Consider the following 576,716-nt stretch of genomic DNA (forward strand, 5'->3'; position numbering starts at 1 on the left):
TTCTTTCTTGTAGTTTGGATCCATTGCTCCGTGTCCGCTTCTCTGGAGCAGCAGAAAACAACCTTTCTCCCTCCTCTATGTGACATCCTTTTATATATTTGAACATGGCTATCATATCACCCCTTAACCTCCTCTTCTCCAGGCTAAACATGCCCAGCTCCCTTAGCCGTTCCTCATAAGGCATCATTTCCAGGCCTTTGACCATTTTGGTTGCCCTCCTCTGGACACGTTCCAGTTTGTCAGTGTCCTTCTTGAACTGTGGTGCCCAGAACTGGACACAGTACTCCAGGTGAGGTCTGACCAGAGCAGAATACAGTGGCACTATTACTTCCCTTGATCTAGATGCTATACTCCTATTGATGCAGCCCAGAATTGCATTGGCTTTTTTAGCTGCCGCGTCACACTGTTGGCTCATGTCAAGCCCAGTACCACAGTGAGCAGGAGCAGACAGAGGGAGAAGGGCAAGGGGTGCCTCCAGTGCAACCCAGCCCAGTGCTCCTTTCTGCAGGAGTTGGGGGATTCCCCAACCAAGGGGTGTGTCAAACAGCTGGACTTGTCAGCAGCTTGCCCGCCCCGGACACCAGCAACCCACATTACGCTGCTCTCCTCTGCCTCTGGTTACTATTCATAAATGCTCACACTTGTCAGGCCCTGAAGAGTTAGAACCAGGAATGCCACATCTCAGACTGGGTGGCGACCCAGTTCCTATAGTTGATATGTTATAGAGAGCCTCTGGATTGGTCAGTCTTGGTATAAATATGCCAAGCTTTTGACTGTTCCTGATTAAGCGAGTGTTCATTCCATTTGATGCAACTCAGGGTCCTCTCCTATAGTTCAGGACACTGAACTAATAGTGTCAGTGGTTGGAGGTGGGTGACGTTACCCACGGTTTTGGTTAGACTCCAAAGAGTTATCTAATATAGCCCTTGCTGGGCTCTCCTCCCCTGGCCTTGGAAGCTGTACAACCCACGCAACTGAGCTAAAGAAGGAAGCCAAACAGGGCTTTAACATTTGCATATCCAATCAATATCCACTGATGCTAATGGTAAGGTTTATGCCGGGACAACTATGCTGACAAGAACAGATTTTATTTTGCGCTCTGCCTTCCTGCAAGCGACGCACATGACCTTTCTCTGCAAGCGATGCGACAGCGACCAATTTTGACACAATCCATTTTAAATAGACTGCAGGGTTAGGGAGTTTGCAAAAATTGTTCCATAAAGGACATCCTTTATTGTCTGCAGCTGAAGAGGCTGCATTCTAAAGGATGCGATGGGAAAGCAAACACAAACCGTTATCAACCCAAAATATTTCAACAGACAGAGATAAATGCTCTTGCCCCATCATTTATTTAGGACTCTTGGCACATCTATATTTATGTGCATCAGTGGTCGGGGGCAGGGGGAGGCGAGAGTCCCATAAAAATAAATATTGAAAAAGTAATCACCTGAGGTTTGACACATTGAAACCGGTGGTTAAAATTAGTATTCTGTAGCTGCCACACCATAATGTGTGTGATTGAATAGCTGTTGTTATTGGAACAAACCGATTTATCACCTTCTGCAAGGTGTAAAAGTAAAATCAAAGGCGGCGTAATAAAATCTTATATGGCCAAAATATAATTTTATTGGGTTCTTTGTATACTGTAACATTTCTCAACCAGAAATTGAATGTGAAAATTAGTTTGGTGAATTAGATTTTCCACCAGTTCATGGTGGGTCAATCAAAAAATAAAAATCTGGATGACAGACAGGTGAGGCAATGCCATTTTTGAAGTGTGTGTGTGTGCGAGAGAGAGAGAGAGAAATTGAATGCATCATGCTTATGATAACATTATAGATTCAAATTAGCATGCATATCTGAGACTACTTTCCCAACTCCACTATTTCCCATCTTGACTATGGAAAGCCTCAGAGACATAATTCCACATGTTGGAATGCTCATCCATGTTATATTTTGAAATGTCTACATTTTGGTAAGTCAGAGCATTCATGTTCTTGGGCTCACAATCTAAAGTGCTAGACCTTACACCAGTGGTGTTTACAGCATGCAGGGCAGGGATGTGTGACGAATTCAGTTCTGTCTGCATTCTAATGAGAAGAGCCATCTCTTATATTCTAGCTCAATCACTGAGATCCGTGGCGTAGCAAGGTCAGGTGGTACCTGGTGTGGAAAATTTCTTGTCACCACCCCCCCCTTGATTTTTTTTTTTGGGGGGGGCTGCAAACATGGTTTGACTTCATTTCATATTTTTGTCACCCCCCTCCGAGGTGACACCTGGGGCAGCCTGCACCCACTGCCCCCACCTTGCTCTGCCCCTAACTGAGATCATCTGCAGGACGATGGCTATGGTCTACCTCCACAGATGAAGGCAGCAATGCTTCTGAATACTAGTTCCTGGAAACCACAGGAAGGGAGAGTACCCTTGTGTTCATGTGTTGCCCATGGGCTTCCCACCAGTATCTGCTTGGCCACTGTGGGAACAGAATGCTGGACTAGATGGGGCACTGGCCTCATGCTGCAGGCTATTCTTATGTCCTCCTCTCCTTTCTCTCCTACCTTCTTAATTTCACCCGTATTCTCCCCCCCCCTCACCCACTGTCTCTACTTTCCCCTAGCTGATCATCTTGTCTTTGCTACTGTCCTTCCCTCCTGCCCCTGGACTGTGAAAGCCACTATGTCCCTTTTCATCCCATTATAGCTGTGATTTTGCTGCTCTCCCCATTCAGCAGAAGTTGAGCAATCTGGGAAGCATTTAGTGGTCTCCGATGAAGACTGAATGACCTTTCTGCCCAGGAAAATGGGCAAATGGTTCATCCCTAGATAATATGCTTCTTTATCTGAACCATCAGCGCACTTTTATCTGCGTGAACAATCGCGAGCATCACATTAGCCTTTTAATGAACAATGTCTCCCGTTAAAGGCTCTGCTCTGACTAATTCCATGTCATTTATGATTTGATTTATTGGTGAATGCCAGGGAGCAGTTACCCAAGAGAATATGCACATCTCTCTCTTTTTTTTTCTTTCCATGAGTCACTATGTCATGGTTTAATAGGTCACAGAGCTAAATTACAGACTGTCACAGTCAGAGATGGAGAAAGGAATAAGTGGCAGGAAAAGATTCACAGAACCCAAGAGTTCAAAGGGATCTAATCCACGCACCTGAAAAAGGTATGAAGCACCAGACCAATATATGTCTCATAGCAAATCAAGAGGGCAGGTACTACCTATAGTTCTTTACCATTTATTTCCACCACTCTATTTTTATTCAAACAATTCTGAGCAGCTTAGCTATGGTGGTCATGTCCATCCAGGCAGCTTACAGGACAGCACTGAGTATTGTCAATTTGGTCCTTTCCTGCTGCATACAGCAGTGGATATGGGCTCCTGAAAAGCCTTCTTCAGTCATCAGCTGTGGAGTTCTGCTATTCCAGGGTGTATGGTACCTGTAGCTCTCCAGATGTTGTTGAACTGCAGCTCCCAGCATCCCTGATCAACAACACTTGAAGTGTCACAGCTTGGCCATCCCTGCTCCATTTCTATTTTCAGAGAGGGAATCGTGTTATTCTGTTGAGAAGAAGACAACACAGAGTCTTTCCCAGTATAAATAGTGACTGCCATTTTTACAGTGGTTGCCCCCCCTGTCCCCCACAATGCTAGAGGACTGTAGTAGATGGCATGGTGGGACTCTGCTGCTCACCTGAGCTCGCTCCAGATGAGTGTTGCATAGCAGAATGGAGAGGAGTAGAGGCAAGTAAAAAGCAAGGTTAGTGTGGTGCAAATGGAGCCAGCCTGTTGCCCCTGCTGCTGTGTTTGCACTGCACTCACTGCCCCATTACCTCCCTCTTCTCTCTTCCATCCTGGTATGCAGCAGCATCTTAGCAAGGCGGGGGGGTCAGATGATAGGCACAGCACAACTACATGGTCAGCTATTGGTTATGGGTGATTCAAAATGTTAGCCAAGTTGTCAACAACTAAAAAGCTCTTAATCACAAATACAGAAGTTCTGCTACTGACAATGCTAATAGTTAGCCCCCACTCCTGGGAAACTGTTGAACTTATCCTTTCCTGGAAGAAATCCTTTCCTGGAAGAAATGTTCCTTCCTGTATCTCTGCCTGCAGATAGGGTGGAGAATTATACTGAGTCCAACCATTTGGCACAGTATTGTCTATACTAGGGATGTCCAACAGGCCAATCATGATCTACTGGTACATCCCTGGGAGGTTTCGGTAGATTGCGGTCGATCGCTGGGTCTATTTCCTTGGTGTTCGGCCCTACCCCCTCACCCTGCCCTCCATTGTTGCACAATCTGCAGAGAACAGAAGACAGAGTTTACTCAGCGAGGCTGTTTGTTTTCCCAGCGATCTGTTGGTGAGTGGCTGTTCCCCTTTCTCCCTTGATCTTAGGCTTGAATCCTCAAAAACCAGGAATTTCCTTTGATCTGAACCTCCCAAAAGGGGGTAGATGACTGCCAGTTTTTAATTCTGTGAGTAGATTGCAGTCTCTTGGGAGTTGACCACCCATCTATACTGACTGGCAGAAGCTCCCTGAGATTTCATACAGAATTCTCTCCCAGCCCTATGTGGAGATGCTGGGTATTGAACTCGGGACTTTCTGGATGAAAAGTAGATTCTCTGCCACTGAGCCACTTGCAGAGGGACAGGGGTACGGGGGGAGTGAACCACCCCCTGCGGCACAATCCCTGTGGGGTGCCAGTACATTTCCAAGCACAATTCAAAGCCCTAAATGGCCTTGGTCCTGTATACCTGAAGGAGTGTCTCCACCCCCATCATTCTGCCCGGACACTGACGTCCAGCACTGAGGGCCTTCTGGCAGTTCCCTCGCTGTGAGAAGTGAAGTTACAGGGAACCAGGCAGAGGGCATTCTTGGTAGTGGCACCTGCCCTGTGGAATGCCCTCCCACCAGATGTCAAAGAGAAAAACAACTACCAGACTTTTAGAAGACATCTGAAGGCAGCTCTGTTTAGGGAAGCTTTTAATGTTTAATAGACTATTGTATTTTAATATTCTGTTGGAAGCCACCCAAAGTGGCTAGGGAAACCCAGCAAAATGGGCGGGGTATACATAATAAGTTGTTGTTGTTGTTATTATTGCTGTTGTTGTTGTTGTTATTATTATTATTATGGTTGCCCTTCCTGCTCTGGGCACCACACCCCTGCAGGCGGTGCGCCATGCCCCGGGACGTGTGCCACTCCCCCAGGATGCACGTCATGCCCCTGCGGGCAGCATGCCACACCCCCGCCTGCTCTTCACCCCCCTCCACCGGTGCTTGAAGCTCTGCCACTGCACTGAGCTATGGGCACTTCCTCAAACTGAGAGGTCATTTCTTCACATCTCTTTTGACCTCTGTGTGCAGATCTGGGATAGAAGAGTTGCTAGTAGCTTTGGTATGGAGGAAAAAAGTTTCTTTAACAATTGAAACCAATTCATAGGATGTCAGAAATATTTATTTGTGTTTGTCTCTTTTCTATCAGGGAATAATATTTCTATATTGCAGCTCCCCCCTGTTCCCCTTTTTTGTACACATATGAAAACATAGAGGAAGAGGGGAGAGAGTGACTTAGTCAAATATACTTCACCTGCCTCTGCAATGATGCTTTCCAGGATTCCACGCTATCAAGCATTCAATCACAGAAAACAGGTCATTTGCAAGCTGCTATCTGCCATTTTTATTAGTGCACCGTACCGTACATTGTTAGTTTATGATGCCTTACGAATTGAAATATTAAAGGCTGCACTTCAGGAAGAGGGGTGGGTGGGAAGTACTGGCGAGGAGAGTCACTTTTAATTATATTCTCAAATGAGGCAGCTTGGAGGAGACTGACTGCAGCTTGACAGGCACAGAGTGAAACAGGGTACCGTGGTAAGAGCACAAGAACACAGGAAGAGGCTGATGGATCAGGCCAATGACCCATTTAATCCAGCGTCCTATACTCACAGTGGCCAACCAGCTGCCCCAATAGGAAGTCCATAAACATGGGTTTAAAGTGCATAAAATAGCCTGTCCGTTTACACTGTGCATATAATAGACTAAAAAGAGATTAAATACTCGCACCAACTTCATAAGCATCTGGTTAGACCTGTCTAAAACGGTTTTAGCAGATGCTAAAAAGAGTACAATGAAGGCGATTACCTGATATTAATAGGCAGGGAGTTCCAAAGTTCACACTGTGAACACCATGGCTATCAATGCATGTCCCTTAAAATTAAACATATATGTTAATCTAAACCCTCCAGGGGTCCAAATTGGTATCCATGTGAAACTGAGTATGAAATATGTTTGAATGTAGCCAGGACAATGAGTTTAATAGGTCCTATCGCATAAGGCTGAAAAAGGTTCCCAATGTATGCAATATATCACTGAGGGCCATTGAAGTAAATCAGGAGATAAGAGCTGGAGTGGTGTAAAATGCTGTTGTTGTTGTTTAGTCGTTTAGTTGTGTCCAACTCTTCGTGACCCCATGGACCAGAGCACGCCGGGCACTCCTGTCTTCCACTGCCTCCCGCAGTTTGGTCAGACTCATGTTCGTAGCTTCGAGAACACTGTCCAACCATCTCGTCCTCTGTCGTCCCCTTCTCCTTGTGCCTTCCATCTTTCCCAACATCAGGGTCTTTTCCAGGGAGTCTTCTCTTCTCATGAGGTGGCCAAAGTATTGGAGCCTCAGCTTCAGGATCTGTCCTTCCAGTGAGCACTCAGGGCTGATTTCCTTCAGAATGGATAGGTTTGATCTTCTTGCAGTCCATGGGACTCTCAAGAGTCTCCTCCAGCACCATAATTCAAAAGCATCAAATCTTCGGTGATCTGCCTTCTTTATGGTCCAGCTCTCACTTCCATACATCACTAAAATGCTACTCTTCTTCTATCCTTCTCTCTCACCTGTTGTAGCAAGTAGGAATCTGATTTCGTCAAACAGTGCCACAACATTGTTGAAAAATTGCTCAATACTGTAAAAAATCTTCCTTGAAATGGTGATAAGTTTTGGCTCAGCTCTGGCTGATATTATTTTTTCTCTTCTAAATGCAAATCTGCTCCTAAAAATGTTGTGTGCATGCGTGTGTGTTGTCACAGTCTCAGAAAAGTTTAAGCTTAGATTACAAACGTCTTCTCTAAACTGTTCTTTTTTGGGGGGGCTGCTGGATGAAAGGCTTTTGATTAGTACAAAGAACTGCACCTTTTGAAAGACGTATGAAAATTGGTATTCAGTGAATTTTGACAGTAGGCACAGATGAATTGCTAACAAAGGCCCCCACAGTTAAATATTGCAACACACTTATGTAATGAACCAAAATGGCACATGATATGTCAAGGGGATGTGCAATTAATTCATGCGTATCTCCAAAAAAGAACGAGAATCTGAATTAGCATTTTGAAGTGTTCACATGCCGATGTAGAACCGCATCGACAGAAGCAAGAATTAACTTTAATGGCTGTTCTATCTCTGGGTGTCAGAGAAAGTAATTTACATCTTCTCCAACTTTGTTCCAAAGGAAATGAAGATTGCTTGGGTCAAAAGATTCTCTTTGCTGCTAATCCTTTTTCTTATGTGGATTCTTTTATCTTTGGCTGGCAAAACAAAGCGAGCGTACTTGGAGTCAAATTCAGGCCTGAGTGGTAGAAAGACCAGAAAATTTATTGCTGCTTTTTAATCAGCATCTTCAAGATATTGGATCTTCAAGGTGGTTTCAGATGGGTTTCGTAGCAGGAAAACGAAATCTAAGACAGTTGTTGCTCACTTCACATCACAGCACATACTGCTCACATCAGACAACCTTGGGTTTTGGGGTGATAGCTATGACCCTAAGTTTAAGTACCAATTGCTCAGTTTGTGAGTGGAGTGCTTGTGAGCTGTCCCTTTTCTTTCTTTCTTTGTTAAATTTGCTAATATGAATGAAAATAGAAGTTTAGCAGAGTGGGCACCATGAGAGTTCACCAGTGGCGTAGCGTGGGAGGTGCAGGGGGGCCGGCCGCACCGCAACATCTGGGGTTAGGGTTAGGGGGCGCAAATCCACGGGTTAGGGGGTGCAAATTACTTGCCTTGCCCCGGGTGCTGACAACCCACGCTACACAACTGGAGTTCACCCCTCCCCAGACTGAACTTTGCCCAGGATTCCCCTCAAACCTGGCACCAGCCCTGAAGAGGATGCCAAGGGGAGAGAAAGAAATCTGTCCTGTGTTTCTTTGCAGTGAAAGTTAGGAAGAGAAGACTCTTGAATGTGTGTGTGCATTCTTTTCCTTTAATAAAGATGAGCCCCTCTCAGAGATTAAGGTGTCAAAGGCGGGAGAGCTGGAATGAACTGATAAAGAGAAGAGCAGGAAGCCACTTGGACCATATGGTTATATGAGGTACCCAGAGGTTCTGGAGGGATGGAAGCAACCTCGTGCTATGCCAAATAATCTTTCATTAATATCGACTGCTGCTCTAGAATTACGGGGCAGCAGCAAACGTAGCCAAGGTGCCGGGATTAATTCCTGGATTTAAAATAGGTTCACAGAAAGGTTACAAATACAATTAAGAGATATAGAGATGAATACGATATCAAAGGGACAAGCCACTGTAGTTCCTCAAAAGGCATCGCAGCCTATCTCTTGCTCGCTCCAATTCAGCAGGATAATCACCTAAAGGGAGCCAGCTTGCTTGGTTCCTCCTGGCTGTCTCTCCCTTGGCGCCTGATGTAATTTCCTCAGAATGAATCCTGACCATCTCAACTTCTAGGGCCAACATATGCAATTACTTTTGAAGGGTATAAAGTATCAGGATTTAAATAGCAAAATATAGGAGCAGCTAGATTCATAGGAAGCTGCCTTTTTCTGAGTTATGCCGTTGGTCCATGCAGCTCATTACTGACTGCACCAAAAGGCAGAAGTTCTCCAGAGTTTCAGGCAGGGTTCTCACCCAGCCATACCTGGAGATATCAGGGATTCAACCTGGTACCTTTTGCATGCAAAGCAGAAGCTCTAACCCTGAGCTACAGTCTTTCATATTGTTGGCACCTGTCTGTCTTGAGAGACAATGGAGTGCACCTCTGGGGGTGAGGTCAAGCCATTGCATTAGCAGCACTGAAGTGACCTCTCTAGAGCACAAGCCTGGACAGTGTGTATGGAGGTCCTGGGCTGCTCAGGTGACAAGACTGTTGTGGTCCAAAAGAAAGAAGAACAATATGTTTGGCACCAGCTTGGCTGGAGGAGTTGCTGGAAGGAGACATACAAGGCACCATCCAACTGTCTTAGGAACTTCGCTTTGGATTTGTGTAGGGTCTATTCCCTAGCTTTTTCTTCTCCTGAAGATATCCCACAAGGTTTAGCAGAGGTTTAAAAGTTTGTCTTCTCCTAGATGGGCTACCTTCTGGGCACTGTGGTTTACACCTTCCCCACCCAACAGAGTTACAATTCCCAGTAACTCTTAACAAACTACAATGCCCAGAATTCCTTGAGTGGGAAAATGTCCTTTCAATGTACTTTAAAAGTACAGTGTACACACAGCCTAAGATTCACAGTACTGGAATCAACTGCCCACATGGCGACGAACTGAAGTGCCTTTAGAATAATCTTATCCAAATGGAATATTTTTCGCACCACAATAAGGGACACTTTCGCCTGTTAACTTTGTCACTTTATCAACAATCAGTGGGGATAATAATAACAGAACAGCTAATGCTCACAGCGTCTGGAACTTGGAAAGGTTCAGAGTGGAGCATAATGTATAACCCCCCGGGGAGACTGTGGCATTCCCCAGTAAACAGCAGGCATATGACAATAACTGAGTGATTAGGCAGCAATGGAACATCCTTGGCAGAAGCAGAATAATAATAATAAAAAAACCAAGGCTCTAGACACATTAACTTGAAATGAAAACTTCCTAATAAGGTGGAAGTCATTCTGGACTCACAGCTATCCATGGAGGCAGAGGTCAATTCTGTGTCCAGGGCAGCTGTCTACCAGCTCCATCTGGTACGCAGGCTGAGACTCTACTTGCCCACAGACTGTCTTGCCAGAGTGGTGCATGCTCTACTTGTCTCCCGCTTGGACTACTGCAATGCACTCTATGTGGGGCTACCTTTGAAGGTGACTTGGAAACTGCAATTAATCCAGAATGCAGCAGCTAGACTGGTGACTGGGAGTGGCCGCTGAGACCATATAACACTGGTCCTGAAAGAACTACATTGGCTCCCAGTACGTTTCCGAGCACAATTCAAAGTGTTGGTGCTGACCTTTTAAGTCCTAAATGGCCTCAGTCCTGTATACCTGAAGGAGTGTCTCCACATCCATCATTCAGCCCAGACACTGAGGTCCAGCTCCGAGGGCCTTCTGGGGGTTTCCTCACTGCAGGAAGTGAGATTACAGGGAACCAGGCAGAGGGCCTTCTCGGTAGTGGTGCCTACCCTGTGAAACACCCTCCCATCAGATGTCAAGGAAATAAGCAACGATCTTACTTTTAGAAGACATCTGAAGGCAGCCCTGTTTAGGGAAGTTTTTTTAGGGAAGTTTTTTTTATGTTTAATACTGTACTGTGTTTTTAATATTTGGTTGGGAGCTGCCCAGAGTAGCTGGGAAAACCCAGCCAGATGGGCGGGGTATTAAATAATAAATTATTATTCCTACTACTTATAGATTTACTGCAGGAATCTGTGGTTCTCCAGATGTTGCTAGACTCCAGCTCTGATCGTTCTCAGCCAGCACGGCCAATGGCCAGGGATAATGGGAATAATAATCCAACAATATTTGTAGGGTCACAAGTATCCCAACCTTGATTTACTGGACACATATAGGTTCCAGGCACAGGGATAGCCATCACACAACACTATATTCAACACTGATGTACCAATATTTGCACTCTCTCTCTTTTTCACCATTCACTGATGGTAAGGATGAACAGAATTCTCCCCCAAATTTTGAGAAAAGGGGTTACCATTACCATTAGGAGGTGGTCATGTTGCATTCTGTGTTTCCTTAACAATGCCATTAATTCTGTTCTGCATTTATATCCTGTCTTTCCTGCAGGGACTTCAATGTGGTGTCTATGGCAGGGCTGAGTATTTGACTAAGTCCGAAACCAAAGTGGGCATATTTCGAGGGACTTGGGTATCGGACAAGTCAGGTACGGTCAACCATGAACTCCTACAGGTTAGGTTGGATGGGCCAGAGTGATCCATGGCTGCCAGGGGGTGGGGCATCAAGCAGGAAGGAGGGACAGGTTTGGGGTGGAAAACTGCATGAAAGGGCCGAGACCTACCCTAGCTACCAGCTGCTTCTTCCTAGGTTTCTGCATGGTGTAGAGTGCTGCTTTGCAAGCTGCTTCCATTCAGAGAAGCCACTTGCAAGGGTGCAAGATGAGCACATCTTCTCAACAGTTGTTCAGTGAAGCTGTTGATCCTGCCTGGTGCAGGGTGCTTCTATGCAAAGAGGGGTGCTGTGCACCATGCAAGATCTATGCCAGTGCTGAACACCTGTTAAGCAGAGTCTCCAATCCTGCCTGGTGGGGTTTGAGGTGGGTGGGCTTTTTGTCGTAAAGTGCCTACCAGCACCCATCTCCAAATGGCCGGAGCTCATGAAGTAAGTGCAAATGATCTTGACACCCTTCCATGACAACACTGGGTACAACACTGATCCTCCTGGCCACCCATAATGCAGTTGGAAGGGGAAGGGCTAGGAAATGTGCAGCAGTAGTGCCTGCAATATCCTGGGAACTGCTGCACACACTCTCTCAAACTTTGCCTAACATGAGTTTCTGTGTGGTGTGCTTTGGTTTTTTTTGCTTTTTTTAAGCAAGAAAGACAATATGAAATAAATGTTGGCAAAAATATGATGTAAGCTCATAACCCTGAGGAAAATGAATAATATAAGATGATGAAGAACTGCAAAAGAAAGTAATAGCATCACAGAATGAGAGATGTAAAGGAAAACATGAAGAATATTCACCAAACTTATCAGAAGAAAAAATCCTTTAAAGAGAGAGAGAGAGAGAGAATTTTTTCCTCTCTCTTTTTAAAAACGGTAGATATACAAGAATGTTTGAAAGGAAAAATAATGGTTGACACCTTCTATCACCGGATCCATTTGTTTCCTTGATGATCGTTGTCAGAATAAGTAATGTTTAACATGATAAATGTCTCTTCACTTCAATCTTCCTTCTAAAAACTTTCAAGTCATTTCCTATTAATTCCCAAATGATCAAAAAAATTTTTTTTTAAAAAAAGAACCCTCTGGAATGAACTGACATGCTGTGAATTAAAGAAAGGGTGGCTTTTGTGAATCTATGAATGTGTTGCTTCAGATGTGTTTTGCAGATCAGTCTGTCACCAAGGCTGAGCTGTAGGCACCTGCATGTTAACCTAGGACAGGTGTGGCTGTTGTGTGACGCTGTGAGATGCCAACTCCCATTGTCTCCAGACAGCATGGCCACTGTGAAAGTAAGCACTGGTCTTTGGCAAGGGGGGAACAGTGTGTTGAGGGAGTCCCAGAGGTGCAGTGTCATGAAGTCGTGGGGTGTCAAAGACCTGTTACCACTTCTGCAGCAGGGTCTCTAGCAACACAAAGCTGATGAATCAGCATGGACGTCTTCTGACTCTTTGTCTTGATTGGAATCAAATAGAGTGAAAGGGGTTAATCAGCCACTGAAGATTGGCTCTTAGGGCCATTCTGGAGAAGCCATATAGGAAGAACACCTCATAGGAGTTGTCCTGTATGCTTCAAAGCTAAGAATCTAGGAAGACTGAAAACACAAGATGCTTCAGTTTCAAGAGAATGATTTGCAAGTTCTGTTGTACAGTGGTACCTTGGGTTACATACGCTTCAGGTTACGTACACTTCAGTTTACAGACTCCACTAACCCAGAAATAGTACCTCAGGTTAAGAACTTTACTTGAGGATGAGAACAGAAATCGTGCTCCGGCTGCACGGCAGCAGCAGGAGGCCCCATTAGATAAAGTGGTGTTTCAGGTTAAGAACAGTTTCAGTTAAGAACAGACCTCCGGAACGAATTAAGTACTTAACCCAAGGTACCACTGTATGTAATGAATTTTCAAAGAAAACACAGCTTAAGTCACTCCAAAAGAAGATACTGGAGCACTCCAAATCATCCCTGACCACTGGTCCTGCTAGCTAGGGATGATGGGAGTTGTAGTCCAAAAACGGTTGAAGACTCAAGTTTGGGGAAACCTGATCTAGCTGAAAGGCAATACATGAAGATCTGCATTGATCGTTGCAATACCTCCTTAAATGTTATGGTATAATTACAGGATTATTGTATAATCTTAGAACATCATATACTCTTAGAAGGGGACATGGTTGTGAGCAGGCATGGCTGTGACCATCATGAAAAGAACCTTGAACTTCTGGATTTGCAACTACACTACTGCAGGGCTCAGAAGGAAGTGTTGTTACTGACGGAGCACCTGAACATACTGAAGTTAAAAATAAATAAAGGAAGGAAGAGTGAAACATGGAACTACAACTAGGCCAAGACCTTCCCAGCTTGTAAAAATTATTCATCCTACAAGTTGGAAGCAGGAGGGTGCCTTGAGATTCCTTCTTGTGCCACCATGGTATCAGCTACATTTTTTTTGTTGCCAGCTCTTGCTTAATGTTGGCAATGTGCCAGTCCTAAAAGGTTAGCTTTAAAGCATCCAGATAAATTGGGGGTGGGGAGGGGGGCTCATTGGAAAAAAAATTAGGGGGTGAAAATGAGAAGTATATGCCATGTCATCAGTGTATACAAGCCAACTCTTTTACAGAACACTGTATAATTCTATGGCTTTTTCTTTGTTTGTGTTGACTATTTTTCCCTTTTAAGAAAAGGAAAAATCCTGAGCATACACCATGCCATGTTTTGTTGTCCCAGAACAAAGTGAAATTACTCAAGTGGTTAAATAGTGTTTTGTACATGGCTGTGATGCAGGAAAGCAGGCCAGCCGCTTTCTCTCTGAAGTTCTTTGAATTGCAAAAATAATAGATTGGGAAGGGAGGAGAATTTGGAGGAGGCTAGTCCCACTGAGGAATGTTCTGCATGCAAAAAAGCTTTACCTTTTCAACCTATTGAAGAATCCTGCTGAGATGTGTGTAATTTATGGGTGCTTTAAAAGAAAGAAAGAAAGAAAGAAAGAAAGAAAGAAAGAAAGAAAGAAAGAAAGAAAGAAAGAAAGTTCCAAAAAACCACAACCAACAATGCTGCTTTTAAAATTAAAATTTTGGATTGATTTTTATTTTATTTTTTCACAAACTCTTTTATTTGGCTTTACTGTATTGAAACTGAACGGGCTGTTTATTATATCTCCATTCCCTCCCTCCTCCCTGGTGATATTGGTGATTGTTCCTCAAGATCAGATTTATTTATTTTGTTGCTTACTCAAGAAAAGTATATATCATTTCATACAGAGAAATGTTGATATGCCAAGCATAAATTAAAACTATGTACTAAACCAGTAAAGGCAAAGGGAAGGAAGTTTTTTGACAGCTAGACTTCTTCTCCACCCAGTGCAAGATGGTTCTACTGTACAGCTGAAGGAGGGAGTGGTCACCTTAGTTGGAACACTGAGAACAAGATGGCAAGTACCTCTCCGGGCTCTTCTCTCTCCTCCAAACCAAGATGGTTCATGACTGGTCCGGTGGTGGTGGTTCTGGGAGGGAGAGACCCACTCAGCTGGCACAACAGCACCAAGATGGTAGGCAGATATCCACTCTGCACTCTCTCCCTCCTGTCCATTTTCTCCCCTTGGTGGAATATGGTCTTTAGGAAACCCTGTGTTGGTAGTTGAGGGAAAGAATGTGAATCCAGTGGTAGACACACACACCCTGTTTTCATTCCATTGGACTTCTCTTCAGCTACAATTGTTCCTCTCCTTTGTTATTGTTGTTTACAATAACAAGCAAACAAGGAAGGTAAAAAAAGTTTGCTGGATCAGGCCAATGCCCCACCTTGTCCAGCATCCAGTTTTCTTAGTGGCCAACTAAACAACACCTGCTTCTCCATAACTCAACCACCTTGATGCAATTAGGTATGGATAGGCCTCTAGTGAGTGGCTCAGAGGTCCAGTGTTCTCACCCTCCCCCAAAGGTTTCTAGGCTGGCTACCAACATATTCCAGCAGAACATAACCATTTTCCATTAGGAGCTTTCAAGATGGAGTGTGGACAACAAAGTGGAAATGTCAACGAGCCTCATCTGATTGGGAGTGGCTATTAAAATGCTTAAAAGTGGCAGAATGACCTGAACGGATTTTTAAGAGAAGGTCAGCTTTGCTGAGAGATGGAGGTGTTTTGCCAGTTCTTGGAATGTGATGCATGCAAGGAGCTTATTTCTGTAATAACATTTTTCCCCTTAAAAAAGAAGTATAACTGGGTAATTGGTGTATACAAGCAGGCTCTATCCTGGAACCGTGGTGAATTGTGCTGGGTTTTGTGTGTGGCTCTTAGTTACATTCCTCTGAAATCCAAGCCTGCTAAACACAATTTCTTGTTGTCCGAGAGTGGAGTGAAATGATTCCAGTGGTTAAATAGTACTTAATAGGCAGCTGCTTTGTGGGGGAAATGGTTCTTACACCATGCAGCTTTCCCTGCAATGTGCGCTGAAATGTGAAAAGAATAGATGACGGGAACTGGAGGAGGTTCATCTCAGCAAGGGGGAGGCAAGGGGAAACGTTCAGTATGTAAAAGAGCTCCAGCTTTTAAAGCTCTCAACTCCTACAGAGATGCGTGTCACTTAAGGATGCTGTGCAGAGGCATTAAAAAGGGATACAGGGTGGGTTCTAGCATAGGAGGAGATCTTATGATGTGTGCGCACAGAGCATCAGGCATAGGGTGTGTTCACACGGCCAGTTTCTGTGGCTTCAGGGTGCTCACACTGCTGGATTTCTAAGCCAGGTTCCTATGATGTTAGGCACAATCTATCTGCGTACCCTGTAGCTTTTAGCTACACAAAGAATTGTTCAATTTGCTCTCGGAATATGTAGTGATGGCCAGCAGCCTGGATGCCTCTAAAAGAGGGTTAAAAACATTCATAGAGGCAGGAGTAACAACTTAAATAAAATATGGGGAGGAGGAGGTAAGCCCCTCCCCACATAATCACAAAACATGGCATGCACGCACCATATGAATGGCAATGCCAACCAACTGGGGTGGGAGCAGGACCCTTAAATATTATATTAGGGGTGCAAAGGGACCTTGGACCCTAAGAGTTGGCTCCTATGCATGGATGGTAAGGCTATCAATGGCTGTGTTCTGCCTCCAATGCAGACCTTCCAAGTGTCCTTATTTTCCAGGATTTGCAGAAGCCATCCCAGTTTTTAATGTGCTCCCAGTATGTTCCACTTTTCCTGAGGACGCCCCTATTTTCTTGGGAGAAATGTTGGAGGGTATGGAGTTCTGTGACCCCCCTGAGCCAAGGAGATAAGTAACTATACAACCTTTAGAAGGCATCTGCAGGTAGCTCTGTATAGAGAAGATTTTGTAATGTTGGTAGCTGCCCAGAGTAGCTGGGGCAACCCAGTCAGGTGGGCAGGGTGTAAATCTTAAAACAATGATGATGGAATAGGACATCCCTGTTTCACTGGAGACATACTGGAGGGTATGCCACTACTGGATCTCATTCTTGTGTTGCTTCATCAATTAGTGTGCTTTGGTAATGTGGAGGGGTGGGGTGGGGGAGACAGATGTCTTGAAGGAATTAAAAGGCTTGATATAGGTCAGCTTCCTGTGATATCCTATTATCTTCCCACACCTGATCATCGAAGCAAACCCTTGCCGCCGTCTTTCATATCCAAATTAAACTTTGTGATTTCCAAGAGCTATTGCGCCTGAGGACAATTAATAACAGGCGCTCCACGAAGGAAATAAGGATTTTGTATCCACTGCATTGTTGGCAAGATAAGTGATAGCAGTTGATCCCAACTTTGGATGCCCACAGATGTGAATCCTTTCCTGTGTCATTTGTAACATTGGCATGAGTCACTTGAGCCGGCATCTGCCCAGACACCATGGCCGTGTTTTATTGGCATTTTATGAGCTGTGCCGTGATGAGCTAGCAGCTGCCCTTTACATTTCTGCCTTGTCTAATATTTTCTCAGAGCTCATGTAAATCCATGCATAACCCTCGGGACACAAATCTTTCATTAAAATTGGAGACGGACGCCCCAGAATGCAAACGTATGGGTGGGTGAGAAACAGAGGTTGGAATTGGCTTTCCCATCCTGGGTGGTGTGGCAGAGTCAGCAGAGGGAGCCCAGTTCAGAATAACAGGAGCCCAGATTGAACGGTTCTTGTAGCTTTCTGTCTTTAGACCAATGTCCCATGAGGTCTGGGACGTGGGTGGCGCTGTGGGTTAAACCACAGAGCCTAGGACTTGCCGATCAGAAGGTTGGCGGTTCGAATACTCGTCATGGGGTGAGCTCCCGTTACTCGGTCCCTGCTCCTGCCAACCTAGTAGTTCGAAAGCACCTCAATGTGCAAGTAGATAAATAGGTACCACTCTGGCAGGAAGGTAAACAACGTTTCTGTGTGCTGCTCTGGTTCGCCAGAAGTGGCTTAGTCATGCTGGCCACATGTCCCGGAAGCTGTACGCCGGCTCCCTTGGCCAATAAAATGAGATGAGCGCCACAACCCCAGAGTCAGCCACGACTGGACCTAATGGTCAGGGGTCCCTTTACTTTTACCTTTACAAAAGTCTAGAAACTTGATTTCCAGAAAACCATGCTAGAAGTTTCTGCAATTACAGATGAGGAAATGATGATGATGATGATGATGATCCAAGCCACTCTGGGCAGCTCCCAACCGAATATTAAAAACACAATACAACATTAAACATTAAAAACTTCCCTAAATATGTTACTTTTGTCATTTTTAAAACAAAAACAAAAAAGATACAACTCAAGTGGCCAAACGGTACACCTAACCATAGCTGTCAACTTTCCCCTTTTCTTGTGAGGAATCCTATTCAGAATAAGGGATTTTCCCTTTAAAAAAGGAAAATGTTGATAGCTATGCACCTAACAGAAACCCAGAGCCCACCACCCAACATCTCCCACTAAAAACTTCACCAATTTTGAGGGAGGGCCATTAGGAGGACAAAATTATCTCTTCCATTCCCAGCTCCTTCAGCATTCAGCCATTGGCTGCATTCACAAGGCAGTTTATTCCATTTCCACAACTTTCCCCTAACTGTTATGTTCCGTGTTATGTTTGAGTTTCCACACAACATAAAAGGCACTTCTGGAATTAGAGTAGAAAAATAACTCAGGTTTAGAGCACATTTCTGTGTTATTTGCTTCTGGGGGGTGGTTGCTGGGGGTGGGGAAATATGATTTTACATGTGACAGGGAAGTGAGTGCTGAATGTGAATGGAACTCCAAGGAGTCATTTCTCAAATAAATAAATATCACAAGCTGATCTGGAATAGTGGAGAACTTAAAAACTGGGGGGAGGGGAATGAGAAACTGAGAGGGGGTGGAATTTAACAGATTCTCCAGCCCCTACATTTAAGTCTCCTTCTCACAGACTCCAAAATCCATTCTGCTCTTTTCTACTTTAGCTGCAAATCTGCGCAAATTATGCATTCGCCCCAGTCCTCCTCTGCTTCGCTGCAATTCATGGCAACTCCCTCTCCTCGTCTCATCTCGCTCCTTGGCACATCCACACTGCTCATTGAGAGGGGAAAGGTGGGGCAGCTAATTCCGAGACACACAGCATCAGCTATTTGGGGGTCAGGCGCTTTGTGCTAGGATTACAAGGTCGCGGGACTTTTGACTCATCGTTCTAGGGTTTCAGCCTTCTTATGGCTTTGAGGCCAAAGAGGAATCTTGAGTTCAGGGGCCAGAAGCAAGGGAGAGAGCTATTTTCTGCCTGGCTTGAGAGCATCTGCAGTCAGAACAAGAGAGGAAATTCCTTTAAACTGAGTCAGATTGTCAGTCTGTCCAGTTCAGTGATGCCTGCACTGACTGGCAGAGGCTCTCTGGGGTTCCAGACTAGGGGCATTTTCAGAGCCAGGGATTGAAATTGGGACATTCTGCATGTACAGCAGTTGCTCAACCACCAAGCTTCAGAAATTACAGCCATGGCCCTGAATCCACCAGCTTCCACCCTGAGACATTAGGAAGAGTCAGGCTTTGTCCCTTAACCCACCTGGCATCCCAGGCTCTGCATTCTTTCCTATCTGGTTCCACCTCTGATCTGCAATGCTCCATCCTTTATCTTCCAGTCCCAGGATCTAAGCCTTGAGAGATCTAGCAACTAGAGATTGGCAGGTCAGTCCATTCATGTCCTGTGTCAATTTTGCATGTGATTATTCATAACTCCATTCTCTTCCATTTCTGCATTAATCTGTGATTCACAGATTTATTTATTTTTAAGGTTGTATGAAAATTCAGATCTAAATTCGCAAAAGATAATAATAAAAAAACCCTGGAGGATCAGGCCAAAGACCCATCTAGTCCAGCATCCTGTTTTCACAATGACCAACCAGATGCCTGCATGCTAGAGCGCTCTCTTCCCATTGGTTATTTCGAGCAACTGGTATTCTGAGAATATTGCCTCTGATAGTGGAGACAGAACCATTGTGGCTACTGGCAACTGAGAACCTTACAGCCCACACCCACCCACACACACATTTTAAAAATGCACATTTTATATCCATGTACACATTTCCAAAATCATTTTCTCCTTCCATACCTTTTAGAATCATATTCTGGTTTCTTTCTTGAGCTGAGAATTGCATTGGTAGTATTGCATGGACATAGTCCAAAGGACACTTAAATTATTGGCCCATGAGGTGAAAATTAAGCCAGTCTGCTTAAAAATCAAATTAACAAAATTCTCCTCCATCCCAACAGTAAGCCTGTCATGTGCTGAAACCCACATCCGTTTCTTGGCCCCAAGCCTAGCACAATAATTCATACCAAGTTTGCCAGGGCTGCCCTGGGACCTCCCCCAAAAGATTATAATAAGACCCATCCCACCCCCTGACCATTCTGCTTGGCACAAAGATTGCAAAAGGCCACTCTGCCCCATATGTCACTGAGATCATCTGAGGGAACTCTATTAGTGGTCCTTCACTGAGCAGAAACACAATTCATGTCAATGAGGAGCCATACCTTCCGTGTAGTGTCGGGTTCAAATTGCTGGAACTCTTTCCCGCTAGAAATCTGCTTAGTTTCAGGTTCCGGGTTATATCAGAAGGTCTTCGCCCCATAGATGCCATGCTATCATTCTATTTTCTGGTGTTCTAACCTTTGTTTTAAATGTTGTATAATGTATGCTGGCGTTTCCGAAAGATGTGATTTTTCAGAAAGGTTTTTCAGCAAGAACCAGAATGCACCATGAAAATAAGTCTAAAAAGGCCTGTCCATGATTTAATGAAACAGAACTATGGACCCTATTTTTAAAATACAAACCAACGGGGAGCTGGCAGGTGAGAGATGGCTGCATTGCAGAACTGTCACCATGTCTCAAAACCGCTGCAAATGCGAGAATATCTCCGAACCTCATTTGGTTTTCCAGCCAATGTCTTTTACTCCTGCGGATTGACAGAATCCTGACTCTATTCCAAATTGACAGAAGCAGTGGAGAGGCGGCATATTTAGCCTATCCTGATCGAAAGCATTATCTACATACCTGCCCTGCTGGGGCACGCAACATCATGTTGATAACACTACACTATCAATAACCAATCCTATAAGCCAGCACCTCAGAGTTAGACGAGCACTTAATTGTGCATCTACTGCTGGAAAATGTTCCATGCACATGGAGAGTGCCTTCGGCTTCCCACATTGCCTAACCATGGTTTGGATCTATTTTGCAATAATTGTGTGGCGCTCTCTCTCTCTCTCTCTCTCTCTCTCTCTCTCTCTCTCTCCACCATGCCCCCAATCAAAAGGTCAAGGATGGGTGAAACAATATATGTGTCAGGGACTGGACTGAAGGGGATTGGTGGATTGCACCCTCCGAACCTCCCTGAGAAGAGGAGGACAGTATAGATTTACAACGGTGGTTTGCAGAAGGCCATGACTCCGAGACAGAAGAAGGGCAAAGATGGGAGATAATGGAAGGAGAGGATGTGGGAGTAGAAGAACCAACACAGCTGGTTGATACATTATCATTAGAAAGCATTTCAGACCCCCCTTCTCCTAGGACCGGGAGGGCAGTGAAAGTGGGAGAGCATAAAGCGAATAGACAAAGGGCCTCACGCAGCCACCATATAAGGGGTGGAGTTGCTGACAAATGAGAGTAAAAGGGGGGGGAGGAGATTACTCGGAGCAATGACATTATTCTAGAGACAGCATCCTGCATCTCTCTCTGTGAATATTGAATAAAATACCTGGGTAAGAGCTCCTTGTATTTCCACTATTGGCAGCCTGCCGTGAGGGAGGGCGATCAGATTCCCTGAAGCCTGACATTATGTCTGGTCTGCATCTTGTTCAGCAGTGTTCATTTATAGGGGCATTCTGACATGTGCCCAATTTATCACGGAATAAAATCTGGCAATAATATATTTCAGATCTACATTATACTGTATAGACAACCCCTAATTTGTGTGTGGGTTGCGTTCCGGGTCATTGAGCACTTGTGTGAAATCATGTGCAATTACAACACACTGTTCCACCCAGATCTACTCCTCCCCACTCCACCCTTAGTGACATATTTTATGACATTTCTGGGTCACTTCCAAGTTCAGTGCTGTATGTGTGTGTATGTGTGTATGTGTGTGATCACATGCATATTGGTCATACAAAACTCTTTGATTAGCAATTCCACAATAATTAAGACTAGTTTTGTTTTGTTTTTGGTTCCATATTTCTTAACTCTTGCTGCCCCCTGGAATTCTTTTAATGCATTTTTTTTTAATAAAAATGGGAATCATATTAAAATCATATTAATGTGAAACATTTTAAATAAAACAATAACCAGTGAATTCCTTTATTCCTTTAGTGATTTTGTTATGTGTTGTTGTTGTTGTTGTCATCTGCACTTTAAATTTAACCTCAAATACAGTTGTATCACGGGTTACAGATGCTTCAGGTTACAGACTCCACTAACCCAGAAATAGTACCTCGGGTTAAGAACTTTGCTTCAGGGTGAGAACAGAAATCGTGTGGTGGCGGCGGTGCGGCGGCAGTGGGAGGCTCCATTAGCTAAAGTGGTACCCCAGGTTAGAACAGTTTCAGGTTAAGAACGGATCTCCAGAATGAATTAAGTTCTTAACCTGAGGTACCACTGTAAATTTATCCCCAAATAAAATGCTATGATAGCATAAGACCCAATGTTCATTTTGAGGGAGAAGAAATACATTTTCTCCTCGGGGATTCCAAAAATATCTTGACTGACATACACACACATATATGAAAAATGTCACTTGTCTTCTGAATTCTGGGCATTGTATCAGTTTTCACATCATGCTGCCTCTAGGGCAGAATCACAGCAATTTACGAAGTTTGATTGGCTGTTCGTTCTTTTTAAAAAGTAAGTCTTCATTGTCCGCACAGCTGTTGTCACAATGCAGAGATCACAGGAAGGTTATTAATCAGATTAATAATCATGTAAATGCTAGCCTCCCTGTGAGAGAGCCTACAGAAACCCTTCCTTTGCTTGACCCCAAATGCCTGTGGTCCAGTTAACTTGCAATTAGTTAATCAGAGTGGCTGATTGTGGTCAACAGAGATTGATGTTTCTGAAGGCAACAGTTCAAACAAAGTACACGACAACGATGGATAAAAATAGCAACCAAGGAAGCAAGACTTGTCAGCCATAGTAAAAGCGAAGCCATCTAAGGCCTAGAATCACGCAGAAATTATTAGATATAGACTGTAGCAGGGATGACAAATGTGTGGCCTTCCAAATCAGACTACAAATCTGATTATTCCTGGACATTGACCATGCTGGTTAGGGTTGATGGGAGCTGGAATCCAACGATATTCATTTATAATATTTACCTCCAAGTTGCTTAAGGTGGCATGCATGGTTCACCCCCTCCCTACTTTATCCTCACAGCAACCCTGTGAGGTGGGTTAGGTTGAGAGGTGACTGGCCCAAAGACACCCAGGGAGCTGCATGGCTGAATGAGGGATTTGAACTCTGGTCTTCTAGGGCCCTAGTCTGACACGCTAACCATTACATCACACTGGCTCTTGGGAGAACCAGAGGTTCCCCTGAGACTCCTTTGGGTAGTGATAAAGCGGGATATCAAATCCAAACTCTTCTTCTACTCTTCTTCTATCAGGATAAGGTTAGGGAATCCCACTAGGTTTTGTCTAAGCAGTCAGACATCTGCTAAGTAGGGACTGACTTATCTGTCAGTTTCAGGTCTCTCATTTTTCCCAGTCTTAAATTCAGTTTTCCTTATTTCCACAGCAATTTGCACACACACACACACACACACACACACACATACACACATTCTAATATACACATTTTTATGTGCAGTTTCAACTAGTATACACATTTTTCCAAGCAATGTTCACTAATTCAATGCATATGTGCACTTTTATGCACACTGCAACACAAAATTCAGAGAATTGTAGATTTTGATGGATGGCCGTGTTTTGGTTCGCATCTTAGTTTGGAAAGTGGGAGTGGGTTTGCCTTAAGGTAAGAACTGAACCAAATCTCTTTCCCATCCCTAACTGTCAGGCCGATGTACCAGTCAAGAGCCCAGTGGAACCAGAAATCTCAGAAAATTTTGGCTACTTATTATTATTTTGTTTAGGGCTTGTATGTACATTGTGACCTGTGTGCGTAGGTACAAGACTTCCGTAGAGCACCAGTGGAGCTGAAATAATCTTCCCGTGCTATTGCTGCAGCTGCAGGACAGAAAATAGATGTTGTGGAAATCAAACCACTCAACACTTGATTCATCTTGAGCTCCTCTATTTCAGATACCCAGAGGATAATGATTGATCTCCTGAGAGCCAGAGAGTCCTCTGAACTTGATACAGATTGCTGTAATATTTATGCACCGATTGTCACATGAAGCACAAAGGCTTGTTTCCTCAAATATAAAATGGAATATTACAGAAAGTTCAAAAAGTACTATTTCAACAGGTTCCAAAGCAGTTGTTTATCCTTTAAATCCAGCTTGTGCAGCAGTTGTTTTGCTTGACTAGCAGTCCACGGTTACATGTGTTGGAACATTGTTGCACGACTATGTTTTGTGGCTAAGCGTACATGAGTCCTAAAAATGCTACTCTCACCTTTATTCCATGTCACCTTTACTTCTTGTGGTTGGCCAGAGCAAAGGTCAATATCCTTAATCCTCAGCCAAATTTCATTGATTTCTCTAAAAGCAGGAACAAATTCATCAGCTGGAGTAGTTGCAGTGTCTTACCCATTTTAATATACTGCATACGGTCCAATATTTCTTCCATGAAAATAGGGACATCGTAAATAATACTAATACTAATACTAATACTAATACTAATACTAATACTAATAATACTTCAAATAATACTTTTATTATTTATATCCCACCCATTTGACTGGGTTACCTCAGACACTCTGGTGGCTTCCAACATATATAAAAACATAATAAAACATTAAATATTAAAAAAAAAACTTCCCTAAACAGGGCTGCATTCAGATCTCTTCTAAAGGCTGTAGCTCCTTAGCTCCAACATTTCTCCAATGAAATTAGGGATGTGCTAAGGAAAAGCAGGACATTCTGGGATCACATCAGAAACTGGAGTGGCTTCTGTAAACCCAGGACTATCGCAGCAAAATAGGACACTTGGAGGGTCTGATACTGCCATTCTCATAGCAAAATTGTTGTTCCTCTCTATTGGTTCAGAGGTGATGGGACTCTGTGACTTTCCAGATGCTGAGCTTGCTCCTTTCCTTGTTCAGGTGCTGTGGGTTTATCTCCTCCTCTAGATGGGTCCTCTCAGCTCCTGGGCCTTGTAAGGTGCTAGAGATGGTGGCGTTAAGCTACTAAAGGCATCTCTCATATATTCTATTGCTGCTCATGTTGTGAGATCCAGTCCCTATTGAGCCATCTGCAAACACAATCTTCTTCAAATGGGTGGTGGTCATTCTGGACAAGGAAGCAGTGAATGACAAGGAAAGGAAAGGAGGTAATGGATGGGATTAATCCGTAGCCTGCTGCCAACAAAAGCTAGGTGTCTTCCATGGTTTCCAGTGTAAGGTCTACATTTTCAAAGCTCACCAACACAACAACTGAACTGTCTTCTCAGAGTACTCCGTAATTCTAACCATGAGTGGGCACAGGTGGCAATTCCTCACTGGAAGTGTATTTTTCAAAATTGTTGTTATATAATATATTTAAGGCCACTTTTCAGCAACAGTGCAATAAGGTTAATAACAGAGCAGAGCAACAACATTAAAGAAAAAAAGATCAGCATGAAACGTCAGGCAAGGACACGCTTCTACGCTTCCAGGAACATTTCTTTATTACACACTCCCGTTGTTTGAGGGTAACTTGCAAAAAGGGCATCGACTGAGATTAAAACAGTTCCAGGGCTCCACAAATGTAATTAAATCAAAACCTGAAAAAAATGCAAATAAATAAATAATTCCATCATCATCATAAATCATCGTATAAATAAATAATTTCATCCATGTATGAGTACCAGCACCTCATTTTTTAATGAAAAAAGCACTCTCTCTGTTTGTGTCTGTAAACAGGCCTCTCTTTTTTTGTAAATAAAATAAAATAAAATAAATGAGGTGCCAGTAGTCATATATTGATGGAATTATTTATTTCATAGAATGGGGCCAAAATTAACAAAATGAATTTCAATAGGGATAAGTATAAGGTTCTGGACTTAGGCATGAAAAATCAGATGCACAAATGTAGGGTGAGGGGCACTTGGCTTGATAGCAATACATGTGAAAATGATCAGTAGACCACAAGCTTAATAGGCAGTAGTAAAAACAACAACAACCACATTAACACAATTTAGGCTGCATAAACAGAAGTCATAGTCCCACTCTGTTCTGCCTTGGTGAGACCACACCTGGAATACTGTGTCCAGTTCTGGGCAGCACAATTTAAGAAGGATGTGGACAAGCTGGAACGTGTGCAGAGGAGGGCAACCAAGATGATCAAGGGTCTGGAAACCAAGCCCTCAGAAGAATGGTTGAGGGAACTGGGTATGTTTAATCTAGATAAGAGACTGTGATATGATAGCCATCTTCAAATATCCAAAGGGCTATCACGTGAAAGATGGAGCAAGCTTCTTTTCTCCCATTCTGAAGGGTAGTACCTAAACCAATTGATTCAAGTTGCAAGAAAGAAGATTCTAACTAAACATCAGGAATAGGTTTCTGAAAGTAACAGCTGTTCAACAGTGGAACGGACTCCCCGGGAAGCTGATGGACTCTACTGGAGGTTTTTAAGCAGAGTTTGGATGGTCATCTGTAATGGGTGCTTGAGATGAGATTCCTGCATTGCAGGGGGTTTGACTAGATGACCCTTAGGGTCCCTTCAAATTCTACACTTCTATGGCTCTATGGCAGCAGTGCCAATAAGGCTGCATAGATGAAATCTGAAGATGTAATAGCCTCTTACAGTGAGATTTTGGCAGAGGAGAAAATCTGATTGCATTGTATTGTTGGTTTGACTTTGAGAGTCACTCATTAATCATCATTAATGCTCATTGTTAAGTCTAGGAATTATATTATAGGCTGACACTGCCCACGGCATAGAAATATTACTGATCCAGCTAATAAAAGGTTATGATTCCATCCCCACTATTCAAGGAAGCTTGCCGCAGCCTTTACAGTAGAGATTCCAGCTACGTCTATCTTTCTGCCTATCAAACCAAGCAACCAACCATTCATCTCAAAAATTAGTCATTTTGTCCAACTCCATCCACAGTTTGGATTTTCTTACCTATTGACACTAGGCAGGCATATTCACTGTACTGTTTTAGGTAAAGGGACCCCTGACCATTAGGTCCAGTCATGGCCGACTCTGGGGTTGCGGTGCTCATCTCGCTTTATTGGCCGAGGGAGCCAGCGTACAGCTTCCGGGTCATGTGGCCAGCATGACTAAGCCACTTCTGGTGAAGCAGAGCAGTGCACAGAAACGCTGTTTACCTTCCCGCCGGAGTAGTACCTATTTATCTACTTGCACTTTGACGTGCTTTCGAACTGCTAGGTGGGCATGAGCAGGGACTGAGCAACGGGAGCTCACCCCGTCGCAGGGGTTTGAACCACCAACCTTCTGATCAGCAAGCCCTAGGCTCAGTGGTTTAGACCACAGCGCCACCTGCAGTTTTGTTTAGGCAAACATCTGCAGATATGCAGAATTGACAGGTGTCTTTTAATCTTGTTTTTACTTTACCATTGATTTTAAATATTTTTAAAAAATATTTTGAATAGTTGTTTTTTACACCTTGCTGACAAAGGTCCGTATAGTTCAAGCTCTGGTTTTCCCACTAGTGATGTATGGAAGTGAGAGTTGGACCCTAAAGAAGGCTGATTGCTGAAGAATTGATGCTTTTGAATTATGGTGCTGGAGGAGACTCTTGAGAGTCCCATGGAATGCAAGAAGATCAAACCTATCCATTCTGAAGGAAATCAGCCCTGAGTGCTCACTGGAAGGACAGATCGTGAAGCTGAGGCTCCAATTCTTTGGCCACCTCATGAGAAGAGAAGACTCCCTGGAAAAGACCCTGATGTTGGGAAAGATGGAGGGCACAAGGAGAAGGGGATGACAGAGGACGAGATGGTTGGACAGTGTTCTCGAAGCTACTCATGTTAGTAGTGGGAGGCAGTGGAAGACAGGAGTGCCTGGCGTGCTCTGGTCCATGGGGTCATGAAGAGTCGGACATGAGTAAACAACTAAACAACAGCAGCAACAACAACTATTGTTACTGATAGTGTCCTCCTTAAATAAATGAATATTCTTGCTCAGTCATGGAATTTCTTGTGTGGTCTCAAGCAAATCTCTCTTACATAGACACACACACACCTTAACCTTTCTCACTAGATTCTTGTAAAGATAAGCCAAGACGACCTCATGTATGCTAACTCAATTTCTTTAAAGGAAGGGTGAGCTAAAACCATACCAAATGGAACCCAATTCACAGCAAAATAGTTAGAGGGATTTTTTGTGCTCTCTTTTTTATCAGCGAACGAATGAAATTGTGGAGCGATTTCTTGATTGATTTGGATTTCATGAGGCTGATTTTGTGTGGGCTTCTCCTCTTTACAAGATTAAAACATTGCAAAAAACAACAACAACAGCAACACAATCTTGAGTGGACAGAGAATAGCTACTGCCTTTACGCTGTCATGGTTCAAGAACTAGAATTTTCCAAATACCAAGTAGCATCTCCCCACTCTCAGTTTTACACATGTAGACTTCTGGAACCAACACCAGGGCAGGTGGAGAATAGTTGTGGATTTTGTGTTGTATTGCTGAGAATTCCAGGCCCTCAGGGGTGAGATTGATTCCTCCTTATTCCCATGTAGCACCTGTGCTCAGAGATCTGCAATGGTTGACGATTTGCCCCTGGGACAAGTTCAAGGTATACAAAGCCCTTAACAACTTGGGTCAAGTTTATCTGCAAGATCGCCTTATCCCATGCATGCCCTCTTAACCACTTCAGTCGGGGGACAAGTGCCACATAAGGCTCATTCCACATATGTAAGAAACTGATATTTTAGTGTGATGACCTCTTCACTATAGAACTCCTTGCCTATTGATATCAGGCATCCGCAAACAACAACAACAACAACAAAAACTGTTTTGACAAACCTAACCAGATATCCAGAATGCTGATGTGTTTCTGCCTTATTGCTGGTTTCAATTTTTTGGATGTTTCCATAGTTTTTACTAAGAATTGTATATATAGCTCTGTTCATTTTGTAAACTGCTTTGGATTTATTTTCTTTTTTTTTTTTACACAATCAAGTAGTTCATAAATCTGATGAAATCATCAAATCAACATTATGAATCTACTGTGTAAAAGAAGAGTTTGGATTTGATATCCCGCCTTTCACTCCCTTTAAGGAGTCTCAAAGCAGCTAACATTCTCCTTTCCCTTCCTCCCCCACAACAAACACTCTGTGAGGTGAGTGGGGCTGAGAGACTTCAGAGAAGTGTGACTGGCCCAAGGTCACCCAGCAGCTGCATGTGGAGGAGCAGAGACGCGATCCCGGTTCTCCAGATTAGGAGACTACCGCTCTTAACCACTACACTACACTGGCTCCCTATGTCATATGATTTTGATTTTCCCCTCCTTCCCTAGAGGTATTCACTGTCCCATGGCTGAATGTGCTTTGCTGTGTTAGGCTGCAGAAAGAGCACTAATGCCAAACTACCATAATGTCACTCTTGTCTGGCCAGCTGCTCTCACTGCTCTCCTAAGCAAGTTCCTATTTGGCTTTCCAATAATGACCATCTGGAAATCATGCTCACATTGCGTGATTTAACTTGGATTTAAAACCAGCTGATACTGTACAGGATCTCAAGTACCTCCCTAGCACCCTTGCCGAGACTACAAGAACAGGAGGTGCCCCTTTGAACCACCCTAGCTATCTTACTAATCAAGGGTGCCAACTTGAATAAAACATTGGGGGAGGCAGGTAAGCCCTGCAAAATAAATCACAAATGAGGCACACACACACTATTTGAATGGCAGTGCCCATCAACTGGGGGGCGGACCACTAAAATATTTTAGGGGGGGACCGAAGGAACCTCGGCCCCTAGAAGGTGGCTCTTATGGTACTAATTGAAGATGCCCAAGTGTTGGTGCTGACTGGGAGCAGCTACTGAGACCACATAACACTGGTCTTGAAAGACCTACATTGGCTTCCAGTACATTTCTGAGCACAATTGAAAGTGTTGGTGCTGACTTTTAAAGCCCTAAATAGTCTCAGCCCAGTATACCTGAAGAAGTGTCTCCACCCCCCTCACTCAGCCTGGACACTGAGGTCCAGCTCTGAGGGCCTTCTGGCAGTTCCCTTGCTGTGAAAAGTGAGGTTACAGGGAAGCAGGCAGAGGGCCTTCTCAGTAGTGATGCCCGCATTGTGGAATGTCAAGGAAATAAACAACTATCTGACTTTTAGAAGACATCTGAAGGCAGCCCTGTTTAGAGAAGCTTTTAATGTCTGATGTTTTGTTGTATTTTTAATATTTTGTTGGAAGCCACCCAGAGTTGCTGGGGAAGCCCAGCAAGATGGGTGGGGTATAAATAATAAATGATGATGATGATGGATGATGATGCCTGAACCCTTTCACAAGGGGCACATGTCATAATCTTGCCTGCAATTTTTGAAGACTATTCTGTGTCCCTGGGATCACAGATTTCACCCTAGATTTCCCTTTTGATGGATTCCACTGGTGACTCTATCATGCAATGATGATGTGACTAAGTGCAATAGGAAAACATCATCACACGGAATAGGCTTCATTGCCTGCTGTAATGCAGGCTTTATAACATGCTTTATGCCTCTCATAAAGCTGCTGGGACCTTTTGGAAAGGAAGATGCACTATAAACATGAGATATCATTATGCAACTTATTGCATATGCTTTCTCATTTCTTCTTCTCTAAACTCCCCTCTTTAAAAAAAAAATGCCTTGTTCTCTGAACTCTGCTTCAGCCTTCCCCTCCCTTCTACTTGCAGCAGCAAGTTAAATCATGACAAAGGTCTATCAAAGTCAGGAGTGACAACATCCATCCATCAAAGGGAGCCACAAAACCAGGAAGGCCTCCCAAGCCCACACGCCAATCAACAATCCCCTTTTTATTCCTCCCGCTAAGTTCCCAAATCGATCTTTTATGGAGTTTTAAAATGAGAGCCCACGAAACGATAGCCCCCAAAATTGCAATGCGCCATATGACTTACAATGCCGATAAAATAAAATGAAATATAAAAAAAGAACCTATGGGATTTACATTGCTATGCGTGCAAGGCCATTTACATGTTAGAAGCTCGTTTATGAGGTCCATAAAAGTCTGGGGGATTTACTTTACAATTTGTGGGAGGCCATTTATGATGTTAAGCATCAATTTACAATGTCAACAATTGTGTTAGCCATAAAAATGCAGAGGATATCTATAGCGTTGATTTTTCTCTTCTGTTGCTTTCCTGGTAGTCCCAAGTATACATAGGCATTCTCCTTTATGAATTGCAAGATGGAGAGCTATGTTCAAAAGCATTTTCCCCTTAAGTAGATATTATTTGCTTTTCACCAACATGTCTTAATGACTTTCCAATCATGCTAGGCAGGAATCTGCATCAACAATAGGGTGCTTTATTGGGCATGGAACTTCTTTAGCAATCCTGATGCTGTCCCTCTCCCCAGTGGCCCCAGCTACTCATCCGTCTTTGTCAAATTTCAGTACCCAAACACAACAGTTTAGCAATTTCTGTTTCAATGAAAACACGATTCCTGTTTATCTGAGTTGCAGGGAAAGTCAGTAATACTCAGAGTAAGCCCACTGAAATTAATGGGAATGATGGGCAGAGCAGTCCTAAATATAGGAATATGGATTCAGAATGTGGACATGGGCGGTGCTGTGGTCTAAACCACTGAGCCTCTTGGGCTTGCCAATCAGAAGGTCAGTGGTTCAAATACCCACAACAAGGTGAGCTCCCGTTGCTCTGTCCCAGCTCCTGCCAACCTAGCAGTTCGAAAACACACCAGTGCAAGTAGACAAATAGGTACCGCTGTAGTGGGAAGGTAAATGCTGTTTCCGTGCACTCTGGTTTCTGTCACGGTGTCCTGTTGCACCAGAAGCGGTTTAGTCCTGCTGGTCACATGACCCAGAAAGCTGTCTGCAAACAAACACTGGCTCCCTCGGCCTGAAAGCGAGATGAGCGCCGCACCCCATAGTCGTCTTTGACTGGACTTAAGCGTCCAGGGGTCCTTTACCTTATAGGAATGTGGCATAACTTGGGATTTATCAAAAGCCAATTGATCTTTGCTCTGATTCAGTGCTAAATATCAGGTTTTCTCAGTGGCAAGTGGAAGAGTGGATAAGCCCTTACTCTTATTCCAAACTTTGCTTAGAGTGAGGGTTACTGATGGCTGAGGTGGTCCAACCCTTGGCAGAAGGAGAATGAAAATTTTGTTGCCTTTCTGCTGCTGGGAGGGGCGCAGAGAGAAGAAATACCCTGGTGCATCTGCAGCAGCACAACTGGACGCCTCAGCTGCAGCAAAACATCTCTCTCCCATATTGGTCTCTACTGCCACAGCAGGCATTTCCAATAGCTTGACTTCAGTACCAAAGCCACACTCCTCCACTGTCTCCTAAGGCAGACAGGTGCCAACAGCATGTTCATGTGTGCCCCTCTTCACTCACAGCTCACCCCAAGCTTCTCTGCTCACAGCCTGCACCAATCCCTTTTGGAGGAGGGGAGAGGGTATTTCTATCTACAGATAACTTTCTCTTTAATGAAAATGAAATGCACAGGGGGAAAAAACATGGAATGCAGTCCGAGATGATATAATGATAATAATAAATTTTTATTAATATCCTGCCATCCCCAGCCGAAGCTGGGCTCAGAGCGGCTAACAACAGTAAAAATAACACAGTTTACATAAAATCACAATCAATTAATTGAAATACATTCTAAAATAAATCCAGAGTCAAATTAATGGCAACCATTGGGCTAGAGTTCTATGAGGATTACAGAAGGAGGGGGTCTGGTGGAACAGCTCTGTCATGCAGGCCCTGTGGAAAGATGTCAAGTCCCGCAGGGCCCTAGTCTGTTGTGACAGAGCATTCCACCAGATCGGGGAAATGACCGAAAAAGCCCTGGCTCTGGTTGAGGCCAGCCCTGTGGCCCAGGGTCTCCAAGGTGTTTTTATTTGAAGACCATAAGGTCCTCCATGGGACATACCAGGAGAGGCGGTCCCGTAGGTACGAGGGTCCTAGGCCATATAGGGCTTTAAAGGTTAAAAGCAGCACCTTAAACCTGATCCTGTACTCCACTGGGAGCCAGTGCAGCTGGTATAGCACTGGGTAAATGTGATCCTGCGGTGAGGACCCTGTGAGGAGTCTCGCTGTGGCATTCTGCACCCACTGGAGTTTCTGGGTCAGTCTCAAGGACAGCCCCACGTAGAGTGAGTTACAATAATCAAGTCTATAAAGATACCATTGGCAGGGCTTAATACAGTCTGGAGTATTCATAATAGTGTTCACTTCCCTGAATTTTACTTGCAGTTCTCCATAACTCCTGGCTAATAGGAGTTTGGTCTTAAAGAAACCTGCCTCTTGCTTCTCCAACCATGTTTGTTCTTCTTTCAAATGATTGATGCAGCTGCCCACCATTAAGAATGCCGGTGCCTGTTGAAATATATTTTGCTCACCTCCAAAATCCTTTGTAGGAGACTGAAGGCCGCATATTCCTCTGCACCTGCTCTTTATGACCCCCCTCAGTCTGCAAGAGATAGTTTATTTGATATGCTGTCAGCAGACTTGAAACAATAAGCTCTGGGGGCTTGAGCCACTGCCCTTCACAAGAGCGAGCTCGGCAGCAGCTCAAAGTTCAGAAGAGGAAGTTCAATGATATTTTAGAATGGGGAAGTGAGAGGCGCTCAGAAGTTGAAAACTTCTGAAGGGTCACTGCTGACCAAGCCAATGTTCTTGGTTTTAAGGTCTTTAAGAGATAGGCCTCTTAATACCACACCCCCACAAAATTGAGTAGTAGTAGCATAGCTCTGCCATGGGTAGACAGGTGATAGACTGGACAAGTATCACCAGGAATCTTTAGGTGTGTAGCTGTTGGCGTTTGTGTTTCTCAGAAGACAGTGGAAGAGTGTGCCTTCAGGGGTAAAGTCAAATCATCAGAGAGTTACAGCTCCTGGTGTGGCTGTAGAGGCCGATACAGGAGAAACATGTTTTATTGCAGTTGGGGCAGATGAAGGTGCCAGGTTGTGATGTTGCAGATGCACCAGAGAATTTTCTTTTCTCCTCCCAGATCTTTTTCAGATTGTTAGGTAGAACTGGAAATATTTTAAAATGAAATGTTTTACAAAATCGTGCATGGCATGGAGTTCCCTGTGAATTGGGGCTGGTTTTGAAACCCCTCTGGGAGTTGTAACTCTGGGAGGAGGGATATAAATCTCCTACCAACTCTCAGCATCCTTATCAAACTACAACTCCCAGGATTCTTTGTGGGAATGGATGGATGTTTAAAGTGGCATTGTAGTGCTTTAAATGTATGGTGTGAATCTGGCCACAGTCAGCCATTATGGTCTTTATCTTGACTTCTTTGTCCAGACTGTAGATGACCTCCAAGGGTAATTGACCTCTGAGTTTCAGGATAAACAATCAGGGTGGGGTGCTGCCTTTGTTTCCTGCTTCACAGAGATCTCTTGCTAGCCTCTGAAGTACACAGGGTGCTGGATATAGATGGACCCTAGATGTAATTCAACATGACCCTTGTGGGTTGCATCCAAATGTGCCCCTCATATTTTTACCCATCAGAGATGGGGAAAGTGGTTATTGTCTCCAACTTCATCTATCCACCTCTCGCCCATGCAACCATAAACCTGCTCCAGAAGGTCGATGGCTTCTTGGAACAGTGTGGGAACATGCTGGGGGGGAAGCAAACTGGTGAGAAACACCTCCTTTCCTTTCCCCTGATGGGAGCCTCTGCTGGATCAAATAGATTTCTTTTAGTAGGAAAAAACCACACATGAATACAGCCTTATGCTACATTTTGATGCTTTGGGCTATTGAATATTGGCATTTTGTGACTGAAAGAGAAAAAGAGGGTGGATGGGGAGACTGCTCCTGTCTCTTGGTATCTGCTGAGCACAAACCCTCTTTATATTCATATTACCTTCCCAAAAAACACAAATATGTTTAAAAATGCAACAGTCCAGAATGTTCCTTTCGTTGGAAAAAAACACCTCAAAGCCCTTTTTGAAAAGCTTTTTCTTTTTTTCAGGGGCGTCTCGGCATGCATTCTCTGCGGGATCACCTGTGCAGAGCTCAGCCAGAGTTTCCTGCTTGCCTGCTGGCTTCTGCCTTATTACTTATGCACAATTTGCCCTTTGAGATTTGCTGAGCTAATCAGAAGCAGTGCCTGTATTTGGCAAAGTGTGATAGCCCCCAGATCAGGAATCCTTAGTGGCAGGTTGGTGTTGACTTAGTATAAATGGCAGTCTAGGTTGGGCTTATTGATCTCCCAGCAATGCAAGTCTGCCTGCTGCCAATTTCTTAGCAGCCTGCTGCTTAGTTATCAAGCGCATGGTTACAGGCTTGCCATGGGTATTTTCTAAAATGGTAGAGCAGGAATTGTGGAATCTGTGGCCAACCAAAGTTGTGCACATCCCATTATTAGATGTGCACATTCTTTGTGAGAGGATAGCTTTCAGGGTCTGGGAAGTATGTCAATGGGAGAGGAACTGGTGGAACCTTGTATGCAGTAGTGCATGCTTGTGTGAGAGAGAAGAATATCAGAGTGAAGGATCAGAGCATTTATTTAATGTTTCAATATTGTGTGGGGAGGGAGAACCACAGCAATGAAAACAAGTGAGTACAGAGCTCAGATACTTCACACATGGTCATGTGGAATGGCTAAAGCAGAGATCTGGTCTCTGGGATCCTAGGGTCATTTGGTCCCAAGTAAGAGAGGACTTTGCAGTCTCACCTCATCCTCATGATGACGACCAGGTGGAATGGCCAATGGTGATGATGAGGTCCTTCCTGAGAGTGAAAAGTCCCCTGATGTTCTAGCTCAAAGGGTTTAGGGAAAACCACAATCCTTCAGTTGCCTGATCCTAGCAGATCACAAGTGGGTTTCCAGGCAAAAAACCCTGTCTGAGATATGCTGCGTACATTAACATCCATAGTTCAGAGACAGCATCTCATATTCAGTCCTTGGCTTCTCCAGGTAAAGCTAGAAGAGGTCTCTCTGAAACCCTGGAAGGCCACCCTTAAATGAAGCCAAGAATCTGCTAGATGGACCCATGGTCTGACTCTTTATACTACAGCTTCCTATGCCCAATTGCACAGCCAATTGTTAAAGGATGGGATCTACTATTACAGGATGTCATGGTGGCTGCCAACAATTTCATTTCCCAAAAGGTGAAAGAAGCAACAAGGGGGCCATCTTTCTTGGACCTGGTCCTCACCAGCACAGAGAAGAACTGATTGATGAAGTGGAAGTACACACAGGGGCAACGCATCCTATCACATTTCTTACTAATAATATTATATTCAAAAAAGCCATAGCTCAAGATTTGGACTCCTAAATCTCCACAGGAACACAAATGGCTCTCATATGGGGCTCACTGACAATGCCATGCCAATATTTCAGGAGACAGTCAAATCTGACAAAGCAATACTTTGGGGGCAGACAAATGATCTAGATACATAATATAACTAGGAAATTCAAAAGTTAAACAGATATCTTGTTCTGATCCAAAGACATTAGATCCGGTTAGACTCGTTTTATCAACATTTGTCTTTATCTTTCAGCAAATTAGATTATCATTGAGTTCATTGATTCCTGTAAATAAATAAGGCAATCCAATATTGAAGCAGCTGTGATTATCTCACAGAAGACATCAGATGCAGTAGAATGGTCTCTCTCCCTCTCTCCCCACCCCCTTGCTTTCCCCTTCTTTCAGGCAGTCTGAACTGCCAGTTTTACAAATGGAAAATCCCTAAGAGGGTAAGTAGCTAGCTGAAGAAGTGTCACTTTTTTTGTCTCCAAGGACAGCTTTATGGACTGCCAAGTGTGACGAAGACCATTATTAGGATCATAGTTACCGGCAATGAATGCTTTGTCAGTCTCTGTAAGGAAAAATACCACAGCAATGAAAATATCTTGACTAGTAGCAAATGATGGTCAAATCATTAGCACTTTGCAACAAACCTGATCTACTGTTGCTCACTCCTGGAATGTTTCTTAATGAGTCTTGTCACTCTGAAAGCTGTAAAGGTAAGAGACTAAGAGGACGTAGCCCTGGGTCCACAAGCAGTCCCTCCAAGTATTCCTACTTTCTAGGGACAGTCCTGAATTTTCAGAAATCCTATCCTGGAATGTCCTGCTTTTCTTTAGGGTCAGTGGCTGAGCATATCCCCATGCTGCCCAGGGTGGGTGGGTCCACTCCTGAGGGGGGCAGGACATGGAGGGTGCCCTCCCAGGTGTGGGGTAGCCGCTAAGGTGCATGGAGCGGCATGTGCGCCCTGCAGCCGTGGGCGGAGCGAGCCACCCACAGGGGTGGAGTGAGCCACCGATGGCGGACATTTGGCACTCCACCCGCCCGCAACTGCCAAATGTCACCCCTCTCAGCAAAGGCACCTGGGGCTGTCTGCCTCCACCACACACTCCTTCCTCCACCCCTGTTTAGGGTGTCCCTATTTACATCAGAGAAAGGTTGAAGGGTATGGAGTTATGTGACCCCTGAGCCAAGGGGATAAGTAACCTTTAGAATACATTGGAAGGCAGCCCTGTATAGGGAAGATTTTTTAAATGTGCAGTGTTTTATAGTGTGTGTGTGTGTGTGTGTGTAGGTACCTCTGGTTACGTACTTAATTCATTCCGGAGGTCCGTTCTTAACCTGAAACTGTTTGTTCTTAACCTGAAGAATCACTTTAGCTAACGGGGCCTCCTGCTGCTGCCGTGCCGCCGGAGCATGATTTCTGTTTCGAGGTACCACTATATATATATATATATATATATATATATATATATATATATATATATATATATATATGCAGGTTTTGGTGTCCTCGGGTGTCTTCCCGTGTAAAAGTTGGGGTGTCTAGGCGACGTTTCGACGAGGTCTCACTCGTCATCTTCAGGCTGGTGCTTTCGGCTTCTTGTTACTGGAACAGAGCAGGATCTCAGTGTTTGAGTTCCTATAAATACTGTTGAGGGGGTGTGGTGTATAGCCTCCAATGTTCTGGGCAGAGAAGAAGTTCCCAGGCTAGTGTGCCTTTTCTTCTTTTGTTCCTTAATTACTTGAGGGATATCTTGAGTGATTTCTTGAGTGATATCCTGAGTACCACTTAGGTGGGTCATTAGGTGTGGATTAGTTGCTAAAGTCTTTGTGTCTTGACCTCTTGAACTTTGTGAAGAGTTTTTCTGAGAAGATGGCTGTACTGCACTTAGTTGTGCTCTGGCTTGGCTTCGTGTATAGGGGCGAGCTGTGGTTTTGTGGCCTGTGTCAGCCAGATCTGTGTAGGGATTGCAGGGGGGTGCAGCATCCGGAGGTGCCACCATGGTTTGGCTACTGGATGGTGTCTGTAATTTATCTGTGGAGAGGGTCTGGGTTTGGGTCTGGTGTGGTTGATTGGTGATAGCGTTCTGTGTGCCTCTGGATCTGGTGTCAGTTTTTGTGGGGAGGGCTAATTTCCAGATGTCTGGCAAGCGGGATGTGTCGTCACGCTTGTTCATGTTGTGAGGGTGTTTCTCTATCTCGATGGCTTCCATGATTATTCTCTTGTGGTGATGTTCCATGTTAAAGAGCAATTTGGAATCTGCAAAATTAATTTCGTGTCCTGGCCCTCCTTCCTTATATCAAGGGCACTACAGATAAAATTAGCAAAATCCTCCATAAACACAATATCAAAACAGCCTTTTGCACCAACCAAAAAATAGCCAATATCCTCAGAAACCCCAAGGATAAAATCCAGTTGGAAAACCAAGGGGTCTATGAAATACCCTGCAAAGTCTGCCCAGCCACGTACATTGGACAAACAAACAGACGAATAAATGCACGTATCGCAGAACACAAGAATGCCGTCAAAAAAGAAGAAAAAACTTCCTCTCTTTTCCAACACATGAAAGAAACAGGACACGAAATTAATTTTGCAGATTCCAAATTGCTCTTTAACATGGAACATCACCACAAGAGAATAATCATGGAAGCCATCGAGATAGAGAAACACCCTCACAACATGAACAAGCGTGACGACACATCCCGCTTGCCAGACATCTGGAAATTAGCCCTCCCCACAAAAACTGACACCAGATCCAGAGGCACACAGAACGCTATCACCAATCAACCACACCAGACCCAAACCCAGACCCTCTCCACAGATAAATTACAGACACCATCCAGTAGCCAAACCATGGCGGCACCTCCGGATGCTGCACCCCCCTGCAATCCCTACACAGATCTGGCTGACACAGGCCACAAAAACCACAGCTCGCCCCTATACACGAAGCCAAGCCAGAGCACAACTAAGTGCAGTACAGCCATCTTCTCAGAAAAACTCTTCACAAAGTTCAAGAGGTCAAGACACAAAGACTTTAGCAACTAATCCACACCTAATGACCCACCTAAGTGGTACTCAGGATATCACTCAAGAAATCACTCAAGATATCCCTCAAGTAATTAAGGAACAAAAGAAGAAAAGGCACACTAGCCTGGGAACTTCTTCTCTGCCCAGAACATTGGAGGCTATACACCACACCCCCTCAACAGTATTTATAGGAACTCAAACACTGAGATCCTGCTCTGTTCCAGTAACAAGAAGCCGAAAGCACCAGCCTGAAGATGACGAGTGAGACCTCGTCGAAACGTCGCCTAGACACCCCAACTTTTACACGGGAAGACACCCGAGGACACCAAAACCTGCATTCCTGTACCCGTGAAAATCTACGAAAGCAAATATATATATATATATATATACACACACACACACACACACACACACACACACACACACACACACAGAGTGGTTGGGGCAATCCAGTCAGATGGGTGGGGTATAAATAATAAAGCCATTGTTGCTGTTATTATCGTTAACTTATTTGTATTATTTTTATTATTATGGAATAGGATGTTTCTATTTTCATCAAAGAAATGTTTGCAGGTATGTACAAGAACCCATGTTCACCAGCCTGGATGTTGAGAGATTCTTCATTGTTGCCTTTTTGCAACAGAAAATACTGGAATATGTTCTCAGCAGGCCCAATGTCAACTGCTGGCCAGGGCAGGTAATGGCTGAGGCCCCCAGAAATCAGAAGGGCCCCTCACCAACCTGACCTGCCACCAACTCAGTCACCACAGGGTCTGGTTCCCATTCCCAGATGGTTGGCCACTTCTACCTCCCTGGCCAAAAGAGACCTTCTTCTTAGAGCAAGGCCTTCTGGGTAAGGTGGCCAAGCATTGTATGCACTGTCACTGTGTTTTTCCACAATGACAATAAAGTCCTTTTAAACTTAGATTTTTTATTTTTTAAAAAATAGATTAAAAAAAGAGAGGGTATCCAATGTACTTGTTCAGTTAGCACAAGGATTTCCTCCAACTAACCCTTCAGCAAATAAACAGTGATAGGAACATTAAGCAAGCCTCCCTCAATTTGCAAATGCAAGCAGCAGTTAGCAGTCTGGCCATTGTTTCTATCCTCCACAAGACCCTAGAATTAGCATAATCACTGAGGACAGTGGCAGAGGAAGTGGTGGAGAAAATTCTGTGTTTCTTTTTTCCTAAAATGGGGAGTGAGAAAAAGAGCAAAGCTCAGAAATGGTCTCAGAAAAATGTCTTCTAAGAAATTTTGACTCAGCTCAAGTCAATAACAGAGAAAAACAGAAACTGAGCCAGAGAACAGACACATCAGAGCTGAACTGCACTAAGAAGTCAAAGAGATGAATAAAATTATGTTGTTGTTTAAAAAAGAATTCAAGGAGCAAGGAAGCAGGAAGGAAAGCTGAGTTAGTTTCCCTGAAGAAGGGATCTTTTGCCTAAATAGGGCCTTCTTCAACAGTAGTGACAATGAATGAATAGGCCACTGCGAGGAGAAGGAGAAGGAGAATTGCGACCAGTGGTGAAATGAATCTCTCCTTACCTTAGAAGGAATGCCTATGGCTCATCTGTAGAGTATCTACCTTGCATGCAGAAATCACAGGTTCAGTCCCTTGTGCCTGAGAGATAACCCTGCCTGCAATCTGGAAGAGCTGCTTCCAGTCAGTGTAGATCAGGAGTAGTCAACCTTTTTATACCTACCACCCACTAATGTATCTTTCTTGATGGTAAAATTTCCTTAACGCCCGGCAGTGCTCAATGGAAGGAGGATTCAGCTAGTGCCATAGAACCCCCTACCGCCCACCTAGAATCCTGAAACACACACTAGTGGGCAGTAGAGACCAGGTTGACAGCTCCTGGTGTAGATAATACTGAGCACAGTGGACCAATGGACCTGATACAAGGTAGCTTCATATGTTGCTATGAAGAGGGAACCTACTTCAGATCAGCTTTAAATAAAGAACATTCTTGGAGAGCCAACAAGAGTCTGAAATTCTGTAGTGATGTTTTAGAACCTGCAGGACTATGGGAATTGTGGTGCAAAAATGGGAACCAGTAATTTAAAACAAGATCAACCATTTTGGCATGACTCAGTATAAGGCAGCTTCCTATGTCAACTGGAATGGTCCTCGGGATGATGATGATAATAATAATTTATTATTTATACCCCAACCATCTGGCTGGGTTTCCCCAGCCACTCTGGGTGGCTTCCAACAAAATATTAAAATACAATAGTCCATCAAACATTAAAAGCTTCCCTAAACAGGGCTGCCTTCAGATGTCTTCTAAATGTCTAGTAGTTGTTTTTCTCTTTGACATTGGGTGGGAGGGCGTTCCATAGGACGGGCGCCACTACCGAGAAGGCCCTCTGCCTGGTTCCCTGTAAGTTGACTTCTCACAGTGAGGGAACCACCAAAAGGTCCTCAGCGCTGGACCTCAGTGTCCGGGCAGAATGATGGGAGATGCTCCTTCAGGTATACTGGACCAAGGCCATTGAGGGCTTGAAAGGTCAGCACCAACACTTTGAATTGTGCTCAGAAACGTACTGGGAGCCAATGTAGGTCTTTCAAGAATAGTGTAATGTGGTCTCAGCAGTCACCAGTCTAACTGCCGCATTCTGGATTAGTTGTGGTTTCCGGGTCACCTTCAAAGGTAGCCCCACGTAGAGCGCATTGCAGTAGTCCAAGCGGGAGATAATCAGAGCATGCACCACTCTGGCGAGACAGTCCGCGGGCAGGTAGGGTCTCAGCCTGTGTACCAAATGGAGCTTGTAAACAACTGCCCTGGACACAGAATTGACCTGTGCCTCCATGGATAGCTGCGAACCCAAAATGACTCCCCGGCTGCGCACCTGGTCCTTCAGAGGCACAGTTACCCCATTCAGGACCAGGGAGTCCTCCACAACTGCCCGTCTCCTGTCCCCCCAAATCAGTACTTCTGTCTTGTCGGGATTCACCCTCAATCTGTTAGCCGCCATCCATCCTCCAACCTACTCCAGATGATGAGGTAACAGAGCGATTACCCAACCACTTCTGCTTTCAGAGGGCAAAAAAGGAACTGTGTTTCTGAAAGCCTGTGTACTATGCTGGCTTAAAGAATGGCTGGGTGCTTGGGGGAAGTTGCATGACAAAAAGATATGGAGAGATGAGGCAGGATGGATTTCACATGCTGATGTGAACTAACTAAATCTATTCTTTCAGGTCTCTGGTCAAATACAGTATATTACATTATGAATATTTGATAGATGTCACCGGGATCCACAGGAGCGGATTAAAGGATGCAAAATCTTTTCAGCACCATCCTTACAAATGCCGACACGCACACTCTGGTTTGCAGAAGAGGGACATCTTTTCAAATTTCCTGTCTGGCAGGCTGCACTTGTGCCAGGTTATGATGATTGATCTACTGGTGTACAGAATATAATGTCAGCATGTTAGCCAATCCCCACCTCATTTAATCTTACTTATCACAGTGTGTAGCACCACACGGACGGATGCGTCAGGGAGAAGAAATACATCTGCAGTGGAGAATCATTGTTATCATCGGAGAGAGACAGAAGAAGTCAGGATTCGTTTTAAAGCAGATGGCAACTGAAAGCTCTATTGTACTGCTAGTGCCGCAGCGGGGGCAGCACCGAAGCAGAGAAAATGAGCACCTGTACCCTTTGTCAAACTGCGACCTTCTACAGTGGTAAATGTGGGGGCAATTCCCCATGGAATAATGGGAAGCTTCCCCATGGCTCGCCCTGTGGCATGCCTAAAGGAACATCATGTATGCAATCTGAAGGCAAGGCAGGATGCAGATGGGGAGTCAAGCTGGAGGGTAAAGGTAAAAGTAAAGGACCCCTGGATGGCTGAGTCCAGTTGAATTCGACTATGGGGTGTAGCACTCATCTTGCTATCAGGCTGAGTGAGCCAGCATTTGTCTGCAGACAGCTTTCCAGGTCATGTGACCAGCAATACTATACCACTTCTGGTGCAATGGAACACCATGACGGAAGCTAGAGCACACAGAAACGCTGTTTACCTTTCCGCCACCGTGGTACCTATTTATCTACTCTCACCGGTATGCTTTTCAACTGCTAGGTTGGCAGGAGTTGAGCAGAGCAACAGGAGCTCTGTCAGGAGCTCATCCTACTCTCAAGTAGGACCCTGGCAGAGACACATGCCCGACTGGCATGAGCCTTCCTTCCTGGTCGATCGTTCGGGAGTTTCAAAAGCTTTCTTCTGCTTTAACATCACAGCGACCGATGCCAACAGACATCAGCACACTTAGGGATCTGCAGAGTCTTCGCATCTTTCGTAACAGAACTCAGTAACTCAGCATTTTGGCTAATCTTCTTTATATACATATAAACACACACAGAGCACTGCAACATGGCTCCCTCTCTCTCTAGCATCAGGCAGCAAAGAGAGAAGGAACAAAGGACAGTAGTCCCACTTCACAGAACACATCACAAACATCCTGTGTCCGTCACTTCCCACTTTGTGGAGTCAAAACATACACCGTCATGTGATAGACAAAAATCCCATGACTGCAATCATGGAGCAGGAATTCTAACATTCTAACCCTGCCATGTGGATTCAAACCGCCGACCTTCCAATCGGCAAGCTCAAGAGGCTTGGTGGTTTAGACCACAGCGCCAACTGCAAAGGGCTGGAGTTTGTGTTGAGCAATTCTCAGACTAAAAGACTATGCAGAAGCAGTTTGATGGCTGGGGCAGATGTCCTATGCTACCTTCTAAGCTGGTAGGCCACAGCTGCTAACCAGCAAGGAGAGGGGTGAGAAGGTAGATGTGGTGCAAACATTCACAAGTAGGGCCAATCTGGTCTTTGGAATTAACCCCCTACAGCAAACCATGTGGTGTAAGTGAAAGTTATTGGGATGAGTTGTGGCTCAGTGGAAGAGCCCACAATCTACATGCAGAAGGCCCCAAGTTCAGTTCTCATAATCTCCAGGAAGGACTGGGAAAGACCCCCTCATATCAAACCCTGGAAATTTGCTGCCAGTCATGGTGCACAGTACTGCGCGAGATGGGCCAATGATCAGATTCAGTATTAGGCAGTCTTCTGTGCTTCTAAGATGGGCCCACCAGCCAATCAAGCCCCCCCCCCCCAAAGTCCTGTTTGGACTCAGAGGCACCAACTTGCACCAAAGATTGAGGGGGGATCGGGTCATGCATGCAAACATCCTCAGCTCCTATTATTCCCAGGGACGTAGATGTTTCAAGGGGCAAAAAGGACAGGGGGGATGTAGAGTTGCCGTAGAAAAGGTGTCCCATCTCCCACCCTCATTGCATTGTGTTAGGGGAATGAACGCACACATTTCTGTCTCCCCCCTCCTGCCGCTCTCTGCGTCATGGGAGAGGTGCACAGACTCAAAAGAGATTGAATGTGTGAACCCGCCCTACGCCTAGTGGCTTCTGTAAGCATGAAAGATTTCTCTTCCATTAAGTTCAGTTGACTTTGTGAAAGAGACGGTAATGAAAGCATTCATTGTGAAGCAAAATCTCTACACGGTAGGAAGAGAAGATGACTCAGATTGAAATACTAAGTAGTTCATAAGTAGGAGGGGAGAGTTGGAGGTGCAATATACCTACTTTTAATCTTCCAGTGAATTGATATTCAGCGTGAGTGGCAGGGGCTTTCAAATCCTATCTCACACACATCACCAAAGGAAGGTCCTTTGGTGAAGGGGTGGGCTGAGCCCAAACTGCTCAGTTTTTCGTTAACATTTTCAGCACTATTTTAAAAAAGCTTGTTTGCAGTTCTTGTGCAAATGTTTGCTTAATTTGTTTGGTTTTGTTGTTCTCACTTGTCCTACTAAGTTGCCATCACTTGCTGTCAATTACAATCTAATAGCGTTACATTGAGAAGAGAAGACTCCCTGGAAAAGACCCTGATGTTGGGAAAGATTGAGGACACAAGGAGAAGGGGACAACAGAGGACGAGATGGTTGGACAGTGTTCTCGAAGCTACCAGCATGAGTTTGACCAAATTGTGGGATGCAGTGGAAGACAGGAGTGCCTGGTGTGCTCTGGTCCATGGGGTCACAAAGAGGCGGACACGACTAAACAACTAAACAATGACAGAGTTAAATCTGATTGGATCCCAGATTGGGTAGGACATGCCTAGTGCAGGAAGAAAGAATCAGCAGGTACCAGTAGTTTTTTTGGGGGGGGAGAGATAGCATCAAAGTAGCAGCTGGGGTTGGATGTGGGCCAACAGATTTCAGAGAAGTGGGTTGAGGGGAAAAGTGATTAAAATGTCCTAATTATCGAAATCAAAATTGGGAATTGTTTGGGGTGCTATAGGATGTGGGAAACTTGATTTTCATTAGGCTGTGCATTAATATACATTTTCAAGGTCAGCTTGTAGGAACTGATTGCCAATAGATATGAGCAGACACATGATATACTTACCAAATATTTATCTATCTCTCCTAATATATATTAAATGGCTTCAGCTGTGATGGCCTGGGATTCCGAGTCTGAGAGCGATCCGGAGGAACCCCAGCCGGCACAGGAGTCCCCGCCTCCAGGGCCGGCTGAACCTGGGCAAGGCCTAGTTGCTGAGGAAACTCAAGAGCAGGCACCAGGTGAAATCATTCAGGCTCCAGAGGTGCTGGAAGACTCAGTGGCTACAGGTGAGCCTCCTCCAGGACCCAGTAACCCTTCGGCCTCTCCTGATCTGCAGAGGCTTAGGGCAGAGAGGCGAAGGGAACTGGTGTCTCCCAGGAGGAGTGCTCGCCTTAAGGCCAAGAGAGGCGGGGCTTCTGGGGGCCGGGACCGCCCCCGGCCTTAGAAGAAGATAAAGGTCAGGCAGCCCGGTCTCAGGTTGCGGGAGCAACGTCGTTGTGAAGTATCTGCTTTACCCAGTCCTTGTTTGGCACTCCCAGTGTGCCTATTCCTCGCCTGGATTCCTGCTTCTGCCTTACCAGTGTTCCTGCTTCCCCGCCTGGATTCCTGCTTCTGCCTTACCAGTGTTCCTGCTTCCCCACCTGGATTCCTGCTTCTGCCTTACCAGTGTTCCTGCTTCCCCGCCTGGATTCCTGCTTCTGCCTTACCAGTGTTCCTGCTTCCCCACCTGGACTCCTGCTTCTGCCCTACCTCCGTTCCTGCTGACCTGCCCGGCTCCCTGTTGATCTTGGCCTACGGTAATAATACCTCATCCCCCCTGGGACCAGCACAGTTTGCTCCCGCCACACCCGCACTCCCTCTTTGTTGGGGTGCGTTCGGGAAGATTCAGAGGCCATGGCTGACCAAGCGGCTACATTGTTGGCAATAGCCCAGGAGAACCAGGCCTTGACGCACACCGTGCAGCAGCTCAGTAACGTGGTTGCGGCACTACAGCAGCGTTTGGACGCCCTACCGGCTCCTGGGGCCGACGCCCCGGCTTCTGGCAAGTACCCAGTGGCCTTGCCTGAGAAGTTTGATGGGGCTCCGGCCAGCTTTCCCATGTTCCTTGCCCAGGCCAAGCTGTATATTCAGGGGTGCGCCCGGAACTTCCCCGACGACCGCACCAAGGTGCATTTTTTGATTAGTTTGTTAAAGGACCAGGCGGCCAAGTGGGCGTTGCCGCTGCTCAGGCAAGACTCCCCCTTGTTGGCAGACTACGGGGGGTTTTGCAATCTGTTGGAGGCCGCGTTCGGCAACCCTTTGAAGGGGAGTCAAGCCAACCGGGCGATTCGGCGGTTGAGACAGGGCAAGTCCAAGGTGGCCGCATACACCACAGAATTCCGGCTGCTGGCACAGGACTTGACCTGGAACGACTCTGCTCTTCGGGACCAGTATCTCGAGGGGCTTTCAGATGAGATACTGGACCAGCTGGCCACAATGGAACGCCCCACCACGCTAGACGCTCTTATTCAGCGGAGTCTACAGATAGACGATCGGCTAGAGGATCGGCGTCAGGCTCGGGGCCGCCGGCACCTCCAGTTCTCGGCCCCGGGGTCCACCAGCAGCCCCACAGGCCCAGCTGAGTCATTGGAGGAACCCATGCAGCTTGGGGCAGTGCGGCCACGCCTCTCCCCCGCAGAGAAGTCGCGGCGTCGGGAGGGGAATCTATGTCTCTATTGTGGCGGAAGCGGACACTATGCACGATCCTGTCCTGAGAAACCGCCAACCCCAGTAGCTGATGGCCCTGGCTCCCTGGGGTCCCAAACAGCACAGAATGGGACCGCACCAATCGAATTACAACACCTTATGGTTCCGGTACATCTATACCCTCCAGGAGGGCCATGGATTCTTACCCATGCCCTAGTGGATTCAGGGGCAACCCGCTCTTATATGGACGCTGCTTTTGCTGCCCAGCATCGGGTGCCACTTCGGAACAAGCCAGAACCGGTACAGGTGGAGGCAATCGACGGACGGCCACTGCGTTCGGGCGCCGTCACTCGAGAGACCCAGCCCCTGGTCCTGTGCCTCCAGCAGCACCGTGAGATGCGAACTCTGGATATTGCCTCCATGCCCCGGTTCCCCCTGGTGCTTGGGATGGACTGGCTAGAGGATCACAATGTGCAGATTGATTGGGTCAAACGGACTGTACACTTCCCAGACCCCAGTTCGTCTGCTGAGACTGAGATGCTAGCAGCTGCGCCCACTGAGGAGGCTGCTGCAACGCTCCCCGCTGAGTACCGGGACTATCACGACGTGTTCGAGGAACGGGGGGCAGACCAGCTGCCGCCGCATCGGTCCTTTGACTGCGGCATAGACCTCCAGCCCGGAGCGCCTCTACCGGTGAGTCGCTTATACTCGTTAACAGAGCCAGAGCGCGAGGCTTTGCAGGACTTCTTGCGCAAGAACCTGGAGCGAGGGTTCATTAGACCTTCTACCTCGCCCACTGCTGCGCCAGTGCTCTTTGTTAAGAAGAAATGTGGGGAGCTCCGCCTTTGCCATGATTACCGGGCCCTGAACAAGATTACCATCCCGGACCGGTACCCCTTGCCCCTTATTTCGGAGTTACTGGAGCGGGTGCAAGGGGCGCAGGTGTTCACCAAGCTAGACCTCCGGGGAGCCTACAATTTGATTCGGATCCGCGCCGGGGATGAGTGGAAGACAGCATTCGGGACCCGGTACGGACAGTTTGAATACCTGGTTATGCCCTTTGGTTTGTGCAACGCGCCTGCTGTGTTTCAACGGTACATCAACCACGTATTTCAGGACTTGCTAGACAAGTACGTGGTGGTGTACTTGGATGACATTCTGGTTTACTCTCGTGACCCGGCGTGCCACGAGGGCCATGTCCGGACCGTGCTGCAGCGCTTGCGCAAGCATCGTCTGTATGCAAAGCTCAGCAAGTGCGAGTTCCATCAGCAGTCAGTGGACTTCCTGGGTCATCGACTCTCACCAGGTGGGGTGCAGATGGATCCTGGGAAGGTGGCAGCGGTTCGAGAATGGGCGGCACCTCGGAACCGCAAGGACCTACAGCGTTTCCTGGGGTTCGCCAACTATTATCGGACCTTCATTGCGGATTATGCTCACCGCACCACCCCGTTGACCCGGCTTCTGCGCCCCAAGACGCCGTTTTCCTGGGACAAGGAGGCGGAGGAGGCATTTCAAGGGTTGAAGGCCTGTTTCCAGAGAGCGCCAATCTTGCAGCATCCGGATCCTTCTCGACCCTTTGTGGTAGAGACTGACGCCTCCAGTACGGCTCTCGGTGCCGTCTTGTCTCAGCAGCACGAACCGGAAGCGCCACTCTTACCCTGCGCCTTCTATTCCCGCCAGCTCCTTCCAGCGGAGCGTAACTATACCGTGTGGGAGCGGGAACTGCTGGCCATCAAGGTGGCCTTTGAGGTTTGGCGCCACCATCTTGAAGGAGCAAGACACCCGGTGGAGGTGAGAACCGACCACCGGAACCTGGAATACCTCCAGACCACCCGCAAGCTGAACCAAAGGCAGATCCGGTGGGCGTTGTTCTTTTCCCGGTTCCAGTTCCGGATCCGCTACATCCCTAGCTCCCAAAACCAGAAGGCGGATGCCCTGTCCCGGAAACCTGAAGACAACGCAGACACAGTTCAGCAAGCAGCACCCACCATGATCCTACCACCAGCTGCATTCCTGGCCACCCAGGAGGTTGAGCCACTGCAGGCTCGGGTGCGGGAGCAGCAACGGGTCGACGCTTGGGCCCAGGAACGACTCCGGGAACTGGCCGAAGGATCATGCCCTCAGTATCCAGGGCTGGTTTCGCATCAGGGTCTCCTGCTGCACCACGGGCGCCTGTACATCCCACCAGGGCCGCTGCGGGCTGAGGTTCTCCGGATGACCCATGACGCTCCAGCGGCGGGGCACTTTGGGCGGTATCGGACCACCCATCTGGTAAGCCGTGAGTTTTGGTGGCCCCGCTTGAAGGCTGACGTGGCTCGCTACGTCGCTGGTTGTGACGTCTGCAGGCGGGCCAAGGGGCCTACCGGGCGACCCCCCGGCCTTCTTCAGCCGTTGCCGGTTCCACCACGTCCTTGGCACACAGTTTCTCTAGACTTTGTAGTGGAGTTACCCCCATCTCGTGGCTGCACCTGCCTTCTAGTTTTCTCTGACCACTTCACGAAGATGGTGCACTGTGCCCCCTGCCCATCCATACCCTCAGCTAAGGAAACCGCGCAGCTGTACCTTCAGCATGTCTTCCGCCTGCATGGCCTACCTGAGCGTGTAGTATCCGACCGCGGCGTTCAGTTCACGTCCCGGTTTTGGCGTGCTTTGCACCAGGCCCTCGGAACAGAGGTCTGTCTCTCATCTGCTTACCACCCACAGACTGATGGCCAGACAGAACGGGCGAACGCGGTACTGGAACAGTACCTCCGGTGTTACTGCAGCTACCAGCAGGACGACTGGGTCGACCACCTAGCATTGGCGGAGTTCGCTTATAACAACGCGGTGAATGCGTCCACCCAGCAGACCCCGTTCCAAGCCAGTTATGGCCTTCACCCACGGTTGTTTCCGGATGTGCTGCCGGCATCTGCGGTCCCTGCGGTGACAGAGTGGCTTCAGGAGCTCCAGTCTCAGCAACAGCTGTTGATGGAGCAGCTGCACCAGGCCAAGGAGGCGTACAAGGTCCTGGCCGACCGCCACCGCCAGGTGGGGCCGGAACTTCACGTCGGTGACTTGGTATGGCTTTCCACTCGCCACCTCCACCCTTCTCGACCTTCGCGGAAGCTGGACGCCCGGTTCACCGGCCCGTTCCCTATTGTGGACCAGGTCTCGCCTGTGGCATTCCGTCTCCAGTTGCCAGCAACCCTGAAGGTTCACCCGGTATTCCACAGGTCCCTTCTGAGTCCGGTGGCCCCACCCGACGAGTTCCACCCAGACCGTCCCCGACCGCAGCCAGTTTTGGTGCAGGGAGAGCCAGAGTACGAGGTGGAACGCATTCTGGACTCCCGATACCGCAGGGGAAGGCTGCAGTATCTCATTGACTGGAAGGGGTATGGGCCAGAGGACCGCTCCTGGGAACCAGCGGTCAACGTCCACGCACCTGCCTGCATCCGGGAGTTTCATGCAGCGTACCCCAGCAAGCCGGGTCCGGGCCCTCAAGTGAGGGGGGGGCCTGGGAGGGGGGATGGTGTGATGGCCTGGGATTCCGAGTCTGAGAGCGATCCGGAGGAACCCCAGCCGGCACAGGAGTCCCCGCCTCCAGGGCCGGCTGAACCTGGGCAAGGCCTAGTTGCTGAGGAAACTCAAGAGCAGGCACCAGGTGAAATCATTCAGGCTCCAGAGGTGCTGGAAGACTCAGTGGCTACAGGTGAGCCTCCTCCAGGACCCAGTAACCCTTCGGCCTCTCCTGATCTGCAGAGGCTTAGGGCAGAGAGGCGAAGGGAACTGGTGTCTCCCAGGAGGAGTGCTCGCCTTAAGGCCAAGAGAGGCGGGGCTTCTGGGGGCCGGGACCGCCCCCGGCCTTAGAAGAAGATAAAGGTCAGGCAGCCCGGTCTCAGGTTGCGGGAGCAACGTCGTTGTGAAGTATCTGCTTTACCCAGTCCTTGTTTGGCACTCCCAGTGTGCCTATTCCTCGCCTGGATTCCTGCTTCTGCCTTACCAGTGTTCCTGCTTCCCCGCCTGGATTCCTGCTTCTGCCTTACCAGTGTTCCTGCTTCCCCACCTGGATTCCTGCTTCTGCCTTACCAGTGTTCCTGCTTCCCCGCCTGGATTCCTGCTTCTGCCTTACCAGTGTTCCTGCTTCCCCACCTGGACTCCTGCTTCTGCCCTACCTCCGTTCCTGCTGACCTGCCCGGCTCCCTGTTGATCTTGGCCTACGGTAATAATACCTCATCCCCCCTGGGACCAGCACATCAGCCCTGTATACCTGCAGGAACATCTCTACCTCCAGCATTCAGCCTGGACACTGAAATCCAGCTCCAAGGGAAGTCACAGGGATCCAGGCACAGGGCCTTCTTGGTAGTGGCACCCTCCCATCAGATGTCAAGGGAATACAGGAAGGTTTTTTAAAAATATTTGGTGTTTTGTTGTGATTGTGATATTTTGTTGGAAGCTGCCCAGAATGGTTGGGGCAACCCAGTCAGGTGGGCCGCATATAAATAAAATAATTATGATGGTGGTGGTGGTGATAATGATGAGAAGAAGATGGAGATGATTATTTGGGGGGGTCTGAGTCCCATCCCAGCAGACATTGGGGGGGGGGGGCTGTAGAGGCCTTAACCCCATGGAGTTGGGGTTTGTCAAGTGAGGGGTTTGATAAGGTCTAGGGTTGGGGAGTTGTGATGGGTTTGTGAGGGCAGCTGGGGTTGGTGAGTGAAGAAAGCAGGGGTAAGAAATATAACACCATAAGAAGTGTCCTGCTGGATCAGGTCAGTGGTCCATCCTCCTCTCACATTGTCCAACCAGATGTTTATGGGAAGCTCACCGGGAGGACCTGAGGCCATCACTCACCCCCCTGTGGTTCCCCATAATTGGTATTCAGATGCACACTGCCTCTGACAATGGAGGTACAACATAGACCTCATAGCTAGCAACCTCTGTGTATTTGCCTAAGCATCTTTCCAAGCCACTCAAGTTGGTGGCCACCACTGCATATTGGAGTAGTGGATTCCATAATTTAACTGCGTACTGTGTGAAGCAATATTTCCTTTTATCTATTCCATATCTTCCAGCATTCATATAGAAAACATTCCCAAAGTTCCCCTAGTACATTATCAATATTCTGTAGTGTAAAGTAGGCACACATTGCTAGCCACATAGAGAATACTCAAGAGGAACCAAGATGATCAAGGGTCTGGAAACCAAGCCTTACAAAGAGCACGTGAAGAAGCTGGGTATGTTTAGCCTGGAAAAGAGAAGACTGAGAGGAGATAGGATTGCCACCTTCAAATATCTAAAGGGCTATCATATGAAAGATGGAGCAAGCTTGTTTTCTCCTGCTCCAGGGGGGTAGGCTTCACATTACCAGGAAGGAGATTTGGACTAAACATCAGGAAGAACTTTCTGACTGTAAGAGCTGTCCAACAGTGGAATAGTCACCCTTGGGGGGGAGATATGATACCTATCTTCAAATATCTTGAGGACTGTCACATGGAAGAGTGAACAAGTTTGTTTTCTCCTACTCTGGAGGGTAGGACTCACATGAATGGCTTCAGGCTACAAGAACATCAAGAAGAACTTTCTGATAGTAAGAGCTGTTTGGCTGTGGAATGGTCTCCTTCGGGAGGTTGTGGACTCTCCTTCCTTGGAGGTTTTTAAGCCGAGGCTGGATGGCCATCTGTCATGGATGCATTAGTTGAGACTCCTGCATTGCAAGGGGTTAGACTAGATCACCCCTGGGGTACCTTTCAACTCTATAGTCCTGTGAGTCTATGATTCTATGAAGAATTATTCTGCAATGTAACAAATGCATAAGATCAGTTATAAATGTGCAACCAACGAACAAAGTCAATTTCATCATGACTTCAGTCTGATGGGTAGAAGGTTAATGCAAACACTGAAGCTACATTTTCAAATAACATGGATGTACTCAGATAACTGTAAAACATATACACTATATGTGTGCGTGTGCATGCACATTCCCTTGGCACCAAGTCTTGCATTAGTTCCAATTTATACTTTTTTAAAAGCCCTCTAAAACCATATGCTTGCAATTATCTCTGAAACCATAGTTGGGACAGCAGCCACCCATCCCTGGATGGGTGTTTTGTCTTTCAAATATGGTGCTCTGAAATTGTGATCTACCATCTGGTGTGTGATCTGGCTTGGACTAAACAACTTCTCTGTATCTCTAGAGGATAATAATGATAACCAATATTATAGCACAGCCATGTGTAAGGACATAGAATCTTAGAATTGTAGAGTTAGAAGGGACCACAGAGGTCATATTATAGTCCAACCCTCTGAGGTGAAGAAATATTTTGCCCAACGTGGGGTTCATTTCAAACATTGCTTTAAACTTTGGCCAAGCAGAGATCAGCTGCAACAGCTTGTTCAGCCTAACAGCAGAGCAATCCCTCCCTCCCATATTTTAACTTCCATATTGATTCTAGAAAATCAAATCAGGATGTGAATATTCTTGTTCCCTCTTCAGTAACGTAAAATAGGGAGACACTACATTGTAATGAGTGTGAGTAAGCAACACTGGCTGCTTTTCCTTGAAACTTGGAACAAGGAGAGGCTTGAAAGCATGACTGTAGCTGCTTTAGAGAGAAGTCAGGTATCATAGCCACAAGGCACTAGCCCCCCGCCCCATATGATGCTTTGGGGGGGGGGGTGGAAAGCATGAAACATGATACCACCCTAATATTTGCAGAAATTCATTATTTTCTGTTCCAGATATGGGTGTATGTACACACACATGTTGTTGTTGTTTAGTCATTTAGTCGTGTCCGACTCTTTGTGACCCCATGGACCAGAGCATGCCAGGCACTCCTGTCTTCCACTGCCTCCTGCAGTTTGGTCAAACTCATGCTGGTAGCTTCGAGAACACTGTCCAACCATCTCGTCCTCTGTCGTCCCCTTCTCCTTGTGCCTTCCATCTTTCCCAACATCAGGGTCTTTTCCAGGGAGTTTTCACTTCTCATGAGGTGGCCAAAGTATTGGAGCCTCAGCTTCAGGATCTGTCCTTCCAGTGAGCACTCAGGGCTGATTTCCTTAAGAATGGATAGGGTTGATCTTCTTGCAGTCCATGGGACTCTCAAGAGTCTCCTCCAGCATCATAATTCAAAAGCATCAATTCTTTGGCGATCAGCCTTCTTGATGGTCCAGCTCTCACTTCCATACATCACTACTGGGAAAACCATGGCTTTAACTATATGGACCTTTGTTGGCAAAGTGATGTCTCATACATATACATATACACAAAGTTTACTGCTGTTGATTAGCATCCAAAACAGGCAGCAATTTTGAGGAAATTGTTTTAGGGTATATGGGGTGGGGTGGGAATAGTGACTGGATGTGTGGAATAATGTGTAATTAACTGAGTTAAGGATGCCCACCCACTTCAGAAAAAGCATTTTGATACTCCATTTGCTTTTGCATTGAAATGTCATTTCAAATGAATTCATTTCATTATTCATTCATTCTGCGTTAGGAGACCAGAAATAATGAGACAAGAAACAAGTGTGGGGTAAGGCTGGGGCCACTTTATTAAATAAAACATTAGAACGCAACAAACCTAAGAACCGCATTGCGGGGAAGTGGAAACTATTTATTGAAAATAACCCCCCACCTCTGTCTGGCTCCGAAGCCTGGTGACTTGGCAAGTCCACCATCACCCCCTCACTCTGGGAAATTCCCAGAGAGGTTTAACAGTCAATCACCCTTCCCAAAGAGCTCTGGGAAATGTAGCTTTGTAAGCAGTATCAGGACCTCCAAATATTCTCAGCATCCTTAGCAAACTACAGCTCCCAGGATTCTTTGTGGGAAGTCATGTATGTTTAAAGTTGCATCACAGTGCTTAAAATGCATAGTGTGAGTGCAGCCATTAGGATCTTTACCTTGACTTCTGTGCATGGCCATAGCTAGGGGGCAGGGGTGGCAGCTGCCCCTCCCCTAAATCAAATAAAAGTACTTCACAGAAAGTAGAAATAATCAGACTATTTGAAGTTGAAATGCTCACAAAGAGCAGTTAAAAGAGCTGAACATAGCAGACAGAGGCAGAAGAGGTGGAAATATTTTACCCTACCACAAAGAGGGCTCTATTCATCTTTCTTGCAGTCATTCAGTACCTTGTACTGACCTGGCTAAGGTCGACAATGACAGGGGAACATCTCAATGGGCTTTGCATACTGAGTGTACACACACACAAAAAAAACTGCATTGGGGAAGAAGGAGAAATTTCAGAAATAACTGCTGAAAAGGTTTTCAGCAAATCCAAGAAAATTTGTTTTAGTTTAGATTTTTTTAAAAAAAATAAGATGAAAATGCTGTGCTCTTAATAATTTTTCAAAATATATCTGTTAACCACATGAAAGGTACTCTTTGGTGTTAATTCACACACACACACACACACACACACACACACACAAGTTTTCAAATGACTAGAGATTTTCACAGATTTTTCTGAGCGCTTGGGGTCAAAAGAAAATAATTTAAAACAACTGTTGTCGAGACATTTCAAGATGAATCTGCTAGACAGAGCCAGACAGAGGGTGATGACAGGTGAGGGTCCTGTCACCCCCCCCCCAACATAAATCCTGACTATGCCCATGCTTCTATGTACAGACTGTGGATGACCTCCGAGGGTACTTGACCTCTGAGTTTCAGATGATGGAGATAAACATTCTGGGTGGGGTGTTGCCTTTGTGTCCCGCTTCACAGAGATCTCTAGCTGGCCTCTGAAGAAAACAGGATACTGGCTATGAATGAACCCTCGATGTAATTCAACATGGCCCTTTTGGGTTGCAACCAAATGTGCTCCTCCCGTTTGGATGGAAGCCACCTTGATCCATCAGAGATGGGGAGAGAGGCTATTGTCTCCAATTCCCTCTATTCTGCCCTCCCCGTAAACATGCTCCAGAGGGTTGACGGCCTGTGAAACTACTCCCAGAATTCTATAGGGGAAGCCATGACTGTTCGAAGTGACATCGTAGCTCTTTAAACATATGGCAAGAGTGTGGCTGTAGTGTTGCTCTTGCAGAACTAAGCAGGGAGGAGGAGGAAGACAAAACTGGAATCAGCTGGCTCTGCCTGTCATTGGTTCTGGTGCCACATGCCATTGGTTTCTGTTCCACCTACTCTGCTGGTCTCCTGGCTGTCCACCCTGCCAGGCCCAAGAGGCAGTAGCCATCACTGCTTTTAAAGCTTCCCTTGGCAATAAAGAGACTTGGCAGCCCTCTCGCATTTTGAACAAAAGCATTTGATGGCTGCATCGAGTGCCATGCTGCATCCCACATATTGCCATGCAATTGTGGCTATTACTCAGTAAACAGGAGGGCCTGCCTTCTGAGAGAGAGAAAGAGAGGGAGGGAGAGAGGGATGGGATGTCACCATGAAGTACATTTTTAAATATCCTTACTCTCTGCACTCCCTGTTCCCACATTGCCGTTGGCCTCAGGCAGTCTGCTCTCATTCCACCAATCGCCCTGGATCTCCAAGTAGCAGCTGCCTATTAGTTAACTCCACATGCAGACAGCTAACATTGCTGGGTTGCAGCCGGGCCTTGACAGCCCTGTCGTGACTCCTACCAAGGCTTACTGCTTAGCTTGAGGCTATCCCTTAGATATTCCATCTATAATGAGGCCTGTTTGAATAAGAGCCTTCCAATTATACTTGCCGAGTGTTGCATGATCTATAGACACTTAGGGCTTCGTGGCACAGGGTGAATATAATTCTACAGTGCATGCGGGGACAGCTCTAGCAAAGAGATGGATCAGGAGGGACCCAGTACGCCACAGAAAGGACAAAATGACAGACATCCATGCCCCCGAGAACTTGAAGTACGCCCAAGCCCTAGTTCTTTATATTTTGTGTCAACTGCCCATACAGAACTCCAACATTGCTTAAATAAAAAAAAGTACCCAGGAGAGGTTAAATAAGCCAGTGTGGTGTAGTGGTTAAGAGCGGTAGACTCGTAATCTGGTGAACCGGGTTCGCTTCCCTGCTCCTCCACATGCAGCTGCTGGGTGACCTTGAACTAGTCACACTTCTTTGAAGTCTCTCAGCCCCACTCACCTCACAGAGTGTTTGTTGTGGGGGAGGAAGGGAAAGCCACTTTGAGACTCCTTCAGGTAGTGATAAAGCGGGATATCAAATACAAACTTTTCTTCTTCTATACAGTGGTACCTCGGGTTAAATACTTAATTAGTTCCGGAGGTCTGTACTTAACCTGAAACTGTTCTTAACCTGAAGCACCACTTTAGCTAATGGGGCCTCCTGCTGCCACTGCACCGCCTGAACATGATTTCTGTTCTTATCCTGAATCAAAGTTCTTAACCTGAAGCATTATTTCTGGGTTAGTGGAGTGTGTAACATGAAGCATATGTAACCTGAAGCGTATGTAACCTGAAGTACCACTGTATTCAGATTGTGAGGAACTGGCCCAAGAGTGGTTGCAGAATAATGCCCCATGATGATGTGGCCAGGGTGGAGATCAATACTTTAAGCAATGGGGGTAGGACAGATCAAAAGTAAATATGAGGACTTTGAGAGCTGGTGTAACTGAGAAGCTGAGAAATTGACTTAGCTTCCTTGTATTGGTTGGAACTGAAGGGATTCCACTGAGGGTAGAAAAGCAACTTGTAGACCCTCCAAGTGTCCCCAGCCCAGGGACATTCCCAGATTTGCAGAAGCCATCGCTGTTTCTGATTTGATCCCAGACTGCCCCACTTTCCTTAGGACATCCCTATTTTCACCGGAAAATGATGGAGGGTATAAACTTGCTGAGGGCCCCTATCTTGCAAAAGGACCCATGTAAGAGCATTGGGGGGACGCGGGTGGTGCTGTGAGTTAAACCACAGAGCCTAGGACTTGCCGATCAGAAGGTCAGTGAGTCGAATCCCCACGACAGGCTGAGCTCCCGTTGCTCGGTCCCTGCTCCTGCCAACCTAGCAGTTCGAAAGCACTTCAAAGTGCAAGTAGATAAATAGGTACCGCTCTGGTGGGAAGGTAAACAGTGTTTCTGTGCGCTGCTCTGGTTCACCAGAAGCGGCTTAGTCATGCTGACCACATGACCTGGAAGCTGTACACCTGCTCCCTCAGCCAATAAAGTGACTGGAACACGACTGGACCTAATGGTCAAGGGTCCCTTTACCTTCACTAAGAGCATTGGGCACATGTGGATGTGGGTGGGTGTTTAACAAGACCTCCATTAAAAGGCCTGGAGCTCAGCAGGAGAGTATCTGCTTTGCACGCAAAAGGTTCAAGGTTGAAAATACAGTACTTATCCACATAGCATTTGATTAAACTATGAACTACCTTTTCCGACAACAGGTAATGATGGCCAGCAACTTGGATGGATTTAAAAGAGGATTGGACAAGTTCACAGAGTATCAAGTTATCAATGGCCACTAGCCACAGTGACTGTGTTGTACCTCCACAGTCGGAGACAGTATACTTCTGAATACCAGTTGCTGGGAAACACAAGTGAGAAGAGTGTTGTTGAACCAAGGTCCTGCTTGCAGGTGTCCCATTTGCATCTGGTTGGTCAGGTGAGAACAAAGTGTGGGACTCAGTGGGCCTTTGGCCCGACCCAGCAGCAAAGCAGTCTTTAGGTTCTACATTTATAACAAGTGGTCATTTCTGATTCCTTCGGATAATTGGCCTATCCTTGTTTTCCAAGGCAGCAAATGCATGCCGGGGGGGGGGGGACACAGAGCTCCATTTAAGGCAATATTGGTTGCTAAAAAATTAATTGAGCTAGAAGGAGTGGGTCGCAAGAAGCAAAGTGTGTTTTCCAAATTGTAGTTTTGCATATAAATTGGAAATTATGCCTCCCTATCACCTGAGATTACAACAACGTTATTATTCCGTTCCTCCAGCATTCCAAAATCTTTCCCTGTAGGGGAAGCATATATCGGAATTATTGAAAAATTATAACATCTTGCTGACAGTGTGCTTATAAGCAATCAATCAAATGTTCTCAAGATGACAAAAGTTTTAAGGATGCTTTATTAGCTTCATAGCTTCCAAAGGTCGAGCCGTTTCTTCATTCAAGGACTTTTTTACGAAGTCAATCAATTTTGGTTAAGCAGTAGATCTTCCTCTTCTGTTTTCACCTTCCAGATTAACTAGCTTAATTAAAGCTGTGTTGCTAAGCAAACTGATGATTACTTCATTTTCTGATGGGCAAAATTATCCAACAAGACTTCTTCTTTTTCAGTTTCCCCACATTGTACAATAACCCATCTAATTTATATTTGGGTAGCTGCGGCAAGTTATCCATGAGCAAGGAAGAAAAGAAAGGACAATTCAAAAGTCTCCCTGCAGCAAAAGAACATTAATGTGGAGATGAAGACTCCTAGGCGGATGTATCTGTGCATTTGATTGCACCTTTGTTTTATTTATTATTATTATTATTATTATTATTATTATTATTATTATTATTATTATTAAGTTATTTATTTATTAAATTTGTCTACCGCCTTTCATCCAGAGATCACAGGATGGTTCACAGCACAAAAAATACAAAATGAGAACACAATATATGTAACAAAAAGAAACCAAGAATCCTCTCCCACAAACACAATTAAAAGGCCATAGTTTTTTTAATCAGCCCAAGGCTTGGTTACGGAGAAATGTTTTCATATAGTACCTAAAGATATGTAACAAAGGCACCAGTTGAGCATCCTCAGGGATATCATTTCACAAATGGGGGGTCACCACAGAAAAGGCCCTTTCTCATGTTTTCACCTTCTGGACCTCTTGTGGAGGGGGCACATGAAGAGAGGCCTCAGATAATGAACACAAGGTCTGGGTCTGTTCATATGAGTTGTTGTTTGTTGTTAGGTCTGAGAACAGGATACAACAATATCACAATACAATAAAAAATAAGTGACAGTTTATACAATCATGGATACAAGAAATAAAAGACTACAACAAAAGCAGCCTGAGTAGGTGTCAGGGCTGGAGTCAGGCGTTGGTCAGTACAAAACAATGAATCACTTGAGACCAGTGAAGTTAACACTTTATTTAAGGAAACCATTACACAACTACAGCCTAGTAGCCTCAGCAACTCTTTAGAGTTCCTAGAGAGAATGCCCTCTCTTGGTTCACCATCCACCATTCTTTTGCAGGTGGCAGAGCTTCCAAGAGGTCCCCACTCTGCTAATGTAAATACTCGAGACAGCCTGTTGTGATGGAAGCAGTGCTTCAGATCCTTGAGGACGAAGTCTTTTACGATCTTAAACATCAGAATGAACACCATGAGCCAGGCTCAGAAACCAGCAAAGTTGCTTCAAAACAAGGGTTCTATGAGCTCCGGACCATTAACCTCACTGCTGCATTTTGGATCAGTTGAATTTTTCGAATTGTTTTCAAGGGCAGCCCCATGTAGAGGGCATCACAATAGTCCAATCTGTAGGTTGGCAGAGCATGAATTACAGTGGCCAAATCATCTCTTTAGGAAAGGGGGAGTAGTTAATGTATTACAGAGAGCTGGAAATATCTGTTTCTAGTCACCAGGGTTTCCAGAGCCTCAGCTAAGAGAGTCCCCACTAACAGAGCAGCCTGGATGTGCCTTAAGATGCTTAAAGTGGTTCATATCCATAAATACATCACAGTGTTCATGAGGTCCTACTGAATTAGACAGGTGCGCCATTTGATACATACATGCTCATCCTAGATACAGATGTTTGAGGAATCTGGTTGCAATCTAGGGCAAGCTGGCCTGACCCATACTTTCTGGACAAATGTGCAGAACGGAACATCAATATCCTTCTGTCTTCAGTACACATCAGATATTCAACAGAGAGGGGGCCTGTCTCAGTTCAACCAGAAGTGAGCCCACAGTATTGAATGCATGGTTCCTGGTGGATACGAGCCAAGCATCTGAGCCATGGAAAGCTAGTTACTCTCCCCCCCCCCATATCTCTGTGATTGGGCAGGGACATAATGAATCAGGTGATATTCTATGTATCTTGAATCCAAGTGGTTACAGGCCTTGTAAATTGAGCCAAGAATCTTTACACTGGTTCAGTCACATAAGAGCAACCAGCACAAACTTTTGAGCACTGGAGTTATGTGCTATTTAGGATTGTAGGTGTAAATCTGAGGTCACATACCCTTTTTTTACTTCCATTTTACACCTGTCCATGATTTTCCAAACACAAAAGAATTTTTTTTTAGCAGCATCAAAGGAAATGTAGCTTCCAAATAAGGAAGCCATTGTCTCCAGGATTAGAATAACCTTTTGCACAAACATTGTTCACTGTTTCTCAGCCATTGCTTCAAGACATGTGCCATTTAATTAGGCAGTTGACAGAACAATAATTAAGGATGGGAGATTTCTCTACAGTCCCTTACTGTATCAAATTAGCACAATTAGAAGATTAGTCATTCAATTTAGTCATTGAGACCTAACCTATCTAAGGCAAGTGGTATGCTGTGTGTATATGTATATCTCCAAAACAGACACTCCCAATTAATAATTGTTTTTAAATGGGTTCATTTAAAAAGGAATTATTCTAATCCTGTGGTTGATTTCACACAATGGTTAAGAGAGGCTCATAATATACCCAGGGTCAACTACATGTTACACTGCAGACATATGTTGTGAAGTCCAAACAGTAGGTTCTCTTGAGAGGGAGCTATTTGTATTGCAGACAGATTAGGAGAGGTTAACCAATTCCCTTCTGTGAGCTTTCCAACCAAAACCCCACCTCTAATAGCTTCCCCCACTACTTAGAGTGTTCAGGAACTGAGTTTCAATTTCACAATGGGTTCCGGGGTATTTGCATTCAGCCCAGTGGTAGTGAAATAATGAATACCATTCTAAGCTGGTTGGAACCTGACCCGACTGAGAAGCAGCAATATGGCACAGGCAGATGATTTGATGCCCTCTAGCAGTTTTGGGCACCAACTCCCATCAGTCTCAGCAAGCATTACCAATGGCTAGGGATGATAGGAGTTGTAGTCCAGCAATGACTGGAGGACACCATGTTGGCTACCACTGATTTAGTACAGCATTAAGCTTTTGACAAGTAGAGACTAGTGTGTGTGATCTCAGAAGAGTCTTGAGGGCCAGATAAAGAGGATTAGTGGGGCCACACTCTGATCCCAGACCTGGGGTTCCCTAATTTTGCCCTGATGTTATGTCATAGCTATTTTCCAAACACTGGTGGTTTTGCCACTAAGTTTTAAAACAAATGCAAAGCAATACTTAGTTGTGTTCTGGTCGCATTACTGAGCGGGTTTCTGTTTTGGACGACGGTTCCTTCCCCATGTGAAAATCAGACCCCACTTCACCATCATCTTCCAGGCTCTCACCAATTCATGAAAGATATCTCTCCCAAAATGCGTCCAAGTAATAATAATTATCAACAATGAAAGCAGGCATTAGACTTAATGACGTTGGGGAGTCAGAAGCTTCATTACATATAATAGAGCAAAGAAAACAACATGGGAAGAAAACGCACACAGCAGATCCTGCTGGGTTGAGCAGCTTGGAAAAAAGATTCTTAGACATTAGGCTGGATTTCTTTTTATTAAAACATCGAAGGAGCTGTTGGAGATGAGCTTCGTCTAACTGCAGTTTCCCTTTCTTTCAAGGGGCTGCTTGTTGATTTGTGGAGCCATTCCTGTTAATGAGCCTTGTTTATTTATTCATTTGCTTTTTGCAAGCTTGGCTCAGAGATATAGAAGTGAGATCCAGTTTGCACATTTACTGGACCATGCTATGTTTAAAAGCCCACTCCCAAGTTCTCCTGACAGTTCTAAGCAGGTTAGAATTCCCACCTGAGTTTCACGGCAGACTCCAACTCTTTCCCCACATAGGCAAGACCTGGCCAGGTAGTCTGTGAAAGATTTTGGTGCTTTGGCCTGGCTGGAATCTGCCCCTGAACTAGGAACATGCCTCCTGTTTGGGTAGAAGGATGATATCTGACATCTGCATGACCAGAATGTAACCTGCTGTACAAAGGAAAGAGTCTCATCCAATGCTCAGTTTTGCATCTGGTTCCACCCACTACTTGCATGCAAGTCCTGCATTTTCCAGGGTCCTAGAAGATGTTGCAGGTGACAACCCAAACTTTATGGGCACGAGCAGTGTATTTCCTCTTCCTTCCTGCACAAGATGAAGGCCTTTCGTTCATCCTTCCATGGAATGCTGCAAAGTCAACATGCCTTGGGAGTCCAGGAAAATCTATTTTATCCAGAGTCCCCAATAAGCATCAGATAGCCTAGGAAAACTGCATTTCCCAGGCTTCTCTGTGCAAACTGGCACAGCAGTTATCTGTATTGCATCCTGGGAATGAAGGGTGGAGAGAAACAGAGCAAGAAATAAAGATTCAGAGACTTCCTTCATACAATTTTTAGAAACATCTAATCCAAAACTAAAACCCACAGCCTAGGTTTGTTGCCCTGAAGTTTATGAAAAGACCCAGACAAAGGAAATATTTCAATGAAAGTGTCTCACTATTTTCTTTGACACTGAGCAGACGACTTTGATACTTTAGCTCATGACAGTAGAGCTTCCATACGCAAGTTAGATTGCCTGGTGCCAGCTGAGGTCATGATGTACATGAAAGCAGATCAGGCGACTTTTCACTCAAAACCAGAGCAGAAGCCAAGGACACAAGTAGAGGATCCTAGTTGCCAGAAGGTGAGCACAATCAGAATGACAGGGTAGCATGGTGACATGGATTAGACACCCCCCTAAATGCTCTTGGAGAGGGCAAAAGATGGTCTTATTCAGAATTAAAGTGCTCGAAAAGACCACAGAAGGATGATGATGACACATACAGAATGAAGACACGTTGAAAAGTCTGGAGGCCACGTTCGTGAAAACTGCATCACGGCTCAGAGAGAAACTGTGCTGTGTATCAAGAAAACACAGAATCCTTTATTGCTGTTCAACCTAAGGGGACATTGTGTTCAGTTTTTCTTTAAAAAATGAAAAACATTGAAATGAGTAGTGGTACTAACATTAGTAGGTTTCTTCTTCTTCTTCTTCCTCTTCTTCTTCTTCTTCTTCTTCTTCTTCTTCTTCTTCTTCTTCTTCTTCTTCTTCTTCTTCTTCTTCTTCTTCAATACCTTTCTTGGTGGAAAACCTTTTTTCAGCCTGAGAGAAACAACGGTTGGTTGGGCTATAAACAAAAGTGGGTGAAGCAACAATATTAATTTTAGCTTTTTACCTTTGTATGTTAATGTTTTTTTTCTACACTCATTCACACTACAGTGGTACCTCGGGTTACAGACGCTTCAGGTTACAGATGCTTCAGGTTACAGACTTTGCTAACCCAGAAATAGTACATCGGGTTAAGAACTTTGCTTCAGGATGAAAACAGAAATCACACAGCGGCGGTGCGGCGGCAGCAGGAGGCCCCATTAGCTAAAGTGGTACCTCAGGTTAAGAACAGTTTCAGGTTAAGAACGGACCTCCAGAACGAATTAAGTTCTTAACCCGAGGTACCACGGTATTCCCCATCCAGACAAGCAAGAAGTAACTTCATATATCCCATCAAATCTTTTCTACCTGAAAAGTACTATGCTCCACTGTTTCCTCATCAGCTGCTTAGGCCTCCAAACAGCCAAAATTTTATTCCTGCAACTTCCTCTCTACACAAAAGATAAAAAAAGAGCAAGCACTGAGATTTAGTGCCTCTATTCCAGCCTCTAATAGTGCTAGCTCACCTTTAGCAAATTTCCAGTTACCTGCAAGCCTTGGTGATTTTTGCCCCTTACTCCCTCAAAAATAAAAGCCTGATTTGCTGTTTTCACTGACAAGAAAAGGAGCCTTTCCATCCATTTCAGCTGACGTTTCTGCTGCCTTTAGAGTTCTTTTTGGCCTCTCACAATGTTTCCCCATTAAGAGGTTGGAGAGGATGCTAGTCTCGGCAAGTTGCTAATAAGAGCGACATTAAACCCATTCTTCATCAGCTCTGGCACTCGATCATTGTAACTGAAACAGATGTGCAACCTGGAATATCTCCTTACTGTAGGAGCAGCTCCAAATTACAAGCTCCGTTCATATTCACATATTCATCTCTCTCTCTTTCCCTTAACTGGTTTCACACCTTTAGAAAGCTGGTGCCTGTCTGAAACATCTTTAATAGCAAAAATGAGGGCCGGTCCTACCAGTGAGCAGATGGAGTCAGCTGCCTCAGGTGGCAGATGCTGAGGGTTGTGCAGGGAATTGTGCTGAACTGTTGAAGGACAGAACTTGGTGTGCCACACACACTTTGCCTTACACACCTTAAACTAGCTTGCTACCTTCAGAGGTGGTGGAAGATATTGTACCATAGTTAGTATTGCATACCCTCCAACCACATATATTTGCGTGGGACATTCTGAGAATGATCCCAACTTCTAATTGGATCAATAATGTCCTGGGCACTGGCACTTGCAGCTGACTCACAGGGCACCTAAATAATAATAATAATAATAATAATAATAATAATAATAATAATAATTTAAATCCCGCCCATCTGGCTGGGTTTCCCCAGCCACTCTGGGCGGTTTCCAACAAAAGATTAAAAATACATTAAAACCTCAGTCATTAAAAACCTCCCTAAACAGGGCGGTCATTAAAAACCTCCCTAAACAGGGCAGTCATTAAAAACCTCCCTTCAGATGTCTTCTAAAAGTCCGATAGTTGTTTATTTCCTTGGCATCTGATGGGAGGGCGTTCCACAGGGCAGGTGCCCCTATTGAGAAGGCCCTCTGCCTGGTTCCCTGTAACTTTGCTTCTTGCAGTAAGGGAACTGCCAGAAGGCCCTCAGCGCTGGACCTCAGTGTCCTGGCAAAACAATGGGGGTGGAGACGCTCCTTCAGGTATACTGGACCAAGGCCGTTTAGGGCTTTAAAGGTCAGCACCAACACTTTGAATTGTGCTCGGAAACATACTGGGAGTCAATGAAGGTCTTTCAGGACTGGTGTTATGTGGTCTAGGTGGCCACTCCCAGTCACCAGTCTAGCTGCCACATTCTGGATTAGCTGCAGTGTCTTTGGTGCTGTCCTCTCACACAAGTCAGCTGACTCACACGGAAGCCCTGCACCAAAAGAAACATGCCCTGATTGTTGTCAGAGTAATGTTGGAAGGTTTGGGAATGAATAGCTGCCACTCTAACTGGTGTCTGTACAAGGCATTGAGAGGTCATCTTTTCCTTCAGCTTAGGCAGCAACATACCTTGGGTGGTCCAGCTCTCCTAAATGTTCAGTTTTCAAGTCTGGAGCTGAAAACCTCTCTCCTTCTGTGTGTGTCATCTATATTCTTTGAGAGATGGAAACAGTCATGTGGAAATGATATACATTGTTGGTGTGTAATGGAAAGGGAAGACTTCCATCTTTGAGGTGCTATGGGGTGACTTAAAACCAGTGCTATTTTTCTAGAAAAAGAGGTGCTGGAACTCACAATGAACACCTCTCTTGTTCTCTTATAATGGCAATGGCAACTACATTGGAGGGGCAAGAACTGAGTTCCAATTAGTTCCAGCTGGAGAAAAAAGCCTTGCTTACAACTATTTAATTTCATAAGTATCTCAGAAGCTCTCTTCTTTTCAGTCATTCTTTAAACAAGCAAGGGGAGACAGAGAAGGTGAGCCTCCTATCTCCACTATATTTTCGTTCTCCAGCACAATGCCACGGTTGCTTAAAGTGGGGGGGGGGACTCTTGTACTCAGTGAGGTCCCCCTCTGATTTTCTAGGTTATACTTCTCAACAAAAGAGGTTCTTCACTGCACACAGTCACTCTATAACTTAGAGATGAGGAGAAACAGGCCTGAGTCAGAAATGTGGTTCTCCAGGCACCTCTCTCTGGCCCACAGGGGACATACCCCTCACTGGTCCTACTTTGTACCTTGCATGTTTTGGCCTGGCTAGAATGTCTCCTTGGACACTGAATTTTTCTCTTGTTTGTCTGGATGGGGGATACAGAAGAGTGGGTGAATGTGTGTAGAAACTAGCCCAGCGTCAAAGGTAAAATGTGCATTCATCACCGCACCCACTCTTTGCCTCTGGCACCATCCAAGACAAGAGTTAACAAGAAGGAAAAGCTATCCATGAGCTGAAAAAATAAATCATCTGATTGGAGTTGGTGTCTAGCAACATCTAGAGTTCCAGATACTCTATTACTGCTATACCTACTGTAAGTAACTAAGTCCCCCAAAGGGCTGAACTCTGCATGGTAACTGTATGGAGATTGTTTCTGCTTCCCAGCCTATCAGGCAGAGGAAGACTGCAAACCCTGAAAATGTCTCATTCTGAACTTGGCCAGCGTGATTAGCTTGTGGAATAATTTATTTTGTTGTCATAGTTGTCCTCAGTGGGGTGGGGTGGCTTGCTGCTTCCCTGTGTGGAAACCGTGGCCCACTTCCAGTGTGCAGCAGCTGTGAAAAAGGCAAGCTTCATGCTAGGAATCATTTGGAAAGGAGCTGAAACTAAAACTGCTGGAAGCATGATGACACTGTTGAGCAAATCTATGTTAGAACTTGCATTTGGAATAATGTGAACAGTTCTGGTCACCTCACCTGTAAATGGAGATTGTGGAGGTGGAAAAGCTTCAGAAAAGAGAAACCCAAATTATCAAGTAGTGATCAGTAGCTACTAACTGTGATGGCTATACGCTTCCAGCACAGTTACAGGCAGTTCTTGCCAACCTAGCAGCTTGAAAGCATACCAATGCAAGCGGATAAATAGGTGCTGTTGTGGCGGGAAGGTAAATGGCACTCCTCATGGTGTTCTGTTGTACCAGAAGTGGTTTAGTCATGCTCAATAGTCCAGGGGACATTTGCCTATTTGCCTTTCCTGGAGGCAGCTGGAGGAGAGAATGTTCTTGTCCTCATGTTCTGCTTGAAGGCTTTCCATGGACATCCAGTTGGCTGCTATGAGAACAGGATGCCAGAGTAGATGCACCACTGACCTTATCCATCAAAGCTATTCAACTGTTCTTAATCATGCAGCCGATAATCACAGACATGTGACCTTCCTGTTCTGGTGTCCTAATGCCATTTATTATGTTGTGCATGAGAGTGGAAACAGTTCAGGTGGGTCACATGTTCATGGTGTTTTTTCCCTAATAGAAACATTTTTGACATATTTATTTTGTGTGGAGAACAGCATTAGTCTCACATTCAAGTGCCAACCCAGCTGATTTGCTTCTCCATCCCTCTTGGGTTGAAGGCCCCATTAAAGTATTCGGGGGTCTAATTGTATGATTTGGATGTGCTTTACCATACTGTGTGTGGTATATGTGCAGATAGTCCCATTCAGCCCAATGGTCTGAAGATGCTTTTCTAGCCAAATAAGTGAAAAGAACATCTAAGGAAAAGCAATGATTGGTTTCCATGGGAGGCTCCGCCACCACATTTTCAGCACTTCCGATTCCAGAAGCCTTGTGTCTGGCCTCCGCTCAGAAAGGAACCTCAAAAGACCTTCCAAAGTCAATGCTCAATTAGCATGAAGTCAATGGCACTAATGAGCTCACAAACAGATTGAGAATCCATTGTGGCAACGGCTGGCAGCATCTTTTAGAATTGCTCATCTTCTCCTATTGTGGAGCTGCAGGAGGGCAGGATGGAAGGTCATTGTTGGATGTGATAATCAACATCTCCTAGGATGCTGTCACTAGAACACCAAGCTTGAAAACTTTTCTTGCAGGCCACTTTTGTCTGGGAGGGACAGCCAGGCCTTCTGGTGCTCAAGTGGGCAAGCAAGCAATATTCATGGTGCTTGAGCAGATTTACAAGATGCTGCTAGGCTTAAATTAAAACAAAATGAGAGGTGCAAATTTGGAGGGCCCAGCTCAGGTAATGTCTCGGCCCTTGCTGCTGGATGAAGAACTTGAACTTCAGTTTCTGTTTCAAATAGCTATGACTGATAGCTATGTTCTTGACTTCAACTAAAAGACCATCTAGATAGGGCAGCTGGGAGAATGTAGCACTGGCTGAAATTATCTGGGCCATTGTAGGGTTCAGCAATGGTTAAGTTGAAGTTGATTTTAATCTTGTATATTGTTTTTCTGAGCTTATTTTAAAAGTTGTTATATATCCATATTTTATTTTGTTTTCCACATAACTATGAGTTGTGTATAATGTATAATGTTCCTTATTTCTCTTTTCTCCAAGATAGTTATTCATGTATAATGTTCTGTTGATTTGTCTTTGATATTATTACACATATTTTATAACCTGAAGTGCATTCTGCGAATGCATTCAAAAGACTTTTTTTTTCAGATTTTAGTCTCTGTTTGGTCATCACCCTCTTGTTTGTTGGGACAATTTTAAAAACCCAATTTTTGGGTCTAAATGGGGCACAATTCCCACACTAGTTCATATGTTTTATTATGGTAAAGGTAAAGGGATCCCTGACCGTTAGGTCCAGTTGCGGACGACTTTGGGTTTGTGGCGCTCATCTCGCTTTACTGGCCAAGGGAGCCGGCGTACAGCTTCCAGGTCATGTGGCAAGCATGACTAAACCACTTCTGGCGAACCAGAGCAGTGCATGGAAACGCCATTTACCTTCCTGCCATAGCAGTACCTATTTATCTACTTGCACTTCATGCTTTTGAACTGTAATCCTGTGGTACCCATAAGGATGACCTAGCAGCATGTCAATTTTGGTTTCTCTCTGTTTCTCCTGATTTGAATTCGCTTCTCCATATTTCCACATAAATTTGCATTTATTTTCTTAAGTCCTCATGGAAATTCATCAGTGCATTTATCCAAATATAAACATGCTTGCATGCATTTTGGCCTATATACACCATTTTTGCAAGCAAGTTCCCCTAATATAATATACAGTAATGCATTTTAATGTTATTTTTCACTAGATGCCACAGACTGGTTGGATGCAGAGGGACCCTCAAGGGAAGAAGGCTCAGACCTCGGGAAGTGGTGATGGGACGACAATGAGTGGCCAGAGAGAGAAGAGGGAGCAGATTGGGAGGAAAGGTTTCAGAAGCTGAAGAGGTAACAGGGCTTAGTGAGAAGTGAGAGTCTGCAGCAGACAGAAATCCAGAATCCGAAGTGGGAGCAGGAGAGTGGGATGAGGAAGGCCAAGAGGCAGAGATGAATGAAGAAGCACAGGTGTCTCCCTTTCCTGTTGTGACAAGCTCCCCTCCCTCTTCCTCCCAGAGCCAGGAGAAGCAGGAAGCAGGAAGAGCAAAGGTGGACACATGGGCATAGCCTCAGATTGCTTGGAAAGGCCTGGGAGAGGAGGGGACACAGGCAGCTGTGGGAAGTCAGGGACCTTCAGCCTCCACAACTGCCTCATTGGGGCAAGACCTACCCAAGAAGAGTTGCTGTGCTCATTAGGCCTGATACTCCTGTGCAAATCCTGCCCCCCCCCAATAAAGAGTTAGCTTCACTTATTCCGTGTGATTTACTGCTGGCTCACTCCTGACACTAATTTTATATGCACACTTTACCATCCAGTGTGCATTTTTGTACACAGTGTGTGGCTGTGAAACCACATTGCACAATTTGGAGAAGTAGGTACTTTTGAAGGATGGCTATGTTTTTGTTCATAAGTTGTTTTGAAAATGATAAGTTAAGTATGTTTACCTTGAAATGCAAACAGAATCCAATTTATCCCCCATCACTAGGTAGCAACCCGGTGATCCCCAGCTGTTGTTTGACTACAGCTCCCATCAGCCCTGATCCTTGGACATGCTGACTTAAGGATGTTGGAAGGTGTAGTCCAGCAAGTTCTGGCAGGCTACAAGTCCCCTACCTTTGCTTCACACTCTCTAGAAGTAAACCTGTCAGAGTAGTGCATCCAATTTTAATGCATACACAAGAAGTTTGCCTCAATTATCCGAAGTTTGGAAAACTTTGGTCTGTTAGCTCCTGTGTTTCCAGCAGATCCATTTTCTTCCCAACCTCTGCTGGCATGCTGAGTTGGCCTACTTTTCAATGCTATCCCGCAAGGTACCACAGGACTTCCTTTGTATATGTATCTCCAACATCAAAATGTATTTATGTAATGATGCTTAATAAACAGTACCACCTCCTCTTGAAAGCAGCCCATTACTACCATGGAAGGGAGTGCGTGCATGGAATCCCAGCAACCACTCCACTATCCCGGGGGTGATTTGCATATTGGGTCATGGCAACAACACTTTGAGTTCAGCGCACCATTGCTGCTAATTACAAAAAATATATGAAAACGGGGGAAACACTGGAATAGGAGGCTGGAATTTTTAAGGTGGATCTTCAGTGGTTCATCTGAGGACATCATAAGGTATAACGATGAGTTTACCAGAGGTGGATTGATACTTTGGCAATGTTCAAGATCTCTCACACAAAGTTTTGACTATTGCCATTCTGAACCCAAGATTAGAAATTAAATAAAAGCAAATGAAATAAAATTTAAAAAGCCAGAAAGCAATCTTACAGTCTCTGGGGTCATGGGATAGAATGAAGCTCTCCTTCCACTCACAAAGAGAATAAGAGCCACCTTGAAATCTTCTTTGGTGTAAGCATGGCGATCTCTGCAACACTTACTGGGCTGCTCCTAGTGCTTTGATTGTTAGGATAGCCAAAGAGCAGGGGCATCTCATGGGAATCTCAGGTGGGGCAGGTCAAGGAAACCAAAGCCCTCCCATTCCAGCCAATGCACTGGAACCAAAGTTCTTCTATCTCCCCAACACACCCCATGGAAGAAGGGAGAGGGGATTGCCAGCTTTTGATTTAGCATACAGTGGCACCTCTGGTTAAGAACTTAATTCATTCCGGAGGTCTGTTCTTAACCTGAAACTGTTCTTAACCTGAGGTACCACTTTAGCTAATGGGGCCTCCTGCTGCCACCATGCCACTGCCTTGTGATTTCTGTTCTCATCCTGAAGCAAATTTCTTAACCTGAGGTACTATTTCTGGGTTAGCGGAGTCTGCAACCTGAAGTGTATGTAACCTGAAGCATCTGTAACCCGAGGTACCACTGTACTTGCTTTCCTTCTTGGTAGGATCAAGGGGAGGAGAAAATACCACCCCAGAAGCAAAACCAACTGAGAAAGGAAGGAGAAATTCCATTGGCTTGGGCATTCTTAACTAATACATTACAAGACAGAGTCCACAGAGTCTATTTTTATTAGGACACATACTATATATGCAAATATACATCATCTTGGCTGTTTGTTCTCTACCCATCCCAGCACTTCACCATCTCTCATCCAACACAACTTACTATACACATATTTTTTTTTATTATTATTCTATGTGTCAGAAGAACCCCACTTGTACATTATATGGAATTGTTTTTCCCTTTAACAGTCAGCCATTAATTTTCCCTTTAACTTGTTCAAGTCGTATGGTCAGGTCTCATTCTTGCTTATGTGACATGGACTTCACTAATAATAGGCCTAACAGAAATGCCATCTCAGGGGAGACCCAGAAAAACAGATTCTAACCTTACATTTTGCTAGCTCAAGTTTGGTAGGGCTTCAGATCTGATGGTTCCTCTACCTTATTCTGTCCCTCCCCACCCATCAAATTGCTCTGCCTGTAGTGAGGGACTGTTACAAGTTCCACCAGCAAAGGAGAAGAGATTTTCACACACTATGAACATTCTATTCTCCATGGCAGGCAGTCCCAGTTTGTGGAAGGTAACCCAACAGTTCCATCCATAAAGCCATATTTACTCTTCAAGACCTTTTAAAGCATTTTTCTTTTTGCTACTGATATATTTTATTGCAATGATATGCTTTATCATGGTGGTTTCATCTTTTGCACAGTTATTCTTTATCTTCATCTGGTCTAGAATTCAAAAATATGCATGATATTTTGTGATATTTAGATTGTCCTAAAGTTACTGCCCTAATATGAATTATGAATATGAAAGATTTTTTCTTTAATTATGTGGATCTAGTTTAATTGATCTTGTTACCTTTTTTTGGGGGGGGGACTCTTCCTAGGCAACTACAAAGTTGAAATGAGGTTTATTAATTGGATCAATGAACTAATTTTAAAAAATCTATTTGGAACACCTTTTCAGGCTCCTCATCCACACTGACAGATGAGCCCCAGGGTTCGAAAAAAAAAGAACTATGAAGTTCAGCTCAGGAGTATGAACAACCCGATTCCTTCATTCAAACAGGCATTTCCTTAACTTATGCCATGTGTTATTAGTTAACAGACAGTGCCTTGGTGATCTCCAGCCAGCTCCCTGCAATGTAATGAAGCACAGATTTGATTTACCATCCTTAGCAAAATGAAATGGACAGCTTGAAAAGCTTGAACTAATTGAAGGATGTAGTTTGTTTATTACTTCCGAGGGAAACCTTAGTTGCTTTAATTAAATGGATGGCTAGATGGACGGGTGGATGAATGATGGAAGATACAGCAATCAAACACAGCCAATTAGTTTTCCATTACTTCCTGACATATTGCTTTATTAAGATATTAGCATCAGAAACAGACTAATACTACTTTAAAGAAAAACCTGGCTCAAGTCATCCAGTTTTTCTATCATGCACAGATTCCTGCAAGTTTGAATATAATAAATTTAAGTCCAGCAATAACTGTTTGTGCAGGATAATTTTTCAGGACTGCTATGACTTACAATCAGGGTAGCCAATGTGGTTGGACTCTAGCTCCCTCACCCCGTACCACTGGCCATGCTAGCTGGGAATGATAGGACACCTACATATTCGTTATATTTACGGTGTGAGCTTACACATGTCTGCTCAGAATATGGCCCCATTCAGTTCAAAGGGATGTATTCTCTAGTAAGTGGTTAGATGATAGTGGTGGTGGTGGTGGTGATGATGATTGGAATCTTCCTTTATCAGGACAAGAATTCCAAATTGGAATTTGCACTATATAATAAACTGTTGATATTACTGGAAGAAGTCCACTGCTATAGTTCCATTTCTTTGATGCTTCATACTTCCAATTTGTTCACATGGATCATTTCTAATGTGTTTAAGAGCTGAGTTGATGGGTTGAGATGCCTTCAGACTGCAGCTTGGGTCATTTGTGAGGGGTGCAAAGCATCCATATCTTCTTCTTTGGTGATCACTCGTAGCCGAGTAAGATTGTCTTCCATAAACACAGTTTTAACAATGAGTCCATAGGTGACTGTGGAGGACAATTCTGGATCTACACATCCTTCCACAGTGGGGACATTGGTTTCCGGTCATGAGTTGATCATGGTGTGGATTTGCCAAGAGTGCCTTCCTCATAGCACATTTCTCCCTTGCATCCTGAGTTCAAGTGTCTTCAAAGCCCATGACACCTTTGATAAAGATTGTTCTCCAACTGGAGCGCTCACAGTCCAGTGTTTCCTAGTTGTCAGTGTTTATACTAGATTTTTTTTTTTTTTTAAGATTTTCCTTGAGACAGTCTTTAAACCTCTTTTGTTGACCACCAGCATTACGCTTTCCATTTTTAAGTATGGAATAGAGTTGTTGCTTTGGAAGACGATCATCAGGCATCTGCACAACATGACCAGTCCAACAAAGTTTATGTTGAAGAATCATTGCTTCCACACTGGTGATCTTTGCTTCTTCCAGTACACTGATATTAGTTCCTTGTCATGGTGAGTGGGCTTGCATGTTCCTATGACCCTTGTGAGTGAAGCTGTCGGGAATCTCATACTCCCAGCAGGGTCACCCAAGGTGGTAAGGTCAAAGGGAAGGAGCTAGATAAAGAATGATCCAATAAGTCCTCAACAGCAGAACAGGTGGATAAACCATATGCAGGTTAAAAGACACATAAGCATATTTTTGCTGACTGAGAGATGGTCGCCTATCGTGAATGCTTTAGTTGAGATTCTTGCCTTGCAGAGGGTTGGACTAGATTTCCCCCAGGGTCACTTCCAACTCTATGATTCTATGAAACATCACATTTCCAAAACAGGAGCTGTAAAACACCAAAACTGGAGTTTCCATAGTAGCAACACACACAACAACTGATTTGGTGTTAAGGCAATAGAACATACAGAATGGCTGCTCCCATATTGTAGAACAAACCACACTTCTCAGGAGTTTCAAGAGGCATGATACTGCTTTAAATGTATAGTGCCGATTGAGTCTCAGTGTGCTCATCCTTTCTTCCTTTGCAGCCCCAACTTGAATTGCTGCCCAAAATGTTCACGTAGAATGGGAGTTCTAGAATGGAACTCATTGCAGCAGAGCTTGTATTTGGTGCCAAATTTAGAAGGCATTGCATGCAATATCTGCTTGTCAAATAATAATCAGAAGTGAAGAAGAAGAAGAAGAAGAAGAAGAAGAAGAAGAAGAAGAAGAAGAAGAAGAAGAAGAAGAAGAAGAAGAAGAAGAAGAAGAAGAAGATCATTAATTATATGCCACCCTCTGGCTGGGTTGCCCTAGCCACTTTGGGCAGGTCCCAACAAAATCTTTGAAACACAATAAAACATCAACCATAAAAAACTTCCCTGAGCATTTAAGGCTCCCAAATGTTCATTTGCAGCTACGGCTTCACATGTCCCACCCTACGGCACGCCTGCAACCCAGAAACAAGAAAATCACCATTGTTTTTGAATGCTGCTTGCAGAACTTCCCAGCCCCTTGAAGTTTCTGCATGAGAGACCTTTCAAAAGGACATTGGTATTTCTGTTTTTCTCTTTAGAGATTCTTGATTTTTCATAAAGCGGAGCTTTCTTTGATAAACAGACAGCTGGAGAAATCTTTATTTCCCCCCTGCAACTTATCTCTCCTTCTGATGAAACCTCTTCCCATTGGTGAGATGGACTGAAGTGAATATTGATTGGGTCTATTATCACTTGTTTACAAAGAAGAACCCAAACCTCACAACCTTCAGTGATCAATGGCTGCACCCTCTGGAAGATTCATGTCAATGTTGACCTTGAAACACAGATCAGATGAGCTGGTTTCCCATCAGGAAACAGCTAGCAATCAAAAAAAAGAGCAGGACGTGAAGGCAATTCTATATCAATGGCTTTTTCTACCAAAATAGAGATAATAGCTACAAAATATACCTCTTTTTTTCCTTATGGAAATGAAATGGGAAGATGGAACAAAGGGTACTATCCATCCCACATGAACACAGCTTTACATGCACAGGAAAGAATTGCCACAGGGATCAATGGAGCCTTTCTTTATTGTAGGAACAGAGGGAACTGCCTTATATTGAGTCAGATCACTGGTTAATCTAGTTCAGTATTATCTATGATGAGTGGTGGTGAATCTCCAGGGTTTCAGACATGGAGTCTCTAGAGATCCCAGGGATTGAACCTGGGATCTCCTGCAGGCAAGGCAGATGCTGTACCCGTGAGCTATAGCCATTCGCTCCTGGGACCCATCCTTTCACCAAATGACCTGCATGCTCCTGCAACACACTAATAGGAAACTGGTGTGCAACTCCCATATTTTAGTGACTTTTGTTTGTTTAGAGCACCGTCTCCCAAACTTGGGTCTCCAGCTGTTGGGGGACTACAGTTCCCATCATCCCTGACCACTGTTCCTGCTGGCTAGGGATGATGGGAGTTGTGGTCCAAAAACAGCTGGATACCCAAGTTTGGGAAACCCTGGTTTAGAGAAAAGGCAAGTAAGTGGTGACATGATAGTAGTTTATAAACTTATGCGTGGGATAGAGAAAGCAGATAAAGAAAACGTTTTCTCCCTCTCTCATAACACTAGAAGTTGCAGACATCTAGTGAACATGGAAGATTCGGGACAGATTTTTATTTATTTATTTTTAACCATCTTTGTGGAGTAACACATTCCCACAGGAAGCTGTGATGGTCACCAACTTGTTTTGCTTCCCCCCCCCCCAAAAAAAATTACCGTATTTTTTGCTCTATAAGACTCACTTTTTCCCTCCTAAAAAGTAAGGGGAAATGTGTGTGCGTCTTATGGAGCAAATGCAGGCTGCACAGCTATCCCAGAAGCCAGAATAGCAAGAGGAATTGCTACTTTCACTGCGCAGTGATCCCTCTTGCTGTTCTGGCTTCTGAGATTCAGAATATTTTTTTTCTTGTTTTCCTCCTCCAAAAACTAGGTGCGTCTTGTGGTCTGGTGCGTCTTATAGAGAGAAAAATACGGTATTCATTTTATAACACAAATAAAAAACACAAACAGAAAAGACAAACAATACGAACAAATTCTTGTCATATCCTTATTTTTCTAAACATTGTTAAGTGGGCTTCCCCAAGTCCCACCTATCTGATTTTCATTTTACTTCATCTTTAGCAGTTTACATATATCATAATTTATAACCAGTTTTTTTTAATCACACTTAAAATAACTTCACATTTTATCACTTACAAATAATACTATTTTAAAATACCCTATCTTCTACTTCTAACCCTACAGCCTATATCCACTTCCAAAGCTATTCTAAAGTTTAAATATTAGCATATTTTTTTCAAATATTCCTTAAACTTCTTCCAGTCTTCTTCCACCGTCTCTTCTCTCTGGTCTCGGAGTCTCCCGGTCAGTTCAGCAAGTTCCATGGCTTTAAAGGAAGATTAGACAAATTCACGGAGCATAAGGCTAGTGATGACTGCTAGTTATGCTGGCTATATCTGCTTCCATGGTAGGAGATAATAATTCTTCCAAATACCAGTTCAGGAAGCCATGAGCTGGAGGTGAAGGGAGTGCTATTGTGCTTTTGTCCTTGTACTGGTCCCGGGGGGGGGGGGTTACCGTGAGGCGTGGTCAAAGTCCGGTCCTGGGCTGAGGGTCTGGAGATTGTCCACCAAGGGGGAAGCTGGGTTCAACGCAAAAAGCCGGGCGTGGTCGGGAACTCCGGAAAGACGGGTCTTGGTGCTGGCAGAAACAGGTTTCCAACATCGTTGCTCTCACAACCTGGGACCAGGCTGACTGGCCTTTATCTTCTCTGAGGCCAGGGGCAGTCCCGGCCCATAGGTGACCTGCCTCTCCTGGCCTTAAGGCAAGCACTCCTCCTGAGAGAAACGAGTTCCCTCCGCCTCTCTGCCCTGAGCCTCTGCAGCTCAGGAGAGGCTGGAGGGTTACTGGACCCAGAAGCAGCCTCACCTTCTCCTGGCAGAGCTGGGAGAGGAGCACCTGCAGGCAATGGGTCCTCAAACACCTCCGGAGTCAGAGTGGATTCATCTGGTTCTGCTCCTGAGGATCTGGCACAGGTGCAGGCGCTTCAGATTCAAGGCCCTGCCCCAGCTCAGCCGGCCCTGGAGGCGGGGACTCCTGTGCAGGCTGGGATTCCTCCGGTTCAGCCTCTGAATCAGATTCCCAGGCCATCACAGTCCTGCTTGTGGGATTCCTGCAGGCATCTGGTTAGCCACTGTGGGAATAGGATGCTGGAATCAATAGGTCATTGACCTGTTCTAGCAGGATCTTTTTATGCTTTTATTTGCCCCAAGCCCTGTTTCTGCTTCCCCAAGTTCTAGACCTCAGGTACATAAATGCCTCACCAGGTTGGGGAAGGGGGAAGGAGAAGGGGAGAGGAGAGTCAATGGGGAGGTTTGCAGGGTGGGGGCAGATTGGCTTTGCCAGTGCACTGCATTGTGTTGGGATTTGCAGGATACTGGATAAGCCTGCAGGCTTCAGGATGATGCAATACTCTGCTGGGTCAGAGTGACTCAGCAGGAGTGTAATTAGTATCACCTGCTTTAAAAGGGAAGCCTGTGTAACAGTGGGTGTGGTTGGTGTGGTGGTTGTCCTGTATGGTGGTTGTGCTGTAGAGCTGTGGTGGAGGAGAGTGTTCGTTTGTAAGTACTCTGTATGGACTGTTTCTTTTGTACATGCCTGTGTAAATAGCTCACATTAAAAAAGACAGAACTGGACAAACCTGGAACTCTTAGCGTCTCTGCTGAAAGCTTCGCGTAGAATACGCGACAGGGTTATGGGCCCAGCACGCTTCCGCTGCGCAAGAGTACAGGTGGCAGGTATCTAGCCGTGGGTGCTGGAGGTGAGCTGCAGGGATGGAGCAGTCCAGAACTGGCGTGTTGCTGGAGAAGCTGACGGCCACTAACTACAGCATCTGGTCGGTCTGCATGCAACACTTCCTCAAGCATGAGGGACTGTGGAAGGTGGTGGAAACTCCACCGCAGCCCCCTGAGGAAGATGAGGACGACGACGAAAAGCTGGCACTAGCAGAGGCCCAGCTAGAAAAGGATGAGAAAGCTTTGGCTACGATCATCCTTGGAGTGGACGACAGCCAGCTAGTCTACGTAGCTGATAAGGTGACGGCAAGTGAGGCGTGGAATGCGCTCAAGGCTGTCCATGTGCGAGAGACAGCTGGCTCACTGATAACACTGACCAGGAGACTGTACCGGTGTCGGAAGAAACCGGGGGACTCCCTGGTAAACCACCTAAAATTCCTAACAGGCTGTTTCCAGGAGCTAGCCTTAAGAGGGAGGCCTGTGGGGGAAGAGGACAAAGTCTTTATAGTCCTGAGTTCCCTTGATGACAGCTATGATATGCTGGTCAACTCCCTTGAGTCTGTAGAGACTGATAAGCTGACTCTGGAATACGTTACCAGACGGTTGTATGCAGAGGAGGACAGGCGTGCAGAGCGAAAGATGACCTCAGCCCAGCTGTTGGAGCATCCCAGAAGGAACAACAGCTGGGAAGAGCAGAGGTGTCGGGAGCCGGAGAAACAGCCAGGAGGAGCTGCTGCAGACCAGCCGGTGGTCAACAAAGTAAAAAGGTGTTTTTGCTGCAACTCCAGTGGACATCTGCTGCGGGACTGCCCGAGAAAACAACAAAAACAGCAGAAGCACAAGAGGCAGCAGAGAGAGTCTACCGCTTGGGTGTCTGCAGATGGTCAAGAAAATGAAGAGCTGTGGGTTCTGGACAGTGGAGCTTCTCAAACCTTTTGTAAAAGAAAAGGACTGCTAACTGATGCTAGGGCTTCAAACAAAAAACATGTAAGTCTTGCTACGGGCCAGAAAGCTAATGTGGTTTGTGAGGGGGAGGTTGTGTTCCCACAACTGGGACACACATTCAGGAATGTGTTGTGTGTGCCTAGTTTGCAAAACAATCTCCTAAGCATTCCTGACTTGGCAAAAGCAGGCTTTGAAGTAAACTTTGTGGGAGACCAGTGCCAGATAAAGCAAAATGGGGCAGTATTGGCAAATGCTAACCTTAGAGCTAATATGTATGTACTGCAGTGTGAGTCTAAGGTTGCTAATGTGCAAAATGTCCCAACCCATGATATGTGTATTCATCTCCTGCACAGGCGTCTGGCTCATGCTAGCTATAAGGTGCTAAACAAAACATTGGAGTTGTGTGGGGGGATGAAAAACATAAAAAGTTGTGATAATTACTTAGACTGTAATATCTGCAAGGAGGTTAAAAGCAGGGCTTGCCCAGTAGCAAGAGCAAGCCAGAGAGAAACCAAGAAACCACTGGAGTTGATTCATGCTGATGTAACTGGTCCTTTTCCACCAAGTGTCTCCCATAACAAGTACTGCTTGATCCTAGTGGATGACTATTCTAGATTTGGCTGGGTCTATCCATTGAAGCAAAAGTCTGACGTTGCCCAAACTTTGAAGTTCTGGGTAAGAAGGGTAGAACGGCAACTTGGCGAAAAGGTGTGCTCTATTCAGTCAGACAGGGGAGGAGAGTTTATGGCAAGCTCCCTAAGAAACTGGTTGCGTTCCCAAGGGATCAAACATAGGCTTACCAATGTGGCGACGCCTCAGGAGAACGGAGTAGCAGAACGTAGGGGAGGTGTCTTGCAGACACAAATGAAAGCATTATTAGCAGATGCAAATCTTCCAATTAAGTACTGGGCTGAGAGTATTAAGACCGCAAATTATATTGGGAATCGCTTGTGGTCAAGGGTACTAGATGACATACCCTATAAAATTCTCTATAACAAAAGTCCCAGTTTGCAACATTTGAGAATCTTTGGGACAAAGGCATGGGTTGACATACCTGTAAAGAACCGAAGAAAAGGTGGGAAAAGGGCACAGCAGTTGCTATTTCTTGGGTATGAAAGTGGTACGAAAGCTTACAGGTTTGAAGATGATAAAAATCTTTTGAGTTATAGTCGATCAGCCAGCTTTAATGAGCAAAGAAATTGGCCCAAGATACATGCAAACCTGCTGCCAGAAAAAGTTTTACTGCCGAGCATACCTGATAAGGCAGTTGAAACAAAGCTGAGAATTGGCAACTCTCCCAGAGAAACTGAAAGGGAGGAGGTAAAGGTTGAGCATTTTTCTCCAGCTGCTAGTATGGAGCAGGGGAGAGAAGAAAGTGCAACAGGGACAGGAGGAGGTAGATCTACAGAGTCAATCCACCCCAAAAGCAGTCCTGAAGGTAGCCCAAGGGATGAGATTAATGAACCAAGGAGGTCTGCAAGAAGTAATAAAGGTCAGCCTCCAGACCGTTATGGGTTCCCAGCCACCATAAACCAGGTTTGTGTAACTGAGCCAGAAAACTTTGAAGAAGTGCAAGAGTTACCTACTCTAGAGAAAGAGGCGTGGTTAAAGGCAATGCAGGCAGAGTATAACTCTCTGCTAAACAACAATGTGTTTGTCCCTACAGAATTGCCTGAAGGTAAAAAGCCCATAAGCTGTAAGTGGGTTTTCAAAGTGAAAAAGCTGGCTGATGGTAGTTGTCAAAGGAAAGCCAGGTTGGTGGCAAGGGGCTTTACACAAAGGAAAATGATACATTATGATGAAGTGTTTGCCCCAACAGCAAAGGCTGAAACAGTAAAATCAGTTTTAGCAATGGCAAGTCTGAGAGGGTTAAAAGTTAATCATTTTGATGTTGCCTCAGCATATTTAAATGCTCCTATAGACGCCGAGGTGTATTTACAGCAAATACCAGGTTATGAGCTGGAAAAAGACAGCATGGTGTTAAAGCTGCAAAGGACACTATACGGGTTGCATCAAAGTGCATGTCTATGGCATGAATGCATAGACACAACTTTGAAAAAGATGGGATTCAAACAAAGCCTGGCTGATTCCTGTTTATATTCAGCAGTGGTGCAAGGAAGTGTTTGTTATTTACTTTTGTATGTTGACGATATCTGTCTGATAACAACTGCACAAAAGCAAGTGTCTTGGTTTATAAACAGCCTAGGTAACAAATACAAACTGAAGTATTTGGGAGAGATTCAGAATTACTTAGGAGTAGAGGTTCAGAGAAATGAAGAGGGCATCTACTCTCTGAGTCAGAAGGAAAAAATCGAAAAATTACTAAAGACATATGGAATGGAGAGGGCAAATGAGGTTGATACTCCCATAACTACCCAGTACAAAAATGAACCAGAAGGGCAAAAATGTGAGAATGCAACAGCGTTTCATTCTCTGTTGGGTTCTCTGTTATATTTAAGTTGTTGGACAAGACCTGACATAACATTGGCAGTGCACATGTTAAGCCAAAGAAGTGCAGACCCGGCTCAGAGAGATTGGCTAGCACTTAAAAGAATCCTAAGGTATCTGAAAGGCACAAAAGATTACAAACTGGTGCTGGATACAGGATATGATCAGCAAGTGTATGCATACGCTGATGCCAGCTGGGGGGACAGAGAAAATGGAAAGTCTACCACTGGCTATGCCATATATATTGTAAATGCCCTGGTTCAGTGGAAATCCCAGAAACAAACATTTGTTGCCACAAGTACTTGTGAAGCAGAGTACTCAGCCATAAGTGAATGTGTATCACAAATAGAATGGTTTGCTTGCCTAACAAAAGAGCTTGGAATACCTTCTGAAATGCCAATCACTGTGCTAAGTGACAACATGGCGGCACAACAGCTTGCTAACCAACAGAACTTTAAAAGCAAGAGCAAACATATAGCTATAAGATACGGAAATGTGAAAAATGCTTTGGAAAGAAATGTGTTAAAGGTACAGCACTGTAACACAAAATGTAATGTGGCAGATTTGTATACAAAATGTTTGGATGCTCCTAAATTTCGAGACTTAAGAGAATTATTAGGTCTCAAGCCTTTGACTTAAGGAGGAGTGTTGGGATTTGCAGGATACTGGATAAGCCTGCAGGCTTCAGGATGATGCAATACTCTGCTGGGTCAGAGTGACTCAGCAGGAGTGTAATTAGTATCACCTGCTTTAAAAGGGAAGCCTGTGTAACAGTGGGTGTGGTTGGTGTGGTGGTTGTCCTGTATGGTGGTTGTGCTGTAGAGCTGTGGTGGAGGAGAGTGTTCGTTTGTAAGTACTCTGTATGGACTGTTTCTTTTGTACATGCCTGTGTAAATAGCTCACATTAAAAAAGACAGAACTGGACAAACCTGGAACTCTTAGCGTCTCTGCTGAAAGCTTCGCGTAGAATACGCGACACATTGACCCCCATACCAAGTAAGCTACAGTGATCCACCTCCGAGGAAACCAGTATGCCAGCTCTACCCCACTGGGCAACCTGCTCCTTCCCAAGTTACTTGAATTCCATAGTCCTAAAAGCAAAATTGTTTGTGTGTCTCTCGGCAACTTCCCAGGAGTTGCTCAAAATAGAAATGGCAAATGCACCCAGTCTTTTCTTGTTTTCTGCAAAAAGAGGCACCCAGGGGTCTCTCAGACCTGTTGTCCCTTTTCCTGTGATGCTGAGAGACACAGGACTCTGCTATTAATATTTCACTCAAACCTTTGCTTTTGATTTGTGCAAACCAGATTTCTGCCTGGTGAGCATTTCAAAGACAACTCCTTGTCGTCGAAGTGTTTGTGAAAATATTCTTGATCTGTAACTATATTTGAATTGAGAGACATGGTTCCCCAAGAGCAAAAACATGATAGGTGGATCCAAAAGATTTTCTTTTTTTCTTTTTAAAAGTATGCTCACCCAGAGATGCACGCGCCCCAAAATAGATTCTGTTTCTAAGATCAGGAATGCAAGCCATAGAAGTACAAAGCTGAGCTGAGCTGAGCTGGAATTGCTCATCCATTTATAAATATCTTATCTCATCTGAAATGCTATTTCTGCTTATTTCTAAAGCTTAGTAACTTTTCTAAAGTGACATACAAAAAAATGGGGAATTAAATAGGTGAAGTTGCTTTTGAGTGTTAAATCAGACCATTTCCTGCTATCACTATTAAGATTATTACTAATGCTATTAATATCCCGCATTTCACCCAGAACCAGGTCTCAAGGCATCTCACAAAAAACTAAAACAAATACAAATAAAACACACAGAGATATAAGCATATGCAAGGTTAATGTAAAAAAGAAAGAAAGAAGCAAACTCACTATCCAAATAATTAAAACAATGTAAAAAAACCTATTTATTAAAATGCAGAGAGTGGGAGTGAGGAACTGCTGCTGGCATCCGTCTGTCTCAGGAGACAATGGAGGAGTGAGCCTTTGGAAGGTTGCAGCTCCTGTCGAGACCAATATAGGAGAAACATGTTTTGCTGCATCTGGGGCAGTTGAAGGCATCCAGTTGTGCTGCTGTGCTGTGCACATCTTCAACTTTTGTGGTGCATTTTTTGTTTCAAAACGTGTTCAGAAAAAATGCATTTTAAGAGAATTTTTTTAAAAGTAAACTTTTTTGGTGAGGGGTGTCTATAGGATTTCAATATTTTTTTGTGCATCGGAAAATATGATTGTCAAAGAAATGGGACAGAACAGGCAGAGGATAGAAGCTCACTGATCCATCCCTGAGTGAAAGACAATATCATAGAAACCCACATTTTCAATTTAAAGCACCCCGAAATGTAGTAGCTTCATCCCAAACAGAGCGGGCTTCAACAATGTTGCTTTTCCAGATAGAGATTACATTATTTGAAACAAAGACTTTTTTCCACCAGGGTGACACCATGAAGATAAGCCAAAAGACCTCATTACCCAGTGCTTCTTTCCCCAGGCTTAGACAGGCTGTGCTTTTTCAGGGTCAGATGAGTTTGACACAGCTCAATGAAAGCATCAGCTTGGGTGCACATCTAGCTGCCCAAACCGACCAACACCATGTTAGGAGTTACCGGAAAATGAAGAGGAAACATGAAATAGATAAGGCTGCTGTATAAATCTATTGTGTCTCTCCATCTCTTGAATGTGACGCATTGCTTCTGCTCGCCTCATCTCGGAAAGGTTAGCACAGAACTAGCAAAGGCAAAGGTGGGTCAAGACAAAATGATCAGGGCTATAGAGGAGCTTCCATATGAACAGCATAGATGGTTAGACTGAAAAATGAAGGAGAAGTTTTTTGAAAGAGGAATGGAGTTTTGGATACATGGCCCACAGACCTACGGCTGCCAAGGTGTGGATTCAGATGAAGAGCATAGATGATCAGGGAATGAAGTGCATATTTTTGGAGTGGGTTTGTTAACTTGCTCATCTTTCCAATGGTATTAAACATTTTCATCTGGCCCATCTTCATTCATCACTCATTAAATCCATTCCCATCTTTGCACCTTCACTGCATTCTAGAGTCACCTCCAAGGCAAAGGGAAGCTGAGCTTCCACTCTGGCCATGATGACCACCAACCTAAATGACTTCAAATGGGACTTAGACACATTTATGGAGGAGAGGGATATTGGGGGCCCTTAGTCATGATGGCTGTGCTCTGCCTCCATAGTTGGAGGCAGCGATGCTTCGGAATACCAGTTGCTGGAAGCCACAGAAGGGGAAAGGGCTCTTGTGCTCAAATCCTACTTGCAGGCTTCCCACAGTTGGCTTTTGTGAGAAGAGGATGCTGGACTAGATGGGCCATTGGCCTGATCCAGCAGGTTCTTCTTATGTTCTTATGTTCTGCTTCAAAGCTACTTTGGGGAGGAGGAAGACCACAAACCACAGGGGAAAGGCTGTAACTCAGTGGTTGGATATGTGCTGGGCCCAGGGGTAACCCTTGAAACATGGTCCAGGACCAGTCCAGAATCTGGAGGTTCTGCTAGGAGTCAGTCCAACAGGGCCAAGGCAGGATATGAGGCAGGAAACCAGACAAGGACAGGTACAGGAAAGGGTGCTTTCGAACTGCTAGGTGGGCAGGAGCTGGGACCGAAAGATGGGAGCTCACCCCGCTGCGGGGATTCGAACCGCTGACCATACGATCAACAAGTCCTACGTACTGAGGTTTTACCCACAGCGCCACCTACGTCAAACTAGTAGTTGGTGCATAAACTTGGATTACTGTGATGTTAAAAGGTCTGCCTTGGATTCGTATTCAGATCATTCTATCATTTTTGAAATTATATCCCAGTACAGCTTTCGCGACTCTTTTGTTGACTATGAGGGCCACTCCATTTCTTTTACGGGTTTCTTGCCCACAGTAGTAGATATGATAGTCATCCAAACTGAATTCACCCATTCCCATCCACTTTAGTTCACTGATGCCCAGGATGTCAATATTTATTCTTGCCATCTCATTTTTGACCACATCCAACTTACCCAGGTTCATGGTTCTTACATTCCAGGTTCCTATGCAATATTTTTCTTTACATCATTGGACTTTCCTTTCGCTTCCAGGCATATCCGCAATTGAGCGTCCTTTCGGCTTTGGCTCAGCCACTTCATCAGCTCTGGATCTACTTGTACTTGTCCTCCGCTCTTCCTCAGTAGCATGTTGGGTGCCTTCCGACCCGAGGGGCTCATCTTCCAGCGTCATAACTTTTATATGCCTTTTGTCTTTGACTATGGAGTTTTCTTGGCAGGGATACTGGAGGGGCTTGCTGGTTCCTCCTCCAGGTGGATCACATTTGGTCAAAACTCTCCACTATGACCTGTCCATCTTGGGTGGCCCTGCACGGCATAGCTCATAGCTTCCCCGAGTTATTCAAGCCCCTTCGCCACAGCAAGGCAGTGATCCATGAAGGGGGCAATATAGATATATATAGCAAATGATCCTAAAAATTCACTAATAAAGGTAAAGGTACCCCTGCCCGTATGGGCCAGTCGTGTCCGACTCTAGGATTGTGCGCCATCTCACTTAAGAGGTCGGGGGCCAGCACTGTCCGGAGACACTTCCGGGTCACGTGGCCAGTGTGATGAAGCTGCTCTGGTGAGCCAGCACCAGTGCAGCACACGGAAATGCCAAAAATTCACTAGTAGATACTTATCACAAGTATTGAAGAAATCCAAGCAGAACATCTTAAAGTAGACATGCTGGCTAATCTCCTGGACTGGGACGTTTGCAGTCTTTAAGATGAAGATGCAGCCTAGAACAGCATTTTTATTCTTATCTTTACTTCACCCATAGCTCCTATTTTAAACAGTTTTGAAGGAATCTTACTGGTCATGATCAGTTGGGCCTCTTGTGTCTTTACAGATTTCTAACTTCCTTATGCTGAATTCCTGTCCCTGTGCCAGATCACTGTGGAAACAACATTAGCTAGTGTTGCTTCCAAATGGAATTCAGCGGTAAGAAAGTCAGAAGGCTGCATAGACCCTCCACAAGCTTCCTTCTGGCCATGTTGATCTTCCTGTGCCAGAATGTCACCATGGAAACAGCACTAGCTAATGTTCTTCCCATAGTGATGTGGAAGAAAATTGAGTCTCAATGCTGTGATTAGAGTAAAAAGTCTGCTCAATATTTTGCTAAAATATTGTCTGCATTGGAGAAGACCCTCACCATTCAAGATCTCTTCTGAACTAGTTAGTAGGGCATTCTACGTACACAGAGGGGTCTACAGCTTTTACACAGATAGCAAATGTTATCACAACTTGATTAATGAGACATCACATGAAATTACTGAGAAAATAAAAATATAAGAATGCAATATAGTTGTCAGAATCACCAATCATTTCATATTCCCTTCACTTTTAAACTTTTAACTCTACTGACTCTGCTTTTTTATACTTTGATGGGAGATGTGAAATATAGATAGAAAATGGCTTCAGGGCTACATGGTACAAGATCTTTTGCAGACCCTAGACCCATACATTCTACTTTTACAGTGATTTTCCCAGACCCATACATTCTACTTTCACAGTGATTTGACTTGAAGGACATCTAAAGGACTCAGAAGGCTGCAGTGATTTAGAGGCTCACCGGGTATGGCTGGTAAGGTAGATCACCAAGCCTTATGAGGAATGGTTGAAGGAATTGGATATCTAGTCCAGCATTCTTGTTCTCACAGTGGCCAACCAGATGCCTATGGGAAGCCTGTAAGCAAGGCCTGTGTGCAACTGCATTGTCCCCACTTGTGATTATCAGCAACTGTCACTCAGAGGCACATTACCTCCCTGCACTAAAAGTAGAACATGATCATAATTCCTAGTAGCCATAATCATCCACGAATTTCCCAAATCCTCTATTATTTTCTGCTTTTGTAAGCAGCTTCATTGACTTGAGGGTCCCTTTTTGCCAGCCCCCTCCTCCTCCTCTCTTCCACTCCCGAAGACCTGGGAAATTATTTCAGATGATGTTGATCAAGACCGACGAATAAGAAAATAAAACCAATGAAATTGAGAGTAACAGCAAAAAACACTCAATTCCTCACAGGTAGTTTTTATGTAATAAGAGCCAATGTTCTTTTGCTGGTTTCTTTATTTAATTCAGGCACTCTTTCTGTTTCATTGCCCAGATAGTATATTACAAAGAGATGCATTATTAGATATTTGTTTTATATTGCTGAATAAAGAAGACTCCATGCAAAAGGGCCTTCCATCTCTCTAATAAATTAGGCAGTCTCACTGTGCTTAGTATTAGTTCCATCGATATAGTTTGTTGTCTGGCTAAGGGACTTACAGAGCTTGTGAACTCCTTTGCTTCCAACTATAGGAGGCATAGAGTCTGGAGGCCCTTCCACTGAATTTATGCTCAACTCCTTGCTTTAAGAATCAGAGAGAAGCACTGTAAGACTTTACCTGATCAGGTATTGTTAGGCAGAGCAAGGCAACCTGGTCTAGCAGCAGATGCAATGGCAAGTGGTTGGAGTATAGGGATGTGTATAGATGTAAGGAGAGGTTATATTTGTTAGATATTATCATCACCTTTGTGAATTCAGCAGAGTGCATCCCTTTGCAACTTACAAGGAAGCTTAGATAGGCTAGTTTTAGCCTTTTAGTTTAAGTAAGTAATTAAGGCAGACTGGATTCTCCTGGTATTTCCCCCTTTTTTCTCCCTTAAAACAATAATCACACAAACATTCTTGTAAAAGGTAAAAGTAATGATATTTGCTTAGTCAAAATACTTGTTAAAGAGCAACAGATACAGCAGCTTTGTTCGGGCAGGCTTAAAATGGTAAAACAGTTACACAGACTTACTTAAGTCTAGCTTAAAATGTCTGAGCAATGGAGCTCAGACATGCAGATTGTTCTCACATTTCTAGTTTTGTGATGCTATGAAGAGGTAAGAGTGAAGAGAGGCGAAAGAGCAACGAGGAAGTAACCAGCATGGTGAGGTGATTATATGTGGCTATGCCCTCCTCTTGCATGATCAGGTGGCGACAGCCCCAGCCCCCAGGGACCATAAGGAAGGAATAAAGACTCTACAACGTTATATGGAATTAAAATTAGGCCACAATTTTATTAAACTTCCAAATGTAGGAAGACCTTGGCTTAGGCCTTGAGTGTGTATCCCTCCCAGCCCCCCAACTGGGGGGAACTGGGGCTCATCAGGGTAAATGGGATATGGGGGTGCTCTGTGAGATGTAAGTATAGCAGGCAGCCAAGCCCATATCCCTGCATGCAGGGTAGTTCACTGAAGATCTTTCAGTGTATGGCCTGTGACACCCATATATATAACCCCTTTGTTATTGGGAAGACAAAACCTGCCAATGCAAGAAAATTTCTTCCCGGTCCTTCCACGGCAACCAGTCAAAGACGGTAGCAGTGCCCACTAAGCAGGAAGAAAAAGTTAACCTGCAAACAAGAAACATTAAACAAAGAGAGGGTAGGTAGGGTGAATCTCCAGAGCCGACTGCCTGGCTATTGTCACATCCACTCCCTATTTATAAATGGGGCTGGCCCCACCTCCCAGCAAGAAACTTGATTACTGAGGCTGGGCGTGAACCTCCAAAAATTAACAGTGAGAGGCAAGCTAGCCCCTGTTTGCCAGTAAGCTCCCTGGGAACTGTGGCACCACGCATGATCCTGCAAAGGGTACCCACAATGTAAAGTGTGAGTGCTCATTGTCAGGGCACAGTGGGAGGGGCTCTCAGAGTTCTCTCTAGCAAACTTACAGGAAAACTCTGCGAGCTTCAGCTCCTATCATGTGCTTTTCTAGCAAACATGCATTGCTGGTTTGACTAAAGATATCCGCCTAGAGGACAGAATGCAGTCTGACTTGTCTATCCCGCTGCTTTTTGATATGCTGTCCCACTGCTAGTGCTGAAGAAAGTTTCAGGTCCCTGTTCATTCTCACCCAACCACAATCCTTGAAACACCACTTATTCAGCCTATTTTTACTCTCTGTGTTAGAACCCTCCTTATACCTTATTTGGAGTTACTTTTCACTTTACCATTCAGCTGTTACGTTCCTCCTTAACCAGTTCTTAACAGTCTAACACATAGAATGGGACGTGCTTGATCTGATTGAAAGCTGCATTTTAATCTGCAGATAAGTCTGGAACTAGCAAATTTGGCTTTCTAATGCAAAATGAACAAATTTATCCTTCACCCTTAATTTCTATTAGGCCTGCTTGAGCCATGGGGTATAGCTAATTGGCATCTCTGTATTATAGCTATATATTTTTCATTCTCATGGGGAAGAAAAGCCGAAAGGTCTACTGTTGTAACTAACACTGGCATAAAACACCACATTTTTGTTGGTTCAGTGACTTCTCATTTGATGAGCTAGACTTGCCTGCTGCAATCTGTCAAATCCAGAAATAAAGCCATCCTAATAATGTTCATAAAATACTAATCACACCTGGAGCATCATTTTAATAATGATAATTCAAGCTATGATAATGCACCGCTCGTTTTTAACATGCCAGCTACCTCTTAAAGTAATACCAAGCTAATGTGATACATGGCCGGTGCTCATTAAACGTCCCCTCAGTTATAAAATTCTTCATCTACTGGGCCAAGTCTCTTTCCCCTGGTTTTAATCAGTGGTTTACATTTTAAATTCATTCATGAGGTGATAAAATTCTTTAATTAAAAATGCAATTTATTCCTAGTGGTTTGAGGCTATGGCGATCGGTGTTGATGGAAAAGAAAATGATTGATTGCAGTAACCCATTCATTAAATACAGGGAGAGCTTGTGCAGTCCATTGACATTATAGGGCCAGAGAGTCATTGCTGTACTTTTAAATTCCCCATGCACTCTCTTCCAAGGGATGGGGAAGAAGTGTGATTCAGTTTGCACTGAAAGACAAACCGATCTAATTTCTCACCCATCCCTAGGTAGAGTGGGAGACACTTTAAATTAAAGTGCATGGGGAATCTAAAAGTACAGCATGACTCTCTGCTTGGTTCAATACATGAACCAAAAAATAAACAGCCATCCTTTGAAATTTGCATTGTAACATGTACAAAAATAGATAAAGTGATTGTGAATGGGATGCCTGGCATTAAGAAATTTAGTGAAATATCCTCCATACAATAATATTCAACTATAGCTCAGCAGTAGAGCTTCTGGTCCCTGGTTCAGTCTCTGGCATCTTCAGGTAAGGTTGTGAGTATCCACTGTCTGGAAACCTGGAGACCTGCTGTCAACCAGTGTGGACCAAACTGAGTTAAATGGACCAATGGTCTGATTTTATATAGGGCAGTTTCCTATGTTCCTATGTTTGCCTTATGTGCATTGACTTTCCACACATTTGGTGTATGTGCATAGTGTGGGATGTAACATAAGCAGTCAAGTACAACACTTCTGGTTTGCCCAGAGTGGACACACAGAAGGATGTTACTCCAGCCAGGAGGACTTCTGTCACACCTGGTTTGGATCTTCCTCCCCCTGCGTGTGACCAGGTAGATGGACGTGACCCTGTGAGACCCTGTAAAGGGGCCAGTCACACATCCATCTTCCCTTTTCTCCTTTGCTGCTGTCTTCTGATACTGATGCATTTGCTGAGTGCTGCCTCTCAGCCAGTAGCACATGGGCTCATCCCCCACAAGAGGATGAATACACACTTTTCTCTGTATCTGTAACTACAAGCTAAAAGCCTTCCTCCAGGGAACCTACTGTGAACTGAACGTAAGTAAACTTCTTGTTACTTTTAAAGAAGATTGTTGTGCCTTTATTCTTTTTAGGAGGCATTAAAGGGGAATTTACCAGGAATAACCCAATTTGGACAAACCAGATTGGATTGCTTAAGTAAAGAGATTTGAACCAATCTACCAACTAGCTTCCTGCAATATACTGGGGAATGTACTCTGCTACTGACTCACTAGCTTGAGTGTGGAAGGAAAATATTTAATCAATATACCCTCTCCTACTATCCACAACATTCCCACATATAGGAATAGAGGAACCCAGGGTGATACCGTATACCAAATCAAACCATGGGTCCATCTAACCCACTATTCTCAACACTGACTGGCCGCCATTCTACAAGAGTCTTTCTCTAACTGCAGGCACCAGGGATTGGATCTGGACTCTTCAGTGTGCAGAGTATTTACAACAGCTATGAACTATGTCTCCTCCCCCTAATACATAGAGTACAGTGCTTTTTAATCTAGAAAACTAGAAAACGAGGTGCCAGTACTCACCATGAAGTTGTTACCATAAGTGCCACACTTCTTATCAAAAAGAAGAGGTGCAGGCACTGTGTACCCCTGAGTACCCCCTAAATAAAAAGCACTGTGGTCACAACAGATACGTTTGGAGTTGTATAGTGATTTATTTAAATCAACAAAGATTGTATTGCGAATGGCGGTTGCTGCTGTTTTCTTTTCCACTTTAGATTCCATGTTCCAAAGCACCAGTTTTGGAACTGTAACAAAGAATTTCATTGGGAGTTCTCCAAGTTCAATATTTATGGAAATGCCATTGCATATGTAGATCACATTGCCTAAAGTAGTTATTTGTTTTTAAAAAGAGGGGGCAGGGGGTGGAGAAGCCATTTGTGGTGCATATGAAAAATCAGAGATGATCTTTGGAGCTGTTCACTGGAATTCAAAGGCAGAGGACTGTAAATAACCATTATGGGTGTCATTCATTTGGCAAAGTTCCTTCAGATTATCTCCTGTGAGAATTTCACTTCATCAGCGTTTGTAGGGCTGTAGCATTTTCCAGTCTTCATCTCAAGAGCACAGGATGATAGTATGAACTTCCAGAGTATGAACTTCCAACACTTATCTGATTAAATTAATTAATACATCCCTTGGATTTACAACTCATTTCCCAGAAACAGCTCACAAATATAAGTAAGTGTACTTTTTGTTTAAAGTAAGATAGAAATATAGGTCCTTGCCTGTAATGGTTCTAGGGGTTGCTCGTGCGTAAATCGACGCCACACCTGGCTGGGTTGCCTGAGTGAACCCTTTCTGTCCGGACAGCCACTCGCCCGTGGCTGTCTCAATCGCTGGCAGAATCCGTCAGTGGGCGTTTCTTGAACTTCTTCCAGCAAAGAAGCTCTTTGACACTTAGCCTCCGCCTGCTCTCCCTGCGCGGAAGCCTTCTGCGCAGGGAGGGTGTGGGCAGCGGAGGACCCGTGCTCTCCCCGCTGGTCTCCGGCGAGGAGTCATGGAGCCACCTCGCCGATTCCCCCATCTGCCCCCCTTCTCCACTGGTGCTACGCTGATTTCCTTCCCCAGAAGATGTGCTGCTTCTCTCCCTCCCGGGACGCTCTCCGGAATCCCTCTGGAGCCCTCCCTCTCCCTCTGGCTCTGAGGGCAGTTCCCCGACATTGCCCTATGCTGGAAGGGACCCTGAGGATCATCTAATCCAACCCCCTGCAATGCAGGACTATGCAGCTGACCCATATAAGGATCGAACCTGAAACCTTGGAGTTCTCAACACCATGCTCTAGCCAACTGAGATATCCAGGTTGACCACTAAGCTATTTAGCTTTGTGTTGTCTGTAATGACTCTCAGTGGCCCTACAGGGCTTCAGTCATGGGACATTCCCATCACTATCTGGAGATGCTGGGGACTGAACCAGGGACCATCTGCATGCAAAGCAGATACCCTGTGATGGCCTGGGACTCAGACTCAGACTCGGACTCAGAACCAAACGAGGCTCAGTCTGCACCAGATCCTTTGCCTCAGGTATCATCTGAACCACTCAGGTATCATCTGAACCACTCTATCACTCAGAGAAGCTATGAACTATGCCGAGCAGGGCACCCAAGTTGAACAGGTCATAGTGGAGAGTTTTGACCAAACGTGATCCACCTGGAGGAGGAACCAGCAAGCCACTCCAGTATCCCTGCCAAGAAAACTCCATGGACAAAGACAACAGGCATATAAAAGTTATGACGCTGTAAGATGAGCCCCACAGGTCGGAAGGCGTCCAACATGCTACTGGGGAAGAGCGGAGGACAAGTACAAGTAGATCCAGAGCTGATGAAGCGGCTGGGCCAAAGCCGAAAGGACGCTCAGTTGCGGATATGCCTGGAAGCGAAAGGAAAGTCCAACGATGTAAAGAAAAATATTGCATAGGAACCTGGAATGTAAGAACCATGAACGTAAGTTGAATGTAAGTTGGATGTGGTAAAAAATGAGATGGCAAGAATAAATATTGACATCCTGGGCATCAGTGAACTAAAGTGGACGGGAATGGGTGAATTTAGTTTGGATGACTATCATATCTACTACTGTGGGCAAGAAACCCGTAAAAGAAATGGAGTGGCCCTCATAGTCAACAAAAGAGTGGCGAAAGCTGTACTGGGATATAATCTCAAAAATGATAGCATGATCTCGCTATGAATCCAAGGCAGATCTTTTAACATCACAGTAATCCAAGTTTATGCACCAACTACTAGTGCTGAAGAAACTGCAATTGACCAATTCTATGAAGACTTACAAGACCTTATAGAAGTGACACCAAAGAAGGATGTTCTTCTCATTATAGGGGATTGGAATGCTAAAGTAGGGAATCAAGAGATAAAAGGAACAACTGGCAAGTTTGGCCTTGGAGATAAAAACGAAGCAGGGCAAAGACTAATAGAGTTCTGCCAAGAGAACAAGCTGGCCATCACAAACACGCTTTCCCAACAACACAAGAGACGACTCTACACATGGACATCACCAGATGGGCAGCATCGCAATCAGATTGATTATATTCTCTGCAGCCAAAGATGGAGAAGCTCTATACAGTCAGCAAAAACAAGACCTGGAGCTGACTGTGGCTCAGATCATCAGCTTCTTATAGCAAAATTCAAGCTTAAACTGAAGAAAGTAGGAAAAACCACTGGGCCGGTAAGATACAATCTAAACCAAATCCCTTATGAATACACAGTGGAAGTGAGGAACAGGTTCAAGGATTTAGATTTGCTGGACAGAGTACCTGAAGAACTTTGGGTGGAGGCTCGTAACATTATACAGGAGGCAGCAACTAAAACCACCCCAATGAAAAGGAAATGCAAGAAAGCAAAGTGGCTGTCCAATGAGGCCTTACAAATAGCGGGGAAGAGAAGGCAAGCGAAATGCGAGGGAGATAGTGAAAGATACAGGAAATTGAATGCAGATTTCCAAAGAATAGCAAGGAGAGACAAGAAGACCTTCTTAAACGAGCAATGCAAAGAAATAGAGGAAAGCAATAGAATGGGAAGAACCAGAGATCTGTTCAAGAAAATTGGAGATATGAAAGGAACATTTCGTACAAAGATTTCCATAATAAAGGACAAAAGTGGAAAGGACCTAACAGAAGCAGAAGACATCAAGAAGAGGTGGCAAGAATACACAGAGGAATTATACCAGAAACATATGGATGGCTCGTACACCCCAGGTAGTGTGGTTGCTGACCTTGAGCCAGACATCCTGGAGAGTGAAGTCAAATGGGCCTTAGAAAGCACTGCAAATAACAAGGCCCATGGAAGTGATGGTATTCCAGCTGAACTACTTAAAATTTTAAAAGATGATGCTGTTAAGGTGCTACACTCAATATGCCAGCAAGTTTGGAAAACTCAGCAGTGGCCAGAGGATTGGAGAAGATCAGTCTACATCCCAATCCCAAAGAAGGGCAGTGCCAAAGAATGCTCCAACTACCGCACAATTGCACTCATTTCACACGCTAGCAAGGTTATGCTTAAAATTCTACAAGGAAGGCTCAAGCAGTATGTGGACCGAGAACTCCCAGAAGTGCAAGCTGGATTTAGAAGAGGCAGAGGAACCAGAGACCAAATTGCAAACATGCGCTGGATTATGGAGAAAGCTAGAGAGTTCCAGAAAGACATCTACTTCTGCTTCATTGACTATGCAAAAGCCTTTGACTGTGTCGACCACGGCAAACTATGGCAAGTTCTTAAAGAAATGGGAGTGCCTGATCACCTCATCTGTCTCCTGAGAAATCTCTATGTGGGACAAGAAGCTACAGTTAAAACTGGATATGGAACAACTGATTGGTTCAAAATTGGGAAAGGAGTACAGCAAGGCTGTATATTGTCTCCCTGCTTATTTAACTTATATGCAGAATTCTTCATGCGAAAGGCTGGGCTGCATGAATCCCTAGCCGGAATTAAGATCGCCGGAAGAAATTTCAACAACCTCAGATATGCAGATGACACAATCTTGATGGCAGAGAGTGAGGAGGAATTAAAGAACCTTTTAATGAGGGTGAAAGAGGAGAGCGCAAAATATGGTCTGAAGCTCAACATCAAAAAAAACAAAGATCATGGCCACTGGTCCCATCACCTCCTGGCAAATAGAAGGGGAAGAAATGGAGGCAGTGAGAGATTTTACTTTCTTGGGCTCCATGATCACTGCAGATGGTGACAGCAGCCACGAAATTAAAAGACGCCTGCTCCTTGGGAGAAAGGTGATGACAAACCTAGACAGCATCTTAAAAAGCAGAGACATCACCTTGCCAACAAAGGTCCGTATAGTTAAAGCCATGGTTTTCCCAGTAGTGATGTATGGAAGTGAGAGCTGGACCATAAAGAAGGCTGATCGCCGAAGAATTGATGCTTTTGAATTATGGTGCTGGAGGCGACTCTGATTCTGAAGAAAATCAGCCCTGAGTGCTCACTGGAAGGACAGATTGTGAAGCTGAGGCTCCAATACTTTGGCCACCTCATGAGAAGAGAAGACTCCCTGGAAAAGACCCTGATGTTGGGAAAGATGGAGGGCACAAGGAGAAGGGGACGACAGAGGACGAGATGGTTGGACAGTGTTCTCGAAGCTACAAACATGAGTCTGACCAAACTGCGGGAGACAGTGGAAGACAGAAGTGCCTGGCATGCTCTGGTCCATGGGGTCATGAAGAGTCGGACACGACTAAACGACTAAACAACAACAATCTATATTGCCTTTATCTTCATACAGGAAGCCAGTTAGCAACTGAATTGCTTCCTTATATTGATCTCCAACATTTATAGCTGTGATGGTTATATTCTTTCTCATGGGTGGGGAACTCTACATGTCTAGACCTCTACATTCACTGGCTTCTCCAGGTCTCAGAAACCTGTATCAATAGTGTTCAAAACCAGGGGTTATCTACATGTATTGGTTTCTCTAGCCAGTGTGGTGGAGTGGATAAGAGTGGTAGTCCCACCGGGTGAACCGGGTTCGCTTCCCCGCTACTCCACATGCAGCTGCTGGGTGACCTTGAGCTAGTCATACTTCTCTGAAGTCTCTCAGCCCCACCTACCTCACAGAGTGTTTGTTGTAGGGGAGGAAGGGAACGGAGAATGTTAGTCGCTTTGAGACTCCTTCAGGTAGTGATAAAGTGGGATATCTTCTTCTTCTCCTTCTCTGTCTAAGGTGCCCACAATCAACCATATTAGACCCTATGATCTATAGGTGAGGCAGTGGTGGAACATGGCATCTCAAATTTCAGTGTTGTCCTGTGTGACGCCAAAATCTGGTGCCCCAGAAGCTCCATGCCTGGTGCGATTGCACCAGTTGCACTCTGCTAGAGCCACCTCTGGGTGAGACATTCTTCCTGCTGCTGCCCAGTTGTCATTGATCCATGACATTTTCAATGGTGGCTTCCCATTTGTGAAACGCTAATGAAATACATCTGACTCCATCGTTATTAACTTTCAGGAAAGACTCGAAAGCATTCTTTACTATCCAGGCATTTGATGGCTGCAAAGTGCTGTTCCTGACAACCCAGAGATCACCGGATGCAGACGTGTAGGGGGGAGGCTGCCAGGATGATTGCCTTGGGCACATTTTGGGAGGGTGCTGCTGCTCATGCCACCCTTCCCATGCCAGTTCTGAGCTGCTTTGCGAGGCTGAGATCAGATCTCAGCCTTGCAAAGCAGCCTGGGGAGGGCAACAGGAGAACGATGCCATGCTTCCTTCTATCCCAGCCTCACACCTGAGGGGTTGGTATTGATGGGTCCATAGCTGTTGCCGCCTTCTTTTGTCGCCCTCCCAGGTTCCCAACCTTGCAAAGCAGGGCTGGCCCTGCCATTCTTCATATATGTCCAAGCCAGCATGGACATCGCTAGGACAGAAGTGTGAACATGCTAGGAATGAGGGCTTGAGACTCTAGGAATATAATGATATGTATAAAAATGCATGCAATATGCAAGAATGTTTGCATTTTCAGAGGAACCATTAAAGAAAATATCAGCAAGTAAGATGGGAATAGAGTAGATAAGCTCGACATCAAGATTTTTGAGAAAATGCATTTCCTACACAGTAGCAGAAGGTTTGGAGCTGACGATATGGCCAAGCAGTTGACAATGTTGCTAAGACCTGGGAGCAGAGCTGCCACTGCATTTTACCTAAAGGAAGAAGCAAAGGATTTTGAGAGAATCACAGAAAGAATTTCACTTGGACAAGCAGAAGGTGGATTCTGCACATCCTTCATATTTATATAGCAAAAGATTTATATGCTGGCCTTCAGCTAGCAAGCTCTGAGGATGGGTTACAAAATCATAAAACACAATCAAAGGAGAGGAGAAAAAGTATAAATGCCAGCCATATAAACCAAAACAGCAGCAGTAAAAGTGACGACAAAAGCATCAGAAAGAAAATAACTGGGACTGGACATTTTGATTCATATTATGCTTGCGTTTTGTCAGCTGCGTTGGTTCAAAAGTCTGTTTCTGGCTCCAATTAAAGTGCTGGTTTCAACCTTTAAAAGGGATGAGTCACAAAAGTCCTGAAGCTAAAGCCATTCACACAGAATGCTTCCCACTGTTCTCCCTTTTTCTTTTTTAGATTTTAAATTCCTGACTTTTTAAATTGTGTGACTTTATTGTCTGTTTTTAATTTTGTATATTGTATATGTTATTGGTGTAAGCTGCTTTGAGAACCATGTAGTGAAAAGCGGGATATAGTTTTTTAAACAAATAAATAAGTAAATAAAACATGATAACAGAGCCAGATGGGAATTAACAAAAAAGATCTGTGCAGAAAAGTTCACAAGAACATAAGAAGATCCTGGTGGATCAGGCGAGCTGCCCGTCTAGTCTGTCAACCTGTTCTCACAGTTGCCACCCAAATACCTATGGGAAACCTACAAGCAGGTCATGAGCACAACAGGACTCTCCCACTATTCTTCCCCAGGGACTGGTGTTCAGAGCCACGTAGGCTCCATCCACAGAGACAGAGCATAGTCATTGTAGCTAGAGGCCATTCATGGCCCTCTTCTCCATGAATTTGTCTAATCCTCTTTTAAAGCCATCTAGCTTGGTGGCCGCTGCTGCCTCCTGTGAGAACAAGTTCCATTGTTTAGCAATACACTGCATGAAAAACTGCTTTCTTTTATCTGCCCTCTAACCTCTAACCATTATCTGCCTGCTAACCTCTGACCATTAACGTGCTTAAGAGTCATGGGTTGCCAAGAAATTGGGTCCACTTACAGGTTGGGCCACCTAGCCTCCTCCCGCCTCAGCGTGGGGGCGGGACGGCATCCTGCGTCTCACTGGGAGAGACCTCGGCCACGTCAAGTTGCCAGGCAGCCAATCAGGTTGCTTGGGGCATGGCCAGGGCTGATTTAAACCACGGCGCGACTCTGAGGCTTCCCTTTCAGCCTCGCACCACTTAGTTTTTCATTTTTGGTTTAGTTTTGTTAAAATGCTTTGTTCAAGCAGGACCCTCAACATTCACTTCAAAACTTCATTTGGAGGCAGTCGCCTGAAATACAAGGGAAGAGAACACAGGCAGTGAGTTGAGTATTCTGGTCCACCAGTCCTAAAAACCAATCCCCATTTTTTGCCAGAATGGGTTGAGATAACCAGCTTCTTGGTTTGGAATGGGATATTTTGTTCCCTGCATATAGGCTGGCCATCTTTGTTTCCTTTCCTTTTCCTTTTTTTATTATATCCAAACTGGCACATTTTTTAATGCACCAGGACAACCAGTGCACATGGCCTTTACAAATGCAATGGCTAACTGACAAGGCCGCATTTTATTGTTTACAAGGGACTGAAAATTGGAGGCTGACACTCAAGTACTCAAGCTGGTGCCTGCAAAGGGCTGCCAGAGTTTGAACATTTGACACTCAGGAAACTGGGATGATCCCTGTGAAATTCAGGCACTTATCTGTCTCTGCACAATGGTAGCTTCATTTTAAACTGCAGCTCAATCTAGAAGTCTAGTATGTAGAATATATTGGAGGGGCAATACACAATGTTCCGTGGGATCGTTGCTGCCAGCCCTCTGACCATATGATGACATAACTGGTTGTAGAACATGTGAGCATGCCAAGAGAGCAAAAATGAAAAGGGGATTAAAGAAAGGGGATGGTTGTATAAGTCAGGGATGGGGAGTCTGTGGTCCTCCAGGTGTTGCTGCAACTCCCATCATCCCTGACTACTGGCAAGCTGGTTGTGGCTGAAGGGAGCTGGAGTTCAAAAACTTCTGAAAGGCCATCAGTTCCCTACCCATGGTATAATCAAATACCATCACAGAACACCTCTGTAATGTGCAATCTTAGTGGTCATTTTGTAAAAAAAAAAAAATGTTTTATTGATTTTCATGGGAAAACAACATAGGTCAGCCCTCCAGCCACAAGAGGAGGAGTTGAAAAGATTTTGAGGATATCCAAATTAGAAGATATTCTAATTTATCCAAATTGCAGAGAACAGAAGCAATTTCAGTCAGTTTTCCACAGTCTTAGGAAGGCAAATGAAAGATGAAGAGCTTATATATATCCCTTAACCTGTTCCATGAATGGGCTCCAGGTAGCAAAAAAAGTCCAAAGGTTTTGCCTTTCCTTTGGCCAATTTTATACGGAACACCAATTTCCCCACAAACTCAATATGCCATTGCTTCCAATTTCTAGTCAAGCATGATTTACTACATGAAAAATATACTGTACTTGTTTTATGTACCAATTCCTCCTTGTCCCCCAACCATACATGAAGTACTGTATTGCTAACTCTGGAGAGAGAGAAAAGGATTGTCTGACTTATTGCAGTATTAATTTCTTTAAATATTGAATTCCAATATGTAGCTATTGGGGGGGGGGGGGGAACCAACATGAAAGAACCTTGTTGCTCATGTTCCCTCCAACAAATGCAATTTGTATTCTTCATTACAGATGCTAATTTTAGAGAGGTTAAATTCCATCCATGTATCCATTTGAGTGAACATTCTTTCATCACAGCAGGCAAGTATTTTATAAGTTGGGCACTACAAAGGAATCACATGTGTTGTATCAATCACATGGGTAGCAGTCACATCACCCTCCCTCTCTCCCTGGGTTCCCACACTGCTTGGAGTTCCATGAAAACTTCACCCATCCTGCTAGGACCCTCTCCAGGGTGGTCCAGATCCAGCTCCTTGTGCTCCTTCTATTCCTCCTCAGAATCAGGCTCCACCTCCATGGGACTTGTGACATTGACAGATCCCCTCAAAGACTTATGGGCATTAGAACACCATTTTTTTATTTAAAAAAAAACACACAACCTTATATCAGTATGCATATTCCTAGTAGGAATGGAGGAGAAAACTGTTTGGTCCACATTCTAAAGTAAGCTGACTTAATTCTCCTGTCCCAGACTTAGGCTGCATTTGGACAGCACTTTATTCCATTTACTACACATTTCTTTACCTGATAATTGTTGCATTTTACGCTGTGGGTTAAACCACAGAGTCTAGGACTTGCTGTTCAGAAGGTCAGTGGTTCGAATCCCTGTGACAGGGTGAGCTCCTGTTGCTCGGTCCCTGCTCCTGCCAACCTAGCAGTTCGAAAGCACGTCAAAGTGCAAGTAGATAAATAGGTACCACTCTGGTGGGAAGGTAAACAACATTTCCGTGCACTGCTCTGGTTCGCTAGAAGCAGCTTCGTCATGCTGACCACATGACCTAGAGGCTGTATGCTGGCTCCCTCAGCCAATAAAGCGAGATGAGCACCGCAACCCCAGAGTCGGCCACAACTGGACCTAATGGTCAGGGGTCCCTTTACCTTTTTACGTGATCTTGCATAGGACATAAAAACGACTTATGGAGATCTGGTGGAAGCTAACAGAAGTTTATCACTCATGTCCATGTTAATTGCTTCCAGGGGGGAAAAATCCATTTACAACCAGGTTAACACCGAAACTCACGAGACTTTTTAGCTGTAATTCCCTGGCAGTTTTCAAGGATCACACCAGTGCTGCTCACATAACAGAATTGGTAAAGGTATTCTTGCACACAGCTCTTTCCCGCTGTTTCCAGGGGTGACTCATGGTGGAAAGGAAGCACACATGTGCATAAATGGTGGCAACGGGTCTGATGACTACTGCTGTTGTCCACACCATACCCACTGGTATGAATAAAACATAGCCTGACACGATGGTATATCAGTCAAAAAGCCACAGTTCCATAATGCAACAGACAATGCAGTATGAAAGTTAAAAAACCAGGACGGAAGTGCCAGCATTATAACCAGGAAACTAATAACCCCCAGTTTTGAATGCACCCTTATAGGCAAATCGGCTTATGTACTGCAGTGCAGTTTTGGCTTGAAAAATGCATATACAGTGGTACCTCGGGTTACGTACGCTTCAGGTTACACACTCCGCTAACCCAGAAATAGTGCTTCAGGTTAAGAACTTTACTTCAGGATAAGAACAGAAATTGTACTCTGGCGGAGCAGCGGGAGGCCCCATTAGCTAAAGTGGTGCTTCAGATTAAGAACAGTTTCAGGTTAAGTACGGGCCTCCAGAACAAATTAAGTACTTAAGCCGAGGTACCACTGTAGTTCTTCTAAAAATGCATGCAAAGATATGTCTTTGGGGGGAAAGGTATTGAAAAACAAAACAAAAAGCATATTGGGGAAGAATGTGTACAAGAATGTGTAATTTATGGAAATTGCATACAATTTAAATGTGGAGCTTCCACACTTTCAAAAAAGAAATATGCAAAGAACAAAAATGTAATGGGACAGATCTAATTGAATACATCTAAAACTGATGTGGAACAGAAACCGAATGACCTGACTCCCCAGTTTGTAGAGCATTCTAGAGAGAGTGGGTCACATTTCCTCTCTGCCCTCTCCTCCATCCTTTCATGTTCTATATTCTGTAAGGAAACACATCAATATGGCAACCCCACGCATCCTTACTGTATTACATTTGCGATGGCATAATTAAAGGTCAGTTGCTGTGTTCGGGATAAACTTTGATATTTCAGGGGTTTGTGGCTCAATCAAATCACATCTGGCTGACAGCTGTGTGGCAATTTATCAGTCTGTGCCTTTATGTGCAATTATACAGTTGGACGGAATCTTGAGTATGGGCTTGTTCAAATGCCTGCACTAATACAGCAAGCATTAGCTTCTCAACCACCCTCACGTTTTTCCCTACCTCCCATCATATAAAATTGCACTTAGGACTTCAGGCAACTAAAGCTGAATGAAGCAAAGCAGTGTTTTATCTAAACAGCTTGGAGTCTTGGAAAACAAACCAACCCTGAAACACCATCATGCATGACTGATTGATCAGGTCCAGCCATCATTTTGGAGTGCAGCTCTCAGCTTTGTTTGAGTACATGGTCCAATTCATGCATTCCCATTGTATCATGGCCCGGGACAGCTCAAAAAACCATCTTACTCTGTAAGTTGCAAGTTAATAACTGAATTCATGTGGGGAGAGCACTATCCATCTAAATAATAATAATAATAATATCCACCATTACCTCTTGTGGGAGCAAATTTCATAGTTCAACTTATTCAGAATTATTACCCAGTGGTGATTAAGGAAAGTAAACTTCTTTCAGGAACATGTGTTGAGGGAGGGGAAAAAAGGGAGAATGGAATTAGCTCAATACCCCAGGAAGAGCTCAATGACACTAAGAGCCAGGGACTCAACAAGTTCTCTCTGAAGGAAAGACAAGTTTTGGGAATTCTGAGGGCACTTGTAATTAGCTGTAATTAATGTGGGGGGGGGGGACAAAACATGAAGAATGCTATGGGTACTCCTCAGTAGGGTTGGGTGACTATGAATTTCAGTTTCTTATCTTTCCCATTTTAAGTTCAGATCATCTCATTTCCATTTCCATTTTTTTAACCCCACACAAAACTTGTAGGTATTTTTGGTGCATTCCCCCCCCCACTAACATATGCAGATTTGTACACTGTTTGTTTAACACACACAATTTTCACTAATCTATCTGTGATATATAAAATTGTAAGGATGTTGACATGCAGCAGTTTGTTTCACCAGAGATAGATGGCGCTGCAAACTACAGTGTGTGAAGCTTCTGGGTGGGTGGGCAGTCCAGGCAAAGGGATCCAGAGGATGAAGATTCAGACTCTAGTAATACAAATTTTCACTGACATGCATATTTGTGTACATACTCTTCCACAATGAATTTCATTTTTGTATTTATTTTTGGTTGCACAACTGCATTGCACGTTTTAGAGAAATGCTAATTTTGAGTCTTAGCTGCATTTTAGTCTTTGTATTGGTACAGGGGGTGAGAAGTAAGTAGGTTTTCCTCTCTCACTCCCAAGTCCACTAACTTGTTGGTACCATTCTTCCCTTGTTCACCCAGAATAAGAAATGCAGCATTTAACATGTGCTCACTTTGGACATGAATTTTTCATTGTGATGGCCTGGGATTCGGATTCAGATACTGAACCTGAGGAATCCCAGCCTGCACAGGATACCCCGCCTCCAGAACCAGCTGAGCCGGGGCAGGGGCATGTGCTGGATCCTCAGGTGCAGGCACCAGCTGAGTCTGCTCTGGCTCCTGAGGTGATGGAGGACCCATTGCCTGCAGGTGCTCCACTCTCAGCCCCGTCAGAGGAAGCTGAGGTTGCCTCTGGGTCCGGTAACCCTCCAGCCTCTCCGGAGCTGCAGAGGCTCAGGGCAGAGAGGCGGAGGGAACAAAGTTCATGCAGCAGGAGTGCTCGCCTCCAGGCCAGGAGGGGCGAGTCACCTGAGGATTGGGGCCACCCTATGCCTCAGGGCAGATAAAAGCCAGTCAGCCCCAGTCCCAAGTTGCGGGAGCAACTTTGTAGGTTGCTAGTTCCTGCCTGAACCCTGTCCTGCTTTCCGGCCTGCGCTCCTGACCTCTCCTGACTCCCTGCCCTGCACCCAGCTCCAGCTTTTACAGACTGCCTTCATATTGCACCTTTGACCTCGGACTGGACTCGGACCTCGCCTCTCGGTTAACCCACGGGACCAGCACATTCACGGTTGTTCACAGACTTTTTTATAGTCCTTATATTCCGCTTTAGCATAATTGAAGAGCTTCATTTTTTCCTCACTTGATGATCACAACCAATTTTACAGTTTGGGAAATCCAGGACATGTCTTCTTCTTCTTTGGAGGGCAACCTGGCATCTGGGGGGATTTTTTCATCTTTAACCAAAAGTCAATCTTGGGCCCTGGAGTGGTCAGCCTGGGCTGTGGCTCTGTATTGGGGTTTGTTGCAAGGGGCAATTGCACAAAAAATGCTCAACAATTTTTTACATCTTGAAACATGGCAACCATGTCACCACATAACCAATCAGATCTGGTCTACGCCCCATTACATATGATGGGGTGCGTATCCAGATACTCATTTAATTACCCATTCTTGTCCCTATTCTGTGCCAACTAGCTAACTGTAAATATCCAGTTCAACAGAGTAGCAGTTAGAGCATTAGATGTTTTGCCTAAGGAATCAGGATTCGGAGAGATTAAAATGTTTGTACATAAGGACTTAAGCTGTGGATTTAAGGCTGTGTGGAGATAAACTTTCGAACCAAAGCAATGTTTCAAGACGAAGCTGGAAAGTTAAGAGTTTTGGAATGACACAGTTAAAAATGCCGTCGCCATTTTAGGAGGCATTGGAGCTCTTGAGTCTGGGAGGAGAAAGAGAGAAATAGAGCTGTTTACATATCGTGGATTAACTCCTCGGTGGGACTTGAGAGGATAAATGCCTAACTTATGATGGAAAGTGCGATATTATATACGAAGGAGATACATGGAAACCATCTGGACTTAGATTGGAAGAACGGGAAATTCATACAGGATTATTATATTTGCTTATCGGCTTAAGGAGACCAACAGAAGAGATCGTAAAAGAAAAAGAGAAATTATATGAACAAGATATGATGTGGAAACACCAAGATAAGACTGGATAGAATTATGAACTTTGTTTGGACTGATTTGGACATTAACACAGTAATAAGAAGATGATTTGAATCCCCCTTTGGATCTTGAAGTATGGGTTCTCCCAACAAAATTCAAAAATTTGGCTTTGTAATTTGGAATTTATGTGATGTGATTTAATTTGATGTGATTGGCCAGTTAATAAAAATTATTTTTTTAAAAAAATGTTTGTACAATGCCCTGTTCCAGTTTTTCCGGGCTTAAAAGTACTAATAGCCCCCACTAAAATATACTTGTCAACAAACCATCTGATCTCGTGAAACACCTTTCTAACATTCTGAGTTACTGCCACTTTCCCCTCCCTGTGAAACAAATGGCTTGACCTGAGAAGTCCCATGAATCATTGCCCTAGGTGTAGGAAAAGGATTTGTGAGTTTGTGAAATGTCGCAATTGTAGTTATGTTTCCCTTTGCAACAGTTAGGCTTTTACGCTTTCTCGGTTTTCTGTTGTACTGGAAGAAATTCAGATGTTTAGGTGGAATCTTCTTTCTCGTAGTTCGGATCCATTGCTCCGTGTCCGCTTCTCTGGAGCAGCAGAAAACAACCTTTCTCCCTCCTCTATGTGACATCCTTTTATATATTTGAACATGGCTATCATATCACCCCTTAACCTCCTCTTCTCCAGGCTAAACCTGCCCAGCTCCCTTAGCCGTTCCTCATAAGGCATCGTTTCCAGGCCTTTGACCATTTTGGTTGCCCTCCTCTGGACACGTTCCAGTTTGTCAGTGTCCTTCTTGAACTGTGGTTCATCTAAACAGTGAAGTCCTTCTTGAACTGTTCTTCATCTAAACAGTGAAGTAGCCAGCAAAGGGGTATGTTTTGTTTGACAGTGGAATGGACTGCCTCAGGAGGCTGTGGTTGAATGGCCATCTGTTGTGAATGTTTTAGTTGAGATTTCTGCATTGCAGAGGGTTGGACTAGATGACCATTGGGGTCTCTTCCAGTTCTACAATTCTATGATTATATGAGATGGACCTTTGCCCAGATCCAGCAGGGCTTTTCTTATGTCCTCATATGGTACAACAGCTATTCAATCTTTTTGTGCTCATTTCAGTCCATCTTTGGTTCATAACAAGAGGAATACACTGCAGCCCCCACCACCGAAGCAAGTCAACTGTGCCTTATGACATCCCTCCACATCTGCTGGCTGCACAGGGTTTCAAGCTGGGACTTTTCTCCCCAGTCCTTGCCTTAAATGCATGGGCTGAGTGACTCTAGGATAGATCCGAATGTTTTATGAAGACACATGCCGTCAGTTGGTCTATGAACCATTAACACCATACCGGCAGATTGCATTACCCAGCTGCAATGTATGAATCAGAAATAGGAATGAGGCAAAACGACTGAGTGGCATGGAGCTCTAAGAGTTTTTTATTTGGGTCTCTGGCTAATGGGGGGTACTATTTGTGTTGAAATTGCTGTATGTGACTCCCCAGATAAGCATGGAAGCCATTTATGTGTTATGGAAGCAATTCTCCCCAACAGTGCAAAGAGCTGTAGAGAGAATTTTGTGGGAGGGGGATATCGAAAGCTGCAAGGAATGGTTGAGGATATGGGGACAAATGGACCTTATCTCAGCTCTCCAGGCTTTTAATTTGTTTATTCTACTTCCCTGTCTGAAGGCTGGCCACCTGTTCAAACATTTTTCCTTGAAGGAAATCGTACTGGTTCCAGGTGAACCAGTGACTATTTCCCCATTGGCAAGAAAATGGACTATCAGTGTGGGTTGTGATTTCTTTCACCTGGAGTGAGGATCTACCATTTTGCTTCTCTTTTGGTCACAATACCGACTCCTGGAACTTTGCTGAAGCAACATTGTTATTGCAGAAAAGCCGGGCATAAGCAGACAAATGAAAACAAATAAAACCTGAGGGAGATTTGGGGACAGTTATGCTATGACTGCACACTTACATGAAAAGAAGAGAAGGAATGTCCCAGGCATAAGCGGTGAGGAATTTTCAATGTCACACCTCATATTCAGCAGGAATCTTCAATAGCTGCAGGGAAATGATGAGGAACCTGTGGAGCTACAGTTATTGCTGGACTCCAGCTTCCATCAGCCCTGGCCAGCATGACCAATGGTCAGGGGTGATGGGAGGTCCATTCACCTTCTATGGTGGGCAGTTTTGCAACCAGGCCATGGGCCACGCCAGGGAGCTGGCAAATGGCAGGCCGGATCATCCACCTTCCAGCAGTTCAGCCAATGCTGGAAAGCTTTGCTGGGCATGACCCTCAGGATGGGCCCAACTGACCAGTCAAGGTGGCTTTGGCCCAGACCCAGATCCAGATGGGGATAAATTGTGGTCTGCCAAACTCCATTTCCTCTGCCCACTTTTTCGTTGTAGCTCAAGAACATCTACAGGACCCCAAGTTCCTCATTCCTACTGTATACATACATGTGTCATTATATTTGTATGCCATCTTTCCATAGTTCAAAACATGCTCAAGGTGGCTTAGAACATGAAAATATATATATAGAATTGCAGCATAACAAAGGTACAGTCATATCTCATGTTGTGAACGCTGCGGGTTATGTTCTTTCAGGTTAAGTCCTGCAGCGACCCGGAAGTACAGGAAAGGGTTACTTCCTGGTTTCACCGCTTGCGCATGTGCAGATGTGCAAAATGATGTCATGTGCATATGCAGAAGCAGTAAATTGCAACCCGCGCGTGTGCAGACATGCAGACGCTGGTTGCATTCCGTTTATGTTGCAAACGGGGCTCCACAACAGATCCTGTTCACAACCAGAGGTACCACTGTAGTCATAAACAATAAATACAGCATCAAAAAATATGCAACAAAATTAATTTTTTCCATGTAAATCATAAAATAAAGATACAAAAGAACTCAAACCCCAATAATAACAGCAACCCACCAAAAAACACACCCTCTAAACAATACAAGAGTCTGTTCAGCAGCCTCAGTTTTTTGTAGCTGGAGTCAGTCCCACACTACCCTTCCAGGCTAGGTGGAAAAAAGGTCTTTGGGGCAGAGAGCATGTCTTCCAGGACTCAAAGCCAAGATGGTTGGAGGCTAGATTGTAGGCTCATATTTTTACTTGCAAAAAAAAATACATTTGTAAGCTTTTTTCTATATTTTGCTGGTTTAATAAATGGAATAATACAATAATAAAGAAGTGGAGTCAGTGTCTTTTGAAATGCAGTTTTTATAAAAAGCAAGAGAAACTTTGATATACCCCCTATTGTTTTTCCCTGGACCCTCTCCAAAGCCTTTGTTGGCTATTTTAATTGGAGGCTGTAATTCTTTGAATTGCTAGGCAAGTTGTAAGACTTTTTAAAGTTGCAACTTTCCTTTTTAAAAACTGTCTTACATATTTTTACATTCTGTAACTTTTTTTATTTGTGGTTACCAAGCCATAAATAAATTATACTCCTATTCATTTGAATATCATTCAGCAGTCGTCCTGATGCTTCCACTTCACAGTGGTTTGCTAAACCTCAGTCTCTTCCAGTAATGGCACATAAGTAATTAATTTATTTGCAAGCTCTGCTAACTTGCTTTCTTCATCTGTTGGATTTTGCTGTGGTAAGATAGTCACTTTGGTAGACACTGGAAGAACAACCTAGAGAGCAATCTATCAATTAAAGGGCATAGGGCAGGAGTGGCATTTCAGGAAGTTGTACACCGATTAAACTAGTGCAATTATTCCTTCTGTAATTATTTCAGACCACTCGTTTCCAAATGTGTGCTCTGGTTCTAATCAGTCATTCATTAATCTTAACTATATTGGCGCGGCATCCCCATACATTCTTACGTAGACAAATAAACAAAGAAAATTACACTGTAAGGGAACTAAGCTACAAAAATCCCTAGGGATCTTCATCTTCCTGTTCAACCAGGTCATGTGTGCATTACACTTGCAGAGTGCAGGTGGCGCTGTGGTCTAAACCACTGAGCCTCTTGGGCTTGCTGATCAGAAGGCTGATTGTTCGCATCCCTGCAACGGGGTGAGCTCCCGTTGCTCTCTCCCAGCTCCTGCCAACCTAGAAGTTCGAAATCTCGCCAGTGCAAGTAAATAAATAGGTACTGCTCTGGCGGGAAAGTAAATGGTGTTTCCATGTGCTCTGGTTTCCATCATGGTGTTCTGTTGCACCAGAAGCAGGCTAGTCATGCTGGCCACATGACCCAGAAAGCTGTCTGTGGACAAACGCCGGCTCCCTTGGCCTGAAAGCAAAATGAGCGCCGCAAACCCATAGTCATAGAATCATAGAATCATAGAGAGGGAAGAGACCACAAGGGCCATCGAGTCCAACCCCCTGCCAAGCAGGAAACACCATCAGAGCACTCATGACGTATGGTTGTCAAGCCTCTGCTTAAAGACCTCCAAAGAAGGAGACTCCACCACACTCCTTGGCAGCAGATTCCACTGTCGAACAGATCTTACTGTCAGGAAGTTCTTCCTAATGTTTAGGTGGAATCTTCTTTCTTGTAGTTTGGATCCATTGCTCCGTGTCCGCTTCTCTGGAGCAGCAGAAAACAACCTTTCTCCCTCCTCTATGTGATATCCTTTTATATATTTGAACATGGCTATCATATCACGCCTTAACCTCCTCTTCTTCAGGCTAAACATGCCCAGCTCCCTTAGCCGTTCCTCATAAGGCATCGTTTCCAGGCCTTTGACCATTTTGGTTGCCCTCCTCTGGACACGTTCCAGTTTGTCAGTGTTCTTCTTGAACTGTGGTGCCCAGAACTGGACACAGTACTCCAGGTGAGGTCTGACCAGAGCAGAATACAGTGGCACTATTACTTCCCTTGATCTAGATGCTATACTCCTAGTTGCCTTTGATTGGACGGTCCAGGGGTGCTTTACCTTTTTTACCTTACACTTGCTCACTCAGTAGAAACTCCTGTGAATACATCACAGTGAATGGACAGCACCCCTACACCATCTATGAAAATATTGGGTTGTATTCAACGAAGTTGACTTGTATTCAACCAACTAAGTGCAGAGCGACTGGACCTAAGTTAGTTATGTCCATTAATGTCAATATTTCTTCTCTGAGCAGAACATGCATTGAATGAATCTGAAAAGTCCTGAAAGAGATGGGCAGAAGTAATGGATAAATGTGAATTGATGAATGAAACATAATGTGGATTAGACTTTTACTTTAGTTTCACTATGCCCATTCAGATTGCTTGATATAGTAACAAACGTGGCAATATGTTTATTGCTGTATCTACTACATCTAAAGCCTACATTTTATATATAGCACTGTAGAGTCTTAAAAACGTTTTGGAAACATGACCTTGTTGTAACCCTTGCTTGATTCCTGTAAAGTAGATCAGCATTATCATTTTATTTTATTTTACAATGGGGATACTGTTGCTATCATTCCAGACAGAACATTGCAAATAATACTGGTTGCATTTCTGTTTCTGTTGCCAACCTTCAAGTCTGCTTTCTGACTTACTCAAGGACTCTTATGAATCCAGATGGTTCCAACTCTTACATAGCAAAATCTATTGGTATTGACTTAGAACTCTTGTATAATTCAAGTGAGCAATATATTTATCATAATATTCAAATCAGATTAAGGGACGTTGAAAAACAAAACATTGAGTCAGCTGTAAATAAAATTTGCTCCCCCATGTTTTATGGGGGAAAACAGATAACAGGGGCACTTATATTTCAAAATTAATAATTCTAGTCCAACATAGGGACTTTATGTTCAACCGACTGACTGTTTTCCTCTCAACTTTTGTCCAGGGCAGATATTTAAACATCCCCAGAAATTAGACATTGTGGGTGTTTTTTGAATGTGCTGGACACAGTAGAACATATTATTTTCTACTTTCCACTGAACAACCATGCCACAATGAAAATATCAGATTCTATCCTTCTGACATTCACCCAGAAGTAACTGCAAGGGTGGCTGAGTTTTTATCAATAGTATCACTTATAGTGGTGAATGGCACGATTTGAAGCAAATAAACACCAATGAAAATCCTCGTTATTACGTATTTTTACAGAGCCTAGGCTTGCCGATCAGAAGGTCGGTGGTTCGAATCCCCGTGACGGGGTGAGCATGCACTTCTCTGGTTTACAAACACTTTATGTCCAAACAGGGAAACAGAACAACAATATACAAAATGGACAAACACAATGCAAAAAAAAATTTAAGGCGATATAATAATAATAATAATAATAATAATAATAATAATAATAATAATAATTTATTATTTGTACCCCGCCCATCTGCCTGGGCTTCCCCAGCCACTCTGGGTGGCTTCCAACAAAGATGAAAGATACACTAAAATATCACATATTAAAAACTTCCCTGAACAGGGCTGCCTTCAGATGTCTTCTGAATGTCAGGTAGATGTTTATCGCTTTGACCTCTGATGGGAGGGCATTCCACAGGGCGGGCGCCACTACCAAGAAGGCCCTCTGCCTGGTTCCCTGTAACTTGGCCTCTCGCAGTGAGGGAACCGCCAGAAGGCCCTCGGAGCTGGACCTCAGTGTCCGGGCAGAATGATGGGAGAAGAGACGCTCCTTCAGATATACTGGACTGAGGCCGTTTAGGGCTTTAAAGGTCAGCACCAACACTTTGAATTGTGCTCGGAAACGTACTGGGAGCCAATGTAGGTCTTTCAAGACCGGTGTTATATGGTCTCGGCGGCCGCTCCCAGTCACCAGTCTAGCTGCCGCATTCTGGATTAGTTGTAGTTTCCGGGTGACCTTCAAAGGTAGCCCCACGTAGAGCACATTGCAGTAGTCCAAGCGGGAGATAACCAGAGCATGGCCAGAGGAAGGAAGGAGGGAAGTCAGTTCCTAGGAGCAAGCATAAATGTTAAATGTATTACAATATGTGTGTGTGTGTAGTATGTAATTGCAAAACCAATAAAGATTATTCTTATTCTTATTATTCTTATTATTATTTTAAAAAGACAGTTGTGAGGACTGAAGGTCCCCGCCTTCCCAGTGTCCACTAGAAGTCCTCTCCTCCAGGGTCTTTCCCACACAATCTCAGACTGTGTCTACTCACAACAACCCTACTCTGCCTATTTTATTTGTCTGTGTGTTCTGAGAGGCCAGGAGAGAGAGGAGCTGGTTGTAGCAGGAGGGAGAGATTCCCTGGGTTCTTCAGCAGCCTGCTTCTCTATCTCCTGGCCCCACTCCCCTCTAGCCTCCATTTCTGCCTCGGAGTCTGAACTGCTCTCTGCCACCTGTTACCTCTTCCGACACCTCCCTCTCCAAGTCTGCTCCTTCTTCTCCTTCTGACCACTCATTGTTGTCCCTCCACCAATCCCCTGACTCTGAACCTTCTTCTCCTGTGGGTGCCCTTGGGAGGAGGGTTCTGCGCTGGTGCCGCCCAACACCTCTCCGCATCCAGCCAGTCCACGACAACCGAGACAGATGGATGCAAACTACAATGAAACAATATTTAGTATTTCTCGGCAAACTAATTTTATCCCAGTACATTATGAAGGTCTTCCAACTGCCCAAGAATGTATATTGACTATTTTCCCAGAATCATTTTGTAATGAGTAAGTTTTATCTGAATCAGTGTTTGTCAGACATTCACTCACATCAGGTAAGTCTGGTATATCGCAATCTTTTGCAACTAGAATACAGGTTGTAATTAGCAAACTGTTTACTAAACACTGGCATTCTCTTTTAAAACAGATTGTTAACGTAGTCAAAAAACAAGATTTTCTATCTCACCTTTTGGATTGTTAGATAATACATTTCTGTAAAGTTGTTATTTGCTTACAGCACCATCAGATATATTTAAAGTCATAGAATCATAGAATCATAGAGTTGGAAGAGACCACAAGGGCCAATGAGTCCAACCCCCTGCCAAGCAGGAAACACCATCAGAGCACTCCTGACATATGGTTGTCAAGCCTCTGCTTAAAGACCTCCAAAGAAGGAGACTCCACCACACTCCTTGGCAGCAAATTCCACTGTCAAACAGCTCTTACTGTCAGGAAGTTCTTCCTAATGTTTAGGTGGAATCTTCTTTCTTGTAGTTTGGATCCATTGCTCGGCATCTTATTCCTTAGATCACTGACATCTTGAAATTGCTAGGCCAGCTCTGCTTTGTTTTTGAAATTTTTGAGCTGCATGATGCCATGTATATATCTTTTCCCCCAGTATGGTTATTTCCATTGTACCTTCTCTCTTTCCCTGAGTGTGTGTGGCTGCAAGAGATTCATAGTTTGATCATAGTTTGATCTTGTGAACCACTCTGAGATCTTTGGATGAAGGGTGGTATATAAATTTAAAGAAGAGGAGGAGGAGGAGGAGGAGGAGGAGGAGGAAGAAGAAGAAGAAGAAGAAGAAGAAGAAGAAGAAGAAGAAGAAGAAGAAGAAGAAGAAGAAGAAGTTCCATAGTTCATACTGTAACTATGGAAGGACATTTTAATGACTTTTTAAAACCAGTGAATGAATGTTGGCTAACAGAAGTACTTCTGATTTCATAAGTAGGGATGCAAGAAGGCAGCATTTTCCATTCCAATCTGCATTTGTCACAATCACTGTTGTTTCTGTTCTGCTGCAGTTCAGGTTCCACCACACAGTATGTTATACAGCTTGCTGTCTCCTGTTTAACATACATAACTTACATAAATATCTTACATAACTACTTAGGTTGCCCACATCACTTACATTCACTTCAGTGTAAAGAAAACATTAAAATAATATAAACCCCCTGTAATTAATTATGTATCACTTGCAGACTTGAAAATAGCAGCTATGTGAACTAATAACATCTGCTCAGAACTGGTCCCACCATTAGGCAATGTGAAGCAACTGCCTCAGCCGGTAGACACTGGAGGGGCAGTGGCTATTTCTCCTAAGCAACTCAGTCATTCCTCTCTGTTGGAGAATTGAGCTGTGCAAGTTATGCGGCCAGTCCTGCCCACCCCTTCCCTAAACCTGCTTGGAATCTCAAGCACTGTAGAAGATGTCTTGGCCCAGTATACCTGAAGGAGTGTCTCCACCCCATTGTTCAGCCCGGACACTAAGGTCCAGCTCCGAGGGCCTTCTGGCATTTCCCTTTCAGGGAACCGGGCATAGGGCCTTCTCAGTAGTGGCACCCACCCTTTGGAGTCCACTTCCATCAGATGTCAAGGAAGTAAACAACTACCTGAATTTTAGAAGACATCTGAAGGCAACCCTGTTTGGGGAAGTTTTTGATGTTTGATGTTCTATCGTGTTTTTTATATTCTGTTGGGAGCTGCCCAGAATGCCTGGGGAAACCAGGCCAGATGGGCGGGGTATAAATTCTTCTTCTTCTTCTTCTTCTTCTTCTTCTTCTTCTTCTTCTTCTTCTTCTTCTTCTTCTTCTTCTTCTTCTTCCATCACCTGCAATGGACTCAACTACAATCCAGTCAGTTTCTAAACATGGAATGGGGAGGAAGTAGCATTTTGCCCTTTGCCTCAGGCAGCAAAATGTATTGGGCATTCCTGCATTTGCCTGACTGTTCCTGACCATGAACTCGTGAAAGGCACCAATTTCCACTTCCTTTTCTCCTAACTTCAGAATTCTCTGACACTCCTATTTGCAAGTAACCTATAACCCATTATAATTCTCTTTGCAGCCAAGATGTTTAAGCTTTCTTCTTTGCTATATAGGAGAACTATTTGAAATTCAAAAAAGGCAATATAATTCATGCACTTCTAAACATCAGCAATCTGTTTGCAATCTTAAGAGAGGTAGCAGTCTCGCCTGTAACGGGAAGCAACAGTTGTGGCAATCAGTTTGATTTCCTCCCTAATGCTAGGTTGGTTCCATTCCCTCCACCCAGCCCCCTTTATAATGGATGTATAGCAAGTAAAATATTCTGCCATCTGCAATGGCTCCTTTTCTGGTGGCTTGTTTTTGTTTTGAAGCCCATTTGGAATGAAACCAGAAACCAATATTATAAGGAGTAAGCTAATTTACGGATATTTGAAACTGAGGGCATGGAGAGACAACAAGCAAGGAAGAAAGAAAGAGAGCAGGGGAAAAGGTGGATAGGAAAGGTGGAAGAGCAAACTTATAAAATGTCACCATTAATTCCTCAATTAGCTTAAATGCTCAGGAAAAGGGGTCAGAGCAGCATCTTGTACTTTGGGGGGATATTTTTATCACTGCAGCTGGTGGAGATTAAAAAGAAATTGGCTTTCTTATTGAATTAGGGGAAATGACATGGGTACAATAGCAGTAAGGCACTAAAATGGTTGTAGAATTTCTTAATACATTCTGGTTACTTTTGTATGCGCCAGACCTTTGTCTGGGCTGTGTGAATCATAGTGTCTGATGGGTGGCTGTTTTAGCCAGACACCAATAAACAGTTTTCATCAAAGCTCCCCCCCCCCATTCCATTAGCTCTTTTATTTTTGATCATCAAGTTGGTCCTTAATCATTTCTGTATCAATAGCTTAACGGTCTTGCTGGGCTGGAAGCTTATTTGCCTCCAGCCTCGACCAGGCTTGCCCACAATTTGTGACACACCAAGTTGATTAGAAGGATTGTTTGGGGTGTGTCCCCCAAATAATGAGACAGCTAAGGGTGATTCAGATGATCAATTGAGTTGGATCACATCACGGCACCTCAGTGCATCTCTGGCACCCCCTAAGCTTCCGAGTTGTCCTGTGGTTTCAGTTTTTCCAAAATAAATAAATAACTGTGGAGCTCTGGGAGAAAAAGTTCTGATATATAAAGGGAAGGATCCCAAGAGTGTCAGAGCCTGGGCAGGTAAGTGGCAAAGCTCTGCACTAAAACAAATTTGGCACCAATTAATCCATGCCCTGACTGCTTCTAGGTTACTAAGCTTACGTGATGCCTTCAATTCCAGCTTATATTTGAAAACTTCAAGTTGGCACAAGATAGGCTGTTATCTGGAGCTGCAATAACTGACCATACGCATCAAGTTATTGTCTACATTAGCTGCCTGTTTCTTTCAGAACTCAGTTATAGTGCCAGAGTTGGTGCTCAGAGCTCTACACAGCTTTGAACCAGGTTGTCGTAGAATTTGTCTAGTGCCTTATGATCCTGTCTAGGTCTTAAGCTTAGCTGCAGATGTTTTGTCCAAGAGGTCAGGACAACAGAATGAGGTTTGGGGCATTTTTCAGTGTGGCACACAAACTATAGGTCTCCCTGTTTTTTGTGGATGGTGTGGGCAGGTGTGGGGGACTCTCTGGTCCTGAATGGGGCAACTGTGCCCCTGAAGGACTAGGTGCACACCCTGGGAGTCATTTTGGACTCACAGATGTCCATGGAGGCACAGGTCAATTCTGTGTCCCGGGAAGCTGTCTACCAGCTCCATCTGGTACGCAGGCTGAGACCCTACCTGCCCACAGACAGTCTTGCCAGAGTGGTACATGCTCTGGTTATCTCCTGCTTGGACTACTGCAATGCACTCTACATGAGGCTACCTTTGAAGGTGACCTGGAAACTACAACTAATCCAGAACACGGCAGCTAGACTGGTGACTGGGAGTGGCCGCCAAGACAACATAACACCAGTCTTGAAAGACCTACATTGGCTCCCAGTACATTTCCAAGCACAATTCAAATTGTTGGTGCTGATCTTTAAAGCCCTAAACAGCCTCGGCCCAGTATACCTGAAGGAGCGTCTCCACCCCCATTGTTCAACCCGGACACTGAGTTCCAGCACCAAGGGCCTTCTGGCGGTTCCCTCACTGCAAAAAGCAAAGTTACAGGGAACCAGGCAGAGGGCCTTCTTGGTAGCGGCGCCCACTTTGTGGAACACCGTTCAGGCAGATGTCAAGGAAATAAACAACTATCTGACTTTTAGAAGACATCTGAAGGAAGCCCTGTTTAGGGAAATTTTTGATTGATGTTTTAATGTACTTTTAATCTTTTGCTGGAAGTCGCCCAGGGTGGCTGGGGAAACACAGCCAGATGGGCAGGGTAAGAAGAATAAATAAATAAATTATTATTATATTAGGTAAAGGTAAAGGGACCCCTGACCATTAGGTCCAGTCGTGGCCGACTATGGGGTTGCGGCGCTCATCTCACTTTGTTGGCCAAGGGAGCCGGTGTACAGCTTCCGGGTCATGTGGCCAGCATGACTAAGCCACTTCTGGCAAACCAAAGCAGCACACGGAAACACTGTTTACCTTCCTGCCAGAGCGATACCTATTTATCTACTTGTACTTTGATGCGCTTTCGAACTGCTAGGGTGGCAGAAGCATTATTACTATTACTTTATTATTATTATTATTATTATTATTATTATTATTATTATTATTATTAATAATAATTAATAATAATAATAAGAAGAAGAAGTTTCAGACAATTGCTACATAACTTTGTAGCCACTGAGTTTCTGAACTAGCCTCCTCCAGCCTCAGGTTTCCAAATATTGTTGGACTACAACTCACATCATGCCCAGTCAACATGGCCAATAAACAGGGGAATGCAACACTACCAGGAAATACCAGGTTGGAAAAGGCTATTTTAGAGTATATTTGCTTTAACTGTGCCTGCTCGTTCCCGAGTTTAGTGCTGTCATTTCTTAACATCTGCTCAATATCTTGTTTTAAAGCCTTGATAGTTTTCATACTTGTACAGTACTGTGCATTGGCTACCGGTATTTATAGATGTGTGTTTTAGCTGGGTTTTATGGTGTATCTTATTTTATGTGCAAAGCCACTTTGAATACCTTTTGTAGAAAAGAACTGTCAGTTAGAATAAATTGAACAACTAAAGTGGTGTAACCCCCAGCATGTTATATTCAGTTGCATACTGCCTCTGACAATGAAGACAGAATGTAACCATTGCGGCTAGCAGCTGTTGATACATGCTGTAGTACTGTATATGTCTAATCCTCTTTGAAAGCCATCCACAATGGTGGCTATCACAATCTCTTGTGGGAATAACTTCCATAGTTCAACAAAACACTGTCTAAGTACTTCTGTTTATTTGTTCTAAATCTGCCAACATTCAACTTCTCTGGATCCCCCCAAGTTCTAGTGTCTTGAGAGGAGAAAAACATTTCTTCATCTGCGTTCTCCATTCCAAGAACATAAGAATCACTACGTATGATCAGATTCACTTCCATGTAGTCCACTGTCTGCAGAGATGGCCAACCACATTCTCCTGGAACATTGTCAAGCATGGTCCAATGGAGACAGCCACTCCATCATGATGGTCTCCAGTTTCTGGTCAACAGAAGGATGCTGCCATTTAATAAGAAGGCTCCATTTCACAGTTATCAGTTTGTTGACAGACCCTGGAGTAGGAAAGCAACAATAATCTGCAGGAGTATATTTCTGTTAAGTGCCATGTATCTCCTGAAGGCTGATATAGAGGGAACAAATAATAAACAACCAAGGGTTGAAAAAGGAAACAAATTAAGTCAATAATTAATCCTTTCCCCAGGAACCACTATTCAAATCTCATGTTCCAAGTGAGCAAAAGTTAGAAAAATGAAGAGAGAATAAATGGTCATAAATAGCTTCATACAACTCTCTTTGAAATCAATCAGACTTCAATAGGAAATTGGACCCGATGCAAAATACTGAGAAATTACAGACTCTAGCAAATAAATAAAGAGAATGGAAGTACACCATTGAACCTCTCTGCGAGCCTTGTTCTAAATCACCAACCTGATCTATATTTCCCTGGAATTTACACGAAGCATCCAATCTCAGCTTGGCTTATGTGTCAATACATCATTCAGATCACCCCACAATTTCCTTCCCTCCCAGTAGAATATTTCATTTCAGGGCTCTACTCTTTCAAAGTGACCTTGTCATTTGTGGGTTACCAAAATGAATGGTTGGGGAAAGTGAAAATATTATTCTGTGTGTACACCCCACCTCTAATCAGTGAGAAGATTCAGGGGGACAGCACTCAGCCAATGTTCAGTTTCCTTTGGAAGCATGTCACGGGAGGCTTGCGGTGTTTTCTAACAATGCTGTTTGTTTTCAAGTATACAAGTTGATCATAGGGTGGAAGTTGAGAGCATCATCACTCCAGCTCCCCCATGGGATTTCGGGAAGTGGGGGACACTAGCACCATAGGAGTCTTGCAGACAGCAACTCGGCTCTCTGTAAAGAGCAAAGGTAATCATGGTGGCCCATAGAAAAATACCAAAATCTGAACAGTGTGGACTGATCCTTTGGGGCAAATAGTCCACTGACCCACCAACCTCTGAGCCCACTTGCATGCAAGTCCAAAGAATGGCCCAGGCAATCAGCTTCCTCTTTCTTAGTCTTAGTGTTTTTCTAGTTACTAGTGCAGCTCAGCAAAGAGAAGGATGAAGATACTTAGAACGAGCTGGTGCCACCTGCCATTGCCCATGATGACTGGGGCTGATGAGAGTTGGGGAACACTGGTCATGCTGGTTGGGTCCAATGTTAGAGTCCACCAATATATGGAGGGCTTTAGGTAAGCCACCTCCGATCTATAAACATACTTGCGTGTTTTTTTTTTAAATTATTTTTGCTTTCCATTACCTACTTCTAACCAGCAGTCAAGATTGTGGTGGAGAGGATCCCATTGGTTAGGCCAGTTATAGCAGCTCAGTGATAGTGCAAATGCTTGTCAGACAAGGGGTGGACAATCTCTGGCCCTCCAGATATTGTTGAAGTCAAACCTCAGCCCCAGCCAGAATGACCAGTGGTCAAACATGATGGGAGGTCTAGCAATATCTGGAGGGTCACTGGCTCCTCACCCCTGTTTTATAGGAAAAAGTTTGGATGTCATTTTATTATGTCTTCAAATTCTGATATAACAGTGGTGGCTGGAGACCATTGGATCTGATGGCATGACCGGGGGGGGGGGGGTTAAGGTTAGGCAACTTAAACTGGTTTTCACTCCATTATCCTCCTTTGCAAAGATACTGTGGACACTTAATCAACTGAATAGTAAAAATATTACTAGGGTTCTGTCCCATTCTGCCCTGTTGACCAGCCTTCCTTGCAATACAATGATGATCTGGTCCACATATCTACCATATTCTTCCTTTCTGCTTCCCTCCCAGGAGCTTTCACAAGCAACAAAACTGCTTCCATCTGATCTGACAATTTGAACAAAAGACACACACAAAAGAAGACAACAAAATCCATATTTTGATAAGCTTGTCTTGGCAGGCCAGTTACAACAACCACCCTTATGTATTAATTTATTTTCTTTCTCCCTTTTTTCCCAGGCAGAAAGAGATTGTCATTTCATGACAGCCTGTTTTGCAAAACCACATCGGTTCTCCTCTCTTCTGCTTGTGAGTCATGGCCATAAAACAGAAGCCGTCGTTCTCAAATGTCAGCCACCTTTCCGATATTTGATGTTAGCTGTCCAAACACCGAGCGAAAAAGGACAAAAGGAGCCCTGTGGTTAAGAGGATGGAAGAAGGAACTTTGTGTGCCAGAACTGTATGGGGCAAAGCAATTACCGAACACCAGTGCCCAAAAGACACATAGAAAGCTGCCTTAGGTACCACAGTCAGGCCATTGGTCTATCTAGATTAGTATGGTCTACACTGGACAGCGGTGGCTTTCTCCAGAGTTTCAGACTCATGATCCTGTCCCAGCCCTACCTGAGATGCCAGAGACTGAACCTTTTCATCTATGATGGCCTTTTCTCTCAATATTTTTTTCTCTGCACATGTAGAGTAGAAAGGGGAGTACTCCGGAACATGCATAAAATATCATGTCGCTAATTCATCTTCACTCCACCATCACACCTGTGGAATTGGGGACCATCCACAAGGCATTACAAACCTTTAAAATGGCCTTTTAACACCTACCTTCAATGTACTCTTGTGTTTGTGACATTGGGAGAATTATCTTGTATTGAGTTAAACCCTTGGTCCACCTTGCTCAGTAGCATCAGTGTTTAACTGTGGCTTCTCAGGGATTCAGACAGGAGTGTTGCGCAGCCGTATCATCTTGGCTTTGAGTCCTGGAAAACCTGATCCCTGTCATGCAGGACTTTTCCTGTCCAGCCTGGGAGGACGGAGCCCTGACTGACTCCAGCTACAAAAGCTGAGGCTGCTGAACAGACTCTTGGGCTGGGGTAACATTTAGGGTTTCTTTCTCCTGGGCATGGTCAGCCAATTGGTGCCAAAGAAGGATAGAACTTTCTTTATGTATGCTACAACAGCAGCAAGAATACTTACAGAAGTACAGAAGATCTACATACAGAAGACCCAAGATCTACCCACTCTGGAAGAATGGCAGATGAAGGTGATGGACTATATGGGACTGGCAGAAATGACTGGCAGAATCCGAGACCAGGGAGAAGAGTCGGTGGAAGAAGATTGGAAGAAATTTAAAGACTATTTACAGAAATATTGTAAAATTAATGAATGTTAGAATGATGTTGGATAGAAATTAAGTGGTTTCCAGCTGTAATGCTTAAGAGAATATGAAAAAAAAAGGTTTAGAAATAGGTAAAAATTTAATGGTAAGGATTTGCTGAACTAACAATTTGAATTGGAATACAAAAAAGGGAGGTATGAGGAGGTCCGGGAAATAAGTTAAAGGAAAATAAGTAATGGAAATTCTTTGTGTTTTTAATTATTTTTATTTTTGTATTTTTGTTATTTTTTCTTTTTATTTTTCATTGTATTATTATTGAAAATCTTAATAAATATTCTATAAAAAAACATTTAGGGTTTCTTTTGTTGCGGAAATGTTCCTGTTTTTGACATTAATCTTTTATATCTTCATTTTAGATCTTATTGTGGTTTACGTGGAAATTGTTCCATTTGGTTTTGTATTTTTTGATATTTTAGTTTATGACTACTTTGGTTATATTGTAACTACATTATTATTTTCATATTGTAGGTCACCTTGAGCATGGCTTGAGCTATGGAAAGATGGCATACAAATAAAATTATGATTGCATATATGTAGAGATGCCAATGGGGATTGAACGTGGGACCTTTGGCATGCAATTTATTCATTTATTTCATAAAATTTATACACCACTTGATTGTAAAAAGAAAACCTCAAAGTGGTTCACAAGAAGATAAAACAATAAAATCAAAAAAGAATCGCAACCATGCTTTAAAGCATACAAAAGTTAAAATACTAAAACAAATTTTAAAAATTGCCTCAACTTTCTAGGCATCTAGGTAGGTAAAGGTAAAGGGACCCCTGACCATAAGGTCCAGTCGTGACTGACTCTGGGGTTGCAGCGCTCATCTTGCTTTACTGGCCAAGGGAGCTGGCATACAGCTTCCAGGTCATGTGGCCAGCATGACTAAGCCGCTTCTGGCGAACCAGAGCAGCGCACAGAAACGCCGTTTACCTTCCCGCCGGAGTGGTACCTATTTATCTACTTGCACTTTGACGTGCTTTCGAACTGCTAGGTTGGCAGGAATAGGGACTGAGCAATGGGAGCTCACCCCGTCACGAGGATTCGAACCACCAACCTTCTGATCGGCAAGTCCTAGGCTTTGTGGTTTAACCCACAGCACCACCCGCGTCCCTTAGGCATCTAGGTAGGCTTGTCTAAACAAGAATGGCTTTAGGAGCTGTGCAAAACAGTACAGTGAAGGTGCTTGCTTGATCTCAAGAGGCGGGGAGTTTCAAATTGCAGGTGCTGCCGTACTAAACAACAGACTTTTTACAAATGCAGAACAGGTATTATGTAGCACCAGTAGCAGTGCCAGTTCTGCTGATCAAAGCGGTTGGGCGAATACATGTAGGATAAGACAATCGCATAGATAAACTGGTCCCAAATTGTTAAGGTTTTCATGTGCTAATAGTAATACCTTGAACTTAGCCCAGTAGCAAATCGGCAGTCAGGGCAGATCTCTGATCACAGGTGTTATAAGCAGATAAGGCCTCACTCCCATCTGCACTTGCACTGCACCAATTGTACTTCCAGATCAAGTGTGAGGGAAGCAAGCTAGATGCTCTACTGAGGCAAGAGTCCCTTAGACAATTAAATTGATCAAGCATTTGAGGGGAAATCGCCTTTATTTTTCATAGCTGTACAGCCAGTCCCCAGTCCTGGCGGACAGAGGCAACAAACTCCTTCCAGTCCAGTCCTCTTATAGCTTGTAGTAATTCTTCCCCCTCCCTCACAGAGAAGAGGTGAAAAACTCTTATTGGTCAAAAGACAAGCCGTATATGATGTGGGAAGCCTCAATTGGTCAGCTTCCCGGTAACCTCTGGGTTACGCTTAGCACGCAAGCATCTCTAGCTTCCTGGGTTAAAGGTAAAGGTAAAGGGACCCCTGACCATTAGGTTCAGTCGTGACCAACTCTGGGGTTGCGGTGCTCATCTCTCTTTATTGGCCGAGGGAGCCGGCGTACAGCTTCCAGGTCATGTGGCCAGCATGACTAAGCCGCTTCTGGTGAACCAGAGCAGCACACTGAAATGCCCTTTACCTTCCCGCTGGAGTGGTACCTATTTATCTACTTGCACTTTCACGTGCTTTCGGACTGCTAGGTTGGCAGAAGCAGGGACCGAGCAATGGGAGCTCACCCCGTCGCAGGGATTCGAACCGCCGACCTTCTGATTGGGAAGTCCTAGGCTCTGTGGTTTAACCCACAGCTCCACCCGTGTTCCTCTAGCTTCCTGGGTTACGCTTACCTAACTCTGAGCTAGCTGGCATGGATTCAATCACTCACTTTTAATTCCTTACAAGTTTCTAACTTGGGTCAGGACTGCTGAGGGGAACTTCCTCTTTTTACATCCTTTTGTTTTACAGGCTTGGGGATCATTTGCAAACTTGGTTATTTTCTACTCAATTTGGTGGTTCAGAATTAATTCTATTTGGCTCTTTCTTCAGTACCACTGAGCTACGGCCCTTCCCCTTTTATAGTTGTAATGGTTATTTTAATATACAGGAGCTCTGTGACTCCAAGATTGATTGGGTTAGTCAAATTGGTGATGTGGCAGAGAGCAACATTTCAGCTTAGCGCTAGTGGTGTCTGTGGAATATGTTTGTTCAAAGCATCTTCATCCCACTCACCTGCCAATAAAAAGATTCCCAGAGTGGCTTCCAAATGACAGTGATGACAAGGCAAACTAAAATACATGACACAAAAGGAAATGGGGTTGGGAGGGAGAAGGGGGGGTAGCAAACGCAGGCACTGTTTCCTAGTGACAGAATTCTTGTCATGACCACTGAATATATTTCTCACAACCGCCAGCTGGGACTGAAAGATTTCAAAGAGACAAGACACCCCAAGTTGCTGGTCTTTCAGGAGAGCAAATGAAAACCTTGTGTCTGTCCCTCTCCTGCAGGCTGGTGGGATGGCTACTGCGGATGAAAGTCGAAGGCTCTCTTGGCAAACCTGATCTGAAAGTGGAGTGGGTGGAATATAATATGGCCAACTATATTGTAATCAGATTCTTCTGGATAGCACAGCAGGTTTTATTGATTTGAAAGGAGCTCGAGGGAGTTTGTGACACAAATGAAATCTGGAAAAGTACAGTAAGGAGAGCTGGAGAGCAGGTAGAAATCAACAGGTGAAGCTTTTCTGTAATGTTGTGCTGGAGGAAATGCCAGCGGTTGAACTTAGGTTCATTCATTTCAATGTGAGCACTCTGACTAGGACCTAGCTGAATAACACCCGTTAAGTTCAGCTGCAGCTAAACAAAAATCTGCTGCTGACCTGATTCATTGATGCATATCAGTCTCTACTAAGCAGTATTTTTGTGCATTGAGTTTAGCATTCCCACCCTCCAAGAGACCTCAAAAACTTCACTTTTTTGGGACGCATCTGCAGTATTGACATGCACTTATTTACTTTAGGGTTGTTGTTTTTTATCCTCTCTTTTCTCATCTGATTTCCTTCAACTTTCCCTTCTGGATGGTTATATTGTTTGCTGTATTCTGCATGTATATATACTATTAAATGTTGTTACATTGTCATCCTCTATGTTGAAGTCCAATAAAGTTGTGAAAGTTTATTCAGATCCTACCAGTGAGTCCATTTCTTTTTGTTGTTTCTGCAGGTAAGTTGTAAATGGTTCCCATTCCTTTTTGAAGTCACTGTTATCTTTTTCATGTAGTTTGTCTCGTTACAGGTAGGTAGCCATGTGGGTCTGCTGTAGTCCAAACAAAATTTAAAAATTCCTTCCAGTAGCACCTTCAAGACCAACTAAGTTTGTTATTGGTATGAGCTTTCATGTGCATGCACACTTCAGATACACTGAAGAAGAGGTGTGCATGCACACAAAAGCTCATACCAATAACAAACTTAGTTGGTCTCTAAGGTGCTACTGGAAGGAATTTTTTAATGTAGTTTGTCTGTTAACTTTGCTAACTCTGCCATTGTTCTTTCCTTGGTGTTTCTCCAGACTTCCAGTTATTTACTTTTGGGGTGTAAAACTCTGTGTGTGTGTGTGTGTGTGTGTGTGTGAGAGAGAGAGAGAGAGAGAGAGAGAGAGAGAGATGCTGCTGAACCACACTTCCCAGGGTTCTACCCGAACACTGAGGTCCAGCGCCGAAGGCCTTCAGGCGGTTCCCTCGCTAAGAGAAGCCAAGTTACAGGGAACCAGGCAGAGGGCCTTCTCGGTAGTGGAGCCCGCCCTGTGAAACGCCCTCCCATCAGATGTCAAGGAAATTAGCAATTATCTTACTTTTAGAAGACATCTGAAGGCAGCCCTGTTTAGGGAAGCTTTTAATGTTTAACAGACTATTGTATTTTAATATTTTGTTGGAAGCCGCCCAGAGTGGCTGGGGAAACCCAGCCAGATGGGTGGGGTATAAATAATAAAAATAATATAAATAATAAATAAATAAATAAATATTATCACCCCTGAACATTAGCCATGCTTGCTGGGGCTTATGGGAATTGTAGTTCAACAACATATGGAGCCCTGTTGCCCCCCACCTCTGCCCCATATAGTATCTCTAATACCTGAGGCCTACCAATCAAGGGGCATTATTACCTATTGATAATCCATTACTGCTTGCCTTGCCTTTCCCTTAAATTCCCCCCATAACTTCCCATTGTCATAATGCTTTTTTTCAATTACACTTTTTAAAAAAACAAACAAACCCTGATGAACATGTTTAAATTACATTTTCCTATCCTATTGATCTCTACAAAGCTGCACATTGTGGCTCAGAAGCCTAAATATTATAGCACTGGTGATCTGGTTGCCTGGTGTGTATATTGTTGCACTGAAATCAGCTAATACCTTTGTGGTTAACCAACCTCACCGCCCACAGTGTTTCTACTGCATATTTTCAATATGTGTCATTTCCCCTAAAAAAATGCAATTCAAATGGGAAGAGAAAGCGATTGATTCAGGTAATAAGACGAGCTTCTTGCTGTTCTTTGTTTGAGGCAAACATATTCAACTTCAAGGCCCTGTCTATTTTCCACTTTAACTGGAAGAAAGCAGGGTGGAGGATGACTAACTGCATTCTGTCACATCAAAGTGTGTTTGTGTCTTTTGTAGTTTGCATTTGATCACCTTGTAGCCAAAGAAGGATCGAACTGGTTCAAGGTAAGGTCCACTAGCTCAATGATTCCCAAACTTGATTCAGGCCTCCACCTTCTTGTTTCTGCAAATCCATCCCCAATGTGTCCTACCTTACCCTATAAAAAGCAGCAATCAGAATAGTGGTTTGCACAACCCACTAAGGAAACAATTAAATTCAAAACCGTAACAATTAATTGCACAAATTCAAATTCCCCTTAAAACTATTTAAGCTTAACTAATTCAACAAAATGATGAGCTTGTCTTTTCTCTTTCTCTCTCTGTTTTGTTTTGTTTTTATTTATATTAGCTTATTTTATCTTATTGTACTATGAAAAAGCCCCGGCTGCCTGCTTGCCTCTTCACTCACCATTCAGTTTTTGAGAGGAGCCAACCAGATCCCAACATCTGGATATTGTCAATCTTCCTCTTTGGAGAAGGAACAGTATCCTGTACATGGGGCAGGGACCCTCAGGCTTGGGAATCAAATGTACCCCCCAGGGCTTTCTATCTGGCCCTCATCACTCTCCTCCAACAATGGACTTCTCCCCAGGTCACCTGCCCTTCACCAGCCCTGCTCCACAGTTCCCTTGAATGTTTGGAGTTCTTTTGCTTTGTTTTGCTTGGCTGGATTGTCCTTAAATCCTGATAATGCCTCTTGATTGTTAGGGGTCAGCAAACTTTTTCAGCAAACTGTCCCTCAGACCTTGTGGTGGGCCAGACTATATTTTGAAGGGTGGCTGGGAATGAATGACTTTCACCTGCCCACAAAGAGGACTGAAGATGTCCTGTCCCAGTTGTTGTCCCAATAACCACAGTTGGGCTTCTCCAGCCAGGCAGGCGCTGTGGCGGGGTAGAAGGCTGTGTTAGCCAGCGAAGGCAGAAGGGATAGAATCCAACATGGTGCTAAGTTTCTATTCCTTTTAAAACAGAACATTCTTCCCCTTTCCTCTACCCATGTGTCACCTAAATCAGTTTTAGGGGTTCCTCCATACAGGTCCTTCCATACCGATCAATTGTTCTGGAAAAAAACGGAACATCCCGTTTTTCCTCCTGACAAGAGCATGGCAACCAGTTTCAGGGCCTTGCTCTTACACAATTTTTTTGACAGAGACATCCCCCTCCTCCAAAAAAAGTGATTTTTTTGGGGGGGGGGGGTTGTCTGCAATCTTGTGTGGTGCCCCACAATGCATATTTTGGGTGCCATGCTTTTAAAAGGCACTTTCCCCCAGGTCCATAATATCTCACAGGTCACGTGTCTAGCGTGGGATTCAAGACCCAGAAGATGATGTCCCAGATTTGGGCCGTGTCTTGTTGGAGGGTATGACCTTCTGGAGCAGATTTGGAAAGGATTCAGGGGGCTCACAGGGGGAGGAGAGGGAGGAGAGTTCTTCCTTGTGCTGATGGAATGCAGTAGTTGAATACTGACCTCTGAGAGCTGCAGATAGAACTATCCCTCGTGGCTTTGAGACTGTTCACTTTAATTCCCATTTATTACATTTATTCTCACAACAAGCTGAAGGGTGCAATCCAGCCAAAAGGAGAGTCTGATAATATTGTAAAAGCCTTTGCAAATCAAAAGGGTCGTTGTGATTGCCAGGAGGTTATGTATCTTCAAATCTCGCCTTGCCTTTTCTTCTGATTTTTTCCCTCCCGCTCTAAAAATTTCAAGAAGCTTTGGTAACTCTCTTGTTCAGAGGGGGGGGGGGGAATGAACCCACAGACCTCATGAGGCTTGCCCCTTCCATTTCTGTTGCCGTAACAATCAATTTCCCTGACTGCTTCTCTTGTTGTCATAAATATCGTCGACTTCTTTCCAAATTTTATGAGATAGAGTGCATATTATTTTACTCTCTTACATTTTTTACATAAATTGTTATTGCTGCCTTCAGTTGTATAAGTTATGGGGCATTCTCAACATCAAGGATAACATCTGCCACACTTTATGACCTCGTTTTATGACACTCCCCTCTGCTACTTATTTTGGCTTTCCAAAACAGAGTTAGAGAATGAATAGAGAAAGGAAGTTCTGGGCCTCAGCTTCCCTTTTCTGAAGCGTGTCACTTGACTCACTCACTTGATTCATCCGGCACTGTTTCTCTGCAGTAACCTTTCAATATTATCCCTCTTATTACATTATATAATCTTATGCATTATATACAGATCCTCCTTATTACATTTACATGGATACTTTTCAGCCTGTCAATGTGAATATGATTTTTGAAGATATGTCGTTATCTGTTTACAGTATTAATATACTGGGTTTGCTACAAGTAAACCTGTGCTCAAAGAAGTTCACAGAAAAAACAAAATCTAAATACAGCCATACAATAAGAATACATCTAGATCATAGAATCATAGAATTATAGATTTGGAAGTCATTTAGCCCTATCCCCTGCAACGCAGGAATCTTTTGCCCAACATGCCCAACTCACAACCCTGAGATTAAGAGTCTCATGTTCTACCAACTGAGCTATGGTATAAGACAACTTCCTATGTTCCCAGCAGCAGAATCAGTATCATCTTAACCCATTTGAAACATCCATGTTTTAGCCTCCCATGTAACACTCCATAGCATCTGAGGCCGGTGGGAAGGTACGATATTCCATTGTTCTGGAGCCACAACTAAGAAGGCCCTGCTTTTGTGGTAGACATCTGCTAGCCTCATTTGTCAGAGGCAGTCACAGCAAGGTGTCCAATGTTGAAATGAACCAATAGAAAAATGGCTTTCACATTTGGATTTTTCCTGACTTTTCCTGCATCAATGTTCAGAATCCATTTTGGAATCCATCACAGTTGCCCCCCCAACCTTCCATTCATTTCAAGGTGACTTCTCCAGGTAGATATCCCAGCTGATTGTATCCTTTGTGATATTTGCAAGAAGAGAAGAATCACAAAGAAGCTGTGTTGTGAGAACGAAGGCAACGCCTACTCAACTTAATTCAAATGGCGCATAAAATACACTTGGCATTGTATCTCCGAATTCTATGCCGAGTGGCTTTTAGTGACTAAGCGGTCCTTGCCCAGGGGGGGTCTGAGTCTGATTGCAGTTTGTTAATTAGCCATAAATAATGTATGCCTTGCTGTCTTAAGCAGGTTGTACATGTAATTCAATTATTCAATTATTCAGTAATTCAATTATTAAGTTCAAATGCATTCACACACACACACACACATGCATAATGTGAGCAGGAGACGAATAAGATGACCTTCTGGGACCCTCCCCACTTCTCAGTTGTGTGTTGAATGGGAAAAAAAATGTGTCAAAGAAGAACACTTGAGAATAAATTAGGAATAGGACTACAACCTACACACATGCATAGTTTCTCCGTGTAAGAAATTTCAGTTAGTTTATTCTGTTTTTTCTCTCTCATGAAAACCTTTGGCATTTCACCCATGTGGGAACCTTACACCCACCTGGAAATGAACCTTAAAGCCCATATTGGTGGCAGGGTGCTATCAATAAAAGACAAGAATGTGAGATACACCTAGTTCTGTAAACCACTCTGGGAAGCACCTTCCCTACAGGTTTTTAGACTGGAGTTTTTCCCATCCCTATGTGGAGAAACCAAGGAGTGAACCCAAAGACTGTACCTAAGACCTTTTTGCATGAACATACATGTTTAATTGTGCAGGTGTAGCTTGTGGGATCTTTGATCCAGAGTTCACTGAACATCACATGCCAGTAGTAGGTGGGGCCAGAGGCAAAAGTTATTGGACCAAAAATGTAAATGTAAAGGGACCCCTGACCATTAGGTCCAGTCGTGGCCGACTCTGGGGTTGCAGTGCTCATCTCACTTTATTGGCCGAGGGAGCCAGCGTACAGCTTCCGGGTCATGTGGCCAGCATGACTAAGCCGCTTCTGGCGAACCAGAGCAGCGCACGGAAACGCCGTTTACCTTCCCGCTGGAGCGGTACCTATTCATCTACTTGCACTTTTTGGTGTGCTTTCAAACTGCTAGGTGGGCAGGAGCAGGGACTGAGCCACAGGAGCTCACCCCGTCACGGGGATTTGAACCGCCAACCTTCTGATCAGCAAGTCCTATGCTCTGTGGTTTAACCCACAGTGCCACCCACGTGGGTTGGCCAATTTCTAGGCACACAACCCACTCTCTGGGCCATCAGATGAGCAAAAGGCATCACCAGAAATGGAGTGAATGACAAAAATGGGAAGCTGGGACAAGCTGAAATGGACAGGGTTGTCTGTCTCCCAATTCTGCCACCTGTCATTTCTGAACTTTTGAATTGCCTTTGGTCTGCAGGGAACGACAAGTTAGGCATGAGATGGAAGCAGCCCAGTACAGCCACCAACACTTTTTCAAGGAGAGCACATGTCGAAAAGTAGGGTGGTTGCATTCCTAATGTTGTGGAGAAACAATTATATGGACAGAAGGGGCCATTAAGGGAACACTTAATTGTGACAAACTGATGAAATAGGCCTGCTTGCTAATCAATAAAGCGGCTGTTAGGTTAATAGGCCTTATCAACGTTATTTATACATGCATATCTGCCAGCGTTAAGATCCATGTGAAACACTGAGTCTCTTTAAACTTAACTGCAGTGAAGGATTGCAAACAGCTCAGGGTAGTTTTGGCTTATGGTGAATGGTTCACTCTGAAAACTGTAATTTAAAACTCAGTGCACCCACAATGTAGGATTGAAGGCTCCATGTGACACACTCCCCTTGACATTTTGCTACCAACATTTGTCTAATGTGAAGCATTGTCTAGGTGGGGGCTTCTGTTAGGGAGAAACATCTGAGCGTGGAAAACAGAGGGTCTTCTGGACTGTCACCATGTTGGAGGAGGGAGTCAACCACACACCATAAATGTAGGTCAGAACAATTGAGGTAGGTTAAAGTGCTCAGTCATCATAGCACAACAAATGAACTTTTTATTAAAAGAAAAGAAAAGAAAGGACTTTTGTGATTAGGAAATGCATTGAAACATGTGGGCTAAATGAATGATTAATGGGAAGTCATAGAAATCCTCTGCAAGTAAACCATTATGAATGCTCAATAAAGACCAGGGTTTTAGCTGCTCATAAGCATTATGCAAACAAATCAGGGCAAGTGCTCAGTAAATAGGTCATCCAGGACAGAGAGTAGCAAGCTAGAGAGTAGCGAGCTCCTGCCGTCGGGACAGAGATACAGGACGATGAAGACAAGAACGAGCCGTCTTAAGAACAGCTTCTTCTCCAGAGCGATCTCGGCCCTGAATGGGAAGCCTGGACATTGAAAGTCATCTAATCTTCCTTGTTGTATTATATGGTATTGTTTTAATTAGTGTTTTTATAGTTGTTTTGATTTTGTGTGGAGTGCCCTACCTGGGTGGATGGAGCAGCCAAGTAATTTCGTTGTCCCCGAGAGGGGGCAATGACAATAAAGATATTATTATTATTATTATAGATGAACCAATGGACGGATGCAATATGTGGCAGCTTCCAACATTTTTATGACTACCCACCCAAAATAAAGGCATGCATCTTCTTCACATTTCGAGTCTCGAGGTCACATTCCAAAATTAGGTTTACAATTTAATTCCAGCCAATTTTCAAAGATGTTTTCAAATCTTGCTTCAACTGCGCAATTTTGCTTCCTTCTTTTGTTCATGTGTGGTGAGTAGAAAATGGTGACTCTGTTTGCAGGAGGCCCCATGGCCTCCTCTGTGATGACTGTCGAGATAAATTAGGCTTTATCACACCTCCTGTTTCTCTTTTTATCCACATTTCCACAAGCAGCATAACATGTCATAGTTCAAAAACATCCCACATCAGCCCGCTTCTTTCAACTTTTTCAGATGAAGAACCTGGGTTGTCCATTACGTACGCAACTTGAAAGCACCTTGGGAAAGGAATGCTTTTCTCCGTTCCTCATGCCAACCAAGACATCATCTTTGAACATGAATCTGAAGGACCATTTTTTGTTATTTGATACGAGAAGAAGAAGAAGCCTTGGCAAGATGGTTTGGAATTTACACATCAAACACAGGTTAGTCAAGGTATTTGTACAGAAAATAAGAGTGGAAAGGTGAAATCCCTGAGTTACTTTGATGCAGAGAGAGAGAGAGAGAGAGAGAGAGAGAGAGAGAGAGAGAGAGAGAGAGAGAGAGAGGGAGAGAAGAAAGATATTTGTCATTTTGAGACGTGGATCCTGAAATCCTATAGTCCCTGGATGAAGATGCCAATCTTCCTTTAGAGGGCAGAAAGAGTGCTCTGACCTTGAAGAGGGAAACCCAATTTCCTATTCCTCTTCCCCATGGAAATTTCGGTGCCCATCGCTTGCCCATATCAGTGCTTCTTCTTTTGCAGAGCTGGAAAAGGAAAGGATTTGGGGCATTCCAGGGGCAGATGTGGGAGTGAGTTGGATTCCAAGAATCGAATGCTTCATATTTCACCGAAGTGACTTTCCCCCCAAAATGCAGTGATCAGTACACTGACACAATTTGTTTCCAATGAGAGAAAAATCAGTGGTGATGATGATGATGATAACAATCTGAGATGGGCGGAAAAATTGAATACCACTGTTCCACCCTGACTTCTACCCGGCTGATGAGAGCCCAGCTTGGTATTGGATGAGAAGGATGGAATAACTTTGGTCTTGGACACTTGAGTACTGTATCCTTACTGTGCATTTGGCTTAGTCTTCTCCATCCCTTTGCCTCTGAATTTATCTTGCTTGCCTCAGTTCATTTCCAAATAGACTCCGGTATGACATTTTACATGGCTTGGATTGTGGCTTGCTGTGCTTGAATGTGCAGTGTGTCACATTCAGTTGATTTAACCTTGCAACTACTCCTTCCAGTTCATTGGGCCATCTCATTCATTAAAACATCTGTTAGAAGTATGTCACTCAGAATCAGAGTGGAATTTGCCATCAGCCCAGATGCAACCATGCTCGGAGAACACCCCTCTGCTTTGTTTCATTGATATCAAAAATAGGAAATTTCCAAGCCACCCATTACAAATGACAGTAGGGGTGAGGGTGAGCTGGAGCTGCTGTATCACTGTGATATCCTTCTTGACCAGAGGGGAACTGGATCTAACTGCTGGGTAGGATCTTTTCCTTTGCCACATGCTTATGGGAGCAACAGCTACTGAGAGGGTGTTGTCAGTGGCCCAGGAAAGTATAAAGACAAGGAAAAAATTATTACAGTCCTTTTTTTATTTCAAACTTTACAGAGGGAGGCTATAGAATGCTGCCTCTTGGATAATGGGGTTGTCCTGAGTGAATCTCCACCCCCCTTCTTCTCTCACACTTCCTCATTCATTGTCATCATCATCTCCTCTACGAGTGTCACTAAGTGCCCTCTGTCTTCAAGCTCATTGCTGTCCTAGGTTCTTTGCTCACTGGGTTCTGGAAGATGGTGGGTCTGGAATGCTTTCTAGCAACGTGTCAGTCAGCTGCTGCTCTGGTTCTGCCTGCTTGTGATGGCCTGAGAATTCGATTCAGAGGCTGAACCGGAGGAATCCCAGCCTGCACAGTAGTCCCCGCCTCCAGGGCCAACTGAACTGGGGCAGGGCCTTGATTCTGAAGCGCCTGCACCTGTGCCGGATCCTCAGAAGCAGGCACCAGGTGAATCCACTCTGGCTCCAGAGGTGGTTGAGGACTCAGTGCCTACAGGTGAGTCTCCCCCTGGGCCCAGTAACCCTTCAGCCTCTCCTGAACTGCAGAGGCTCAGGGCAGAGAGGCAGAGGGAACTGGTTTCTCCCAGGAGGAGTGCTCGCCTTACGGCCAGGAGAGGCGGGTCTCCTGGGGGCCAGGACCGCCCCTGGCCTCAGAGAAGATAAAGGCCAGTCAGCCCGGTCCCAGGTTGCAGGAGCAACGTCGTTGATGAGCTGTTTTGGCCAGCATTCAGTCCTGTTTCCCCCAGAGTTCCTGTCCTTGCCCGGCTTCCCGCTGTGGACCCCGCTTCGCCCGAGGAGGACTGTCTGCCAACCCTCAACTCAGGTCCTGGACCTCGCCCCACGGTAACCTCCCTCCTGGACCAGCACACTGCTGTTCCTCTCCCATTATTTCCCAACTTTCCCCCTCATCTGCCTCTGAGCTGTGACCTCCTGCAAACACTGTTGTAAATCTATGCTGTCTTCCTCTTCCTACCTTCCTGGAAGGGTCAGGATGGGGAGGCAGTCTCCACTGCTCCTGCTCCTCTGCCCAGCCCCTGACCTCACCCCTCCTCTCCAGTGTCCTCCCCCTCTGCTCTGTCCATGAAGCTACTAGCCACGATGGCTATGTTCTATCTCCACTGCCAGAGGCATTATGCCCTTGAAGGCCAGTTGCTTGGAATAATAGAATTGTTGGAAGGGGTCCCCAGGGTCACCTAGTTCACCTCCCTAAAATGCAGGAATCTCAGCTAAAGCATCCATCCAACCTCGGCTTTAAAAACCTCCAAGGAAGGAGAGTCCACCACCTTCCGAGGGAGACCATTCGACTGTCAAACAGTTCTTACTGTCAGAAAGTTCTTCCTGATGTTGAGTTGGCGTCTCCTTTCTTGTCCCTTGAATCCATTGGTTTGAACCCCACCCTCCAGAACAAGAAAACACAAGTTTCCATGTCACAGCCCTTGAAGTATTTCATAGAATCATAGAATCATAGAGTTGGAGGAGACCACAAGGGCCATCGAGTCCAACCCCCTGCCAAGCAGGAAACACCATCAGAGCACTCCTGACATATGGTTGTCAAGCCTCTGCTTAAAGACCTCCAAAGAAGGAGACTCCACCACACTCCTTGGCAGCAAATTCCACTGTCGAACAGCTCTTACTGTCAGGAAGTTCTTCCTAATGTTTAGGTGGAATCTTCTTTCTTGTAGTTTGGATCCATTGCTCCGTGTCCGCTTCTCTGGAGCAGCAGAAAACAACCTTTCTCCCTCCTCTATGTGACATCCTTTTATATATTTGAACATGGCTATCATATCACCCCTTAACCTCCTCTTCTTCAGGCTATGGCTATCATATCTCCTTTACGTCTCCTCTTTTCCAGGCTAAACATATCCAGCTCCTTCAACCGTTCCTCATAAGGTTTCAGACCCTCGATCATCATGGTTGCCCTCCTCTGCACACATTCTGGCTTGTCAACATCCTTCTTAAATTGTGGTGCCCAGAATTGGACACAAGTGGGGAGAGTGCAATTGCACGCAGGTTATGCTATCAGGGGGACACGGGTGGCGCTGTGGGTAAAAGCCTCAGCACCTAGGGCTTGCCGATCGAAAGGTTGGCGGTTCGAATCCCCGCGGCGGGGTGCGCTCCCGTTGCTCGGTCCCAGCGCCTGCCAACCTAGCAGTTTGAAAGCACCCCCAGGTGCAAGTAGATAAATAGGGACCGCTTACTGGCGGGAAGGTAAACGGCGTTTCCATGTGCTGTGCTGGTTCGCCAGATGCAGCTTGTCACGCTGGCCACGTGACCCGGAAGTGTCTCCGGACAGCGCTGGCCCTCGGCCTCTTAAGTGAGATGAGCGCACAACCCTAGAGTCTGTCAAGACTGGCCCGTACGGGCAGGGGTACCTTTACCTTTACCTATGTTATCAGGGGTCCTACAGGCATCTGGTTGGCCACTGTGAGAATAGAATGCTAGACTAGTTGGGCCATTGGCTTGATTCAACAGGCCTTTTCTTGCATTCTTATACCCTCTGGACAAAGTTCTACAGATGGGTGGGGTTACTAACCTGCCAATTACCTAACTTCTTGGACCTGGTATCTCAATAAAAAAACTGTCTTCTCATATTAGCAATGTTCATTCCCCGCCACCATTTTTTAAAAAGAAAATCTCGCTTTATAGTTTTTTTAAAAGAGAGGCATTCATAGCAAATTGTCAAAAGTTAAAACACTTTATCAAGGCTAAGGCATACTCACACAGAGAGTCATATTAGGCAAGTCAAAGTTGTGAAGTGCCCGACGGGAGGACAAGTGGGTTGGAGTGTCGAGGAGTGGACCACAGCAAAACTTTCTTCATTATTGTATTTATAGCAATACGCCATTTGTGCATATGATTGGAATTAGGTCACGGTTCCCAGCATGCCAACTCCTTGGGCTAAATTGGAAGCCGAGGGCAGCAGGAGAGGAATTGTGCCTTCCAAACAGAAGGAGCTGGAAGGCAGTATCTGAGAAGACACCCTACAGCTTTTTTCATCCAGGCTGCTTGGAAGAAAAGAATAGGCTCCCATGGGGGAGCAGAGTGAATGTCTTATCCTTCTCCAAAGAAGATGGAAGGCACGAGAGCTGAAATGTTCAGATGCTAGTTCAATGTTCTGCTTGGAACGAAGTGCCCAGCGTTTCTGGGTTTATATGTGAACCCACTGATCTCATAATGAACAGTTAGTTTGGGATTGTACATATTGTGGGATGTGAAACACATAGAACAACATTCCTAGAGTGGACATGCTAGGGAATGCTTTGTATCATCCAGGAGAAAACTTCCTGTTTCCTCCTGAGCTGTGACAAACTTCCTCTGCATGTGACTAGAGCTCTGTCAGTGTGTAAGGCCTAACCTGGGCAAGGGAGCACAGCTCCTTCCTTCATCTCTTCTCCATTTTGTTTTTCCTATGTGTTAGGAGAAGTGACTGCTCAGTCACAGTCACTTGGGACTAACTCCCTTATGGGATTGTTCATGTAGATATGCACTTTTGTAACCTAAGTCTGCCTTCAGGAATCTAACTGTGAACTGAAAGAATGTGAGTAAACTACTTTTATATTGACTTTAATCAGATTGCTGTGTCTACTTTTTTAAGAGGGATAAGAAGGGATCTAATCAGAAATCTTAAATAGTGAGGCTCAGATGAGCCTGCAACAAGCTAACCGCTGTTCAATTTAAAAGGGGGAATGTTTGGAACTCTGCTAAGATATAGAACTTGCTAACGCAAGTTAGGAAGGATATCATTAAATAATATATCCTCTCCTGCCTCCCTAAACATCCGCACACATATTTGTTGGCAGGGGTGTATATACTTGTCTTGTGAGACAACAGAGTCAGCCTCGGGGGGGGGGGGGCAGGGAAGAGACAAACCATTGTTTTAGCTGCACCTAAGTGACCTCTGAGGTGCAATCCTGGGCCTTGCTGATGTGGTCTTGAGGAAAAGAGAGCAATGCATTTCGCACTTGGCACCAGCTTGGCTGCCGGAGTTGAGAGCTGGGCCTTGGTAGTGGCAGCCTCTCCTCCTTCTTGCCCGCTCTCCAACAGCCACCGTGAGCTGCCCAAGGGAGAAGGCCAGCAGTGGCAGCCATGGAGATGCCACAGGGTGCTCCCTCACAGCAACAGCCACGGGACAAGCCCTGGCTCATCCTCTTCCCTGAGCTTGGTGGCAGCAGCACTGGTGAGGGAAATAGGGACATCCCAGGATCAAATCAGAAACCAGGATGGCTTTCATAATTCCAGGACTGTCCCTGGAAAATTGGGACATTTGGAGGGTATGAATATAATTGAGACAGCTTAACTCTTCCTTAATATGCAACCCCAGTCCATTGGGAGCGTCTTCAAATTAACAAAGGGCTGCCAGATTATGAAACTTTCTCATTTCATTTCATTTCAAACACTTCACCAGTTAACATGCAGTACTGATGTTCCTTCCATCTTTCTTTCCCAGCCAGCCTTCAGACAAAATCATAAAGGATATGGAGTATGTCTCTACTCGTCTGTCAAAATTATTTGAAACACCTTGGATCTCTGCAGGAGGTATCCTATTTTGCATCTCTTACAAAATCTCTCTCTCTCTCTCTCTCTCTTTTTACCTTTTCAACAATACTTGTGAGTTCTCATTACAGATCCTAAAGACTGGTGTGATATATATATATAAATCACTGTCTGCAGAATTTCATCCATTTTCTGAAATAATATGATTTTAAAATATAGTTAGCGGTGATCAGATTGGTTGCACAAAAACTGTTAATGTTAACAATATGCACACTTGGGGTGTTTTTTTCGGGGGGCGGGGAGAGATTTCATTATGAAGGAAATTGAGATGGTTCAGATGATAATTTCAAAGCATATTGATTTATTAGTCTGCAAGAAACACGGGATATAACATCTCCAGAAGCGCCATTATATTCTTTTTAATGTTTTGTACCTCCAAATACAAGAAAGAGAATAACTGTATGGTACTGAGGGTGTGGCTGGGATATCTTGTTTGCTTGCTGATCATGGGAATTAGTGAGCATCTAAACCGAAAAGGAAGGGGATGCAGGTGGCGCTGTGGGTTAAACCACAGAGCCTAGGACTTGCCAATCAGAAGGTCGGCGGTTCGAATACCCATGATGGGGTGAGCTCCTGTTGCTCTGTACCTGCTCCTGCCAACCTAGCAGTTCGAAAGCACATCAAAATGCAAGTAGATAAATAGGTACCGCTCCAGCTGGAAGGTAAACGGCATTTCCATGCGCTGCTCTGGTTCGCCAGAAGCGGCTTAGTCATGCTGGCCACATGACCAGGAAGCTGTACGCTGGTTCCCTTGGCCAATAAAGCGAGATGTGCGCTGCAACCCCAGAGTCCGTCACGACTGGACCTAGTGGTCAGGGGTCCCTTTACCTTTTTAAACTGAAAACGACAAAATCTATTTACATTTATCAACCAGACTGCTGGATTTGTTTTATTTTATGACTATTATATGCCTTCTTTCTTCCAAGAAGCTCAAGGCTGGATACATCAATACATCCCTTCATAGCAACCCTTTTTCACTTTCTGAAAGAAAGTGGGCCACCCAGTGAGCTTCATGGCTAAGTGAGGATTTGAATTTGAATCTCCCCAATCTTAATCGCTGCATCACCCCCAAAACACTGCATCACAGTAGCTATTCTGTACAGCATGGGCTTACAGTCTCTTCTTCTAATTTCCAGCTCAGCACTCAGCCTTCTGTATCTCAGTTAGGCCATGCCTTGCGGCTGCTTAGAGATAATACCACTTCCTTCGCCTGCAGCTTTGCTCTCTTTCAAGCAGAGAAGAAGCACCCCAACACTCTATTCAACTTAGCAGTGTTCACAGTGGATGCTAAAACACAGTCATCTTGCTTCACATAAAATGAAGTCTCTCCTTCACTAGATACCTCCCATGTAACTAACATCAGCCAATCACATGAGAACTACTAGAGAACTCTCTAGAATTTAGTTACCAATCAATCAAATTTAAACATAGTAATGCATAAAAGTGTTTGCAATTTCAGTGAATTAAATTACAGTGGTACCTCGGGTTAAGTACTTAATTCGTTCTGGAGGTCCATACTTAACCTGAAACTGTTCTTAACCTGAAGCACCACTTTAGCTAATGGGGCCTTCTGCTGCCGCCGCGCCACCGTAGCACGATTTCTGTTCTCATCCTGAAGCAAAGTTCTTAACCTGAAGCACTATTTCTGGGTTAGTGGAGTCTGTAACCTGAAGTGTATGTAACCTGAAGCGTATGTAACCTGAGGTACCACTGTACTATACTTAACATCCAGTCCCTTCAAGCTGCACAATATTAATATCTGCTTTAGAGGAGAGGACCAAGAGCTATGAGGGGACACCAACATTCAGACCCTGGGCCTGAGTTTCTTCACCCTCAAGAGCTTCCTTGCTGCAGGAGATTCTCCAAAATATTTGGAGAAACTCTATCTTGAAGCTCTGAGAGGAACAAAGCTGCCTTGTATTATACTGTGCAATGGAAGAATCTGGCCAGTTGCCTCTCATCTGAATGCCAGCAACTCTCCAAGGTCTTAGGCAGGGGTCTTCCCCAGCACCTGCTACCCAAGATCCTTTTAAACTGGAGAGGTTCGGGTCTGAATATGTCCTGGTGATTCTGCCTATGAGACACCAAGCTCAACCAAGGACATGATGATGAGCACTTGGAAAACTTTGCCAGTGCATCTGTCTCGAGTTGGCCCTGTGGGGACCACAACCCATCAAGAAGTGTTCCTGGCAATGCTCAGCGAGTGCTTAGCACTGCAAACGGCTCTCATGACACCACATGTGAGCAGAGTCAGCACTTGCCCGAGGTTTTTGGCATCAGAGTTTCCCTGCTTCTTCCCACAGGGCTCTGTGATAGATGAGGAGAACTGACAAAATATACCACATGCGGTTCCTTGGGCCATCGCAAGCTGGCTTTGTGAATGCCACGAGGCCCGTTGCTCTTCTGTTTTTTTTTTTTTTTTTAAAATGTCCCCATCTGAGGCTTACATATTCCTCACATGTTGGCTTGTGACTAATTCTTGCTCACGGGAAACCAGTGCTTACCAGAAAGGAAACCGTTGCTCAGAACTAAACTCCGCAGTAAAATTTGTCGGTAATTAAAGACTGGGATCAAATGGTCTCCATTAACCCACACAGCACACTCAACGTTGCAGAGGGTAAGTCGCTCATACAATATTTATCTTTTCTAATAAAGCCTTGAGATCACGACATTTAAAATATAAAAGATGCCCTTGTGTTTGCTCCCCACCCTCTACTCAGTGGGTTGAGCAATAAAACAACCGAAAACTTTTCCATCCATTTATTTCATAAAACACGCTATATGATTAGCATAATTTAGCAGGTGGCAAAAACAAAGTACTCTTCATGCTTACTGAAACCCATTTCCAAAGAATTATTTTCAAACCAATTCTCCCCCCGCCCAAGCATTCACATTATCATCAGGTTTGAATTTAAGCTTCTGGGCTTCTTCTTCTTTTTAGTTCATCTTGATTAATCAGTCATTCATTGTGAGCAGGGATAGCCAATCTGATGCCCTCTAAAAGTTGGGCTATAGTTCAAACCACCACAACAACAACAACATTTCTTATCCCCCATCTATCTGACTGGATTACTCCAGCCAATCTTGGCAGCGTCCAACAAAAATGCAAATAACAAACATTAAAAGTTTCCCAAAACAAGGTCAGGGATTATGGGAATTGTGGTCCACCAGTATCTGGAGGTGATCACATTGGCTGTCTTTGTAATACAGGAATGTAAAAATTGTCTGGCTGGGTCAGATCAAGGTCCAGATAAAGGTTTATCGCCTCAGTGGGAATGAGGCCAGAGGTTTAGACAGGGATAGGAAGTATATTCTTACCACGTATATGTAAAAATGGACATTTCAGAGCTGGAAAAGTTTTCGAAAAGGGTAACCAAAATGATCAAGGGGCTGGTGCAAGTTGCCTATGAGGAAAGATTACAACATTAGGTGCCCTTTGATTTAGAGAAAATGAGAGAAAGAAGGGGCATGATAGAGCTGCAGAAAATTAGGGGTGGACTAGAGAAAGTGCACGATGATACATTTTTCTTGCTCTCTCAGTACCAAAATTTGGAATTGTAACAGAATGCTGGAAGATTCAAGGCACACAAAACTCCCCACTTGTGCACATTCGTGACATGTGTGACTGCTAATGCACATGCTGTTTGCAGCCCTGGAAGGGGACAAGGCGAGCTTATGAGCATCCCTTCAATGTGCATGGTGCCTCACCACACAACCCCCATGCAAATGGGGAGTTGCCTGTAATTCTTCACACAGCATGTAAAGTAGGGCTGGGTCTTCTTCCTTCTTCCTCTTTGGCGATCACTCATAGCCGAGTAAGATTGTCTTCCATAAACATGGTGTTAACAATGAGTCCGCAAGTGACTGTGGAGGCCAATTCTGGATCCACACGTCCTTCCACAGTGGGGACATTGGTTTCCAGGTGGGAGTTGATCATGGTGTGGATTTGTCAAGCATGCCTTCCTCCTAGCATGTTTCTCCCTTGTGTTCTGAGTTCGAGTGTCTTCAAAGCTGATGACACCTTTGGTAAAGGCTGTTCTCCAACTGGAGCCATTGTTTCCCAGTTGTCAGTGTTTGTGCTACATTTTTTAAGATTTGGCTTGAGACAATCTTTAAACCTCTTTTCTTGACCACCAGCATTATGCTTTCCATTTTTAAGTTCAGAATAGAGTAGTTGCTTTGGAAGACATGAGACTGGTCCGCACAACATGACCAGTCCAACGAAGTTGATGTTGAAGAATCATTGCTTTGACACTGGTGATCTTTGCTTCATCCAGTACACTGATATTAGTTTGCCTGTCTTCCCAAGTGATGTGTAAGATTTTTCAGAGACACCATTGATGGAATCTTTCAAGAAGTTGGAGACGGCATTTGTAAGTGGTCCATGTTTCACAAGCATACCGTAAGGTTGGTAGTACAATAGCTTTGTAAACAAGCATTTTGGTTTCCCTGTGAATGTCCTGTTCCTCATACACTCTGCACTTAAATCAAGAGAAAGCCGCACTCGCAGAGCTCAGGCGATACTGGATTTCGGCATCAATGTCAGCCCTTGTGGAAAGATAACTGCCTAGATAGGAGAAGTGATAGAAATTTTCCAATGTTACACCATTGAGTTGGATTTGTGGTGCTGCAGAGGGGTTAATTTGTACTTGTTGCTGTAGCACTTTGGTTTTTTGGATGTTGAGCGACAGGCCAAGCTTTTTGTAAACTCCCCACTGGGGTAGAAATCATATATCGAACAGATGGAAAGCTCTTCAATCTGAGCAGGCTGAAAGCAAAGCGTAAGGTTACCGTAACTTCCATCATAGAGCTTCAGTATGCTGATGACAACGTGGCGTGTGCACGCTCAGAGGATGACCTCCAAACCATCCTAAATATCTTCGCAGAAGTTTACCAAAAGGGCTGGGTGATACCTGGTTTTCAACATTGCGATATATCACCAGCTAAACATCGTGATGTAGTGATATATCATGATGTCTGAAATGAGGATGGAGCTATGTAGAGGCATTGGCTGGTTTTCCACATTGTGATTTTTGCATAACGCGTGCGTGCACACACACACACACACACACACACATCATGATTAGCAATTTATTTCCAGGTCAAAAATTATGAAACCAATATCACAATATGGACTTCAAACCAGTTTCAGATGATCTATCAATATATCGCCCAGCCCTAATGTGAAGTATGGAATTCACTCCCACTTGGATGGCATGGAAAGAAGATTAGACCAATATTATGTATCAGAGGGTACTTGCCACGATGACCACATTCTCCCTCCACTGTCAGAGGCAGTATGCTTCCAAATGTGGGTTGCAGGCAATAGGAAGTGGAGCAACACAGCTGTTATGCTCAGGTCTTACTTCTGGGCTTCTCATTGTGGGGTTTGGTTGGCCACTGTGAGAACAGGATGCTGGACTGACCCAGAAGCAAGGCTCTATTGTTGTTAAATAACATCCTGATTGCCCAGCCAACGGGTGGACATTTCACGAATCATCCCTGTAAAACGGCAACGACATTTCCCCCATCTGTTCAGCATAATTCCTGAAGTGAGTTCCAGGCCCTGCATTCCCGTGGTTTACAGGATAGTTTTAAATAATGTTTAAGCTGTACCTCTTTTATGCCTCTACAATTATTTTCAAAGTGCCCATATTTCTACCCACATTTCTGCTCTCATTCTTTAACTAGCATTTCCAGACAGCTGTTACTTCTGCTCTGAATTGCTCTTGTTTTATAATCATCACTAATGAGCCGGCAAGACTCCTGCCGCATCCCCCCCAGCTATCATAAACAAAGAAATAGAGATCTCACAGTTACCTTCGCTTAGGTACCATATAAAGCTCCCTGCCTCAAACAGGTGCAGCACATTCTTTTCTTCAAAGAGGGAAGGGATTTTGCTGCTGCTTATGGAACTCAGGAGCAACTATGCACTTTACGGACATGCCTCTGAATCATCTCTCTAACCACTCCCCAATATCATCTGTTGCTTGCATGACCTCAGTGCTTGTAAAACCCTCACCATGTCTCTCTACTTAGGTCGAAATAAATTTTAAAAAATTAAAAAAATTAAAAATAGTCTAGTAGCACCTTAGAGACCAACTAAGTTTGTTACTGGTATGAGCTTTCGTGTGCATGCACACTTCTTCAGATACTCTGAAACAGGAGTCACCAAACCCTTATATATAGTGGTGGGTCTGGTGACTTCTGTTTCAGAGTATCTGAAGAAGTGTACATGAACATGAAAGCTCATACCTAGAGCAAACTCAGCTGGTCTCTAAGGTGCTTTGTTGTTGTTTAGTCATTTAGTCATGTTCGACTCTTCATGACCCCATGGACCAGAGCATGCCAGGCACTCCTGTCCTCCACCGCCTCCCGCAGTTTGGTCAAACTCATGTTGGTAGCTTCAAGAACACTGTCCAACCATCTTGTCCTCTGTCATCCCCTTCTCCTTGTGCCCTCAATCTTTCTCAACATCAGGGTCTTTTCCAGGGAGTCTTCTCTTCTCATTAGGTGGCCAAAGTATTGGAGCCTCAGCTTCAGGATCTGTCCTTCCAGTGAGCACTCAGGTGCTACTATTTTTAAAATTTATGTCAACTGTGTCAGACCAACACAGCTCTCTGCCTAGGTGTTGGTGTAGAAGCTTAGACTTCCCTGTTGAGTATAATGGTTTAATGATTTAAATGTGTATTGGTGGAAAAGTTTAACATGGGGATTTCCCATGAACCTATATGGAAAGCAAAAAAAAAAAAAAAGCTCTCTCTGAGCTGTAACTCGTTAATGATTACTTGTTTATTGTTTTTCCCCCGCCTACTTGGTGCTGAGAGTGAACCTTTGATCATGTGATGAAGGTATTGGGTTGCAAATCTCCATTTTGAAGGGAGTTGCCTTTGAGTCTTTGTCTCACAAATTCCATGGAGTGAGGATGTAAATGAAGCTCTCCTGAAGGGAGAGTAAACAGCCTAAGGCCAATGGAGGCTGGAATGCAGACTGTGGAGAGAGGGAAAGACCTTTACTTATAGGTCTGTTTGGATTATTTCATACTTTGTAAGATGCTGAACCTGTGCTGGACAGCACAAGACATTGTATGGCTATTTTTGATGTATCTTTGATGCTTATGTTCTGTTTTTAAAGAGTTCTGCCAGTAAAGTTTGGATATTATTTTTATGGGCCTGTACAATTATTATTTTCCAAAAGGAGGAATTTCTTATGCTTCCAGTCACTTCAAACTGCACAATATTAATCTCTGCAACATTCCCAGTCTACCTAAGAACATAATAAAAGCTCTGTTCTTTCTGCTGTTTATTACTACTACTACACTACTACTATCTGTCCTTCACCTTTACCTGTCCCAGGGCAGGTTAGAGCATTAAAAAAAGTGTGACACATCAGCCCCAGATTGATAGAAGCTATGTTGAAAAAAATCCACCAGTTTATTCAACTGGTAAAATCTCTTGTTTTAGATTTTTTCCCCTCTGGATAAGGTAGTGTAAATTGGTCTGAAGGTAGAGTGAAGAAACCATCACTTTGAAAGGGAATAGTATCCTCAGTATGCTCTGTCTGACAGAAGGTCGCCCCTGGCAGGTCTTCTCTACAGTGAAATCCCCTTTGGTCATGTTATGGCAAGGTGGTTGACTATCAGCAGTCTCCAAACAGAGGGAAAAGAATACAGCAGAGCTAAGCGAGGCCACTCCACTTTACCTCGAGGGGGGTATGTTAACCCCCCCCCCGCTCTTTAACACAAATTTCACAGGCAAACCTGTGAACTTTACAAGCTGAGATTTATATCAGCATTAGGAAAGGTCAAAGGAAAGCTTGAACAGAGTGCCCATAAAACAGAACACGTAGCAGCTGGGAAAGTGAAGGCGGTGTCAGAAAATCAAAACAAAATAATTATAAGAGCCATTAAAGATGGGTGAATCTATTTCCATGTAATTTTCTCGTGTTTTGCTTGTAGTGCTCCTCTATTTCTACATTAATATGTTTGTTTGTTGATTTTTTTAAAAATCTAATAAGATCGGAGACATTAGTTTTGCTGGTAAAAAATGGCTTGTCCACAGCAGGTTTTTTATTTTTATTTTTTGGGGTGTTTGAGATACCAAGATGCCATGAGAAGATTTGGAATGCCCTTGCTTTGCCTGTGGCACCTCATAGAGATGCACATTTTGCTTCAGACAAGTTCACAGCAAGTTGAGAGCCCAACAGTACGTAGTTGGCTATAGGTTCCCCTATAGGTTCAACTGGTCTATAGCCATATGCAAGCCACTCCTACACCAAAGAAGCTGAGCCAGTCATATGAATGAACACATAAGATATTTTAGAATGCCCTATACATCCTGGGTCCAGGCTATCTGATGGACTACGCCTCCTTATATGAACTTGTCTGGGCTTTGAGATACTCTGGGGAGGACTTTCTCTCAGTTCCACCACTTCACAGGCATGTATCTGTTGTAATTCATATTATGAGCTGTCATGGGTCCTCCATTGGGGGAAAGGTAAAGGTAAAGGGACCCCTGACCATTAGGTCCAGTCGTGGCTGACTCTGGGGTTGTGGCGATCATCTTACTTTATTGGCCGAGGGAGCTGGCATACAGCTTCCGGGTCATGTGGCCAGCATGACTAAGCCGCTTCTGGTGAACCAGAGCAATGCATGGAAACACCATTTACCTTCCTGCCGGAGTGGTACCTATTTATCTACTTGCACTTTGACATGCTTTCGAACTGCTAGGTTGGCAGGAGCAGGGGCCGAGCAACGGGAGCTCACCCCGTTGCGGGGATTCGAACCGCGGACCTTCTGATCAGCAAGACCTAGGCTCTGTGGTTTAACCCACATCGCCAAAATAAATCAGTAAGAATGGAGCTTGTGCCCGTGACTGTGTTGGCTCCAGGTTTGAGGAGCCTTTTGGTCAACTCGCCCTCCGTGGGCCCCTCTCCTTCAGTGAGGCTGCCACCTCACTGCCATTATTGCCAGCTGCTGCTGCTCCCCTACCACATCACTGCTACCACCTGCTTCTTTGCCAGGAGGACAGCCAATGAGCAAGCAGGAAGCTCCAACTACTGTACCCCACCTTCTCTCCAACTCAGTTTGCCTGGCCAGAGCAAAAGGTGGGTGGACAAGCAAGAAGGATGCAATTGTGAAGAAGAGGAGAAGGTCCGGGGGCCTCTTGTCAATGGTCCCGATATTGGAAAGCTATCATGGAGTGACGTTGACAGACACTTGTTTTGGTTCAGAGATTTCTGCCCTTAGTTTTAATATTAGAAACTCAAATATATCTAAAGCGTTAAAATCGAGATGTGGAAAATATGGGAACAAGGAGGAGAGGCAGGACTGAGATATGTGGAGATATGCTTCAGAGGTTTAGACTGTGGGGAGCTCCCAAAAAATCAACAATTATAATTTGGATTATAATTTGGTCTTTTTTATTTTAGTTTTTTATTTTAATTGGATTATTATGATTGGGTATATTAATTGGATGTTTTTTTATGGGAAAATTAATAAAATGATTTTTTTTTAAAAAAGAAACTCATATATTGATATTTAAATAGGGCTCCCATATTTCAAACAGTGAAAATCCAGACAGAAAAGTTGGTGGTCTTTTTTGGCCAAAGTTACTGAGCATTTTCACCAAAAACAACACTGCCGACATGGATTACCATACATCCTAATTTTCATGGACATTTTAGTGATTTCTGCCCAGGCACTGCTACCGACTATGGTATTCTGGATATGTCCAAGAAATTTTGGACGTATAGCAACCCTAACTTACACAACTGTCTGTATTTTCCCAAACACAGATATTGTTCTCAATCTCCTAGCAGGGATGTTGCATAAGGACAGCCTTCATGCATAGAGGGGGCGGGGGGGCGGAATCCATAAAAATATTCCTAATAATAAATGAATGGCTCTCTCTGAGCTGTGTTTTATTTGGATCTGCTTTGATACTTTCCCACTGTTTCAACGCAAATGATCTACCAATCCATAACTGACTTAAAAAAAAAAGCATTTAAGCATTTTAAAAACTACCCAAGGACATTCCCTCTGCAGAGAATATCTGTCCCTAGTGGGGAATCAACTCCAGAGAGCGATACAGCATGTACGTTCCTTGGCAGTGGATTTGTGAAGTCATTTCAAAGTATGCCGAGGCGATGCTGATCTCACTATAAAAAGAGCCTCTCTATTTTCAGTTTCACATTACTTGTTATGAAGCCTGGGTATAAAAATATAACAGCAAATAGTTTGAAAGAGTTTAGGAGCTAGGGGAGGGGTAATAAGTGGCTTGCGGAGTTTGCTGGGCCTTTGTAGAGCTGAAACCAACTTTTGGGCTAAATTGAACTCAATCTTTATTGGATTTTTAATGTTGTGTTCTATTGTCGAACATAACCTGAGAAGAGTTGGCTGTGCTTCAAGCCAAAGCCTATCCAGTCCAGTATCATCTTCTCACTTGGGAGGGCCAGATACCTCTGAGAAGTCCGCAAGCAGGACCTAAGTGCAGCAACAAGTCTCCCTCCTTGCAATTCCATGCAACTGGCATTCAAAGGCATATTGCATCTGACAGTGGAGGCAAAACATGCATACCCTCCAACATTCCTCAGATGAAAATGAGGACATTTTTCACTTTCCCACCCAACTGACCCTTCTCGACCTCCCATCTCTTTGCCCTCCACCACTACATTTCCTCCACCACTAAATTTTTTATATACAGTGGTACCTTGGTTAAGTGGAGGGACGCGGGTGGCGCTGTGGGTAAAAGCCTCAGCGCCTAGGGCTTGCCGATCGAAAGGTCGGCGGTTCGATCCCCGCGGCGGGGTGCGCTCCCGTTGCTCGGTCCCAGCGCCTGCCAACCTAGCAGTTCGAAAGCACCCTTGGGTGCAAGTAGATAAATAGGGACCGCTTTCTAGCGGGAAGGTAAACGGCGTTTCCGTGTGCAGCTCTGGCTCGCCAGAGCAGTGATGTCACGCTGGCCACGTGACCCGGAAGTGTCTTCGGACATCGCTGGCCCCTGGCCTCTTGAGTGAGATGGGCGCACAACCCCAGAGTCTGTCAAGACTGGCCCGTACGGGCAGGGGTACCTTTACCTTACCTTGGTTAAGAACTTAATTCGTTCTGGAGGTCCATTCTTAACCTGAAACTGTTCTTAAACTGAGGTACCACCTTAGCTAATGGGGCCTCCCACTGCCACCACCACGCAATTTCTGTTCTCATCCTGAAGCAAAGCTCTTAACCCGAGAGTTCTTAACTATTTCTGAGTTAGTGGAGTCTGTAACCTGAAGCATCTGTAACCTGAAGCGTCTGTAACCTGAAGCGTCTGTAACCCAAGGTACCACTGTATATATAAAAATTAAGACTCCTTGTGTTCTGGTCCGCTCCCCCTTTCTTTCCTCCCAGGCAGCCCTGACCTTTGCCTGCCCCTCAGAGCTGGCGTGTCACACAAAGCTGGGCCTCTGTGGCCATAGCTTCTCCTCTTCCTCCTTGCCCACTCTCCAGCAGCCACTATGAGCTGCCCAAGGGAGGAGGCCAGCAGCAGCAGTCATGGAGAGGCAATGGGATGCCCATTCGCCACTGCCACCGCCACCACTCAGGTCAAGTGCCAGCTCATCCTTCTCCCAGAGCTTGGCAGTGGTGGCACTGGCAGTGGAAATAGGGACATTTCGGGATCAAATCAGAAGTCTTTCATGATTCTGGGACTTTAAAACATTTGATTTTTTTTTTTAAAAAAAGAAAGCATATTAAAACACACACCAACATACCCCATATCTGGGAAGGTTTGTCTAAACAAATATGTATTTTCGGGTCAAGAACCTGAGGCCTCCTTCCTATGTTGAATAATAACACGTTGACAAGGTATATAAGGTTAATGGGCAAAATTTAGGCCACAACTTTATTGGATACAGAGAGTGAGTGGAACTGGCTTAGGCACTGGAATTGAACTGACTATATCTGACTTCTGCCCACCATTCAGGAAGTCTCAACAGTAGGATGAGCCCTGTTGATGTACATCAACTATGAAGTCCCCCCAGAGTCACTGGAAGGTTGGGCCATGGCCCTAGCCTCCACCCAGGCTTCGGACAGCAACCACAACCCCCAGATTCCTTTAACCGAATACCCTTTTGAATGGAGCGGCAGGTGATGGCCACACTTCCCCTCCCCCAAACCAGGTTTTACCAATGCCTAACCGCCAAACCTTATAAAAGTTGTTACGATTGCTACGAGGCAGGCAAAAACCAAATGGCCAGAGCCAATTTGCCAAGTGGGAAAATTCCTACCAGGCCCCTCAACAGCAACCAACCGAGGTCAGGGACGCGGACTTATAAAAAATATTGGGGGGGGGGCCCGGGAAAGCTCATGAATAATAAATAAGCTCATGAATATGCAAATAAAGTGGCGCCGCCTCCTCGTGAGCGAATAGGGGAGAGCGTGCTGCGCCTATTAATCAGCTCCAAAGGAAATTGGGTGGAGCTTTTGCTCAGGAGGGAGGGCAGGAGGCATGCAGCCCACCCCTCCCTGTGCATTTTGGGCTGGGGGAGGGGCGGCGATGGCGCTCTGCTGGAGGGGCGCCGGAGATTATTGGGGGGGCGGAGCCCCCCCAAACGAATTTTTGAGGGGGCTCGGGCCCCCTCAAGCCCCATGGAGTCGGCGCCTATGACCGAGGTCCATAGAAAGGCCGATATGGCAAACAACTGAAATTATCAATTTCTTTCAAAAGTGGAATGGGGATTACATTGCTAGTTCTGCATATTGAAGCAGTCAAGAGGGCATATATAGGCAATCTTGCTTGATTTTAATTCAGTTTCTGTTGAGAAGCATCACACTCTTTCCCTTAAACTGCTTTGTGATTAATCTGAGACAAAGCACACATTTTTCAGCACAGAGAGGGGGGTGGTGTGTTGGTAGCTTGCACTGAAGGAATCTGACAGAAATCTGTACATTTCAATTATGCCCATGAAATCGGGCCAGGATTGTCGATACTCCGTTTGCATTCCATACCCTCCCCACCTCATTTTCTGCTTTGAGGTATCTGCGATGCCTTTTAAAATTAGACAAGAGACAATGAATAGAACCCCCAAATGCCTCATTTAAAAACAATTTGAGCTAGTGTAATGAGCATAAATCATTTTAATAGACCAATTTTGCAACAATTATGCCACCATTATTTTCAAACTCATTACCGGTTCCCCCCACCCCCTAAATAAAACAGTCACCTTTCGTGCTCAAACCGCACTGTGTGCATGCTCCCTGCTTTGCTAGAACATGACAAATCTCAACATTCACTCCCGAGATGGGTATTTACAAAGTCATCTTTGTACATGATTTCAATACCCTTGTCATTTCCATTCCTTGCAACGTTCAGTGTGAAATGTCGGAATTGGTGAATCATTTCTCAAAAGTTCTAAAGAAGGGTGTGTGTGTAGGTTCTCCCTGTCAAGGTTTATTTCACAAACACTAAACTGATGAAACTGAATCACAGCGTGTCAGAATGAGTCCACCTTCCTACCATATGTCTAAAACACTGTGATACCACTTTAAACAGTGGTGTCTTCCCGCAAAGAGTTGTGGGAGCTGTAGTTTTTCAAGGGTTCCAAGAGTTGTCAGGAGACCTCCATTCCTTTCATGAGCTGCAATTTCCAGAGTTCCTTGTGAAGAGGTGACTATTAGGTCCAGTCGTGACTGACTCTGGGATTACGGCGCTCATCTTGCTTTATTGGCCGAGCAAGCTGGCGTACAGCTTCCAGGGCATGTGGCCAGCATGACTAAGCCGCTTCTGGCGAACCGGAGCAGCACACAGAAACACTGTTTACCTTCCCCACCGGAGCGGTACCTATTTATCTACTCGCACTTGACCTGCTTTCGAACTGCTAGGTTGGCAGGAGCAGGGACCGAGCAATGGGAGCTCACCCCGTCGTGGGGATTCAAACTGCCCACCTTCTGATCGGCAAGTCCTAGGCTCTGTGGTTTAACCCACAGCGCCACCCACATCCCTTTGTGAAGAGGGATTGACTGTTAAACCACTCTGTGAACTGAGGGGAGGATAGGGGTCTCCTAACAACCTTCATATGTCTTAACACCCATTTGTTTCCGGATCACTGTCATTTGCTGCATGCTAGATGGTGGTAATGATGATGATATATCACTATATTAATATTATTATTTATATTCTTCCCTTCTGACTGGGTTGCCCCAACCACTCTGGGCGACTTCCAACAAATTAAAAACATCAAGGACAGTAAAACACCGTGGACAAATTTGTCTTTTTGAAGCTGCCAGCTGCTCTGTCAACTCCAGGTGTTTTGGGATAATAGTAATTACTTAGGTCCATTCTAGTCTGGGGTCAAACTGTTGGAATTCTTGCCCGTCTCAGAGGGATGTGCCAGTCTTCCAGGCACCGGCAGATATTCCTTGTGACCTTCCGGCTGCGCCGCTCTGCTGATAAGCAGCCGAGGTCTCGGCGATTCTTCCCAGACTGTGAGAAAAACACACCGTTCTTCCTCTCTCCCCTTTGGTGTCCCCAGGGAGGGGAAAGAAGCAGACAGAAATCTATTTACATCTTTTATTCCTGTCTTCTTACTTCAGTACAGAGAAAACATGTCTGCACTCATCAGCAGTTAGAATAAACTCCACCCAAGTACTTCCAGCACAGGTCATATGACAAACCCACTGAGCTAACATCCGGTGCTCAGTACAGAATGGACTGCCCCTTTGTTCCCATGGCAACAGTCACAAACTTCCTGTTTGGCTTTCCAGCCACAAGCAGCAGTCTTGGCTGCTATAGCCTTTGCTTGCTGCCGCATTGCTGCTTTAGAATAACATACTCCCCCTAAAGTATCAATGCGTGCTGCGAGCAAAGCGTCATCCAGAGAAGAAAACAAACAGTTGTTATACTTATAACATTCCCCTGTTGTTTCAGTTCCACCCTTGGAACTACCCGCCACTGGTTTTACCAATGTACCTCTCTGGCTGTGTGACTTCCAAGGAATGAGTGCATCTGCATTACCTTGGTTAGCAACTCTCTGTTGTGCCTTTGTCTCTGACTCAGACACAGCTTCAATCTGACCTTGGTCGTTTACAACAGCAACACATGCAATAGCCAGGTTTGCAAACTCTTTTGAATACCTCTTGGGTGGTACACCCTTCGTTGCTCTCTCAGACCTACGTAAGAGGTGCTGCTCTTCTTTGCTTTCTGGTTCAGCCTTTGGACTCTCTGGAGAACCAGTACTAAGCTTAATCAGTGGTTCATCCTCCTCTTCTGAGGATCTAGACATTATGTGAGATTTCCTCTCAATGACTGTGACAACTGAGCTGTCTGAGCTATCGCTGTCATCATCAGTACTACTGAACTCAATAAGATCAAAATCATCATCATCATCATCAGAATCATCATCACCTGTGGGAAATGTGTGAACAATCACTCTCTCCTGTTCAGGAGCACTCTCTAGAAATTTTGTGAGAATCACCTTTCCAGATTCAGACAAAATTACTCTGTAGAGACCCTTTTCATAACCCACAAAAATGCCTCTGGCATTCTTTACCCCACCTGGAGCTTCTGTTCTCACATGAGACCCAAAAACCTTGAAATGGGCAACAGAAGGTTTTCTGTGGAACAGTTTCTCAAAAGGAGAACATCCCAACTCTTTTGAAAACTTTCTCAACCACGTGTAACAATATGACATTAGCGATTCAGCCCAGTACTCATGTGGCAGATGTGAACTTAGCAATTGCGCATCCATTCCCTTTTGCAATTCTTTGTTCACCCTACTACAGACACATTTGTTCCAAGCTTGTTCGGAACTAGCAGTTTTGTGTCTAATCCCTTTCTTCTTCAGGAACCTCTGGAACTCCTGTAAAAGAAAAATTGGCTTCTCATCTGTGCAAAGACAATCTATGTCAGCATCATGCATGTTTTTAACCTTGTCACAAAACTCTTTAAACCTTTCTAAGGCTTCTTTCGGTCTCTCCAAAAGATAAATCCAGACAAAACCTGTAAAAGAATCAACACATATTAGGTAATACTTTGCATTGCCTCTAGATGGTGCAAAAGGACCAATCACATCAGCATACACCCGCTGAAAAGCCTTGTTGACCCTCGAGGTGACCTGCTTGGTGTTCTTCTTGGCTACACCTGCAAAAGAAATCATGTTAGAATCACAAGAATTACATTCCATGTAATCACTTTGATCAAAAGTCAACAAATACAGTCCATCTTTCTCTTTGGCAGAAAGATACAACTCTCCATCTTTGTAGATCTCGCATTTCTCATCATCATAGGACAGTTTTAGTCCCTTCTTGGCAATCTGCGAAACGCTGAGCAGATTGTACTTCAACTCTGGAACCAAATAAACATTGTTTATAGTCAAGTTCAGACTTTTAAGATACACAGTCCCAATTCCGGTGGCTTCCAGCTCTTGACCGTTGGCTAGTTGCACAGCGAAGCTTTGCTTCTCAAACGTAGAAAATAGTCCTCTGTGTCCTGTCATGTGAACTGTGGCTCCAGTGTCTAGGACAAAGAAGTTTCCCACCTCTGGTGTGGCTTTTAGCGACATCAAAGCTTTTGCAGTCTTTGCCTTTGGCTTGGTGTGACCTTTGTCTGACGCCTCAGACTTTGCGGAGCTCGCCTTAGCTCCTCTGTTCTTACGTGGCTTCTTGCAGTACCGCTGAAGATGCCCAGTTTGGTCACAATTGTAACATCGGACAACGTTCAAAGCTACAGCATTTTCTCCAGTAGCAACAGCAGTAGGGGCGTTAGAACTCCGTTCTTGTCTCCCCCTGTCCTTCACTTCCAGGGCGGCAAGTCTGTCATGTTCATTCAACACGACGGCAAAGACCCTCTCCGAAGTCAAATCCGCTGCTGGGAGAGACCCCAGCTGACTGGCAACTGTTTTGTAAGTCCGATTCAGACTGTTGATCACCATGAAGCAAAACACTTCCTCCTGCAGACGGAAATTGCGTTCCACCATCTGTTGACACAGAAATTTCATTTCTGTCAGGTGCGCTTGAACATCTCCATCAGGCGCAAGCCTCAGGTTGGTCAGCTTCTCAAAATACAGCAACGCTGAAGAACCTGCATCTCTCTGATGTGTCCTTCTCAGCGTGTCCCAAACATCTTTCGCGTGCAGTAAATCTTGTACGTGGATCAACTGCGAATCTGACACGCACAGAATTATAGCAGTTCTGGCCTTCACATCCTGTGACTCCCAAGCACGCGTTGGTGCTGCTGGAATGGGGTTCTCAATCACTTCAAACAGTCTCTGATTCTGCAGCAGGGCCTTCATCTTTATAGACCAAGATGCATAATTGTCACTGGTCAGGAGGTCTGGAGTAGGCAGGCCTCCCCCCTTCTTGGCATCCATTTTGAGTCCTTGCATTGACTCTCAAACACAAGCCTCTAAAATCCAATAGCTGGCTTGTTTACACTCTGTGCCACCTGGCAGCTCTCAACGCTGGCTGCGTTGGAAATATCCAAGAGCTCTTCAGACTGTGAAGACAAAACATTCCATTTTAACTTTCACTTCTCCTCTCTGAGGCATGGCCTTCGTTGCTAAGCAACAGCATTCCTTTTCCTTGGACAGGAAAAACCACAGGAATGTTTGGAATGCGGTTTCTCTTTTGACCGGAGCTGTGTTCCCAAACGTTCCTCCCTCGAAGCAGAGAATGAATCAATCTGCATTCACTCTTCTAAGCCCGAAAAACTCATACCTGGGCTCCGTAGCTTGGCTTTCAGATTCCTCTGGTCAGCTTCTGGCTGCAGAGAATCAGCCTTCTCACCTCAGGCTTCCATGGAGGCCACTTCTTGATGCAGAGGTCGATGAAAACAGCAACCGGCGTCTGCTACCACTGTTGGAATTCTTGCCCGTCTCAGAGGGATGTGCCAGTCTTCCAGGCACCGGCAGAAATTCCTTGTGACCTCCCGGCTGCGCCGCTCTGCTGATAAGCAGCCGAGGTCTCGGCGATTCTTCCCAGACTGTGAGAAAAACACACCGTTCTTCCTCTCTCCCCTTTGGTGTCCCCAGGGAGGGGAAAGAAGCAGACAGAAATCTATTTACATCTTTTATTCCTGTCTTCTTACTTCAGTACAGAGAAAACATGTCTGCACTCATCAGCAGTTAGAATAAACTCCACCCAAGTACTTCCAGCACAGGTCATATGACAAACCCACTGAGCTAACATCCGGTGCTCAGTACAGAATGGACTGCCCCTTTGTTCCCATGGCAACAGTCACAAACTTCCTGTTTGGCTTTCCAGCCACAAGCAGCAGTCTTGGCTGCTATAGCCTTTGCTTGCTGCCGCATTGCTGCTTTAGAGACAGGAATATGATTCCAGTCCTTCTTGGATGGTCCCACTCAGAAGGTAGTGCTGAAGGATTTTTGCTCTGCCCCATGGCCAATAGCTGGTGGGGTTCCACAGGGGTCTATTTTGTCCTCCTGCCCCCTCCCCCCATTGTTTAATGTTACATGAAACTGCTAGGAGAAGTCAACTGAAGTTTTGGGATGCGTGTCATGTGTATGCTGAGGACACACAGTTCTTCCTTTTCTTTCTGTCCTCAGAACCCAAGGAGGCTGTGGAAATTCTAAAGTGCTGACTGGAGGCTGACTGAAGTAGCCATTTTCCCGTTCTTCTTTTTCACATCATGCCAGGCCTTCATAGTCAACTGTAGCAAGACTTCCCTGCTGTACTTTTGTAAAAATAAAATAAGATTACAAAGTGCTATAATAGGCAGGTAAGACAGAATGTGTGAAGGGCTTACCCAGGAGCCTGGTTTTCTGAGTGTGTAGTCTATCAAGTGGAAAAACCAGATTAAAGAAAGCAACTTTCCCTGTTACTCAGCTACAATACCATATGTATGCTTAGGAAGTGTTCAACTGTAAACAACCCTACTGGCTGATGAATGGAGTCCAGGAGGACTTCTGTATTTGAGATCTTCCTTCTCCACCCTACTGCTGCAACATGTCTTGCGGTTCTTTCTCAACCAGCTCCAACTTAGTTGAGGTTAGTCTTGATGATGGCAAGGAAAGATAGGGTGGAAGTAGATGTGGGAGAAGGAAGGTAGGACCCTTTGAAGTTGAAATGCAAGTTGCAGTATGACATAAAAGACAGAAACAGAGGGAATCTAATGATCGGAAGGGCCCTGAGCAAGTAAGGGTCTCACCAGGTGGTCTCTGATGCTATGAGATGCCCTTGGGCTTTGAAGACCATTGGGGAGATGCAGGAGGTATAGGCTCCGTAGTTCTATTCAAGTATTCAAAAGCATGTTCAAGGGCTTGCGCTAAGGAAAGGGAGTGAGCGTGCAAGCACTGGACACATTCACTCCAAGCTCAGCTTTCTTGCATCAAGTGGAAAGATCTGAATTGGGCTGGTAAAGCAGTTCAGCTGAAAAGCATTGCAAACCTTGCTATGATAGAGAACCCTGCACTATGAGAACTCACGGTCATGAATGTAAGTTTATATGTTCAGCTGAACACACGTACAAGCCCCACTCAGACCTTACCACCTTGAGCATGCACACCCAGTACACCGGCAGAAATTGGGGGCAGTGTGTACAACCACTCCCCAATTTGAGCCCTCACATTTTTTCTTGAACACATGCATAGGGTCGTATAATTTGTGATGGTTTTGCCAATCTGGTATGGTACATATTTTCCAAACACTGCAACAGGTGAACTTCTGTATGCACAGACAAGAAGTATGAATGAAAACATTAAGTTTTAGCTATAGGATACACCAAAGGTCACCAAGATTGTGACAGTGGTATGTCATAACATACATGATTGAATCTTTTTAGGTATATTTTTCTTTAAAAATTAGGAAATGCAGAAACTTTATATACCTTCTTCATCTCAGTCCTACAGAAGACCTTTCTTTTTTTCCAAATCTGACGTTCCTACACCAATAAATCATTGTTCAGCAATGATAGATCTTGCTTAAGACTCTTCTTGAGTATTTAGAGGTTAATTGCAAAACACTAGATTAATTTCCCAATGATTTTTCTCCCCGCTTTAGATGAAACTACTTTACAATGGACCTAAAATTGACTTTAAAAATAAACAGGCCCAAATATGGAAAGCAATGATTAATGTTTCTAAGATTTCAAAGGAGGGGATCTCAGGAGAGTCTTCAAACAGGGGGTCAATGATAGGTATTTTCACTGAATTCCCAGCTAATAGGATGCTGGGAATGATTGCAAATGCCTATGAGGTTAGAATGAAATGAACTCACTTTCTTGATGGGATTAGGGAGGAAAATTAGTTGAAATCAATCAAATCTGAAGCCAGAATGACAAATGAACAGATGTTGCATAGGAAGGGGTAATCAAATGTGCACACATGACTGGGAAATTGCTAATTTAGGATTGTGGCAACACAAGAAGGCTTGGAGGTTGCAGATAATCACTGGCAACCCTCTTGCATCAAGGACTATGCTGAATGCCAATATATTCCCAAGTGAAAGTGGGGGGTATAAGACAAAGCCCCGCTGGATCAGACCAAGAAGACAGATAAAAGAAAGTACTTCTTCACAGAGCACATAGGTAGACTAGCAAACTCACTCTCAGACGAGGTAGCAATGGCCACCAACCTGGATGGCTTTAAAATAAGATTAGACAAAGATTAGCCAGATGAGACCCTACCTGCCCACGCATTGCCTTGCCAGAGTAGTACATGCTCTGGTTACCTCCTGCTTCGACTACTGCAATGCGCTCTATGTGGGACTACCTTTGAAGGTGACTTGGAAACTACAACTAATCCAGAAAGCAGCAGCTAGACTGTGAGTGGTCGCTGGGACCATATAACACTGGTTCTAAAGGATCATCACCAGCTCCTGGTATGTTTCAGAGCACAATTCAAAGCGTTAGTGCTGACCTTTAAAGCTCTCAATGGCCTTGACTCTGTATACCTGAAGGAGCATCTCCACCCCCATCATTCAGCCCAGACACTGAGATCCAGCACTGAGGGCCTTCTGGCGGTTCCCTCACTGTGAGAAACCAAGTTACAGGGAACCAGGCAGAGGGCCTTCCTGGTAGTGGCATCCTCCCCATGGAATGCCCTCCCATCAGATGTCAAGGAGATAAAGAACTACACAACTTTTAGAAGACACCTGAAGACAGCCCTGTATCAGGATGTTTTTAAAGCTTGGTGTTTTATTATGTTTTTATATGTGCTGGCAGATCCCCAGAGTGGCTGGAGCAGCCCAGCCAGATGGGCAGTGTTTAAATAATAACAACATCATCATCATCATCATTGGAGGATGAGGTTCGCAATGGCTACTAGACATGATAGTAATGCTCTGCATCCACAGTTGGAGGCAGTAATGCCTCTGGGTACCACTTGCTGGAACCCACAGGATGGGAGAGTGTTCTCATGCTTGTAGGTTTCCCATAGGGATCTGACTGGCCACTGTGAGAACAGGATGTGCACTATAGGGACCATTGACCTGGTGCAGCAGGCTCTTCTGATGTTCTTAAAAGGCTAGTAGGCCCAGTTAGCATCGCGCCAAACACCTGTCCTCCAATTTCTCGTTGTTGTTTTTTAATCCCCTACAAAAGAGACTTCCTTTCTGCTGGCTCATTCACAGGAGACTTAGCGTTGCCTAACAAACTGCTGGCCAGCAGCAACAGGGCTTGGTGGAATGGCTTAGCTACCATTGCATCCACAGCTCCACTGCTCTGTGGTGTGGGGCAGCAAGACCCAACCAGGGTGTAATATGCTTCCCTCTGCTCAAGGGACCATCGTTCTACCTGATTTTAGTCTCATGGACAATCACGGCCAGAGCCAGGGGTCCTGTAGTTAATCCTACCATGAAACCTTGTAGCCATATTTGAATATGCAGCAGTTCCACTGAGAGCAAATGGGTGGCAGGGGAATAAATGGATAGAAAAAGCTTTCAACACACATTGTCAAAAATGTTGATAAAGGGGTTGTTGTTGTGGTGTGTGAGGTTTTTCTTTTTTGTACCACTGCAAATGTCCTCCCTTTGGATAAGTTGTTTTAGTTGTGCCCTTCTCCCGACTAATGCACCAGAGGTTACAATACCTCTTTGCTTCTACCAGTTACACGTGCTCTGTCCTAACCTTATTCCATACATCACCCCATTTCAAGTGCACTTAAACCGCACAGCTGAAAAAGAAAGAATGCAGCCCGAACAGAGAGGTGACATTTCAAAATTGATCAGATATGTTCAAATACCCCAACTCTGCTCCTGGGTGACTTTCTAAGAGGCAAAGTACTTTCAAGTTGTACATCACGGCCCCCTTGCCATTCCACAACCTTCAACCTCTTGCTTTTATGAACATCACTCCATCTGGCTCTGAGATACAATGTCATGCCATTTGGGTAGATTTTGCACCCAGAGGGAAATGGAGAAATGATTGTCTCAGCCCTTAGCTCAGCTTGAAAGATCCTCATGCGCATTCCCATTTCTTTTAAACACAGAGAGGAAAGTCAATTTGTGTTTGAAGGTGCCTCTGGCTAGAAGATCCATACTCTACACCACTTTTGTACAACCTTCACTTTATGCCATCTTCTGATATCTCTCTCTTTCTCTCTCGGTTCTTCAGTCAGCTGAAAAGCATAGCTGTGGTGGCATTTCACCCAGAAGTTGCTTGACCTGGCATAAATAATGGAAACACAGAAGGTGCTTCAAATGAAGACTGTGGTTTTGGGTTTGGTTTGCAGTTGGGTATGGTACTCACGATCTTTGTTTTCTTATTTTCAGAGATCATGGCCACTGGGCCCATCACCTCCTGGCAAATAGAAGGGCAAGAAATGGAGGCAGTGAGAGATTTTACTTTCTTGGGTTCCATGATCACTGCAGATGGTGACAGCAGTCACGAAATTAAAAGACACCTGCTCCTTGGGAGAAAGGCGATGGCAAACCTAGACAGCATCTTAAAAAGCAGAGACATCACCTTGCCAACAAAGGTCCGTATAGTTAAAGCCATGGTTTTCCAGTAGTGATGTATGGAAGTGAGAGCTGGACCATAAAGAAGGCTGATCGCCGAAGAATTGATGCTTTTGAATTATGGTGCTGGAGGAGACTCTTGAGAGTCCCATGGACTGCAAGAAGATCCAACCTATCCATTCTTAAGGAAATCAGCCCTGAGTGCTCATTGGAAGGACAGATCGTGAAGCTGAGGCTCCAATACTTTGGCCACCTCATGAGAAGAGAAGACTCCCTGGAAAAGACCCTGATGTTGGGAAAGATTGAGGGCACAAGGAGAAGGGGACAACAGACGAGATGGTTGGACAATGCTACCAGCTTGAGTTTGACCAACCTGTGGGAGGCAGTGGAAGACAGGAGTGCCTGGTGTGCTCTGGTCCATGGGGTCACGAAGAGTCGGACACGACTAAATGACTAAACAACATGGCACTCACAGAGCTGGTGTGTGGGCAGGAATCTGGGGTGAGCCAAAATGCCAGATCTAGGCTTACTCCTTGAAGGCAGGAACAAAGAATACACTAGAAGATAAGACCAAAGGACAATGAAAGAATGCAGTGGAACCTCGGGTTGTGATCATGATCCGTGTAGGAGGCACGTTTGCAAAACCATGGTGTTCGCAACCCACAGCGCCACGTCTGCACATGTGTGGGTCACAATTTGGTGCTTCTGTGCATGCGCAAAGCATAATTCAACGCTTCTATGCATGCATGAGTGCCCAAACCTGGAAGTAGCCCATTCCAGTACTTCTGGGTTCGGCGCGGTGCGCAACCCGAAAACACATAACCTGAAGCGTCTGTAACCCGAGGTACCACTGTACAGCAATATGCTATAGCTCAGGAAGATCCTGTTGCTGTAGCAGGGATGAACTCAAATAAGATTTCTTATACTCTTTCCTGTCTAAGAGGAAAGAGCCTAAGTTGGTAGAGTCAATACAAGGCCTTGAGGGAACCTCTTAGAGATGCCGCTACCTGCATTTCTGTGCCTCACCACATGAGGGAGCAAGCCACAAATTCCACTTGTTGCCTCCTGGCAGGTTCCTAAGCACAGAAAAGGACAGAATAGAATCAAAGAATCATACACCGTATTTTTCGCTCTATAAGACGCACCAGAACACAAGACCACAAGCCGCACCTAGTTCTTGGAGGAGGAAAACAAGAAAAATAATATTTTGAGTCTCAGAAGCCAGTAAAAGCAGCAATCCCTCTTGCTGTTCTGGGTTCTGGGATAGCTGTGCAGCCTCCATTCGCTCCATAAGATGCACACACATTTCCCCTTCCTTTTTAGGAGGGAAAAGGTTAGTCTTATAGAGCAAAAAATACGGTAATTGCGAATCTTTCGCCCAACATGGGGCTCAAACCCATGATCATAAGATGAAAAGTCTCATGCTCAACTGAGCCATATCAATTGAACATGCACAATACATACACGACAAATCTAGACATCTGTGGTAGAGCTCACACCAATCCTTTTCGTTAGTCTAACTGAGATCCTTTTTTTAGTTCCTTCAAAACTAATCTGATATTTCATCAGACAGAAATATATCCATCTCGACATGCCTCTTTAGGTGAGTAATTCATAAACTGTTGGCCATGTATCCTTTTCAGGGATGGAGATGTTTTATAGATTTGAAGTTTCAATAAGGAACAAGATCCATAGGTGAGGTTTCCTCTCCCACTACCAAGATCTGGGTGGATTGAGTGTTCCTCACAGTGATCCTTCACCTGCTGGTGTTGGATCTGTGATGGGCACAACTGTACTCCCACTGCCCTGCTTCTCCATATGATGTGGGGTGAAGCAAATCAAGAAAGAACTAGTGCTAATCTATCTATCTGAAATATCTAGAAGTGTATTTGGGGGGGACCCTTCAAAATGAAACCTAATATAAAGAAATAAAACTAAGTCAAGTCACCACAATATACCATATTTTTCGCTCTATAGGATGTACCCAACAATAGGACACACCTAGTTTTAGAGGGGGAGAACAAGAAAAAAATTCTCTCCCTCTCTGCACAGCGCCCCTTCAGTGAAGTGGCAGGAGAAACAGAGCCCCTTCCATTTCTCCTCCCACTTCGCTGAAGGGGTGCTGCGCAGAGAGGGAAAGCTGTGTAGCGCCTCTCCAGCAAAGCAAAGCCAGGAGAGCAAGAGGGAGCTCCCACTGAGCTCCGGAGGCTTCGCGTTTGTTTCGCTGAAGCCATGGAGCCTGCATTCGCTCCATAATACGCACACACATTTCCCCTTAATTTTTGGAGGGGAGAAAGTGTGTCTTATAGAGCAAAAAATATGGTAAATATCAGCTACAGAATGGGCTCAGCCATAGCTTGGCAGCTGTTTTCAGAGTGCCAAACTTGAAATATTTGTCTCGAAAAAGTGATACCCCATATATAAATAAATCTGCATTTTCTTTACTTTCTTTCTTTTCTTTTTCTTTTCTTTTTTAATTGCTCTTAATTGCTTTTAATTATTCAGGCCAGGCCATATCTACCAAAAAGTAAATCTCAGTGAGTTCCAAAAGGCTTACTCCCAAGTAAGTGGGTAGAGGTTGCAGCCTAAAGTATCTTCAGGTTGCTGCTGTTTCGCTTGTCTCTGAAAGAGTGTGACAATAAAGGAGAAGTAATAAATAGCTTTAGTGGAAGGACAGATAAGATGCAGTATTCTGGTCGATGTACACACTCAAAATGACAGCCAAAATTGAAAAATTACTAGTAACTTTGGATGTGCATCAACTTGTAAAAACAGATTGTCAGCGTCAAAGTCTGCCTGGAAGCAATTCTGCCTAGAGAAGGGATAGCTGAAAGATGTTGAATTGATAGTTGGTCCATATGTTATGTTCCCTGAGGGTATGCCAAATCAACACCCCCTCAGGTGTACTGAAAAACACAGCTGACCATGTAAGCGAGATTCATCACATCGTAAATTAACCCGCCCCGATGAACTGGCCCGTTTGTGTGGCTTGAGGATGGATAAAGTTACTGCATGGTATACTCAGCTCTCATGGCAAGGAGTGATGAGTGAACTTCACCTTTTCCACCTTCCATTCCATTTGTCTTTGGGTTAAACTTGGGGAATTTCTAACATTATTTTTTCAAAATTGTGATGTTTGCCAGTTTTCAGATTCCTTCTTCTGGTGTCCTTTTACAGCAGGGGTAGGCGATGTTGTGGGCCTACAACTCCCATCATCCCTGAAAATTGGCCATTATGGCTGATGCTAATGGGGTTTGTAGTCCAACTAATCTTCTGATTTACAGGTTACTGATAGGTTCCAGCACTTATTCACAGTACAATGAAAATGCTAAGCAACTTTATTCTAGGGATGGGAGAGAATTTTGATTCCTTTTACATTTAAAGCCAAATCTAACCAATTTGCAGTTTCTGAAACAATACACAAACCAAAACATAGGTGTCTTTTGAAATTCACATTTCCCTGAATTTCTCTAGCGAGGAATGCATACAGTTACTTGAACATAGACTGAAACACAGGTTCTTTTGGAGTTTCATGAGTAAGTGTAATTCAAACAGATGGAAGGTGAAATAAACACAACCTTAAGAACAAAAATCAAAGGTAAAAAAATAAACTATTTCCCCCTTGAACACATTGATCACATGTATATGCACCAGCATTTTATGCAACCCTTAACCCCCCCCCCCCAGCATATTTAGCACATGGCTAATAGTAAATAAAGCTCACCCTCATGTTGAAGGGGGGCTATTTTTTTCTGTCTGTCTGTTTCTGTTATGTTGTGTATTTTGCATTTTCTTTTTGTATTCTTACATTGAAAAGTCCCATGTGATCTTCAGATGGAGGGTGGTATATCAATTTATTAAATAAAAATAAATAAATGCTCTTGCTCACTATACTATGTCAGCTCTGCAAGAATCAAAATTCATGTACTTTGCAGCATTTCTGCTACAATGCTGCTATATAATACTAGCTACAATAACTAGCTGCTGCTTCATTAGTATGAATCATATGACATGCTAAGTGGGACTGGATCAGTAGTAAGATTTCAAGTAGTAAATCCAAAGTATTGAACACAATGATGCCTTGTTAAATTCTAGATCACTAAAAGGAAGAGGCACGGTGATGTTCCACAAAGTGCGCCGGCAGAGCATAAGCAGAAATGTTTACTCTGACATTTCAATCCTGCCTGATTAGTCACAGGCTCCTACCTGCTTTAGAAGAAGATTAGAGTTGTTTACACTTCTAAGCAAAGACAAAAACAGCCCTGACATTCAGACCTGTCATACGGTGCATTTCCAGCATTTTGATGTGTGTAGCAAACGATCCTGCTAGACAGGATTTGCAAAGAGAGAAAGAAAATCCAAATTAAACCGAGGGCCATGAAGGTTCTCAGGCTTAATCATCACCCATCTCTGACTGTGGAATGATCAACGTCAATCATTTTAATAAGAAGGCAGAAAATGGGATTAAAAGTGAAAAATAAAAGTTTAAAAAATTGAAAAGGAAACCAACATTTTTCACAGTCTTAACAGATCTTAATGGAAGAGTTTCAGTTAGTAAGGCTTTAGGATGTGGACAAGGCAAGAGGTCATGGTCCTTTTTACGTTCAACATGGCCGCTCACCTTTCTCAGTGGGTAGCATTGCGGGTGGGCATCTGGGCCCTGGCTGTGAATGGTTGGGTAATTTGGCATCCCACCATCACTTTCAACCAGGAGGCCTTGTTCTGTGACGATGGTGTACATCTGTCCAACATGGGTAACGATATTTGGCTGAAAAGCATCATAGAGGACATTAGAGGTTGGTTGCAGGTGTGAGAGTGTGGGCGGCGAACTGCTCTAGTGGTGGTTAGGCATTGGGTAAGCCTTTGTTTAAGGGAGGGGAGGTTGTAAGCCTCTGCTTGCCCCTCCTCGAAAAGGGTATCCTGTTAAAGGGATCCGGGGGTGTGGATCATGTCCAAATCCTGGGCATGGGTTAGGGCCATGAACGGGGACCCCTTGGGTGCCCCTATTTGATGTGAGTCATAGGTCTCCCCCTTCTGGTGGTTTATCCTTAGTTTGACTCCCTGCAGGCGGGCCGGAGTCAAGATATAGTCTGGTTTCACCCAATGCCTAAGCCAAACCACTCACATCTGTAACCAATAAAGTTGTGGCCTGTTTTAGCCCATAATCCTAAATACCTGTGTCTGTGTGCCGTTAATCACTGGGGAACGGTGGGGCACAGGGCCTTGGCATGCAACTGCAGATATTTTGGTGGTCCTACGACTCTGTAAAGTTCCATTGGTCTTGGAAGTCAGTTAGGATTACTCCCTGAGCCCCTCTGTGTTTAATTGGGTTTTATATTATGTGAGTGTGCATAGGATGTCAGTCTTGCAGTCCACCTGCTTCTGTTAGTGTTTTCAATGCAGTCTCCCATTCACTAGGCAATCTTTATAGGTGTTGATCCATGTTGAAGGAAGTAACAGTAGCAGTGGAGTAGCTGAATGATACAAACAAGGAATAATCATAATAATAATAAAAAAAAACCTTTGTTGGTTGGTTTGAGAACTGAGCATGCAGAAAGCTGGTGTGTTAGATCTCCTGCACTGCATATCTGGCAATTAGGTTTAACACAATTGCGTTCTGAAATATTTTTGAAGTCTGACTTTGCCTTCCTGCTAATAGTCATTAGTATTCTTTTTGTCACCTTGCCGACAAAAGTCCATATAGTTAAGGCTATGGTTTTCCCAGTTGTGATGTATGTAAGTGAGAGCTGGACCATAAAGAAGGCAGATCACCAAAGAATGGATGTGTTAGGTGGCTGTTGCGGTTGCTCGAGAGTAAGCAGGCAGGACTCCAAATCTGTGTTTTACAGGTTTTATTTTGGTGCAAACTATTTACAGTGAAGAGCCCCAAAGCTCATGTCTGGCTCAATCACTAGCAGAATCCGGGAGTGGTCTTTTTTTTTATCTCCCCCAACATAAGAGTTTTGTTACCCCCAACTTTCTCCTTCCCTCTTTGCGCCTTAGGATGGGTGATGGTAAGGGCGTGTGTCCCTCCTGTCCATCTTGCCCAGGAGTGGTGTAGAGGCTCCCACAAGCACCCTCTAGTCCTTGCACCTCTTCTCCACTATTGGTGGGGCTTTCCTCCTCCCCGGAAGAGGAACTGCTTCACAAGATCTTCAGAGGCTCCCTGTAACACAACTGCCCTTCTATTCCTTGCCTCTGAGCCGATGGCAGTTCCCTGACAGGAAGCTTTAGAATTATGGTGCTGGAGGAGTCTCTTGAGAGTCCCAGGGACTGCAAGAAGATCAAGCCTATCCATTCTGAAAGAAATCAGCCCTGAGTGCTCAGTGGAAGGACAGATCCTGAAGCTGAGGCTCCAATACTTTGGCCACCTCATGAGAAGAGAAGACTCCCTGGAAAAGACCCTGATGTTGTGAAAGATTGAGGGTACATGGAGAAGGGGACGACAGAGGATGAGATGGTTGGGCAGTCTTCTCAAAGCTACCAACATGAGTTTGACAAAACTGCAAGAGGCAGTGGAAGACAGGAGTGCCTGGCGTGCTCTGGTCTATGGGGTCACAAAAAATCGGACTCGACTAAATGACCAAACTGGAACAACAACAATTCTTCTTTTTACTTTAATTCAGAATAAAATGTATGTTCCTCAAAGGGTAGGAGTGCTGCCATCAGTGGTATTGAACAATCATGGCAAATTGTAGCTTCTGCAAGGGCATGGGAGGCAATTGTACTGGCTCTTCTCTATGAACTCAGCTGCATTTCTGGGGTTTGCATGAAATCCCATCCTCTGACAGAATGGTGAGCTGTCACACTGAGGAAGTGGTGCAGGGAAGAAGGGAGATGCATGGAGAGTGAAGGGTGGGCAGTTTGGCTTGTGAGGAGTCATATCATGGATGGGGAAGTGGATCTGACGGTTGGGACAGATTCTGACCTCCCCTAACCTTGCCATGGGTCACTTTGAAAGATGGGTAGGGGCAACTCAATTGTCAATCACCTGAAGTATTTACCTTGACTGCAGGGTTTGAAAACAAACCAGGAAGTCAAAGGAAAAGGACTTTGCAAGTCCTGTTGATCAAATCTGCTTTCAGCAAGGAGCCACATATTTCACTGCTCCACACCTGCAAACCCTTCAAGTGTCCCAATTCAATTGGGACATCCTGAATTTACAGAACCTGCCCTGGCTTCTGATCCGATTCCAGGATTCCCAGATTTTCTAGGAGGCCACTCTAGGCTGTACAGAGTCTCCTGGTGCCACAGAGCCCAGGGTGACGTTCCTGAGGTCACTGAGCAGGAGGTCACCAAAGACAGTGAAGGTAAGAGAGGGGAGAGAAGGAGGGAGTGATTGGGCAGATGAAAAAGGGGTCAGCGGGAGGGAGCAGGAGAGTGATGGAGGTGGTGGGGTACTCCAAATTTTTCTTACAAAATGTTGGAGGGTATGCATCTGGCAAGTGGGTATCGTTTAGGAGAAAATGGCCAATGGGGTGTAATTATGTCAATGGGTCAGAACTTCCTTACTGCTGAGTTACATGAAAGAACAAGTAAGGCACAATTAAGAATTGAACAGAAATTCCAGAAGATGACACCTGGGCAAAATTTGGTTCACCCCTGTGTCAGCAATTGGAGAGATCACAAGAGATGATGCCATGTTGAGAAAGAGAGCAGGAAAAGCAGAGCACTTGTGATTTGGTGTCACGATGCTACTACTACAGATCGAAACTGGCTGTGTGTGTTTTCTTGAAGGCACAAAAGCATTTTTGAGAGATAAAATGGTCAGCAAGCCTGCAGCCACCACCAGAAGGTGCTTGCCTGCAGCAATTCATCAGCAGAAACATTGCACAGTTGCAATGACAGGGGGCGAAGACATGGATTGCTCTTTGGAAATCAGAAGTTAGTTGGATCCTGTTAGGAGAAATTTATGTTGAGTCAGATCAATGGTACTTTTAGGCACGCTTGGCAAATCCACACCGTGATCAACTCCCGCCCGAAAACCAATGTCCCCACTGTGGAAGGATGTGTGGATCCAGAATTGGCCTCCATAGTCACTTATGAACTCATTGTTAAAACCGTGTTTATGGAAGACAATCTTACTTGGCTACGAGTGATCACCGAAAAAGAAGAAGACATTTAGTTCTATATCCCCTCCACTTGTCCACACTTCTGCTTGTGCTGTTCCTAGACAGCATGGTCTGAGTTGTTTTCCTCTTGCCCCACTCCTTTCCAAGGGGAAACCCGTTCCTTAGAGATAGATGGGAACAAAGGACAATCTGGGGAAAGCCTGAATTGCCCTTTGCTTCCCCTGAGTGCTAAAGAGTGCTTTTCCCTGGGGGGAAGCAGCGAGACAAGAGGAAGCATGAATAAGCCTTGATTGGCAGCAGCCTTCCTGGGTTTCAGATAGAGGGACATTCCTAGCCCTAAAAGGGGATGCCAAGGATTGAACCTTTTGCATATAAGGCAAATACTCTTCCCTTGGCTGAATTAAAATTCAGCTGCCAGTCCAGCCAGTTCCGCATGTGGAATGTGGAGTACGACATCTCGTTCTGTGCCTCAGGCAGCCAAACACATGGCCCCTTGTCTCTTTCATCCTTCAAATCTCTCCTCAAAACCCACTGCTTTGATGAAGACTTTGGCTTAATCCCTAAGTCTTACACCCATACTAAAATGGAGCTAAATGCACCTAACTGTATATTTCTTGCATCCCCGCACTTAGGTCTTGCCACTTGTTGCCACCACTGCTTGTTACTGCTAGAAAGTGGGAGGGTTGCCAGTGTCAAAGCAAACACTTTCCTGGGGTTCCTCACCTCTGCACAGACCTTGGCTAGATCAGAACCCTTCTCCCTCACTCCTTGGTTTTTTTTTTTGGGTGCAAGGATTCCCCTATGAGTGGGGGCTTGTATTGATATTTTATTTATTTCCTTATTAAAACCAAGTCAGATAGGTGGCATCATCATCATCAACATCATCATCATCTCCATCTCCCACCTTTTTCTCTAAGGAGCTCAAAGTGGTGTGCATGGTTCTCCCTGTTGGGATGCTGCCAGGGAGACGGGGACATCAGGCAGGCCCCCAGCTGGCTCCAGCCCCCAGCCAGCAGCCGGGCGATCTCCAGGTCATGGAGCAGCATCAACCAATCAGTGACTTGAGCCTCAGTAGCCTTCTGAAGCTACTGAGCACGCTAACTAGCAGAGTGAATAAATCTCCACAATGGAAGTGGCGGACAGAGACATGTGTAAGCATATTTACAGCATTTATTCAGCATAGTTCAGGAACAAAGGAAAAACATGTATGCTTCCCTTCGTCTACAGCAAAACAGCAAAAGCAATATACAAAACGGAAGTTCCCAGCAGGTGCTGGAAGTAAACAGGCATGTGACACACAACAGTCATGCCTGTTCCCTTTTAAGGTGGAACAGAACTATATCCTAACACTCCCTGAATCAATCCCTGCAACAAGCCCACAAAGTGGGTTAGGCTGTTACATCCCAAGGTCACCCACTAAGCTTCGTGGCCAAGCAGGGATTTGAACCCTGCTCTTCCATATCCTAGTCTGACACTCTAACCATTACATCATGCTGGCTCCTAACTGCAGTATGTAGATACATGAGATCACCATCACAGGCGTACCAGTTTCAGAAGAAGTTAACCCCAGAACTTCAACTCTAAGATGATACTGGATTGCGGAGGAGGCTGGTCCATTAGGGCTGGTAACCTCTCAACCTGCAGTCCAGAAGAACTTCCCCTGCTACAATATGGGACCCTAGGCATCTCCATGCTGCACCATCAAAGAACTAAATGAGTGGAGAAGGAAACGTGCAAGGATCTAGTGGATCTTGGGGTGAATGGGGCACTGCTCTACTGACCTAAGTATGCTCTCAGCCAATCACCACTTGCCTGTCTTCATACTTACAACCAGTCAAGGGAATAGCACTGTCTATTGGGCCTCATTGTTGCCCTTACAGAACTTAGCAGAGAATGGGGGACAAAACTAGAAATCCTTGGCTATGTGTTTCCTTGGCTCTGGCTCCATCCCCCGTTGTACTCCCTGCTTTCCATCCTAACAGTAACATCGAGGAGCAGCCACCACTGCAGGGCTGGTGTAGTATAAGCACTGACAACTGGGAAACACTGGCCTGCAAGTGCTGCAGTTGGAGAACAGCCTTTACCAAAGGTGTCATGGGCTTTGAAGACACTCGAACTCAGGACACAAGGGAGAAACATGCTAAGAGGAAGGCACACTTGGAAAATCCACATTGTGATCAACTCCCGCCCTGAAACCAATGTCCCCACTGTGGAAGGACATGTGGGTCCAGAATTGGCCTCCACAGCCACTTACGGACTCATTGTTAAAACCATGTTTATGGAAGGCAATCCTTCTCGGCTACAAGTGATCGCCAAAGAAGATTACGGTTATACCTCTAGTTCTTCAGCATAGGTAAAGCCAGACTCTGCATATCTATTTGTTTGCAAAGCAATTGGTCCATCTGGGATGCCAAATGTGCATTGCACAGATTAACCTGTCTGGCTTTCGCGCTTGCTGTGTGTTATTCAAAGTGCAGCCCGGGTAACGATGCCTTTCCACCTGTGGCAATTTGAAGCACTTTACAGTAAAGACAGCTGGGTTCCGAAGGAATTTGAAATCATTTTGCCTGTTTTAAGAGGTCTGCAGAATCGGCTGGGCGGGCCAGATGGATGGCCAGAGCTTTGCACTCATCGCAGTGGGTTTCCCAGTAATGACTCTGAGCAGGTAGGTCATGGAAATGACCTCTGATTGCAGTAATTTCTCCCAAGTGCATTAAGGATTACGGGATCTTCTTAGGGAAAAAGGGGGAGGGACAGATAAAAGATAGGTGGGGGGGATAAGAGAAAGCACTTCTAGAGACAGGATTATGAGCTATATCTACAGGGGAGTGCTATTTGCCTTTTAATTGCCCTGCCTTGCCCAGATTGCTCATTTAAAGGTTGAAGAGCTAACCGCTCAGAGTATTGACCTGATTATTGGGACTGCCTCTGTAATAAGGAACTAAAGGAAAACTGTATTTCTTTCTTGCTACAGACGTGCAAGAAACCCTCTCTGAGTCTCTGACTGGTTCTTTCTCCATTTCTGTGCTGTGACCCACCCTACCTCCACAGGCAGTGCCCACAGACCTCTGGTGCTCATAAGCAGAGTGTTTACTGCATAGGGATGGTGGGGGTATCTGATAGAAATGGGAAGTTGTCTGCTTATTTGTCTCAAGTACCAAAACAGAAAGCACTCTGTTGAATCAGTATTCACTGTTGTTAATTTCCATCTGCAAACGATACAAAATCGATGACTTCCCCCATATTTGCATTGAGTTTCCTTTGTATTGAAATGGATGGTGAGGGATAACCAAACTAAAAACATAATCAAATACTGAAAATTCTGCCATAGTGGAAAGAAAGATGAATAAGACTGTTTTTATTGAGAACCAAACTGCAGTGGAACCAAAACAGCACTTTGTACGATGAACAAGGATCAGAATGGAAAGCAATGCCTTCTTAGATTCCAACTGATATAAGGGTTCCATAGAAAGGACAATGGGCAAGATTCTTCCCCTTGGGGAAAAATGGAAGGAAGATTATACAAAATGAGTCTTTGTATAATCTCTCATTCACAGTACTTCCAATTAGCAGGTGGATGGCTGTTGCATGCTGGGAGGAGGAGGAGCAAAGTGGCAGGGAGGTTGCCATGGTGGAAATACAACCGCAGGAGTGCTGGATTGGCTCCAATGGTGCGTGTGGACCACACTGACCTCCCTGCCACCTCATGCCCCCTGGTCCTGGGAGAGGACCTACCCAACATGAAGCTAGCATGCGGCTCCACCAAACCCAGTGAGCTGGGTCTGCTGCCACCCTCTGGGAGGTCAGGAATCACAAGAATGGCAGTAAGGATCATTTGTGTGGCAGAGGGGTGTGACCTGTCAGGAGCTCGTCCTACACTCGAGTAGGACCCTGGTAGAGTCACATGCCCAACTGGCAGGTTCTCTCCCTCCTGGTTGTTCATTCGGGAGCTTCAAAAGCTTTCTTCAGCCCGAACATCACAGCGACCGATGCCAACAGACATCAGCACACTTAGGGATCCGCAAAGTCTTTGCAGTTTGCGTAACAGACCTCAGCAACTCAGCATTTTGTCTAATCTACTTTATTTACATATAAACACACACGGAGTACTGCAACATGGGTCTCTCTCTAGCATCAGACAGCAAAGAGAAAGAACAAAGGACAATAGTCCCACTTCACAGACACAGTAACACAAACATCCTGTCTCCGTCACTTCCCACCCTGTGGAGTCAAAACATTCCATGACTGCAGACACAGGGAATGAATCTTCAACATGACCTGCACCAAACCAGAAGGCTCTGTAAGCTAGATAAATGAATCAACTGGGACTAAGTTACATGCTGAATATTTCTTGTGTCCTTTGCACCATCAGGGCTTCTCAGAAAGAGAGGAGGAAAATCTGGGTCTTGGAGGAGGACTAGGTGGAGATCCCTGACTGATCTCCACCCAGGGGCAAGACAACAGTAAGGTAATTGGAGTAACAGAGTCCACGCCAACCCCATCATGCAGTTCCATATAAATAAGGCAGGCTGAACAGAAAGGCAAGATGTGGGTCTGGGCAAGAGAGGACCCAACTAGCTTTCCAATGGAGGTTACAAATATGGAATAGACAGTCGGCAAGGGGAGCCTGTGAATTTCATGTATTGGAAACTGCTTTACCTTGAGTCAGACCATTGATCCACGTAGTCTCTGGTTCTCCAGGGTTTCAGGCAAGGGTTTTCCCAACCTTGCCGGGAGATGCCAGGAATTGCACCTGGAGCTTTTGCATGCAAATCATTTGCTCTGCTGCTGAGTGATTCCTAGGGAATGCTTTGCTGCAGAGATGAAGCCTGCTAATAGGAAGGGAATTTGTATACAGGCAGAGAAGTTGGTACAGAGTGGAACAAGTCCCAGAGCCACAAAAGAGCCATTTCTCCTCCCTCAACAGCAAAGCTACAGCTGAAGGAGCACAACGTCCATAAGGCCCATTATTTCAAGTTCTCCTGCAGATGAACTATTGTCAGTGTAGATCCAGTTTGTCCATAGGGTAAGGATGGAGGACTTCTGACCCAACATATATTACTGGACTACATCTCCCATCACCCCTGGTAATTAGACATGTTTTTTGGGGACTGATGAAGACCCAACAGTCTTTGGAGGGACCACAACTTCCCTGCCTCTTCCATAGGACAAATGGCATATTTGACCCAGGTGCAGGCCCTCAGCTCCTGTGTGATATTTCAGCTCTTAATATCACCAGTTATCTTGACCTGCTCCCATTAATTACATTCTCCATTTCCCAAACAATTTAGAGCTCTGCCACTGTTGACGATAAAACTAGCATGCCTGCCACACTATTGTTTGCTGACAACTAGGGCTTCAAATCAATCACTGTTTTGCCTGGGAACACTGAACTTATTTCTTACTGGAGATTGTGCCCAAACACATACACAAACACAACCAATATTTCATAGGAAATCCTGAAAAGCAAAGCAGCACCATTCATCATACATTCAGTCCATGCACACAGAAAGCACATTAGAAGAAATGGGATTTTGGTAAACTTCTCATTTCATTCCTGTGCTTGAAATATATTTGAGTTTACCCATTTTTCTCTTTGCTTCTTCCTTGCACCAGCAACTGGTCTTCTTGCACCAGCAATACATGGTGTAAAGTTACAGGGGGTATTTGACTAAGGCATACTCAGAGGAGACCCACTGAAATCAATAGACATGTTGACTTTGGTTCGTTGGTTTCAATGGGCACCCTCTGTGTATGACTTAGTCAGATACTGCCCTTAGATTTAACATTTGGATGGGATCTTGGAGACAGGGCCAGACGATGACATGAGGAGGTTGTAAACTGTGTACAAATTAAAAGGCCCCATAGCATTACCAAAATATTTTTAAATAAATAAATAAATATGTATTTATTCTAACAGGAGAATGAAAATTGTGAGACCGTGTTATATGCCCACTTAACCACTTCAATCTATGGAACTAATACTATCTGATAGGTGTGAGCCAGCAGTAAATCACACAAGTGAGCTGGGGTTAACTCTTTGCGTAACCAGGCAATACAGCCCCAGCGTCCAGGGATCATAAGAAAGGAAGAAAGACTCTGACAGTGTTATGGAATTAAAATTAGGCCACAACGTTATTAAACTTCCGAATTTAGGAAGACCTTGGCCTAGGCATTGGGCATGTATCCTTCCCAGCCCCCCAGCCGGCGAAACTAGGGCACATCAGGGTAAATGGGATATGGGGGTGCTCTGCAAGACATAAGTGTAGCAGGCAGCCCACCCCATATCTCCGCACGCAGGGTAGTTCACTGAAAACCTTTCCGTGTATGGCCAGTGACACCCATTATATAACCCTTTTAAGATCGCCACCGCAGAGGGGTGAATCACCACTCCCCCCCCCCCAATTTTAGGGAAGAAAAGGCTAAAGGATTCCACCCATGGCCATAACCGCCAAAGTTGTGACGAATTGCTACGGGGAAGACAAAATCTGCAATTGCAGGAAAATTTCTTCCCCGTCCTTCAACAGCAGCCACTCAAAGACCATAGCAATGCCTGCTAAACAGGAAGAAAAAGTTAACCTGCAAACAAGAAAACATTAAACAAAGGTAGGGTAGGTGAATCTCCAGAGCTGACTGCCTGGCTATCGTCGGATCCACCACCTATTTATAAATGGGGCTGGTCCCGCCTCCCAGCAAGAAACTTGATTACTGAGGCTGGGCGTGAACCTCCAAATAATAACAATGAGAGGCAAGGCAGCCCCTTCTCTATTAGAAAGTCCCCTGGGAACTGTTGCACTGCAAGAGATCCCGCAAAGAGCACCCACATTATAAAGTGTGAATGCTCATTATTAGCAAAACAGGTTTACACAGGAGTATCAGGTCTAATGAGCACATCAACTCAGGTCTTGACCCCATGAACCAATTGCTGAGATTAAAGGTCCTCACCTCCCCACAGCCAGCTATGTCTCCCCCTCTCCAGGTTTCCCCACAAGCAATCAGAGACTACTCCTGCATGTCCAAGCCTGACCCGGCTCTGCCTCTTGGTTCCCCACCTCTCCAGCCTCCGCTTCTGCTCTGATTCTGGACTGCTCTCTACCACAGAATCTCCCCGCCTTCTAAGACCTGTTACCTCTTCAGCTTCCAACACCTCTTCCCATTCTCTTCCTCCTGACCCAGGGCCGTCTTAACCATAGGTGCCAGGGGTGCGGGGCACCAGGCTCTCAGAGGCGCCAGGCCGAGAGTCCGGGGCCCGAGAGTTGGAGTCCGGGGAAGAGCCTGCCCGTTGGTCGGAGTGCTGTGATGGGCTCTTCTGCTGAAGGCAGCTCTGTGCTGTGACTTCAGGGGCGAGAGAGCCAGCGAGGTGCTGAGCCAGCCAGCCGGGTCTGCCCTCCTGCACACCTGGGATTGGCGTAGGGCTGTGGAGAACACACACTGCTTACACCATGAGGTGCACACAGCTTACACCACGAGTCGCCAACGCTGACGTCTCGGGCTGGTTTGTTACACTGGGCTCCTTATGTTTCCTGTTTTCTTTTCCAGAGCAGAAATAAGCATGGTATCTGCTCCCTAAACAAAGTTCAACAACTCTTGGGAACCTTTCCTGAAAAAAATGTCAACAACTTTGGGGTCCCCCCCCCAAAAAAAAGAAGGTTGACAACTCTGGGCAACCTGGGGGGGGGCGCCGGGCGGATCTTTGCAGCCGGCACCACATATGTTTAAGACGGCCTGCTCTGACCACTCATTGTGGTTCCACCATCAATCCCCAGGTCCGGAGCTGGTTTCTCCCATCATTCCTCTGCATCCAACCAGCCCACGACACTATTACAGTTGTAACATAATATTTTCACTATATTGGTAAAAAATCAATATTTTAGTGTGGCAGCACCCACGCTTTCATACTACTGAATGGGTGGGTGGGTGGAGATAGAACTCAGTGTGGCTACAACACAGATTGAATCTTGTGGATGGTGCAAACCCCTTATTTGCTATAGGAATGCATGTGTACCAAGATCTTTAAGTTCCCATGTTACCCTGCACTGCTTTTATGGAAAAAAACCTCTCTCAATTGTGAAGTAGAAAAAGAAAAGCGGAGTGTATTGTGTGATGAATTCACGGCAAGAATGAAAAAGTGCTCACTAGAGCTAGCAATGGCACATTTTGCATATTGCCTGAATAGGATGTGTGATGAACTATTTTGTTTATTTTCATTTTGGGGGTTTTATTGTTGCACGCCCATGAAAAATCTCATCCCACTTCCTCCATCCTGTAGGAATCTATTTTCCTGACACCATAAATGTTCCGGAGGTTCACGCAGCATCTTTCATTTTCTGATCGTCTCTCCAGAGACCAAATATGCAATGTTCCTTATAATGAAACTGTATAACATTACATTACTGGCCTTCCACCAATATATTCACTGCACATGGCTGAGATCTAAAGGTGCCATTTATCCATTTTTCATATTTGATTGCAGGCAAAGCTTCCACACACGTTTTCAAAGCACCTTGACAGTAATGACTCACTTGGTGGTGGCAAATTTGGACTTTTTTTAAGCTGAAGGAACATCCTAGTGGCTCACAAGTAACTAATGTCCTTCTGGGCCATTAAGGAACTTTCTCAGAAATTCCTTTAAGCACTGAAAGCTGCCCAAGGAGCCACACTTTCTACTTTTTGGTCCAGCATTTAGGAATTTCATAATTCAGAATGGCATTAGGCAGCCCTTCAGATATGTTGGGCTCCATCATGTGAAATGGGCTTTTTAAACAGTTCATTCCATTATTACAGTCCTTGGTCAAAATTCCTGGCATGACTGGTTCATTGCAGCTCTTTCACAGTCAAATCTGGTGGCAGAGAATGAATCAGTTGTTTGTTTTTTAATGACTCAGTTTTGTAGCCTTTCCCTTGTTTCAGGTGACCAGAGTATGCAGATACTGGTTGCATCAGACCTTGACCATCATGTTATCTTTGTTCTTCTTGATCTTGACAAAATTCACACCTTTTCTCCTCCCTGACACTATAAAGTATTCAATCTTTTCTATTCTGTGAGGCATGGTGGTGGTATGTAGGTTTTTAAACAGAGCCTAGGTGGCCATCTGCCAGGGATTCTTGAGCTGTGGTTTGTTCATTGAAGGAGGTTGGACTAGATGACATTTTGAGGTCATTGCAACTTGACAGTTTTAGGATTCTACGGGATGCCCAATGTACTAGCCACAGCACCTGAGACAGAAAAGTGCCAGTGGTTAGGAATGGTGGGATTTGGATCCCAAAGACACCTGGAAGACACAGATTCTTCATCCCTATCATAATACATGTGAGAGGAAGCACTCTAGAAACTAAGGTCACCTATCAATGTGCCTATTATTCTGGGCTGAAGCTACAACCAAGCATCCATCTCTGGTGTAGTCTTTTACATTCTAGAATGCTGTTCAGCATGCTAAATTATCTCTCTCTCACACACACACAGAAACACACAAGCACTACCCTTCATCCTGAGGGATCCCAAGGGGGCAGGGATATTTAAAATTCATCAAGGTAGCAAAAAACAAATGCCAAAGTGATTGCTAATATGCAGTGATGGTGGTGAATTCAGAAACTACCTGGCCCAGAGTACAAATCTGAGAGGTCTGGAATACATATATCTCCCCCCACCCCCACCCCCCAAAACAGACACCACATTGCCTGAAGTCCTCCAGCTGTCTGAGTTGATTTTCAGATTAGTGGGGGTTGTTCTGCATGAATGTTCAGCATTCAACAGACTGGAGGGGAGAAGCCAACTGCTGTGAAATGTGCATGTGTGTGGTTAGGAAGGTTCATCATTAATTCCTTACTTTGTTTATTTCTCTCTGTGTGTGCATATATATTTGTACGAATCCCACTATGTCCTTTAACTGCATTAAATTACAAAGCCCTGCACAACGCAGGTCCAGGGTACCTAAGGAATCGCTTGGACCCTTCTGTCCCAGCTAAATCACAGAGATCATCTGCTGGAGCATCATTGGCTGTTTCCCGTGAGGCTCATTTGACAACATGAAACCAAGCTTTTAATACCATCGTTCCAGTCCTGTGGAACTTCTGTGCCAGCTTTTTAATGCCTGCTGAAAACATTTCTATTCTGCCAGTCCTTTGCAGGCAATTAAGAATACACCCTCCACAATGCTTAATTGATGTCCATTTTTAAACTTTATAATATGGTTTTAATTGCACCATTTTTAAATTTAATTGCTGTAAACCACTTCGATACTTTTTTTCATGGCCTAGCGGTATAAAAGATATAAGAGATAACATCATATCCTGCGTGGTGTAATGGTTAGAGAGTCAGACAAGGACCTGGGTGACCAGGGTTCAAATCCCCACTCAGTCATGGAGATCACTTTGGGCCAATCACTGCCTCTCAGACAAACCTACCTCACAAGGTTTTTGTGGGAATTAAATGAGGAGGAAGGGAACCCTGTATGCCACCTTGAGCTCCTTTAAGGAAAATTGGGCTATAAATGCAACAAACAAACACAGTTATTGGGGAGAAAATCCCATAGAACTGAAAAGGGGTTACTTCTAAAAACCCATGCTTGTGATTACAGCACTGTAAGTTTCACGAGACCTTTCTAATTCTTCCAGTGCAACCTCACTAAAATGTGTGTTTATCCCCCCCCCCCTACAGTGGTACCTCGGGTTAAGAACTTAATTCATTCTGGAGGTCTGTTCTTAACCTGAAACTGTTCTTAACCCGAGGTACCACATTAGCTAATGGGGCCTACCACTGCAGCAGCCACACGATTTCTGTTCTCATCCTGAAGCAAAGTTCTTAACCCGAGGTACTATTTCTGGGTTAGCGGAGTCTGTAACCTGAAGCGTCTGTAACCCGAGGTACCACTGTACTATAATTTAAACAACAACAACAGGAATCTCCCCATCCCCACATTTTACAACTACTATCCTAAATTCAGGCTCAGGTGTAGTTTAGCAAAACTAAGGAGTTCATCCGATCTTCTCTGAGCCAGTGTGGTGTAGTAGTTAAAAGCGATAGTCTCATAATCTGGTGAACTGGGTTCACATCTCTGCTCCTCCACATGCAGCTGCTGGGTGACCTTGGGCTAGTCGCACTTCTTTGAAGTCTCTCAGCCCCACTCACCTCACAGAGTGCTTGTTGTGGGGAGGAAGGGAAAGGAGAATGTTAGCCGCCATGAGACTCCTTTGGGTAGTGATAAAGCGAGATATCAAATCCAAACTCCTCTTCTTCATTGAACCTCTTACCCTCTTATCATCTACTAGTTTTGTTTTCTTCTAAAATATTTTTATTAAAGATTTATTGAGCACTGACCAACAAGTTACTGTCATCCAGAACTCATTTCCATTGAATTCTGCTCTCAATAAACTTCCCCCTGATATCTGTGGTGGTTAGTCTGTGATGAAGCCATTAAACTGAATTTTGGAATGTCAGTGATAACGACTTTCTAAAATCTATTTGAGCTGCCAGCTGGCAGACACATTTGCTTTCCTGTAAACATGCAAAGAGGTGCAAACCCTTATTTTCTCATTCTTTGTGCAACCACCTGTCTCCAAATATGGTCAGCAGGACCAAAGTTACACCTACTCCTTCATTTTATCTTCAGTTAGCTTTAGATGTGCCAAATTGATTTGGGGAGGGGTGTGACCTACAGCTGAAGACATTGATAATTTGGCAGACTCTACATTTAGGTATTTAGGAGAATACAAAACTGGTTTGATTACTGTAAGCAAAGCCCCATGATTTCCGCATTTTTTGTGCTTAAGGTGATGTTTGTTTGTTTTTCTCTCTCTTTACATAAATGTTTTGTTAAGCTAGATGTATTCTGCCTTAGGAATTCAAGAGATTGCACTCTCTTTCCTGTGCCGTTTCAGTGCAACTTATTTTAAAGAAGGGATTCATGCTCACTTAAGCAAGTATTGCTTCTTCCAGACTGTGGAACCCAAGAATCTTGGTTATGCCAGAAATAGCTGTAGATTTATTTATTCATCTGAACAGAAATGAATCCTATAACTGGTACACCGTGTTGCAGCTGAATCCTAATGAGTAGAAAGAATCTGCTTGTTTTGAGGAAGGTCATCTGAGGACATTGTTTTCAGCGGAGACATTAAAAAATAATAATATAATGAAGACTAATGCATTTTTCTTGTGTAGAATGAGAAACACAGATGTTGGATTTTATTTAGAAAAGGAATTGTCTGGCCTAAGCAGACATGTATTTAGAAGATAAACAACAAACTGCCTATCATTATTATCGTGCAGTGAGAGGCTGCTAGAGACTTTGAGGTCCAGGCCACCTTTTCTGCAATATTGGAGGTGGGATTTTGGACTCATGTGCATCACAATACTTTTTTCCCAAAAAGAACAGAAGAGCCTGTTGGATCAGGCCCATGGCCCATCTAGTCCTGTTTTCACAATGGTCAACCAGACGCCTGTGGAAAACCCACAAGCAGGATCTGAGCACAAAAGCATTCTCCACTCCTGCCATTTCCAGCAACTAGTATCCAGAAGGATATTGCTTCCAAACATAGGCACTGTGGTCTAAACCACTGAGCCTCTTGGGCTTGCCGATTAGAAGGTCAAGAGTTCGAATCCCTGCAATGGAGTGAGCTCCCGTTGCTCTGCCCCAGCTCCTCCCAACCTAGCATTTCGAAAGCACGCCAGTGCAAGTAGATAAATAGGTACGGCTCTGGCGGATATGTAAACGGTGTTTCTGTGTGCTCTGGTTTCCGTCGCAGTGTCCCATTGCACCAGAAGCAGTTTAGTCATGTTGGCCACATGACCCAGAAAGCCACACCCCTTAGTCGTCTTTGACTGGACTTAACCGTCCAGGGGTCCTTTCGCTTATCTGCTTCCAAACATGGAGAAAGAGCACAGCCTTCGTGCCTAGTAGCCACCGATAGCCTTATCCTCCATGAATTTATGTGAACCTCTACTAAAGCTGTCCAAATTGGTGGCTATCACTGCCTCTTTTGTCAGCAAGTTCCTTAGTTTGACTATGAGCTGAGTGAAGAAGGACTTTCTTTTTCTGCCCTGAATCTTCTAATGTTCAGCTTCATGAGGTGTCCACGAATTCTAGTGTTATGAGAGAGGGAGAAGAACTTTTCTCTATCTACTTTCTCTATCCATTTTCTCCATGCCATTCATAATTTTATAAACTTCCATTATGCCACCCCTTACTTGAGTTTTCTCTAAACCCAAAAGTGCAGCCATTCCTCACAGGGGAGTCACTCCATCCTCTTGATCATTTTGGTTGCTTTCCCAACTCCACAATATCCTTTCTTCTTCTTCTTCTTCTTCTTCTTCTTCTTCTTCTTCTTCTTCTTCTTCTTCTTCTTCTTCTTCTTCTTCTTCTTCTTCTTCTTCTTTTGAGGTGAGGTGAGATAAGCAGGACTGTACACAGTATTCCAGATTCAGTCACACCATAGATGTGGATGCTGGCATTGTGATACTGGCAGTTTTATTTTCAATTCCTTTCCTAATGATCCCTAGCATGGAATTTGTCTTTTTCACAGCTGCAGCTCAGTGAGCGCAGTCACTGAGGGCTAAATTATGTGGTTCACACATGAAACTTTCCCCTATCTCCCCCTCCCTCTGCAGTATGTAGTAAAGCAGCTTGGGGAGGCCATTTTTTTAGCAGAAAAGCAGCAGAAGGGTAAAGTAAAATTCCAGACAAAAAATTATTGAGCTTTTTTTGGGGTGATCACATACTCACCCCAGAGCCCGTGACAGAGACAAAGACAGATCCTGGGCTTGAGCCTAAACCTATGCACGCGTGCACACACACGCATACACAATTATAACCCCACTCAAAACCCAGACGTTTTCTTAAAATTATAAAAATCCCCCCCCCCGATGCGGATGTAGGACCCCCAGAAGAGGACATGTCTGGATTTCCCAGACATATGGCAACCCTACAGGAGGGGAAATGGTAAACAACACTAACTCCCCATCTCCTCCCTCCCCCAACCCATGCCACCAGGTTGACCCCGTTTGACAGCCCCAAATTACTCCAGGTGGATCTGATCTGATCCAGGCTAATTCACAACAAACTGCAGTCAAATTCTGGCTCCACCTAAATCATCAGGTTCTAGAAGCTGCACAGCTCTAATAGAATCATAGAATCATAGAGTTGGAAGAGACCACAAGGGCCATCGAGTCCAACCCCCTGCCAAGCAGGAAACACCATCAGAGCACTCCTGACATATGGTTGTCAAGCCTCTGCTTAAAGACCTCCAAAGAAGGAGACTCCAGGACACTCCTCGGCAGCAAATTCCACTGTTGAACAGCTCTTACTGTCAGGAAGTTCTTCCTAATGTTTAGGTGGAATCTTCTTTCTTGTAGTTTGGAACCATTGCATAATAAATATAGTGCTCATTACTTAGACCAGAGGCTTTCAACCTTTTTGAGTCCACAGCTCTCTTGAGCAACTACATTCTTTCTGTAGCACCCCTGTGGGGCTCAGGCGCTCAGTTATGTTACCCCTTGCCTGGAAGCCTCTCACCTTTTTTCAAACACCCTCCCTTGTGGAGTGTTTCCACTTCCTCCTCTCCCCTCTCCTTGGGAGTCTTCTGGCTGCTGCCCCTGGTCTCTGAGCTGCCCCCACCACACTCCAAAGAGAGGTGCCTCCCAGAGACACCATTCACCCGGGGAGCTTGCAACCAACAGCAGTGCAAGCCTTTGGGAGGCAGAGACATGAGAGGGCATCAGAGGAAAGAGGGAAGGAAAGGGGGACAGAGGCCATTGTTGCCCACGGCACCCCTGACCATCATTCAAGGCTCCCCAGGGTACCATGGCACACTGGTTAAAAACCACTGACTTAAAATATCCCATCAGCCACAACATGGACTTTTGGATACCTGGAGCTAGAATTTCATTTGGTGCAGTTACAATCTGTAAAGGCAATAATGAATGAAATTTCATCAAGTTTTTTGGGGGTTTTTTGGGGGGGATACTGCTGATCGATGAATGAAATGTGCCTTGAATTGCCTTGCAATATGGGCATTTATTTTTAATAGACAGGCAGTGCTTGACTTTGAATGAATGGCAATTGTGGAATTGGTTATTATGAGATGGGGAATGGCTTTATCAAATTGTTTGTGTGTTCAGTTGTTTTCAGTGTGGAAATTACAAGGTAAAATGTATTGTGCCTATTTTTTTTTTCTCAGTAAGCATATGTTTACCATAATTCTTTGCAAATGTGGAAACAGCAGCTTCATCTTGCCTTCTAGAGATATGAGGGAAATATGTAGGATCTCAAGCACATTTGTGCCTGCAGATGAGCAGAATCCTAAGCCCACAGTCCCAATAAGAATTTTACAGAGAAGAGGGCTGAATGGACAACCTCTACCCCACTAGTCCATGGGGATGGCAAAGACATCCTTTCTCAAGAACAACGCATGGATCTGACAGTTCCATAGCATATGAGGTGTCACTGTGCCCTCAGTGGTGGAGCAAGCTGATCGGATGCTTGGGGTGGGGCCAGCTGCCCATGGGATGGGGCAAGCCGGGGCAGGACGCTCTGCAGGGCCTCCGAGGAGTCTGCCTGCCTCCTCCCACTCGGCCACCCTATAGCTGAGGGGGAGGCAGCAGGCAAACTGTTTGGGGCAGCGTGGAGTGCAGAGATGCGTGGCTCAGGCATGCTGCAGGCCCCACAATGAGTGCTACCTGGCATTTTGTCACCCCCCCAGTGGTGACACTAGGGGTGGACTGCCCCCCTTCCTCTGCCCCTGTGCGCCCTTAATCTGCTCAGAAAGTTTGGAGAACTCCAGACGGATTTAAGGGGAGCACAGGTGGAAGAGAGAGGGAAGAATATTTCCCTTCTATTCTGAACCAGTGATTTGTGTGAAAAGATCTGATCCCTGTGGCTGCCACGTGGGAACAGCAGACCCAATCTGGACCTTCCACTAGTGTGTTCTTACAGCCCCGGTCTTACCAGCATTCTGTTCACCCTACCCCTTCCAGGTAAGCTGCAGCAATGATATAGCATGTGGTAAACGCATGGGTACCTTGCATAGCATGTGGTAAACGCATGGGTACCTTGCATCAGTGAGCTTTTGGTCATGGGAGAACCCACCAGCATTAAGAGCAACAGATCTCCACAAAATATATATGACCATTTAGCATCCCAAGATCCCCCTCTGAGAGAGTCAGCCTTTCAGGTTAAATGGTAAGTCAGTTTTTGGCTTTTAAATTTTAAACAAGTACTTCTATTTGGGAGGTATCATGGCAACGGCCACCATCAAAAATGCATGCCAAGAGGGGAAGGGTGGAAAATACACAGAATCTCAGAGCAGGCTTTGGAAGGGATGCACAGAAGTAATGCAAGGTTTTAGATTCCATAACCACATAATCATACTTTAGCTAGCCTGTTATCTCTAAAAGCAACAGATCATCCAGTGAAGTTACTTCTGTGAATAAAATATTAAAACATATTATCAACTCAATTTTCAATGAAAGGTGCGGGTGGGTTCAACTATCTGTGCCTTTGTGGTGACCTGTGGTTGATAAAAATGAGCCAACTGAATAGGATTGCCAGCAAACATTCATTTAAAGCAATGGGGTGGGGAGGGAAACCCAGGTCCTAAATTAGGGAATATCCCATCTGAAGCCCTAGAGAGCCACTGCCAGTCTGTATAGACCAGAGCTTTCCAAACTGTGTGTTGCAACCCATTCGTGTATAAGCTGCAGTGTGTAGGAATATCATGCAGATTCTCGCTGCTCTCCTTTGGGGCTGGAAAGGGGTTAGTTGAACCTCCAGTTTCCTAGTAAAACTGAACTACTGTGTCACAAAATAATGCATGTCTAAAAAGTGTGTCACCAACATGGAAAGTTTGGAAAGTCCTGGTGTGGACAATGCTGAGCTAGATGCAGACCCTCCAAGTGTCCCTATTATTCAAGGACAGTCCCAGTTTTACAGAAGCCATCCCAGTTTCTGATCTGATGCCGGAATGTCCTGCTTTTCCTTAGGACATCGCTATTTTCATTGGGGAAATGTTGGCAGGAATTGAATAGGGTGTCCACAGAGCTTCTTTTCAGCTGGAACTCACAGGAACTCAGTTCCGGCACCTCTTATGTGGGAGCCATTGCCATTCTAAGAGAACGAGGTAGGTGTCTCTCCCACTTCCCCATTTATCATCATCATCATCATCACCACCTCCTCTATGGGTGCTGGTAAGTGCCTTCTGTTTTCAAGCTCTTTGCTCTCCTACTTTTAAGGCTCTCTGGGTTCTGGGAGATGGTGGGCCTGGAATGTTTTCCAGTGACAATATGTCAGCCAGCTGCTGCTCCGGCTCTGTCTGCTCCTCCTCTCCCATTATTTCCCCACTTTCCCCCTCATCTGCCTCTGAGCTGTGACCTCCCGCAACCCACTGCTGCAAATCTATACTGTCTTCCTCTTCCTCCTCCCTGGAACAGTCAGGATCGGGAGGCAGTATCCACCATTCCTCCTCCTCTGCCCAGTCCCTGACAGGTTGTTTCTAAAAAGACTTTAAGCCGTTTGTCTCCTTCCAGGTGGGTCTTTGGGCCTTCATAGGTCTACCCCGGAGCTGGCCAAGAGGGAGAGACAGGGCACAGCTGCCAGGTAGCTGCAGCTCCCACCCCTGGATTGAGCCTAACCCAGGGGCAGAAGTGCTGGAGAGGCAGAAGTGGCACCCCTCTCTGATGCTGGGATCTGGAGCACAAGGAGCTGCCGCAGCTACCTCACATGGCGGCCCAATGCTGTGAGCCAGCCACAGCACAGAAGGGGCACAGTGAGTGAATGCACTGCCCTCGCAGTGTGCCCCACTCACCCCTGGCACACACCCATATCACTGGCACACCTGCCCTGGGCAGCGATCACGGACCCAACACCCCTGTTTGAATGTATGAGTCTGGGGTCTGCAAGGACCTTGAGCTTGTTCAGATCTCCTATTCATAAGGCCACGTCTCTCCTAGAGCATAAAAGGAAAGTTGACGTGGAGGAGGGATTGGAGTTGAAGGAAGTATTGAATGTTGGAGGTTTTGCTGATTTCAGCGATGCTGCTTTTTCCTGGGAAACAAGATTCTTGTGGTTTCTTATTAACCAAGTTGTGATAGCTTTCTCATTCCTATAAAAAGCTCTTGGCTTCATATGTAAGCAGAATGTCACATTGATCAGTTCAGAAGAGATTCTGGCTGATGGCAGTCTTCTACAATGAAATTGCTTTGTCCGAAAAAGCAGAGTCCTGGGGCTTGATGAGGGGGAAATGCAACTATCATCAACAATCATAGTGGGTGATATTCTGGGGAAATTCTGCAAAGAGATCCATCGACGATGAGAAAAATTAAAGTCTCAGGAAATTTTATTTATTCCAGTTGTATTAAAATTTCTGCTCAGCTTTGTGTTTGCTAAAAAAACAGAGTGAATGAGATGGTTAGAAAAGTGGATAAACACCTTCTTGAGCCTTCCCGTAAATTCTTCAGTCGTTCAACAATGAGAGAGCAAAAGACCCATACACATTGCAGTGGAAGTATCCAAGCTTTGGAAAGCTTCAGGCATTTTCAAATGCCTTTGTGTTTCTAGACAGATGTCAGATTGTCCATGCTGCTGCTTTCATCTCCTTTACAAATTGCTCATCCTCGTGATTTTGCTTGTCATCCTTCTGAGATGTTTCTGTTTTTGGCATTCTGTTGAGGGATCTTTGCCCCCCAAGTGTCTCTGCTTTGTTTGCAATGGTGATTCTACCTCCTTTCGACTCCACTGTGTTTTTCCAGAAGGTAATGCAAGGGGAGGGAGGTGGTGCTGGGAAGATCCATGTTCACTGGCTTCCTTGTCTGACATGCTTTCTGAGAAAGAAATGGATAAATTAATAACTGCTATTAAAGCTGCAACAAAGGTCTATGGTTTTGAATTTCATCTCTGGACCTACCATAGACCACATGATTAACCTGAGTCAGAAGTGTGAAACAGTGTGAAGTCTTCTTCTTTGGCAATCACTCGTAGCCAAGTAAGATTGTCTTCCATAAACACAGTTTTAACAATGAGTCTGTAAGTGACTGTGGAGGCCAATTATGGATCCACATGTCCTTCCACAGTGGGGACATTGGTTTCTGGGTAGGAGCTGATCACGGTGTGGATTTGCCAAGTGTGCCTTCCTCCTAGCACATTTCTCCCTTGGGTCCCGAGTTCGAGTGTCTTCAAAGCCCATGACACCTTTGGTAAAGACTGTTCTCCAACAGTGTGAAGTAAAGCTGCATCAACAGAAGTATAGTGTCCCAATCAAGAGAAGTCATTCTGCCTTGGTCAGATTCACTCTATTCTGCCTTGGTTAGACCACAACTAGAATACTGTGTCCAGTTCTGGGCACCACAATTTAAGAAATATATTAACAAGTTGGGTCATGTGCAGGGCATCCAAGGTGATCAAGGGTCTGGTAACCAAGTCTTATGAGGGAGTTGGGTATGTTTTGCCTGGAAAAAAGGAGAATGAGAGGAGATAGGATAGTCGTCTTTAACTATCTCCAGGGCTGTCACATGGAAGATGGAGCAAGCTTGTTTTCTGCTGCTCCGGAAGTTAGGACCCAAACCAATGGCTACAAGTTACAAGAAAGGAGATTTTGACTAAACACCAGGAAGAACTTTCTGATGGCAAGGGTTGTTTGACAGTGGGATGGACTCCCTCGGAAGGTGGTGGACTCTCCTTCCTTGGAGGTGTTTAAGCAGATGTTGGCTAGTCATCTGTCATGGATGCTTTAGTTGAGATTTCTGCATTGCAGAGGACAAGAGGACCATTGGGATCATCTATGATTGAATGATTCTGTGACTGTCAGTAGCTCTCCAGGGTTTCAGCCAGGAGCCTCTCCCAGTGCTAACTGGAGATGCTGGGGATTGAACCTGATACCTTCTGCAGGAAAGGCAAATGCTGTACCACCACCTTTGCCTTTTGTTTCGCTGCCTTCATTCTGCTCCCTGAGACTGGCACTCTTGTACAAACCTATAGACACCTGCTCAGTGGGAACGCTGGCTCTGGCTACATCAGCATCTATCTGCACGTGCAGTTGGGGAAGAGAGATGGATTAAAAAAACTCAGGAACAAAGAAGCAGGTTTTATCCTTGGCAAGGATGAGCATGTGTGCATAAACGCCTGTTGCTTAATCAAATGTAGGAGGCTGGTTACTATGCCATATTTTATTAGAAGCCTTTGTTGCGTTTGATGAGATGATGGGTGGAGGTTTGTAAAAACACAATACAGGAGGCAGAAGTGCTCAGAGGGAATCATTACCTCCCTGCAGACGGCTTATGCATCTTTTATGGCACCTATGCTTTAAATCAGTCCCGGGCGCCGGGTAGTTAATGGGGCTGCACAGCCTTTCTGACAGGTGCAACAGACTGTCAGGAAACAAACAAAAAAAGAGGGAGGGGGTTGTTTTTTATTTTTTTATTTTATTACTCTTGTGCCATGTTAACTAGAGATGTGCCAGATCTCTTGGATATAATTGAACTGCTAAATATCTTGTCAAGCACCCAGCCTCTCTTTGCAGGCTTTTCCCAGACAGCACGGGATGCCATATTTGCATTTACAGTCAGTCTGTCAAGCAACAGCATTCGCCACTCCCAGGCAGTTATGTTTCCTGCTTCAGCTTGGCGAGCGCAGTGGGTCTGGTGGTGTAATACAAAGAGACACCTTCAAAATATGGCATGCAGCTGGAGGTTTTCCAGAAGGGCTGGAGCTTTTTGCACCAGGGAGAGAAAGCATCATCTTGAAGAGGTGATTTAGACTGGGCATGTTCCTGAGCACATATGAGTATAGAAGATGGAGCCAGCACGGAGCCTGGCTTACAGCATCAACAGCACCAAAAGTTCTTGGGAGCTTTGCTCAGCTCTGATGACGTGATTTGGGAGTGTGGCAAAGCTGTGCCTTTGGTGACTTTTTTGCTGCTGTCACCACACAGCCACCTTTTCAGAGGATCTGTGTGTCAGCACATAGAGTGGGAAGCGACCACCAGGGTCATCTAATCCAACCCCCTGCAAGGCAGGAATCATTCGCCCAACCTAGGGCTTGATCCCACGACCCTGAGATTAAAGAGGCTCATGCTTTAGCGACTGAGCTATCCTGCATCTCCGGCTCAGAGCTACTCCCCACTCCTGCTAGGCAGTCCTGTTTTCTCCAGTGTTTCCAACCAGAAGATGTAACAGTAATAGTAAGAAACACTGCTTCCTGCTCCTGTTCTCACTTCCATGGCTTGGCATTGGCCACTGACACTTTGCTCAGCATGCCTCAGCCATCAGAGCCGCCTTTTCCATTGGGTTTACTGGTGCGTTGTGCCAGGGTGTCGACCTCTCAGGGGTGCCCCAGCGAGTGAGGGAGCTGCGTGGCTTTGTCGGAGGCCCCCCCTTTCCCTCCTGCATGCCCGCCAGCTGCGCCCCATCAACCATATGGCTGGCGGGCATGCAGGTTGCCTGATCCCCACAGAGGCTTCGGGAAAGGACAACTCTGGGAAATGGGGGTTGGGCGCCAGAGGGGTCTTTGTACCATGGCGCCGGATATGCCTGTCAGCCATATCAGATGAGATAAGTAGCCATCAGGGAGAGAACCTTTTCAGTTGTGGCACCCCTCTTACGGAGCCTCATTCCAAGGAAGGATCACCTGGCACTGTCTTTTCCATTGCCAGATAAATTCAGACCTTCTGATTTTTATTTTTTAATATTTTTTTTAAAAAAAATTAAATAATGTATATGCTTCAATACATAATAAATATGACTTTTCCCAACTTCCCACCCCATTTCCCATGATGTTTTAATTTCTTCCCCTCTGCTGCACAATACCTTCTATTGCTTATACCAACACATCAATACTGTATGCTCTAGTTCCTTCTGTTGCTCATATTTCATGTACATATAGTTTTTATTAAATTTTCTGATTTACATTTCAAAATATTCATTTAAGCAACCTTAAATCAATGACTTCCCTTCTTCTCTTTCCGTGGTTCATTTTGCATACCATACATCCCTGCATATTTTACATGAACAAAACCATTCAGTAATCCATTGTTACATCGATCAAAACTTATTTTCACTGTTGAATTTATCTTTATGCTACCAATGTTTTAAAATTAACACAATTTTCACCCATATATTCAGTAAACATTTTCCAGTCTTTTTTCAACGTACATCCTGCTTGTTCTCTTATTCTACATGTAAATCTGCAATCTATGCATATTCCATCAGTTTAAGTTGCCATTCATTTTTAGTTGGGAGCACGCTCGTTTTCCATTTTGGGGCTAACAAAACACGGGCCGCAGTAGTAGCATACATAGTGTGGGTTTTTTGACACCTGGGAATTTCCTTCTGAATTATCCCCAACCAAAAGGATTCTGGTTTTTTTTTGGGGGGGAAGATACTTTTAAACATTTTTTTCCCAATTCATTATATATCATTTTCCAATACTCTTTTACAAGTCCACCACCTATGAGAAAACATACCCTCAACCTCATTACATGTCCAGCACTTATCTGATTCGGACTTATACATTTTAGCAAGTCTACTCAGAGTTAAACACCATCTATAAATGATTTATAGCTGTTGCTCATATTTCCAGTCCTACTCACGAGTTCATCAAACTATGATATTTCCTTAAATAGTCTGAAAAGGGCTTCCATTCTTCCACAAAGCAATCATCATCAGGCCTTCTAAACAACTTACACAGTCTGAGTCTCTCAATTTTAAATATGTGTTTTGTTTTATCTTTGGGAAGTTGTGTCCTCTGTGTTTGGCGTATTTGATTAAATGTGATTCATTTTGTTGTTTTGGTTTTTATTTATGTTTGTTTTTAATCGTTATGTATTGTCAGCTGCCCAGGGGAACTTTGTGTTACAGTGCAGCATACAAATGCTGGAAATTAATGCATAAAACTAAAATTATGCCACTACAAACAGGAGTCAGGACGAGAGTGAGAAACAAGGCTTCCTGATCTAACGTTAGCATCTTCTGCTCAGAATGTATGAAATAAAAACCCCACCATTGACAAAGAGCATCAACACTAATAGAAGGAAGTGGACAAACATGTCACCGCTGTTAAAGCCTGTCCCTGAAACTTAAAATCCATCAAAGAGGGTAGAAAACCTGGGTAGGTCATTTGGGCTCAGCCCTACAGTCTATCAGGGACTGGGCAGAGGAGGAATGGTGGAGACCACCTCCCCAGTCTGACCCTTCCAGAGAAGAAGAAGACAGTTCTGAATTACAGCAGGAGTTTGAGGGAGGTCACAGCTCAGAGGAAGATGAAGGGAAAGGTTGGGAAATAATGGGAGAGGAGGAGGAGGCAGAGCTGGAGCAGCTGGCTGACACATTATCACTAGAAAGCATTCCAGATTCACCATCTCCCAAAACCTGGCGAGCTTTAAAAGTAGGAGAGCCAAGGGCTTGGAGACAGATGGTGCTAAGCGGCAACCATGAGGTGTGTGTGCTGTTGATGAATGAGGAAGTGGAAGAGAAGGCGGGTGGAGATTTACTTGGGACAGCATCATTATTCCAAGATGCTGCATTCCCAAGCCTCTCTCCGTAAATATTGGATAAAAGCAGATGGTAAGGACTTTTCCTTGTCTTTCCTTTCCTGGCAACCTGTCGTGGGGGTTGATTCCTCTGCCACCTGACACAGTCTGTAGTGCAATAGCGGTGTGGGTGGCGGGGCCAAACTTTGGAGCCATCCTCTCAACACCAGTGTCACTCCAGCTCACCTGGAAGGAGATAGGACAAAGAAGGGCGGTGGCAAGGTCAGGACTGCATGGCCACACCAGTAGGGAAAAGCAGCTTGACTTTGCTGCTGCACTCACCCAGCCCTGACCTTGCCTCTACCCTGTCTAAGCAAGCTGCAGCAGCACTATTGTCAGGAGAGTGCCTCTTCCCCATCACCCCATGGCTGCTACTTCTACAATCCTGTGGCTATTTGTAGGAGGAGGAGGGATAAGCACTGTTGAATCTGGGCTGCCTTCAGTCCTATGATTATTATAGGGGGAGAGGGATAACCATTGTTACCTGTGCTTCAGGTTTAGACTGCACCCTTGTGCAAATTAATTGAAACAAACAATGTAGTTTAATGTACAAAACTCACATGTACGTACATTAGTAACGGATATGACCTCCACTATTTTTGAGCAGCATTTGTTGTTGTTTTTTAAAAAAAGATTTTTATTACCGGTAGGTTTTCAAAAGTTATATAAAAACAAAACATAACAATAATAAGAAACAGACAAAAATAAAAAACAAGTATAATTTCAGTCCCTTTTTTTTCCTTATAACTTACTTCCCCGACTTCCTCATACCTCCCCTCTCTGTATTCCAATTTCTAATTTATTAATTCAGCAAATCCTTTCCCTTAATTTTCATTTAATTTTTGACCTTACTTTTCTTTTTACTTACCCATTACGGCTGGAGACCACATAATTTCTAGACGAACGTCATTCTAACATTCATTAATATTTTTGAGCAGCATTTGAACACGGTTTGGCATAGAGTCTATAGATAACCCTTCCCCAACCTTATATCCCCAAGATGCTTTGGAGCACAACCACTATCACCCCTGACCAATGGCTGTACTTGTCAGGGCCAACAAGGCTTGTAGTCCAAAACCTCTGGATGGTTCCAGGTTGGGGAAAGTTGGTCCAGAAGTTTCTTTAATAAGTATCATTTATTTTGCATGTATAGCCAAACTTTCCACTAATCTTGATATGTCCAGTTAGTTGGGACCCTTGTTTACCCTCTTTAACATAACTTATCCACATTTATTTGCTCTGCTCGATGTCTCTGGATTTATTTCCACACCATTCCTAAAAGCGAATTCTCAGACGTGACACTAATTTGTTTTTTGTTTTGTTTCACTCCCTCAAATATAGATGGAGACACTATCATGCTTATGAGCAAATCTATACGAACAGTGATTGGAAGGGAAATGAGGCAAAGCTATATTTCATATTTTTTAAAAGAAGAAGAAGAATGGATGGATGATTTGGGGGTTGGAGATAAGTTCATCTGAAGGTCAGCCTCAAAACACAACATCTTCTGCCCCTGCTATTACAAGGAGCTTGGCAGATATTGAGAAATAACTTTTTAAGATACAGTACCTGACAAAATATAATTGAAATGAGGAAATGGAAATTTATTTTAGGATGATGAGAATACTCAATTACAACACACATTCCATTCAGCCAGCTCAACAAATTTATTTCCATCATCCATCTTTTTCTTCCACTAAAAAAATAAAGGGAAAGAAAAGACAAGAAAAATGAAACACTGTTTGGCGAGTTGCATAATGAAAGCGCGTAGGAATTGACAAGTTGGGTTAAACCACCCTGTGCAGAAACTTTTTTATTCATGAATCCTACTTCTTGAGCACTGGCTGATGTGCTGGAGAGACAGGCAGCTCTTACAGTAAAGCAACTGGACTGCAATCTAATTTTGAAAGCGGGAGAGAATTGGTCCCATCATACACACCTATATAATTAAAGGTAGAAGTTATCATAGAAGAACTTCCAGCCCAACACAACATACAGTTTTGGAATGTTGGAGAAACGTGGGGCAGAATGCCTCACAAGAAACTATTACATAGATCACAGGTGGGGGAGATCTGGCAGAGCATCTGCTTTGCAATCAGAAGGTCACAATTTCAACCCTTGTAATCTCCAGGGAGGGCTGGGCATTCCCTCTGCCAGAAACCCCAAAGAGATGCTTCCAGGCACAGTAGACAATACTGAGCTAGATGGGACAATAGTTTACCTGGTATAAGGAAGCTTTCTATGTTCCTACGAACATGGAATCAATGGGAGTTATCGTTCAACAAAATCTGGAGGACTTTTAAGATGTGCTCTTCCAAGTAAGTTCCAAAGTTCCTCTCTTCCTCCAGTATATGAAAAGACCACACTGTTTTTGTAGAAAAAGAGGTGCCAGAACTCACCTCCCTCCTGCGGGTGGAGCCCCAGTCCCCTCTTCACAGCAATGGAAGTTGCTACATGCTGTGAGTAGCTGCTCCCTTGCACCACTCATCAAGAGGCAAGACGAGGAAGCGATGGCCAGACGACATGCCTCCTGCAAGTGCCCTGAGGTCACCACCTGTGGCCTGAGAGCCTCAGGTTAGGAGATGCAATCCTTGCCTTGTCCTGGGCACTGGCAACCCACACTATGCTACTGATAGAGAATGGTGTGCATGAGTGTGTAGAAAATACCCTGTTGCACAACATTCATTGTTCTGCCTTCTGCCCATTGCTGACATGTGGTCCCCAGAAAGCTGTTCAGATGTGGCCCCCAAGCTGAAAATAGTTCCTGATTGCTGGTCTGCACCATTCGTTAGCCTGGCAGATTTCCTTATGTGGATGTTTTGGAACACTAAACACAACCCAGCTGTAGGATGCCCATGTCCTTTGATCTGATCTTGGCCAGTATTTGGGGAGATATCCCACTGCTGTGGCCAACATCATATAATTTGGTGCTTCCCAACCTTTGGCCAGGACAAGATGGGATAGGTTGGCCCTTGGCCGATCCCTTTATCTGCAGCATTTTCTTCTAGACAGAGAGACTTTCAAACAAATGAACCAAAGGCCTGGGGTACAAATAATTCTCTTCTGCTAGGCAGGAACATAAGTGGTTTTGTATTTGGGCTGGGAGTTTTCATGAATATGGATTTTACTGAAGATCTAGCAAAGGCGCCCTTTGATCAAGAGGCTTGTTCATGAATAAAAGCCTAGGTATGGAAAGGGACTTGGGGGTATACTCTCATCTGCTTGCCTGGCTTGCTAAGCAGAAGCCAAACCTAAATTCTTTGGAGCACCTCACCGCAATAAAGCAAGTAGGGCTTTGTTTTTGTTTTTTAGTTTTTTAGAACATGTTGAACTGCTGCAGAATATCAATGATCCCTGTGTGTCAGAGTGCAAAGGCAGATGGCTTTGATTTAAGAGCAGGCAGGTATGCTCTTTTATTGCCTTGTAGTATACAGAGGCAGGGGAAGGGAGGAATTCAGCCCTCTTTGTGACATCAGTGTCACGGTCCATATGTTCTTTAATGTCAAGACCCTAAGACACCTCAAATGACTTATGTGTCCATTATTAAGCTGAGGTACACAATCTGGGAAATATATCTGCCAGAGCATTTGAAAAATTGATGCCAGTTAGCACAGACGTAGTATTGTGACCTATCTTTGGGCACTTCAAACAGTGGCCTTGAGGAAGGAGGTACACATAGAAATAAGGATCAGGAGGATCCTATTTGATAAGCCCATAGTCCTCAAATCTGAATGATTTCCATATAGTTCCAGTTCCTGAGTTTCAGATTACTTGAGCAGGGACACCAAATCTTTTTGATCACCGAACAACCAGTACAAGATCTTTCACTTCTCTATAAAGCCTTCAGAGAAGTCTCACAACACAGGAATGCAATGTTCCTTCCAGCAAGGTGTGTGCCATGGAAAACATCGTCACAGCTAAGATCGTGACTTAATCTGCTCTTGATTTTGTGACAGAAGATTGATTGGCTGTAACCTTTGCTGGAACAACATCTGCTGCCCCTAGGAGCTTTCCAAAGTCCTGATTTTGGTTTTCTGCTTGGAGTCTTCCTGCTCTTAGCAGCTCTCTGCAACTGGATGCATGTGTCCTGTGACCTGCTGCTAGTTACCCTCTTCAGCCCAGCCTAAACAGGGCAAAAAATATATGTGGTTAGAGACACCATCAGTCTACTCCGTTTAAGGCATCTGTTGAGGTTGAAATTGCTTTGTTAATCACTTGCTACCCAAAAGTCTGCAAGCGACTTACAACACACAACAAGTGAATTACAACACACTTAAAAATCACTTGTCCATCATGATTGTTTGTTGTTCAAGAGCTGGTCCAGGCAGAAAAGCAACCAGTGAGATAATCTTTTGCTCAATGATCAATGTCAGCTTTATAGCTTTATAGCATCAGCTGCTTGTAAAAGATGGTTCTGCCTTCCAGGCAGTCCCGTAGCCGTAATAATTTGATTTTGAGCTGGAAGGAGGTGAACAGGAAGGATAAGTTGGGGCACTTCTTCCTTGATCTGCTTTGTTGACTCTTCAGAAGAGGCAGACAGGTGGGAATGTGGGTTAACTAAAGGAAAACAAGTTTAAAAATAGATGCCATTTGTTTGTATTCTCTGCTGTTGTGTTTCTGTCTGAGCTGGCTCGATGTACAGCAAGTTGGTCTTTCTGAAGAATCAAACAGCAACTGCTCTGGCAAAGAATAAGCTGCCAGATTTTAAAATTTGGAAGAGATTTTCTATTTACACCATACTGTCTTGTTTACAACTTAATGGGGAGATCTGCAGTGTTTTTTCGACATTTAGTTGGATATTTTATTCAGTTTCAGTTTCCTGATGCACTCTTATGCCATTGTTTTCACCAAGGTGGGGAAGGTAGATTGTAAGAACACAAAAAATAAAGAATAAGCTAAACTATCTATCACTGAGAGCTTCATATTCCTAAGTTTATTGCAAAATACTGGAGTCATTGATACCCAGGAGCAATGAGGTGACAGCTACCTTTGTGGTAGCTCAGTGGTAGAGCTTTACATGGATAATGCTATGAATTCAATCCCTTGTGTCTTCAGGTAGAGCTGGGGAATGTTGTCCTCCCTGAAACCCTGGAGAGATGTTTCCAGTCAGCAAAGAAGCTGGATATGGGGATTGTCACTCTCCAGATGAGGTTGTATTACAACTCCCATCCCAATCCATTGCCATGCTGGTTGGGGATAATGGACATTGCAGTCCAACGACATTTGGATGGCCACAGAATCCCAATCCCTTTAAAACATGAGCTAGATGGATCAATGTTCTGAGTAGGAGGCAGCTGCCTAGGGTAGTCTTTGTCTGATGGGATTGGCTATACTTATATCCTGCTTTTATATTTAAAGTATCTAAAGCAGCTTAAAAATCTCAAAAGAAAGATTTGGACAACAGTCCGGATTGGAGTGGACTACAACTTCCATTAGCCACAGTGACCATGGGCAATGGTCAGGGCTGATGGACACTGTAGTCCAGCAGCATCTGTAGGGCCACAGCTTCCCCATCCGTGATGTAAAGCGCCAGCAATTCTATGTACGTTATGTAAAAACATGTATACCACACCCACTTTTCCTTCCTCCACTAAAGTAACAGTTTCAACAATGTTTAGAAAAAAATAAGGGTAAGACAAGGATCTGTTTCTATTGTTTGTTTTCCTGTTTGTGCTGTTTATTTGTGTTATAAAATGAATTTAAAAAATTGGGGGGGGGATAGAGTTACAGTTTCAGCCTCAGCATGGTTTAACCATCAATCCCTCTTCACAGAGAACTCTGGGAACTGTAGCTCCATGAGAGGACATGGGGCCTCTTAACAACTCACAGCATGTTTAACAAACTACAGCTCCTGGAATTTTTTGGTGGAAGCGCTTCAAATGGATGGTAAATGTGCAGAAAATCCTTACCATCGGCGTTTCCTTTCACCTCTTGCATTTCATTGCGTACCAAAAGGGCTATATCCGGAGGGGCATATCAGTCTGTTGCAAACTTCATACACTTTTGCGAGACATTCCTCCTTTCCAAGCTGTCATCCTTTTGGGGGGAACAGAAAACAGATTTACACAGGAAGGTGTGAGCTAATTTATAGGAATCACAGCAGATTGAATGGACGTGACATGACATATATAGAATGAACCAGTGCTCTCTGCCTGAAGGCATTCTCTGAAACGCAAAGGCTATGAGGCCGGCGCAGGCAGGACAAATAAGGACATTGTGTTATTCCCTCCCTCCTCCCACCTGCACCCCTCACAACATTTATTGCATGATAGAGCTGGCATCTGCAATGTGCATCTTTGGAGGGTTTCATTAAAGCCCTTACATCTAAACAAATGTGAGCTGATAGAGCCTTATCAGAAGCCAATATGCAATAAGGGTGGGAGGGAGGATGAGATTGAAAAGGACAAGGGGCCAGCAATCTTGTTGCATCTATTCCTCAGGGGGGTGGGGAGTTGGCTTTGATCTACTCTGCTTCAGTGGTTGCACTTAATAGAAATTTTCTATTGATGCTTGAGCCTGCCTTTCATTGTGTCTGGTCAAACATCATGATGTCAAAAGCAAAGACAGTTGATTCAGCGTGGTGCAGAGGGAAAACATTGCAGTTTCTTCAATCTGTATGTGATACTTTGTATTACAGGCCTGCAGACAACTTGTGATGAGGGATAGGGGACAAATCTGGCTCAGCTCACATTTGAAGGAGAAGCTACGTAATTTGCGCTTTTCGAAACAATACGGAAAACTGAAACACAGCCAGCTAGCAAAATTCACGCTTCTGTGAAACTTCCAATGAAGTTCTCCAACCGAGTAATTTGTGCAAGAATGCATATTCTAAAATATGCGTAAAAATCATGAAAATAACTTACAAAAAAACCCCTTCCATTCGGCAAAATTGTTAATTGGAAAAATGTGTATATTAGGGGAAATTGTGCATTAGAATGTACATGTGAGGAGAATGTAACACTGAAATGTTGATAAATTTACAAGATTTTTAAAAAGGAAGTGGCAAGCTAAGAATAATAAAAAATGTTCCCAGTCTTGTAGTAGAGGTGTGTTTGCCCAAAGCAAACACCGAAGCAGGGATGTTGGAGGGGTGGGTCATGTGGGACCCAAAGACCAACTAGGAAGGGGATGGAGGGTAGATTATAAACATGCTCCTCCCACAAACTCTTCCTCCTTGTGTTTCTTTTGCACCTTCCCTATCTATATGCAATGGACTTTGGCTTGTCATTTGTTAAAGGGGCTGAGTAGGATTTTTGGGGGGGAGATTTCTTGATTGGGCCCCTTCTCTTTATTGCCTACTCCACAGTGCTGAGAAGAATTTGTTTGGCATTTGGGAGTAGCGTTGTTGATTGCCCTTTGGGGCAATGAGCCTGTACAGGTGAGGAAGTGGGTGAGAACACATCACATATGCTAAGGCATTATTGAGTTAAGTGAACCTGTTATAATAATAATAATAATAATTTATTATTTATACCCCGCCCATCTGGCTGGGCCTCCCCAGCCACTCTGGGCGGCTTCCATAAAAACCAAAATACAGTAAAATCACACGTTAAAAACTTCCCTGAACAGGGCTGCCTTAAGATGTCTTCTGAATGTCAGGTAGTTGTTTATTGCTTTGACATCTGCTGGAAGGGCGTTCCACAGGGTGGGCGCCACTACCGAGAAGGCCCTCTGCCTGGTGCCCTGCTTCTCGCAATGAGGGAACCGCCAGAAGGCCTTCGGCGCTGGACCTCAGCGTCCGGGCAGAATGATGGGGGTGGAGACGCTCCTTCAGGTATACTGGACCGAGGCCGTTTAGGGCTTTAAAGGTCAGCACCAACACTTTGAATTGTGCTCGGAAACATACTGGGAGCCAATGTAGGTCTTTCAAGACCGGTGTTATATGGTCTCGGCGGCCGCTCCCAGTCACCAGTCTAGCTGCCGCATTCTGGATTAGTTGTAGTTTCCGAGTCACCTTCAAAGGTAGCCCCACGTAGAGTGCATTGCAGTAGTCCAAGCGGGAGATAACCAGAGCATGCACCACTCTGGTGAGACAGTCCGCAGGCAGATAGGGTCTCAGCCTACGTACCAGATGGAGCTGGTAAACAGCTGCCCTGGACACAGATTTAACCTGTGCCTCCATGGACAGCTGTGAGTCCAAAATGACTCCCAGGCTGCGCACCTGGTCCTTCAGGGGCACAGTTGCCCCATTCAGGACCAGGGAATCCTCCACACCTGCCCGCCTCCTGTCCCCCAGAAACAGTACTTCTGTCTTGTCAGGATTCAACCTCAATCTGTTAGCCGCCATCCATCCTCCAACCGCCTCCAGACACTCACACAGGACCTTCACTGCCCTCACTGGTTCTGATTTAAAAGAGAGGTAGAGCTGGGTGTCATCTGCATACTGATGAACACCCAGCCCAAACCTCCTGATGATCTCTCCCAGTGGCTGCATGTAGATGTTGAAAAGCATGGGGGAGAGGACAGAACCCTGAGGCACCCCACAAGTGAGAGCCCAGGGGTCTGAACACTCATCCCCCACCACCACTTTCTGAACACGGCCCAGGAGGAAGGAGCGGAACCACTGTAGGACAGTGCCCCCAGCTCCCAGCCCCTCAAGACAGTCCAGAAGGATGTTATGGTCGATGGTATCAAACGCCGCTGAGAGATCCAGCAGAACTAGGAAACAGCTCTCACCTTTGTCCCTAGCCCGCCGGAGATCATCAACCAGTGCGACCAAGGCAGTTTCAGTCCCATGATGAGGCCTGAATCCCGACTGGAAGGGATCCAAATGGTTATGGATTTCCCAGTTCATTTTGCCTAGTGGACTTGATGTGCACATTTGGGGTGAGTGCTTGGCATGTTGGGTTCATGTCCAAGGCTCATCTAACGAGGAGGGACAACTTTTCTCTCAACCCTTTCCTGGGAAACCACAGCCTGTGGCTGCACCATCGGTCTGGAGGGGATGTTTCTCTCTCAGAGTTACCAACATTCCTCCCCACCTGTGCTTTCTGAATTCAGTTAATTAACCTGGTTTGCGGTTCTTCCAGTTAGTTATATCAATCAATATAACCATTTCCCTAAAGCAGGCATAGGCAAACTCCAGCCCTCCAGATGTTTGGGACTACAATTCCCATCATCCCTGACCACTGGTCCTGTTAGTTAGGGATGATGGGAATTGTAGTCCTAAACATCTGTAAGGCCCAAGTTTGCCTATGCCTACCCTAAAGCTTTGGTCTCATGAGTCTTCGCTGTAGTCGCAGTGCCAAAAGGTTTTGGTGAAAATGTACATACATTTGAGAGGAGTGGGGTGGGACTACATGATCCTTCGGGCCCTTTCAACTCTATGATTCTATGATAACATTGTTTGCAAGCCTTTTCCTCATATGCAATGCATTTTGGGGTGCATTATACACACACTTGCCTCACCAACATACACATGTTTGCAAGCAATTTCCCCTGATATGTACCTTTTTACACAATCTGTGTTCTTTTGGTTGGAGAGCTGAATTGCAAAATATAAATTTTGTAAGACACCAGTGTTTCAGTTTGGGAAGTGTAGACTGAGCAAGTTCTCATTAAAATGTGAACTGCAATTATTATTTTTCTCCATTCTCTCTCATTACTGACATATTCTGATGGACAGCATCAATCAGTGTAGGAGCATCAATGTAGAGAAGGCTAGGGACAATGGTCTGGGGATGTCTTTACTTTGTTTTCCAAGAGAGCAGGATGTGTGGTGTCAGAAGTCCAGCAAAGTCAAAGCAAGAGAGGCTGACAAGTATAAGGTATTTTCTTGAGTGCTCGGTGATATCTGACCTTGTGAAAGACCTGAACTCAGATATTTTATTGATGAGCACACAAAGTCTGCTTTGTGTCAGAAGATCCATCCTGTCTAAATTCCCAACAACCTGCAAGAGTTGATTGTTGGCAGGAAACTGGGGTGAAGCCAAGTGAGAAATTACAGTTTTGAGAAAATTATTTCCAATCCTTACTTTATGCCAACCTTCTCTTCAAATATTTATGCGACCTATTCTTTTAGCATTGTGAAGGAGAATTTCTGAGCTGGACCAAAAGGGAATTATGTTTTTTAAAAATAAATAAATAAATAAATCCATTGCATTGATCTCACTCACAGGCATTTTTGGCTTCACATGGAAACAAAACTAGGGGAACCAGGCCACATTTATCGATGTAACAAATGGAGCAGCTTTGCAGTAGGGATCCATTGTGCAGGATAGTAACAGCTCATAGCAAACTCTGGACAAGGCAGCACTGCCAAGGGTGATGACAGCTTTTAATCTACCTCTTTCCTTAAATTGGAGATGTCGGTGAATACCCACACACACACACACACACACACACAAAAAGGAGCAGAAATTGCCCATGTTCACTTATTTGTCCCATATCAAGAATGGATATAAATCCGATGAGTCTAATGAAACCTTTAAGATCAGTGCAGCTTGAGCAAGAGAGCAGAAGAAGAGTTTTCTTGATCAGACCAGTGCCCCAACTAGCCTAACATCCTGTTTCTCATGGTGGTCAACCAGATGCCTGTGGTCAGCACTTGAGATTCCCAGCGAGTGGCATTCAGAGGCATACTGCCTTTGACAGTGCAGGCAGACTATATCCATCAGGATTAATAATCATTGATAAGAAAGCCAGTGTGGTGTAGTGGTTAAGAGCAGTAGACTCGTAATCTGATGAACCGGGTTCTCATCTCCGCTCCTCCACATGCAGCAGCTGGGTGACCTTGGGCTAGTCACACTTTTTTGAAGTCTCTCAGAGTGTTTGTTGTGGGGGAGGAAGGGAAAGGAGAATGTTACCCGCTTTGAGACTCCTTAAGGTAGTTATAAAGCGGGATATCAAATCCAAACTCCTCCTCCTCCTCCTCCTCCTCCTCCTCCTCCTCCTCTTCTTTGCCATTTCCTCCATGAATTTGTCTAATCCTCTTTTGTAGCTATCTAATTTGGTGGCCATCACTACTTCTAATAGTTACCATATCATACCATTGCCAAGGACTTCAAGATGAAAGTTTTGCATAGTAAACTCCTCAGGGATCATGGACCCACCCTGCTTCATAAACTGTACTACATGATGATGGTGTTATATTAGAAAAGGACAAGCAACAACCTCAGGATTTAACGACCAGGAAGAGGCTGTAGCTCCATGGTAGAATGGCAGTTTAGCATACAGAAAGTTCCAGGTTCAATCCCAGTCATCTCCAGGTAGGGTTGGGAGGCTGAGATCTGAGGCCCTGAAGAGCTACTGCCAATCAGATAGCACAATACTGAGCTAGGTGGGACCAACGGCCTGACTTGGTATAAAGCAGCTTCCTATATTTCTAGTGCTCATTTAGGTCTCAGGCTGACCAACTAGACACAGTGTTAAATGGATATTCACATTGATGTAAATAGCAATTGCTTGGGGTGGTGGAGATTAATGGGATCAGAGTAGACATAGGGCTTAATCAAATCCATGTTTTATTACCCTTCACTCTGTATGTAACTGGATCCAAGTTAAGCTGGTGTTGTATATTATTGGCCTTCTGTGAGCTTAACAACTTTTTTTTTGGGGGGGGGATACATCCTTCCCAAAGGGCAGAGTTCTGTCTTGAAGAAAATCCATTGTCTGAAATGAGTATTTGCATTGGGAAAAACTACATTGGCACCAGTGAAGAATTTTTCCTCAAAGCAAACAGGTGCTTCAGAAAGGTGGTTTTCTTCACAACTTTTGCAGGGGTGAAGGGTTAGGTGCCGTTAGTGTTCCAAGGGGTTGCTCAAGAGCAAGCAGGCAAATGCCTCCCTGTTTGGCTGTGAAGCCTTGCTTTTGATGCCAAAATAAACTTTATCTGTCCAGAGCGCCACTCTCCCGTGGCTGGCTCATTCACTGGCAGAATCCGTGAGTGGGCGGTCCTTAAACCTTCCCCAGCAAAGTAGTTTCTTGGTGCCCAGTCTGCGTCTCCTCTCTCGGCATGAAAGCTTACTGTGCAAGGAGGGCGTGGGTAACGAAGGACCTCTCTCCTCCCTGCTCTGCCCAGGCAAGTTGTCCTGGCACCACCTCGCCTCCTCCGAGCCCTGAAGCTCCTCTCCACTGGAGGCGTGGTTACTCCCCTCCGCTGAGGAGGAGCTGCTTCCCACGATGTTTGGGGGCTCTCTGTAATCCATCTGGCTTTTCCCCTCTCCCCTCTGAGCCAATGGCAGTTCCCTGACAGGTTATTTCTCCTTGCCTGCTCTGATCCTGCTAATTATCAATCCCTACCTCCTCACTGGTGCTACTTGAAATTCAGACCTATGAATTAAATCCAGAGACTCATCATCACCTTCCATTCAGCCTTCAGTCCCCAGACAAAGAGGCCATGGCAACGTGCAGATTCAACCTTCATGATTCTCCATGATTGCCCCGACCTGGAATGAATACTGGGATCCTAACCATGTTCCCATTTCTTATCAATTGAAGAATATATTCCCAACAAAGCAGTATCCCAGATAAAATAAAGTATTTCTTCACACAACACATGAAACGCAGCACTATGGAACACCAAGTTTGATGCCTCTAAAGAGAATCAGCGAAGTTCCTGAAGTATAAGTATAAGACTATCAATGACTGCTAGCCATAATGGAGGCAATGTTGTGCCTCCACAGTCAGAGGAAGTGTGCTTCTGAACAGCAGGTGCTGGAAACTGCAGGAGGGGAGAGTGCTGAAGGTCCTTCTATTGTGCTTCCAATAGGCATCTGATTGGCCACTGTGAAAACAGGATGCTGGACTAGATGGGTCACTGTCTTGATTCAGCAGGCTCTTCTTATGTTATATGATTTTAAGAGATCACACACTCTGTGTCTATATGCGGATGTGGTTCCCCATGAAACTGGTCTGGTTCTGGAAAAAGAAGGAACATTTTATCACATGTGGTGGGAATGTAAGAAAGTAAAGAACTTCTGGGAAATGACATATAATGAGATGAAAAAGATGTTGAAATATACATTCTTAAAAAAACCAGAAGCCTTTTTACTTGGTATTATAGGCCAAGACATTAATAGACAAGATCTCAAACTGTTCTTATATGCAACAACAGCGGCAAGAGTATTGTTAGTCCAGAAATGGAAGCAAGAAGAAATTCCAACGGAAGAAGAATGGCAGATGAAATTAATGGACTATGCAGAATTGGACAAAATGACAGGAAGGATTCAAAACCTGCAGGACCAGATATTTACAGAAGATTAAAAGAAGTATATGAATTATTTGAAGAGCAACTGTAATCAACAAATTACGCTAGTAGGACTACAAGACGTTTTGTAAGGAGAAATATACGAAGTGTTACAAAGTAGAAAAAGATAGAGATATTGGTTATGTGTTTGAAATGTAATAGGGAAAATAAGAAATGCATACTAAGAGATTAGATTGGAAAATTTTCAGACAGGACTGATGGAAGTCAAAAAAATTTAAGATGTAAAAATATGTTTAATTACTGTTGAAAATGATATGTTAAAAAACTCATACACACACACACACACACACACACACACACATATATATATGTATGTATTTTTGGTTTTTATGGAAGCTGCCCAGAGTGGCTGGGGAGTCCCAGCCAGATGGGCGGGGTATAAATAATAAATTATTATTATTATTATTATTATTATTATTATTATTATTATTATTATTATTACATACACACACACACACACAGAGAGAGAGAGAGAGAGAGAGAGAGAGAGAGAGAGAGAGACTGGTCTGGTTCTATATTATTGCCTTTGCAACGCAGACTTGATGCCAGATGTCAGTATGGATGGGCATTGCTGAAGGCCCTAAAGCTAAGAATTTAACATTACTTGTATACTCCCATGTTTAACAATTCACCATAGATTGTATTGCTACAAATGACTGGGCACCTATTATTTGTTTTCCAAAACATGTGGCTTTCATCTTCCTCTTCCTCTTCCTCCTCCTCCTCCCCTTCCCCTTCCCCTTCCCCTACCTCCTCCCTTTCGTTTTCTTTTTTCAGGATGAAAAGCGGGGAAAGAAATCTGACAAAGGTAAAGGCACAGGAAGAGTACTTTTCAAGTCTTACCAAGTTCTATCTTTCAGTGAATTTTTATGGCCATGTTATAAACCTCTTGGAAATATGGGAAATGCTGACAAACTATTAAATGCAGCAGCACTACAAACACGGTTCCTGGAATTTATATTCCTCAGAATGCTTTATGGCCTCTCAAACAGAAAATGAAAGCTCTAGCAAAACTCAGCCCTTCAGGCTCAGACACACATTTTTTCAATCAGTTCTAAGGTGAACCTTATACCATCCCGACTGTATTTCTGAATGCTTAAAAAAAAAAATCAAAAAAAGAAAAAAAAGAACCAAGTTTCCTCTCTGGTTTGTCTGTGAGGATGAGGATTCTTGCTCTCCTCCTGCCTCACACTGGTCCCCTAAAGTGAGTTAGCTAATCTGTAGCCCTCCATATAACATTGCACAACAACTCCCATCAGCCCAGCCAACAAAGCCAAGAGTCAGGGGTGATGGGAGTTGTCATCCAGCTGCATTTAGGGAAGGGCTGTAGCTCAATGGTCGAGCATTTGCTTTAGGTCCAAGGTTCAATCCCCAGCATTAGCCTCCCCAGCCTGAAAGTTAACGAGGGAAAGATGCTTTACTTAGCATCTTTAGAATTTGCTGTCAGGGACTGGGCAGATGAGGCGGAGACTTCCACACCAAGAGGCTTCTGGGCAGAAGAAAGCTGACAATAGTATGGAGCCAGGTTCGTGGTGATGACGAACAAGTCACACTCCAGAAGAAGAAGCAAAGAGCTGGGAAATAATGGAGGATGAGGAACAGGAGCAAACTAGATGCTCTAGTCCTGAACAGAGACAGGACTCAGAAGTGGGAGAAACAGCACAGCAGACAGAGGACACTATGTCACTTGAAAGCCTGGTAGAACCTCCTCCTTCTCTGAGAACCAGGCACTCCCTTCATATCTTAGAGCAGAAAGACAGAGACAGAAAGATTCCTGGGTCCACCGTAGGCAGTAAGGAGGGGTTTGGAAGCCACTGCAAGAGGGGTGGAGCGAGCACTCTGAGCAACATCTTGAGACTGAGGGAGCATAATTCATGGTGTCTCTGTGTATTCTCTTGATTTAAATAAAAGAACTGGAAGAAGCTCTACACATCTCTGATTTCACTAGGAAGTTAGCCCATGAGTCGTGACAAAGGCTAAGTTTCAGAGGTCTTCAGCTGGAGCTCTGTCTCCTCAGCCAACTTCAGTAAGAGTCATTATATATCCAATGCTATGGTCCTATGCCACACCAAGTAGTTAGGACAGGGAGCACATTGCCCTCCAGATATTGAAGGACTATGACTCCCAGAATTCTTGACCATGGATGGGACAAATAAGTCCAACATCTGCAGGAAAGCCAGATATTCCCCATCTCTGAATTAAGAGCTGGTCCAGGCTCTTCTTGATTCTAGCTTTCCCCATACTTATACATCCTAAGGCTGGGCATTCACCGCAGGACCAGTCACTGCAGGACTATCCCCACAGCTGACCAATTTGCTTGGGGTTGGTTGGTCTGCTTTTTGTTATGCCTTGTCTTGAAATGGCTTTGTAGAAGGCGGTTTATAAATGGAGGATGATGATGATCATCATCATACAATCCTTCTCCAACTTGGTGTCTGAACTCCCGCACCCAGCACTCCCAGCCATCATGGTCAATGTGTTTCAAATGATATCTTGATACTTTATGTATTCAATTTTTAAAACTATTTTATTCATTTCCTTGTGAGGAATGCTAATAAAAACACAAACCAACCTTATAGTCAGGAAAGAATTGCCTGGTGTGTGTCAGTTTTGATAATCCTCTCTAAATACCACCACAATCACCTGTGTATAAAACCACCCTTGACCCACACTGAGCAGTCAAGGTAAATAAATAAATTAAATGGCATAGCTAAATAGCTAGATACAGTGGTGCCTCGCAAGATGAAATCAATTCGTTCCGCAAGTCTTTTCGTCTTGCGAGTTTTTCGTCTTGCGAAGCACGGTTTCCCATAGGAATGCATTAAAAATCAATTAATGCGTTCCTATGGAAACCGCCTTCAGACCAGGTCCGGGGACAGTCTGTCCCCCGACCTCTTCTGAAGGCCGGCGGGGGGTGAAAGTCTTTGCTCCCCCCCCGCCTGCCTTCCCGGGAGAGCGGAGAAACGCAGCGCTTTAAAAGCCTCCGGGGCGATTTAAAAGCCTCTGGACAGCTTTTGAAGGCAGGCGGGGGGGAGCAAAGACTTTTGCCCCCTGCTGGCCTTCAGAAGAGGTCCAGGACCTCTTCTGAAGGCCAGCAGGGGGCAAAAGTCTTTGCTCCCCCCCGCCTGCCTTCAAAAGCCATCCGGGATAGCGGGAAGCGCTTCCCTGCTATCACGGACTGCTTTTAAAATGCTGGCGGTGGGGAGCAAAGCCTTTCGGCCCCCGCCGGCCTTCCTGGACCTCTTCTGAAGGCCGGAGGGGGGGGAAGGCTTTGCTCCCCACCGCTAGCATTTAAAAGAGGTCCCCGGAGATTTCCCTATGGGCTTTCTTCTTGCGAAGCAAGCCCATAGGGAAATTCGTTTTGCGAAGCGCCTCCAAAACGGAAAACCCTTTCGTCTAGCGGGTTTTTCGTCTTGCGAGGCGTTCGTCTTGCGGGACACCACTGTATAGATAGATTGATAGATTGATTAATTGAGGCTAGGTCTAACCGTACAGATCTGTTCTCATGGTGTATATTTCAAATTATAGAAATGATTTTGTAGTGAATATTCTGATTCTAGTTCCCTTGATTGTACTTCAGGGAAGGTTTGTGACTAAGAAGTAGCAAGTTGGAGAGGTGCTTGTATAATCATTCAAGTGCCCAGGGCAGCTCGACGTTGATCCTTAAGCTTTCTCCTTTCCAGGCATAGAGGGAAGATGCCAGGTAAGTGAGGCGTGCTTAAAAGCATGATTTTGAAATCGATATAGAATTGGACAGGAAGCCAATAAGGATGATACATTCCCAAGACCTGTAAGAGCTTAAAAAATATATATTACTGGTTGAATGTGCTACCATATGAAGACACTACAGGGAAACAGAATTGTTGCCAAGGGGGAAATATCAATAGATAGTTCAAGGTGTCAGTGTCATTATAAAACTGGCGGAGGAAACAAAACCAAACTCTGAAAATTTCATGCACCTCAACGTCAGGAGACTGTGGCCTACTTTATACAATCAGCAAGATTTAAGAGTGCCTTGAGGGTGTCATGGTCTGCACCCATGGGTGACACTGATCTCAACCATGACGACTTCCTGACACTCCGAATCATCTTCCTCTGAACTTCTTTACAACTTTCATATAACTTCCCATCCTCCTCTTATGAAGCATGTATAAATCAGCATCCTTTGTTAGATCCTCTTTCACTGAACTATGTGTTTGGCTCATTGGAATAGAAGGGGTGTAAATTAAGGGTACATTACCAGTGCGATAACATCATCTAGTTAATTACTTATAGCTTGGTCCTTGAGAAAATTGCCTACTTTAGTGTTCTCATTATTTCAAGGAAAGACAATCTCCCCCTTGGTCCTTTTCAACCATGCTAATAATTTGCTGTCTGTAGCAAGGATGCCTTTTAAGATCAGACAGTCAGTAAATAAGCAGTGGTCACACACACTCTGTCAGCTGTAAAATTGGTCAGGCCCGGGGGGGGGGTGTGGAATCAAACCATAGGATGTATGCATTGCTGACACTTTCTCTACCATGTGTCTGGCAGGTTCTGAATGCAACTCAGGCAGTGTTAACAATTTCTCAAACCATGACATCTGTGCTCAACAACAACAACAACAACAACAACACCTGGCTTCATAATCCCTGATGCACACAAAGGGGCAGAAGGATGCGTGAAAATTCTGCAGAAGAATCTCCTGTTGTAACCCTTTTTTAAAAAACTAATTTTTATTCAATATTTTCTTGGTTTACAAAAGTATATGCATTGCCTCTTTTTTCAGATTGCGGAGTCTTTTCTACAGATCAGCTACATTTGATGAGAGACATTAGTGTTTTGTGGTGATTTTCCACAGAAGCCCTACCAGCACTTTCCATTCCATTCCTTCTATCTCCCTCCCCCACAATAGCTCGCCTTCAGATGAGACCCTAAATTATTTTTTGCACAAACGTATTGCACTCGCATTCATGCTGAGTTTTGTAGTCATAAGGCTTCACAGACGACTGAATTTGTGCTATGGAAGGGTTAAAAACCCCCAACAGGAAAAAAAAAGGAATATCCCATGAATTTTAGAGTGGCAAAAATACCCTGTAGCCACTACCCAGATAAACTGCAAGAGATTTGATCAGGTAATACTGTTTTCAGTATATCTGCTAGATGCTTAGCAACATCATTTGGGAGTTATGTTTAATTTAAGATCTGGGTTTCATTATATTTCACCTTCACTCCTTGGGGTAATGCACACAATACAGAAAAGTCAAGCATTTTATAGATCAACCCTGTACTCACAATTAATGGCTGTAGATGAAGTGCTGCTACGCCTGTGGGGCATCTGCCATGTCCTACACCTGGAGTCCCAATGCAAGGTTCCTGTCTCAGTTCTGGATGGAGAAGTATTAGCACTGTCCAATAGTTTTCATGCATGCTCAAGAGGTTGACGTTTTGCACAGTTCTATCTTGTGCTTCTCTGTTTTTTTGTGCAACGTTTTGCTTCCCCATAATATCTACTCACCAGAATTCCCCTCTGTATTCTCTAAGTGGGTATAACACAGGATTACGAAATAATAGCCCCAAGTCACACATGCTGTACCTTGTTTGTCTGGGGGTTATATATTGGGTGAGGTGCTGTGATCAGAGATGGAGGAGAAATTCAGTTCTGTTTTGATTTCAATAATGTGATGCAGTTCTCCAACCCCTTTCCTAACAGAAAATGTAGTATATTAGGAGGAACTGCTTATAAAAATGTTAATATGTGGCAAAATTGCATGCAAAGGTGTATCTGTTAGGAGAATGGGACACTAAAATATTTGTGAGGGGTTTAAAATTTAAAAAAAATAACACACACCAGCAAACTGATATGAGAATGAGCCAGTATGGAGTAGTGGTAATGGTAATGACAATAACCCGGGAAACAAGGATTCAAATCCCCACTTCGCCATGAAGTTCACAGGTTCTTGCAGATTAAGTGGACAAGACCACTAGTTAACCCAGCGATCCAGAAGATGGTTTTTGCACATACGGTAGAGGGAAGTGAGGGGCATATGAGGCTGGGAAGGTTGCCCATCTAGGAAAAGGTAAACTCAGATCCTAAACCTCTGATGCCTTGCAGGACGTTTATGGGTGAAGAAAAGGCTATGGAGTAAATCCTACACAAATCTGGAGTGGAGTGCTTAAAATGATTGGATGGCACCTTGTACACCTCCTTCTGGCAACTCCTGCAGCCAAGTTGGTGCCAAGCATATTGCTCTTATTTCCTTTGGGCCGCCTCAGTGAAGCAGAGAGGGGGGTCTTGTTGTCTGGGCAGCCCAGGACCTCCATACACACTGCCCAGGCTTATGCCTTCACCCCCAGAGATGCACTCCATTGTCTCTCAAAACAGACAGATGCCAACAACAATAAGTTGGCCATGTTGAACGAGTGGATCTTTTTGTGTAAGATGTTCCACAAGTAGACAGTGTAAAATTGTTAGCTCACGAACAAGAAGATCCACCAGCAAAACGGTTTCCTCCGTTGCACCACAATCAGAAATAGACTTCTGCTAGTGCAATGGTCCTTTCGCTTCTGGACTGACCATGTTGGATACAACTCTAAGTGTGAAAGAGAACTATGACACGATGTGTAGCAGCTTTGTCCCTTCTCCCCTGACCTTCCCACATCGAGAGGAAGGTCAGAATAAGAATTGTACAGAGAGGAATAGAAGAATATTCAGCTGGATGTGCTTACAATCTCCCTTAAAACCTACTGTACCAGCTCAATTAAAGGAAATTCATGGATGGAGAGGTCTAGATTGGCCCCACTCCATGGATCGAATGTAAGAACATATGAACAACATTTAGTTTTCAGTACAAATGATCAAAGAGACACTAAACTTTCCTCTGGCATGTCAAACACCTTTTCTAATTTAGATTCTTGATTTTGGGATCAATGAAGCCTTTTTCCATACTGTACAAACTGCAAAACATTTTAACCTATCCCACAAGTCTCTAAACCGAAAGAAATCAATAACTATATTTTTATGCGGCATGAATACCTTTCGGGTCTTGTTAAAGTAGGTTATTGGGGAGAGAAGATTTCTTTCCTATCCCCCTACCCCCCAGTAAAAGTCCAGATGTTGTGTGAGAGAGAAATGTGGAGCATCTAAATGGGAATGTGACTTGAACGCTGAATACTGAAATGCAAATTTTTAAAATACACTTAGCTAGAGAAGAAGAAGAGTTTGGACTTGATATCCCCGCCTTTTCACTCCCATTAAGGAGTCTCAAAGCAGCTAACAATCTCCTTTCCCTTCCTACCCCCACAACAAACACTCTGTGAGGTGAGTGGGGCTGAGAGACTTCAGAGAAGTATGACTAGCCCAAGGTCACCCAGCAGCTGCATGTGGAGGAGCGGGGAAGCGGACCCAGTTCACCAGATTACGAGTCCATTGCTCTTAACCACTACACCACGCTGGCTCTCCAGCTAAATCAGTTTATTTTGCTTCATGTTAGCTTTCCTTATGTGCCTAAAAGCTCCTCCCATTTGCCTCAGCTGCCTAAACTCATGCCATTTAGAAGCTTTCCTCAACGCTACTGTTTTCATTCTTCTGCCTTCACTGCCCTCATTGTCCTCCCAGCCCTTGTCTTCATTTGCCCTATTTAACAGGTGACTACACTGTGCCTGATGTGAGGAAACCATGAATGCTAGTGAAGAAAAACATATGGGTCACTACAGCCAATGGGATGAAACAGTGGTGTGGGCTGTGTGAAGATGGAGGAGGAGGAAGAGCTTAAAATATGCAGGAAACAAAAGCACTGAAACCATGTGAATGGTTGTTTCTTAATCTTGGACTACAGCTCTCACCATCCTTGAGCACTTACCATGTTAGCTGGAGCTGATGGGAGTCAGAGCCCAACAGCACCTGAATAATAATAATAATAATAATAATAATAATAATAATAATTTTATTATTTGTACCCCGTCCATCTGGCAGGGTTTCCCCAGCCACTCTGGGTGGCTCCCAGCAGAACACTAAAAACAGAATAAAACTTCAAACATTAGAAATTTCCCTAAACAGGGTTGTCTTCAGATGGCTTCTAAAAGTTGGATAGTTTATTTCCTTGACTTTTGATGGGAAGGCATTCCACAGGGCGGGTGCCACTACCGAGAAAGCCTGGTTCCCTGTAACCACTTCTTGCAGTGAAGGAACCACCAGAAGAGCACCATGTAGGTAACATCTGGAATAATCCCTGTTTTACTGAAAATGCTCACAGCAGTTACATTTTAAGAAATTTTGCAATAAATCTAGGAATGGATGCATCATTGTATTTCTATGCCATGTCACTTCCATGTGGACCATCATCAGATCTATCCCTGTCAGGTCAACCTGAAGCCCTGCTCAGCTTCACACATCACCATATCCTCCCATTGCACCAATACCTGCTGGTGGGTCTCTGGCTATGGAGGAAGTTGTCAGGAGCTCATCCTACACTCGAGTAGGACCCTGGCAGAGACACATGCCCGACTGGCATGTTCTCTTCCTCCTGGTTGATCGTTCGGGAGCTTCAAGAGCTTTCTTCAGCCTGAACATCACAGCGACTGACAGACATCGGCACACTTAGGGATCCGTAGAGTCTTCGCAGTTTGCGTAACAGACCTCAGCAACTCAGCATTTTCTACTTTATTTACATATAAACACACATGGAGCACTGCAACATGGCTCCCTCTCTAGCATCAGATGGCAAAGAGAAAAAACAAAGGACAATAGTCCCACTTCACGGAACACAGTAACACAAACATCCTGTCTCTGTCACTTCCCACTCTGTGGAGTCAAAACATATACTATCATGTGATAGACAACAATGCCATGACTGCAATCATGGAGCAGGAATTCTAACAGAAGTGTCCAATGCCAAGTCTGTCTCCAAGCTTGCACTCCATTACCTAGGCCTCAGAGACTCACTACTGGTGTGAACAGACGGCTCAGGCCCAGTCTGCTAGAAAGAACTCCCATATGCATGTCCAGTCCAAAGATGAATCTTGCTTTTTGTGCTAAACCATGTCCACCCCACTCCTGCATAACAGGAGTCTAGGGGTCACATCAACCATTGGATCAACATCTTAGCTTTCCTAGCTGTGCATTACACATTAACCCTTGCCTTGTTTATAAACCATAATGATTCAAGCATTCCTCATCCCTGTTCTTTAGCGTCAAAACTACTGCATTTTGTATATGACAGAGAAGCAGAGAAGCATTAAAATCCTAGGTGGGTAGGTAATTTGACAACAGCAAGAACAGAAAGTGTGACACAGTGTAAAACAATTCAATTAGGAACAGAGTTGTGATGGCAGAGAGGAACAGAGAGGAACGGTAAGCATTCTAGAAGTGATAGCAAACACTTCAGAGCAAGCAGATCAAATGGATTATAAACTTAAATAATGAAATCTCCTCCACCCAATCTGTGTGTCTCAGTGCTGTCCAGTTTCCAAGCCCTGGAGGAAAGCAATCAAGAAAAGATCAGGGTATATAAATCAATATAACATTGGATCAGAGAAAAAGAAGAGGACCTGTGTTAGCCTCAATCAGAGGTGACATGGGATATCACTTGGATGAAAGCAAGTGCATTTTTGCAGCCTCCAGATGATATCTCCCAAAACTGACAAACTAGCACAAAAGGAAACCTCCTGAGAAAAGAAAAGTCATTGTTTTGAATGCAGACATTTTGCCTTTCTGTTTGTTTCTGGAGCAAAACTGAAAAAGCTGATTGGCAGAATATTTGCAAACGTGCTACAGATTTACATTTTCACACCTTCTGTTAAATAGGCTATGGGTTGGGCTATCTGATGGGAAGATGGTGTAGGGAGAGGCTTATTCTCACACTGTTATGGGTTACAGAACACCAGGATGGATGGCTGTCATATGCCTTCTTCCTTATGGTCTTCATGGAAGAACTATAATGTTTGCTACTTGTGCCCATATTCAGAATGTACAAAATCTCAGCACTATCTAAATTCTAATCCACACATAAGTCCAGGAGGTGCTGATCTGGCCAGCTTGTAGAGAAATTCACTGGGAACCAATTCCTCAGGCATCCCTAATTGAACCCAGAGAACTATCAATGGACTTGACACAATGGCTGTGTTCTACCTCCAGTGGCATTGACCACATACTTCCAAACACCAGTTACTGGAAACTAGTAGTAGGGATACAGTGGTGCCTCGCAAGACAAAAATAATTCGTTCCGTGAGTCTTTTCGTCTTGCGATGTTTTTCATCTTGCGAAGCATGGTCCGTCGCAACTGCGCCTCTTCAAGCGGCTTTAGGAAAAAAGCGAACAAACTCGCAATACGTTTTCGTCTTGCGAAGCAAGCCCATAGGGAAATTCGTCTTGCGAAGTGACGCAAAACCCGAAAAACCCTTTCGTCTTGTGTGTTTTTCGTTTTGCGAGGCATTCGTCTTGCGGGGCACCACTTCCCCCAGGCATCTGTTGGGTTGCTGTGAGTTCCACCTACTGGAATAGGTGAGTCTTGGGCCTAAGAACATAATAATCAGGTTAATGACAGATTCAAAGTAACCAACCAGATGCCTGGGTGAAACCCACCAGAAGGACTTGAGCACAAGAGCACTGTCCTCTCCTGTGGTTTCCAGCAATTAGAATTCAGCATTACTTCAACCAACCATGAAGACAGAGCATAGCCACCATGGCTAGTATCCATCAATAGCCTTCTCCTCCATGAATCTCTCTTTAAAACAACTAGGTTGGTGGCCATCCCTGCCTCCTATGGAAATCATTTCCATTGTCTGCATTAAGAAGTACTTTCTTTTAGCTGCCCTCAATCATCTAACTTTCAGCTTCATTGGCCTGATCCACCAGGGCATTGCTTGTGTTCTTATGTTCTCCTCTATAATGCAGAGTTAGGAGAAAATGATTTGCAGGTGAGAAGCGGCCAGTTTAGGAATGTTTCATTCTTCTCACACATTCACTACTCCTTTCAACTCTTGTCCCCCAAAAGCTGGAGTTCCAGATCCATGTTTGAGATGGCACAACTTGGCAAAAGTTGTAAGGGAAATTAAAAGTTGCCAGAATCTCAGACTTTCCTTCCTCTGTTCAGCATAAGAAATCAATGTTATGCTGATTAAAAAGTACAACTCGCATTGACCGCAGAATACAAACATTCAACTGATTGCTCCCACCACCCCAGATGCATTTCAAGGGAAACACAAATTCCTCCACAAGAATTCATATAATCTAATGAGTTGGCTGGAGAAGCAGGGTGCATTTGATCAAGGTTTCATGGTGATCTTTGTTTTCCTCAATCTGTTTCCAAATCAAATTCTTCCAGGGCTGTTGTAAGACTTTCTGTCCACAGAACAAAGCATCTGTATGAATTCTAACAAAGTTTATTCATAGCTGGAAAGAGAATAAGAGGGAAGTTGGCATAAAGTGGGGGTGGGGAACCTTTTTCAACCCAAGAGCCACATTCCCAGGTGGACACCCTCTTGAGGGCGACATAGCAGTGGTGGTTGGGAGATCAATCTTTTTCTTGTGTACAGTAGGCTACAGTCCAGCTGTGTAAAAGTCAGAGATTTCTACCATACATGTCTCCATCTGTACGTACAACCAAGAGGCATTATGATTGTTCAAGGACACATTCCAGCCTGGCAAAAGCATTGGAGAAGTGCAGCCTTGGGAGGAGGTATGGCCTGCTGAGAGCTCCAAGGGCCAGATAGAGAGATTTAGAAGGCCACACTTGGGCATCTGCCCTGAGGTCCTCCACTGCTATCATAAATTGAGGAGGGAGGGAGGTAAAATAAAAGGTTGGAAGCCACTTTTGAGGTTGAACAACATCAACATGCTACTGGATCCATCTTTGTCAATAAAGTTCCAGGTGACTCAATGGCTAGGAGGGTCTTCTGTCAGCTTCAGCTATTTCTGTGCCAGGATAGCCTGATCACTGTTGTCCATGCACTGGTAGCCTCCAGGTAGGATTACTACAATGTGCTCTATGTGGGGCTGCCCTTGTTGTTGGTCAGGAAGCTGCACCTGGTGCACATTGTGGGGGCTTGACTGCTCACTGAGGTAGGATATCACCAACAGGTTAGCCTGCTGTTGAAAGAAGTGCATTGGCTGCCAGGTAGCTACCGAGCTAAGTTCAAGATGCTGTTTTGTTTGTTTGGTTTCTAAAGCTCTATATAGCTTAGAACCAGGGTACCTGAAATATCATCTCACCCCTTATATACCCAGTCAACCATTGTGCTTTGCAAGTGAGGGCATTCTGCAAATAAATCTTATCAGGAGGTCCATTCCACACTATTTTGGAATCAGGCCTTTAGTGTAGTGGCACACTTTGGCATCAAATATTTAATATTAGACAGGTGTCATCTCTATAGTCTTACTGGTGCCTGGTGAAGACCTTCCTCTTACAACAAGTTGAGATCTTTCCAAGTAGGCATCCAAGGATTGTATCCGAGTATTGTAATTGTTTTTGGGTTTTTCTTCAGATTTTTTTTTTAATTTTTTTTTTTAATGTCTTATTACTTGCGTTGCACACCCTGGGCTCCTTTTCCCACACCAATGCAGCAATTGGTGCTAGGTGCATAATTCAGCATTCTGATTATCTTCCATTCTTTAAGACTGTGAAGATGGGCAGGAGTAGTAGAGAGCTACCAAGATAATCAGCGTTCAGGATCAGAGTCCCTCTGCTAGGCTGCCAGGATGCAGGATTATTTGTGCAACATGAGAAAATGTGTGTACATTCACTTAATTGGTATAATATATACATGTTACAGCCTTCATTTTTTTCTTAGGGTTGTTGTTGCTTTTTGCTGTCTTTGTGCAGAATTCTTATTCTCCCTCCTGCCACCTGTCTCCATCTTCAAACAGAGCAAATACATGGCCCTGCCTGTGTGTTGCCACACAACAGCTCTTCACACCTTGCAGAGCCCTAACTCAGCATCCCTGCACAATTTTTGTGTGAGAGAGAGAGAGAAGGAAGAGAAGAGGATGAGACTGCCAACAGCTCCACTTCCACAATTAGCAACACAGGGTGTTGTTTTACACCAGGGTAGGATTGCACCTCTAATTAATGGAATTTGCAGATATTTACCCATGCATAAATTACTCCCTGGCAATTGAGCAGACATGGCAAGAAGCAAGAGGGGTGGCTTCCCTCCATTCTCCTTCTTTCGTTGATCTCAATGGGAGGAGAGCTACTGACACCTGCTGCAGTCCTAGTGTAAATTTCTTCCTTTATCGTAAGTGCATTCTTACGATAGGTCTGTAGCCTTAAGATGAAATTACGTGCAAAATTTGCACTGATAAAACCACTCTCAAATCTTTGTTAAATGGCTGGTTGTATGTAAGAAATAGGAATTGACCTGGCATAGAAGGAAAATGTTAGCACAAGGGACACCTTAACACAGCGGAATGCAGACCTCAGTCTGGTGGAATCTACTTTATTTTTTACTAGAGTCTCAAGAGTCACCTGTGGTTTCCAGTAACTGGTATTCAGAAACATCCCTGCCTCCAGCCATGGAGGCAGAGCAAAGCCACCATGGCTAGTAGCCGCTATTAGCCTTATTTTCCATGAATTTGTATAATCCTGTTTTTAAAACATCTACATTGGTCATCACTGCCTCCTATGGAAGGGAGTTCTATCATTTAACTATGCGCTGCATGAAGAAGTACTTTCTGTTGTCTGTCCCGAATCTTCCAACATTCAACTTTCATTATTCCAATATAATTTATTGGGGGAACATGTATAGTTATTGCTATAATTAAGTAATTGGGAGTCAGAAATCATTGATGATGCACTACAAATAATCCAGAAATCTTTCAGTGGATCCTGATCTACTTACTTCCCGCTCCTGTCTTATGGTACAATGATGTCCCTCATATAGGAATTCTTAGGAGTTGTTAACACATTATTATTCTTCGACCCCAGAAGAGTATTTTTTTACACATCAGAAATCACAAGGGCAGTAAGGGACAGGCAATGCTGCTAAAATTGATAGCTTAATTAACTGCTAGGATTTATTGAATAAGAGACCATTGGTTTAATGGATGACCAGAGAGCTCTCCAAGGTGCCATTGACACAACACATGATTGAAGGACTGGTAAAGTTTCACTTTCCCTGTCTTCTCCCTCTCCATGTCCCCACCAAGGACAAGGAAGTGTAAGGTGTACAGCATACAAAGATGAGAATTGTAGTGTTCACAGAAATGTCTCGGGCCATAGGGAAAGGGCTCATATAGATCAATGCTGTCTATAACAGAGATAGGGAACCTGTGACTCTCTAGAGGTTGTTAGACTCCAACTCCCATCAGCCTCAGCCAGAATGGTGCTGATGTGAGATGTAGTCCAACAACATCTGGAGAACCACTGCTTCCCTACCCATGCTCCACATCATCCACCCTTTTCACCGTTGATACAACTCAGAGTTCTTCTTCACTTGTTATTTCTTACATTGACTATTGTGACGTTCTTCTGCTTGGACTTCCTTTCCTATCTCTTTAAACCTGCTTCTCCATTCTGCAGCTTGCTCCATCCATTCTGGTATTGCTTAGAATAGTGTCACTCACCTTTTCCATTCATTGAATCAATTTGCTCTTTCTTCCCATGCACTCTTTGTATGTCTTCTACAAATATCTTCTTGGGCAGGGGGAGTGTGCAAAAACCTTGGTCACTCTTTGTAAGAACATAAGAAGAGCCCTGTTGGATCAAGACGTCCAGTCCAGCATCCTGTTCTCACAGTGGCCAACCACTGTGGGAAACCCTGCCTGTGGGAAACCCACAAGCAGGATTTGAGCACAAGAGCAATCTGCCCTCCTGTGGTTTCAAGTAGCTGGTGTTCAGAAGCATTACTGCTTCCAACAGTGGAGACAAAGCAAAGACATCATGACTAGTAGCCATTGATTGCCCCCTCTCCCGTGAATTTGTCCAATCCTCTTCTGAAGAAGCCATCTAGGTTGGTAGCCATCAATGCCTCCTGTAGGAGTGACTTGGGGTGAGGTTCTCATGCCTTGATGTGTGCAAGAGTGAGTTCTCATTCTTGCTAAGGTGGGAATCCTGAGCATGTGCTGCTCCACTGTAGACTACCATCAAGGACTCAGACATGACTGGAGGCTCCTCAATCTCAAGCAACAACCAAATACCCAGAACAATGGGGAATCCAGTGAGCGAGAGCGAAGGCTTAGCTAGTCTCATAATTCTCGTGGAATTGTAGGGACCTCCAAGGGACCTCCAAGGTCATATAGCCCAGGTCTCTGACAAAGCTGGAAAGCTGTTGTTGTGGGTGGACAGTTAGCCATCTCTAGCCAAGGAGAACCTACCACCAAGGCAGTCTGTTCCACTGTCAACACCTCATAACATTAGAAAGTTTGTCTTAATATTTAAAGGGAGAGCAGTCCGAAGGGTAGGAGTCATACTGCATTTTTATGAACTGCTTTTGGGGGGGATATGATATATTTTATTCATATCTATCCTACATGCTATTGCTTAAAAACGGGAGGTAGCCTGGAGGCATTTTTGGTGCAGAAAGCAACATGGAGCCAATGTGGAGTGTCTGACTTGGGAGACCAGGGTTCAAATCCCTGCTCAGCTATGAAACTCATTGGATGACCTTGGGCTCCTCACTCTCAGCCTAGCCGACCTCACAGGGTTGTGAGGATAAACTTGAGGAGTGTAATGCCAACTTGAGCTCCTTGGATGAAAGGTGGGATATAAAGGAAACAAAATAAGAATAAAGATGGTTAAATGCATTCTTATTTTTTTTTAAATAATTTTTAGTTTGTTCTATCAGTGATGTGACAGCCCTTCAAATAGGTGAAGTCGGCTATCATTGCACCTCTTCTCCAGGTTGATCATAGTCAACTCCTTCAACTTTTTATCACTGGGCTCTGGCTCCAGATTCCTCATTACCTTTGCTGCCCTCCTCTGGATAACTTTATTTATTACAATTATTTATATTCAATCTTTAAGGCTAGGAATCTTTCCAAAGTCATTTACAAGAAATGTTACATTGAAATACACACACACACACACACAAACACCACACACATTACCACAAGAAACATTAAACCAATTCTAACATTTGTAGTAAAATGTAAAAAAGGGAAATGACCCCTGGACGGTTAAGTCCAGTCAAAGGCGACTATGGGGTTGCTACGCTCATCTTGCTTTCAGGTGGAGGGAGCCAGCACTTGTCCACAGATAGCTTTCCGGGTCATGTGGCCAGCATGCCTAAACTGCTTCTGGTGCAACCAAACACCGTAATGGAAACCAGAGCTCATGGAAATGCTGTTTACCTTCCTGCCACAGTGATACCTATTTATTTACTTGCACTGGTGTGCTTTCGAACTGCTAGGTTGGCAGGAGCTGGGGCAGAGCAATGGGAGCTCACCCCGTTACAGAGATTCAGACTGCCGACCTTCTTATCATATTTATTTCAGTTAATGACCAGTAGAGAAGCTAGGAAGAAAGCGAAGTACCTAAAACACAATATATTGCATCAAATAAAATATTCAATAAAAAATTAAAAACAGGTAGAATATAAAACAGTGAGAAATACGAAATGATATACTAAAATGATGAAGGTATCCATAATTCTAAAATTAAGGCAAGAATCTGCTCTGACAAGCTATTGCTGCCACACAAAAACTAGCTACCTTGGCAACTTGGTGGGGGGTGGGGGAGAGTCATTAGGATATTTCCCCCAGGAAAGTTGATGGTAGAAGGACCCTGTGTTTCGAAGAAGATGGTTCAGCTGGAGCAGATCTGCATGATGAGGGTTTCTTTGTCTTCCTATCTCATCTGGAATCCTCCCTGGGGTGGGCTTGGGTGGGAGTCCATCTCCCCTTATCTTTCTTAATCTGGAATGGTACCCAGAACTAGATGCAGTGATTCAGTTGAGGATCTGGCCTAAACAGAATAAATTTGAAAAAAGAATTGATTCTTCATTGTGGCAGCTCACCCCTCTCTTTCTAGGAGCTTCCTGTCCACTTTCACTGCTTAAATGTGTTTGTTGGCTTGTTTAGACAAGCCTCCTGAAGACATGCATTTTTAAATTACTTAGATTTTCCTGAAACTGCTGGTTTTCCTCATATTTTGACAAATGTGCCACAATTTGCTTTTAAAGTTTGATGGGAGGGTATTTGTTATGACTGTTTCGTATTGCTTTATGCAAACCACTCAGAGACATTTGATGATTAAACTGTGTGTGTGTGTGTGTGTGTGCACAGACCCTCCAAATGTCCCTGTTTTCCAGGGAAATCCCTGATTCAGAGAAGCCATCCTGGTTTCTGATTTGATCCCAGAATGTCCCACTTTTCCTTAGGATGTCCCTATTTTCAGTGGAGAAATGTTGGAGGGTATGGAGTTATCTGATCCCCAAGCCGTCCGAAGGCAAATCTGTATAGCAAAGGTTTTTAATGTTTTATTATGTTTTTATATATGTTGGAAGCTGCCCAGAGCGGCTGAGGCAACCCAATAAGATATGTGGGGTATAAAGAGTAAAAATATCAATATGGAATGGGACATCTCTATTTTCATTGGAGAAATGTTGGAGGGTATGGTTATGCAACCCCCAAGCCAAGGAGATAAGTAAATACACAACCTTTAGAAGACATATGAAGACAGTCCTTCATAGGGAAGCTTAAAAATGTTTAATGTTTTATTATGTTATATATGTTGGAAGCCACACAGGGGCAACCCAATCAGATGGGCAGTATTATTATTATTATTATTATTATTATTAAATAGGCCATCTCTATTTTCATTGGAAAAATGTTGGAAGGTATGTAAATCTTGTTAAATGAAACAATTCATGGTTCTGATACTTGTGACATGATTTTTTTTCTGTGTGGAGTGTAGATAAGTATTTCATTATGTGATGCCCCAAATTCAGTCTCAGGTGGTACAGTGTAGACACAGGTTTGTCACTTCACTAAGAACTATCCCTGAATTTCTGGGCAGAGTCTGTTGCCCCTTCAGCCCTTCTTCACTTCACAAAATGACTCTGATTTTTTTATTAGTATTGTTGTTGTTAAAATGTTGCTACGTATTTGTCAAAGGGTACCAGCCTTCTGAAGCCCTCCGACAGCAATAGGTGTTTCCCCCTAGGATTCAAGCTCCTGGGTTATTTTCTTTCGAATGGAACAAGAATAAGAAACACTCACAAAGACGTTACTTTTAACTCCCAAATCACCTTGCATATGCATGACTGAAAACCAAACAATGCTCTTCAAATCTCGGAAGCAAATTTGAGAATCAGATTCCTTTGGGGAACACACTTGAAATTGAATTCGTAACCTTTGAGGGACTTCTAATTTGCCACAGCAACTTTGACTTTGGTTGCATTTATTTCAGGCAAGTTGACACAAATTGAAAGAGACACTTGCCCGCCATTCCTAGGGTACACAGGACATATGCACAAACATACACCAAACTTTTCAGTCTCAGACAACATAAACAAGTCACTTTGTCCTAAAACACATGAATGCAGATGTATGACTTTTGTTCCCAACACACCAAAGAAGAGTCGAGCGGAATAACTATGGGTGTGTGTGTTATATTTATTAAATATAAAAAAACAAGAGGCTTTCAACAAGCCAAACAAACCACATTGAACCAAATGAAATTTCTCTTGGCAAGTGATCTGCAATAAATTGAAGAGGAGATTGTAATAAATTGGGGGCAGGGGGTAGACATCTCTTGAACATTTAAAACTGCATGTTGTGACCACACAGCAATGACTGGAAGAAAACTCCCTCCCTGCAGTTTGTACCTTTGGTGTGAACCTGACAAGCACACCGTGTCTCCACTGACCAGCATATGCTGTGACAGAGTGTGCGTTAAAATGGATAGATTATTAACAATAACCATGATGGCCTGGGACTTTGCCTCAGGCATCATCTGAACCAAGTCTGGGGCCTGATCCTGAAGAGTCCCAGTCTGCACAGGTTCCCCTGCAACAAACACCAGCTGGACCGAGTCAAGGGCCTGAGCCTGCCCTGGCTCCAGATGTGGGGATTACCTCGTTGCCTTCAGCTGGGCCATCACTTACAGCTGCTCCACTATCGGTTTGGTCAGGGGAGGCTGTCCCTGGGTCTAGTAACCCACCAACGTCTCCCAGGCTGCAGAGACTAAGGTCTGAGAGAAGGAGAGACATGAGTACTCACAGCAGGGGTGCTCGCCTTCAGGCAAAACAGGAAGGTGAATCGCCGGGGGATCAGGACCGGCCACTACCCTGACAAAGATCAAAGGCTGTCGGACCCCACCCCAGGTTGTGGGAGCAACATTGCGGTAGGCTAGATTCTGCCTGAGATCCTGTACCTGTCCTTGCCTGGTTTCCTGCCTCGTGTCCTGCCTTGGCCCTGTCGGACTTACTTCCAGGGGAACCTTTGGATTCTGGACCGGTCCTGGACCGTGTTTCATGGGTTACCCCCGGGCCCAGCACAATAACATACAAAAATGCATGGTATTTGGGGAAATAGCTTTGCAAAAACAAATGTCTCCAACATTTCTCTGCTGAAAATAGGGATGTCCTGCTATACCTTCCAACATTTCTTTGAGGAAAATAGGGAGGTCCTAAGGAAAAGCAGGACATTCCAAGATCAGATCAGAAACAGGGACAGCTTCTCTAAATCCAGGACTGTCCCTGGAAAATAGGAAACTTGGAGGGTCTGTACACACATACACTGTTTAATCAACAAATGCCTCTGAGTGGTTTGCATAAAGAAATATGAAACAATAATAACAAATATCCCCAAAAAAATCAAACATGGAGGGTCTGCTGTTAGGCAAAATTGCATAGCGAATGGTGTATAGAAGGATAGCTTCACACTAAAATGAATTTCCTTTTTTAAAGAATGATTTTTATTAAAAGTTTTCAACATGAAATACAATAAAAATCACACTTATCTAGAAAAGAAAAGGAAAAAAGCAAGAATAAGGAAAGGGAGGAAATAAAAAGAAAGAACTAAAGAAGAAAAGGAAATTACAAAGTTAGCTGTCAAAATAAAATCTTAACCCTTAAATCTTAACAGAAGAGTGAAACCTCCCATTTCTCACCAGGGAGCTTTCCCCTCCTGCCCCTGCTTACCACCTTGGGGGGGGGGGTCTCTGGTTCACCAGAAGCGGCTTAGTCATGCTGGCCACATGACCCGGAAGCTGTACGCTGGCACCCTTGGCCAATAAAGCGAGATGAGCGCCGCAACCCCAGAGTCACCCATGACTGGATGTAATGGTCAGGGGTCCCTTTACCTTTACCTTGGGTTACAGATGATTCAGGTTACAGACGCTTCAGGTTACAGACTCTTCTAACCCAGAAACAGTACCTCAGGTTAAGAACTTTGCTTCAGAATGAGAACAGAAATCGCACAGCGGCAGCAGAAGGCCCCATTAGCTAAAGTGGTACCTCGGGTTAAGGACAGTTTAATGTTAAGAACGGAGCTCCAGAACAAATTAAGTTCTTAACCTGAGGTACCACTGTACTCTCTCTCTTTCTTGGAGAAGATGCGAGAAGGACACCATGATTGCTTTGTCCTGTATATATTACTTAATAAACTTAGATGACACCTCATAGCCTCAGCTTCCATCTTTACACTGCTGTCTGAATGTGCACATGTCTTCAGATATGTGTCGCTGCTGTGCACCGGGACTGAAGAGTTACAGAATGCCCTGTGCTGTGCTCCAGAGGGAAGACGCCCAGAGAGGTTTCCAGTGTGGGTGCTTTGTGTTGTCGTCGTTCTCCCCGGCGTTTCCCACAGGATCTACTCTGATTGGAAGTAGAGTTGGATATAGCCCACATTTTGCATGGCTATGTATTTAAGGAGATTCATTTGGCTCTTCCCCTGCAGCACCCCTTGTTAAATGAAGGCTGATGGACGTGTTCCTGGAGCGCCTCCCAAGCCTCTGTAGCCTGAACATGGCCCCAGGCCCCTCTTTGCTGATAGAAGAAGCCATCTGCAGGAGTTTTCCCGGCTCGCTAGACAATAACCCGCCTTGCTTCCTTTTGTATTGCTGGGCATTAATAATGCAGCTCCCTCCCGCTTTGACTAGTTGAGCTACTGCTGTGATATGCAAGTGAAATGCAGACATATAAGCTGGTGCTGGTTTTGATTCAGCCCTCTAGCTTTAGGGGCTGACAGATAAAACTTTTAAAAGAATCAAATCAGGCTCCAATGGGAAGAGGGCAGCGGAACTGCGGCGTTGGCTCTGTGTTGGAACCTCGCAAAGGGAGAAACAAGCCGTGCTAGAGAGAGAAAGGGGTTATCCATCAGGGGAGCTGGGTCGTAAAAATGGGCCTTTCCAGATCAAGGTTGCATTCGGACATGTGGAATATTTTGTTCTATCTCCTGATCAAAATGCTAGAGCTTCTGTCCTGGTTTCTAATGCACCTTTCACAACACCTGGGGGAGCTCGAGTTGGTCTGCATTGACGGGGCTCCCCATTCTGGTGGTTTACCTTTACTGGACTCCCTGTGCAAAGGGCAGGAGTCAGATATAGTTGGGTCCATTCAATGCCTAAGCCAATACCGCTCACATTCTGTAATCAATAAAGTTGTGGCCAAAATTTGCCCAATAACAATTAACCTAATATCTGTGTCCTAGTGTGTTTTATTTTCCAATGAGGGAGTGGTTGTGGGGTCTAGACATGCAACTAATGCACCTTTCATACTGCGGTGCCTCCTGTGTTATGAAATGGTATATTTTAAGCTGATTTAGCAGCATAGAATCATAGAACTGTAGAGCTGCAAAGCCCCCCCTCCAACAAGGGTCATCTAGTCCACCCCCTGCTATGCAATGATTCCTAGATGGCCCTTAGGGGCTCCTCCAATGTCAGTATGAATCACAGCTAAAGAATCCCTGACAGATGGCCACTCAACCTCTGCTTAAAAACCTCCAGTGAAGGAGAGTCCACCACCATCTGAGGTAGTCCATTCTACTGTCAAACAGCTCTGAGCGTCAGAAGGTTCTTCTTAATGTAAAGTTCCAATATCTCTTTTTTCGTAATATGAATCCCTTGGTTCAGTTTGTACTGTCTGGCACAGAAGAAAACAAGCTTACCCAATCTTCCACATGACAACCCTTTAGATATTTGAGGTTAGCTATTTTATCCCCTCTCAGTTCCCCACCCTTTGCTTCTGTTTTACTCCGATAATCTTCTGGGTTAAGGGGGCTGCAAATGGTTATGTGTATTTGTTTTGTTTTGGTTTGTTTTTTTCCTGAAATTGAATGACAGAATCGAGCACTAAATGTGCCTGTATTCCTTTATTTCCCCAGAAGTGGCTCTTATGCCATGTGAAAGCTCAAATATGAAGTGGGATTTGACATTTTGGGAAATATTGGGGGAATGGAACAAAGTGCTGTGTGAATGCAGCCCAGGCCAAATTACATGCAGTCCTGAATTCTTTGTCTGACTATGGTCATTCAGATACCCCTGGAAGCTTTCAAAACAGATCATCCTTGCAACAGGGGCAGAGAAGAATTTGGAATGTGGAGCGGGTTCTAGGGATAGAGGAGAAATCTATTTGCTTTGCATATTAACTAGAACTGACTTAATTTGCCAGTCCTGGACTGATATGTGATACGGAATGCAGCTTTCTCTTGGATTACACAGTTCTCCAGATTTAACAATGCAGGTTTTTTTGGGGAAAGGATATGCACACAAAAATTTTTTTGCAGAAAATAATGCCCGTTTTAGGGGAGGAATGGGTACAAAGTGCATACTTCAATAGGAAATGCAATTTAAATTGATTTTTTTAATGCTTTAAAGGAAATCCATTGAAAATGGAATATAATGGACTCATGATTAAGCACAAGTAAAAATGATATGAAAGAGTAAAACACTGTTCTGTCTATTCCTAGTGGAACTCGCACAGTTTGGAAATCCTTTGGCCATTATGACTTGAGCCCAATCCATCCCCATCAGATTTCATATTGATTTGGAATGCCAGGCACCAGGCAGTTCCAGTACAGAAATAAAGCTGGATTGAAATTTGAATTGGATAAATGAGAAACCGAGAGAAAGCAAAGCTGACTGCTCCGTTCATCTGTAGTGGTAGACTATCTTTCATTGGATGTATTAGAGAAGAGTATGGACCCCTATGGGTCTGAAGAGCCTGCATTGAGCATGGGATTGGACTAGATCAGGATGGCTAACAGGTGGCTCTCCAAATGTTGCTGGACTACAACTCCCATCATCCCTGACTCTTGGCTACACTGGCTGCAGCTGATGGGAGTTGGAGTCCAACAAAATCTGGAGGGCCACTGATGTCCTGGAAGAAGTGACCCCTGAGTATGATTCAATAAGGATTGAAAAGTCCAGTATGTCATTTCTTGAAGCTTCCTGGGATGGGTGACAAATTGGTGTTGAGGTTTAGGTATTGGGGAGAACACACACAGGATGTTCTCACAGGGGAAGAGTTGTAAATCAGTGGTAGAGCCTCAGCCAGGGTTCACTCCCAGATATCCCTTGTCTGAAACCCTGCAGAGGCACTGCCCGTTCTTGTTCTTGTTTCTTCTTCAAGTTCTTGTTCATCTTCCCTGTTCTCTTACACTGCAATTCTCTTTATGTCTACTCAGAAGTAAGTCTCATTGAGTTCAATGGAACTGACTCCCAGCTAAGTGGGTACATGATTGCAGCCTCCATAGTCTAGTATTCATCAAGGCTTTCCCAGCTGGATAAATGGTTATTTGCTCCACGTGTCTATTTTGTATTGTTTTAGTTTTGTTTTAAATGTATCTGCTGTTTTTCTTGTACATTGCCTTGAGATGATTATGTAGAAGGCCATAAAGAAATAGATAGATGAATAAATAATCAAGATTGGCTTTGATATTGAGCATCATTATTTGGCACAGAGGGCTTTCATGCACCTCTCTGTTGTAGGAGGAAATATGTGTGTGCAAAGAAACATCAATCTTTTGCCAGGGAATGTTGCATCAGGTACTAACTCTCCTTAATTTTCCTTTGTACAAGTCCCTTCTCATTTCAAAGGTACTGCATACTATGACTAATGAAGCCCTTGGGTCCAATTAAGAGACTTCATGCAGCTAATTGTGGGGTTGTTTTCATACTCAAATAAATCAGGAGCCATGGACCATCTATTATTATGAAAACAAACAGAGCTCTCTGGGCTGTGGAATCTAACAGGGGGCGCAGTGCAGCTTAGATCAGCAGCTGAGTTCTCCAACTTTACTTGACATGAGGGAGGAAAATGAGGCATTAAGTCTGCATGTTCCCCATGCCAAGCCATTCATATTAAATTATAAATCTATTTCACATTTCCAAGCTCAGATGGTCAACATGTGGGCGACCAGGGAGAGAAATCGTAAACTTGGCAAAGCATGTGCCAACCATTGCCCTTCTTAGGAAATAAATAGTGTGTGAGGAATGCAGGGGTCAAACCACCTCCACCTCGCAGTCCCCTCACCCAGGAATGCCTGGGCATAATATTCTGGACTTAATTCTGTTGGCAGGGTAGTTATATTGCAGCTGGGAAGCCAACATTACGTGCAATACTGAATCTTTTCATGAAATTAAAACAGTGTCCAAACACTTGTTAAAACATTCAACAGCTTTTACTTGCAGAATATATAGCTAAAGAAGAAAATATGCAAGGTATTTACATTCACATGCTTATCCAAGCATGGACTTAGTTTTACTTAGTTGAACATTCCAACAAACTGTGTCGTTATCTTTCTAATACTTGCACTCAGCCTTCTTTTCATGGCCCAGCTTGACCATGCAGTTCCTTATAGAATAACAGTAACAATAACAATAAATTATTATTTATACTCTGCGCATCTGGCTGGGTTTTCCCAGCTACTCTGGGCAGCTCTCAATAGAATATTAAAAACACAATAAATACATCCAACATTAAAAACTTCCCTAAACAGGGCTGCCTTCAGGTGTTTTCTAAAAGTCAGGTAGTTGCTTATTTCCTTGACATCTGATGGGAGGGTGTTCCACAGAGTGGGTGCCACACTGAGAAGGCCTTCTGAGAAGTTTCTACTTTCTGCTTTCAGAAGAATTCTCTTTCCAGCTTCTTTGGAAAAACATAAACTTCTGTACTTCTTACTGTTACCTACATCTACACAGAAACATGAGCATGCCTCTACTGTGTTTAGAGAGAGAGTTCACTAACACTGAACTCAGCTACATCAGCCAAAATACAGAGTTATAAATGTGTTATAACCATTGCACCAGAAGTGGTTTAGCCGTGTTGGCCACATGACCCAGAAAGCTGCCTGTGGACAAACGCCAACTCCCTCAGCCTGAAGCGAGATAAGAGCTGCACCCCATAGTCACCTTTGATGGGACTTAACCATCCAGGGGTCATTGACCTTTACCTTATCGCAACACTGTGACACCAGATGGTGTTGTAGAGCTGAAACTGCAACTCAATTGTATTTTCAATTGTGAGTTTTACAACAGTTTTTTGCAGAGTGTTTTTTTTTACAGCTGTGTAGATCTAGCCACTGTCTCTTCTTCAGTTTTCATGGAGATGCAGCCATTGCAGTCAAGTCAATCACACACAAAACAAAAATGGAGAATGTAATAAGACACCTCCCATGGAACCAGAGTTCACAAGAGTTACTGAGGCCCGTTCCAGAATTAAACGCACACTAATACGTACATTTAAGCATTCGAAATTTCAGTAAATCAAATCACTATATTATTTCTTCATTTCTTCTTCTCTCTATTTTAGAAAATGTTTGTGATGGCATGAAGAAAAAGTGGTTCAGATTGAGAAATACCAAGATTGCTGCAGATTGAGAAATGAAAATATGAAGCTAGTCAAACAGCAATTAAGTCCTGTTTGTCCTAGAATGCAGCAGGGGAAGAGGGTAGCAGAGCAGCGTACCTGGGCTCGATGGATTATTGCTGCAGCTCAGTAGAGCAATGCTTTACCTGAAAGAAGTATGAAGTTCTCTCCTCAACATTGTGCTGGGCCCGGGGTAACCTGTGAAACGTGGTCCAGGACCAGTTCAGAATCCGAAGGTTCTGCTAGGAGTCAGTCCGACAGGGCCAATGCAGGAAACCAGGCAAGGACAGGTACAAGATCTAGCATACAGCAATGTTGCTCCCGCAACCTGGGGCAGGGTCCAACAGCCTTTTATCTTGTCAAGGTAGCAGCTGGTCCTGATCCCCCGGCAACTTACCTCCCTGTCTCACCCAAGGGCAAGCATTCCTTCTACGAGTACTCAGGTCTCTCCTTCTCTCAGACATCAGTCTCTGCAGCTCAGGAGACGTCGGTGGGTTACCAGACCCAGGGGCCACCTCAGCCTCCCCTGACCAAACCAATAGTGGAGCAGCTGTGAGCGATGGCCCAGCTGAAGACAACGAGGTAATCCCCACACCTGGAGCCAAGGCACACACAGGCCCCTGACTTGGCCCAGCTGGTGTTTGTTGCAGGGAAACCTGTGTAGACTGGGACTCTTCAGGGTCAGGCCCCAGACTTGGTTCAGATGATGCCTGAGGCAAAGGATCTGGTGCAGACTGAGTCTCCTCTGGTTCTGAGTCCGAGCCCAAGTCCCAGGCCATCACAAACATCTCCAGCTGGGTTGGAAAAAGACCCAAATGTACTTGAAAACCTGGAGAGCTGCTATCAGTCATTGTAAACCAGAGATGGGAGGGGGGACATTTCCCAGCTCAGGGGCGACATTACTCTCTCTCTCTCTTTTAAATAACTTTTATTAAATATTTTCTTAGGTTACAAAAGTATGTGCATTCTTTCTCTTTTCCCCCCAGGCCATTGTGTCTTTTCTGCAGTTACATCTGATGTGAGACATTAGTGTGAGAAGTTTCTTACGTGGACTTACAATGAGACAAGGAGACACCGAGATAAGGTCTATTACTTCCCTTTTATTATAACGCGTTTGCAAAGGCGGGCTCCCCGTCCCAGGGTGGTACGAAGAGCCCCGAACAATGGACGGGCATGGTTATTTATTCCTATTGCTGCCGCCCCTCTTCGAGGCTTGGCTTACAATCTATCTAATCATTATAAGACATGGTACTAATACATCATCCATTCTACACTCTCTAAACCTAACCTTATCTTGTCGACGTGGCTCCCCTGCAGCCGAACCCAACGCTGGAATTTACAACAGCCCAACGCTGGAATTTACAACTGAGTTCGAGGCACACCTGTTTTACTCCTTCTCACAATCCCCCCTCTTTTTGTATCTTGTCTCGAACTCACATAATAATTCTTGGGCTGCTATTTCTGCTTCCTCATCTGATGTGGGTACTGAGGCATATTGCATCTTCATGAAATAAGTGGATACCTTCCGTTCCGCTAGGAGGGACAAAGAATTATTGATGGTTCTAACAAAGATTGGCAGAACGCATGGAAGTAGTACGCATCCTGCCGCAATTAACCCAATTAGGGCCACTATGGCCTGCAGACCAGGTAATTTAGGGAACCATGAACCAAACATATCCTTAAGGTTGCCAATACACATGAGCCGACCCAATTTAAAGGTAACCTATTGTAAGCATAGCTCTCACAAGCCCAGTAAAACCCATCGGGGGTTGTCCATTCTAGCATTCTGTTCTCCGGATCTAGGAGAAAGCTCATATTGGTAATATTTCCGAGGGGAGAGGGCCAAGTTTTATTATTATTCCCTTGACTCCACCACTGTATGTCCTCCAATTGTCCTATACAAGGGAGTGTCCCCACATGCGTTCCATTTATTCGGCTGGTGTTCCTGGTGAAGCATTCTGTCCCAACTAGGTGATTAGAGATTTGCCATACCTCGTTACCCAAATGCTTATAAGTGTAATTGTTTTGTGTTTTATATACCTCCGTATAGTTTACTTCATGAGCCACCCATGGCCACTGATCCCCCATATTTGTTCCTCCACATACAAAACAATTTTTCACCGTTAATTCCTTGGCTATAGTCTCAGCTAAACTCAGGAACATATTATGGGCTTTAGGGGGTAGGGGAAGGGTATTTAAATGCTGTACTTCTTCCTCAAAATCTTCAAATACTGATATGGGTTGTCTCGTTACCTTAGTTGTGTGTATTTGTATGATGAGATATCCATAGGGATCTTTTCCAGTTCTATCAATGCCTATACCTATGTGCACAAATTTAGGCGAAGTAGAAGGTCTCTCGCTCGCCCATAGACATACTGGGTTGCATTTTCCTGTGGAGCAGTCGGTGGAGGCAGCTCCCCTAGTGAGATTTATTCCCTCAGGGCCTCTATAGGTGGGCTGCTTATTAACTCCCTCTGAGTACCAATAATTATATACCCCGGCCCCAGCCCCCACGTTGCTTCCTTTTATTCTCTGGAAAAGGTACTTTCTTTCCTGTAAATATGATTGTTCCCATCCACGATTTCCACACCAGACCCCTGCCCCTCCATTTGGGCCCTGTCCTTTATCTATTGCGATACAAGCATCAAAACAGACCATAATCCTGCCCTCTCCCCTTGTTGTATCATGTGCTATATAACCCTGTCGGTTTTGGGCCAAGGAAAACATACTTCTCCCCTCACCAGCTTGATTAGCGGTTCCGCCCTTATATCCGTAAACATATATACTGGAAGTTATGGGTCCCACCGCCAGGGGTTCATAGCATTCCGTCTTATTTCCTTTTACCTTACATCTATAATATTGAGTTTGGTTGTGAACACAAGGATCTAACTGTTGAACACATTCTGGGGCTATATTATAATACATTAGGGTCTGTGTGATTTTATTGCCTGTTCGGGTTGTCTGGATGCATTCGGTGCACTGGGGTTCCGATTGGGTTGCCCATGAAGTGGCCCATCCTATTAATACTATTCCTAATACTTGCCAGTTACCTTTCATGTGTGGGGTTCAAATAGATTAAAGCTTGCCTCACCGTTGGGGTTTCTGCTAATTGGCACGTTACCTCCCCTCCTAATTTCACTTCACAATATTGGAGTATAACGTCCTCTATAAAGATGATGCTGCACCTTTCAGTACAATGCACACACTGCACACACCCTTCGCAATGTTGACAGCAACAGCACTCGAAAAAACACACACAGGTACAAAACAAACACATCACAGTCTAGGTGCGCCCTTCTGGATCCCGGTTCCTGATTTGGTAAGCGTAACTTTCAGCGGATTATTTGGACTAGTCACTGCTGTCCAATTTTCAGGTGGAGCTCTTTTCACCCGGTGGTAATGGGTCCATCCATGCTTTCTGGTCCGTACTGCTGATTCGGTTGTGAGCAGGACCTGGTATGCGCCTTCCCAACTCGGGCTGAGTTTCTCCGTCCGCCAAGCCTTTATCAGGACCAGGTCTCCGGGCTGAAAGGTGTGCTGTTGCTCCAGGAGCGGGGGCCGCTGTGCTAGTATGCCTTGTCTGTGGAAAGATAACAGAGACTGGGACAGTGACTGCAAATATTTCCTGATAAACTGATCCCTGAACTCGATTTGAGGGTTTCCTAATACTACCAAATATGGGTGACCCATCATCATCTCAAAAGGGGACAGACCAGTGTCTTTTCGGGGAGCTACCCTCATCCTTAATAGTGCCAAAGGGAGATTTTTCGTCCAAGGCAGCCCATTTTCAAGATATAACTTAGTCAAATGTTTTTTATTTCCCCATTCGCCCGTTCCACCTTTCCGCTGCTCTCAGGGTGCCAGGACGTGTGGAAACTCCACATGATCCCCACAGCTCTCATTACCTCCTGCATTGCTTTTTGGGTGAAATGAGTTCCCCTATCAGAGTCTATGACTTCTATTATTCCATACCGACTTCTGCCCCCCTCTTTCTGGCAGTTCGGTAAAATCTACCTGTACTCTCTGGAAGGGCCATACCGCTAGAGGCCGCCCACCCCTTTCAGTTTTCCTTGCCCGGGCTTTGTTAACCTTTTGACATATCAGACACTTCCATGCGATGGCATGCGCCATCGGCCACATGTCTCTACTCCAATACACTGACTTCACCAAATTCACCATTCCCTCCGTGCCTAAATGACTTCCTTCATGTATTTTCTCCAATATATTTAACATAGTTGATTTTGGAAGGACCATTTGCTTTTCCGGAGTCTCCCAACTTTCTCCTTTTCTTTCCCATCCCTCCTTTTCCATCTATTCTTTCTCCTTTTGAGTGAACACTAAATCTTTTACATCCTGCGGGTCAATCACAGGTACTTGCAGGACACATTGTTTAAATATTTCCTTCCTTGGTTCCCCCTCCGCCTTTATGAAGCCCCTTTCTCTCCAGGTCCGACCGAAAGTATGCACCGCTCCCCATGCATATCTTGAGTCAGTCCAGATTGTCACATCTAACCCGGTTGCCAATTCCAGGGCTCGGGTTAGCGCCATTACTTCACATTTCTGGGCTGACCACGTGCTAGGGAGGGCCCCACTCTCTATCGTCTCCCCGTCTTCCTTGACCACTGCGTATCCCGACCTTCTTTTTCCTTCCCTCACATGACTAGATCCATCTACGAACCATCTTTCCCCTTCCGTTAGAGGTACCTCGCTTAGATCTTCCCTAACTTTGGCCATTAATTCTATATCCTTAAGGCAATCATGCTCCTCGAGTTCCCATTCTTGCCGCTCCCCTCTTAGGAATTCCGCTGGATTCAAATTTCTATCTGTCCCTATGGTTATATCATTTCCAGTTCTGAGTATCCCTTCATATTGCACTAGGCGCCTGTCCGTCATCCAGGTGGGTGCAGCACCTGTCAGTACTGCGCCTATCTGATGAGGGCTGTGCACTATCAGTGCTCCCCCAAAGGTCAATTTCCTGCTTTCCAATACTAATTCGGCCGCTGCAGCCACCGCTTGAATGCACGCCGGCCATCCTCTAACCACTGGTTCTAAGGTTGCGCTTAGATAAGCTACTGGCTGATATCGCCCCCCTCTTTTCTGAGCCAGGACTCCTACTGCCGTCTGAGCAGCCACTGTCACATACAAGTGGAACGGCTGCTGTAGATTTGGCAGGGCCAGAGCCGGACTAGTTATTAAAGTTTTCTTAATTTCTTCCCACCTGGCCTTATCTTCCTCGTCCCATTGCACCTCCTCTTGTTTTCCTGTCAGTTTCCTATTCAAAAACTGAGTCAACTTTGAATACTGATCTATCCACAATCTGCAATATCCCAATAATCCTAACATTCTTCTTACATCAGTTTTATCTTTAGGTGGTCGTAGTTCCATGATCCCTTTTACTCTATCTGGGTCTAATTGCCTTATCATCCCAAGCCAACAAAACCTGTCCCAAAGGACTATTTGGATCTATGGGGTCCTTGGTCCCATTACTGGGGCCCCTTCTACATGTACTCTGACTCTTTCCCATACTCTATTATGTCTCTTTTTCGTTCACTCACACAATCACGCGGAATCGCCTGGCCGTTTCCCTCGCGGGAGAACGGAACCACAAGCTAATCCTCCCGCCGGGGTCCCAGGCCCCCCGGTCCACACTCACGCGTCCGTTTGGAACCTCTCTTTCATACAGAGACCACACACCAACAACACCCAATATTCCCCTTCCCAGGGATATATTACCAAGATACTCACCCCCTTCAGTCTAGTGCCTCCTTCTCGGTGGCTGGTAAACTGGCAGGCGTCCCTGCAGGGCGAGGCAGTCCCCGACTGCGGCGGTCCCAGACCACCAGTCTTTCAGAATATCTTAAATCGGTTCTCCGTCATTTCAGCTCCCGGAGCCTGTCACCGCGGGCCCTGAGCAACAGATCTCTCCGAAAGTCGGAGTGCCGGCTGATCCGTTCCCCAGCCCCCGCCGAGCAGGTCGTCGAGAGCCCCACGTCGTTGGGCGCCAAAAATTGTGAGAAGTTTCTTACGTGGACTTACAATGAGACAAGGAGACACCGAGATAAGGTCTATTACTTCCCTTTTATTATAACGCGTTTGCAAAGGCGGGCTCCCCGTCCCAGGGTGGTACGAAGAGCCCCGAACAATGGACGGGCATGGTTATTTATTCCTATTGCTGCCGCCCCTCTTCGAGGCTTGGCTTACAATCTATCTAATCATTATAAGACATGGTACTAATACATCATCCATTCTACACTCTCTAAACCTAACCTTATCTTGTCGACGTGGCTCCCCTGCAGCCGAACCCAACGCTGGAATTTACAACAGCCCAACGCTGGAATTTACAACTGAGTTCGAGGCACACCTGTTTTACTCCTTCTCACATTAGTGTTGTATACAACAACACCAGTGTAGATAATCACAGTGGCCCCTACCATAATGTTGTGTAGCTCTTACAGCAGGCATCCCCAAAGTCGGCCCTCCAGATGTTTTGGGACTACAATTCCCATCATCCCTGCACCTGAAAGGCAGAAAGAGGGAGAACATGCATGCAGGAGAAAGTGAGAAGGTTGCTGAATTAGTTTTCTGACTCAGTAATGCAATTGTTGCTGAATTTATAAGATCTAAGCTGAAGTGAGCAGGGAGTGCCAACAAAAATAAATATCCATATGGCAGGTTGCGGGCAGAGCTACAGTCTCTCTGCAACTTGCTTGCATGCATGGAGGATGTGCGTGTGTGAACAATGTGATTGTTCAAGGTTATCTGTGTGAACGAGCCACTTACAACTGCTGCCTACAAAGGGGGGGGGACATGAAAATGTCAAAATGTCAAAAATATTTTAAAGATGGAGAGTGATAAAGATGCAAAGAACTAAAACATCTTGATCCCTTGTGCGCTTTTGCTCTCTCTCTCTCTCTTTCCTCCCATCACCTCTCTTGCTTTTGCATATTGCAGAAACAGGAATGAACTATCTCAGCCCTGAGTGTCACATGACAGCTGCCGCCGCTTGTTTATGAAACTAGGCCCATCCTAATCCATTTAGGGGGGAGTTACTTAAAGCATAAAGGGTTGTGGTTGTCTAAATGGTTGCATGGCAAGACCCTCAAGCTGACCCCCCATTAGAATAAAGAAATTCACACAAACACAGATATTTTGTTTAAGGTTTTGGGGCAAAATTTTAGCCACAACTTTACTGATTACAGGAATGAGAGCAATATTGGCTTAGGCATTGGCAAGACTATATCTGACTCTTGCCCCCTTTGCAGGAAGTTGGTAAGGGTAAACTGCTTTGGAGGAATCCGCCTGCATCTCCCCTGGTGTTCCCAGAGACCTGGTATGGCCCTAGCCCCTCAAGCAGACTTCGGACAGGATCCAGACACCAGATTTCTTTAACAGAATACCCTTGAAATGGAGGGGCAGGCGATGGCTGACCTCCCCTCCCCCCATTCAACCATAAGCCAATGCCTAACCGCCAAACCTTACAAAGTTGTGACGATTGCTAAGAGGTAGGCAAAAACCAAGTGGCCCGTGCCAATTTGCCAAATGGAAAAAAATCCTACCTGGTCCCCAACTCAAGATGGGCAACCAACTGAAGTCCAAAGCAAGGCCAAAGGACACTTAAATTAAAGGGAGGGTGGGCGGGTGAGCTCTTCTTATGTTATTTCATACTTCCAAGGAGAAGAACAAGCAGATTTTTGACAGGCTATATTTTACCTCTCCTAGTTACTTGTCCCATTCCCATGCAAATCCAGTAATTAATCACTTTCCCAGACTCATTATGTATGAGCCTATGTGAAGTGGTTGTCTCATAGAACCTTACTGAATGTATTGGACTCCATGTATTTCAATCTTAGCCACCACATGGGCAAAATGTTTGTAGTTACAAGTCTTCCACTTCTCTTAAATGTGCTGGCTTTGCAGTACATACTGTCTTTCTTACTCCCCTGCTGAGTTTGGCTAGCCGCTTCAAAAAGAGAAGGGCATAAGCTCATTTTTGTAAGCAGAGTGCTTCTCAAAGAAAAGACCTTTGCAGAAGTCTATTTCCAGAACATATGACTGATTTGCAATTGGATTGCGAGAAAAGCACTTAACTATACTCCACTGAATTGAAAGTACCAACCACCTCTGTTTCGCCTGAAGTTTACGAGATAGCAGGAAACATAAAAGGGAAAGCATGGAATAGGAAGTGTAGATCATCCAGGTGATATAAGCCACATAGACAAATGCGGAGGAGCGATTCTGCAGAGGGGTTTTTTTGCAAAGCAAAAGTTCATTGCTTCCATAGTAGCAACACCATTTCTTACATGGATATGAGCTTGAATAAGGGAGGTCTCAGAAATAAATAGGCAGGGCTGTACGGAACAGCACAGTTGCATCTGGATGAAAGTGCATGGGGAAAAGTTTTTCTCATAAATCTAAAACTCAGGGGCATCCAATAAAGCTGAATGTTGGAAGATATAGCACATTCCAAAGAAAGCAGTGGTGTAGCTTGGGGGGGGGGGTGAAGGGAGCTGTGGAACTGAATTCTGAGGGGTTGCAATCCAGCGCCCCCACAACAGGCTCCCTTGCCAAGGCCGTGTGGCTGCCACCTTCCAGAGTTGCGGGGAGGCAAATTGCACCTGGGCCAGACCTTCAGGTTGCAGCAGTGCCTCCTTCTCACAGCCAGCAAAGGGGTGCCTACCCCTGGGTAGCTGTGGTCTAAACCACTGAGCCTCTTGGGCTTGCCGATCAGAAAGTCAGCAGTTCAAATCCCTGTGACTGGGTGAGCTCCCGTTGCTCTGTCCCAGCTCCTGCCAATCTAGCAGTTCAAAAGCATGCCAGTTCAAGTAGATAAATAGGTACTGCTGTGGTGGGAAGGTAAATGGCATTTTTGTGCACTCTGGTTTCTGTCACCTTGTTCCATTGTGCCAGAAGCGGTTTAGTCCCGCTGGCCACATGACCTCAAAAGCTGTCTGTGGACAAACGCCAGCTCCTTCGGCCTGAAAGCGAGATGAGCGTCGCAACCCCCATCGTTCTGCCCGGACACTGAGGTCCAGCTCCGAGGGCCTTCTGGCGGTTCCCTCCCTGCGAGAGGCCAAGTTGCAGGGAACCAGGCAGAGGGCCTTCTCGGTGGTGGCGCCCGCCCTGTGGAATGCCCTCCCACCGGATGTCAAGGTGATGGACAACTACCTGACATTCAGAAGACATCTGAAGGCAGCCCTGTTCAGGGAAGTTTTTAATATGTGACATTTTAGTGTATTTTTCATTTCTGTTGGAAGCCGCCCAGAGTGGCTGGGGAAACCCAGCCAGATGGGCGGGGTACAAATAATAAATTATTATTATTATTATTATTATTATAACCCCATAGTTGCCTTTGACTGGACTTAACAGTCCAGGGGTCCTTTACCTTTACTTTACCCCCGGGTGGAACTCCTGCGACCAGAGCCCAGACTTTTCCTGATCCATGCCGGCCTTTCCCTGGGACCTCCCTCCTTGCATGTGTCCTTGGGCAAGATGTGTGCCCCATGGCAGGAGCACAGAGAGGAGAGCTGCCCACCTGCCTGGGAACTGCTGATGCCCACCCTTGCACTGCGTGGCAAAGGAGAGGTACCTGGGAAAGGACTGTGCTTGGTGCCTGCTCTCCACCACCCTCCTCCTAGGCTTGCTGCAGCTGTGGCTCTGCTGCTTCTGGGATGCCACCAAGCCCGCCAAGAAGCACCAGCTCCTGCTCCTGCTGAGAGCTCACAGAGCTGAGAGGGTGACCGTGGCGACTGGCAGGGGACCCCTGTGAGGAGCAGCTGCTGCAGGAGTACAGCAAACTCCACCTGTGGCCTCCTGTGTGATGCCCGCAAGGAGGTTAGGGAATGCAATCCTTGTATTGCCCCGGGCACTTGACAACACACCACTGAAAGAAAGTACTTCTTCACTCAGCACATGCTATGGAATTTGTTCCCACAAGATGAGGTCCGTCAACTTGGGCGGCCTTATAAAGGCTTAGACAAATTCATTGAGGACAAGGTGTCTGGTTGGCCACTGTGCCAGCAGGCTGCTGGAGTACATAGGACTTTGGCCTGATCCAGTAGGACTCTCCTTATGTTCTTATGGATATTACTAATGATTCCAAAAGGAAAGAAAAAAAATATGTGCAAAACCCATAGGATGAACTGCAATTCTTATCTTTCACATTCCCCAGTAGGGTCCCATTGATACAAATATTCACATTTCTTCAACATTTGCTGCAATTTCCAACCATACCCATACCCATCCACACTCAGATTTGGAATAGAGATGTGGGAGGCATTCATTTTGTCCACTTTTTTACTGCAGACTGATCTAATCCAAAGGTCTAGAGCACCTAAAGGTTTTGTCTATGCAATTCCAGTGCAGAAAAGGGTCTCACAGGAATGCGTATTTTACATAACAGGTGAATACAAAATACATATCTTATAGATAAATGCATTCCTTAGCATTTAAACTGCGCAGAACGCAGTTCTTGTACATTCTTTCAAAGCATCCACACCAAACAACACACAGCAGGCCTATGACTGAGCATCATCAAGACTAGGATAGAACTGCTCAGCTCATCCCTAATTTACAATGTTAAAATTTTGATTCAAAGTTTCAATCTGCATTTGGAATGTGTGTGCTTTCCCCTGCCTTAAAATATGTGAGATTTAGACATGTTGGAGCCTTTGATACAGATTGTTAGGCATCAAATATGAAATCTCATAAGCTTCCACCAAATGAAGTTTACAGCTTCCTTGCTTAGGGTTTGCTAGCAGCTGAGGATGTTTCTCCAGCTTCAAGGTGTAACAAGGAGACTTAGAAAGTGAGAATCCAAGTGTTGTGGAACACAGGGGAATTCCATACTTCTCTCTCTCTCTCTCTCTCTCTCTCTCCAATTCTACTTCAGAAGATCATTACTTTGTTCCTTTAAAAATGCACAAATGTGATACCTCTATCAAATGTTCACTTAAGCTTTGAATGATCATTCCTTCCAGCAACTTCAGATTTGCCCTCTAGTTCTTGACATAGCATCATTTGACATGATGTTCTATACAGCAGTCTTTGAGTGCTAAGTCGTGTTTTAACACCGCATCAGCCACTGATGCTTCTTAAAGTCTTGTTCTAGCATGATGCAATTTCCCAGCGTAAGTGAACCCACTGAGACCAGCGATTAGAGCAACACTCCCATTGGTCTCCATGAATCCTTGAATGCAGTTATACTTCAATATTTGAAGAGGTAAGCTGCAAATAGTAATCTACTGAGTGTTCAAATCCAGCTGTCCTTTAGGCAGGGCTCCATCTCATGTTAGCTGTCAGGAAGCTGCTTCTCCACAGATTTCATGGAGCTATAAAGTACCTATCATAGAACTATGGATTTGGTCATCAAGTCTAACCCACTGCTGATTCATGCAACCTACATTTACAGCATCCCAAATAGGTTGCACCCCTGATATCATATTCTTGATAGGTCTCCTCCTCCTCCTCCTCCTCCTTCTTCTTCTTCATCTTCTTCACTCTATAATTCTATGATTCTATTATTCATCTTCTCCATTATTGTTGTCCTCAGACCTCATACATCCACACTTGCCATTTAATCCATCATGGCTAGTAGCCACTGGTAAAATTTACCCCCTTTGAACTTGTCTAATCCTCTTTTAAAGCCATCAAAGTTGGTGCCTATCAGTACATATTGTGGGAACAAATTCCATACAATGGTACATTGGGTTACAGACGCTTCAGGTTACAGACTCCGCTAACCCAGAAATAGTACCTCGGGTTAAGAACTTTACTTCAGGATGAGAACAGAAATTGTGCGCCAGTGGAGCTGCAGCAGCAGGAGGCCCCATTGGCTAAAGTGGTACCTCAGGTTAAGAACAGTTTCAGGTTAAGAAAGGACCTCTGGAACAAATTGAGTTCTTAACCCGAGGTACCACTGTAGTATGGTTGAAGATGTACTTGCTTTTGTTGGTACTGAATCTTCCAATATTCAACTCAATCTGCTAAGAGTCTTCCTTCTCCTACATGGGCTACCTTTCCAGGTTGATGAGCCCCATCGGCCCCTCATTTCCTTCTACAGCATGTGCAGAAACTGCCTTCTTGACTGTTGGACCCACTATTGGTCTCAGGTACTTAATCCACCAGAGCCAGCCTTCACATGAAGGGAAAGTCCCTAACTCACCAAGGGTTTGAAAACCATCAGCTAACCTCACCTGGTTTAGCCAGCCAGTCAAAGCTGTTTCCTGAGGTATGGCCAATATTGCATGCTAACAGCTTTTAGGAGCCACAGGTGAGAGGTATGTGCAAGGTGGGGACTAAAGGCAGACAAACGTCCCCAGAAGGAGCACAATGTCTCTCCCACCAGAAGTACCACCCTTCCCCTAACTCTACAGTTGTGATTCCCCAGCAACTGATATGATATGATGATTATTGTTACCCAATGGTTGCCAAGTGTCCAGCCCAACACATATAGAAACATTAATCTAAATACATTATAGTGTTGAGTGCACCCCAGTCTCCAAATGGCAAGAGACTCCAAGGGTTCCAGTGCTTACAAAGGGTTTGGCTTCCTTGGAATGAAGGTCAGTGGGGACTGTGTTGTCCTTAGGTTAAATGGTTTTATTCACGCATATATACAACCTGATCATAGGATGAAAGGACTAACAGCATCAACACCCCAACAGATCTTGCTTCTCCATTATGTTTCCAGAAAACTTTTGAGTCTAGCATGGAAGAAGACATGGCTCTGTCTCTACAATTTCCAGCATCAACCAAAACACACACAAACAAACCTAGTCACACTTTGCCTATTGTCCTCCATCCTAGGTTGAGATGGCATCCAACCACAGGAAGAAATTCCAACAGTGGAAGAATGGAGAAGGAAATTGACCGAATATGCAGAACTGGACAAATTGACTGGGAAAATTCGATACCAGAAAGACCAAAAGTTTATCGAGGACTGGGGAAAATTTACAGAATATCTGAAAAACATATGTGATACACAGACAACGCTTGTTGGTTTTGAAGAGGCTCTGTGAAATAGTAAGAAATACTGCAAAAAAGAGAGTAAGAGGAAAAGGAGTGGGGAAAGGCAATATCATGTTTAGAAATGCGTTAATAAATAGAAATTTTTCGAAAGATTGACAGAGAAATTGAGGGAAGTAAAAAATAGAAGCATGAGTGTAAAATAATTTGTTGACTGTATAAAACTTGTTTGGAAAATGAATAAAATTTATTTTTTTTAAAAAAAGAGATGGCATCCAACCAAGTGAGGTGAGAAAAGGCCCACTCATTAGGCTCTATGACAACCTTTTAGAACAAGTAAAGGGCAGTACTTAGGTGGCCAGCCAAACCCATTACCTTATAAAGAGACTAGTCTTACCAGTTCATCAGGCTTCCTCTCACAGCCTCACATGGGTATCATCCAGATTGCTCTCCAAAACCTATAAAGCAAAACAAAAGACAAGAGAGGTGTAGTGTCACTGACCACAGAAGAAATTATCATAGCTAGTAACCACTGTTAGCCTTATCCTCGATGAATTTCTTCAGTCAGCTTTTACAGTCCCTCCCCACTATTCCTCACACACAGAGTCCTGCAAGCTCAGATCTCAGCTGTGAGATTATCTTAAACCATGTTCACTCCTAGCTCTGAGTACCTCATTCCCTTTTGCTACTGAGACTATTCAGCACATACCAAAGCCAAATTTGCTTCTTTCCTCTTCAAATATTTGCAGGTCACCTTTCCACTCACTGGCAGGATTGAAACTCTCTCCACACAATGCTCCCCCCCCCCCCGGTCATCTATCACCATGTTCGTTTGGGGATGTTAGGGAGGCAGGAACCAAAGTAGCAGCTGCAGAAAATGAGCAGGAAAATAAAGAGAAATCGGCCCCAGAGGAAAGCAAGCAGTTTTGAAAGCACAAATAGTATGTTTGAGAGCGAGAGAGACAGAAAGAGAGAGATAAGGGGACCTAAAATAGCAATAAATCAACAGAGAATCAAGTCCCTTGCAACTGAAAGCAGGGGACAAAAATGAGGGACCTTAAAAATCTGAAGACATACTGTTCAGATAAGTGAACCAGCTAGAAAAACTGCATATCAGCTAAGCCAGCAAGGCTCCATTATCATCATCATCATTATTTTGAAAGCAACTGGAAATTAATATATCTATTCAGAAATGTAAATATAGAGTTTTCTGTAATGTCTGCAGCAAGGACACTGCAACCACTAAGCCACACTGGTGTAGCAAGTATGACCATCAAGAGGATGGGTGGAGAAGACAAAGCTACAAGGATTGGGGGAGGAAGACTCATAACATTCATTCATTCATTCATTTCCTTTTCCATTTGTAGGTAATTAGCCAAGTCAAGTTGGACTTCCTGGTTGGTGCCAATAATAATAATAATAATAATAATAATAATAATAATAATAATAATAATAATGGTCACTAGGCAGTGCACAGCCTCCCTGATCTGACCCAGGTTGACACTGAGAACACCCAACCCAGACCTAGACTTGAGTCAATTCAGCAAGTAGGTCTAATGTCTAAACAGGGTCTTCCGAACTGCATCATCTTCCACTCTATCTCAACCACACTGCAGAGAGCAGAAGGGTCATTCCTGCTGAGTGCTGTTTTGCAAGTCTGTTCCCTGCCTATTATGATCCAGCCTCTGCCCTTTGGCAAAAAAGCAGGACTAACTACTTGACCCCTTGTAGATTGGCTTATATGTCCACTTCTTCCTCATTGAGAAGCTGGCATGGATGCCAAGAAACAGATAACTATATGTACGTGTGGCGGTCTTGGGCTAAGATACAGAAAGTTCAGATTTCAATCCTTCATGAGATAGGTAAAATTATTGGCCACTTACTCATCCCTTCTCCCCAATTGGCACTCTTAAATATATTTGAAAATGGAAGTGTACCTTTTTACTGTACAAAGGAAGCATCACACTTATTAACAGCTGGTGCCAATCTTTTTTCATGGTATAAGAAAGTGTGGGAAAAAGCCTTGTTAGAAAAAACTTACATATACTGTAAATTAATAGTTGCAAAAGGAAAAGGGAAAACAGATATTTTTGTGATATAATATGACTTTATTAAGTATGCTAATGGTGATTCACATAACTAAAATCTACAACCAGCAGTTAAAGGAATATGGCTGATTCAATAAAATTCACTTGACTAAACTGCCCCCATCTCTGTCCTCTTCTTTCTATACACCAATATTTAATTTCAATGTACTTTGCGCTACTCCTGTATCTTTAGAAGCTGTGTAATGTGTCCTTTATCTATACCCTTCAGTTTCTCTGTGCTTAATAATTTTTCACTTCATTTTTCCTATTTTTATTTTTTTACAAATATATGAAACAAGGTGTTTTGACACTGTGTTTTCTCTTCAAAATCTGATTGAAAAGTTATTTATGAAAAAAGCAGGATTAATCCTTTTTCTGACTACTCCTCATAGATGGTCTCCTTCAAGTGTCTGTCTCTGCTCTCAACTTCTGAAATAAAATGAACTGAGACTTGCATACCAAATGTTGGTTCCTATCATCATGCCAGAACAGTCAGAAGTAGTCAATATCGCACCCTCCAGGTGTTTTTGGTCCACAACTCCCATAATTCCCAACCATTGTCCATGGTGGGTGGGGCTGATGGGAGTTGGAGTCCAATATCTGGAGAGGGCAATGTTGGCTACCCTTCCATAAGGACAATCTATCTTCCTGTTGATAAGAGTGAAACTTCCAGTTAAAGGGCATATGACCTTAGCATCTATCATTTGCTTAGAAGATGCCCTTTGAAGTTATTGGAATTCAAATCTGGATATCACAAAGTGCAGAAGAGAAAAGACTGTGAAGTTATTTGAACCACACCAATTATTCTGATCTTTAACATCTGCCTACCTCTTATTTATATTCCCACTTACAACCTCTGATCATCTCAAAGAAACCCAGAGCTTGATAATCACAAGGAAACAGGGGTCAGTGAAAATAACATCTGAATGCCCCCAAATCATTTGCGCTATAAGGCAGGGAGTCGAGGCATCTTAATTAATAACATGCCACTGCAGCCATCTAGAGCTCTAAAGGTCACTGGCGGCTGAGGGCGTGAACTGTCCCTTTTTGGAAAACATCACTGCGACTTTTGCATGTCCTCAGAAAGACTGCTTGATGGCAATGTGCGCGCAGATCAGAAATCAGATCACCCAAAATGATTCTTTCCATCTGAAAGGTGGCATTTAATGGTAGAGAAACCGACTTCATTAACTAAGAGCAATGTGCTCAAAGGTCAGTCACTTGCCAATTTCTTCATGATCTTCTGGGTAAGTGGTTCACTCCCATTTCCCCTTCTGATTGCCTCATTGCAGAGATGGAATGGCAATGGGTTCTCGGGTTCTCGGTTTGATAGGTGTCTATTTAACATCAAAGGAAGGTTTGACTACCCGTAGATGGGAGCCCCAAAACGAATCAAGAAGCATGAGAAAGCTTTACAAAATGTTATTATTGGCCTGGCAAATGATGATGAAAATAGGGACATTCTATTCTACATCAGGAAGCTTTTTCCACTTTTGATCTCCTGCATACAAAAAACTTATACATATATACTTTTGTCACATTGAGCCAATTACAGCCTCTCACCCTAACCTGCCTCACAGGATTGTTGCATAGAACAAATGTGCAAGGCAAGGGATCGTGTACAACACCTTCAACAGAAAAATGGAAGGGGGGGGGAATTGTAAGCTGCCTTAAGTCCCTATCAGGGAAAATTGTGGAATAATAATAATAATAATAATAGGAAACTGTGAGAATGATCAGGAACACACCATACAATAAATTCTATTGAACTACTTAATTCTAAGTAGATATGTAAGGGCTTGCAGTGTAAGGCTCAATTTACAATAAAGGAATAAATGTTCCATGTGTTTCCTGAAAGAAAAAAAGTCAGCTGCTGAAGCATTGCAATTAAAGAATTTAAAGTGGTTTGGTGACCTTTCCCTTCAAAATTATAGGAAGGGCTTTGTATGCAAGCTTCGCCATTTCCTTCATTTGGTGAAATAATTTTATTTTTAGTACAAACAGGACTCCATTTCTGCACCTATACACACACACACACAACTTTTAATTGCTCTCAAAGATGTGGAGGGGGGAAGGAAAAAAGAAGATAAAGGATATTCCCAAGCTCTCCTCCCCCCCCCCCCACACCAAGGCATGATGCTGTGTCTCCTTTGTTGCTTTCTGGGCTGCTGTACATACAAGCCAGACCCTCCAAGTTTCCCTATTTTCCAGGGACGTCCCTGATTTAGAGAAGCCATCCCGGTTTCTGATTTGATTCCGAAATGTCCACTTTCCCTTAGGACATCCCTATTTTCATTGGAGAAATGTTGGAGGGTATGGGGTTATCTGATCCCCAAGCCGTCTGAAGGCAATCCTGTATAGGGAAGGTTTTTAATGTTTTATTATGTTTTTATATATGTTGGAAACTGCCTAGAGTGTCTGGGGCAACCCAGCAAGATGTGTGGGGAATAAACAGTAAGATTATCATTATGGAATGGAGGGTATGGTTATGCAACCCCCAAACCAAGGAGATAAGTAAATACACAACCTTTAGAAAACATATGAAGACAGTCCTTCATAGGGAAGTTTAAAAATGTTTAATGTTTTATTATGTTATATATGCTGGAAGCCACCCAGAATTTCCATGTTGGAGAGTATGACAAGGCAAGCAGTGGGGTCGGAGGCACACACTCTTGCACACTTCCTCCACTTTGCCCAGGAAAGGAAAGCCTCTCTCTCTCTCTCTCTCTCTCTCTCTCTCTCTCTCTCTCTCTCTCTCTCTCTCTCTCTCTCTCTCTCTCCTCTCCCTCTCTCTCTCTCTCTCTCTCTCACACACACACACACACACACACTCCCAAGAGCCTTCTTCTTGGGGCATTAGATTCTCTGAAGAAATGTCAAGCGCCCAAAATGAGCAGCCAATCCTCCACCCTCCTCGGCTCTCTGGGGACTGGTCGGCTGGCTCAGATTTTTCGATTCATGCTTTGCTCCTAAACACACTTATGCAGAAATAAATATTGATATGGAAATTTAAGCAGAAAAAAGCACTAATAAGAAAACAAGGCTTACCCAGCCTTAAAGGACCCTGATGGGCTTTGGGAAGCCCTCCCACATCCTTCCCCAAGCTGGGCAAGTGCTAGCTAGGTTTTGGGAAGGAGAACAGAAGACTCTGTGACCCTGTCAGAGCCTGCACACCTCCTTCCCAAAGGCAAGTACTTACTAGAAGAAGAAGAGTTTGGATTTGATATCCCGCTTTATCACTACCCTAAGGAATCTCAAAGCGGCTAACATTCTCCTTTCCGTTCCTCTCCCACAACAAACACTCTGTGAGGTGAGTGGGGCTGAGAGACTTCAGAGAAGTGTGACTGGCCCAAGGTCACCCAGCAGCTGCATGTGGAGGAGCGGAGATGCGAACCCAGTTCACCAGATTACGAGACTACCGCTCTTAACCACTACACCACACTGGTGCGCTCCAGAGGGGGAGAGGGCATGGAGGGTGCCCTCCCAGATGCGGGATAGCCGCTCGGGTGCATGGAAAGGTGTGTGCACCCTGCAGCCAGGGGCGGAGCGAGCCGCCCACAGAAGCAGAGTAAGCCGCCAATGGTGGACATTCGGCGTGCTGCCCACCTGCTACTCCCAAGCCTCTCCCAGCTGTCAAAATGAAGGGGGAAGGGGGGGTGCTGCTGGCAAAGCAGTGCAGCTCCCCCCTTCTCTCGACGGCTCGGGGAAAGGCTTGGGAGTCGCAGGCATGCAGCGTGCCGAATATCACACTGTGATGGCTTGGGGGGTTGGGGGGCATCCCAGCATTTTCGGGATATTTTGAGACTATGTTACACTGGTACCTTGAGTTACAGATGCTTCAGCTTACAGACACTTCAGGTTACAGACTCTGCTAACCCAGCAATAGTACCTCAGGTTAAGATCTTTGCTTCAGTATGAGAACAGAAATTGTGCTCCGGCAGCAGGAGGCCCTATTAGCTAAAGTGATACCTCAGGTTAAGAACAGTTTCAGGTTAAGAACGGAGCTCTGGAACAAATTTCAGTTCTTAATCCAAAGTATCAATGTTTTATTATTCTGTTGAGGAAGATTTCAGTACAGTGGTACCTTGGGTTACATACGCTTCAGGTTACATACGCTTCAGGTTACAGACTCCGCAAACCCAGAAATATTACCTCAGGTTAAGAACTTTGCTCCAGGATAAGAACAGAAATTTTGCTCCAGCGGCACAGCGGCAGCAGGAGGCCCCATCAGCTAAAGTGGTGCTTCAGGTTAAGCACAGTTTCAGGTTAAGTACAGACCTCCGGAACGAATTAAATACTTAACCTGAGGTACCACTGTACTCAAAAATGCAGTTTTTGCTGGAGGGATAGCCAGTATTAAATCTCCACACACACACACACAAAACTTCGAGCATTACTGGTAAGTTGCAACCCCTCCCAAGAGAGAACTATGCTGATCTTTTTAAGAGTTCAAAGTCTGCCCTGTAAATCTCCCCCTTTTAATGTTTTCATTCATTTATCAGATATTATAAAAGGCACTTTTCACCTTCTGTTCTGGAAATTGCTACTTTGATTTAGGAGGTCTTTTAAAAGCTCTGGTCTCTATTATGTTTTACTGCATCGGTAAATGGGGTTTGTTTAATCACATATTGAGTGTTAAAGAAATGCTTTGGTGTTGATAAAATCCAGGCAGACAGGTGGACAGTAAATTTTGTACCTTTTAATAGGATTATTTCAGAGAAAAAGAGGACAGAAACAAAGTCCTCATACTATCAAACATGCTGAGATTGGATTAATTCTTTAGAGTTGTGTGTTCAGGAAACCTTGAGATTTCTCAGAAGTTTATGACAGGTCAGTAATGGTAGACATACACAAAGGGCCACTCGCCCAGCACAACCAATCTTCTCCCATAGCATCCATTTGAAAGTGCTCTAAGGCCACATCCACACCACACTTTTAAGCACTATGATGTTACTTTAAACAGTCGTGGCTTCCCCCAAAGGATTCTGGGAGCTGTGGACATTTTCTTTCAGCAGGGGATCAGGTACAGTCAAACCTTGGTTCTCGAATGGATCTGTTTTCAAACGTTTCGGCCACCGAACGCCAAAAACCCGGAAGTAAATGCTCCAGTTTTTGAACGTTTTTTCAGAACTCGAACGTCTGACACAGCTTTTGCTTGAGTGCAATAAGCTCTTGCCACACCCCTGTGTGTGTGTCTGTGTCTCTCTCAGTGTGTGTTTGTGCATACATACACACACAAACACACATGAATGAGCATTTTAGGGCCTTGTTTTACTTCTCTTCTTATATTTGCTTCTATTGTTTCTCTTCAGTTCTGTATTTACCTTGTAAATTGCTTTGAGCACCTTTGTGTTAAAGGAGCCAGTGTGGTGTAGTGGTTAGAGTGTTCGACCTGGTAGACCAGGGTTCAAATGTTCAATTGGCCATGAAGCTCACTGGGTGTGACTTTGGGTCAGTTACTGCCTCTTGGCCTATCCTGCTACACAGGGTTGCTCTATTGGTTAAATGAGGTGGGGGCAAACCATGTATGTCACCTTGAGCTCCTTGGAGAATAAGGTGGGATAGAAATGAGAAGAAGAAGAGGAGGAAGAAGAAGACAATTCCACTCTGGGATAATCTACCCTCCTAACATTCGAAAATTCAGTGCCATTACTAACAACAGGAAGTGTGCTTTATATTTTGCAGTCTACACATGCTAGCATTATTTTTTTTAAAGCTTTTCGCAGCCTGCTGGTGCTTTAAGCTTTAAAGTAAGGAGGGCTCTTTTATTTCCTCCCTATCTAGCAATAACTCAACCACAAGCAATAGTCTCAAATTTTTCGAGAAACAAAGCAGTGACCTCTACTGTGTTATACACATGACCTGTAAGTTCCTTCCAGCTGTTTGCGCCCCCCTACCATTGCAATAAGTGGACCCCTCCTCGCTTCCCTTCACTTTGAAAGTGTCAAAGCAGTGACCACATTTTGATCCTGTGGGATCTGGCTAAAGCAAGCAAGCAGCCTGTCAGGTATCTCTGAGAGTAGAACAACAGCCCTTGTACTTTAATGGAACAAGAGCAAAAGCTTCTCACAAACAGCAAAATATACCCCAAGCAATTTGTGTGTGGGGAGGTGCTTGTGTGTTATTTGCTTTGTTGCTGTACAGCAGAACTTGCAGTGAGCTTCCATGGCAGATAAAAATAATTTTATAATATCAGTGTTGCAAAAATACCTCAGGCATGGGTGCTGGAACTCTGAAATGTCCAATATTTGAAAAGATGCTGGAATTTTGGAACTTTCTCGTGGATACTGGGTGTGGACCATTATCAGAAACACAGGACCCCCAGGAAAAAAACTGTGAAGAGATCTGTGAAGAGTTCTGTGCTTTCTCTCTACAATGTACTGTTCACAGTTCACACACCTCAGACCACGCCACACCCCTGAGCATTATCAAGAGGGCCAGCCCTGTCTTGTAGAGATACTCTAGTCATGGGTAGCCAATACAGCACTCTGCAGATAATAATAATTTGTTTAGTCGTCTAGTCGTGTCCCACTCTTCATGACCCCATGGACCAGAGCACGCCAGGCACTCCTGTCTTCCATTGCCTCCCGCAGTTTGGTTAAACTCATGCTGGTAGCTTTGAGAACACTGTCCAACCATCTCGTCCTCTGTCGTCCCCTTCTCCTTGTGGCCTCCATCTTTCCCAGCATCAGGGTTTTTTACAGGGAGTCTTCTGTTCTCGTGAGGTGGCCAAAGTATTGGAGCCTCAGCTTCAGGATCTGTCCTTCCAGTGAGCACTCAGGGCTGATTTCCTTCAGAATGGATAGGTTTGATCTTCTTGCAGTCCATGGGACTCTCAAGAGTCTTCTCCAGCACCATAATTCAAAAGCATCAATTCTTCAGCGACAGCCTTCTTTATGGTGTTATTATAGTATTATTGTATTATAAGAATATAATACTATATAATATAATATAATATAATATAATATAATATAATATAATAATAATAATATATAATATAATACTGATAATATAATAATAGTATTATAAGAATATAATACTGATAATTTATTATTTATACCCCGCCATCACTCTGGGTGGATTCCAAAAGAACATTAAAAACAAGTTAAAAAAAATCAAACATTAAAAACTTCCCTAAACAGGGCTGCTTTCAGATGTCTTCTAAAAGTCAGATAGTTGTTTCTTTCCTGGACATCTGAAGGGAGCATGTTCCACAGGGAGGGCGCCACCACCGAGAAAGCCCTCTGCAGCTCCCATCGGCCCCAGTCAGCATGGACAATGGACAATTGTCAGGACTGTTAGGAGGTGCAGTTCAGAACATCCAGAGAGCATCATGTTGGCTACCCCAGCTCTGAGCTGTCAATAATCCTTCATAATAGGATGATCAGAGACCTGCACTGGCTGCCATTTGTTGCCAGGCAAAATGCAAAGTGGTACATATTTTTTTTAAAAGCAACAATAAAATTTAAGGCAATTCTAGACTGCATCAACAGAAGTATAGTGTCCAGATCAAGTGAAGTAATAGTGTCAGTCTACACTGCTGTGGTCCCACCTTACCTGGAGTAATGTGCCAAGTTCTGAGACCCACAGTTGGAGACGGATAAAAAGGTAAAGGTAACAGGACCCTTGACCATTAGGTCCAGTCGTGACCAACTCTGGGGTTGCAGTGCTCATCTCGCTTTATTGGCCGAGGGAGCAGGCATACAGCTTCCGGTTCATGTGGCCAGCATGAATAAGCTGCTTCTGGCAAACCAGAACAGCACACGGAAATGCCGTTTACCTTCCCGCTGCAGTGGTTACCTATTTATCTACTTGCACTTTGACGTGCTTTCGAACGTCTAGGTTGGCAGGAGCAGGGACCGAGCAATGGGAGCTCAACCCGTCACGGGGATTCGAACCGCCGACCTTCTGATCGGCAAGTCCTAGGCTCTGTGGTTTAACCCACAGTATACAAAAAGAGTACAGTGCAGGAATGGGGAACCCAGTGCCCTCCAGGCATTGTTGGACTCCAGCTCCCATCACTGCTAATCACCTTAGCCAATTGTCAGGGATGATGGGAGTTGGCATCCAAGAACAACAGGAGGGTGACTGCCCCATCCCAGGTACGGTGAAAGCTAGCAGACATTCCTGTGGCAAGCAGAAAACATATTCGCTCCACACCAGCTCATCCAGGGATAGTTCTTGTGCAATGGGATGCTTCCTCTGAAGGCAACTCACAGTTCTCAACACAATTGCACATACTCTGTGCTCCCTAATTGGTTTTATCAACAATGCAGCTGATGTCTGTTAGATTCTTTCCCAATTCAAGCATGGTTCCAAACCCTTACACTCCCTCCAGTATAAGTGTGGTGCTTCTAGGCTATAACTCCCATCTTCTCCTCCTCTTGCAAAATCATCTAAGGCAATGGGTCCCATGACAACCTGTGACAGCAAATCCCATACTCTAATTGCAAACTGTGTGCAATAGTAACTGCTTTTGTCTGCCTCGAGCCTACAGCCTGTGCATGTTAGTTTCACTGGGCTATACCGAGTTCTACTGCGATGAAAAGAAAATGGAAAACGCTCTCCTTCCCTCTCTCTCTTCACTATCCACTGGACAAGAGAGAAGAGAGGGAAAGAGGGAGAATACAAAATGGTTTTCAGAAAATTGGCACCATCTGCAACAAGGGTCCCCCATGGGCTGCTACTGAAAGCACATCTACTCTCCACACCAGGGGCTAATCTTATCCGGATGTGTGCTATGAGACACAGAACTGGCAGCAGTTCCTTGACATTAAAACAGTAAAGCTGGAAGATGAGCACACCTCCCTATTTAATCTGCAATAGTGATGGAAGAATAATGGCAGAGGCACTCATTTGTCCCTACCTGCAGGTAGCCAGTTGCACCATCATGGAGAGAAGCATGCTAGTACTAATTGTTCAGGGGACATGGGTGGCACTGTGGTCTAAACCACAGAGCCTAGGGCTTGTCAGTCAGAAGGTTGGCGGTTCGAATCCCCCAATGGGGTGAGCTCCTGTTGCTCAGTCACTGCTCCTGCCCACTTAGCAGTTCGAAAGCACGTCAAAGTGCAAGTACATAAATAGGTACCACTACAGCGGGAAGGTAAACGGCATTTCCATGCGCTGCTCTGATTCGCCAGAAGCAGCTTAGTCATGCTGGCCACATGACCCGGAAGCTGTACACCGGCTCCCTCGGCCAATAAAGCAAGATGAGGGTCACAACCCCAGAGTTGTCCACGACGGGACCTAATGGTCAGGGGTCCCTTTACCTTTACCTTACTAATTGCTCAGAATGTTTCTCATGGAAAAGTTCTATCTAAAATGGACTTGGGCTATTGATGTATTGAGTTTGCAATATTGGAAAGGTCAAGCAGCAGGTCTCTTGCAAGTAGGATGACCAGTGACGGTATGCATTGCCAAGAAAGAGGATTTGCATCACCAAAAAGGAGAGCAAAAGAGGCCACCAATTTGCATAAAATGTACATACAGTATGGTAATTTAGAATCATAGAATCATAGAGTTGGAAGAGACCACAAGGGCCATCGAGTCCAACCCCCTGCCAAGCAGGAAACACCATCAGAGCACTCCTGACATCAGAGCACTCCTGGTTGTCAAGCCTCTGCTTAAACACCTCCAAAGAAGGAGACTCCACCACACTCCTTGGCAGCAAATTCCACTGCCGAACAGCTCTTACTGTCAGGAAGTTCTTCCTAATGTTTAGGTGGAATCTTCTTTCTTCTAGTTTGGAACTATTGCTCCGTGTCCGCTTCTCTGGAGCAGCAGAAAACAACCTTTCTCCCTCCTCTATGTGACATCCTTTTATATATTTGAACATGGCTATCATATCACCCCTTAACCTCCTCTTCTCCAGGCTAAACATGCCCAGCTCCCTTAGCCGTTCCTCATAAGGCATCGTTTCCAGGCCTTTGACCATTTTGGTTGCCGCCCTCTGGACACGTTCCAGTTTGTCAGTGTCCTCCTTGAACTGTGGTGCCCAGAACTGGACACAGTACTCCAGGTGAGGTCTGAGCAGAGCAGAATACAGTGGCACTATTACTTCCCTTGATCTAGATGCTATACTCCTATTGATGCAGCCCAGAATTGCATTGGCTTTTTTAGCTGCCGCGTCACACTGTTGGCTCATGTCAAGTTTGTGGTCAACCAAGACTCCTAGGTCCTTTTCACATGTTAATTTAGACATACAGATGCAAATTTAGGGGAAAGTATTTTTTTTAAATAGCTACAGTTAACTATACATTTAAATAGAAACACTACACAGCTCACCATACTGGGTGTCCTGATTCTCACTCATGGACACAATGATTGCAAAATTATTTCCAAAAGTTTTATTACACAATCCGCTGCAATGCCCAAACACAGACCTTGTTGCAACATGTGCTGAAAAGCTGATGAGCTAGAGTTTATGGCACACTACTGGAGGTCCCTTTTTGAAAAGCAGGGCAGACACAGTCATTTGTGTGGGTCTCAAGACATGAGATTGGGCAAGCAAGCACATTTACAAGTAGAATTGACATGCTCATGCTGCTGCAGCTGATGCTGCTTCCTTGGAGATGAAGGTAGAGTTGACATTGTCTATTTCCTGTCCAGCCTGGGGGGCAGGGATTTCACTTGAGGGAGGCAGAGGTGGGACCAAGTCAAGCTGCTCTTCCTTGCTGTTTGGGATGTTCAGTGATAGGGAGGCAGGGATTTCTTCCAACAACCTGTTTGGCCCTTTCCCAGCATCCAGATCAACTAGTTCTACCCCACTGGGCCCCTCCCCAGGATCTGGTTTTACACTGCCATCCCATTCCCCCCCATGACGGGTCCTGCTATGGGGCTCATGACAGTTGTGAAGACATAAGTTAGGCTCCCTGCATGATTTAGATTTAATGAACTCAAAGCATGCTAAGAGATATGTGAATATTTTCACAATAGCAATGTTTTTCAAGAACAACCCCTCATTAACACTGTTTGGCCCTGATCAGTTGGACATTGGACTGGCTACTTTGAGCAAATGTTGATGCACTTCGCCTTATATGTAAATCACTGAGTGCACATTTGTCCTTATGACTGACCACACACACACACACACACAGTCCCTTGGACCAGGGAAGCCATTCATTTAACATGAATCGGTGACCTGTGTTACTTGCTTTCCAACAGTAAAATTCTAGAATAGAAATTCAATGCATTCTAAATTTGGGCATCTATTCTGTCAATCACCGCTGAAGGTCCCTTGTACCAGGAAGAGTTAAAGATTGATATCCGAAGAAGTATTTTTTAAAAAATAGATGATAGATTTGCCAGTCCACTTAGCCCTTGTGTGGCACAATCCAGTGTTTAATCTCTTTGAGGATTTCGATTTACGGAACACAATTGGTGGATTTCTAGCCTGGCTCAAATGAGGTGTATTTGGAGTTCAACAAAGGTGTAATTGAGGTAGATGCTCTCCCAAACCTTGGAGCATGCAACTTTCAGATATCTTCAAAACCCAAATATCATTTTTCTACTTTTCTGAATTAGCAAAGAGAAGCCAATCTGTCTAATTTTTTTTTTCTAAAGTCAATTCAATAGGGGTCCCCCCCCCCAAGCAAACAGAGCTCACTTTATCAAATCAAGAAATCACAAGGATGTGTGTTGGTTCTGGGAAGACACCTGTGGTCCTCAAGGGGATGTTGAACTCCAGCTTTCATCAGCTCAAGTCAGCATGGCCAATTGCCAAAAATGATTTGATTTTAATAAGCTCTGTTGATGGGCAGGCTAGCCATCTGAAGAAGACATCAATGAAGAAAATATGAATGAGTTGTGACATTGTTTGCTGCCCTGCCTCCACATAGTCACCTTTAGGAAGGTGCAAAGCAACTGGTAGGCTGGCGAACCAGGAGAGATCATATTATATAATCATAATAGCTGTGAGTCTTGCATAGTAGGGGTTGAGCTAGATGACATGTAGATCATCATTCAATGATTCTAAGATCCTATGGAACAGTGGTGTGTGGTGATTTTTTTTGTAAGGGAACAGTTAGGGCTAGATGCGCCAGCTTGCAAGGGCGATTGAGGGGGAAGTTGAACATGAGCATTGCACCTCCCACCCTAAGCCAATCAGAAGCTCCCTGGGCTTTGTGAACATGGCACCAGGGGAACATTAGGGAACTAGACTAGTCCACTGACTGCATGCCACTGCTATGGAACTGCTATGGATTGTATGAAAATGTGTTTCCACGTAGCGACAATGCACACCGCCAATTGTGGTCACCCTTCTTAGATATGCCACAATTGCCAATATTTGTGAAGCCACATGTATGTGTTTCACAGGAGAGACTGACTCACACAGTTGGCAGCTCTGATACTTACCAGATTGTGAGTGCACTGGTACTACTGTGGCCTTGGTGCAGTAGGGATCCAGCAGCCTCAAAGGTAGTTTGACTTCCATTTCTCTTTTAACCAACTGAAGTGTGTGGGTAATCATGGAGGCTCCTCAGCAATGCCCCTCAAAAAAGGACATGAACCAGATTCCAAATGCATTCCCTTTTAGATGGCATTAGCATATTCTGTTCGGCAGACCTCATTTTCACCTATTAGTGAACTTGTCTAAGGATCAGACAAAAGAACATTCCTGCACTCCTGGCATGCTGGGTGGAATTTGCTATCAAACCTCGTGCCAGGTTAATCTTATTTGAGAGAGCACCAAAGATTCAGGGGATTTTTCTATAAACACTGTCTTTTTCAGAGCTAAATTAGAGGGTGTTTGGAGGGATTCAATGACAGAGGGGAGTTTTTTCTTGCCTGCCTCCTCTCTAATATCCATGATTAGAAATGAGCCATAGGCATGGACTGATTTTTAAAAGGCAAACTTTCACATTCTTGGCTCTTTCTTTCTTTCTTTCTTTCTTTCTTTCGTTCTTTCGTTCTTTCGTTCTTTCGTTCTTTCTTTTGTTCTTTCATTCTTTCTGCTCCTAAGCTTGTTGCTAGCTACAGGCAACCCTCCTTCAGCTTGATTCAGAACTGGCTCGATCATTTTAAGTTTGCTTAATGAACATTCAAAAGATAAGGGGGTGGCAAACCTTCTGCTGTTCATTCAGTGCATAATTAAGCTGATGAACTTTCTTCCACTGGAGGCAGTGATGGACAACAACTTGGATGGCTTTAAAAGAGGACCAGAAGAAAAACTATCTTTTTTTAAAAAAAATAATTTTTATTCATTTTTCAAACACATAATAAAAAACAAATAAAACACAAAACAAAGACATACAAAACATTTAAACATGTATAATTTCATAATCTTATTTTCATGCACCTTCTTTCTCCCGACTTCCCCATACCTCCCTTTCGCTGCATCCTTATTTTACAATTCTTTAGCAACTCCTTTAGTCAATTATCTATTTAATTCCCTTTCATTGAGTTTTCTTTAACTTGTTAGTTACAGCTGTAATTCTCTGCTTCTTACCCCTTGACATCTTAACACTCCTCAATTTTACAACAATTTTTAAGATATATTTTAAATTTATTCCAATCCTCTTCCACTGTCTCCTTCCCCTGGTCGCGGATTCTGCCGGTCATCTCTGCCAATCCCATGAAGTCAGTCACCTTTGTCTGCCATTCTTCCAGAGTAGGTAGTTCTTGCATCTTCCAGTACTTTGCCAGAAGAATTCTTGCTGCTGTGGTGGCGTACATGAAAAAAGTCCTGTCCTTCTTTGGCATCAATTGGCCGACCATGCCCAGGAGAAAAAGCCTCAGGTTTCTTAGGAAAGGTCCACTTAAGGACTTTCTTAATTTCATTATAGATCATTTCCCAAAAGGCTTTAATCTTCGGGCAGGTCCACCAAAGGTGATAAAAGGTACCTTCAGTTTCATTACATTTCCAACATTTATTATTGGGCAGATGATAAATTTTTGCAAGCTTGACTGGGGTCATGTACCACCTATAGATCATTTTCATTATGTTTTCTTTTAAGGCATTGCATGCCGTAAATTTAACACCGGTGGTCCATAACTGTTCCCAGTCAGCAAACATAATGTCATGACCGATGCAGAAGAAAAACTATCAATGGTTACTAGCCATGATGGCTATGATCTGCTCCCATGATTAGAGGCAGTTGTTGGTATCCATCTCTGTTGAAAGACAATGGGATGTGTGTTAGAATTCCTGCTCCATGATTGCAGTCATGGGATTATTGTCTTTCACATGACGGTATATGTTTTAACTCCACAAAGTGGGAAGTGACGGAGACAGGATGTTTGTGTTACTGTGTTCTGTGAAGTGGGACTGTTGTCCTTTGTTCTCTCTCTTTGCTGTCTGATGCTAGAGAGGGAGCCATGTTGCAGTGCTCCGTGTGTGTTTATATGTAAAGTAGATTAGCCAAAATGCTGAGTTGCTGAGGTCTGTTACGCAACTGCGAAGACTCTGTGGATCCCTAAGTGTGCCGGTGTCTGTTGGCATTGGTCGCTGTGATGTTCGGGCAGAAGAAAGCTTTTGAAGCTCCTGAATGATCGACCAGGAGGGAGGGAACATGCAGTTGGGCATGTGTCTCTGTCAGGGTCCTACTCGAGTGTAGGATGAGCTCCTGACAGTGCGTCTCCAGGGGTGAAATCAAACTGCTGGAGAATTACAGCACCCGCTGTGGCTGCAGAGAATGGTAATTCATAACTACTGCCTCTCATGTTGTTTTTGCTGTGCTGGAAGCACCAAAGTGACCCCCCTGGGATGCAACCCTGAGCAGTGCGTATGGAGGGCTGCCCAGAGACAAGACCCCCCCAGCCTTTCGGCTTCACTGATGTGGTTCACAGGAAAGCAAAGCAATACATTTGGTTCAAGCTTGGCTGCAGGAGATGATGAAAGGAGGCATACAAGATGCCAGTTGCTGGAAGCCATAGGAAATGAGTGCTCTTGTGCTTGGGTCCTGCCTGCAGGTTGTCCATAGGCATCTGATTGGCCACTGTGAGAAGAGGATGCTGGACTAAATGGGTCGTTGGCATGATCCAGCAGGTTCTTCTTACATTCTTCTGATCCTCCAGTCCTTAATCAATTCCAGACCGTCACTGAGTCCACAGCCCAGTGTATAGCTCCATTTTGACATAAATGGAGGTCTGAGAAGCATAGTCACATAGCCAATGAAACCGTTGTGTACACTCTCAACGTCATGGCAAGCTGTGGTTTGCAGAGGTGTTATTGCTACATTACCCAACACAAGTTACCCCTGCAAGAAAACAGGCTTCTATTTCAATTGAAGTCCTTGCTCATTATGTTAGAGGAAAAGGGGAAGACCTCTCAGGCCAATCTCATCATGCAAACACCAGGCGCCATATTTGAGACTATGCCTTCTAATTAGAAAGGAACATTAATTTGGGGAAAACTCTTGCTCAGGCTGGCCAGTTTCTTTTGAAAACTGGCAAGAGTTTAGCGAATTAGTGAACCTTGGGATAATGTGTTGTGGATAGAAGGCTTAGAATCAATTATTTTTTTTCAAGGAGAGTTATTAAAATTAATTGAAATCCGGACTATTAATCCCAATGAAAAATGTACAGCAGCAGGCTCCAGATATCCTGAGGTCTGAGGAACATTTTATTGGGCAATGAAAACTCCAAGTGTCAGATTGATGTTAATTAATGTCCGTGAGAAGTTCAGAATGTGCTTTAAAGCGGAAGGGTGCAGTGGTGGAACTTGAATGAAGAGAGATGCTGGTATGCACCAATGGGTTCATCACATGAAAGTGGGCTTCCGTGCCATAAAAGTACTAGACTGCCTTGGACAAACATGCTCAGCCGTCGTCCATCCAACTCTCTCAATATTGTAAGTCTAAGACCCTGGTAATAAGCAGCCAACATAAATACTCATCAGAAATGATGGGACCTGGGACACTTTACTCTTGGTCTAGCCTATGGTACCTTCTTTCTGCCACCCTTCTTTTCTCCCTCATGTCTGACTACCCTCTTTTACCTTCTTTACTTTTACCTTGTTTGCCACTCCTTGACACTTACATGGAATTAGATGGAGGACTGCCTGGAATTGGGCCAAGGGTTGCTCACCTGTGATCTACCACAAGATTTCCCCTTCTGACTAGCACTGGTTCTTTCCCATCTTCTCCTACCTGAGAACTTTAAAATTGGGAGGACCATAGCTCAGTGGTAGAGCAAATGGTATGCACACAGAAAGCCCCACATAAGATTTCCCTCATCTTCAGTTATGGCTGGGAATATCCTCTGTCTGGAACCCTGGAGAGCTCCTGTCAGTCACTGTAGATTATACTAAATTAGATGGACCAACTGTCTGCCTCAACAGCTTCCCCCAGAGAAGCTTGGGACTGATCCATTAGAAAACAAAGCATAGTGTGCTACTGAGGTAGGATTCTTTCATGAGCCTATCTATTTTCTCCACCACCAGACCAATTAGACACACGGGGTAGCAATTCTGTTTAAAGACTTGAGTCCAATCAGTAGTCCATTAGGATTGGGGGTGGGCTCCTTTTTGGGGGGGGGGAGGAATCAGCTCAGTGTGGGAATTTAACTTTGAGATAAAAAAAATTCAGGAGGAGATGAGAACAATCACCTGCTGGCTGTGGGTTTTCTAAAAAAATACATCCAGGCTCTTTTCAGAATGTTGCTGGAAAACAGAAGAAATGAAAGGCATTGTGTTTCTTTGAAAGGTCGACATAAAGAGTTTTGAACCAACTCAAGTAAAAAGAAAGAAAGAAAGACCACAAAAAACATCGCACCACCATGCCTCTCGAGGGCTGTCTTTTGATTTCAGGCATCGTTCTCCTGATCACAAGGAACACTGCCAGAATGAACATTGTATTGCACTCTCTTGCTACTCCTCTTATTGGGCATTGCATTTAAGCAGAAAACATGTCAGAGAGAAATGTTTTTTTTAAAACCAAACAAAACAAGACTTTGTTGTTTAGTCGTTTAGTTGTGCCCGACTCTTCGTGACCCTATGGACCAGAGCATGCCAGGTACTCCTGTCTTCCACTGCCTCCCAAACTTTGGTCAAACTCATGCTGGTAGCTTTGAGAACACTGTCCAACCATCTCATCCTCTGTCATCCCCTTCTCCTTGTGTCCTCAATCTTTCCCAACATCAGGGTCTTTTCCAGGGAGTCTTCTCTTCTCATGAGGTGGCCAAAGTATTGGAGCCTCAGCTTCAGGATCTGTCCTTCCAGTGAGCACTCAGGGCTGATTTCCTTCAGAATGGAGAGGCTTGATCTTCTTGCAGTCCATGGGACTCTCAAAAGTCTCCTCCAGCACCAGAATTCAAAAGCATCAATTCTTCGGCCATCAGCCTTCTTTATGGTCCAGCTCTCACTTCCATACATCACTACTGGGGAAACCATAGCTTTAACTATACGGACCTTTGTCGACAAGGTGATGTCTCTGTTTTTTAAGATGCTGTCTAGGTTTGTCATTGCTTTTCTCTCAAGAAGCAGGCATCTTTTAATTTCATGACTGCTGCAGTGATCATGGAGCCCAAGAAAGTAAAATCTCCCACTGCCTCCATTTCTTCCCCTTCTATTTGGCAGGAGGTGATGGGACCAGTGGCCATGATCTTCATTTTTTTGATGTTGAGCTTCAGACCATATTCCATTATTCATATATAGCAAACCATGTTTTTTTTTCTGGGGGTACTCAAAGGTACACAGTACCAGCACACACCCATGTTAAAAGTGTGGCATTTACTGTAACAGCTTCATGGTGAATACTTGGCCCCTTTTTCTCGGGGGAAAAAAAGCACTGATCACAAGCATACACCCATGGATATAGTATACTTTAATGAGACTTCCTTCTGAGTAAATCAGGGGTGAGGAACATCAGATCTGGGGCCGAGCATTCCTTCAAGGTCTCTCTATGTCTCAATGATGAGATAGGCCACATTTCTTCAAATAGTACAGGCAGATTTAAGAATCAAGTCTTCGCACTGGGCGCAGAGCCTATGGGCTGCTGCAAGCATCACGACTATGATGCAGTGAATTCAGAAGAATGGAAGAAGAGAGGTGGAGGACACCAAATTTTAGCCTAGCAGATGGTGCCACTGTAGTTTGAAATACCAAAGTCTGCCTCTATCGTGAGGTGCTCAGGAGATGTAACACAGCCTTTACTGGAGTGTCATTCCAAATGGGAGCCTTCTGTGGTTGTTATGGGTGTCATTTTTATGCTGATATGTCTGTTTTTGCTTTATCTGTACATTATGCAGTAAACCGCTCTGGGATTGTTATGTTACTATGAAGGATGGGAAAGAAATATTTTCAACAAGAAGAATGCAACAATGACAAAGCTTTCTGGAAATGGAGTTTTATTGCAGAAGTATAACAAAATAGAAATTTGACAGTTAACTGTGAAAACTATCTCAAAGAAGGGAGATGGAGCGGCATAGGCAAACTCGGCCCTCCAGATGTTTTGGGACTACAACTCCCATCATCCTTGACCACTGGTCCTGTTAGCTAGGGAGTGAGCTGCCCATGGTGGGCTGCTTCCTGAGCAGTGGGGGGAGCTGTGCCGCTTTTCCATCAGCTTTCCTCCCTTCCCTCTTCCTTTTGACAGCTTGGGGGAGGCTCCCCCCCCAGGAAGCAGCCCAGGAGTGGGGAACAATGGCATGACATCTGCCCGTGACTCCCAAGCCTCCTCCGAGCTGTCAAAATGAAGGGGGGAGGGGGAGGCCACCGGCAAGGCGGTGACAGCTCAGGGTAGGCTTGGGAGTTGCAGGCGGGCAGGAAGCCGAATGTCACCCCCCTCAGTAATGACATCCAGGGCGAACCACCCCCACCGCCCCCTTCCTCCACCCCTGCTGAAAGCATGCCTAACACATGCACCCGGTTCCTTCTGGTTAGCGTTTAGCAGGGTGCATATACCAGACACAAAGAGATCCTATCTAGCCATGCAGCAAAATAAGTTGTGTGTCCTTTAATCAAAGATGCCTCAGAGAGCCAATCTTTATGTCTTAACATCCATGCACGTGCCTCCACTAAATGTCAATGAATAAACAACATTGGCATCTTGGAACCACTCATGAAAACCAATTGATTTCCAGGCAGTGTTGAGTAGGCGAATAAAAAGGGGCTCCCCAAGGATGTTCCCACAAAATGCTTACTCAGCCCCTTAAAGGCTGATTAGCACAATTCACGGTGCCAAGGATGAGAGGGCAGGTGGTGCATCTGGAGAAGGCTGGTAAGGCTGGCATCAACACCTAGCCTTCTGCTTCTCCATGATTGGCCATAATACCATAAGAAGAACCTATTGGATCAGGTCAATGGCCCATCTAGTCCAGTATCCTGTTCTTACAGTGGTCACAAAAACTGGCATAGGGACATAGGAAGTCGCCTTATACTGAGTAAGACCATTGGGCCACCTAACTTAGTATTGTAGACACTGACTGGCAGTGGATCATCAAGCTTTCAGATGGGGTTCTCTTTCAGCCCTATCTGGAGATGCTGAGGATTGAATCTGGGGTCTTTTAACATGCAAAGCATATGCTCTACCACTGAGCTGCATTTCCTTTGGTTTCTCTCCTCCCTTCGTGAAAAAGTCTCTCTTGAGTCTTCTATGGAGGAGGGGCAAATTTGCCCCCCGTCCATTTCCTGATGGGACTTTCAGTCTCATTAATTGGTGGATAATGGTTGAAAAGATACAAGAGAAATTGCGCAGTTCTGGTCTTGACATAATGCTGTACTTGTAGACATTGCCCCAGGTTCATATTTTACAATCCATATTCTACAAACGTATCATTGATTTCTCAATTGATTTTTCACATTTGCAGAGTGGAGCGTTACCCCATTCGGTTGCTCCATCTTCTTAAAACATCATTCATCCTAAAAGAAAAAGAAAAAGAAAAGGCTCATTTCAGATATTTGGAGGATGTCTTCTCTCTGCAGCAGTCTTGGCTAGGGATGCTGGCAAAGTTTGCTGGGCTTGTGAGCATCAGTAAGCATCAGGGTAGCAGTGAATAAATTTAATAAATAAATAGAATCTTACATCATCATCATCTCAAGAGCGGCTTCTTCCCCACAGCAGTGCAGCACTGAAGTCCAAGGCATCTCTCCCAGACTCCCTTAAGCCAGCCTGCCAAAAATGGACCCCTGTCTTTGTTTTTCCTCTCCTTCTTCCCAGCACACCTTGCTAAAGATATTCTTTTCTTGTCAACTCACACTCACACACCATCACCTTGGCAACCTCTGTCTGCCCCAGACCAAAGAATTCCTCTTAGGTAAAAAGGTAAAGGACCCCTGGATGGTTAAGTCCAGTCAAAGGCGACTATGGGGTTGCGGCGCTCATCTTGCTTTCAGGCTGAGGGAGCCGGCGTTTTTTCCACAGACAGCTTTCCAGGCCATGTGGCCAGCATGACCAAACTGCTTCTGGCACAACGGGACACCATGATGGAAACCAGAGTGCACAGAAACACCATTTACCTTCCCGCCACAGTGGTACCTATGTTGTTGAGGGTGCTAGTTTCTACACACACACACACACACACACACACACACACACACACACCTCTCTCTATACTCCATCAGCACAAGCAAGAAACATTATCAGAGTTCTATGATACATTGCAACTAGGCAAAAACATCCAGGGTTAAAAACAGTACAGTAGACAGTGTGGACTGGGAAGAGTGTGGAGGGCTAGATGGAGATGGTTTGAGGGCCACGTTTGGGCCTGAGGTTCCAGCTACAGCTACTGAGGTTCAACCCTAAAATAGATTTTTGCAGTGCTATTTTTCTAGAAAAAGAGGTGTCAGAACTCCCCATGAACACCTCTCTTGTTCTGTTATAATGGCAATTGTGCCCACCTGAGAGGTGCTGGAACTGAGTTCTGGTGAGTTCCAGCTGAAAAAAGGCCCTGGATTTTTGCATGAAGTTTCCTTCATTGAAGATACATGGGTTGTGCATGCTAGTCAACTGGTCTTTGGAATTGACTTTGGAAGCTTAGCTATTCAGCAAGGTCCCACTCCCTATTGGTGCATTTCTTAATAGGCCAAGAAGAAGGGAAGAGATATCATGCGGGGAGCATCTTTGTCATTTCAGAGTGGGGAAAAGAGACAATGTCCTATCTGATTGAAGAACAACAAAGACTGTTGTATGACAACGGTTGCAGGAACATTACTTGAAATCACCCCATTTGTTTTCTACAACACACCCACTAAAAAAATGACATGATTTTTTTCATTCTTTCCCTACTGGTTTCTACTAATGGGAGTTGAAAGTTTCATTATGTTATGCAGGCTATTACTCTGCTTTGCAAATGTGTCTCCACATTATTAATGTAGTGCTCAAATTTGTCAGATGACTGAAAATTTCATTTCCTCTTCCCTAAACACCTTAATTTGTTGTTCAATTATCATATTTCCCCAGGTGTCATCATCTTGGGGAGTGCAGGAGACACAGAGGGACAACTTTATTTACCACAACAAAACAAAAAAGATTAAAAACTGCATTTAATCACCTGGAGAATGTCAGTGTTCATCAAACTAATGATAATTACTCATGTTTGCTGGGGAGGGGGTGATGCCATTTTTCAGCTCCCATCTTTTATGAATAACAGGTTGATTGTATATTAAGAGTTTTGTCAAATCCCAACTGATGTATCTTTCTCTATTTGGGGGGCGGGAGACACACCATGAAAATCAACTATAGCCTGCAGGGGGTTGTCAGTTTGTGCAGAGGAATTATGGGGTAGGAGCAGTGGCTTAACCCTCACCCCTTTTCTCGGCCCAAAATAATCATCCATGCTACTTTTTTTTGTCATGGGAAAAGCTGTAACCAGCTTGCCTTCTCCCCAGCAGGTGGAAAAGCAGATGGGGAGGTAATTTTCTGCAGAAAATGATTGAAGGGCAAAGGGTTAAGTATTGCCCCCTCCTCATTGCTTGTAGATGTTGCATTTTTGCATATCACTTAGAGATTTTTTTTAAATCTCTAAGAAACTCTTATAAATAAATGAATGAAATCTAAACTTCTAAACCTAAACCACAAAACCATTTTACGAGAGAAACTTCTGTGGAACTAACTTTGTTTCCTGATCTTTACACACTTGTCCTTTAAGGGTCTCATGACAGTGTATACACACCCATTTTTAAGCTCACAACAATCATGTGAGGTAGACAGGCTAGAAGAAGAAGAAGAAGAGTTTGGATTTGATATCCCGCCTTTCACTCCCTTTAAGGAGTCTCAAAGCGGCTAACATTCTCCTTTCCCTTCCTCCCCCACAACAAACACTCTGTGAGGTGAGTGGGGCTGAGAGACTTCAGAGAAGTGTGACTGGCCCAAGGTCACCCAGCAGCTGCATGTGGAGGAGCGGAGACGCGAACCCGGTTCACCAGATAATGAGACTACCGCTCTTAACCACTACACCATACTGGCTCTCCATACTAGAAGATGCTTCCTTGCCTAAGGATCCCAGTGAAATCTAAGGCTGGGCATTCAAACTCAGGTCTCTGCATCCTCTACCCAGCACAATATTCAAGGCCTTCCCAACTTTTCCCTCTGCTGGCCCAGAATTAGCATGAGATAAATGGCATGGGGTAAATGAGTGGCTTCATGCAAGGAGTTTAAGTTCCTCCAGTGTGTGGAAAGGTGACCTGCAAATATTTGAAGAGAAAGGACAAACTTTTTTGTGTCTGCATGCGTGCACTGAATCATTCTGGTAGCAAGAAGAACGAGGCACTCAAAGCCAGGAAAGAGCACCATTTAAACTAATCTTTGCAGCCCAAATCTAATCTTGTAGGATTGTACTCTGTGCCGTACCCAGAACCTCTATGAGCTGAATTTCAATTTACAGAATAGATGTTCATAAAATGTCGTAGAATGAGTTGGTTGGAACGGAAAGGTCATCTAGACAAGGACCATTTCTCCAACAGACAACTTCCCCTCTGCTTTCCAAGCAGAGGCCGCACTGAGCAGCTTGACAGCTGGTATTGGGATATATCTTGGACCACAGCCAGATGTGTGTGTGTGAGGGGGGGGGTAGAAAACTGCAGCTCAGCCACAGGGGTACAAAACAGCTGAAAATCAGTTTGCAGTGTAATTGTGTTATATCTTAGTGAGCCATTGGGTAGGCTGGAATACTAGCTCAATGCTTGGCTTTCTGTCTCTGTGAATTAAAAAAGGGAAGAGATTTACTTTAAAAAATGAAAACCTCAGTCAGGGAGTGGACTTTGTGGGGCTAGACCTCATGAACTTCTCCATAGCGATCTTCCTGGACCCTAGGAGGACATTTATATTTTGTGGGGGGAAACAATTTGTAAGAAAGTGCACATATTAAAAGAAATTTGCCTTAAAATGATGCTGGACTTTCATGGGTATTTTTTAAAATTACAAACTGGTGAGGAAATGTGGAGAGCTAAATTTAGGAGTGGAAATAGATAAGACGTTGAGAAATCGACAGATCCTCCCATCCCTAGTTTATTAATACACAGCTCTACACCCTTCACCCAAGCAAGCAGGAGGCATGATCAAGGTCAGGCAGAAGAACTCAAAGATTGAGCAGGTCAGGGTTGATGAGGAGTGTGGTCTAGGGAGAGGGAAGTGCCAGAGGATAGCTATTGAGTGCTACTCCTGGACCTGAGGCTCCCAACACTTGGCCTAACTATACTGTTCCCTCATGGCTAGAAAATCAGCAGGAATGAGATCATGAAATGGAAAGGTCGCTTTCAGCCTGTTAATGTTCTGAACCAACACTATCACTTAATGCAGCCCTTTTTAAAATACATATGTAAGATAACAGTGACAAGCTGATTAACAACCTGGGGGGTTCTGTTTTGCCAGATTCCCTCCCCTATCCCGGCCCCATTAAGGCAACTCGGAATGCTGTCAGATAAAAATAACAATTTGCATAACACCATCAGCAAGCACATGGCTTGTCAACAAGACATTTCTTTTTGAAGTTGAAAGAGGCATGCTGGTTTATAGCACCAGTTTTTACATAGGAGTTTTTTTAAATCCAATTATTAAGATGAACTTGGGTGCACTCCTTGACACCAAAGATGTGGATCCTCAAACCCAGAGCCAAACCTGGCCCTCCACGCATCCCTGTCTTGGCCCTCAGGACTTTTTGCATGCCACTCCCTCTTCCCCTAGGCCACACCCTTCGGTGCCACTGCTCTATGCCCTTCTCAAGTGCCTTGAATTGTGATACTGACTCTTGCTTGCTTGCCAGGATGGAGAATGGAGAGATGTGCTTGTAGGAGCCCCTGCTTTTTGTAGGTATGAGTTCCATCTATTAATTATCCATTTATTGCCTCTGGCCCTGCCTCTTACAGACCTGTCATCCCCAGAAGCTTGACCCTCATGTTGAAAAAGGTTTCTTGTCCCTGTTTTACCCTCTTTGAGTAAACTGCATAAGTATATTTCTACAGAGTGTTAAAAAGGGGAGATAGGCTGCACTAGATACTCCAATTAATGCCTGACAAACAAGCAGCAAATTGATAAGGACACCAAATACCTGCAGGGACAAATAAGGACCAATCCTGCTTCCATTAAAACAATGTTTTCATTTCCCTATCCTCCAACTCCTAATTACATAATCAATTTCACAAATTAAAGTGTATCTGAACAAGTAGTGCAGTGGAATTCTGAAATCATTAATTGTACACTTGCTTCTGATGTGCAGTAGCTGAATGTGATGTGAAATTAACATGGTCTTATTTCTTAAAATGTCATGTTACCAAACAGCTGCCTTCAGTACTAAGAAAATAGGTTGCTTCCCCTGTGCACTGAACTTGGAAGAATCTAATGTAGAATCCCAGCATCCCCCCCCCCCAAATGGATTCTTTCATAATCCAGAGGCAGAGAAATGGTCATGATTCCTACCATGCAAAAGGTCCCAAGATCAATCCCTGACATCTCCAGGTAGGGCTGGGAATCTTCTCTGTCTGAAAACCCAGATAGCCACCTGCCAGTCAGTGTAGAAAATACTGAGCTAGATGGACCAAAGGTCTGATTCAGTATAAAGCAACTTCATATGTTCCTAGGAGGATAAGACTCTTATCTCTAGCTTTGGGATCAGGACTGCAGAACCATGTCCAGAAATGGGAGCTGTCCAAGGTCCTGAAATTACTCTCTGCATTCCAGGCTTGGCCCCTTTGAAGAGCCACTGTTGGCTTCCTCTGTGAGCCTTGAGCTCTAGCCCTCTATGATTCTATGACTTAAATGCACACTCAAAATTTTGTCATACTTCTAATAAGATAGGTTTGGAGTGTGGCAGCCTTACTGAGAGTATAAAAACTCAGCTGGATCCAAACCCAGCATCCTATTTCCAGCAATGACCTTGCTTACCAGCTATGTGTGAAAACTTCACATTTATTTTAAGAGATATTTCTGCCTTTCCAAACACTGTCATATGTTCAGGTCACTTATCTGCAAGCAAACACGTGGTTCTCTTTACTGAATAAATATTTGAGATTTCCAATTGTTACTTCATTTCAGTAAGTTTCTGAGCACAATTCAAAGTATTGGTGCAGGACTTCTGTTTTTACCACAGCTGCAACAGGTGAGCTCCGGTCACAGTAAGCAAGTCAGGGTGTACACTGGTACTGTGAGGGGCAACGTTTGGCTAAACGACCCCTGAAAAGGCTTGGAAGGAAGCTCAAGTCAAAGGAACTTTGATAGTGTCTCTTTGGATTCCCGGCACCCCTCACCGGAAAAAAACAACAACAGCTGACACTGAGGTCCAGCTCCGAGGGCCTTCTGGCAGTTCCCTCACTGGGAAGCTACAGGGAACCAGGCAGAGGGCCTTCTCAGTAGTGGTGTCCACCCTGTGGAAGGCCCTCCCATCAGATGTCAAGGAAATAAACAACTATCTGACTTTTAGAAGACATCTGAAGGCAGCTTTTTAATGTTTGATGTTTTATCGCATTATTATTATTATTATTATTATTATTATTATTATTATTATTATTAGTCTGTTGGGAGCCACCCAGAGTGGCTGGGGAAACCCAGCCAGATGGGTGGGGTATAAATAAAGAAAATTATTATTATTATTATTATTATTATTATTATTATTATTATTATTATTATTACAGTTGGAGAACTAAAGGGAAAAATTGTCTCACCATCTCTGTGTCTCTCATAGCACTAATCAACCAGTTTCCTGACCCCTGATCCCTGGCAGCACATGGCAGAAGACACTCACAAGGACCTGGCTCAGGTCACTTCCTAAGGAAATACCTTCAGTACCATATTTGCAGTCCTTCTGGCCAAAGGACACAAACCTGCAACTATCCTCAGAGAGTGGTACCTCCATCTTTCCAGACTTGCAGAAGTCAAAGATTACTAAATGGGCCCTTTAACAAATCTGCCACCTTCTCCGGGGGTGGAGTCAACCACACTACATGAGGCTTCAGTTAGTGCTTACTCCCTGTTGAAACAACATCTTATAGTTACTGTAGAATAAGAAAAACTTCAGCCTTGCATCAAGGTGACCAAAGTTTTATTCCCACCCACATATTTTGCCCAAGAGAACCTTTAACCTGACTTGTCTACCTAGAGTAGACCTCACTGGGCACTATCTGCTTCCCCTGTCAACCTTAATGCCCATGGAACAAGGTACCCAGTGACAGGCTAGACAAGGGGAAAGACTCCACACAACATGTAACTGGTGGATGGAATTATCTGCCACAAAATGTATTGACCGCCCCTAATTTTAAAGGGTGTTGAGTTAAACATATTTGCTGCAGAAGAGGAACATCAATGCTCATCAGCCACAATGGGTATCTAAATCCAAGAACCTTCCTGATTAAAGGCAGTGTCCCTCTGATTACATAAAGACCTAGGAAGTGGCCTTAAACAACTTCAAACCACTGGTCTGTCTATCTCAGTATTGTCTACACTGCCAGGCAACAGCTCTTGAGGGTTTAAGAATGAGGACATTCCCAGCCCTGCCCTTCCTATTGCCACATTAGCTCATGCATTGGTTACTTCAAGACTAGATTACTGCAATGTGCTCTCTGTGGAGCTTCCTAATGCTTGATCTGGAACCTGTACTTAGTGCAGAATGCTGCAACATGATTGCTGACAGGAGTCTGGCCACATCAGCATATATTATTATTACTACTACTATTATTATTATTATTATTATTATTATTATTATTATTATTATTATTTCAACATATAGCACTTGTGCTCAGAGACTGGTTGCCAACTTGCTAATTGACCAAGTTCAAGGTGTATTAAGACATAAAGCCTACAAGATCACCTTACCCCACATGAGCCCACTTGACCACTTCAATCGGTGGAATTGGCACTAGAATGATAGAATTGTAGGGTTGGTATGGACCACAAGGGTCATCTAGTCCAACCCCCAGCAATGCAGGAATCTTTTGCCCAATGTGTGGCTCAAACCCATGACCCTGAGATTAAGACTCCCATGCTCTACTGACTGAACTATTTCAGGTACTACAGGTGCCACATAATGCCCATTCCACATTTGTAAGAACTCTGTCATTTAATATTGCAGCATCTCCACTTTGGAACTCCCTGCCTATTGCTGTTAGACAAGCACCTTCACTCTACTCTTTTCAGTGCATGCTAAAAGCATTCTTGTTTAAACAAGCCTACACAGATGCTTAGAAAGTTGTGGCAATTTTAAATCTGTTTCGGTATTTTAACAATTGTGTGTTTTAAGGTAAAGGTAAAGGGACCCCTGACCATTAGGTCCAGTCACTGGCAACTCTGGGGTTGCGGCACTCATCTCACTTTACTGGCCGAGGGCACCAGCACTTGTCCGCATACAGGTTCCAGGTCATGTGGCCAGTATGACTAAGCCACTTCTGGCAAACCAGAGCAGCGCATGGAAACGCCGTTTACCTTCCCACTGGAGCAGCACCTAATTTATCTACTTGCACTGTGTGCTTTCGAACTGCTAGGTTGACAGGAGCAGGGACCGAACAATGGGACCTCACCCTGTCGTGGGGATTCGAACCGCTTAACTTCTGATCGGCAAACCCTAGCTCTGTGGTTTAACCCACAGCACAACCCACATTTTGAGGTAGGCTTGTACATTTTTCTTGATTTTGCTGTTTCACCTTTCCGAAGGCTGTTTTGTGGTTGTTGTTTTTTACAATCAAGTAGTGTATAGATTTTATGAAACAAATGAATGAATGAATCCTTGTGATGCTGGGAATTGAACTTGGGACCTTCTGCATGCCAAACAGATGTTCTGTCAGTGAGCTTTGGCCTTTCCCCAGTTGCTGGGGGAGAAATAGGGGACAGCCTTCCCCTCCAAGCCATGCTTGCATGTTTATTAGAAACATGTTGTTGACTACTATTGAGAATTAGAGGATTAGATGGGTCATTGTTCCAAGCTAGCAGAACTTCTTGTTTCAATGAAGGCAAAAGTCTTCCCCCATTGTTTTGGGGTCTGTCTCTCCCACCCCATACTCTGCTCATTTGTCATTCAGAAGCATACAGACTCTGTTTTTGAATGTGCACCGTTCAAGTAAAAGGGTCAAAGGAACTTCATAGGTTCTGCTTCTGCGGCACATTACGTGCAGGAGAGAAGAGTTGCATCGAAACTTTTAGCTTTAAAGCCCCATAAAGTTTTAAACGGCTTTGCTGTGCCTTTCAGTAAATCAACATAATCACCTTTAAAGCCATGCATTGTCCCCATGTAGTGCTTTACTACACAAACCCAGAGAACACTCTGAGCATCTAAAATGCGTATAAACTTTATATAGAACGGGAGAGTAAAGGCAGGGAGAAGGGAGAGGGAAAAACAGAGTGTTCAAATCAAAGCTGCATGCCCAAGTCTAAGAGGGCTGGAAATCACCATGGCTACAATTGCTCTGCATAGGAGAAGATACAGTGAGTGGAACCTGAAACAAAGTGGCATGGAGTGGAGTGTTTCTGCTCAGGGCTCTGGCCAGCCATACCCTCACTTGAGATACTCCATTCCAATTTCCATTCCCCCACCTCACAACACTTCCGCAGCCACTGAACATTATCCATCGTCTTTGGGTTGTCTTTCCCCTTTCTTTCTCTAACAACAACAAGAAGAAGAAGAGTTTGGATCTGATATCCCACTTTATCACTACCCTAAGGAGTCTCAAAGTGGCTAACAATCTCCTTTCCCTTCCTCCCCCACAACAGACACCCTGTGAGGTGAGTGGGGCTGAGAGACTTCAGAGAAGTGTGACTAGCCCAATGTCACCCAGCAGCTGCATGTGGAGGAGCAGGGAATCAAACCTGGTTCACCAGATTACGAGTCTACTGCTCCTAACCACTACACCACACTGGCTTTCAAAGCAACAATTTCCCAGAGATCCCTGGGAAAAGAGGTTGTTAAACCACTCAGAGAATTATACCTTTCTAAGGAACATAGGGGTCTTCTAAAAACTCTCAGTATCCTTAACAAACTACAGCTCCCAAGATTCTTTGGTGGGATGCGTAACTGATTAAAGTGGTATGATACTGTATAGTGCAGATGTGGTCTAAGTCATAGCCAGAATAGGCTAACTGAAGTTAATGGATCTAAGTTAGTCATATTACTTAGCTTCATTGGGTCTGCTCTGAGTAAGATTAACATTGGACACAACCCAGGGAGTCTTATGGGCAAGCTGCCTCTACAAGAATTTGCAGCATTTACAAATCTCTGCTATGAAGCTCACCATTTCTAAGCTTAACCTACCTCACAGAGTTGGTGTGAGGAGGAAATGTACTATTGCACACTTGCAGGTTACAAATAAATAGAAGATCATTGACAATACAACCCAAACTGCTTGAGAGGTAGCGGTGGGATGAAATAATTTGCAGATCTTCCTTTTGGTCAGTAGCACATAGCTGTTACCTCACTTGCCGAAATTCTTTTTAAGACCGAATCCCTTTTGTTTGGAGTCTTGAGGCCAGCTCTGTAGTCTCTGATGAATGCAGAAGAGATCAGAACGAGATGTCCAGATCAGAATGAGATGTCCAACTGATTCCCCTTCTCACTGATAAGTGACAACAGAGCCACCACCTTCCTAATCTATCTTTTTCAATTGTTTGGTGATTCAAGATGAGGAGGATGCTGTTTTCTCAGTGCAATCAGACTACCTCTGTGCCAAGGGGGTTGACGTGCCCACCAACCCTTTCCTTGGAAGAAATCAGCGAATATGGACACTGTTTTGTTTCATTTCATTTTGTTGGGCTCCCAATTCTTCAGTGTCAGTTTCCAATCCTTAATCATTAGATCTGGAGAGGGACAAAAAGAAACCTGATGCAAACCAGGATAAGAGGCAGATGAAGGAAGTCTGCCATGAAGGTCATGGGGTGACCTTGGAGAAATGTATCAGGACCAAAACAGACATTACTTTAATAGTATAGCTAGCAGCTACTTCTCAATTTGTGTGGGTGTAATTTGATATCCAGAAAACAGGCCCTCCTTGTATTTACTGGAAGCACAGCATGTGCATGTGTGCATGTGTGTGTGTGTGTGTGTGTGTGTGTGTGTGTTTAACCTTTACCTTCTCAGTCATGAAGCCAATGACCCGCCCCCAACCCCAGCGCCCTAATTAGAGAAAATGTCAAAGACTATTGGCAGCATACAGGGAGGGAATTTTCATTAGGGTCACAACTGGAGAGGGGAGGGATAAACAACCCTCCCCATTCACTATGCTCCAATGACAAATTGTGACCTTCTGCACCAGGGTTTTTTTTTGGGGGGGGGATTCCCAGAAGTATTTACAAGATAAATGTTGTCTGTTTCCCCTCCCCAATCCATTTTACAAATTATGTTGATGCAGATGAGTAAGAGCACAAGAATAGCTTGCTGGATCAGGCAAAATGGCCCATCTAGTCCAGCATCCTACTGACTGTGGGCAGGATTGCTGCATTGCAGGGGGTTGAACCCTTCCACCTCTACAATTCTATGAGTCTGTGATTCTCACAGTGGCCAACTAGATGCCTGTGGGAAACCTGCAAGCAGGACCCAAGCACAAGAGCACTCTCCCCGACTGGTTTCCAGCAACTGGTATTCAGAAGCATCACTGCAACAGTGGAAGGCGAGCATAGACATCATGGCTCATAGCTATTGATATCCTTCAGGAACTTGTCCAATCCTCTTTCAAAACCATCCAAGTTGGTGGCCGCCACTGCCTCCTATGGGAGGCAAAGAACCAAAGGCAACTTCCTTTTAAAATGGAAATTTGCAACCAAACACCTTTGTCGCCTGATCTAAGGTTAAAACTCTCACATGTTAGCTGCTAGAGAATGATAATCAGTTAATTATCAACCAGTTAAAGCTCGGAGGGAGCTCTGCTTGGTGTTCTTGAGCTACAGTGGAATTTCCCCACCTTAAACCTTCAGAAATACACATTTAGGTATTCCCATTTCAGTGTGAATTAAACCAATTATACTTAACACCCCCACCTTTGTGATTCCCAGAAACTGGCATTCAGACAGTGGAGTACCTTAGTAGACATTGATCATCTCAGCATTTCAGATCAGTTCCCTCTTGTGCATCACAGTGGGACAGGTGGCGATTCCTGAAGCAGACACCTGGGTCGGGCTGTGGGGCTTTTTGTCTGACCTTCTCCCATCTCCTTATCTTTCAGATGCAAGCAGGCAAGAAGCTGAATAGAAACCCTTTTATTTGCATTCCAGAGTAACCTCATCTTTTATCAATTTGTCATTTTGCTGATAGGTCTCTCATACACGGAGGTATTTAGAAGATTCCTTATTGGTGAGCTCTCAGATTACATTGTTGTCATGACAAATGATTTTTCTCCCTGGTTTGCATGACTGATGGATATTCTCAGCTTGTGCATGCCCCCTTGGAAGTCAAACTACTAACATCTTTTCATATGACATTGGCATTCTCTACTGGTTATGTAGAGCTAAAGCTGAGCTTATCATATTAATAATAGCTGAATGGCTCTATGCAGTGTTTTGTCCAATTTCCAATAAGTCTTGTCCCTCCTGAGCATGGACTAAATTTTTCATCAGGAAATGTTCTTTATGGATTGCTCAAGAGTGAAAACTGAGTGAACTACAAATCCCATGACCCTGTATGTACTACAGTGGAATGTAAATGAGACAATGCTGCACTTGCTACAATTGGTGGTGCATAGGAATGTGAACATTGGAAGCTTTCAGGAACCCTAAACTGAGTTAGATCATTATAGTCAGCTCAGTATAGTCCACTCAGATCCACATCAGTTCTCCAGGGTTTCAAACAGGAGTTTTTCCCCAGCTGTGGATTGAATCTGGGATTGAATCTTCTCCCTGCAAACAGATGTACTACTGCTGAGAAACATTGGTCCATTTTGCTCACTGGCAACAGTTATCTAGGGTTTCAGGGGTCATTCCTAGGCCTATCCGGAGATGGCACAGATTGTGTTATCATAAAGCACCAATGCTGCAGCAAGCAAAGGCTCAAGCAAAGGCTCAGTCAGCTGCTTGTGGCTGGAAAGCCAAACAGGATGTTTGTGACTGTTGCCATGGGAACAAAGGGGCAGTCCATTCTGTACTGAGCACCGGATGTTAGCTCAGTGTGTGTGTCATATGACCCGTACTGGAAGTACATGGGAGGAGTCTATTCTAACTGCTGTGGAGTGCAGACATGTTTCTCTGTACTGATATGAAAGACAGAAATAAAAGATGTAAATAGATTTCTGTCTGCTTCTTTCCCCTCCCTGGGGGACACCAAAGGGGAGAGAGAATGAACGGTGTGTTCCTCTCACACATCTGAGAAGAATCGCCGAGACCTTGGCTGCTTATCAGCAGTGGAGCAGCGGGGAGGTCGCCAAGGAATATCTGCTGGTGCCTACGCTGAGAAGAGCACATTCCTCTGACTGTGGCAGAATTCCAACAGATTGGACCTGAGGCATTCTGCATGCAATTCAAATGTTATGACCCACAGTTCTCTCCCATAAAGCCGCAGCCTAGTCCTGAATTGCACAAGAGAGTTACAGCATTTAAATGTCTTCTTTGTCATCGTTCTGTCCAAGGTCACTCTGAGCCACCTCATCTTGGTGGATTGTAGAACCATTAAGATGAGTGGGGCAGAGAACTATGGTGCCAACCCTGCCTCCACCCCAGTGCCTCTCCAACTCAGCTAGGAGAACATCTGCTCACCACCAGCTCATCTTCTCCTTTGACTGCCCACCTTCAAAGCGTGCCAAGGAGGCTTCAGCCTTTTGTTTCAGCTCATCCTAGCAGGACAACCCTCTATGTGATGAGGTCATCAGGTAAGGAGGGAGGTGGAATTTGGTCCAGCTTGCATTTCAATGCATATCTACCTAATTCACACCTCCTGAAACAATATGGGAACTGAAACACAGCTAGCCTTTGAAATCCAGACTTGTCTGAATTCTGCAATGCAACTGGCTAACTGAAAAGAAAATGAGTAGAAAAATGTGTAAGAGAAAGTGGGCACAAGAAGGCATCTATTGGGGAAAGTTAATTGCCAAAACATGCATACTATGCAAAATTGTATACATATATTAGGAGAAATGTGCAGTGAATTGCTGACAAATTTTCATGAGGGCTTCACCTTTTTGTGTGTGAAAAGAATTGCAAACTGATGAGGAAATGTGGTGCACTAAACTTAAAATAGAAAAAAGAAACAAAAAATGATAGATTTGTCCATCTGTATCATCAGAGACCAAGAATAGCTCCCTTCCTATCTTCTTGACACAGTCATAAGCAAAAAGTTGGTTAGAAAGGCAAACCTTCATCATTAAGATGCCAGTGCAGCCTTGCTTAAATTTTTCTCCCACCCTGCAATCTGCACCGGATCTCCTAGTTGTGACCAGAGTAGGAAACATATGGTCATTCAGACCACATGGCAACATCTTACATTACACATTCCAGCCCACTCCTAGCATGGGACAAAGTGGCTACTGAAGTCCAATAGGTGGAATTTCTTACTCTTCCCACCAAAGGGCAATCTCACAGTGTCAGATCTTGAAATCAGTAAATGGGGCTTGGACTGCAAAGGAAACAGGATGGGGGAGGTCCTTAAGATAATAAGAATACCTGAATCAGGCCAATGGCCCATCTAGTCCAGCATCCTGTTCCCACAGCGGCCACCCAGATACCTGTGAGAAAACACAGGAGCACTCTCTCCTTCTGTGTTTCCAGGCAACTGGTATTCATTACTGCTTGACCGTGAAGGCTGACCATATTCATTGTGGCTAGTAGCCATTTATAGCCCTATCCTGGTTGGATTGGTCCAACCCTCTTTTAAACCCATCCAGGTGGCTGGCCTTTACTGCCTCCTGCTTCCTTACAAAGATGAGAAGTCCCTTAATTCTGACTGCTCCACAAGATGCACAGCCTCACAAAACCAATGGGACATTCACCTGGAACTAATTTCACTGGTTTCCCTTAGATCAAAGCCTTCATGCCATTTAACATTTTGATTTCCCTTTTTTACGGATTGTATTGTAAACCACCAGCTGTAGAAATAAGCTGATCAGACTGTAAGGCGAGGTGTACGTTGGAAAAAAATAATTAATTTGTCAAGAAGAAGAGTGTGGGCGGGGTGGAGGGGAGAGGGAGGGAGGAAGGAAGCTTTCTGCTTATCAAAGACACCTTGCAGTGCTCATTGGTATGGAAGCAGCGAACCTCTACAAATATCCTCTCATATGTTCGCCTATTAGAGTTTCTGCAGCGTGTTTATATTTTTTCCGAAGCTGTGAATCAATGGACGCGCACAGGATTTATGCCTCGGATGGCATTTCATTGGTTTCAAAGTCAGTTTGATGATGAGCCCATGCATTTAAATTACAAACCAGTTGGGCCAAATTCCATAAAAAGACAGGTGAGATCATAAATTTTCTGCTTCGGGGGCAGTTATTGCTGTCTATAAAGTTAAAGCCAGGGAGGCGTTGCCGTGTCTGCTTCCAGCCTCTTCCCAAGACCCTGCGAGGCTCAGCGAGGCTCACAGATGCTATATGAAATCCTCCATGGATGCAGTTTTGACTGGCGGCTGTCAAGGTGCAAGCTTCTGCAGAGTGTCCTCCCTCCTCCCCCTCAGCATCGGATCTGGTGTGCTTTGAGACGTTTGAAGAGGAGGCTTTTGTATGAGTCATTTGTGTGGCACGACTTTTGGATGAGAAGATATTAGCAATGGAGAATGTGTGGGTGGGGCTCTTTTTTTGTTTGCGGGGAGGCAAAAGCAGAGATTCAGAGCAGAGAAGACATTATCACAGAGGGAAGCCAAATCTGGCATGTGCCTATTGGTAAAATATTGTTACAGATCTGGGGTAACAGAGCTTGCGTCTGCAAGGGGACCCATTACTGCTAGAATTAGTGCACGTCAAAAATTAACAACACTATAGAATTTAGATAATACTTGGAGCATTGAAAGGAAGATGCCAGACCAGTGGAAATAAACAGGCTGAACACTCCCTCCAACTCCACACAGGTCGAAAATATGTGTTAATAAACCATATTTCTTAAAAACACAACAGCACCACAGTGTCTTGATCCCCAATGGAAACAAGGCTATGGGTGAGTGTCTGGAACCCAGTGGCATCTTGCTATCGCTTGACAGATATTGGGGGTGACTCACAACCTCTGTAATAATATATTATCCTAACCTGAGGGGTTTGAAACCTCCAGCCTGTGGGCCAATTTTGGTCCACCAGAGGGCCCAATTTGTCCCATGAGGCCATTTTTACACAAAACAGCCGGCCCCTCCATCAGCTGATGTCACCAGTGGCATCAAGTGACAGGAAGGAGGACAGTGTTTATTTCTGCAGTGGCTGGGTGTTGTGTTCCCAACAGGGAACCAGGTCACATAGCTAAGGCAGCATGATTTTATTCCCACCCATCAGCAGATGAGCAAGGGTTAAAGCCCTTTGCAAAAGTGCTCTTTGAAGCAGTTTCACACTTCTGCTTTAAGTGAGCAAGCAGGTGAGCAGCATGGGGGGGAGAGAAATGAGCCTATACAATGCACCCTGCTGCTGCCCACCTCCCACCACTGCTCACTTGCCTGCCTGCCTGCTTGCCTGCCTGCCTGCTTAAAGGAGAAGCATTGTCTTAAAGTGCTTTGCAAAAGCACTTTGGCTGTTGTGCACTCAGAAACCTAATGTAAGGGATTTTGAAAGGTGGGCATCATGTGACAGAACTTTGGTCACTTTGGAATCCTGATCTGAAAATTCTTATAGCCACTCCAGAACCCTTTTTCTTTTATGAAGCTACATGTAAGTCATAGTTCCATGAACGAGTCTTATGTATCCCCATGAAATTTGTGTCATCACAATATTTTAACCTTTTCTCACGAAGCCATCTGCAATCTCCTCATATTTTAACCTCTTTGTGCCAAACCATCTGCATTCTTAGAATATTCCCTTTCTCATCATTCCATCTGAATTACTGTGAGCAAAACACATATGCTTAAGAATGAGCTATCTGTTTCCTGGTGGTATTTTAACTCTTCATCACAAGCCTAACTTTATCCTCCTGCTCCAACAATGCAAGGACATGAGCAACTGTTTATGCATCATAAATACTATAGTATCAATGATGCAGTGCAACCACAAACAAAACATATGTTTGAAAAAAAATATTGCAGGGACAGGATTTAAACTGAGAATCTAAAGATGAATTAGATCCATTATTGTCCTGAAACGATAGATAGATAGATAGATAGATAGATAGATAGATAGATAGAGGGGAATCACAGCTCAAGACTGGGAACTGGACATGCAAAATTAAATTGTTGTTTGTTGTTATATTGATTGTAATTATAATTATTTTGCTTTATTCAGGAAAAAAGACTCAGTATTTATAAAAATTCTTCCAGTTGGTTTCATACATGTTTAATCTTGAAACCGAGAGCCAGAGACCCAGGTTTCAATTTCTACTGCATTATGATTTACGTTGGATGGAATTTGGCAATCCATAATTTCTCATTCCAAAATTCCCCATGGAATTCTTGAAAAACAAGTTTTCTGTTTGGAAGTCATTACACATGTGATCTCTACACTTTACAATCAAATAGACATGTATTCACAGATAACAGAACCTGGCTGCTGTGGTAGGCATGTCCTATCAGCTCTCAGCACCTTTAACAAAGTTCTCAAAATTCTTTGAGGGAAGCCTATTTTTATTTTATTTTATTTTATTTTATTTTATTTTATTTTATTTTATTTATCATCCAATCTTTTTCCCTGACAGGGACTCAAAGCAGCTCAAAGCAGCTTACAGATAAAATAAGTACAACTAAAATTATGGCGGGGGGGGGACCCAATCATTAAAAACAATTAATAGAATTAACACACACACAAATATATATATATATATCAAAAGCTGCCAGATACTTACAATAAAAACAAAGAAGCATGCTTTCAGTGTGTAGTGCAGATGGGGTCCAAGTTAAGGGCTCCAGTTTACACACCTTTGACATGCAGTAAGACATTCACATCACTTCGGACTTTCCAAATTTTATCAATGTTTCTTATGGTTGCATTGTATTTGTGCTGTGCTGAAATCTGTTCTCTGGTTTCTCAAAAGTGTGGTATAGTGGTTAAGAGCGGTAGACTCGTAATCTGGTGAACCGGGTTCGATTCCCTGCTCCTCCACATGCAGCTGCTGGGTGACCTTGGGCTAGTCACACTTCTCTGAAGTTTCTCAGCCCCACTCACCTCACAGAGTGTTTGTTGTGGGGAAGGAAGGGAAGGGAGAATGTTAGCCACTTTGAGACTCCTTCAGGGAGTGATAAAGCGGGATATCAAATCCGAACTCCTCCTCCTCCTCCTCCTCCTCCTCCTCCTCCTCCTCTTCTCCTCCTCCTCCTTCCGGCAACTCTAGAAGCCAAGCTGGTGCCAAATGTCTTGCTCTGCTTTCCTTTGGACCACGTTAGCAAAGCCAAGGGGGGGGGGTCTTGTCATCTGGACAGTTCAGGGCCTCCACACACCCTGCCCAGGCTTGTGTCCAAGAGAGGTCACTTTGATGTTGCAAACACAGTGGGTTAACTTCACCCCTGGAGGCACATCCCACTGTCTCCTGAGATAGACAGATGCCAACAATACCTTCTGCTCTGCAGAGTTAAGTGCTTCTGATATAATGTGGTTGTCAATAACAAGAAGTCATTGTATTTGAAACTCAGCTAAATTTACAGTTCAGTTGAGTGAAATGACGCGCAGCGTAAATTAATAATGCAGAGTTTTTAGGTGAAAGAATAGGAGCTTTACTGAGTTAAAATAAACTTCTTCATAAACAACATGGTTCCAGACAGTTGGACTGAGATTACCTACTGACTCTCCTCACAACTGAGGCAGACTGACTCTGACTGAAATCTTACAGAGAACACAGAGGGAAAATGGGCTCTACTTATAAGAAGAATGAGTCACATGTCAGAGTGACTCAACACTTAGCAGTTGGGCCTGAATAACTTTAGTAGCCCCAAATGATTGTTCAGTCCCAGCACTTCCCAGCCTGCTTTGCTGCTTCTGCTCTGATGTGTCTTTGTCACATGACATGAAAGAGTGGGCATCCTTATAAACTGTGCTGGTTGGGACTGATGGGAGTTGTATTCCAAAGCATCCGGAGGGCACCAGGCTGGCAAAGGCTGACTGAGGTGAACTTTGCTCAGTAGCTTCCTTCAATTGCTCACATTTCCCATTCTCTCTCCCATCTTAGAAAGAAAAAGTGTAATTGGGCAAGCCTTGAAGCAATAATGATGAAGAGACTGGGTTTTATTACTTAAAAAAAAAAAAACACTTCCGACTCTGTGTGTCTTGGGGGTGTGAGCTACGAGCCTTTAAGATCCAGCCTCTCTGTCTCTGTGCTGTTCATAGGGGAACAGGGCTCTGGGAGTTCAACAAGCTCAGGGTAGAATCCCACAATCTGGACAGACCCAATTAGTGTTACTTTGGTTAAAACAAAAAATCTGTTCTCTGGTTTCTCAAAAGTGTGGTATAGTGGTTAAGAGCGGTAGACTCATAATCTGGTGAACCGGGTTCGATTCCCTGCTCCTCCACATGCAGCTGCTGGGTGACCTTGGGCTAGTCACACTTCTCTGAAGTCTCTCAACCTCACTCACCTCACAGAGTGTTTGTTGTGGGGGAGGAAGGGAAAGGAGATTGTTAGCCGCTTTGAGATTCCTTAGGGTAGTGATAGAGCGGGATATCAAATCCAAACTCTTCTTCTTCCTTCCCCTGCAAAGGAGGCTTCCATTTCTCTGCTACATTCTCAGTTCAATGGGTTTTGAGCTTATCTTATTGTTGTGAGGTGGCCAGCAGTGAAGTGGGTGTGGGTTTTCTTTCTAGGAAACGTTTCTCTTGTGTCCTGCAGCCTGCTTGGCTGCCTGCACTTCCTGATCTGAAAAGGCCCCATGGGTGGCAGTGTTTGCCTGGGTTTTATCTGAAGCACCCAGGAAGGCTGCAGACTGCAGCTCACTTGTGAGTTGATGTGTGGAATGAAACAAAACCATTTAGCAACCTTGAAAGTAGTAAAAACAACAAAAAAACAGCACCCCACTCATGTGAATTCCACTGAATTTTTCTCTTCTCTTTATTAAGTTTCAAGTGCAATTTTGGGAGACAAATTCATTGCTTCTTCTGTTTGCCACCCTGGATTCCATTGGGAAGAAGTATGGGCTATATCTTGAATTAAATAAATCATCATCATGATGACAATAACGTATTCTCATTCACTGATGGAGAATCGTTGAAAAAATGCAGAATAAATTTTCAGCACGGCACTTAGTTCATATTGTTTCCTCACATTATGGTTTCGCAACCCACGTTGGGTCGATAATCCAGAAACAGTCAGGTTCAAATAAAATAATTATTAAGCACCATCATTATCACAGCACATAATTAATTGAGCATGCGTCTGATTTTCCTTTTGTTGCTGAGATCTGATACTCCGACACAGAAAGATGTTATTAGCAAAGGCATCTGCACAAAGACCTGCACCAAAGCTTCCGACGAGGTTGCATCAGATCCATATTTAATCACAGGGCGATTTGTCAAGGTGACTGCAGGGAAGGCGGGGAAGAGGGAAAGAGTTGTACGATGCTCAGTCCTCTGGAATATAAGGCAAAATAGTGTGTTGCAAAGGTGAACAAAAGACGAAGGGCCCAAATGAATATTGTATTAGTCATGAACTGCATGACTCAGGAGGAATTTCAGAGGCTTTTTATCCCTCTTTTAATGATCTCCTCACTATTGACCCTTAGACAAATGAAGGCAGCTTAACTGCATAGAAATGTCCTGCTCCAATTATTTTGCATTCCTTTACTCTTACAGCAAGCAGCAAACAGTCACGGACCGTTTCCCTGTATTTATATATATATTATTATTACTACAGTGAAGTTGTCCCTCCCCTATTCTCTTCTACAGAAAAAGAGAAAGAGAGCCTGGATTTAAGCAATAGACCTCAAATATTTACTCATCTATGCTACAGTGGAACTGACCAAACACATTGGATCCATGGGTCATAAGAAATCAAGAATAGTTGACTTTGTGCGTGTGTGTGTGTGTGCATGTCTCTCTGTGTGTGTTTAACCTTAAACTTCTGGGTCATGGGTGCTGCTTTTGCTTACTTATATGGGCATTAAGTGAGTATGACAGCAAGGTCTGGGCGGATCCACAGACACTCCAAGTGTCCTTATTTTCCAGGGACAGTCCCAGATTTACAGAAGCCATCCCAGTTCCTGATTTGATCCTGGAATGTCCCACTTTTCCTTAGGAAGTCCCCGGTTTCATTGGAGAAATGTTGGAGGGTACGGAATAAGATGTCCCCAGGGCTTGTTTTCAGTTGGAAGTCACCGGAATTAAGTTCCAGCACCTCTCAGATTGGCGCCATTCCCATTCTAAGAGAACAAAGGAGGCATTCATGCTGAGTTCTGGCACCTCTTTTTCTAGAAAAAAAAGTACTGGATAACTCTATTTTCATGAGAGAAATGTTGGAGGGCATTTGAATATTATGCCCCTATTTTTATCGTAGAAATTTTGGAGGGTATGTATCGGTGCACCTGTGAGACTGCCCTTGCCAATCCAACTCTCCCTTTGATGCACATGTCCTGCCCCACCTTTGCCACTCTCCTGTCCTAGCCCTGTCCATGTATGCAATAGCAATGCCAGGGCCAAGAGGGTGTCCCTATAGCTCCACCCCACCACAAGTGCCCCTACCACTGACAACAGGTTGAACAAGTTCAGTAGTCAGTCCAGTGTCAGCAACTGTCAGGTTTCAGGGAATCAGCTTCCTGCCCCTCTCCCCAGCAGTAGATAAGCAGGACAAAGGAAGAGGAGTCTTCTTACCAGTTAAAGGTAAAGGTAAAGGGACCCCTGACCATTAGGTCCAGTGGGGGACGACTCTGGGGTTGTGGCGCTCATCTCGCTTTATTGGCCAGCATGACTAAGCCGCTTCTGGTGAACCAGGGCAGTACACGGAAACACTGTTTACCTTAACCGCCAGAGCGGTACCTATTTATCTACTTCACTTTGACGTGCTTTTGAACTGCTAGGTTGGCAGGAGCAGGGACCGAGGAACGGGAGCTCACCCCATTGCGGGGATTCGAACCGCTGACCAGCAAGTCCTAGGCTCTGTGATTTAACCCACAACGCCACCCGCGTCCCTCTTCTTACCAGTTAGATACTTTAATAATCACAGCGAGAGAGCAAAGAACACATCTCCTAGAAATGGCGTTGCTCCCAATTAAGGGTCACCCCCCTCCATTCCTATTAATCTACATCACTCCTAGGTCTTGTAATCTGAGTTTGTAGCCTCTGCACTTTCTGTTCTAACACTTTCTGAGCTCTCCATGACTTTGGAGACGGGGGAGTGAATGCTGTCCCAAGACTAGGAATCTGTTAACTCTCTCTTCCAGTGTTTCTTTTGCTAGCTGTTCCCCATCCAGTATTTCCCAGCTTCTGTCTTCTGAACTATGCCCCTCTGCAAACCACTGTTCTAAATCAATACTGGCCTCCTGCTCCTGGGAAGATTCAGGATCAGGATCAGGGGGAGGGGGTGGCTCCCACCATTCTTCCTCAGTGCAGCCCTCCTCAGGACAGTCCCTGCCATCAACTTTATAGGCGGAATTTTAATAGACCCTAATGTCATTTGACATGATGAGATAGTAGTGGCACTAACAAAGTACAGCCAGTGGAAGCTGATAAATTAGAACAAATTGAGCATGGCTGCTCAAGTCCGCCTGCCTTCAGCCAGTCCCTGCTAGATTATCTCATCACTTACAACCATTCCAAGGGCTGTCATTGGCTGTCAGCTTCCTCCTCCTTAAACTCGGCGTTGCCTTAATAGTGCAAGGCAGGAAGGAGGATGTGGACAAAGCTAGAATTAGTTGACCGTGTTAGTCACTGGCTCTGGCACCACCTGCTGTTGACCTCCCTACCTTCTGCCCTATGGCTCCCAATGGGCACCAGCATCACTGAGTACAGCAGAGGAGCAGAAAGCCCGCCTCTCTGGTGTCAGGCTACCACAATGATATAGCAAAGAAAAAAGCCCCCTCTTTTATTTAACTTGATTCTACACCCCACCCCCACCCCGGGTGTTCAGAACTAGCTGTGCAGTTCTTTGGATCCCAGCCCAGATGCTGAAAAAAGTTGGAAACACTCCCCCTTAAAGAGTTGCTATGTTTTTCTGTCTTGAGCAGAAATACTCTCAGAACAGGTTGTTCCGTGATATTTTGACAGTATGGAGAGTGGGGTTGTTAGGGAAAGCATTGCATCTGAATATAGAATTTGGAAAGGGTTTTTTATTTGAGTTCTGTTCCTGAGATGCATGACAGATTGGGGAAAGGCTTTTGAAACTCATTCTTACTCTTCCCCTCCTTGCAGCTACATCTATCTCAAAATGACACAACTGCTCATATTTCCATGTGTACAAATCACATTCTTCCTTCTTTGCATGAGCATGAACACTGAAAGAGAGTGTGGTGTGTGTGTGTGTGTGTGTGTGTGTGTGTGTGAGAGAGAGAGAGAGAGAGAGAGAGAGAGAGAGAGAGAGAGAGAGAGAGAGAGAGAGACTTTATGCTGCTATCATTCTTGGAAATAGTCCCATGCAATTTAGACCCAGGAAAGGTAATTGAAGGCACTTAAAATGCAAACTGCAATCCTCCAGAATTTGATACAGTACACAATGCAAACTAATTTAAAATAATAAAAGCGTTACTTGGTGAAATATTTTGTGAGTGTGCATAAGCATTTCTGAGAAATTCATTTGGGACTTCCTTACAGTATGTTGGAAATTCAGTAAATTAGATCAGGAAGAAACAATTATGTTTTATTTTGCAACACAAAAAAAAATCAGTATTTTGTTAGCGCATCTTTAACTTTCATTCACACAGATTTTCCTCCTTCTTCAAGGAATGTATTGATCATCTTCACATTTTGGACAGGAAATGATGTATAATAAAGTCTGAGAATGCAAGCTGTTAGCCAAACCAATTCCAAGCCTTTATACCATTCCATATCTCATAATGGATATGCCTTTAAAAGGACTGCATCCACCATGATTGCTTTCTTAGAAAAGATATGTACTTAAGGAGGGCTGCTAGGGCAGTTAAAATAAGCATGTACAAGTTGTGCATGGAATGAATATCTTCCCTATTCCAGTTTGTACTGGAGTGACTGTGATAGACAGCATTTGTAATGATGGGAACTGGGGGAAAATGGCATAACTCATGTTCAAACGGCACCTAGAAATAGCATCATCAGGCAGGTTCAGGGTCACCAGCAATGCTGTTGGTTTCTTGTATTTGGTAAAATAGAAAGGACAATTCCCTGGATGCCTAGACTTGTTCTATTTATTTGATTTATATCCCACCTTTCATCCAAGGATCACAGGATGGTTCATAGTATAAAAACACAAAACACATAACATGTACTGTACATAATGCAGCGTTTAGGGAGTCATGGGAAAGCAATACACTAGATGCAGTGAAGTTGTTATCCAGAGGACCTCTGTTGCACCTTAAAGCACACAATAGAGTTCTGTCACCTGCCAAATTAAGTCCCTGTTGTGCTAGGCTTTGGCCCAACCCTAGATGCATCTTCCTGTAACAGCAGAATATAGAAATCTGCGGTATACAGTACTCAGTTGGACCATTGTTCCATTTAGTTTTGTATTGCATACACTGAGTAGTAGTAGAAGCTGTCCAGGTTTCCAGATAGGGATCTTTCCCAATTCTACCTGAAGATGCTGGGAAACTGGGAAAGCAGACAGCCCTTATGACACCAGTAGTTCTGTCTCTCCAGCACTGTCTTCAGGGAATCTGAGATGGAGAACAACCACTATATTCCTCCATTTGGCTCTGGCTGTTAGTAGACCCATCCCATCCCTGTAACGTGATATATGACAGGTCCTTTCCTAATCTAGACCAGCGAAGAGGGCCGTTTTCCCTGGAAAGGTTAAAGGGGGTCATTCCTCTTCAGGTGGAATTTGGTTTGCTTTCTCTCAGACTTCTAACTAATTCCATGATGTGGCCACACAGGGACAGTTGATCACACACCCTATCAATACAAATGGCCTAAATCGAGACAAAGTGTCCTGATCTGCAGAATTATCTCTTTTTTTATTGGCAAGAGAGAATCCCTTGACTGCACTCTGTTTAAAAATACTGACATCTTCTAGCGGGTCTTCCCAGAAACATAAATTGGCCCTTCGCAACATCGCTTCCTGCTCTGTCTTGAAAATTCACAAAAAATAAGCAGAAATTTAGGGCCGGTGGAGGGTTTCCGGTAAATCAGAATCTTTCTCTAAAAATTCTGGCTGGCCATATCTAGCATAAGAGGGAACTCCATTGTCACCACAGGAACACTGCCCTCATGGCTTTGTTAGTTATCTGCCAATCACATGCATGCCTGGATCTTCTTCCTATGAGCTTCTGAGGTCACAGGACTTAGCTGTCGATAATGTTATTGTTCTGTCACCTGACTATTGTCATTGCAGTCTTGCCTTAAGGATGGGATGTGTTAAAAATGCACAAGAAATGCATAGATGGGGGGCGGTCATTAGACATTTGGGGGCAAGGTATCATCAGTATTCTGATGATACCCAACTCTATTTCTCTAATACATCTGAATCAAGAAGGTTTGTGAAAGACCTGGTGAACTGGATGACAATAAACTGAATCCAAATCCTGGTAATTTGGAGGCTTTGTGGATGGGTGGTTCCCAGAGATGGGCCAGTTACTGGTTCTGGAAAGGGACTCTTTGGAGCAAGATGTAGGCATAAAGGGTTTTTGAAGAGACTGGCGCTTTCAGCCATCCTGGTTTCCCAACCACAGTCTGATATGGTTCAATCCAGTACAAGCTGCTGCAACCAGCTCACCTTGTTGCTCATGCATGTTGGCTATAAGACAGGATTCAAGTAAAGTTTTCCCAGAATGCTACAGATCTTCTCTAAAGAGATGGTGACAGGTTACGGCAACTTTACTAGCTTATAAAGGAGGAGAGCCTAGCACAGGTTGCTTGTAAAGTTCCTGGCACAATGTGCCCTTTCTGCGAATGGGGAACTCTCCATGTGTTTCACTGGGCACAGGTCAGACAAAGAGGTGAACATTTCATCATTTTACAAGCCTGCAGAAACACTCTGCATTTCCATCCATGGGTCTAAGATGTCTTTGAGCTGAAGAAAAGAAGTGTCATTGAGGTGTTTGTAACTTGAAGAATGTTGGTCCAGGTGAGGTAATCCAACATTCTCTCGTAATGAAAAATAAGCATAGGGTTTTTCTGTTTTTATAAATGAAGTCTGGAAGGGACTGTAAGAGCACAAAAAGCTCTGCAAAATGGTGTAGACATGGCAGCTGTCTACTTGCCCAGCTGACAACCACTATTTCCTTGTTGTCAGACCCTCTGTGTAGCACATCTTTCTCCTGCTGGTTGGCTAAACAAGAAGAATATCACTCTCCCTCTATCAACAAGGAATGGCAGGGGATAGAAAGTTGTCAGCACCACATAGCAAGCAACATGATTAAAAGGAATTAAATTTTAGGAACACAGGAATCTGTCTTCTACTGAGTCAGATCATTGGTCTGCCCAGCTCATTGATTGGCAGCAATTCTCCAGGGTTTCAGGCAGGGAGTCTTTCATAGCCTTACCTGGAGAAGCCAAGAATTGTACCTGGGACCTTCTTCACATAAATGCTCAGACATTGAGCTGTGGCCCTTCCCCTTGTTGGCAATAAATGTTTGAAAGATAGATTGTTTACTCTCTCATAGCAGTGTTAGCACAATGGCAATTGCTGCAAGAACATGAAAACTTGGTTAGATTTTCACCTGCCTTCATCTACCTTTAAATAAATGTTCCCCGTGTAAATGCTTAGGCTAGAATAAATCACACACTTAGCTTTGCAAAAAAAGTGAATATTTGACTCAAATAGCTTCCAGAAGTTAAACAAGTCTCTATCCACTGGCAGCAAAACAAAGATGAGGTTCCAAATGACTTAAAAAGAAAAGTACTTGGTTTACTTACAAAAATAATAATACAATATTGAGTTAGCAAATATACAGGCTATAAAATATCCCTTTTAGAGAAATTCACTTGAAGAATTTGCTCAGTTGGGAGCCAAGCATGACTTTTTTGCTTGTTCCAGGAGCCATGAAGAGAAAAGACTGAGAAAAGTGGGGTGGAACAGAAGCTGCTAATAGCCTGCAAAGCCACACACACTGATAACATGAGCTTAGAGCTCTGGTTAACCTTTTTATGCAAGTGTGAGGTATATTAATAGTATATTAATGGTATATTAAAAGGTAAAGGGGCCCCTGACCATTAGGTCCAGTTGTGACCGACTCTGGGGTTGCGTGCTCATCTTGCTCTATAGGCCGTGGGAGCCGGCGTTTGTCCACAGACAGCTTCTGGGTCATGTGGCCAGCATGACTAACAGTCCCTAACAGTATATGACAACACCCCTATCTTTAATCTTCCAACTTCCAAAGGACTTCATTAGACCCATCCCAACTCCTCTGTCTCCACCCCCTTTTAACATTCTTAATACTATCCTCCAAAGTAAAATTTCAAAAAGGAATTTAGAAAAGATTCAATTTTCTAAGTGTTGAGTTTGTTTGGTAACCACATTGTTTGTGTGAAATTTCATTTTTGCCTTTGCATAACTTTTACCTCTAGAGACAAATTACATTGAAATCTGTTGGCCTGGACATGATATAGTCATTTTTTACTGCATATATTTTGAATAACAATTTTAAAAAGAGTGATAATAAATATTTTGCATTTCAATAGTGCTTTACAGGAGGTTGAAGTAGATTACTCTTTCAGGTCCCTCCCAACCCATCGTTCTATGACCCTATGATGCTTTAACTATGAGCTGTGCAAAAGAAAACTTCATTTTGCTCTCTGAAATGTCACACCATTCAGATGTTTCCAGATTCTAGCATTATGAAAGAGGGACAAAAGCTTCTCCCTGACTATTTTCACCATATACAATCCTGCTCATGACCATCTTTGTCTTTGGGTGCATTGACGTGCTCATTCCAGCATTGATTTACACCATGCCTTTTTGCCACTTTCTTAAACAGGTATGTCAGTGTAATGGAAGATCTTGTTCCAGAAAACCCAGCTGCTCTCATAATCTCCTTCCGAACAGAAATTGCATCTAATACGGAGAAGGAATTAGCCACCAGTTTTAATTATTTTATCACATCAGCTTTTGGAAGGATGGGAGGCTGAGACAAATGTTTGTTTATCTCTTCTACTGGAGGGATGGCTTGGAGGACCAAACTCTCATGTATTTTCTAATTCAGTTAATTTTCTGCCTGATAGAATTTCTTTAATTTGGCCATCTGTTTATTAGTCGCTGAATATGGATGAAAATGCATTGCTCTGGAGGCCTCACAAGGAAGCCTACAAATCTCCAAAGGAACCATAACCTGGAAGCATAAAGCAAATCCTTTGACTAACACATGGAACATCCTTCAAAAACACACCAAAGAGTCTTTTCTGTTCTCTGGATATGCAGGGAGCAGAAGGAAATGTTTGGCAGTTCAGAGGGTGGAGACTGACATGATATGCAAATCAGGGGAAGGGAAGAGCCTGGAAGTATCTGGTGCCTCCAGAAGAAATCTGATGGACATGGGTTGGGGAGAGACTACAATAAATACTAAAGATGCCCTTAAGTCAACCAGTTTCTGGTCTGAAACTCGCAATGGATCAACCTTGCTGAAGCTAAGCACATCTCAGTCTGGTCCATACCTGGATGGTATCCCATTATATGCTGCTTTGAGTTCTCTCAATAGTAGAAAGATGGAGAACAAATTTAATAGAATGATAGAATTGTAAAGTGGAAAGAGATCCCAAGGGTCATCTGTGAACATTGGCTGTGGTGGCTGGGGCTGACAGGACTTGGAGTTGAACAACATCTGCAAGGCACAAACATTGGCTACCCATGAAGTAGATGGATGCTCAGTCTCACCAAGTAAGACTTTTCTAATGAGTCTGAAACTACAATTAAAGCTTCAGCTTATTAATCATTCCAGTTAATTGACTGAAGCTTGGATAACTACATATTTTCAAGAGCATGATCTGAAGACACATAATAATAGAGTGAAGTGATGGAGGACCACTGAAGGACTGTATATTTGCCACCTCAATTTCCATGAAAGAAAACTGGGGTACAAATTGAAATCAATATTGTGTTTCAGTACCATATAGTGCCATGTTTTTAGTTTTATTTGGCAGTCTTAGGCATCCATTAAAATTGGTGAGGAACCTGTGTCCTTCTCAATGTTCTTTGGTTACCAATCCCATCACCCCTGAGCAGTAATTGGAGAACACAAGAAGAACCTGTGGGATCAGGCTAATGGCATTATGAGAGAAGGAAAAAAACATTTCTCTATTTGCTTTTTTCATATCACATATTATTTTTTTATCATGTCTCCTACTTTCCTTTGCTCTAAACTCAAACTCCCCAAATGCTGCAACTTTTTGTTGATGGGGCTGAAAGGAGGTGACATCTAAATTCTAGAAGGCCACATGTCCTCCACTAATGTTTACTTGAAAGCCATAAGACAAGGTAGAGCCCTGGGGACAATGGAAAGCCATTACTTCTCGGAATATCTCTCTTAGGTTTCCCTAGACTCTGAAGACCTGCAGAATCAGGTGCATAACCCTGCAAGAATCCTGTCTGCACATCCATCAGTTGCTGTGACTAATTGCAGCTGAGGGCTTTGGTTTTCACAAAAGTAAAAATTAAAATTTCAGAATCCTCACCCAGTGCCTATCTGATCTACTTCCTTCTAACAATATTTCACAATATTTTTTTTCCATCTCTCTCTTTTTGGCCCAGCTCCACTGCTTCTATAAATCTTTATGTTTTTACTGAAGTTAATGAGGCCATGTTGATTTATACTCGTTGGGGAGCTGGCCTGTAATTTGTAATCATGGCTCCATCTGCCATATCTAATAGACCTTTTTGTTGTTTAGCTGGGGGGGGGGATCAGAACCACAGGATGTGGGAGGGGAAAGGATCCTGAAAGGGTATCTAGCCCATCTTGTTTGCAAACTGTATTCAAGGAAACTCTTGGGTTCCTTGGAAATGTACTTCGAGTTCATTCATTAGAAGATGATGGACAAGTCTGTGTGAAAGACCAGATCTTGCCAGGGCACAATTTTCAATCTTTCTACACAATATGCAGCCACAATATGCAGAGTGTTGTGTGTGTTTCATATATGGATGGTAGTGAAGCTTGCTAGCTTATATATATATATATGATATATTGAGGATTCGTATTGCCCATCTCAAAGAAAAGGCAATCATGGCAAATTCTCTGAGTTCTTCTCAGCAGCCTGTGGGAAAACTACACTTCCCAAGAGCCTCTTGGTCCCCAGCTATAAAGCGGAGGAGTGCTTATGCACTCAGGCTCTTCTTGTGCTGTCCCCATAGGCATCTGGTTGGCCTCTGTGAGAACAAGATGCTAGACTAGATTGGACTTTTGATGATCCAGTAGAGATCTTCTTATCCTCTTGAGCATGTGTGTGCATGCACACAAACACAAATGATTATTCTCCAGTTTCAATGTCATCTCAAACATTGATTAGATTCAGACTATACTATTGGGGAGGGGAACTCATTTGCCAAGAATTCATGCTAATTCACTGGTGATGGGCACCTATCTCCCTCTGCCATCTCCTCCTTTTTTTGCACTGTATTGCTTGTTCTTTGACTTCGTCTTATTTGACCTACATACAGTGGTACCTCGGGTTAAGTACTTAATTCATTCCGGAGGTCTGTTCTTAACCTGAAGCACCACTTTAGCTAACGGGGCCTCCTGCTGCTGCTGTGCTGCTGGAGCACAATTTCTGTTCTCATCCTGAAGCAAAGTTCTTAACCCGAGGTACTATTTCTGGGTTAGTGGAGTCTGTAACCTGAAGCATATGTAACCGAGGTACCACTGTACAGTGTTCTGTTGAAAAGAATGTGTGAGGCCACCACCTTAGCTATGTTGCAATGGCCACCAAAAACAAGGAGAACTGCCACAACATTTTTAAGATGGGGAGGCTCTTTAAAATGGCCACTCCATCTCACTGAGCCATGTTCATAGATTGAGGTGGGGGGGGAGAGACTGTAAGAGGAAAACGGGTTATAATCTTTGAAAAGGCATACACCTGCAAACAGGTGGCTGCTTAATTAGGCAAGGCTCATGACTACTTTCCTAGCTGTGCTTGCATGCTCAGGAGCCCTTTGTACATGGCAATCCAATGTACAAATAAATTCATGTGGGCCCACCCCAGCCTTCCACGCATTTGTGGTTCAGTTTGCAAGGGGGGTTGGCTATATAGAGCTGAATGTATACATTTTTTCCATCAACAGCTCCAGAAATAGAGGCTATGGGGTGCATGGTCTGGTGAGACACCTAAGGATTAGATAGAGTGACCTGAAGGAACTCATTTGACCACCTATGTCCAATGTTCCCCACCTCTGCATTTGTATGTTTGGTGCCACTTTGCTCAGGGGAGAAAGAAGAAAATAATGGTCGGATAGAACAGAAACTGTTCGCCACCACTGAAGAGTTATAACCACAAGAGCAATCCAGGTGTTAAGAATGCCAAGGGGCCTTTGTGTTAAGGATAGTGCTAGTACCACTGTAGGTTGGTTGTGCTTGAATCTATCTCAGTGCCTTTGCATCCTACCCAAGCAGCTGCTGTGCAAATTGCAAAACAGTCAGAGCTTGGGGGTGGAGAGGGACAGACGGGGAACGATAAATCTTTTGGGCCATGAAAATGGGTTTCATGATATCGGCCACCTGCATCACATAAAATACAATAAAAGCAGAGGGCATTTGCCATTCAGCAGGAAACATATGAACTCCGTGAAAAGCAAGTCATTTTGTTTCTAGTAAAAACCAGCAACAAAGGGATAATTGGATTGGGTTTGATAGCCCACATCAGCGCAATTATTGGAAAGCAAACCATTTCTGTGGGCATGCCTGGGAGATGCCCAAGAGTCAATGCAGCTGAGATGAGAGATTATCATGAGAGACTGTGGGAGTGGGATTCAGACCTCTAGCGACCCCACAGAAACAAATTATTACTGAGATTGATCAAGGGTCTTGTGGAATAATGGGTCATGCAGCCATGCATTTTGGTCTCAAAATACATTTAGGAATGAAGACTTTATCTCAAAATACAGTGAGAACAGAGTGATGGGCAATGCCTTAGGGCTTGTCTTATGTTCGGAGTCCAGCCAACAAAAAACATTTCCCTGCCAGCAGGCAGAGTGAAAAGAAGACTGGTGCAACCAAAATGTCAGAGCAGATATACAGTGGTACCTCGGGTTAAGTACTTAATTCGTTCCGGAGGTCCGTTCTTAACCTGAAAATGTTCTTAACCTGAAGCACCACTTTAGCTAATTGGGCCTCCTCCTGCTGCTGCGCAGCTGGAGCACGATTTCTGTTCTCATCCTGAAGTAAAGTTCTTAACCCGAGGTTCTATTTCTGGGTTAGTGGAGTCTGTAACCTGAAGCATATGTAACCTGAAGCGTATGTAATCCGAGGTACCACTGTACACATTTATATGCATTTTCTGAAATCTACCTTCTTTCAAGCTCTCCATGATACATATGGATTAAGTCTTCTTTGTAAGAACACCATTAGTCCATCCAATTCACCATCTTGTTTATCACAGTGACCAGTCAGGTACCTCTCGGAAACCCAACAGCAGGGCAAGTTGCTAACATCCCTCTTCTGCTGGTGTCCAGAAGCCTACTGCCTCTGAACTGAGATATCATCACCATGATTTATAGCCATTGGTACTCTTCAAAATGAAGTAAGAAAATATGAAGAGTCTGTTGGATTAGACCAAAGATGCACTTAGCCCTGCAACCTGTTCTCACATTGGCCAATGAGATGCCTGTGGGAAGCTTGCAAGCAAGAACTGAATGCAACAGTATACTCCCTACCAAAGATTCTCCATAACTGGTATTCAGAGGCATAGTGCCTCCAACAATGGAAGTAGAACACAACACCTATGGCTAGAAAGCCACCAATAGCCTTATCTTCCATGCATTTATCTCATGCTCTCTTAAAGCCACCTGAGCTGATGACCATCACTACATCATCACACTAGTGATAAATAAGTTACTTAAAGAATCTGATGCAGTTATAGAAGTAATGGTGAATTCATTAACAGCTTCTATAATCTGCATGGCTATAAACTTGATGGGGATCTCCCCACAGCAAAAGACTGGTTAGAAAGAACTTGGACAAGCATAGTAATGATCAAATCTACATACAGGTGAATCCCTGCTTACACAGGGGTTCTGTTCCCAGCCACTGCACACATTAGCGGGACACACGTAGGTCCCTTCCAGTCCCTTCCATTCTGGTCTGGTCTGTTCCGTTCTGCCCCTGCCCCACTCCCTTTCAGAGCTGAAAATGGCACGCATGTCAGCGGTCATGCACATGTTGGTCTCATGAGAGTGGGGAGTTGCCTGTATTTCAGAAGAGGTACCAATTAATCGCCAGTCAAAACTTGGGAATAATGATCATAATTGATCGTGCTTTGGAACTTCAATTACCATGACAACATGCAGCCTAAATTTAGTTTCAGTTAGTTGGAGCATGGTGCTGATAACACCAAGGTTGCAAGTTGGATCCCTGTGTGGGACAGCTGTGTATTGCAGGGGATTGGACTAGATTATCCTAGTCCGAGAGAGCCAGTGTAGTGTAGTGTGGTGTAGTGGTTAAGAGTGATAGACTCGTAATCTGGGGAACTGGGTTCACGTCTCCGCTCCTCCACATGCAGCTGCTGGGTGACCTTGGGCCAGTCACACTTCTTTGAAGTCTCTCAGCCCCACTTACCTCACAGAGTGTTTGTTGTGCGGGAGGAAGGGAAAGGAGAATGTTAGCCGCTTTGAGACTCCTTAAAGGGAGTGAAAGGCGGGATATCAAATCCAAACTCCTCCTCCTCCTCCTCCCCCTCCTCCTCCTCCTCCCCCTCCTCCTCCTCCTCCTCCTCCTCTTCTTCTTCTTCTTCTTCTTCTTCTTCTTCTTCTTCTTCTTCTTCTTCTTCTTCTTCTTCTTCCTCAGGGTCCCTTTCAACTCGCCAGTTCTATGATTTTGATTCCTTGTTTTGTACAAGCTGTGACTGAAATACAGTCATACCTCATGTTACTTTTGCTTCATGCTACGTTTTTTTCAGGTTGTGTCCTGCGGTGACCCGGAAGTACCGGAAAGGGTTACTTCTGGGGTTTTGCCACTAGCGCATGTGCAGAAGTGCTAAATCGTGCTTGCGCACAAGTGCCAAATCGTGCCGTGCACCTGCACAGATACGGCGCTTCAGGTTGCGGGCTTTTCAGGTTGCGAACGGGCCTCTGGAACGGATCCCATTTGCAACCAGAGGTACCACTGTAAGTACACACCCACCCATCAATACACAGCTCACTGATGGGGTGGCAATATTTTTTGGGGGGGAGGGGTGCCAATTTTCAACAGCACTCCCAAGAAACTTGTGAGGTTGTCTGCAAAATAAGAAGTAGGTTGTGTGTCCTATAAAATAAGCTCGTCTGTCACTATAGAGACAGAAAGGGTTTCATGAAGAACGGGCTCATACTCTTTGGCAAAACCCACTCATTATGTTTGGTCATCTTCTCTGTCTCTCTCACTCTCTCGGCCCCATAATTAATGTCTCATTCTCTCTCTGTAATGGAGAATATGAGCATTCACTGGAAGACAAGTGACTGATTTCTGGAGACAAAGGCAGCCAGTGCCGGGCCTTGCTCTCCCGTCATTATGCTTGAATGAGTTTGAAAATGTGTCACGACTCTGCCTCCTGTTTGGAATGCGCCATTGTCTTTCAAATGGTGCCGTCAAAATGGGAGAGGAAGTGGGGAGGATCGGGAAGTAACCCTTGCAAGGGAAGATCACTCAAACTTTCTTAGGCCCAGTTTGGATGTGTTGGAGCCAGACCTGATTCACTGCACAGCATATATTTAAAGCCATATGATACCACTTTAAGCAGTCATGACTACCCTCAAATAATTATGTGAGTTCATTAAGAGTTCTGGGGGGTTTTGGTGACCTCCATTCACTTCCCAGAGCTGCAGTTTCCAGAGTTCCTGTGAAGAGAGATTGAATATTAAACCAGTCTGGAAACTGTAGCTCTGGGAAGGGAATGGGGAATAAAGCAGTGGCCAGGAAGTTTGATTTTAGTCTGATGAGGGGTATTAACTCTTCTCTCACTTGTCGGATCATCACCATGTTGTGGTGAGTGGGCTTGCATGTTCCTATGACCCTTGTGAGCGTATTGTATCATGTTGTGCGGATGCCTGATTATCGTCTTCCGAAGCAACTACTCTATTCCGAGCTTAAAAATTGAAAGCATCAACAAAAGAGGTTTAAAGGCTCTCTCAAGGCAAATCTAAAAAAAATGTAGTATAAACACTGACAACTAGGAAACACTGGTCTGTGAGCACTCCAATTGGAGAACAGCCTTTACCAAAGGTGTCATGGGTTTTGAAGATGCTCAAACTCAGGACAAAAGGGAGAAACACGCTAAGAGGAAGGCATGTCTGGCAAACCCTCACTGGGATCAACTCCCGTCCGGAAACCTATGTCCCCACTGTAGAAGGACGTGTGGATCCAGAATTGGTCTCCACAGTCACTTACGGACCCACTGTTAAAACCGTGTTTATGGAAGACAATCTCACTTGGCTACAAGTGATCGCAGAAGAAGAAGAAGAAGAAGAAGAAGAAGAAGAAGAAGAAGAAGAAGAAGAAGAAGGAGATTAACTCTTCTCCCCAACACACACACACACACACACACACACACACACTACACACTGCCTCCACATATTCTTCCCCTCATTGTCAGCATTTCCACAGCAGAAGTGAACCCAAGTGAAACAAAAACTTCTGAGGGCACAAAATTCAAGGAGAGGAAGCTGTGACTGAGGGGTGGTTTAATACCTCCTCTTCCATATGACTCTTCCTGCTTTTTGTGGGAAAGCCATAGCTCAGTGGTAGAGCATCTACAGCTGCATTGCTTGTAGATGGTCAATTATATCTAATTAGGACTTGGTAAGACTTGATAACTCCTCTAACTATATTTCCACATCTGATGAGAGCATCCAGTTTTTACCATTCACGTTCTCTTCCCATTCCTCTTCCTAATAGTTACCATGCTGCATGAAAATAAGAGAAGCAGCAGCAAGACATTCCAGGTTCCCTTTCGCTATATTATCACCATTTTGTAGCATAAAATAATATAACAAATAGAACCATAACAATGATTTCCTGGCTCTGCTGTTTGGGTAATGCTACCCCCCGATGAACGATGTGGCAGGTGATAAACAATGTGACAAATTTATATGTAATCAATCCATTTAGACTTCTTGGATGGCTATAAAATTACTCTGTGAAATGGCTCTCTCCTCTTTTTATGATTACGACAGTATTGTCATATGTTTGAAATGCTACTTCGTTTGTTGTTTTTAGGAATGACACTTGAATGGAAACCAGCTTTCCTCTGATCAGTAAAGGTGAGGGTCAGCAGTCTTAAGAATGAAAAGTAAAAGAGAATTACTGCCCAGTTTGAAGACTTGACTATGCTCAACATTCCAGCTGCAGCAGCCAAAACCACAGGAAGATGCTTTGTACTAAATCAGACTATTGGTCCATCTATGCAGCTTTTTGTTGACCACACCAGAAGTGGAAAACCTCCCCACCCCACCCCACTTTGCTGTGAAGGCCATATTCCCTTCTCTGCAACCTTTTATTATGATTTAATATTTGTTGGAAGATGCCCAGAGTGGCTGAGGCAACCCAGTCAGAAGGACAGGGTACAAATAATAAAAGCATTATTATTAACCTTTCATTTATTTTAAATTTATTTTTACATAGCATAACGTTTATTCAGAATAAAGAATTTATTTAAATATTTGCTGCATGTGGAAGCTTACAAACCGCAGTCACTTGCAATTTTTTTCCCTTTGCATTTTTAAAATAGTTTTACATAATGATTATACACAACAAATGTAACAATCCCAAAGAAAAAACCCTAAAACATATCCATAGTATCCAAAGTTTGTGTTATTTTATAAGTGTTAGTATTAACCTTTCAAGTGCAATTCTGATTTGGTTTCTAAGGAGTACTGAATCAAACTTCTCCTCCATCCCTAGATGATTACCATAATTTTATTTTTTCAATGGAGAGTGTCTGGGTCTTCAGGAATGAAGATGGGGAGAGGTGAACTGAAGGACACTCGTGATAAACAAGTGTCCATTCAGGAAAAGTCAAAGCAAAGATTTGTTTGGATAATAATAAAAATGTCAAGTTCACCCACCCATTCATTTCCTCCCTCCCCAGTACCACTTGCACCATATTGAATTCATTCCAGACCAATGGTTAGGATACAAAAACCTGAAGACCAGTGAAGGCTAAATCAGCCACGCGGTAAATCAAGAATGGGGAATCTCAGGCCCCCCAGTCTTCATTATCTGGAACTTAGAATTCTCATCACATCACACACCCTTTCCACGGAACCCTGTGTGCTATCTCCAACATTCCATGGGACACATTCATACAAAACAGAGACACTTGAGGAATTTGTTCCTTGAAGATTCCAGTGTGAACTTGCCTCCCGGACTAACATGTGGATTGGAACATGCTTCTCCTCCTGATTTCATCTCTTTCTAAAATATGCAGTGCAGTTCTCAGCTCACAAACAAAACAGACCAAATGCACATTTTGAGAGAAAATACATTTAGAAATAAATCTGCTGAACAGCTTTCATTTGCGGAACTGGCACTTTTACGAGTGCCAGATAATGTTTGCTCTGCACTTGTGAGAAATTAATCTTGCATTCAGATGACACTTTATTCCATCTACATGGTGCAACAGGTGCTGCAGTATAAAAGAAACATTAGAAATTGGGAAAGAAATGCTAGTATTGTAACCAGTAGAACTAACATGAGAAAACCCTGTGTCTGAATGCAGTCTAAGTATAGCATCATCTGTTCTCCAGAACCTATTGACTATTGACATTAGATGAACCATTTTCAACACCTGCTAAAACTAGATGCTTCGGCAAGCCTTCCTTGGCATGTTTTATTTTTAAGGACCTTTGGTTTAAAAACCTGTTGATTTTATCTACATTTTGATAACTTTACTGTTTTCAAAGTCTGTTTTTATTGTTATTTTTAAAGAACATTTTATATCGTTTTATGTAAACCACCTATTTTCTTGATCAAGTAGTATATAAAAATCTTGCTAAATGAATAAAATAATTATGAGAGAATATATTCCTAATATATTCATAATTATACACAAGTATAGATGTCCTTGCTGATTTTAATATATCTAAAGAATATATTAAATATCTAAAGAATATATTAGATTTTTCAATATCTAAATAAAGTTGCAGATGAACGTGGCCATGTGACAGAAGAAACTTGTGTTTTAATGTGTGAAATTGACACGGACCAGGAATAGACCATTCCATCCATCCCTAATAGACAGTCACTAGAGGGTGGAAGTTAGTATACTTCTGAAGTCACAACAAAGCCGTTTTTAGCTGTTCAGGGGAAAACATGCCATGTTTGTTCCTTCTGAAGGTGCTTTTCAGCCTATGAAAAATGCACCCTTCAAACAAGCTGTTCCTCTGAAGCAAATAAAGGCTGTAACCGCAATGTCTACTAGAACAGATACCGAGCGCATAGTGCCTTTGCAGTCTATAGAGCGGATGACAGCCGCACGTGAAAAGGGCACTCCATTAATGCATGCACAGCTTGGAACTGTCCCTCTCAACTGATTTTGCAGCAGCAGGCTTTATAAATGACTCCATTTGTTTTCGGCATTTAAGAAAACGCTCCCTCTGAGCTTCTGCAGAAAACATACATCTTGCTACATCTCAAGAAAATGTCTGTTTTTCTACTGGCCATTAGTAACTTGCAGGGTTTTAAGTACTGGCAGACATGGAAATAAATATATGCATTTCTGAGCAGGGAAACACATCAAGTTGGTTACCTGGAGAGGGTAGGAAAGCTGGCAGGACACAGTTAGGTGTCACTTTGAAAAAATGATTTTCCTTCTTAAAGCCAGTGGTGTTTTGCAAGAAAGGCACTCGCTCCCAATGCTTTCAAGCACATGGACAGGGAAATCCAATGGCATCAGCCACTACTGGCAGTGTTATGTTTCTATAATGTGGCTGCAATCCATTGCACTCTCTGCAACAAAGCAAAGTAGATAGCAAAAGCTGGAGCTGACAGATATGCCTGCAATATCCATTGTAACACTGATGCTGGCTGTCAATCACAAGCTTGTTCACCAATCCTCCAAACTGCCCACACATAGAAAGCACCAATCAACACTGGATGGCATTGACCACACATCAACCTACACAAAGCACGACCCACACCAAGGACACCATCTACTAGGGACCATGCTCTTTTGCCCCCCCCTCCCCAATATTTGGGGAGGGGGAAAGGCCCTGTAAAGTCCAAAGGCCTCCCAAGGAGACCAAGCATGGAGCCAAGCATGACATGGCCTCAATGGCCAGCTCTCCTTCTCCTTCTTCTCCTGCCACAGAGGGGAAGGAGGCAGGAAGCAGCCCCAGGCTGTGGTTGGCAGCAGGACGAAGAGGACCTGTGGCCATTGAAGGTTTGCTGCAGCTGTGCTGCCACTGCTCTTGGCTCTACCCCAACTCCTCTGAAGTCCTAACGTCACATGATGTCAGGATGTCTTGCCTGCAATGTCACGGGTCACACTCCCCTGCCCCCCCATTCTTCTTTGGAAGCTGGTGCATGTGCCTCACCCACAACAAGGCAATTAGGAAGAGACCTTCGCATCACTCCCAATGCTGGACAAGGCCCGTGGTGCAATGAGCACCAGATATATGTCGTCACATGTTCTAGGCCTCCCTTCAGACAAGAGTTGACAACCCAGAGTGCTAACTCTGCAGACATGCACTAACCACCACCCTTTGTCTTGCAGGGCAGGGGGGGGGCAGACAGCAAAGGCTATCACTTTAAGAGTGGACAGCTAGCTCCGTGACCCCAACAATTGGAGGGCAACTTTCACCAGGGGTTATGAGACCTATAATCCAGCAACATCGAGAGAGAAACTTTGCTCAGGGAAGATGAAAGCTGTAGTCCAGCAACATCTGGAGGGCAACTTTGACTCCCCCTGAAATATACGAGGAAGGTATAGTGATTGCCACCAACTTGGATGGCTTTAAAAGATCATAAGACATATCTATGGTGTATAAGGCTATCAAGGGCTTTTAGCCATAACAACTATGTCCTACTTCTCCTGCTGGAGGCAGTATGCTGAAGATCACAAGTGAGGAGAGGGCTGTTGCACCCAGCTTCTGCTTGCAAGCTCCCTGTGGGGATCTAGTGGGTCGCTGTGAGAACAAGATGCTGGACTAAATGGGTCTTCCATCTGATCTACCAGGGCTCTGACATTTTTCAGTTCCATTTCCTTCCTTCCAAATCTCATTGGGATCTGGTCCCTCTTTTCCCTCTCGTCCCACCCTCTATACCCTCCTCTCGCTAAATCTTGATCCTGGCATCCTTGGATCACCATCTCCCTCTGTAGGTTTCAAACAGAGCAAAAGGAAGGATAGTAAGCATTTGCCCTCTTATCTTTTCTTTTCTCTCCTCCTCGGCCCACTTCCATTATTTTTCTCATTGATTTTAAACTGCAACGACCCCTGCTTTTCTCTTATTCCTTTTCTCTGAAACTTAAATCGCCCACTAAGGGAAGGTAGAAAAGAATAAGCTAGCAAGCAAGAGAAGCTATTAGCAGAGTCTCCAAAGTTCCTACATGTAGTTTTTAAACCTGCTCCATCTTCCAGGCTCCAAAAACATATATATCTTCCAGAGTCAATAATGAGCCAATGTAAGCAGCGCACCTTATGTAATGTGAACAAATAGCCGTTATCTCAGTGACACACTCAGTATCCTCTACTATCTATCATTTGTTAATACATGGAAGAGTCAGGGACTTGGAAATTGGGGTTACGTCATGCTGTGGCTTTTGCACTCTGTAGGACAAAAAAGAAGAAGAAGGGGGGGAGAGAACTTCGCTAGGAAGATGCCAAATTGCTTTCATTAGCAAACGTGCTCTGTGAAGCTGTTGTTATTATTAATTACAGTCATTTACACAAATACAAAAGGAAAAAATTACAAGAGAACAATATTCCTAAAGTTGTTCATCCAACAATTACTATAAAAAGGACAAATTTTGCCTCACTGCACTAAAAGATGAATGCCAGAAAACAGGCCAGAGGTCATACCACTGTATGATACAAGTTAGTCACTAAATGTCTGGGCAAACAGGAATGCCTTAACCTGGTATCTTCATGCTTCCCTAGGGAGAACATTCTACAAAGAGGGAGTCACAATTGAAATGGTCTGTTCTTGCATTGCCATCCTCCACAACTCCATTAGAGGAGACACATAGAGAAGGGACTCCAACAATGATTGTGTTAGTACCATAGTCCAACACTCTGCAGTGCAGGAATCTTTTGCTCAATGTGGAGCTTGAACCCACAACTCTGAGATTAAGAGTCTCATCCGGCTAATCACACAGAAACATACTACCCCATTCATAGAGCTGTTCTATTCCATGTCATTTCTCAACAGTGAGCTTCGCTTGCTCTAAAATGTGATTGGGACTTTGTGCACATTCCATGCGAACATGCAGAGCATTATTTTTAAAGATAGCTGGGAAACACCTGCTTCATGTACACCACCTCCTCTAGACAAAGAAACATACTCTTGGGGTGTGTGAAGATAGAGTTGGTGATAGTTGATGGATCAGGCCTGGGCCATGATAGAAACATGGAATAAGTTTGGAACTGGGAACTAGGAGTAAAACTAAAGAGCAATCAGGTTCAGTGGACAAACCAGAAAGCAGGACAGGAGAGTCTAAACCAAAGAACAATCAGAATTAGATGGCAAGCCAGAGCTGAGCAGCTCTCAGGTACTCCTTGCTGCTCATGCAAACTTCCACTGAGACAGGAAGTCCACTTATACTCCTTCCTGTTGGAGGGGAGCCAATGGCCAGCCTGGGTGGAGTCAGCTCAGAAGGTTCATCACTGAAAAGCTGCAGTGACACAACTCACCACGTGGGCAGAGCTCAGCAGTTCTTGGCATGCACACAGCCCTGATCCCAGCATTCTGCTAATTTCTGCCAATATACAGCATGATCTTCTGTGTCCATTTTCAGCCCTAGCCATGCATTGCAAAGGTGTCCCCACTGGTTTCCACTCTCCTAAGAGGCTCATGAATGGGATGAGATTAGAGCTAGGGACCACCTGGTTCAGTCACTCATGGTCACTCATTACAAGATATCATCCATCAGCAGAGACCCAGACACTCAAAACACACAGCCTTGGGTATTGGCAGTCTCTCTTGGCCCTTCCACTTGTTTCTTCTGCAAGAACACAGTCAGCAAGTCTTGGCACATCTCCCAACCACTTAATCCCATTTCTCTTCATTGCTGACAGCCCACGCCTCTTGGGATCCATTGTGTGCACTTACCCTTTTCCATAAAATGTTTGCTCATCCCTGGAGATGTTAAAAGGACATCCAAAGAATTCTTCAGGGGCTTCTCCTTATTCTAAAACCTAGCTTGCTGCTTTCATTCAGAGCCCATGTGCTCTCAGAGCCTGCAGATGAATGTTAAAAATGCATGAAAGCCAACAAATTTCACCTTGGGTGTTATCAAGCAATGTTGTCTCTTTCGATTTCTATTTAAAAAGGCATGGCCTCCATGTCTGGGGGACTCTCAGCATTATGATCCAAAGAGATGTCCTCCAAGAAGAGGAGATGATAGCTCAAGTAATGTAGAGTCTCCATAAGTTGGGTTTTCCTCTTGCCCACCACTGCTCACCCACCTATTGCAGGGATAGGGAATTTGTGGTCCTACAGATGTTGTAGCACTCCAGATCCCACCAGTAACAGCCAGCCTCCCTCTACCTAGTGCCCTCTAGAAGTTTTGAACTACACTTCCCATCAGCCCCGGCCAACATGAACAATGGTCATGGATGATAGGAATTGTAGTTCAACAATGCCGGGGAGAGGGGCACAGGTTCCCTATCCCTAATCTATCCAGGGAACCTGTCTCTCTCTCTTTGCCTAGTTGAGCTGGTTTCTGGGATCACTGCCTGCACTTTTCAAACACGCCTATTGTTTTCCTCTAAGATGAAATCTATTGCTGTACACGCCAAGTCCTGTTATTGCTGCAGAGATGGCAGTCACCGGGAGAAAAGGAAAGCAATCGGACAAAACCTGCAATGAACTTTGAAACCATATAATGTGCTCTTGTTGTGTGAAAGCCCTTTCTCTTTTTCATCTTCTGGTTTGTCCTATTTCCGCAGCTTACCTGGTCCTGAACTTTTGCTCAAATACAGCCTCGTTCTCTATAAGTGGCCAATTACAGTAACTCTCAGCAAAGAGGGTGGCTGCCTGCTTGCTCACTCTCATTTCTCCCAAGTTAATCTGCAGTCAAGATGGTGTGTTTTGCTGAGAGTCATTGCCAGTGGATATCATGCTTACTTATTTATGAGAAGATACATACTCCACCCTAATGTGTGACATAGAATGGCAAATATTAAAAATAGCAGGTTTAAGAAGGAGAGCAGATGGTCAAATGAGTTTCAGCTAACATTTGAAAAAGAAACAAGTTCTCTGGGAAGGGAGATTGATTGTTAAACCATTCAGGGAATTGTAGCTCTGTGAGGGGAATTGGGGTCTCCTAACAACTCTCATCATCCTTGGAAAAACAACAGTTCCCATGATTTTTTGAGGAAAAGTCATGACTATTTAAAGTAGTATAATATTGCTTTAAATGTATACTGCAGATGGAGACTCTCTTCCAAGAACTTTGTCGACATTTCTACAAAGTTCTTGTAACTTACTCTAAAAGTCCAAACCACCTGGATTCATCCATTTCCTGAATTGCTACAGTGAAAAAGCCTCCACTCAATGAGAGATAAAGATACAGACCTATTGAAGGCAGCGATACCCTTGAATGGTAGGTTTGTTCTGGATTCACAGCTATTGTGGGGCAAAAGCTGTTTGTTGGAGATGAAGAGACTTAAAGAGCGATTTGGAGTTTTCCTTTCTTTCTCTCAAACAGTTCTATCATCCAGGGTTTTTTGTTTCAACTGTCTGCAAATCTGACTTTGCTTTTTATCCTAAATTTCCAATGAATAGAGGGAAAGACTGATAGCAAGGAGCCAGAAACAATCAAACAGGAATACCTTAAACACTTCACACTGTGATAAATGTTTTATATGTAGTCAAAGGGAGAGCCCCTCTATCTGCACCATTGTCAGATCTGCCATGCTGTTTGTATGCTTTCATTCTGAAGGATGCCTTCTTTGAAAACCAACAGAGATTAACCAATCCTTCCAATATGAAAATGTTGAGTTGACTCTCTCAGGTACTGTATAAAATGCTGCATCTCCCCACAAATCTTGCTCCCAACCCCAGTGTAGTTTGATTTTAGCCCTATTCTTTCCCAAGGCCAAATGACCATATAAGGTCATATTAAGCATATTAGGGTCATATTAAGCCCATTTAGAACAATATCCACAAGAGTTTCTTTAATGAATTTGCAGTTGTGACCAGCTATGGATAAGGGATACTCCTGGCCTAGAGTGTTCAAGTTCAGGGCGGGTATTGCCCTGAATCTATTGTGGCACAAACTAACAGCTAGGAGCATCGGAAACTGCCATATACCATTTGCCCATTTTGCCCAGGATGGCCTACTGGTTTTAGAAAGTCCTCCAGATATTCATGGTGGGTCTCCTTTAATCTGAGCAGCATATCTGAAACATCAGTGGCAAAGTAACAGCAATTGGGAACCCAGTGGCTCTGGAGATATTGCCAGATTACCACTTCTCTCAAGCGTGACCATTGGCCATGCTGGCTGGGGCTGATGGGAGATGGAGTCTAACAACAACAACAACAACAATTTTATTATTTGTACCCAGTCCATCTGATTGGGCTGCCCCAGCCACTCTGGGCAGCTTCCAACAAATATAGAAGCATAATAAAACACTAAACATTAAAAGCTTGCCAATACAGGACTGCCTCCAGATGTCTTCGAAAAGATGTAAAATTATTTATCTCCTTGACATCTGATGGGATAGCATTCAACAGAGTAGGGTGCCACTACTGAGAAGGCCCTCTGCCTGGTTCCCTCTAACTTCATTTCTTGCAACAACATCCCGAAGGCCACAGGTTCCCCATCCTTGCTGTATGTAACATGTTCTTTAACGGAGGTCATTCCATAAAATGATTCTCCATTCTCTCTCTTAGGGAAGAGGCGAAACTTCTCAATAAATTTGGCAGTAGAATCAGTTTTGAAGGATATACTGAGAGCTTGTCCATTTCCACCTTCATCCAATATACAGATAAAACAGAAGGCTTGCCCAGTGTGAGTCTGGAGCTGGTTTTTAGTTACATGACAATATATAGCCAAAATAAGTTGAGGGGAAGAAGAAGCTACTTCCAGATTAGTAAACTTTAGAGATGATGCTTAGAGAAAAACAAAATATCAATGAAAATAAATCATTTTTCAAGATCGGTTCAAAGCAAGTTCATCACTCTCTATTCATTTGGCTCCATTTCCTATCATTCAGAATGGAAATATATACAAAAATAGCTTTGCGCTCACTGTAGATTGCCTTCAAGCTAAGACACCATCACATCACCTCAACAGATGCTAAGCAGAGGTGAGGATGCCAATTCCCATCCCATCTTTCAGCTGATGGCATTGTATATCAGCTTCATTAAATGAAGTTTAAGTGGCGCGAGCAAAACCATTCCCGGGCTATTTCATGCTCCATATAACCTTCAGTGTACTATTTTCCACTAGCACCAAGACAGAGAAAGAAGGAGAAATGGAGTTGGAGGCTGTACGCAGGTAGGCAGAAAGGCGAGTCACTGGCTCTTGCAGGGTGCCACTAATAAGCCAGTTGAAAAGGCCAGATGCTCAGAAACACAATCCCATGAATAAATACATGAAGAACACAGAACAACAGCTTTTTAAAAGGATGAAACTGGACCTTTTTCTCATCCTGGTGTGAGTTAAAGTAAGGGAAGCAGGTGCAAAAATCACAGTTTGGGAGGAAAGAAATACAGGATAGGAAGTGACAAATTAGTTTTCGGAAAAGGTCAGGAGAGCAAAATAGAAATACTTGTGTGTTTGTGTGTTCAGTTTTACACTCTGCTGTTGCCCTGCAGAGTTCATTATGTGTTGGCTACAACAACAAGGCCAGCTGAAGAGTATAAGAAAAGCCAGTCTATAAATCCAAGAAGCATTCACAGGTCAAATACTGTACATCAGGATACAGAATAGTGTTTCTTAAAGTTTTCATACACAGATTACAAAGCGAAGAACTCAAGACATACTTTCTCTCTGTGTTCAAAAAGATATATATGTATCTTCTCAAGCATCTTTCAGAACTATGGACAACTTAGTTGTGTGCAACTGAAGAATAGCCCAGTTACAATAGACATTCCACCTCCCTGGTGTCTGCTGTATGAATTTGGATGTATGCACTGAATTTGTATAACTGTGATTTTATATTGCTGACTGTTATGTCCTGAGCTAAATCCTAGAACAATAGGATCCAGAATGCAGCAGTCTGATTGGTCCACAGGAGAACCCAATCCAGCTCCAGGTGGAAGTGAATCAGCGACCTGATTGGCTTGCAGGAGCAGCCAATCAGGCTCCTGGATGAAGTGAATCTACAACCTGATTGGCCTACAGGAGCATCTCGGAATTAGCCAACCATGCAGGGCCCATTGTGTAAATAATGTATATATAGCTAGACGTTTTGGGGAAAGTTTCATTCATTGCTACTAGGAACTGAATAAAGAGCATGAAATTCACACTCGACTCCTCAAGGAATGGGTTTCTGAGCAGTCAGTTTAAAACTGACTCACCCCCCCTTTTCTTTTTAGCATTTCTAAAATGTTTTAACTTGAGCTGTTGAGCAAATGCATAACAAGAACACAGCTGCATAAACAAGGCTTTCTCCTTTATCAGTCTGTGACGATAAGGCTGGCCTTGTCCAGTCTAAAGTGGAACAGAGATAACACTCTAGGTCTTATCTTACCACAACCCTGACGCACAGACCTAAGTCCAGGAACAAAGCCAGAGTGCATTCTCGGAGATGATGACTTCTTCCTCCAAGATAAGAGTTGGAAGAGGAAGATCCTTTTATGGTCAGAAGTACAGGAAGGAAGATCCTTTTATGGTTGAGAATACCAGAGCAGGAACATCTGTGATGTCAGCCTACGTGTACAAGCTGACATGGCTGGGGAAGGGGAAGAGGGTGTCTGGAGGATATATATACTGCATGAAACTTCTCATTTCTTTGGACTTGCTGTGGACTCACCACGCAAGTGCCTTCTGCTATCCGGAGAGCAGAATAAACTCTTTCTTGGAATCAACCTCGGTGTCATTTGACTTCCTCCCTCCCGTCTGGAGCAATGCAGACCAAATCGGTGAACTCCAATAAGGCTACACTCCAAGTATATTTCACTGACTTAATTTTATATATGGAAGGGCTGTGACCAGTGTTAGAAACTGAGATGTGAAAGCTAGGAGCTAAATGGCACCTTAAACCTAGGTTATGGGCGCAACAACAGAATGTCTAGGCGCACTTTCTCTATAACAAAAATACAAAGCTGAAAATGAATGAACTGCAGCTAAAATATTACGTTCCTTTTTCACATGGTCTTGTCCTTCCCCTGTCCACCCCCCTAATATTCTTAAGAAGGTCTGGTCTCTTTTCCAGTCTTCAGAGAGTAGCTGGAATTAGGGAGGCAGAAAAAGGTCCTCCTTTCCTTCTACTCTGTAGTTTTAATCTGAAATCTTAGGACCAGTACTGCGCCTAGAGCTCAGAAACTGCTTGTGCTAATGAAATTTCCTGTTGCAAAATGCACCTAGAACAATGGGAGTTTCAAACACTGGCGGAACAATGGGAGTTTCAAACAATGGTGGAACTTCTGGTCTGCATGCAAGTGGTGTCAGGTACAATTCCCAGAATTTCAAGGTAGGGCAGGGAGAGACATATGTTTGATTTCGGTAGAGCTGATGTCAGGCAGTGTAGACAATACTAGAAGGACCAATAGTTTGACTCAGTATAAGACAGCTTCTAGCGTTCCTACTGGAAGCTGCTTCAAGAACCATTTAGAGTGACTGAGGAATCAATACAAAAGTTAGAAGTAAGTAAATAACTCTAACCTCCTACAGCAGTGAGTGAGAATATGGTAGAGGCAGGGTTTTCTTTCCAACCGGAACTCAGTTCTGACGCCTCTCAGGTGGGCACCATTGCCATTTAAGAGATCAAGGGAAGCGTTCACGGTGAGTTCCGGCACCTCTTTTTCTAGAATGACCGCTCCCCACATCAAATGGGGGTGCCTTTTGTGTGGTCTTGCACAGCCCCCGGATCCCAGTGTGGCTCCTGGTAGTATGGGCTGACTTCACCCTCCCCAGGCTGGATACTTTGGGGTCTCCACCTGCTTCAGCCAATCGCCCAATCCCACCTGGGGAGGCGTTGCCAGGGGGTCGGCCAGGTAAGGGAGGGACTGCCCTGCCCACACAACAGAAGGTGAATCTTATCTGCGAAGCGTCAGTTGGCTCCAGAGCTTCTCCCACCCTCCCCTCCCTCAGTTAAGTCTTCTTTTGCAGGTTAACCTCTTCTCCACATGTACGCAGGCACTGCTACACCATGTTCACTGTTGAAGGGCCGGAAATGAATTTTCCTGCATTGGCAGGTTTGGCCTTTCCTGTAGCAAAACGCCACAACTTTGGCAGTTTCAGGCCTTGGGCAGAATCCTTTAGTCTATCTTCCTAAATGGGGGGGGGGGCGTGAAGTGGTGACCCATGCCCCCCTTGCGGCAGTGATATCAGAGTTCCCCGTTAAAGGGGTCTTGAGGGGAGGCATTGGCCATACGCCGAGAGGTTGTTATTGTTCTCCCCTCCAACGGCGGTGAAACAGGGGGCAGGCTCTCTGCTTGAACATATGTTCTCCAGAGCCAGCCCAACCCCCACACGTTCTGGATAACCCTGAAGTCTCCCAGATCCCCGGCTGGGGACTGGAAAGGATAAACACCCAATGCCTGAGCCAAGGTCTCCCTACATCTGAAACTTAATAAAGTTGTGGCCAATTTTAATCCCATAGCATGTTATCTTGAGTCATTATTCCACTCAGGGGTCGCCTGGGGTTGGGGGGGACTCTGCCTGTCCACGCAAAAATAGTGGTGGGTAGAGGCTTCTACTGGTGTCCATTGTTGGGAGGGGGACTTTGCCACCATGAGGTTCCACTGCACCTATGGAATGGTCAGTGGACAGAACACAACTCTGGTGTTCTGAGAGGGATTTGATCCAGGGACCTCAGCTATGCCATGCTAATTCCCTCTCTTTGCTTTGGCGTGCAAGAGGAGATTAAAATGTGGATATCATCCTGACTCAAAACCACCAACAAATCTGCTACCCATATATCTTCAACCCTGGATGGCATGGATGCGGCCGTACATCCACTAACCCTGCTTAGGATTCCTTTGTCCCAAAGTCTGCAGTTCTACGCATATCTGGAAGTCCTATTGAACTCAACAAAACAGACTTCTGAGTAGCCCTCATTAGGATTGCACTATAACTGTTTTGGCCTCTGCAAGTTTCCTATATCCCCCCCCCCCAATATATTCATGGTAACATTCCTAACAATGGATCCTCAGAGGTCCTAGTGAATTCAAAGGGCTTAATGGGTAGGTAGGGATAGGCTTGCTTCCTCAGTTCTTTGCTTTGAGGTTGGGGGAGAAAATGCATTTTGTATGATGTGCGTGACAGCTTCACTGTATTTTTGTGATTCCCCTTCTCCATGTCATATTACAGCAGGCACTGCCATGGCTGACTTCATGCAAAGCCATCGCAGGTCAGATTGTCATTCAAAAGGTGCCCTGCTCTTTCCCTGTCAGCTAGATGTGCACAGTCTATAACTCAAATGTCAGAATGGCTTGATTATTTAATATCTTCCTTTCATTTCCCTGTCAGCCTTGCCTATGGCTAATAAAGATGCTCTTGGAGGCTCACTCTCTCTTTTGATTAGGGTGAACAGAACCGCAGGCAAAGCAACAAACCATAATCCTGCCCATCGGGATGAATTGCCGAGCGTGTTCTTGCAAAAGTGTGAGGCTTAGGGTCAAGCTACACTACACATGACATGTGAGATCACATACAATGTGTCTGCTTTCTTTGTGGATCCATGGGGCAGAGAGAATCAGGAATTTGGGTGATAGTGCATTGGGGTGTTTAACCCTTCCTTCTCATGCTTCCAAAAGAAATCACCTCCCAACAGTGCAAACCTATACATGTCTAACTAGAAGTAGGCCCCATTGAGTTCCATGAGACATACTCCCAGGGAAAGGACTATAGGAGCCAACCTGACTATATTACTTGATGCAGGAGGGAAGTTCTTGTTGACACCTACTGGCAATTGGAGGGAGGGGGCCTTTTTGTTTGGGCTGCTCCATGGGAGTAAAGAGTTAATATTCCTACTCACATGCTGTGGTCCCAATTTTGATGATCCTTTTGGCATGGCTGTTCCTTTGCAAGAATGGATATATCAGGAGAATTTTGCACTTACATCCTGATGAATTTGCATGAGGACTTTAAAAAGGGGGTGTCACAATCTAATGTGGAAATGTGGTATGTGAAAATGATCATCATCATCATCTTTCAGCACATGAGGAAGCTACCTCACTCTGCCTTATGACAGGGTAGGCTCTGTTGAAATCATGTCAGCGAGGGCAAGTGAAACAGCATTGCCAGCACTTTTCCATGGATAAATTCTGCCAACCTCTTTTACACCCTGACCCAAAAGAATTTGCCGGTGCCACTCTCAAATGGGTGTGTGTTGTTTTGGCTAATCTTGCAAATGTTCACTAAAGTAGCCCCTCTGCAAGATGGACCCAATATAATGATGCAACGGTGGAGATATTGATGGAAGACTGGACGTCCTGTGGTTCCTTCATGTGAATATGAGAGGTATTGAGCCTAAAATAAAGTTCAAAGCAAACAGAAAACCAAGATAAACATATGGATGATTCTGATGAAAGGCAAGCGTTTTGATGAGACATGGGAGGGTTTAGCACTATGTGTTGGTAAAAATGATGTCAGGTGTAGCAATAACAAGGAAGGAGGTGGACCTTCCATTGGGTAGAGTGAGCTGGTGTCAGGAATGAGCCAGCTCCAAGTGAAGGTTTGCAGTCAACTGCAGAGAGCAGCCAGGAACAGAGAGGCTTGGATGTTAGGCAAGCAGGGGAGAGCCGGCAGCTGCACACTCCAGCTCTTCCTGACCTTGATGGGCAAGTTGATAAGGCAGTAGCTGAGAGCAGGCTAGAACACAGTCAAAGCTTGCAGGAAGCACAAAAAAGCACGAACAGTCTCTCAGACCAAGAAGAGGGTGGAGCTGATCCACTAAGTTCTAAGAGTTGGCGAATGGGAGGGTTTTTAGACAGGAAACAAAACAAGAGACGTAAGAGTTGTAAGTTCAATATCTTCTGTAGATGCCGGAGGGTGTCTTCAGAAGGGTCATCTTGAGTAATGATGCCAAAGGCTTTGTTAGAGCCGTATTGAGCTATCTGTTTCTTTTTTGCAATAAATCCTCCTTTTTAATTACCTATGCTTACTGTTTTATCAAGCTGAGAACCAGGACTCCTGACAGCTGGCTATCTTAAGCATCTGATTTAGGGTGTTACAAAAAACCAGAGAAATGTTTAGTTGTTTATTGTTATTGTTATTCCCAGGAAGAAGCCCTTGCAGAGCCCCTCCCCTATTTGTAGGCAGCCATAGGGGCATCTGGTTAGCCACCATAAGAACAGGATGGTGGGCTAGATGTGTCTTTGTCTTGATGCACTAGAGATGTTCTTCGGTTCTTGAATGCTCTGCCTCAGTTGGAAAAAAGAACTTGGTCAACCCTGAATAATATACACTTACTCTCCCCCAGATGGAAAATTGTCTTGAACCAGCCCCAAAGGTGGGAGAAGATTTATGTGGGAATAGAGAGAAGTTTATAATCTCACATTTAGTGGAAAGGTACCCTTTGCACGTGCGCGCGCACACAGACACAGAGTTTTCTATTTCCCACACTTCCTCCCACACTTCTTATTCGTTACTTTAATTGTGATTTGTGGTCCCTTTCTCTGAAAGTATAAAGCTAGGGTTTTGTACCCGGCAATAGGCAGCCATGTATATTTGTTCAAATTAAAATCATTTGTAGCCATTAGTAACAAAAACAGCTGCCAATTCCTCATTGTTAGGTCAACGGTGGGGGAAGAAGTAACCAGTAATCCATGCAGTACATTCCAGAAAGCAAAAGGTCACTCATTAGTCATCTGTATTAAAATGAAAATGTGAAATGTTTTCTTGTGCTGAGTAAAGAGGTTATATTAATCTTAATCTTGAGAATTCAGTGGGTGCATGTTAAAAAAAGATGGGGGAAATGACAGAACACCCAAATCTAGTAGTATCCATTGACCTTTGGCAACATTTTAGTACAGTGGTACCTCGGGTTACAGACTCTTCAGGTTACAGACACTTCAGGTTACAGACTCCACTAACCCAGAAATAGTACCTCGGGTTAAGAACTTTGCTTAAGGATGAGAGCAGAAATTGTGCTCTGGCGGCGCGACAGCAGCAGGAGGCCCCATTAGCTAAAGTGGTGCTTCAGGTTTTAAGAACAGTTTCAGGTTAAGAACGGACCTCCGGAACAAATTAAGTTCTTAACCCGAGGTACCCCTGTACATAGAATGAAATTGTTAAGAAGGGAATCATAGAATTGTTGCGTTGGAAGGGACCCAAAGAGTCATCTAGTCCAGCCCCCTACAGCCTCTCCCCACGAAACAGCACAAACATTTCAGAATGCTTCTCAGCCATAAAGCTCACGGTGTGACCTTCAGCCAGTCACCTTCGCTCAGCCTAACTTCCATCACTGGGCTGTTGTGAAGATAAAAGTGGGGAACAGGAAGAACCTTGAGCTCTTTGGAGGTAGGCAGAGGTTTTTTTTAAAAAAAAAATGTAGCCAGTTAACCAGTTAAAATACTGTATGGTTTTCTATCAAAAAACGGGATAGCTTATCAGTTGTGGCTGGATGTTGTGGATTTTGCAATCCCCATGATGCCCACTAACCTTTCTTTTTGGTGCCAGAGGCATGAATCAAAGCAGGGGCTTTTATGGTGCTTCATGGCAATGCAGTGCTCAATACATTAAAGAATGCTGCAGACAAGGTGCTGGGAAGGGCGAAAAAACTCTAGAGTGGGGAGAGAGTGGGTGGATAGCTCTGTGGTGACTGACAGGCCATGCTTGTAATCAGAGGGAATTAGTTTACCTGGGAAGTGGATCCCTTTCCGTTCTTCCTACCTCGAAATCAAATTTAAAAGTCCTGAGCAGGAAAGCTCCTGTAATTATTTATTTGCAACTTGGAAGGTTTCTTACCCAGGGGCATCTCTCTCGTGTCTGAAATTTTCAGACCGATTGCTCAGAAAACACTGCAGGATTTTAACTACCCTAAAAATGTAATAACTCCCCTTCCAGGAAAACCACTACGGCTATTCTTTTGAATTTTGGCAGGATTAATGCCATCAAAAGTGGCAGCCATGCCTGAAAATTTAATTCACTTCACCCACAATAAAACTTCTGTAAGTCTTAGAAGTTTCCTCTTTAAAAAATTAAAGGTGCCCTGCACAAAAGCTATTTGCTGGTAATTTGGCAGGTTTTGTACACTTGGACAGGGGATGGAGCTTGTCTGCCAGTTTCATGCACTTCTGACAAAAGAAAAAAAAACACACACACACATCTCCCATTAATGGGAATGGGGAAACGAAGTGAACCCTCAAACTGTAGAAGTTGCCCTTACAAGAAAACCCCTGCAGCTACCATTCTGAATTTCTGCATGCTATATTCCCACAGTTGGAAAGAACTTGCTTGTATATTTCATCTAATTCTGACTTTAATATAAAATTAACAAAATCAAATTTTGAAGATGTCTGGTATAAAAGCCCATGGGTCCATTTACCTGTGATTTGACAAGCTTTATCTACTCTGGGGGGACACATGTATCTGCAGATTTCATCAACTTCTATAAAAATGAAACTATCTAGACACACACACACACCTTGGAAGTTGAACGGAATCCATATCAGAAGTCCGTTCGATTTCCAAAACGTTCAGAAACTGAAACGTGGCTTCTGATTGGCTGCAAGAAGCTCCTACAGCCAATCGGAAGCAGTGGAAGCCCCTCTGGACATTCAGCTTCCAAAAATAGTTTACAAACTGGGAGCCAAAATGTTCAAGAACTAAGTTGTTTGAAAACCAAGGTACAACTCTGTGTGCGTGCACACACACACACACAAACACACCAGTAGTGAATGCAGGCAGAATGGATGAACCAGATTCAAATGAACCTCAAGTCAAATAGAGCAGCCCGTAAAACAACTTGGGCTGAGGTCCAAATGCTGATTTGGGATCCAAACTCAATGTTGTAGCTGGTGCACACCCTGAATGTAGGCAACAGGAGATGTTCCACGACACAGGCATACTTTATTCTCAGTAAGATACCTAGCCACTGCATTCTGCACCAGATACTGTGTCCAGCCAACTTCAGAGGAAATCTCAGATAAAGTGTACTGCAGTAAACAGGCCTTGAGGTCTCCAGCATACGGTCCACTGTGTCAGGCAATCCCTATCCAGGAATGGCCATAGCTGGTACACAAATCAAGGGTGGAAGAACGAGTACAAGCTAGGGTTTGATTGACAGGGCTGCACTAAGCCTAGAAGCTTTACCCGAGTTGCTACCAGTTCAGATTATTTTTGAATCAGACTCTAGTTATGTCATGAAAGCTCAGATGTCCTTGCTCAGAAATTAGAAATTCATTGGCTCAGGAATATGAGGCAAGCACCATGGCCCCAAAAGTTCATTTCTAGCTCTGAGTAATATGTTAATATAGTGAGGAGAGAAGACTCCCTGGAAAAGACCCTGATGTTGGGAAAGATGGAGGGCACAAGGAGAAGGGGATGACAGAGGATGAGATGGTTGGATAGTGTTCTCGAAGCTACCAGCAGGAGTTTGACCAAACTGCGGGAGACAGTGGAAGACAGGAGTGCCTGGCGTACTCTGGTCCATGGAGTCACGAAGAGTTAGATACGACTAAATGACTAAACAACAACATATGTTAATAACTTGGGGGGAACTAAATTTCCTGACACTCTTATAGAAGCAGGCCAGGCAATAGAGGAAGGAGGGCAGAGAGACCCATCTTCTTTCCTGAATTCTACTACTACCACTAGGACAATCAGAGAAAGGGGTTTGGAGTGAAGTAGGCAGGTTAAACCACAGAGCCTAGGGCTTGCTGATCAGAAGGTTGGCGGTTTGAATCCCCGCGACGGGGTGAGCTCCCGTTGCTTGGTCCCTGCTCCTGCCAACCTAGCAGTTCGAAAGCACATCAAAGTGCAAGTAGATAAATAGGTACCGCTCCAGCAGGAAGGTAAACGGTGTGTCCGTGTGCTGCTCTGGTTTTGCCAGAAGTGGCTTAGTCATGCTGGCCACATGACCCAGAAGCTGTATGCTGGCTCCCTTGGCCGGTAAAGCGAGATGAGTGCCACAACTCCAGAGTTGTCCGCAACTGGACCTAACGGTCAGGGGTCCCTTTACCTTTAGGCAGGTATGTGAGCTGGAGGGAAATGTTTGTGAGATCCAACACCATCACTTTTCCAATGAATGTGGCCTGATTTCCTTTTATTTATTTTATGTATCTATATTGCATCCATAACCTACTTCATCTCCAAGGAGCTATTCATTTAATCCCCACAACTAACCCCTGTGAGATAGGTTACACTGTGAAGGAGTGACTGACCCAAGACAACTCAGTGAGCTTCAGGGCCAAGTGGTCCCCCAGGTCCTAGTCCAACACTCTAACCACTATACGAGTTGGGTTTCTGCATGTCTCCTGACAAGAGGGAGTCTGAATCCTGTGAGAGCTAAAGACTCACAGTGGAAGCACAGAAGCATCCCCAGCCGGAGGATAAGTCCATACAGTAGTCTGATTTAGGAAGTCAAGGCAGGAATTCAGAGCACCTACAGGACCATGGACAGCTCCAAAGATCTCATTGAGCCAGCTATACAAGCTGTATAGGACCTAGATGTGCTAACTGATGACTTACCTATGTCAACTGGATCTGTAGTGTAGTAATCCCCGCATCTTCAGAGGAACTCACTGTTTATTGAAGGGTCCTCTCCTTATTTTGTTGTATTTTCCTTCGGAGGGGCCCAGGACGCAATCTCCTAGCAAAATCTCACCCTAAGACCAAGTTATACAGTGGGGAAAATGCTAGCTCCCAATTAACAATAGCATATATTCTCTTTCTCGCAATGCTATTGTATCCTCTGAGCTGGGAATCGTGAGTACAGCCATCAATGGCAGTTTACACTATCCATAAAACATTTGTTAACAGGCACTTATACAGTTTAACTAATAAGTAACTGAGCAAACAATATGGGATTTTTAGTGCTGATAGAAATGAAACACAGCTACTTGGTTTAATTTGTCTGGAGCACCACCAGTATTTGGATAAATTTCCAATCTCAGAGTGAAAAATGAATGGAGACTTGCTACTAGAAAAAGAGGCAAAATCTGAAAGGACATTTATCATTTCAGTTTGCTCCCAGGATCATTCCCCAACGTTTCCAAGTAGGGCTCGGAGAGAACCCTGGAGAGCTGCTGATAGTCAGTGTAATTTGTGACCCTCATATTTTTTTATGTGATTGGACTGTGACAGGACAAAGCTGTGTGGGGCGGAGAGGAATGGGGGGAATTTGCCACTATGGCTAAATTGATATGCTACCTCAGATTACAACAGCAAAAACAAAGGCACAACGGCTTAAAAAAAAATATTAACAGACCAATCAAATCACATTAGTTACAAATTATACAGCCAGATTTTTAAATTTTGTTGGGGGTACCCATACATCAAGCTCCAAACGGGGGTCCAAGCATCACTTATATTGCTGCTTTAATTAAACAGTTCTATCCAGTTCTATCCAGATAGTCTCTGTATTACTTTCTTCACCTTCTTGTTGTTATCATATATTCCTTTCTTTGCGATCTCTGATAATCTTCACAAGCAGGCTGGAAACAGACATCCTCTGTGTGGGTTTTAGACACTCCAAAGATCATATCACTTAGGGACAGCCGCCATTCCACACTTCCATAAAATTGTTTATCTTCGGTCTGTCCATTAATTTTCTCAGACTTGCCAAGTATATCAGGAGGGCTCTGTCAGGTTAAGATCACATTCCAATCATCATTCACATTCCAATGATCCTGATCCTCCTCCCCCCGTCTTTCTTAGACAAGCCTGTCTTAGCGAGACGCCATTTAAAGCTGCATCATAAAATTTTCCTCTGTTCTCCGTTGTTTACCAATCATCTCTTTGATCTATAATTCACTCCACACAGTTCTTGAATTCCTGCTTGTGATTAATAACATGCAACGATCTTCTTTCTGGGGTGGAGGGTTATTAATATTCACATAAGGCAAAGAAAAGTTTTTTCCTCCACCCCCCTTCTGTTTCACTCCAAAAATACCAGTCTCTTAATGGTGGTTCATCACTTGATTTATTTGTCCCATCCGTCACTCCGGTCAGAGATCCATTAATCAGCAGTCTTATCTCCCGAACTTCGCTTAATGTATGTGCTTTAGCTTCTTTCCAATTATATGTTTCCAATTATATTTTTGAGCTAAAGCGAACCAGCATGTGCTGATTGGAGACAGCGTCAGGAAGAGCCGACCTCACCGAAGGCTTGTGCCAAGTGACCGGCACCCCCTTCTTTCAAATCTGGGGGTGCATTATGGACACCGCTGGCAAGGCAGTCCCCCCATCTCCTTGGGGGGGGGCTGCATACTTCCCATAGCAGCCTCTTAATTACCTCGTGTGGGTTGGAGAGATGTTATTGTCGGCCATCTTCCAATGCGCCACCTGGTGGCCTCTGGCACAATGGCTTTTCAATAGAAATAGATTTATCGAGTACAGTAAAATAAAGTTATTTTTGCCCAAAGCAATCTATTGATTCATGATGTTGCAAGCATATGTAAAAGCAGTATTTGAGTTTACTACACATTAACCATCAATCTGTCTTCAAATGAACAATGCAAGAAAAATCACACCGGTGCAGCTCAATATATTTTGCTACCTGAGGCAAAGGACAAGATGGTGATTCCATGACATTATATGTACAGAAGATGACTGGACTAGCACCTGAGTCCTACTTCAATGCAGGAAATAGGGCAGTATCCTCCAGTGGCGACACTAGCAAGCTAATTTAGGAAGTGTATGTCAGGCTTTTCTAGCTGTCACTTCAAACTGTCCCCAGACCACACCCTCTTCCCAGGCCAAAGCCCTCACTGGCTCTGCTCCACAACCTTCTAGAGCTCCTGATTGTCTCCTTGATCTGTAACAATACCTCTTGCCTGACAGAATGCAGAGATGAATGGATAGAAATCCACAGCTTCCACATGGCTGGACTGTAGCCTCCTGTACCAAGATGAGAGTTGCATCTGTTCCTCCACCTATCATGGATGCTTGACCTCAAGAAAGTTAGCCACTAGGGAATGCAGACCAGATTGAAGAAGGGTCTAGAACTCCTGTTCCAGAACACCTTGAACTAGGCAGCTCTGATTCATAGGACTGTTGAACCTGTTATATAGTGTCAGACCACTAGTTCCTCTATTCCCACCATGAACTACTTTGACTGTCAGTGACCCCCTCACACAATGGTGGAAATCATAGTCTGACAAGGATCCCTACAATTCAGCCCTGTAGCTCACAGCAGTCTGCAGTATCCCTCTCTGACCCAAATAGGTGAAGAATATATCTGGATCTGATCAGTTTGCAGGGTTAGCTTCACCTCGAGATACTTTGTTTCCTCTGACAAGCTGGACATCAGTATCTTCATGTTATCCCAATCTGTTCAAGAGCAACTAATTGTTTCTTTTGGGTAGAATGTAATTCAATCAAAGCTGGAGGTTTTCTAGAATGAGCAAATGAAGAGCTCAGTCATTAGTGGTGAATGGTGGGTGGGGAACCCACTCTGGGATTTGTCTGAAAAAAGGCCTCGTCCAAATACTGTGATCTCCCCCCAGGTGAAGAAGCAAGGGAGGGAATTTGGTGAGATATCATCTTGTCGCTAAATTATGTTGTCACAGGAAACCTGAAGCCTCAGGCAGTCTCTAAGCATATGGCATCGAGAACTTTTGCGAGGGGTTTCGTCTCCAGCATGGATCTGCATCCTTGATTGCCACAGCTGTCAAACTGGCCAAGGGCCAGCAAGTCTGCAGTTATGACTTTCCCTGGAATTAACTGAATTCAAACTTCTCAGGAAATAAAACACACCCAGCTATTGATAAAGAAGAGAAACTATTCTGAAATCAAATCTGTCTATTTTGGCTTATTTCAGTTTCTATTTTTTTCCCATTCTTAGATACCATTTCCAATATTTCCATGTCAATTTGCTCCCCCCCCCTTCAAAGTCTACATGAAATTCACCAGCATTTTAGTGAAATTCCTCTTAATATAAACAGTTGTGTGCAATTTTGACTAATGTTAACATTTTTGCAAAGCAATCTTGCCACATAAGAAACATTTTTGATACTATTTTCACTAATAAATGTATGCCTTTTATGGACATTTGACCATAGCATATGCATCTTTGTACATATTGCTGGGTTAGGGAACTGCATTGCAAAATTCAGAGTAGTGCAGATTTGGAAGGATAGCTGTGTTTTGGTTCATGCTTTGTTTTGGACAATGTGAATTAGGTATCTTTGCCTGTCAATGCATGCTGTATCAACTTTCACCACACAGTGAGGATGCTAGACAAGATGGGCCTTTGGCCTGATCCAGCAGGGCTCTTCTTAGGTGTTTTTCTTTTATTCCAGGGAAAATACATCATAGTGACTCTAGCAACACTCAGCTGCCTTTTACAGCCTTGGCTTAAGAAGGGCATCTCTTTTTGTGTGCAAACAGGCCCAAGTGTGCAGGGATGCTGCAAAAAATTGAACAGGATGCACACACAGACAAATGGCCCTTGTTTAACGCAGATTTGAGTTAGGCAGAAACTCAGTTCTGCTTAAAACTCTTTTCTGCTGCCTCCATCTGCCTCATGCCTCAAAAATGTTACTTGGGGCAGGGGGAAGTAGTAGAGGAGGCTGGGGCAAAAACTACAGGGTGGGTTCTGTTTTTGTTTTGTTATTTAGAGCATTTGATTTCAGCACTCAAAATCCTGCTCAGCCCATTTCAAGGTGAACCAGAATACAGTGGACCCTCTGGATACGAATTTAATTCATTTCTGGGGTCCATGTGCACCCTGAAAAACGGAACTGGAGGCATAGAGATAAAAAGGAAGGAGGTGGACCTTCCATTGGGTAGTGTCAGGAATGAGCCAGCTCCCAGTGAAGGTTTGCAGCCAACTGCAGAAAGCAGCCAGGAACAGAGAGGCTTGGATGTTAGGCAGGCAGGGGAGAGCCTGCAGCTGGAGACTCCAGCACTTCCTGACCTTGACGGGCACGTTGATAAGGCAGTAATATGAGAATATGTGAATATGAGTAATATGTGAATATGTGAGGTAGTGAACCTAAAATAAAGTTCAAAGCAAACATAAAACCAAGATAAACATATGGATGATTCTGATGAAAGGCAAGCGTTTTGATGAGACATGGGAGGGTAACCAACACCATGTGCCAGTAAAAATGATGTCAGGTGTAGTGATAACAAGGAAGGAGGTGGACCTTCCATTGGTTAGAGTGAGCTGGTGTCAGGAATGAGCCAGCTCCAAGTGAAGGTTTGCAGTCACCTGCAGAAAGCAGCCAGGAACAGAGAGGCTTGGATGTTAGGCAGGTAGGGGAGAGCCGGCAGCTGGAGACTCCAGCTCTTCCTGACCTTGACGGGCAACTTGATAAGGCAGTAGCTGAGAGCAGGCTAGAACACAGCCAAATCTTGCAGGAAGCACAAAAAGGCACGAACAATCTCAGAGGCATCCTCTAAGACCAGGAAGAGGCTGGATCTGACCTACTAAGATCTAAGAGTTGGCAAATGGGAGGGTTGTTAGACAGGAAACAAAACAAGAAGCGTAAGAGTTGTAAGTTAATATCTTCTGTAAATGCCGGAGGGTATCTTCAGAAGGGTGGTCTTGAGTAATGATGCTGAAGGCTTTGTTAGAGCTGTCTGGAGCTATCTGTTTGTTTTTGCAATAAATCCTGCTTTTTAATTACCTATGCTTACTGTTTTATTAAGCATCTTATTTAGGGTGTTACAAAAAAAACCCAGAGAAATGTTTAGTTGTTTATTGTATTGTTGTTGTTATTTTTACTCCCAGGAAGAAGCCCTTGTAGAGGCATTCATAACCTGAAAGTTATGTAACCAGAGTGGTACGTAACTGGAGGGTCCACTGTACAATCTTCCTGATAGGTGAAGAAACTATGCATGCCATTTATTTGGAACCTGCAAAAGGTTGTCCTCTTCAGGATGAACAGTGGGGTGATCATACATCGTACGGCCCACACCACTCCTTTGCACCAAATGATACAATAACAACTCATATCTGAAAACTTTGCACCGTAATGACATTGGTAATGCTAAAAATTGTTGCAAATCAGCACTTGGGTTATGTGGGGAAGAGGAGGAACAGCACCAGGGGAAATGAAGGAGCGTAATGGTTTGGGACAAACATTGCTGGAAGGAAGAAACGAATGAGTGGATGGTGTCGATGCTGGGAGGAGGGAGGGTGGCGTTGAAGCGGAGCAATCAATTGACAATGTTAGTACTTCTGCCTCTCATAATTTCTTAAGTATTTTTTTTACCGTGTTCTGAATCTCTTACGAGGCTGTTTTTATTAAGTTGACATCTCAAGTTGGAAGCTTTAAATATAAGCCTCGTGTCAAGCTTGGGAACTGTGTTCGCACCTCCACATGAAACCTGATGAATGATGATAAACAGAAGAATGGGGCAAATGAACCATTTTATCTGCTTGGAAAGAGAGGCAGGCCTGTGAGGATCTTTAAAGGGCATAAAAAGAATTGCTCATTGTTGCATGAAATTTCTCTAATGGTCTGCCACAGCTATTGTCTTCCCTTTGCTGCTTGTGGGAGAATCTATGTTGAAACCTATTCATCAGCAGGCAGGCATTAATAAAACAAGTGAATTCAAAGTTTTCAACTCCGAGGCTAGACTACTGCAATGTATACGGGCGGCCCTGGATGACGGCTCTACCTATTTTGCATTTGCTTCACACTCTCATTAAAATGAGTCAGAAACTCTGAGACTGCAGAAGAGAAGGGAAGGTCTCTTTGGTATCTTGTGACTGGTTGCAGGATCAAGAGCTGCTGAAAGTCTGCACCCACTTCTCCCAGGAAGAAAAGCCCAGCAAAGGGTGAATACCTGCCTGGCTATGACTATTGACCAGAAAATGAGGAATGGCAGTAAACTTGTTTCCCCATTTCTGCCCCAGAGGGGATTCTGGTCCAACCATCAATGCCTGCAGTGCTAGCATAGAGGGCTTTAAAGGAGATTAGATAATAGAATTTATGAAATACAGTGGTACCTCGGGTTACATACGCTTCAGGTTACATACGCTTCAGGTTACAGACTCTGCTAACCCAGAAATAGTACCTCAGGTTAAGAGCTTTGCTTCAGGATGAGAACAGAAATCACACAACAGCGGCACAGCAGCAGTGGGAGGCCCCATTAGCTAAAGTGGTGCTTCAGGTTAAGAACAGTTTCAGGTTAAGATCGGACCTCTGGAACAAATTAAGTACGTAACCACAGGTACCACTGTATACGTGACTAGATGTTCAAAACAATTTACAACTAAGCTTGCATTTGCAGTGGAACAGCAAGGTGAAGGTTCCTTACTTCATTGTCAGCAAAAATTGGGAATAATAATAATAATAATAATAATAATAATAATAATTATTATTATTATTATTTATTATTTATTGTCAGAATCGCCCTTGAGCCAGTACCACCAACTGGACTCATGCACTTCAGCCCCGACTGGGCTAGGCGAGCTGGGTAGCACTTCCAGAGACCACCTTCTGGACAGGAACAGGTCAAAGTGTTGTGGACTCACAGCTTAGAGTTGTGAGCACCAGATTCACTTCCATAAGAAGACAGTCGTCACACAGCAGAGTCTAGCAGAGTATAAACAACTCAGAGAGCAGCTCTGTAGAATATCTTCTTTATTCTGTCTACAACTATCATACAACTATATACAGAGCTAAATGAGGTCTAAGCATAAAGAATGCTACACTACACTGAGTGTCTGCAGCTGCTCTTAGCAGCAACCTTATCTCTACACACGATCTCTCTACACACTCAGTCTCTCTCTCTCCAACACGCTGACTGACTGAATGACTTGGTGCTGGAGTAGAATAAGTAGAGAGCAGAACACGCCTCTTTCTCTCTGGAGAATCAGCAGACTCATCAGGAGATTCTTGGATATGGGAGGGGTGAAATCTCTTCATTTATAGCCCGCCCATCTGGCTGAGTTTCCCCAGCCACTCTGGGCGGCTCCCAATTGAGTGTTAAAAACAATACAACATTAAATATTAAAAACTTCCCTAAACAGGGCTGCCTTCAGATGTGCTATAGCTCAGGGGTAGGGCAGCTGTTTTGCATGCAAAAGGTTCCAGGTTCAATCCCCAGCCTCTCTAGGTAGTGATTTGAAAGCTTCCATGTCTGAAACCTTGGAGAGCAGCTGCCCATCCGAGTAGACACTACTGAGCTAGTATAACTAGGTATAAAGCAGCTGCCAGTGTTCCTATATTCCTAATTGCATCAAGAGAAGATTGTCCTGCCCCCACGGCTGGATGCAAATACTTTTTAATGACTATTCTCTTTATTCTGACATTATCAAGCTGGTTTCCTTCCACTCCCCTTCTCTTGTGTGTCTTATCCGTTAGTTTGTACACCCAGGAGCAGAGCCTGCATCTCATTCTGATTTGCGCACAGTGCTTCCAACAACATTGCATATTGCATTTTAATTATCATTTGTATTGAGTTTTAATTGCTCACGGGCCATGTTGGGAAACAGTTTTGGTTTGGAAACTTGCATACCAAATATCAAATAAATAAAGAACTAAGTGTATCATATGCTTAGTGCCCCCCATCACAATTAGCATAATAGTGTGCCACGTTCCCCCATTCAAAAGCACAGCTATTTCTCTAATGCAGACCTGAATTATTACTCGGCACAGCAGACACAATTGGGTTAATTGTGTATTATCTTGAACATCCAGCAGCATAGTGTGAAGGCTCCTAGCCCATGTGTATTTTGAAGTGTGTGGTGAAAAGAAGAAGCTCACAACTGGCCCTCCTTGAGGCTGCCACCACATCTTGCACCAGCAAATTCCCGAAAGGAATGCACTCAAGAAACGTGGAAGATGAAACTGGCAGAGTGGGAGGCAACCTACATCTTGAACATGATTGGCACCCATCTTTATTGCCCCAGTACATGCACTTGCTTGCTACTGAAAATGGTTTCTGGTTTTCCTCTGGTGGCTGTGACCTGGGATTAAGATTCAAGGAGGTGCTTCTTCACATGGTTCATAGCTTAACTATAGAATCCGCTCCCACAAGGTGCAAGAACATAAGAAGAGTGTGCTGCATCCGGCCATTGGCTCATCTAGTCCAGAATCCTGTTCTCACAGTGGCCAACCAAGTTGGTGGCCACCATAGCCTCGTGTGAGTAAATTCCATAGCTTAACTATAAGGATTGGATAAATTCATGGAGGACAAAGCTATGTATGACTGCTAACCAGGGCTTTTTTCTCAGCCAAAACATGCTGGAACGGTGTTCTAGCACCTCTCAGTTGGGCCCTGGAAGTGTGGGGAGATACCTGACCAACATCAGCAAAGCCTCTGTCTCATGAGGAGACACTCCCCAGAACCTGAAGGGGACATCCTCTATAGGCTCCAGAGAGGATTTTCTCACAAGCTGGAGGCACAGCAGAGCTTTGCTGAGGTTCTTCAGCCTCCCAGCTAACAGCTGACATATGGGAAAGCTGCGCCTCAGCTGAGCAAGCCCCCTCCCTCCTCCCCACTGCTCCAACTCTCCAACTCACATGAGCCAGCGAGGCAGTGGGTGGGGAGCTTGTTAAGATGCTCAACTGAGGCATGGGATGCTCCCCATGACTCAACTGAGCAGCCTCAATAAGCCTTGTGAGGAGACACTTCACACCCCAAGAGACCCCCTTTGGCCTCTGGGGTAGGTCTTCTGAAGGAGGTACATTCTACAACTTTTTTGTCTAGAAAAAGTGCATTGGTACTAGCAATCATGACTATGTTTTAGAGGTCTCAGGAACTGGACATCTGGACATCGGAGGAGGAATGCTGGAGACTGCCTCCCTCTTCTCCTGAACCTTCCCGAGAAGAGGAGGGTAGTATAGATTTACAATGGTGACTTGCAGAGGGTCACAGCTCAGAGATAGAAGAGGGGCAAAGCTGGGAAATAATGGGTGGAGCAGAGCAGGAACAGCTGGCTGACACATTATCACTAGAGAGCATTCCAGACCCCTCTTCTTCCAGAACCCGGCGAGCATTGAAAGTAGGAGAGCAAAGAGTTAAGAGGCAATTGGCCTTAAGCAACGACCGCAAAGGGTGGGTGTGTGCTATTGATGACTGAGAAGGGAAAAAGGTAGAGTTTACTCAGAGCCACGCCATTACTCCAAGATGCAGCATTTCTAAGCCTCTCTGTGAATATTGAATAAAAGACTTGGTAAGAGTTTCTTACCAGTAGTGATGTATGGAAGTGAGAGCTGGACCATAAAGAAGGCTGATCGCCGAAGAATTGATGCTTTTTAATTATGGTGCTGGAGGAGACTCTTGAGAGTCCCATGGACTGCAAGAAGATCAAACCTTTCCATTCTTAAGGAAATCAGCCCTGAGTGCTCACTGGAAGGACAGATCGTGAAGCTGAGGCTCCAATACTTTGGCCACCTCATGAGAAGTGAAGACTCCCTGGAAAAGACCCTGATGTTGGGGAAAATGGAGGGCACAAGGAGAAGGGGACGACAGAGGACAAGATGGTTGGACGGTGTTCTCGAAGCTACGAACATGAGTCTGACCAAACTGCGGGAGGCAGTGGAAGACAGGAGTGCCTGGCGTGCTCTGGTCCATGGGGTCACGAAGAGTCGGACACGACTAAACGACTAAACAACAACAAAAGAGTTTCTTGACTATTACTGGTAGCCTGCCGTGGGGGAAGTTTGGATTCCCTGAAGTCTGACAGTTGCCCAGAATCACAAGTGGGAAGATTGTGGTTGCACTCAGGTTCTGCTTGTGAACTTCCTATAGACATCTAGTTGACCACTGTGAGCAGGGTTCTGGACTAGATAGTCCAGTGACCTGATCGAGCAAGACAGTTCCTATGTTCTTAAACTTGTAGGCAGTCCTGGATTCAGCATTTCGAGTGAAAGTGAAATAATTTTTAATTATTTTGAAACAGTTTGCATTTGATGTGTTCTTATATTCCACACCTTCATGGTACATCGGGCTATAATGGCCAAATGTATTAACAAACAACAGTGGGGTGAGATTTCTGTCACACCACAAATTCTCCCACCCATCACCAACACTTGTACAGAGATTTTTATCCACACAGGGACAAGCAGCACTTGAAATCTTGTCTGGCTTGCCCAGGATTAACCTGGATCTTTCCAAAAGTCTGAGACAAACAACTGAGCTAAGAATTTGTGTGGCTTGAGAGTCTTGGAAAGCTGAAGCTCTGATCAACATGGAGCCATATCTCAGAGAACTGGTGTATTGAGTATTCTAGGAGATACATCATTATACCAGGGAGGAAGGGAACAGACAGCTTCGCTGCACAAAGTGCGCTGAGAATAACTCTTGCTTGAATTGGGATGGGAAGAAATTAGTTTCAATTCAATTTTAATATGGTCCTATTTAATTCACACTTCCTGAAACAATACACAGAGAAATCCACTCTTCTCTGAATATTGTGGTGCAGTTCTCCAACCAAAAAGTATATGCGTCTATTTGGGGGAATTGTGCATAGAAACACATGTGTTAGTGAAAGCACAATAATGCATGTTGAGGAAAATCATTTGCAAACATGTGCATATTAGGCAAGGAAGGTGGAATACAAAAATATGCATATTGGGAGAAATTTGCACTAAAATGCTGGCGGATATTCGGGAAGAAGAAACAGGACCTGTGAAATAAGTTCTTGTTGGACTGTTGCCAGTGGGAGATGTAGTTTCATGGCTCTCACCCCCAAAGCAGGCAGTCTACTCTGGGGAAAGAGGAAGGACAGGTCAGTTTACTACCCCAATTCAGATCCTTAAATAAATAAGACATGGCCCTCAGTTCCATCCCTATTGAGTCTTGTGGGTGGCAGTTACCAAAAAGCACCAATACGGCAGCAAGCAAAGGCTCTAGCAGCTTCGTCAGCTGCTGATGGCTGGAAAGCCAGACAGGATGTTTGTGACTGTTGCCATGGGAAGAAAGGGGCAGTCCATTCTGTACTGAGCACCGGATGTTAGCTCAGTGTGTGTCATGTGACCCGTACTGGAAGTACATGGGTAGAGTTTATTCTCACTGCTGTTGAGTGCAGACATGTTTCTCTGTACTGATGTAAGAGACAGAAATAAAGAATGTAAATAGATTTCTGTCTGCTTCTTTCCCCTCCCTGGGGATACCAAAGGGGAGAGAGAAGGAACGGTGTGTTCTTCTCACATCTGGGAAGAATCGCCGAGACCTCACCTGTTTATCTGCCGGGAGTAGCAGCGGGGAGGTCGACAAGGAATATCTGCCGGTGCCTACGTTGTGGCACATTCCTCTGACCCAGGCAGAATTCCAACATCCACTAACCCAAGGGCTTTGGGCTGCACAAGAGAACTACTCTCCCCAGGTGAATGCCCTAAACGTGTTCTGGGTTCGTCCTGCACCCTCTGGAGCAGATCTGGGGAGGGTATGTGGGGAGGGGGAAATAGAGGGAAGTTTCATTGCACAGAAATTCTTACACTAATGGAATTGCTTCATTGGATACCACCCCGTGTCTTCATTCTGGGGTGTGTGAGTGAAGAACTGGTGCTCTCAATGATGGGTAATACAGCCTCCATATAAAGAAGCAGTATATATCTGAATACCCAATACTAGGGACCAACCACGGGGGAAGGTGCTCCCCCCCCCCCAGCCAAATGCTTTCGAGAAAAATCTAAGAGAGAAAACAACTTTCAGAGGAAGAATATATGGGCTACCTCTTTTGCCAACCTCAGCTTGGCCAATTTCTTTTCTCGAAATATATATTAGCTGAATGAAGCAGTTTGCAGGGCAGCTGGAGGGTGAAAGGGAGAAGAAGAAAAAATATTCCTAGCCTTTTGGAATATTCAGTGCTTAATTGGAATGCTTCCTCACTCTAAAAAGTGGCATAAATGTCATATTTCTTGTATTTAATGTTCCTATTTATTTGCTACGTGTGCACACACATAATTTTGCTAATAAATCTGATCTATCTGTGAGTGCAGAGTGTAACTATTTCTAATTAGTTTGATCAAAGATTCCTGTGGTCGCTGCTGAGTAATGGAAATTAGGCTAATAAAAAAATTCTATGTCTTCTGATAGGGCGGGGTGGAGGGAGGATCACTGAGCACTTCCAGTCTATCCTGCGGCAATTTGCATGGAATACAGATATTTTTCTAAGTCCACATTAATGTCAAAAGTGCTGTCTGCTCTCTGTGGGATTGCAGGAATAGTTATCTATCTGACTCCATCAGGCTTCTGCCAGGATGTTTTTCTGGCTTCAAACTGTAGGGAATTTTAGCTGACGACTAAGACGAACTTGTCCTGGCAACAGTTAGCAAATTCCTCCTTTCTCTAAAGCAGCCTTTCTCAACCTGTGGGTCCCCAGGTGTTGTTGAACTACAACTCCCATCACCCCTAGCTAGCAAGGCTAGAGCTCAGGGATGATGGGAGTTGTAGTCCAACAGCATCTGGGGACCCACAGGTTAAGAACCAAGCAACTCCATCCAGGGTGCAGAACTTTGTTCCTCCTGAGGGCCACATTCCCTCCTGGGCAGCTTTCGAGGGTCCACATGCTGGTGGTGGGTGGAGCCAGAAGCAAAAGTGGGCAGATCAATGAATGTGAACTCTGTCTTTGTACAGGAAGTGGGTTTCTGCACACATTCACACATCTCCCTCCATCTTCCATCCAGATAGACAACAGGCATCATCAGAGAAGTCAAGTTCAGGCAGCCACGGATAGCTATAGGTCAGGTTGAATGACACAGAGTTCTTGGTTGTCAAGCAGCACAGCATTAGGCAGGAAAGAGAGATGGGTAGGGCGAGAAAACCCCATGAAAAAGCCAAAACCTACCCTATGATCCATATAGTTAAAGCTGTGGTTTTCACAGTGGTGAAATATGGAAGTGAGAGCTGGACCATAAAGAAGGCTGATCGTCAAAGAATTGATGTTTTTGAATTATGGTGCTGGAGGAGACTCTTGAGAGTCCCATGGACTGCAAGAAGATCAAACCTATCCATTCTGAAGGAAATCAGCCCTGAGTACTCACTGGGAGTACAGATTGTGAAGCTGAGGCTCCAATACTTTGGCCACCTCATGAGAAGAGAAGACTCCCTGGAAAAGACCCTGATGTTGGGAAAGATGGAGGGCACAAGGAGAAGGGGACAACAGAGGACGAGATGGTTGGACAGTGTTCTCGAAGCTACCAACATGAGTTTAACCAAACTGCGGGAGGCAGTGGAAGACAGGCGTGCCTGGTGTGCTCTGGTCCATGGGGTCACGAAGAGTCGGATACGACTAAACAACAACACCCAATGATCACCATCAGCATTGTCCTGCTTGGTATCTCTCCCTACCCAGAATTGCTTTGTCCCCTCAACAGCTGATGAGGGGAAGGAGCAATCTTGCAGTGCAGGCAACATTTGAAAGCTGCTTGTGCAGCCTCACCCAGACCCAGGATTACTGTTCCTGCACCACAACTGTTGAAAGGAGGAAGCAGTTAGCTTACCTTTAGGAAAACTATTTGAGAAACATCACCAACACACCAAGGTGGACCTGTGGGGAGGCATTCCTGGTCTCAGTTGGGAGTGGGGCAAGGGGGATGCAAAGTCTTCTTCCCACACCTGTGTCCCAGTTGTGTGTTCAATTAGGTATATAAAACTTGTGAAATAATGAGATTTTTTTTAATAATAAAAAAATCAGCATGTAATCCCTGGAATCACAATGGGGGAGAGATACAAATAGTCTGAAAATGGGAAATAGCATATTTTTTCTGTTTAAATATTATTAATAAGGTAAAGCATCACCTGAAGTTTTCAATTTGGGGAGAGCTGATGGGACCTGGGACACAGAAACACACTTTGGAGCTTGGAAATTGCTTCTCTCTCGCTCAATCCACAGACCACCTGGGAAAGGTTCCTGCTCCCCAGTACATTAATAGATATGTCAGGCACTCACACTGATTCACCCCCCCCCCATCAGGTTCATCTTCCTTTTCCCTGCCTGGCCCTTGACTATGAAAAGGATACCTTGGGGAACAGACCTTTCTATATTTTATGAGTCAGAGTTTATCAGACTTCCAACTGGCCATGACCGAAAAATAAATGTGATTGCAAGCAGAGCTCTGGGAATGGATTGCAAGCCCTGTTTTATATACACAGAAGACTGAAATGAAAGCAATATGGAAGGAAGCTGGGATGACAGGCCCAGAGCACGGTGGAGATGTTCCTTATAAGACCTTCAGTGTCTTATAGGACACAACATTTCCATTAAAGGCAAGGTGGGCTTGGGTCCTGCTAATTCATTATACACCATGTTCCATAAATCATGAAGTTGGAGCCTTGAAATAATGATGAGTAGAGAGCTTAGGTTCTATGAGCACCTAAACAAGGTTCTTCACTTTCTCGGTTCTGTAGTCAATACCCTTTCCTGACTTCCTAGGGTCAACTGAGGTTTAATGAACCCATGCAGCAATATTTGTAAAGCCATATGCTCTGGTGGATTGAGTGAACAAGACCAATAGTGGATCATATGGTCAAGAAGGTGGTTACAGCTGGTACTGTAGGGGGAAATGAGGGGCAGGTGAGGCTCAATAACCTGGGAAGATAGCCCATCTAGAAGAAGGAAAACTCAGATCCTGAACCTCCTCATAAATGAGGAAGCCTTCAGGTTTAAACCCTAACGAAATATCCTTACTCACTGCCTTGTGAGACGTAAGGTAAAGGTAAAGGTACCCCTGCCCGTACGGGCCAGTCTTGACAGACTCTAGGGTTGTGCGCTCATCTCACTCCAGAGGCCGGGAGCCAGCGCTGTCCGCAGACACTTCTGGGTCACGTGGCCAGCATGACAATCTGCATCTGGCGAGCCAGCGCAGTACACGGAACGCCGTTTACCTTCCCGCTAGTAAGCGGTCCCTATTTATCTACTTACACCCGGGGGTGCTTTCGAACTGCTAGGTGATGTGCAGGGGATATAGTTGAAGGATCGCACATTCTGCAGGCCTGATATGAAAGTGAGGGGAACTATTGTTTTGAAACTTCATTTAATCTTTCTATTCCTCTGCATCTGTCTTAAAATCCAATTCCTTTTCACAACACTTTGACTAAGTGCTGTTCTTGAGTGCACCGGGGCATTTCCACAAGGCTCCAGCTGAGATAAAAAAGCAAGAAGAAACACTGCAATGAAACCTTTCATCTCCGGTCTACTGATTACTATTAGCACCATCTAAGTTGGCTTTCCAAAAGTTTAAGTGCTCCACTGGCCTAGATTTTGCATGGCGGCCATTCCTATCACAGGAAAGTGTGCCTTCCATCTCTGAAAAGGCAGCAGTCATATGGAAACTGGAAGGGAGTAAAGGTTAGCTCACTTCATTAATTCAATGGAGTGTAAGCCATAGACAAATGGAGAAGCTCTGGTCAAATGATGGGCTTCCATACATTGTGGACTATAGCTCATCACAGAAGTGTTACTGTCACAGTCTGGATTATGGGTGGTCGAAGTCCTGGTGGAGGACGTCAAGACCAGGGGCAAGATGGTGGGGTGGGGTGGGAGCAGGAATAGGAGTCTGGAAGCCAAGGGTAAAAGGGTCAGAGAGCCAGGAGTCAAGAAGCCAAGGTCCAAGGATCAGGAAGCAAGAAGCCAAGCGCAGCAAGGCAGAAAATGAGTTGCTATGGTAAAAAGCTGAAGAGAAATGCTGACCTTATATCCCTTCCTGGCTCTTGCTACCAGGTGCAGTGAGTTACCAAGTGGCCTCACCTGTGCGGCAATGCCTTGCCTCTCCAGAACAAACTTAGAAAGGCCCCAGTCCTGTGAAGCCCTACTGGGCCCGGCTCCTGCACGCACTCCTGATAGTAACCCACCATAAAGCATAACATAAGAAGGAGTAGATCAGGCCAGTGGCCCACCAAGTCTGGCAGTCTGTTCTCACAGTGGCCAGTCAGATGCCCATGGGAACTGCACAAGCAGAACCTGAGCCCTCTCCCCACTTGTGATATGCAGCAACGGCCTTTAAAGCTGGAAGCAGAACATAGCCATCATGGCTAGTAGGCATTTATAGCCTTTTGCTCCATGAAATAGTACCTTGGGTTAAGAACTTTGCTTCAGGATGACAACAGAAATCGTGTGGTGGTGGCGGAGCAGAGGCAGGAGGCCCCATTAGCTAAAGTGGTATCTCAGGTTAAGAACAGTTTCAGGTTAAGAACGGACCTCCAGAACGAATTAAGTTATTAACCTGAGGTACCACTGTACTCTATTTTAGTCTTGTCTAGATCTTCCAGCATTCAGCTCCATTAGGTGACCCCAAGTTCTAGATTATATGGTGGTGGTGGGGAGAGAGGGAGAGAGACTCTTCTCTATGTTCTCTACACTATGCATAATCTTAAACACCTCTATCTAATTCCGTGTCCTGTTTTCACAGTAGAGAGCTTGATGCCTATGGGAATCCCACATACAACATATGAAGAAGAAGAAGAGGAGGAGGAGGAGGAGGAGGAGGAGGAGGAGGAGGAGTTTGGATTTGATATCCCACTTTATCACTACCCAAAGGAGTCTCAAAGCGGCTAACATTCTCCTTTCCCTTCCTCCCCCACAAGAAACACTCTGTGAGGTGACTGGGGCTGAGAGACTTCAGAGAAGTGTGACTAGCCCAAGGTCACCCAGCAGCTGCAGGTGGAGGAGCGGAGACGCGAACCCGGTTCACCAGATTACGAGTCTATCGCTCTTAACCACTACACCACATTGGCTCTCAACAGTATTCTTGCAGCATTTGATACTGGGGTATGAGAATTCCCATGCCTATTCTAACCACCCCGTGATGTTTTCAAACATCACAATAGCTTTGTGGGCACTTCCTTCCTAAACTGACTTGAATGCAAATGTATAAAGCATTGGCACTGCCACATCAGTGTTGCGAAATTAACTCAAGCAAACAGGAGGTGCATGAGAATAGCTTTATGTCTATGCAGCTTTAGGACTACAAATCCTATGGTGCATTGGAACTGCAGCTGAACTCAGATGTTCAAAAAAATAAATAAAATCCAATGACATGGCAAGCAACTGAAGAAGGGAATAATGAAGTCAGGACATGACCCACATGGTAACACATTTAGTTAATACATTGGCAAGGGGGCACAATTTGCATGGGTCAGCAAAGCTTCTCCAGTGGGTTTTATGCATCTAGTGCTGCATTTATTCCCTTTCCACCCATCCCAGCCCTGAAAACTGTACCTTCCTTCTCTGTGATATTTTAGAAAGCAAAAATTGCACTCAGAAAGAGGGCAGGAAAACATTGTGATGACTCTAGTTTGGCTTCATAGTGCCATCACATAGCCCAGTCTGTTCTGCTATGTGGCACCATTGTGTTATTGTACAGACACTATATGCTTCATAATCACCAGCCAGCTAAAATAGAAGAAAATGAGGAAGAGACAAAGTTTTGGAAAGCAGAGAAAGGGAGGGAGGGAAGGAAGCAAATTTAGAAGAGGATATTTGAGTTGGTTTTGGGGAGGTACAGTTCCCTGTTTGCACCCAAAAAATTAGTCCATGGAAATTCACTTCACCCCACTCTTGATTTCATCTTCCATGTAACTTTATTCTGATTCATTTGACTTTGTGTCACCTCTGAATTTGGCCCCAGATGTCTCCTGCCTTAACTACTGCATGTGCAGCTGTTTATATTTTGCATTCACACAGAATAAACATCTGCTCTCAGCTTGAAAGGATTTGATTTTAGGTTAATTAAAGGATGCAAAGACGATCAAGCTCCCATACCAGCCCAGAGCATGCATGTTTCCTGAAAAAAAGAGCTGGTGGTGCAGTGCATGGTTGGGGAGTGTGAGATCTCAGCTCCAAAACTGTGCTCAGAATAGAGATGCCATCACTTAGTGAAAGTCTTAATTCCAAGTTTGGCTTTTCAGGTAGAAATGGGAGCAAAAGAGATGACTAGGGAGGGGCAAATATCTCAATTCCAGTTCCTCCCAGTTTCTTCTTTTCCCAATCTTCAATTCAGTTCCTAATCAATTGAAGACTGAATCTGAGGTGGTGCTGATGGCACCTAGGTTGGCCTTGGGCAGGTCAGTCTCATTGCCTTCCCATCCCCAGACCACAGCCGTGGGGCAGATGTGGGGGCAGCGGCCATGCACAGCCAAAGCAAATATATCATTTTTTATTTCCCTTGGTTTCTTCCCCCCACCCCACTCTTAAGTCCAGCTCTCCACATTTCCACATCAGTTTGTGGTTATTTTTATTTTTATTCCTCATAGTGGATCCAGCAGTCAAGAAGGTGGTTCTTGACCATAGAGTGAGGGGCAGATGGGGTTCATCCCCCTGGGAAGGTAGCCCATCGAGGAGAAGGAAAACTCTAATCCTAAAACTCTGCTGCCTTGTGTGATATCGTCAGGAGAAGAAAGGGCTAAGTAAACCCTACACAAATCCAGAGTGAAGTCCCCTAAGACAGCTGGGTGGCAAGTCCTTTTGGTAACTCCTGCAGCTAAGCTAGTGACTAACATATTGATGGAGCTTTATCACATTTGGCAGAGGACAACAGAACTAAGCTGTCTGCTGGCTGCACACAAACCCACATAGACTTAAGCTCACTGAAATCCATGAGTTTAAGCTCTTGCGAGTCTGCTCCAGTGGCCATTCTTTAACTCAGCAGAAAGAAATTATAATAATCATAATAAATCACTTTGTGTCTTAAATCTGGCTCATAAAAAGTCATCCTAAATCCCAGTTTAAAATCAGAATGAGAACTGCACACAGCAGAGCATTATCAACAGAAGACCCCAAAAAACAAACAAGCAAAACAAAACAAAACTATTACCAAGCAAGCACAAAAATGGGAAAATAAATGCACACTGTGAATGTCAAAACCAAGGTCTTCCAGCAGCAATGCAAACTTTCCCCCCAAGTTCATGCTGCCGTCATCTTTAAATCACCCGGCCATCGCATTCACTAATAAAGCATTTCAGGCCAAAGTTACCACAAGAAAACATAATAAAATAAAATGTATGGGGTAGGGAGAGGACCGAATAGCTGGTGGGCTGTCTGGAGTCAACAGCCTTGAAATCGGGCTTGAAATATATTTCAAACACGAAACATGTATTGATTAGGAGCGATGCTGTATCTTTAAATTTCAAACACACAAAAGAGATTGGGTGTCCTCCAAGCTGGATTGATTTTATTTTTTTTAAGCAACAGTCATTCTGCATGAGATATCTACCCCGCTGAAGGCAATGTCTGGGCTAGACTCCCTCTCTCTGTCTCTCTGTCTCTCTGTCTCTCTGTCTCTCTGTCTCTCTCTCTCTCTCTCTCTGAACACACTCACACTGTATGTGTGCCCTGAACCTTTTAAGACATAGATGGGGAACATGTTGCACAAGAAGGTGCCTTAAACTGAAGCAGATCCAATGGTCCATATTGCTCAGTATTGGCTACACATACCAGCAGCAGCTTTACATTGTTTCAGGTCCTGCTTGAAGATTCTGGGGACTGAACATGGTATCTTCTACAAGCAAGGCAAGTGCTCTGTTACTGAGCTATGGAGCTTCCATGTAACATTGGTAGCCAACTTCTCCAAATGATGTCAAGCTGCAACTCCCATCATTATTGATCATTGGCCATTTCAGCATTGGCCATTCCAGCTGAGAGCTGATGGGAGTCAGAGCCCACCCACATCCAGAGGGCTAGAGGTTTCCCATTCCTAAGAGTCATCTAGTCTAACCCCCTGCAATGCAGGAATCTTAAATAATGCCCCTGTTTACAAGTCCTGGCCACAAGCTTCCAGAGGCTGCAAACAGCTAAACTACCATTTCCCAAACTTGGGTCTTCAGCTGTTTCTGAACTACAATTCCTATCATCCCTGATAGCTAGATAGATAGATGTGGTCTAAAAAACTGCTGGAGATCCAAGTTTGGGAAACACTGAGAACAGCTGCTGGCTGCTAACTCATCCCCCAATTCACTTTCTCATTCAGCCTGGCTTCCTCTCTGCAGTAGCCCTCTCGTTCGGACCCCATGGTCTAGCAGAGCACACAGCCGCACCCCCAAACAAACTCACAATTAAGCTTCCAAACAGCTCCAGACAACCAACCAGCCTTAATCTGAAAGGCACACACTGACTCTCCTCAATCTCCTCCACCAATCCCTCTCCAATGCCCCTATTTACAAGTCCTGGTAGTCAGCTCCCAGAGGCTGCCATCAGCTGTTGCAAATGGGCCTCTGGAACAGATCCTGTGCGCACCCAGAGGTACCACTTTATTAATGTAGCAACTCCTTTAATTCTGTCACCTTTGCAGTGAGCGAGCAGCAGCAAAGGCGTTTTCCTCTCAATTTCACAAACAAGGCAGCTGCTAGCGCTGATTAGAAAGCACTTTTCCCAGAAGGCCCGAGACTGCATGGATATGGAGAGGAAAGGCATAGGTGAGAAAATCTCTTCCGTTATCAAGGGTGGGGAGCCTCAGCTCTGGGGGCCAAATAAGGTCCTACAGGCTTTCCTATGCAGCCCTCAGGACTGTCACAGACCATGGCCCTCCTCGGGTATTAGGGCTGGTTCAGCTGTAGTTCAGTGCAGAAACTCAGAGGTGAGCAGTAAGGTTGATTCTTTATTCAGAGAACCAAAATCCAACAGAGGACTCCACGGGCAGGACTAGCCCTGGTGAGGCAGCTGCCAGGACAGGATCTGAACCTCCTACTTCCTCCTAAGGCTCCTCCCCAGCCAGCTGCCTTCCCAACAGCAGCATTTTCCATTGAGGAGGAGCTATTTGTGTCTTTTGTTCTGCTACATGTATCGCCTTCCTTGTTCTTGGGGAAAGAGGAGGAGGGGAGAAGGAAACAGTGGAACTGGCAGGTGGCTTGGAATCTGTGACATCAGCCTCTTCCTCAGCAGCCTCAGTCTCACTTAGTCCTGCTGCTTGCTCAGCTTCCAACCCATTTGCACCCTCTTCGTCCTCTGTCTCCTGCATCCCACCACCGTTGTTCTGGCTCAGAGCCTTCCTGCTCTGATGCTTCCCCCGGCTATAGCCTCCCACCATCCCTCCTCATCTAGCCAGTCCCTGACATCAGGGACAATGTGACTTGCTTCTCAGATGTGGGTGGGTGAATATAAAAACCTTTGGGTATTGAATGGGTGGGATCCACACTACTGTGCAAAGGTAACATTTGCATGCATTGATCAATCAATCCACTTTGGCCTTTGGCACTTCCTAGTTTAACCTCTGGCACCACCCACAACTGGCATTGGACCACAAAAGTGACCCAAAGCACTTGTGTGTGGACACACGTGCACCTGATTTGTGGCCACACTTTGTAAATCCAGATTGATCCTAATTGAACAGCAGCGAGTGAGAAGGAAATAAAAACATTATTTAATATTAATAATATCAACTGTGTTGAGGAGGAGGAGAATTTTTTGCATATAACAAATGTCTGTTCTCCTTGTGGTACCTGCTCTGTAGGATATTTAGCTTCAAGGTTAATCTACCTGTATTTAGAGCAAAACAGCAACTGTGTGCCACATCTCCTCTTCTGCAAAAGCTCCCAGCTCATATTCATCAAGGTTACATTTTTGGTCTAATTTGCTTGGCTCCGAATACAGCATCTGGTGGTCCCATTTTCACAGCTCCACATGTGGCATGATTAAGAGAGAGGAGCCCATTCAAGAGTTCTGTCCTCCTGGTATGACTGTTGCACTGGAAGACCTATCAGTGCAGATGAACACTTTAACACTTTCCCATTCCAATGTGGTTGACTCGCAAGAGAAAGGAAAATTAATGTTGGCGGAAGGCGAGGACTCCCACATCGACTCTTAAATCTCACATTACTTGCTATGCCGCTTCTGATTCTCCGAGCCGCTTAGATTCATTTTCTTCCCACCAGATGAGCAGCAACATCTGTCTATCAGCTGCACCCAAATTACACCCTTGTTTTTCAGGTATCGTTTTTTATTGGCTCAGTGTCCTGAGTTAATATGACAAGTGTATTATCGCTCCGAGTGCTGTAATGAATTGTATGAGGCCAGCTGCATTAGTTTGCAAACACTTTTTTTAAAAAAAACTTTTTTTTTTTAATGCCCAGCTTGCTCTCGCATCATTTGCAAGTCAATAGGAAAAGAAATGTAGCAAGGAAACTAATGTGCTGTATGCTGTATGACTCCCTTTCATTAATGTCAGAAATTAATTGCAACATGAGCAAACGCAGCACAAGAAAGGGCCATTTAATCCATAAAGCTAGGAAATAATGGGATGCAATGCCTCTTGGCACATTATGTCTCTTGAGCAATCTAGGTCAGGCCGAATGAAACTATGATCCCACCAAGCCACACTCACATTCAGGGTTGGGTTTACTATTTGGTGCATTAATGAGGCCAAAGGATATGACCTCAAGAGGCTTACTGCACCCACACTACTAAGGGGAGTATCTCATCATGGTGTTTTATTTATTCATTTCATTTGTATCACACCGTTCCTTCAAAACATTCAAGGTAGTGTACATAGTTCTCTGCCCCCTTGTTTTAGCCTCACAACAACCCTGTGGAGTAGGTTTAGGCTGAAAGGCTGGCTGAGTTAGGATTTGAACCTTGCTCTCTCATGGTTTGAGTGCAGTGTTCTAACCACTAAGGTAAAAAGGCAGTGCTTTTTTTCCTGGGGGCGGGGGGGACGTAAGAGTATGCATACCTTTAAACATTTTGTGAATCTTTGTACTTTTGTCCATTTACTGTATTTATTTTTTCCCAATTTGAACTATAAAATTGTGATTTTCTTGAGTCAAAATGAGAGTACCCCTAAAAATATATTTTTTGGGGGGGGACACCCCTGGACGGTTAAGTCTAGTCAAAGGTGACTATAGGGTTGTAGCGCACAACTCGCTTTCAGGCCGAAGGAGACGGCGTTTGTCCACAGATAGCTTTCTGGGTCATGTGGTCAGCATGACTAAACTGCTTCTGGTGCAATGGAACACTATGACGGAAACCAGAGTGCACGGAAACACCATTTACCTTCCTGCTGCAGTAGTACCTATTTATCTACTTTCACTGGTGTGCTTTCGAACTGCTAGGTTGTCAGGAGCTGGGACAGAGCAATGGGAGCTCACCCTGTTGTGGGGATTTGAATCACTGACCTTCAGATCAGTACGCCCAAGAGGCTCAGTGGTTTAGACCACAGCGCCACCCACGTCCCTGTCCTAACCACTACACAACACTGATTGTCACACTGGTTTTATTTATCTCAGTGATTCAATAAAGCATTGGAAAGATAGTTACAAATACCGTATTTTTCCATCTATAAGACACCCCCATGTATAAGATGCCCCCATGTATTTTGGGGGACTCCAATTTAAGAAAATAGGGGAAGATCTATCTGTGTATAAGACGCCCCCCAATTTTGGACATTATTTTTTTAGGAAAAAAACCTAGTCTTATACACAAACAAATATGGTACTTTGTCAATTAAAGTTAGGAGGAAGTAGATTTCCCTGTTCTGTTCCTTTATTGATCTATGAATTCATTCTGTGCTTTGTTGCACTGCATTGTGTGATTTTGCCAGCAGACAGATATTTTGTTTTTTGGTCTGGGTCTTCCTTTGAACATTTGAGAGAGGGCTGTTGTCTTGCTTGCTCGCTTCTTTTGAGATATCTGATTGGTCATTGTGAGAAGCAGGATGCAAGAAGAGAATGGCCTGATTCTACAGAGAATTCCAATTAAAATGATACCAATCATTTCAAAAGTTGCACCTATACATGTGCATTAACATATGCAAAGGGAATGCAAACTGGTATCCTTCTCAGATTATATGTAAGTGCTAACTCCAGCCAGAGCTACTATTTGCCCTGTGAGGCAAAACATACAGGTACCACATGGATATCTGTAAATTGTGCCCCATGGGGCCAAAACCAGCTCCAGGGACCTGGGAATACACATCCTTTTTGTTACTTTTTCTTGCAGATCTACAAAAAAATGGGAGGGGGTGCTAAAGTCTGTTTCTTTCCAGCCGCCCCTTCTGGACCGAATGACAAAGTAACCTCGTAAGGCAAGAGCATGACACCGCTAATGAAAATCAGAACATTAAAATGCTTGGTAATTGTTATGGGTGCCTTGAGCTTTCATAGACTTAGCTGTGATGGAAATGTGAAGCAATCAGGAAACATACTGTTAATAAAATCACAACAGTGTCCTAATGACCCTCAAACATCTGTCCTTTTGCCATGAATGCATATAAAATCCTCTGAAGGCTCCCTGTCTTTCTCTTTTTTCTTTCTCCCCCCTTTTTAGTGGTGTTTCTAAAAAATAACAGAGACGAAAGGCTAACAACTGCAGCCCATGCTGATATATTCACCTTCGTACTCACTAATACAATAACTTCAGAATTGTCATAGATTAATCTACAGTTATAGTTAGGTCACCTGTCTTGTTTCACTTCCTCTTAGACTGTGTTCACTAGACATCTCTTTATGTGCAAGCGGTTAAGATCTAGATCTAGATTTCATTACAGCAGCAAGAGTTCCTCTTATGGCAAGCCCTGGTTGATGGACAAAGGGGTTTGGCCGCACTATATGCTTCTACACACTATGGCACTTGCAAAACAATGCACTTCTTACAAACATACCTATGTCTCCATGGAGGCCTAAGTCCCCAGTGACCCTCATTTACCTAATGACTTTCATTAAGGGCATGGGTACAATGACATCAATGTTTTCCAGGAAGGAGATAGGCTGAAAACATGATACACATGATAAATGAGGATAATTTCATGTGACTGAGAACAAGAGAACAAGGTTTCCTGTATTGCATACAGCAGGGGCGTAGTATGGGCACTGCCAGGGGGCGTGGCCAGGGGGCTTGGCCCTGGGTGCACATTTTTTGAGGGGGTGTGAACCATGCAACCCCAGTGGGTCCTGGCCCAGTGCTCTCCTTCACTCGCCAAAGGCCACAATGGCCAATCCAGCTTCCCCCTGCATGGGCAGGCAGGCAGCTCAGTGTGGCCCCACTTTGCTCCTGTGGGGGCATTCCAGTGGTTTGGACAGTGAGGATGGGCTGGTGCCCCCTGTCCGACATGCACACTCATGCCCCGAGAGCCGACAACCAATGCTACACCACTGGCATACAGTGCCCTCATTGCAATTTCTCATACACTTCCAGACCCTTTTGTGCTGCCTGCTCCAAGTCAGTGGAAATATTCATGAAAATAAGGTTGTTTTTGCACAATACTAATAGAGTTCAAAGACTAAAGTGTGACTTCCAAATTACGTCTTGGCCGCTGACTCATTGTCTGGGGGGAAATGTCTTTGGCCATACGTATAACGCAATGTAACATTTACCTCTGCATGGAGTGGAGCTGTGTCAGGTGATCAATTCTTATTTGTCTCCCAAGGGTGAGCCAAAGGTGTGTAACTGAGCCAAGTGTCTGTTATGGTTCAGAATTTATCTGGTTAAATTCCCCTGGTGTGTGTCACCTGCTGACGTCAGCTTACAGAAGCTGGGCGGAGATAGAAGCTGGGCGGGACAATCCCTGTATTGTTCAGTTCCCCTGTGATCCTGAGGGGAGAAAGACGTACTCTCTGTGTATCTGAGAGAGAGTAATGGCGGCCAAAAGTGACGGACTTTGATGCTGTAATGTTTTAATAAAGAGCTGTAAATAGACACACCTGTCTATGTGTGCTTGCCTGGAAACTAGGCTGCTTTACACGCTGTGCTTCTACTCTGCTACAAGCCGTGACTGAGAAGAGACAGCAGGAGTTATTGCGCAGCTTCGGAGGAAGCGTGCCGGACCGCTGTAAATGATTGATTGGGATCGTAAAGCTGTCTGAGATCGCGGCCCTATCGATCAGGGGGCAAGATCGATATCTCCACAGGTTATGGGAGGTCAGAAAACGCTCGTAAAGCAGTCGGTGTGAGCTCCAGGAATGCTTTGAAGTCAGCGTGGGTACCGGAGAGCAAGGATGATTAATTGCCTGCTTCCGTGAGACAGTGAGAGCTTCTGATACACAGAGAGCTGGAGCTAAAAGCAGCTAAGAGCTGGAGGCTGAGACGCAGCTGAAATATCGTTTCTCCACGGAAGGGAAGGCCGGAGGAAGCTGAAACTGATCGTAAGTAAGCTTGGGCCCCCTTGGGAGAACGGGAGAACATGGCGGACAGCCATGATTCGTACAACGTGCCTTTCGAAAAGTTAAACGGCCAGAACTGGCAAGAATGGTCCAGGAGGCTGAAGGCATGGCTGGTAGCGAAGGGGTTGTGGGAGGCTGTGCAGGCGCCCCCTTTACCCCCGCCGGGACCCCAGGCCACAGCGGCCGATATCCAAGAAGCCCGCACGTCGCAGCGGAGGAATGAGAGAGCCCTGGGAGCTATTGTGCTTAGCTTGGATGGCTCACAACTGCCCTTGGTAGAGGGGCTGGACAATGCTTGTGCCGCTTATCAAGCGTTGGAAAGGGTGCACCACAGGACCACTGCTGGGGCAAAGATCCACACCACCAGACGCTTGTTTGAAATGAAGTTACGCCCTGGGGATAGCATCAGGAAGCATGTAACTGATATGATAGCTGTGTTTAACCAGCTGAGACTGTTGCAAGTTGATTTTTCAGAGGAGCTGAAGGTGTATATTCTGCTTAGCTCTCTGGACAAGAGTTATGACAATCTGTGTCTAACTCTGGAGTCAATGGATCCGATGAATTTGACTCTGGATTACGTGGCAGGACGTCTTCAGGACGAAGAACAGAGACGCCAGAAAGAGTGCAAAGCTGGCACCGGGAGCTCCGGGTCGAAGGGCAGAGCCCGGCCAGCGGAATGCACGGTCCAGGCCTTGTCTGTTCGTCGTTGCTACGTCTGCAATTCGACTGAGCATTTACGGCGAGGCTGCCCCCACCGGAGCAGAGAGCCAAGGCAGGATGTTTGCAAAGATTTTTCCCATGGGAACCAGGGAGGTTTCCATGGCAACAGGCCTGGGAAGACAGGCAGGCGTGGAACTGAGCCAGGTGGTCGGGGTAAACAGCAGGGAGAAGAGTCTTATCAGGTTTCTGCAAGTATGGCAGTGTTTGAAGACGGCGGAGTGAAAGATTCCGGGATGGCCTTTGTAATAGACTCTGCAGCTAACCACAACATGGTTCCAGAGACCCCTGCAGTCGAGAGGTGGAATTGCACGGCAGTTCCGAAGGGACAAACTATTAAGTTCGCGGATGGACAGAAAACTAGAGTTCTCAAATGTACTAATGCCTATCTTTCTGTTTTACAGGAGGCGGTGGATTTTTGTATTGTTCCAGAGATTCATCACTGTTTGTTATCTGTGCCTTATTTGTTAAGTAAGGGGTTCAAAGTTTGTTTTGAAAATGATGTCTGCACAATCTCCAAAGGGGGGAGGTTACTGGCCAAAGTGCGGAAGGGACAGAATGATCTTTTCATTCTTAAAACGTCTCTTGGGGGTGAGGGGAAGGTTGAGAAAGCACAAGCGTTGCGTGCTACAGTTCCCAACCAGCGTGCTACAATTCCCGCTCATCATGTTACATGTGCATGCGTATGGCATCAGAGAGCGATTCACAATCCTTTAGAGGATTTGCAGGCGTTACCTGAGGTTGTTACAGGTTGCAGAATTAAAAATTGTGGAAGTGCCATTGATTGTGACACTTGCAAGCAGGCAAAGGCGAGAGGGTGCAGTTACCCAAAGGTGGAACGTGTGGCCACTAAACCTTTTGAGTTGGTACACATAGATTTGGCCGGTCCTGTCAAGGAACCAAGTCTAGGGGGGGGCCAGATTTCTGCTAACTTTTCTGGATGATTTCTCGCAGAATTCCTGGACTCACGGTCTCAAATCCAGGGAGGATGCAGCACAGCTGATCAAGAGCTGGATTGAGGGGGTGGAACAAAGGTTCTCCACCAGGGTTCAAGCGATCATCAGTGACAGAAATGCTAAGTACACTGGTTCTGCTTTGCAGAAGTTCTTTCTGAAGAGAGGGATACGTCACACAGTTAATTCACCCCAGCAAGGGGGGGTGGCAGAGCTGAGGAGTGAGGCTCTGGTTAAGGCTGCACAGGTGATGCTGAAAGAAGCCAGGTTAGCTCCTGAGTTTTGGTTGGAGGCTACTAGGGCTGTGTCATTCACCTGGAATCGTGTCTACAACTCACTGGTAGGCGACACACCGTTCTCTTTGTTAAATGGCCGAAAACCCCAGGTTCACTTTCTGCGGACTTTTGGGACTCCTGCGCTTGTCTCTTTGCCTAAAGCTTTGCAAGGGCCAGATGGAGCCAAAGTCCAGAAAATGATCTTCTGTGGGTATGAGCCAGATGCCCGTGCATGGCGGTTTGCCTACCCATCAGGTGATCAGAGTAAGGTGCTGATCAGTAAACACGCTGAGTTCTTAGAGGAGGTTGTAAAGTCAAAGACTCCTGTTAGGCGTGATGTTCTCTCAGAATGTCTCTCTGACCCAGAAGACAGTTCTGATGAGGCGGAAGAAGAGGCTGAGGCTGCTGATGACGACCAGGTCACTGACCGGGGTCAGGAGCAAGATAGGGCATCTTCACAGGCTGTTAAGAGACTGCCCAAAAGTGAGCCTAGTTCTCCTGTGAGTGTAATGGAGAGGATTCGAAGACGCTTTAAGTCAGAAGGAGAGTCCCATGATGCAGAGGACACACCTGCTGATCAAAGTGAGTCAGAGGGAACACCTGAGTTTGTGCCTAGGAGGTCCAGTCGCACAACTAAAGGTATCCCACCAGAGAGGTATCAAGCCACAGGTGCGTGGGTAAGTTTCGCACAGTGCGATTCTGAGAGTTGTGAGGTGGTTCCACAAATGCCAAACAGATTTGCCAAGGGAGGGCACAAGGCATTGGGGAAGGGATCGATCTCACAAGGTGTTACTGAAGATGTTCCACAGGTATCACGCAGGGACACAAGGGGGGGTGTTATGGTTCAGAATTTATCTGGTTAAATTCCCCTGGTGTGTGTCACCTGCTGACGTCAGCTTACAGAAGCTGGGCGGAGATAGAAGCTGGGCGGGACAATCCCTGTATTGTTCAGTTCCCCTGTGATCCTGAGGGGAGAAAGACGTACTCTCTGTGTATCTGAGAGAGAGTAATGGCGGCCAAAAGTGACGGACTTTGATGCTGTAATGTTTTAATAAAGAGCTGTAAATAGACACACCTGTCTAGGCTGCTTTACACGCTGTGCTTCTACTCTGCTACAAGCCGTGACTGAGAAGAGACAGCAGGAGTTATTGCGCAGCTTCGGAGGAAGCGTGCCGGACCGCTGTAAATGATTGATTGGGATCGTAAAGCTGTCTGAGATCGCGGCCCTATCGATCAGGGGGCAAGATCGATATCTCCACAGTGTCATGGAGAAAAATGATTGCAATCACTGCTGCTTCACCTATGGAGCCAGGAAGTGTGGGCAACAGTTAAAGTGTCCAGCTCCCATTGCTATTATTGTCATTCCCTGTATCGGAACCAATGTGACAATTGCAATTTTGCCCCTCTTGGTGATTATGGCTGTTATGCTCTCTCTTTGCACACTTAGGAGGATAAAATTATGACTTTCCAGACAGAAGATGGTCTAGGTGACACTCAACATCTCTCCTTCCAAACCTGTATGTTTATGTATGTTTATAAAAAGTAGTGGGAGGTTTCCCTATGTACTTCTCATCCATAGTCCCACAGGCCAATCAATCTGCCCTTTTAAGAAAATAATAGCTAATAGCCCATGTCAGCCAGTATCCTTTTTCTCACATTGGCCATCCAGATACATGTGGGAAACAAGTAAGCAGGAGCTAAGCACCAGAACACTCTCCTCTCCAGTGATTTCCAGCAACTGCTATTCAGAGGCATTACTGTCTTTCACCACGGCAGTTTCCAAACGAGCTTTTCTACCCTGGTATTCAGTGTTCAACATCTGCCATACTCAGAGTAGACTTGTGAACTTCCAATGAGTGCATAACTTTGGATAATACTATACATAAATATATTTCCATAGTATGGCCAAAAGTAAGCAATGTGGTTATTTCACCCATGTGCCCACCATTCGCTGGGCATTTCACTAATGACTCCTAATTAGGCTAAAACGTCGTGTTTTTCAATTTCAAAAGGCTTTGCAAACATTGATTAATTACCCTTAAGCAAGGCAGGTTGGTGATGTTTGCAATATTTATTTAAAGGATTAAGCTGCTTTGCCTCCCACCCACTCCTTATGAGCTCCAACCCCCCCCCAAAAAAATAAAACAGTCTAGCAATTAAAATAAAGTTTCCCATGCACTTTAATGATATAAAGAAAGAGAATAAATATTTTCCCAGCAATATGATTTAAGCAAGCATTTAATTAAGCCTTATTAAGGCACACCATATGCTCTGCATAGGAGAGATGCTTAAGCACGCACCTCCTCCTCCAGAAGGAATGACTTGGGGAGAAAATTACACAACGTGAAATGGACAGCACAGTGTGCCGCTGATTCAAAATTACAGACGCAAGAAGTAATTATTATTAGAGAGATATTAACATTCTAATAAGTGTTTGGACAATTTAATGATGCTTAATGGCACACTGTAGCTGCTAGGTTGGGTAGCAGTTCCTCCTGATATGGGCAATACATTTAATGTCCACTGATTATACACCGGATGAGTTCCATATCTGCTGAAGCTCTGAGAATTGGAGCTGGATTTGTTTCCTTCTGCTTGGACCCAATGCTGTATCTGTTCTTGGGGTGCCAAGGGCGATCTGGGAGGGTGTGGAGTTTCAGGGTGGAACCAGTGTTGGATTGGCTAAATCTGTTGTCTCCCTGAATGAGGGATGGATCAGGTGGGTGGATCAGTTTCAGCTGACTCCCCTTGGTCTCATAGATTAGGGGTGGAAAACTCTTTTCAGCCCAAGGGATGCATTCCGTCATCGACAACCTTCTGGTAGGTGGGGCAACAGGCAGAAAGTGGCATGGACAGAAGGCAAAAAGTTAAGTGTAAATGACCCCTGGGTGGTTAAGTCTAGTCGAACTTGACCATGGGGTGCAGCAGTGCTTTTTTCCTTTAAAAATGTTTGGGGTACTCTCATTTGGACTCAAGAAAATCAACATTTTATAGTTCAAATTGGGGAAAATAAATACAGTAAATGCACAAAAGTACACAGATTCACAAAATATTTCATTGGTAGGGTTTTAAGAATGCTTGTAATTTTATTATGAATGGACAATAAGTAATTCAAACGGTTAAAACTTTATAATGGACATGTAGTACATTGATATACAACGGAACCAAGGAAGGGAATAGGAGGAAATCATTCTGTTTTGTTTTTGTTGATGTTTGTTTTGTTTTTGTTGGAAAATTAATAAAATGTTATGTGGGGAAAATATTTACAAAATGTTTAAGGGTATGTGAACCCCTGTGTCCCCCCAGAAAAAAGCACTGGGGTGGGGTGCTTACCTCCACTTTCAGGCTGAGGGAGCCGGTGTGTTTGTCCGCAGACAACTTTTTCCGGGTCATGTGGCCAGCATGACTAAACTGCTTCTGGTACACAGAACACTGTGGTGGAAGCCACAGTGCATGGAAATGCTGTTTGATCATCCCACCACAGCAGTATCTATTTATCTATTCAAAGTGTAGATAAAGTGCTTTTGAACTGCTAGGTTAGCAGAAGCTGGGACAAAGTAACAAGAGCTCACCCTGTCATGCAGATTCAAACCGCTGACCTTCCGATCGGTAAGCCCAAGAGCACCTGTGTCCCAACGCATGGACAGAAGAACCAATGGAATCCTTACCTTTTTTTCTCTCACTGTTCCCACTGACAATTGGAATGAACCCCCACTGACAGCTTAAGGAAGGGACAAAGGAAACTGCATTATACCAAGTCAGGTAATTGGTTCAGCTAGCTCAGCCATTCCCTAGAGTTTCTGATGTCTGTATCTCCCAGCCCTACCTGGACATGTTGGAGATTGAACTTAGGACCATCTGCATGCAAAGAAGATGCTCTGCCACTGAGCCATGGGAGCCAGTGTGGTGTAGTGGTTAAGAGCAGTAGTCTCGTAATCTGGTGAACCGGGTTCGCGTCTCCGCTCCTCCACATGCAGCTGCTGGGTGACCCTGGGCTAGTCACACCTCTCTCTCAAGTCTCTCAGCCCCACTCACCTCACAGAGTGTTTGTTGTGGGGGAGGAAGGGAAAGGAGAATGTTAGCCACTTTGAGACTCCTTCGGGTAGTGATAAAGCAGGATATCAAATCCAAACTCTTCTTCTTCCCCACTGAGCTACAGCCACTGTATGGAATGGGTCACACGCACCAGGATAATAAGACTCTCAGCTTTTGCTGCAAAGTGTGGCACAACTCTTTTAAAAGCCCTGAGGAACTTCTGAGAAGGTATTCCCCATCCCTCAATACATAGCTGTCAACTTTTCCCTTTTCTTGCAAGGAATCCTATTCAGAATAGGGGAATTTCCCTTTACAAAAGGGAAACGTTGACAGCTATGCCTCAATACCAGTGAGGTGTTTCTGAAGGAGAATGGAAGATCTGAGGAGAATAAATAAAAATTGCCATCTAGAGTGGACAGTAGAGGAGAAAAGCTCCCTGGCCTCAAATAGTCAGTGCCAGATTACCAAATAGCCTATGGGCCCCATGCCTTTTAGGCACCCTGTAACAGCAGATCCAAATAATATATATTTGATCTTAAAAGTAAATTACAACCAAGCTTTCTTAGTTCAGGGTTATCCCACTACAGCATGCACAAAAAAGCCTCCAGATATGAAGCATTCAAAAACATATTAGGAGATAATTTGTGAGCCCCCCGCCCCCGAGATTTCAACTGTCTAGGGGCTTCCACAGGATTTAATCCAGCACTGCATATAGTGTCCCCCCAGGAGCAGCTAAACACTTAGGGAGTGATTTTGACCGAGGCCTTCAGTTGCCTTTCAGTTCCAACCACAGCACAAGGCCTGACTGGCTCTTTTTGCTCACTCGAGTCCTTGACACCATCCCCTTCTACCCTGCACATCATTTCCTTCTGTTAGGGGCTAGAAATAAGAGTTAGGGGACAACCCTATTCAGAGTGAATAATCCTTGCCAGTTAACTTTTCTTCCGTCCCTTAATTCCATTTTAAGTTTCACAGTAAAGCTTCTGGTGGAATATACACCTATACACACAGTACGCACAACAGGAATACCAATATTTACAATGGTGAAAAACTAATGAAGTATGGTGGTTGTCTTTGGGGGGGTCCCCAGTTCAGAGGGCTCCAGCTCAAGGGGTGTCAGAAGCTCGTCCTACTCTTGAGTAGGACCCTGGCAGAGACACATGCCCGGCTGGCATGTTCTCTCCCTCCTGGTTGATCGTTCGGGAACTTCAAGAGCTTTCTTCTGCCCGAACATCACAGCGACCAATGCCAACAGACCTTGGCACACTTAGGGATCCGCAGAGTCTTCGCAGCTTGTGTAACAGACCTCAGCAACTCAGCATTTTGGCTAATCTACGTTTATTTACATACAAACACACACGGAGCACTGCAACATGGCTCCCTCCCTCTCTAGCATCAAGATAGCAAAGAGAGAAAAAAGAACAAAGGACAATGGTCCCACAGAACATAGCAACACAAACATCCTGTCACCATCACTTCCCACTGTGGAGTCAAAACCTATACCGTCATGTGAAAGACAACAATCCCATAACTGCAACCATGGAGCAGGAATTCTAACAAGGGGATGCTAGCTGTGAGACTTCTGTTCAGACTCGGGTTCAGACTCTCGGTTTCATTTCAGCAGTTCCACAGCTTGTACCACTACCCTTTCTGAGTCAATTGGCTCCTTTTCTGTGTCAGAGTCCTGGTTGCTTCTTTGAATTGGGGTGAAGTCTAGCAGAGCAATAGATTTACACACATGCACACAGGAAGAAAGCACTGGGCCAAGATGACCAGATGCAGTGCGGAAAGAGGGAAACTGAAGAGAGAATCCAAAACCTTGCTGCGGATTGATGAGACGGAAAAACAGAAAGTTTATACGCAAGTTTATACTTGTATGATCAGATGCAAAAGTGGGACGGGTATGTACAAAACCTTGCCATAACCATTTGATCAGAGGAAAAAGTGGGACAAAGAAACATTATAATATATCACCAGCCTAGTTCCAACTTGGAGAACATCTTCCATCTAAATAATTATGATTCATTTAAAAATAAGAGTCTGAATCATTTTAAACTAGGAGTTTAACTAGGCTGTCAGTCGTGATGCTTCTCTCCCTTTCTATCCCTTCCCCTCCACATTTCTTTGGAAAAAAAGAGTTTAAATGCCTCAAAGTTTGTGCAGCTTGTGAGTAGTTAAGTTACTGCTGTCTGGGGAGCTTTTCCTGGTGTTGCTGAGTGATTCTCTCCCCCACCCTGCTCCACTCAAGTTACTGTACGCAGAAGGGGAATGGGGACTAATGAGACCTAATGAATCACAGAAAAACACACTTTGCTCCGAACAAAAGGCTGATCTGACAGTTTGAGAAGAGGAAAAAATAAATACCTGCTGAGCATGTGCAAATAGGCTGTAAATTACCCAGAATTCTGCTAAATGAGACAGCTACTAGAGCATGAGATCTAAAGAAATCATTAGCTGAATTACTGCCCCTTCTAGGTGTTCATGTTTCTCTAATCTCTTTCCCATCAGGGCCCTCTTTTAAATGAGCATCCTTAAAACAAAACAAACAAACAAAATAAACCCACCCCATAATTAGTTCTCACTTGAGCCTCATATCCCTGATCATGTTTTTTATTCTACCATTTGGTCTTCCCATTCCCAGGATTCTGGCTATGAATGTAAGCACAGCCCTGCTGGGTCAAACCAAAGACCTATTTGGTCCAAGCTCTGGGAATGGGGGAGGAGTTCAAGTAATCTGCTGTTAAAGACAAATTTACCTAATTGGCACTTTCCTAACACAACACGTGAACCAAAAAGCTGGAAACTTTTGGAATTCGTGCATCTCTGAATTTAGCAGTTCAGTTCCCCAGCCAAGTACTGTGTACGAAAATGCATATGTCAGGGTAAAGTGTGCACATATTTGTGAAAATAACATTTAAAAATGTGTTCTAATAGAGAAAATTCCCTTTGCAAAAATACAGAATTATGCAGAATTACATACAAAATTGTATAGACTGGGAAAAATTTGTATTAAACTGCTGATGAAGTTTAGGATAAGAAAATAAGGTAAAGGACCCCTGACAGTTAAGTCCAGTCGCAAATGACTCTGGGGTTGTGGCGCTCATCTTGCTTTATTGGCCGAGGGAGCCAACGTTTGTCTGCAGGCAGATTTTCCAGGTCATGTGGCCAGCATGACTAAGCCGCTTCTGGCGAAACCAGAGCAGTGCATGGGAATGCCATTTACCTTCCCACTACAGCGGTACCTATTTATCTACTTGCACTTTGATGTGCTTTCATACTGCTAGCTTGGCAGGAGCTGGGACCGAGCAACGGGAGCTCACCCCATTGCGGGGACACAAACCGCATACCTTCCGATCGGCAAGCCCTAGGCTCAGTGGTTTAGACCACAGTGTCACTCGTGTCCCTTCACGAGGATACATACTGTGTTTTTCCATCTATAAGATGCCCCCATGTACTGTATTTTTTGCTCCATAGGGCACAGCGGATCATAGGGTGCACCTAGTTTTTAGGGGGGGAATAAAGGGAAAAAATTACCCCCCCCAGCCCCAAAGAGCAAAGAAGCCAAGACAGTGAGCGGGATCCATCCCGCTCACTGTCTTGGCTTCCTCTAGCTGCACACAACCTCTCCAGCTGGGAGAGGCTGTGCGCAGCTTTGGCAGAGGCCAAGACACCAAGTGGGATGGATCCTGCTCGCTGTCTTGGCTTCGTTTTTAGCCACGGGGCTTGGGCAGGGGAAGCCCGAGCTTCCCCCAGCCCCCCCAAACAACCTCACTGCTGCTCCCGGAGCTTGCGGATAGCTGCCTGAAACCAGGGGAGTGCAGCGGGAGTTGTCACTGCGCTCCCCGGGCTTCAGGGTGCAGGCTGCTATCCACAAGCCTTTGGAGCCTGGACGGAACTCTCGCCATGCTCAGAAGGCTTGCTGATAGCGCAGCGCCACTCCCTATTTTTGGGGACTCCGATTTAAGAAAATGGGGGAAGATGGCCTCCATGTATAAGACGCCCCCACATTTTAAAGGAAAAAAACCTAGTCTTATACATGGAAAAATACGGTATATATCCACAAACTGATGTGAAAATTTGGAGAACTGAACTTGGGACAGGAAAAATAGGAAACTGAGAGAATCTGAATGTCAGGGGCCAGGAGTCAGCTTCACCTGCTGAGCAGCAGCTTGAAGGAGCAGAAGGTGAAATGACTCCGACTGCTGCTGATCAGCCTTCTTGCTCCTGATGAGAATCAGCCAGCTCCAGCTTTCTTAAGCAGGGTTCCCGGCCTCAGTCAGATGCTGCAAACAGCATTCATGCTTCCTGGCCAGACCTTGCGTCTTGTGACCCTGCACCCTCGGCTTTCTTGAACCCCAGATCGTCTGACTATGTGAACTGGGATATTCCTGGCCTTAGAACTGGACTGAATCTTGCATGTGGACTCTGTCTCCATGCAAGTATTCTCTAAGACTCAACTGGTTGATTGGCTGGCTGGCTTCTTCCTCCACTGAACACTACTGCTGATCTTCCCTGGGTATGGCCCCAGTTTTAAGCAATAACAGAGATGAGCTATTAAAACTGAAAATGTTTGCTTGTATGCATTCAAATTTGGGAAGGGCTGTAGCTCAGTGGTAGGCAATGCTATTTTTCTAGGCTGGAAAATAGGTGCCAGAGCTCACCATGAACTTTTCCATTGTTATCTTAGAATGGCAATGGTGCCCACCTGAGAGGTGCCAGAGTTGAGCTCCAGTAAGCTCCAGCTGAAAAACAAATCCCTGGTGATAGGTATCTGTTTTGCATACAGAAGGTTCCAGGTTCAATTCTTGGTATCTTCAAGTAGTGCTGGGGTGGTAAACCTGCTCAAAATACTGGAAAACCTATGCCAGTCTGTGTGGGCAATCTGAACCCTGATGGACCATTGGTCTGACTTGCTATAAGGCAGCTTCTATTGTCCCTCTATTCCATTCCCTGCAGTCTTTGTATCAGTCTCCTGTGGTCAAATCCCCTCGCCATTCTTATGCCATTAGTTGTGGCTGAAGTAGAAATAAATCTAAGTGAAAGCCCTCACATCAGCAGTATAGGAACTTTTAGGACAAATCACACAGCTGTCTGTTGCTCACATGGCTTAGCTCTTGTGCACAGTGTACATATTTAATGGATAAAATAAGAACTTCAATCAAAGGGTGTTATTCAACCAGACGCATACTGGCACAGGGAGAGGTCCAGGGTGCCTATTTATGGGGCGATTATGGCCCTGCATTGAATAGGCTGTGATGAAAATGACCCATTCGGCCTTCCAAGCCCGGGCATGAAGGGCCAATTAACGCTGCTCCAGAGTTTCTGTTTTCAATGAGCAGAAATAGCCCTTGGTTACAATGTTCCTGGAACTCAAATGGCCGGGTGCCTTTGCAGTGCTTGAAACCATAGCAATCACACTTAATATATGTGTATGGTAAGACCATTTGCAGTTGTTGCTGTAGACGAGTGGCTTTCAAACTGTGTTCCCAGGAACAGTGGGGTTCTTTGAGGAGAACATCAGAGATGGTGGTCCAGCTGCTAGAGAAACTGATGGGACCTACCTCCTAGCTCTCCCCCTTCCATGGGCAGTGATAGGAGAACATAACTTCCATTCTCTCATCAGCAACTGGGCATTCTGTGGTGCAATCACTGGGCTCATGAGGCTTGGGCACCATCCCACCTAAACAGAGAACACAGCTTAAGAACCTAAGGCAAACTCTGATGGACCAGGCTAATGGAGTGATCTAGTGCTCGCAGTGGCCAACTGGATGTCTATTCCACCGGAGTGGAATAGCACTCTCCCTGCTGGTGAATTTCAGCAAACACGTGTGCTTTACTTCTCATGACCCATAACTTTTCCTGGCGTATGTGAAGATGTTTAATGACTTCTTGTTTGCTGTGTTTGTACTATATAAGCTTTTGTTCTGAAGTGCCTCGGGGCAGATCTTCTCAACTGGCATGTTGAATTGAGCAAGGTCTGTCCTGTTGCAATAGCTACAATAAATACTGGGTCCCTTAATCTGGTTGCTGGACTTGGAAATAGTTTCCTTGGTTCTGTGGTTTATTCAAAAGGTGGTTGTTCATCACCTGGGTGATGAACCTCTACAACAGTGGTTCTCAACCTGTGGGTCCCCAGATGTTGTTGGACTACAACGCCCATCAGCCTTGAGCTCTGGCCTTGCTAGCTAGGGGTGATGGGAGTTGTAGTTCAACAACATCTGGGGACCCACAGGTTGAGAAAGGCTGCTCTACAAAGTGGTGTAGAGGTGAGTTCTTACCACACCAGGGATCAAACTGGGACCTTCTGCATGCAATGTATCTTCTCTACTGCTGAGCTATCAACCTGCACAGCAGCCTATCAGGCAAATAAATCTTGAGGCTAGTGTTTTTAATAGCTGCCACTTTAAAGTTACTGTTGGAAGGGCCCTAACTCAGTGGTGGAGCATCTATTTTGCATGTGGGTTCTATCCCTGACATCTCTGGGCAGAGTCAGGGAAAACCTCTAGTGAGCCACTCATTTATTTAAGATCATTTCTCAAATCCTTAATATTTAAGCAACCTCCAAGCAGTATACAAAAATACGGCCTGAAAATAATAGACTGTTAAAAGCAGATCTGGAACATACAAAGCAGCACTGTAGAAAGAGGAATTCAGTAATAAAATGGTGTGATTTCAGGGGTGAGGGAAAATCTGGGCAAGAAGATCAGATGCCTGAAACAACTGTTGGGATGATTATTCCCAAATGGCAGAGGGAAGGGCATTCTAGAGTGAATAGCAGAAAATGCCCGTTTTCAATGCACAGCCCTGTGATATTTTGAAGGGAAAGGCATCATGTGTAAAATTGGCCCAGTGATCTAAGCGATCTTATAGGTCAAAACAGAAGCAGCCCTCTCCCCCAGATTGCCCCTAGCATTCATTTAAAGGTATATTGCTCCTGCACATGGAGGCTTGCATTTAGCTCTCGTTGATGATGTACAAGTTTTCCAATCCAGCTGGAAGTCTCCAGCCTTCATTCCTCGCTTTGTTTTCATACCGCTGGAAATATTTTAAGAGACAGCGACATGCCGTTGATTTAAATTATTTAGCAGCCAATAATTTAAATATCAATTATTTACCACTGTATTCTGCTCTGTTGTTGATACTTGACTGTGCACCACGACTGAGAGTGGCATGCAGATAAATAGGGGAGGACACCAAGTCATCTTTCTTTGTATCTCAAGAGCTTTTTCACATACTGAAGACTTAATTGGCATTGACAAAGCTCTTTCCGAAGAGAAGCACAGGAATGTAGTGAACCAATGCGTTGGAAAATTACAATGCTGAGCAGAAACTAGCTACTGGTTTGGCAAAGGGTTGGGCAGTTTCTTTGTCATCTTGCAAAAAGAAAAGTTTATGTATTTACTCAACTTATTATTTCAAACTTTTAATGGTTCACCCTACTCTTCCTCCGAGGAGCTCAAGGAAGCATTCATGGTCTTTTCCCCTGACCCATTTATTCTCACAGTGGGGATGGGGGAGAAATTGCTAAGTTCACATTTAAAGGCAAACTATCTAATAAGCACTGTCTGAAACAAAATGTGAACCAAACCACAGCCATCCCTCAAAACACATACCTCTCTAAATTTTGCAGTGCAGTTCTCCAGCCATGTAATTGGGGGGAAATGCATATACTAGGGTAAAGTGTGCATAGAAATGCATATATTAGGAAAAATAACATACAAAAATATATTCTCTTAGGCAAACTGGGAAATAAATTTATTCCAAGTCAGGGCAAGGCTTACATCAGCAGGCATGCTGTTTCGCTTCTCATGCATGGGGGGGGAGGCTACTCCAAATGACCCCTTTGAGCATGTGAAGGGGGAATTACCTGAAGCCCCATTGGCTCCTGGGTTGTATTTGCTAAAACCAAGAGTATAGACATAGACAAAAGACCAGCTACTGATAGGAACTTGCCAAAAATGAATCTTTCTCTTCAGATCAGTTATTTCAGATAGTCATTTTCCTCCATAGCAGCAACCTTGAACTTTGACATTTAAGTCCATTGTCCCTTCTACACAATCTGTTTTCTGTTGCAGCCGAAAGGGATCATTAATGATCTTGGCCTTCCACTTAGAGTTGATAAGTGCAGAAGGCTGTGGAAATAAGATAGCATTCCAGCATCTTGAAAAGAGGCCACTTGTATGTCTGTTATAGGAAAATCCTTGGGCTCACTAGGATTACCAAGCCAGGAATATAGGAGCAAAACAGCAGCCAGTAGGCCTGGTCTTTATTCAAACGACTGTTGCAAAAGGAATTCCATCCACCACATAGAAAAAGCAAGAAGAAGCCCAGAACAAAGGGTGGCTCCCACTTTTGTCAGTTTTACAAAGATACCCACAACACCCCTAAAATTACATGATGGATACATCACAAATACATCATACGTTAGGAGGGTCTGGTGACAGAAACCTCAACATCAGGGCTTGCCCCCCCTCCCTTGACCTCCACCATACACCCATCAAGTGATGCAAAAGAGATATTTACATGTCCCTGTTTCCCAGCCAAGTTCATTGCACCGTTCTGTCTTGAGCTGGGTTTTCTATTGTCTCTGGAATGGCTACCTGTCTGGCACTCGCGTATCAGGATGCCAGAGATTATCACTCAGGCAGAGAGGCTGCTGAGTACCTGAGCTCACACTTTAGGGATTATGGCTGCCCTCACTCATGTCCCAAGCTCCCCCCTTGGTAGCCGTTTCCTTCCTGAACAGAACAATGTTGGAAATTGTGTGGTGTCAGTGTGTTATGTGGTGCTTTGAGAAGACATTGTGTGCATGAACAAAGGGGGGAGGGTCACACTGCATGCTGGAGGGACAACCCCCCCAATCATTATAACAATGTCCCAACAGTTCTTCAAAAGGGAAGCACATGAACAAGACTAGTCTACCACTCCTCCTTCTCTTGTCCAGCAACAGATAGGATCAGATGTTCTGCAATCGACCAACCAGGTTGGTTTGTCTCCACCCATCTACTCCTTTGGTGATGGAGTGCTTTCCATGCAGACCAAAAACTTGAAAAATAACAGCAACCATCCAATTGCAGCTGCCTCTCTCAGCTCCACAGAACCAGAAGAGGCAAGGGCCATAAATGTGGCCATTCATTTATTCTCTAGGGTGCCTTTATTAAAAGTTGCTAAGGCAATGGAGATTTATCCCCTTGCTTGCATTCCCTACACCAGGCTTCCTCAACCTCAGCCCTCCAGATGTTTTTGGCCTACAACTCCCATGATTCCTAGCTAGCAAGACTAGTGGTCAGGAATGATGGGAATCGCAGTCTCAAAACATCTGGAGGGCCGAGGTTGAGGAAGCCTGCCCTACACCATAAGAACACGCGAAGAGCCCTGTAGGATCAGGCCAAAAGCCCAACTGTTCTGACCTCCTCTCCTCACAGTACCCAACCAGATTTCTCTGGCAAGTTCATAAACAGGACCTGAGTGCAACTCTCTCCATTTGTGATTCCCAACAACTGGTTTTCAGAGACACGTTGACTCTGGCAGGGGAGATCAGACATGGTCCTTGTTGCCTGTGGCCATAGATAGCTTGATCCTCTTTAAAGAGCCATCCAAGTGGGTGGTCATTGCTACATCTTTGGGGAAATGAATTACATAGTTTATGCAGCGTGTGAAGTAGTACTTTCTTTTGTCCATTCCAAGTCTTCCAGCTCCCAGCTTCATTGTGTGTCCATGATTTCTAGTATAATGAGAGAAGTTGGGGGGGGAATCTATTTTCTTTCTTCACACCATGCATAATACTATACACCTCCATCCCGTCCCCTCTCGCTCGGCTTTTCTCCAAACTAAAAAGCCCCAGATATTGTAACCTTTCCTCATAGGGGAGTTGCTCCAACTCATTGATCATCTTGGTTGCCCTTTTCCTGAATCTTTTCAGAAAGGTTCCTTTCACTGCCTGCTTTGAGGTGAGGCAAAGCAAAACTGTGCACAGAGTATTCCAACGGTACAGGTTTGTATAAGGGCATGATGATACCTGTTCTTAAACTAAGGGCACCACCTCCCCCCTCCCCTCCCCACTCTTGTAGGGACACCCCAGTCCCTCCTATGCAAGGAAATCCCCTTTCCTTTCCAGGGAATGTGAAATTTTCCGCCCTTTCTGCATCCCTGGGGTGCAGAGGCACCATGTCGACCTCAAAACTGAGGGTTCCCAGAGCACAGTGCACACATGTGATGAAGGCAGCTCAACCCCCTAGAGTTGGCACACCTGCTGGGGTGTCAGTTACTGAAACTGCTCACATGGCAATGAATTATGTCCCATTGATCTTATACAATGTAGTGTAGTGGTTAGAGTGCTGGACTAGGACCTGGCAGACCAGGGACTCAGCTATACAGCTGCAAATAAAATGTTTTAAGTGTGTTGTAAAATGCAGTATACATATATGACACTAGATGGCGATAGTGAGCTATGGAAAATTAAATATATTTTTCAAAACTTTTTTTTTAAAAGGCATATTCACAGTGTTGTTGTTTTTTAATATGTGTCTAGATTCCACACAGGATTCAAATTCCCACTCAGCTATGAATCTCACTGGGTGACCTTGGACAAGTTACAGTACTTGTCCAAGGGTTGCTATTCTGAAGGGTTGTTATTCTGAAGATAATATGGAGATTTTCAGAGGCATCCTCACCACCTTGAGATCCTTGGAGGAACATTGGGATATATATGCCACAATAAATAGAATGAAATAAAATCTTGAGACCTGAAGCAGGACCTCTCTTTATTATTGTCATTATGTTCCTCAGAAAAGTGGTGATGCAATATAAATGCTAGGTTTTCGTTTTCCCTGAAGAAATAAAAGCAAGTGTCTAATTGTCCCTTGTCTGAATCCCCCCCCCCGCCCTCGCTTCCTGAGTGACCCACACAAGCTGTGACGGCAGACACCAGCTTTAATTTATGCCACCGTTTCTCTTCTCCTCCTGTTGGCATTCTGATGTTAGACCTAATAAGTCATCCAGGAGCTGCATTATAACGGCTTCTCGTCAGAAAAAAAGCTCTAGGGAGTAATAAGCATTCCACCAGTGGTTATTAAAAGAACTTCACAGCATAGCAACACACTACAGAGGGGATTCTGTATATTTTGCTAACAACCTCTGATTTTTTAAACAAAGGTTCATTAAATGTCAAATCTACAAAAAAGCCTCTAGCATTCCTTTCATTAGAGATTTGGGGACAGGGAGGAAATAGTTCTTTGCTGCTGCTTCTTTTTTTCCTCCAAGCTGCACAGCATCTGCATAGTTTTATGTAGTCCTAGTGTTTTAATTCTTAATAAATCAGGGGTTTTTTGCACAGGCAATTTCTTTCAGTGCTTGGCCAGTGAGCACAAAACACTTCCCTGGAGATGGGGCAGAATGGAGGGAGGACAAGTATTAGCAAGTCATATTTCTCTCACAGTTTAGGAACATTGTTTAGACAGAGGGTGAGGAACCTTTTCCAGCCCCGAGGGCCGCGTTGCATCATAGGCAAATCCTCTGGGGGCCACATGCCAATGGTGGGTGGGGAGGCAAAAGTGGGCAGAGAACTGGATGTGGCCCTTGTGTACAGTGGGCTCTATTCCAGCCACACATACACACAGCCACAGACACTGCACGTTGCTCCATCATCTGTCCATGCAAACTATCATAGTTCAAGGGCACATTTCAGCCAGGCAAAAGCATTTGCAAATCGCACAAAGCAGAACCACTGATAGGGGTGACCTGGGGAGAATTCTAAGGGCCAGATAGGGAGACCCAGAGGACCACATCTGGCCCCCAAGCTTGAGATTGCCCACCCCTTCTTTACACTTAAGAGCACTATCATATTTTTAATAAACAAAGCACAGCAAAGAAAGCAAGGAGGAGCAGGGATGTTCTGCTATGCCATGTTCTCTCTGGCACATTACTTCTTATGCACAGTGGTGTAGCAAGGTCGGGTGGTACCCGGTGCGGAAGATTTATGGTCACACCCACACACACACCCCACATTGAAATCTAGTTGGACTCCCAAGAGACTGTGATCTACTCACAGTATAAAAAGACTGCCTGTGATCTACCCATTGTCATTGCCAGGAGTTGTTGAGCATTTTTTAGGGAAGGATTGACCAAAGTTGTTGAGCTTTTTTTTTGGGGGGGGGGGGTTACAGGTTTTGAGTCCTGAGTTGAGGGAGCTTCTCTCCTTCCACCCACCCACTTTTTGTTTGTTCACCTGCCTCCTTCCCGTCCTCTCCCTGCATGCCTCCTACAGCAGCCTGGGAGCGTGGGGCTGTCAAAATGAAGGGGGAAGAGGGGAAGGGAGCTGGCAAACTGGAGAAGATTCCCGCCATCCCCCAACAGCTCTGGGTAGGTGAGAGTCGAGGGCGGGCAGCACACCAAATGTCACACCCCCCTTGGAGATGACACCTGGGGTGACCCACTACCACCATCTTGCTCTGCCCCTGCTTATGCAGACTTCTGGCCTGCAGACTGATACTTCTTCTGCACCCCTTGGCCTCATGCCTAGTATACTCCTTTCCATTGGTCCAGTGTGGTAGGTTGGGAGTCACTGAGCTCCTCAGGCCTAGCAGAGTTTGCCTGCCAGGGTTCTAGCTCCATGAACGCTGGTGCTGTGTGTCTGGTCCAGGGACTCCTGCCCACTGGTCCCCAATTTAGCACCTCCTCAATCACCAGCATCAGGTGTGGCTCCTTAGCCAGCAACTCTTCAACCTCAGACTCAGTGTTTTAATTGCAGTTGGAGGTCATGACAAACACTAACCCTCTTCACCTGGTTGGAACCACCTCCTCTGAATAACATTGTCTCATTCCCCCCCCCCAATCCATGCATTTATTAAGCATGTACGCACGGTGTTCTCCATTTAGGTGTTAGTGAGTCATGTTTGTGAAGATCTACTGTCTATAACAGCACAAAACAAAACAAAAATTCCTTCCAGTAGCACCTTAAAGACCAACCAAGTTAGTTCTTGGTATGAGCTTTCGTGTGCATGCACACTTCTTCCGTATCTGAAGAAGTGTGCATGCACACGAAAGCTCATACCAAGAACTAACTTAGTTGGTCTTTAAGGTGCTACTGGAAGGAATTTTTTTTGTTTTGACTATGGCAGACCAACATGGCTACCTATCTGTAACTATAACAGCACAGTCCACTTCATGTACTCCCTGACTTGGTTTAGCAGGGACAAGTCCTGTTCCTGGGAAATATCTGTTCCTTTTCTCCCCCTGTTTTCATTTCTTTGGGGAAATTTGGAGAAAGCATATTTCTTGTTGTAGACGCATCTGATGTTTTCCTCCCTTGTGGCTGGGCAAGAACTACCTATCCAGAAGACAGACAATGCTGAAAGCACATGAGTCATATCTCTCCCAAAATAAGGATAACCAGATCCATTGTTGGATTAAAATTATATTATGCATTACATTTTTTAAAAGAAAGCTTTTATGCTCAGTTGATGCAAGTCAGTTCAGGACAAGCTCTTGCAAATAAAATGAATACAGAGTTGTACAGCAGGGAATGTGGGTGGGGAAGCGGTGACCATTTCTGTTCATCAAGTAGGAGAGGTTGTCTCTGAACTTCTGGGAAGAAACAAAATTACATTAAAAATTCTGCTGCCCCGATGTGAAAACTTTTTCTTTCTTTTTTTTTTGGTATTCTGAGCTGGAAAAGAGCTATGAAGTCTGTAATATTTATTTTATCTTTGAGGTGTGCATTGTGAGCTGCACATTTAAAACTCAGCAACATCATTAGCTAGAATGTTTGTGAACATTCTGTAGCATCAGAGCAACCCGACCAATGGGAGCATAACAACCAAATGGTCAGTTTTTCATAACATGCACCTATCTATACCACAGACTAAGCATAGTTAGAAGCTGAATTTAAGACAAATAAACAAGTTCATTATTTTCATCTAGCCCTGCAAATAGAGACTGCCAGTAGCAATTGGGATCTACTCAGTACATTCCAGCAGTTAACCAGTGTAGTTATGAAAGTTGGGTGCAATAATTTAATCCACCCGCCTAAAAAAGAAGACGAAGAAGAGGAAAGAAATACCTCTTGCCATTGTACACTCCAATGAAATAAAATGTCCCTGGCCAGAGAGAGTCAAATCGGCCCTTTCATGAATTTTGATTGGTTGCCATGGCAACAGTGACACACTCCATTTAGCACTGGAACTCTCGCCACAACAGAAGGTGAGATAGAGTAGAGTGGAAGTGGTTCCCGTGGGCTGTCTCTATGCAAACCAAGCTAGGCCACTCACAAAACAACATAGTCGGATTCTCAGATGCTTCCCCCTCCCACTTTCAAAACAAGAAGACCCTTGTAATCAGCTCAGTCATACTATAACCTGAGAGACCAGGGTTCAAATTCCCACTGGGCCACATGAAACCCTCTGAGTGACCTTGGGCCCATCAGTGTCTCTCTCAGCCTAACCTACCTCACAGGATTGTTGCAGGAATTAACTGAAGAAGCGGGGGGGGGGGGTGAACCATGTACACCACTTATTCCACTACGGAGGGAAAAGCAGGATATAAATGCAATAAACAAACAAGTAGACATTTATGGCTGAATTAACCACTGTGATAAGTACTGTTGTATGGACTCCAATCTCTGAGTGGCAAGAGACTCCATGGCTCCCTAGGCTCACTCAGGGTTCAGTTTCCTTGGAATGAAGGTCAATGGAAACTATTGTTTCTTTGGTATGTATGGCTTCATTTACACACATATACAACCTGAGCATAAGATGGAGGGGCTCACAGCATCGACACCCCAATAGATCTTGCCTCTCTATTAGTTTTCCAGAAAAGAACCAAGCTCAGCTTTGGGTCCAGCACAGAGCACAACTTGCCTCTGTTTCTCCAGCTTCTAACATCAGCCGAACACTCAAACATAAAACTCTGGCTATTCCTCTTTTACTTCACAAAGTGATGTTAGGTGAAGGGGGGGGTACCTGTGATTGTCTCTATGGCAACAGGGAAACTTCTTTGGACATGTAAATGGAAGTACTTAACTGGCTGGCTGAAGTCATTGCTTTAACAAAAGAACTGCTTGGGCTGCTTTTCTCCTGTATATTGTAGCCCAACATATACAGATTTGGAGAGGTGTCATTGATAGGTGTAATACACACTTTCTACCCCCCCAACATAGAGCAGTATGGTACAGAGCAGGGGCTCAACAAAATACCAGACCACTGCTACCTAAGAACATAAGAAGGGCCTTCTGCATCAGGACAATGGCCTGTTAAGTCCAGCATCCTCTTCTCAGCTTGTAGGCAACCCACAAGCAAGGCCAAAGCATTCTCCCCTCCTGTGGTCTCCAAGAAGTGGTATTCAGAAGCACCACTGTATTCTCCTGTGAAGGCAGAGAAAAGAATAGCCACAGTGGCTAGTAGCCATCAAGAGCCTTTTCCTCCATGAATTTGTCTAATCCTCGAGCAATGACAAACCTAGACAGCATCTTAAATAGCAAAGACATCACCTTGCCAACAAAGGTCCGTATAGTTAAAGCTATGGTTTTCCCAGTAGTGATGTATGGAAGTGAGAGCTGGACCATAAAGAAGGCTGATCGCCAAAGAATTGATGCTTTTGAATTATGGTGCTGGAGGAGACTCTTGAGAGTCCCATGGACTGCCAGAAGATCAAACCTCTCCATTCTGAAGGAAATCAGCCCTGAGTGCTCACTGGAAGGACAGATCGTGAAGCTGAGGCTCCAGTACTTTGGCCACCTCATGAGAAGAGAAGACTCCCTGGAAAAGACCCTGATGTTGGGAAATATTGAGGGCAGAAGGAGAAGACAGAGGACAAGATGGTTGGACAGTGTTGAGTTTGACCAAACTGAGAGGCAGTGGAAGACAGGAGTGCCTGGTGTGCTCTGGTCCATGGGGTCAGGAAGAGTTGGACATGACTAAACAACAACAAATGGTGGTTATCACTACCTTCTGTGGGAGTGAGTTCCATAGTTTAACTATGCGCTGAGCTAAGAAGTACTTTCTTTCATTTGTCCCAAATCTTCAAAGAGCTTCATTGGAATTCCATGAATTCCATGGGTTCTATAATTATCAGAGAGGGGGAAGGACTTTTCTCCATCCAATTTCTTCATGGCAGACATATGTAATTTTATAAACTTCTAGCATGTAACTCATCATGTTCTGACCACCCAATTGCTTTTGGACCTCCCAGATCTCCACTGATACCATGAACTTTTATCTCAGACAGTTCTGTCAATGAGTTCTAGTGTTAAGAAACTTTCAGCCTTTGCTGGAAGTTTTTGGAAGATACGAGGCTGATTGTAAGTGGGGTGCTAGTGTTAGGATTCATGCTCCGTGTTTGCAGTCATGGGATTGTTGTCTATCACATGATGGTGTATGTTTTCATTCCACAGTGTGGGAAGTGATGGAGACAGGATGTTTTGGAATTACTGTGTTCTTTCTCTCTTTGCTGCCTGATGAGAAAGAGGAAGGAGCTAAGTTAGAATGCTCTGAGTGTATTATATATAAATAAAGTAGATTAGCCAAAATGCTGAGCTATTGAGTCTGTTACGCGAACTGCCAATACTCTGCAGATCCGTAAGTGTGCTGATGCTTCTTGGTATCAGTTGCTGTGGTGTTTGAGCTGAAGAAAACTTTTGAAGCTCCTGAACGATCGACCAGGAGGGAGAGAACATGCCAATCGGGCATGTGTCTCTACCAGGGTCCTACATGAGAGTAGGGCGATCCTAACAGCTAGATCTCTGTAGCCAGTAGGTGGTGGCAACAGGGCCGCTCCTCTGGCCTTGCAACACCGTTAAACACTGAGGAAGAGGGAACATTTGTTGGAGCAAGTTGCTCACTTGGAAGTATATGTGGACCTGAAGCTCCTGATCTGTCTGCTACCTTCTCCATAGAATCCAGAATTGGACCAGAAAAAGACAAGCCTGGATCAGAAAAAGTCAGCTGGGGTGTAATCCATAATACTAGTGGGAAGTCAGATGTAATATACCACTCCCACCCCAAATTGGGATGACTTCTTTAGGTGACTTTCCTTGACGTTTTCAAGCAATAGAGTAGCCAAGGGGGATGTTTTACTCTGTTTTCTATTTATATATATACTCCCTTTCTGTACTTCCAAAAATACCTTGCATGGTCACATGGTCCTGGAAGGAAGCACACCTGGGAGGCTGCAGATACAGCTGTTCAATGAGCATTCAAGGTATTTATGAAAGCGCAGAATCAAAGAAAGAAAAAGATTTGGTCTTTTCTACAGTTTCCCTGCATTTCCTTCTGCTCCTCCAAAAAAGAATAAACTAGGAAAAGTCACTCCCTTTTCCCATCCAAATTGGGTTTCCAATTGTTGTCCCCTCCCCCTGCAAATGGTCAAAAAAACTTAAAGCAAGATGTTCCTACCAGCATTAATGAGAACCAAAAATCTCCTAAAGTGGAAGTCCTAACCCTATCTACTTTGAATTAAGTCCTATTGAACTCAACGGCCAGGTAAATGGATTGGGATGGCAGTCTCTCTGCAAACCTTGGGAGTAAGTCCCATTGAACTGAATGAGACTTACTTCTGAGTACATGTGGTTACGATTGCATTGCAGCTATTTCTTTGGTCATTATTCCTTCAAGTCTTACTCATCTAATTATTATTTTCATTTCAAAGAAATGTTGAAAAGCAACTGATGTGCAGTCGCAAATTTAAAAACACATATCGGTAAACATTTCTTCAGTGCTGTTTATCAACCACATCCACATCAAAATTTTAGTCTTAAATCATTGACATGAGTTGCAAGACACTAGCAAGTGAACGGGGGTTTCAAATCAATTTGCTTTCTTTTCTCCTTAGCCTCTCTAGCATATAAGCCAGTATTCTGATGAGCTGTGGTTAATATACAAACTAAAATGTGGTAGACAAACGTCTCCACCTAGAGCCCACTGAGGGAAAATAAACCCTATAATTGCTTTACTGAAAGGCAGCTGAGCTTTTCAAGCCAAGCGGCTTTCACTGGGCATCCGGACTGAAATTCTTCCGTGGTACCTCGGGTTAAGAACTTAATTAGTTCTGGAGGTCCGTTCTTAACCTGAAACTGTTCTTAACCTGAAGCACCACTTCAGCTAATGGGGCCTCCCTCTGCTGCCGCGCCGCCGCCGCACAATTTCTGTTCTCATCCTGAAGCAAAGTTCTTAACCCAAGGTACTATTTCTAGATTAGCGGAGTCTGTAACCTGAAGTGACTGTAACCCGAGGTACCACTGTATTGAGAACAATTTCACAGGAGTTGAAATCTGCACTGACTGCTTGTCTTGCAGGATAAAAGACAATGAAGTTCCACAGAGAGTTAAAAAAACAACAGTGAGCTGCCTCTTATATACTATATATTGTGGAAAGTTCTTTGTCTGTCTGTCCATCTGTCTGTTCTCTGTAGGTTTGACCTCCTCTTGGAAATCAAGATGGTGGACCAAAGTGTAACTTTGGTGTGTCTTTGCCCATTTGGGGCCATAGGTTCAGCTGCCTCTTGAGATATTGCCACCAAATTCAACTCAAGGGTTCCCAAAATGGAGCTGTGGGGAAGGAAGCCAACCCTGGGCCAGGTCTTTGGGGCCTGGCTACAGTGTGCAAGGGAGCTACAGAAGCAGCTTCTTCTTACGAAGCCCAATACCACCAGCCAGCTGCAGCCCCGCTCCTGGGAAATCTCAAAATTCCAGAGAGAAATAATAGAATGCAGCAACAAAGTATTCTCAAGAATGTACAATTTGTTGTTGACATGGGAAACTAAGGATGAAGAGGTCAAATGTGTAATGATAAAGTGGGCAAAAGACATGGGACATAACATCCGAATTTCAGAATGGGATTTTATATTTTTATTTTTGGGAGAAAAATGATTTGAAATTTACAGCTTGTACATTGATAAAAGAAAATTATATGAAAATGATGCATGGGTGGTACTTAACACCAGTTAAATTAGCACAAATGTATAAATCAAGAGAGAGAAAATGCTGGAAAGGTAAAGAAGTAGAAGGTACATTTTATAATATGTGGTGGCAATGTAAAGTTATAAAAAAACTTTTGGGAAATGATATATAATGAACTGAAAAAAATGTTTAAAATAACTTTTGTTTAAAAGCCTGAAGCCTTTTTATTAGGAATTATAGGAAAGGAGATACCAAAAAAATATAAAAATCTCTTCATGTATGCGACAACAGCCACACTAGTATAGGATTCCCACGAAAAAAAGATTGGCAAATTAAGTTAATGGAATATGCAGAAATGGCTAAATTAACAGAGAAACTCAGAAATCAGGACAATAACAAATTTAAAAATAAATGGGAAGTATTTATTGCATATATATCAAAGCATTGTATAGATCAGCAGGATTCTAAGAAACATTTGCATTATTATGATAAAAGAAATAATTGGATACAATTAGATGGCGAATATAACTTGGACATGCATGAAGTAATCATGAAATAACAGAACCATGGGAGGGGGAAGTCAAGGGATTGGAGAAATCCCACATTTTGATATTTTATTGAAACAATATTATGAAGTTTTTTATTATTTTCCTTTTTAAAATTTTCTTTTCCATGTTTATCTATATGTGATGTTTGTTACAATGAAAATTAATAAAAAATATTATAAAAAGAAAAAGAAATGAATGCTGGACTAGATATACCTGTACAGTGGTACCTCAGATTACATATGCTTCAGGTTACAGACTCCACTAACCCAGAGATAGTGCTTCAGGTTAAGAACTTTGCTTCAGAATGAGAACAGAAATCGTGCTCTGGCGGTGCAGCAGCAGCAGGAGGCCCCATTAGCTAAAGTGGTGCTTCAGTTTAAGAACAGTTTCAGGTTAAGAACGGACCTCCGGAACGAATTAAGTACTTAAACCGAGGTACCACTGTAATCTGATCCAGCAAAACTCTTCTTATGTGGTGAAAAAGGCTTTCCCAAGTCTGTGGGCTACAAAGAGGATGCCAAAAGTGGGTAAGCATTCTTGGTTCAGTGAGAATTAAAATGCAGAAACCACTGACCCAGGCACACAACCTCCATTGCTGCCTTCCTTCTGAATAATCCCAAATTTCAGCATCACTTTTCTTCTCGGTGCAATATCCCTTGCAGCCACGCAATGTTGACAAATGGCTCCGTCGCTGAGCTCCACCACGGAATACCATAAAATACCCATTTCACCTCGAGACATGTTTTAAAGCTTGTGCTATAAAAATGTACAGTAATTGTAAGTTGTTTTAAATAGTAAACAGTTCAGGATTACATTAATAGCAGTTCGGGAACAGCAATTCCTCCCGGTTTTGACAAAGACTGTTTTCAACTCTCAAGGTAATTGCAAAGATTGTTCATTTTAAGAGAATGAATAGCAAAGAGAAATATTGCCTCCAGGTATAAATTTGGTTTTTAAATAGCTAATTTTGCACAGTACTCTTACAACACTGAGCATACTCTTCATGCTTTAACAGCCACACTGTTAAGACTTCTAAACAAAGCCATTGAAACCATTTGATAGGAGAGTGCATACAACTCTAAAATTATACAAAATTCGTTGTGATTTTCAGCTCTATTGCATATACAGTTACATACAGAAAGAAAGTCAGATCATTATGAAAGTTATGTAAGCTTTTGAGGTTTACAGAAGTCTTCATCAGATTAAGCAAAAAAACCCAAACATATACCAAGCTAAATAGTGCTATTTACTTTTGCATCAATGTTGTGCTTTTAAGGGTTCAGGATCTGGAGTCCTCAAGCCAAATATAGCCTGGGGACATGGAGAGGGAATGCTAGTTGGCCCTTGAGTTGCCCCACTTCATCACTCAATTCTCAGCTGTGAAGTCTGAGAAGGGAATATTTTGGTGGCTTGACTTGTCCCACGTACTGTTAGCAGTGTTTATATTCCCTGTGGATGTTGAGTGCCAATTTCTTCAAAGGATCCTACCAGAGTGAGGACAGGGAGCACTGCTTATGTTCCCTCCCTCCCTCTGACATGGCTTGGTGATAACGTTCTGTAGATGCATTGCCCCTTCTCTCACTCTGATTTGGCTTCATGATGATGTCACATACATGATCATGAAGCCAAATCTGAGTGAAAGCAGGAGGACATGTTCCCCCAAGCCTGCTTCTATCTCCCTCTTTTGCATGAGCAGTGCCATTTTGCCTGCATAAGGAATAGTCTGCAGAGACCACATTCACTAGCAATATGTAGGATGATGATTATGAAGACCAGCTTGTTGGGGGCAGGGATGGCTAACTTGGGGTTCTCCAGATGCTCTTGCTGTCCAGCTCCCATTGACCCACCTATTATGGCCAATGGGCAGGGATAATGGGAATGAGAGTAGTTCCACAACATCTGGAAGACCACAATATTCCCTCAACTGCTTTTGGCTTCTCAGTGCATCTCAGGCACTTTGTCATGCACTGTCATACATTATCAGGTCTCCTTATATTCCATATTGAATATGGGGAGGAGCTTGAAGAAAAAGCAGGTGCTCTACCACTGAGCTATGGCTCTTCCCTAAATTGAAATTCCATTTCCACAATGGACCAGATAGATGCCTATGACGTTCACAATGGTAGCTGTATAGTAGAGCAGCTGCTTTGCATGCAGAAGATACTGGGTTCAATTGCTGGCATCTCCAGGAAGAGCTGGGGGAGAAACACATCTAAAATCCTGGAGAGCCTCTGTGGTCAATGTAGACAATATTCATGCAGAGGGACCAAACAGTCTGACTCTTTATAAGGCAGCTTGCTATGTCTGAAACCCAGACATCTGCTTCATCTCTTAGCTGCTTCACTGCACTAGCTCCTCCCTTTAAGGTAAGGGTGGGAGGCCTTTTTCAGCCTGAGGGCCTTCTGAGGGCAGATGTTGGTGGCAGGAGGCAAAGAGGCAAAGGCCAGAGGCAAAGGCAGGCAGATCAACAGGTGTTGATCTGCCTGCCTTTGGTGTAGATGTTTGCCTTTGCTATAGGCAAACATCTACACCAACCCAGTAATGTATAACTGTTTACTTGTATAGTGGTACCTCGAGTTACAAACACCTCAGGTTACAAACGCTTCAGGTTACAAACTCCGCTAACCTGGAAGAGTTACCTTGAGTTGAGAACTTTGCCCAGGATGAGAATGGAAATTGTGTGCCGAGGGTGCAGTGGCAGCAAGAGGCTCCATTAGTGAAAGCACGCCTCGAGTTAGGAATAGTTTCAGGTTAAGAACGGACCTCCAGAATGAATTAAGTTCAGAACTAGAGGTACCACTGTACATTGAAATGGAAACTAACTCTATACGTGTATTGCTAAATGCATGGAAACCTCCATTGTAGTTTAACAAAGGAATTGCAGAGAGCCTAACAGCCTATCTCTGCTACTCTGTCATGAAGTGTTTAACTTTAGATCACATGAGAAGTATTCAGTTGCAAATCACCATTTTGTGGAAGTTAGTCTTTTCCTCAAGCACCACACAGAAGAAAGGACATATGCTAATGATCTCTCTCAAGGAGAACACAGCCTCATACATTAAAGGAGGCTGTGGGAGAGACAAAGTGTTGTTTTCAGCTCTGTTTGAAGTAATGTCATAATTCTAACATGCTGTACCTGTGCTTGGGTGTAACATTATTTTATTGAGTGTTTTGGAGCAAGTTCTGTTAGTAAAGTTTTGGAGCCATATTTTTGAACTAGACAATTTTTATTTCAATAAGTGTCCATTTTTAGTCATACTATTGCTTCCATGTGCACAATATTAATAACCACAATAAATCCTTCTCTATCCTTCATCCAGGGAAGCAAGAGGCATGATCAGAGTTCAAAGATACATTCCAGCCAGTTGTTGTAGCCCCGTCTAGTCCCGTTGCTGAGCAAGCAGGGGCTAGGTGTATCTGAAAAACACCTCCTGAGAGAAGAAACCACATATGAAGTCAGATAGCCCAGAAGTCAGGGAATCCAGATGATCACAAAGCCAAGGATCCAGTCCAGAGAATCTAGTCACGAGTTAAGGGTCCAGCTGGAGAGCAGGAAGCATCAAGGCAGGACCAAGAACTACAGGCATTATTTCCAACACCTGACTGCTGCTGAGAGCTCTGTTTAAGAAGGCCAGAGAAAGCTGGTTCTCACCAGGGCCTTCTTCTCTGTGAAGGGTGATTAGCTGCAGGTGGAGTCACTCCTTCATCTCCCCCTTCAGACTACTATTCCACAGGCAAAGCTGACTCCTGGCCCATGACACCAGGCAAAAACAGGGGGGTGGGGGTGGGACACCAGGGCTATTGAGGGGTGTGGCCTGAGGAGAGTCCTGGGGCCCTGACAGAGCCAAGATGGGGACCTCAAGACTTCTCTAAGTGTTACGAAGTGAAACTTTTTGAATGTGCTTTACCTATACATTGGAATAGTGTTAAGTACAAGATGTTCAAACTATTACCAGTCATGAGCTCAATAAGTTAGGCATAATAAGGTTCTGCTCATAAAGAAGTGATCCCTCTCTCTGCTAAAATAAGATGCCTGAAGTACATGAGGAAATGGTATCAGTGAGTCGTGACTTCTTAAGGCAAATTGTGTGTGTGTTTAAGATGCATGTAGGGATGACCTTTGTAGTCACAAACCTTATTAGCACTACACAAGCTGCTTCAGAAACCAAAGCTCGACAAAATCATAAGCCCGTTATGCCATCTGATGAGGTTAATGAGATTTCTGGTCTTTAAAACTAACTAAGGGACAATTTGATTACACTGTAAGTTCCCATAACGAGAGAGAGAACACTGAATATATTGTGATACAGGATTGTGCTTCCAAAGGTAGTGGGGCAGGTCAGAAGACCCTGTGTCCCTTCCCCCAGCCAGCCCTTATCTCCCTTTGCACAAATAGCTGCAACTACTGGGTTGTTCAGCTCACAGTTGTTTCTTATATAGAAACAGTGGTATAGCATCTTCTTTGCATGTATGAGGTCCCAGGTTCATTGCCTGGCATCTCCAGATAAAGCTGGGAGTGTTTCCACTCATAAACCCCAGAGAATCTCTGACAGTCTGGGTCTACAATACTGAGCTAGATAGACCAATAGCCTGACTCAGTATAAGACGGCTTCCTATGTTCCTGTTAGGACAGGGTGTTACATCAAATTCTCATCCCCCACTAAATGCACTCTGGCAATTTTTTGTTGAGAAACTGCCGCCTTAAGCTCCTCCACAGCACATTCTCCCTGCCGGGCTTTGGCTCAACTGGAATTTCCATCAGGTCCTCTCTGCCTCACCTCTCCCCTTCTTCCTCAGTTATCAGAAGCTCTGATGTCTCAGTCAAGAGCTGTGTCTCTGACCAGCTATTCCTTATCTGCCTTATCAGACCCCAACAAAGGGATGTGCACACATGGACACAAACATTTGCAGCTATTAAGAGCTCTGTAAGCCTGAAGAAGAAGAAGAGTTTGGATTTGATATCCCACTTTATCACTACCCTAAGGAGTCTCAAAGCTGCTAACATTCTCCTTTCCCTTCCTCTCCCACAACAAACACTCTGTGAGGTGAGTGGGGCTGAGAGACCTCAGGGAAGTGTGACTGGCCCAAGGTCACCCAGCAGCTGCAGGTGGAGGAGCGGAGACACGAACCTGGTTCCCCCGATTACGAGACTACCGCTCTTAACCACAACACTACACTGGCTCTTAGATCCAAGAGCAGGAAGCAAGAGCAGCTCTAAGCCCCATCCTCTGACATAAAAAGGGTTGTGGGCTTGTGGAGAAGAACACCACCTTTGATTAGATGACCTTTTCCTGTTGCAGCTGAAGACTTCGTTGCTTTACAAGATCATAAAGGTGGAGAAGAGATTCATAATATTATCTGGGACTCGGCAATGAGAAATTGCCTTAATAAGATTGGATAATTTTATAAAAATGTGTTATTCTCAAGCAACACCATTAGCTACCCATGGAGTGAGGTGTGTATCCAGATATATGTGGGAAGGACATACTGTCATTGTCTTTCTGAAACAGGAAGCTTTGATCATTGTTTCCTCTCATTGTACTTCTTTGTTGAGTGTTATTAACCATGTCAATGCCCTTTTCTAAGCAGAGAACAATTGAGTTCCATTTCACACATAATAGTGATGTTCACTGTATCACTAAATCTGGTAGAATTGTAACAACTATAATAATTTTTACATGGAATAATTAAAAAGCTTTGAGTCTGCAGCGCACAATTTATTTGCTCTCAACTAGTGTTCTCCCAAAGGATCCTGTTAGAGGAATCAATAAAGTTTGGCTAGGGATTAAGAATATTGAACTTTTGTCTGGTCAAGAACATGGAATAGGGGTGATGGTGACATCTGACAATTCATGTACTGCTTAACCACAAAGACCAAAGTTGTGTAACAATGTTCTAACATGTTTAACTGCAGATTGCCAGTAAAGCAAACTAACCACTATGCAAGCTGAATCTAAAAGGTAAAGAAGTGTTTCAGAACATGTTGAAATATTGCTTTGAACTTTCCATTTTATATTTGAGGAAGTAAGTTTCTGTAACATGTTCAGAGGATTCTCTGACTCACATGAGAACATGGATCAGGTACCTGAAATAGAGAGGAGCTCAAGGCAAATCAAGTGTTGTGCTGTTTAATTTCTACAACATTCACTGTCACCTTCCTGTTCTTTGGTTTTAGTTTGTAAGCTCCTTGGGGCAAGGACTTGTCAGGTTGTTTAAATTTGATTGAGTGCCATGTATGGTGACAATCAAAAATGTTAGATTTTGGGTTGATAGGCTCATTACATCATACTAATAATTCTTAGCACTTTCATTGTACCTGTTGCTATTACTAGCACCATAATGGGCATGGAGTTTTACAAAGCATAAAAAGGACAGGTCCCTGCCCAAGAACCTTAAAAGGAAACACAGGGTACACAGCAAAATAAGGAAGACAGGGATAAACTGGGGGAGTTGTATATGATTTCCTCAATTACCCATACCCTGGGGCTTAGTTATAGCATGTGCTGCCCATTTAGAAATCCCTTCCCATTGGAATGACTCCAAGAGATCATCTTAGGCTGGATCTAGAAACGTCAAAGAAGCAATTCAGTTAAATGTGTTGTAAACTCATACAGGGAAATCCAGTAGGGAAAGGCCATCTGGTGTCACAGTGTTATGTTGCATATACAACACACATAAGCCATTTTTTCTTTACCAATCTAGCTGAGTCCTTAGATTACAAAGGTGGTAAATGTTTCTATATTACTTATATAGAAACACAAAGATGGCTTGCTAAAGCCACATGGTCTAAGCTTGGAGCATTCAGCTTAAACATTGTTCTTGGTTGGTTCAAATGGTGGAAGAAAAAAGAAACAAAGAGTTTGGTAACCCTTTCTCCCAAAGGAAAGGGTGTGTGACCTAGCTAAGCCTGGCAGGAAAACTTATTCTAAGGTCTTAACCCCTTCATGCACAAATTAGAGTTAAGCATGTTGGTTATATGAGACTCGATATATCTATCATCTATCTATCTATCATCTATCTATCTATCTATCTATCTATCTATCTATCTATCTATCATCTATCTATCTATCTATCATCTATCTATCTATCTATCTATCTATCTATCATCTATCTATCTATCTATCTATCTATCTATCTATCTATCATCTATCTATCTATCTATCATCTATCTATCATCTATCTATGATGTGTTCATATATATGCAGGATTACAGTTGACTCTTGAACTTATTCATTGCAGCTTAAGCCATACATATATATATGTTTATCTTGGTCTTCTCCCCATCTTCCTTATTCACTCAGCTTGTAACATTCTTTTTCATCAATTCATTGCAGACCACAAACTTGAGTCTCAACTTGCCTGACCTTGGTTTGACTTACGTGCCGTGAATAACATGTGGGTGCTTGGCATACACAAACATTACCAAGCCATTACCATGCTCAGGACAATGGGGAAATAAAAAAAACTTGTTCAGAAAATAATTGCACTTTGCAAAAATAGATTTTTCAAAAACCCATCAAGTACATATTAATCTCTGTTCCAATTTGAAACAATGCAATGCACATTTTGCAGTCAGCTGAAGTCTCCCTTGTTGTCTGTGGGATTCCTTCTTTTTCTTTTTTTCAATTAGCAAACATTTTTTTCAAAAAAAGCACATGCTCCTATTATTTGAAATCAGGCAGAGGAAGATGTAAGATAACAGATGAAGGAAGCTATTTACTGTCTGAGCTTTGAGTTCCCTGCAATTAATTAACATAAAACTGACCTGCTATGTGCCACGGAAGGTGTTTTATGGAAACAAGACACAACAGACAAACCTCGACAAATTGTCTTACTTTTGTTTGCTGCTCAGGGTTAATTAAAAGCAACAGATCCTTTGATGCCTGCCTCAATACTGCTTTTCCTTCAGTCTTGTCAATCAAGGTCCCCCCCCCCCCCGCTCAATTATGATAAAATACAAGAGAAAGGAAAAGCTTGCTGTCAAAGGAAACAAAGATCTTATACTGCAGAGAGAGAATAGCTTGTGACAGATGCACTCCTCCTAGCTTGATTCAGAATGGCCTCATCATCCCACCTGAGCTAATTTTGGTCCAAAATAACTTAGGGTTGAATTACATTGTTTGAGTCTGACCCCCTTGTGAGCCAAGCCTGTATTCCATTATTGGAAGATGTTATCAGTGGTAGAGAGGGGGTTTGAGGCCTCCCCCCTATGAACCCCTTCCACCAGTGGCGGAGCAAGCCGATCGGGCACCTGGGGCGGTGCGCGCACCCAGAGGCAGGGCCAGCCGCATTGGGGGGGCTGCCAGTCAGGGCAGGACACTCCACAGGGCCTCCGAGGAGTCTGCCTGCCTCCTTCCACTCAGCCGGCCTACAGTTGAGGGGGAGGCGGCAGACGAAGAGTGGCTCAGAAGAGCTGCTGTTGTAAATAAAAATATGCCCTTTTCCCTTATGGGGTATCCAAGAGCCCATATAGAGTCCTTACGTAGGTTCCCTATTGGTAGGAGAAAATAACAGAGGCCAACCAGAGAATATTGAGAAGCAAAGCAGCTAGTAAGCTTGATCTTTATTGATCTGTTGCAACAGGGTGCTCCCCTCCCACGCAGGAGAGGAAGAGGACCCCCAAAATTGCTGTGCAAGGGCTTATAAAGACTTGAAATTCCCATCCTCTAGATCAAGACGACCCCCAGAAACATTATGCATACATCACAGAAGGGGTGTAACCTAAGACCACCCCTCAGATACATCCCACCTACATCACAGAAATTTAAATGTTGTTTTTCTCTTGTCCTTGTTTATCTCCTGTCTGGCAGGTTACTTGATTGGATTTCCTGGGGAGCCTGGCCGTTCTTTTGTAGTGGTAAAATACTTATTTCCTGGGCCATGTCACAGGCTCACACCTTCATATCTTAAATGTGTCCTTAAGACAGGATTTGTGAGGAAAGAGACAATGGGGAGACTTTTCCATTTTGATCATGCAGAGAAACATTTGCTCAGTTTAGGAATCAAAATGGTTCCAGGTTGGCTTTCCTGTGCTGATCTATGTACATGTGGTGGTTATGAACGTTGCCATATATCTAAAACCATAAATTTCCTACCACACTGCAGTCCCTGCTGTGAGTGCCGCCTGGCATTTTGTCACACCCCACACCCCCGTGGTGACACCCGGGCTGGGATGTTGACATTTCCATTCCACCTTAAGGAACAGACATGTGGAAATGTTGCGTGCCACATGTCTGTTTACATTCCATCACAGCTTGCTGGGAATTTCCATTGCGTATAGCTTTTGCTTTTCCCGTTCTCTCTGAGAAGATGAGAGAGAGAGACGACATGTTTCTTTGCCCTGATTTATGATTAATAAATCTGTAGTTGTAGTATGCTTCCACAAGCCTCACACCTATTCTGTGTGCGCAGTTCGCTCTGCTGATAGTGTGCCCTGGCTTTGAAGCCTGGGTCGCTGATTTACGTCAGAGCAGATGCCGATGGTCTTCAAAGCAGGAAGACTGGAAGGAGACAGCCCAGCTGGGTCTAGCCAGCTGGCCTCCCGGCACTCTGCATGCCGACACGGACCAGCCTCACCACACCCCCTTCCTCCGCCCCTGCCTACCACTTCTTTCCCAAAGTTCCTGTACCATGGGATGTCTTTCACTTACAAAGATTCAAGCTGTGCTTGTATCACAACCTCTGCATCATGAGCACATTCTTCTCTACCACAGCAAAACACTGGGTGTTCTCAAGATATCCAAGGTTAGGCCTCTCGATTGATCAGCACTGAACTGTGTTCATGTCACACAAAGCTACCACCCTGCTGACTGCGACACAGATCACTCCCTTGGTAGCGAACAAGATCCATCTCCAGCCAAAGAGAGCCCATAGTACGAAGCAGAAAGTGTGACCTCAAACTAACACTGTCAGAACAGCCAAATCTGAACTTTGTGAACACTTCTCTGATTCTGTCAAGCTCTACTGAACTGCTGCAGAGATAGCACAGGAACACGGTGGAACCACATCAAAGAGGAAATCTGCAACACAGCTATGTGCTCCTTTGGCAGAGGAGAACAACAGATCCCCCACCATAAAGGACATGGAGTGTGCTATTGTTGCAAAGCATGAGAATCTTGTGAACTGCAAGTGTGAGCCCTTCGAAAAGTCATTTGCTACACCGAGAAAGGCAAGGAATGGTGCCCAGTACATTGCCAGACAATGTGCCATTGACGACCGGCTAAAGCTGTGTCAGAGCATTCAACTTGCTGCTGGCAGAACTTGCAAAATGTACGAAGGCTTTGGAGTAACAGCCAGGAAAACTTCATCACTGAAAACCTTATTGGGAGAGATCATTCCAGCCAGGGCAAGTAGATGAAGCAATGGGCAGAGCTAACATAGGCCTAGAGTTAGGGTTGAGTGACTCTATAAATTTCAGTTTCTCATTCTTTCCAGTCTTAAATTCAGACTTCTTACTTTCTTAATCAATTTACATTTTAATTTAAAAAAGTCCTCAGGAACGTTCATAACTGTTCTCATGATGTAATTTTTTTGGCAAGCGATCTTTCCATGTGCAAGGCATTTTTTAATCTGATTTTCACTAATACAAGCATCTGCATGCACATTTTTCATAATATACACTGTGGGTAGGGGTGTCAGAGAACTGCACTGAAAAATTCAGAGAAGTGGAAATTTTGAACGATGGGGAATTAGATAGCTTTGCACTGAAACACCAATTCAGCCCCATGCTTCCCACTTCCCCAGGTAGCTTTCACTTTCTTGCAGCTGCCCCTCATATGCATAAGCCTGGCCCTGGTGCCTCTACTGTACATGCTGAATCCTAACTTCCTAAGAAGTCACCTTAAATCCAGGTGGTTGCAAAAGAATGGCTACCAATTGCTACTAGGCACTATGGTTATGATGTACCTTCACTATATGAAGCACTGGGCCTCTCAAAGCCCGATGCTGGGATTCGTATGAAAGAAGAGTGATCTTGAGGTTGAATGGCTATCTGTCATGGATGCTTTAGCTGAGATTCCTGCATTGCAAGGGGTTGGACTATATGACCCTTGGGGTCCCAATTCTATGATTGAGCTCAGATCCTGCTTGCAGGCTTCGCAGAGGCATCTGTTTGGTCACTGTGTGAACAGGATGCAGGACTAGACTGGCCATTGGGCAACTCCAGCAAGTTTGTCTTATGTTTTTAAATCTGGAGAGGAAGGAAGGAAGGAAGGAAGGAAGGAAGGAAGGAAGGAAGGAAGGAAGGAAGGAAGGAAGGAAGGAAGGAAAAGAAACCCAGCTCTGCTATGTATTTCATGAATTATTTCTCTAAACCTGTGTTGGAGAGAAGCAATCTAAATTCACCATGTAGGCATAAGCTTTAAGAATTTTTGTTTTGTTTTTGTTTTAATATCCTCCAACACAATCTGCAACTGGGTAACTTTAGCTATTCAAGTGTGAATCACTGCCACTTTTAAAAGTGTAATGTCCCCGTTGGGAGCTGTGATCACCAAGCTGCCATTTTGGAGTCACTCCCCAAATTAAGTGCCCTTCTGGCCACTTCCAGCATTTAAAAGCCTCATTATTGATTCGAGCAAGTGAGCTGTGAGGCTCTGCCCATATTTGCCAGACACACTAAACCAAAATCCCCCCCCCTTTTTGTCTCCTCCAGGAAACTTAAATAAGTCACATTTACAGCACTCACCAACTGTTCCCCTGCTTTTAATATCACAAAGTTCATCGTCAAGAGGGGGGGAAAGTAATCGGAGACACTTTATGGCTATTTGGTGGAGAGAGAAAACAGGGAATGTTGTGACCTTTCATTTGCTGCAAAGTCAGGAACAAATCCTTGCCCATGATGTTGGGCAACTCTTATATTACGGACAACTCCTAGCTTATTGTGTGTACAAAATAAAATGTGTCATAGTAAGAGCAGCATTGGTGGTAAAGCCATCTATCCTAGATGGAGGAATGGGTAAAATATGTGAGCTGCTTGCAGGGCCGTCTTAAGCATATCCAGCACTGTGGTGCAAAGATCCCTCCAGCACACACACACACACACACACACGTTTCCCAGAGTTGTCGACCTTTTCCCCAAGCCTCTGTGGGTATCACTCTACTCCTGCAGAGGCTTGGTAAGGAAGCTGCACGTCCGCCAGTCATATAGTTGGTGGGGCGGGGCGCAGCTTCCATCCTAAGTCTCTGTGGGGATTGCTCTCCTCCAGCGAAGGCTTGGGAGGCAAGCTGCACGCCCGTCAGCCATATGATTGACGGGGCGCAGCTGGCAGGAGTGCATGAGGGAAAGGGGAGGCCACCGGCAAAGCCACACAGCTCTCCCACTCACTGGGGTGCCCCTGAGAGGCCTGCGCCCTGGCGCAACACGCCAGTAAGCCCAATGGGAAAGATGGCTCTGGCTGCTTGCATCCATATTATATTCATTTTCACTCTAGTTTCACATAGGGGAAGATGCTGCAGGGTTCTGTCTTGGGCCAATTGTTCAACATATTTATAGATGATGAAGTAATTGAGGGGATGCTCATCAAATTTGCAGGTGACTCCAAACTGGGAGGGGGAGCTAATGCTGCAGAAGACAGAATCGGGATTCAGTATGACCATAACAGATTGGAGAACTGGGCCAAAAGTAACAAAATAGGGGCGAATAGAATGTTCTGTACTTAGGCAGGAAGAACCAGCTGGACAAATGTAAGATGGGGAATACATTCCCGGCTCCTCCAAATGTTCCTTCCTGGCCACCCTCCTCTGCACACCTTTCAGCTGGTCAATAACCTTCTTAAATTGTGGCACCCAGAACTGGGTATGTTTAGCCTGGAAAAGAGGAGACTGAGGAGAGAGATGATAGCCATCTTCAAATATCTGAAGGGCTGTCACATGGAAGTTGGAGCAAGCTTATTTTCTCCTGTTCTGGAGGCTAGGGCACAAGAAAGTCGATTCTGACAAAACTTCAGGAAAAACCTTCTGACCGTAAGAACTGGTTGACAGTGGAACAGTCTCCATCAGGAGGTGGTGGACTCTCCTTCACTTGAGGCTTTTAAGCAGAGATTGGATGGCCATCTGCCAGGGATGCCTTAGCTGAGATTCCTGCATTGCAGGAGGTTACACTAGATTAGGGATGTCCTGCTTCCAAGAGACTGCAATCTACTCCCACTATAAAAACACTGGCAGTGATCTACCCAATGGGTTGAGCTGTTGTTGAGCTTTTGGGGGGGTAGGAATACCCACGGTTGTTGAGCTTCTTCTGGGGTGGCTTCAGCAGAGTTGTTCAGCTTTGGGGGGGGTCATCTATTAGGATTACTCGATCAGCCAGGATTTACCAGGAACACCCCGTGATCGACTGGTAGATCAGTCTTGGGGTTCCTTCCAACTCTGCAAATCTATGATTCTACTATTTTATTTTCACTGCCCACACTATATGCTGTTATCGTTTTTGCTTGTTGTTTTTTATGTATGTGAAAAATTGGATTAAAAATCATTATGATTTAAAAGGTGTTTAAAACAAAAGCAGAAGTCTGTGGAACAGGCTGCTTAAATTCAGTGCTAGATCTCTGGAGCTGAACCGGTGGGGATTTCTATGTAGATTTTTTTTAAAAAAAAGAAATCATTATTTACTATAGCAGGAGTGGGAATCTATGCTTGATGGCTGCATTCCCTTCTGAACAGCTTTTAGGGAACCACATGCCAGTAGTGGGCAGGGCCAGATACCAAAGTGGGTTGAGCTATGAATATACATATTTACACATACACTCACACATCCCTCTCTGTTCTCCATTCAGACAAACAAGTGTCATTATGAGAATAGAAGGACATACTCCAGCCAGGCACAAACCCTCAGGGAGTTTGGGAAGCAGGGCCAGTGGGTGTGGTGATCTGGGGAGAGTTATGAGGCCGGACTGAGAGACTGGAGGGCCACAGTCAGTCCCTGGGCCAGAATTTTCCCACCACCTGTACTCTAGCAACAGACCAATTCTTGAGCTGGCACATTTCCGGGCATCACTGCTGCCTCGCCCACCCACCTCGAAGGAGTCACAAACTCCACAGTCCAGCTGAAACAGGATTGTGTTGGGGACAAGATGTGTTCTGGTGAACCAGAGAGGATTTCATACATTTCAGCCCTTTCATCATACCTTCCTCTGCCTTCTATTCTCACGCCACCCGACACTCTGGCAGCTTTGAAAACTACCCACACCACCTTCAAATCGAACGCCGGTCTCCTAGCCATCCAGGGAGTTTTGGATTTATCTTCAGCTTTGATATGAATTTTCTTCAAAAGATCAGCTCGCTTCAGATCCCTTCGATGACCCGTTTAGAAATAATATATCAATGAAAAGGGAGGGTTGGAATGCAAAACACTCCCTCCCATTCTCTAATGCTTCTCACAAACAGATGCTTAAAAGGGCATTCAAAGAGCTTAGGTGGGGGGGGGGGTGAATGTGTCGGTTACCAAAGGGAGTGCAAGTGTCTTTGGAAACCAGAGGGCTGTTTGCTTGCTTTTAAAATATTTTAAAATATGTTGTGAATCTTTAAATATCTTATTGGATATTCAGCGTAGCTTAAAGCCCAACTGGTCTGCAGCTGAAAGTTGCTGCGGTAACTGCAGAGAGGAGATGGATGCTGAAGCTCGCCTCCCAACCCAGGTAAACACTTTCCCCTCCCTCAATGAATTGAAATGCAATAGAGGATGGATGGATGGATGGATGGATGGAAGGATTGATAAAGATAAAGGGACCCCTGACCATTAGGTCCAGTCACAGATGACTCTGGAGTTGCGTCGCTCATCTCGCTTTATTGGCCAAGGGAACCTGCGTACAGCTTCTGGGTCATGTGGCCAGCATGACTAAGCTGCTTCTGGCGAACCCAGAGCAGTGCACAGAAACACCATTTACCTTCCCACCGGAGCGGTACCTATTTATCTACTTGCACTGGCATGCTTTCGAACTGCTAGGTTGGCAGGAGCAGGGACCGAGCAATGGGAGTTCACCCTGTCACGGGGATCTGAACCGCCAACCTTCTGATCGGCAAGTCCTAGACTCTGTGGTTCAGACCACAGCGCCACCCAGATAGATAGATAGAATAGCTGTTACAGGTTGGTGACAGAGGCTGCATACGCATCATACATTTAAAGCATATTTCAAGCAAGAATCCAGGGAATTGTACCTAACCCACCACTGGTATGGAGCTCAGAAGGGAATTCGGTCTTCAGGCTGAAAAATGTTCCCCAACACTGCCTTATAAGTTATCAGATGCAGCAAACGCTCTGCAGAACATTTTCAGTTCGAAAAGCAGCAACTGTCTTGGTCTGGCCAAGAGTGTTTTCAACCAAGTACAAGGGCCTGGGAGCTGGGATTTGCTGTGCTTCCCTGCCACATGGTGTCAGAGGGGGAGGAGAGCCAGCAAAACTGGGACTGTCCTGCTGCTGGTAACCTCTGAGTCCTCTCTCTCTGAGTCTGTGTTCACATTGTCCTGGTAGGGCCTCCTCACCCCTTTTGATCACTCAGCCTCACTGCTTCTAGCACCTTCCAACTCATCCCTTCCCCAGGCTGGTCTTCAATGTCCCACCACCATGATCCAAAGTCTAAGTTGTCGTCTTCTGTGTCTTCCATGGGTGGGGTTCTTGGGCAGGAGGCTCCCATCCCTCTTCCTCATCCAACCAGTCCCGGACATTGTGTAAGTGAGAGGATTGTCAGAGAACTGCTAAGACAGCTAAGTTTTCTGATTCTTGTTTCATATTTCATAGCCATCCCTCATTGGGAGGATGATTCATGCACTCTAGAAGGATGATCCATGAACTCTTGTGCTCATGCCATGTAGCACATGATCCAAAGGTCTCAATGGCTCAATAAGAGCATGTCATAAGAAGCGTCATACTGGATCAGGCCAAAGGTCCATCTAGTCTGATTTCTTGTTTTCAGAGTGGCCAACCAGATACCTATTTGGGATCATCAGCAAATGTGGTTCTTTGCACACATCATCACCAAGACCATCATCATCATCATTATTTTCTGTGCCTCTCTGTACCAGACTGAGAGTTTGCTAAAATAAAATTCAGACCAATTGAAGCTTAACCTTGCATGCAACACTCTGTAACAGCAGTTGGCTAAGTGCACCAGGATTTCCCCAGGCATAAAATTTTCAAAACTAGGCTTTCAGAAATATAAAGCCTACCGTTTTATCTCCTAATAAAAGGTGCAACTGCATGGTTACCCAAACATGGATTTTGTTAAAGGCGCCATTTATTGTTTCTTATGGACTGAAAAACAGCTTGTTATGTGATAAGCAGAAACAACAACACCATGAAGAATACACCTTGAAAGGGGATTAAGCAATTGTGTTCATGGTCCCCAGGAAAGTTACAGAGATTTGCAAATCACTCTTTGTCTGGAGAAGAAGTGGGGGATTGCCTGCCTTTTCACTTAAGCAATTTAGGGGGCTGGGGAGGGTTGGGGGAAGGATTAGGGGCAGAGCCTAGAAGCTTCTAGTCATGCTGATTTGGGATGGTGGGAGTTGTAGTTGAAAACCAGTTGTAGTTGAAAACCTGAAAGGCACCAGGTTGGGACAGGCATTCTGTGGAGCTCAAATGAGCCTGCACAATTTGTGACAATTTGTGATCTGAATCTTGCAACATCCAGCTTCACTGGAGGTCCATGGTGGGAAGGGTTGTTAAGAGCAAGAAAAGGAAGGCTTATGGTTGGTGGTTTCTCAAGAACTGTTAGCTTGTTATCCTTAACTACTTTACCACTCCACACAGAACAGGTAGTTGACTGGGCCAGGTAGTTTTTTTAAAAAAGAAAAAAAGAAAATGGTTAAAGGTTAAAGGGCTACTTAATGGAGGTAGCCAGAGGCGGGGGCAGTTATTGAAATTAAAATACTTTATTGTCACTTGTACAACTTGTATACAGTGAGGGACAGAGGAAGTGTGCCAGACGCCAGCATAACACAACAGAGATTACACGAGCACCCCCCCCCACTCAGCTCTCTTAATTCCCCTCATTTACTGATGCATTCTTTTCATTCAGCAGCCTAACAGTCCATTGATAGAAGCTGTTCTTTACCCTGTTGGTGTGACTAATCATGCTTCTATATCTTCTGCCTGAGGGCAGGAGATCAAGAAAGTGCCGGCCAGGGTGTGTATCATCCCTGAGAATTTTCCTCACTTTCCTGAGGCAACGTTCTTCTGCGATGTCATCCAGTGGATTCACGGGACAGTCTATAATATCTTGTGCTGTATTCACCACCCAATGTAGGCACCTCCTATCAGTTGATGTCCAACCAGCGTATCACACCATGATGCAGTATGAAAGGACACTTTCTATTGTGGACCAGTAGAAGGAGATCATCAAATGTTGACTGACATCGTTTTTTCGCAATACTCTGGGGAGATGGAGTCTCTGTTGGGCTTTCTTAACCACCTGGGTTGTATTGATTTTGCAAGTAAGGTCTTCACTGAGATAAACTCCTAGGAATTTAAAGAAAGAGACTCTCTCCACACAGCCCTCCCCGATGTACAGCAGGGCTAGTTCTCCTCTCTTCCTCCAAAAGTCCAACACCATCCCCTTTGTCTTGCTGATATTAAGGTGCAAGTTGTTCCCTAGGCACCATGTAGCTATTTTTTTGGACCTCCCTTCTATATGCTGATTTGTCTCCACCTGTTCTTAGACCCATTATGGTGGTGTCATCTGCAAACTTAATAATTGCAGTAGACCGGTCAGATGATACACAATTGTATGTATACAATGAATACAGGTAGGGACTTATGCACTTGGTGTCAGTGATGAAGTTAACCAGGTGAACCTGGGTTAGCTTCTTTGATTGCCCCCCTTCCCTACCACAGTGCAGACTTCTGAGGGAGAGATCATGCTGGTGTGTGGAGGCCTAGTTCTGTCAGTCCCCCTAAGCTTGCTTCAGTGAGGAAGTGCCAGAGCTCAGTAGCAAAGCATCTCCTTTTCATGCAGAAAGTCCCAAGTTCTATCACCCATCATCTCCAGGTGATGCTGAGAGAGACCCTTGCCAGAAACCTAGGCAAGCCATTGCTAGTAGATGGACCAATCATCTGCTACAATTAACTTGCTGCTGTTCCTATGAAGACAGTTGTCATTCAGGCAAAAAATTCAACGCATATAACATGCCTTTTATAGCCTTTTCTGTCTAGGAAGGACCAATGGCTAGCTAGGGTGGGCAAGGACAGTCCAGAGCCAGAAAATACTTCACTTTCAGGGAGAAAGGGCCCTAGCTCAGTCATAAAGAATCTGCCGTGCATGCAGAAGAACCCAGGTTCATGTCAGTAAATGGAAACATCAAAGCTGCAGACAGCCAGATGATTGTTGACATCACATGATGCTGCTATCTGTGGGAAAGAAGAATTTCCCAGGACGTTCACAGGCTGGATAAGTCTCTGTGAAGAGTGTAATTTAAAACCTTCTGTGTGCACATGCTCAGGAAGTTTGTCAGACGTGCTGGAAGAACTGAACTGAAAGGACGTGTTTTTCTCTAGTGCTGTAATGTCAGAAATAAACATCATGTAAAGAGATTTCTTTTTTTTTAATGATATTTTATTAGAATTTTCAAAATAAGACAATAACTAGAAAAAACACAGGAAAAAATACAAAAACACAAAAACACAAAAATACAGACAATTAACATAATAGAAAGAAAAAAAGAAGAAAAAGAAAAAAGAATAACAAAAAATCCCTCTTTTTTAATCTCTCTTCTTTGGTTAACTTATTTTCCTGACTTCCTCACGCCTCCCTTTTTTGTATTCCACTTAAAAACTTGATTCAGCAAATTCATCCTATTAGTCTATCCTTAATTATTTTTCATCACATATTTAACTTTGAACTTTCATCTAATATCAATCCACTCTTGCATAATCTTTTACCTTATTACTAGAACCCCTTCATTTCATTCCAATGTCATCAACATTCAGAAATTTTACAATGTTTCTGTAAATAGATTTTAAATTTCCTCCAATCTTCTTCCACCGACTCTTCTCCCTGGTCTCGAATTCTGCCAGTCATTTCCGCCATTTCCATGTAATCCATTACTTGCATCTGCCATTCTTCCAGGGTGGGTAGATCTTGTGTCTTCCAATGCTTTGTGATGAGTATTCTTGCTGCTGCTGTAGCATACATAAAGAAAGTTCTGTCCTTCTTTAACACCAATTGGCCTACTATGCCCAGGAGAAAGGCCTCTGGTTTCTTCAGGAAAGTATATTTAAATGCCTTTTTCATTTCATTATAGATCATTTCACCAGATTTCTGACTTATTTTCTTTCCCCTGCAGAAGCAGGAGGGAGGGGTTGTGCATTTTACCCACGCTTGGGAAAATGTCGCCTATCAAAATCTCCCTGGTCTGTCTGGATGTCAGCCAGAGGAAGTTACCGGTAAGCAAGCTCCGAGAACTGTGAGAGGGGCCAGCCTCTGTGGAGGGGGCTTGCAAACCAACAGTTCAATCCCCAGCATCTCTAGATACAGCTGGGAATGCAACCCTGGAGAGCCTCTGCCAGTCAGTGTAGACAATGTTAAGCTAGACTGACCAGTGTTCTGGGTCAGTCTAAGGCAGCTTCTAAGGTTCTTAACATTTTCATCTTCCATGGGTTGACCCAGCAGGCCTGTGATAACAGACTGATCTCCCTGGAAATCTAAATTTGTTTTTCCCAATATCAATGATCTTCTGTACAGATTCTGCCTCTCATTTGTTTCTTGTCTGGAGCCTGAGCTGTGTTTGTTTTTAAATATAGAAATAGAAAGTGTTTCAAAGAAGCATGGTTTGAATCGCAAATATTTTCTGCTTCCATTAACCAGCAAGGATCTAATAAAGCTATACTATTACCTAATTATCATTATCTGTTAAATGAACAAGGATGTTTTTCAGACTTGACTCTCGCAGAGAGAGTATTTCTGATTTGTTTCTTTGACCTTTTGCTGTCTGGGCCAATAGACTTTTAAAACCTCTTTTCTCTGAGCCTTCAGAACAGATGCTGATGTGTATGATTCCTGGATCAATCAGCGTGAATAAAACATGCCTTTACTTTCTTTGCAGCTCAAATACACATTTCCGATGAGGAATTCAACAACTGGGGGCTTTTAGGGCCATTCCATCTTCCTGTAGCTTTTCAGCCGGAAATAAAAAGCAAGTTTAGGATTTGTATTTGTGACTGAATGTAAAACAAACATGAAAAGGGTCTTGCTTCATCACGTCAAAGGTGCATCTTCTCCAGAATTAGGAACATAGAAACCTGTTTTTATAAAGTCAAACTATTGATTCATCTAGCTCAGTGCTGAGTACACCAGGGATGGGGAAACATCTGCTTTTGGACTCCCATCAACCCCAGGGTTCATGGACAGTAGTCAATAATTATGGGAGTCCACAATATCTGGGTGGCCACTCCTGACCTCCTGACCATGGTTCTCCAGGATTTCACATGAGGGACATTCACAGTCCTACCTGGAGATGCCTAGGAATGAACCTAAGACCTTCTACATGCAAAGTAGGTGCTCTACCACAAAGCTATGGCCATTTCCTAAAGGGAGATGCCTTTCCCACAATGGACCAGCCCCAAACCTCTGAACTTCACTGTGGTAGCTCAGTGGAAGGAGCTCCATACAGAAGGCCCCAAATTCAGTCCTGGGCATCTCCAGTTAGAGCTGGGAAAGTACCTGTCTGAATTTCTGGAGAGCCCCTGCCATCCAGTATGTAGATAATACTGAGTTAGATGGATCATTGGCTTCCTATGTTTCCATGACATGGATGATGGGAGCTGTAGTCCAACAAAACCTCGTTGGGTCAGAGGTTCCCCATCCCTGTTTTAATGTTTCAGCCTCCATTTTGACTTGGTCTTGGGAACGCATTATGGGGCTAATGAGGATTTTGCAGCATTTGGGTGTTATATGGTCTGAAAAGTCTAGCTACTGAATTTTGCCTTGATGGAAGTTTTTGATACTTTTCAAAGGCAGCAAAGTACAATCCAGTAGTCTAACTTGAGATGTAAGCAAAGTGCGTGCAGCTGTCACAACTTTTTTCCTCCCCTATCTTTCCTTACAATCTACGAGCGATCAAATTCTGCTGCTGTTTCCTTGTTAAATATGCCTTAACACAATAGAAATCTTTTGTTTCCAATGTTCCTATATACTCCCACCTTTCCAGGCTTTTTGGGGAGGGGGGGCGCATTCCTATTACAAGCAAGAGGGGAATTAAAAGGCAGAGAAAGGAAATTGCATTTCAAAGAACCAAATCTCTTCAAATATTGCCATTAAATTCTCTTGTCATTTAGGAAAAAAGGTGAGAGAGAAAATGTCTTTGTTCAGTTCTGTCCTTAGGGGGTTCCAACAGACTCTGTAATGTGCCCCCAATCTCATTCTAGTCGCAGAATACATTATTTCAAATCATGAGCATTTCAGGTTCAGGGTTCTAGTGGGTGTGTTTTAATGCTATTTTGAAATTCTGCTATACTCCAATCCCAATTGCTGTATGAAATTCACTCTGGTGACAAAGTAACCTCTTTACATGGGAGCATAAGAAGTGTCTGGCTGCTAGATCAGGCCAAAGGCCCATCTAGTTCTACATCCTGATCTCACAGTGGCCAAGGAGATTATCATCAACATTTTTTATATGTATGCCGCCTTTCCACAGTTAAAAACAATGCTCAAGGTGGCTTACAACATGACAAGGTTTACATAATTACAAAAGTCATTAATAATAATCCCAGCCACTCTGGGTGGCTTCCAACAAAGTATTAAAATACAGTGGTCTGTGAAACATTAAAAGCTTCCCTAAACAGGGCTGCCTTCAGATGTCTTCTAAAAGTCTGGTAGTTGTTCTTCTCTTTGACATTGGGTGGGACAGTGTTCCACAGGGCGGGTGCCACCACCGAGAAGGCCCTCTGCCTGGTTCCCTATAACTTGGTTTCTTGCAGTGTGGGAACCGCCAGAAGGCCCTCGGTGCTGGACCTCAGTGTCAGGGCAGAATGATGGGGGTGGAGATGCTCCTTCAGGTATACTGGACCGAGGCCAGTATAACAAGAAACAATAAATAAACCACATAAAAAATACACAACCAAATGGAAAACAATTTCCACATAAATCAAAATCTAAAACTAAGAATACAGCATTAATATCACAGTTTAAAACGACATAGGTAAAAAATAGCAGCAAAACAAAAAGCAAAAACAGAACAGACCCCTTTCTGCCCAACAGCAGCAGTCCTTTATAGAGCTCATCAGGCCTCACCCTAGGCCAGGTGGTAAGTGGCAGAACGGGGGTCCTCAGGCGCTGAGCAGGGGAGAGAATGGTGGCATAAAGAGAGAAGGGGAAAAGGTGTGCCACTCTCACTTTTTTCTCTGGCCACACCTCTGCTGGCTGCAATCCACCCAGCCCCCAAAGGCAGCACCCCACATTTTATCCCCAATTGAATGCCTATGGATGATTCACCACTTCCAATTTAGGGCTTATCTTAGGACTGCTGATATCTGCCACTTATATGTGGGTGGTTCCATTTTGGCTATGTTTTTGAACAAGCCTGTAAAGATTTGATTTTGAAGCAGAAGAGATGTGATTTAACAGGTATCCACCATCTGTACTTTCTGGAAACAAATGAAGACACGCTTTTCCCAACAAGTTATTCCAGCTGGTATCTGACACGGATGCCTCCCTTTATTTCATCAATCTGCTGTTGCTTTCTGTGCTTTTATTTTTAAAGTATTTTATTGGGTTTTGTATAATATAAATGGTGCAATAAGGAGTAACAGTGAAGGAAATACAGGTCTCTTGTGATCTGTTCCATAAACTAATCCATCCAGAGCAATGACAGAAAGAATGAAAATAAAACAAAGAGATCTATTGTGTTTAAACAGAGTTTTATCTGTTTTTAGTATATTGTGCACATTGCCTTGAGACACATATGTGGAAGGCAAAATAATAATAATAATAATAATAATAATAATAATAATAATAATAATAATATGCACTTTTGCATTTCAAAATCTGGTAAAGTGGGTAATCCGACTGGGAGTTCTGCTCTGAGCTGCAAGCAAATTCAGGAATGTCAACTTGCCTAATGACAAAAATGGTCTGTGCACTTGAATTTTCAAATATGGTCAGATGGGGAGCTCACCGACTGGCCCCTGTTTTGTAATGATCATTTAAGTCTTCACTGAGATGGATTAGATAAGCCTTCACTATACTGACAAATCAGCCCCAGGGAATAGTGATTATGGGGCAATATCCCACTTCACAAGGTGTGCCTTTTGAGGAAGGCAGTAGCAAACACCCTCTTTTCTAGCCCTTTTGAAGACACATCTGATGTAGTGGAGAATAAATAGATGTATAACTTAAATGAAATGACAGGAGCACCCATGAAAACATGCTATGAAGCTTAAGATGAAAGCCACGATATAGGACTAACATCTGTAGCAAAGCAGCCCAACCTGGCTATATATGGAAAAATCTAATTTCCTGGCCCCTTTGGTCTGGCAGAAAAACAACCATCCAGGTTAGATATCGAAAAGTGCAAGTTTGGAAGCTTCTTTCTTTTTTTGGTACATGTAAATGTCAAGAAATATCAAGCTGCAAATTGAAATGAAAGCATTTCTCTCTCTTTCTCATCACATGTCTTATCAGTAATGAACAATATATTCCCTTTGTTATCTGTTTAATTACACTCACAGGCATCTGCAGGATATTATGGAGAAGTTGGTGGTGGGGAGATGAGCACCACTAGTTTAGGGAGGGGTAGTAATAATGGTTCCTTACAAATTATGATGAATAAAACTGAAGATGAATATTTACAGATAGTGTATCAGCGTAATGGACTGCTCTCCAACAGCTTTTTTTTTTTTACCCGTGTTCAGTGCTCCATCTCACATGAAATTAAATTGCAAACTTGGGAAGGCAAACTCTTTTGCATAAGAATCAATCTGGTTTAGGTTGTCAGGGTGTCTTACAAGAACCCACAAGCCTTAGCTTGCTTGGCTATTGGAGCTGTTGCTTCAGCCTCCCACAGATTAAATGCCATAGCTCAGTGGCTTTGCATGCAACCCCGCCCCCGAAAAAAAACACATTCAATCATCTCCAAGTACAGCATCTCCAAGTACAGCTCAGAAATACTTCTGCACAAAATCCTGGAGAGACGCTGCCAGTCTGTGTTGAGAATACCAAGCTCAATGGACCAATTGGCCTGATTCAGTATAAGGCAGCTTCCTTTGCTCCCAGGAGTGCAGAATGATGCATGTTATTACAATGTTGTTTCATGTAGAGATAGATGGAGCCTGAACTTGATATGCCCAGCCAGGAAAAGAGGGGGGGGGGGACAAAGTTTGGGTCCTGGTTGATGGCTCACTGAAAGCAAGCAAAAGGAACGATATCATTCCTGGGAGTGTTTAGGAAAGGGTTAAGAAAACATATTAAATGATAATGCCCTTTATGGCAGGCTTCATCCACTTGGAAGGACTGCCCAAAATTTGCATCCAATTCTGGCAGGGGTTTTTTAGACTGTTCCGTTCTATTCTGTTCTTTTAAAACAGGAGTGTCAAACTCAAATTAATCGGAGGCCACATCAGCTGTTTGGTCACCCTCAAAGGGCTGGTTGTATCTGTAGGACTATGTTGTATCTGTAGGACTATAAGCAGACCCCCCTCCCCCCCCCCACATACATCATATGTACTTACAGTACAGGAGAGAAGGGTTCAGGCAGCCGTTGGATCTGTCACATCACAGGATGGCATGCGCTCAATATAAAAACAAGTGGAGGTTTCCTGAATGCATGTAAAGTGGAGGTTTCCTGTGTAGAACAGCCGGCACCGCTAGAGGGCAGACGTTCTCTGGCTTGTAGGCTGCCGCGCATGCGCTGAAGAGGCGGCTTTCTTGTGTCAAAAAAAAAAAAAGCGAGAATAAAAGGTGAAGGCTGGCGGCCGGCGGCGGCTACACGGGCCACATGACGAGGTCTGGCGGGCTGGATTCGGCCCGCGGACCTTGTGTTTGACACCCATGTTTTAAAATATAATTTAAAGGTTCACTGTGTAGATCCTTTACCTGCAAATTTAACCACTTGTGAAAAAGTGGCGGGAAGATATAGTCATTTTTAGATCCTCCCCATTGTAGTCAGTGAGGAGGGGAACAGAGTTTAGAATTTAAGAGATTGGAGTTGGATGCAAATTGAAGTGACAAACCAAACTGGAGTGATTGGAACTGGACCCAAATTGGAGTGGGCAGTTTCCAAATGCTACATACACTATACAAGGTGAATCTTGTGGTCTCTGCACAGCCCTAACACTTAATGGAATGAAATGGTCTTGATAGGCTGCATCAAGTCTTTCAGGACTCTGGACAGATCCCTGTAGCAGGTGGTTAACTGGAACTCATTATATCCTCAGCTGCATGCAGAAGAAGCCAGATGAAAGTGAGCTTGCCTGGCCTTTCTGCACACTCTCCTAAGAGACTGTTCCTGTCACAGGGGTTGCCCTCTTAGGAATAAAAGGATGAATTAAAGTATTGGGTTGGTACACCTGCCAGTCACTGAAGCCGTTCCTTTGTATTTTACACTGAACCTTGCAATCCCCGAACTTGGATAAATAAAAGGATTAATGGTGGGAGCAGGGAGCAAACAGTTTGCAATCCTTTTACCCCCTTCCTTATGTTATTGATCAGTGGAAGCTTAACCTACAAGTACAGCAGAAGCCATTTCTAATGGGCTTATTTTGCGGAGGCTCGATGGTTCCAATATAAGCCTCAGCGGTTCACATTTCGAGAACTTCCGCTAAGCCTGTGATGAGATGCATGGAGCTGCCGTGCAAAAGAGCACCCCTGTGCTGAACTTCTCGACATCCTGTAATCAAGACATTTTATTGCTTCAGGTAAAGGACAGGCTGGTGCTTTCTCTCCTTTCCACATAGCCAACTGGAAGTGGGGCTGTCTATTGCATTTGTTCCAGGAATGGCAAATGATGCAGAATGCTCCAGCACAATGACTGACAGGAATGAGAATGTGGATGCATCCCGTGGTGGGGAATATTGTGTTAGTTTTCCTGGTTATGTGTGGCAGCACCTGCACTTTGGAACTCCCTGCCTCTTGATATCAAGGAAGTGCCTTCACTGTACTATTTTCAGTGCCTGCAGAAAGCATTCTTTTTAATAATAATAATAATAATAATAATAATAATAATAATAATAATAATTTATTTGTACCCCGCCCATCTGGCTGGGTTTCCCTAGCCACTCTGGGCAGCTTCCAATGAAGATTAAAAATGCATTAAAATGTCACACATTAAAAACTTCCCTAAACAGGGCTGCCTTCATATATCTTCTAAATGTCAGGTAGTTGCTCTTCTCTTTGACGTTTGGCGGGAGGGCGTTCCACAGGACAGGTGCCACTACCGAGAAGGCCCTCTGCCTGGTTGCCTGTAGCTTTGCTTGTCGCAGTGAGGGAACCGTCAGAAGGCCCTCGGCACTGGACCTCAGTGTCCGGGCAGAACGATGGGGGTGGAGACACTCCTTCAGGTATGTTTTAAAGACAAGTCTACCCATATACTTAGAAAGTTGAAATAATTTTAATCTATTTCAGTAATTTAACTTGTATATTTTAAAACATGGTTGTAATTTTGTCTCTATTTTATTGTTTTATCTTTTCATAAACTGCTTGGAGGGCTTTTTGGAAAATAAAGCAGTGTGGTTTTGTATTTTGATTTTATTCTTTGAACCTCCCTGAGACCTCCAGGTATAGGGCAGTATATAAAAAAATGAAATATAAATGAAATAAATAAATGATAATTCTAGTGCTTCTTCCATGTTTTCTAGCATACCTTTCATACTGTACTACCTGTTGCATTGTGGAATTGTGACTTTTTGACCGATATACCAGCATGTCATGCTAAATTCCATTAACATCAGATGTCGTTGGACAATGTTGCACAATGTCCACCACCCTTTCCACACATGCATGCTTCTCTTCCATCATGGTAACAGCAAGAAATAACTGTACTCTGGTAAAGTAAAGGTAAAGGTACCCCTGCTCGTACGAGCCACTCTTGCCAGACTCTAGGGTTGTGCGCTCATCTCACTCTATAGGCTGTGAGCCAGCGCTGTTTGCAGACACTTCCGGGTCACGTGGTCAGCGTGACAAGCTGCATCTGGTGAGCCAGCGCAGCACACGGAACGCCATTTACCTTCCCGCTGGTAAGCGGTCCCTATTTATCTACTTGCACCTGGGGGTGCTTTTGAACTGCTAGGTTGGCAGGCGCTGGGACCAAACGACGGGAGCGCAGCCCGCTGCGGGGATTCGAACCGCTGACCATGCGATCGGCAAGTCCTAGGCACTGAGGTTTTACCCACAGTTCCACCCGCGTCCTGTACTCTGGTATACCACCCCAAATTCCATCATTTTACTCCCAAAATTTTCCAGCTTACCAGGGCTGCAAATAAGTGCTAAATATTAGTTTCCTGGAATTTGTTTTTCTTCACATGAAAGCTCAGATATAATGCAGAAATTAAGAGTTATGAAAATGTTGAGGAAATTGAATTGAATGCAACACATATGCATTCCAACATATAATGGTTCCCCCACTGGGTTTCCAGGAGATCACCTGAATGCCATCACAGTGGATGCTCACAGAGAACAGGATCAGGATTCTGTGCGCTCCAGCAAAAGATGAGACTGATATTCTTATTTCATGTTCCTCCCCAGTCAGGGCTGTGAGAGAAGTTGTGAAGAGTATTTGCTTCCACTGGTGTGTGTGTGTGTTTAATCAGATAATATTGGGATAGCACAGAGGCGAATAAATTGAAGAGGCATTAGCTTCTGTAAAGGTAATAAAACCTTGTCTTCTGAAACCATCTCCTGCCATTAATAAGTTCTCAGGTGTTCATTCGGAGGAGATTACTTTCTTAAGGTCATCTAGAAACTGTGTGCGGGTAACCTGAAAGCAAAACTTGTCTGATTTTATCCTGCTACAGCCGAGCATTTCGTAGCCAATATTTGAATACAGGCCACAGTCTCCTGTCAGTTTCTAATGCTGCATCCTGAGGGGTGCTTCAGTTAAGGAGGATGAGCCAACGTACGGCCCACCAAGCTGGGTGTGGATTCACCAGCCACACAGGATGGTTTATGAAGGCTCAGTACTGTTATACTGCTATTGTTGCTTAAGGTTTGCCAGTCATTTTCCTCATAGACTTTGGAATATTTGTATAGCACTTTCAAGTGGGGCAAGTCATCCCCCACATGCAATGCATTTAGTGTGTGACAGTTCTCACCACTTTGATTAACCATCTTCTCCTCTCTCTTTTTGTTTGCTGCCCATGACAACCATTTTACGCTGGCAGCCACACCACATCAGTCAAGAAATGTGTACTGGCACCTCACTTTTTACCAAAAAGAAAAACCACTGCCCACTTCACAGAAGGGGGAAGGGGACTGAAACTGAGACACTGGTTTTGTTTAGACCAGGCATAGCCAAACCTGGCCCTCCAGATGTTTTAGAACTACAACTCCCATCATCTCTAGCTAACAGGACCAGTGGTCAGGGATGATGGGAACTGTAGTCCCAAAACATCTGGAGGGCCAAGTTTGGCCATGCCTGGTTTAGACCAATTAGTCAGTTTGGGACAGAGGTGAGATTTGAACCAGAGGAATCCTGTTTCCCAGCTCTGTCTCATTAGCCACCATGCTATACTCTCCCTCTCTCCTTCTCCCTCTCTCAATGTGTGTGTGTGTGTGCAGTTGCTGACTTGTATGCATCCTCTTTCAAGAGTGCATGTACCTGTCTAGGTGTAAGGAGTGTGTGCAGGAGCCAGGCCCTGTGACCAGTGGGGCTTCGCAGGACTGGGGCCTTCCTAAGTTTTTTCTGGAAAGGCAAGGCATGGCTGCACAGGTGAGGCTGCTTGGTAACTCACTGCACCTAGTGGCAAGAGCTGGGAAGGGATATAAGGTCAGCATTTCCCTTTGGCTCTTTGCCACAGCAACACGTTCCCTGCCTAGCCGCATTTGGCTTCTTGCTTCCTGATCCTCAGACCTCAGCTTCTTGACTCCTTGCTTCTCTACCCTCAGACCCTTGACTTCGTGACTCCGTGCTTCCTGACCCTCGGACCCCTGGCTTCTGGACTCTCATTCCTGCTCCCACCCTGCCATCTTGCCCCCGGTCCCAACTTCCTCAGCCGGGACTTCAATCACCCAAAGACTGGACCGTGACACTGGATGTGCAAATGTGTCTGTATGCCTGCCTGCCTGCCTTTAAATTCCCTCCCACCTGTCTGCATTCTTACTTACAACTGGTTCAGGGGGACTTCTAGAGGAGGGACATTGGTGGACTGAAGGTCTTTCATTGGTGATAGCAGTCCTAGCTCCTAGTTGCTGAAGAACAAATAATTGATAAAGGATTCTTTTCAAAGACGTTAATGTTTAGATTTCAGCAGTACATATGCAAATTGCCGACTTAGGACACTTCAGACAATATGTGTGGTTAATTCTAAATACTGCTACAACCGTGGCAGATGCTCTAACTGTAAAAGCTTTAGATATTGATTCAACACTGCCACACCCCTTTGCTATCCTATATATAGGAATCAGGTGGGCTCATCTTGGGGCACAAACCGTTTCTGCAGTCTCTTACTACACCCAGTAGGAGCAACCCTCTGTTCCCTTCTTTTTGGACTCTTCTGGACCTAAATGACGGAGGAGAAATCTCTGAAACCTGAGAGGTGGCCAGGACTGGTGAAACATCCCCTTCTGGGTGAACAGAGCTACATCCAGTAACTGATAGTGCTGGGCTAGGCAGTACAACAAGCATGGTGGAACTGCCAGAGAGAGGCTCTGACAACCCTGGAGATGGAGGGAGTGATGGAGATGGCTCTCCTCACAGGGATGGAGGGAGCTCTCAACCCCAATGCCAGGATCGTCAGTAGCAGAATTCTCCACTCCTGACAGAGGCCCCCACTGGAGCCCTCCCCTAGGTCCTCAGCCAATCCTCCATCTGCATTGTGCTGAACTCAGCCAACCCATGACATCAGCAAAATCTCTCAAATTGCTAAATGGTGTTGTTGTTGCTGTTGTTTTAAGGAACATATTAAAATAATAAATAAATAAATAATATTTTTTAAATTTAATCTTAAGGGGGGGGGGTTCCATAATTGCATTCCAGCATCTACATCCATCAAGTAGCATTGCAACTTCATTGGCTGACGAGTGCTTTGCCAAGTGACTGTTCTGCCTTCCACCAACTGCAGATTGAAATCCTGGCTGCTTGTTCACCCCTTGCTTCCAGATGGGAACTGAAAAGAGCACTGCCGGATTGCGGCTGCCAGCACAAGGCACTCCAACCCAGAAATACATTTTTTATCTTCAAAGCAAATATGGCACCCTTCCATCCCTCCCTGGAATGCCTGATGCACCATCTATTGGGGACCAATTTGCTGCTCCGTATGCAAGACAATGAAGATGTAGAGCAGCATCAGAGAATGGCAATTCTGTGAGTCAACCACTGCATTCTAGGGATATAAACTCTTGGCATGCTGGGAATAATGCACCCAACAGCCAACACATGATACCCTGTTTACAAAGATTGACATGTGGGTTGGGAATGTTAAATATCCTGGATCTCACAGTACTCCTGGAAGAAAGAAGCAGGGCAGGGGGAGTGACAAAGGTGGGTAGATTGTTCCTTAGAATTCACTGGTGGCTAGAAAGACCTGAATGCAGTTCTTCTGTATCACAGATTCTGTAATGCATTTTCTTCCTGCTTGCTTCAGCCACCCGCTCTGCCGAGGAGAGTGTGAAGGCAGGAACCCATCTCCCACCCCCTGTTCCCAAACACATTTTTTTAAGTATGTAATTCCACTATGAATCACTTGCCATAAAATATCTCCAAGCAATTCCATGGTAAAGCCATCAATAAACAACAATTAGAAACAGTTCCAAATATAAATACAATCCAAAACGATTCCAAACATAAATACAATTCCATATGCAAAAACCATCTCAGATCCAAGACAGATGCTTCCTTCGATAAAGATCTCCACTTAAACAGCTTGTTGGAAAAGGAAGGTCTTCAACAAACACTGAAAAAACAGCGTGGGCAGAACCTGTCTGATATGCAGTGAGAGGGTGTTTCACATGGCTATACGATAAAGATGGTAGACCCACCTCTGTGGAGATGGAGTTCCACAATTTAGGGCTACCATAGAGAAAGCCCTCTCCCAGGCCATGATTCGCTTCACTTCTGAGAGTGGTGGAACTACCAAGATAACCTGCCCTCCCAGTCATAGGATCATAGAATCTTAAGAGTTGAAAGAGACCCCAGAGGTCATCTAGTTCAACTCCCTGCAATGCAGGAATTTCAGCTATAGCATCCATGACAGATGGCCACCCAACCTCTGCTTTAAAACTTCCAATGAATGAGAGCCCACAACCTCCCAAGGGAGACTGTTCCACTGTTGAACAGTTCTTACTGTCAGAATGTTGTTCCGTACCTAATCAGAATCTCTTTTCCTATAACTTGAAGCCATTGATTTGGGTCCTACTTTCCAGAGCAGATTGCTCCATCCTCCATGTGACAGCCCTTCAGATACAGTGGTATCTCGGGTTACAGATGCTTCAGGTTACAGACTCCTCTAACCCAGAAATAGTACCTCAGGTTAAGCACTTTGCTTCAGGATGAGAACAGAAATCTCGCAGCAGTGAGAGGCTCCATTAGCTAAAGTGGTGCTTCAGGTTAAGAACAGTTTCAGGTTAAGAACGGACCTCCAGAACGAATTAAGTTCTTAACCCGAGGTACCACTGTATATGAAGGTGGCTATCATATCTCCTCTCAATCTCCTCTTTTCCCAGGGACGCGGGTGGCGCTGTGGGTAAAACCTCAGCGCCTAGGACTTGCCGATCGTCAGGTCAGTGGTTCAAATCCCCGCGGCGAGGTGCACTCCCGTTGCTCGGTCCCAGCGCCTGCCAACCTAGCAGTTCGAAAGCACCCCCGGGTGCAAGTAGATAAATAGGGACCTCTTACTAGCGGGAAGGTAAACAGCGTTTCCGTGTGCTGCGCTGGCTCGCCGGCAGCTTGTCACACTGGCCACATGACCCGGAAGTGTCTTCAGACAGCGCTGCCCCCGGCTTCTTAAGCGAGATGGGCGCGCAACCCCAGAGTCGGATATGACTGGCCCGTACGGGCAGGGGTACCTTTACCTTTTATCATATCTCCTCTCAATCTCCTCTTTTCCAAGCTAAACATACCCAGTTCCTTCAACTGTTCCTCATCAGGCTTCCATTTTCATGGTGGCCAACCAGAAGGCTACAGGAGCTCAATGAGTAGAACATCAGCCCTCTCCCAACCTGTCATTCCCAGGAGCTGGTATTCAGAGGCATACTGCCTCTGACAGTGGAACATATCCGCCATGATTAGTAGCCATTGATAGCCTTGTCCTCCATGAATCTGTCTAATCCATGAATCTGTCTAGTCACCCAAGTCTTACTTGGATCCTGATTGTGGGGTTTCCCGCAGGCATCAGGTTGACTACTGTGATAACAAGATGCTGGACTAGCTGGGCCATTTACCTGATCCAAGAGGTTCTTCTTATACTGTTCTGTGATGTTCAAGTTGGACACAAGGCAGGGTAGGACAAAATTCAGGCTGCATACAAGGCTCTGGGAAACACACAGCTCAAAGGTTGCTCCAGGAGTGAACTAGCTGAAACTGAGCCCTTTTATAGAAGTATCACCAGGTGCAGCCTAATTATTAACAGATGCTGCTCTACTTACAGAGGTCCAGCCTTCTCTAGGAGCAGAGGATGTTCAGGGCTGCCCAGGCAGTCCTCAGAGTCAGAGGATGGTTGTGCCACATTCTTGGGCTGGAGAGGCACTGGCCACACAGGTTTATCTGGTAGCAGCACCTCTGGGAGTTTTATGCCCTCCCCCTTCAATTTTGCAGTGCTCACCTCCTTTACCTGATGAACAAAAATCTGACTCTTGTTCCCAGATTCAAGTACTTGCTGGAAATTTAGTTGTACACAATGAAAAATTAATTGAAGAGCTCTGTCACCCTAGCAACAAACTCAGTTTTTTAAAAAATAAAGAAATAGATGGTTTTTTATAGTTATGAATTTGATGAGAAAGGGGTATTGAAAACTGTTGATGACTGAGAAGGCTTGTATGCACCCGGGAAGCAAATCAGGATAAATAGTAATGGTTGTATAACTGCCCCATAAACACATCAGAATGAATGCTCAATAAAGGCCAGGCATCATAAGTTTTGTACAAGTGAGTCACAATGAATGCTTGGAGAACAGGTCATCTGAAGGAACTCTCAGAGCAGAACCAAGCAGATGTCCAACAGTGAAGCAGAAGATGGACCAGCTTCTGATCCCTCACATCAAATTAATTTCACCCACATCATGTAAATAGTTTGATGAAGGCATTGGAATGTTAGCCAGCTTCTTGCACCTTCCAACCCCAGTCTTTATGGCATATTAATTTCTTTTCACCAGCATGGGTTGCCAAGGAAAGCTGGACCAACAATATCACCCTAAGTATTGTGTGGACATCGGTAGGTTGGGTTAGGAACATGTGAATGATGCTCTAGGAATAGTATTGATATTATATGGATTTGTCACTAAACCCCGCATGCAGTTGAAACTTACCTTGCAGTTCATAAGGATGTGCAGAATTAAACAGTACAGCCCACCACAGAGATTTCACGATGGTATTTCAAAATGGCTCGCCTGAGTTGTTGCCTTTTATGTTTGAGCAAAGCCTTGTAATTATTATTAATTTGGAGACATTTGATCTGCAGCTCTATATTTGATCTAATTAAGGGAAAGCTTTTACAGCCTTTAATTTTAAATTTGTAAATGGCATGAAAACACGATTTAGCTGCCCTCATGGGTATGATGATAAATTATAAAATCAAATGACTTTATCATGAAAATGATGATAAGAATGATAATTGTAATAATCTAATTGATGAAGATGAGCAAGGCATTTATCCAGCAGCAAAGCTTCTTGAATATCTATTCCATCATTTTTCTAAAATTTCTTTTGCAAAGTTCACAATAAGATAAAGACAATTTCTGTATAAGAATAAGAATAAATAGCATTGATAATTGATATTCTGCTTATCTTAATAAAGCAAATACTCTAAATGCTTGAACATTGAGTGCAGAGAGAAGAAATGGCATGGTGCATCTGCAACAGCACAACTGGACACCTTCATCTACTCCAGCTGCAACAAAACATGTCTCTCCATGTCTTTATAGCCACAGAAGGGTGCTGCAACCATCCAACAGCTGGACCTCACTTCCAAAAGCTCTCTACTCCATTGTCTCCTGAGACAGACAGATGCCAATAATCTCCTGACATTCGTCACTTCAGAACATTGCAAAAAGTGAGCATCTTTTTCATATTCAGGTATTTGATATGTTTTGTGATATGCCAACTTTACTGTGGCACATGTTTTCTCAAACTATTCATAAGAACATAAGAAGAACTTTCTGGATCAAGCCCATCAAATCCAGAACTTGTTCTCACAATGCCAGGCCAGATGCCTATGGGGACGTGCAAACAGGACCACAGCACAAAAACACTCTCTCCTCCTGTGCCTTCCACACAGCTGGAATTCAGAAGTGTTATTGACTCCAACCTAGAGGGTCGTGGTGTCTGCTGGAGCAAGAGCACCATTCTCTTTCCAACCCCTAGCAAGACCCGTTATTGAACTTGTTCATACATTTGCTATTATTTCTAGACCTACACCTAATGCTACATGTTTGTGGTAGAATACAAGCAATATTTTTGGTCCTAAATATAATACATAACCAGTGGTGGCTGGGGGCCACCAAGACTGGTGGGACAGGAGGCAGAGAATCCACGCAGTAGGCGGGGTGGGAGCCAATAACACAGAGAGCTGGTTTGGTCCACATCCTCTTCTCTGCAGAGGTCTACAAGGACAACTGTGATGGCTTGGGAGTCTAATTCAGAAGCTGAACCTGAGGAGTCCCAGCCTGCATATGAGTCCCCGCCTCCAGGGCCGGCTGAGCCGGGGCAGGGGCTTGAATCTGAAGGGCCTGCACCTGTGCCGGATCCTCAGGAGCAGACACCAGATGTATCCACTCTGGCTCTGGAGGTGATTGAGGACCCATTGCCTGCCAGTGCGCCTCTCCCAGCCCTGTCAGGGGAAGGTGAAGCTGCCCCTGGGTCCAGCAACCCTCCAGCCTTTCCTGAGCTGCAGAGGCTCAGGGCAGAGAGACAGAGGGAACTGGTTTCTCCCAGGAGGAGTGCTCGCCTTAAGGCCAGGAGAGGTGAGTCACCTGTGGGCCAGGACCGCCCCTGGCCTCAGAGGAGATAAAGGCCAGTCAGTCCAGTCCCAGGTTGAGGGAGCAAAGTCGTTGGAAACCTTTTTCTGCCAGCACCCAAACCTGTTCTTCCGGAGTTCCCGACCAAGCCTGGCTTCTCGCTTCGGACGCCGCTTCGCCCTTTGTGGACAGTCTCCAGACCCTTGACCCAGGACCGGACTCTGACCATGCCTCACGGTAACCTCCCCCCCCCCCCCCCGGGACCAGCACAACAACACTGAGACTAAGGAGGAAACTGATGGGAAGACCCACCCCTGGAACACTTATAAGGAAGGAGAAAGGAAGAGAGGGGCTGAATGAGTTCAGTGGGGCAGTGCCCCATTCACCTTAGTGGATCAGCCTCCAATGCATTTACGATTTATTTATTTTTTTGTAAGGTGGGGTGTTGCTTCCTCCACATCTAACTTTTTGCATGTAACCCAAAACATTAGTCATTCCTTTTCAGTGAAAAGTGTTTTCTCTTGAAACTCTACCTTGTATAATTATCTGACTTAGTAAGCGCAGAGAAAGCCATGGGTGGTGGGGATGGAAGATTCACAATTTATTCTACCATTCCTCCTTTCCCTGGTGTTGTAGAGTTCTTTGCCTTGATCCAGAATTACACTCCAGGCTAAAAAGCCAGCCAGATTCTGCTCATTAGCACCATTCATCTCTTTAGGTGGCAGGCATGGGGAGAGAAAGGCTAGGCTAGGACCCCTCCTGATTCCATTATCAAGGATTGGTGCTATTGAGGAAACTCTCTCTGGGGCTGTGAATTGAAGGCTAATGTCCCCCAGAAAGGCCCAAATCAACCTAAATAAAGATATAAATTTGTGTACCAAATCACTTATTCCACCCTTCATTTCTCCAGCCATGTTGTAAAGGGGGGGGGGGTTTCAACATGAATAATATATCCCTACTGTGCAATTTGTTATTATTACTTTTATTCAATACCTGCCCTTCACCAGCAGATAGGTCACAGGGCAATTTACAACATCAAAAGCCATTTAAAACAACTTAAAATCACAAAAATAGAGTGGTTCCTAAAAAATATACACCTCACGTGTCAAAGGCCAGGGTAAAAAGGTGGATCTTCCACATTCACCCAAAAAGGTATAGTGAAGTTGCAAAATGTAACCCTGAGGGGAGGGGTTGCAACTTAGGAGCTGCCACAGAGAACCAGATATCCTCTAGATTAGAATATCTGGTTGGCCACTGAGATAACAGGTTGCTGGATTTAATGGGCCATTGGTCTTGTTCAGCACCAAGGAGAGCTCCAAGTTAGCAACTTGCTCCGACTAAGGGTGGATGAGAATTGAAGCCTTTTAAAGCCTCTGCATTCAGTCTATGTCTCCTATGTCCCACATCCTACTGGAGAACTAAAACATCTTTAAAAGCCAACCCTCTAGCCTGAAGACAACACTTATACTGCCCTCCATGGCCTCCTATCCAGCACACTCTTTCCCCTGTTGAACTGGCAAGGAACTGAGGGAGGCATTCAGTTCCTAAGGCTCAGAGGAAGGCACCCAGAAGCATCCTGGCTCCAGTTCCAATGCCCTGGTGTTGTGAGATCTGGTTCAGTGGAATCTTGCCTGCCAGTCTCATCTTCACTAGTTCTGTGATCATCCTCATCAGAGCCAGGAACCCAGTTTGGCTTCTCAGCTGGTGGCATTGCACTATCCAGTTATGGGCGTTGCTGTACTCTAGGATCATGGCATCAGTGATTGACTTTGCAAATCTGCAAACATTAGTCTCTAATACCCCCTTTGGGTTACAGCACTTGAGAGGATAGGTGCTCAATGCAGAGACGAGCTTTTTCACCAGCTCTGTGGAACACCCTCTCTGCTGAAATATGAGAGTTTACATCAGTATTGGCATACTGCTGACTCCTAAACATGCACATGTTTAGGTAAGCATTCCCCTGTATTTGAACTTCTGATTTTCTTGTTCTGTTTGTTTTTCACAATTTCAATTGTCATGCTTTTTAGCTGGCTTTGTATTGAATACTTTGCTTAAGAATGTTTTGATGTCCTAATCGGATTGTTAATTGTGTGTTTAAATTATGTCTGCATTTTATAATTGATTTTTTAATACCTTTAAGCTGCTTGGAAGCCAGCTTGGTGTATAAGCGGTATATAAATTAAATAGCAATACAAGTGAAGAGTTTATTATGCTGCCTGGCAGCTACAAAACATGCTCATCCAGATTCACAGCAAGCTGCTCTGAAGTCTCAAGACATGAATCTTGCAGGAGACTATCTGAAGAAATCTCTGCAAACAAGGAGCCTAGGGATGAAGGCTGAAATGAAACTAATTAAGAAAAAGCAGAGAGTGATTTCAGTTAAAGGATTCCTTCAGGGCTTGGTGTAGAACTCGCTAGCAGTGGACACAGACAATTGGTCTACAGCAGCTTTTTGTGTAAGAAAGCATCACTCAAGAGCACTGGCTTGTTCTGTTCTTTTGTCTGCATCCACCATAATTTATATGGCTGTCAAGGCAAGGAAAAACAGGAAAATAGGAAGCTGCTTTCTATCAAGACAGACCACTGGTCACTCTCAGCTCAGTACTGCCTGCACCAACAGGACATGGTTTTCCCATATTTGAGGCTGGGGATTGAGCATGGGACCTTCTGCCTGCAATGAAGGTGCTCTTCTGCTGAGCTATGGCCTTTCCCCAGAGGAAGAGTCTCTACACTGGGGGATCTTTGCCTCTTCATATCATATAATCACAGAATTATAGAGTTGGGATCCCAAGGGTCATCAAGTCCAAACCCTTGCAATTCAGGAATCTCAGCTAAAACGTCCATGACACATGACCATCCAACCTCCATGGAAGGAGACCGCCACACCGTTGTCAAACAGCTCTTACTGTCAGAATGCTCATCCTGATGTTTAGTCAGAATCTCCTTTCTTGTCACTTGAAGTCATCGGTTTGAGTCCTACCCTCCAGAGCAGGAGAAAACAAGCTTGTTCCCTCTTCCATGTGACAGCCTTTGAGATATTTGAAGATGGCTATCATATCTCTCCTGGGCAAAGGGCTGGGTAACAGGATGCAACCAGAGCTCCACCTAGTATCCTCTTGCGAGGTCTCCAGCACATTGTGAGAAGTATCAGTATCTTCAATATGTGGATGACAAACAGGTCTACACCCTCCATACCATCTGAACCACAAGTAGTCATATCAGCACTGAACTTGCGTCTGGAGGCTGTAATGGGTTGGATGAGGGCCAATAAACTGAATCCAAACAAGTTGGAGTCACTATTGATGGGTGGTAATGTGCTCTGCATAGGGTTGTCCTTGATGGCCCTGCAACAGCAGCAATTGTAGTGTAGGATGCAGCAGCCAGTGGGCTGCTTAAGGCACCTGCCATTTAAGACCTACACTGAGATTTTGTGTTGGCTACCTCTATATTACAGGACTCAATTAAAACATATTAATGTTATGTATAAAGCCCTGGATTACTTTGGTCCCACCCAAGTATTTGATGGAACTCCTCCCCCCCCCCAATACCAGGTCCTGTGATGAGCTTGGTGGTGGCTCTTCATTGTTCCACCAGTGACGGTAGCTCACTGTGTAATGATGCAGGATAGGATCTTCTTTGTAGGCCACTTGATTCAATTTTGTCTTCTTCCAGTGAGCCAATCATTTCTCCTTCTCTTTCAGCTTCCTAGTCACTGACAAATAGGCTTCATAGATGTTCCCCTATAGTTGTATCTGCAATGAGCAGGCAGATGTGATGTGGATGATGTTTAGGGGACAACCTGAGCTCCACTTCAAAAAATGTCACATGGTTGGTCGAGGAAGTGTTTCCGTGCTTCCGTGTTCCTGTGATAGACAGAGAGAGAGAGAGAGAGAGAGAGAGAGAGAGAGAGAGAGAGAGAGAGAGAGAGAGAGAGAGAGAATGAGAGAGAGAGATTTGTCTACATAATCGTAGATCATCTGTGATTCTTGGCATGCAGGTTGGAGTCTCTTCCATGATAATGACTAGAAGAAAATCTGTTGGAAGATTTAATAAGTGCACTCACTTCTATAACAGCTTTTATATACGCTCAAGCTGCTCTGTCCCGACATAGAAATGCAGGGCTCGTTCGGCAGTCTTTGTGCCTCTCTTTTAATGACTTCATTAATCAAATCAGGTAGGGGGAAGGAGGGGCTGGGTGGGTGTTTTCTTTCAAGTCCTTTTCAATAGCTGTGGGATAAGAAGAGAATATCGGTTTAGCTGATCCTTGTAGGAGGCTATTGTGCTGTAGACACAAAGTCGATCAATCAAGCATGAATATTTTCTCCCTCCTCTTTCCCCTCTTATAGTTTTCATAAAATCTTTTTTGTTTAAAGGACTGTATAACACAGTTAACTCCCCCCCCCCTTCGTTAACTGTTTGAACATCCTAAGCTGGTGTATTGATCCATCTTGACCAATGCCATCTACACTTGTGGATAGTGCTTCTCTGGGGTCTCTTCCATCACCCGCTGCCTCTTTTAAGAGAAGGTGCTAGGGATCGAACCTCAAATGTAGTGCTTGGGAAGCAAATACCTTGGCAATGAACTATGGGTCCTCTCCATCTTTTAAAAAAATGTAGAGTTTTAGGAGTTTTTGCAGCTGAGGTATGTTGCCAGAGTGTGCAGTTCTGCACAGATTAGTCAAACATTGGCAGCTGAAATCTATCCAGGTGAAGAGAGCCTACACAAGGTTCTGTGCATGGAGCAGAATAATGAAAGGAAAGGCTTAGGGAGCACAAGAGCTAAAGGTGTTCACCCTCAAATAATCAGTAGTAAAGCTTGCTTCTGATCCAGAAACACACCTGACCCCTGCTAATTGCCACCCCCTGGAATTTAGAAAAATTCCTTGTAATTCTAGATTATTTCTGGACCACCACTACCACCACCACTCTTTACTATTGAGCATAATCTAGAATCCAGCCATTTTGTGAAGAAAATGATGCCCTCCAAGGTGTCCATGCTTTACAGAGGGCTGTGCTTCATTTGAAGGGCACAGTCCTCTGTTTGGAGGGCTGTCCAATCGAAACCAAGATTAAATATTAAGAACCACAGGAAAGGAGAGGTGGGGGGCGGGGGCTTGGAAGTTGCTCATTAGCACTCAACTCCTGGACAGCAGACTGAGCAGCCACACAGTTCACTGTTCTCTACAACAATTATTTTTGTCTATCATCTATCTATCTATCATCTATCATCTATCATCTATCATCTATCATCTATCATCTATATCATCTATCAATCTATCATCTATCTATCATCTATCATCTAAATCAACATGCACAATGATTTGGAAATCCGTACCCTCTTCCTTTGGTGTTGGCATTCCCTCTCACTGATTTGGCAAAGTGTAAATGACCACCCTAATGCCCTCCCATCTTTCATGGGGTGGCCTGGCCAACATAAATGCCAAGCATTGATAAGGACTGATGGCAACATCAGCCTATATTGGCCTGCCAAGTTTCATAGCAGGGCATCAGTACAAGGAAGGGATTTTCAGGCTTGCTTCTATCCATAAAGTCACCTTCTACAGTGGTACCTCGGTTTTCAAACGTAATCCATTCCGGAAGACTGTTCAAGTTCTGTAACTGAAACTCAATAGCCAACAGCTAGGCTTTAGGGTTTTGCACTCAGTGGCAGTCGCATTTCCTGTTTGACTTCTGAGGCATGTTCCAGGTTTACAGCGTTTGAATTCTGAAATGTTCAGAAAGGAGGCATTCAAAAACCAAGGTACCACTGTATCTGTATATTTTCATTGGGGGGCAGAATGTTATACGTCTCTGAGTTACTGTCTCCTCTCCGCTTGGATATGCATTTCAGGTTCCAAGCCACTCTATAAAATGAATATCTGCCTTCCCTCATTCTCTATAATGGGGTAATTAAAAAAACAAAACAAAAATCTGCAACTCCCCCCCCCCCAATCATTTTGGCCAAAGTGCATGAAATTTATCGGCACAGAAGCCCTTCCAGAGTGGATTAAGCGTGCCATTTTTAAATTTTTTATAAGGGAAGGCTTTTGGCGGGGCAAGTAAAGGGATTTCATGTTCCTCCATAATCCTTTATGGAAAGGGAATGTGAGTTTCGTCTCTTTCTTAACTTAAAATAATTAAGAGGTGGCCAAGTGGTGTGAATTCTCATTTGTACATTTAAAAAAGAAAATGTTGCAGCTTCACAGTGGGAGTGTTTGTGTGTTCCACAGTCTTGCAGGCATTCCAGTATGTCTTTACAGGTCTCTGCCAGGCCTTACAACATTCTGAAATGCTCCCTGTGGAGTTCTAAAGAATCATAGTTGGAAGGTACCCCAAGGGCTATCTAGTCCAACCTCCTGCAACGCAGGAATCGCAGCTAAAGAATCCCTGACAGATAGCCACCTGACCTCTGTTTTAAAAGCTCCCATGATGCAGAGTCCACCACTTTCCAAGCTAGACCTTTCCAATGTCAAACAGCTCTTACTGCCAGGAGGTTCTTCCTAATGTGTAGTCAGAATCTCCTTTCTTGTAATTTGAATCCACTGCTTCAGGTCCTACCCTCTGAAGCAGCAGAAAACAAACTTTCTCCATCATCCATGTGACAGCCCTGGGTTGGTCTGTTTTTTGTTGTTAACAGCAGAGCAACATCAGATTAAATCATTTGGGGGGTTTTTTAAACTTAACTTAAGCTCTTAACTTTTTTTTCAAAGAAACTCCTCCGCTGCTGTGCTATAATGAAAACAATCCAGAGCTCTTCAGTTTTCTACAGCGACAACTTTGACTCTTTCAAGTATATATACAGGGAGATGGAGAAGGAGAAAGAGAGAGGTGCCAGGGCGATGTTTTCTAGTCTAGCCTCCTCCCTGGTGTATGAGTGTCACAGCCGAACGATGCTAACAGCACTGAGTAGGTGTAGACAAACAGAAAAGTGTTCAGACGTCTTTTGCGTGGGATTCACTGACAATTAGCCAAGGTTAACAGCAGAACGTTTATTTGTCTGAGGAACAATTCAATCACATGCACACAAAACTGAAATCTGAGGCAAATATCATGAGTGCTTGTCATCTCCTGACCTCATTCCCATCCTGCTAATTTCTTCTGCCTTCCACCTTCTTCCAACTAGATTTCTAGGCATAACTTTGTGGTGTGTGGGGTGTGTATGTATGTTCAAGTTTCCATAGAGGAATGTTCAGGCATACAGTCCTTGCAGAAGTGGCACTGTGGAGGAACAGTTTTGCTGTGGGTTGTAGCCAACGAGAATGTTAGAGAACAAGAGAGAGCTCTGGTCAAATAAGGAAGCAACAAAGAGATCTGTCACACCAGATAATAAAGTATGTTGGCACCAATAAGCTAGAACAGGAATAACCTATTCCCTCTAGTGTGGTTCCCTCTAGATGTTTTGTCTCATCTGCCTCACACGCATGGCCAGGGGTGATGGGAGTTGTAGTCTGACAACACCTTGAGAGCACCTCATTGGGTATCTTGAGCTACAACATGCTACTCTCCACAAATTTTCCATTTCCAATCACAAGAATATAAGAAGAGATATTGCTTCTGCTACTACACCTCTCAGAACAAGCAACAGGAAAACAATCCATGTTAGCATTCAAAGTGCAGACTTAACCTAGGGATCAAGGGATGCTCTTAATTGGTACATCTTAATTGGTGCAGCTGGTATAGCTTTCTGATCTGAAGTAAACCGAGTGTACAGGAATATGCTTCTGACATTCACATTGATCAGAGGCCGGAATCGTTGCATTTTTTTAAGCTGTTTGTCACCTCTGAAGACACGAAGGTTCCTCTAACATCTCCCTATCTCCCCACTCTTTATGTAATTCCTTCTTCATAGGGCATCATTCAAAAAAGGTAGTGGAGGTGGGCATTCTGCTTTGGTTCAAGTCTTATGCTATTATTTCTTGTGAGCAGTAAAAATTCTGGCAAACTCACAGGTTCTAAACATTAAATGATGATGGTGATGCATCATCTATAAAGTAACAACCGTCTAGTATTTGCTGTACTGTGGTACCTCGGGTTACATACGCTTCAGGTTACATACGCTTCAGGTTACAGACTCCGTTAACCCAGAAATAGTGCTTCAGGTTAAGAACTTTGCTTCAGGAGGAGAACAGAAATCATGCGGTGGCAGCGCAGCAGCACCAGAGGCCCCATTAGCTAAAGGTTAAGAATAGTTTCAGGTTAAGAATGGACCTCCAGAATGAATTAAGTACTTAACCTGAGGTACCACTGTACTGTGATAAGCTATTAAGCCTGACATCGTATACATGTAAAAGCTCCTTCAGTGGAGGTTTTTAAGAAGAAGATGCATGGCCATGGATGCCTTGGTTGAAATTCCTGAATTACAGGGGGTTGAACTCAGAGTCCCTCAGGGCTATTCAACCTCGCCTCGGCTTAAAAACCTCCAAGAAAGGACAGTCCACTGTTAAACAGCTCTTACTGTCAGAATGTTCATCCTGATGTTTAGTCAGAATCTCCTCTCTTGTCACTTGAAGCCATGGGTTCGAGTCCTACCCACAAGAGCAGGAGAAAACAAGCTTGCTCCATCTTCCATTTGGCCCTTGAGATATTTGAAGATGGTTATCATATCTCCCCTGGGTATAGGGCTGGGTAACAGGATGCAACCAGAACTCTACCTAGTATCCTCTTGCGAGGTCTCCAGCTCATTGTGAGAGGTACCCATATTTTCAATATGTGGATGACACACAGGACTACGCCCTCCATACCATCTGAATCACAAGTAGCCATTTCAGCGCTGAACTTGCGTCTGGAGGCTGTAATGGGTTGGATGTGGGCCAATAAACTGAATCCAAAGAGGTTGGAGGTATTATTGATGGGTAGTAATGTGCTCTGCATAGGGCTGTTCTTGTTGGCCCTGCTACAGCAAGAGGCTGCTTGAGGCACCTGCCATTTAAGACCTATATTGAGATTTTGTGTTGGCTGCCTCTATATTACAGGGCTCAATTAAAACATATTAATGTTAGGTATAAAGCCTTGAATGACTTTGGACCCACCCAAGTGCTTGTTGGAACTCCTCTCCCCACCCCATATCAGGCTCTATGATGAGCTTGGAGATGGCTTTCATTGTTCCACCAGTGATGGCAGCTCACCATGTAATGATGCAGGATAGGATCTTCTTTGTAGGCCACTTGCTTCAGTTTTGTCTTCATCTGAGAGCCGGTGTGGTATAGTGGTTAAGGACGGTAGACTCGTAATCTGGGGAACCGGGTTCGCGTCTCCGCTCCTCCACGTGCAGCTGCTGGGTGACCTTGGGCTAGTCACACTTCTTTGAAGTCTCTCAGCCCCACTCACCTCACAGAGTGTTTGTTGTGGGGGAGGAAGGGAAAGGAGAATGTTAGCCACTTTGAGACTCCTTCGGGTAGTGATAAAGCGGGATATCAAATCCAAACTCCTCCTCCATCTAGTGAACCAATCACTTCTCCTTATCTTTAAGCTTCCTAGTCTTCAACAAATAGGCTTCATAGATGTTCCCCTACAGTTGTATCTGCAATGATCAGCAGATGTGATGTGCATGATATTTAGGGGACAAGAACAATCTAGAGGACCACACACAGATGTGGCTGACCAGGGGGCATGGGGCTGCTATACTGTGATCCCAGCAGGTGGGTCGCTGTTTAGTTCCAGGGAGGTCAGCACAATGCAAATACAAGAACACCGGAATTTCTCTGCTGATTTGTTTGCATCAAGCCAACCTCTCTATCACCTCTTGAAGTAGAAAATCTGCAAAACCCTTTATTTCTGAGTCCAGCTTCAGGTATCTTGACTATCGTCTTTCAAAGCAAAGACTCTATTCTGAACTTAAAAATGGAAAGCGTAATGCTAGTGGACAACAAAAGAGGCTTAAAGACTCCCTCAAGGCAAATCTTAAAAATTGTAGTATAAACACAAACAACTGGGAAACGCTGGCTTGAGAGCACTCCAACTGGAGAACAGCCTTTACCAAAGGTGTCATGGGCTTTGAAAACCCTCAAACTCAGAATGAAAGGGAGAAACATGTTAAGAGGAAGGCACGCTTGGCAAACCCTCACCGTGATCAACTCCCACCTGGAAACCTATGTCTCTACTGTGAAAGAACGTGTGGATCCAGAATTGGCCTCCACAGTCACTTACGGACTCACTGTTAAGACCGTGTTCATGGAAGACAATCTTACTTGGCTACGAGGAATCACCAAAGAAGAAGAAGAAGTAGGAGCCTTAATGCTGATTGGCAGAGTGAAAAACAATTCCAGATAAGTTGCAAGGAGGGCCCTGCACTTAATGCAAAGAACTTGGATTCAATAAGTATTTTCAATGACTGGAGTGGCAGAAGGTTGAGAACAAACAGCTAATAACAGATTTTACTGTTGTTATTCCGTCTCTCACAGCTACAATAAACCTACCACTAAAATTATGGACTGGTCATTTCTTCGTCAGAGGACAAACGGGCAAATTTAGCAGGGGATCAAATACTTTCCTCCCTCACTGTATATATATTTGTGTGTATACATATATATGTATGTATGTATAGCTAAAATATATAATATATAGTTAATATATTGCCTGTATAGGGATTGTGCTATCTCACAGACTCTTTTGGACTCTATCCAGTAATACATTGCTGAATAAAGTCTAACTAATTGGAAATCTGGTTTGAACCTCCATATTGAACCCACAAAGGCAATTTTCTTCCCCACTCACCCTTTTTCTTCCGGGCAAACATCAGCGCCCCACCTGTCAGCAAGCCAATGTAGCAACTTTGCCCCACTCATCAAGTTGCTTTGGGCCATGGGTTCCCCATCTCTGCAGCACATGATGGGCAAAACGGCAATGAGAGGGACACAAATGCATGCTTCTCCGGCACAAACCTGCAGCCCCGACCCGGAAAGTCTATAAACCAAGGCCAGAGGAAGAGAACAAAAGAGTTAATGAATCATTTCTGTTGCCTGACTTTGCTGTAATGTGTGGACGTCTTAATGACAAGATGGCTGTACAAAGAACATAATCCCTTCCCACTGAAGCTCTCGAAAGAATGTTGCATACTCAGAGAAGAACAAAAGCCACAGAGGTTGAGGCACCGAGGCGTGAGGTTATCGTTGCCATGCTTGTAACTTTGTGCTGTCAGGAGCTCCTTTGTGTTCCTCTATCGTGTGTCTTTGGGGAGCAAGGGTATATTAAGTTGTGCAGCAGACTTGTGGCACATGCTGCTACAAGTGTAATAATAATCGTAATTGCTAGATGATCTGGCAGATGGTTCTTCACACAAGCTTCCAGAATCTCTTTTTCATCTTAACGGGCAATGGTTACCTTTATTTATTAACATGTGAAAAGAGAGAGAAAACAAAGGAGGGGGTAAGTGCAATGTTTATTGCTTACTTGTCTTTCTGGATCATGTAAAACAGGAGTGGTGAACATTTGGACCATTTCAAGGTCTCCCATGGAACCCTGCCTCCTCCCTCTTTCCCCTTCTCCCTACACTGCAATGACTAATCCTTCCATTTTTTTGAAGAACCCATCTTATTTCTATGATTACAAGTTGTTTTAGACTGTTTCCAACATTGTGCTTTACTTGTCCCCCACCCCAAGTCTAATTGCTGAAAGGAGGATTATGGGGAGTTGGGCACAGCAGGGAAGGAAAAGGTTAATACTCCCTGCATGCTACTCTGTAAAGAAGTAGAGGCAGGGGATTAGAGCAAAGGGTGAAGGAAGGTGTTGGGCGCAGAGCTCTGTCCTTGCTTGTTTGCCCTGCTTTTCATCTGACATAGTTGTGCTGGTCCCGTGGGTTACCCGAGAGGCGAGGTCCAAGTCCGGTCCGTGGTCAGAGGTGCAATGTGGAGGCAGTCCGTAGCAGCTGAAGCTGGGTGCAGGGGAGGGAGCCGGGTGAAGTCAGGAACAGGCAAGCAAGCAAGCAGGGAGCCAGGGCGGGTCAGGAGCTCTGGCAGAAAAGCAGGATAGGGTTCAGGCAGGAACTAGCAACCAACAATGTTGCTCCCGCAACTTGGGACAAGGTATGGCCGGCTTTAATCTGCCCCGAGGCCTGGAGGCGAGCACTCCTCCTGCGGGAACTTAGTTCCCTCCGCCTCTCTGCCCTGAGCCTCTGCAGCTCAGGAGAGGCTGGAGGGTTACTGGACCCGAAAGCAACCTCAGCTTTCTCTGACCCAGCTCATGCCCCAGCCCTGGCTCAGCTGGTTCTGGAGGCGGGGATCCTGTGCAGACTGGGATCCCTCAGGTTCAGCATCCAAGTCTGAATCCCAGGCCATCACAATAGTGGTCGCAAGTGATTGCCAGGCCTGCCTACCTATCAGACTTGGTTCACAGCAGAGTGAGATAGGTATCTGGGGTACAGGCTGTACACCCCTTGCTGTACAGTTTGGGATTTTGCCCATGCAAAAATTGTCTTCCTGGCTCTGGTCTTTGGCTCCCAGCTCCATCTTGACAACTGCCAATGGGTGAACCCATGACAATGGGATAGCTAAGAAAATGGACAGCTCTTGTCCCATTTAACTTGGGGGTCTCTCTCTCTCTCTCTCTCTCATATCTATCTAGGATTCTTACTCACCCCTTTCAGCTGCATAAGTGAATGGTTGCAATCTGTTAAAGATGATCACTATATCCTACTGCATGTCTGAACATCATGGCTCAGGGTGTGGTCATATTCATTCAGTATATAATGATAATATAACTGCCAGCATGTAACTAACAGGTCTCAATGGAGGCCACCCTATAGGTCCCCTCTGCTATTATCATTGACCTTATTGGTTGTTCCACTACCCTCCAAACCTTGGTAGGATGGGGGTGGGTAACCCGGGAGAAGGAATTCTCTGTGGCAGACCCTAAGTTTTGAAACTCCCTCCCCATATCTAGCAACCTCATTATACAGCTGTCAGGGAATACTGAAGACACACCTTTTGACACCTGATATGTTTCTTTTTTAATAACCCATCTTATTTCTATGATTGAAAGTTGTTTTAGACTGTTTGCAACATTGTACTTTACTTGAGGTAACCTGCACTGGGACCTTAGGGTGAAGGGCAGATATAATAATAATAATAATAATAATAATAATAATAATAATAATAATAATAGGTTCCAGCTGCTCTGCTTTGCCAGCACACTGTGTTCTCTCTCCCAGCCATACTGACATATCACATCCCTCATAGAGTCTGGACTTTAGTCCAATAATTCTGTGGCTGTATGCCATTACTGTTGCTATCAAAGGGTTAAAAGAGTAGCAGAAACGCTCTAATCACTGAGCAGCTGGAGGTCATTAGGCTTCCAGGAACATGAGTCTGTATAAATAGTCCCCCTGCTTGTTTGTTCTCCCCCTTCTCCCTTTTGGGTGTGTGTTTTGCTGAGATGTGTGATTCGTCGCCAGGATTGTTTTTTGGTGTTTTGTAAATAAACCTTATTTTTGATTTACAAACCGCATGCTCCAGGACTCCTTTTGGGAAGATGCTGCCTCTCCTGCCCTTCTTAGCTGCTGCGCGAAATCCTCTGCCGTGGTGAGACTTTTAAAGAAGGAAGTGCACTGGGCATTTACATTAAACTAATTAAAGTTTAATGGGACAGGTTATGGGTGTTTGTACGTCAAGAAGGAGATAAGGAGAGCAGTTCAGAGTGATTTATGCAAGGACTGGAGTGAAGACAGAAGCGGTTGCCGACAACGAAAGCCTCCAAAGCAGCTTGAGTCCTGCAACGTGCCTAGAAAAGTTTTAAAGAGGCACTGCGCAGTTTGTACTCGCTGGAAGACGTCTGATTCCTCAAGGAGCCACCTCAGCAGCTGGGAGACGGTCTACAGGTGTGTGAGTATCGTTCCTAAGCCCCAGGGAGGATGGCAGAGTCCCAGGAAAGTTTTACTGTCCCGTTTACGCGACTCAATGGGAAAAATTGGCAAGATTGGAAGGCTAGAGTAAGGGTTTGGTTGCAAGCAAAAGAGTTGTGGAGCTGTACTGAAGCACCGCCTTTACAGGCAGCTGCAGACGCGTCTGCAGAAGCCAAAGCAGCAGCAGCAGCTTCACAGAAACGCGACAGGAAAGCCCAAGGTCTACTAGTTTTGGCAGTGGGACCAGAGCAAATGCCTTATGTTTCTGAGTTAAAGAACACGCATGAGGTCTGGACGGTTCTGCAGCGGTTAAATTCCAGAAACACTGCGGGGGCCAAGATCCATGCTACAAGATGTTTGTTTGATTTACGTCTCCAACCGGGAGCGTGTGTGAAAGAACATATTGCCAAAATGGTGTCTGCCTTTAATCAACTAAGACAGCTGGGCATTCCTTTCTCTATGGAGCAGCAGTCATACATATTGTTGTCTTCTCTTGATAAAAGCTATGAGACTCTAGCTCTAACTTTGGAAGCTATGCCTTCAACTGAATTAACCCTTGAATACATTTCTTCTCGGCTTGCGGATGAACAGGATAAAAGGCAAAGAGAAAGAGGTTTGTCTTTAAAGGGGAGTTATGCTGTGCCTAAGAGTGTTGATGCGGAGTTTGAGCACACAGTAAATGCTTTTGCAGCTAGACACTGTTTTCGCTGTGGTTCCCCTTCCCACCTAATCAGGAATTGCACACGTGAACCTGGTCAAGACAGCAACAAGGCCGTTACCCCTAGTTACCAGACAAGGAGTTCCAGGGGACGTCGAAGAAGAGGAGGAGGTCGTGGCTACTCCCACAGCACACAGCACATGGCTTCAGCAATGGCGTTGATGCAAGGGCGTGGCCAAGGCAGCAATCTACGCTGGTTGATCGACAGTGGTGCATCTCACCACCTGGTGGCGCCATCTAGTGTCCGTTTGCAGAATTGCAGACATTTGCAAACCCCTAAAGTTGTGACAATGGCAGATTCAACTAAACGTTCCTTAGAGACTGTAGGCACAGTGTTCTTGAATTGTTTGCAAACAGAAATTGATGCCTACGTGCTAAAGGGACTGAAGGGGTGTATTTTGTCTGTGTCAGAACTTGATAGAAATGGGTTTAAAACTGTGTTTGAAAATGGGGTTTGCACTATTTCAAAGAATAACGTATCTCTTTTGCAGGTGGAATGCAGAAATGGGTTATATTATTTTGAGACAAGTCCAGATGAAGTTGAACAGGTTCATGCTGGTTGTGTGAACACGCCTACCCATAATTCTTGTGTTCATTTATGGCACCGCCGTTTAGGGCATATTAATTTTCAGTATGTTAAAAGGCAACCTGAATTATCAGAAGGGTGCAAATTGAACAAATGTACTAAGTATTTGGATTGTACTGCATGCAAAAGTGCGAAGGTTCATAGATGCAGCTATCCCAGTTCAGATAGGAAATCTGACAAAGTATTCCAACTTGTGCATATGGACCTATGTGGCCCAATGCCTGTTGCTAGCATGGGAGGTTCGAAGTATGCACTGTGTCTCTCGGATGACAAAACAAAGGTTACATGGTTTTTTCCTCTCAAAACAAAAGCAGATACTGCAGAAACAGTTAAAAATTGGGTTCATGCAGTAGAACTTGAATTCGGTACTAGAGTACTTGCTTTTCAGACAGACAGAGGGTCAGAATTTACCGGGTCTGTGTTGCAGAATTTCTTTAAGAAAAAGGGAATTAAGCATCGTCTGTCTACACCTTATTCCCCCCAAGAAGGAGGCGTGGCCGAACGTAAAAATAGGGTTCTGCAAGAGTTGGCAAACTATGTTGTTTGATGCTAAACTTCCTCAGAGTTACTGGGCGGAAGCCTGGCAGGCGGCTACTCATATTCTGAACCGAGTATATAATTCGGTAATTGATACTACGCCTTATTTTGCTTTATATGGGAAGAAGCCCAAAGTTAATTACTTTCGGGTGTTTGGATCTCAAGCCTATGTACTTATCCCAAAAGCGTTAAGGAAAAAGGGAAGTCCAAGGGCTAGGAAACTCATCTTTTGCGGGTACGAACCACATGCCAAATCTTGGAGGTTTGTGGACCCAGGTGGGGATACTACAAGAGTGGTCCTCAGTAGGAGCGCTGATTTTTGTGAGCAGTCCGGATGGACTCACTTACACGCTAACCCTGACATTTTGAGAGATGATTTAGGCATTCATGCTGAGAAAGAAAGTCCAGAGAGTGATGAACCAGAAAGGGATGGTGCACACGGTTCAGATGCAGATTCTGATCACGCACGAGGTTCTTCTCCTAAGGTAGAAAAGCCAGAATCTAGGAGTGCTCCAACTTCGCCAGTCAGTAGGCCTAGCAGACAGCAAAAGCAAAGCAGGTCACCTGCAACACCAAGCCCAAGGGAGGTATCTAAACGGAGGTCTTTATCCCTAGGGGCGCGTCCAGACATAAAGTCTGAGACAGATTCTGACAGCCAACGGTCAGAGGGGGCACAAGAGGAGCAATTGCGCAGGTCAAAACGCGCCACGAAGGGCAAGCCGCCAGAGCGGTTTAAGGTGACAAGTGTATACGTAAATATGGCACAGTGTGAGCCAGAAAGCTATATGGAAGTACAACAGCTTCCAAGCTCAGAAGCCGTAAAGTGGCAGGAAGCAATGGAAAAAGAGATGGCTTCAATGAAGTCTCTCGGTGTGTTTACAAGTACAGAGCTTCCGAAAGGGCAACAAGCTGTAGGTTGTCGATGGGTATATCGTTTAAAGCCCACAACTACTGAAGAGTTGCAATATAAAGCCCGGCTAGTTGCAAAAGGGTTTTCGCAGCGCAAAGGTGTTCACTATTCTCAAATCTATGCCCCTACTTCAAGATCGGAGTCATTAAGAATGCTTCTAGCCTCTTCAGCTAAGAAGGGAAATAAGCTGTTTCATTTTGATGTCAATGTGGCTTATTTAAATGCAGACTTACAGGAGGAAGTCTATATGACACCACCACCAGGTTTTGAAGGAGACAAGCCAAACCAGGTCTGGCGCCTACACAAATCCATTTATGGGTTGAAACAGTCCGCCCGTAATTGGAATTCCTGCTTAAACGATGCTCTAGAGAGCATGGGGTTCAGAAAGAGCGCAGCAGATGCGTGTCTTTATCTAAAAGGCTCGGGATGTGAACAAGAAGCAGTTTTGATATTTGTTGACGATTTATTATACAGTGGAAAGGATGATAAACTTGCACAACAATTTGCCACAAAGCTTGGAGAAAAGTTTCAGATAAAATCACTAGGCAATGTATCTGTTTATCTAGGAGTTAAAATTCAGCAAGATGAAAATGGTAACTATTGGCTTAGCCAAGAAGCTAAAATCCAGCAGTTGCTGGAAAGGTTTAAAATGAACAACTGTGCTGGTGTTAAAACCCCAATGGAGTTAAGTTACACAAAGGATGCTCAAACTGAGCAAAAGGCAGAGTTCTGTAATCCCGGGGTTTACCAGTCAGCGATAGGCAGTCTACTCCACATTGCACAGTGGACTCGGCCCGATATAACATATGCTGTCAACATGCTGTGTAGACAAGCTGAAAAACCATCAATGCATGCTTGGCAAGGAGTAAAAAGAGTTTTAAGGTATCTCCAAACTACCAAAAGCTTTCGCTTAAAACTATCAGCAGAGGGCAGCACACAACTTGAATGTTGGGCCGACAGCAGTTGGGCAGATGCTGGACCAGATAGAAAATCAGTGTCAGGAATGGCGATAAAATTTGGAAATGCACTAATTGGTTGGAGATCAAGAAAACAATCACTTATAGCTTTAAGTTCAACTGAATCTGAGTTCAATGCGTTATCAGATATATGTAGAGAACTGGAATTTTATAAGCAACTGGTACAAGAATTGTTTGGAGAATGTTCCCTACCTATCAGAGTGTGGGAAGACAATCAACCTTGTATTAAACTAGCTAAATCAGGTCAATTCAAGGCACACACAAAACACTTGGATATCCGTTATCAAAATGTATGCCAAAATGTAAAACAAGGTTTAATTGAACTAAAGTATTGTCCAAGCCAAGAAAATCTCGCAGACGGTTTTACAAAAGCTTTGAGTCCGCAATCTCATAAATGTTTCTGTTCAGGTTTAAATTTGTATTAAGGTTGGTACAGCTCAGTGTTACGAGCGAGAGGGGGTGTTGCTATCAAAGGGTTAAAAGAGTAGCAGAAACGCTCTAATCACTGAGCAGCTGGAGGTCATTAGGCTTCCAGGAACATGAGTCTGTATAAATAGTCCCCCTGCTTGTTTGTTCTCCCCCTTCTCCCTTTTGGGTGTGTGTTTTGCTGAGATGTGTGATTCGTCGCCAGGATTGTTTTTTGGTGTTTTGTAAATAAACCTTATTTTTGATTTACAAACCGCATGCTCCAGGACTCCTTTTGGGAAGATGCTGCCTCTCCTGCCCTTCTTAGCTGCTGCGCGAAATCCTCTGCCGTGGTGAGACTTTTAAAGAAGGAAGTGCACTGGGCATTTACATTAAACTAATTAAAGTTTAATGGGACAATTACCCTAGATTCTGGACCATCTTTGGTTGTTCTGCTGTCCTTTTGTGTCTAGCCTTCTTCCCTTTCTGAGACATGTTCTTAATTACTCTTCATGCAACAGAGCACCATAACTGTTTCTCCACTGGCCTCCTTTAATCTGTTTCTCTTTCTTTCACAGGGATATCACTCCTTTAAATCTGTTAACACTGCAATCAATAAGCCAAGCATACAAGGACGTTTAGCATTTGCAGCGTCTGGACTGATGATTTTCTGTTTTTGATCTGAGCATAATTCCCCAGCCAAGCATTCAATTAAAATAAACAAGGGAGCACCTTGGAATGATCAAATGCCTAGCTGGGCGAGGGATTCGTTCAGAGTGAAAATGTTAAAATATTGAAAGTTCTGCATGCACCGGAAGAGCAGACGACGCAATCCAAACTACTCAGAAATCGTGCCAAGCAACTTTAAAGGTATGCAAATAAAAGGAAACCAGATGCTTCCAAGACATGAATGGCAACCTGTAACTAACAGGTCTCCATGGAGACATGGCCCAATTAATTGACTGACAGTCTCCAGGCCTACACTGAAGATTTAATAGACCGGTTTAATAGTTGTCCCAAGTTCCCCAGGAAATCCTGGAAAGCTTACATATTATATATATATAAAAAGGAAGAACCCCATAGGCAGCATTCTAGGCAGCCTTCCCATGTAAGGCATATTAGAGACATGAAAAGGCCTAGGCCTGTAAGGCGTATCAGAGGACACAGAAAAGAGACAAGCTCTGATGCTTTTGGTAATCAGCTGTTTATTAAGCTGGATGAGATTTGGGAAAGGCTCATTTGCTGGGAGCTGTATCAACTGTTCAATTTCTCAACTCCCAACAAAAGATGGATTTGATAGGTCCAACCATTAACAGATTCTTCTTGAAGCATCCCTCCAGTTAACTCCTGTCTAGGGTTGATGCTCCCATCCAGACTTGCAAGGCTGGTGCAGCTTTTTCAGCTTCTAGGAATGATTTAGGTGCTATAGCGATCAGGAAAACACAGAGCTTCATTTTGCACAGAAGAGCTCGGCACCCAAGACACAGAGCGAAGCAGAGAGCACACAGCAAGCAGATCAGAATTGTAAAATATGTGATCTGTAATACAGATGTCTTAAAAAGCAGAGACATCACGTTGCTAACAAAGGTCCGTATAGTTAAAGCTATGGTTTTCCCAGTAGTGATGTATGGAAGTGAGGGCTGGACCATAAAGGAGGCTGATCGCCGAAGAATTGATGCTTTTGAATTATGGTCTGGAGGAGACTCTTGAGAGTCCCATGGACTGCAAGAAGATCAAACCTCTCCATTCTTAAGGAAATCAGCCCTGAGTGCTCACTGGAAGGACAGATCCTGAAGCTGAGGCTCCAATACTTTGGCTACCTCATGAGAAGAGAAGACTCCCTGGAAAAGACCCTGATGTTGGGAAAGATGGAGGGCACAAGGAGAAGGGGACGACAGAGGACGAAATGGTTGGATACTGTTCTTGAAGCTACCAGCATGAGTTTGACCAAACTGCGGGAGGCAGTGGAAGACAAGAGGGCCTGGAGTGCTCTGGCCCATGGGGTCACAAAGAGTCGGAGACGACTAAACGACTAATCAACAACAATACAGATGTGAGACAAATCTTGGGGCTCTCACACACCCCTAATTAAAAGAGAAGTAGACACAACTGAGCTTTAATTAGGGGTGCACACAGATCTCAAGATTTGCCTTAAACTGGGAAAGTTTGCACCTATCAACTTATCTCTTTGACCTTCCGCAGAATATTTAGGAAGATTTTTATTAAGACCAACTCAGGTTAGTTTTCAAAGTACTGCCACAAAGGCAAGGGAGAAATGGGCAATCTGCTTGATTCTGGCCTCTTTTTCTTATGAAGAAATTATGCATTTTTATTGGATTTTCAGCCTAGTAGTAATTGCTGCCTCCTATATTAAACATTAATTATGAATCACTAATGAAACAATGGGGATTCCAAAATGATTCTAGACTTTCAAGGTCACTCACATGGGAGGCATGGCAATATTGAGAACCTCGGAAGAGCCCTCCTGGATCAGGCCAAAGACCCATGCTGCTCAGACTCCTGTTTCCAACAACAGATGAAAAGGTAGGAAGGCAGGACTACTGTCTATATATGCATCACTATCAGGGCTAGGCAGCATCACCTGGAAACTGACCAGTGATCACACCATTGCAGGAGTCCATTGTCAACCCCTGGGGCATCCTGGCCCTGCTCCTCTTCCATCTTGCTGTGTCAACTTATTCACTCGAGAAAAGCATTCATTGCTTTCATTACTGTCTCCACTGGTAGAGGAAGAGGAGTGCGGGGGAAGTGCACTGCCCCCGGCAGCACGGTCCCCAGGGTAAGTCCCGAAATGAAGAGGAAGTGGAGACACTCAGAGAGGGCCTCCATAGTGTGTGTCTTGCCCCCAGATGAAGCCATCACTGCATGAAGGTAACAAATCTCTTTTCTTGTTCATTCCCCAGAAACTAGACGTTCGCTGCCTTGTAATATTGAGGTTCTCCTTAGCTGGCTTAGCTATGGAATGGAGTGCCGAATCAGACCATTGAACCATGCAGCTCAGTATTTTCTCCAGCTGTTTTTTTTTTATATAAATATTTATTAAGGTTTTTACAGAATAAAAAATCCAATAATAATCAACAGTATTGCTTTGTTTTAACAAAATTTCATATCATCCTTGAACTTCCTCACGCCTCCCACTCCCATTTACATCATTAATAAATTTTTGTCAAGCAAATTATCATCTTATTTCCAAATTTTGTGACCGCTTATTTAATTACAATAAAATAGTTCTCCTGCAAATTTGTTTCTTTTGATCTCTCTTATCTTCAATTCCTGATCTATTTTAGTGATGGCCAATTATTTATAACCAAGCATCCTTCTTAACATTCCATTAAATCACAATATTTTTGTAAGTAAGTCTTAAATTTCTTCCAATCTTCTTCCATCCTTTCTTCTCCCAGGTCTCGGATTCTGCCAGTCATCTCCGCCAGTTGCATATAGTCCATCAGTTGCATCTGCCATTCTTCCAGTGTGGGTAGATCTTGAGTTTTCCAGTTCTTAGGCAGTAGTATCCTTGCTGCTGTTGTCGCATACATGAAAAATGTTCTATCTTTCTTTAGCACCTTCTGGTCGACAATGCCCAGGAGGAAGGCCTCTGGTTTCTTGGTGAAGGTATACTTAAATACCTTTTTCAACTCATTATATATCATTTCCCAGAAGGCCTTCACCTTAGGGCAAGTCCACCAGAGGTGGTAGAATGTTCCTTCATTTTCCTTACATTTCCAACATTTGTTATCTGACGTCCAGCTGTTTTTGAACTGCAATTTGCATCATCCCTGACCACTGGTCCTGCTAGCTAGGGATGATGGGAGTTGTAGTCCAAAAACAGCTGGAGACCCAAGATTGGGGAACCCTGGTCTACACTGATTGGTGGCAGCAATCCAGAGTTTCAGACAGGAGTTTCCCTCCAGGCCAACCTGGACTGAATCTAGGACCTTCTGAATGCAAAGCAGATGCTCTACCACAGAGTGACAGCTCGTCCCCTAATCGTAGACCACTCTTTCACAAAATTGTTCCAATCCCTTTTCAAAGCCATCTGCATTGGTGGTCATCACCATGCCTTGCAGCAGCAAATTTCATAATTGCACACTTCGTAAAGGAGCACTGAAATTGTGGCGGTGTATCCAACAATTCATATACTACCTGTAGCAAGTGCAACTTATGAGAGAATCAGCTTTCCGCTTTGTCCTTGCCTTCCTTTCCTTTTTCTTTCCACTCGGCACCAGTCAAATGAGTGAGCAATCTAAGGCTCTTTAAGTAAAAAAAAGAGGTGAATATAGATTTTGCAGAGCTAATGCCGGTCCACTTAGAGCACTGGTAGGACCTGTACACGAATGCTCTTTTAAGCTAAAGAACCCAGCAGATTTAACAGCCTTGCGTTCCCTCCGTGCTGCATAGAGACTGTCACCTACCTTAACCTCAACATAATGCAGCCTTCTGCCCATTAAGCGTGAGTCAGCTCCCTCTAAGCAAAGAGAGACTGCAATCTCCCAGGTTATTAAGATAACAGAGGACAGTATTTTCCCATGGCAAACTTAAGAATAAGTGTTCCAGTCAGCAGAACATGGACATTTCTTTCCTCGCCTAGAATCACAAGCACAGATTCAGACAGCCTTTAGGAGGGAGGGAGAGGAGACACAGCCTGCAGAACACAATGCTACAAAACCAGCAAGATGTCCTAGCTAATTATGTTTACTTGTTCAACATTCAGATGGCTGTTTTGAACCAATACGAGGAATTTGGGGTTTCCCACCTTTCCAAACTTTGTCCCCCCCTGCAACAACACTGTTTCCTGGCTCAATATTGAGAAATTCTGTCCCTTCTCCATCCAGACTTAACTAGTTTCATCTGTGCTTAGCAATCCATAACTGCCCATTCCATCTTCTTCAGCCAGAATGTTTATGCATATTCCATTGTTAAGTATAATTGGTTTAATTGACACAGAAATGGAAAATGCTGGTGTAATAATGACGGTTCAACACTGGTTCCCCCCCCCCCAGTAGTTTTCTAAGAGACTCTCGGCTTCTTAATGAGTTGATCATTATCTAATTGTTGTTTTCTGCCAGCTAACATGTGAGTGTTGTAACCTTAGATCAGGTGACAAAGGTATTGAATTGCAAGTTGCCATTTTGAAGGGAGCTGCCTGTTCAGTCTTGATCTGAATGCCACAGAGAACAAAAGGATATGATAATGGTCTCCAAGAAGCTGCATAGCCTTAGGCTGGGATGGAGGAGAGAGACACTGTTTCGATTTTTGGAGTTACCTTTTATTTCCAAGATGCTGAGCCTGTGCTGGACAGGATATGACATTGTATGGATGTTTTGGAAGCATCATTTGATGTCTTGTGTTATAGTTTGGAAGAGTTCTGCAAGTAAACTTTGAATAATATTTTTATGGGTCTGGACAATGATTTAGTCCAAAAGGAGTCAGTTCTTATGCTTCCAGTTCTTATGCTTCTGCTAAGGAAGTTAGATTAGCCTCAACCAGAGCCAGGGCCTTTTCAACACTGGCTCTGGCCTGGTGGAATGCTCTGTCTCATGAGACCAGGGCCCTGCAGGATCTGATTTCTTTCCGCAGGGCCTGTAAGACAGAGCTGTTCTGCCTGGCCTTTGGCTTGGAGTCAATTTAATTTCCTCCCCCTCTTTCTTTTTTCCTTTCTCCTCCTGTGATGAGGCTGCATTTTAATGTTTTAATGTTGTATTTTAATCTTGTTTTTAAGTTATATTCATTCAACTTGTTATTATTATTGCTTGTTAGCCGCCCTGAGCCCGGCCTTGGCTGGGGAGGGCAGGGTATGAATAATTTTTATTATTATTTATTATTATTATTATTCCAGTTGCTTCAGGCTTTGCAATGTTAATATCTGCAACATCCATGACCACATAGGAATTTGCCTTATACTGAGTCTGACCATTGGTTCATTTTTTAGCTCAATATTATCTTGGCAGCAGCTTTCTGGCAAGAACTTTTGCCAATTCTATCTGGGGACACTAGGGATGGAACCTAGGAGGCAGATTCTCTTCCACTAAGCTATGGTCCTCCCACAGAAGCTGTCCCCATTGTGAGAACTTCAATGAACACAAGTGGTTGGGAATGGCAAGTTCACGAGGCAGAGAATTGTGGGAGGAAGGAATTATAATCACCGGGAGAAAAGTTGCTGTACTTCTTCCAACTAACTTTGTGTTACTGTCTTCTCCTTTAACCTCCCTACCTTCCTTGTGTCGGGGAAAAACTGATGGGAAACACAAACCTCGATAATAAACTCACTGAGGCAAGGGCCCATTTCTATTTTTATTGTTTATGCAGTATTTTGCACAAATGAGGCCTTGGTCTATGATTTGGGGTTTTAAGCACTCCCCTGTAGCCAACTATTAATTATCAGCTTAACATTCATTTTATTGCACATCTGTTTCAAAACAGCAGCTCCAATCATAGAAGGAGGCCCTATAATGGGTAGGGGTAACGAACTTAAAAAACAGCAGCTATTCCATGCAAAAGTATGGTCCCTGAAATGAGAAAAAGTAAGGCACAACGCAAATGTAAAAGGAACTGCAGGCACCCCGAGACTGGATGAGTTGGTGCAATACGGTGAGATTGTGTGAAGCATAATGAGAGATAGTGTGGTGGACTGGCTAAGAACCTGAGCTATAAGTCAGGAAGTCCTTTGTGTGAATCTCACATCTGTACTGTATTTCTTGGGCCTAGGGTCACAAATGTAGCACCCAGAGGTGCCTGTGTGCTTCCCATCACCTCGGATGGCAAACATCTCTTTAAAAATCTACAGTGCATTAGAGATTTCTGCTCTTCCTGTGGATTTCCTGTTTGCAACGACTCAACCTCTACTGCATCGAATGCAGCTTCTTCAATATCCGCCATGTATATTGAATGTCTACCCTCCTATCTGTTCTGAACGGAGGAGAGGAGCCTCTCTCTGTGAACAAGGGTAGTGCAGACTGAAGTCCATGCCCTTCCTTCCACTGATGGAGCAACAGATGGAAGTAGGGGTGCCAACTTAAATAAAATAGTGGGGAGCCATGTAAGCCCCACCCTGCATAATTGATCACATGACATGGTGCATGCACACCATTTGAAGGGCAATGCACATCAACTTTTGGGGGGTGGCTCCCTCAAATATTTTATGGGGGGCAAAAGGGAGCTTGTTCCCTAGAAGTTGGCTCCTGTTGGTGGAGGAGCATGCCTGTATCATTCAGTGGGCAAAGCAACATGATATCATTTAGTGGTCCTGTCTCTCACACCCTCCAACACTTTGAAGCCCAAATCCAGCACGTCATCTTCCTGGATGCCATTTTTCCATTTATTGTAAGAGCATGACAGCCATTTGGGTTTCTATAACCGTGCGTGATTTCGCAACATGGTTTGCGTGTTGAGGTCCCCCAAAACATCCCTTCCCAAATAACTCACACATCACACATAATTTTTGTTTAAGGTTTTTGGCATAATTTTGGCCACAACTTTATTATCATACAAGATTGTGAATGGTTGCCTAGGCATTGGTTATGACTAGCTATCCCCCCCCCCCCGCCTTGGGGATAGCACTGACTCCCGGATTCCAGCGTAAGTCAGTGTGGAGGAACAGGCAGGGCAACTGGGGCTGCGACTCAGACCCTTCAGTTCCTCCCTGCGTGCGCCTTGGGGTCTTACCCGGCCCGCACCCGATTCCAGGGGTTTGGACAAGGGGGATGGTAAGCCCCAGAATTCCTTTAACGGAATTCCCATTCCGCATCAGCATTGGAGGGGTAGGCACAGCCAATCCATACCCCTCCACCAACCAATTTAACCAATGCCTAACCGCCACCAGAGCCCTTATGCTCGCCGCCACCATTCACAAAGCAAGCCACACTCTCAACTTGGACACCACTGCATCCAACCATAAATCATTCCCAAACATGGAAAGATGAACCCCATCCGCCCTGTATAAAACCTCTTCCTTAAAGGAAATACGAGGGTGAGGAATCACCAATCCGCCCAAGCTCACCACCAACTTGCCCACCGCGGAATTAATCCGCTTCCTAACCTTCTCGGTGGATGCTGGGCAAGGACTGCCCCGCCAAATGCGGCGCTGAAGCAACTGTGACCAAATCAATGTAGCATTAGGCACCATAGCCGCTAGCTCCCTTAGGTCCTGCAAAATAACAGTACGCAGCGTATAACACGGAAAAGAAACCATATCATTTTCCCCCAACTGCACCACAATCGCCGAGGGTGGACCAAGCAGGAGGACACGCTTTTTCATAAGTGGCAAGAATTCCCTCCAACGCATCCCCCTTCTGGAGATCCAGGACACCTGCACTTGCTGTGGAAGGCCCAGGCCATCTCCCAATCCAGCGTGACGAGCTCTGTCAGCAGCCCAGTGCACAATACTGTGGCCCACTATCCATATGTGGACAGTGCCCGGACCTGCCGAAGAAGACGAAGTGTCCCACCGCCTCCTCTTGGCACGTCTCCTGGAGCTCCGTTTGTGATGGCGATGCCCACCAGATGAAGCCTTTGGCGGTGGAGGAAGGCTGTCCTCAACTGAAGACTCTGAAACATCGCCCTGCTGGACAGTACCTGGAACTGACTGTGACATAGGTGAGGCTGGGGACTGGGCCAGCCGCATGTCAGGTAAGGAAAAACCGGCTGATAATGGTTCTCTCTCTTCTTCACTAGACGATGACGCTGAAGAAGGAGCAACCACCAAAGAAGCTGGTCGCGCTGCTGAAGTTGATGGAGTTGAGCACCGTTGCATCACGCCCTCCATCTCAGCCGTAACCCGTGCCAGTGCCACAGGGTCACCCTCCAAACCCGACACCAAGGATTGGAGGCGTTGTAGCGACTGGGAGGGCTCAGGCGAACGTAAGGCCTGTGAAGGGCCTTTAATACGACGCTTCGTGGAAGGGGCAGGTCCAGGCCTCCCAGCCGCCTTCTTTGGAGCCATCCCTACTATTGCAAGAAAATTAGAAAATTAATTAAAACAATAAATGAAAATATATATAATTAAAGTAAAACTAGATTAAAATAAAATAAATAAGATAAGGATAAAATAGATTAAATTAAAATATAAAGTTGAACAATTCAGAACTCGAACCACCAATTCACAACGGTTCTGCAATGATAAGGCAGGCAGCTACCAACTGCAATTGGCCCAACGGCCACTAGATGCCACTATTTCAGCCTCAACAATTTGCCTGCAATTACACAGCACGGCCACTAGAGGCACCCACTGAGGCAAGCAACCCTGCAGTTACTCAGCCGGCCACCAGAGGCCGCCACTGCAGGAGAAGAAGACCAGCAAAATGGCGCTCCCGCCAAACGCCGGCCGATGGAGGAGCCTCCAGCCGCCCCCCCCCCACTTTGCGCATTGGAGGGGACAGGTGCTCCAACCCCCCTCCAGACCACCTTGAACCAATGCCTTAAATTATTTTGCGTCCAGGGAGAGCTGCCATCAACTCAATCCAAGCCCTCTTGCATGCAGGAATGCAACTTATGCTGGAGGAAGACAGCAAACATTCTCGCCCAGCTGTACCACCAGCACTGCGGGAGGACCTGCACAGGTCACACTCGACCACACCCAAGGAAGGATCTCCTCCCAAAGCATTCCCCATCTGGACATCCAGTAAATGTTCACATGGGCAGGAAGACTGAGATGGCGCCCCAGTCCAAACTCATCAACATGCTTGCCAGCCTAGTGTACGATGCTGTGACCCAAATGTGCACAGCTGCTCCTATGAAAAAAGGAAATAACAGACAAGCATCAGCACAGACATCATTTGACACTTCTTGATATAACCCTTGTCAGCGTAAGACTTCCAATGACCCGTATTCACAATCCTGTCTACTGACAGGCCCCCAGTCTGCAGCCTTTTCATCAGTCCTATTCGAAAGGAATGAGGCATGTTCAGCGGTAAGCAAGCCGCAGGCCGTAATAACTGGTGCACGACGTAAGCACATTGATGCCTGGCTAACGGGAACCCATTTTCATGCACTAGGAGCGGGCCAGCCCCCAGGGAATGAAAAGCCAAATATTCTGTTATCCATAACTGGGCAAGGGCCCTCCTCACTTGTGGCGGGAACCCTGATTGTGGCACTCCTGCCCACTAAGTCTGTTTTTTGAGTTCCCGATTCTAAAGACAAGCTCCAAGGATAAAGAAAAGTCCTGAAGCAATAAGCCTCCAGACTCTCAGCCCCATGCTGGCACCAACAACCATTTTCCCAACCCTCAGTGCGAAAATGCAATGGACTACTGAAAGGAATCTCGCCTTGATCTTTAACCAGCAGACAAGTTTTAACTTGTTGCAGATACTACATAGGTAAAATTGACAAACTTCCTGCCCGCTGTCCTATGAGGTTGGAGCCTATTCCAACCTTCCAAGGCCCTGCGCACTATAAACTTTATACAAGGGTCTCTGAAAATTAAGCTTCAGTGTAACAGACATTGCAGCGGACTGAATTCTGATAGTTATAACAGCACGCCCAATCTGCAGCAGGTGGACCAAATACTGCAGGATTTGCTCAGAGGATGGAGGCTAATTCATCTGAATGGCAGAGGACTGCCAGCTTAAGGCTAAGAAATCCATCCAGGCCATCCCATAAGAGCTAAAGCAGAATGGGAAATGGAAGCTGCTGCTCTCTGTAAATACTAATTGTTGTCAAAATGCCACAGGTGGTCTGGAAAAAGTCTGGCTACAGCTGAGTCTGGAGCCCAGGATCAGAAGCGCTTCAACTGAAAATGGGATAGAGTGGTAGCAACATCATTAGAGGATCTAGTAATTTGGAGAGTAGAAGGCACAATATTAAACCTTAAGCAGCGCAGCTCGAAAGCGTGAGCGGAGGGGCGGAGAATCTGCTGGAGCGTGAGGACTGTTTTGCCAAGACGCTCACCACTACCTGGTTATCAGACCAAAAGCAGATCCGATGGTCACTGAACTCCTCGGGCCACATGTGAACTGCTACTACAATGGGGGGAAAAAAAATATGGCACATGATTGCCTCACCACACCGGGCTTGAGGCCATAGCTTTGCACACCAGCGGCCCTTGAAATAAAACCAAAGGGCAAAGATCCAGCAGCACCAGCATGAACCTGAAAATCCTTGTGCGGGTTCAAAGTATCCTGCCATGCCGAACTACTATTGCATCCATTCAGGAATTGCTACCATCGCCTGATATCTGCCTTCACCACACTTGGTAGGCATACACAAAGGTAAGGGGACCTCAGGCCGCAGGCAGCCTGGCCTAGTGGGAAGATTAATTAAGTGACCCAGCAAGATCGGATCTTCTACAGAGGAAGTATTACAAAATAACTTCCTTCAAGGCAGACAGCTTCTCCATAGGCAAGTGGTTTGTTTTTGCAACGATATCCACTGGATCCCTAAATAAAATGGGAATAAGGGCAAAAGCTATTGCTTGCCATCTTGTGCTGCCATCATGATATGTAAATATACAAGGTCGACGCTGGCCAGAACCCCTAAAGAAGTCCTGACAAAACTGCCACCGAGCCAGCTTCCTTTTCCGACACACACTCTGTACAATGCAACTGCACACTCTGTGCAATGCAAAAAACACGCTCTGTGCAATGCAACTACACACTCCGTGCACTGCACACACAAACCCTCCGTGCAATGCAACTACATACTCCGTTCAATCCAACTACACACTCCGTGCAATGCAAAAAACAAAAACAAAAAACAAAAACCACGCTCTGTGCAATGCAACTACACACTCCCTGCAATGCAAAAACACGCTCTGTGCAATGCAAATACACACTCCGTGCAATGCACACACAAGCCCTCTGTGCAATGCAACTACGCACTCCGTGCAATGCAAAAAAAAAACAGACTCTGTGCAATGCAACTACACCCTCCATGCGATGCACACATTCCGTGCAATGCGTGCAATGCAACTACACACTCCGTGCAATGCACACACACACTCTGTGCAATGCAACCGCACCTTCCGTACGATGCAACAACACACTCCGTGCAATGCAACAACACACTCCATGCAATGCAACAATACACTCCGTGAAATGCGAACACACTCTCCGTGCAATGCACACACCCCCGTGCAATGCAACTGCAAATCTCTCATGCAATGCAATGCAATTGCAGCCCGTGCAGCGCCGTGCCCTGCAGCGCACAGAGCAAACTGCAATGCGGGCACGCAAAGGTGCTTTCTCCCACTTGCATATTGCAAATGTGGCGCCCATTACATCCCTCGCAGTGAGGTAACCACCAAAAGGACCTAAGTGTCCAGGTAGAGCAATGGGCGAGCATGCAGCTGTCCCATACAGGGACCAATCCTGCAACCTGGGCATTACCGGCACTATGCGCTGACCCAGTGAAACCAATGCTTATAGACCACATGGGGACACTATTCAGGCCGGAAACGCTTCCAGGCCATCAAATTCTAGGGCAAAGCCCTAGGATCACCTGCTAGGCCAGGCATAAATGTTTCCAGTGAAATAGGAGAGTTGAGGTAGCCCACAGCTTGTCCAGGTACCCCTGCTTGCCCTTTTAGAGGGAAGCACCCCTTCAAGAAAACCCAAAGTTCTTTTATCACAAATGGGCAGAACTACCCAGCAACAGAATAGCCTAAAAGGAGCAGTTAGTTTTGTTTTGTTATAACAATGGCTAAGAGGGGGATATGAACCCTGCCTCCCAGGTCCTAGTCTTGCACTTTAGCCACTAAGCCACAATGGCTCGTCTCTAACATGGCATTCGCCACTATCAGGGCAAAACAAACTTAAAGAAAATAAACTTGTTCAGAAATGGCATAGTTCAAGAGCATATACAGAGTGCGCTAATCCTTGGAGACACAGAGAGCCTCTGGGGCCCTCTGTCTGCCTCAGATATACGTTAGGAGCAACTGGGCCTGCAAGCAGATACATTCCTATAGTGAGAATGAGTCACGTGTCAGAGACTTAACAATTAACTGCTACCTGTAGCAGACCTAGGCTTGGAAGTTAATGTGCAGGCCGAATAGGCCTCCCTGTTTCTGCTCTTGAGAATCTTAGTCTCAAAGCAATATTAAAGGAAGCCAAATTAGTGCTCCCACCCAAGGCTAGCTTAAAATTTGGCCAACAGCGCTGCACACACTCAAATTAAAGCCAACCTTCGGGGATACTGTAAACGAAAGTGATTCCAGCTGAGCTGGGAACAGCCCTGACTAGCCCCACAATTTCAACGAGAGAAATGGGGGAAACCTTTTGCGAAAGAAAGCCCCTAACGGGGGTTCTCTCCCTATTGGGAAAGGCAAGCCACGGATATAGGGAGAATCTTCCCACAGGGCAGGGTAAGGGGTGGGGGCAATGAGGAGAAAGAGGAACAGAACAGGAAGGGAAAGAATAGGAAAAGATTAAGGACAAGGAAAATGTTATAAAAACCAATCTCTCGCTGAATTCACTCCAGCACTGATTGATCCGGAGTCCACAGCGAAAGAGAAAGGAACATTCTGTGGACCTGGTATAAATAACCTCTGATCCCACCCCTTAACTGGCAACATCAATTTTAGCCTAGTAACAACAACCACCAATCAATTACCTTGCCACAGCCTGGCTGGCAACTAGTGATGCTTTTGCTGGCCCCAACCGCAACACGTGCTCTCTTTTAATGAGAACACGCTTTCTCCACCCCAAAAAAAACACTTTTTGGGTGTTGTTGTTTAGTTGTTTAGTCGTGTCCGACTCTTCATGACCCCATGGACCAGAGCACGCCAGGCACTTCTGTCTTCCACTGCCTCCAGCAGTTTAGTCACTGCAATCCAAAACATGTATTTTGGGGCACCACACAATATTGCAGCCCCCCAAAAGTGCTTTCATCAGGGGGAAATCGCGCTACGAAATCATGTGAAATGTTGGAGTACTAGGCCTTGGTCTAACGTTGACCGGTTTGCAATGAAACCAGCTTGTGCTTCTGTAAGAACATGTTGTTGCTCAATCCATTCCTCAAGTTTATTACAAAAGTGGGCAGCATATAGTTTACTGATAATGCTTAGGAGACTAATTGGCCTGTAATTAGCAGGGTCCGTTCTGCTCCCTTTCTTGTACACTGGGATGATGATTGCTAGTTCCCAATCCTCTGGGATGGTAGCCGATTGATCTATGCTGGTAAACAAGGCAGCAAGCATTGGGACCCACCAATCAACATTGGCCTATAGAAGCTTGGTGAAATATTGTCTGCACCAGGAGCTTTGCCAGGTTTAAGAGATTGAATGAGCCTGCAAGCTTCTTCAGTTGACACTGGGGGTCACTCAGACCAGTATCACTTAGAGGTAGGGACAGAGCCTGTAGATGTTGGTTAGTTGTGTATAAGGATTGGAAGTATGATTCCCAGACCCCAACAGAGATGGTATATAATAAGGCCTTAAATGATAATTTTAGGTTATATGTTAGTGACTATGTTTTAATTTATATATTTTTTAACTGTTGCTATATCTGTATTGTCCCTGTTATACCTAATTGCAAATTCAAATGTATCCCTATCGTGTTTTATGACTTCCTTGATATTGTATGTGGGCTGGAAGTGGTCTGTGACTGAAATAATAAAGTTCATTCATGTGAGATCACAGCAACCAAAATGGCCACCACTCTCTTATGATAATCAACGGGATGTCCCAGTTTTTCTGGGACACTTGTGGGATATGGTCTCTTTTTCTGCCGCCTTTGTCCCTTGTCCATTGGCTGGAATGGGACTGGTAGTGCTCAGCTCTCTCACAGTTTACTCATGGGATTCTGCAGGGTTCCAGCTTATCCTTCTTTGGCCTATCTAACATCTACATGAAAGCACTAGGAGACGTTATCTGATATTTAGGACTGGGTACCATAAATCAGCTGAACACATCTAGCTTTATCTTTCCTGGATGAGATAACTTGATCCACGATGTACCAACACTGGTGCCTTCTGGGAGAAAAATAATGGAGGACGCTGGCCAGTAGTTGGCTATTCCAACGAGCTTCTCTGTCTTCTCTCTGGAAGACAGAGAGAAATACGGACTGTTTTTTTCATGCCCTCTAACATTTCTTCGATGAAAATAGGGATGCCCCATTCCATAACGATAATTTTACTATTTATACCCCACACATCTTACTGGGTTGCCCCAGCCACTCTGGGTGGCTTCCAACACATATAAAAACATAATAAAGCATTAAACATTAAAAAAATTACTTCCCTGTACAGAATTGCCTTCTGACGGCTATGGGGACAGATGACATATCCTCCAACTTTTCTCCAGTGAAAATAGGGACATCTTAAGGAAAAGCAGGACATTCTGGGATCAAATCAGAAACCAGGATGGCTTCTCTAAATCAGGGATGTCCCTGGAAAATAGGGACATTTGGACAGTCTGTATCTTTAAAGTATACAGGGTAAAGATAAGCTAACCAGAAACATTTCAGGACAGTTCTCCAAATACCTTAAAAACAGCCGATATCACCCCATTCCTCTGCCTCCTCACAGAGGGGCAAAACTTGGTGGGCTATTTTGGTGCATCCTTCAGAAAGAGAGATAGAGGTGTCTGCTCTGCAAAGCAGAAGTGAACGTAGAAGGTGCTTTGAGCCAGCTTTGCCAGCTCTTTTGCCTTCGCAATCAAGGGCAATGAAGGCAATTCTCCAGTATGCATTAAGTTGCCCGCTTGAAACAGACAGCTCTGCACTTTGTCGTTAACCTGCTTCAACTTAGCAGATGTTTTATAAGCAGAAGGGGCCTGCGTTGACCTCTGCTTTATTGCAAGAGCAGCTGGAGAGGCCGCAAGTGGCAGAAGACTTTTTAAAAAAACAAAAAAAACAAAACCTTTAAATGCTCAAACCCTGCTTTATGATCAAGCAACGTGCCCTTAGTCACTGCGGCACTTAAGCGAGCCTTCTGTCATTGCTAATGCAAGTCCATGGCTTCATCCAAGCCACTTCTCAGTGCCAACATCCAAACCTGTGGAGGAGCTCAACCATACATTTCCACTGGCTAGGCTTGCTTTGGAATAACATCCTCTCTCCCCCCACTCCACCTCCAAGTGAAATGCCTTGAAACAGGGACAGGGAACCTGTGGATTAGTAGGGTTGCCACCTGTTCTGTATTATACAGGGTTGTCCCATGTTTCATTGTAAAATGCTGCATCCTGTATGGATAAACGTTTTGTCCTGTACTTCAGGTCCTCTCTTTCTCATTCTCTTTCTTTCTCTTTCTGCGAAGTTTGGGGTCCTCTCATAATTTCTGTGTTTGAAAAGGTGTGTGAAAGGTCATGTATTTAAACTCAGGGGAGCAGTGGCAAAGGTAGCCAGGCTGAGACCCTACCTGCCCGTGGACTGTCTCGCCAGAGTGGTGCATGCTCTAGTTATCTCTCGCTTGGACTACTGCAATGCACTCTGTGTGGGGCTACCTTTGAAGGTGACTCGGAAACTACAACTAATCCAGAATGCGGCAGCTAGACTGGTGATTGGGAGCAGCTGCCAAGACCATATAACACCGGTCTTGAAAGACCTACATTGGCTCCCAGTACGTTTCTGAGCACAATTCAAAGTGTTGGTGCTGACCTTTAGAGCCCGAAATGGCCTCGGTCCAGTACACCTGAAGGAGCGTCTCCACCCCCATCATTCTGCCCAGATACTGAGGTCCAGCACCGAGGGCCTTCTGGCAATTCCCTCACTGTGAGAAACCAAGTTACAGGGAACCAGGCAGAGGGCCTTCTCGGTAGTGGCACCCGCCCTGTGGAACGCCCTCCCACCAGATGCCAAAGAGAAAAACAACTACCTGACTTTTCGAAGACATCTGAAGGCAGCCCTGTTTAGGTAAGCTTTTAAAGTTTAATAGGTTACTGTATTTTAATATTCTGTTGGAAGCTGCCCAGAGTGGCTGGAGAAACCCAGCCAGATGGGTGGGGTATAAATAATAAATTATTATTATTATTATTATTATTATTATATAGCCAACCAGGGAAAAGCACCAATGCATGCAAGGAAAGCATCAGTAAGTAACAGACATAGTGCAAACAAAGCTGTAAAGCAAAGGAAACCGGCCAGTCAATTGAATGAAAGCCAGCAGGGAAGACAAGCAAGAAAGACAATTTTGTCTCCTTCTTCCATCGCTTGCGGTGGAACTGTCCCTTTTCTGCCTTATTGTCTCGTTATTTAGGGTACCTGTTTGGCAATGAATATTCTCAGTGTTCTTGTAGGAGCTGCTGCTGTGAAAGTTATTTTGTCTTATTCCCCTTTTCTTTTCTTTTTTTTACTCTTTGTCAAAGCTCTGACTAATGTGCCAGCAGAGAGGGAGAGGGAGAGACTTTGGCTGCAGTTCAGGCATAATCAGACACTGATTTGAGATGGGGAGGGAAACAAAGTTATTCTGGGGGCAGGCGATTGTTCTGTTGTCATACTTGTTGGTTCTGGTTGCCTTCGGCGGTTACTTTGACAGTGTTCCTTCCCTGTGAACTCCTTCCAGCAAACATCTGAAATGCCTCCGTAAGCCTGCTGTGTTGGTCTCAATCTGCACTCCGCAAATTGGCCTAATTGCTGAGGAAGCAGAAGCAGATCACAGCATTCTTGTAGTCCCTTGCAAATCTGGCTTCTTCCCTTAACTATTCAAAAAGCGGCGACTATGCCAGGCAACAGGTGATGGCCTTGCATGTTTAAATGAGCTGTCGCAGATTAAACACTGCATTGGAAACTGTCCTGAGACTTCAGGATACAACAGAATAAAACAGGCAATCATAGCAACAGTGGGGATAAAGACTGAGCTGAAATGGCTCACTGTTTTTTTGTGAACATTTTCAACCACTTTTCGCCATCCTTTGCAAAAATATTGGCCTGTTTAGTTTCATTTGCCCTCACTTTCCAATGCCGTCACTTGTCTTAAGTGATGGCTGCTTACAGCCACATCTTATTGGTTGTGTAGCATGATGGCATGCATACAATCAGGGTAATAGTTCAGAGGTAAAGCACCTTGCATGTAGAAAGTCTAAAATTCAACCCAGTATCTCCATTTAACACCTGCACCCCCGGTGTTATCAGCACCATGAAGAGTCTGAAGAGCTACAGGCTAGACTACATGAACAATCTGAATACATGTAGAGTTGCTATCAATCAGTGTGCACCAGAGATGGGGAACTCCAGATACTGGACTCCAACTCCCATCAGCCCCGACCTTCATGGCCAATGATCAGGGATGATGGAAGCTCCAGAACTCTTCAGTTCAGTGTGGATCATGTGGCTTGAGGTACCGATAAGAGCCTGGCTGGCTAGATATAACTTCAGCTCTAAGTTGTGTTGCATGGACTTATCTGATAGAGCAACAGCAAATGATGCCTTGCTTTGCCATCTTTGACTATGTTTCTGTCTCTGGCACTTGATCTGGAAACACAGAAACATAGGAAGGTCCCTTAGCTCAGTAGTGTCTACACCAGCCTTTCTCAAACTTGGGTCCCCAGAAATTGTTGGACTACAGCTCCAATAATCTCTGGTCCTGGTAGCTAGGGATGATGGGAGTTGTAGTCCAAGCACATCAAGGGACCAAAGTTTGAGAAAGACTGACCTACACTGGCTGGCAGCAGTTCTTCTCAAGCTGGAGATGCTGGGGACAGAACCTGCTCTACCCACTGAGCTCAAGGACACATGCCAGGAAGGCAAAAACACACAAGGAAGGGTGCAGAGCAGGGGAGGGGAGGGGCACAGCTCAGGAGAGTGTCTCACCTTCAGAGAGCTGCAAAGATAATCCAGAGAGGCATAGGAAGGGAACGACGGTCATCCATTCCCTGCACTTAGGTTATCCATCTCTACAATAGGATACCGTAACATTACAGCTGGAAAGGAACTGCCGTGCAAAGTAAGTTTTAAAACATAGCAAGAAAGTTACATTTTAAAAAAACACTCTGCCAAGTTTGGAGCCATCTATATCCCCCCCCCAAAAAAATTTTTTAGAGGAATTTTAGACCTCACCTCCCATTATTTATGGTGTCTGGGCAAATAAAATATATTCAGCATTAATCCCGTCTGGAAATGCAGAGCCTTCCTATGCTTGACACTTCTTAAAGCTTATAATACAAACTGGAACTGCAGAGAAATATACAGAGAAACATAAATATGGCCTCTGATGCATCTCTGCAGCATCTGTGTGTCTATAAATTTATATTATAGCTCTACTGCCATCCGGTGATAGAAAGATTTTATTTTAAAAACATTTACTGGAAATGTGGCAAGTAACCACAACAAAAATCTAAAGAGGCTCTATTTAAAAAATAAAATGCACAAAGTTATTCTCCATCACTCTCATTTGGATTTCAGGATGGGGAACCTGTGGCTTTCATATGTTTCTGGACTACAACTCCCATCATTGCTGACCATTGGCCATGGTGGATGAAGATGACGGGATCTGGAGTCCAACCACATTTGGAGGGTTACTGGTTCTCTATCCCTGATTTAAATGGCTGTATGATCCATTTCCCGGGACGCGGGTGGCACTGTGGGTTAAACCACAGAGCCTAGGACTTGCCGATCAGAAGGTTGGCGGTTCGAATCCCCGCGACGGTGTGAGCTCCCGTTGTTCGGTCCCTGCTCCTGCCAACCTAGCAGTTCGAAAGCACATCAAAGTGCAAGTAGATAAATAGGTACCACTCCAGCGGGAAGGTAAACGGTGTTTCCGTGTGCTGCTCTGGTTCGCCAGAGGCTTAGTCATGCTGGCCACATGACTCGGAAGCTGTCTGCAGACAAACGCCAGCTCCCTCAGCCTATAGAGCGAGATGAGCGCACAACCCTAGAGTCGGTCACGACTGGACCTAATGGTCAGGGGTCCCTTTACCTTTATGATCCATTTCTAGGGGTATTGTTTATTGAGGGCTCCAAAAACCCCTTCACCCTTAGGAGTTGGTGTGCCTGCTGCCAAGGAACAAAGGTCAGATATGAAATGTTACAAATCCATGTGGTTTTGGTGAGAAAAATAGGAGGTGAGTTTGGATGCGGACTCACATTTAAGGATGCAAGAAGTGCAGTGGTGAATCCAGGTGTGAGGGCTGTGGAGGCTTGGGGTGTAAGGATGAGGGATCAAGGAAGCAGGATGTAGTCACATGGAGCCTAGAGACATGAGTTGTTAATGTACTTCTGTCAGGAAAGCATATGATGAGCTAAAGGCAGCTGGACTTCACTCACTGAATAAATGAATGAAAATGCAACCCTTTGATGGAGGACCCTAATATGCAGCAATCCTGCAATTGCTAGGACATGTCTTCTTTGAACATAGATAAGTTAATGCAAAGCCTCTGGAATGCCTCTGCATAAGAGACCATCATTTCAGCAGCTCCTTCATGGTCCAAGGAAAGTCACAGAATAAAGCTACAGGGGAATTGTAAAACAAGAAAGGATCTTATATCTAAAGAGCAAAATCTGCCATATGAAAACACTCCCTGTGGATCTGACAGAACGAAAGGAGAATAATTATGATGATCCCTCAGAGCTGGGAATGCAAAACGTGGAAGAGAGCATAAAGGCCTAATATATGCAGAGTTAAAGGTGACATGCAGCAGGACAATTTAAAATATGTCTTTGATCTTAAAACATTCTTAAAATTCACATAAAAGTTGATCTAATGCCAATCCAAACAACTTGTGACCCATCAAACTGTGAGATAAACAGTCTCATATAAACAGCATGCTTAAGTCTAATTAATGCATGAAGGGGTTAAGACCATAGAATAAGCTGTCCTGCCAGACTTAGTTCACATTGGGAGAAACTAGGTAATCAAGGCTTCATTCCCTTTCAATCTTCCTGAGAAGTTCAGCATGTGAAGAGGCTAAGCCACGTGGCTCTCAAAAGCCACTTTCTAGTTCCCTTAACAATAATATAGGAACTTTCACCACTGTAACTAAGCCAGGTTTTACTTCCTGTGCAACCTTTCTGATTGATGTATGTAAAAGCACATGAACCTGACCTTTGAAGAGTTTGTAAGTAAACTTTTTAACTTGTCAAATGTGTAGTGTTTTTCTATGCTAGGGGAAGAGGGAAATGTTTGGAACTCACAAGGGCATATTTTAACAGTCTATCAGCCTATATTTCTAATGCTATAATTTGCTGCATATTTTGCGATTTTAAATCTCTGCAGAGGTTCTCTCACAAGAACCTGGATGTCCCAAACCTGGATCTTGGGATCCAGGGAATTCTCCTTTTATACCTACTTTTTTCTTGCACCAACACAAACCAAATATGATGGCCCAGCAGGGGCTTAATAATTCTTTAGCTTTGTTGCAAGCAGAGGAGGAGGTTTATCAAGCACATCCTTTGAAGACAATGTTTTTTGTGCTGAAGGACTGATCCCTCAGTCTTAGATCACTGACAGGCACCCTGTGCTAGATTCATCTGCAACCTTACCACACATTTCTATGTATGTTTCCTCAGAGGTCATTTTAGATAGCCTGGACTGCTCCCTGACCTGCTAGTTTTCTGTGTGCAATGAATTTTTGCATGGAGAAACACTCAACCATGTGAGTTTCCACAAGCAATATGAAGTGCTTTACAGAGCTTTACACTACAATCAAAACATAAGTAGAGCCCTGCTGGATCAGAGAAAATATGTTATCTAGTCTCACATTCTGTTCCCAAGGAGACCCAAAGGATGCAAGGGAATATCTCTAGCTCTGCCAGGGACCTTGCTGAGGAGGGCTGCACTGAGGAGGAATGGTCCTGATCCCGAATCTTCCCAGGAGCAGGAGGACAGTATAGATTTGGAACAGTGGTTTGCAGAGGAACATAGTTCAGAAGACAGAAGCTGGGAAATACTGGATGAAGAAGAAAAACTGGGAGACAGTTAACAGACTCAACAGTCGCTGGATAGCCCAAGGTCAAGAAAAGCAAATAAGAGCACAGAAAGCTCAGGTTACAAGATGCAGTAGTGACGTGGATGACTAGGGAGGAAGTGGGTGGAACCCTTAATTGGGAGCACCTTCATTCCTAGGAAATTGATTCTTTGTTCTCTTGCTGTGATCATTAAAGTTTCTAACTGGTAAGAAGACTCCTTTTCCTTTGTTCTGCTTATCTATGGCCAAAGGGGGGGGGAGGAGCTGATTTCCTGAAGCCTGACAAGCTCACTGGCAGAGCTTCTGCATCACAAGCTCCCAGGTTCAATCCCCAGCATCTCCAGGTAGGGCAGGTAAAGGTAAAGGACCTCTGGACGGTTAAGTCCAGTCAAAGGTGACTATGGGGTTGCGGCACTCATCTCACTTTCAGGCCAAGGGAGCTGCCGTTTGTCCACAGACAGCTTGACTAAATCACTTCTAGCACAACGGGACACCGTGACAAGTGCCAGAGCACATGGAAACACCGTTCACCTTCCCGCCGCAACGGTACCTATTTATCTACTTGCACTGGCGTGCTTTCAAACTGCTAGGTTGGTAGGAGCTGGGACAGAGCAACAGGAGCTCACCCCATCAAAGGAATTCAAACCGCCAACCTTCTGATTGGCAAGCCCAAGAGGCTTAGTGGTTTAGACCACAGCGCCACTTACGTCCCTGTCTAATTCCCTATCTGAAACACTAGAGAGCGCTATCAATCTATATAGACAACACTGAACTAGACAGACCAATGGTCTGACTCAGAATAAGACAGCTTCATATATTCTTAAACTGATGAAGTAAACCTCACAATTCAATGGGGTTTACTCTAAGGAAAGTGTGCCTAGGATTGCATCTTTATTACCATATCACAACCATTGAAGATGCAAAAAAAAAAGCCCATGTTGGCTCAGATCAGAACTATTCTCATAAGGTTGGCAGGCTCAATAAATCCACTACATTTGGATAGTGAGATTTAAAAGCAAAACAAACCATATAAATTCTAATGAAGCAAAGAACAAATATTTGATCTGCAGTATTGGGAAAGAAACTGTAGCTTTGCTGAAAGAGACATTTACATGTTAGGGGTCAGCATTGGAGGGTTCTCTCCTCCTGGCAGTGGTGGTGCCAACAGACAGCTACTGTGGGGTACTGTGGGGTCCGGTGCCTACCTATGGCAGCCTTCTCCAACCTGGTGCTCTCCAGATGTTTTGGACTGCAACAGCTGTGATGGATGTGATTGGTAGAGCATGTAGTCTGAAACTTGGTTGGTGTCAACCTAAGGTGTCAGTAGCAGATATGCAGTGACCATGGGCCAATCCAGAAGCTGAAACGGAGAATGGGAGGAGCTGGCAGGTGGGAATGAAAAAAGGAGATGTTTTCCTTTGCTAAGCCATTAAATTTCAAGAAGAAGGAAGAAGAGGAGGGAAGAAATAACAGGGCTGGAGGAGAGGGAGAGGGAAAGCAGGGTCCTGGTGGTAGATGGGAATGGATGGCAGCAAAGCAAACTTCAAGGCTGACAGTGACAGCAGGAAAGACAGAGAAAGGAAATCAGTAAGAAAGACAGATGCAGGAGAGACAGAGAAGGAAGCTACAGGTCCTAAATGGACAGGCAGAAGGATCCAGATCACAATTTAGGAAGGATGTTGACAAGCTGGAACATGTGCAGAGGAAGGCAGCTAAGATGATCAAGGGTCCAGAAGCCAAGCCTTATGAGGAATGGTCGAAGGAGCTGTGTATGTTTAGCCTGGAAAACAGGAGACTGAGAGGACAATAGTCAATAAATGAGAAATTTACGTTGACACTTCGAGACAACAGGGAGTGGCCAGTTTTCCTGGCTGATAAACAAACACAGGAGTATAAGATGGCTATCAGGGATACTTCGTTTCCCATCCTGAGATGCAGAAGAATTATACAGGGCAGTGTTTGATTTGTTTTGTTCCTGAGCATTATGAACTGGGCAGATTCATTCCTGAAACAGGTAGTTTTGACAACTCACAGCTAACACTATTAATGGCACATCAGAAAACAACAGAATCAAACAGATCTAGCTGAACAGCATTGTTTTTCCCCATCACCTTTCATCTCAAACACCCAGTTATTACTGAACGTTGCTTAATCCTGCCGAGAATGTTGGCTTGCCTGAAATGACAAAGAGGTCTAATAATAGCCAAAAGATGAGAGCAAATGTCACGCTCCCTCTCCAGCCCCCAAGTGCCTCAATCAAGAGCCATGAAATCAGGATGCTTTGATTTCCTGCCGCATTGTATATAGGTGGATCAATCTGGCTTTGCAAAAATTGCCGCCTAGACATTGCACCAATTGCCTGGATAATCAGAGGACGCCCAATGGAAAGATACCTTAACCAAGAAGAACAGACTCAAAAGCTGTTAGGAAGGCAATAAAAGAAGAAGAAGAAGATGCATCCCTCCTCCCCCAGTGAAGTCAATACTCAATTTGTGTTGGTGTTCAGTATAAGGTATGTTACAAATGGGGAGGGGGTAGGATTTGCTATCTCCGAAAGAGCCATGGCCCAGGAAAGCTGTTGGCTTTATAACCGAGCTAAGCTGGACATCTCATCCATCAGGTCAAGATGGGGCTGTCAGTCTGAGATGCTTCCTTTCCTGACTCTGAGCTATTAATCTTAGAGGTTGTGCGGTGCACACACATCAGCCACAATCCAATACTGAGATGTCTCTCTCTCTCACACCCCCTCCTATATCCACTGCTGTTGTGTTGTCAACTTTGAAACAGGACAGAGCTAAGAGCCTTCCTGATGTCCGGACTGTTCCAGTGCAAAGCGGGAGCACTGGAGAGAAATATGGGGTCAGTGGTAGACCCTGGCACCTCAAAAGTTCAGCAACACCAAAATAAGCCCCCCTCCGCTTCTCACCTTCAATTGGATGTCGTAGTTGCAGTGTCTGTTGCAGCACCCCAGAAGATCTGCGCCCAGCATCAGCACTCCCCTTTGATGGGGCTGAGGGTTTTTCCACACAGGGCCATCTTAAGTATATCCGGTGCTGTGGTGCAAAGATCCCTCCAGCGCTGCCCGCCCCCCGCCCCATTTCCCAGAGTTGCCGACCTGTGGGCTGTGGCGGGGTATGCAGAAACCAGAAACCAGCCTACTCTACAAAGGCAAAATTTGCATGTATTGTTCCATGCGCACCTGTGGCCCTCCCTGCCCATTTCTGGCATGTGGCCCTTGGAATGTTGTCCAGAAGGGAATGTGGCCCTCGCTCTGGAAAAGACCTTCCAAACCAGGACTAGATGGATCCTAGATCTAGTCTAGTGAAACCTCACCCTTTCCTAGGGGTTCTCCTTATGATCTTCAACAGCTGCTCCTTTTATGCAGTCGACCACTGGAGCTGTTGATGGTTTCTTCTCCAGAGGGTTTTATCAGAGCAAGACAGGCTTTCTCGTGATCTCCAGCCAAGAGAAGTGGTCATTCTGGAAGCATGTGAAAACAATGAGGTTTTGCTGTCTCTTTAAGCCATCTGTGAAGAGGCCATCTTGGCATTTATTTATTTATTTATTTTCTTCCTGAGCTGCTGCTGCTGCTGCTGCTGCCGCCTGCCAGGCATGGTTTCGAAGCGAAGTCTGCAAATGTCAAAGCCATTACCAGTCACAATGAGAGAGGCACATAATGAAGGCCGCTGTGAAAGTGGCTCTTTCCTTCTTCCTCTAAGGCTTCTTGCACTCAGAAGAAAAGGCTGCCATGAGGTCAACACAGAAGTGTTCCCCTTTTAAAAGCCTCGGCCTTCGGTGACACAATACAAGAAACTGTTTGGAAGATCAGATTGAGCTTTTGGATCGTCATTCTCACACAAACCAGCTTTCCAGTGCAGTTTCATACAAGATCTTGCTTTTTCTTTTCCCCCCACCGTGTGTCACCAGCAAATCCAAATGATGACGCAGAAGGAGGAGGAGGAGCTGCTGTATTCCTGGTATTGTGCGCTATAGTGTCGTATCCAGGCATCCCATACGACATCATGGCATCAAAAGTGATGACCAGATGATCATTGCGGGTGCTCTGCCCAGTAACAAATATTGGGAGAGCTCAAAGGGGGGTTCAGCCCAAAGGAGTCATTACCCCTGCATGGGACTATCCAGTTGAAAGGAACACTACGTAGCAGCTAGTGAAAACAATGCTTCTGAAAGTTCTCAGCTGGGGTGTGCTAGTCCCATGACAGTTACTTAAACTGCTGGTGAAGCTCCACTATTACTCTCTCACTTAGCATAAAACATAAAGCGGGTATTAGACACTGTCATATGCCAAGTCCTTCTTCCTCTTCTTTTCTTTGGCAGCCGAATAAGATTGTCTTCCATGAACACGGTCTTAACAGCGAGTCTGTAAGTGACTCTGGAGGCCAATTCTGGATCCACACATCCTTCCACAGTGGGGACATAGGTTTCCGGGTGGGAGTTGATCACAGTGCGGTTTGCCAAGCATGCCTTCCTCTTGGGATGTTTCTCCCTTCCATCCTGAGTTTGAGCATCTTCAAAGCCCACAACACCTTTGGTAAAGGCTGCTCTCCAATTGGATCACTCACAGGTCAGTGTTATCGGTGTTTATACTACATTTTTAAAGATTTGCTTTAAGAGAGTATTTAAACATCTTTTGTTGACCACCAGCATTATGCTTTCCATTTTTAAGTTTGGAATAGAGCAGTTGCTTTGGAAGACGATAACCAGGCATCCGCACAACATGGCCAGTCCAACGAAGTTGATATTGAAGAATCATTGCTTTGACACTGGTGATCTTTGCTTCTTCCAGTACACTGGCATTAGTCCACCTGTCTTCCCAAGTGATGTGTAAAAAATTTTGGAGACACCCAGCATTGTCTACACAGACTGACAGTGGCTCTCCAAGGATTCAGGCAGACGTCTTCTGTGGAAGATGATCTGGAGAAGGACTCTTGGACCTTCTGCATCCAAAGCATGTGTTGTACTGCTGAGATGCAACATTTGCACATAGGATTCCCACTTAAACTGCTGGTGAGGCTCCACTATTACTGTCTCACCTAGCATAAAACATAAAGCGGATATAATAGTGGAGCCTCACCAGCAGTTTAGGTGGGAATCCTAACTACACATATACATTCATGCTCCATAAAAAGAAGCCCACTGCCCTTATTACTGTCCTCTCTCATGCTGCGGTCTTGCCAAAAGCCTTTTCTCATGACATGATACATGCAACTGACTCCTGAAAGAGTGCAGCCTAGAACGATCCAAATATTAGTTAAGCCGTTTCAGGTCTGCATTCAGGATCTTCTCAAAACATGTACATGTCCGTTCACCTCTCGGTTGTGGTGGACGGATAGCCTGCCCCTCCTCTGAGTTAGGGCATCTGACTTCTCCGAGGTAAGTTGCATCTGTGGTGATGTGCAATGACAGCCCTGAAGGGTCAAAATGGAGCCGGCAAATGAGTGAATTTCTCCTTTGCTGGCATGTTTCACCTTATCTCCTGTCACTGCCATCCCTCCGGCATCCATTTCATCGTGGATATGACAGGGGCAAGAGCTGAGAACACATCTCCTTCCCGGGTGGGTCCGATATGAAATCAGAGTAATTGAAGCAATTGCTGTATCCCATGTCCATCATTCATCTCCTTCGTTGTATGGCTTCACTTGCTTTTGCTGGAAAATCAATTAGGTCACGTTTGACTCCAGGAGTCCTCCGTGCGATTGTCAGATGTCCAGAACTTGAAAAAGGAGATCAGAGATCAGCTGACTTGACATCATGATTGTGGCTTCTCTATCTATCTGTATCTATCTATCTATCTATCTATCTATCTATCTATCTATCTATCATCATCATCTATCTATCTATCTATCTATCTATCATCTATCTATCTATCTATCTATCTATCATCTATCTATCTATCTATCTATCTATCTATCTATCATTATCTATCTATCTATCTATCATCTATCTATCTATCTATCTATCTATCTATCTATATCTATCTATCTATATCTATCTATCTATCATCTATCTATCTATCTATCTATCTATCTATCTATCTATCTATCTTCTATCATCTATCTATCTCTATCATCTATCTATCTATATATCTCTCCGGTGTCAGCTCTAGCATAGAGTTCCTCCGATTTGTTCTCCACAAGCAGATCCTGTAATTAATGGAGGGTATGCCACTGGCCCACTTCCTGAGCACATATAAACCTCAATGTCAAAATGAGCCTCTGGCTGGTTGTCTCAGTTATCACTTCTGACAGCTGCTATAGAAAGATGGAAAGCCCTGTTCTCTCTCTTTCTTCCCTTTCAGTCCACTAGGGGTTCTTCACGCAAGATGGGAGAAGAATAGGAAAGTCACTGTGATATGGATTTCTCCCTGCAAGAAATACTGAGTTTTGCACTCTCGCAACATGGCTGCAGAAATACGGACTGGGACAGAGTGGAACCCAAAGCTCCTTTCTGCTGGGCTGGGGGCGGGATTGGGTGGAGGTGTCTGCCTGCACAGACTTTCCCACATTTGCTGAGAAGTGGTGCCTGCTCCCCCTTCCACCTGCCAAAAGTGGGTCGCTTGAAGTGGTCCCATCAGAATCTCCAACACTGGCAGTGACCCAAAATGCCCTGAAACAGGATGATAATGATAATTTATTAGTTATACCCCGCCTATCTGGCTGAGTTTCCCCAGCCACTTTGTGCAGCTTCCAATAGCATATTAAAAGCATGATAAATACATTAAACATTAAAACTTCCCTAAACAGGGCTGCCTTCAGGTGTCTTCTACAAGTCGGATAGTTGTTTATTTCCTTGACATCTGATGGGAGGGCGTTCCACGGGGCAGGCGCCACTACCAAGAAGGCCCTGTGCCTGGTTCCCTGTAACCTCACTTCTTGCAATGAGGGAACCGCTAGAAAGCACTCGGAGCTGAATGATGGGGGTGAAGATGCTCCTTCAGGTATACTGGACCGAGGCCATTTAGCGCTTTAAAGGTCAGCACCAACACTTTGAATTGTGCCTGGAAATCTACTGGGAGCCAATGTAGGTCTTTCAGGACTGGTGTTATGTGGTCTCAGTGGCCATTCCCAATCACCAGTCTAGCTGCCGCATTCTGGATTAGTTGTAGTTTCTGGGTCACCTTCAAAGGTAGTTCTGGTGGCATTGGGCTTGAGCTGGACCCCATTGCAGCATGCCCTCCTGGCTGCTGCAGTGATTTATTTGCTCGCCTTCCACTGCTATCAATGTGTTGAGCAAGGCTCCCACTGGTCCATTAAGTCCACTGCAGCAGTGGCCCCACTGGTCCATTAAGCCCTACTGAGCAGCATCTGAAGTTTGGATGGTACCCACTTTTAGGAAAAGTACATTAAAATTAAGACACTTTTACAGGATTTTTTTCCCCACCTCCAGTTGAGATAGCTCCAGTTGAGCTTGCTGAGGCCCGTCTGAGCTGGGATAGAGGATTTATGCCTCTCACAATTTGGTCATCTACTGGAAAGTTAGATCCAGGAATTTCTGCAAATTGTGGTACTGATTATTATAATTTGGGGAGGGGGGGATATTTTTATTGACTTTTTCAAGATAGGCAAAAGAAGGTTATTTGCTCAGAAAAACACCACAACAATGCAATGATGTAACAAACAACAACATGAGCATATTTATAAATACGAAATCAACTATTTCTTTCGCCCATTCTTCCATAGACATGTCACACTAAAGGCTTGGGGTTGCATCCAAAGTAAGTCCTACTTAGAGTAAACCCATCAAAATGAATGAATTTGAATAAATCAAAGTTACTACCTTGGGCCCATTGCTTTCAGTGGGTCTTTTCTGAGTAGCACTCAGAAAAGATCTCCATGACTGAAGATCTCCATGACTGAGATCTCCATGACTGAGGTGGAGCATAAGGAATCAGGCACACCTTAATGCTGAATTATGAATTAACGAAAGATCCTTGACCCTGGCCTGTTAGTAAATCAGCAACCAGTGCAGCTCTTTCCACAACGTAGTAACATTTTGCCAATAACCTACAGTAGTTATAGCTTTTGGAACAGGTACGAGGGCAGCCTCAGATAGAGTGCATTACAGTGGTCAAGTCTCAAGGTTTCCTAATAGACTGCTTATTTCCCAACAAAATTAAGGATGGGAGTTGGAAGAAACAGCAACCCAAAAACTCATGTCTTTGAAAACTATTATCCCATAATAGCAATGAAGTCCTCCGACCAAACCATTTCCTGGGAAATTAATGACCATCTTGCTTAACAGCCCGGAGCTCTGCTTCAGGCCATCAACTCCCCCAGCCAATCATCAATCCCCAGGAAATCTCAAGGCCTGGAATATTATCGCTTCAAATTTTTCTTTTTTAAAAAGCTAATATGCTACTTTGCAATGTCACTCTCAGGATGGGGTGACACGTTCACATTTGGCAACTGCTCTTTTTTGTCACGACAAGGCTGTCAGAAATTAAAAGCCGTTGCAAACCCCACTCCGCCAGATCATTTGCCGGAGAGTCTTGTCACATGGACTGAGAAGAAGGAGAAGGAAGGTTTCACGTTTCAATAAACTCCCCATGACATGTAAGAGATTTGCTGCTGCTGTAGCAGGCAGCCAAGCTAAATGTTCAAAGAAATCGCTTGGTGGAGTCCTGTGCATGTAAAAGAAATAACCTCTCTGAATGGGGACAATTAGCAGCTCAAGGAGAAAGTTTGCAGTAGCAGCAGCATCCCCCTGAGGTGCTATTTTTCTGCATCACGATGGTGGTGATGATTATTTCAGGTGAGAGAAAAGGCAGCCTGCCACAGTCTGAAGTGATGCTCTCTAGGTGGGACTCTACCATGACGACTTTTCAAATGCCTTGATCAAGTCTTCAGGTACGTAGTTACATTTTGGTACAAACCCATCACTGGAGGGATTTTGTTCTTCTTAGAAAGACAAAAACAAGCATCAACAGGACCAACTGTGTAGATAAAAGGGGGATATTTAATATCCAAAGTATTTCAAACAACTGTCTTCTGAAGGGGGTTGGACTAGATGGAGCTTTGGGTCCGTTCCAATTCTACAATTCTATGATTCTGTGGTTCTTCACAAATCCACACACACTAACATTTTAAAAAATTATATTTTATTAAATGTCAACATTTTTAGCATATGAAATCAAAGCACAATTATGTCTTTTTTTTCTTATCGTTGTTGACTTCCTACCCTGTTTTCCATGGAATTATTGTTTCTCCCCTTCTGCCGCACCCTATATTCTATCTATTAAATCATAACCACAATATTATAATCTAAGCGCACCAACATGTCATACATACAGAAAACAGAAATCACAGCACATTTGCAACATCCCTGTTTGCAAACCTAAGGTCTCTGGCCAAGATCTTCTGCCAAGGCTTCTATTCCATCTTCTCTAAACTAATGTTCTCAACCAATACCTTGCCCTGTTTTAAAATCCAAGAGTGTGGCTACTCTTTAAATATATTATAGTGCATCACAGAATTGGAAGAGACCACAAGGGGCATCTAGTTTAACCCCCTGCAGTGCAGCAAACAATGTGGGGCTTGAACCCACAACCTTGAGATTAAGAATCTCATGATCTACTAACTGAACTAATTTTATGATATACTAGAAGCGGGATGGGTGACCCAAGGGCAGTATTACTTTCTGGGCAACCTCAGGGCAGGGCCAGAGGAAAAGGAATGCATGTAAAGTTTACATCTGGACAGCAGGAAAGCTTCTACACATGAGCACCTCTATCTTCATCCCAGCAACCAAGCGGCATCATTGGAGTTCAGGGAGACATTTCATACAGGGGTAAGGAAATTATGAATTAGGGCTGGTGAAGGAGGGTGGCCCAGGGAAGGGGTGTGGCCTGCAGAGAGTCTCAAGGGTCCTAGAGATAGATGCATCTGGCTCCTGAAACCTGAGTTCCCCATCCCTGGTATAGAATATCATTATATACTAGAGCACAGATGAGCAACCTGAGGTCCCCAGACGTATTTCAAATGCCCACTGCAAATGATCTGTGCAGACCTCTGGCAAGAGCAATTTGTTCCTTCACTCCTGCAGCTCTGGGCAGGAAGGGAGAAAGGAGACCATTTTCGAATGGGAAAGGTCTACAACATAATTGGCATCTTCTGGGATGAGATTCATGGAGTACTGGGTGCAAGTGGCCCAAACGGAACATTATATGGGAAGTAGCTGGTCTCTAAACTGAGCCAATGGAGAGGTCCTGCAATCCCACCTCTCGCCTTCTCCTATAGACGGAACATCCATCTCCACTTTTTTTTTTCCTGCTGGAAGATGCCTGGATATTTAGAACTCAAATTCAGATTTTAATACTCATGTTTTGAAAAAACCAAATTTCAACTTCTGTAAGTTTTTCGATGTTTCTTGGGTTGGTAGGGGGATTGTTTGTGAATCCTTGCAGTTAGCAACAAAAATCTTGGTGAGATTCTTAAAATGATTCTCACAGGATCACTTTTCAGGTGGGGAAGAGAAAGTGCGTTCTTTATAGTATATACATTATGGGAAAAGTTATATGTTGGCTGTAAAGGCATTTTATTACCCTACATAGCATAGGAAACACAGAAGAGACTCTCGGACAGAGTGATTCACATGCAGTGGCCAAATTCCCACCTGCTACCCTGGTAAGCTTCTCCTTGATGGAAATAAAAATTGGAAAGTTTGGAGACACTAAATCTGCCCTTGCTTTAAGAAGAATAAAATGGTTGTACCTAATCTAATGAACAACCTGACAGCACCTCTTTGGGGACCTGATTTATGGCACCATAGCTGCCTTGTTACAATTGTATTTGAAATTGTGGCTCCTTTGTGGCTATTTCTTTCTTGTCATGAGTATGAATTATTATTTCTGGTTCCCTGTAAAAGGATTGCCCAGAGGAACGGTTATTTTGCAACTTGGCCTGGTGAATTAAAAGAAAACGAGCATGGAGTGCATTGCTTCATAACTTTGTAAACCCAGTCCAGGGCCCAACTACATGTTATATTCACTTCCTTAAAAGCAGCCAAATGTAAGCAAAGCTCTGACCAAGGAGAATTCTGAAGGCCCCTCTGTAGAGCAGCAGAGGAAGCTGGAGAGTATCACTGGCAAGCTCCTAGCCAAGGAGCAGACCCCAAATGCCTATCTCTGTCCATTGTCCATCTCTTCTTAGATCTTTCATTCAGGATAGGGGTCTGGAACCTAAGAACATAAGAAGAGCCTGTTAGATCAGGCCAATGATCCACCTAATCTCATTTTTTCCAATCTTATATTTCATTCTTCCTCCATATTTCTGCAGCAATAGGGTCTCTCTCTCTCTCTCTCTCTCTCTCTCTCTCTCTCTCTCTCTCTCTCTCTCTCTCTCTCTCCTCTCCCTCTCCCTCTCCCTCTCCCTCTCCCTCTCCCTCTCTATCCATATATTTAATTTGGAGACCAAATTTGGAGACATGAGAAACTGGAAGAACCAAAACTGACTGATCCATTCATCTCTAATCATGAGTGGGCAGAAAGTAGCACTGATCTACTATATCAGCTATTGCATAGTGGTGATATTCACAGGAGAGGAAAACAAAATTTAAACACACACACACAACTGGAGGGAGGAGAGATGTATGGCTGTGCTAAGGTCCAGCTACCTGCTCCCTCTGCTTTTTAGGGTTTTAGTGCCAATCTGACCCCGACACACATTTGTTGCTGCCAAATCACGTTTGTCCCCAAATGAGACTTTATATAACGCAATGGGATGACTATACCTGGGAGCTGCTCCAAAGGAATGCATTATGGTAATGTCAACAGGCATCCAGTAGTGAAAAGCCGATTGCTCACGGCACGGTCGGCGTCTTCTGCAAGCCCTTTTCAACATGCCTTACAGTGTGCAAATCGGTGTTTGCTGGCCCCAGTTCCCTGCTGTGCAATCTATTAAGCTCAATGTACCTTACCCCAGCTATGACATGGTGTATTACATTCTCCCGCACTATCATTCCCAAACACTCTGTGTACATAAAGCCTCATTCTCTCTGCCAGACATTTTTTTTTAAGAGACCTCCTTTCCGTGTGTGTGTGTGTGTGTGTGTTTCTGTAGTGATATTCTCCATTGGGCTTTTACAAAACAAAATGGCTGAACTGTCCAGCTGAATACCTCAGCAGATGAACAAAATGTTCAAAGTTTGATTGGCTGACCACTGGCACATGATATGGCCATGTCACCCTAACCTCATTTCCATACTACCCATATGCACAAAGCCCTTTAGCAACCATGGCTTACCCCCAAAGAACCCTGGAAACAGTAGTTTACCCCTCACAGAACTACAATTCCCAGAACCTTTGACAAACCACAGTTCCTATGATTCTCCATGACTGTTAGAGATATGAAAGTGCTTTAAATGTATGGCACAAATCATAGGAGCCAACTCCTAGGGGCCAAGGTCCCTTTGCCCCCACCCCATAAAATATTTGAGGGGGCCTGATCTCCCCAAAGTTGATGGACATTGCCATTCAAATGATGTGCATGTGCTGTGTCATATGATCAATGTTGCTGGGCGGAGCTTACCTGCCCCCCCCCCGATTATTTTATTCAAGTTGGCACTCCTGGTGTGAATGTAATTGAAGAACAGGCACCCAAGAAGGCTGAAGAGTGCAAGCCGCTGGTGAGATGTTTTGCATCATGATAGAAAGGACATTTACAAATGCCCTTCAGCCACCTCAAAAGTAAGGCTATCACAGCTGAAACCACTGTACCCAACCTATGTGAATTTTAGTGTGTGTGTTTTCCTCCCCTTTGATAATTTTCAAATGCAATTTCTTTTCTCATTAATTGATGGAGAGAGGCCAATAATAATAACAATATGCAGGATAAATGTTCAACACAGTGCTAATCTTTTCTTTGAGGGACTCCTGATAAGCTTCTGAGGAACTTCTGAGGCAATGCAGAACATTCAATAGGAGCAGAGCATGAGAATGAACTGGATGAAAGTTTCACCTTTCCAGCAGAAACATGAATGACTGGTTGGGACTGCAGATCCTCCTCTGCCGTGTATTTTTCAGCCTAAGGGCCACTTTCCCTCACGTGGAACATTCTGGGGGCCACATTCCAGTGGTGAGGGAAGCCAGATACAAAAGGGGATAGAACAATGGTCCCATTATGTATTTATGTCTGTGCATAGAGACCTCAGGACAGTGCATGGCTGGAATGTAGCCTACCATTCAAAGGCCATGCACAATCCTAAGGTTTCTATGCACAGACATAGATACACATAGAAACACAGTCACACATCTCTCCATCCTCCTAAAGTCACAAGTATCTACACACATTCACAAACCCATCTCTGTTCTCCATCTGGGCAAATAAAAGGCACTATAGAATCATAGCATTGTAGCATTGGAAGGGACCCCAAGGATCATCTAGTCCAACCCCCTGCAATGCTGGAACCTCAGCTAAAGCATCAATGACATATGGCCATCCAACCTCTTCCAAGGCAGGAGAGTCCACAATCTCCCAAGGGAAACCGTTCCACTGCTGAATAGCTCTGCCAAACGTTTTTCCTGATGTTTAGTTGGAATCTCCTTTGTTGTAGCATGAAGCCATTAGTTTGTGTCCTACCTTCAAAAATACTTCCCAGCCAACCAAAAGCACTCAAGGAGGATGTGGTTCAGGACCAGTGAGAGCTATGGCCTGGGGAGGGGATGTGACCTCGGTAGAGTCCCAAGGGCCAGATACAGAGACGTGGGGAAGCCATGATTGGCCCCCAGGCCTGACGTTCCCCACCCCTGAAATACACAGTAGAGTGTCCCCAAAACACATCATGAAAACTAAAGGCCTAGAATGTTTCTGCCTTATGCCAGATGCTGTCAGGAGTAGTGTGCAGAAGCCAGGCCCTGTGACCAGTGGGGCTTCACAGGACTGGGGCCTTCCTAAGTTCTGGAGAGGCAAGGTGCGCTGCCCAGGTGAGGCTGCTTGGTAACTCAGTGCACCTGGTGGCTAGAGCCAGGAAGGGATATAAGGTCAGCATTTCCCTTCAGTTCTTTGCCACAGCAACACGTTCCCTGCCTTGCTGTCTCTGGCTTCTTGCTTCCTGATCCTCGGACCTCGGCTTCTTGACTCCTTGCTTCTCGACCCTCGGACCCTTGACTTTGTGACTCCTTGCTTCTCGACCCTCAGACCCTTGACTTCGTGCCTCCTTGTTTCTTGTTTCTTGACCCTTGGACCCTCGACTTCGACTTTGTGGGTCCCTGCTTCCTGACCCTCGGACCCCTGGCTTCTGGACTCTTGTTCCTGCTTCCACCCCGCCATCTTGCCCCCGGTCCCGACGTCCTCAGCCGGGACTTTGATCGCCCATAGACCGGACCGTGACAGATGCCCTGAAGGTACATTTTCCGTGTCTCATTGAGCTTGCTCCAAGATGGCCAGACATTGATGTGTGAATTCATGCCAATATTTTGTCCATAATTGTTCTTACGAGAATTATTATTATTATTATTATTATTATTATTATTATTATTATTATTATTAATTTATTTATATCCCGCCCTCCCCAGCCTTAGCTGGGCTCAGGGTGGCTAACAACAATAAAACAGTACAAAAGTACAGCATAAACAACACTCTAAAATCATTCATTATGAAATTAATTAATTCAAGCCACTGGCAGCCATTGGGCCAGAGCTCCGTGAAGATTGCTGAGGGAGTGAGTCAGGCTGTGCCCTGACCAAAGGCCTGGTGGAACAGCTCTGTCTTGCAGGCCCTGCGGAAAGATGTCAAGTCCTGCAGGGCCCTGGTCTCTTGTGACAGAGTGCTCCACTAGAGAAGCAAGCTTTGGGCACAGCTCCCTCATCGGACCTTGGCAACATTTTCAAACAATCGTCCCAGATCTGTTGCCCACTGGTACCCATTACAAGCATCATTTCCCCATGACAAACAGAGACTGTTTGGGGAAGTAAATCTAGGAGTCTTCATAACCCTGCACCATCGACAGCAATAAATATGATATGAGGCCAGACTCTCGCTGTCCCTCCCTTCTTGGAATTACTGATTGAGTAGCCCCGGTTTTGAAGCCAGCTCTGAAGTATGGATTTTTTCCTCTCATCACCATCTCTCATCCAGCAGAATCGGTCATTAAGCTGTCCTAAAGATCTGTTGCCCAGGTCCGACTGCTAGGTATATATCAGAAGCTAGGGTGAGTTGTGCTGGAGCATAAATTGGCAGTGCAGGCCATGCCTTTGGAAGCCAAATGAATGGACTGTGGCTATTATTGGCTACAGCCACACAAACATAAATAGGCCAGATCAGAGCTTGCTTAAATCTGTTGCGGAAAGAAATATTCCCTTTAAATGGAGTGTCAGGGACTGGGCAAAGGAGGAAGAATGGTGGAGACTGCCTCCCCACCCTGACCCTTCCAGGGAGAAGGAAGAGGAAGACAGTATAGATTCACAACAGTGGTTTGCGGGAGGTCACAGCTCAGAGGCAGATGAGGGGGAAAGTTGGGAAATAATGAGAGAGGAGGAGCAGGCAGAACCACAGCAGCAGCTGGCTGACACGTTGTCATCAGAAAGCATTCCAGACCCACCATCTCCCAGAACCTGGCAAGCCTTAAAAGTAGGAGAGCAAAGAGCTCAAAGACAGAGGGCACGTTGCAGCACCTGTAGCGTGATGATGATGATGAATGAGGAGAGAAGGGGGGGTGGAGATTCACTCGAGACAATGCCATTTTCCAAGAGGCTGGGTTCTATAACCTCTCTCTGTAAAAGTTTGAAATAAAAAAGACTGTAAGAAACTTCTCCTTGTCTTTATACTTTCTTGGGCAACCAACCGCAAGCCACTGATGACACTCTGATGTGGAGAGAGGTACACAAAACAAAAAGTTTCTATTTTATGAAAAATAAATATTCTGCTGTAATTGCCATTTAGGCAGGGATGGGGAACCCAAGACCCAGTGGCCAATGGCCCATCTCGTCCAGAATTCTGTTCTCGCTGTGACCAACCATGTACCTGCAAGCTAGACCTGAGCACAAGAGCCCTCTCCTCTCCTGTGGTTTCTACAGTGGTACCTCTGGTTAAGAACTTAATTCGTTCTGGAGATCCATTCTTAACCTGAAACTGTTCTTAACCTGAGGTACCACTTTAGCTAATGGGGCCTCCCGCTGCCGCTGCACTGCCACCGTACAATTTCTGTTCTTTTATTTCCCATTCTAGCAGAATACTATATGCATCCAATACTCTTTTAAAGCCATCCACGTTGGTGGCGATCACTGTCTCCTGAGGGGGCCAAGTTCCAGCGTTTATACACCACATGGATAAATACTTTTATCTTTCCTGAATCTTCCAACGTTCAGCTTCACTGAATGCTCATCAGTTACGAGAGAGTGAGAGAATCTTTTCTCTATCCTCTTTCTCCATGCCATGAATATTTGTATCAACTTTTATCATGTCACTTCTTCCTTGCCTTCTTCACTGAGGGACTGAAGTTTTGCTTTTCTCTGGGTGGGCCAGTGACCAGCAGTTCCCGGTGCTTCACTGGGAAGTTGCAGTTATGCACTTACTGCCATGAGGCAGTTCCTGACATCAAAAGCTATGCATTGTTGGTATGCAGCTGTCCCCATTTTAATGCCCCAGGCTGGCAGTTGAAAGAGAATTATCAAGCCCCTGTCTTGCTGCCATTCGTGGGCACTTTTCCTAGCTATCTTCCTTCCCTGCACCTTCTGCAAGTGATCACAACCAATCACGGATCATGTAATGGCAAATCCAATTCAGAGTGAGGGCAGGAAGTCCTTTATCCCTGATAGGTATTAGTGAGGAAATATTTTCGCCCCTGTTTTCAGCTCTGTCTCCCAAACACCGCTGAAATGGAAAGGAGTGATTTATTCTTTTAATTCAGTGGAAATGTTTGCATTTGTTTCAGCTCAACTGCAAAGTGACATAATCTATGGTATTTGGTAATGCAATGACATCACTTGGATTAACTAAGGGTAATTTGGAATGACAGTAATTTAAAATGAATGAGCAAACATTTCTGCAAGGACTGCTGAGGGGAGGTGTTTTTCAGCATCACCGAGAACATTTGCAGAAAAACAGTGGGATTTTTTTCCCTTTTTTCTTTTTTTTGCTCAGTTCTAATTTTTATACATCCTTTAAAACTTCTGATCATTAAACAGCAGAGACAGATTATTTTTAACCTAATGAGCAGGCTCATTATGTCGATGACAAAGAAATAATACGAAAATGTAGAATGATGATACATACATTTGACTCAATTGATAAGATCTTTCTGTGGGATGGGTGAGTTGGTCACTGCAGGCATCCACATGTAATGGAATTCCCGGAGGAAGAACCTTGTCAGCTCAAAATGTGTTAGATGATACTGCCTGGCTAATTGTTATGAAAGACTTTCTTCCAACCACCTTTAGGATAACCCTTTCTGTTCTCTGATGCTAAAGGTTTTAGAGAAGAATGTCAAGAGGTATCAGTGCTAGGAGCAGAAAATGTTACATTTTCATTGGGTGGTACAATTGGGAAAGTACCCGTGGCTACGATGTTTTCTCTTTCAGCTACTGTATATGGGATAGCTCGGTTGGAAGAGCATGACAGCATTCCTCTCAGGGTCTTGGGTTCCAGCCCCACATTGGGGAAAAGATTTGACTAGATGACCCTCATAGTCCCTTCCAACTCTACAATTCGATGATTCTATGAAGCCCTAAACAACTCAGGACCAGGTTAGCTGAAAGAGTGCCTGCCCATGTATAAACCTTGGTTGACCACAAACTTGACATGAGCCAACAGTGTGACGTGGCAGCTAAAAAAGCCAATGCAATTCTGGGCTGCATCAATAGGAGTATAGCATCTAGATCAAGGGAAGTAATAGTGCCACTGTATTCTGCTCTGGTCAGACCTCACCTGGAGTACTGTGTCTAGTTCTGGGCACCACAGTTCAAGAAGGACACTGACAAACTGGAACGTGTCCAGAGGAGGGCAACCAAAATGGTCAAAGGCCTGGAAACGATGCCTTATGAGCAGTGGCGTAGCGTGGGTTGTCAGCACCCGGGGCAAGGCAAGTAATTTGTGCCCCCTAACCCCCAAATGTTGCGCCCGGTGTGGCCGGCCCTCCCTGCACCCCCCACGCTACCTACGCCACTGCTTATGAGGAACGGCTAAGGGAGCTGGGCATGTTTAGCCTGGAGAAGAGGAGGTTAAGGGGTGATATGATAGCCATGTTCAAATATATAAAAGGATGTCACATAGAGGAGGGAGAAAGGTTGTTTTCTGCTGCTCCAGAGAAGCGGACACGGAGCAATGGATCCAAACTACAAGAAAGAAGATTCCACCTAAACATTAGGAAGAACTTCCTGACAGTAAGAGCTGTTCGACAGTGGAATTTGCTGCCAAGGAGTGTGGTGGAGTCTCCTTCTTTGGAGGTCTTTAAGCAGAGGCTTGACAACCATATGTCAGGAGTGCTCTGATGGTGTTTCCTGCTTGGCAGGGGGTTGGACTCAATGGCCCTTGTGGTCTCTTCCAACTCTATGATTCTATGAAACCTGTAAGCACACTAAGATGATCTGGGGAGATTTTTCTCACGGCACCATATCCTGCAGAATATCACTGTGTGACCAAAAAATGGGTATTTCCTGCTGTCGTCTCCCTCTCCTATGGAATGATTTCCCTTCTGCCATACAGGAAGCATTTCTAAAACAGGGGCTGATAGATGTGGGATGTAATCCATTGGTACAGTCAAGTGCAACATTCCTTATTTCCCTAGAGTGGCCACAGGCAAGGGGACATCCAGTCAGTGTAACTTCCTGCTCCACTGGTCTGGAGCATCCTCCCCCTGCATGTGACCATAAAAGAGCTGAGTCACGTGGCCATTTTCCGAGTCTCTAGTTTTGTCTTTCTGTTGTCTTGTTGTTCTATATTTTGCTGCCATGCTGCTCTCCTGCAGCCATTTTGTTGTCTTCATGTAATTTTTGCTGTCTGTTGGCTCTCAGCCAGCAGCACATGAGTTCATTCTCCATATGACATAAACTCAGATTTTATTGTGTAGCACGTGCCTTTCAAGGATAAAATCATGAACTGAAATGTGAGTAAATTCTTTTAAGAGGGATCAAAGGGGACACCAGGAATAATCTTAACTAAGAGATTCAAATGAATCTGCAAACTAGCTTCCAGTTATAGCTTCCAGCAATCTGCTCTGCTACATCACTTACTTTCGTGAGTGAATGAAGGATAATACTCAGCCAATATATCCTTCCTTATTATCCTTAACATTCCCACAATAGACACATGTATTTGGTGACCCTGTGTAAAACCACCACCAGTGGTGGGCAGGACCAGATGTGAAAGTGACAAGTGCACTGCATGTGACTCTTAGCCTTTGTATAGTATTCATGCTGAAAATCTAGATCAAGTGAGCTTTTGCCCTCCCTGAGCTTCCCTTAGGACACATGAATTATGATTTGACAGGTGTACCACCCCAGTCAGACTCCCCACTTGACTCCCCACCGTCCCAGGAGTGGGCACATGCCAGCCGCTTGGAGCCAGAAGCAGTGTAACATTGCAACCATGCCAAAGTCAGAGATTCATAAGTCAGAGATTCAAAGTCAGAGATTCACCCCACCACCCTCCTGGGACACAGGTGGCGCTGTGGTCCCACTGAGCCTCTTGGGCTTGCCGATCGAATCCTCATGACGGGTTGAGCTCCCATTGCTCTTTTCCAGCTTCTGCCAACCTAGCAGTTTGAAAGCAAGCCAGTGCAAGTAGATAAATAGGTACCACTGCGGCAGGAAGGTAAATGGCATTTCTGTGCACTCTGGCTTCCATCACAGTGTTCTGTTGTGCCAGAAGTGGTTTAGTCATGCTGGCTACATGACCTTGAAAGCTGTCTGTGGACAAATGCCAGCTCCCTCGGCCTGAAAGCAAGATAAGCGCCACAACCCCATAGTCTCCTTTGACTGGACTTAATTGTCCAAGGGTCCTTTACCTTTTACTGCCCTCTTTACAGACAAGAAAAGAGACATTCTTGTGTATCTAGTTACTTCCTGGGTCAGGGGAAAGTACTTGAAGATGGAACGTCCTGTAGAAGTGAGTGGGAGGAGGAAGCCAATATGGAAACCTTGGCGTAAGCAGGACTCCCTGTCTGCCATACTTAAAGAAAGTTGTCCATGGTGGATGTTAACTGATGTGCCCAGAGTCTAAGTAAGTCAGCCCTGCTGGGCAACAACACAATTATCACAAGTTCAGGAACACATTCCAGAAAGACAAAAGCACCAAGAAGGTTGTGGCCTGAGGATGGGTGTACTTGGAATGAGTCCTGAGGACCAAAATAGAAAGGCCTTGAGGGCCACACTTGCTCTGCAGTGAAGGACCATTTGCATACCCCCCAACATTTCTCCAATGAAAATAGGGACATCCTATTCCATCATCAAAAACACAACCATCTTATTATTATTTATACCCCACCCATATGACTGGGTTGCCCCAGCCACTCTGGGAGACTTCCAACATATATAAAAACATATTTAAACACTTTAAAAAAGCCTTCCCTATATAGGGCTGCCTTCAGCTGTTTTCTAAAGGTTGTTTAGTTACTACTACTACTACTACTACTACTACTACTAATAATAATAATAATAATAATTTATTATTTATACCCCACCCATCTGGCTGGGCCTCCCCAGCCACTCTGGGCGGCTTCCATAAAAACCAAAAATACAGTAAAATATCACAGGTTAAAAACTTCCCTGAACAGGGATGCCTTAAGATGTCTTCTGAATGTCAGGTAGTTGTTTATCGCTTTGACATCTGCTGGAAGGGCGTTCCACAGGGCGGGCGCCACTACCAAGAAGGCCCTCTGCCTGGTTCCCTGTAGCTTTGCTTCTCACAATGAGGGAACCGCCAGAAGGCCCTCGACGCTGGACCTCAGCATCCGGGCAGAATGATGGGGGTGGAGACGCTACTTCAGGTATACTGGACCGAGGCCATTTAGGGCTTTAAAGGTCAGCGCCAACACTTTGAATTGTGCTCAGAAACATACTGGGAGCCAATGTAGGTCTTTCAAGACCAGTGTTATATGGTCTCGGCAGCCGCTCCCAGTCACCAGTCTAGCTGCCGCATTCTGGATTAGTTGTAGTTTCCGAGTCACCTTCAAAGGTAGCCCCACGTAGAGTGCATTGCAGTAGTCCAAGCGGGAGATAACCAGAGCATGCACCACTCTGGTGAGACAGTCCGCAGGCAGATAGGGTCTCAGCCTACGTACCAGATGGAGCTGGTAAACAGCTGCCCTGGACACAGATTTGACCTGTGCCTCCATGGACAGCTGTGAGTCCAAAATGACTCCCAGGCTGCGCACCTGGTCCTTCAGGGGCACAGTTACCCCATTCAGGACCAGGGAATCCTCCACACCTAGCCTTATCTCCTTGGCTAGGGGGTCACATAACTCTATACCTTCCAACATTTCTCCAATGAAAATAAGGATATCCTAAGGAAAAGGGGGACATTCTGGGATCTCACCACTCCCCCTTTTTTCTTTTTCTCCCCCCCCTTCTTCTTCCTAATTGTTTAAACCATTTCATAAACCAAGAACTTATACCTTGACCACTAATAATGAAACATGCTGTAGATATTTTTCCACACTTACTATGCTATTTTTAGTGATATACAAATGACACGAGAAAACCTGGTTTGTATAACATTATTCTTGTTTATAAAACTCAATTAAAAAGAAATAAATCGGAAACCGGGATGGCTTCTGTAAATCCAGGACTGTTCCTGGAAATTAGGGACACTTGGAGGGTCTGCGTTTATGGGAAAAGGGAAGCTCATTCACTTCTCTGAAAATGGAAGACGTCTGTATTTAAAACTGTTCAGCTTTCTTCTCTCCCCCCAACCCCCAGGCTACCTTGAAACCTATCCCCCGGCTTCTAAATGAGTTCACAAATTCCACATGAGACCCTTTCACCCCTTTCTTTTTGTATTTCCGTAATGTTAATTCCTACAGCGCATCGCTCATTGGGTCACCAACGGCTTTCCTCCTTCGCTTCTTCCACTGCCACCCCTTTATGAGGTGTTACCTTGATCTTCTTCTCCCCCACCCCCATTCCCTTTCCCCCCAATTCATTCAAGACACAGAAGAAGGAGAAGTGGTCAGATGAAGCTAATGAGGCTGAGGCACGGAACTGTCTTAGATGCTGACCCCAAGAGACAAGAGTGAAGATGGTGAGAAAAGTGTGAGAGAGGGAATCTTCATTCAGGAGGGATAATGATTGTGTCGATTGTTGAACTCTGGATGGGGCAAGTGCCAAAAGCTTCAGAAGTTTTAATCTCAAACTCCTAACTTTTAATCTCCTGGCATGTGGCAGAGCATGGAAAGTGGGAAGCAAGGGGGGGGGGAGTATGAAAATGCTGCTTGAATCAGCACCTTTGGAGTTTATCCAAAGTGGCGGTAATTGATTTCAAGTCAGTGCTTAATAAGCGAGCAAACACCATGTCACGGCCACCCGAGAGACAACCTTGGAGTTTGCATAAAGTTGAAAGGAGAAAGACCAGGCGACTTTGCTTATTTCCCAGCCCTGGAGAATAATAATAATTATAACCCAGGAGCAAACCCCATGGAAAGAAAAACGATGGTTCCTTTTATTTACATATTTTATCATTTTACAGATTTATAAACAGCCAAAGCTATTGAAGCAGTTTACACCAAGATAAGATAAAATACAAAAGATACAGATTATTTAAAAGGGGGGGGGACTTTAAAAAGGGCATTACTGCAATTGTACAGTTAATATCCCATCAGATGTCTGGGACACACTTCAAGGAAACACTGATGTTCAAAGCAGGGATGGGGAGAATTTTGTTTGATCTGCATTTTTAAGTAAACTCGCCTAATTTGCACCTCCCAGACTAATGCACAGCTTGGAACATAATTATCCTTCTGATTTTTACTTCTCTGAATTTTGCAACATAGTTCTCAGTTCAAATAATATGTGAAAGGCAAATTGCAGAAATCTGTGATTTGTCTAGAAAGGATAATTTTAGCTCTTGTAGCTTTCCTCAGCCGTGGCTTTGCATTCATTCATGCCCATAACATGTCGGCCCACACAACATCAGAGAAAAATGCCATGCAAGCTCAGCAGTGGAAGTGGGGAAAGTGTGAAACCTCTAGGAAAGATGTTCTGGCAGCTGGAGATATATTACGAAGAGGCTTCATCTCCCCTAGAAGTCTAGGCCGTGTGGGAATCCAGGAGAACACCCAAGGCATCTTGGCTGGGGAGAAAAAACACAAACCAGAGAAAAAAGAAATAGTGTGGAGCAGGACAGGGAGTAGGAGGACAAATGCAACTTCTCCACATGCCCTCAAGTGTGGTGGTGGATGCTGTCCCATTGCTGTTGTTGTTTAGTCATTTAGTCATGTCCGACTCTTTGTGACCCCATGGACCAGAGCACGCCAGGCACTTCTGTCTTCCACTGCCTCCCGCAGTTTGGTCAAACTCATGCTGGTAGCTTCAAGAACAGTATCCAACCATCTCGTCCTCTGTCGTCCCCTTCTCCTTGTGCCCTCCATCTTTCCCAACATCAGGGTCTTTTCCAGGGAGTCTTCTCTTCTCATGAGGTGGCCAGAGTATTGGAGCCTCAGCGTCACGATCTGTCCTTCCAGTGAGCACTCAGGGCTGATTTCCTTCAGAATGGATCGGTTTGATCTTCTTGCAGTCCATGGGACTCTCAAGAGTCTCCTCCAGCACCATAATTCAAAAGCATCAATTCTTTGGCGATCAGTCTTCTTTATGGTCCAGCTCTCACTTCCATACATCACTACTGGGAAAACCATAGCTTTAACTATACGGACCTTTGTTGGCAAGGTGATGTCTCTCCTTTTTAAGATGCTGTCTAGGTTTGTCATTGCTTTCCTCCCAAGAAGCAGGCGTCTTTTAGTTTTGTGGCTGCTGTCACCATCTGCAGTGATCATGGAGCCCAAAAAGTAAAATCTCTTACTGCCTCCATTTCTTCCCCTTCTATTTGCCAGGAGGTGATGGGACCAGTGGCCATGATCTTCATTTTTTTGATGTTGAGCTTCAAACCATATTTTGTGCTCTCCCCCCAGCATTGAATTAAGATTCAACACCCGTTCACCACTGGAAAGTTCCAAGTCGGCTAGGGCACCATCTTGTTTGCACCTCAGACAGCAAAATATCTTGGGCCTTCTGTGCATCTACCTCTAAACATGCTGTATGTCACCAACTTAGCTGAGGGTTGAAGGTTGGTATGGCCAGATGGTACAGTTTGGGTAGGATCCCAGAACAGTGAGATGGGGAAATCTTTTCAGTCACCATAGGTGCCAACTCCCTGGGGCCCTGGGTGCCCAAGCACAAAAAATGTCAGGGCCAGGGCTCCCCAGAGTGACGATGAGGAGGCTGAGAGGAACAGAAAGTCAGAGGAGGAAGAAGTAGTTTTGCTTCCTTCTCAGAAGTTTGAAACCAGTCACCAGCAACCCCTCTCCTCCCCAGCAGGAAAAGAAGAGATGTTGAGCTTCAAACCATATTTTGTGCTCTCCCCCAGCATTGAATTAAGATTCAACACCCATTCACCACTGGAAAGCTCCAAGTAGGCTAGGGCACCATCTTGTTTGCACCTCAGACTCCTAGTCTAACACTCTAATTCTCCCAGCTCCTAGTCTAACACTCTAACCACTACACCATGAAAGTGAAAGGAGGCTGGAGAGAGGCCAAGTCGCTGATAAGCGGTCTCTAACAATAACATGGGGGGGGGGAGGTTTGATTCATCAGAAGTAGTAGAACAGCTAGAATCTCCTTGTGCTCGTGGGTTAACTAGGGTCAGGGAAAGGCATCAATCAAGAAAGTGCAAGGCAGGGTTCTGGTGAACATCCTGTTGGCGTCGGAATCTGAGCTCAGATGCCTCAACATTGAAAGAGGCAGGAGCCGTGGGAGCTGTTTTGAGTGTAATTACTGTGTATAATAAATCTACTTGAAAACTAAAGACGTCTACTTGCTGCTTGTATTAAGTCTGGGAGCCACCTAGATCGTGAGACACAAAATTCCCCATGAAGGGGGCTGGGCACCCACAAATTTTGGTGTCAGGGTCCTGCAAGCTGCATGTCACCCACGGCCCCAGTCACCCATGGACTCAGGGCCAACTTGGCACTCCTGTCACTCACATCCCATTCTAACCCTTGCCGGAGTGGGTTCCATGTTAGCGGTACGCAGAGCCAGAGGGGGAAATGGGCACAGCAATGAATGCAAACTTTACCTCTGTATAATAGGCTGATTTCTAAACACACCCAACACCTTTCTCTCCAGCCTTCAAGAAACATTATCAGAGTCCAAGGACAATGGGAAAAAAACACTCAAGGAGGGTGCAAAACAGAGGCAGTAAAGTGTGTGGTCTAGGGAGGGTAGCTGTTGCCTGGGGAGATTCCTGAGGGCCAGATGGAGAGGTCTGGTCTGCCGCATTTGGCCCCTAGGCCTCTATCTATATTGCTTGCCTCACAACAGAAAGTCTTCACCCACACATCCCCTTCTTTGCCTCCCTGCCCCATAAAAATAAATGACTGTAGGCCCAGCTGCCCCCATAAAAAGCTGCAAAGACCACAACGCCCTTTCCTACCCCACAATTAAAGGCACAGCAAGAGCTTTGCCCCTCTGTTGCTTCTGGACGCCCTAGAAAGGGTTACATTTAATCATTCCATTATTGTCCTATTTCTCTGCTGTGGCCTCCAGAGTTATTTTAGCAACCTCTGTGGACTTTTAGAGCGATGCAGGTAATTGATTGCCTTATATAATGAGAGTGCTATTAAAGATAATAAACCTCTGGAGAGGAATACCTTGCTAAGCAGTGATCAGCAGAAAAGTGGTAATTTTTTTTTTAGTGCTAATTTGACATCCTTTTTAAAACAAAACACACAAAAAATAGAGGTGAGCAAAAGTCAGGATGTAATTATATTATGCGTATGATAAAAGCAGAGTGGGGAAATTCATCCACCTACCATACCAATCATCTTCTGTTGACACTTGAGGAGGGGGAGGGCTCCCCAATTTTAATTAGCTGAGCTGCTCTTCAGTAAGCCCAGGCATGATCTTTGATCAGACCTCCATTTGCACTGCTCATGTTCAAATGGAAATGTTATTCATCGCTGCACATTAACAATACCTGAAACTCTGTTTCTACCAAATTAATTGTAAAGGACTCTAGGGGGACCAGGGCCATAATAGATCTTAGATCTGGCTTTTTAATCTCTAACCTTCAAGGATCAGATGTCTGCAAAAATGAATTCCTTTCACTTGCAAATGTCAACCTCCAAGGTATGCAATTGTGCACATTCCTATTTTTAGTAAAGTTGTTGTTGTTGCTATTCATCATCATCAAAATAATCTATGCACTACCTTTCACTTCAAGTAGAAATGCCAAGGTGGTATTTGAAGAATTATGACTCGATTTATTGATTGCATTATACTCCACCTTTACCTCAATGTGGCCTTCCCTTCCTTGTTTACTCCTCACAACAACCCTGTGAGGTAGGTTAGGCTGAGAGGCAGTGACTGGACCAAGGTCGCCAAGTGAGCTTCATAGCTGAGCAGGGATTTGAACCCTGTTCTCCCAGCTCCTAGTCTAACACTCTAACCACTACACCACACTGGCTCTGAAGAAATATGTACTGAAGAAATACGGAGCTTAGCAATGATGACAAACTTGTGTGAAGCACAATAGAAGAAGAAGAAAACTATTTTCTTTTTCAGCTGTTTCCCTGCTCCTGAGCAGTAGATTGCCTGAGGAAATGACAAATTTGATTCTGTGGCACTGTGGCAGGCAAAGTCAGGCTCTGTGACTAGGGCTGAACAGAAACATTTTCACTCTTCACAACGCATGCTCCCTGCTGCAGCGATTCCTCAAGGTGCTGCCAACAGGAGCAAAAAATATCTGAAGCTCTGCTTTCTCCACGACACCCATTCCGAACGAGGTCCCTCGCTCTGAACTGGCTTCATGAAAGATGCCATTTAGCCAACTAGATTTGACTCTGTGGCATCGCCATACTCAAATCTGATTTGCTGTGTGTTGCTGTGACATCATGGTGTTTACTGCATAACACTTGATTGGCTGGCAGAGCCGTTTTTCCCATAGGGCTTAGTGGTGTGTTGCGCCAGGGTGCCATCCTCTCAGGGGCACCCCAGCGAGTGGGGGAGCTATGTGGCTTTGCTGGCGGCTTCCCCTTTCCCTGCATGCCCACCAGCTGTGCCCCGTCAACCATATGGCTGGCGGGCATGCAGCTTGCCTCCCAAGCCTCCGCAGGAGGAGAGCGATATTGGTGTTTTGCAACTTTGACCTGTTGCAGGACCTTAGCCAGACCTTAGCAGAGCATACGCAGAGTTCCAGAAAGCAATCAGTTGCAGGCAGGATGGACAAAGCAGGAACAAGACACTGCTACTAGTAACTTGGTTACTGAGATGTGTTTATTATTTACAGCAGACGCTACAAGTTACTATATACAAGAACAGAAACGGATCTTAACTCCAAATGACTCTCAGAACTCAGAACACCGCACTAACCAACACACACTCCAGTCAGTAAGGTCATAAGTCATCATGCCTGCGTGAAACCTCAACCAATGGTAGAGCTGTATCCAAGGTCTCAGATCTCCAAGCAGATAACTCCTCTCTGCTCAGTCATCTTGGCTTTCGGCCAACGCTTAATTGACTCCGTGTGAAGCTGTACAGAATGACATGCAGCCAAAAATCCCAACCAGTGATCCCCACAGAGGCTTAGGATCATAGCTGTCAACTTTTCCCTTTTCTTGCGAGGAATCCTATTTGGAATAAGGGAATTTCCCTTTAAAAAAGGGAAACATTGACAGCTTTGCTTAGGGTGGTAGCTGCTCCCCGCCAACTATATGGCTGGCAGGCATTCAGCTTCCTTCCCAAGCCTCCATGAGAGGTGAAATATACTCCGAGTCGCAAGGTGATTTCATGCTCTTTATTCAGCTCATAGTGGTGAGGAGGAATGAATGAAAGTCCCCTCAAAGTATCTGCTTTATATACATTATTTACACAATGGGCTGCACATGATTGGCTAATTCCAGAATTCTACTGTAAGCCAATCAGGTTGTGGATTCACTTCTATCTGGAGCATGATTGGGTGGTTCCTGCCAACCAATCATACTGCTGCATTGTTCTAGGACCAATCAGACTGCTGCATTCTGAATCCTATTGTTCTAGGACCAATCAGACTGCTGCCTTTTGGATCCTATTGTTCTAGGATCAATCAGACTGCTGCAGTTTGGATCCTATTCAATTCAGTACATAACAAGAGGAGAGCGATCCCCACAGAGGCTTAGGACAGAACCTGCACCCCGCCAACAATATGACTGGTGGGCGTGCAGCTTGCCTCCCAAGCCTCTGCGGGGATTGCTCTCCCACAGAGGCATGGGGCAGAGTTGCAAACGTCCCCGTCCCCCCCACCCATGGCTGACAGTGTGCAGCTTCACATTCCCCACAATCCATGGTAATTTGGGGGTGCTGGGCAGATATCTGCACCCCACTGCTGCATCTGCTAAAGACGGCCCTGTTGGCTGGGCTCACAGGGAAGGAAACAGGCATAATATGTGAAAGCAAAGGATTTTCTTTCTTTTAGCAAATAATTTTTTTACCAAGCTTCTCAATAGCCCTGCTTACTCTCCCCATATTTTGATGTGTAGATAGTTGGTGTGGTCCTTTCTTAGACATGCGTTAGAAAGCTTAGAGCATGGGTAGACAAACTAAGGCCCTGGGGCTGGATCCAGCCCAATCGCCTTCTCAATCTGGCCCGCGGATGGTCTGGGAATCAGCATGTTTTTACATGAGTAGAATGTGTCCTTTTATTTAAAATGCATCTCTGGATCTCTGGGTTATTTGTGGGGCATAGGAATTCATTCATTTTTTTTTCTTTCAAAATATAGTCTGGCCCCCCACAAGGTTTGAGGGACAGTGGACCAGCCTCCTGCTGAAAAAGTTTGCTGACCCCTGGCTTAGAGGCACACCTTTCTACCAGCTCTCTCTCCCTCTCCCATTAATATGTGAAAAGAAAGTTAAGGCAACTGCATGATGCTAGTAATGATGATGGATGCTTTTCAATTGCACCTATGAATAGCTGGCCTCTGTTTGTTTCCATAGGCTATCTGTAACAGCTTCTCCCCTTAGGGATTTACAGCTTGGCAGGCATTCATTTATTGCTTAAGATATCCATCCAAGGGAATTGAATTTAAAGCCCAACTACAGCCATAGTTTACTGAGTTAATTCCTGGTAATTGCTGTGAATTTTGGGGTACTTCATACTTTCCATTCATGAACAATCTAAAGGGTGGAATTGCCCTCAATTACAATAAATGACCTAGACAGCCGAGTTAGATAAAAGTTTCACGTAGCCTGTCTCTAGGCTCAGCATTCAGAGATATACACTTTAATTAATTTATTGTGATTATCAGTTATGATTATCACCTGAAGCATCATCTTTATTATCAGTCTTATTTAAAAATGTGCTTATATGCTGTTTTTCAGACACACCTCGCAAAGAAGTGCCAAAAATATGACATAGAAATGTTAAAACAAGGAGCACCAATTAAAATGATATAATAAAACAGCTGAGATAAGGACTGGGGAAGTTTGAAAACTACACCTCTGTCCCCCTCAGTCAAGGGTGAGACACCTTTGGCCCTCCAGAAATTGTGGAACTACAGCTCCCATCATCCCCAGCCAGCAAGCCAACAGTCAAGACTGTTGGGAGTTGTAGTCTGACAACATCTGGAGAGCCAGAGGTTCCCCTGCTTCTGTCTTCTGGGCAAAATGGTTTGGTGGGGGTGGATGAGAGAGAAGTCAGTTCAGATAGAATACTAGATGTTAGATGGTGGGCAGTTTTCCAGGCTTCTTCTCTCCCCCTCAGGATGCAACATGGTATTTTGCGGTGGGATAAACTGTAGTCATTTTAGACAGACAGACACAGATAGAGCTGTATCCAATGCTAGTCATACTCAGAGTAATGGTAAAGGTAAAGGTACCCTTGACCATTAGGTCTAGTCATGGATGACTCTGGGGTTGTGCTCTCTATAGGCCGAGGGAGCCAGCGTTTGTCTGCAGACAGCGTCCGGGTCATGTGGCCAGCATGATTAAACCACTTCTGGTGAACCAGAGCAGTGCATGGAAAAGCTGTTTACCTTCCCACTGGAGCGGTACCTATTTATCTACTTGCACTTTGATGTGCTTTCGAACTGCTAGGTGGGCAAGAGCTGGGAGCAAACAACGGGAACTCACCCCGTCGCGGGGATTCGAACCACCAGCCTTCTGATCAGCAAGCCCTAGGCTCTGTGGTTTAGACCACAGTGCCACCCGCGTCATACTCAGAGTAGTTCCACTGAAATCAATGGAAATGACCAACTTGGTCCCATTAATTTCAGTATGTCTGCTGCTGCTGCTGCTGCTGCTGCTGCTGCTGCTGCTGCTTCTTCTTCTTCTTCTTCTTCTTCTTCTTCTTCTTCTTCTTCTTCTTCTATTTTAAAAAAAATATTTATACTTTTCAAGTTTATACATTTCACTAATTTTACAATCATTTTGACATTTCAAAACTTGACTTCCTTCCCCCTCCTTCTGCAGTTCCTTAAATTTATTTTTAATATCTTCTGCATATCCAAATTAACTTAATTTGCTCATTTATTCATCTTCTTTAAATATATACTCTTATGAAACTGCAGGTTATTAAAATAATCCTGCCAATGTTTTTATTGGTTTACAATTTATCTGTAAGTATTCAATAAACCATTTCCATTCTTTTATTTTAAAAATTGTTATCTTGATTTCTTATTCTGCCATTTCTGCATATTCCATAAGTTTTTGTATCCATTCTTCCTTTGCTGAGACTTCTACTTCTTTCCATTTGGGAGCAAGTTACATTCTTGCCACTGTAGTCACATACATGCATAAATTTCTATACAGTTTAGGTAATTCTGTCCCTATAATTCCCAAGAGAAAGATTCTGGGGTTTTTATGAATGTAATTTTAAACTTCCTTTCCATTTCATTATATTATATATCATTTCCCAGATATTAATTTCAGTATGTTTTCTCTTAGCACAACTTAGTTGGTGACAACCCAGTGGGACCCAAATAAATAAAGGCACCCAAGTAAGTCATGTTAATTCATTATAGTGGGTCTGCTCTGACTTATGAGAAAGAATTCAAATCATAATTCTGTAAAATAATCCCAGAAGAGTGAAGCCAGCAGAAGGATATATTTGCTTATGAGTGTGACTCACCTAGGGAGGCGGGTGGCGCTGTGGGTAAAAGCCTCAGCGCCTAGGGCTTGCCGATCGAAAGGTCGGCGGTTCGAATCCCCGCGGCGGGGCGCGCTCCCGTCGTTCGGTCCCAGCGCCTGCCAACCTAGCAGTTCGAAAGAACCCCCGGGTGCAAGTAGATAAATAGGGACCGCTTACTAGCGGGAAGGTAAACGGCGTTTCCATGTGCAGCTCTGGCTCGCCAGAGCAGCGATGTCACGCTGGCCACGTGACCCAGAAGTGTCTCCGGACAGCGCTGGCCCCTGGCCTCTTAAGTGAGATGGGCGCACAACCCCAGAGTCTGTCAAGACTGGCCCATACCATTACCTTACCTTTACCTTACCGTGACTCACCTGAATCTGGACTCTACTGGATTTTCGGACTGGAACATCGATTACCTAGCAAGATTTTCTACAGGGGTCAGCAAACTGAGGTCCGCGGGCCAGATCAGGCCCAATTGCCCTCTGGATCCACCCGTGGACAGTTCTGGAGTCGCCACTTGGATCGGCGCGATTGCCAGCACCGCCGGCTCCCAACCGCAAGCAGAGAGGCAGGGAAGGTAGGCAGGGGGAGGGGAGGGCTAGGGGAGATAGGAAGAGGAGAGAGAAGCCCCCTCCACCATGTGCACATGTGCACATGGTCCAGCCCTCCAAAAGGACTGGGGGATGGTGAACCAGCCCCCTCCCAAAAAGTTTGCTGACTCCTGATTTACTAGTTACATCAGTAGAAGAGTTTGGATTTTATATTCCGCTTTATCACTACCCTAAGGAGCCTCAAAGCAGCTAACAATCTCCTTTCCCTTCCTCCCCCACAACAAACACTCTGTGAGGTGAGTGGGGCGGAGAGACTTCAGAAGTGTGACTGGCCCAAGGTCACCCAGCAGCTGCATGTGGAGGAGCGGGGAAGCGAACCCGGTTCACCAGATTACGAGTCCACCGCTCTTAACCACCACACCATGCTGCCCAAAGCACATCTCACTGCCCAAAGCAGGGGTTCCAGGCACCACCAACCAGATGCTCGTGGGAAACCTGCAAGCAGGATTCGAACACGAGAGCACTTTGCTTGCCTGCGGTTTCCAGCAACTGTTATTCAGAAGCTTTGCTGCCTCCAACTGTGGAGTCAGAGCAGAGCCATCCTGGCTATTTGCCATTGATATCCTTCTCCTCTGTGAATTTGTCTAATCCTCTCTGGAAGCCCTCTTGGTTGGTGGTTGTTCCTGCCTCCTGTGGGAGCGAGTACCATAGATTAACTATGCACTGTAAAAAGAAGTCCTTCACCTTTCCGGAATATTCCAACACTCCATTTCATTGAATGTCCATGAGTTCTAATGTTATGAGGGAGGACAAAAAACTTTTTTCCTATCCACTTTCTCCAAGCCACCCAAAATTTCATACAATTCTGTCATGTCCCCCTCTTACTGGCCTTTTCTCAAAACTCCGAAATGTTGCAACCTTTCCTCTTGGCAAGTCGTTCCATTTCCTTGATAAGTTAGTAACCATTTCTGAACCTTTTCCAACTCTACACTACAGTGATACCTCAGAAGTCGAATGCCTTGCGAGACGAATGTTTTGGAACCCGAACTCCACAAACCCAGAAGTGAGTGGTCCAGTTTGCGACCATTCTTTGGAACCTGAACGTCCGTTATGACTTCTGCAGCTTCCGATTGGCTGCAGGAAACTCCTGCAGCCAATCGGAAGCCGTGCCTTGGTTCCTGAACATTTTGGAAGTTGAATGGACTTCCGGAACAGATTCTGTTCAGCTTCTGAGGCACGACTGTACTGAGCTGAATGGACCAATGGTCTGACTCAGTATATCTTCCTTTAAAAGAAAGGCAACGAGAGGAACAGAACAGGTAGTCTGGGGAGTGTCAGATGATAATAATATCCATCCCACCTTCTATGCTGGAAGCTCGCCATTGTTCTTTGTTATCTAATTGCTGGGTAGTGAACTAGGACAGGACCTTAACCACCCACCCCATGACAATACACTTTCATCTTCAAAACTTAAGGATAACTATTTATAAATATCAAAGGAGCAAACCCAATAGAAGTCTTACCTTTTTGGTCTTCAGCACTTTCCTCCCTCCCTCCTTTGCCTAGATGAAGTCACTTTCAATGAACAGCTAGGGTTTTATTCCCCAGAGGAGCGGAGGAGAGAGAGCAGGGCTTTCAAGGCAGGTCAGAATGTCCCCTGATGTTCAATCCTGCCTTCCCTACTTTGTTCAAGTTCTGATCTCTGCCCAATCAGCAGCCATTTTTGGCATCTTTTTATTTGTTTTTTTGGGGGGGGTTAGTCATCTCATTAGGAATGAACAGATTTCATTAAGGTTTATTTATTTGTTTCCATTTATAAAGTATTCCATTTGAATCATTTCAATATGATTTCACAACTAAGAATGAGGACAATAAAAGCATATGCAGTAAAACATAACACCCCCCAAAATCATATATAAAAATTAATAAAGCCATTTCAAATCCAAGACAGAAACCAACCTTCTAATTACAAGGCTTGTTGAGAAAGTTCTTCAATGGGTACCAAAAAGGCAATAGATAGCGATGGTGCCCATCTGGAGGGGATTCCAAAGGATTGGTTCCACCACGCTAAAAGCTTCATCATACAGAATGGACCTCCTATCAGATGGTATCTGCAGGAGGTCCTCCTCTGCAGGTGGTTGGTTATATACAGGGTGAAGCAATCTTTAGATGGTTGGTGATTGTGTGTGTATGTTGGACCATTTCGCTTACCTCCCAAACCTCAAAATTATTCTTTGCAAAGTTTGATGGTGAATATTCCTCAAATGTCCTCTGGGTTTGAAAATAGGCTCCAAATATTTGTTGAGCATAGCAATATGATATCTATATCCAGTTTTGATATGCAAACATTTAATTAATATAAAATTGTGTTAATGCTGCCTAAGCCCCCAAATTTTGCTTGAATCCTAGCCTGTTTCTGTTATGATCCAAAATTAAGACAGTGACCTGGACACTAATAAACAGGGGGTTAGTGTGGGGCAGGTGGGCATGGCTTTGGAGAAATGACCTCATGAGACCCATGGAAGGCTTAAGTAGTTCATGGGCCATCGGTTCCCCATCCCTGTCTTGGACTGCAAGATAATTTGGGAACCTTTGTTGACTTTGTGGTTCCTAGGTTTCATGGCTAACCCTCTGGGGTTTAGTTCCTTAGCAAAAGAGCACCTCACCTCTGCTTTGCCAGTTGTGCAAAGCAGCACAGCATCTCTCCCCTGCTCTCCATTGAAATGAAACATACAGGGTCTCTCTGTTAGAATTCCTGCTCCATGATTGCAGTCATGGGATTTTTGTCTTTCACATGATGGTAAATGTTTTGACTCCACAGAGTGGGAAGTGATGGAGACAGGATGTTTGTGTTCCGTGAAGTGGGACTATTGTCCTTTGTTCTTTTTCTCTTTGCTGTTTGATGCTATAAAGAGACGGAGCCATGTTGCAGTGCTCCACGTGTGTGTTTACTGTATATGTAAATAAAGTAGATTAGCCAAAATGCTGAGTTGCTGAGGTCTGTTATGCAACTGCGAAGACTCTGTGGATCCCAAAGTGTGCCGGTGTCTGTTGGCATCAGTCGCTGTGATGTTCAGGCAGAAGAAAGCTTTTGAAGCTCCCAAATGAACGACCAGAAGCGAGAGAACATGCCAGTCAGGCATGTGTCTCTGCCAGGGTCCTACTCGAATGTAGGACGAGCTCCTGACACTCTCACTCCCCATGAGAACACTTGGAAACAAGAAGGACCCACAACTTCCATTCCCAGTTACAAATGGACATCAAAGATTGGGGTGGGGTGTCCAGTCGGATAATTCAATGGGAGGTGTGTGACCTTATGAGGCCTGACTTTGCCTGCCTCTGCAGCCAACTCCTGTTTTGTGTCATTAAGGCTTTTATCACATTTGATTTAGCTCACACCAAGGAGTGTTGTCGCCACCACTTAAGACTGCAGTTCCCCAGGCTCAGAGCTCTGGAAGGGCACTTCACTTTTCATACCTCTTGGCTCTGATTGCCACTTCTCACCTGCTGCAGGGAATTGTTCTTCCCGTATCGAGCAACAGCTAAGAGTCTCTCTTTCCACCTCCAGCGGAGGGAAGCAATGCTCAGGTCGTGTTGCTAGAGAAGGAAGTACTGCCTGAACCAAATGTATTAGATTTTGGAAGTTGCTGGATTCATCTTGAAGGTTTTTCCTCTCATTTATAGCCTGACTTTCCTCCAAGAGGTTCAGGGTGGTATGGAGATCGTGACTGTAATATTCACTGCTTTAACAGTGATACCACAGGAGACTGGATTATGGGACAAACAAGCTTCAACGTAACATCATGCAGGTCTTTGACTGCTCTTCTCAAAATGACTTCAACTACTGGTGTTTACCAAAATGTTTTTCTTCCGTGAACCCACGTGTGTTTCTACTACAGTTATAACTCTTCTAACTTAATAGCAAAGGGACACGGGTGGCGCTGTGGGTTAAACCACAGAGCCTAGGACTTGCCGATCAGAAGGTCAGCGGTTCAAATCCCCGCAATGGGGTGAGCTCCCGTTGCTCAGTCCCTGCTCCTGCCAACCTAGCAGTTTGGAAGCACGTCAAAGTGCAAGTAGATAAATAGGTACTACTCCGGCGGGAAGGTAAACAGTGCTTCCGTGTGCTGCTCTGGTTTGCCAGAAGCGGCTTAGTCATGCTGGCCACATGACCCAGAAGCTGTATGCTGGCTCCCTCAGCCAATAAAGCAAGATGAGCACTGCAACCCCAGAGTAGGTCACAACTGGACCTAATGGTCAGGGGTCCCTTTACCTTTACCTAACTCAATAGCAAGTCACCAAACTAAAGGTAAAGGACTCCTGGATGGCTAAGTCCAGTAGACATCAACTATGGGGTGTGGCACTCATCTCCACTTTCAGTCCAAGGGAGCCAGCATTTGTCTGTAAACAGCTTTTCCAGGTCATGTGGCCAGCATGACTAAACTTCTTCTGGTGCACAAAACACTGTGATGAGTGCCAGAGCACACAGAAACACCATTTACCTTCCCACTGCAGCAGTACCTTTTTATCTACTCATGCTGGTATACTTTTGAACTGCTAGGTTGGCAGGAGCTGGAACAAAGCAACAGGAGCTCATCCCAAGGTCAAACTGCTGTCCTTATGATCGGCAAGCCCAAGTGACTCTGTGGCTTAGACCACAGTGCCACCTGTGTCCCATTACCTTTACCCTCACCAAACTAAACACAACCCATTATGATGTTCCTAGAGACCTGCTTCCAAGTCTTATGGTTCTTTCAATGCAGAGATGAGGTGGTTGTGGTCCTCCAGAAGTTATTGGACCACAGCTCCCACCCCACTCCAATCATAAGCCATGCTGGCTGAGTCTTATGGGAGATGGAGTCCAATACATCTAGAGGGCTGCAGGTTCTCCACTCATTTTTTTATTTTATTTGATATCCCGCTTTATCACTACCCGAAGGAGTCTCAAAGTGGCTAACATTCTCCTTTTCCCTTCCTCCCCTATAACAAACACTCTGTGAGGTGAGTGGGGCTGAGAGACTTCAGAGAAGTGTGACTGGCCCAAGGTCACCCAGCAGCTGCATGTGGAGGAGCGGAGACGTGAACCCGGTTCACCAGATTACGAGTCTACCGCTCTTAACCACTACACCACACTGGCTCTACCATGAGTATGTTAAGTATGTTGACAAGCAGCAAATCCACTGTTCCATATCAGATTCCCAGAAATACGACCTGAGAGCTCAAAGATGGCTATGCCCCCTGGTCTCAGCCCAACCCATGACTGTAATAAATTTGCCCCTTTACACCTGCCTTATTATCAGCCCCAAATGTAAATGAACCGTGAAAAAGACTCCATGAATCAAAATTGGAGATGATATATGTACTTTCCCTTTTTTATTTGTTTGTGACACAGATTTTTTTTTAAATGGACAATTTCCTGATTTGATTCTTCTTTCCATTTGTGTTAGCCTTTAGACTGTAAGCTTGTAGAGAGGGCTTGTGTTTAGATATTTTGCACACTTTATAAAGAAAGCAACAGTAACCTTTGTAATTCAATTGTAAAGGAAATATCTCAAGAAATGCATCCTACTTTATAATGAATGTCGGTCTTACTTGATATTACGGTGTGTGTGTATGCATATATATATATATATATATATATATATATATATATATATATATTCTCACATTCAGAAGTGGATAATAAAACTGTTTGTTTGTTTTTAATTAAACTAGTATTTATAGCCCCCCTTTCAGTTGTAACAGTTTACAACATGGCTAACGGTAAGGCTAAAACCATCAAGCAGAGTTTAAAGCCATCAATTAATAGCATTAAAAAAAAAAACCTTTTTAGTGCTGCAATCAAAGGAAGAACAGCAAAAAAATAACAGCAGGAGCATCTCTTACCGGCATAACTAGTAAAAGTTGGAATGGTATTGCAGTAAGTTTAAGTTTGGCGCAGTGGTTAGCATTTGGGACCAGGACCTGAAAAATCAGGGTTCAAACACTCACTCATTCATGAATCTTGGACCAGTTAGTCTTACCCACCTCACAGGGATGTTTGTGAGGATAAAATGGAGGGAGGAATGTGTTGGAAGTGCAACAACATTTAGTTCCCTTCACTGCTGGGTTTAGCATTATAACAACCCAGAGGTTTAGGAGAAGGTCTCTGAGAACAAACAAGGGCAATACAATGGAACCTCTACTTAGAACCAGTCATAACTAGAAATGTACATAAGTAGAGGCGCACTTTTCCATAGAAAGTAATGGAAAAGTGAATTGCTCCATTCTAGATGATGAAAACATCCCCTAAAACAGTGATTTAACACGGATTTTACTGTCTAACAAGACCATAGATCCATAAAATGAAGACAATAATCAATGTACTGTACTGTAAAATAAATAAGACAGTATTGTAGATGGGGAAAAAACATTATTATTATTTTTTCTTACGTGCACTGAGGTTGGGTGGGCTTACCTGGCTACAAGCTGGGTGTGGGGACAAGGGTCAGTAAAGAGCTGATTCACTTTGGCCAGGGTCACTTTTTTTCTTGCCAGGCCAGGTTCTTCTCTGGACTTCCTCAGGTTAGTTCCTTGGTGGGGTTTGGGGTTGCAGTGTGCCCTGCTGTGCCTCTTGCAGGCGGCACCTCTTCCACAGCTTTGGGGGTGGGATGGGAGCTCTCTCCCTGGTGGCAGAAGCCCCAGCGCTGCTCTGCAGCTGGCCGGGTGAGCTCCGGGCTGCTGGCAAGGCCTCTGTTCATAAGTCGAAGCAACTACTAAAGGTCATAACTGGAATCATACATAAGCAGAGCCGTACGTAAGTCAAGGTTCCACAGTATGGCATCATTGCTGAAGATTTTCTATCAGTATGCTGAAGGTCATATTGATTCAGGGCAAAGTTTAGGGAACACATTTCTGTACTAAAATAGCGCCAAACAATGCACAGAAAAGAAAAACAACCACTATTTTTTAAAAATAAATTGATTGATTGATTGATTGATTGATTCATTGATTGATTGATTGATTGATTGATTGATACAAACTGCTAATACATTCATACCTCTGGTTACACCTGCTTCAGGTTGCATTTTTTTGGGTTATGGACCGCTGAAACCTGGAAGAAGAAGAAGAAGAAGAAGAAGAAGAAGAAGAAGAAGAAGAAGAAGAAGAAGAAGAAGAAGAGTAATAGTTTAGATTTGATATCCCGCCTTTCACTCCCTTTAAGGAGTCTCAAAGTGGCTAACATTCTCCTTTTCCTTCCTCCCCCACAACAAACACTCTGTGAGGTGAGTGAGGCTGAGAGACTTCAGAGAAGTGTGACTGGCCCAAGGTCACCCAGCAGCTGCATGTGGAGGAGCGGAGACGCGAACCCGGTTCCCCAGATTACGAGACTCCCGCTCTTAACTACTACACCATACTGGCTTCTGGAAGTACCAGAACGGCTTATATCCGGGTTTCGGCAGACGCACATGCGCAGAAGCACCGAATCGCAACTCGCGCGTGCACAGACACGCAGACGCAGGTTGCGAATGCTGCGGGTTGTGAACGTGCATCCCGCACGGATCATGTTCTCAACCTGAGCATCGACTGTAAATACATAATGATATCAATCCTTTCTTCTTCTGATATATCTCTCCACACATCAGCTCTCAGCCTACTGGCTCTCACTCAGCACAAAAGCAAACTCAAAACTCAGTCCCAAAATCGCAGAACAAAGAGGGTCCCTGGAACCTGCTGACATCACCCTAGTCTCTTATTCTAGGTGCTTTTGTGGGCATGCACCAAGGTTGATGTGACTTCCTCTAGCTGCCTACAGTTGTGTCTCATTCAGCTGCACTTCACATACCCAGTTCCAGTCTACAGCAGGTGTGCTTGGGTGAGTTTCCCAAGGGGGCAGGGTCTCAAGCTATTCATTCGATTTTGCATTTCCTGAATTTTCCGGCAGAGTAATTGGCCAAAGAAGCATGGATCAAAATGTGATTAAAATGCATACTTTGAGAGAAAATACACTTGAGATTCATATTTAAATAAGTACTTAAATGTGAATGTTCAAATGGTGATTTTTTTAAAAAAAGAAAATGTAAAAATGGGACAGAGCAGACTTACGGGTAGGCATGTGTGAATCATAGAATCATAGACTTGGAAGGGACCCAAGGGTGATCTAGTCCAAACCCCTGCTATGCAGGAATCTCAACGAAAGCATCCAAGAAGGATGGTCATTCAACCTCTGCTTAAAAACCTCCAATGAAGGAGTACACAACCTCCCAAGGGAGTCTGTTCCACTGTTAAAAAGCTCCTACTGTCAGAAAATGAGAAGGATAAGAAACAGATCAATTTGTCCAGTCCTACTTTTTGGTGATGACTGGCATCTTGGGGAGAGTCAGCATGAGCTAATTGTGATTCGTCTTCCAATGTATCATTTGCCTTTCTTTAAGAGGCTCTTGGTTCTCTCTTCCCAAAAGGGATTTCAGGGGCCAAAGGCGAAGGAGGGGAGAAACTGTGGGAAGGAATAAAACAAGCTTTCCTTCGTGTGGACAAAGATTATCCCACAGTTTAAATTCACGCTCATTAAAGTCTGTTTCTATAGGAACAGAATCAGAGGTCTTTTTCATTGCTCAGAAAGGATTTCTCCAAAGAGAAAGGGGGTGGGGCTCCCACAGTTTCATTTCTAGCTGTGATAAAAAATATATATAGTATAAATGATACATAAACAGCGCAAAGCATCAGTGGAAGACTGAATATATGTGTGCTTTTTTTCTGAGGGGATGCAGGGGTATGCATACCCGTAAACGTTTTGTGAATCTTTGTACTTTTGTCCATTTACTGTATTTATTTTTCCTGATTTGAACTATAAAATGGTGATTTTCTTGAGTCCAAATGAGAGTACCCCTAAACATTTTGTTAAGGAAAAAAAGCACAGCACACACCAAATCCTCCAGACTGAAAAAGAGTTTTGAGGTCTCAGTGTTCATGAAATAAATAACTGAAGCCAAGCCCATTGTCGGCAATGTCCAAATAAACAGGATGAACCTTCATTCTTCTTGAAATCTTAATGATGGTTCTGCCCTGGAGCTCTGAAGATCAGAGACTCGCTTTTTGAAAAGCCTTCATTAGCCATGTTGGCCACTCATTGTTGACCTGGCAGTGATTAGCTGCTCCTGCAGTCAATAAACACAGGGTCAATGGCAGCCCAGGGCTATGGACACACTCCAGCAAAGACATGGACAGTGTGTTCTCCTAACCAAGAATGCCTAATAGTACAATGTCTTCTCAGAAGGGAGCCCTACTGAGTTCAATGGGGATTAATGGACCACAGCATTGTGGTCTAAATGTTTTTAGAGCTTGAGTTCTGAGTCTGAAAGTGGGAGCCTGGACAAGAGTAAGGTATCTGCAAATAGGAATCATATACAGTCATACCTCAGGTTACAGACGCTTCAGGCTGTGCATTTTGGGGCACCGTGCTGAACCCAGAAGTACCGGAATGGGTTACTTCCAGGTTTTTGTGCTCGCGCATTCACAGAAGTGCTAAATTGTGCTTTGTGCATGCGCAGAAGTGCCAAATCGTGACCCATGCGTGCACAGACGCGATGCTGCAGGTTGCAAACGTGCCTCCCGCACGGATCACGTTCACAACCTGAGCGTCCACTATACTAAATCCTTGGTAAAGAAGGACAGTTGGAGAGAAGACAGGTTTGTTGCCTGAAACAATGGGCAAGATAGCATCGCCATCCCTGTAATTCCTACTGAGCTGGCAGTTGTATTTTCTTCCATCATCCAGGACAGGACAGAATCCCCAACTCAGTAGCTGTTGGTAGGGCACAGGAGTGCCAGCTTGGCCCCACGATCGTGAGTGCCTGGGGCCATGGGTGCCATACAGCATGCATGGCCCTGGCACTGAATTTTTTTGGGTGCCCAGCCCCTACATGGGCAATTTTGTGATTGCTCGGGCACCCAGGGCCCCAGAGAGTTGTCACCTATGGTAGGGCAGCAGCACTTACCAGTCTTGGCATTGCTGTGGCTTACCGGAAGGGTAAGAAAGTGGTGAGGTTGGTGTGGTTCAAACTCATTGCTGGAGCCAATCCCACAATGTGTTTGCACTGTGCCAGCCACCTTGCCTTTCCTCCTCCTGGTGTCAGGAAGGAGCCCACAGTAAATCACGCTGTGCAAGTTGGAGTTATATCTTTATTAGCAAGAACATGATCTGCACAGACTTGGTGGGTTGACAGGCCTAATGGGCACAGCAGCTCATCCCTGTTAGGTCTTGCCAATGGATCAGTTGCTGAGATTGAGAGTCTCCACCTCCCCACAGCTGCCTAAGTCTCTTTCTCTCCAGGTTTCCCCCCAAGCAATCAGAGACTGCACCTGCATGAAGCTAACCTCTTCTCCACCCTTTTCATCCCTCTTCTGGTTCAGGGAGACCGTGGGAAGCTTGTCACAGCAGGAGAGGAAGACACCCATGATGCTTCACCAGCCTGACTCATCTCTGCCTCTTGGCCTCTCTCCTCCCCTGCTTCAGCCGGACTCTGCTTCTAGATCTCTCTGACAAACTCTCCTAGCCCTGTTATCTCTTCAGCTTCTGATACCTCCTCTTCCCAGTCTTCTCTCTCATGACCACTCATGATTGTCCCACCACCAATCCCCGGGCTCTGAGTCTTCTTTCCTTGGTGGTTCCCCAGCTGGTTCCTCCCACCATTCCTCTGCATCCAGCCAGTCCATGACACCTGGTAAGCTTCAGTGATGATGGTGACATGGGGTCAGGTGAGTGCTGTTGCCCCTCCCCTCTAACCGCTACTGCCTCCACAGCCCCTGAAGGCAGCAAACTAGGTTAGACCTTCAGGGCAGGCTCTGTGGCACACTCCACTCTGTCATCTTACACCTCACTGCCATCCCTTGCCCCCAAGCATCCTGACATCTATGTGCACTAGAAATCACACTGATGCTGAAGCAGGGAAGAAGGTGATCTTCCAAACTACAAATGACTCTGCGTGCAATTTTAATATGATTATCGTAGGATGAAAATACAAGAAGATAATCTGTTATGGGGAGGGTGGAGGAGTTATAAAAGAAACCTTAATGGGCTATTTAATTGACTTCATCCATCTAAGGAAAGAGAGCATAGCATAGGAGACTTGGGACCACCAGAAAAGTTAAGCCAAACATCTTTACAGGGCTAGAATTAATGGCTCACTTGACAGAGGATGCGAGATCCCTGTCGCCATATCCTTGCCTGGATCAGGTAAACCAGCCTATAAATCACCCTAATCGCCATGCCTCCTCTAAAGGTTGGAACGCAACTTTTTCAAGTAAGCTGCAAGTGAATGACTAGTGCAAAGCCCAAAGGTCCAAGTGCATCAAAGAGCTGTGATTAACACAGATCAAAAGCCTCTAAGTTAACTGGAGTCTCAAAGACTATATTGAAACTGCAATGCATTTGGGGAATCCGGTATTCATAACACTTCAAAATACAAGTGCTGCCACGAGTGCTTACTGCTAAGAATACCGAAAAGAAAGGGCTCCTGGGCCAGTTTGTTAAGTGTTCTGTATCCCATTTGCTTTACTCAGTGGTTTAGCAAAGTTGCTAATGGAGGAGACCAGAAGCCCTGCCTTAAGAGCGTCTGCTTCAAAGGTCTTCACAGGCTTAGTTGTGGTGACTCGTTCCAATTCACTTCTACATCCTACCTTCCTTACTTAGCCCATCCTACCAAGGACTCCCCAAAAATGTTTTGAAGACATGTTGGCACTACAAACGCAACCATGTTTCAAAATTCTGTTAAATTTGCATAGCTTGCTCAAGGAATTCTGGGATGGACGAATCTATCAGTTTTGGTTTCTCTTAGTTTCTTATTTTCCCCACCTTCAATTCAGTTCTCCATATTGCACATCATTTTTCTTTCTTTTTTTAAAGTCCTCATGGAAATTCATTAGCATGTTTGCGCAAATTTATTCTAACATGCACATTTTTGTATGCAGTCCTGCCTAATTTTGATCTTGGGCCAGGCACCATTTCTCAGCCTGACCTACTTCAAAGTGTTGCTGTGACGATGCAGTGGGTGGGAAACCTACCAGTGCCATAGCGGGGGTTGCCAGCACCTGTGCCCACACAGAGAGTGGGGAAGGGAGGAAAATGCATGTACACTCAACGGCCTAATGGCATCCACGTAACCCAGGAGATCACAGCTACAGAGATAAGAAAAGCAGAGTTGTTCCATTATCTGGAGAGGTCACTTCCTTGTTCACACAGAGAAGCTGTTTCCAGTGGAGTCCAGGGATAGAAGTGTGAAGCTGTAATAAGGCACCACCGGATGTTGAAATGTTGTGCCCCTAACAGTTTTGTGCCCAGAGCAATCCCCCTACAGCTTGTCCCATGCTACACCACTGAGACCTACAGTTTGTAGCTCCTTGAGTCCTTGGAGTGTGATATAAACAGACTGAATCAAAATATTTTCTGGTTTAGCTTGGTCCTCTTTGCCGCCAGAGGGGAAAAGCCATAGCTCAGTGTCAGAGCCTCTGCTTTGCATTCAGAAGATCCCAGTTTCAATACTCAGGGATGGTAAATTCTCGTCTGAAAACCTGTAAAACCACTGCCAGTCAGAGCAGGGCAGGGATGTGATGGGGAACCTGCTTTGCTTCAGAAGTTGTTGTGACTGGACTCCAACTCCCTCCTGCCCCAGCCAGCATGACCAAGAGTCAAGGATGATGGGAGTTGTAGTCCCAGCATCGTCTAGGGGTGCATGAATGAGGGACCAGTGGTCTGATTCAGTATAAAGCACCTTCCTATGCTCTGCCTAGTGGTACCTACTATTAAGGATAGCAATGCTTTCCGCCCGATTTCCTTTGCAGCCAAGCTTATCCAGTCCCCACATGTACCACCGTGACTACTTTACACTGACTGTGGTGTTTTATGTTAACAGTTTTATTTGCATATTATTGGCATGGGGTTCTGCTTGTTGGGCATGGTCTTGAGCCATTGGCTTGCAGGCATAAAGTCCTGGAAATAATAAGGTCTTTAAAAGAAAAATAAAATAAAATGAAAGGTAGTATTGCAATAGAATTACGCAGCAACTGCTAGAATACAAAGTGGATGCAGTCTCTCGGCCACATTTTAAAGCTCGGTAGGGAGTGTGGGCAGTGAGTTAGCCTGGCAGCCTCTTCTAGGAGGTGAAAAGAACAACCCATTTAAGGATTTGTTCAGAAACTGTATGAAGCGAGAGAAAACGTTATCCAAGAAAGGGGGAGAAATGACTCAGCTGGCCAATAGACCTGGGAAGTTTAATCTTCAGTAGCGTAAGAAGAGCACACCAGATGGCCAATCAGATGCTTCTATGGGAAGCCTGAATGCAGCACCGCTTTTCCCATTTCTGATTCCTAGGAGAGGTATGTTGTTTCCAACAATGGAAGGAGAACATAGTCATCGTAGCCAGCAGCCATTTGCAGCAAGCATTAGCAGCCCCTGTGGCAAGCCATTTCTTTTGCTTGACATATAGAGTCTTTGCTTAAAAAGAAAGAAACAGTAGCAATACGTCTTAAAATATCTGCAGGGTTGTCACATGGAAGGTGGAGCAAGCTATCTGAATAGAGGACTGTCTAAAGGTGAAAGGTAAAGGACCCCTGGACAGTTAAGTCCAGTCAAAGGCGACTATGGGGTTGCAGCGCTCGTCCCGCTTCAGGCTGAGTGAGCCGGCATTTGTCCGCAGACAGCTTTCCGAGTTATGTGGCCAGCAAGACTAAACCACTTCTGGGGCAACAGAACACCGTGACGGAAGCTATAATAATAATAATATATTATTTATACCCTGCCCATCTGGCTGGGTTTCCCCAGCCACTCTGGGCAGCTAGAGCGCACGGAAACACAGTTTACCTTCCCGCTGCAGAGGTACCTATTTATCTACTTGCACTGGTATGCTTTCAAACCGTCAGGTTGGCAGAAGCTGGGACAGAGCAACTGGAGCTCACCCTGTTGTGGGGATTCGAACCGCCGACCTTCCAATCAGCAAGTCCAAGAGTCTCGGTGGTTTAGACCACAGCACCACCTGTGTCCCTAGAGGACTGTCTATTCAAGTCCTACCCTCCTTTTCCAGCAGGTGTGCCAACTTGAATAAAATATTGGGGGGAGGGCAGGTAAGCCCATCCCTGCATAATTGATCACATGACCCAGTGTATGTGCATCATTTGAATGGCAATGTCCTTTAACATTGGTGGGGCCCAACTCCCTCAAATACTATATGGGGGCAGGGGACAAAGACCCCTCAGTCCCTAGGGGTTGGGTCCTATGTGCTCTGGAGGGTAGGACTTGAACCAATATAACAAGAGGAAGAACAGTTACTGTATACAGATGAAAAGCAAGCACAGTTTGAAGACCACTTGTGAGAGGCAGCTAAGAGGAGAACTCACAGGCTGAGAGACTGTGACAAGAGAGGGATGAGCCCAGGTGGGAGGTGGGAAGACACACTTTCATCAGTAAGGGATGAAAATTGATATAGTGGTGAGAGAGGATTTTGTAATTTCTGTTTCTGTTTCTTCTTTATTTAATTTCTCTCCCCCCTTTATTTCTCATACATTAGTTTGTTCTTTTAATTGTACAGTGGTACCTCGGGTTACAGATGCTTCAGGTTACGGACTCCACTAACCCAGAAATAGTACCTCGGGTTAAGAACTTTGCTTCAGGATGAGAACAGAAATCGCGTGGCAGTGGTGCGGTGGCAGCAGGAGGCCCCATTAGCTAAAGTGGCACCTCAGGTTAAGAACAGTTTCAGGTTAAGAACGGACCTCCAGAGCGAATTAAGTTCTTAACTCAAGGTACCACTGTATTGTGAAAATGGCTAACATTCTCCTTTCCCTTCCTCCCCCACAACAAACACTCTGTGAGGTGAGTGAGGCTGAGAGACTTCACAGAAGTGTGACTTTCCCAAGATCACCCAGCAGTTACATGTGGAGGAGAAGGGAATCGAACCTGGTTCACCAGATTACGAGTCCACCTCTCTTAACCACTACACCACACTGGGATGGAGCTGGGGGGATTATAGATGCTTGCATTAGTGAAAAGAACATACAGAAATGCATGCTACGAAGGGAACCTGCTTGCAAAAGTATGTAGAGTGGCGAAAATTGCAAACAAATTGCTTTGTGATTTGATGACCCCTGAGATCTCTTCCAACTCCACAGTTCTGATTCTATAAGAAATACGTACTAAAATGCTGACAGTCGTTGTCCCCCCCAAATGGGAGATTTCTTTTCAATGCAAACTGATGTGGAAATGTGGACAGCTGAACTTGACCAGAAAAACAAAAATCAGAGAAATGAACATACAATGGTACCTCGGTTTACGAACTTAATCCATTCCTGAAGTCCATTCTTAAACCAAAACCTTTCTCAAACTGAGGCGCACTTTCCCTAATGAGGCCTCCTGCCACTGGTGCCCTTCCATCGTTCGGATTCCGTTCTTAGGCCGAGGTAAAGTTCGCACACTGGGACACTACTTCGTAAACTGAATCATTTGTAAACAGGACTGTTCTTAAATTGAGGTACCGCTGTAAAGCGGTACCTCGGCTTAAGAACTTAATTAGTTCTGGAGATCCGTTCTTAACCTGAAAATGCTCTTAACCCGAGGTACCACTTTAGCTAATGGGGCCTCCTGCTGCCGCCGCACCACTGCCACACAATTTCTGTTCTCATCCTGAAGCAAAGTTCTTAACCCGAGGTACAGAAAAGCCAATGCAATTCTGGGCTGCATCAATAGGAGTATAGCATCAAGATCAAGGGAAGTAATAGTGCCACTGTATTCTGCTCTGGTCAGACCTCACCTGGAGTACTGTGTCCAGTTCTGGGCACCACAGTTCAAGAAGGACACTGACAAACTGGAACGTGTCCAGAGGAGGGCAACCAAAATGGTCAAAGGCCTGGAAACGATGCCTTATGAGGAACGGCTAAGGGAGCTGGGCATGTTTAGCCTGGAGAAGAGGAGGTTAAGGGGTGATATGATAGCCATGTTCAAATATATAAAAGGATGTCACATAGAGGAGGGAGAAAGGTTGTTTTCTGCTGCTCCAGAGAAGTGGACACGGAGCAATGGATTCAAAGTACAAGAAAGAAGATTCCACCTAAACATTAGGAAGAACTTCCTGACAGTAAGAGCTGTTTGACAGTGGAATTTGCTGCCAAGGAGTGTGGTGGAGTCTCCTTCTTTGGAGGTCTTTAAGCAGAGGCTTGACAACCATATGTCAGGAGTGCTCTGATGGTGTTTCCTGCTTGGCAGGGGGTTGGACTCGATGGCCCTTCCAACTCTATGATTCTATGATTCTACTATTTCTGGGTTAGCGGAGTCTGTAATCTGAAGCGTCTGTAACCCGAGGTACCACTGTACACTGATTCACCCACCCCTAGAAGTGGTACAACAAATGACCATTCTCCCCATCTCATCTGGTCGAGATGCAGAGCACCCAAAGGCTGGACAAGTTATTTTGATGCAGGAAATACTATGAGCAGCTTTCCCTGGAAGTAAAAAACAAAACACAAGCAATTAGAACAAATCTGTCTGTTTTAATGTGCTGAAAATTATTATTGTTAGAGATTTGGGATTTATTTATTTTTCATAACACCAAAAACCACTTGCCTGAGCTGGTCACCTCATGGTAGGGCTGGCAACAGATTCCATCTCACAGAGAACAGAGCTGAGATGATGTGTGCGAGACAGGTAAGCCCATGCTGCTGTCTGTACACTGCAGTTTGTGAAAACCAGCATTGATCTCGATGCTTACAATGTTTTCCCCTGAACTGCACTTGGAACTTATTGGGGGGGGGGCTGGTTTTTCCCCTTCTTCTCACAGTACATGCTACCCTCTAGTGCTGGCAAAAGTTTATTACAATGCAGCCAGTATATGTTATTGATCTATATAAGCATAATTAAAGCTGGTGGCTATATAGACAGTTGCGGGGGGCTGAACCTGCTCTACCACCTTCCGCAATTTAAATTTAATTTAATTTTAATTTGGGCGGAATTATTATTATTTTATTTAATCTAAAGCCCACCCTTCCTGCCAAAGGAGCAAAAGGTTGCAAACACCAAACATTTAAGACAATGCAATTAAAAAGAAAAGAAAACCATATTTAAAATAGTTTTAAAAAAACAAATTAAGAACATCTAAGAACAATAAAAAACCAATCACATAATTTCACGGTTGCCAGGAACTGTATTTTTCAGTCATCAAGCGCTTGGAAAAGCACAAATGTTTCTATGTTGCTTCTGAATGTTATTAATGAGGAATACAGATGTACAGTACCTCACCAGGAGGGGCATTTCAGAGATAGGGAGCTACCACCAAGAAGTCTCTGTCATGGGTCAATGCCAAGGGGGCTATGTGCAGTATGCAGCTGAACACCACTTCATGGGGCAACTGGTTGTGCTCTTGTCCTCTTGGTCAGCTTTGCAGAGAAATCAGGTTGGCCACTGTGGAAAAGAAGACACTGGTCTGGATCCACTTTTGTTCTTATGCTTTGCTGCCAAAGTCAACATGTGGTCTCAAAAAGAAGTCACGATCAGTCATTAATATCAGAAAACTCAGATGTTAAGCGCCAACAACAATAATGTCCAAACCCACCCTTTGAAAAAACTGATTTTCTAGATCCATTTCAATTGGGGGTCAGACCTGGTTTTGTGACTGAAACTGCCTTTGTCCTGAAGATAGACAGGGAGTGTCATGTTTCCTAGACTTCTCAGCTGCTTTTGATACTGTTTGTATTTTTCTGACGAGGCTGCTTGTTCTTAAACTCCTTGATGCCCTTTTAAATAAGGTGGAGCATGAACGATCTGAAGAAATGAAATGAAGAAGTAATATGAAGAAGTCTACCTGCACTCATCTCTCATCTGTGGCTTCTAGAAGCTTCAACTAGTGAGCTAAACCAGGTCAGGGTTGCCACTGGGTCTCTGTGAGTTAGGAACTTCCACTGCATGCGAAGACGGGCTCTGGAGAATTCAGCGGACCAATAGTGGGTCCAAAAGTCAGGAAGGCAGTTTCTGAACGTGCTGAAGAGGGAAGTGAGGGGCAGGTGAGGTTTGTCAACTTGGGAAGGTAGCCCATATCGGAGAAGGAAAACTCTGCTCCTAAACTTCCACTGCCTTCTGGTAAATGTTCAGGAAAAGAAATATCAGGAAGTTTTTAATGTTCAATGTTTTACTGTGTTTAATGTGTTTAATCAGAGTGACTGAGGCAACCCAGTCAGATGGGCAGCATATAAATTGTTGTTGTTGTTGTTGTTGGAGGAGGAGGAGGAGTAAACTCTACCCAAATTTGGAGTGAAGTCAACTCCTGGTGCCAAACGTGTTGCTCTGTTTTCCTTAAGATCACACTTGCATAGCTGAGAGGAGGGTCTTGTCCTGGGGATGCGGGTGGTGCTGTGGTCTAAACCACCGAGCCTCTTGGGCTTGCCGATCAGAAGGTTGGCGGTTCAAATCCCCGTGATGGGGGGAGCTCCCGTTGCTCTGTCCCAGCTCCTGCCAGCCTAGCAGTTTGAAAGCACACCAGCGCAAGTAGATAAATCGGCACCACTGTAGCGGGAAGGTAAATGGCATTTCTGTGCACTCTGGTTTCCGTCACGATGTTCCATTGCGCCAGAAGCAGCTTGGTCATGCTGGCCAAGTGATCCAGAAAGCTGTCTGTGGACAAACGCCGGCTCCCTTGGCCTGAAAGCAAGATGAGTGCCACAACCCCATAGTCACCTTTGATTGTACTTAACTGCCCAGGGGTCCTTTATCTTGTCCAGGGCAGCCCAGAACCTCCAAACACTCTGCCCAGCCAGGTTTGTGCCCAAGGAGGTGACTTCAGTGCTGCTAACACAGTGCTTTGACTTCACTCCCAGAGGCGCACTGCATTGTCTCCGGAGACAGGCAGATGGCAACAGTAAGAAGTGAAATAAAGGGACGCAGCTCTTGCATGCAAAAGGTCCAGGTTCCATCCTCCAGCATCTCCAGGTAGGGTTGGAACTGAAACTCTGGAGAGCCTCTTCTGGTTGGTGTATAAAATACTGAGCTAGATGGATCAAGAGGTTTATTCATCATAATGTAGCTTCCTATACTTCTACACATCATGGGCACAGGAGAGACAGCCGCTTGGCTTTCGCTGCCTGCAAAGATGCATTCCACCTTAATCACATCTTCTCTCTCTAAAAAAAAGAATGAAATTCCATAAGGCCCAGCTATCTTTGCAGGGCTGGCTGGCTGAAGTGCCAACAACACGGATTAGCTGGAGGATTAATGGCTTCCTATCTCTGAAGCACAGGTACAAAAGCTCGCGAGGGAGACGAGCTCCGGAGCTGAAGCCGCTGTTGAAAGATTTAGAGGCCAAAGGACTTTTCTTCAGGGGAAGACGCAGGCCTGAAGAACACCAGGCCAGGTTGACAGATGTGGAGATTTGCCTTCAGAGGTTCTCTGCGTGGTCTTTTCCACTGAGTTTTGGGCAGCAGGATTTCTCCATCTGTCCTAGCATCTGGGGGCAGAGGGAGGCTGTTGCTCATCGCCGGCAATCCTTCCAGGGTTCTCTCTGCATCTCACTCACAACGGCAGTTCAGCTGGGATAGTTCAGTTGGTGGGGCAGGAGATTCTTAACCTTGGGGTCCTGGGTTCGAGCCCCAGGTTGGGCAAAATATTTTTACTCTCATGGTCCCTTCCAATGCTACAATTCTATGATTCTGTGAGATAACTAAGAGTCAGAAGTGGCTACACAAGTCAAAATGCTGCTTCTGACATTTCTAACTCTGAACGCAAATTGACCTTGCTCAAATGTGTCCCAGTCATTCTCCCCTTTTCCTCCAAAGTGTGAGAGAACCCTAATAAAATGGTGGTACTATTACTTCCCTTGATCGGGACACCTCTGGTAATGCAGCCTAGAAAAGCATTAGGTTTTTGCTGTTGCATCACACTGTTTTTATTTGTATGTTTTGATCTCATCCAGCATAACTCTTCTAATGTTTTTACCCTGTTTGGGACAATAATCTACCACCCACCTACTTGTACCAGCAGCAGAAGGGGGAAACTAGGTTTTATTAAGTTTCTTAATCTTCCAGACTGGTCCTGATTCATTGCTTTGGCCTACATGCTGAGAACTGCTGGAAGAATCCTTACTGGCCCTGGAGGGAAAAAGAAGATTGAGTGTTTATTTCACATTAAATAACCCTCATCCAAGAAGAGGAATCTGCCACTCAAGCTGCATTCCCTTCCTGCTTTCATTTCCAGATGACATTCCCTCTGTTGTAAATTCTCCAGGGTGCTGTTATTGGTTGACAGAGTATGGGAAACAAGCAAGATGAATCTGAGTTCTTAAAACAGGATGGCAAATACTGTATGAGCTCCCACTGCTCTGCCCCAGCTCCTGCCAACCTAGCAGTTCAAAAGCACAACAGTGCAAGTAGATAAATAGGTACCGCTGCGGCGGGAAGGTAAACAGCATTTCTGTGCATTCTGGTTTCCGTCACGGTGTCCTCTCATGCCAGAAGCAGTTTAGTCATGCTGGTCACATGACCCAGAAAACTGTCTGTGGACAAATGCTGGCTCCCTCGACCTGAAGCAAGATGAACACCACAACCCCATAGTCACCTTTGACTGGATTTGACCATCCAGGGGTCCTTTACTGTTACCTTTTACTGAAAACTGGCGGGATGAGTCTCATGAATGAAATGGAGGAATTGAGGGGTATAACCTGCCCAAAAGGAATAAACCAAACAGGAAGGGAGGAGGAGTAACACTATATGTAAGGGATGTGTACACTTGTGAAGAGATCCATGCCCTGGTGCATGGAAGGCAGATTGTGAGCATATGAGTAAAAATTGTAGAAAAAAAGAAACAACCCTGACCTTACTATAGGTGTCTGCTATAGATTTCAAGGCAGACTGAAGACTTGGATGATTTCTTCCAGATATGGTAGTCATGGTAGACTTGAGCTACTCCAATATCTCTTGGAACCAAAACTCTGCTGAGAATGTAAGGGATCTAATAACACTGACTGGTAGAACTCTGTGCAGCACATTCTTGGACATTTGCCAAATAAGCATATATTGACACCCCTAGGGATGGATGTCTTGTTGGTTGCGTACCCAGTTGGCTGCAAAGATTCATTATAAGGCAAAAGATGCACTTATTTCAGTACAGCACAAGGAGCGACCAGCTTGAGGGCCACATTTCCTCCTGGGAAACATTTGGGGGCCAATTGCCAGTGATGGACAGCATCGGGGGCAAAAGCAGGGACAGCAATAAATAAGATTTTTACCTGTGTACACTAGGAGAGGTTTTGTTTTTTTCCCATACTCATACATTTATCTCTGTCCTCCAGACAAGCAACAAATATCAGCAAAGGAAGGCGCAGAGCTGGACTGATGAGTGGTGCAGCTCAAGAGGGTGTGTGGCCTGGAGAGAATCCTGAGGGCCAGATGGAGAAGCCTGAGGGCCACATTTGGAATCTGGGCCTGAAATTCCTTCTCCCTGCCTTACAGCTTGTAAGATGCTCAGAGTCAATCCCCCAAGGACTAGCTACTCGTTCAACACTTTTATTTGGTGCCATTTTTCCTAATTACGGGAGGAAAGATTGGCTCTGCGAAGAGAGGATGGTGCTCTTTAAACTGATGCCGCTCTGGGGAGAGAATTATACAAGTCCCAGACGGTCTAGGTGGCTGGTGTGCTTTGAAACACTGAAAGGCTACAATTGCGGGGATGACTCATAGTAGTTATATAAGTGAGTTTAGGCTGCAAGGATTGTTTATTGGTGAACATGAAAAAGCACTTGCCCCTGGTTCCCCCCCACCCCCCCATTGTTAAAGTGTAGTTGTCAGTGTATCTGTGATTGCACTTCATGAAAATGGCCTGGATTGATCTGGCATACAAGGGACTCGATTTCATTTCTTGCAAATTCAGTGCAAAGTTAAGGAGTTGCCAAAGAGTCACTGGTCCCCCTGGGCTTAATCTGCTGACTGGTTTACAAGGGCCACTAGAATCCATGTGAAGACCACTATTATAGAACTGTAGGGTTGGAAGTGATGCCATAGGTTATCTAGCTCAGTGTTTTTCAACCACTGTTCCGCGGCACACTAGTGTGCTGCGAGATGTTGCCTGGTGTGCCGTGGGAAAAATTGAAAAATTTGGAAGATTTAAAAATAAAGTATTTTATAATTTTTCATATTTCTGTTTACTTACTATTTCACAATAAAGTAATTATAAAATACTTTCTTTGTGTATATTTGATTCCTATTCAAGAGAATTACTTTATATATAGTCAATATAGGCACAGAGTTAATTTTTTTAACATTTTCTAATGGTGGTGTGCCTCATGATTTTTTTCATGAAACAAGTGTGCCTCTGCCCAAAAAAGGTTGAAAAACACTGATCTAGCTCAACCCCCTGCGAACTAACAAAATGAATTTAAGCAGGGACAAATGTAAGGTTCTACACTTAGGCAGGAAGAACAAGACGCACAAATATAGGATGGGGGACACTTGGCTTACCAGCAGTACATGTGAAAAGGATCTAAGGGTCTTAGCAGACCACAAGCTTAATGTGAGTCAACAGTGTAATGCACCAGGGGAGGGGGAGCTAATAGTATTCTAGGCTGCTAGAATACTAAAAAAAAAAAAAAGCTAATAGTATTCTATGCTGATCCCTGGAAAAGACCCTGATGTTGGGAAAAGGAGAAGGGGATGACAGAGGACGAGATGGTTGGACAGTGTTCTTGAAGCTACCAGCATGAGTTTGACCAAACTGCGGGAGGCAGTGGAAGACAGAAGTGCCTGGCGTGTTCTGGTCCATGGGGTCACGAAGAGTTGGACACGACTAAATGACTAAACAACAACTACTATTACTACTACTACATGGCAGCAATTCATGTCATTGAACATGACCATCAATCCCCGTGGGCTGGGATTGGCCCATGGTAGCACTTTCCAATTTTAACTAAGTGTTCTTCTAGATAACTGCCATTTTGGGGTTGATTCAATGACATACCAGCAAATTCAGGCTGCGCAATCAGAGTTGATTTGGAAGTTTCACTCAACAAGACCCCTTCTCCAATAGATGAGGCATTTTTTGAGTTAAGTGATGGAGAAATGTAGCTGAAAGTGTGAGATAGCACCTGCTTTGATGCATCACCACCTAACCTTTCCACAAACAAATTGGAATGAATACTTCTTAAGTTGCTAATCTCCCAGCAAACAAAACAGGATGAACGCTCAAGAAACAGGTCGTCTGGAAGCACCCTAAGGTGTTGAGAGAGAGAAACCAGGCTGCATCTTTTGCATGCAAGATCCCAGATATGATGGGAAGTTCTCTCTGTTAGATGACAGCTGATCATTATTATTATTGCATCTGGCAAAATCCATTTGTGCCCAGCCAGCTGCTCTTTTCAGAGACAATCCAGTATCATTGCAGCAACTCGGCCCTTAAATCTTTGAAGAAATCTCAAACAACCTTCACGTTTCTCTAGCTCGGAGCCTTCCACATCTTTGAACGGGATGATGATGCTCTTTAAATCAATTTCTGCCAGAAATCAGACAGAAGTCAGTACGGAAATTCTAGGAGCGTGATGAACAACACTGCAGGAGAATACATTTCCCCTCTAATACTGTTATTGCTCAGACATTAAAACAGGACCTGACAAAGCAACCTTTTCACATGAGCTGTTTCCATTTCCCTTTTCATCATGAGAAAATAATTCCTAGCTTTTTAACAACTCTCAGAGGAATCAGAGCAACACATCGTTAGGATGATGGCGCCTATCTTCACTCTGGCTTTATTATTTTTTTACTGTTTCAAAACTTTTAACAAGACAGCAAAATCGAGTGTTTTAGAAAGTTGCAAAGACATTCCCTTCCTTTTATTCTCTCCAACAGGTGAACTTGTTGAACTACTTTGAAGCGTCTGAATGCATTAGCTTTTTATAGACAGGGGTAGAAAACCTCAGGCCCAAATGTGGCCCTCCACAACTACCTGGCCCCTGGGGCTCTCCCCACACCACACCCCCTCCCTAGGTAAAGGTAAAGGGACCCCTGACCATTAGGTCCAGTCGTGGCCGACTCAGGGGTTGCGGTGCTCATCTCGCTCTATTGGCCAAGGGAGCCGGTGTACAGCTTCCGGGTCATGTGGCCAGCATGACTAAGCCGCTTCTGGCAAACCAGAGCAGCGCACAGAAACGCCCTTTACCTTCCCACCAGAGTGGTACCTATTTATCTACTTGCAGCTTTCGAACTGCTAGGTTGTCAGCAGCAGGGACCGAGCAACGGGAGCTCACCCTGTCGTGGGGATTCAAACTACCAACCTTCCAATCGGCAAGCCCTAGGCTCTGTGGTTTAATCCACAGTGCCACCCACATCCCACCCCTCCCAAGACATGCCCTTATCTTCCCCTGCTTTGCTTCCTCCTTCAGAATATTTGCTTGGCTGGAGTGGGGCCCTGCACCCCGATAAAGACTCTTCCATGCTTGGATAAGGAGGAGAGAGAGAGAGAGAGAGAGCATAGCTTAATGCACAACAGTATATTTTGTTTCTCCACCTACTTTTGCCTCTGGTCCTGCCCACCACTGGCATGTTCACTACTCCCACCCCCTGAAAGGAGTATGGTCTTCAGGGTGAAAAATGTCCCAAGCCTCTGCTTATGATAACAGTTTCCCCAGACCCTGATTCTCAACAACGGAGAAGTTTTCAACGTCTGGCCATTCTGAATGCCAGACAGCCCAATCTTAAGCACAGCTGAGTCCACGGGTTTCTATGGACTCAGGCATCCCTGACACTGCGGAGGTTCTGAACACTTTGCATTTCAGATTTATGAATGCAAGGCTCCTGCAGAAAACCCCCGCTGCTATTGCTTTTATACCAACCATAAAACTGGATGCAATAAACTCCGGCTTCTGCATTTGCTGGAGCACAGAATAGCAAAGGGCAAAGTCCAGCGTTAAAGGCCGCTGTACTAAAAAGCAGTGAGCTGTAGGGCGAGGGGGTGCAGTCTTGATTTTCTCCCAGGTTCCTCGGCTCCCTAGCATTCGATCAGAAAGACTCTCAGCTGTCTATCTTGCTGTATGGATTTAGATGAGTAGGAAAGGATATATTATTTATTTATTAACCTTCCTCCTTTTCTCACTTGTGTGAGAAAGCAATTGCCTATTTCAGCAGGGTAATATCACCATCCGTGTACCCCTTATCTTTAGAAACCTTTCTTTAGGAGAAAATTGCATAACCTTCTAGAACAATTATGATATCAAAGCATGCTGTAGGCAGACTTAGGTCATCTTCCCACTTTATGTTTCCCACTTAACAAAGAAATCACTCTCAGGCTGTTTAAGTGAACAAGAAAAATATAAAGTTTACTCACTTAAAAGTATTACCAGGATTCAACAGTTGCAGTGTTGAAAAGAAGCCAGGCAATAACCCTTAAACGTTACAAAAGTCCATACTCCAGTTCAAAATAGAGTGTGCTCCCTGGAGGTGTGCTTAGCTACAGGGATTCTACGCCATCACAGGTGAGAAGTGTGTGCCGTGGCAGGAAGATTAAGTTTCTATTGTTCTTCCTCCCCACACAAAAGTTTAGCTATGGCATCATAGAGTCCTCTGTTTGTGACCTTCTAGCAATCAAGCATTTGTACTTTGGCCGCAGATCCTCCCACACATCTATTGCCTAGACCAGTGGTTCTCAACCTGTGGATGTTGTCAACATCCCAACCCCATATGTTGTTGGACTAAAACTCCCATCATTCCTAGCCAGCATGACCAGTGGTCAGGGATGATGGGAGTTGTAGTCCAACAACATCTGGGGACCCACAGGTTGAGAACCACTGGCCTAGACAGAGAAGTATCTCATGCCAGGAGAGGACATGTGCTCCACCTCCAGCATCCTCAGCTAAAATGGTTTTGCTGCAAAGCTAAAAAGGAGAGAGTGGGAAGGAGTAGATCTACACCCAGAGTAGAAGACAGGCAGTGTGGTGTAGTGGTTAGTGTGGGAGAGCAGGGTTCAAAATCCCATCCAACCACAAAGCTTGGGCCAATCACTGCCTCTCAGTCTAATTTCCCTCACCAGATTGTTGTGAGGAGAAAATAAAGAGGGGAGAACCATGTGAGCTACCTTGAGCTCCTTGGAGGAAAAGATGGGATATGAATGCAATAAATAAAATAGTTGGCTCCTTGTTTTATCCAAGCAAGCTCCATGCAATGGTATCTTGCTGCACAATTTAAATGCCCGTCTCTACAGCACACAGGCAATGTGGGCTGTATCCAATGTTGTGCACATGGGTGTTCTGCTCATGCAACAGGACTTCTCCTTTGTGCTCACTCTCAAAAACTGCCCTGGAGTATCCTCCAAGCCTCTGGAGCCGATTTCCAGGGCACACAGGGGGAGAAAAAGGAGCTGTACTGAAGAGGAAGTTCCATTGTGCAAGTGGAAGTCTGCTATGGAAGTGGAAGAGCAACACTGGATACGACGTTGGGTAACCTGCCAAGGGTTGAGGAACAGTTTGAGATGACCTCGGAAAGTGGTGGGCTCTCCTTCATTGGAGGTTTTTAAGCACAGGTTAGATGGCCACCTGCCAGGGATTCTTAATTGTGATTCCTGTGTTGCAGCATGTGGATGAGTCTCAGGATCTTTTCCAACTCTACAATTCAGTAACTATGGGCAGAACCATATGGATTCCCCTTCTTCTGTGTTGCCTAGCAGTTGAGAGCAGGAAATAAGACTTCCAGAGACCAATGGTGGTGGTCACAGTATCGTGCTAATAACATCACACCCCTGGCTTTGAGCTCCATGTTGGTTGGTGTGGGCAGAAAAGAGAACAAGACTTTGGAACAGGGCAAAGCTCAGCAGCAGAGCACCTTCTCCACATGCAAAAGATGCCAATGTCAATCTTCAGGCATCTTCTGCAAAAGGCTGGGGATATCTGAAATGGAGAGCTGCTGCCATTCAGGGTAGACAATACAGGCTAGAGGGATCAACAGTCTGACTCAGTGTATGACAGGTTCCTATGACATCCCTTCAAACAGACAATAGTTCTCTGTAAAGGAGGACACATGGCAACCCTAACCTGCAGAATGGGAAGTATATACCTGCATACAGCTGCTCCTGGGGGAAGGGGTGTGCTGAATGCAGGGATAGCTCAGTCTGTAGAGCATGAGACTATTAATCTCAGGGTCATGAGTTTGAGCCCCACATTGGGCAAAAGATTCCTGTATTGCAGGAGGTTGGACTAGATGATCCTTGTGGTTCCTTCAAACTCTACAATTCTATGATCTCCAGGTAGAACCAGAGCTGTTTCCCATCTGAAAACCTGGAGCACCAATCAGTGCATGAAATATTGCGCTAGATGGACCACTGGCTCAGATGCAGCTCCTTATGTTGTTTCTAGTTAAGTGTCGCTAGAGTCAGCAGCTGCCGTTGAACTCAAAAGCAGGTGAGCAAACTCCAATTAGGACCCTACTCCCCCAAAATAATTTTTGCTTTTTTAAAAAAAAACACACACATGATGGGTTGGATTGTTAGAGAGGTGATATCCAACATGATTATACTCAGAAATTTAATGATGTTAAGCCGTTTGTCCATTGATTTCAATGGCTATTCACAAGCGACACCCTTAAGCATTCTAGCTTGTTCCAACAGGACTTTTGGAGCTGGTTCTCTGCGCTGGATTGCACCCACATACTTCCATCACAGCCTTGACTCCTAGTAGCATCCCCCCCAATAAAAAACCCCAGAAATCTTGCATGCTGTAATTTTCAGTAATACCAAATTCTATGCTGGCATGGTTTGCTCAGGGGGCACACAGTCTCTGAGTCTGCACAGAGTGCAAGTCCCTCAGCATTGAAACACCAGAGCCTGCCACACTTTTTTAATTAGGAATGACACTGGCACTTTGAGATGGGCTCAGAATTTGTTGTTTTAGTTTTCCCACGAAAGGCAGGCAGAAGTTGGGAATTGGTCTCAATTTGTATACAGAAAGCACTCTGGGGTATGTTTGATAAAAACGAGCAACATCGACATTTTGCAAATCATATCCACAGGTTTTCTCTCCCCCCATCCCAGCTTCCCCCTTTCCCAAAGGTCCTTCTTTACAGATTAGCTTTCTTTTTAAAGGTACCCCAATCTACACAAGCAACCAGCTCCGTTTTGCGTTACTTGATTTTATTTCTGTTCATAATGAAAGCAAACCGAAACACCATCAAATTCCGCTATAGCTTGTAAAGCTCATTTACGAGCGTAACATTTTATGTATGCCTATAAGTAGCAAAACTTGTCAGCAGAGACTCATTGGTAATTATTTGCAGAAAATATATTCCCGTAGATCTCTCTCTCTCTCTTTTTGAAAAGCTGCAGTAACTCATTAGCGGCTGCACAGAAAAAGCTAGGGTACAACACAAGTAAGAGCAAGAGAAGTATTAGGCCAGCATTGTACAAAGAGGTATAAATATAGCTTCTCTTGGGATAACTACGGTTGCGATGGAAAAGAACCACCTTTAGACATGCCCATTGGGGGGGTCTCGATACTTCGTGCCTTTGATTAGCTGAAACTCCCTCCCATTTCGCAGACTGATGGCCAGGAAGGTTAAACACCTCATGGGCTTCAGAATTTGCTGTGTGGCTCTTTGGAACCATAAAAACTTCCAAGGTGAAAATACTAATAGTAAAAAGTAGAAGAAAATCAGGCTTTTTTATAAATGGGGAAATGTGTTGTTTCGCTCAGACATTTTGCAACTGAAGTCCGTGTTGTTGATAGCCCACACAGATAATTGCACAAGCAGTTTGCAATTAAAGAGAAAGCAGCAGAGAGACAAAAGCAAACTGGGGACTGAACCTAAAAAAAAAAATGAAAAACACAAGGGCTATGAAAGGACTTTTTCTGAAGCAGGATTTATATATGAAGTTGGCATGCCTGTTGGAACCAGCTTAGGAGAAAATACATTCTGGAGGATACCAACAGCAGCAATTGCTTCTGAGCAACTATACACAGAACTCCTTATTACATGCTTTAGAAATAATATGAGATCCGTTTAGTAAAAATCAAGGACCTGCCATCATCCAATGGACAGGGGCTTGTTTTCAAGAAGCGGACAGGGAAAATATCAGATTTGTCATGGCTGCAGCAAATTCCCTATAGCAAGTATGGGGGTTCTGTGGCTGAGTCACTGCTGCATACTAGCATGGAGAGGGGGAAGCGGTGGTGAGGTTGGTGCGGTGTAAACGTGTTGCCAGGATTGGCTCCGCTGGCATCCTTGCACCGCACCAACCTCACCATCACCTTGCCCCTCCCAGAATGCAACTCAGATGGCTTAAGGTCACTTGCCGTGGGACAGACCCAGTATGCCTTTTGCTAAAGCATTTGCTGATCAATGAAACAATTTAAAACATCCAGGGAGAACACTCCTCTTTGCTCTCTCTGCATGCACTTTGGAGTGTGTTTTAAATCATTTCCATCTATGCAAGGTGATCTAAAAGCTACAGCCCCACCTACCTGTACAATATGGGCAGGGCTTGGCATTCAGATAAAACATCTGGACACAGTGTGAAAGAGACACAGCTGGCCTCAGGCACCACTTACAGCCTCTGCCAACCTGGCACCCTACAGGTACACTGGACTATAACTCCCACCTGTCCTAGCCAGCATGCCCATGAAGTGCTGGAGTTGATTACAACAAGGCCAATGGAGGCTAGGATTAATAGCAGCTGCAGTCCAAAATATCTGGAGGGCATCAGGTTGGCGAAGACCACTCTACTACTTCCAACTGAGTCTTCAGACCTCACTGCACTGCTGGTGAATAAATTCGCTGTTTTGTGAAAGCTGCATACATTACAGTTCCCTCCTGAAGATACCTGTGATTGCCACCAGTGCTGGACCTAAAGACTCTACGGACTCAGCAAAGCTTAATAATTCGTTTTCACGCCACTAAGTTCTGCCTGATGTACTAGACTAATAGGATTTGGCACCAATTTCTATGTCAAGGACAATTGTCCATCAAAAATAAAAGCCGAAAAGCCCATAGCAGAAACAAAAAGCAGTTTTACTTTAAAGTATATCCATTCTTAAAGCTTCCAGATAGTTAAAGAGTTTTAATAAAGTGATTTGAAGAAAGTTGTAAGAAAAAGCTACCAAGCTCCAGGATTTCAAATAATCACATTTAGTGGTAGATTTATTCGTTTGCTATGATGTACAATTATGTCTGGACAAAGGAGCCACTGAAATGAAACCTGATGGCTTTAAAGCTGAATTCAGAAGACCGTTCTCAATTATATTCGAGAAAAGAAAAATCAGCAGGGGAGCAGCACAGGGGGAGGTGGTATTTCTGCAGTGGCATGTTCGGACGGATCCCCTCCTCCTCCTCTTCTCACAGCATTTTCCTCTTCTCAAACTCCTTGAGGGATAAAGACAGAGACAAGATTTCATTAGAGTTGGGACAAGCATTTGCCAAACTATCCTTTCTGTAAGTTTACCAACTTATCTGCAATCTCTTCCATACCCTGGGCCCTCTCTGGCTCCCCTCTCTTCTCGATGACATTGGCTGGCCTGTTCTCAGGCTCACAATGGGCTTGCAGTGACGTAGCTGGAGAACACTAGGAACATGCTCTGTTGTCACAGAGAGGCCAGGTCGCTTCGCTGCAGGCAGCTCAACGGACACCTTTAGACTCTGAGGGTCCGTGGCAACTTTTGGCAAACTGACTGCAATCTTCGATGTCCCAACTATGACTTTCGCTATTTTTCCTAACCCACATTGCAAGGGGAAAACTCTGCCGGCTCAGCTCTCTCCCACCTCCTGTAGGGGCCAGCGATTAACAAGAGCAGGCGCCGGCAAAAATCATGATGCGGGAAAAGCCGTGAAGCCAGCTCCATCCTTGTATCAGACACAGTGAGATATCGGTATATATCGGTATATGTCAAGTATGAATGTTAGGCTCAAAAGATGATGGAGAATCCACAAGGCACGATATGCTGGCAGGCGAAGCGAGAAACTGGTTTTATCAAGGAAAAGTGTATAACTGTGTCCAAAAGAACATTGGTTTTGCTTAATGAAAGCAAAAATCTCCTGATAAAAACAGGATGGAACTGGTGATGAACAGCAGTAATAAAAAAATAAAAAGGGCACTCTGCTTACCCTCAGCGTCGCCAGGACCAGCTCTACAACCAGACACCCACAGCTCTTACATGAGGCTTGATCAACCCACGTGAAGGGCCTTGTGTGAATATTTGAGTGAATGTGTGAGTGTTTGAACCTCTTGGTACCAATTTATTAATGTATACTTGACTATATGAATGTTACATGAAAGGTGTGTAAACCCAGATCTGGTCTCCAACCTGTCTTATTGAAAGTCCTATAGCATACGAGATATCACTTGTCTCTCCAGATTTCAAAAGAACCAAGTTACCACACTGAGGTTAAACAGAGTACACTTTTTATAGTCCTCTTCGCTCTTGACATCTATGGGCTGGCTTTTAGAATGACTGAGTTTCTGCCATCCTGTTCTCCTTCTGGACCACCACGCCACCTTTGCTGTTGTACCTCAGAAATACATACAACGTGTTTTAGGCCTTTATTCATCTGTCCATGGCCCACCGCCAGTTCCTCCTTGTCTTTGCTCTTTTCTGAGAATATTTATTACTGTTGTTCATCGCCAGTTCCGTCCTGTTTTTATCAGGGGAATTTCGCATCAGAGGGTTTTTGCTTTCATTAAGCAAAACCAATGTTCTTTTGGACAGTGTTATACATTTTTCCTTGATAAAACCAGTTTCCCGCTTCGCCTGCCAGCATATCAATTCTCCATCTTCCTTTGGGCCTAACATTCATACTTGACATACATGATGATGGTGATATATCATGATGTTGAAAACCAGATTGCCCAGCCCTAGTGGCCAAGTGGGAACCTGAACCCAAGTATCCCTTGTTCATCTCCAACAACCTAAAACTGCAAACTTTTACCACACCTGTTGCATTGAAAGAAACCCAACCCAACAAAAATCTTGTTCATAGGAATGAAGCAGAACATATTTCACAGTGCCCAATGTTTCTGGCAACATCTTGGCAAGCTCCATTGCCATCAAGTTGCAGAGGAGCAGCACTGTGTCCTTGAACTTCTAAATGGCTGCTGAACTAACCTTGTATATAGTAGAGCCCAGCTGAGCAGGAGACATACTGACGACGACGCCAGCATTCTGTAGGGCAGCAATTTTCTCTTTTGCTCCACCTTTCCCACCGGCAATGATAGCCCCCGCGTGGCCCATCCTTCTGCCTGGAGGTGCGGTGACTCCAGCTATAAACGAGACGACTGGCTTGGCGTCTGGACCCTGTGACAAAAGAGGAATCATTTAATAGAGGGGCGAGAGAGAGAAAGCAGAGTTACAACTACCCCAGTGAGCACAGTTATTGCTGGACAAGAAAAAGACATCCAAACTGAAGCACCAGCCTGAGGATTAGGGGCAGAGATAAGGAAACGACCTGAGAGTTCTGGGCAGAGAAAAGGAGGGAAGTGAGTGCAACAAAATTCCCGTAAGGATCAAGCTTGTATAGCTCATGTATAGTCCATTAAGGAAATATTTAAGTAGTTTTGATTTTAGAAGCCAGCTCCTGCGGTAGATATACCAAGAAAAAGCCCACTTTGAGGGAGAGGTGATGATGATCACAGTTGCAATTTCATCTTTGGTCTGTTTGCTAATTGTTTTGCAAGCCAAAGTGTAAAATTGAAGTACAGTGGTACCTCGGGTTACAGACTCCACTAACCCAGAAATAGTACCTCGGGTCAAGTACTTTGCTTCAGGATGAGAACAGAAATTGCGTGGCAGCAGTGCAACGGCAGCGGGAGGCCCCATTAGCACTTTACCTCAGTTTAAGAATGGAACTCCAGAACGTTTAAGTTCTTAACCAGAGGTACCACTGTAGATGTGTAGTAGCTGGGCCATAAAAGCTTTTGAGTGACGAATGATGTGCAAAGGCTGACTCAAGAAACCAAAATCCAAATCTAGCCATGTTTTGTGGCCTTGAAGAAGCTCCTGGGACTGGTCCAGTTATTCAAGAAACCTCAATATGATCCGCCCAAGAGTTTCCAGAGAAACAATCATGCAACTCTCGCCACCTCTGGACCTGACCACAGCTTCCTGCCAACATATTCCATGAACATGGGAAATCACTTCCAAGTAAAATGTGACTGTGTGCAAAAAAACCACATCTGGGTCAGGTATTACATTTTCCTTATGGGACAAACACGGATTCTGAATGCCTTAAAGCTGCCCCTAAAACAATTCATGCAACACTGTGGGTGATATTCAACCAAGTCCTACTCATTGTAGAGCCACTGAAATTAAAATACACATATGTTAAAAAAAGGTAAAGGACCCCTGACAGTTAAGTCCAATTGCAAATGACTCTGAGGTTGCAGCGCTCATCCTGTTTTACTGCCCGAGGGAGCTGACGTTTGTCCGCAGTTTTTCCGGGTCATGTGGCCAGCATGACTAAGCCACTTCTGGCGAACCAGAGCAGCGCACAGAAACACCGTTTACCTTCCTGCCGGAGTGGTACCTACAGTGGTACCTCGGGTTACATATGCTTCAGGTTACATACGCTTCAGGTTACAGACTCCGCTAACCCAGAAATATTACCTCGGGTTAAGAACTTTGCTTCAGGATGAGAACAGAAATTGTGCAGCGGCCACGCAGTGGCAGCAGGAAGCCCCATTAGCTAAAGTGGTGCTTCAGGTTATGAACAGTTTCAGGTTAAGAACAGACCTCCAGAACGAATTAAGTTCTTAACCCGAGATACCACTGTATTTATCTACTTGCACTTTGACATGCTTTCAAACTGCTAGGTTGGCAGGAGCTGGGACCAAGCAACAGGAGCTCACCCCGTTGAAGGGATTCGAACTGCCGACCTTCCGATCGGCAAGCCCTAGGCTCAGTGGTTTAGAGCACAGCACCACCCGCGTCCCCACACATGTCATGCCGATTAGCTTCTGATTACCACCTTGTATGTCACAAATAAGTAATCCACATACACAACTCTCAATTCTGTGAACCATTCCCAAGTTTGTGGTTGTATGAGCAAATTTCACTCACTCATTGCCCATTTGCCTGTGTAGGCAATTTGGGGAACTGCAGTATTTGCTGCAAAATGGTACCACCAGAAATGAGCCTGCAGGTTAAATTTATTTCCATTTGGTGAGATAGTCTACATCGTTATTTCCATCATGTTTAACAGGGAACGGTGAGGAGCTAGCAAATATGTAGCCGCATGTAATAACCACTAAATGCTTTTACCCTGCAAATGCCAGGCTTTCAAAAGGTTATTGATTAATCTCTCTGCTGGGCTTGGTGTACTTAATTGTGCTATAGACAACTTTCGTTTGAGTGATGAAGAGGGATTTGGGATGCTTCTGGATGGCAGCTCTTTTGTTGGTGGGATACAACTGCACAGTGGCAAATTCAGGTTGCAGAGTTATAGTTGATTTGGTGCTTGTGTGCAGCAAACCCACTTTGGACTGGGCTTTTGGTGTTTTGGCAGTAAGGAAAGGGACAGGAAAATGCACTGCGAAGTGTGACATCGCATAACCTCTCTGCAAATTTTATGCAAAGGAATCAGGATGAATGTTCCAACATATATGCCATCTAGAAGCAACCTCAGTTCTTATACTTAGGAGGTCACATAAGTACATCTTTGGGATTTACCTTCATCTTCCTCGTGCAACATGCTAGTGAGGGGTGTAAATTCCTTCCAAGGGGACCCTTTCGACCCAACCCATTGACTTTAAAAGAGTGGAATACAAACAGATGAACTTTTAAAACAGTTATCCCTCCTCCTTCTTCAATAAGCAGAATGTGCACAGGAGACACTCTCTCAAAACATTTAAGCTTACAGAATTGTTTTCCCTAAGGAACTGAGCGGCATCCTCTTCTGCGTTTCCGCCAATCTCGCCTATCAGTATAATTCCTTCGGTGTGCGGATCCTTCAGGAAGACATCCAGGCAGTCAATAAAATTTGTTCCATTGAATGGGTCTCCTCCGATGCCTGAAAGGTTTCAAAGAGTCCTATTAAGAGCAGCACATTTCTTCCAGAGACCTATTCGACTAACAGGGGCTGCAGAACTTTCAGGACCACCAACTTGAGTTGCCCACTTTCAGTTAAGGATAACAAACAGTCTTGGAGCGTCATTTCAGCTATTAAATAGCTAGCAATCGGGTCGTTCAGCTCTGCCCCTACCAATATTTCTGGTTTCAGAAAAGGACAACAAAAAGTTGGTATATAGCTAATAAAAAGTGAGTTATAAAATATAAGCAGCTGCCTTGAAACCATCTATGTTGACAGGTTCTCAAGAGAAGTCATTCTTAACTCTATGACTTGCAAACCTTTAAGAAGGGATCTTGCAGATTGAATTTGGGGCCTTTTACATGTAAATATCTACGCTTCCAAAGGGATAAAACACAACCTTTACATGCAGAGATTTTAAGTTGCCTTTTCATAGATCTTTAAGCCAGTTCCTAACTTGTACCTTGTGATACAGAGCATTCTCCAATGAAGTAGTCCTGCCAGAGCAAGGATCTTTGCCTCTGTATAGGAACTTCCCTTCCCACTTTGTTCCCTTCCCCTGTTCCAGGGGTTGGAAGCAGATTTGGGGAAGGTGAAGAAGGTGCCCAGGGAGAGGAGAGGGAAAGTTCCATTGTGAAAATGGAAAACCTTGTGCAAGTGCAACTACTTTGTTGGATGCCGCCCCACAGGTTGGAAAATATGGCTGCAAGCACCAACCAAAAAAGCTGAGGGAAACATTTTGTATGGTAGCCAATGTTACTCATACTCTGAAATTAAAGTACATTATTTGCTTTAGTCAATTAATTTTGATGGGTCAACTTTGCACAGAAGTTAGTTGGGCACAACCCCATATATTCAGTTATGGTAGATGCAGAATTACCAAAATGATGTAAAATCACAATCTGTTTCCAGCAAAAAGTGTGAAGAATACAGCCCTCAGATTAAGTTAAAAGAAGATTGAAGCATCATTCCTTTCCTTTACATTACATATTTAGCACAAATACCCCCTTTTAGCACAGGAAGTGGTACCCAAGGCCTAAGGCTACCATGGCAATCCTTCAGCAGGCTACAACTTTGAAGGAGGAATGCTCTAAGACTTGGCTTAAGTCCCCACCTTCATTTGTAGCTGTTAAAATAAGATAAAACCTTTGGGAACTTATGAAATCCTCCTCTTCTGGATTCTCACCCTGGTGTTGAAATTCTCTTGTGCTGGGCACATTTACCAGAGCAGAACTCAAAATGTCAGACTCAGTTAACTGTTCCAGAGGTAAACTGCCAGAATTTTTTAAGTCAAGTGAGAGAGAATTCCTGCTTCCTTTTCTGCCTCTTTTCAATCAACACGCCGAATGTAAATTAGAAAATGAATTTCCGAAGGCAACTCTTTCTTTTTATTTGCACAATAACACCAGTTTGGGAGACATGTGCAAACTACAGCCTGAACTGGAAGCCCTGCTGGAATTCAACCAGAGTAGAACCAAAGGGATGCCAAAAGAGATACTGGATAAAAGAGTGGGGATTCACTATCTCCTCTTCTAAGAGAGACTGATCTTTCACTCTCACTTGCAAAATTGAACTTTCGTCCATATAATCCACCTACTTGCAGCCCCAGTCATCAGACTGCCCCTCCCCAGTTGTGTGTCCCCACCCTGTCCACAGGCTGCCATGGGAGGCATTTTGGTTTAGCACTACTGCAAAACGCACATTCAATGCAAAGTGGGATGTGAGTTAGCATTTCTTAAGTGGTTTCTAAGATCATATGTATTTTCTTACACACTGACTGAGCCTCTCTCAAACCCACCAACACAGAAGGATTGTCCCAGTCCAACTTGAGTTGTCTGATGAACAGCTTCGTATGTCAGAGTGCCCGATCTCGACACAATACCTGAGGGGTTTGGAAAGGAGAAAAGAAAGAAAAAAGATATATAGATAGATATAGCTATACAAATTTACATATAGCAACTTACGTAACAAGCTGACCTTTGAACCTTGTAAGTTCTAATTTCATGATCAGCACGTAACATTCAAAAAGTATCCTTGCCATAAGTTGAAGATCATGTAAGTTAAGTTACACTAGAGATTCCTGAGCCACACAATGCAACGTAAGAGCAGTGTAGGAGCATTATACCAGCAGCCCCTGAAGAATAAGCCCCAATGAAACAAACCCACACCAAGGGCAGCTTCGCAAAGATTTCCCGTTGTCTGGAGTTTACTTATTCAAAAGTGTAGAGTGTGCGGGAGGGTGTCCTGATTGTAACATTGAAGAAATCAAACCCCACAAGAACTCAGCAAAGCCCGTTGTGTTATCAACCACTGTTTGAAACTTAAAAGAGGACAGCAGTCGACTTTCAAACTGCCCATTTAAAAGAGCATGGCGTTTGAGTTTCGATATACAGTAATGCTCACCCATACGGCAAATCATTTCTATATGAAGTGTCTGCCTTAGCTGCATGTGCGAAAATAACAGTGCACCACCACTTGAGGAATCTAAAATCCAGTCCTTAGGTTGGGGAGAGAGCACTCAAGCCAACCTGGGGGTTATCTCTCTTTTGAAGCGTGAATATGTCATGGCATGGGTTCACACTAAACACAGGCTGCAAACTAAGGGCAGACTTGGTTGGATATTTCAAGACTGGACTCAGTTGGGCCTTACTCAGAAGACTGCCATTCCAATTTCCCCCTCCGAAGACTTTGGTTCTGCATGGGAGCACTTGGCCCTAGCTAATATGATAAGATGGCACACGTGTTTTATTTGAATTTGTCCCTGAAGCAAGCTCTGCTGCTTCAAACCTGCCTCTCTTATAGTTCCTTTACAGGACCTGCCAAATCAAAAGGTGGTGCGTATGTATGTAGACATCGTCAACATTGACTAATATCTTGAAGACTAGGGTGTTAAGCCAAATGCACATCCTATTGTATTAGAGTGAATACAACTGCAGGTTTTTGTTATTGTTGTTATTATTATTTTTCAAAAACACACCAGAAAATTCTTTTGAGATCTTACCAATTCTTCCTTTCTTGTGAATGTGGCCAGGCATGATACCAATTTTACATTCTCCAGGCTAAAAACAAAACGAACATGATCGGCATCATTTCATACACTTATCCAATGTCACAACTGCAACCTTCCTCTATAAGATTCCTTCCCAGTGTGTCAAGCCTGCCCAAAGCGACCTCTGAATTTGCTGCAAGTCCTCTGCACAGATTTGCGGGGCATGTTCCAGGGCAGAGGTAGCCACCCTGGTGCCCTCCAGATGCTGATGGAAGAGGATATGCAGTCAATCCTTATGGAGTGTTCGCTACACCTTGCATGAACAGAGCACACTGTCCCCATGGCTCCAGGAAGATCAGCTGCAGCATGCAAAGGACGGTGCAAGAAAGCTGATCTTCTCGCTATTAATAAGCTCCAGGGGTCCCCAAAACGAAGTTTGGAAAAGGATGGTTTTTCATTATAGTAGTAGTAGTAGTAATTTTATTACTTGTACCCCACCCATCTTTTCTATATAATTTTTTGTTATACTAAAATGCCCATTTTAACATCCTTAAAATATCAATGACTTCCTTTCTTCTCCTTCCATGGTTCGTTTTGCTTATCATAGATAATGAGAACAGAAATTGCGCGGTGGTGGCAGTGGGAGGCTCCATTAGTGAAAGCGCGCCTCAGGTTAAGAACGGTTTCGGGTTAAGAACAGACCTCTGGAACGAATTAAGTTCGTAACCCGAGCTACCACTGCATAGAATTAGAGAACAAGAATATACGTTTAGAGAAGATTGGAAAACGTTTATTGAATATATGGGGGGGGGGGGGAATTGTGCACACCTGAAAACGTTGGCAGCGTTAAGATAAATTCAACAGTGTAAATAAGGTTTGATGGATGTATTAATGGAATACTGAATTGTTCAGTTTTTGTAAAATACGCAGGGATTTATGATACGCAAAATGAACCATGGAAAGAGAAGGGAAGTCATTGATATCTCAAGGATGCAAAAATGAGTACTGTAAATTGTAAAACAGAAAATTTAATAAAAATTATATACATATATATTTTTAAAAATGGTCAGGGAAGCTGGGAAGTGGAGTCAAGCAATACTGGGAGAATACGAGGATGGTGCCTACAAGACAGGCAAGCATTTTAATCAGGCGGCACGCTTGCCTTTAGCCAAAATATATAGGCTTCTACTCTCTTAAGAAGATCTCTGCTAGTTTTAACTTCGCTTGAGCCCTTACGTTGATCACTCCTGGGCAATTTGGGCCAACGAGCCGAGTCTTGTCCTGACGAAGCAATCTGTGTTTGACACGCACCATGTCCTGCTGGGGAATACCTTCTGTAATGCACACAACAAGGGGGATTTCTGCGTCAATGGCTTCATTGATGGCGGCGGCGGCAAATGGTGGCGGCACATATATTGCAGAGGCAGAAGCACCCGTTTTCTCTTTAGCCTAAGATACAATTACATTTTAAAAAAGAAGAAGAAATCATCGATCTTTCAAATTGTTTGGTACGCCAAAAGAATATTCTCATCATCAGAAGCAGAAATTTGCTTTCTGCTGCTCAGATATTTGGTGAAACATTTAGATGATCTAGTCTGGATGTAACCAAGATGTCAGATGAGTTCTCATATAGCAATATATTATTACCTCCCTCACGGAGTTAAAGACCGGAAGCCCCAGGTGAGTTTTGCCCCCTTTGCCAGGAGAAATCCCTCCTACTAGATTGGTGCCATATTCCAATGCCTGTTGACTGTGAAAGGTACCCTGCAAGAGAAAATCAAACATAACAAAAACTAGGTTAAGATAGGAGGACAAAAGTGATCCAAAGCTAGACTTAGAATCATAGAATCATAGAGATGGAAGAGACCACAAGGGCCATCGAGTCCAACCCCCTGCCAAGCAGGAAACACCATCAGAGCACTCCTGACATATGGTTGTCAAGCCTCTGCTTAAAGACCTCCAAAGAAGGAGACTCCACCACACTCCTTGGCAGCAAATTCCACTGTCGAACAGCTCTTACTATCAGGAAGTTCTTCCTAATGTTTAGGTGGAATCTTCTTTCTTGTACAGTAGTTTGGAACCATTGCTCTGTGTCCGCTTCTCTGGAGCAGCAGAAAACAACCTTTCTCCCTCCTCTATGTGACATCCTTTTATATATTTGAACATGGCTATCATATCACCCCTTAACCTCCTCTTCTCCAGGCTAAACATGCCCAGCTCCCTTAGCCGTTCCTCATAAGGAATCGTTTCCAGGCCTTTGACCATTTGACTTCTCCTGCACAAGGCCAGTGAAAGAAATGGGAGCTGCATGAGAGCCAGTAACCATGATCCATTTTTTTAAAAAAATCAAGCATACTCTGCTAGCATGAGGTGCTAGATTTCTAAGTGCAGAGGAATAAATGCTTGGCTATTTTTATCAAGCCTGGGAAGCATGTAAATGTGCCATCTCAAACCTGCAATATTAAGTGGCACAGTCCAAACAGAGATATTCAATTGTTCTAAACAGTAAATTCTGTACAGTCAGTCTGGGTCTTGGACTAAACTAGGGGTAAGGAACCTGTGTCCCTCCAGATGTTTTTGGACTGCAATTCCATGACTTCTGACCATTATGCTGGCTGGGATTAATGGAAGCCCAATGATAACTGCAAAACCACAAGCTCCTCATTCCTGGACTAAACCAAATACTCCCAAGTCAATTCTGCTGCTTTCCTTAAAAACTGAAAAGTCGAAAGCAGAAAAATCCACAAGTTAACAGACAAGGAATATGCCCTACTGCTTTCTAGAACTAAGGCACAGCTTCATTTCTGTGACCCATGATGGATCAGCATTCCAAACATTAAGTGTGGCATGAGAAGCTATAAATAGAGAAGACACCATTTGCGGTATGGGCAGATACAAACTGTATGCAGGAAAACAAAACATGTGTTTCCTCTAGTTTGTACTGACTTTTACAACTTGAAAAATGGTTTCAGAACTAGATCTGTCGACCAGTTCTAATTGCAACACATAAAATTAACCATCTATGACCTTGGGCTCTCTATTAGTTGGACTAAGTCTTCTCCCAACCCACTAGCTCAGTCACTAGAGCAGGAAACTCTTAGTTATTAGAACCGTGGGTTTGAGCCCCACGTTGGGCAAAAAGGGAGCGATGCTGCCTTCAAACTCGGAAGATCTCAGGAGCATCTAGTTAGCTACTGCGGTCCTTCGCTGTAAGCCAGCAGGCCTCTTATGATGTTCATGTTATTCTACCTCCAGGGATCCCTACAAACATCAGCATTCTTAACAACAAATCCATGTGTGTATCAGAAGACCTGGTGCCCCCAAACGTCTTATGGAGTGCCCAGTTCTTATCGAGTGCAGGTAAGTGGTTAGGCCTATGGGGCAGCACTGGTATGGTTCATACGTCACATGGCTAAATGTGACTGCAAAACTATGCTGGCTCCTGGAGAAGAGCTTGCAGCCTTTATGCAGGCTCTGCTGAATGCTTCTCCTTCTTCTGAGTAGGTGAGAGGAGGTGTTGCACCACCCAATTTTGACGCCAGGCTGGGAGGGGGGTGTATGGGTCAGTGCGGGACATCAAGGATTGACTTAGCACGTCTTCTGAACCTAGGATCGTGATTAAGGTGTCTCCTTCTTAAACAAGACCTGAAGCCATCGAACAAACATTGGCTACCGATTGTGATTCAGGAGAGACCTTAACCACAATCCTGGATTCAGAGAACTCATGAAGTCAAACCTTGGCTTCACTGCCAAGGAGATCTAAAAAGTCTGGGGACGGGCAAAGTGACTGAGATCTCCTCTTTAACAGCCAGCACAACTGCACATTCACAAAATGCCACAATATGCCATTTGCAGCCAGTGCTCTGTACAAGCTGGGAACATGTCCTAGAATACACCAGAAATTTCATCCCAGCTGTGCATTACAGGGGAAGACGAACAGCAGCAGCAAGCTGTCTTTCAAGGAAGCTGGTCTGCCATCCCAAATCTTACTAATGGACCATTGCAAAGTTCACCGAAGGAACCCCAGGGCTCCTCAAACCCAGTTTGAAAACCACTCTTTAACAGTGTGAGAAAAGGTACAGCCAAACACGTACCTGTTTGCCGGTAAAACCCTGACAAACAACCTTTGTGTCTTTAGTGATGTAGAGATTCTTTCGTGTGGCCAAATAGGAACAATGTCGTACCCCATTTTTCTGCACTAGGGGAAAAAAATACAGAAAAAGCTCGATCACCTTATTTTGTGAACACAGGATAAATGCGCAGCTCAGAAAATTAAACTTTAACATACTTTTTTTGACAAATTGCAGGAGAGCCATGTCCATGCTTTTTAAAATGAAAAAAGAAAGCAGATCATTGCACCTTTAATATTAACTCAAACAATTTTATTGAAAGAATAGGAGCTTTCAAAAGCAATTACCTAAGTAACTTTCAGAGCACGATGCTATTTTTCCAAAACCATGTCCATCTGCCAATTAGCTGACATCACTCTGAATGATGGGTGACATCAGCTGATGGTTGGGGTTCAATTCTGCATTGGCTGATTGTGTCAGTTCCCCACATGGAATTGACACGTGCAGCAAAAGCAGCAGTATTTGACCCATGCTCATCAGTGCGGGATTGAATCCTGCTGAGATCATGGCAGGGAGCAGGACTGAAGTCTCCGCTTATCAACTGATGAGTGGAGACTTTCAATCCTGCTGGGTGCTGCTTCAAAGCCGTTTTGCAAATAGTTCTGCCTTGTTCTTAGGACAGGTTCTCGCAATCACATTTTAACCTCAGAGGATAGGTTCTAGCAATTACATTTTAACTGGACCCTAACATTTGCAGTATAAGGAAGAAATCATAAACTTCATTCAGGCCCCAATAATAATTTGTGTTCTAACACATCAAATCAAATGCTTCTCTCCCCCCCTCCCCCTGCCCTGTCAAATTTGGATTTTCAACAGCAAGAGAATGAAATCTAAAATTGTGTAAGGGGCAGCATTCGAAACCATGCGCTTCCTTTTGCACAAGTGCAAGTACCTGTCATTCAAAAAGCAGTTAGGGATGGCTCAGAGCCCTTGAAGCTCCAATTAGCTCTAATTAGGCTGATCAACAATCTAATAAAGCTGAAATGCTTTAGTTTTAAGATGGCACAATTTAATCAATGGGCTTAAAGCCAAGTATTCTAGTCCCAATGAACTCCAGAATGGGTGGGCGCTATACACTCATCATCCTGAAATATTAACTTCACCAAACAAGTTCTGAGACTCACAAAACTAATTACTGTAGCAATTGCTATAAACCAGCATTGTTCATTGTGCTCTAGTTTAAGCAGATACATGTCTGCAGTGTTCAACCCCTGCACATGCCAGGAGGCTGGGGGGGAGGGGTTTTTTGGGCTGCAACCACAAGTTACAGCTGTTTACTATGAACTCAGTAAAAACTCATGTCAGTCAAACTAGATAGATGCATATAAACTGGGTGGAATCCAATGCTGCGTGAGTGAATGTTCCCTTGGCCAATGGGATTTTATCATCCTCCCTTCTGCACCACGCTCAACCCCGTGCACCCCTCAAATCTGCTCCAGAGGGTCCCTAAATCCCTCCGCCCCAGCAGATTCCATGTACATGCAAGAAAAGAAAAGGGAGGTGAGGTCCCGTTTCACAAGCAAAAGTCCATTCTGCTCATGCAGGAACAGCAAAGGATGCAATCAAAAGAGAAAAACTGATGGTGTCTCATGAAACTCCAAAAGGGGGGGGGGGGAGGAGAGAGAGAGAGAACAAGGAAACGTGCAAAACACAGACACCTTTTTAAAAATTCTACACTCTTTATCCAGGAAAATGTGAACAGCACCCAGGAATATATCCAGGAACAAAAGAAAACATGAGAGCATGCAGAAAGGCGCCACTCAACTTTCATGATATTGTTCCACTGCAAATGTGTACTCTTGGTTTTCTCATTGTTAAACTATAGCTATAAAGCCATAAAAAGCAATTATGGTTGAGATGAGGTGCCTTTCCTCTAGTAAGAATTAAACTATGCACCAAACCTCACATGACCTGTGGTTTTTATTTTACCTGGGATTTTTGGTTGTTTGCTTTTAGTTTAATGGAAGAGGGGGAATACATCTCAAGGAGCAGCAAAGTGTTTAACTACTGTATTTTTAATTCCGAAGTAGCACTGAGTGTGTGGTCTGGGGAATTAAGATCTGCACCAATGAGTGCCCAGGCAACAAACAAAACAACCCAACGGGAGTAGAAGATTTTGCGGTACAAGCTTGCCACAAACACGTGCTTGCATACATTTGAAGTTAACCAGCTGTGTTACAGCGAAGGGCTGAAACTCATAGGCAGAGCACATTTTTGCATGGCAAAGGTTGCAGGTTCAAGCCCCTCCCCCTCCTCTGAAGCATCTTTGGACTTGGAAAGCCCCTTCTGAAAACCCGGAGAGCCTTAGTGTAGAAAACACTAAGGTAGATGGATCTAGGGTATGACTCGATATAAGGCAGCTTCCTATTTTCCTAAGTAAGGTAAAGGGACCCCTGACCATTAGGTCCAGTCGCGGACGACTCTGGGGTTGCGGCGCTCATCTCACTTTACTGGCCGAGGGAGCCAGCGTACAGCGTACATGTGGCCAGCATGTCTAAGCCGCTTCTGGCGAACCAGAGCAGCGCACGGAAACGCCGTTTACCTTCCCGCCAGAGTGCTACCTATTTATCTACTTGTACTTTGACGTGCTTTCAAACTGCTAGGTTGGCAGGAGCAGGGACTGAGCAATGGGAGCGCACCCCGTTGCGGGGATTCGAACCGCCAACCTTCTGATCGGCAAGCCCTAGACTTTGTGATTTAACCCCACAGTGCCACCCGTGTCCCATCTTCCTAAGTACGTATTTTAAATCTGCAGATAAAATTTTAGGGCTCAGATCAACTTAAGATGGCAGGTGCCACGATGCTTTGCATCATGCCCAGTGACTATGGAAGCAAAAAGGTTTAATAACAATAATTCTTACAAGGTGGGAAGAAGGCAGAGATCTGGGGTGAAGCAAAAAAAAAAAAAAAAGATCTGGGGCTCACGCCTAGCTACGCCACTGGAACTAAAATTCCCAGGCAAAATGAGCCCAGCCCAAGCCAGAAACTAGTGGGGTTTTTTTGAGATCGATAGAACCTAAATGTCATGATGGCACCAGGCAAGCCTCCCTGGGGAGAGCCTTCCACAAACAGGGAGGGAACCTGGAAAGGTCGCCTTCTCATGTCGCCGCCCTCCAGACCTCCTGCGGAAGAGGCAAATGAAGAAAGACCTCCGAGGATGATCACAGGATCCAGGTCAGTTCATATGGGGAGAGGCTGTCCTTGAGGTACTGTGGTCCTGAGCCATTTAAGGCTTTCTAGGTCTAAACCAGCACTTTGAATTGGGCCCGGAAGCTAAGTGGAAGCCAGCACAGTCGGACCAGGATGGGTGCAAGATGCTCAAAACCATCTTTCCCCAGTGAGCGACCAAACGGCTGAACTTCTGCACCAGCGGAAGTATAAACACACATAACTAGGCTTTAATCCACCCAGGTCAAAGACTCAGTTTGGCACAAATACCCATGTGTATTTGCATACACACAGAGGCTGGGAGCCTAAAGGATGCCCCTCTGGGGGAAAAAACCCTGGCTACCACACACACCATAGCTTGCTTATTGATTGATTGAATTTATATGATTGATTGATTATTGAATTTATATACCGCCCTATACCCAGAGGTCTCAGGGCGGTTCACAAAAAAGATCAATACACACACACCCCAATAACCCAATAACACACACATCAAAAAGAGCCACGTTTTAAAAAGGGCATAGGATGTCAATTGTATCACCCAAGGCCTGGTTAAAAAGGTGTACAACGAAGGTGCCAGGCGAACTTCCCTGGGGAGAGATGGGGAGCCACTGCAGAAAAGGCCCTGTTCTCGTGTTGCCACCCTCCAGACCTCTCAAGGAGGAGGCAAACGAAGGAGGGCCTCAGAAGATGATCTCAGGATCCGGGTAGGTTGATATGGAAAGAGGTGGTCCTTGGGGTATTGTGGTCCTGAGCTGTGGCTCTGATATGCAGACATGGGTGTAGCCAAGAGGGGAGGCAGCAGCCACCCACTAAATCAAGTAAATCCATAAAAAATACTTAACTAACTGTGGTTCTTGCTCACCCAAAAACCCCCACATTATCATTATTAGCATTTATTGAATTCATATAATACTACTAATTATAAATTATTATTTGTACCCTACCCATCTGGCTGGGTTTCCCCAGCCACACTGGGCGGCTTCCAACAAAGATTAAAAATGCATTAAAATGTCACAAACATCAGGTTTCTCTCTTTGGCATTTGGTGGGAGGGTGTTCCACAGGATGGGTGCCACTACCAAGAAGGCCCTCTGCCTGGTTCCCTGTAACTTGGCTTCTCACAGAGCGGGAACCGCCAGAACGATGGAGGTGGAGACGCTCCTTCAGGTATACTGGACCGAGGCCATTTAGGGCTTGAAAGGTCAACACCAACAATCTGAATTGTGCTGGGAAACGTACTGGGAGCCAATGTAGGCCTTTCAAGACCGGTGTTATGTGGTCTCAGCAGCCGCTCCCAGTCACCAGTCTAGCTGCCGCATTCTGGATTAGTTGTAGTTTCTGGGTTACCTTCAAAGGTAGCCCCACATGGAGCGCATTGCAGTAGCCCAAGTGGGAGCTAACTATAGCATGCACCATTCTGGCATATGCAGCCCTACATGTTTTATTTGTGGTCAAGGACAGCTCTTAACTCATCTGAAGGCAGCCCTGTTTAGGGAAGTTTTTAATGATGGGGGCGGGGTATAAATTATTATTATTATTTGTATGGTTGCAAATTCCCCGAATGTGCAATAACCATACCTGCTTCCCCTACCTTTAATTCCATTTCAGAACAGAAAGGGGGGGGGGAGAGAGAAATAGAGGGAACCCCCCCCGAAAAGGGCAGAGAGAAGGGTTAAATTTTAGGGGGGGGGAGTAGTTCAGCGTCACGTGACGAGACCCCCCTCCCGTTGGCCCCGCCTCCACCGGCCTGCCCCCCCCCCGCCGGCAGCCCCTCACTCACGGAGCAGGAGGAGGCGGCCGAGGCCTCTCGCGCCCACGGCGCCGCTCCCGCAGCAAGACATCGCCCCGGCGCCTTCGCCCTGGCTGCCAATGACAAGGGGGGGCCTTGCAAGGCCGGCCCCTTCCGGTCACGACATCGCCACCCGGTGCGCATGCGCCAGCGGGGCTCCTGCAGGCACACGACGAAAGTGCCTGACCAGGGAAGTTTGCGTATATACATATATACACCCACAGAGGTGAGTAAGGGGCTTTTCACGGTAGCGGCGTGATTTTGCTTATTTCGGGGCAAGGCTTCCCGGGCTAGAAGCTGTATCGGAGAGGACGCGAAGGGCAAGGGAAGCAGGCGGGACCACGGGCAGCCGCGAAGGGAAAGCCAATGGGACCGGAGGACCCCGGCCTCCCGAAGCGTTCCACGCTGGCGCAAGGGGTTGTGGGGGCTGTAGTTCTGGCGTTGAAAGGCATGTGGGAAGCTACGTTGCACTCTGTGGTAGTTGGGTAGTTCGCTGCGCCCTTAAGGGAGGCGTATTGCTCAGCTGGTAATTAAATACAAGATTTCATAGCGCTGCAGTCTGCTTGTATGCAGGCTTCCTTGGGAATCCCAGTGCGTTCAAATGAGGTTTACCCCCAAGTAAGTGTGCATAGGTTTGCAGGCATTGCTTGCTGCCAGAAAACCCCATGCATGCACTCTTACCTGAAGTTAAGTCCCATTGTATCCGGCTAGGTTTACTCCTGAGTAAGCGTGCATGTGAGTGTGGTGCATGGCTGTAAGTCCCAGACCAAGTGATCAAAGTCCAATGAACCCTAATAGAATTTACCTCCGAGCAGGATTTTTTTTAATTGCATTTATTAGGGATTTCCTTAATATGCAATAATAATTAATAATTAATATTAATAACAATCAATATTAATAACAATTAATATTAATAATTTATAATCTTATAATTGGCGATAGAGACAGGACAGGGGCAAAACATCTGCACCGCATCTGTAAGAACTCAGTCACTTAATATAGTACCATCAACACTTTGGAACTCCCTGCCTATTGATCTCAGGCCTTCACTTTATTTTTTTCGGCGTCCGCTGCAGACGATCTTATTTAGACAAGCCTACCCATATGTTTAGAAAGTTTATATGAGTATCAATTTGTTTTAGTCTATTTTATTGTGGTTTTTTATTTGTTTGTTTTTTAATTATGGTTGTAACTTTTTAGTGATAATTCTGTTTTATATTATTTATAAACCACTCTGAAGTCCCCCCCCCACAAACAAGCGGCATATAATTTTTACGAAACAAAAACAAGTTAATAAAACAAAGGACTTCAAATGGAGTATTTTAGAGCTGGATTTTTTTTGGAAAAGGGCAGCGTTTGGGTCTTTTTAGAGTGCAAAAAATGAGAATAAAGTGGGGCACAGCAGACATGTATAAAATTATGCATGGTAAGTGGGGAGAGAAACATTTTTCTCCCTCTCTTATAGTAATAATAATAATTTATAATAATAATTTATTATTTATATCCCGCCCATCTGGCTGTGTTTCCACAGCCACTCTGGGTGGCTCCCAACAGAATATTAAAAACACAATAATACATCAAACATTAAAAACTTGCTTAAACAGGGTTGCCTTCAGAGGTCTTCTGAAAGTCAGATACAGTGGTACCTTGGGTTACATAAGCTTCAGGTTACAGATGCTTCAGGTTACAGACTCCGCTAACCCAGAAATAATACCTTGGATTAAGAACTTTGCTTCAGGATGAGTACAGAAATCGTGCTCCGGCAGTGCAGCGTGGCGGCAGCGGGAAGCCCCATTAGCTAAAGTGGTGCTTCAGGTTAAGAACAGTTTCAGGTTAAAAACGGACCTCCGGAACGAATTAAGTATGTAACCAGAGGTACCACTGTAACTGTTTATCTCCTTGACATCTGATGGGAGGGTGTTCCACAGTGTGGGCACCACTACCGAGAAGACCCTCAGTCTGGTTCTTGCAATGAGGGAACCGCCAGAAGGCCCTCGGCGCCGGACCTCAGTGTAGGAGATGAACGGTGGAGATGCTCCTTCAGGTATACTGGGCCGAGGTCGTTTAGGGCTTTAAAGGTCAGCACCAACACTTTGAATTGTGGTCAGAAATGCAATGGGAGCCTCGTGGACATCAAATAAAGCCGATGTTGGAAAATTCAGAACAGATAAAGGAATGTACAGTGGTACCTCAGGTTAAGAACTTAATTCATTCTGGGGATCCGTTCTTAACCTGAAATTGTTCTTAACCTGAAGCACCACTTTAGCTAATGGGGCCTCCCGCTGCTGCGCGATTTCTGTTCTCATACTGAAGCAAAGTTCTTAACCTGAGATACTATTTCTGGGTTAGCGGAGTCTGTAACCTGAAGTGTCTGTAACCTGAAGCGTCTGTAACCCGAGGTACCACTGTACTTCTTCACACAGCACATATTCAAACTTTTGAACTCGTTCCCACAAGAGACAATGATGGCCACTAACTTTAAAAGAGGATTGGATAAATTCATGGAGGGTACGGCCATCAATGGATACAAACTATTAATGCTGTACTCTGCCTCAAAGGTTGGAGACAGCAAATTTCTTCTGAATAACAGTTGCTGCAGGTCCTGCTAGTGGGATTCCTGTAAGAATCTGGTTGGCTGCGGTGAGAACAGCATTCTGGGTTGGATGGGCCTTTGGCCTAATGCAACTTCTTCTTATCATCTTAACATACTTTATCCTCAGATGTGGATAACCCCAAGGAGTGTTTGTCCTTGCTGGGAAGGTGCCCGGGGCTGTAAAACACTTAAGAAAACAAAAATTCACCCCAAGAATTGCTTCTGGGCTGTAGGTAAACACTGTCTTCAAAGGCTATGAACTCAAAGAAAACCGAGAAATAAACCAAAGGCCTTGAAAGGCAGGCTAGGCTTTGCTCCTTTCCCGTCTGTTTCACAAAGATGAAGAAAGTCACGCAGTGTGCAAAGGCTTCTGAAGCCAAGAACTGCTCTCTGGGAGGGATGTGGGCATAACCCTTCCACCTCCTTTAATTAATTATGTTTATTCCCAGTAGTGATTCCAGAAAAGAAAAAAACAAGTTTGGTGATGCAATTATAAGGGATGCAAGGTATATGCAATATGGAAACTTAAAAGATGTGCCGCAGTGGCACAGCTCAGTCAAATATTGATAAATTTTAAACTTCACAGAGTCGAAGAATTATGGGTGACTTGCGCCCACAAGCTCTGGCACCACAGATCTATCATCTATCTATCAATCTATCTATCTATCATCTATCTATCTATCATCTATCTATCTATCTATCTATCTATCTATCTATCTCTATCATCTATCTATCATCTATCGTCTATCTATCTATCTATCTATCTATCATCTATCTATCTATCATCTATCTATCATCTACAGTGGTACCTCGGGTTACATATGCTTCAGGTTACATACGCTTCAGGTTACAGACTCCGCTAACCCAGAAATAGTACCTTGGGTTAAGAACTTTGCTTCAGGATGAGAACAGAAATCGTGCTCTGGTGGCACGGCAGCAGCAGGAAGCCCCATTAGCTAAAGTGGTGCTTCAGGTTAAGAACAGTTGCAGGTTAAGAATGGAGCTCCGGAACGAATTAAGTACTTAACCCGAGGTACCACTGTATCTATCTCTATGCATCTATCTATCTTCTTCTTGTTGTTTAGTCGTGTCCGACTCTTCGTGACCCCCTGGAGCAGAGCACGTCAGGCACTCCTGTCTTTCATTGCCTCCCGCAGTTGGGTCAAACTCATGCTAGTAGCTTCGAGAACACTGTCCCACCATCTTGTCCTCTGTCATCCCCTTCTCCTTGTGCCCTCCATCTTTCCCAACATCAGGGTCTTTTCCAGGGAGTCTTCTCTTCTCATGAGGTAGCCAAAGTATTGGAGCCTCAGCTTCAGGATCTGTCCTTCCAGTGAGCACTCAAGGCTGATTTCCTTCAGAATGGATTGGTTTGATCTTCTTGCAGTCCATGGGACTCTCAAGAGTCTCCTCCAGCACCATAATTCAAAAGTATCAATTCTTCAGTGATCAGCCTTCTTTATGGTCCAGCTCTCACTTCCATACATCACTACTGGGAAAACCATAGCTTTAACTATACAGACCTTTGTCAGCAAGGTGATGTCTCTGCTTTTTAAGATGTTGCTTAGGTTTGTCATCGCTTTTCTCCCAAGAAGCAGGAGTCTTTTAATTTCGTGACTGCTGTCACCATCTGCAGTGATCATGGAGCCCGAGAAAGTAAAATCTCTCACTGCCTCTACTTCATCCCCTTCTATTTGCCAGGAGGTGATGGGACCAGTGGCCATGATCTTTGTTTTTTCAGTCTAACCTCTCAGCCTAACCTACCTCACAGGGTTGTTGTGAGGATAAAATAGGGAGGAGGAAAACCATGTATACCATCTTGAGCTCCTTGAAGGAAAGGTGGGATCTAAATGTAAATTATAAATGTTATGAAGGAGAATGTGATAGCATAAAATGTTCTTGAGAGGGACTGGCTACCCCTTAAATCAGTGTTTCTCAAACTAGGGTCCCCAGGTGTTGTTGGACTACAACTCCCATCATCCCTAGCTATCAGGACCAGTAATCAGGAAGGATGGGAATTGCAGCTGGGGACCCAAGTTTGAGAAACACTGCCGTAACAATTCTTCATACCCTTAAACTACAGTTTCCAAGATTATTTGGGGGGAAGCAGGGGCACCTTGGAGGGAGATCATGTTACAATTTCAGGACCATGGATAGTGCCCTTGCCTTAGAGGTCAAGCATCAAACTTGTCTCAGCAAGTCCCCTCGGCAGCAGAGCCAGTTAGGCACTCATTGACTGTAGCCTCTCCCTCCATGTTATGTCTCCTAGCTAGAGATGGAGAAACCTTAAAGAAAAATAGGGAAAGAAGCTGTTTACCACCCCACATACCTTCACATTCCTATTCCTGGCTAGATAAAGGGCTGGTGCCACCTTCAGAAGTCATTGCCTCCTTTGAGGCAAGGGGGTCTGCAGTTAGTTCTCTTGACCCCATGAGAAGCCCGTGGACCAATCATCAAGGCACAAGCAACTCCCCAGGGGACATGTGAGCTCCAACATCTACGGGCCCACTTGGAGCAGACCAGGAAGCAGAACTTTCCCATCCTCTGAGCTGCAGTTCCTAAAGAACTCTGCCTCCTATGAGTGCTGGTCTGCAGCCAGGGAATAAATAAGGAGATTTATATATTAATGCAGCTGAAATGCCCCCGCCCCACAAAAAACAACAACAACCCAAAAAACACCCTGGAATTTAATTATGAGAAGGGTGCTCAGGTTTCTCTAGAGCAGCTTTTCTCAACCTGTGGGTTCCCAGATGTTGTTGAGCTACAACTCCCATCACCCCCTAGCTAGCAAGGCCAGGGCTCAGGGATGATGGGAGTTGTAGTCCAATAACATCTGGGGACCCACAGGTTGAGAACCACTGCCCTAGAGCATCTGTTCCCTGGGTTTGTTTGTGGGGGTTTTGGCCAAGGGGGAGATGTCTATTAAGAGCCAGTGTGGTGTAGTGGTTAAAAGCGGTAGTCTCGTAATCTGGTGAACCGGGTTCGCGTCTCCGCTCCTCCACCTGCAGCTGCTGGGTGACCTTGGGCTAGAAACACTTCTCTGAAGTCTCTCAGCCTCACTCACCTCACAGAATGTTTGTTGTGGGAGAGGAAGGGAAAGGAGAATGTTAGCCACTTTGAGACTCCTTAGGGTAGTGATAAAGCGGGATATCAAATCCAAACTCTTCTTCTTCTTCTTCAAACCACTTTAAACCTAGAGTGTTGATAGGTTTTTAGAAATGTGTCTCACTATTTGCCACCATGCCTCAAAAGTCCACCAGGTGTCACTAGTATTCCGTTGTGTAAAGGCCTGATTCAGTTTTGAGACTGTTCTCAAAGGGTAGGCATCCACTTGCATAAAGAAATGATTTCACTTTGCCCTTTGCAACATGGGGACTCGTGCTTAAAAGGCAGAGGGAAAGCAGAGGGCAGAACTGTCGCAGCCCAGTTTAAAAAGCAACAAAAGAAGAGATCCCAGGGTGACTTTTCAGAAAGGCATAGTATCAGTTTGCCTCTCTTCTCCCAACTTTCAAGCAAAAGAGGACTACTTTCAAAGATGAATTGGGGGAAATATATATGGAGGATCAGTCTGTTTTCCGTGACAGCTGTATTTTGGAATATCCAGAGGTGAAGACAAACCGGAGGGGAGAAATTCATATATTCTGCTTGTAGACATCCTAGCAAAGTTTGGCTACCAACAACTGGAAATAGGATGCATGATGGGTTAGCCAGAAGCATAGCTGTTAACTTCCCCCTTTTCTTGAGAGGAATCCTATTCGGAATAAGGGAATTTCCCTTTTAAAAATGGGAAACTTTGACAGCTATGGCCAGAAGAGGCCTGCCACAGCAGGCCAGAGGGTCATTTCACCTAATATTTTATTTCAAACAGTTGTCAGATCAATGATGATTTCAGTTATAAGCTCCTGGTCTGCCAGGGGGCACACAAGCTTCTGGAAAATTAAATAAACCCTGGTGGTTGTTCATTAAAAGGTAAAGGTAAAGGTACCCCTGCCCGTACGGGCCAGTCTTGACAGACTCTGGGGTTGTGTGCCCATCTCACTTAAGAGGCCAGGAGCCAGCGCTGTCCGGAGACACTTCCGGGTCACGTGGCCAGCGTGACATCGCTGCTCTGGCGAGCCAGAGCCGCACACGGAAACGCCGTTTACCTTCCCGCTGGTAAGCGGTCCCTATTTATCTACTTGCACCCGGAGGTGCTTTCGAACTGCTAGGTTGGCAGGCGCTGGGACCGAGCAGCGGGAGCGCACCCCGCCGCAGGGATTCGAACCGCCGACCTTTCGATCGGCAAGTCCTAGGCGCTGAGGCTTTAACCCACAGCGCCACCTGCGTCCCTCTGTTGTTCATTAGAATTAGAGATTTAATCCCCAGGACAACCCTGTCAGGTAGGTTAGACTGAGAGGCAGTAATTGGCTAAAGGCCACCCAGTGAGCTTCATAGCTCAGTGGAGATTCGAACTCTGGTCTTCTCGGTCCTAGGCCGACACGCTAACCACTACACTACACTGACTCTCTTGTTTTACCAGTTGTCAGTGTGCAGCAGCAATGAATTTACGCCAAATGCATGTTTTATCTGCCTCTTCATTTCATCTCGCTGCTCTTTCAGACTTTAACCCACCCTTTCCAACATCTGCTCGCCGCTTTTCCACTTCATTGCAATGAGCCTTTGATGCAGCCCAGGGTTTTAACCTGATCTTTGGAAGAATGGAGGAGAACCAACCTCGCTGATCTGCCTCTCGGGGACAGAGAGGACCAGTGGACATTGCCAGGTGTCCGCACAATCCCGCCTCGTTGGACTGGCTGTCTTTGCAAAGCCCTCTGTGTTTGTAGGAAGGTGCCCAGCTGGGAGAAGAATGGATCCCTTCTGCCTCTTGGGTTTGTTTACTTACTGAGCTGCTGGACCAGCGTTTAACTAAACTCAGTACATCATGCCAAGATTCAGTCAAATCATGCAGGCCCTGGCAGCGCTGAGCAAAAGGAGAGCGCAGAAAAGGAAAGCATCCCAAAGAGACTGCGGAACATCTGCTTTGCATGCAGAAAACCCAAGGTTCAACCCTGGCCATCTCCAGATTAGGGCTGGAAGTGACTCCTGCAAGGCAAATGCTAGTCATTGAGAACACTACTGAGCTAAATGGAGCAGTGGTATAAGTCAGTTTTCTATGTTCCTATGTAGAGATTCAGACGGGAGTTTGCTTTCCTTCTCATAGAAGGGTAGAGTTGGGACTCCAGCTCCCAGCAATGCAGGAATCATCTTTGGTTTCAGATAGTACATGGGTAAAGGTAAAGGGACCCCTAACCATTAGGTCCAGTCATGGCCGACTCTGGGGTTGCGGCGCTCATCTCGCTTTATTGGCCGAGGGAGCCAGCATACAGCTCATGTGGCCAGCATGACTAAGCCACTTTTGGCAAACCAGAGCAGCGCACGGAAATTCCATTTACCTTCCCACCGAAGCGGTACCTATTTATCTACTTGCACTTTGATGTGCTTTTGAACTGCTAGGTTGGCAGGAGCAGGGACTGAGCAACGGGAGCTCACCCTGTTGCAGGGATTCAAACCACCAACCTTCTGATCAGCAAGTCCTAGACTCAGTGGTTCAACCCACAATGCCACTCGAGTCTAAAAAGCCAGGGGACACAAATTTGTACACTCGATTCTGACTAAACTAAGCCTCCTGATGTATATTTTGCTCTAGGAAGCACACACAAACTAGGACACTGTAGACAATGCATTAATAAACCATATATTTGACATTTAAAAAATACAATTGCAGCAATCCATGACAGAAAACATCAGGTTTTGTTTTTTTAAAACTTTTTACCTTATCACTAAAAGCTTGTTCTAAATCAGCAAATTTCATTCACTCCCAAGAATTCTGGGAACTCAGGTTTACTCATCACAGACATAGGTTTCCCAGTGTCCTAAAGAAACTACAGCCACTCAGAGAGTCTGTTGAATATTGTGTGTTTGTGTGTGGTTTGTGTTTTCCGTCACCTGCATATCTGCTGTTTAGATCTGATGCAAGTCTCTCTCTCTCTCTCTCTCTCTCTCTCTCTCTCTCTCTCTCACACACACACACACACACACACACACAAACTTCCACCCTCCTTTCCTTCTGCACGAACAGCACATTCTTGTGGGAAGCTTTACTGGAAATTATTCACCTATAAAGCACCCGCTTCACTGTTAACTTCCAGGAGAAACAGGGGAAAGAATGTTGTGTATCGCGGTGGTACAGTATTTCAGCCGAAAAGGGCATCTGGCCTCATCTCGCTCTCTTTGCTCCGAAAACAGTGATGCTGCCTAGGCAGAGAACGAGGTACTGTGCTTTCGTTGACGTGGGCAACGGGTAGCAGGGGATTTCATAAGGAAATGGCATTGCACCACTGGAATATTTGCAGAGCAGGAGAGAGAAGGTCTCTCAGGAGGCACCTGTCACTACCTCATCCTTTAGCTGGCCATTCAAATCTCCAGCAGGTGTCCGTGCTCTGAGCAGAGCCTCGGGAAGGAACCAGTTGACACATGCCGGTGCTTTCTTTAGAAAGGGTCAGCTATGTCTCCTTGGATAAACCAAGCAAATACTTGACTGCACAGTTTTGCAGATGACCCAGAGAAAAATGGGTTTAAAGCAAACAATTGGGTTGCTTTTTTGTAAAATCTCTGTGTGTGTTTTGTGAGTGAGGAGTTGAAGGATTTGATGCTCTTAGGCCTTTTGTTCTTGATTCGAAAGCCGAGTCTGAGGCTCTTGCTTATAAAAGCAGCTTCTGAGAAGGACTTTTTGATGAGGAGCCAGCGCTGCCGAAACACACATGAGGCCAGCATTGCACCAGAAGATTGCACCTGAAACGAGCCCTGGCACTAACCTTTTGCAGAACTGTTGCTGGGGATTAGATGTGAGCTACTAGGGATGCGGGTGCCGCTGTGGGTTAAACCACAGAGCCTAGGACTTGCTGATCAGAAGGTCGGTGGTTCAAATCCCTGCGACGGGGTGAGCTCCCGTTGCTCAGTCCCTGCTCCTGCCAACCTAGCAGTTCGAAAGCACGTCAAAGTGCAAGTAGATAAATAGGTACCACTCCGCTGGGAAGGTAAACGGGTTTCCGTGCACTGCTCTGGTTCGCCAGAAGCAGCTCAGTCCTGCTGGCCACATGACCCGGAAGCTGTACGCCGGCTCCCTCGGCCAATAAAGCGAGATGAACAGCGCAACGCCAGAGTCGGTCACGACTGGACCTAATGGTCAGGGGTCCCTTTACCTTTACCTGACTAGCCTTTGCTGGCCTCTCGGTCTGAGCAGTGGCAGACCCTGGGGTCTCAGATTGCAGGGTGCCCTGTGCAACCCCAAAATTTGGCACCCCTGCCTCTCACACACCGTTCTAAATAATAATTGCTGCATCCCCTGTGGCACCTCTGAGTCTCTGCCCTCAGTGCGACTGACCTAGTCGCGCTCCCTTAAATCCCCCTCTGCTCTGGAGAAGGGATGCTGAAGTTACCACTCCTTCTCCTTGCTCATTCCTTTGATGGACTTTCCAGAGGTGGCAGGCGAACAGGCAGAAACCACAGGGAGCAGCACCTGCGGCAGGAGAAAGCCAACAACACCAGGCAGCTGCCAAAGTCCATACTCCAGCAAGGACCCCACTGCCAGTACCTGGGACAGGCCATAGCTCAGTGGTGTAGGGATCTGCCTTGCATGCAAGAGTTCCTGGGTTCAGTCCCTGGCATCTCCAAATTGGACTGGGAACATCTCTTTGTGAAACCCTAGAGAACTGCTGCCCAGAGGTGCAGACAACCCTGAACTGGATGGAACCAATGGTCTGACTCAGTGTAAGGCAACTTCCTGTTAGAATTCCTGCTCCATGATTGCAGTCATGGGATTGTTGTCTATCACATGACGGTATATGTTTTGACTCCACAGAGTGGGAAGTGACGGAGACAGGATGTTTGTGTTACTGTGTTCCATGAATCCAGTTACAGATAGGTAGCCGTGTTGGTCTGCCATAGTCAAAACAAAAAAAAATTCCTTCCAGTAGCACCTTAAAGACCAACTAAGTCAGTTCTTGGTATGAGCTTTCGTGTGCATGCACACTTCTTCAGATACCTGTGTATCTGAAGAAGTGTGCATGCACACGAAAGCTCATACCAAGAACTGACTTAGTTGGTCTTTAAGGTGCTACTGGAAGGAATTTTTTTTGTGTTCCATGAAGTGGAACTATTGTCCTTTGTTCTTTTTCTCTTTGCTGTCTGATGCTAGAGAGAGAGGGAGCCATGTTGCAGTGCTCTGTGTGTATGCAAATATGTAAATAAAGTAGATTAGCCAAAATGCTGAGTTGCTGAGGTCTGTTGCGCATGATGCGCAAACTCTGCGGATCCCTAAGTGTGCCGATGTCAGTTGGCATCGGTCACTGTGATGTTTGGGCAGAAGAAAGCATTTGAAGCTCCCAAACGATCGACCAGGAGGAAGAGAACATGTCAGTTGGGCATGTGTCTCTGCCAAGGTCCTACTCGAGTGTAGGCCGAGCTCCTGACACTTCCTACGTTTCTCATACAGGGATGGAGAACTTGTGACTCTTCATCCCTGAACACTGGCTATGCTGGTTGGCTGGTGCTGGTGGGAGTTGGATGGCTGTGTGTCAGGGATGCTTTAGTTGAGATTCCTGCATTGCAGGGTGTTGGACTAGATGACCCTTGTGGTCCCTTCCAGGTATACAGTTATAAGACTTGTGCCCAGACTTGCGCCCCAGGGAGGTCACTTTGGTGCTAGTTGTTGGTTTCTGCTTTCTTCTCTGTGCAGCGAAGTGCTTGTCACGAGACAGGTTGTTTACATTCCACAGAGTCTGTACTGTTGGGTTTCCCACGGGAACGGGAGACTGGATGTGACGTACACTGTTTTCCTGTTTTTCACTGTTCTTTGCAGTTTCTGTTTGTGATTCTCTCCGTGCTTTAGAGGAGAGATGACGCTTTCTCTGCTCCGGCAGAGGGAAAATGTTTTTCTGTAACTTACCAGCTTTGAACTGTAAATAAAGTAGTATAGAGCATGTTGGCTCATACTTCTCATCATTCCGCTGTGCACTGGACACTGCTTATCTCCAACATTTGGTTCCGGGCCCAGAAAACGCAGTGTTTTGAGAATGGACTTCACAAGTCGGGCTCCTGGCAAAGGAACAAAGGAGCAAGGAGACAAAGTGCCGGCAACGCATCGGAAAGCAGCAGAGAGACGGAACGCACGGTATCTGCTCTGCGCGTCAAGATGATTGATGAAGGTATGTGCTACTGCTCCGGGCAGCCTGCCAGCTTCTAATTAATGGCTTTATGGCTGGACTTTGAACTTTTAAAGCCGTTTTCCACGGCACAAGCGTAGTGGCTTGGATGGCTGGGAAAGTGAAAGTAACTTTTACAAATGCTGCAGTTTCAAAGCAGCTGCAGACATGACGCAGCAAAAATTAAAGGGCAACATAGAGAAAGCACTTGGGGACTTTCGCTATTGAACTTGCCTTTGGGAATGCGGTTTGAAGCAGCTGCAGATAAGCAAAGCAAATAAACAGAAGAGCTGCACAGGCTCATAGGCAGAGGCTGTTTTGAAATTGCCTTTGGATTGAAGCAGCTTGATTTAAAGCAGAGTCATGATGGCTAGCTGCAGAAGGCTGGATGAAGCAAGTGGGGATTTGATACCACTGATCAGCCAAATGCTCAACTCACAGTAGCTTGTGAAACTGCCATGATTCAGAATGAAGCAGATCGCCGAGGTGCTGGCTGCATGGGAAAGGGGGAGTCTTCACAGACGTCATCCCATAGTGCAGTGGAACCACCAGATGGTGCCAAAGCTTTGAAGGCAGTGAAATGCTACTCGTGTGGACGTCTAGGCCATATGAAGAGGGAATGCAAATATCCCAGGGCCAAGACAGAGCAGCGCAGCGAAAGCTCATCGCGTGGAAAAGGCCAGAGCAAAGGCAAAGGTCCGATGTCCAGGACAACGCAGCACAAGGCAATGGTCTCACGCTACGCTCCAAAGGTTGCAAAGGTTGCAGAGGTTGCAGAGGACCAGAAGACGTCTAGATCTTTCTTCGTTGTTGATTCGGCTGCAACGCATCACATGTGCAACGATAAGCGACTGTTCGTGTCTTTTACACCGCAGGAAGGTGCGATTCACCAGGCGGATGACCACACTATCCCCAGTAAAGGCTACGGAACTGTTGTTCTTCACAGTTTGGACTTATCGATACAGGATGTTCTTTATGTGCCGGATGCGAAACATAATCTGCTCAGCGTTGGACAGCTGGTTGAGAAGAAGATTGACGTTTCCTTTAAGAACAATAGATGCATCATCACTAAGAAAAATGATTATCAATTGTATGCTGAATTTGTTGATCGTTTGTTTGTTTTGTATTATGATGATGTTGTGCAGGATGACACTTGTTGCATTGCAGGTTCTAACAAAAGTTTGCATGCAGAATGTATTCACGATTTTCATCGAAAATTTGGTCATTTGCATTTTGAAGCAGTATCTAAAATGCCTGCCTTGGTTGAAGGTATGACAATTAAACCCTGCAGGTACCACATGAAGTGCAAGGCATGCGCAGCAAACAAGGTGAAAATGGCTGCAAAAGGTAAGGTGTCTAGTAGGCAAGCTACAGAACCATACCAAGTTATGCATGCTGATTTGGTTGGACCACTAGCGCCCTCTTTGGGTGGAAATAGGTACTTCATGGTTCTCCTTGATGCATTTTCCAGGTATATTTATGTGTACAATCTCAAGCAGAAATCAGAGGCTTTTCCTAGGTTCAAGGAATTCTGTGCTTGGTTGGGAAATGTGCATGGTAAGAAGATAAAAATTCTTTTCACTGACCGGGGGGGAGAATTCACTTCTCAGCAGTTTGAAGCTTTTCTGGCTGAGAAAGGAATTCAACACGATTTGTCTAGTCCTCGCTCGCCATGGCAGAATGGACTTGCGGAACGAGCAAATCAAACATTGCTTCAAGGGTTAAAAACCTTGCTGCATGATGCAAATCTTCCAGAGAGTTATTGGGCCGAAGCTCTCTCGTGTTTCACTTACAGTTATAATCGCAGGTTATCTTCAGCGATTGGTTGTACCCCCTATGAGAAGATGTTTGGCAAGAAGCCATACATCAAACACATGAAAATTTTTGGTTCTGACATGTGGGTTCACTCACCACAACACTCCAAGTTAGACAAGCGTGGTTTGCATGGTATCTTTCTAGGTTATCAGAAAGGGTCTTACAGAATAATGATGACTGACTCTAAGGAGATTAAGCTCACAAGAAGTGTTGAGTACAATGCCAAGTGGGGGGAGAATGTGGGAATTTTCCAATGTTATCCTGATGACAGTGATGAGACTGAGGATAGTCAAAAGCAACTGCAACAACCCACACCCACTGATGAAGGTTCTGATTCTGAGTCTGAAACTGAATCAGATGATTCAGAGGATTTCAAGAGTGCGAAAGCCTCTATGCGACCCTCTGAAGGCTCTGATCAAGAATTGGAGGAACCATTGTTCACAATAGGTCGTTTTTCTCCTAAGAAGGAAGAGGAGAGTGTTGAAGACTTAAGGCTAATTCGCAGGTCACAGAGAGCCACAAAAGGCAGACCTCCAAAGAGATTTGCTGATGAGTTTGCTAAGATAGCAGTAACAGCTGTTAAAAGCTCCAAGAAGGTATTTGAACCTTCAAGTTTCCAAGAAATCCAGGATTTGGATTCAAAGGAAGCTGAGCCATGGTTAAATGCCATGAAGGCTGAGCTTGATTCCTTGGAAAGGAACAAAACATGGGACCTAGTTCCAGTAGTTCCAGGAATGAAATTGCTTGGAAGCAAATGGGTCTTCAAAGCGAAGACTGATCAAAATGGCAAGATAGTCAGACACAAAGCCAGATTGGTAGCCAGAGGATTTGCACAGGTACCAGGTGAAGATTATCACGAGACCTACTCACCCACAGTGAGGTATGAGAGCATTAGGCTTATGCTCAAGCTAGCTGCAGAAGAAAATCTACACATTAGTCACCATGATGTGAATACAGCTTTTCTGTACGGATCTCTAGGTGAATCACTTTATATGCTTCCACCTGATGGCGTACAGGTAAAACAGGGATTTGTTTGTGCTCTGAAAAAGTCCCTTTATGGTCTCAAACAAAGTGCACGGTGTTGGCACACAAAACTCACTGAAGTATTGTTTTCTCTAGGTTTTCAGCAAGGGAAATCTGATCCATGTGTATTTGTCAAAGAGGAGGGGCAAAAGAAACTGTATTGTTTGTTTTATGTTGATGATCTTTTATTCTTTTGGAAGGATGTCACAATGTACAATAATGCCCTAGCTCAACTAAAAGAGCACTTTGACATGAAAGATCTTGGTGAGGTAAACAACTACCTATCTCTGGAAATAGAGAGAGATCAAGATGGTAACATTCTAGTACACCAGTCACGGAAAATTGCTGATGTGTTAAGCAAACTAAACCTGATGGATGCTAACCCTGTGGACACACCGATGATAACAGGTTATCAGGTAGATGACACTGAAGAAGCATTTTCTGACACTACACTGTACAGAAGTGTGCTAGGCAAGCTAAGCTTCATTGCCAGATGTTCAAGACCAGACATTGCTGTAAGCTGTAATTTGCTAAGCAGACAAGTCAACAATCCTACTGTTAAGGATTGGAAAGCTCTGAAACGCATAGCGCGGTATTTGAAAGGCACTATGCATTACAGACTAAGATTTAACAATCAGAAGTCTGGTGGTCTTGAGATATTTGCAGATGCAAGTTTTGGAAGTGACACTACAGACAGGAAAAGTACGTCTGGAGTTTGCTACATGTACAATCAGGGTCTATTTGATTGGTCATGCAAGAAGCAAACAACAGTTAGCTTAAGTACTTGTGAAGCTGAACTGAATGCACTGTCTTATTCACTTAAAGATTGTGAATGGTTGTTACAATTGTGCAAAGACATGAAAATTCCTGTCAAATGTCCAATCCAGGTTTACCAGGACAACAAAGCATGTTTGGCTTTGCTGAATTCTGAAGGTTGTAAGCAAAGCACGAAGCACTTGCAATTGAAATTGCAACATGCTAGGGAACGTATTCAGAAGGGACTCGTAACGGTGTCCTATATGCCAGGTAATCAAATTCCTGCTGATGTATTGTCCAAGATTGTATCAAGGGATCAACACTGTACCTATGTGCAGAAGTTGGGTTTGTACTGATATTGTACGAACACGCTGCCCAGAGATGTTCACAGAAAGGGGGAGGATGTTGGTTTCTGCTTTCTTCTCTGTGCAGCGAAGTGCTTGTCACGAGACAGGTTGTTTACATTCCACAGAGTCTGTACTGTTGGGTTTCCCACGGGAACGGGAGACTGGATGTGACGTACACTGTTTTCCTGTTTTTCACTGTTCTTTGCAGTTTCTGTTTGTGATTCTCTCCGTGCTTTAGAGGAGAGATGACGCTTTCTCTGCTCCGGCAGAGGGAAAATGTTTTTCTGTAACTTACCAGCTTTGAACTGTAAATAAAGTAGTATAGAGCATGTTGGCTCATACTTCTCATCATTCCGCTGTGCACTGGACACTGCTTATCTCCAACACTAGTAACACAGCGATATGACTTCACCCCCAGAGGTGCACTCCATCGCCTCTTGACTGAATCCCAAACAGGTAGTCAGCTAAACACTGAGAACCAGTTCCAGCTGTTCAATGAGTGTTGATGTGACAGTAGGCTGTCAGTTGCAAGCACTGCCTTTGGAATATATCTCATTGAGCTCTCAATCTCATTCACAGATTGGCTTTTGTTTTCCACCTATAATCAGCCTGAACATATACATCTCTTAAAAAATAAAATAAAAAATCAAGCAAAGTCTAAATGACTTCCACTTGGTGGAATTCAGGAGTGCAATTTCTGTTTTCCTCTCAAATTGTCTCCACATGTTTGTAGAATTTGACCTCATTAGTACACTTGTAGTCTGTAACATTAGCATTAAATCATTCAAGGGCATGCAGCCCTTCCTCCCTCTGCCTTATAAAGAGTGTTCGATTTAAAAGAGCTGAAAGTCAGTTGATCTATAGATGGGTTTCATTGTTCCTAGGGGAGTGGGGCAAACAAACGCTAAATTGTTTCCGGGGATATTTGAAAGGTATGATCTCAGTTGCTCAGATTTATGATGGGAAACCCCTCCAGGATTTTACCACCGGTAAAATTGGTGGCAACTGCAGTGATGTTTTTACAGTGAAATAAAAATAGGGGCATAGGATCAGAACCAGACCATTGGGTCCACCTAGTTCAGTTCTGTCTGCACTGACCGGCAGCTGCTTTCCAGGCAGGAAGTTTCTTCTAGCTCTACCTGGAGATGTCAGGAGTTGAACCTGGGACCTTCTGCACGCAAAGCAGATGCTCTACCACTGAGCTATGGCTGTTCTCCAATGGGCTATGCCTACTGAACTAGGGAAGGGGACCTTTGGCTCTCCAGATGTTCTTGGGCTCCATCTCCCATTATCCCTGACCCTTGGCCCTGCTGGCAGGAGCTGATGGGAGTTGGAGTCCCACATTGTCTGCAAGAGAGAGGGCATAAGTTTCCTATCCCTGCAATGTAGGACTTCTCTAGTAGCACAATGCATACTAGAGGATCATTCCTTATCAGGTTCATCTTTGCAGTCACCTTGGAGGTACAGTGGTACCTTGGTTCTCGAACTTAATCTGTTTCTGGAGTCCATTTGACTCCTGAAACAGTTCAAAAACCAAGGTGCAGCTTCTGATTGGCTGCAGCAGTTTCCTGCACTCAACCGGAAGCTGCAGAATCCGCATCAGATGTTCACCTTCCGAACTGGAACACTCACTTCTGGGTTTGCAGTGTTCAGGAGCTGATTTGTTCAGGAGCCAAGCCATTGGAGTACCAAGGTACCACGGTATACAGTATATTATTTTACAAACGACAATCTGGGGCAAAGGCAGGCCTCACCAAACAGTGGTATCTCGGGTTACAGACGCTTCAGGTTACAGACTCTGCTAACCCAGAAATAATACCTCAGGTTAAGAACTTTGCTTCAGGATCAGAACAGAAATTGTGCGGTAGCAGCGTGGCGACAGCAGGAGGCCCCATTAGCTAAAGTGGTGCTTCAGGTTAAGAACAGTTTCAGGTTAAGAACCGACCTCCATAACGAATTAAGTTCTTAACATGAGGTACCACTGTAAAGGAGAAAGTGAGGATGTGATTTGATCCCAGTTCTCCAAGGTCAAAGCTTCTAACCACTGAATAATGTGACCTATACTGCTTAATTCAGGATCCACATGTTACTATGGGGTGTCAGTGTGTGTAAAAACCTCCTCCCTTCCAAACTCTCTTCTGTTTGTTCTTATGTGCAGCAGTAAAACTGCAGGCACATTGGCGAAGCTAAGCAGGGTCTGCTTTGGTTTAAAATGGATGGGGACCACATACTGAGGTTCTGACGCTGCAGGGGGTTAGACTAGATGGCCCTCGGGGTCCCTACCAATTCTGTAGTTCTGTGTTTCTATGTCCCAGTCATGTTGTGTAGCAAAGATCCCAACAAGGGCACAACCTGTGGTCTAGTGTGATCTAGTTTCCCCAGAACCTTCAAAGTGACTAGGATTCCTTCCTACCGTTCCATACAGTCTGTGTTGGAGGAAGATCAGTTCCCTGAGGGGACAAGTTGACCTCAATATGGGACAACCGAAGCTCTATTTTTTATATATAACAATAATAATAAATGGTGGTGTCCAGTCACTGGTTTCTCCAAGCTGTCAGGCTTGTGAACCGCTGACAACGGTGTTACATTTGGCTCTCCACCTTGAGGCTAATAGCAACCAGCTTTCCTGCAGTATGTTATGTGCTCTGTTGGCATGATCCTGTCCTATTCTCCTTGCAGCTGCATCTTTTGCCCTTCAGTATGGCTAGACATCACACAAGCGAGCAAAAAATTGTTGGCCTTAGATACAGTTCTTCACCAAAGGAGGGCGGGGATGATGAAGAAATGTACCTTGAGCTCTGTTTAAAGAAGCTGTGCAAAATTCCAGCAGAATAAAATATGCAGGCTGTTCTTGCTTTCTTATTTTTGCATCTTCAACTGGATTGGTAGCATAATTCCTGGTGATCCCATCATTCCCTCCCACCCATTTCTTTTTAATTTTCAAAAGAAACGTTATTAAATCAATGGTTTGTATACGATTACAATCAAGAAAGAAAAAAAATCCCAGAACTTTTTGCCATAATATCGTAACTACAACAATTAATGAAATAAATAAAATAAGATTGTTTTCTGTCTGTTGCTTTCCAAAAATGTTTAATAAACCATAACTCATCAAGCCAATCATTGGAGGGGGTTAGACTAGATGTTTTTTGGCCCCTTCCAACTGTACTTCCAACCTTCTATGATCAAATGTAGCCAAACTCTGAAGAGAATAAGCAGCTGAGATTATTGGTCCCATATAAGGGGAAACAGTCTTCTCCCCATGCCCGATTTTTAATCTTGTATTTAATTTATTTCTTTAATCCATCTAGTTAATGTTTTTATAGCGCACCTTTCTCCCGAGCTGGGATTCAAGGTGACTTGCAACATTTAAAAACATCATTATGAAATACATAGTAATGCAAACGAAGTACTTAAAAGACACCGAAATACATTTAGAACCAGCAGTTAAGACACAGTTTGTCCTGACAGCAGCCCAGTGAGAATGCAACATTTGCATTGTATTTTCCAAAAGCCTGTCTGAACGGGGAGTTCTTCAGCTGCCAGCAGAAGGATAACAAAGAAGGAGCCAGTCTAACTTCTCCTGGGAGCGAATTCCACAACATAGGAGCAGCCACAGGAAAGATTCTCTCATATCAGCACCAACCATGCCACTGATGTTGATGCGGCCGAGAGAAGGTGCACACCTGAAGATCTTAGCAACTGGGAAGGTTTCTGTAGGGAGATATGATCTTTCAGGTAGCCTGGGCCCAAGTAATGAATTGTGGATTTTTCAGAGGAAAACACTATTTCCATCAGAGTGCTTGCTCACCTGCTTTCCCCAAGGCCACATGAAATTGGGTTGGCACTGCTTGCCTAATTAGGGTTGAACCTAACATTCTCTGCCCACCAGCACACAAGAGTCCTTGCACTGGTGGATGGTACAGTTTAAATGTCGCACCACAAAGGAATCCAAGGCAATGGTTGTGCTAGTTCTGGCTGCACATCAGCTCTGGTTCTTGTGCAATCTACCATTGTGTGGCAAGGTCCCAAACCCTCCCAGGAAGTGGAATAAAGACACATGAAACAGCATTTTGGGTTAATGGGCGAAAAAGACCACAACTTTATTGGTTACAGAATGTGAGTGGTATTGGCTTAGGCGTTGGAAACCACACGACTATATCTGACTCCTGCCCGTCCGCAGGAAGTCTTGGAAGGGTTAACCACCAGTAGGGGGAGCCCTGCTGATGCACATCAACTAGGAACTCCCCCAGGGTCACTGCTAGGGGTTGTGCCATGGTCCTAGCCCCCTGTCTGGGGCTTCGGACAGAGACCACGTCCCTCGGATTCCTTTGATGGAATACCCTTGAATTAGGAAGGGTAAGTGATGGCCATTACCTCCCCTCCAACCGAATACTCCAATGCCTAACCGCCAAACCTTACAAAGTTGTGATGATTTGCTATGAGGTAGGTGAAAAACCAAATGGCCGGTGCCAATTTGCCAAGTGGAAAAAAATTCCTACCAGGCCCTTTGGACAATCAAGGTGACCAACCAAGGTCCATAGCAAGGTCAAGTAATAAAGAGTCTAACCTAAGGGAGGGAGGGAGGAAGAAAAAAGGGGGTGAGTCCTTGGCCACGGGCTGTTTAAATAGCCCATGCCATGCCCCCAGACCATCTGGATTGGACAGCCTATGGATGATGTGGCTGAGGACCCCCCGATGGTGCAGGAGCTATCCCCCCCTTGTGTGTGGGGAGGGCTTGCTCCTAGCCCACAGTGTCATTTCCCCGGGAACAGGAAGTGGCTTTTCTAGACTTCCCCGGGGAAGAAGGATTGATTGCTAAACCACTCAGGGAATTGCAGCTCTGCAAGGAGAATAGGAGGTCTCGGAAGAACTCTCGGGAACTTTAACAAACTACATTTCCCAGAATTCTTAGGGGCAAGCCATGTCTCTTTATAAATTGCATAATCCTGCTTTAAATGTGTGGTGTGGAAGGGGCCTCAGCAGGATGAAATGTCCTGCTTCAAGCAGCACTAGGAAATGGGGGAAAAGAAAGAAACAGAGAAAGAATAATTTAAATGTCTTCTTTGCTACAATAATTTGCTTTGGCTAGCACAAAGGCTTTTAAGACCTGTTGGTTCATTCAGAGGTCAGGGAACATTTATTGAAGGAGTCTTTAATAACATCTTTTCAGCCTGGCCAAGTCAAGTTTATTCTATTTGCCCAAACCCCACACCACTTTATATATTTGGCATATTCTTTATAGCCCACCCTTCATCACAACAGGTCCTGCCACGAAGGAGGAATGGAATACTAAATGTAACAATAGTTGAGTTAAAAAAAAAAGATCTCTCCATCGCGTTATTGCATGGACCTTCCTGACATGCAATTCAACAGTCTTCCTCACCAGGAAATGTGTCGGAGGTGGCTCCGGATTGGAAGATTAGGGAATGCAATCACAGGAAGATCAGCTTCTAACAGAAGAGGAGGGGAAATATTCCAGAGTTTCCAGAAGCAGAGAGACAGGCAGACTCAGAAGCTGCACAGCTGAGACAGGAGCTACCCAACTATGAGATAGTAGCTAAGCAACCAGAAGGGAGGGAGCAGCTGGGCAAGACATCAATCAAGAGTGGGGGAGATCCCTCCCTCCCCCCAAACTCGGAGGACCGAGTATGTCAGAGAACAAAGCAAACGCAGGGGAGGGGCAACTTCCTGTTGGCGCTCTTCTTGCTGAGGAAGTGTGGGGGGGAGTCAGAGTGAGCAACTGATATCCTTGCGGAGGGTTGCCTTTTTGCGCTCACAAGATAATGCTGTAATAAAAGGACTATAAATCTACCAAATGCTTGTTATTTCTTATTGGTGATCTACCAGAAGGGAGAGGGGAACTCCCGTACTACTTAACAAAACGTGTCACACAAAGATAAAGGCAAATCCACAGTAAATTTGTTTGCTCTCTGATCCATTAGGGTTGACTGAAATCCAGACCTTCAGAGGGGCAGCTGTTAATGCTAATTTTGCAAATTACAATGATGGGCTCCCATTTGTCCATTGCAGACCCTCACAGGGGGAGTAGAGGTGTTTGGGTGGACATATTGCAAACACATGGATGAAAAAGGGTGGAAGAATTGGGGTTTCATCACATGTGCATTATGGAGAGGAATAAGTGGTACTCCGTCATCCCCATCTGGGATTCACGCAGTCCAGGGATTTATGAGGAATGTTTATTAGTATTGGTATCATATCCTCCAACATTTCTTTGATAAAAATATGGGCATCCTACCCATATCTGTCAACTTTTCCTTTTTCTTGCGAGGAATCCTATTCGGAATAAGGGAATTTCCCTTTAAAAAAGGGAAACGTTGACAGCTATGATCCTACCATACTCTCCAACATTTTTCTCTGCGGAAAATAGAGAAGTTCCAGGGAGAAGCAGGACATTCCAGGATCAAATCAGAAATAGCTATGGCTTCTCTAACTCCGGGACTGCCTCTGGAAAATAGGGACACTTGGAGGGTCTGTAGAATTAGTATTACCCACCTTTCACCCTAAAGTTCCAGTGCTGTTTACAACAATTAAAACACAACATTGGCATTAAAGCAGAACATTACACAATATTAAGAACGGTTTAAGCACATCTGTCTTAGAGGGAGGAGAAAAAGATGAAATGAAAGAGATCTGAGGTGGAGGAAAGAGCTATTCTTAGGCTCAAAGCAGTGAGCTATTTTAGATACCGGATGTACAGAAAGCAATAAAAGAACTTGGCTCCTTGCTTACACACACACACACTCTGTTTCGCAAATGGTATCACAAAATGTGTTAATCATTTCACTTTATCTTGAAAGAAGCTGCTTGCAGATCTTGCCGGATGGCCTAATTCTGTATTCTTTATGATGTAGGCCCGATAGCAAATATCTTGCATGTTATCTTCAATGCCTAGGGCCCCATTTCCCCAAAGTTGGATTGACATTTTCATTTTTGGAAAAGACAGAGAGGGTTGCCTTCTGCACAACCTACTGACATTGATAGGATTGAGGTTCCAGTCTACTCAAAAGTAAAGCCTATTAAATTTAATGGGCCTCATTCCCAGGTAGTGGGATTTGGTTTGCAGCTTTAATCATGTCCATTAATCATGTCCATTAATTTCAGCATGATCATTTCAGCCCAGTATCATGGTTTCAGCTGAAGGCACGTCCTGAACATAAAGGAGCCATGCACTGATGTTGGCATCTGTCTGTCTCAAGAGACAGTGGAGTACACCTCCAGGGGTGAAGTCAAATCGCTGAGTTAGCAGGATCTAAGTGACCTCCCTGCACGGCATAGTCAGCATCTTAAAAAGCAGAGACATCACCTTGCCAAGAAAGGTCCGTATAGTGAAAGCTATGGTTTTCCCAGTAGTGATGTATGGAAGTGAGAGCTAGACCATAAAGAAGGCTGATCGCTGAAGAATTGATGCTTTTGAATTATGGTGCTGGAGGAGACTCTTGAGAGTCCCATGGACTGCAAGAAGATCAAACCTATCAATTCTGAAGGAAATCAGCCCTGAGGGCTCACTGGAAGGACAGATCCTGAAGCTGAGGCTCCAATACTTTGGCCACCTCATGAGAAGAGAAGACTCCCTGGAAAAGACCCTGATGTTGGGAAAGATGGAGGGCACAAGGAGAAGGGACTGACAGGACGAGATGGCTGGACAGTGATCTCGAAGCTACCAGCATGAGTTTGACCAAACTGCAGGAGGCAGTGGAAGACAGGAGTGCCTGGCGTGCTCTGGTCCATAGGGTCACAAAGAGTCGGACATGACTAAATAACTAAACAGCAACAACAAGTGACCTCCCCAGGATGCAAGCAGTGTGTATGGAGGTCCTGGGCTGCCCAGGCAACAAGACCCCCTCCTGGTGTTGCTGATGTGATCAAAGGAAAGCAGAGCAATATATTTGGCACCAGCTTGACTGCAGGTGTTGCCAGAAGGAAGCATACAAGGCACCATTCAACTGTCTTAGGGACTCCACTCCTGATTTGTGTTTGGTTCACTCCTTAGCCTTTTCTTCCCCTGAAGATATTCCACAAGGCAGCAGAGGTTTAGGATCAGAGTTTTCCTTCTCCTAGATGGGCTACTTTTCCAGGCTGACTAAGTTCAGTTGAACCTAAATTCCGTTCTCCACATTTCCAAATCAGTTTGAGATCATTATTTTTAAGTTCTCATGAAAATTCATCATTGCTTAAGCGCAAATTCCTCCTCATGTACACATGCTCAATATATACATTTCCCCCCCAAAGCAGTTTTCCCCAGTATAATGCATTTGAGTTAGTTATTTTCACTAACATATGCAATTTTATGCACGCTTTACCCTAGTATAAATATTTCTGTACACATCACTTGGCTGGAAAACTGAATTGCAAAATTCAAAGAAGTACAAATTTTAAATAATGGCTGCACTTTGGTGCACGCTTCTGAAAGCATAAATTAGGTCACTTCACTTTTCAGTGTGAACCTAATTGAATTTCTCCTCTATTCCTAATTGTAACTACCACCCCCTAGAAATTTTGAAATGAATGGCAGCATAGAATTTTTTTTAAAATAAACCCATTTGAAACACGCACTCGAAGAGCAATAAAATTTAACATCACAATTAGTTTAGCCCTGTGAATTTGAGTTGCTGCGCTCCCTGCTATTAACTTCATAATATTTTTGAAGTGGTGTAAGTATTCAAAGGTTGCCCAGGTCGCTTGGAACATCTTTAAGAGATTTCGGAGAAGGTGGGATAATTTTTAAGCTCTCTTACTGTAAGGACAGCTATGGGCCTTTGTAAATGCATCCAGGAACAACCCGTCTGAATGACTTCAGCTTCCTGCTTCTGTGTTGCAAAGACAAATGTAACTCATCACTATGGGAATAGAATATTTGGAGTGAGACACATTAGAGTATCCAGCGGGGCTCAGAACTTGGCCCATTTGTCTGATGTGCTATCCAGGATGCTCTTCAAGTCAAAGAGAGAGGGGGGGGGGAGAGGGAGAGGCAGAGGGGGAGAGAGAGAGAGAGAGAGAGAGAGAGAGAGAGAGAGAGAGAGAGAGAGAGAGAGATCCTCTCTATGTACAATATGCAAAGTAGATAGATCGATAGACTACATACTTGTGATGGTAGATAATTTTGTCTTCCTAGGCTCAACCATCACCAGCAATCTCTCCATCAACGCTGAGCTGGACAAGCATATTAGCAAGGCAGCTTCGGCAATGGCTCCCTTCTCCAGAGGTTTTGGAAGCATGTGATGCTAATGCCCAAGAAGATGTAGGTTTTCCAAGCTTGCATGCTGCTTCATGGAAGTGACTTGTGGGAAACTTACGCTTGCCAGGAACAACGCCTCAATGCCTTCCGTATGCACCGTGCCAGGAAGATTTTGGGCCTCACGTGGCAGGAATGAGTCTCAAAAGATGCACTAATGGAAGATGGCAGGATCCTCAATGTAACATGAAGGCTGTCAACATTAACCCCGCCATGAGGGAATCCCACAGTGCCGAGAGACAGGGAGTCAGGTCGTGTATCCATGGCAGTGACGAGAGGAGGAATGACAGCTGGGAGAAGCACAGAGAAGAAGCACCATGGTGCACCTGTGGCAACAAAACTGGGTGCTTTCAACTGCCCCACCTGCAATGAAACATGTCTCTCTCATATCATTCTCTACAGCCAGTGGCAAAGCTTCATGCTCCGGCACTGGGGGCAGAGAGCAGGCAGGGGTGGGGTTGGCTCATGTCCTGCGGGTGGGGCGCATCACCTTCAGGGGCAGGGAGTGCGTCCTGGGGGACACTCCTCTTCCTCCACTAGTGTCTACAGCCACAGCAGGTGCTGCAACTCTCCAATGGTTTGACTTTAGCCCCAAAGGAGCACTCTTCTAACGCCCCCTGAGAAAGCCGATTCCCCTCGCAGGGAGTCGACGTTGCGGGCAGATCATGAGCCCAACCCATGCAGGCAGGGCTTAGGTAAAGTCAGTGTGGTGTAGTGGTTAAGAGTGGTGGACTTGTAATCTGGTGAACCGGGTTCGCGTCTCTGCTCCTCCACATGCAGCTGCTGGGTGAACTTGGGCCAGTCACACTTCTGTGAAGTCTCTCAGCCCCACTTACCTCACAGAGTGTTTGTTGTGGGGGAGGAATGGAAAGGAGAATGTTAGCCGCTTTGATACTCCTTTGGGTAGTGATAAAGCGGGATAGCAAATCCAAACTCTTCTAGGTAGCTCCGCATCACAGGGAGTTCCTGGTCGCGTCATTTCATATCGCGTCATTTCAGGACCTTGCCACGCAAAGACAGATGCCAGCAGCAGGTCAAATATTATCAACAGACAGATGCACATCCACCCACACATTAAAGTCCTATCCACCCATAGGTTGAAATGATAAAGGCCAGGAAGAATTTGCACCATGCACTATTTCTGCATGTATTAATTGCCCCTAAAAACTGATTTCCACATTCTTTGTTAGATGCAGGAGCAAGCCATCAGAAAGGAGTTCAGGAAGCGATACCAGCAGGAAGCTATTTCTGCAGCTGCACTGGGTTCTCCACACATCTTTTCACCACCTGGATAGCTGTCCATTAAAACATGTGATTACCAGACCCTGTTGTGCACACTTCGTGAAGCATCTTCGTCGAATTAGGAAGAGTGTCGCGAGGTTGGCAGATACACTGATCTTGAGCTTCTTGTGATCTTTGTAAACCAAAAGCCAACACAGGACTGGAAGTCTGCCATGCTGAGGACATCAATCACAGAATATAGACACAACACGTAGGCTAATAACTGTTAGAGCATATATAATAGAATAATGATATCATTCAAAAAGTAGAAATAAATCAAAAGGAGTTCATATATACAATGTAATAGACTAGTGGTGCAGAACTCCAAGCCATGTGTTCAAGATAGGTGTCAAAAGTCAAAGGTCAGTCTCTCAATGGTTATTCAGAGGTTACAACAGAAGACGTCTCAAAAGTCTAAAAAGTAAACTTTTCTCAATAGTTTTTCAAAAGTTTCAGTGGAAGATGTCCCAAAAGTCTCAAGGTCAGTGTTTCCAGAATGATACTACTGTTTCGTGATAGTCTTCATCAGCTGAAAATACAGTACAAAGTATACAACCAATGAATGATAACAGAATTGAGCTACCCACATACACATTGTATAGTAAAACAGAATATACAAAACAAAGTGTATAAAGAAAGGTACGTAACCAATATTTTTCACAAGAATATGTAAGATTCATCCTACTGATCAGGGCTCACTAGTAGTGGAGCTGCTGATACTTGCAACTCAATTGCATAGGACATGGCAAAGACTTGCAAGCCCCTGTCTTCCACAGTGATGATGAAAATGGGACTGTGAAGAAAATTGTGATTACCAGATGTTGACACCATTCCCTCCCACTTTCTATAGTTTCATTTCGTATTCTCCTACTTTTCTGCATCTAATATGCAATCAAAGCAGCAAGCGTGATTAAGTCTGCATAGAATCAGGGTGCAGTTAAAGTGCACTGCTTCTCCCAAAGAATTATGGGAACTGTGGTTTACCCCTCATAGGACCACAATTCCCAGCGCCCATAACAGTTCCCAGCACTTTTAGGGTGAAGCCATGTGCTTTTAGTGTATGGTGTGTACACAGCTGAAGAATAACTACAACAAAATCAAACCCATGAACAGTGTGATCCTAACTAGGTCTACTTTGCCTTTCTCTTGCTGATTAAAATCCTGCTAATGTTTTGACCTGCTTACAGTGGTCTCGTAAGTACGTAAATTATAAACTTTCCCCATTTTTAAAACAAGTTCTTGACCTCTTGGTTTCTGAGCTTCCCAGTTAATTTTGCCATTTCGGCATAGTCTCTCTTGCTTTATTTTTTAATGCTCATTTGTTGCTTTTTAGTTTTATTTATATGGATTCCCCCCCCCCCACTCTAGAACCTAGAAAGCTGCCTGATGCTGTGTTGGACCGTTAGTCAGCCTAGCTCAGCACTTCCTACCCAGACTGGCAGTGGCTCTCCAGGATTAGGCAAGGAGTCTCTCCTAGGTCTACTTGGAGGTGCTGGGGAGTGAACCTGGGACCTTCTGCATGCAAAGACAGATGCTTTGTCACTGAGCCACAACCCTTCCTTCCACTGAGCCATGGCCATTCCCCTTTTCTACACCGCCTTGGCATCGTTTGACAAACCGCAGTGGAGAGGTTTTTTTCGTTGTGTTTTAAATGAAATAAAGGAATAATAAAGCATTTCATCTGAGAGTATGATGGAGTGGGAACCAGCCAGCCCTGGGTCACTTTGCAGGTGCAGAAAGGGCCTGGAAGTGTTCCAGGATTAAAGCCATGATCATATAGGGCATGCCATCTGAGCAAACAATGGACCATCTGGCCAAGGGGTGAAGTCAACCCAGAATTCGTTCAACTCCAAATGCTTTAAGCGGAAGTTGCAAATCCTGTCCAGGCTGTTAATTCTGTAATGTTATATCCATAAAAGCATTGGAGACAGCCTGGGTTAGGGTGGGGAGGACGGATTTCTCTCCCTTTCCCAGGTGGTGATGAGCTTATGGTCTGAGGCTTAATTATTCCTAGCTTGTCTAACTTCTGCCCAACTCATCCACTGTAAAACCATTTAATTTCTGTGAAAATAATTTTCAAAATGTACTGAATCTGTACATTGTAAAAAATAATAATGGCAGAAGTTATAAGAGGACCCCATTCAGAAAATTTCAGATCACATACACTACTCAACATGTTTGTCCTACAAGTCTAGTTCTGTTCTTCTGACCATCTAGCCTTAAGTACAGCTGAAATGATCCTCTCACAGTCAATGATAATGGGATCTTTTCTTCTGTAATTAAGTCCCAATTATGCCTAACAAGATTGACCCCAAACCTCTTGCAGTATGAGCTATGCAATCCCATCTGTGTGTGGATGTTTTCAAGGCACTCTTCTTCATTGCCCACCCTTAATCCTTGATTAAGATACAGCAATTGATTAAGCTATAACTGGGAAGAAGGGTCATAGCTCAGTGGTAGAGTGAGCTTCTGCTTTGTATGTAAAAGGTTCCAGGTTCTGAGATACATGTGTTACCAGCAGTGGAGTAGCGTGGGGGGTGCAGGGGGGGCCGGCCGCACCGGGCGCAACATCTGGGGGTTAGGGTTAGGGGTGCAAATCCACGGGTTAGGGGGTGCAAATTACTTGCCTTGCCCCGGGTGCTGACAACCCACGCTACGCCACTGGTTACGAGAAAGATGCTGGAACTTGAGCTCAGTCCTGAAGTTTCTTCTATGAGAGGTGCTCCAGCGATGCAGGGAAAATAGCCCATACATTGAAGAAGCTGGAGCAAAGAGCTTTAGACGATAGTTGCTGGTCCAAGAGATCTGATGACCAGCACTCTGATCTCCAACCCAGTTAAGGCCCATTCTTAGCCATTTCCAAGGCATCTTTCCTAGGGAGGCCCCCTTCGCACTTTGAGAACCGAGTCTGCCAGTCTAGAGAACTTCTTCAGTCTTCTATTCAAGCCCAACTACAAAGTGTTCCTTTGATGGGTTGCTCCCCTCCCTTGCTTTTAGCAGATGCAGATTCTAGTATTATCGCAGACAGCTGCTTCCCACACCTCCAGATGAATCATGGGTAATTCCAGTTGATTATCACGAGTCTCCATGCAGGAGTTCAGAAGCTCTCCTTGATCTTCCCCAGCCTTATTTTCTTCTGCTCTCACTTCTGTCTGTTCCCCTGGCTTCCACCCAAGCCTTTCTCGGGAACAGCTGTGACCACATGGCTTGGGTGTGTGCTTGCTGACTGGAGTGTATTATGCACATTTTCGCTATAAACCTGTTGTTTCGATATCTGCAGTTAGGGTTGGGGGGGGGAGAAATTTGGCTTGGCCCACATTTGAATAAGAACCTATCTCATTTGTGCTTCCAGGAAGAATGCGTGAACTGAAACATAGATTTCCTTTGAAATTGACAAAAGAACACAAGAAGACCCTGCAGGATCAGGCCAATAGGCAACTAGTCCAGCATCTTGTTCTCACAGTGGCCAACTAGCTTCCTGTGGGAAACCCACAAGAAGGATTCAAGACAAGAGCCCTCTCCCGTCCTGTGGTTTCTAGCAGCTGATATTCAGAAGCCTTGCTTTCTCCCACTGTGGAGGAAAGAGCGTAGCCATCAGTCTAGTAGCTGTTGATATTCATCTCCTCCATACAGTACTCTGAATTTCTTTCTCCCCCCCCCCCCAAAATTATACATTTTATAACACAAATAAACAACACAAACAGAAAAACAAACAAATTCTTGTCTTGTCCTTATTTTTTCTAAACATTGTTAGGTGAGCATCCCCAAGTCCCCCCATCTGATTTTCATTTTACCTCATTTTTAGCAGTTTACATATATCATAATTTTTATTTTTTTTAATATAATTTTTTATTGAGTTTATGAAATACAAAATCCAACTTCCAGTTACAAATTTCCATAGATCTAGTGGACTTCCCCCATCTTCCGAACCCTGCATTCTCTGTACATTCAAAACATCAGCAATTTGTTAACTTATTTCAAACACAATAATGTATCTTTCATTTTATCGTGATATCTGGTCTCTAGGACATTATAGTCCAAATCCTTAAACTTTTAGTTTCAACACAATAAAGTTATTTCATTACCCCACCTCTGGCTTCTTGTACCTTATTTTCCATTTCAAAAGTTTACAAATGCTGAAGCTATAGTTTCCTAAAAAGGAGCATTTTTTTAACATTCATACAACTTATAATGCTTTTTCAAATAGTCCTTAAATTTTTCCCAGACTTCCTCCGTTGCTTCTTCTCCCAAGTCTCGGATTCTGCCAGTCATCTCGGCCAGTTCCATATAGTCCATCAACTGCGTCTGCCATTCTTCCAGCGTGGGTAAATTTTGTGTCTTCCAGTGCTTTGCCATCAGGATCCTTGCTGCTGTGGTGGCATACATAAAGAAAGTTCTATCTTTCTTGGCCACTCTCTGGTCTACCATGCCCAGGAGGAAGGCCTCCGGTTTCTTGGGTAAGGTAAATCTGAGTACCTTTTTTAATTCATTATGTATCATCTCCCAGAAGGCCTTCACTTTCGGGCAGGTCCACCAGAGGTGTAAGAATGTCCCTTCCTCCTCCTTACACTTCCAACATTTATTGTCCGACAGGTGGTATATCTTTGCAAGCTTGACTGGGGTCATGTACCACCGGTATACCATTTTCATAATATTTTCCTTCAGGGCACTACATGCCGTAAATTTCATCCCGGTGTTCCATAACCTTTCCCAGTCTTCAAACATAATGTTATGCCCCAAATCCTGCGCCCACTTTATCATGGAGGATTTAACTGTCTCGTCCTGTGTATTCCATTTAAGCAGCAAGTTGTACATTCTCGAAATTAACTTAGATTTTGGCTCTAGCAACTCTGTCTCTAATTTCGATTTTTCCACCTGGAAACCCACTTTTTTGTCCGCTTTAAAAACTTCCTGAATTTGAGCATAGTGCAACCAATCTCGCACCTTGTTTTTTAACTTTTCCATACTCTGCAACCTCCAATTATCTCCAATTTTTTCAATTATTTCCCAATATTTAGGCCAATGGGCCTCCATATTGAGTCTTTTACGTGCTTTGGCCTCCATCGGTGAGAGCCACCTCGGAGTCTTACTCTCCAATAAGTCTTTGTATTTTGTCCAGACCATAAAAATTGCTCTTCTGACAATATGGTTTTTGAACGATCTATGAACTTTAACCTTGTCATACCACAAATATGCATGCCACCCAAAAGCATTACCAAACCCTTCCAGATCGAGGACGTCGGTGTTCTCCAATAAAATCCAATCTTTCAACCAGCAGAAGGCTGCAGATTCATAATATAACCTCAAGTCCGGCAGGGCAAACCCCCCTCTTTCTTTCGCATCAGTTAGTATTTTAAACTTTATTCGGGGCTTTTTGCCCTGCCAGACAAATTTAGAAATATCCCTCTGCCATCTTCCAAAGCATTCCACCTTGTCCACGATCTGGAGGGCCTGAAACAGAAATAACATTTTCGGCAATACATTCATCTTTATAGCAGCTATTCTACCCAACAAGGAAAGTTTCAATCTTGACCATGTTTCCAAATCTCTTTTGATCTCTGACCAACATTTCTCATAGTTATCTTTAAACAAATTCAAATTTTTGGAGGTCAGGTACACCCCTAAGTACTTTACTTTTTTAACCACATTTAATTCTGTTTCTTTCCTGAACTCCTCTATTTCAGTAGTTGTCAAGTTTTTGCTAGAACTTTAGTTTTTTGTTTGTTCAGCTTGAATCCCGCCACCCGACCAAAGTCAGAAATTAATTCTAACACTCTTTTAGTACTAGGGACTGGCTCCTGTAATGTTAATACCAAGTCATCTGCAAATGCTTTCAGTTTATATTGTTTCTCTCCGACCACAATTCCCTGTGCCAACCGGTCATTTCTGATCATGTTCAATAGCACCTCCAGGACTGAAATAAACAGCAGAGGAGACAGAGGGCACCCCTGTCGTGTCCCTTTTTCAATTTTGAACTCCTCTGTCACCACGTTGTTTACTATCAATTTAGCTTTTTGTTCTGAATAAATTGCTTCTATTCCATTTTCAAACCCCCGCCCTACTCCCATCCTTTCCAAATTTTTCTTCATAAACATCCAAGAGATATTGTCAAAGGCTTTCTCCGCATCAATAAAGATCAACACCGCTCTTGTATTTAAGTTTGTTTGTAAAAATTCCAAAATGTCAATGATGTTTCTTGTGTTGTCAAACAAATGCCTGCCAGGGAGAAAGCCTGCTTGGTCCTTATGAATCACTTCATTTAATACTTTCTTAAACCTACTTGCCAAAATGTCTGCAAAAATTTTGTAATCCACATTTAGGAGTGAAATAGGACGGTAGTTTTTAAGTTGGGTTTTTTCAGTTTCTAATTTTGGTATCAACGTGATGAAAGCTTCTTTCCACGTTTCCGGTGCCTTCCTCCCCTCCATAATCTGGTTACAAACTTCCAACAGTGGTTGTATCAACGAATCCTTCAATACCTTATAATATTTGGAAGTAAGTCCATCAGGTCCTGGAGACTTGCCTAGTTGAAGGTTCTGAATGGCACATTCAATTTCTTGGTACGTAATATTACAGTTCAAGGTTGCTCTCATTTCCGGGGGTATTTTTTGTAATCCATTAGTTATGAGAAATTGATCCACCTCCGAATCTTTTTGCGGCCCTTGTGAATAAAGTTCTTTGAAATATCTCTGGAAACATTTTCTAATTTCCTCGGGCTTCTGAACCATTCTCCCTTTAATCTCTAGATTTGTAACTGTATTAAGCTTTTGTCTCTTTTTCAACTGCCATGCTAGCAGTTTCCCACACTTGTTAGCTGATTCAAAAGATCTTTGTTTCATTTGTTTAATTTTCCATTCCACCTCTTGATTTATCAGTTTCGAATATTGTGCCTGGAAAAACTTCACTTCTCTCAACACTTCCTTTGATTTAGGCCTAGATCTCAATTTTTTCTCTCCTTCTCTTATTTTCTCCAAAATCTTCTCCTTCTTTTCATTCCAGAGCCTTTTTTTAATCGTATTCTGCTGTATTAGAAACCCTCTCATAACTGCTTTACTTGCGTCCCAGATTATTCTTTTTTCCACGGTTGTCTTTAAATTTATTTCAAAATAATCCTTTAAAGCTTTTTGGGCCTTCTTGACAATCTCCTGATCTCTTAACAGAGTGTCATTCATTTTCCATCTGAAAGATCCGGTTGTATTTAATCTCAGTTCCATTCTCAAAGCATTGTGGTCGGAGCAGGTTTTTGGGCAGATTTCCACTTTTCTAGTCTTAGGTGCCAGTCCTCTAGTTATCCATATTTGGTCGATTCGCGTCCATGTCATGTGAGCTTCAGAAAAGAAAGTTCCTTCTTTCCCTAGAGGGTTCTTGATCCTCCATATATCAATCAAATCCAAATTGTCAGTCATTTCGAAAAAAGTTTTTGGTAGTCTGCCATCTTTCGTTATGTTAGCACTTTGCGACTTATCCATATTCACTGAGACAACCCCGTTCATATCTCCCAACATAATGATGTTGTTGTAATCCAAATAGTCCAGCATAATCTCATGCAGCTTCTTAAAGAATTCCGTTTTTCCTTCATTTGGGGCGTATATTCCTAAGATTAAAAACTTTTCTCCTTGTGTCTGAATTTCAATCGCCAAAATTCTGCCCTGTTCATCTTTAAATAAAAATTTTGGTGACAAGCTCTCCTTTGCATATATCACCACTCCTCTTTTCTTAACTTTATCCGATAAAATAAATTCTTGGCCTAATCTTTTATTGATTAACACTTTTCTGTGGAGTCTTGTCACATGTGTTTCTTGCAAGCAGACAATGTCCAATTGTTCTTTTTTCAAAATATGAAATACTTTTTTCCTTTTTTCTGGGGAATTCCCGCCATTTATATTCCAGCTAAGAAGCTGTAGAGACATCCTGGTCTAATTCTTAGGTATCACAGTTGGGTGTCTAAATTTCCCTCCGTTCCCGAAGGGTGTGGTGCCGGTCCACATCCAGATGGTACACGTCCTGGTGGTGATCCCGGTGGTGGGGGCCAAGAAGCTGCAGCTCTCTTTTGGAGGTCCTCCTCGTTGTCGTGTAGGAACTTCTGCTGGTCCTCTGGTGTTTTAATTCTTACCTTCCTTCCTTTGTAGGTGAATGATAGACCTTGAGGGAATTCCCACCTATAAGGAATTGCGTTGTACCTTAACAGTTTAGTCAAGTCTATATATGAGGCTCTAAGATCCAACAGATATTTAGGGATGTCTCTATAAATTTCTGCCCTTTTGCCTTCTACTTCCAGAGATTTTTTAAAATGTAGGCCTAATATCTTATCTCTTTCCTCTCTTGTTCTCAAACAAACCAAACAGTCTCTGGACTTGTCTTTCTTAACCGATCTTCCCAATCTGAAGGCCGTCACAATTTTAAAGTCTTTGTCTTCCTCAACCCCCCAAAATTTAGAAAATAACAGCGTCAAAAATCCCTCTAGGTTGCCCTGCTCCAGTTCTGGAACGGCCCTCAGCCTAAGATTACTTTCCTTACTTTTCAGTTCCACCAGTGACAGGTAGGCTTGCTGTTCTCCTACCTGTCTTTTCAGAGGTCTTACTTCCCCTTTGATCTCCTCAACCTTTTTGCACGCTTGCTCAGCTTTTTGATTGGCTTCCGCAGCTAATTTATAATTCTCTGCCGTAGCTCCTTGCAATTTCTCAATAGCCTGAGTATGCTGGGAAACCTGATCTGATAACTTACTGATAGTGGATGTAGCTCGGTCAATTTTAGATGACTGATCGTCCACCTTCTTATTCAAGAGTGCCAATTGTTCCAAAATTTGTTTCAGGACTGGATCAGATCCTCCAGTTGCCATATCTTCTGTAACAAGCGTTTCAACTTCCTCCTCCTGTGCCGTCAGCACAGTTGGGACAGAAGATCTGCGTTGATGGGTTAACGTTGTTTGAACAAGTTGCCCAGATTTCTTATCTTTTTCTTTAGCTTTAGCTGCTCTTGTTTTCCCTGAGCCACTCATTCCCCAGCTGCCTTTGTTCAAGGTCAAATAGTCTTTCAATCCATGAGAAAGACCAGTCCAGAATGTAAACAATTAAACCGCAAAAAATCTCAATATGATACAGTTCCCAGACCTCTATACCTCCGCAATTCCTCTAGGGGGGGTGTTTCGCAGTTTCATAGGAAGGAAAGTTTCTTTTCCGCCATTAAAGTTCCTATTTCGACCTTTGTAATCCCCAAGTTCAAAAAAGAGGCTTCCAGATAATTCTGTTTCAAAATAGTGCCACAAGGTGACAGAAAGGTTCCAGCTTCAGCGTTAAAGCGCTAGTGTATCAGTCAATGTAACAGTTTATACTTCAGAAAAAGTTTCAGCAGTTTGACAGTTCTCCTTTTACACACTGGCAGCCCGACAGCTCGGTTATCCCCTTTAACTCCACCTCGCTCAAAGGTAGGGAGAAAGTTCCGTAGCGAAAAAAAAACCAAAAAGTTTAACCAATATATCCTTTTAACTTCTAAGTACACAGTCTGTTAATGCCCCTTCGTTCTGCTTTCAGAGTCTCTTTTTAAGCGCTTCAGCCCACTTCAGATTCTTTGCTTTGCTCTGGCTAGCAGGATCGGGAGACGGACTTCCTGTTACTCGCCTCCCGTTTTCAGCCGAATTAATCAAATTAAAGCCAATCTTTGGTACCCCTTACTCACGGGTAAATTACAGCCAATTCCGATGTTTTCCAAGAAGAAAGGTCGACGCTCATCGGCAGCAGCAGCGCGGCTTCACTTCCGCGAAAAGAGCGATGAACTCACAGTGCCGCTCCCCCTTTCACGTTCCGGAGCCTCTTACGAGATCCCTTCTTCGTTTCTGGGGGGGCTTCTGGCACCCGCCGAGTCCCACGGCCGCAGGCTCGCTCTGCCTGCGGTTTATCTTAATGGGTCTCCACTTTGCCGCAGCGGACGACCCTTTTTCGCGGAGCCCCTCTTCACACAGTAAAGAGGACCGCCATTGCCGTTTTGCGCCGCCTCCGGAAGATCCATATATCATAATTTTTAACCTTTTTTCCTATCACATTTACTTTTACCATAAAAATCTTCACATATTATCCCTTACAAATAATACTGTTTTAAAATACACTATCTCCTACTTCTTACCCTACAGCCTATATCCCCTTCCAAAGCTATTTTAAGATTTAAATATTAACATATTTTTTCAAATATTCTTTAAACTTCTTCCAATCTTCTTCCACTGTCTCTTCTCTCCATATAGTCCATCATCTTCATCTGCCATTCTTCGATAGTTGGTAAATCTTGTTTCTTCCAATTCTTCGCCAGTAATATTCTTGCAGCAGTACTCCGAATTTCTTAATGCCATTCTCCAACCCAAAACGTGTACAAAAATGTGTATATTGTGGGAAATTGCATAATAAAATGCAGGCATTCCTGAAAGCAACATTTTAAAAGGGAGTGAATTAGGGCTGGCTCCTGAACCATTTCAATTAAAGAATTTAAAGCGGATTGGTGACCTTTTCCTTCAAAATTACAGGAAGGACTTCATACGCCAGCTTCGTCATTTCCTTCAGTCACTGCAGATATTTTCATTATAAACAGGCAATGCTTTTTTTCTGGGGGGACACAGGGGGACGTATACCCCTAAACATTTTGTGAATCTTTGTACTTTTGTACGCTTACTGTATTTATTTTCCCCGATCTGAACTACAAAATGGTGATTTTCTTGAGTCAAAATGAGAGTACCCCTAAACATTTATATTTTTTTAAGGAAAAAAAAAGCACTGTAAACAGGTCTCAATTTTTGCACCTACACAAACCCATGCACCAGTTTTAATTGTTTTCTGAGATTTGGAGGAGACGAAAAAGGGAAAACAGGACATTCCAGGGTCAAACCGAAACCTGGATGGCTTCTGTAATTTTGTGACTATCCCTGGAAAACTGGGACACTTGCAGGGAATGAAATAGTTCATCTTCCTAAGGCTTACTTGTCTGCTATTTAACTACATTCATGCATTCAGCTATGTGATTTTATACACACACACACACATTATTATTATTTTGGAGGACTGGCAAGGTACAAAGAAATGGTCTCATTTAGTTTTATGTGGAAACCCAGCTGCTTGACGAATTAGCAATGGCAAAGCTGGAAAATATGATTTTGTGATATTTTTATAACAGGGTTAACACACAGCCAGCACAGGTGGCACCACAATTAGTGCATCACGTCGAAATCAGCCTACACGGTGCACACAGACTCATGCATCCGTTTCTGGGGCTTAGCTCAGCCCAATTCAGAGAGGGCTGTTGTTCACATGGCAGATCCTGCTGCTCATCTGGCGATTTCATCCCATGGTGCCTTTGCGATTTAATGCAATTTGGATTAGAGTCACTGCCAGCACATCAGCAGAACGAAACGGGAAGTGAACTTGAAGGGTCTTGGATGAAACATTAGATGATAAGTGGATGATAAGGGGGACACAGGTGGCGCTGTGGTCTAAATCACTGAGCTTCTTGGGCTTGTCGATCAGAAGGTCGGTGGTTCGAATCCCCGTGACGGGGTGAGCTCCCATTGCTCTGTCCCAGCTCCTACTAACCTAGCAGTTTGAAAGCACACCAGTGCAAGTAGATAAATAGGCACCACTCCAGCGGGAAGGTAAATAGCATTTCCATGCACTCTGGTTTCTGTCACAATGTTCCATTGCACCAGAAGCGGTTTAGTTCTGCTGGCCACATGACCCGGAAAACTGTCTGTAGACAAACGCCAGCTCCCTCGGCCTGAAAGTGAGATGAGCACCACAACCCCATAGTCACCTTTGACTGGACTTAACAGTCCAGGGGTCCTTTACCTTTACCTTTTACATTAGAAGAGGAGTGGGAAGCCCCTGTGGTCAACTGTGGCCCTCCAGGAATTTTCATCTGGCTCTCCAGATTTGGTCCAAGCATCATATGCTCCCCAGATCACACATTTTCTTCCTGGATCCAATTGCTCACTGGCTCCTGCTCTATGGCCTTGAGTGGTATTTTATATTTATATTTATATTTATATATTTATATATTTATATATTTATATATTTATATATTTATATATTTATATATTTATATATTTATATATTTATATATTTATATATTTATATATTTATATATTTATATATTTATATATTTATATATTTATATATTTATATATTTATATATTTATATATTTATATTTGCTTTCGTAGATTTTCACGGGTACAGGAATGCAGGTTTTGGTGTCCTCGGGTGTCTTCCCGTGTAAAAGTTGGGGTGTCTAGGCGACGTTTCGACGAGGTCTCACTCGTCATCTTCAGGCTGGTGCTTTCGGCTTCTTGTTACTGGAACAGAGCAGGATCTCAGTGTTTGAGTTCCTATAAATACTGTTGAGGGGGTGTGGTGTATAGCCTCCAATGTTCTGGGCAGAGAGGAAGTTCCCAGGCTAGTGTGCCTTTTCTTCTTTTGTTCCTTAATTACTTGAGGGATATCTTGAGTGATTTCTTGAGTGATATCCTGAGTACCACTTAGGTGGGTCATTAGGTGTGGATTAGTTGCTAAAGTCTTTGTGTCTTGACCTCTTGAATTGATTGGTGATGGCGTTCTGTGTGCGTGACGACACATCCCGCTTGCCAGACATCTGGAAATTAGCCCTCCCCACAAAAACTGACACCAGATCCAGAGGCACACAGAACGCCATCACCAATCAACCACACCAGACCCAAACCCAGACCCAAACCCAGACCCTCTCCACAGATAAATTACAGACACCATCCAGTAGCCAAACCATGGTGGCACCTCCGGATGCTGCACCCCCCTGCAATCCCTACACAGATCTGGCTGACACAGGCCACAAAACCACAGCTCGCCCCTATACACGAAGCCAAGCCAGAGCACAACTAAGTGCAGTACAGCCATCTTCTCAGAAAAACTCTTCACAAAGTTCAAGAGGTCAAGACACAAAGACTTTAGCAACTAATCCACACCTAATGACCCACCTAAGTGGTACTCAGGATATCACTCAAGAAATCACTCAAGATATCCCTCAAGTAATTAAGGAACAAAAGAAGAAAAGGCACACTAGCCTGGGAACTTCCTCTCTGCCCAGAACATTGGAGGCTATACACCACACCCCCTCAACAGTATTTATAGGAACTCAAACACTGAGATCCTGCTCTGTTCCAGTAACAAGAAGCCGAAAGCACCAGCCTGAAGATGACGAGTGAGACCTCGTCGAAACGTCACCTAGACACCCCAACTTTTACACGGGAAGACACCCGAGGACACCAAAACCTGCATATATTTATATATTTATATATTTATATATTTATATATTTATATATTTATATATTTATATATTTATATATTTATATATTTATATATTTATATATTTATATATTTATATTTATATTATTTATATTTATATTATTTCCGAGCACAATTCTGACCACAAATCAAAGTGTTGCTGCTGACCTTTAAAGCCCTAAAATGGCCTTGGTCCAGTATACCTGAAGGAGTGTCTCTACCCCCAGCATTCTGCCCGGACACTGAAGTCCAGTGCCAAGGGCCTTCTGGCCGTTCCCTCACTGCGAGAAGCCAAGTTCCAGGGAACCAGGCAGAGGGTCTTCTCGGTAGTGGCACCCGCCCTGTGGAATGCCCTCCCACCAGAGAACAACTACTACCAGACTTTTAGAAGACATCTGAAGGCAGCCCAGTTTAGGGAAGCTTTTAATGCTTAATAGACTATTGTATTTTAATATTCTGTTGGAAGCCACCCAGAGTGCCTGTGGAAACCCAGCCAGATGAGCAGGGTATAAATAAATTATTATTATTATTATTATTATTATTATTATTATTATTATTATTATTAAACACCCTTCATCACAAGATCCCAGGACGGTTCACCCTGGTCCCGTGCCAGGGGTTGGAAATGTCGGGCAGAAGCCAAGGCCCAGCATTCCAAAATGAGCCACAGCACCACCCGTTTAGGATACCAGGAAGGAAAGTGAGGGCAGCAGCCATCACTGTTCCCTCATCTGCCCTCAGATTGAAAAAAAAATCGAAAGACAAATACAAAATACAAATTAACATATAACACTTTAAGGTAAAGGTACCCCTGACCATTAAGTCCAGTCGTGGCCAACTCTGGAATTGCGGCGCTCATCTCGCTTTATTGGCCGAGGGAGCTGGCGTACAGCTTCCAGGTCATGTGGCCAGCATGACTAAGCTGCTTCTGGCAAACCAGAGCAGCACACAGAAACGCCGTTTACCTTCCTGCCAGAGTGGTACCTATTTATCTACTTGCACTTTGACGTGCTTTTGAACTGCTAGGTTGGCAGGAGCAGAGACCAAGCAATGGGAGCTCACCCATCGCGTGGATTCGAACTGCTGACCTTCTGATCGGCAAGCCCTAGGCTCTGTGGTTTAGACCACAGCGCCACCCGTGTCCCCATGTAACATTTAGGAACAATTTAAAACACTGCCTATGCACAAATAAAAACACCCACCCAGGGGTGCCAGCTTGAATAAAATATTGGGGGATGGGGACAGGTACCGTATTTTTCGCTCTATAACACACACCCGACCATAACACGCACGTAGTTTTTAGAGGAGGAAAATCCATAGGCATGCCACCCATAGGCATTCCCTCCATAACACGCACAGACATTTCCCTTTACTTTTTAGGAGGAAAAAAGTGAGTGTTATGGTGCAAAAAATACGGTAAGTGCCACCCTACATAATTGATCATATGACATGGCACAGCACATACCATTTGAATGGCAATGCCCATCAACTTGGGCATTAGGGGACACACAAATATTTTATTGGGGGGGTGTGGATCTCAGCCACTACCTCATCCTCAATATCTTGTGGGGAGAGTTCAACTATGTGCTGTGTGAAGGAGCTTCTCTTACCTGAGCTGAATCTTCCAAAACTCAGCTTCATTGGAATGGCCACAGGTTCTAGTATTGTGGCAGAAAAATGTCCCTCTGTCATGTCTCTCCTATACTGAAAACTCCCAAACGTAACTTTTCCTCAACTGGGAGCCCTGGATATTCGTAGAAGTGCTCTTATCATTTGATGGTGTTTTTCCAGCAGGCTTATCAGATCCAATGACCGCAAACTTGCCTGTACATTGAAACTCAACTCCTATGCGCCGCTTCTTCTTCTTTTTGCAATGGATTTTTGATGCGGAATAAGTTCACCCCAAACTATGCACTTTGCTAAAAAGATCTGTAGGGGGGGGAAATGAGTGTGTTACTGGTGAGTGCATCAGAAAGCACTGACAAGGTGCATATTTTATGTAAAAGGTATGCATTTTTCATAACAAAGCCTGCACAAGATGACACTGTCATAGGATGGAATGGAAGAGAATGGATCAGCAATCTTGAGACAGGATTGAATTAGCTGCTCAGCTCATTTCTAATGAAGCTGAGCATCATGGTGCTGATTAATCTCCATTCTGGGCCAGACGTGCTTCATCTCTCTTCTGAGCCAGATGTCCAACTGCATCATCATAATAAAATAATAATTTTTTATTTATACCCCGCCCTTCCCGGTTCAGAAAACTGTGCTCAGGGCGGCTAACAACAAATTTAAAACACTTAACTGATGCAACAAAAAACAGCAGAAAATACAGTATAAAACATGAATAACAATAAATTCAGAATTCAAAAATCAATTTAGGGGGGGGAATCCATCCAATAAACATTAGATGATCACCAGGGCTAGCTGGCTAAATTAGTCCTATTTGGGCCAATGAGGAGACCAGGGGAGAATTAGCTGTGGAATCCCAGAGCAGATAATCTTCATAAAAAGGGGAAAGGGAGGGAAGGAAGGGGAATAAAAGATCAAGCTAAATTCAAATTGAAAGCCAGGAGGAATAGCTCTTTCTTACAGGCCCTGTGGAAGGAGGTTAAATCCTGCAGGGGCCTGGTCTCATGGGACAGAGCATTCCACCAGGTCAGAGCCATCACTGAGAAGGCCCTGGCCCTGGTGGAGGATAATCTGACTTCCTTAGGTCTTGGGACCTCTAAGGTATGATTATTCATGGACCTTAAGGTCCTCTGCGGGGCATACCAGGAGAGGCGGTCCTGTAAATACGAGGGCCCTAAGCCACAAAGGGCTTTAAAGGTCAAAACCAGCACCTTAATCCTGGCCCAATACTCCACCAGGAGCCAGTGCAAGCACACAAGTTGTCCATGCATACTGCTTCAGGTTACTATCTTGAATTGTTCTGCCGAACAACAATTCTGGCAAAATTTGAGACAATGGCTTCCATCCTGAGGCATGTCAGTTCACCTACAGTCACCTAGATGTCCCCTCACCAAAAAACCCCAACAACACATGACTCCCTGATGGATGCTAGTGGTGGCTTTTGAACAATGAGAGCTATTGTGGTGTAGTGGTTAGAACATCATACCAGGACCTGGGGGACCGGGGTTCAAATCTCCACTCAGCCATGAAGCTCACTGGGCAATCACTGCCTTTCAGCCTAACCTACCTCACAGGGTTGTTGTGAAGACAAGGAGAATTGCGTACACCACCCTGAACTCCTTGGAGGAAAGGGGTTGCTGGGGGAAGGGAGAATTGCCCCAAATTGGGCTTAGAACCTAAAATAGATTAAGTTAAGGAAGTTCGTGGATGGAAAATCTCTTGTTACCTCAAAACAGCCCCCTGTGTCTTGTTGCATGTTGTTCAAAGGGACCCCATTGCATTTATATGTTGATTTGAAGCCTTCAGTTTGTTTTGTATTAGTTATAATCCCCAGAACAACTCCACAAAGTAAATCAGTATTTTTATAATTACTGTCCTCTATCTACCTATCTACTTCTTTGGAAGCTATGGACATGAGTTTGACCAAACTGCGGGAGGCAGTGGAAGACAGAAGTGCCTGGCGTGCTCTGGTCCATGGGGTCACGAAGAGCCGGACACGACTAAACGACTAAACAACAACATCTACCCACACAACTTTGATTTCATCCACTGTACCATACTCTTCATAAGTCTTGCAGTAATAATTCCCTTCCTCTTGTGCTCTTTGGAATCATAGAATCATACAGTTGGAAGAGACCACAAGGGCCATCGAGTCCAACCCCCTGCCAAGCAGGAAACACCAACAGAGCACTCCTGACATATGGTTGTCAAGCCTCTGCTTAAAGACCTCCAAAGAAGGAGACTCCACCACACTCCTTGGCAGCAAATTCCACTGTTGAACAGCTCTTACTGTCAGGAAGTTCTTCCTAATGTTTAGGTGGAATCTTCTTTCTTGTAGTTTGGATCCATTGCTCTGTGTCCGCTTCTCTGGAGCAGCAGAAAACAACCTTTCTCCCTCCTCTATGTGACATCCTTTTATATATTTGAACATGGCTATCATATCACCCCTTAACCTCCTCTTCTCCAGGCTAAACATGCCCAGCTCCCTTAGCCGTTCCTCATAAGGCATCGTTTCCAGGCCTTTGACCATTTTGGTTGCCCTCCTCTGGACACGTTCCAGTTTGTCAGTGTCCTTCTTGAACTGTGGTGCCCAGAACTGGACACAGTACTCCAGGTGAGGTCTGACCAGAGCAGAATACAGTGGCACTATTACTTCCCTTGATCTAGATGCTATACTCCTTGGCATCCACAAGCTTTGAGCTGATACAATGGGATGCACTTACTTAGTTAAAAGCAGCCATGCAAATGGATTTGAAGAAACTCGAACCTCAACACTGTGCTTTGCTTGTGTCTCTCACCGGGCTGCAATGGCATCAGGGGCAGAAAAGGAGGGTTGGTTTTAAAGCCCCGACGTTCCCCCTCCACAAACACTCTGCCTCTGTGAATTACTCTTTGCACCACAGACTTGGGTCTTTAAAAAAACAAGACACCAATAATAAACCACCCCGATTTCAGCTGTCAGACAAACTGTATTCCAGGAAAATTGGCCGAGCCCCCAGAAAAATGGAACTTACTAGCAGAAAGTATTAAAATCATAAAACTTTTATAGAATTCTTACTTTATTATACTTTGATCCCTTGGTATTTAGTGTATGTGTGTGCGTATATATATATATATATATATATATATATATGCTTTCGTAGATTTTCACGGGTACAGGAATGCAGGTTTTGGTGTCCTCGGGTGTCTTCCCGTGTAAAAGTTGGGGTGTCTAGGCGACGTTTCGACGAGGTCTCACTCGTCATCTTCAGGCTGGTGCTTTCGGCTTCTTGTTACTGGAACAGAGCAGGATCTCAGTGTTTGAGTTCCTATAAATACTGTTGAGGGGGTGTGGTGTATAGCCTCCAATGTTCTGGGCAGAGAGGAAGTTCCCAGGCTAGTGTGCCTTTTCTTCTTTTGGAACAAAAGAAGAAAAGGCACACTAGCCTGGGAACTTCCTCTCTGCCCAGAACATTGGAGGCTATACACCACACCCCCTCAACAGTATTTATAGGAACTCAAACACTGAGATCCTGCTCTGTTCCAGTAACAAGAAGCCGAAAGCACCAGCCTGAAGATGACGAGTGAGACCTCGTCGAAACGTCGCCTAGACACCCCAACTTTTACACGGGAAGACACCCGAGGACACCAAAACCTGCATTCCTGTACCCGTGAAAATCTACGAAAGCATATATATATATATATATATATATATATATATGCAGGTTTTGGTGTCCTCGGGTGTCTTCCCGTGTAAAAGTTGGGGTGTCTAGGCGACGTTTCGACGAGGTCTCACTCGTCATCTTCAGGCTGGTGCTTTCGGCTTCTTGTTACTGGAACAGAGCAGGATCTCAGTGTTTGAGTTCCTATAAATACTGTTGAGGGGGTGTGGTGTATAGCCTCCAATGTTCTGGGCAGAGAGGAAGTTCCCAGGCTAGTGTGCCTTTTCTTCTTTTGTTCCTTAATTACTTGAGGGATATCTTGAGTGATTTCTTGAGTGATATCCTGAGTACCACTTAGGTGGGTCATTAGGTGTGGATTAGTTGCTAAAGTCTTTGTGTCTTGACCTCTTGAACTTTGTGAAGAGTTTTTCTGAGAAGATGGCTGTACTGCACTTAGTTGTGCTCTGGCTTGGCTTCGTGTATAGGGGCGAGCTGTGGTTTTGTGGCCTGTGTCAGCCAGATCTGTGTAGGGATTGCAGGGGGGTGCAGCATCCGGAGGTGCCACCATGGTTTGGCTACTGGATGGTGTCTGTAATTTATCTGTGGAGAGGGTCTGGGTTTGGGTCTGGTGTGGTTGATTGGTGATGGCGTTCTGTGTGCCTCTGGATCTGGTGTCAGTTTTTGTGGGGAGGGCTAATTTCCAGATGTCTGGCAAGCGGGATGTGTCGTCACGCTTGTTCATGTTGTGAGGGTGTTTCTCTATCTCGATGGCTTCCATGATTATTCTCTTGTGGTGATGTTCCATGTTAAAGAGCAATTTGGAATCTGCAAAATTAATTTCGTGTCCTGTTTCTTTCATGTGTTGGAAAAGAGAGGAAGTTTTTTCTTCTTTTTTGACGGCATTCTTGTGTTCTGCGATACGTGCATTTATTCGTCTGTTTGTTTGTCCAATGTACGTGGCTGGGCAGACTTTGCAGGGTATTTCATAGACCCCTTGGTTTTCCAACTGGATTTTATCCTTGGGGTTTCTGAGGATATTGGCTATTTTTTGGTTGGTGCAAAAGGCTGTTTTGATATTGTGTTTATGGAGGATTTTGCTAATTTTATCTGTAGTGCCCTTGATATAAGGAAGGAGGGCCATGCCATTGTTTTCCTCTGTGTCTTGGTTTTTGGGGGGTGTTTCTTTTTGGATTAGCTTCGTAACCCTGTTTTGCTGGTATCCATTGGCAATTAACACATTTGAGAGATTCTGTAACTCAGTTGTCAAGTGGTCTTTGTCAGCCAGGCGTTTGGTTCTGGAGATGAGAGTCTTGGCTACGGAGTTTATTTGTGCAGGGTGGTGGTGTGATTGTGCATGTAAGTAGCGGTTGGTGTGTGTTTTTTTCCGGTAGATAGTGTGTCCTAGGGAGCCATCAGGTTTTTTGTAGATTAGGACGTCAAGGAAGGGAAGTTGGTTGTTGGCTTCTATTTCCATAGTGAATTGTATTTTGGGGTGTAGGCTGTTGAGATGTGTGAGGAAGCTATCCAGTTTTTCCTTCCCGTGTGGCCAAATTACAAAGGTGTCGTCAACATATCTGAGCCAAAGTTTGGGTTTGTGTTCTGACTTGTCTAAAGCATTGGTTTCAAAGTGTTCCATGTACAGGTTTGCGATGACCGGTGAGAGGGGTGATCCCATAGGTGCTCCTTCTATCTGTTTGTATCTTTGTCCATTGTGGATGAAGTACGTGTTGGTTAGGCAGTGGTTGGTCTGGTCCAAGATGTATTCGGGGGGATTGTATTTGTTTTGAATGGCTGTCAAGGCTTCATTAATGGGCACTTGTGTGAAGAGAGATACAACATCGAAGCTCACAAGTAGGTCATTAGGATGTAGGTTTTGCTTCTTTATTGTTTCTATGAACTGGAAGGAGTTTGGAACGTGTGAAGAGATGGATTCTGCATAGGGCTGAAGTTGCTTGGCGAGAAATTTAGCGAGATTTTGTAGAGGTGAGCCTATGGAGCTGACTATTGGTCTGAGTGGTGTTCCTTCTTTGTGTATCTTGGGGAGGCCGTAGAGTTTGGGGCATCTGGATGATTTTTCTCTGGGGATGATTCTTAGCTGGATTTCTTCACTGATAGGAGAGGCTTTTATTTTGGATTTGGTGGTTTTTTCCAGATAGGTGGTGGGATCTGTTTTTATAGGTTGGTAGGTAGGATCTTGGAGTAGATTTCTTGGAGTAGGTAGGATCTTGGAGTAGTAGTATCTCTCTTCACACAAGTGCCCATTAATGAAGCCTTGACAGCCATTCAAAACAAATACAATCCCCCCGAATACATCTTGGACCTGACCAACCACTGCCTAACCAACACGTACTTCATCCACAATGGACAAAGATACAAACAGATAGAAGGAGCACCTATGGGATCACCCCTCTCA

General features: G+C 44.5%; 1 protein-coding gene and 3 long non-coding RNA genes across 5 annotated transcripts; all 4 read right to left on the reverse strand.

Moving 5' to 3' along the window:
- Positions 1 to 2,138: 2,138 nt before the first annotated feature.
- LOC309377866 lies at positions 2,139 to 368,362 on the reverse strand. Its single transcript, XR_014171744.1, has 3 exons — positions 368,350 to 368,362; positions 368,128 to 368,297; positions 2,139 to 2,196 (listed from the first exon to the last, which is right to left on the reverse strand). It is a non-coding gene; the product is annotated as an uncharacterized lncRNA (long non-coding RNA).
- Positions 368,363 to 369,521: 1,159 nt separating this feature from the next.
- Positions 369,522 to 370,269, reverse strand: LOC309378453. Its single transcript, XR_014172086.1, has 2 exons — positions 370,183 to 370,269; positions 369,522 to 369,707 (listed from the first exon to the last, which is right to left on the reverse strand). It is a non-coding gene; the product is annotated as an uncharacterized lncRNA (long non-coding RNA).
- A 44,072-nt stretch (positions 370,270 to 414,341) lies between these two features.
- Positions 414,342 to 462,450, reverse strand: LOC309377824. Its single transcript, XR_014171695.1, has 3 exons — positions 462,305 to 462,450; positions 414,866 to 415,029; positions 414,342 to 414,665 (listed from the first exon to the last, which is right to left on the reverse strand). It is a non-coding gene; the product is annotated as an uncharacterized lncRNA (long non-coding RNA).
- Positions 462,451 to 510,635: 48,185 nt separating this feature from the next.
- Positions 510,636 to 529,576, reverse strand: SUCLG1 (succinate-CoA ligase GDP/ADP-forming subunit alpha). 2 transcript variants are annotated; one of them, XM_081925240.1, is made up of 9 exons: positions 529,422 to 529,576; positions 524,436 to 524,534; positions 521,989 to 522,105; positions 521,578 to 521,790; positions 520,354 to 520,411; positions 519,151 to 519,234; positions 517,183 to 517,334; positions 514,436 to 514,624; positions 510,636 to 512,699 (listed from the first exon to the last, which is right to left on the reverse strand). In XM_081925240.1, exons 1-9 carry the CDS (start codon positions 529,572 to 529,574, stop codon positions 512,673 to 512,675), a joined length of 1,092 nt encoding a protein of 363 aa, XP_081781366.1. In that variant the 5' UTR covers positions 529,575 to 529,576; the 3' UTR covers positions 510,636 to 512,672. The 2 variants fall into 2 exon arrangements, with proteins under 2 accessions (XP_081781366.1, XP_081781367.1); XM_081925241.1 differs by having other exon boundaries at positions 524,436 to 524,539; positions 529,422 to 529,558.
- Between the last annotated feature and the right edge of the window lie 47,140 nt (positions 529,577 to 576,716).

This window comes from Podarcis melisellensis, assembly GCF_964234715.1.
Source record: "Podarcis melisellensis genome assembly, chromosome: 9".
NCBI lineage: Eukaryota > Metazoa > Chordata > Lepidosauria > Squamata > Lacertidae > Podarcis > Podarcis melisellensis.

Bases quoted from the DNA above. Each gene is read 5' to 3' on its own strand.
- SUCLG1 (XM_081925240.1), bottom strand. From the start codon at position 529,574: ATGCGCACCGGGTGGCGATGTCGTGACCGGAAGGGGCCGGCCTTGCAA. The intron at 517,335-519,150 runs GTGGGTTTGAGA...GAAACCTTTCAG, and splicing joins GGGACAATCCTTCTGTGTTG to GCATCGGAGGAGACCCATTC. The intron at 512,700-514,435 runs GTTAGTTCAGCA...TTATCCCTCAAG, and splicing joins TGGGCTCTACTATATACAAG to GAGTTTGAGAAGAGGAAAAT.